The following is a 553,328-nucleotide window of genomic DNA, read 5'->3' as shown; positions in this document are numbered from 1 at the left end:
AGCAGTCCAGCTTGATGCTCTTTTTGAAGTGCTTTTCCCTGTGACTTGTATAGTGGTGTTTTAAGTGCTGGTCTAGCATTTTGAGCATCTTTCAGTTTTGGTTGTAGGGCTGTCCAGAAATCATGTAACATATTTGTGGTGATTTTCAAGACCCACCCATCCCTTGTAATGCTTTGTAAAACTGCAAAGACTATATCTTAACGCAGACTCACAAAGGAGCCTTATCAAGATTGCACAGGCAATCTGAATGGTGGTTTTTCTTAATTAGTGAGTGCTTTGTCCTGCAGTCTTAGAGATCTTTGCACATAGTTTTTTTTATGTGCCATTTTATATATACGCCTCTGTCTTGTAGTCTCTTTGAGCCTAATCCAGACCACACTGAAGACACTGGGAAACTTTCCATGGACCTCAATGGGTTTTGGATCAGACTCCTTTTAGAGTTTTCTTTTCCTGCCTTTAACCATTTTGCTTTTCTCTATGCCTTTTCTAGTGTTGTTATAACATTTTTGAAATAGAGGAAACAAAATTGAAGAGGATTCAAAGTGAGAGTGTGCCATCAATCATAGTATTGCTGAAGTTAGAAGCTAAGGTCCTGATTTTTAATGGTATTTAGGCATTGCTGTGCTCAGCTTTGCAATGCCTAATTGATTTCACAGCCTAAATCTCATTTTCAGAAGGTGTTTAGGATCCAAAATCCCATTTATAGTCTGTGGGATTTACATCCCTAAGTGCCTATATTCCTTTTGAAAATACGAATTACGGTCCTTAATCAGTTAGATGTTGCAACACAGAACACCACAATGCCTAAATACCTATAAAAATCTGGACCTAAAGAGTCTATTTGTGAGACTGATTTAATCTGATACCATGTTTATACATGAGGAGCCTTACATACTCTTTTCTGATGTAATCTGCCAACACAGTCATAGACTGATCTGAAATTTATGAGAATGCAATTTAGGGATCATTTTACACATCCACTGCTGAAGCTAGAAGAGACTATTGAATCATATTACTATTACCTACAGACTAGACTTCAATAGAAAATTTTACCAAATGTAGCCTTAGGAGACATCTACAATAACTCCTCACTTAAAGTTGTCCCGGTTAACATTGTTTCGTTGTTACCTTGCTGATCAATTAGGGAACATGCTTGTTTAAAGCTGTGCAATGCTCCACTCTTACGTTGTTTGGCTGCCTGCTTTCTCCACAGCTGGCAGCCTCCCTACGCTGCCCCCCACAGCATCTCCCGCCCGCTAGCAAACCCCGCGGATCAGCACCTTCCCCCTCCTTCTGCCCGGGGCAATCAGCTGGCTTGTGGTGCTTTGAAGGCGGGGAGGAGGAGCGAGGATTTGGTGCGCAGGCTCCCCCTGCCTCCCCTGCCTCCCAAATGCGGCAAGCCAGCTGATTGCCCCAGGCAGGAGGGAGGGAGCAGGGGCGAGGACTCGGCATGCCTCCCCCCTCCCTCCCCTGCCTCCTGCCCACAGCAATCAGCTGGCTTGCCGCATTTAGAAGGGAGGGAGGAGGAGCCTGCGTGCCAAGTCCTCGCTCCTCACCCCCACCTTCAAAATGCCGCAAGCCAGTTGATTGCTGCAGGCAGGAGGCGGGGAGGGAGGAGGCGCGCCGACTCCTTTTGTCTGGCAAAAAAAAATTTCCCTGGAACCTAACCCCCCCCATTTACATTAATTCTTATGGGGAAATTGGATTCACTGAACATGGTTTCACTTAAAGTCACATTTTTCAGGAACGTAACTACAAGGTTAAGTGAGGAGTTACTGTATTTTCGAAGCAGAAAAAGACAAGGTCCCGGCCCCAATGAACTTAAAAATAATAAACCAAACAGAAAGCAGAAAGACAACAGTGGAAGGAGGAAGATGTTGGAGGGTTCACCTCCCCACCCCCCGCCAGGGCACCCTCTTGTGGCCAACCATTGCAAAATAGGCAAGTCCTGCCTCAATTTCCCCTTCATCTCTCCTCCTCCTAGGGATGATTGAGTTGCACAAGTTTTTCACCATGGATCAGCTTGATGGTCACCTTACTCACCCAGGCAAGGAGTGTTCTCCTTCTTGGAGTCCAAAACAAGGCCTGCTTCCAGGCATAATTTATTAGAAATATTTCAACCTTCAACAAGTTCTCAAAGTAAGACAATTCTTCAAACCCCCAAAGTAAAGCAAGTTAAAATGCAGCAGCCATTCAGTCCCGCACTCCAGGGTCACCATCTCCAGGATGCCCACCCAACTGTCAACAATCCCTCTTGTCCAATTCCTGTGTCACTGTTTTAGGGACTCCACAACTCCGGCAATTCTCCATTCTTCTTGCCGCTCTTCTCCCACAGCCCTCAACTCACATCTTCTGGCCCCTGCAGTGTTCCAGTCCTGATTCCCCTTTGCCTGTGAATCCTACCCCTCCTCATTCAAACTTCTCTCCAAAATCAACCCTCTTGTTCCTGGGCTCAGCCTGCCTCTCTGAGCTAGTTCTTCCCTTTTACTTAGGGGCCTTTTACTCAGCAGGGTTTTCCCACTCTGGTCAGTTCTTCCTGATAGGTTTCATCTGCAGCACTCTCCCAACAGCTCTCAGCAATTCTCTCTCAGTCTCATGACCCGCTTTCCTGGCAACTCTCACTGGTCCCTCTCACTGGCTGTTCCTTTCTGTTCCCCTTTCTCAACTGGTTCCTGGGTCTTTGGTAGGATTCTCAGACTAGGTGTTCCCCTGACTATCTCACCTGGGGCCCTGATTCAGTGGGTGTGCTCAGCCCACACCTGCTGGATTGTATCTCTACCGGATCAGGCCCCAGCCAAGAGTGAGCAGGCCAGTAATTTTTGTGGCCGGGTGTGTGCCCCAGAATACCCAATAGCCCCATAGTTAGGGCACCTAAGTTCCATTGGGACTGGTGGCTTGAACCCTATCCCTTCCCTCTGCATTTCACTCCTGTCTAGCTTTGGCAACTCCCTGCTCAGCTTCCTGGCTTCTGAGAATCTGTTTGTTAGATGCCCAGCACTCCTCATGCGTTGTATGGGCTGCCCAGATGCCTAACTCAGAGCTGAGAATTCTACCAGGCAGCAGAGTTAGCATCACAACACCAAAGTCCCCTTGTGCGAATCTAACCCTTTGTTGACAGTCATAGGAGCAGCATGAAATGGCGCATGAAGTTAAGAATGGAAGAAGGAGACAAAGGATTCAGTTCAACTCCCTTTATTTCACTAGGAGTTGAATTGACCCTTGGGGGAACAATGAACAGGAGGAGAAGCAGGAGCTTAAGAAGTGAGAGGGTGAGAAGGGGAACATGAAAGGACTGCTGGATCAGTTAGAAGCAGTTATTACGAATTAAATTTGTTGCACGCAGTTAGCAGTAAGTTTTAAAATGCTGCTACAGAATGGCACACAGATACAATGGTCCAGCTTCAGTGTGGTGGGGATGTTTCTGAATGCTAGTGTGGTGCAATTCTAAAAACACAAGAGAAAGTTTTATTCCCTTTTAAACTGCATAATCCCACATCTGCACATGCTAGATTTTGTTATTTTGGTGACACTTGTTGTTCCAAAAAAGAAACGCTGTCAAGTATTTGACAGGCAGTATAATATTTACTTCTTTCCCCCATCCTTAAAAATTCTAACTTTTGTTTTGAAATAGCTATCATCATCATCATCTTTGTTTTATATTCCAGTGGCACCCAGAACCACAGATAGAAAGACATGATTCATATATAGAAGAGTTCACAGAATAAGGTCACATTCCGGCAAAGACACATGCATATGCTCTGCTCTTAAGTTATTATGGCAGCTAATAATGTTCTGTCTCTTAACTGAAAAAAACAGGTCATTGCCAAAGATGAATGGAAAAGATAAATGGAATATACATAAGTGAAGGAGAAACTCTCCTACTATTTAAGGACAAATGCAAATCTGTTATCCAATCTGGACCCCATTCTTTAATCCAGTAGGAAAGGTTCAGCCAATGAAGTTTATAAATACCACAAGCACAGTATTTCACCAGCAGAGTTTATAAACTCTGCTAGTGTGTTGGACTTACAGTTAAAATATGCTCATGTCTCTGCTCAATATACAACTTCATATGAACTGATGAACCATCGTTATTAATTCTGTAGCAATCTCCACATGGACCGGATCTTAATAACTTTGCCAGGAGTCCTATGTGATTTATAAACTCTATAAGATGTCAAAAAGGTGAACCAGTAAAAGCATAAATTCTAAATGAATATATTTTCTTTTGTGTGACAGCCAAAGCACATTTAATAAGACAACAGAGCCTTCATAGACCAACACCTACTGAATAAACAGACATGTTGAAAGAAATTTTTGTGCCACCAGGTTATTGGTTAAATGGGTTTCCTTGGTATTATTACACATATTGATATGATTGCAATAGTCACCATATCACGCACTACAGGGATTTTAAATGGGATGTATTAATTCTAAAAATATTTCTCCTATGCTAAAGCTTCCACTTCATTCAAAATATGAAACTATGCACTAGTAATAACTACATTGCCATTAAATCAGTGATATTAAATAAGACTGAATCAATCCCTATTTCCCTAGCAGAAAAAATGACTTGAGAGCACCTAACCCTATCTCATAATATAGGACTGTTTTTATATTTTCTGTTCTTCATACTTTCCTTTAGAAATGTCTGGATCTTAAAGTGTATGGTCTACATAAAAGTGGGTGTCACTAGGAGACAGCTTTATCCTCTGTATTTGTTCCCAGCCAGTCAGAGGTACCAAGCTGCTGTATAATTGCTGTTTATAAATCAATGTTTATTTCAAAGGAATAAAGTGGAAAACATGAGACACGGGACACTTGCTCAGGGAAGATTTGGTCAGCCATATACTGTATCTTGTATCTAGTAGTACTGGTTGAAAACAATGGGTAAAGTTTCATATCCAACTTCTACTTTTTCTTTTCTTTTCTTTTCTTTTCTTTTCTTTTCTCAATTTAAATTATATTTTAGTAGCCAGATAAAATAAAGCACGGGGATATATGTATTCCATACTAAGTAAATACAGTTTAATTATAAAAATGTGTAAACAGCTCACTTTTACAACTAGGGTCAGCTCTTCAGTCCTTATTTGATGTCAGTGGGAATTTTGTCTGAGTAAAGAGCACATGAAGGGCCCATGTTTGGTCCATCCACCTGCAAACAGTCAGGGCACACCCTGACCGTTGTGAGGAGCAACACATTGCTCCGTCCAAGGACGAGGACCAGATATGAACCCTGGGAAGTTGATTAAAGGACAGTAATCGTGGGAAGCTTCCTTGGCTTGGCCTTAAGGCCTGAGAATTAGGATTGTAGTAGATAGAGGCTGAAAAACAAGAATATTAATCAATGTCATGCATTCCTTTGCGGTGAAAGTAGGTAATGTGCAGGGGGGAGAAATAGAATAAAGGAGAAGGTGGAAAGCTGACAGGCAGCAGCCCATTTCAGCTGACCAGCTTGCTTGCTTGAATAAATCTGTGTTCTGTCTCATCATTGAACCGCCACAACTGGCGCCCAAACGTGGGGCCCTCAGCACTCACCTCGCCCGGCAAGGGTTTCAGACGCGTCACTCATCCGCTTCGTGGATCCCGGTGAGTATTTTTCGTTGTGGTAAGTATGGGAAGCTCCCTCTCTGCTTTGCAAGTGCAACATCGCACTGAGCTACAGTATTTGCTGCGTAAGGCTCAGCATGTCTGCCCCACTCGAGAACTCACTCTCCTGTTACAGGAGGTGAGTGCCCAGTGCCCGTGGTACCCTGAAGCCGGAACCCTTAAGCTAGCGGACTGGGAGCGATTGGGCCAGACATTGCATGAAGAACCTCGGGCGCCCGTGCAGGCTTTACATGCCTGGCACCTCTGCCGCGATGCGATACAGCGTGTCGCCTCGGACAGGCCCTCCCTCGCGAGGCTGGTGATCTCGCCACGCCCGTCGGCTCCTGCAGTCACCCCCCCTCCTACCGATGCAACACAGTGTGTCGCCTCGGAAGAACCTTCTCTCGCGCCAATAGAGGTACTGCCAATTCCGCCACCGCTGTCGGCTCCTGCAGCCATCCCTCTCCCTGTTTTGCCCCCGGTGCCTTTATTACCACCGCCTCCCTTACCTTCCCCGCCGGAGCCGGTGTGTGATTACCCTCCCCCCCTAGGACCCCATGCTTCGGGGCCCCCCGGGAGGTCGTCTGCATCTGCTCAGAGGCTTTCGCTGGTGCAACAAATGGTTCACGCAGCGAAGATTCGCTCAGATCTTACAGCAGAGGAGCTGGCTGAGCTGGTCTCAGTTTGTCCGGTGACCTGGCAGAATGACGACCAGGGCAACCCGGTGGGAACCTGGGTTTCATTGCCTTGCTCGGTGGTTAGAGAGGTAAAGAAGGCGATTCGCGAGTTCGGTCTGACTAGCACGTTTGTGCGTGGTCTCATTGAAGGGCTAGGTAGTGGGTACGCCTTGATCCCTGAGGATTGGAAGGCGCTGATGCGCATGATGCTGTCACCCAGTCAGTATGTTATTTGGGTCAGTGAGTATCGGCAGGAGGCGGACCGTCAGGCCCAGATTCATAGAGCAGCAGGTGTTAATGTTATTTATGAGCAATTGGCAGGGGAGGGACAGTTTGTTACCATTGAGGTGCAGACTCAACTCCCTCAGGCCCTCTTCCCCCTCATTTCCACCTGCGCCCAGCATGCTTTCCGGAAGGTGCCGGATTCAGGCAAGCCTACAAAAAGCTTTGTCAGTATCCGTCAGGGTGCATCAGAGTCCTATCTGGATTTTACCAACAGATTGCAGGAGGCTATCCTCCGACAGGTGGATAACGCTGCGGCAGCTCAGGAGATTCTGTTAAAATTGGCGGTTGAGAATGCGAACGAGGATTGCCGCCGTGCCCTCCAGACGGCGCAAGCCTCTGGCATTTTAGAGCTCTCAGACATGCTACGGGCGTGCCAGAACATCGGCACACAAGCCCATAAGGCTGGAGTTCTGGCTGCCGCCCTGAGAAAAACCGGGAGGGAGGGGAAGCGTTGTTACCGCTGTGGTAAGGAGGGTCACTTTCAGCGGGAGTGCCGCTCATCAAAGGCACCCGCTCGGCCCTCGAAGAAGTGCCCAAGTGTCAGAAGGGCTATCACTGGGCTAATCAGTGTCGTAGCGGGTCGGGAAACCGCGCGACGGGTTCCCCCCGAACCCAGGGCCAAACGGGGGTGTTTCCCACTCAGACAACCGTTCCTCTGCCTTAAAATCCATTGACTCTATGAAGGCGGCGACTGCTGGAAGTGCAGGGCTTGATTTGATCATGCAGGAGGACACTGATTTTCGGCTGCCAGGGGAGGTCTGCGCCATACCTACCCAGGTGACGGGACCTCTCCCTGCCGGCTTTGTGGGTCTCGTTCTCCCTCGCTCTCATGCTGGGAAACAGGGCTTTTTTGTCATCCCCGGAGTCATCGATGCCGATTACACCGGCATTATTAAGGTTCAGGTGTGGACTCATCTTCCACAGTCGCTCCCGCGTGGACGATCAATTGCACAATTGATTTTAGTCCCCTATCAGGTGCCAGCTGCCGAGGATCGAACTCGGGGCGGAGGCGGCTTTGGATCAACGTTGTCTCACTCGCCGTCTCACAGCACGTCCTCTCCACTTGTTGCTCTGACAATGTCAGTCCGCCCCTCGAAACCTCAGTTAACACTTCTCTTAAATGATGTTCCCTTCACAGGGCTGGTGGACACTGGAGCTGACGTTACGGTGATTCGTGATCCGGAGTGGCCGGTTAGTTGGCCTACGGTTCCTTCTAAAGAGTTGTGGGGGATCGGGGGTAGTAAACCCGGGCGACAGAGTTTGTCTTGGGTCACAGTCTCTAAACCGGGAGGCCGTGCCCTTGCTACTATCCGCCCTTTTGTGCTCCCTGTCCACCTCAATATTTGGGGCCGTGATTTACTTACAAAGCTGGACACCACCCTCGATATTAATATCTGATGGCTCAAAACCCTCCCTCACCCACATTGCCCTCCGCATTACCCTTGGTATGGCAATCCTTAGAGCCCGTCTGGATTGACCAGTGGCCCCTCCCTCTAGAAAAACTGAAAGCGCTTCATTCGCTTGTGCAGCAGCATTTGCAGGCACAGCGCTTGGAGAGCTCTACTAGTCCCTGGAACACCCCGGTGTTCGTTATTAAGAAAAAATCTGGTGCTTGGCGGCTGTTACATGATTTAAGGGAAATAAACAAACGCATCCAACCTATGGGCCCCTTGCAGTTTGGCTTACCAAATCCAAATTTAATTCCTCAAACCGATCAGCTCTGTGTGTTAGATTTAAAAGATTGTTTTTTCACCATCCCCCTTTGCCCGCAAGATCGCGAAAAATTCGCGTTTACGGTGCCACAATATAATAATCAGCAACCCTCTCAAAGATATCAGTGGAAGGTCTTACCCCAGGGAATGCAAAATAGTCCAACCTTGTGTCAGCTTTTTGTGGATCGGGCCCTCACCCCTTTCCGTGCCCGGTACCCTACGCTAAAGGTCTACCATTATATGGATGACATTTTGCTTAGTGGTCCCCAGGTCACGGAACAACAGATTGAATCTTTGTCTCAAATTCTCGGCCAAAATGGCCTGTTGGTGGCACCAGAAAAAATCCAACGCTCTTATCCCTACCACTACCTCGGCCATAAGGTTTTACAAACCTATGCTGCTCCGGTTCGTCCGGCACTAACTCTACCTCAACCCCTAACCCTTATTAAATTACAACAGATTTTGGGTCATTTAAATTGGATTCGGCCCTATTTTCGTCTCCCCACCTCAATGCTGCAGCCGTTGTTCGAGCTCCTACGTGGAGCCCGAGCACCGGGTGCAGTTATTGCCATCACTGAAGAGCACATTGCCTGCATTCGACAAATTAATGCAGCATTGAGTCAGCAGTTTGTGGACAGACCCCCTGAGGTCCGTCCCCTACGGTTGATTCTTCTTGCCACCCCTCATACGCCCACTGCGGCTCTGTTTGTACCCCGTACGAATACAGCCGTCTCTATCATAGAGTGGCTGTACCTCTCCTCCACTCCTCCTCGGAATATTTATCCATATTTAGATGCCCTGTCTGATCTTGTTCGTAAAGCCCGCCACCGTGCAGTGCAACTCACTGGCACTGATTTAGTTGATATTGTGTTCCCCTTGTCCCGTAGTGAATTTGATTCCTTATGCCACACCTCTTTGGCTTGGCAGGTTGCTCTTTGTGATTATGTGGGAGAAATTTCTTATAATCCCCCAAAAGATCCTCGGTTGGTAATTACCCAAAAGGTGCCTCTAATTGTTCATCGTCTTAGCCACTCTCAACCCATTGTTTCTGCTGTTACTCTTTTTACTGATGGCTCTCCACATCGAGGTGTTGTCACCTATCAATCCGGTGACCCCCCTCGCTGGCATTCTCGTTTTACACTGCCTCAGCGTTCCGCGCAGCGCTCGGAACTGGCTGCTGTTATTTTGGCCTTTCAACTTTTTGCTGATTGTCCCTTTAATTTAATTGTGGATACCCATTATGTTTATCAAGTGATTGATCATTTACCCCTTGCCCTCATTACCCCTCAGGTCGATGCGGACCTCCTTCGCCTATTTTTGTCTTTGCAATATCTTATCTCCACTCGTAATTTTCCTTATTTTGTTGCTCATATTCGCAGTCATACCCCTTTGCCTGGGTCACTCACTGAGGGCAATGCGCGCGCCGATCGCGCGCTACGTGGTCAGGTAAATTCTCTTTTTTCTGACCCCATTGAAAGCCATGCCTTTTTTCATCAGTCTGCCTCAGTTTTGGCCCGGCAGTTTCACATTCCTACTGATCATGCACGTTCCATTGTTCGTTCCTGCCCCCACTGTGCCGCTGCCGCCCCTACCTTTTCTTATGCCGTTAACCCCAGAGGTACCGCAGCGAATCAGCTGTGGCAAATGGATGTCACTCACGTGCCACAATTCCGCCCCTATTCCTTTTTACATGTTTCTGTTGATACTTATTCGGGATTCCTCTGGGCAACCCCGCAGCGTGGGGAAGCCACTGCCAAAGTGATTCACCATTTGCTAGCCTGTTTTTCTGTTATGGGTCGCCCAAGCCAGATTAAAACAGATAACGCCCCAGCCTACTGCTCCACAGCCCTCTCCACCTTTTGTGCCCGATGGGACGTCCGTCTTAAACACGGGATCCCTTATAATTCCACGGGCCAAGCCATTGTTGAACGTGCCAATCGCACGCTCAAAACCTTGCTTGATAAACAATTAAAACAAGGGGAGCTGCGTCTCCGAACCTTAGGAGACATTCAACAACAAATGCATATCCTTTTGTTTACTTTAAATAATTTAACGCTGAACGCAGATCAGCAGACCCCCGCGGATCGGCATTTTCACAAATCTGAGGTACTGGAAAGACCGCGTGTCTTTTACCGTCAGCTGCCTGATCCGCAGTGGCTGGGCCCAGTACCTCTAATCACTTGGGGTCGGGGATATGCTGCGGTGTCTCTCCCTGCAGGACCGTTGTGGGTTCCAGCCCGGTGTGTGCGACCGGCACTGAAACAGCATGGCATGGCGCCAGGGGCTGCCGAACCCCATACCGGAGTTTCAGCTGACCTTGGAGGAGAATGCGGTGCCTCCCGGGTCAACAACGGCGGGACGGAAACGGAAGAGGCGTAGCGCCCCAAGCCATCCCGTGACATGGGGAGCAGTAAAAGCATTGGTCGCGGCGGCTCAACGAAGACTGGCAGCAAACCAACAGCCAGAGACTCCTGAGACTTTGTTTGTGGCGATTCTCGCCCAAATCACTGCTAACTCTGTACTGATTGTATGCCTTTTGTGCCTGCTATTTCCTGTAGGGGTTGGCTCGGAAGCGCATCCCCCGTTACGGGCCCGAATGACATATAACATATGGGAAAGATTGGCTTCAATAGCAAATGTTACCCACTTTTGCTTGTCTAATTCTGTAGAAGCCGGAGAATTGTTAGGTACATGCCTTATTCCAGTATGTCATCACCCTGAGGAGATAGGGAATGAGACGATGCTCGCTGCTTACGCGAATCTCTCTTCCCAGTACTCTGGCATGGCTAATTGGGGCCCGGCCTACTATACCTTGCCTCACACGGCTATATCCCTCCACACACCGTACCCGGCCGGGGCCACCAATGTCACCTGTGCGCGTGTGGTTAACTGCACTAGTAACAAGGTGCCCTTGGGCTGTCGGCAAATTCCTCAACCCTTTTTAAATTGTTCCCATGCTGTAAATGTTTCATACAATTATGGCCATATCATTCTACCATTAGGGTGGTTTTTCACCTGTGGCTCGCGCACCTTTAGTTATATTCCTGCAAATTTAAGCGATGGCACCCTTTGCTGCCTTAGTAGAATGACGCTTATACTGCCTTTTGCCAGCCAAAAACGCAGTAAAAGAAATGTACCCCTTTCTGAAGATTGTATTGCAGATGTCAATCTTCTCAGCCGCTCTGAGTACACCGCCTTAGCGGCCTCTATTGTTGGGGTCCCCGGGCTTGCCACTTATACAGCCAGAACCCTAAATGCCCTGGCGTGCTTTGCAGCGAAGGCGATTAATACAACATCCAAGGCAATTGCCCTACTTAATGCAGAGCAACACGAATTAAGGGATGCAATTTTAGATAACAGAGCAGCCATTGATTTTCTGCTCTTGAAACATCACCTAGGCTGTTCCACGTTTCGGCATATGTGTTGCTTTAATTTAACTGATAATAGTCGTTCCATAGAGACTAGACTGGCCGAACTGGCCAATCTTACGGCACACATACGTCAAGATGTGGGGTTCGAGGGCTTTTGGAATTGGCTTACAGGTTGGCTGCCATCTCTAGGCTGGCTGCGACAATTTTTTGGTTATGCTGTGTTTATAATCATTGGGCTTATTTTTTGCTGCTGCTGTGTACAATGTATTCCCTCTTTGCTAAGGCTTTGTAGAGATTCGCCCTGGCAAGCTCCCCGAGTTATGTCCTTGCCTATTTGGGAGTAAATTGCTCGCAAAAGCAAATTGACGGCTCCCATGAGAGGGCCGAGTATAATTAAACAAAAAGGGGGAGATGAAGGGCCCATGTTTGGTCCATCCACCTGCAAACAGTCAGGGCACACCCTGACCGTTGTGAGGAGCAACACATTGCTCCGTCCAAGGACGAGGACCAGATATGAACCCTGGGAAGTTGATTAAAGGACAGTAATCGTGGGAAGCTTCCTTGGCTTGGCCTTAAGGCCTGAGAATTAGGATTGTAGTAGATAGAGGCTGAAAAACAAGAATATTAATCAATGTCATGCATTCCTTTGCGGTGAAAGTAGGTAATGTGCAGGGGGGAGAAATAGAATAAAGGAGAAGGTGGAAAGCTGACAGGCAGCAGCCCATTTCAGCTGACCAGCTTGCTTGCTTGAATAAATCTGTGTTCTGTCTCATCATTGAACCGCCACAAGCACAGGATGAGACTGACCCAGAATTATGAAAATGGCAGAGTTGAGCATGGGACTTCCATAAAAACATCCTTCAGTAATTAGTTACGTTGATGACCATATATATCCTGAATAAACATCTGACTATGATCTTGCTTCCTTTACTGCAGTAAGTAGTCCCATTGACTTGAAGTCCACAGAAGGTAATCATGAAGAATTAGTAGGGGAAGCAAAAGTGGATGGTTTCCTGGGAAGCAGTGACCATGAGGTGGTCGAGTTCAGTATCCTGACACAGGGAAGAAAGGAAAGCAGCAGAATACAGACCCTGGACTTCAGAAAAGCAGACTTTGACAACCTCAGGGAACTGATGGGCAAGACCCCTGGGAGAATAACATGCAGGGGAAAGGAGTCCAGGAGAGCTGGCTGTATTTTAAAGAATCCTTATCGAGGTTACAGGGACAAACTATCCTGATGTGTAGAAAGAATAGTAAATATGGCGGGCGACCAGCTTGGCTTATCAGTGAATTCCTTGCTGATCTTAAACACAAAAAAGAAGCTTACAAGAAGTGGAAGATTGGACAAATGACCAGGGAAGAGTATAAAAATATTGCTTGGGCATGCAGGAGTGAAATCAGGAAGGCCAAATCACACCTGGAGGTGCAACTAGCAAGAGATGTTAAGAGTAACAAGAAGGGATTCTTCAGGTATGTTAGCAACAAGAAGAAAGTCAAGGACAGTGTGGGCCCCTTCTTGAATGAGGGAGGCAACCTAGTGACAGAGAATGTGGAAAAAGCTAATGTACTCAGTGCTTTTTTTGCCTCTGTCTTCACGAACAAGGTCAGCTCCCAGACTTCTGAACTGGGCAGCACAGCATGGGGAGGAGGCAACCAGCCCTCTGTGAAGAAAGAAGTGGTTTGGGACTATTTAGAAAAGGTGGACGAGCACAAGTCCATGGGGCCGGATGCGCTGCATCCGAGAGTGCTAAAGGAGCTGGCAGATGTGATTGCAGAGCCATTGGCTATTATCTTTGAAAACTCATGGCGACTGGGGGAGGTCCCGGATGACTGGAAAAAGGCTAATGTAGTGCCTATCTTTAAAAAAGGGAAGAAGGAGGATCCTGGGAACTACAGGCCAGTCAGCCTCACCTCAGTCCCTGGAAAAATCATGGAGCAGGTCCTCAAGGAATCAATTCTGAAGCACTTAGAGGAGAGGAAAGTGATCAGGAACAGTCAGCATGGATTCACCAAGGGCAAGTCATGCCTGACTAATCTAATTGCCTTCTATGATGAGATAACTCGCTCTGTGGATGAGGGGAAAGCAGTGGACATGTTGTTCCTTGACTTTAGCAAAGCTTTTGACACAGTCTCCAACAGCATTCTTGCCAGTAAGTTAAAGAAGTATGGGCTGGATGAATGGACTATAAGGTGGATAGAAAGCTGGCTAGATTGTCAGGCTCAACGGGTTGTGATCAATGGCTCCATGTCTAGTTGGCAGCCGGTATCAAGTGGAGTGCCCCAAGGGTTGGTCCTCGGGCCGGTTTTGTTCAATATCTTCATTAATGATCTGGAGGATGGTGTGGATTGCACCCTCAGCAAGTTTGCAGATGACACTAAACTGGGAGGAGAGGTAGATACGCTGGAGGGTAGGGATAGGATACAGAGAGCCCTAGACAAATTAGAAGATTGGGCCAAAAGAAATCTGATGAGGTTCAACAAGGGCTAGTGCAGAGTCCTGCACTTAGGATGGAAGAATCTCATGCACCGCTACAGACTAGGGACTGAATGGTTAGGCAGCAGTTCTTCAGAAAAGGACCTAGGGGTTACAGTGGACGAGAAGCTGGATATGAGTCAACAGTGTGCCTTTGTTGCCATGAAGGCCAGTGGCATTTTGGGATGTATAAGTAGGGGCATTGCCAGCAGATCGAGGGACGTGATCGTTCCCCTCTATTCGACATTGGTGAGGCCTCATCTGGAGTACTGTGTCCAGTTTTGGGCCCCACACTACAAGAAGGATGTGGAAAAATTGGAAAACGTCCAGTGGAGGGCAACAAAAATGATTAGGGGACTGGAACACATGACTTATGAGGAGAGGCTGAGGGAACTGGGATTGTTTAGTCTGCAGAAGAGGAGAATGAGGGGGGATTTGATAGCTGCTTTCAACTACCTGAAAGGGGGTTCCAAAGAGGGTGGATCTAGACTGTTCTCAGTGGTAGCAGATGACAGAACGAGGAGTAATGGTCTCAAGTTGCAGTGGGGGAGGTTTAGGTTGGATATTAGGAAAAACTTTTTCACTAGGAGGGTGGTGAAACACTGGAATGCGTTACCTAGGGAGGTGGTGGAATCTCCTTCCTTAGAAGTTTTTAAGGTCAGGCTTGACAAAGCCCTGGCTGGGATGATTTAGTTGGGGATTGGTCCTGCTTTGAGCAGGGGGTTGGACTAGATGACCTTCTGAAGTCCCTTCCAACCCTGATATTCTATGATTCTATGCAATTAGGGACAAATTTATGATTTTATGATTGCTTAATTATGCTATTTAAATACCAGATTTGCAGCAGGAATATCTTCCAGTGGTTAAGTGTTGTTGGCTATTTTACATACACCTTATTCCAAAATTTAGTTACCAGAAACTAAGTTGTAGACAATTTCTTTCCTGGAATATGGGTTCTACACCTCCCTGCCCCCTGCCCCCCGGCTGGCATTGCACAAACTTATCTAGAGCAAACAAACTCAGGAGCTTGTGCAAGAGGCCTCAGGTATCCAACTGGGGGCGTGCTGCATGCAACTCTTCAAACAGAAGAGAGCATAATGATTAATCTAAGCAGTTCAGGAAGGTTTAAAATGAAGCAAAAAGCAAGTGGAAGGTATCCTTTCTGTCAGACTCCTCCTCAGCCTGCCACCGAAGATGATACTGCTGAGGATCTTGTGCACATGGCTTTGCCTCAGCGTTGTCTGGGTATGTTTTCACTTTATTTGACTCTTTTGATATTTTGGCTTTCTCTTTTGCAAAAAGGGCATTTTATTGAATGAATATTCAGGTAACAAACTAAAACAAATGCTCTTTGGTTATGACATAGCTTGAAAAAGACACAGACACACACGCACACAAACCTACCCCAACCACTTCATTACTGGCCCTTCCCTCTTGCGTCTCTTCTGCATTTTACTGCCGATCTGGTTCCTCAAGAAGCACTGGAGATGAATTTTGCTGAAAGTATCCGGCAAAGCGAAGAAGATAAATGACCAATAATTAGTAGATTCAGAGGTGAGGCGGTAAGTCCTTAACCTATTCCACTGTATGTAGGTACAGAAGTCTCCAAGCTGTGCGGGATTTTAAATGTTATTAGCCAAATTCTATTCTCAGTTGCATCCCTGGATCCCAGTTGCCTTCAGTGGGATTCTCTGGGTGTACATGAGACAGAATTTGGTCCCATCTTTGCTGTAGTACATAGGCACAGAATAAGAACATTGCCATTGATTTCAGAGGCAGCATTATCAGGCTGAAGGGGAGCTAAGGAGTAATATCTTTTTCAATAAGAAGAGTGGTAGCCTTAACTCCCAGCTATGCTAATTTAACCCTGTTGTTGGCTATTTTAAGATTCCGCCTATAATACTCTGGTAAATTCTTATATACACATTTCCTTATTATTCTTTTTGAAAGAAATGAAGAAGTCAGAGTGTGCGGGGGTGATCTGATCGAACAGAAAGGGTCAATTTGAAGCTATTACAATCTATCATGTATTTGTGTGTAAAGTCAATTTTTAAAAGCCCATGGAACATATTTAGGAACTTAATTTTTTTTTCTCATTAGATTAAAGATATGCATGGGCCAGATCCTCAGCTGGTGTAAATCAGCTGGAGTCTGTTGATTCCAACAACTTTACCCCAATTAACACTAGCTGAGGAGCTGGCTCTGGAAGCTAAGATCTTCCTCATCTCTGAGTTAATTTTTATTCTACTTTGATAATTTTTAATGTGGTCAAAGGAGCCCAGTGACACCTGATACCTCCCAAAGACATCTGTACCGTCCGTTAGAGAAATAGAAATATTGCTGTGAGCACTTTCCTGAACAAAAATTAGTATGTATATTCAAAAATCCTTATGACATTTTGATTTAGAATTAGTTGGTGAACAAGGACTTTTTCCTCTTTCAGGATTAAACAAAATCTTGGTATGTTTATTTCCACCCTCAAACACTGTGTTATTATTATTTTCCTGTGCTTTTAAAGCTATGCCTTCCATTAAAGAGTTATAAACTTGTAGTTAACATACGATTTTGACCCCTTGTAATTAAAAACCACCAGAAATAATAAAGAGAGCTCACCACATAGCTTTTCTATGCCCAGTTGTAGTCTGAAGTGTAGACTGAAAATAGAAGTTTATTTTAGAAACACTCAGGGGCTTAACTAAAAGACTATCAATTCAGTTTAAAGCAGCTGTTTTTATGTAAACATATCATATTAAATGCATGCTTAATTATTCTGTTATTAAAAATATCTTAAGCATCATCCAATACCATAGTTATCCGCTTTAACTAGATTAGAAGGAGAATCTTATTTGGACAAAAGAAAACAATTTCATGCAGGAAACTTATGGAATAGATTACTTGCACTGACTGATTATATTTTTCTACATGCCTACTTCTGCCACAGGCTAACTGTTTCATAGAATGTTCAGTGACTTCAGTTTTATTACTTCATTGTACTGCCGTCTCTGAAACTAATCTCATGTTTGCTTTTTCCCCTGGTCTGTATGGCAGGCAACAAATGAAGAAAGCACATTTTTGAAGGAGGGAGGAGGTGTGCGTGGCCCTAGGGTGATGGAGCATGGAAGCCAATCTGAGTGCAAACAGGAAAAGAGCTGGCCTTTCTGTGCAGATGATGACTGGGTAAGAAAAGAGGAGGGAAGCAGAAAGCTCAGCTAATCACTGCTACTCAAATGGACCTTAGGTGCACTACACTTCCTTGGTGCCATGAACTTTTTCTAAAGATATCTTAGATCCGACATGGTATATCTGTAATGCATCATTGTCACAGCTATTTTACCTGATTTTCAGGGAAAACTGATTTATGGGTCAGCAAAGTACTTGTAAGGGCGTCAGAGTTGTGTTCATAGTTACAGTCCCACCACCACGCCACTAGAATCCACTATATCACCAATAGTTCATTCATTATTGGATCTTCAGAGCACCAGGATCCAGGCTTAGTGAGTGCTTCACAGCTACCCTTTGCCATGTGCCAAGGGAATAGTGGCACAGAGCCTCCCACTTCCAAGAATTTTGCGTGGAGAGAGGGAAAAGGAGAAAAAGAGATAGAGCAGGGAGGGTGAGAAGATTACAGAGAAAGTAAAAATGAGCCAGTGAAAGAGAGGGAGAAAGGAAAGGAAAAAAGAAAATGAAGTAAGTTTAGAGAAAGACAGAATCAGAAAAGTGCCTTAAAGAGAAAGAACAGATAAGAGTGGGAAATTTTCAAGAGTATTGATACCCAAAGACTAAATGGGTGGTGGTGGGGAGGAATATTTACTGGCAGGAAAGAAACATGGAAAGGAAGAACAAAAACAAGTTACTTTATAGAAAATCTGATGGCAAAATGTTCAGTAAAATATACACACTGTTTGATTGACTGGATGTGTGGTTGTATAAGCACTCAGTCATAAGGGGTCAGGTCCTATACCATCTGATGTCAATGGGAGTTTTGCCATTAACACCAATAAGAGCATGAGCATCATGTATAGTCATTGTTGCTTTGAAAATAGTAATTTGCACTCCTCTGAGTCCTCTCAATCTTAATCCTCCTCTGGACACTTGCCATTTGTACTTTGACGTGTTTCCAAATCTCCTTGGATTTGTAGGAACATTTTGCTTTTCTTAGGCAAACTTCTCTTATAGAGGGGCAAATTCTGCCACTTTTCCCCAGCTTGAATAATGAATTTAACCTCACAGCATCTCTGGGGTTTTTTTTTTTGTCATTATCCCCATTTTACAGATGGGGAACTGAGACTGAAGGCCTGATTACCCACTCCATCACAGCAATTTTACACTGGTTGAACGCCAGTGATTTTGATGGAATTATACAATTGTAAACCCGATGTAACAGGATGAAGAATCAGCCCCACACTAATTTTTCCAAGGTCACGGAGGAAATCTGTAGCAAAGCTAGGGCCTGAAAGTAGGCCTTTTGAGTCCCCGTCCAGAGTCTTAACCACAAGACCCTTCCTCAGCTACTGAAAATAATTGAACTAATAGTGCAATGAGTAGACTATGTAAGATAAATGAGGGAATGAGGCAGAATCTGGCCCTGAGCTCATTAGTGGGTTTCCAGGCTTGTACAAAACTTGGTAGTCATAATATTAAAGAAATGTGTATCATTAAGATATTTATCTTTCATTTTTGCTCATTTTAGGGTAGCAAATGTCCTTCAGGCTGCAGGATGCAAGGGTTGATTGATGAAACTGATAAAGATTTTCATCACAGAATACAAAGAATTAGGAACCTGTTGTTAGATAATGAAAACAAGTACAAACAATCTAATGTGTTAACTGTGGAAACAATTAACTTCCTGAAAGGAAATCTGATCAGTGCCCAGGGTAAGTATCAACATGCGCTGTTTTATAATATACACCAGTGTTATGTTAACTTCTGCTAAAAGCAGCCAGTTGAAAGCAGGTTTACTTTGTCCTTCTTATAAGATCACCATGACTTAAAGATATTGGGCCTGACTCTTCCCTGGATTGCACCAGTTTTATGTTAGTGTAACTTCATAGAAATGGAATAATACATCTTAAGGACCTATACTTTATGCCTTTCCTGCAGTTAATGAGATTTTTGGGTGTGCAAGAAATGCAGGATCAGGCCCTAAATCTATATCTGAAATAAATATTTCAAAAGCAGGCCTGAGGGGAGAGATAGCAGCTGTTGGCTATGGCAGGTGCAGAATTAGAACTACAGTAGTATTCCACACTAATGATCTTCAAACACAGAAATTTACATGGGGCTGAATCCTGTAATCCCTTTGAAAGAGAAACTCTCATTGATTTTTTAATGTTCCTTTACCATAGTTTTGAGACTATTGCTGCATCCCTGTAGAAGAGAATGCTTAATTATTTTTGAAAACATGGATGTTTCCTTTTCAGAATTATACTTTTGCAAGAAAAATATTTGTCCAAAAACAAGACTATATTTGCATCTTATATCTAATTTCACATATCTAAAATCTTGATGATTATAGTCTGTTTGTTTCAACCACATAAATTCCATACGTTTATTGCAATATTTTCTTTTTAAAAAACGGTAATTCTGTCCTTAAAAAGGAATCAAAATGTGCTTGTTTTCTTTCCAGCACAGCTGGACTAATTTTTCCAAAACACACTAGGTTCCTTTCCTGCACTATTTTGCGCAACCAATTAATATTTAATTAAAATAAATATACTACAATACTGCTTATTATCAAAAAGGCAGATCAAACATAATAATGACACTCTTAGCTAAAATAAAATCTTGTGCTAATTTCTACCTATCCAATATTATGATACATATATATATATATATATTTAAAATCCTAAATGGATCTTTTTCCATGTTAATTTGGATCCTTGTAAATGTATTGCTGATTTTTTTTTTTTTGTATCTGCTATTCTTGTGGGAGAAAGAAATCTCCCATGCAGCTGACAAGGACATTTTTCTGTTCCAGAGAGTGACAGTAAATATGGGCAAGTTTCAGAAGATCTGAGAAGGAGACTTGTGACATTAAAGCAGAAAGTTCTTGTCCAAGTAAACAGGATTAAATCACTGCAAAATAGTATCCGAGATCAGGTTGTAGAGATGAAGCGCTTGGAGGTAGGTGACTGTCACATAACTTCTGTTATTTCCAAAGCACAACTACAAAAAACAGGAACTATCAGTCCTTACATCCAGAGAAATTCTGCAGCTGAAAAGAAAATGGACCAATAATCTCACAAGTTCTGTCTTCAAACCAAGCTTTGCCTATATGAGACAGATGTCCCCTCAGACTCTGACAGGCTTGGTTTCTGCTCAGTGAGGCTCAGATCCTCCCATGTGAGATTCAGATGCCCCTGTGGCCTCAGCAGGCTTGTTGGCTCCCTCTGAGTTATTGTCTGTGTAGTTGTTCCTCTTGTGTTACTGGGAGAGCTTCTGCCTACTGCCCTCTCTCAGGCAGGAAACAAGAATAGTTAGTGCTGTGTTTCCCTACAACTGGCACTGATTTGCCTCAGTGAGTGATACTTCTCCTTCTCAAGGAGCTGCACGCAGTGGCTGATGAAAGACTTGTGAGCAGCTAGGGTAGGAGGGAGCACCTATAAAGGTATCTAATTACTCTTCTGGGCTCTCACAGCTGGAGTATAGCCCATCTATGTTTGTATTAAGAGCTTTGGCCTTTTGATTAGCTAGTTGCACTGATGACAACACAAGGTGGCTGTAAGGGAGCAGTAGGATAGGCTAAGGAGCAAAACCAAAATGATGGCCTGCCAAAAAATGTCCTGGATCACGAAGCAGTGCGAGCAACATCATTTTGAACCCTGATCCAGAGGCTAATTCTTCTTTTCCTCAGTCCCTCCTTTGAACTAGTTATTCTCACTCACCATTATACATACCAGTAGAGTTAGGGCCTTACCAAATTCACGGTCCATTTTGGTCAATTTCACAGTCGTAGGATTTTTAAAATTGGAAATTTCATGATTTCAGCTGTTTAAATCTGAAATGTCACGGTGTTGTAATTGTAGGGGTCCTGACCCAAAAAGGATTTGTGGGGAAGTCGCAAGGTTATTGTAGAGGGGGTTGCGGTCCTGCTACCCTTACTTCTGGGCTGCTGCTGGCAGCGGCTCTGCCTTTAGAGCTGGGCAGCTGGAAAGCGGCAGCTGCTGGCCGGGAGCCCAGCTCTGAAGGCAGAGCCGCTGCCAGCAGCAGTGCAGAAGGAAGGATGGCGTGGTCTGGTATTGCCACCCTTACTTCTGCGCTGCTGCCTGCAGAGCTGGGCCCTCAGTTACCAACTGCTACTCTCCAGCCGCCCAGCTCTGCAGGCAGCAGCGCAGAAGTAAGGGGGTGGCATGGTTTGGTATTGCCACCCTTACTTCTGCGCTGCTACTGGCACAGCCCAGCCAACAGCCGCTGCTCTCCAGCCACCCAGCTCTGAAGGCAGCGCAGAAGTAAGGGTGGCAATATCGCAACCCCCTCTGCAAAACTCTTTTGGGTCAGAACCCCCAGTCTGAGAAATGCTGGTCTCCCCATGAAAACTGTATATTATTGGTTAAAAGCACACAAAAGACCAGATTTCATGGTGGAAGACCAGATTTCATGGTCTGTGACATGTTTTTCCTGGCTGTGAATTTGGTAGGGCTCTAAGTATAGGCATGTGATTTTTTGACAGGTACTGTAGGTTGCCCTTCTCTACTAAGGGCCCAGTTCTGCCACTCTGCCTTGCTCTGAGTAGAACCTTACTCCAGGAGACTTCTACAGAAATCAGTGGGACCATACTATTCAGTGTGAATAAGAATGGCAAAAATTGAGCCCTTGCAGGGATGATTCTAGGGCTCCAGTACATGCTGTAACCTTCAGTGGAGCTTTGGTGCTTCAGATTTAGACTGCAATTTGGAGTAGCCCAAGTTCAATTGTAGGCTGGAGCACAGACAGTTGAATGAGAGGCAGTGGGCTCTAGTGTAACCACCAGAGTTCTCGCTCTGGTAAAAAGAGAGAGTTGTTTAGAAGAGTCAGGGATCACCATCTAAACAAATGTATTTCTCTCTATCTCTTGTAAAGGTGGACATTGATATTAAGATACGTGCCTGCAAAGGATCCTGTGCTAAAAGTTTCAATTACCAGGTGGACACAGAGAGCTATGAAAACATCCAGAAGCAGCTCACTCAGGCCAGTTCAATCAATCTGCAGTCTGAACTTGAAACTAGTTCCTTGAAGGTGCTGAAAATGAGGCCACTGAAGGACTTTGCTGTTCCTGGGCATTATAAAACTCTGCGCCTGCCAGAAACCCAAGAGCTCAACATTCTTGAGAATATTAAACAGGTTGTGATGACTCTAGAACAGCCAGAAGGAGAGGCAAAAGGCTCCTCAGTAGAGATCTCACATGTTTCAGTAGGATCAGGTGTAGGTGGAGGACCACAAGATGGCAAAATAGTGACTTCTGCTCATGAAAGGGAATCTGTTGTTTTGGGAGAAAGACCTAGTTCCTCTGTAATCCACCTTACATGTACCAGAACTATTACCAAAAAAATTATCACTGGTCCTGGTGGCCCTAGAGAAGAGATTGTTGAAACAATGACTTCACCTGATGGTTCTGACTGCTCCCATTTTCAAGATTTAGGGAGGGAAGACGTAGCAGGGCATGGGGGCACCTTGAATGTCAGAGTGACCTCTCAGGGTCAGAGTGGGGACTTGCCTGACTTTGATAGCTTACTCCACAGCTTTGAAAAAAAATTTTCCACAGGGCTTTCGTCCACTGGTAGCAAATTACATACCACCTACACAAGCTCTAGTGGCACTGACCATGGAACTGGACATTTTAGCAGTGGTGGAACTGCTACTCACACTACAAGTTTTGGAGGGTCGGACAGTTTCACAGATCTACGGGAGGGGGAAGAGGATGTCTTTGATCATCACTTTGACCCATCTAGATTCCCTTCCAGCAACGTTCAGAGTGGCAGTTCGACTCATTCCAAGACAATAGTGTCCAGCAGCAGTAGCAGCTCCACTAGTTTCAACAAGGGTGGCTCCACTTTTGAAACCAAATCGCTAAAGAGCCGAGCAGTGTCTGAGGAGTTAGGTGGGTTGCAACACGATGAGAGTGGAGAGGATATCCCAGACTTTCGGGCACGCAGCTTGAGAACAGGAGGAGAGAAGCTTGGGACAAGCTACACTGGGACAGGTATCCATCCACATGACTGAAAATAGATCCTGCAGTACCAGAGCCAGATTCAGTCCACAATCAAACTGACACACTGGTTACACTGCAATCCATTTAATTTGATTATACAATACAAGCAATGTGTCTGTTTGTTGCCATTTAGGATAGGTAGAGACAAAATTTTATATCAATAATTCGATGCTAAATGAATTGCACAGAGAATGTTATCTGCCATTTAAATTGCATGTAAACTCTATTTTTTAATGTTGCATGGCACATTTCCCAATGTAGACCAAAATATGGTTAGCAAGTTCCCCTCAACATTATTATTGTTTGGATTTCCATAAGCCTAGGTAAAGTTTTACTGATAACTTCTGTCAACCAGATCAACTTTTTTTTTTAGACTGTGATGATATCCGCCAGAAACACACTTCTGGTGCCAAAAATGGCATTTTCAGAATCAAGCCAGCAGGATCCGATAAAGTTTTTTCAGTTTATTGTGACCAAGAGACCACTTTGGGAGGATGGCTTTTGATCCAACAGAGATTGGATGGATCAGTGAATTTTAACCGGACCTGGCAAGACTACAAGAAAGGTTTCGGCAGCATGGATGACAAAGGGAAAGGAGAGTTCTGGCTGGGCAATGAAAATATCCACTTACTGACCCAGAAGGACACTGTCCTTCGAGTCGAATTAGAGGACTGGGCTGGCAATGAAGCTTATGCGGAATATAATATACATGTAGGTTCTGAGTCAGAAGGCTATGTCCTCAGTGTCTCTGCTTATGAGGGGACAGCTGGGGATGCACTGATCATAGGCTCAGTGGAGGAAGGTAGTGAATACACAGCACATGATAACATGAAATTCAGCACCTTTGACAGGGACAGCGACCAATGGGAGGAGAACTGTGCTGAAGTGTATGGAGGGGGATGGTGGTACAACAACTGTCAAGCTGCTAATCTCAATGGCATTTACTACCGAGGAGGCCAGTATGACCCAAGGAACAATGTTCCTTATGAGATTGAAAATGGAGTGGTCTGGATACCATTTAAAGCCTCGGACTATTCTCTCAAAGTTGTTAGAATGAAAATCAGGCCCATAGAAACCCAGTAGCAAACCACAGTAAGACAGGTTATTTTATTTTTGTTTAATATACCGCAAAATACATGGTGTGTCTTTACCCAATCAAACTGAAGGCAACTGAGATACATTTGTGCTTTAAAAAAAATAAACATTGTTTAATTGTAAAAGTATTTCTTCTGTCTTCTTATTCACAACCAATACAGCTTGCAAAAAAAAGTCAAGTTTTATAAACCTTTATAAAGGATAATAATAATCCTATAAAGGATAATAATATGATATTATAGTAAGAATAGCTATTACAGGATTTCACGAAACATATATTTCTGATGGGGAAAGTGTTTCTCCGCTGAATTGTGTTAAGTATTTTCACAAATTAAGCAAATACAAACACTTAAGATGATAAAGTCAAATAATGATTATAGCTTGCTGGTCTCTTCTACTCAATTACCGATCATAGAGTCATAGAATCATAGAATATCAGGGTTGGAAGGGACCTCAGGAGGTCATCTAGTCCAACCCCCTGCTCAAAGCAGGACCAATCCTCAACTAAATCATCCCAGCCAGGGCTTTGTCAAGCCTGACCTTAAAAACTTCTAAGGAAGGAGATTCCACCACCTCCCTAGGTAATGCATTCCAGTGTTTCACCACCCTCCTAGTGAAAAGGTTTTTCCTAATATCCAACCTAAATCTCCCCCACTGCAACTTGAGACCATTACTCCTCGTTCTGTCATCTGCTACCACTGAGAACAGTCTAGATCCATCCTCTTTGGAACCCCCTTTCAGGTAGTTGAAAGCAGCTATCAAATCCCCCCTCATTCTTCTCTTCCACAGACTAAACAATCCCAGTTCCCTCAGCCTCGCTTCATAAGTCATGTTTTCCAGTCCCCTAATCATTTTTGTTGCCCTCCACTGGACATTTTCCAATTTTCCACATCCTTCTTGTGGTGTGGGGCCCAAAACTGGACACCGTACTCCGGATGAGGCCTCACCAATGTCGAATAGAGGGGAACGGTCACATCCCTCGATCTGCTGGCAATGCCCCTACTTATACATCCCAAAATGCCATTGGCCTTCTTGGTAACAACGGCACACTGTTGACTCATATCTAGCTTCTCGTCCACTGTATCCCCTAGGTCCTTTTCTGAAGAACTGCTGCCGAGCCATTCGGTCCCTAGTCTGTAGCGGTACATGGGATTCTTCCATCCTAAGTGCAGGACTCTGCACTTGTCCTTGTTGAACCTCATCAGATTTCTTTTGGCCCAATCCTCTAATTTGTCTAGGGCCCTCTGTATCCTATCCCTACCCTCCAGCGTATCTACCTCTCCTCCCAGTTTAGTGTCATCTGCAAACTTGCTGAGGGTGCAATCCACACCATCCTCCAGATCATTAATGAAGATATTGAACAAAACCGGCCCCAGGACCGACTCTTGGGGCACTCCACTTGATACTGGCTGCCAACTAGACATGAAGCCATTGATCACTACCAGTTGATCCCGACAATCTAGCCAGCTTTCTATCCACCTTATCATCCATTCATCCAGCCCATACTTCTTTAACTTACTGGCAAGAATACTGTGGGAGACCGTGTCAAAAGCTTTGCTAAAGTCAATGAACAACATGTCCACTGCTTTCCCCTCATCCACAGAGCCAGTTATCTCGTCATAATTACCGATATTGTAGCAGAAATTAATTCATAAAAAATGCACTACTATGCAGTGATTTTTTTCAGGACACAGTTGGAGTTCAACTTGCTGATAATTTGGATGGGGCACGCTAATAGATAGATAGACAGATATATCTAATATATATATATAGATATAAATATAATTAATACATATATATAATCACAATTTCTGGGGTCAAAAGATCACATTTTAAATCAAGAATTACATTCAATCCACAGAAAAACTCAAATAAAATAAAAAGATGTAATTTGAACAGTGCTTTGCAATAAGCCAGCTGGTTCCCATGATAGTCACATTCCATTCCACATTCTTTTTAAGACGTATTATTTGCTGAACTTAATCATTTACCTCAACTACACTGAAGAATTTTTTAAAAGTCACACAAAACTCTTACTGCAATATTCTAAAATGTTCCTTGAAAAGGGACACTTAGGAATGGGAGCTCTCCTTTAATAAGTTAGCAAATGAGTGGGTACCCATGCCCAAAAATTATACATCACTTACAATACAAAGTTTTTATTTTTGTAATAGGCTTCCTTTCAGAATAAATTGTTAGACCAACACTGGGCCTTTTCAATGGTAAACCCATAAAATCTAGAGTATCTTCTCATTTCCAACACATAAACATCCTTTACTCACAAGCAGGACATCACATAAGTCACATGAGCAATTTATAAAACCTTTACAATCCTTTACAAACACCCACTAAATTAAAATGCAATTATTGCTCTTGAAAGTCACTGTACAAATAGCATTGTTGGATCCAGTGTTTGCCTGTCAGAAACCCCCAACATAAGAGAAATTCAGTTAGAGAGGAAGGTTGCTTTTGTGGTGAAGTCCCTGGACTGGGACTCCAGGAATGTGGGTTCAATCCCGATTTGCTTCAGATTTCCTGTCTGACCTGTGGCAAATCTAAATGACTTGGCTCAGGTCAAACATGAAATCTGAAGAGTTCTGTCGCTCAGTTTCCCATCTGCAAAGCGTGGATAGTACTGTATTATTTCCTCTCTGTGTGTGTTTTGGCCAGTGGATTTGTGTAGATAACAATTGAACAGTCTCATTCTGCGCCCCTTGATACCAGTCAGCTCTGTGTTTTTGGGGAACCATGGTACAGTATCTAGCCTGTCTGACTCATGAAAGATACCCATCACCACCACCAGTCTCTTCTTGAACCACAACTGATCAGAGAAAGGGCTTGCAGAGAGCAATGAAGGGCAGATGGGAGACACACCTAGACCCCTCCTGACAAGGGTGACAAGATTAAGACATCTCCATTACCATACAGAATGGAAAACAGAGACAACTCCCCTAGCCTCATCTACATGAAAGATGGGACAGGGAGACATCTCAATTTACGTACAGAATGAAGAACAGAGAACCGCACTGAACTCTGGGATCAGAAAAGCAGGACGCACTGCATCATGGGAATCTCTGCTCCAGATATTAATGAACCTATTCCTGAACACACCCAGCTCAGCAATTAACAGACCAATTCTAGTACTAAATACTTGATTGATATCCAAAATACTGAAACAGCCTAGTTGCATTGTGAGCTCCCTGGAAGAAAACACCACCCTGAGCCAAGAGTGATCAGCTCCTGTTGTCTAGCCTGAAGAAAACCTTTAAGTTATCAGTTTACGCACAAACAAATCTAGTGTTCTCCCTTGAACCATTGTATTTTCTCTACAAAAACCCCTACCTATGCTCAAGTATGTGTTCTGATGCTTAGATCCAAACTATGCATCAGTCCCACCGGCACTCCATCTCCTGACTGATTGTGCTGGGGGCTCTGCCTGTCTCCAGCACTCAGGACCCTGAGCTACCACCATCATCTTGGAACCCTGACCAGTTCAAGCCTCATGGAGTGGGTGAGATCCCCCTCTTTCTCTTTCTCTGTTTTCCTTTCTACCTTAGGTATTAACCTTTAATAATGTATGTTATGTTGGTTTAGCCCTCCTTGTGTAGTTATCACTATTATTCAATAAATAACTTTTATGATTAAGCTGGTTGCTTCTCTCTCTCTCTCTGAACTTTACTCTTTTGTGTTTTTAGCTTCCCCCATTTACTCTGCAGCAACGCTTCTTTTACCTAAGCTAAAGATCCCTATAGTGCCCAAAAATACTGTGGGGTTTGCTCATCAAGTGGGTTACTGCCAGTACAATTGTAACATGAAAGTGGGATAGGGACGTGTTAAAACCTGTGGCACATGGGGGCGGGGCAGCTGAAAGTGCTGCTCAGCCCAGCCTATTGAGACCAGGGGCACATAAGAGTGACAGCTTGAAGGTGCTGCTTAACCCAGCCCATTGAGTCCACGGACATATGAGGGGATCAGCTTGAGACTGCTGATTGACCCAGTCCACTCAGACTTGCGCTGTTAGTGTGTGTGTGTGTGTGTGTGTGTGTGTCTGTGTGTACGTGTTCATCTAGTTCTAGGGCTAGAGGAATCCAGTCCTGGGGAACCTAGGTCCTGCAGGATAGCTCCATTGGGAGGGGACTTGCAGAAGGAAGGAGTAGAGCTCCATATGAACACACAAGTGACATAAGCAGTACATTAATACAATTACAGAACTCCCCCCCCCCCGAAGAGTAACCCTAATAAATGAGCATACCCCAAAGTAACGGGCACATCTGGTGGCTAGCTCACCATAAATACTACAGTTTTAAAATAAGATACATTGCTGTAACTCACCAAAGCAAGGTTCCCCAAACAACCTTATTCAGGGTGTGGAAAGCATTTGATTGAAAGCCTCTACAGTCTGTTAGGGTCTGATTCTGCCACTTTTACTCATATTCAGGAGTACATTGCTGTGAGAGGAATCCTATTGACTTTAATAGGACTAGTAACAGAATACTCAGTGTGAATGGTCCATAATAGCATACTAGGTTTAACGATACATTTTTTTCTTCATATGTTTCTTTCCTGTAGTGTGTAGCTAGGGTTCATATACAAATGTGCTATTTTTTATACAACGACATACCGATAAGAATTTTATTTAATCAAAAGCTTATCTGAATGGAAGAACAATTACATCCTGTGAGTAACAAGGATGCATTGTGCTTATCCTGGAGATGTGTACCTTTAAATTTAAAGCTAACCGACAAAATATTTACTGTGCATAAGTTTTCTTTGTGCGACTGATAACTGAGAGTGTGACTGGACTCTCCCTGCTTCTAATCACATGGCTTAGCATGTATTGTAACAATATCTTTAGGTACTGACAAAGGGGTAAGCATGGACACATGTAGTCCTCACTCAGTTCTTGTCAGACTAACCTTCTTTGCTTAACATCAGTGGAGGTTTTGCTGAAGGACTGAGGTCCCCTCCATGATCAGGTGGGAACAGGAACCTGTGGCCATAGAAAGGGAGTTTCTGCCTCCCTACGGAAGCTGTAACGGAGCAGTCTGCCCCTCTATGGGCCAGGGGCCTGAGGCCCGGCAGCTCTGTCCAATTATCAGACCCAGCTGGGAAGGGGTCAGGTGATACTTATAGAGGGCTGAGAGAGGGCTGCAGGAGGGAGGTTTGCTTCTGGGACTGGTCCTGAAGGGAAGAGAGGGGTGCAGAGTGAAATGTCACTAGATCCCTATAGCCTGTGTTGGTCAAGGAAATAACTTTGTTTTGTGCTACTTTGTGCATTTTTCTGAATAAGAATACATTCTTCTGCAGTAGTAGAAAATATTTAATGAACATTAATATATCTTCTGCCACCTATTTGAACACATTTGCTTATTCACTGGTAACATATAAATAAGTATAATTTATAAGACACTTTTGGTTTAAGATTTTAGTTACTTTAAACATTTTCAGTGAAGCTAAATAATTCTCCCTCTCCTCATATCTGATTTTGAATTGTTTTATAAGCAAAAGGAATTGATATTTTCAGTTACTTCCATCTTGGGATCAAGTACAAATGGTACAAAAGACACTTGCAAGTTTTTTTTAATGGGTCAGACATAGGGTTATATTCAGCATGACTTCTCCAATTCAAGTCACAATATAGTCAGACATATAAACTTTTGTATTTTTGATTCTCTTATGTAAAGGCAAAATCAAATGTCATGCACTAAAAGAAGTTAACTTCGATATGGACATGAAAACATATGATGTTCATTTTAATGATGATTATTGTGGAAAGAATGGTCTAATCTTCATACTCATCTTCTTCAATGAATACCATGACCCTTTCCAGTTCATCCATACAACTCCATCATCTGTGCCGTGTTTTGCCATATCCCATGTGTACTGCCCTCCCCAATAGTATCTGCCATTGGGATTGGCTGAATGGCATCGATTGTACCACCAACCACCACCATCTTCTTTAGAACACTGTTTTCTTGGATCTGCATGAACCCTACAAGGTGTGGGGGGGGGGGGTTGAGAGGAGGGAAACAAATAGTTAATAGTGGCACTGTAGCTAATCAATACAATACATTTTTACAGAATACAAAATTTTACAAAATACAAAATTACTAAAGATAGTTAAGACCCAGGCAGACTGTGAAGAGCTATAAAGGGATCTCTCAAAACTGGGTGACTTGGCAACAAAATGGCAGATGAAATTTAATGTTGACAAGTGCAAAGTAATGCACATTGAAAAGCATAATCCCAACTATACATATAAAATGATGGGGGTCTAAATTAGCTGTTACCACTCAAGAAAGAAATCTTGGAGTCATTGTGGATAGTTCTCTGAAACATCCATTCAATGTGCAGCAGCAGTCAAAAAAGCAAACAGAATGCTGGGAATAATTAAGAACGGGATAGATAATAAGACAGAAAATATCATGTTGCCTCTATATAAACCCATGGTACTCCTACATCTTGAATAATGCGTGCAGATGTGGTTGCCCCATCTCAAAAAAGATATATTGGAATTGGAAAAGTTTCAGAAAAGGACAACAAAAATGATTAGGGGCATGGAATGGCTTCTATATGAGGAGAGATTAATAAGACTGGGATTTTCAGCTTGGAAAAGAGTCAGCAATGGGAGATATGACTGAGGTCTATAAAATCATGACTGGTGTGGAGAAAGTAGATAAGGAAGTGTTGTTTACTACTTCTCATAACACAACAACTAGGGGTCACTAAATGAAATTAATAGGCAGCTGGTTTAAAACAAATAGAAGGAAGTACTTCTTCACACAATGCACAGTCAACCTGTGGAACTCCTTGCCAGAGGATGTTGTGAAGGCCAAGACCATAACAGGGTTCAAAAAAGAACTAGATAAATTCATGGAGGATAGGCCCATCAGTGGCTATTAGCCAGGATGAGCAGGGATGGTGTCCCTAGCCTCTGTTTGCCAGAAGCTGGGAATGAGCAACAGGGGATGGATCACTTGATGATTACCCGTTCTGTTCATTCCCTCTGGGGCACCTGGCATTGGCCACTGTCAGAAGACAAGATACTGGGCTAGATGGACCTTTGGTCTGACCCAGCAGGGCCATTCTTATATCTTATATTCTTATTTCTGTTTACATGAGTGTGTGTATGAATCTGTGTTTTCTGATCCTCAAGATGTAGTAAAAGTTATCTCTGAACTTTCCACAGATGATTGATCATCTGGAGTGTGTTCTAGACACTTCATCTAGGTATGTGTTATGCATAATAGCATATGGTCTGAGCCCCAACAGCCAAAGAATTGATAATGAAAAGACTAGGCTCAGAAGAAACATCCATCTACCATGAATCTTGAACAAGAGACCACCCCATTAGGCAATCTCCTGTTTTAAGAAATTATCCCAAAGAATTTGGAAACAAATTGTATACAATTATACTGCATCTTCTTTGAAAGATCACTTTAGTTTATCAGCTAATACCTATCAGTTCTGTAAATGGTCACAGGATAGACTTAATTACATTCCTAACTAAAACTTATATGGGGCCTGGTTTCAGTAAGAGGCTGGACAGAAACAAGGTGTCAGAGTGGGTTCATGCACTAGACTTTCATTTCTGGATACCTGGGTTCAAATGCAACTTTGGAAGGAATTATTCTGGCAACCTTATTCTAGTCTCTACTGTATGTTTGTTCACCCCATAAGGCTACCAGAGAATTAGAAAAATTCAGAGAAGTCAAAGATTTATATAACAGGGATGCTGGAGGTGCATTGGTAGAAACACACAGGAAAATTTGCACTATATTTGATTCCTCATTCTGATAAGCATAAAAAATGGCACACATTTTAAAAATAACAAAGTGAAAAAGTGCTTAAGATAGATCACTCCAATGCACAATTTTTCTGCATGTCTACGGCTGAAAAAGATAGTGGTAGAAAAGAGAACTACCACATCAAATATTGTACAGCTGCCACTGGTACTCACTGCATAAGGCCATGCACAATAATAAGGATTCACCGATCGAATTTAATTAAAAACTAAGAAAACTGGCACACAAAGATCCTGTAGTATGTTATATTATGCGTATGTTGTTTCTAATGCAAATATCATTGTAATTTAATGGTACCGAACAAGATGTACCATATGGATTTGCCAACACAAGTAATTCCTCTATTAGTAAATATTATAATAGAGTAAATGACTATGTAAAAGGGTTAGAAGGCATTTTAGTGATATAGTGCCAAAGAGATTCTAAATTATGCACTTTATCACTAACAGTTGAAATGCTTTATTTTCTTGATTAGGTAGAATTTATCCTTTAGAACAGGATATTTTGCTAATTTCAGCAGTGGATCTCCTTCCTTTTTGGCTCACGCTGACTGAGGCCCAATGATCCTGCTCCCACTGACTTCAGTGTCAAAATTTTCCTTGGCTTCAGTGACAGTAAGATTGGGGCCATAACCTCATGAGTTACTGTGAATGATAATACACCGTCCAAAGGTGCCAGCCTGTGGACACTGATGTGATTCTTAGAACAACTTCAACCCACTACTCCAGTGTGCCTGCAGGTGCTTTGTATTTGATTCTGGTACAGCTCTAGTCTAAATTATCATTTCATTTGGTCAGATTCTGCTCTTGGATACTTCAGTGGTGCAGTGCATGCATTTGGCTGGTGACCAGCAGATAGTAAATTTATCCTAAGAGATTGTGAAATTTTGCAGAATTAGCACATATTAGCCTATTCTAAAAGACTGTGGAACAATCCATATCCAGATGCATACAAAGCAGTAAGATCTCCAATTTGATAGCTTTATCTTGATATTTAAAAAAATTGCTAATGCAAGTACATACCATCCATCATTGTCTCTGTCAAAAGTGCTGAAGAACATGCCATTGTGAACTGTCATTGTTCTGTTCTCGCCATACAGTTGTGAAGCTCCATCCATAAGAGCATTGCCAGCCGTGCCTCTATAGTTACTAACTGATATCTGATACTTGTTTGCCTCATTTTGTATGGTGAATCCTCCATAAAGAGCTGAAACCTTTTCACCATTCCAGTCCTCCATTTCAATTAAAACTTCAGTTGGTCCCATTTTGGTAAGCTGGCTGATTTTGTCATTTCCAAGCCAATATTCACCTGACAACCAATAAAAGGAAACTCAGTGAAACCACTTTCAGAATATGTTTTAAGGCAACTTTACTATTTTCCCATAAATCTGCTACAGTTAATGAACATCCTTTGAATCAAGTGTGGACAGTTTTAAGGAACCTGAGAAAAAAGTGTTAATAAAAGAAGCGCTTTAAGGTTTGTATTCAGAATTTTACCTGGAGTATCACAGTATTTTTTCCCTCCACTTTTTGCAATATTTCCAAATCCTTTTTTATATGCATCCCATGTTCTCCCAAAGCCAACGCTGCCATCTTGGCGGTTCTGAATCACAGTCCAACCTGCAGGGGCAACAATATGTGAATTAAAATGCAATTAACAAGAGAACAAATAGTGTTAGCATGTAATCCGGCTTCTGTTTGTGTCAGGGGGTGTGTAAGAGGAGCTGGAGGACCTGGGACTAGCCAACCCCGATTACTGAAAAAGGCACAACTCAAGAGATATCAGGTGATTACCCTGAAAAGAGCAGCTGAAAGCTGCAGTGACGGGGGTGGATGGATGGGTGCTCACTCAGGGAGAGCAGAGGCTGCTAGGAGTGCAGCAGGTTCCAGCAGAGTCCTGGGATTTGGGACTAAGACTCCAGCTAGGAAGGGCTGGGAATAGGCAGTTAAGGCAAGAGAGATCCTGGGCAAGCAGGGGGACAAAAAGAAAGGGGCTGCAAAGCTCTCCAGGAAGGGAGACCTGGGAGAGACCCGAGCAAGCAGGAAACAGAAAGGTCGCCCTAGGCAGAAAGGCCTGGGAGTAGGAAGAGAACTGTTTGTCTGTTGGACTTTGATATGGGACTGTATGTTTTATTTTTAGTGTATATTCTGTGAGTAAACCCAGACGCAAAGAATGGGTATTCTGATCACAGAAAAAGCGTATGGAGTCTGTGTAAGGAGTCCTAAATAGGGGAAAACAGAGGCAGGGCACTGCAGAGTGACCTCTGACCACAAGGGAGCTCTCAGGAGACAGTCAACCCTACTAGAGGGAGCTGTGCCATTGACTTAAACTGGAGCAGGACTGGACCCTTAGGATATGTCTATACAGCAAAGAAAAACCTATAGCTGGCACGTGACAGCAGACTCAGGATTGCAAAGCTCGGGCTCATGGGACTGTTTTATTGCTGTGTAGACTTCTGGGCTCGGGCTGGAGCTCGGGCTCTAGGACCCTGCAAGGTGGGAGGATCCCAGCATGTAAGGGCCTAGTTCTACCACCCCTACTCACATTGAGTAGTACCATATACTGTGAGTAAGGCTGGAAGAGACAGACCAAAGGGACATGTTTGGTCCCTTATTACAGATGTGATCACAGCACTAATGAAGCAAGAGTGCAATCTTTGGAGTGTGCACTCTCTGAAATAATCTATAAACAGTTAAACTACTGTGCTGCCCTGAATGCCTATCTCCATGTCAGAAGCAAAGAATGCTTGTAACGTTTTCATACTTCGCTAGATATTTACTTAGTTGTGAGTTACGGGTGACAAGAAGCTGTGCTGCCCCAGGAGGAGCACTGGGAGGCAGAGAAAGTCTTAGAGGCACAGTTCTTCCCATTTTCCCCTCTTGCTTGGGGCATAGAGGGAAGAAGTAGAATCACAGAATCATAGGAATGTGGAACCAGAATGGATCTCAGTAGATCATCTAGTCCAGTCCCCTGCACTGAGGTAGGACTAAGTATTCTCTAGACCAGTAATACTCAGACCTCAGTGGTTCAGGAGCCAAATTAGTGATCATCATTACCTAAAAGAACCACTGTATGTGAATTCATTGTTTCATTCACTATAGTACTGTATGTTCATATTTAAACACTATGACAGGGGAAATATTCAGTTTATATCTATGTTATTCTCACAGCAAAATGGCTGACCACATATTATTATTTTATCAACCACAATTGGTTAATAACATAGTAAAAGCATCCTGATTGGTTAATAACTTAGATTGGTTAATAATTAAATCACACAGTGTTTTCATATCATGTGCTGCAAAAAGCCGTAGGAGACACATTAAAGAGCCACTTGCGGCTTATGAGCCTCACTCTGAGTATCACTGGTCTCGACCATCCCCGACAGGTATTTGTCTAACCTATTCTTAACCTCCAGTGCCAGAGATTGCACAATCTCTTTAGGTAATTTGTTCCAGTGCTCAACTACCCTTACAGTTAGGAACAAATTACCCAGTGAGGTTGTGGAATCTCCATCACTGGAGGTTTTAATACATTGCAGGCCTTGAAAGCATGCAAGTTACTCCCCTCCATGCACCCAGCCAACTCCTCTGGCCAGTGAATGGGGCAGGGTGGGGAAGGAGCCAAAGCTCCCCTATCTGCTCATTCCCTTCCATTTGCTCCAAACTGGGAGCATCTGAGGCTCAGTCCTTGCATTCTGCACAGGGCCTGGACCCAAGCTCCAGGAAGCCCTAACACAGCCAACCTGGAGAATGTGGAGGTGGGGGCAGTCACACTCCCTTCTTGCTCCCGAGCACAGCTGTGATATGGCACTTCAATCTAGCCCCAGTAAGATATACAATGAGTCAAAATTTCATCTACCAAGCTCAGTCAGTGACTATCCAACAATTCTTTCTCAACTTTATTAGAGAAAGATCCTACTATGTATGGTACACCTTCCACTCCAGCACTCAGATCCCTCAGCACGTAGTTCTCAAAACTTTCCGTAGATGACATTCTGCAATGGTTCACAAGCCATAGCATGAAAACAATTGCTTTAGATTAACTAATAATTAGTGCCAAAAGTTATAATCTCAGATGAGCACAAATGCAAAGAAATACAGGACCAATGCAAATTCAGTTTTGTGAATATTTACAGTTATCCCTGTCACAGCACCACAGTTTACCTCACACTTACCTCCGTTTGCTGTGGTCATATCACAGTAAACCTTGTATGGTCTGAAGAAAGCATCAGGCTGAATGAGGTACATTTCAGATGAATCACCTCCTTTTCTGATAATGTCTTCACATTCTGCAATCATAAATCAACAGTTTATGTTTCTGAGGGAACTACGAAATTCTAGTAGAACAATCCTCTGCATAAAGACAATAATTAACAGAATAGCTTTCTATATGCTAATTATACAGGAATATCTTACAAACATCTAATTCTGCTCGATTTCACTTTGATTTAAATTATAAATTAAAATGAAGGGAATCACGAAAGAAAGAATAATATACCTGTATTGTCCCACTATCCCTTATGAGATTTTCAAAAACTCCTTAGTGACTTAGGAGCATAGGTCCCACTGACGCACAATGCCTTTTTGAAAGTTAGTGGGACTTCTGCTCCTAAATCACTTAGGTGCCTTTGAAAATCCCACGCACAATAGATAAATAAGACAGGTAATATATATATGATTTTCCATACTGGATCAGGTCAGTGGTCCATCAACTCTGGGCAGAAGTAGTGACTGGTGTCATATGCTTCAGAGGAATGTGAACTTGTGCCCATAATGCATCTGTCCAGTTGTACAATGATATAAGGGAGAGATTTCTATACCCCTAAATGAGTTACCTTTGCCTGACACCACTGGGATAGTACAGGAAATAATGCATGAAGAGCGGCAATTGTCCATTTGGGATGCTATAGCATTTTCCAGTTTTTGTATCTTTTTGTGTAAGGTATCCACAATGGAACGGAGGACTCGGAGGCTAGATGGGATGTTGTTGTCCATATTATCTCTGACGTACATATAGTGCTGCTCTATCTCTGTGTTGTACTCAGAAACTACATTTTCATTGTCTAGAAAAGAGAATGTATAACAATTGTCACAATTTTCAACATGTTTTCCAACTAGCATATTCTAATCCAAATTATAAACCATGATCCAGTCAGTATTATTTGAGATTTTACTTCTGTTGTAGAAATGAAAAGAGTGCTCTGTGTGTCCTTTCCCTCTCTTCCCTGATTTCACAGTGTGCAAAGAGCTTTAGCTCCTGTAACAAGGACATACTTTGTATTATGGCTCAATATAAATGGACAAATTTCTTGCTGTGATTATATCCTGCGAAGGACCTGTAGTAAACACCCTCGCAGAAGTTTATTATGGCTGTCCAGGAGCTGGGGACATCTAGGGCATGTCTACGCTGGAATAAAAGACCTGCAGCACGACTGTGGCTGGCCTTGATCAGCTGACTTGGGTTCACAGGGCTAAGGCTGCGGGACTAAAAATAGCTGGGTAGACGTTCAGGCTCAGGCTGGAGCCCAGCAATTTTACAGTGCCGCAGCCCGAGCTCTGCGATCCCGAGTCAGCTGACCTGGGCCAACTGCAGATGTTTCATTGCTGGGTAGACACAGGCCTAGGGGACCAATGCAAGTTTTACCTTTGACTTCAACAAAAGCAGGATCAGGTCCTTGGCCCCTCAGGTAGGATTTTTTAGATATAGTTTTATGGACTTGTGACACCCTAGCTACTTAGACTGATGCTTCTATCCGTAACCTTTTTTAATAAGCCCTATATATTTAGTACTTGTAGCAATGCAAATTTGTCTGTAATACTGATTTACTGCAATGATGCATAACAATAATGTACCTTTTATTTGTTTCTGTCTTCTTGCCAATTTATCTTCTAGTGTATTCATATACTCATAGAATGTTGAAGAGGTTTCGGACTGTTTCTCTACTCTGTTCTTTAGGTCCCGAATGTCGGATTTCACACTTTTTTCCTGTTTTACCATTGCAGTTTGCAGCTCACACCCGGTTGGACACAACACTCCCTAAAAAAGCGGAAAGGGGAAAGAGTCAATTACAAGTGCTGTAGATTAGGGCCAAGATTTATAAAACTGGTTGCCTAAAGTTAGGTTCCCAATCTCATATTTAGGCACCTAAACAAGTAACCAGATTTTCAAACGTGCTGAGCATCTAGCAACTCTAAGCCATTTATTTAGTTGTCTCAATATGGTCTCAAAATACTTCAGACATTCAATTTATTGGAAAAAAACTGCCATCTTAAATGGAGAAAACAGGCTCAAGCTCCAGTTGGGGATCCCTTCTGATAACTCATTAAAGTTCTGGGAGGAGGGAACCCCCTAATATCTGTGATCCATCACATGCTTTTGGCTAATTTTTCTGGACTATCAACTGTTCATAGTTTAACCATCTGCAGCTACAAAATTATGACTCATCAAGCACTACAACCCTATCAGGTACCCAAAAATATTGAGAGCTATTCCCCCCATAATCACAGAATTAAGTATTAACTTTATTCTGGTACATAAGCTATGAGTATCTTTCATGTGAAACAGCCATACACAAAAAGATTTAAAAAATTATCTCCGCAGGAAGCTGGCACTAGCATCAGTCACTATCTCTCTTAAGGATGAAAATGTTATTATAGCATCAGTCACTATTCCTCTTAAGGATGAAAATGTACCAAAATGGATGAAGAAAATACAAAAGCACCAAATTTCGAAGCAGTATGAGACCGAAAGTACCCAACCCACTAAAGGCCTCCAAAATAATCCTGTGTTTCTGATTAACTGAACTTTAACAAACTTGTTTGAGTCATCTCTAGTTAGAAGTAATAAGTTCTCAGATACTAAGATGCCTAGCAGTATGGTCACAACGTATGCTTTTTACTGGAGACCAAAACTGAGGTAATGTGATGCACTACTGGTTCAGTATAGGGAAGTTAGCATACTACTAGACATACTACTTGTTTTTGCATAAATTACCCACCTGCAGAAGCTTGGGATAAAGACTGACAGGCGAATGTAATGAATGTTTGAAGAATTTAAAATGTGGGGGATTCCTTTTAATACTGGACAGCTGGACAGAGCCATGCAGCACAGGATAGATGCAAAAATGTTTGATAGTGAAGATACCCTGGATATTGTATTAATATGTTAAATCAGAGCTGTGCTATATCTTTCTTTCAATTAGGAATGCCTAAAGATAAAGATACATATTTCTGTCTTCGTTCCTTTCATTTCTAGGGTAATGAATCAGTGGGGGAGGGGGGAGTGAACCGTTGGCTTCGCCTACTCCACTGCACCTCTCCAGTGAGTGGCTCCCCAAGTGGAGGGCAGCATCTCAGTTGCTGTCCCTATGCCTCCTCAACCACAGGTCTTGCACTTCTAGCCAGCCCTTTTGCAGGCCATGAAGAGTGAGAAGAGAGGCTCCTTATTTCTTCCCTCCCAATGCACAGCCATGTAACTGATGGGGGGTGGGGGGGGGCCACAATCTAGCTCATAATTATTTACATTCATCATTCAGGGCTCAGTTCCGCCTCCCTGCTCATCATAAGTAGGATCTGACTCAACAAGTAATCCTATGAAATCAACAAGACTACTTGCTCAATCAGGTACTACTCAACATAAGCAAGAGAGAGCAGAGTTGGGCTGTCAGTGAACTACAATGGTCACTTCTTGGTGTTTGATTGATTAAGAAAACTGTCTGTTCTTCACAGCTGTTAAAGAAAGAGAAAAATATTAAAGGGCACAACAGTTTAAAAAGATGAGTTCTGAAAAAAGAGTGATGACTGTAAAGTTTCTGGAGGGGTATCATCAAAACACTAGAAAGGGAAGTGCATCGAATTCACTGTAACCACCTGAATGCTACTGAACATTCCAAGCACAAGATTCGGGCTGAGCTGCAGAATGTACCTTTGTGAGGTTTAGTACATTTCTGAAAGCAGGGATACTATTACTATTAAGTGCATCTGTCTCCACTGCAATTACACCTACTAGCTCATCTGATGCATGCCTGCAGCCTCCAGCATCAGGATAAACGGCTTTTTCTTTCTTCTGGGCCCGAGTGGGTGGTTTTGTTGGACGAGCCTGATATCCACCTCTACTAATGGGAGGAGGAGCTGGTCTGAGAGTTGGAGCTGACTCCCGTCTTCTATCTACTGGTCTGTGACCTCGAGCATCCACTCTTTCGCCATTAACCTACACAAAGCCAGAAGGAGAAAAAACCCTTTATAATTAGGAGCATTATTTTAAAAGAAGGTACATCAACTGTATAAAATATAAAAATAACATAAATCAATTTATTGGCATATTTTAGGTGTCATTTTGCCCTCTATCTCTCACATTTTAATCACAAGAAATACACTAATTCCATCCAGGAAAAAGACCTGAGTATCATTGTGAGTAGCTGAATGAAAACATCTGTTCAATGTACTTTGGCATTAAAAAACCGAACAAATTGTTAGGAAAGTTAAAAGAGGAAATTGAAACTAATACTGAAAATATTGTAACCCCCTTGTAGTACTAGCCCCCCATCTCAAAACAGAAATAGCAAAAATAGAAAAGGTTCAGAAAAAATAAATAGCAAGAAACTTAAATCTGATAAAAAGAAATAGATTGTTTTGCACAACTCATAGCCACTGGACATAGAGCTTCAAGTTATTAGTAGGATTCAAAAAAGAATTAGGCATTTATATGGATGACAATCTACTGAATAAGAGAAATAGGCTAGACCAAAAAATTCAGGATTTTGGATCTGATCCTTCACACCCTCACTGTGAGTAGCCCAGTGAGGTCAATGAGACTACTCTCACAAGTAAGAACCGTGTGTGCAATGGCTGCAAGATCAAACTATTAGAAACATCAGAAATAAGCAATGTGTACGTTAGAAAATGGCTGCAAAGTTATTTGGTAAAATAGTATATCAGAAACATATTCAATTTATAGACCCAATTATGCCACATATGAAATAATTTATCATTTTTGAACCTGGTATTCATTTGTTTAGGGATTTGTACAAGATTTTTTAAAAAATCCAAATTTAAATCAAATATTGACTTTTCTTAAATTTCTTTCCTTAAGCAAAATTAATATATCAGCTATAAACATTTTTATGCCTTAATTTTAGACTGGCCTTGGTGGGTTTTTTTGTTTGTTTGTTGTTGTTTTTTAATTCTGTTGCAGAATGTTACCTCTCTCTTTCAAACTCCAGTGCAATATGAACTGGAAATCAGTTCCTTCCTTTTGTTGCTCATTTAGAGCCCGATTCAAAACCCACTGAACCAATGGAAATACTCATATTGACTTCAAGGCATTATTTAACACACATTTTGCTACTCTTTTACTTACGCAGAGTTTGTTTCTCATGCTCTTAAATAAATGTTAAAATTGCTAAATAAACATCCTTACTTGAATATGTCTGAACATGTAATTAAATCCAATCTTACCTTGAAACGGTGGTCACTTTCCTACAAAGAGAGCGAGAGGGAAGAGAAGGAAAATACATCAGAAAACAGGGGGAAAAAACCCTACAGTTTGCTGTTACTCATATGAGAAAAAAATTATTACAATTTTCCTTGAACACCTTAAGTTGAGGATGAATATGTTCTTGAGATAATTTAACATTTTATTTTTGTAATTTAACTAAATTAAAAAGCGCATAAAGTCATACATACAACTAAGTAAGATTAAGCGTTACTATTGTTATTATTAATTATTGTCATCACTACTACAACCTCATCATCATAATCTGTAGGCACCGTGGATTTACTTATGGAAACACAGAGCAGACACAGCAATAACAGTTTCATGATGCTGGCTTGCTTAAACAGCTTGGTAACCTTCCCCTGCTGAAAGTACTGACAGTGAAAGGCACTTTGTGTTCATATATATACCAGAGAGTCTGAAGTCTCCTGGCTTCCTAATGATAGGTCTAACCAGAAAGAAGAGTTATCGTTCCTCTGTTAATATTTAATCTCTTTGTTCACTATGTGCCTGAACAAATTCCCCAGTTGAGCAACATCTACATGGAGACCTTATCTACATGTTACACATACCCCACATGTCTGATGGCATAGTTTAAATATATAAATCCTGAAAATCACCTCTTCTTCAAATTACGTGAATTTAATATTTTCCTAAAAATCATTAACCTTTCGAAACACCTGAAAAGGTGCACATCCAGCCAACTGAGGTGAGGAAAATAACGTCAAATGTCACAAAAGAGCAAGTTCCTTATTTTCTCTCTTGGAAGCCTGAGACTTTTTGAAATATTTCATTAAATATGTATCAAAATCACATAATACACAATGCTAAGCTATGTTGTACAGTCATGGGGTATTTGAAAAGTGTATACTTCAACATACATTTCTATGAGTATCAAACCTCAGGAAGGCTATTGAGGCAAGTACATGATGCTTACAGGATAACTATCATTCTCACTGCAGCACTTAAAGGTCCTGATCAGGGGTTAGAGTCCCAGTGGACTAGGAACCACACACATATATAATAAAGGTAGCTCTGCCTCAAACAGCTTACAAAATATAGCCCTTATCCAGCAAAGCACTATAGCATTTCAATTTCAATGGGACTACTCATGAACTTAAACATTCAGCACATTCTTAAGTGCGTTGTTGGTTTGGAGCCTATAGATATATAATTAATATAATTTAATTGATATAAGTTGATTCTTATCTAATATCTTAAAAATTTTTAAAAAAGTCTGATTTCCAGAAATGCTCAGCACCCACAACTGGAGCCAGATTTTCAGAAGAGCTCAGCTTCCTTTTACTCACCTAAGTAATGTGGCCAGATTTTGAAAACTGCTCAGTACCCAACTGTTGTCAGCAGGATTCACTGAATGTGGAGCCCTTTTGAAAAGCCATTAAGATGCCTAAAAGGAAGCTCATAATCTATAGCTCTCTCGTAATCTAGCCCAGAGTTTACAATCTACACATATTTTAAAAACACAAAACAAAATTGGAAAACAAACCAAAAGTGCTCAATAAAAATAGAGAGAACAAACCTGCAAAACCTTATTTAAGAAAGTAGTCATTGGCATCATAGGGGCTACTCACTTGAGTTGACTAGCGCTCACAAAATTGTTGGCAGAATCAGACCCAGCATATACAACATAACTCCTGGGATAAACAGGAAGAGTCGAGTGCCAACTAGATGCTGACTCATAAGTGTCCTGGTTAATATTGGTGTTATTGGAAGAGATGGGGGAGGGTTTAATATTAAGCAAAATATTTGAAAATCCATCACAGATATTAGCACTACCCCAATGGGATCTGTTATATCAGAAATACAAACTTTTGCGTCATTTACCCTCGCTAAAACAGAATCCTTAGTAGATCTTTTTTGCTCCAAGATGTTGTTTGTGTATCTCAAGAAATGTTCTGAAAATATTCATTTTAACCATAAAACCTGACTTCATTTCTGCTGTTTGCACCCTGTCTGTTCTCCTGTCATTAGCATTCCAGTAAACAATTTGACAAGCAGGAATTTTCACAGCAGCAGCACATTTTAAGCAAATATAAGAGAACAATCATAGAAGGATAATTATGAATGTACAATTGTGAATATCCACACTGGATTTTAAGAGCTGTACTTGCACAATCAGTAAACAGTCAAAATTAGCCAACAAAACAAGAATTTTGAATATTCCTAGTGACTTGCTCACAATCAATCTACAGATCAGAAATAATTTGTAGAAATTATAATGAATATGGTGAAGAAATTTGAATAGCAGTTAAGCTTGTTGAGGAAATTCACAAACAGAAAAGAGTCTACATTCATTTAATTAATAATTCACTGTGAAATAATTGCTCAGGTCTATTCAACAGGCAGATTAATAATTCAGACACAAAACAACATTCACTACTTCACATTACTTCAGTCATACTTAGATTTAAAAAAATAACATAAAATAAAAATAATTTATAATAATTAAATTTCACATATTTAAGTTACTCTTTCCCCCTCTTAACTGCAAAAGCAAATTACGTAATCAAAAGAAACATCTTATATTTGTTAATGATAATTAATAAAATAATTAAATGGGCATAAAGACATTTTACAATAACGTATTGTATAGTTAAAGTGTCTTATTAAATGGCAACAATCACAACGTGTCAAAAGAGGCATTAAATGCCATTAACATAAGAGAATGTGTTTAACTTATTGGGTACGTAATTTATTATATTTTTAGAGAAAACTATGGGAATCCTTATCTTGAAGCTGAATTGTATAATCACAGTGGGGATCCACATTTTGAGGTAATAAAGATTCAGCTGATGATAAGGGTTAGATTTTCAAAGGCACAAATGGAAGACAAGTGCCTACTTCTCCTTGCATTTGACAATCTCACCCAAAGAATACCATTCAAAAGAAGTTCCTTATCTACTAGATTCTGAATATGGACTTGTAACAAATACAGTGGGTATTTATCTTTTTGTGCCTAGATATGTGTGCATAATTCCTGCAAAGGCTAATGGAAGTTTCATACGCATACTGAAGCAGAAAAAATCCTCACTTCAGTGTGTATACTATATAATATAAAAACCCGTGGTATATCCTGTTACCTTCTACTTGACTGAAGGTCAGAACTCCTCAAATGTGTAGTTATATACCCTGCTAGTGGATGCCCTATAACAAGGTTCTCCATTTCCTACAGCTAGTTCTTCTTGAGTTCAAATAGTAGGGCCCTTTTTTAGGAGCAGAAGATCATGGGTTTTATCTCCCTTTATTGTGTGTGTGGAGTTGAACTGACAATTGTGATTTCTGTATATAAATACAGCCATAGATTCATTACTCCATTGATTTACTGTTTACTCTCATTTTTTTCCTAAAAAGACACATATATGGAATTTGTGAGCATGCATTTTATTAAACTAGATCCTCATAAATACTGTCCCACATTTGTCAAATGGGTATTAGAAAACACTTCCCAGTTATTCAAGACTCTCATATAGCCAAGGTTTTATCATACCACTGGCTATTTCCCTCTGTCATTTTCTTGTAAATTATGAATGAAATGAAGTATATTTTCCTGTAGTAATAAGGTAACTGTCCAGAAAATGGAGATTTATAAAACAAACAGAACCAAAACTAAGGAACATTATAAAAAGGACATTTTCATTCTATGGTGACAGATATTTTTATTCACTCCAAAATAGTTTTGGGGATGAAAATAAGTTCCCCTGTAAAGACACATTTTCATTAGGTGGGAGTTTTAGTGAAAAACAAAGGGGGGAACAGATAAAGCTGCATAACTTAGACTCTTTTTCTGTATATGTACCATTATCAAAATTCCTGTAGACACAGGAAATATGGGAGCACAGTTTAACCTGATTGTAGACTTAATTATTAAACATCTTGGATTAAAGGCAGGCCTGGCCAAAGCAGGTGCTGCTCCATTGAATTTGGTCCCTTGTGCATTGACACCCATATCACTGTTACATTTGTACTGATTTTACTTGATTGGATATTACTAAAAGGCATCACCTAGAATCTATCCTAGGTATTTATATGGCACCCATTACCATAGTATTTGAGCACTTTACAATCTTTAATGCATTTATTCTCACAACACCTCTCTGTGAAAAGGAAGTACTATTATCTCCATTTTACAGATGGGGAACTGTGGCATTAGAGAGGCTAAGGCTCAGATTCTCAAAGGTATTTAGGCTCATATCTCCAATTTAAATTAATGGGAGTTAGGGGCATAAATACTTTTGAGGATCTGGGCCTAAGCAACTTGCTCAAAGTCACATACAAACCTGCAGTGAAGCAGGGAATAGAAACTGGGTTTCGTGAGTGCCAGCCTAAGGTCCTAACCACTAGGCAATCCTTCCTCATAATTAAAGTTGCTAATAAATTTACAAGTTTTTAATTGTCTTCCACTTTGGTTCTTCTTTTGAAACTAATAATAGTCTTAAATACTTGGTACTTGTAATGTACTTTTTATAAAGATTAAATAAATTTTCATTCATTCCCATAGATCAAGAAACATGCAGTTGTGAGGACAGGATCCAGTCCCTACTGACCCTCTCCTGGATGGGGCATTGGTGTGAGAGCCACAGAAAATTTCCCCATGTGGCTTCATTGCTCTTCCTGGTTGAAATTCAGTCTTTGACTTATCCCACCCTAGTATGTTCGATTGGCCTGTCTGGCTTCTCTTGTACTGTTGTCAAAATATAGCATATCATGATGTATTTGTTGTGTTTTAGAAACTTCTCCTGAATTACAGGTGTGATGGTACTGTTGTAAGTTTGCCATGCCAAGTATTTGTGATGACAAAATAGTAAACTCCATGGTGTTTCAGGATCTCTACTTCAACTATGTCATATATGACACAAAAAGGATATCTACCGTTAGAGTTTAAAAAATGAATGGATACTTCCTTCAGTAGCTGCAGTAGTTGTTCTGTTGGCTTGCCTGATCAATGGTACAATGCCCTTTAAACCAGCCCATGAAGTCAGACAAGTCAAGGGCATTGAATTAGTGACTCGCATATCAAAGATAAATCTGTTCTTGACATAAGACTAGATGTGGGAGGCAACAGGACTTTCTTAGGCCACAGATAAGCCATAGTGTTTACAGAATTAATTTTGAAAAAAAGAACACTGTTGATTAGCAACTGATTTAGAAATGTCTTTTTTAAACAAATAGTGTTGTAAGAATATATTGACTATGAAAACAATAGTGTAGGCAGATACTAATCTCTGAGCCCCTCAAATTGTTGTTCTTACTGCTAGCAAATATTTGTTTCAAAGGTTTCTTGTAAATGATAAACTAAATATAATGTTGTCACCTTACCTTGGGATCAAGCACGTTCTTAATAAAGATAAATGTGTGAGACACTCTTAACTGTTTACATCAGTCCTGTAAACAGCACTGCAAAATATGTGCAAATGATAACTTGTTCTAAATAATGATTAATAAATATTTCTCCTGTGGTTAGAATTTCCAAAATTCCAGCTGTAATTGGTTTGCAGAAAATAAAACAGATTCCTGCATATTATTGTCAAGACACTGGCCTGTAATAATTACCACCGAACTGATTTTTTTTTAAAGACCTGGGACCTAATTCATCCTTAATGTAAATTTGCTGGAACAAATGAAATGACCAGAGATGTGAACTTGGCCTTTGGTCTTTTAAAGCTACAGGGACAAACTTTGGCCTTTTGAAAATGTGCACCTTTGTCACAATGTTTGCATAGTACTTCTTCGTGGGTCAAAAGAACATAAGAATGGCCCTACTGGGTCAGACCAAAGGTCCATCTAGCCCAGTATCCTGTCTTCCAACACTGGCTAGTGCCAGGTGCCCCAGAGAGAATGAACAGAACAGGTAATCATCAAGTGACCCATCCCATGTCGCCCATTCCCAGCTTCTGGCAAACGGAGGCTAGGGACACCATTCCTGCCCATCCTGGCTAATAGCCATTGATGGACCTATCCTCCATGAATTTATCCAGTTCTTTTTTGAAACCTGTTATGGTCTTAGCCTTCACAACATCCTCTGACAAGGAGTTCCACAGGTTCACTGTGCATTGTGTGAAGAAATACTTCCTTTTATTTGTTTTAAACCTGCTGCCTACTAATTTCATTTGGTGATCCCTAGTTCTTGTATTATGAGAAGTAGTAAACAACACTTATTTATCTACTTTCTCCACATCAGTCATGATTTTATAGACCTCAATCATATCTCCCCTTAGCCGTCTCTTTTCCAAGCTGAAAAGTCCCAGTCTTATTAATCTCTCCTCATACGGAAGCCATTCCATACCCCTGATAATTTCTGTTGCCCGTTACTGAACCTTTTCCAATTCCAATATATCTTTTTTTGAGATGGGGCGACCACATCTGCACACAGTATTCAAGATGTAGGAGTACCATGGGTTTATATAGAGGCAACATGATATTTTCTGTCCTATTATGTATCCCTTTCTTAATTATTCCCAGCATTCTGTTTGCTTTTTTGACTGCTGCTGCACATTGAGTGGATGTTTCAGAAAACTATCCACAATGACTCCAAGATTTCTTTCTTGTGTGATAACAGCTAATTTAGACCCCTATCATTTTATATGTATAGTTGGGATTATGTTTTCCAATGTGCTTTGCATTTATCAACATTAAATTTCATCTGCCATTTTGTTGCCAAGTCACCCAGTTTTGAGAGATAGCTTTGTAGCTCTTCACAGTCTGCCTGGGTCTTAACTAAATTTAGTAATTTTGTATTATCTGCAAATTTTGCCACCTCACTGTTTATTCCTTTTTCCAGATCATTTATGAATATGTTGAATAGGACTGGTAGCAGAACAGACCCTTGGGGAACACCACTATTTACCTTTCTCCATTCTGAAAACTGACCATTTATACCTACCCTTTGTTTCCTAACTTTTAGCCCATTACCAATCCAATCCATGAGAGCACCTTCCCTCTTATCCCATAGCAGCTTACTTTGCGTAAGAGCCTTTGGTGAGGGACATTGTCAAAGGCTTTCTGAAAATCTAAGTACACTATATCCATTGGATCCCGTTGGTCCACATGCTTGTAGATTGGTGAGGCATGATTTTCCTTTACTAAAACCATGCTGACTCTTACTCAACAAATTATGGTCATCTATATGTCTGACAATATTGTTCTTTATTATAGTTTCAACCAGTTTGCCCGGTACTGAAGTCAGGCTTACAGGCCTGTAATTGCCGGGATCACCTATGGAACCCTTTTTAAAAATTGGAGTCACATTAGCTATCCTCCAGTCATCTGGTACAGAAGCTGATTTAAATGATAGGTTATAGACTACAGTTAGTAGTCCTGCAATTTCACATTTGAGTTCCTTCAGAACTCTTGGGTGAATACCGTCTGGTCTTGGTGACTTATTGCTGTTTAATTTATCAATTTGTTCCAAAACCTCCTCTAATGATACCTCAATCTGGGACAGTTCCTCAGATCTGTCACCTAAAAAGAATGGCTCAGGTTGGGAATCTCCCTCACATCCTCAGCCATGAAGACCGATGCAAAGAATTCATTTAGTTTCTCCACAATGGCCTCATTGTCCTTGAATGCTCCTTTAGTACCTTGATCGTCCAGTGGCCCCACTGGGTGTTCAGCAGGCTTCCTGCTTCCGATGTACTTAAGAAAAAGTTTGCTATTACTTTTTGAGTCTTTGGCTAGCTGTTCGTCAAATTCTTTTTTGGTCTTCCTAATTGCATTTTTACATTTCATTTGCCAGTGTTTACGCTTCTTTCTATTTTCTTCACTAGGATTTAACTTCCACTTTTTAAAGGATGTCTTTTTGCGTCTCACTGCTTCTTTTACTTTGTTGTTTAACCATGGTGGCTCTTTTTTCGTTCTCTTACTATGTTTTTTAATTTAGGGTATACATTTAAGTTGAGCCTCTATTATGGTGTCTTTAAAAAGTTTCCATGCAGCTTGCAGAGATTTCACTTTTGGCACTGTACCCTTTAATTTCTGTTTAACTAACCTCCTCATTTTTGTGTAGTTCCCCCTTCTGAAATTAAATGCTATAGTGTTGGGCCATTGTGGTGTTTTTCCTGCCACAGGGATATTAAATTTAATTATATTATGGTCACTATTACCAAACAGTCCAGCTATATTCACCTCTTGGACCAGATCCTGTGCTCCACTTAGGACTAAATCAAGAATTGCTTCTCCTCTGGTGGGTTCCAGGACCAGCTGCTCCAAGAAGCAGTCATTTAAGGTGTCAAGAGACTTTATTTCTGCAACCCATTCTGAGGTGACATGTACCCAGTCAATAGGGGGTTAATTGAAATCCCCCATTATTATTATTGAGTTTTTTATTTTAATAGCCTCTCTAATCTCCCTGAGCATTTCACAGTCACTATCACCATCCTGGTCAGGTGGTCGGTAATATATCCCTACTGCTATATTCTTATTATTAGAACATGGAATTTCTATCCATAGAGATTCTATGGTACAATTTGATTCATTTACAATTTTTAATTCATTTGATTCTACGCTTTCTTTCACATACAGTGCCATTACCCCACTGGCATGACCTGTTCTGTCCTTCCGATATATTTTGTATCCTGGTATTGATTATCCTCTTTCCATCAAGTTTCTGTGATACCTATTATATCAATATCCTCATTTAATATGAGGCACTCTAGTTCACCCATTTTATTATTTACACTTCTAGCATTGGTATATAAGCACTTTAAAAACTTGTCTCCTTTCAGCTGTCTGCTGTTACACAATGTAATTGAATGGGACTCTATTTTATTTGACTGTTTCTGATCAGACCCAGCCTGTATTTTATCATTTTCCATTCTCTCATCCTCACTAAAACATAGAGAGTCTCTGTTAATAGATCCTCCCCTAAGGGATGTCCGAAACATGTGCTCCTCTGCATCTGCCGGCTTTCCCCCAGCCCTTAGTTTAAAAACTGCTCTACAATCTTTTTAATGTTAAGTGCCATTAACATTAACAATCTGGTACCATTTTGGTTTAGATGGAGCCCATCCTTCCTGTATAGGCTCCCCCTTTCCCCAAAGTTTCCCAAGTTCCTAATAAATCTAAACCCCTCCTCCCTACCCCATCGTCTCATCCACGCATTGAGACTCTGCTGTTCTGCCTGTCTAACTGGCCCTGCGCGTGGAACTGGGAGCACCTCAGAGAATGCTACCATGGAGGTCCTGGACTTCAATCTCTTACCTAGCAGCCTAAATTTGGCCTCCAGGACCTCTCTCCTATGTCATTGGTACCTACATGTACCATGACCACCAGCTCCTCCCCAGCACTACACATAAGTCTATCTAGATGTCTCAAGAGAACTGCAACCTTCGCACCAGGCAGGCAAGTCACCATGCGGTTCTCCCAGTCATCGCAAACACAACTATCTATGTTTCTAATGATTGAATCGCCCATTACTAATACCTGTCTCTTTCTAATAGCTGGAGTTCCCTCTCCCGGCGGGTATCCTCAGTGCGAGAGGATAACACAACATCATCTGGAAAGAGGGTCCCAACTATGGGATGGTTTCCCTCTGCTCAAGTTAGATGCTCTCCTTTCCTGGGACTTTCATCCTTCTCAACAGCACAGAGGCTGTCAGACTGGGGGTGGGACCGTTCTACTGTCTCCCGGAAAGTCTCATCTATATACCTCTCTGTCTCCCTTAGCTCCTCCAGTTGAGCCACTCTGGTCTCCAAAGCCCGTACATGGTCACCAGATACATATTTTCCCTGGAGTGCCACCATGCAGAGGAACTGTCTTATAGCAGGAATTTCAATTCCTGAGGATTTTGGCAAAACAGCTGAGATTGTAAATTCCTCAGGGTAGGGGGCTTGTCTTTTTATTTATTTGTATGACTATGGTGCTATATGGATAAATAATAACAGTAATACATGACCATTAACAAGATAATCTTTTCCCCCCACGTATGACCATAGCTGACTTTTTTGTGTGGTTTATATGGATTCTTTGGAGAAAAACAAATACTCTATAGTTTCAAATAAAGGCTTCCTTTAAAAAAAATATTTAGTGTTACTAGATGTAATGAATATAGTATCACATAACAATGCAGTTTTCCTTTCAAAATTGCTTATTGTGATCCTGAGATTAAAAACACTTCTCCCTGTCCACATTACTCTGGCTTGTTTCATACATAAAGTTTAATATATTACAACTCCTATTAATTAGAAAAACTCTACTAAAATATTTCTCTGCATTCTACAATAAGATTAGAAAGTTGGATGAAGTTTTATAAAATCAAATCTAATCTCAGAAACCAATACTCCAGAGACATTTCTCATTTTGGAATTGTCAACATGCTTTTCAGCATTCTGATCCTTATTACAGCTGCTCAGTGAAATACATGTATCTTGTAGAAAGCTAACTATTGCACTCTTCTGTTCAGTATCTGTAACTGCAGTTGCTTTGTTCCGATGAAGTGAGCTGTAGCTCAGGAAAGCTTATGCTCAAATAAATTTGTTAGTCTCTAAGGTGCCACAAGTACTCCTTTTCTTTTTATGTTCCGATGGTTAATAGCTCCATGCAACAATTGTTTATACAAAGCATCTGTGCCACCACATGGCTAGGTATATTCATCAAGTAATCCCGGAAGACTGAGGAGTGGAAATGACACAATGTAGCCTGGCTAAAACACGTTGCGCCATCCGTGAAGTTAAAGCTGCCTAAGTGTGTAACTTCTAAACAGCCTTTTTCAGTTGTTTATTACACTTTTTTGTTTTAAACCATCTGGCTGAAATGTTCAGGCTAGTCTCTAAGTGCGTGCGCTTTAAAGTTTCACACCCTGGGGTAGAAGAAAGTGTGTGCGGTCTTACTCCATGGCAAGTGGAGCGGGAGTCCTAGGAGTCAGACTTTGATCCTATATTATATTAAAGCTGCTTCTCAACCTGTTTTGGAGTGATCTGTAAAAACTGTCAATACGTTTGCAGAGCATCGCTCCCCTCAAGATCTTCTAACACAGGCTCGGGGTGAGCATTTCAACCGGCTAGAGCTTCGCGGGAGCAGGCGTTGCTCCGTCCCAACGAGTCCCGTCCAGCCCGGCGGGCAGGGGAAGTTCGCTGGCCCGCGGGGGCGGGTTCCAGGAGCTCTGGGGTGCGGGGCGGCAGAGGGCGCTCCTGGAAGCGCTACCGCCCTATCTACAGGCCTCGCCGCCAGCGGCTCGCTCCGCAGTCCGCAGCGGGCTCGCCCCCCAGCCCGCAGCGGGCTCGCCCCCCAGCACGTGCGGCGAGCGCAGTGCCGCCGCAAGGGGCGCAGATAGCGCTGACAGGCCAGGCTCACCTGAACTCAGGGGCCCTACACCACGCCCCCTCGCTGCGTGTGTAGTTTGCTGTGGGCTAGAGACACTTCATCCATTCGCAGCGCCCAATGCCCCTTGCCGTGTCCAGCGCTCTAGGCGTAGCAGCGTCAGAAACGGATCCTGACACCTTCCACCCCCGCTCTGGGTACCACGCGGGGAATGGAAGGACTCGAACCCGCAGCTCCCCAAGCAGCGCGATCCGCCCCCGTCCTTTCTGCGGCCGCGCGCCCCGCCCCCTCAGCGCTGCCGGGTCTCGATCGATGGCGCATGCGTCTTTGTCAGCACGTCAGTTCCGGGGCAGTCGGGCAGGCGCCGGAAGTGTCTACATAGCGGAACGGGCAGGCGGTGCGCGGCCAGTCTCTTGCTGGGGGCAGCGGGCACCATGGTGGAGGTGAGAGAGCGGCCTCGGCCCGCCCCTGTGGGTGGGGCTGTCGGGCCCTCGAAACCCCAGCGCCCCGGGTGAGGGGCTTGCCGCTGCCGACGCGAGGAGCGCCCGGCCCGGAGAAGCGGGCGGGGGATTCCGGCCTCCCACGGCCCCTGAAGCTGCGATTAGCCCCCTCCCCCCGTTTCCGGTATGCCCCGTGGTGGGGTTCGTTCCGCCCGGCGGGGGGATGAGCTGAGCCGCAGGCCGAGGCGTGGGGGCGAGGCTGGGACCCCGCATCCCCCGTGGGACCGAACCCGCCCGCCGCCAGCCTCGCGCAGCAGTGGCGGTGAACCGGGCTCTGGGGCAGCTGCCGGTCGCCCTTGTGGTGCGTACAGTAACGAGCGAGGGGACCAGTGTGTTGGGTCCCCGTCGGGGGGTTGTCCCTCGCCCCAGGGCAGCGTCTGCACGAAGCGAAGGGGCCTCGGAGGCCGCTGGTCGCTGGCAAGTTACAGCAGAAAACGTTCCCGTTTTGAACCCTTCGGGAAAGGTGTCGCCGCCCTGCTCCTTGGCAGCAATGCGAGCTGTGTGCCTTGTAAGCTTTAAAACCGACAACGAGTTTGCCGGTCTCTCTGGTCCTTGGTCTCTGTTGACATTATCAATGGGTTTGACAAGTGGTTAAGATTATGCTGTGGCGTTTATATAGAGGTCTTGCAGGTGAAACTGGACAGAAAGCCACTCACTTCACATAGGTCACATCATCAGATAATAAGTATTAGCTGCCGTAGATCTCAAAGTACTTTACAAAAGCAAGTATCATCATCAAACATAGGAATTGCAGTACCGGATCAGACCAGCAGATTATCTGGTTAATCCAGGTTGTAGAGTTATATTTAGGCTTGGCAGAATTAGATTTTTGTTTTATCATTTTGATAGATAATATCCATTTTCATTTGTATTTCATTCCTATTTTTATCCATTTACATTTTCACAGTTCCAAGAAATTGTGGGTGGAGAGTCGGACAATAATTATTTAATGACAGTAAATGTTGATTCAAAAAGTTAAAGCTTGATAATAGTTAAAACACACATTGTCAACATTACATGTCAAAATATAGGAAGTAATATCCTTAAATCACACTCTAATAAATTCACAAGCAGCATTTTTATTTTGCCTATCTATAACTTTTTTTTTGTCAGTATATTGTGCTTTTAAACTAAACGGTCCTAGACTTTGCAATCTCTACATGCTCTTAATCTGTTCTGTCCATCCATCTCTGGGCTCCTACTTCTATATGTTTTGAGGTTAGGTGACAAGAACTGAGCCCTTTATTCAAGGCGAAGAGTACTGTCAGTCCCCATTTTACAAGTGGGGCACATGAGAAAGATTGTAATTTGTCCCAAGCTAAACATCGGATCAGCGAGTGAACTAGGAATAGAACTATAGTTTCCTGACTCTCGGTCCATGTTCCTCTCATTGGACTATAGTTACTCCAGCATCTATTGTAATTCTTGTTTCTGTTTTTAGTTTGGTTTCAATTCCCATTAGTAAAAGAAACTAATATATGCTTTAGTTGCCAGTTATTTACATAGCATTTATAAAAGACACATTTCTTAAGTGTTGATGAAAGAGAGATATAATGTAGATGGTACTAAGCACGTCACTCAGACATTCCTAATGTTTTTGAAACTTGATCTCTGTCTGCGAATCATGGCCCTCTTCCTGGGTCTTCAGGGAGGAGAAAATGCTAATACAGTTGTGGTAGAAAAACTAACATTTGATATTAGAATTACCATTAAAGTTTTGTTAATCTGCTTATGAGTTCTTGTTCACAGCTCAGTAATGTTCTAGACCTTTTCTTTTAAAAACAAAACACTTTGATTAATTAAATGAGAACAAGTGCTACTGATTTTGAGCCCAGAATAATACCTCTGTACAGTTTTCTGATCAGAGGCATACACAAAGGTGACATAATGTACATGGCACTTTATAAATCTTTTTTTTTCTTTTGCTTGTTTATTTAGGCAATAAAATAAAATTTATAGGGAGTTCTGCTCTCTGACTCACTTGCTTTATTGGCTGCTTATAAAAATGGAGCTGGCAAGCATGAGTGAACAGCTTTTTTGTTTGTCTTCATTAAATTCACCTATGTGCCTATAGTTGGAAACGCAGAATGTTGATCAGAGTTTTGGCTAGCTATTTTTGATCATCACAATATCCCATGAAAGGGAGAAGTAGTTAATTATTGATTTAAATTTGGAGATGAAACTCTCTCTCGCCAAATTATATTTTTTAGCACTCAAGCACAACTGTGTACTTTAGCAAACTAAACAGAGTCCATTTCTTACATACAGAAGGCAAGAATCACTACTTCAGTTTTCATTGCCATTTTCAGGTTTTTAATTAAATTCTTGCCACATGTATAATTAAATGTATCTTCTCTGCAGGAAGTGCAGAAACACTCTGTGCACACATTAGTGTTCAGATCCTTGAAGAGAACCCATGATATGTTTGTGGCTGATAATGCAAAGCCTATACCATTAGATGATGTAAGGTAAGAACAGCCATCATAAAATAATTGGTATGTCTAAAAACGTTAATGTGAGGCAGGCACTCCTTTGCAACTGTTTCTAGCGCTGGCTGAAACTCAGGATTTCCAGTTCACTTCAAATTTCGTTTCATTTAAAAATTTTTGAATTTGGTCCAATTCAGATTTAATTATAAACTGAAAATTCCCCTAAAAAATTAGTTTTGGAAACACCTACACATGGTGTTTCTAAAACAAAATATGAATCTGGGGAGAGGCAGCTGCTGTCTGAAATTGACATTTAGTAGTGCTGAAAAACTGACAAAAATGTCATTTTCAGTCAGCAGCTGCTGGGTCTGTAGTTCTGGGGCTGCTCACCCTGAAGAGTGCCCTTGGGCCAGTGACCTCAGGGCTTCCAGACTCCTAGCCAGCTAGCCTGAGAGTCTGGAAGCCCTGGGATTCCTGGTCCCAGGGCAGTCTTCATGGTGGGGCTCCCCAGATCCACGAAGTGTGGAAGCCAGTACCAGGACCTCCAGGCTCCCAGCTCCATAGCAAGGTGAGGCTCCCAGAGCTTACAGGCTCCCTGCTGTGAAGCCAGGAGCCTATGTTCTGAGAGCCATCCTGGCTAGGTCTGGAGCTTACAGGGCTGTCTGGTTCTCAGCTCTGTGACAAGGACTTAAACAGCCTTGCCATGGTGGGGCTGCCATGGAGTTGTGGACCCTGGAAGCCTGGGATCGCCAGCTCTGGGGCAGCCTGCATGGCGTAACTGCCATGGAGCTTCAGACTGTGGAAGCTCAGGGACCCCAGCAACTGCCAGATGAGCTGGTGGGGAACCAGGCAGATTTCTGTAAGAACCCTTTTCTGCAAAAGGTAGTTGAGTCTGGTTCACTTCTGTAAGACATTTCAGGCTTGGCAAAATAGTTTCATTGAAAAATTTCTGACTAGCTCTAATTGTCATCCGAGTCTGATAGTGTTCATTCAGACTCTTGGGCAAAACTGCTATCTGGTGATAAAGGAAAATATTAGCATAGCTAATATTTAAAAATATTTTAAAAATAAACATTTTAAAATGAATAATACATTAGAAGATCAAGATTTAATATATTTTGTTGTTTTCTTAAACAGCCACAAATTAAAGATGTCAATCAAGCTTCGCACAGATTATGCTTCTGTGCTGCACATGCCTATTCTGAAGGAAAATTTTAGAGAGAAGGATTCTCCGAATACAGGGGATCTCTATGGACATAAACAGTATCCTGCAAATCAAGGTTAGTGTGTCATTACTAGTTAACCAAAATTAAATTTCAAGATTGCTATGATATAGCCTGAGGAAAATATTTGTAAGGAAAACCTCTATTTTTCATTGTCTTGTATTCTGCTGGCGTATGTCCATACAACATAAACTGTTTGGAACAGGGAAGATGTTTATCTGTTTGTGGTACAATGTTATGCAAATAATAAGGTTCAAAAACATAATGGGTATTTCGTGTAGGTGGCAAAGAGAAAACAAGACTTTGTGTTCTTCTAGTTTGCCACCAATGGTGGTGGTAAAGAATGTGTGATAAGAGTGATATAGAACTTTTTCAACTGCCTTTAGATATGTAGGTATCGAAAATATCCTATATTTAAGTATGAATTACTCATTGAAGGAGGAATCCCTTTTCCCTTTCTGTTAAAAACTCTTCAGTGGTACATGACATGTTCCTTGAGATTTTTTAATTTCTGGTTTATCCCTTCTACTGTGGTATGTTGCTCTTTTCTCAAGAGTACCTCACATCTTCATACTGTAGTTGAGATTTTCTTTTCAAAAGATCTTGCTTGAAAACCTTCTGAGAGAGTGACAGGTAGTGAGAGAGGCTGGCATGGTGAGGACTCTCTTAAGAAGAGAAGGAAAAAAAACGTATTTGCCTTCCTTTTTTTCCTTCTCCAATCTCATATAAATTTCATTGTCTTAGCTTAATAACCTGATTAGCTCTTCTCTAAAATTCTCATACGTTCCAGGTGGAACATTCATTTGTTGGGTAACAGAATCTTTTTTTCTTGCTGGCTGAGCTTCTCTAATGCATCCTTATCTGTATGAAATATACTTTTTAATTTTTTTGTGAGGGACTAGTGTTCCTAAAGCGAAGTCATTGTTGGTAGTAAGCGGTAACATCAGCATTTCAAAGAATGGTGTTTTTCTGATCAATACCAGATATCTTACTTACACAGTGGAGAATAAAAGAAACAAAGGGAAATAGGGAGCACTCAGGTACTGCAGTGTTATAACTTAGATGCAACTGCCATTTTTGCTGGCTGCTGACATGCTACGATTTTTGTAATTGATCATTTATTTTAGTGTTTACAACAAAAAGCAATAATTAAGAAAATATTCTGTTATTTAGGACAAGAACTTGAATATTTGATAACAGGTACACATCCATATCCACCTGGTCCTGGTGAGTGAAATTTTATATAAAAATATCTACTTTTCACACACAAATGATATAAAAACTATTTAAAAATTCAGGAAATTCAGAGTTTGTGCTGATGATCTAGACTGGATAGGTTTAGCTTCAACTGTGAATTTTATTGATAAATTTTAATAAGGATGTTCTCATTTGGGTGTTAATGAAACTCTTCTGACTGGCTATATTAGAAGAAAGTTGTGGAAAAATAGATAGGAAATAGCTCTAAAATATTTTCTACTTTGGGTATCTACAGGATGCCTCAACTACATTGACTTTAGTGGGAGTTTTGTGTGAATCAGGTCTGTGGTATCATACCCCATATATTTTTACAGTTTAAATGGAATGTTTCAGAAAATGGGCCATCTTTACTGTTCATAGAATTGGAAAAGTATAGTTTCATTATCAAAGTATATGCTGTAGGAGACATTGAAACTGTCATTTTGGTATAGGAAAAATTAATTTAATCTGAATGCTAGTGTCCAATACTTAAAACATTGGTTAAGAGAGGTGGAACAAATTCTCTAACCTTGTGCAAAAGCACAGTAAAAGCATTTTGAACAGGTATGCCTTAAGGGAAGGGGACAGAATCTCACTCCCAACCCCTAATATTGCAATTTATGGAGGGCTGATGGTTTTATAGTTCCTACGCTACCCCTTCAGTATCAGCCAGTGAGTTTAGAAAGTCATGGGTTTTCTTGCTGTCTCTTCTGTAACTTACCCCAAAACAGACTCCACCCATGCTGGGTTCTCTGTTCCACAGTGTCTAGGGGAAGGGGTTTGCACACTGTCTCTATGTAGGCATTTCTTGTCTCTTGTAATAGAGCTGTACCACTGCCAGTCAAGCCCTGAATGTGCCCCTGTACAGTGTTGAGTCACCATGCAAAGGATTTGGACCAAAATGAACAATAACCTTATTTTATTTAGCTTTGCAATATTCTTATCTGTCAGCTATGTCAATGAATGACAAAGATTTCTTTGTTACCAAAATATTCAGTTATATGTAACAGTTGAGATACAAAAATGCTAATGACGGGTTTCAGAGTAGCAGCTGTGTTAGTCTGTATTCGCAAAAAGAAAAGGAGTACTTGTGGCACCTTAGAGACTAACCAATTTATTTGAGCGTAAGCTTTTATGAAGTGAGCTGTAGTTCACGAAAACTTATGCTCAGATAAATTGGTTAGTCTGTAAGGTGCCACACGTACTCCTTAAAAATGCTAATGGATCTCTGACCAGATTTATTTGTGCTTTTTGTAACTTTCTTTTGTAAGGTGTGGCTCTGACAGCAGACACTAAGATCCAGAGAATGCCCAGTGAATCAGCTGCTCAGTCCTTAGCTGTGGCACTTCCTCCTTCTCAGTCCAGGTACTGCTAAATTATTTTCTTAAACATTTTTTTAATAACCTATAACCAAGGTAAAAAACGTAACCTGGATTTAATGATGAAAGAATCTTTCTTCAGACAAAAACACCCTCAAATGATCTACTTTTCTTTTTAAATCAATAAATAAAAATACTAACATTAGCTTGGAAATTACAAATTAAGATTGCATTTTGCAGTTAAATACTAATCACTGGAGAATATTCTCATGCAAAAATTAATGTCACCCAAGCAATCTTAATTTTGCTCCAGTAGTGCCACACATAGCAATCAGATTATAGTATGCTTAGCCTTCCACTAAACAGGTTTTTTAAGATGAAGAACTTATTTTTTTTTGTGGTGGTTAGGTTAATTTGTTTGGATGGAAGAGTAAAGTTATCACAGAATCCCGAAGTAGAACTGTTAGGAAGAATGTGGGTGACTATAACTGCATTTGCATATATTTTGTTTTTTCTTAAGCAGAACCTTTACTTGGAATGGCCAAGCTTTTCAATGCTTGTGGGTTTTTTGAGAAAAGTATTGTGTTCTCAAGATGATGATGATGATTATGGTGGTTGGGAAGACACTAAAGTAGAACGCAGTCTTTCGGTCTTAACTCTGAGCTAATTTTTTTTTTGCTTGCAGTAACTGATTACATATCTTTTTCTGCAACCTATAAGTTTTAATCCAGCACCATAAGCAGTGTTGTTCTTTTAATATACAAAAAATTCTACTGTACTGTTTTGCAATCATCACAGTTCCTACTCACATGGTTCTATGTCTGATTTGTAATTTCTCTCTCTTTTGGCCCCAGTTCCGATGCAGATTCACAGTCATTTATATATTCTCTGTTCTGTACATCTCTAATCATAATATTTGTTGAGTGTGAATAATAATCTTCTTTCCAGTTTTGTTTTTCACACAGTAACTCATAATAACAATATAGGATACCTACCTCAAGTAAAATAGTTTTATTTTTCATTGCTGGTATCTATTAACTTTTCATGGAACTTAATTGTTCATAAGAACAGCTTCTTTCTTGATATGCTATACAGAAATCCTTGATAACTTTCGATCTACCTTCCGGCAATCAAAACATGTGATAGTCAGACGTGGGCTTCACATTTAGTATATCTTTAAAGGGATACTTTCCACTTAAAATCACACCTTCCTGAAGTTTTTTTAATTTTTTTTTACCTATTCTTGGTAAAAGTTAAATGCTGAAGGCTGGAATGTTGTTGCCATGGTAACACTATCCAGGGGTTGCTTGGCTGTTACAAGTGCTTAGTGCAGTGGTCCCCAACCTGGGATGCGCACCCCCAGGGGAGTGCAGAGGAACATTCCGGGGGAGAGCACAGTGGGGCTGGCTCCAGCCCCAGTAGGGGACAGGGAGGGAGCACCATGCTTCCAATCCCACTCTGCCCCCTGCTCTGTCTGCAGTCCAGCTCTGCCCTCCTTCCTTCTTCAGTCCCAGACCAGCTCCACCTCTGTCCCCGACTCCCCTATCCCCAGCTCTGCCTTCAGCCCAAGCTCAGCTGCTGAGGAAGCCTGGCTGTCCAGTAATGGAGGGGGAGCGTGGACCGATTCCGTTAATGGTAAAGGGGGGCCACGACTGGAAAAGTTTGTGCGCCACTGGCTAAATGCTTCCATTTGTGGAGTTCTGATGTTATTAGCACCAGCAGAGAACCTGCTAATTCAGCAAACCTTGATGTTACTCATAATACAGACAACAAGCTCAGTTCAGTAATGAAGGTGCTTGGTCAGTTTATTGTTGATGAAGCACTGTCCTAGCACCCCACAGAAGCTACAGGTACACTAACAAATGTATGTCTGTGAAATGGACCGGCTCAGACAGCAGTTGGAGTCTCCACTGTCCCCTAAGCTGGACAAAGGTGCCCCTCCTATGGCTTCTCCTTTTGTTCATTGATACAAACAAGTTATGTATTACACTCCCAACATGGTTAGTTACCACCCTTATCCTTGTACATGCTAGTTTGAGTAAAACATCCTTTTCCATTAGCCTGTCAACCCATCCTTATCTTACGAGCAATCGGTGTGTTCCTGTACCATCTCTTAAGAATGTGTTTATGTAGTTATTTGAAAACTCTGGGTGTTCTTGTACCATTCTCTCCAGTCAGGAATGCGCTTACTTGGTTAGCCAATATCTAGTGTGTTGTTTTGCCAAGGCCAGACCTATTCTAGTTCACAGCATTTGGTTCACACTGTTAGTTATGCCTAGAGCTCCAGCAAGGCTTACAAAAGTAATACCTGAGATTAATACAACAGGAGGGGTGTGTGGAATTTCCCTGTTAATTCAGTCTGTTTACTTTCTTATGTTTCACAGCACTATGTATATCACCAGGTTCTGCTGTTAGTTTGTAGTTTTTTCCCCACACAGTACCAGAGAAAGAAACACGTTTAAAAAAAAGGTGGGGGGGATAGTTTTTGGTTCTACACTGGCCTTATGAGTCTGCCTGACAATTTTTTTGCTTTTCCATCACATTTCCCTTTAAAAAAAACTTTTTTTAAAAAAATGTAGTAGATTCCAAGTGATCATTTACCTTAATTTCATTACTGACCCTGAATAAGAAAAGCCGGTGGCTGCACTAAGTACTGTAGCACCAGATATCTAGAGCTGGGGAAATTATTTGGATCTCTTGTTCTCTGGAATGGAATGAAATCTCTGAAGCTGGAACTTAGGAGGAAATGGCTAATGTTTATTACAGTAGTGCCTCCTGGTGTCAGATTACTCTGTCAGCATTGGTATTGGGGGGGAAACAGTGCTGGCCTTGTGCACAATAATGTTTGGGGCCTCTTTATACAACTTCCACTCCTGCCCCTGTGCTTTAAAAACCCCTTATGCTGTGGTCGTTCCTCTTTCATCACCAGTTTGTAAGAATCCACACTGTAATTCTCTCAGCTGGCTTCAGACCAGATGTTAGATTTATGGAGAGCCCAAGCTGAGCAGAGATCTGCAAAGAAAAGAAAATTCTTCAATAAAAATATTTTGAATGCTTTACAAATTTTAATTTAACTTTTGAGTAAGGCATAATAGAATAGAATTCTAGGACTGGAAGGGACCTCGAGAGGTTATCTAGTCCAGTCCCCTGCACTCAAGGCAGGACTAAGTATTATCTAGACCATCCCTGACAGGTGTTAATCCAACCTGCTCTTAAAAATCCCCTACACATCCTCCCTAGGCAATTTATTCCAGTGCTTAATGACTCTGACAGTTAAAAAGCTTTTCCTAATGTCCAACCTAAACCGCCCTTGCTGCAATTTAAGCCCATTGCTTCTTGTTCTATCCACAGCAGTTAACAACATTTTTCTCCCTCCTCCTTGTAACAACCTTTTATGTACTTGAAAACTTTTATCATGTCCCCTCTCAGTCTTCTCTTCTCCAGATTTAACAAACCCAATTTTTTAAGTTTTCCCTCACTATTTTAAAGTGCTTTCTATTCATTGTTCAGAACTTCTTTCTCTATCCAGGTTAGAGGCAAATCGTACTGCTGCTGGTGTGGGTGATATTTACAGACATGCCGGGATTCCGGAGCGTGCACAGCCTCCTGGTTTGTCCATGGTGAGATTCTTATAATACATAACTCTTCTAATATTGATGATGTAATCTTTTACTAAATTGGGTTCAGATTCTGTAATTAGCTCCATGTAGCAGTCCTATGCAGTCATCTTGATGGAAAGAGGCTGACCAAAATGTGAGGCCTTGAGAGGAAGGAGCATCCTCAAGGCTTTGGAAGGGGTGCAAGACACTCCAGAGTTGAGTGGAGAGTGTTTGTCATAGAACATAATCGTAACCTTCTGTTCAATTTATAGGCTCTGATGGAAGCAGGTGGGAACAAAAATTCTGCCTTGATTGCAAAGAAAGCTCCAACAATGCCCAAACCTCAATGGCATCCACCATGGAAACTGTACAGAGTAAGTTGGAAATGTGCAACAAAATAAAAAGGAGTATTACATTTTCTATAGATATACTCAAGCCCATATTTTAAAATTTTACTTATCTTACCCCAAAAATGAATTAGACAGTCAATTTAAAAATCAAGCCTCTGTCTGAAATGTGAGTGTACCTCCAGCCTATTAGAGGTATCACCTGAAAAGAGAAATTAGAATAAACTATTTTAGAGTTTTTTCCCATTTTGTTTACTTCATACGTTTGGCAGCATATTGTTTATAAACATTCATTTTCCCCTCTTGTTTGTGTGGGTCTTTCACTTTAACAGTGAGTGAAAAGAAAAGAGAGAGAGAGAAACTTAGAGTGACTCCTGGACAGATGTAATACCTGTGTGACCGGATTCCCAGGGGAGCCAGCCGAGGTCACTCAATTAGGGTGAACTGCAAAGAATGGGGCAGACAACCCCATAGCTGGTGGCTATTTTAATACTTAGATTTACCAAGTCAGCACTAAACAGCTTCTGTTATACCTTACTGGTCACTCAGAAGTCCAAACCACAGTTCCCTTAAAGTAACACAGCCTCAGGCCTCCACCTGGTTACCTAAGTCAAATATGATTAAGATTAATGAAAATCTTATTCACCATATAAAAGAAAAGGTTCTACCAATCCCAAAGGATTGGACACATTACTTCCCAGATTAATGAATATTCCAGATCTTACCCAAATACATACTTATAGCCAGTTCTTCTTAACTAAACTAAAATTTATTAGAAAAGAGAGAGAGTATAGGTTAAAAGATCAATGTACATACAGACATGAGTTCAATTCTTGAGGTTCAGATACATAGCAGAGATGGTGAGCTTTGTAGTTGCAAAGAGTTCTTTTAGAATTTAGTCCATGGGTTATAGTCCAATGTCCAGTATCATATTCAAGGTGTTTCCAGCTGAACTGGGACCTCAATATTGCGACTCAAACTTCCCCTGATGAAGTTTAAGCAGATCTTAGTTAAAAGGGATTGGGACCCAAGGATCTTTTATACAATTTCAAGTCTTCTTTGACACGTTTGGGAACAATAGGTAATTAGGGCAACTTTGAAGTAGTTCATCTCATTAGACTGACTTCACACTTGGTAAGGCAACTCCCATCTTTTCATGTATTTATACCTGCTCCTGTATTTTCCACTCCATGCATCTGATGAAGTGGGTTCTAGCCCACAAAAGCTTTTGCCCAGATAAATTTCTTAGTCTCTAAGGTGCCACGAGGTCTCCTTCTTGTTTTTGCTGATACAGACTAACACGGCTACCACTCTGAAACCTGTCACGGATACTTAAATATACAAATTAACATAAGGCAATTGCCTGTTCCTCCACCACTCACAGGTGATTTGCTATACATTTCAAAGAGAGATGAATACAGTGATATCCCTTGTTTACAATTCATTTAGATGCTAGGATGTTCTTTTGATATCTGAATTATCAGAATACAGCGTAGACAGGGACTGTTGATTACATTGTTGACCTTTACCCATATATATGTAAATACACAAAAACACAAACATTATCTCCCCATATATTTTTAAGGCTTGAATTTGAGTAAGTTATCCTGTAGGATGTTTAACGCTTTCTGGTCATGTCACAACCTGAAACTACTTTTAACTAATTTTTTAAAATTGACTATATTTCCAGTAGGCAACCCTGCAATTGCTGCTCTAACGGTCTTAACAGATCATAATGAAATAAAAGCATTAATATAATTTTAAAATACAAACACTGTTGGAGAATTTTTCAATAAATCTGACCAGTTTTACCTAACATGAATACTGTCTAAACACTGTTGAATTATCACTTCATTTAGAACTGCTTGACCTGTATGTGCTTGAGCTCAGTCTAAATGTTGCATTAATGTTAATTGTTGCCTTAATTTTATTCTCAGATGATACCAATTAGTATTTCTCACTTATCACCAAGGTATCTGAATACCTTGTGAAATGAGTATATGGAAAAATAAGCATGAAGGGGAAAAATTCTAAAGGTATATGGTAGAAAAAACAAACTGAAAACAATGAAACACTCCCTTTAGATAAACACATTACTTAAAGGAAAAGTTTACATAATATGAAACTCAAGTAGCTTCCGTGCTCAGAGAAATGGTCTGGTTACTGAAGGAAGATCAGACTTAATTGTGAGAGACTGGAAAATCTCACTAATGCTAAGTTACCAGAGGAGTATCTTATCTTGTTAGCACAGTTCAGCTAGTATATAGTGCCTTTTTATGTACACTTGACGTTTTGTAAACATTTACTGAAGATTTATTATCCATGAACCTATGGTTAATGTAAAGAGAAGTCTTTTTGAAAAACAGTTGAGCACAAAGGAATGTGTAAGAGTATGATGTAAGATTATAGCTCTGCAGCAATTCAATTATAAAAATTAAGAGGCACATTTTATTTTTGGTGCAACAGAGTCAAAAAAGGAAACAAGTGAATAGTGGCTGGGACAGTTTAATAAGGAAACCAGGACTTTAGAGAAAATTGTATATAACTGAAGATGACATGGTGGAAGGCTCAGTACCGTAGTCTGCCTGCATCTCCTGATCAGTCATGGCCCAGCACTAGCTGTTAAAATCCCAAAAGGGAGCAAGGCTGGTTCACCAGGTGCATTGAACCCATGTGTACAGGGGAGCCTTGATTGGGTTCAGTTTGTTTTAGCACTCTGGCCCTGATTCTCCACTACACTGGAGCTGCACTCTGATATAGTGGAGAGTGATAGCCACAGAAAATAGAATGTGGCTTCCAGATCCAGCGCTGCCCAGAAAATAGAGCAAAAGGATGATGAGGTTTAGTGAAGCTCTGCTTTACCATACTTCCTCTCATGCCCATTCACAGAATGCCTCTGACGTGCCCACAGTCTCCCCTTATGCTGGGTGGGGGATGTGGGGAGTGGTTAGTTTAGGAGGCAGCAGTGCTACCTCCACCAGCGCTCCACTGATGGAAAGTTTTTCCTATGCAAGAGGAATTGGCCACTGGTGGTCTCCAGCTGTTTTAAGGCCACGTTGAATGACCAGGCCTTAGGACTTGATCACTGGTCTCTGGTCCACTATCTATTATATAATATGTGCTCTATAGCTATATATGTATTTCTTGCAGATGTTACTATCACATAGTTCAATGAAGAATGTTTTCTTTAGAAGACGTGGCCTAAAGCTATGGTTATGGAAATACAAATAAAGATAGCCTTTCAGTTATTTTTTTCCTTCATGTTCACGTAGCCTATAATTTTACTGGATTTTTTTAAAAACTGATTTTTAATGCTTCTGTAAGGTCCTTGATGGATTACCCTGGAAACTGAAGTTCCTGCTATTTACCCTTGCCCAGATGCTACCTGTTCTATAATGTCATTTTCTCTCACCCCACAACTGAAAGAGCCAACTTTAGGGAGGGCATATGACAGTCTATTCGCTATGCCCTCCTGCTAGCTGTCCTAGGGATTAGCTCCACCAGTGGGTGCGCCCTCTTCCGGTGGTACGTCTCCTGCGATCGTCTCCACTTTCAGACCGACGTCACACCACGAACCGCAGCATCATCTTCGTGAGTCGGCCCTCCAGCCTTGGGTAGTATTGGTGATGGGTATCACTGTCCGTAGTCCACCACTGCCCCAGTGGCTAATGGGGTGGACCCAGGCCCTCTCACTACTGCAGGTCCCAACCCAGGGACACTGTAGATAGCAGTCTCATGTGGCACTTCTTTACCTTCTTTCTGTCCTGCTACAGTTCCCTGCGTCACTTCCCCACAGCCTTGATACCTTCTTCGTACTCACCCTGTGGCCTTCAGCTGTCCAGTCGCAGCAGCCAGCCAGGAGCTCCTTGCTCCCCTGGTTCCTGCCAGCAGTACTCCCCCTCTCTCAGCCTGCTAGAGACACAGTCCTCACTCCTGACTCTGTCCCTGCAGCTCCTTTTATGTAAGCCCACTGGGCCCTGATTGACTGCTCCTTGCAGGCTCTCTCCCATTGGCTGTTTCCCTTGCAGCCTCCCTAGGCTGCTTGGAGGACTCACCTCCACTTCTCCTCTCTAGGGCAGGGTATGATTAATCCCTTCCACACCTGCATGGGGTAGACACCCCATCACACACCCTCCCTCTCAAGCCTGAAGCTCTCAGGGTGAGGTATGTATACACCCAGCCCTGTAGCTACCTAACTTGTGACTGCAGATCATCCCTCGCTTTTTCTATTTCCCTCAACTGGAGGCGCACATTTTCCTGGTCCTCCATAACATACTTGAGCCATTCACTTTGGAACACTAAGTCTCCTTCTGCTGTTTGCAAGGCCTGCTCAGCAGCTGCCAGTTTCTCCTGAAGCTCCTTTATTTACCCTGCAGGGTCCTTCAGTGCCCCCCTTCATTCAGGGTCGGTGTCCCCGCAATAGCCTGCTGTGCCACTGTGTACTCCAGCTGTCTCTAACTTCTAGGGACACAGTCACCTCTTCTTCGGCTCCCACCTACCCACTGACTGACTCTGTCCCTACAGATCCTTTTATGTGAGCCCGTTGAACCCCGATTAGCTACTCCTTGCAGCCTCTCTCCCATTGGCTGTTTCCCTTGTAGCCTCTCTAGGCCCCTTAGAGGACTCACTTCCACTGTAGGGCAGGGCACAGTTAATCCCTTCTCCACCTGTGTGGGGTGGACACACCCCATCACAAATGGGATGGTAGTTCATTCTCAGCATCAACTCATTAATTGATGCATCAACCCAACAAGGTTGCTGGTTAATTCCAGGGGTGATAGATTGTATTTTTTTTATGTGGACACACCTGTCTGGGGAGAACTGGACTGAAATTGCCAGATTTACTTCCCTGCTATGATGGTCAGTCAGCTGATGACATCTTTCTGTAAATGTTGTTGAATGAGTACTGGTAGTTCATGTAAACTGTATGGGAATATAGAAGAGAGGCAGCCAAGACATGGTCCTTGCCTGAGGAATCTAAATGGTGATCTACAATCATTTCTGACCTGATATGGATTTGAATCAGTGACTTATAGGTGAAGGTTTCTCTCCCACTACAAATCCCCTGAGCTATCCAGTTTCTGATATTTTGACAATTAAGTGTCCATTCTTCTTCTGAAAATGTTGCTTCTATTTCAGTCAATATTTAACTTTATTTTCCAAATCTAATTTTAGATCTCTGATTTTATTGTGAAGCCTTATAATTCTTGGGCTAATATTGATGGAAATTCAGAAGTAGAGTTAATAACAACTATGTCAACAAATGTACCTTCATTTTGATTCAGAAGGCTTTTATTATTATTTCTAAAGGTTATCAGTGGTCACCTGGGCTGGGTGAGATGTATTGCAGTTGAACCAGGAAATCAGTGGTTTGTTACTGGCTCTGCTGACAGAACTATAAAGGTAAGGAATGGAAGGAAGGATTGGCGAATTATGGTCCCAGTTTAACTTTACTTTCTCACTCGCTTCTTAAATGTTTTCAGCTGTTGGAAATGGTTTCTTGATTGTCATGCACAGAACAGTCAGCTCTAAAACACATTTTCTTTCACTATCCGGCCACTCATCTTCTTCTGGAGGATTACTTTCTGTGTGAGATCTGATTCATCGAACATTCCAAAGTCAGGATTAGCATTAATATTGAAACCTCTAGGCGATTGATACTCAGAGCTCAGTGATTCAGGAGCCAAATTCGCGATCAACATTAACCAAAAGAGCCACTGTATGTGAATTCATCGTTTCATTTACGAGATAGATATAGAGATAGGAAAAAAGTGTGTATAAATTATTTATAATTATTCTCCGCAAAATACTGACCAAATATTTTATCAACTACAATTGGTTAATAACAACAGTAAAAGTATCCTTATTGGTTGGTTAAGTATTTATGTCACGTTCCCTATCAGTACCCGACCAGTTCAGGAAGCTAACGATCCAACCAGTGGACCAAATTCGATGATGAATCTTGGTCATGTGCCAGCTGAGGCATGTTGCACATATACTAAGAAGAATAATTAAATCACAGTGTTTTAATAACTTGTGCTGCAAAGAGCCGTAGGAGACGCATTAAAGAGCCGCTTGTGGCTCATGAGCCTTAGTCTGAGTATCACTGTTCTAGACCCGATGATGCTAATGAGATAAGTCTATATGCTAATTTAGTTCTTAAACCTTAATTATGCATGATAGATTTGCCTAGGGTATAACTACATAATGCTTTGATATCTGGTTAACTTACAAATATTTATATCTATCAATACAGATCTGGGACCTTGCTAGTGGCAAATTAAAATTGTCTTTGACGGGGCACATTAGTACTGTACGAGGGGTGATAGTAAGTGGAAGAAGTCCATACCTCTTCTCTTGTGGAGAAGATAAACAGGTGAAGTGCTGGGATCTCGAATATAATAAGGTAAGTTTAGACTTCTTTGGTCAAGGCACAATGAATGAAAGATTGTCCTTTTAAATATCCAGTTAACTAAAGTCTATTTATCCATCTAGGTTATTAGGCATTACCATGGTCATCTAAGTGCAGTTTATGGTTTGGATTTGCACCCGACAATAGACGTGCTGGTAACATGTAGCAGAGATTCAACTGCACGAGTACGTAAAACAGTGAGATTTAACTTTGTTACATGTCCACTTTTATAATTTAAAAAACCTGTAAGCATACAAAAATTAATACATAAGTAGGAAAGTTGAATTATCTACATGAACTCCTTTACCAAAAATGCCATACCTTTTGCACCTTCACTTATTGCATTAAGTCCCTGCCCTGGTCAGACAGAAACCTGAGTGAAAACCACAAGTTGAAGGTCAACACACTTGGGCTCTGACAGTCCAATGAATGAGCAAAAATTCCAGTATTGAGAGCTCTCCACCAAGAGCACTCTGCCTCCAGTTTCCAGGCATTTAAATCTAGGAACTTTTAACTCTTGAGCTCCTCTGCTAGTTTCAAGTCCTACAATGGCTCATGGAAAGAGGGATTGTTTTGGTAATCAGGATCCAAATCATGTTGGTCTTTATAGTTTAAAATTGAAGCCTTGAGTTGTGCTCAACAGTGTATAGAGAGCTAGTGGATTCTTATATATTACTTACAGCTGAGCCCACTAATATATATTATTTAGACAGTTAAGAACCTTTAGTCTTTAAAGTTTTTTGGCCTGAGAGAGTAGTACAGCTTTATGGTGACTGGCTTTAAATAAAGTTGTCCTGATTCCTTAGAATACATTGAATGGCAGCTTTTCCATGTTTTTTCAACAGCTTGCACAGTTCTGTGATGAATTTATAAGTCAAAAGTATGGTAGTTTCATTTTTCAGGATTGTGGCATGTAAGCCATGCAATAAATGATAGGACCTAAAAAATGATGAACATATGTTTTCTTGACTAATTGAATTTACTGTGCTCTCATAGATTTGGGATGTGAGGACAAAAGCCAGTGTGCATACATTAGCGGGACACACAAATGCAGTGGCAACAGTGAAGTGCCAAGCTGCGGAACCACAGATTATCACAGGTATGGTATATGTTGTTTCCCAAATTGAATTACTCAAAACCAGCTAACTGTGCATATAACTCCTCTATATAAACACACATTCATATCACTGTTACCTTCATTGATTAATCCCAATTTAATCACATTTGTTTTTCCAATTTGCTGTGTCTTGTATTAAATTAGTTGGTAAGCTGTTGGAGGCAAACAAGGACCATATATTGTGATGTTTGTGCCGGGCTCTGGTCTCTTTGGAGCTAATGTAATACAAAAAAACCCTGCAACATTAATGCAAAAATATGGTTTTGTGTTTAAGTACAAGTCAGGTGATGCAGAAGTAAATGTTCTGATAGTAACACTGCACATATATAGTATTTCCAATTACTAGTTCGCCTGTTAGTAATGTGCCTAATTATAGGTAGTATGTATTATTCAATGAAAACTTTACTTTCTGCATTTCTGGACTCTTCTTGTGCTTAAATATTCTTACTTTTTTTTTTCATTTAATATGTAAAATGATGTTTGAGTGGTTCTTTTCGTGTCCATGAAATCACGCAAGGGGAAGAGTCAATGTAAGTTTAAATAATACAGTGTATTAATACAGTGTAAATAAGAGGAAATATAAAAAACCTAAAGGGAAGAATTTCAGATTGTACAGTTAAGTGTAAAAATGAGGCGTCAACCCCAGTATATCAAAAGCCATATATGGTCAAAATCCAACTTAGTTGCATGATGACAACTTGCATTCCTTTCTAGTTTCAAACTCGATCAGATAATCTTCATTCCTTCTCTTAAACATTTATAATGTTGCTGTAGACTGTTAAAAGCCAATATGTTTTACTTCAGAGGTGGTTGTACATCAGTACTTACTAAAGATCACTGTATCTAGTTAGTATGTTTGTCAAGCACTTTTAGGATGAAACGTCTTGTTTTAATTTATTAGCAACTCCTGTATATCAGAATTGGTTGTCCAAACAAAAGTTGGTAGTGTTTATAGTATACCATTTTTGTCTTTTTTTTTTTTTAAATCACAGGAAGCCATGATACCACAATACGACTGTGGGACTTAGTGGCAGGAAAAACTCGTGTCACTTTGACAAATCACAAGAAATCTGTAAGAGCAGTTGTATTGCATCCAAGACAGTAAGTTTTCCTCGTTCCTTTAGCCCTTCACAGTTTGTAATATGTGACAGGAGAAGCAAGCTAACATTAGATATGTTGTAGAACATTAGTTTTATATGTACTACCCAGTCTAGCAAATAAAGAGTTCAAAAATATATACTCAACAGGAAACCATTGCATTTAAGGTATCTGAGAAGCAGTTATTAACACCGATTCAGCTCCACTGGGGTTAGCATTGTTGTGGAGATCTGTTGTAGATTCTTAAGCACCAGCGTTAGTTGACACTGTACTTCCACCAGTGGCACTAGGACTCCCAATGTTGATGGAGCTGAATCTTTATTAAAAGAAAATGGGAAGGTTTTGCAAATTTTCTTTTGTACACAAGCCCTGAGTTGAGAGTAGTTAATACCAGGGTGATGGGCTGTCAGGTTTAGTATCCTGTCTCTGCATTTGCCAGTATCAGATGCTTCTAAGGCAGGTGTAAAAAAAACCCTGTAGTAGGTAGTTATGGAATAATCTGTCTATTAGATAATAATAGATAATCTGCCCATTCCTTATCTCCCTCAGTTAGAAGTGTTTTATGCATTGAAGCATAATTCCAATAAAGATTCCTAGGATACCTACCCTATTAATGATTTAGAAAAGGATGACTATGATATGGCTGCATCTGATTCCTTTTAATTTCAGTCTCCTCCTTACAAAACTTCAGAATCTGTGTGAAGTGAATTGGTTCCAGTCCAGCTCCGGTACTGAACATTTTACAGAGCCACCTCTCTTATCATTATTAGGAATCTGAGCAGAGAAGCTGAAGATGTGTTGAACACAGAGACTGAACTACCCTCTCACACCTAGAGAGCTTATATTTGTTTGTTAGAAAACTTTCAGCCCAAGGCCTTGTCAGCTGTGCACCTTTCACAAACTCTAAATTTACTTAATCTGTCCTATCTTTTATCTGGATTAATTGACCGGTAACCCCAGTTCGGTATGACTATTTCTTTTAAAAAGTCAGTGAACTGCTTTGAGGATGCCTGATTAAAAATATTCTAAGATGCTTTTAAACTTTGCTGCCCAGATCAAATATGTGAAGACTCAGTTGAGAATGAGGGAACTAAGTTATTTAAGGGTGATTCAGCTATTCATACAAATTAGCTTTTGGAAGTTAATTGTTTCTCCATAGAGGTGCCTTACACACTGTTGCATAGATTTAGAAGAATGACCATCTTGGCAGTTTTTCTTGTCTTCAATATTCTCAACAAGGAAATCTGCAAAAGTGCACTTGTCCAGTAATGTGAGAGATCTTTTTGAAAATGCTATGTCTCTTTTCTGATGGTACTTCTATGCATGAGTATTGCCAGAATAAAAATGCAAGACAGTTTAAATTTGGGATACTGTAAAAGCTAATGTTCATGTGTTCTTATTGAGAATTAATATTTCTCTGAAACTTTTATCTTCATTACACCATTAATGCATACCTGAAAACAAAACAAACAAAAATACCTTTCATGTGGTTGTGTGGTTATGTAATCCAATTAATAAAATGAAAAACAAATGTAGTGAAACATAGCAGAGTTACATAACGAACATTTGCATTATAAGAAAGTAAAGTATATAAATAATGTATGTAAATATAAAAGTTTGTTTTTATAAACTGGCCATTTTGGAAAAATGGTAATTTAGTGATAAAGTAGTTTTGGAAGTAACGATCAGCATCTGCCATATACAACTGTAGCTTTAGGAGTGATGTGCTACTCTGAAATGAATTATTAATAAAATGATATGATTTAACTATCTTTTAACTCTCCTTTACTGTGCTAATCTTGTTCCAGTTATACATTTGCATCTGGTTCTCCAGATAACATTAAACAGTGGAAATTCCCAGATGGAAACTTCATTCAAAATCTTTCTGGTCATAATGCTATTATCAACACGTTGGCTGTGAATTCCGATGGAGTGTTGGTATCAGGAGGTAAATTTAAACATCCTGATTTTTTTCTATGTGTACGCATTTAAGCCTAAATCCTTAGCCAAAGATGCATCTTAAGTAGGTGGGCTAAGTAACCCCTGGAGAGCAAGAAGAAGAGTCCCTGTCCTCTCTCTTACTCACCATTTGCTGCTATGGAGTGGCTGCAGAGTCACCCTGTGGATCCCACTGCACTCTTGAGCCTGACGCATCCATGGCCTTCGTAACATGTCTATAGATGTGGGTTGGATTGGGCAAATCCATATAGCAGTAGATCTCCCTGGCCTACTTCTGCCTCACTCCTACCCACTCACTGCATGGTAGTGCGCATGAAGTGGAGCTCCGCAAACACAAGGTGCATGTATCCCTGCGAAGCCCACCAGATCCTAACCCCTCACTTCATATGCAGCAGAAGAGCGTTTGTTCTGTTTCCTGAAAGCTCTTTGCATATCTTTGATATCACGGTGATACTGAAAGTTGGATAGGCAGTATTTGCCCCTTAATGAATACACTAGAATCTACTTGGCTCAGCCTAGTGTATCAAAGTCTCTGTCTTACTCTATATGTGTGTATGTATGTATATATTTTAAACTGAAGAAAGTAACCACATTGCTGTGTGGTTTCACAGCATTTCACTATTTGTTTCTCCATACGTTGAACCCATCTACCTTTTTTGAAACTACCTCCCATCAAATTTTACAAATGGTGTATATTTAATTGAATGCTGAGTAATTCCTAACTAAATCTGTTACTAATTAATTTATTAGAACATTGATTAGCCCAAGTTGATGGTGACTTTTTTTTCAATAGCAAGGTTAATCAAGTGCTGCAGTATAAATAATTTTGATGTAAAGATGTACTGTCAAAGCTATATGTTTGTGTATTGTGACAAAGTTCCTCCTCTGCCTTGGTTGGTCCTGCGTTTATTGGCGGATTTGCTCGCCTCAGAGGTTCACAGCAGCCCTCAGTTTGGCCACTTTCATGGCTCAGATCTGCCATTCACTCAGTTAGCCTCATCACCGGCCAGCATGAGGAAAAGGAAGATGAACAATCCCCGCAGTCTCTGCTGATCCACCTAGTGGATCGGGGAACAGGCCAGAGACCTTCCCCTCTGGTGGAACCCACAGTCCAGGTCAATTCCTCCAGTATCAAGTAGGGAGTTGGAGGGATGGGGGGAACCCGGGCCCGCCCTCTACTCCGGGTTTCAGCCCAGGGCCCTGTGGATTGCAGCTGTCTACAGTGGCTCCTGTAACAGCTGCTTGACAGCCACAACTCTCTGGGCTACTTCCCCATGGCCTCCTCCCAACACCTTCTTTATTCTCACCACAGGACCTTCCTCCTGTTGTCTGATGATGCTTGTACTTCTCAGTCTTCCACTAGTGCACCTCTTGTTCCCAGCTCCTTGCACGCACACCACAAACTGAAATGAGCTCCTTTTTAAACCCAGGTGCCCTGATTAGCCTGCCTGTCTTAATTTATTCTAGCAGCTTCTTGATTGGCTGCAGGTATTCTAATCAGCCTGTCTGCCTTAATTGTTTCCAGAAAGTTCCTGATTGTTCTAGAACCTTCCCTGTTACCTTAACCTGGAGCTAATATATCCGCCTTCTATCACTCTCCTGTAGCCATTTGGCCTGACCCTGTCACAGTATATATATGTACTCAGTCATGTCTAAGTAATGAGTAAAATAAGTAAAGTAATCAGGGTAGCTCCTAGAGGTCCCAACTGAAATCAGGGCCCCATTCTGCTAGGGTACAGCACAAACATAGTGAGAGGGTAGTGTATGACTTTAGACAGCTAGCAGTCTATAGATGAGGCAGATGAAGGGTGGGCGAAGGGAAATATTATCTTCTGTTTGCAGACAGAGAACTGATTGTCATTTTGCCCAGATCACATAGGGAGCCAGAGGCAAAGTAGGAATTAAATTCAGATCTGCAGAGTCCCAGTCCAGTGCCTTAACTACAAGACGAACTTTTTTTACTTTCTTCTTTTTACTCCTGGTAGCATTGAAGAACCAGTACAGCTATGGGAGAGTGAACTGAGATTCTATTCTAGTTTATGCACTACTCACAGAATTATTATCTAAGTTACAATTGCAGGGGCAAATTCTGCCTTTGGTTTCACTTGGGCAAATCTGTTGTACACGTGTAACCAAGGGTAGAATTTGGTTCACAGAATCATACCTGAGCCAGAAAATGCAGCTTTTCCTTCCTTTAAGGATGAGTTTGCAGAAAGACTGTTGGTGATAAACATTTTTTTATTTGTAAACGGAGCATGTTTGCTCTGGAAGTCATTGAGAGAAATCACTTTTCAGAGGAGAATCATACTTTATTTAAACACCTAAATGTTAGTTATTGTCACATTTAGTGTAGTGTTAAGCATAGGGGGTCAGTTTATTCTGATTTTAAATACAGGTAAGTGGGCTTTTTTTTTTAAAATATAAATTAAATCTGTATTTGTCATCATAAATAATAGTTCATAGCCTTAAGGATTTATGCAAATTGTGTCGGTAAAAGCTTTTAAAAATGGGTTCTTTTTTATTTAATTCTAGATGATTTTGAAGGATAAATTCTTCAAGGGCCTTGTAGGAGCATTTGTACTGGTTTTAGTATGAAACTGGGCTGCTCTTATTCTGTAGGCAGCTCCTTTGAAATAGCTGAAGCTTATGGAGAAACTAGTTTCTTTCCACAGATCAAAACTGCTGTTCTAGTCAGAACTATATTTTAAAGACTTCTTTAAAAAACTGGGACCCTACAAAAACTGGTGTTCTTGAAAATCAGCACACAGTCTGCCACAACTTCAAAGAAACTAACGCTGAAATAAGATACATTAATGTTTAAAGTCTTACCTTAGAAAAGACACTTCCTGAAATGTCTGGATTCCATATCTGGCTGGTATTAGTGCACAAATTAAACTCTGGTTTGACTAGGTGGCACATGTATCATAACTGAAACGTTGCTTTGATAATGGGTCTTTCCAAACATGGATCTCAGATCCATGGAACTACCCTTAAACTGATGCTACTGGCAGTGATATTGGCTCTAGTTTAATCTGAAGGCGCTTCTATAAACTTTACATAAGAACATAAGAATGGCTTTACTGGGTCAGACCAAAGGTCCATCTAGCCCAGTATCTTGTCTTTCGACAGTGGCCAGTGCCAGGTGTCCCAGAGGGAACGAGCAGAACAGGTAATCATCAAGTGATCCATCCCCTGTCGCTCATTCCCAGCTTCTGGCAAACAGAGGCTAAGGACACCATTCCTGCTAATCCTGGCTAATAGCCAGTGATGGACCTATCCTCCATGAATTTATCTAGTTCTTTTTTGAACCCTGTTATGGTCTTGGCCTTCACAACATCCTTTGGCAAGGAGTTCCACAGGTTGACTGCATTGTGTGAAGAAATACTTCCTTTTATTTGTTTTAAACCTGCGGCCTATTAATTTCATTTGGTGACCCCTAGTTTTTGTGTTATGAGACGTAGTAAACAGCACTTCCTTATCTACTTTCTCTACACCAGTCATGATTTTATAGACCTCAATCATATCTCCCCTTAGCTGTCTTTTTCCAAGCTGAAAAGTCCCAGTCTTATTAATCTCTCCTCATACTGAAGCCATTCCATGCCCCTAATAATTTTTGTTGCCCTTTTCTGAACCTTTTCCAATTCCAATATATCTTTTTTGAGATGGGGCCACCAAATCTGTACACAATATTCAAGTTGTGGGCGTACCATGGATTTATATAGAGGCAATGTGATATTTTCTGTCCTATTATCCATCCCTTTCTTAATTATTCCCCGCATTCTGTTTGCTTTTTTGACTGCCGCTGCACATTGAGTGGATGATTTCAGAGAACTATCCACAGTGACTCCAAGATCTTTCTTGAGTGGTAACAGCTAATTTAGACCTAATTTAAACTTATGCAAGGTCATAAATCCTGTAATGTTTCTAATTAATTCATAATTGAGTATAGAAATACCATCCCATTTGTAATGCCATATGCTACCAAGTGGGGAATTGGAGTTCAAGATTCCGGCATCATTTATCTGTTCCCAGAAAGACTAAGGAAAACTTAGATGAACTCCAGAGGGAGCTGCAGCCCTCCCTCTTCATTGGGAAGGGAACAAGGAAACCAAAAGGAAATGGGGAATCTACTGAGGTGCAATAAACTATTCTAATTGAGTGTTTTGGCGAACCAGTTCAAACCTGTGGATTTCCTCATACATTAGTCAGAAGTTCAGAGTGCTACTCTTATAGAAAGGGTGACAGAAATGGATTTAATGACATACCAGTTTTTCTCTCTTTCAGCTGATAATGGCACTATGCATCTTTGGGACTGGAGAACTGGGTATAATTTCCAGAGAGTACATGCAGCTGTACAGCCTGGTTCTTTGGACAGTGAATCAGGAATATTTGCTTGTGCATTTGACCAGTCAGAAAGCAGATTGCTCACTGCTGAAGCTGATAAAACCATAAAAGTGTACAGAGAAGATGATACTGCGGTATGCTGAAGTGTCTTAATTGCATTTTCCTGAAGTCCACAGTTTCAAGACAAAATTAACAGTCAGGTTTTCTGCAGAGCTATTTTATTCGGGTTAAGGTTGCAACATTTCTATCCAAGAGGAAAATAGTAGCGTGTCTAATAATATGTGGACTGTGGCTAGCTTCTGCACTAGTTAACTACTGTTATACTACTGTTAACTGTAGTATAGCAAGCCTGTCTAAAGGAGGTCCATCTATTCAAATACAGAACTCCCCTTGTGATGCAGTGTGGGGCTATCTTATTCCAAAGAGTGTACATTGCAAATTGAGGCCAGTGTAGTGGTGTGCCTGGTAGTAATCTTCAAGACAAAGATGCAGTTTAAAAGGAGTATATTACTCTTCTTTATGTGATACCCTATAGAATAGTTTATAAGGCAAGCAGACTGGAATCTAGTGTAGACAACTTATTTTCAAAGTACTACACTTTGTTAAAAGTGTACATCAAGGAATGGGATCAGTTACTGTATAGTCACTCTGTATAATAAGTGTGTGTAATACATGGAATCTAATCATAGTTTTTGGACTTTCTGGTCCGCTAGGCACTACTATAGTACAAATAATAGATATGAATAGGGTTAGATAATGTTACTTTGCACTTACATGGTGCCCTCCATCTGAGGATTTAAGAGTGCATCACAAATAATGAATTTGCAGCTCAATATCTCTTGGAGGTAGCTGTTTTCCCCACTTGGGAGGAAATGAGGCACAGGGGTTAAAGAACTTGCCCACGGTCACATAGCATATCAGTGGCAGAACTGAGTAGAGCCCAACTCTGCTGACTCCCTGTGCCCTGATCACCAGAACATTCTTCTTAACCTGTCATTGACCTCTCATGATCTTGTTTCTCCCACCCAAAATATTCACAAAAACGAGATTCGTCCAGGACTTCCAGTGGTGGGAAAGGGAGGAGGAACAGAGTTAACGAGTATATGAAGCCACTGAGCATTCTTTAGTAAAATTCTAGCTAAAGCAAATACAGAAACAGTTCAATATTATAAATATATGAATATAGTGTATCTATGAAATTTATAGTATGTAATGTGTAACCAATCTTTAAACCATAAACTAATTATAGCTTAGTTTACAGTTAAAAATAATATTACTACAATTTCAGTCTTTATTTTTGTTACTTTTTTTTTCCAGACTGAAGAAACTCATCCTGTCAGCTGGAAACCAGAAATTATCAAGAGAAAGCGATTTTAATGAGGCAACATCTGCATAGTTATGCTATCATTTTTTTTTTTGTCCTTCCTGAGAGCATTATGCTCTGTAGAGAACTACAGAGCAGGAACTCAGCTAAAGTCATTGCTGTTTCACCTTGTTTTACAATAAATTTTGTTTCTATTAGGGTTTTGTCTTTTTTTTTTTTTTAAATCCTGGAAACCAGCTGCAGCTGTTAACTGTTTGACTTTGTCGAGCATGTATAGTTCATGAATAGGATAGTCGTACAGGTGGTTATTTTATTATATATTCATTGTGTGCAAGAGTTCTGAAGATAGTTCGTTGAGCCAGTTTTTCTGGAATACCCTTATTTGGCTCCAAGAACTAATGACAAGCTTATACATAGAGGTCATTCTGCAGGATTTTTCTTAGAGAATGAGATTTTTAGAGCAGTATTGTTTTCCCCTTATTACTGTTAAATTACTCTGTCACTGAGTAATAAAACCATCAAGGAGGCAGGGCTGTATGACAATTATGTGCTTTGCTTCATGAATGTGAGCCACTGAGCATTGCCAGAGATTCTACTATTTGGTGAAACTGAGTTTAAAGTCAATTTTTTTTCCATTAGAAAAACTTCTACCTTGTACCTAAAATGGGTAGTAAGGTATGAAAGTAAAATCTGTTTGGACCCTTACAGTGAATATTTTATAGTTATATTTTAAAGTGTCATTGTCAAGATGTTCAGGACCAAATGACTTGTCTTGTTTAATTATATTTTGTCTTTATCAATTATCAGAATCATACATGATTCCTCTTACAAAACTTTGTTAAACCGTTATTTTGGTGCTAAAACTCTTCTGAATTAGATTTGGAGGCTGTGAATCATATCTTAATTAATCTTAATACAAATATCTCAATACTGCAGTGGTAAGTAATATTTGAAAAATAACTTAATATTCATGAAAGGTGATGACTTAATAACCCTAGAAAGGCAAATCTTTAATCTGTTTACAGAACATTCAAGTGATGGGCAGCGGAAGTGCAAGTAAATTTATATCATTTTGTCAGTGAGCTCAGTCCTGTTCTGAAGTAATTTCACAAAGGGGAGAAAGTATTTGCAATTGACCCTGACCTTGGCCTCAATCCTTGGTTTTCCAGGTGATACTGTTAACAAAGACAGTTGTGATGGTGGTTTTCATATTGTGAATATGTACTTGTCCATTAAGAACTTTGCTATGGCCACTAGTTGTATATTAGCAACTTCTAGTTGCTGCAAACTTAGCTTTGATATTCAGAGCTGTGAACTAGTGGTGGGAGAACTGCCAGTTCCCGGAGCCCTCTGTTTCAGAGAATTTTTAAATTTGGGTCATTTGTAACGCAAGTAAGTATGTTAACGTTGTAAGAGTAGTTGAACATTATTTAATGCTTTCTAAAAGATTTTAGAAGGAACACAGTCTTGTATACATCCTTTGCTGAATACTATATCTAAAAATAATGGACTGGATAGTGTCCTTTTAAAACACTCCATGCAGCTTAAAACAGTTGCACTTTGGTTTAAGACTATTACCTAAAGTGTTATGTCCACAATGTAGGAAGTTTTATACATATAATTGCAGTGATTTTGTTCAGTTGCTATACATCAAGTTTTATTGTGTTTCATGTCAAGGTACTTCAAGGTATGAAAGAAAAAAATTGGGAAAGATAAGTAGCATTTTCACATTTCTTCTTCAAAAGAAGACATGTTTAAAAGCAAAAAATTCTGAAACACTGTCAATATTAAATTTTGGGTTAAAGCTGCTTTGAAAATAAATGAACATCCCACTTTTAAAGGGATGCTTCTAACTCTAATCTTTTGAAATTTGTCTTTCTTTTTTAAATGGAATTTTTGACAACATCCTGAATCTTAAAAAAAAAAAAAAAAAAAAAAAAGTCCCGCCCTCTTTTTCCCTCATTCCCCTTTCTGCACACACCTTGACTGCAGCCTCTTGCCTGTGCTGTGTCAGTTTTGTTGCTGGTACTGGTAAACATTCCTTGCAGAGCTTGGGGAAGAGCGTGCGTGTGAACTCCCCTAAGAGCAGTCCCTGAGCAGTCGTTTCATGCTAGTATGTAAGGTGGGTAAATGCATTATACCATCAACAAATCATACATTTGATTATACAGATAGTTTGGGTCCTTGTAAAATATATTAATGTCAGTGTACTAATATGTAAAAAGATTACATACCGGTAACTTTTACATACATTATTTTCATTATTTAAATATACTTCAAGTGGAATCCTGACTTAAAAAGTTAAGTAATCAGTAAAGATTCAGATGCATGTTGCTGCTGGTCAAAATTACTGACAGGGTAGTAGGTGCCATACGATTTAAGTCGATGATATTATTTCATGAGTACTTAAGTTGTGGTGCTCTCAAGAACAGCTGTCAGCCATTGTAACCTCAGTTATATGGAAAATGTGTTGTATTCTTGTGTATTGTATTTCTGTAAATTTATTATGACCTCAAACTCTTTTGCAAGTTTGGCATCATGTGTTGCAAAATGTTCAGATTGGGAACAAAGCCCTCTTTAGGGAAAAGGAGTAGGGAGAAATAATTTTTCCCAAGAAAATCTTAGATTACTGTTGAAACACCTTAGTCTCCTTTATCAGGATACATACATTTGAAGTAAAAAGGTGAAAAAATTAGAGACTTGTGCTCATGATTCTTGCCTGTCCTTCTGGGTTAGCTCCTTCTTCCTTCCCTTAACAGCTTTTGTCATTGCACTGCTATACTACTTTGTGAAGATGGATGAATAGTGCACTGCAGAACCTGTGCTTCTCATGTGCAGTTTGGCAGGACACCGGTAGCATGGTGAGGCAGCACCAAAGATTTAGGGTCATACTCTCTTTTCAGAAGTGCATGTACATAATTCCTGTTAACGCACATGAATTGGTTTGCAAATTGAAAGGTGTGTAATCACTTCTGTTTGGCCTTATAGTTTTCCTTTCTGGAAACTGTATAACGCAGCTCTCCTTGCTTTCTTAACATTTGACCTGAGTGTTAAATTTCTTACCAGCAGTTTCATTTTTTCTATTAATTTTTTCAGTAATGTAAATATCATTAAACCTGATTTAGTTCTAATTAATTATCTATAATACACCAAGAATGCAGATTAATTCATTTTTAAATGTTCCGCTATTGAAAGGTTAGTTTAATAAGTAGCTATAGACAATTGTGGTGATCTTCCCTATAGATGTACAGTGACTTTTCTTGTACATCTAAATAAATCATAAGATAATGGGGCAATACAAGAGGATAAGGCTCATAGCTTAACTTCCATGTTGCTGGAAAGTATCATGCTACAATTTGTTATAGTAATTTTGGACTGGACTCTATCTGATACATGGATAATTATTGCCTCTGTGTGTGTGTATATATATAGTAAAATCATACCCATTTCTACCCACAAAAGTTTGTTTTGCTTTTTACTGTACGTAATTACAGAAAAGTGAGAGAAACTGTTTCTGATTGTAACATAACTTCAAAAATCTGTAATTGGTAAGGGTGATGTGATTTTATAATGTTATGCTGTACAGTAAAGCATACAGTGTAAATTAAAGAGCACTAGAAAGTTGTCATTAGATGGCAGTATGAAGGCTGGGGCAGAAGATTATGTATTTTGCCTGTTTACAGCATACATAAATGAGTCTTTAATAATCTCTTTTGGTTCAGTTCCTCTAGAAATAAAATTGCTATGCCTAACTTTTAAGTGACAGGAATTTAATCACTAATAAAATTTTAAATACAGAATAATGATTCCAGTCATTTTCTCATATTCAGCTTGTTCTTCTGGTATGATAACACAACAAAACAAATGTAGTCAGTGAGTGAAGGTAAGGCAAGATAAAACAATGGGTAGCATCGCTTAGTATGTGCTGGTTTCCTTTAGTACAACATGAATATTTTTTGATGATCAGGTGTAACAGAGGGATGAGGAGGCTAGGTTCCTCTGCCAGGTGATTCAACCCTGCATGAAGGTGCAGTAGAACTAATGCAGAGTTAACAACAGGTGGATTCCATTAGCCTCAACAGGGACATACAAAGGATTGAAGCCTCTCTGAAGGAGATAAACATAGGGCCTGGGATATAGAAGTTTCCATCCAGAACCTAGGAACAGCCAAGCTTGTGGAGAAAGCTTAGGTGACAGTTTGTTTTTGGTTGGGGTTTGAGTTACCAATAAAATGAAGGGGATATGGTGGTGGTGGTGGTGGTATTGTTCTGTAGACAGGATGAAATCCTGACTACACTCAAGTCAACGGGAGTTTTGTCATTGACTTGAGTGAGGCCAAGATTTCACCCAGAGCATAGGCTAGGAATGCCACCTACTTCTGGGAAGAATGGGCTTGGAACAATTTTGTCTTGATATTCTTGCCACTTACAATTTTTTAGAGATCTTTTTAATAAACAAAGATGTCTGAGAGTTTATTTGTACACAAAAATTCCAGTGATTGCGTTATTGCCTTCAACTGAAACCCAGAAACCCTAACTTTTAATTTGTGTGTACGAGTGAAGGAACTACTAAATTTTTAACCTTTCTGAAATTCAAAGCCTACAAAAAATTCAGGTATTCTCCAAATATTAACATTTTCTTTCACATTGTTGCAATATCTTGTATGCTGTTCAAACATGTTTGTTTCAGGACAAGCAATTTTTATTAAGCTTTTGTTTTCACTTTGATACAAACTAGAGTCAAAGTTTTTTGGACCAGAGGTTACAAAACAAACAGGCCTCATAGATACATTCTTCTCCAGGATAAAATACTATCATATAACATGAAATCTCTGTATATTTTAAACAAATGTACGGATCTAACTACTGGTCTTTTACTTCTTTGCTTTATTAACTAACAGAGAGTTTTGCCATGTTACTGAAGCATCCAATTAGCACTCAGTATGCAATTCACTTGAAAACCATTTTATTTGTACAGATTAATTTGTGAAAAGTTACTGTTTTGAATTGATGAACAAAAGTGGATTCAGCATTGTTTTCTTTTAGAGAAACAAAAATAGTTCAAGTTCAAAGATTGCTTTTTGCCTTTTATTATGGTATAGTAGATTCTTTACACGTTAACTGAGCTTTATAATTGTATTTTAGGGGAGTATCTTGGAGGAAGCAACAAAAGTAACTGGATGGTCTATCATTTAAATGCTGTTTTGAACACTAAAAACAAGATATCCCTGCAAAGAATGACAACTGAAAGCATGCTGTTTTTTAATAGCAATTGTCATTTAAATGGAATTTGTAGTTTGTGGATCAACTTTTTTTCTTTGAATATAAACAAACTTCTCACTGAAGTGAATTGGACTGTGATGATGAGAGAAGAGATATTGAGAAAGTTTATAGCTACAGAATTTGACACGAGGGGAACTAAATGGATCACTATTACTGATGCAGAACTTCTCACTTCCAGGTCACTGCGTTAATTTGAAGCTACCTTTTGGATAGCGATCAAGAATAATTGTCTTGTGCAGAGATGGGCAAACTAAGGCCCGTGGGACCGTCCTGCCCGGCCCCTGAGCTCATGGCCCGGGAGGCTCGCCCCCACCCCTCCCCTGCTGTTCCTCTTCTCCCGCAGCCTCAGCTCACTGCTCCGCCGGCGCAATGGTCTGACCCGGTGCTCTGTGCTGCGAGGCACGGCTGCCTGTCCTGGTGTAGCTGTGCCGCCAGCCACCGGTGCTCCAGGCAGCGCGGTAAGGAGGGGGGGGGAGGGTTGGATAGAGGGTAGAGGAGTTGGGGGTGTGGATAGGGGTCGGGGCAGTCAGAGGGCGGGAAACGGGGGTTGAATGGGGGCATGGGTCCTGGGGGGCAGTCAGGAAGGAGGGGGGGTTGGATGGGGCAGCGGGGGGCAGTCAGGGGACAGGGAGACGGGGTGGTTGGATGTGGCCGGGGTACTGGGGGGGCAGTCAGGAAGGAGAGGGGAGTTGGATGGGGCAGTTAGGGGCAAAGGGTCTGGGGGTGGTTAGGGGACAGAGAGCAGGGGGTGGATGGGGCAGGGGTCCCGGGGACCCATCAGGGAACAGGGGGGTTGGATGGGGCAGGAGTCCTAGTGGGGCTGTCAGGCCAGGGGGTGAGAAGCAGGGGGGGCCAGATAGGGGGCAGGGGCCGGGCCATGTCTGGCTGTTTGGGGAGGCCCAGCCTCCCCTAACCAGCCCTCCATACAATTTCAGAAACCCGATGCGGTCCTCAGGCCAAAAAGTTTGCTTGCCCCTGATCTGGTGGCTTTCTGGTGGCCTAGTGGATTTAATCCAGTGCCTAGTATGCAACAGTTTATGTAATGAGCACTGTGAGAATTGGCTGGCACTTTATTAGCAGTCTCAATAGAGAGGTCAGAGAGTGGGTATGGAATGTGGGCTACCATCTCACGTCTAGAAGTGGTCTCCCCAGGATAGTGTTGAGGCACAGTGGTTTGGACCATCTGGAGAAGTTTTCATTGCCACTCCCTGTGCTATACCTGTTCTGGGATTAAGCTCAGAGCTTGTGATTCCTTTCACGAACACATTTTTCAGTTATGTTCATGATGATAGAACAATACATTTCCCTATGCTTTCTTTAAACAAACAAACAAACAAAAAACCCCACACCTCTGAGACTGGTCACTGACAACATAATTTCCATTCAATGAGTTTAAGGCATGTGAAAATGAAAAACATTAGAACAAGCCTTCATGAAATAATTTTTATGTTGGAAAAGCATGCAAGCCTTTTCCTGCAAAAATACCATATTGACATAATCAAGAAGACGTTTCCTCTCATAACGGGCAAGTATCCTAGCAACCACTGAATAGCTAAGTCTTCAATTCTCAAAGGTGCTATCTAATAGGGGCAAGAAAAATATACTTAGACCTCAGCTTCAGCCTCCCTTTGGTTTCCAAACATAGGACCCAATTCTTCAAGCTCTCTGTGCAAGAAATTCCATTTGAAGTCAGTGACTTAAATGGGAGTTTCATAGAGCAGCTGCAGGGTCAACTGTTTGGTATTACTCTTTCTCCCAATACTTCCCTATGCAGAAGCTATTTAATACCTGCTTTTTTTATCTGTCGGTAATGCTTAAATATAAGTCAACCTGGAATTCAGTAGCATTTGAATTTCTCTAACTGTATTCATTATTACACGTATATTGCATTTTATTTTGCAATGGATTCTGGACACATTTATTGTCTCCTTTAGCTTCCTTGGATGCTATGAATGTTGCTGACAAGCTTTCACCTTTACCTCTTCTATATGGCTTTGATTTGGCAAGGACAAATCATTTCTTGCCACAGTGGGTTTTTTAAATGTAATGCCCTGCAAAGCTGAATTATTTCTCTCAGGTGTGTGGATAAGTCACGCATGGCTTAACTAGGTCTGTCTGCAGTCCTGGCAATTTAGGCAATAGTTCATCTGCTATTAGATAGTGATGGCAAAAATCATGTGAACAAAGAGACAGTGGGTTAAAATGGAGAAGGTCTTAAATTTGTGCAAAGTAGGAGAAACTCTCCTATAAACCTGTTTTAAAAAGGAGGATCACTTAATGTGTTTGCATCCATGAAAATCAAAAAATCCAAATATGAAATACTTTGGTTTTGTTTGTGGTTTCTTCTGTGAGCATTTTATTGCATAGTCTCTTCTCCTTGTCATCTTTGGGGAGGGATAAAACTCCTGAGAAGGGATGTGTTCCACAACCCATTAGTTTCCTTCACTTTTTCTTTTGCAGTGACCAGTTTTGTTGGAAGAAAGGTTTGGAGCCTTTGGGTTTGTTCTTCATTGCAAGGTTGTTAAAAGTCCATTCATATTGTGGCTGAACCAACTGATTGGTGGTGGTGATTTTAGAAGGGTTTGAGCTTGGCTGACAGTGTTAAATTTAGTGCCATTATAAACAGAAGTTTAAATATATAAAGCAGCTGATATTGGGCTGGAGAAGAACTCGATTTCATAGGCATGAGAGATAGGAAAGAGTGCAGTTCTCAATGAAAAGAGAAGGTAGGTGGAAGAGAGGGATAGAAGGTAAAGTGATATTTAGTTTTGAGGAGCGTGAGTTTGAGATGGTGCTTTGACGTTATGTGGAATTGTCTGGGATTGAGAGATGCCAGACTGAACTGAGAGAGAGAGAGGTCAGTGATAGAGTAGAGAGGGCTCACCAGCATAGAAATAGTAGTTGAAGGCATGGGAGAAGATGAGTCTGCCTCACTGCAGAACTGCACATCAGGTTTGGTATTAGCCATTTTATTGTTCAGAAGGAAAGCTGTTACCATGGGCTTTTGGGGTGTGTGTTTGGGGGGGCGTGTTTCCAGCATTGGAAATAATCAGCCATTGTGCTAAGATCTGGAGTTAGGGTGCAGCTGTTGGTATGGAGGCTTGTATTCTGAACAGCTAGGGCAATGGCAGCTACATACATAAATTTCCTTGACTCTGTCACTGGTATATCCTCAGTATATATATTAAAAATATTGGTACCAGGACAGAGCCCTGAGGGATGCCCAAGTTAAGAGTTCTTGGTTTACTGATCTGGCCATTAAGGTGTCCTTAAAGCGTCAGTCCCAAGTCATTGCTGCCAAGAGGCAAATCATTTGCCGGCAGTGAACGACGCAGGAGATCTTGAGGAGGAGGCCTTGTCTCCAGACAGTGTTGTATGCCAAGGACAGATCAACAAGGGTGATTCCTGTCTTCAACTTACATTGGAATCCTGCCTCAATGTGGCCAGTAAGTGAAGCTACTTGGCCACAGCAGTTACTCTTAGGATGAAATCCTGCCTGCTCCGCTGGGAGGATACCTTTGATAATATCAGACAGATGGTGGAGCAGCACCTGTTCCATGAGCTTGCTGGTGGTTGAGAGGAGAGAGATGGGGTGGTAGCTGCTTGCCAGGTTTCCCAGGCTTCAGTAGGGCAACACTGCCTTGGTATATTCTGCAGCTGAATAGTGTGTGTCAGTGTGGTCTCACAGCTGTCACACTACTCAATAATGCTATGCATGTAGTGTTGGGGACACTCAAATCGACTCCAGTTGACTGGCTCCTGGTCCTATCACACATCCAACCTCCACAAGTTAGAAGAGCTGCTCAGACATCTCACTTTCTTAACCACGTCAATGTAAAGTGAGGATCCCGCTGCACCATGACCTGTAGAACCCACCAAAGACTAGATTAAAATCCCACAACCTTCTGTGGAACCCTATCAAGACCCTTACACCCAACTTCAATGCTGAGGCCCAATGGACAGTCACATGGAGCATTTTGACCACTCAAATCAAAACTCTCAAATCAAAGATCAGGGTGTCTCAACAGGATCAATGACAAACTGCCTGTTTTATGTCGGCAAGATGGGTGCAGATTGCCTCATTTTTCCATTTAAAGAGGGTTTGTCCACATTTCCCATGAGATGTCCTGATGTGATTCAAACACCTGTATGCGACTGTGGTCACCGGACAGAAATGATGGAGCACATCATATCTGAGTGTCCCCTTGGTTCTTTTGCCGGTGGTTTGAAGGACATTCACCAGCTCACTGCTGCAGCAATGTGCTGGCTATTGAACTTAGATATAAATTTGTAGTTGTTGCTACCTACCCAAGTCATACAAAGGAAGAAGAAGACTGAAAACCTTGGCAAATGAGTTATTACTTTGTCACTCTAAATCAGCATCTCTATTCTCTTAGGAATTTTGACAATTATTAATAAATTGAAGCTACTATATGTAACAAATAATTTTAAACAGAAATGTTCTTTCTGATGATCAAAATTCATACAGTATAGTGCAAATTTTATTCCTGTTCCTAACGGAAAACCTTCCTTTAGGAATTTGATCCCTTTTGATAGATACAAAAGCCGGTTGTTTTCCAGGAACTACTTTACATGCTACAATAAAGTGAAGTCCAGTGCACTTACCTTTATAAGCTAAAGCAGCATACAGTCTGTCAACACGAATAAGGTGGTTCAGTAAAGTTAGACTGTTTTCAGTCATTGATTCAGTGAAGTTGGCTGAGTATAGAATTGACTCTTGGTTTTTGGTTGTTCTGTAGCTGATGGATGATACAGTGGCAGAGTTGAGGTAACTTAGGTGACAAACTTTTCCATACTTTGTAATGTTTGCTTTTTTTTTTAAGCATTGCCCCTTTCTCCTCCTGCTTAAAATTTCCATAATGTTTGGTGTTTTAGGCAACTACAACCTTCAAAGGAGGAGGAATTGAGTAACTGGAAGATATTGACAAGCTTTGACTTGATGAAACATTTTAGCTGCGGAATCCTCTGTTTAGGAATTCCTCAGAGACAAGGTGAGTTAGGTAGTATCTCAAGCAGAGGAGTCTCTGGTGGACCCTGCAAGCTGCTCAACAGCTCTGGGGGAGCTTAGGACAAGACTCTTAGAAGTCACAGCAGGCTTCTATCAGTCCTAAATATGCTTTCGCACCCAACACTCCCCACTGTGAAGCCATAGAATCCTTTCTATGTTTTCATCAAAACCTGTTTTTCATATACATCTCTTCTCTTTCCCAAGCTCCTAACCTTCCAAATCAATGGAATTAACACCATTACTAGTATGGCTTGTACATTTACAAAGCCTGTTAATATCATGCATATTCATGGATGTTCCTCAATATAGTATGCTAACTCCCACCCTGGGGCATTTCGCAGTGTATCTATATCATTTTGAATATTTCAATTCTCCTGTTTTAAATCAGGGTGTCTACTCATTAAGGCCTGCACATTTAAATGCAATAGTGGTAGGAGTTGATTTAGCAGTACCAGTATCTCAGACAGCATCTGTCAGAGGGGAATCAGTTGATACATTGTGGATCTCATTCTGGAGAACTGGAAAAATTACCTTGTCTCCTATTCGGGTATCCTTTCTTGGAACTAAGTAGAGGTGTCTCCGACACCTTCCTGGGACAATAGGTTGACTCCTGGGCAGTAGTCTGATGATTTTCTGAAGTAACTGTAACATTTCCAGCATATATTAACTGCATGCTATGGTTAGGGTAGCCATTACCTTCCCATTTAAACACACCACCCCCACAACCTCCCCCATTCCCTGTCCCTGCTCCTGAGAGTTGCCTGTGGTTGCAGGATCCTCCATCTTGGCTGCTGTCCAGTCTGTACCTGAACACTGTAAACATTCCCACATGGTTACCGGGACCCGTGAGGCTAAGGTGGCAGTCCTCCCCTTGTGCACTTCCCCCACTTTGTTCCTCTGCTGTATCCCGAATGTCACAGACCCCAATGAAGTGCATATTATGCCTCCCACGGTGATCAAGGTCTGAAAGAGAAAACAAATATTCTTGGTTCCCTCTTTTTACATTAGTTGACTCACTTCTGTCCTTCCCTTTGTATGGTTTCGGCTGCATAGCATGCTGTCATCAATTCACCACCCCTTTTTCATCCCTTACCTGATGGACTAGTCTTGTCCTTTAAATAACAGGGATCCTCTCAAATGGCTTTTGGAAAGGGCTTTTTATCTTAGACGTACTGCACGAGTGCCAGATCTCCTACTTCATACTCCTTGTCAGAAGCTTGGCCATAAAAATATTTTTTCATTTTTCATTTTTCACTGGACTTCCTCTAAATTAAACAGCTCACATTTCTAAACTGCAGTTTTACTTTTGTATTTCAGCTCTGAATATATTTTTCAAAGGTGAGAACTTTTTTTTTATTTTTTTTGGCCTGTTAAATGCTATATTTTAGCAATGTTCAGTTTTACTGCCACTTTTATTTCTTTACTCTTTTCTGCGTCTCATCCAACTTAGATATCTGCACCTCTGCTGCTACACTTAAACGTGTTCTTCTGGCAGACAGTCTTAGCTGCTGTGTTGTTCATTTTTTCTTATTGAACTTACCAGGTATTCTCCTCGCTCCTTTTCTTTAAAACGTAGACTTTTTAACACTTTAACACTTGCACTATCCCCAACTGTCTAGTCCCTTCCGAGCTCTGTAGTGTTCTTAGAAGCTGTGCAAACCTCCTTTCAACTTCACCTATACTTTTCCTTAAACCACTCAGCTTCAGTTTTTAATTGTGAAATAGGACATTTCCCAAGGCCTCACTAGCTACTACATTCTTGGGGTGTAAACTTTTTACCTTTTTGCTTGGAGTGACAGTTTTCGGCCAATACATCTGGCAGCTTTCAGCTTATCTCGATCTTTTATTCTCATTTTTCAGCTTAGCACATTTTGTAGCTGTGACTGCAAAGCTGTACTACATATACAGCCCTTTGAGGACAGTTGCTTTTTGTTGTCTTAGGTTGTCAATAACCACATGAATAGAGTCCATTACTTCTCTAGGGTAAGAATAGTGTTACTGGGGAGGGGAATCCTGTCCCACACCTGGATACACACTTCCATACACTCACATTCAAAACTTCAAACAAAAACTTCAGGAAGCAGCATGCACAGGTCCAGAACCTCAGCATCTATCACATGCTCCTTCTAATTTAAAGAATAAATCCCCTTAACTGTAAACACTGTGTGAGCCATTGATTTGGACATTGATACGGCCAGTGAAGGAAACACACTGTACCTGTAGCTCAGTGATCTTGTCTTTAAGTTCTTGTCTCACCTTCTTGTATTTCTTTAACTTGAGTTTCATATTTTCTGCATTCCAGTTTCAATGCTTCATTTTGTTTCACAAAAGCTCTGTCACTTTCAAATCCTGAAAAAAAAAAACTGTGGCTTTTTATCCTTTTCTTAGCAACCTTTTGGTTGCCAAAAAAGTTACTTTCCAGGAGATTAGCCGCTGCTTCAAGTGGATTCTGGGTTGTGAGGATATCCACCTCTTTACGAGGACCCCCCACCATGTCAGGGCCAGATATTTATCTACGTATTTTAACAGTGACTCCATTGTCTCTTAAAAATGCCTTAAACCATCAATTCTCTTAGGTTGTAGTCCCTAAGATATTGGCTGTTAGCACAATCTGCAAAATGGCTGACTCACCAGAATGTTGGTTTGAGATTCACTAATCAGCAGATGGGTCTGGCAAATCTTTATGAAGGCAAAACATTCAGCAAGTGGTGATCAGTTACAATCAGGAAGCTCACCTGCACGATATCATCATAGTCACTTCCAGCGCCAGCTAATACAGCTTCAACCTCCCTTTTTTAAAAAATAAACTTATTTATAATCTTTTCTTATACATATGTGTTAGTTTCTCATTTTCATGTTAACTCTCCTCCACTGTCAGTAAAGGTTTAGTGTTAGTTCAAACTGGTCTTTTCTAGCTTTTTAGTTACTCTTTTTATTTTTCTGCCGTTTCTTACACATGCATGGGTCTGCTTACGCTATTAAATGCAATCAGAACAGACTCTTTGACATTCGTGGCAGGCTTCTGTCATGCCTAAATATGCCTTTGCTCCCAGCTGGTGTTACTGTAGCATGCCTGGGGATGAGGAGTGTGTCACTATGAAGACTCCCCTCCTAAGGTTTCATTTTCATGTCAAAGTCTCTTCATTGATGTTTTCTCAATATCTGGCACTTTGAAGATGTGCATTTGTTTTCCATTAGTGCCTGTATTCATTTGAAGAGTTTGTTACTTCAAATTAAAATTTTAAATGAACCCTCAAAACCTCCAGAATGGCCTGTCAAATTATTGAAAGATAAATTGCTTAATAAAAAGTTCAAACTCCTCTTTGGTGTTTCCTTTCTTCTCTCCCACCTACCTTCCTTTCCCTCGTCATTTTCCCTCCACTTCCTTTCCTGTAGATTAGCCAAGGTGGTCTTCTCCCCCCCCAGTAAGAGTGATGGATTTTCATGTACTTTGTGCTTTATTCAGAACTTGAGGAGGAAGCTGAGATTCTTCCAGTGTAAACAGACATATGATAGGTGGAGGAAAGTCCTGTTGATTTGTAGAGAGGGGGTGGAAACTGAGGTGTGAGGTTAAGGGGAATGGTAGAAAGGAAGGGCAAATTAGTTTTAAAGGATTTTATCATTTTCAGAAACAGTCCTCAGCTGTCTGACAGATCCCCTTTTTAAAATTTATTTTTTTATGTATTTTTCATGTATGCTTGGGGGCTTTGCTGTTTCAGCAGGAGGAAGTGAAAAATCAGAGTACAGGAGTAAATGAGTGCTGAGAAATAACTATAGCATGATTATAGCTTTGTTTTTAATGTCCTCTCCAGTGGTGTGGGTACACATGCACACTCAATAAAAACACAGACTTGGCCCTTCCAAATCCCCAGCAAAAGGCTTTACGTAATCCATCCAGCTATTCATCCCTCACTCTTCCCAAAGGCCTGGCCCATAGAGAAGTCTTGCAGCTGTGAAGGGGAATGGGGATCAATTTTAGGAATTTGCCAAGGTGCCAGTTAGATTTTAAAGCTGAAATCTAACAGACTAGATTAGCCAATTTACTATGTGCCATAGCCAATATTGGAATGGAATTTAGGTAGGATAATTAAATTGTTTACTAGTGTTAACTTACTAGGGTTAGTTTATGAGTTTTAATGCTAGAATCTTTTCAGGTCAGCTTTGACCCTGGACAGGATTTCTCAAATCAGAATACGTGGTGCTCATAACTAATCACCAATGTATTAATTCACCCAAAAGCACAGATGTATGTACTCAGCATTTATAGATCAAGTTTGGCTACAGCAAATCTTCAGCCATATAGTGAATACACAAATGTGGTCTTGCAAGCACTTGCTCTAGACTAGGGTTGAGGCTCAACAGTTATATAACAGTACAAACTACCAGCATTTCTTATTATATTGATTTACGATCATCAGTCATTAGTAAGGAAGTTATATTACCTCTGTACTTGGCACTGGCGCACCTGCTGCTGGAATACTGTGTCCAGTTCTGGTGTCCTCAGTTCAGGAAGGATGGAAAAATCGGAGAGGATTTAGAGAAATTATTAAAGGACTGGAAAACATGCCTTAGTGATAGACTGAAAACGCTCAACCTGTTCAGCTTAATAAAGATGAGTAAAGAGTGACGATTACAGTTTATAAGTACGGTACACCCTGGCTATAATGAACCCCTGGGAAGCCAAGTAATTTGTTCAGTATAGCCAGGGGTTTTTTATAGGGGGGAGTGGAGAACAGCTCCTCCAGCCCTGGGGCCGGGACCAAGACAGAGTGCTCCTCTGGCCCCGGGGCGGCGACAAGGACAGGAAGCTCCTCTGGACATGGGGGTGGGGTAGGGAGACACAGCTCTTCGGAGGCCGCCGCTGGGGCACACTTTGCCCTGCCACAGCCCTGGGGGCCGGAGGACCCATTAGCCCCCTGCTGTGGCCCTAGGGCTGGAGGCACTGTCAGGTCCCCCTCCTTGCAGCCCTGGGGCTGGAGTAGCTCTCAGCCTCCCACCACAGCGGGCTGGGCTGGAGGTGGGATCCAGGGACCATGTTCACTATAGCCCAAGGTTCACTATTGCAAAGGGCATTATTGCGAGGGTCTTCTGTACCTACATGAGGAACAGAAAATTAATAATGGGATTGTCGAACTGGCAGACAAAGGTATAACACAATTCAGTGGCTGGAAGTTGAAGCTAGACTAGTTCAGACTGGAAATAAGGCACAATTTAAAACAGTGAGCGTAATTAACCGCTGGAACAACTTACTAAGGTTTGTGGTGGATTCTCTATCACTGGCTTTTAAATCAAGATTGGATGTTTTTCTAAAAGAGATGCTCTAGCACAAGCAGGAATTAATTCAGGGAAGTTCTATGGCATGTGTTAGGCAGTCGGTCAGACTAGATGATCACAGCGTTCTGGTCTTTGTAATCTATGAATCTATGTGGGGGGAATTGCAAACGTTAGTTAATTTAGCCTCACAACACCCCTGTGCGGCAGGGGAAAATCATATCTATTTTATAGTTGAAGAACTGATCAACAGAGATTGAGTGACTTGCACAAGTTCACACAGGAAGTCCGTGGTAGAAATTAGCTATAGCTCTCCTGAGTTCCAGACTAGCACCTTAATTACAAGACCATTCTTCCTCTCCCAGGCTGTACTAACTTTTCTGCTAATTCCCTGTGGAGATTTGGATGCCTGTTATCTGAAATAATTTCATGTCCTCAGGTGTTGTACATCGAGAATTCTCTGTTACCTGAAGCCTCAAATATCCAAACTTATGCTCTGCCCTACTCCATCTCCCTGACACTTGAATATTAATATTATACTGTAAGAAACAAATTCTGCTATATTTTCCTTTTGCTTAACCTTTCTACTTTACTGTTTATTCTTTCTTCCACATTTGACTGTATTTGCAATTGGGCACAACACATTATATGAGTGGGAAAACACAGGACAAGTCCCAAACTGTGGTGTTACACACTATTAACAGCAGTGCTAGCAGCCAAAATGATCACTTGATTTGCCAAATTATACAATACAGATAATGAGTCTTTTGCATTAGTTTTGGAAGAAACTGTTCCAAGGAACATTTTCTAATGGGGCTGAAAGGGAAGAAAATGTTTTGGTGTAAAGGAATGCTCTGAAGTACCTGATGACCATTTAGTAGCATCAGTGCTATGGCATGATAGGTGCTGTGTTGCCTAAAGTCTAAGGAAACTAAACATTTTGGAACATGATGGGTGAAATCCTGGCCCTATTGAAGTCAACTGGAGTTTTGCCATTAACTTTGTTGGGGCCAGATTCCATCCTGTGTATGTGTGTGTATATATATATATATGTGTGTGTATATAATATATATATAATACACACACACACACACATAGGATGAAATCTGGCCCCAACAAAGTTAATGGCAAAACTCCAGTTGACTTCAATAGGGCCAGGATTTCACCCATATATATATATATACACACATAGGATGAAATCTGGCCCCAACAAAGTTAATGGTAAAACTATTGATGATTTAACTACCCTACCCTCCCTCTGATGGTAAACGTATACATCCACAGAGCTTCTTGTCACCCTTCTAGTTTAATGTGTATATGGGGTCACTGGGAGGAAACATGGGTTACTGAACCTTCAGTATATAATAGTACTCCATTTTATATCTCCAGGTCATCTGATCTGGCAAACACAGGAGATTACCTTATCCAGAGATTGATTGAGAATGGGGCATGGATGGGAGCAAAATGACTGAGACTGGATCCACATAAGGCTGAAGCGACACTGATTGCCTGGGGAAAGTAACCAGAAGACAAACTGAGAATAATGCTTTGCCCTTTGAAAATGTGTCTGCCTTAGGTTGTTCCAAATTCACAATCCAGGGAGCTGGTTGGATTTCCAGACAGATTCTGGTTGGAGTCCTATATCAGGTGCATCAGTGGCCAGCATGTTATAGCAGCATTCCATGAGCTGCCCTGGCTGCCTTTTGGCTTGATATTTTTAAGATGTAGGTTTTGGCCTGTAAAGACCTACTTAGGTGTGAGACCTGTACCCCTGTGCCAGACTACAATCAGTGCTGTACTTAGGCTGAAGCCTCCTTGGTATAAGGGGTGGGGGCTACTGGGAAGGCATTTTCAGTGAAAGTCCTTGGGTGTTGGAACTTACTTCTGCCCTTGATCTGAAATAATCAGAATGGATTGACCTTTAGGGCATGCTATGAAGCCCATCTATTTCCCCTGGCTTTTGGGAAAGGGGGAGAACTACTAAGGCAATAAGTGCTTTGGAGTCTCTGTATGTGTGAGAGTAGAGAAGGTGAGGTTATTGTCTCTAGTAGTTTCTGTTGCTAGGCTATTGTTGGTTGGGGTGGGTAATTGTGAAATTATCTATTACGATAACTATATTTTAAAATGGCTATGGGCTCATACAGTTATGGTGAGGTGCTGTTTTATTTGGGTATATGAAAATAACTATTTTAAAAATGAATAAAGAGATTATTTTATTCATTGCACCAGATTAGGTTGCATGCTGTTGTTTTAGTAACCTCATGATGCGTAATTCTGAGTGGTGTGGAGAGCACACCAGTGTGCCTTAGTGTCTAGCTGATACCTCCGCTGTAACTTTTGTCAGGCAATTAATCTAGAAAATAATAGCATGAAACTGATGCACTAAATAAGCATTTCAAATAAGTGCTTTAGTGCTCAGGAGTTGAAACCTGTAGGGATAGTACAGATTTTTCTGATCTCCATCAAAGATAATCTTGGCCACAAAGCACCATTAGTTGTGTTTACATATATGTATTTTTCCCTGGATAGCCCACACATAAATTCTCTTATATACTGCATTCTCAAAATAAATTCTCAGTGTCTTTGCCAATGTTGTGAATTAAGTCCAGTCGAAGACAGAAGGGAGGAATGAGGCCTAATATAGCAGTCTGAGAACAGATCTGATAATCATAAGTTTTATTCTATTTCTTCTGTTGACACAGATACTGATCCAAAGCCCCCTGAAGTCAGAGGGAGTCCTTTCATAGACTTCAACAGGCTTTGGATCAGGCCTTTACTGTATGACCTTGGGTAAGTCACTTACCTTCTTTGTGCTTTGGTTTCTCCATCTAGAAAATGGGTTTACTCTACTTACTTATTAGACAGGGTTATTGTGAGGCTTAATGCATTGTAAGTGCTTTGGGATCTTCAAATGAAAAATATTTCAGGTATATGGTTTATTTCTTTGTGTGTCCCATGCATTACCAGCAATCTGTTTCATGCTCTGAAATCCTTTCTGTGTCAATGAGTGAAAGTAGACACAGTGAGAAAAGTGAAAGAGACAATGGACCTGAATTATGCACCTTATAGAGAATCTGTTAATTGAAGGATTTCATTCTCTGTTATAATAAACATTGTGACAGTAGTTTCAGTAATCCTTCTCAAAAATGTGTACATTAATTTGAAACCACTGTCATTTTTTCACTTCTTTACAGTATAAATTCCATCCTGATTCCTGATGAAGAGTGAGATAATATCACACGACTGAGCTGCAGAGAAAATAGCAAACTGTTCCAAGTATAAGAGCCAAAGTGAGTGTTGAGAAAGGGATCACTATGTTATGAGCTCATACTGGCAACGTTATTTGGTATGGGTGTAAACTGAGCGTTGAGCCTGAGAGGGAAAACAGATTGAATCTCAGAAGAGCACTTTAATGTGTTTTGTTTTCTTTAGTATCAGAATCCAATTTACAAGCTGACCTCAAACTGAAAATTATAAACTTGTCACCAGTGGATCCAGCTCTCTGACATCCCCCTCTTCTATCCTCCCCCTTGAGGCAGCAATAAGCATGAAGAGGTGTTAAAGGTCAGAAGTGTGGAAAAAATCATTGGGTTTTATTGTGGGCATTATATCATCTTGTAGCCATTAAATGGTCAAGTGGTCATCTTCATATGGAAGTCTAAAACAACACATATGGATGAATTTTGTACTTGCCCTTTTTCTTTTAAAGATGCTATTGTGGCAAGGTAGATTACCTAAAAGTTGTAGAGTTTACAAATAGAACCATCAGAAATCAGGTGTGATGACGACGATGCAGGAAGTGAAATGATCAGGTAAAACTAATAAAAGGGAAAAGACTATTTTTCCACTCCCTTCTATGCTGCCACAAGGTGGCAGTGTTTCAGAACACTACTTATGGTTTCAAGTATCGGGGGTAGCTGTGTTAGTCTGTATCCACAAGAACAAAAAGGAGTCCAGTGGCACCTTAAAGACTAACAGATTTATTTGGGCGTAAGATTTTGTGGGCTAGAACCTACTTCATCGGATGCATGGAGTGAAAATTACAGATGCAGGCATTAGTATACTGACACATGAAGAGAAGGGAGTTACCTCACAAGTGGAGAACCAGTGCTGACAGGGCCAATTTAATCAGGGGGGATGTAGTCCACTCCCAATAATAGATGAGGAGGTGTCAATTCCAGGAGAGGCAAAGCTGCTTTTGTAATGAGCCAGCCACTCCCCGTCCCTATTGAGGCCCAAATTAATGGTGTTAAATTTGCAAATGAATTTTAGTTTTGTGGTTTCTCTTTGAAGTCTGTTTCTGAAGTTTTTTTGTTCAAGTATGGCTACTTTTAAATCTGTTATAGAATGGCCAGGAAGATTGAAGTGTTCTCCTACTGGCTTTTGTACATTACCATTCCTGATGTCCGATTTGTGACCATTTATTCTTTTATGTAGCGACTATCCGATTTGGCCAATGTACAGGGCAGAAGGGCATTGCTGGCACATGATGGCATATATAACATTAGTAGATGTGCAGGTGAATGAGCCTCTGATGGTGTGGCTGATGTGGATGGGTCCTCTGATCGTGTTGCTAGAGTAGATACGGGGACAGAGTAAGCAATGAGGTTTGCTACAGGGTTTGGTTCCTGGGTCAGTGTTTTTGTGGTGTGATGTGTGGTTGTTGGTGAGTATTTGCTTCAGTTTTGGGGGCTGTCTGTAAGCCAGGACTGGCCTGCCTCTCAAGGTCTGTGAGAGTGAGGGATCATTTTCTAGGATAGGTTGTAGATGGTTGGTAATGTGCTGGAGAGGTTTTAGCTGGGGGCTGTACGTGATGGCCAGTGGTGTTCTAGTTATTTTCCTTGTTGGGCCTGTCCTGTAGTAGATGATTTCTGGGTACCCGTCTCGCTCTGTTAATCTGTTTCCTCACTTCCCCAGGTGGGTATTGTAGTTTTAAGAATGCTTGATAAAGATCTTGTAGATGTTTCTTTGTCTGAGGGATTGGAGCAAATTCGGTTGTATCTTAGGGCTTGGCTGTAGACAATGGATTGTGTGATGTGTCCTGGATGGAAGCTGGAGGCATATAGGTAAGTACTGAGGTCAGTGGTTTATGGTATAGGGTGGTGTTTATGTGACCATCACTTATTTGCACTGTAGTGTCCAGGAAGTAGATCTCTTGTGTGGACTGGTCCAAGCTGAGGTTGATGGTGCGGTGGAAGTTGTTGAAATCCAGGTGGAATTCTTCAAGGTCCTCCTTCCCGTGGGTCCATATGATGAAGATGTCATCAATGTAGCGCAAGTAGAGGAGGCGTGCTAGGGGACGAGCTGAGGACGCGTTGTTCTAAGTCAGCCATAAAAATGTTGGCATGCTGTAGGGCCATGCGAGTACCCATAGCAGTGCCACTGACTTGAAGGTATAAGTTGTCCCCAAATCTGAAATAGTTGTGGGTGAGGATAAAGTCACAAAGCTCAGTCACCAGGCGTGCTGTGGCCTCATCAGGGATACTGTTTCTGACAGCTTGTTGTCCATCCTCATGTGGAATATTGGTGTAAAGAGCTTCTACATCCATGGTGGCCAGGATGGTGTTTTCAGGAAGATCACCAATGCATTGGAGTTTCCACAGGAAGTCAGTGGTGTCTTGAAGATAGCTAGGAGTGCTGGTAGTGTAGGGTCTGAGGAGAGAGTCCAAATAGCCAGATAATCCTGCTGTAAGAGTGCCGATGCCTGAGATGATGGGGCATCCAGGGTTTCCAGGTTTATGGATCTTGGGTAGCAGATAGAATATCCCTGGTCGGGTCTCTGGGGGTGTGTCCGTGTGGATTTGTTCCCATGCTATTGCAGGGAGTTTCTTGAGCAGCTGGTGTAGTTTCTTTTGGTACTTCTCAGTGAGATCGGAGGATAGTGGCCTGTAAAATGTGGTGTTGGAGAGTTGCTTGGCAACCTCCTGTTCATAATCCGACCTGTTCATTATGACTACAGCACCTCCTTTTTCAGCCCCTTTTTTTTTATAAGAATTGTTTCTGAGGCTGTGGATGGCATTGTGTTCTGTACGGCTGAGGTTATGGGGCAAGTGTTACTGTTTATTCACAATTTCAGCCTGGGCACGTCTGCGGAAGCACTCTATGGAGAAGTCCAGTCTGTCATTTCGACCGTCAGGAGGAATCCACGCAGAATTCTTCTTTTTGTAGTGTTGGTAGGAGGGTTCCTGTGGGTCAGTGCATTGTTCAGTGGTGTGTTGAAAATATTCCTTGAGTCGGAGATGACGAAAGTAGGCTTCCAGATCACCGCAGAATTGCATCATGTTCGCGGGGGTGGTGGGGCGGAAGGAGAGTCCCTGAGATAGGACAGACTCTTCCACCAGGCTAAATGTGTGGTTGGATAGATTAACAATATTGTTAGGTGAGTTGAGGGTACCACTGCTGTAGCCCCTTGTGGCATGTAGGAGTTTAGATGGTTTACTGTCCTTTTTTCTCTGTAGAGAAGTGAAGTGTGCGTTGTAAATGGCTTGTCTTGTTTTTGTAAAGTCCAGCCATGTGGAAGTTTGTGTGGAAGATTGGTTTTGTATAAGAGTCTCCAGTTTTGAGAGCTCATTCTTGATCTTCTCCTGTCCTCTGTAAAGGATGCTGATCAGGTGGTTCCTCAGTTTCTTTGAGAGTATGTTATGGTTTTTAACTACTCACTAGTTTTCCATTTTTATTCATACAGGAAGGTCAGCAATAAAACTGTGATGGAAGTGCAAAGTGTGTTAAATGTGCTGCCAGTTCCATTTTATATCTTATTGTATATTGCTCTTTCAAAAAAAACCCCCAAATCTTTAGTACCATCTTACAATGGCGTGAACTCTAACTCTTGGGCTGTCTATCATAACCCATAATAATGGAGGAGAAAAGAGGTAAAAATAATTCACAACATTTCTATTGAAACCAAATCAGGCAAAAAAATAAATTCAGAGCTTTGGTAAAACCTAACCAAAAACAAGCCAAAAAGGATTTCTGGGATATTTACATGCCAATGGCAGAAGCCACAAAGATTGCAGTGGTTAAGACGCTTGACAACAAGAAAAATGTTATCAAATACAATAAAGGCTACAGAAATCAGTGTTTTGAAAGGGTATAAAATGGTACCAGGAAAACCATGTTACAATATGGATTATCCTTGCCTATGTAGAGAGGAAAAACATGTCTCAACCCTAATTCAGTAAAGCATGTAAGTATATGCTTAAAATCCACTGAATTCAAGTTGAAGTTAAACATGTGCTTAAATGCTTTAATATGGGGATGGACTGCAGAATCAAGGTCTATGCTGGTGAACTAGTGATATTTTGTAACAATTCTGTGCCATTGTGAACACAAGGCAGGGTAGCCACAGGCATTTATAACAGTATGCTATTAGGTCTGCTCTGAGCAGGGTCTAATCCATCGTTTTTAGACTACTGTAAAAGACCACAGCTGTTTTGCAGTGCCAACTTCTGGCCCTCAGATGGTTCTGCAGCACCCAGCCTCAGTCTCCATTCACCCAAAAGCTCCCCAATATGTCCTTAGAGGTCTGTGTCCCATAACAACACCCCTTCCTGGGGGCTAGTTTATTAACATACAGTATGCTCAAACACAGTCACCTTCACCCCCCACTCTCCCCTCCTTTCTGAGTTCTGTCTATTTTGAAGCTTCAGATAACATTTCTTTATTTGGACTACCTAGGGAAGTGGTGGAATCTCCTTCCTTAGATATTTTTAAGGTTAGGCTTGACAAAGCCCTGGCTGGGATGATTTAGTTGGGGATTGGTCCTGCTTTGAGCAGGGGGTTGGACTAGATGACCTCCTGAGGTCCCTTCCAACCCTGATATTCTATGATTCTTTTCAGAGTCTTCCACTGGGCACCATCCCTCCTTTGTGATGTCTATTTCCCTTTCACACTCCCTCTTCTCTGAGGTCTGGTTTCAATTTCCCGAGATAAACACAGCATTTATTTTCAGTGACTCCTTCCTCTTTCCCTTTGGAGTCACCTGGGTTACCAAGCCCCTCTTTGAGCCTGTACCCCGAGGTTGGGAAAACTCCAGAAGGTTTCCTCCCAACTGCTTCCCTCAAGAATCCTACCAGAAATTCAGTCCCAGCTCAAACAGGTCTGCAAAAGTACTCCTCTGCTGCTATCTTTCACAGGGAGCTCTCAACTCCCTGCTTTATGAAACCCAGCACCTTACCTTTCAGTCAGTTGGGCAGCAGGCTATCAGTTACAATTGCCTTCCCTTTCACTTTGTGACAACTTCCTATTAAGAATATTGCATCTCTGTTCTTGGTAAAGCACAGCATGCATGTTACTGTTTATTTTTTTGCAATAGAATAACTCTTGGTCGGGGAAAAGGTAGTGTCTTTTTCCCCCCTCCAAACACAAAATGTCTATTTCCTGATGTATTGGGGTCAAATCCAGAGCCACTGAAGTCAAGGAAGTCTTAAAAGTCTTTTACATTGACCTTCATGAGCTTCGGAACAGGCTCTCATGGACCACACAGACCCAAAGAAAGAAATGTATGCTCTTACAGGCTGATTTTAAGGACGTGCTAACTTTGCTTTGGGAAAAATTAGAAAAATTGCCTATTTTTTAATAAAAAGTACCATAAGGGTTTGGATATTTAAATTCAAAAGAAAAGTAGTGAATTGGGTCCTGATGCATAGATTTAAAGCCAGGAGAAGGGACTTTCCATAGGACTTCCCTGAATTAATTCCTGGTTTAATTCCAATAGCTGTGCTTCAATTAGAGCAGGTCTTTTAGAAAAAACATCTAGTCTTGATTTTAAAAATTTCCACTGATGGGGAATCCACCACAACCCTTGGCAATTTGTTCCAATGGGTAATTACATTCTTGGTTTAAAAAACTGCCTTGTTTCCAGTCAGAATTTGTCTAGCTTCAACTTCCAGTCATTGGAAGCCATTGGCTCTTGTTATACAATTGTCTGATAGATTATCAAATGTATGTTCTCCACACAGGTCCTTACAGGCTTATTAGGTCACCCCTTTACCTTTTCTTTCATAAGCTAAATATTAGATTGAGCTCCTTGAGTCTTTCACCATAAAGTATGTTTTCCTCTCATCAATTTCATAGCTCTTCTCTGAATCCTCTCCAATTTTTCAACATCCTTCTTGAATTGTGGATATCAGAACCAGACATAGCAGCGGTTGTACCAATGGCACATACAATGGTAATATAACCCACCTACCTACTTGATAGTCCCTTGTTTATCTATTCAATTGTTTATCTATTCAATCGATTGCATTAGGCCTTTTGGTCAGAGCATCACACTGGGAGCTCATGTTCAGCTGATTATTTACCATGACCACTGTCACGCTGTGTGGGTTGGCTCACAATTGTGAGTGCCTATCTCAGGGCAGATTGTCAGAAAACAGGGCAAACACTCCTAACTGATGGTATGTTCTATAATTAGATTTCACCAAGCCAGTAACAAATGTGAACTCCTGGATCACCATACCAGTTTTACCATGGAGTCGCAGGGAGTCCCCACAGCTTCTGCATCCTATCTTGCCATGCAGACAGACCGGACTTTGTGATAATGATCACTTAAACCAAAAATCACACCACATCAAGTTTCTCCCAGGGAAAAGTAGTAGGGAGAGGAAGTAAGGAGCCTGGGGGGTGAAAAGCTGTAGTAAGAAGCTGAGAGGGGCAGTTAGGAGCCAGAGGGTTGAGGGGGTTAGTGAGGAGCCCCACAGCAGAGCGTAAGGCTGGGGCTGGTCAGTGGAATGAGGGCAAGGCCTTGTGGGGAAAAAGCCTTGCAGGGATAGGGGATCATGGTCCAGGCGCTGGTGTGCCCTCCCACCCCCCAACAACTTGTAGGGAGTTTCTGGCACTCTGTAACCTCTCCAAAGTGAAGACTTACATGTTGCCTATGCCTAGGAGCCCCAATTATGGACCAGAATTCCATTGTGCAAGGTACTGTACAAACACAGAACAAATAGACAGTTCCTTCCCCATACCATCTAAGTATAAGACAAGAAACAACAGATGGATATAGACAGCCGAGTACAAGGAAACAATGAGACAGCATTGGGCAGCATGATGAGCAACGGTCTCAGCAAAAAAGCAGCCTAACCGTTGTCACATTTTTTGTAGGCCTCAGAACAAAGGGCCAGTTTTAAGGAGGGTTTTGAAGGAGTATAATGAGTTAGTTTCGCAGATGTTTACAAGAAGCTCCTTGAAAGCGTGTGGGGCAGCATAGCGCAAAGAATGAAAGTGCTTACTTGAAAATTTAACAAGTGGGAGAGGAAGGCTGACATCAGGAGCTGAATGGAGATGGGAGTCAACTTTTTGATGCTGTATAAGCAATGATAGGGGATAGGTCGTGCTGGGCCTTGAAAGTGAAGACAAGTAGCTTATGTTTGATACTACTGGAAGAGAAGAGGGAGCCAGTGAATGGACACAAAAAGAGGGGTGACATGGTCAAAGCCCTGAGATTCCTGGCTCTAGCCTAGGCTCCCACGGTTGCTGCCATAGATTAGGAAACCCGCCAGCCCCTGGAGCCCAAGCTGGAGCCAGGAGTCTAGCAGCCTCAAGAGCCCTGGCTCTAGAGGATAGCAGGCTCCCAGCAACAGAGAAGCTAAGTGAAATTGACCTTCTTGTCAGTTTTGTGGCTGCTATTCACTGAACAGCAACCATAAAATTGAAAAAATGTCAGTTTTACATTTTCTGTCAGGAACATCGTATATCAGTGTTTCTGAAACACAATATTTGGGGATCTCTGGTTCACCAAGACGTTTTGGGTAAATTTGCTTTCGTTCTGAATCAGAATGAAAGCAAATTTGAAAATACTGAAACCTCTGGCAAATCAAAATCCCCAAGTTTTGTCCAAGTCTACTCAAAAAATCTAGGTTCAGTACCTTGCTCTGCAACAGACTTTCTGTGTGACCACTGACAAGTCATGTAATTTCTGTACTTCCATTCCCTTTCTGTAAAATGGTGATAAATAAGCCTTCCCTGCCTCACAAGGGTGTTGTGAGGATAAATTCAATAAAGTGTGTGAGTTGCTCGGATACTTCAGTGACTGACAGGCACTATAAAAAAAACCCTACACAAAACAAATAGTAGTTGGAAGAAACTGAAAGAGGATCTGTTAGAGATTGAAGTATATCTGAAAAGATGAAATATGCAAATGCCATAACGGTATTTACCCATATGGACTAAATTAAAACCAGATAGGTTTAGATCAGCTCATGCTTTCAGGGTTCACATATGGCTCAAATTCAGACAAATTTAATCCATTAATTAATTAGGATTTTCACAATACAAAACTGTGACTATCCAAAAGCTCTTAGGTACCCATTGCACCGGTTATATATAAAGCAAACTAAATAGCAGCTTACCCCGACTGCCAACATAAATAGCCCCCCTACAAACATATAACACGTACATCCTTTCTCCTCACGATTTATGGGGGATTGAACCCCATCAAACCTCACCCTCCATAGCCACCCACACAAATACATGCACCTTGTAGTGTGCCCTGAAAGTCAATAGATCAGGGATGTTCCAGGTTGGGAGAGCCAGGGAGCCAGTTTGTTTTTGCTTATTTTTTGTCTTCCAAAGGGTATTTGAGTAGAATGGGTAGACCTTTTGGAATCATAATAGTGATGGTGTCAGTTAACGCATGGCAGCCCAAGCTTACACGGCTTGTGAAATTTTCATCTGGAAAAAAGCAGTGCACAGGCTCAGCAACTCAAAGTGACTTGGTTGCTTTTGATTCTTTTTGCAAAAATAGCCAAAGGCCTTAATTCACATATGGATTACTGCATATTTTAGTTGTAAGAGCAAAGTTTCTTTTGATTTATAGCTACTTTAAATAATTACTTCGCTAAAAATAGCAAGGGAAGGAGCTGGCATAGTGGCTCAGCACATTAATGATATGTTTTCATGTGTCAACCCTCTGCTCTCAGTGCCACAAGCTTGAGTTCCCAGTAGGGACTTAAACTGATGAAGTGAGAGCTGGAAACTTGCTGCTATCAAGTGTACTGTGTGGGCTGCTCTTTGGTGATGAGGGCAGCTGCCCCAAAAAGCTGAATTTTCATAGATTTTTTTAAGCCAGATGGGAACATTTTGATCATCTAGTCTGGCTTCATATGTAACACAAGCCTTAGAATTACACCCAGTAATTCCTGCATCAGGTCCCATAATTGGTGGTTAAAGCTGAACATATCTGTTAGAAAGACATGTAATCTTGATTTAATGACTCCAGGTGACAGAGAATTTATCACAGCCCTTGGTAATCTGTTCCTGTGGTTCATTATTCTCACTGTTTGCACCTTTTTCCAGTCTGAACTCAGCTGACTTCATTTTGATGTCCTGGCACCAATGGCACTGCACACAACATTGATCAAAAATCAGTACTGGCTATTTTAAATGGTGGCTGTAGGAGGAGCCTGGGGTTGGTCCAAGCACATTGCTTCCAGAAATTATTTCCCCAGCAAAGCATCTCCTCACCTTTAGGTTTATGGTGTGGATTTATTTGGGTGAGAGGGACAAATGATCAGAAAAATTCATGCATTATGCATGTGATACCTTCTGGTTATACTCAAGTATTCAAACAGAGCTGGCTGGAAATTTTCGGGTGAAATTTAGTTATGTCAGAAAACGCTGATTTGCTGGAGTGAAAAGTTTAGCTGAATCCAACAGATTTCCAGTAGAAACCTGCTAGTGTTCCAAGGTTGACAGCTCCGCAGCAGAGAGCCTGGGGGTCCCTAGCTTATTTCTAGGGGATGATAGACTTCCAGCTAATAGACTGCTAGCCCCTGAAACCCTCACTGGAGCTGGGTCTCTGGGGGCTGCTTGGCTCCCAGCCCCAATCAGAGCTCTCAGGGCTTCCAGGCCTGCTCAGGAATAGGTCAGCCCCAGCAGCCAGCTGGCCTGGGACTCTGTAAGCACTAGGGTCCCCAGGCCAGAGCAGTCCACTTGGCAAGGCTGCTCTGGAGTTGAGCACCTTAGGGCTTCTGGTATCCCAGCGCTCTTGCAGGGAACCTTGAATCCAAGAGTTCTGGCTTAAGTTGGGAGCCTAGCAGTCCCCAGAGCCTGAGGCTCTGGCATGATCCCGACCGGACAGCAACTGAAGGTCAGTTTCACATATTTTGTTTCAAGACCACCATATTTTGGTGTTTCCATAATGAAATTTTCAGGGATCTCCAGTTTGATGAAATTTCAGTAATTTTGCTTTCCTTCTGAACTGGAATGAAAGCAAATTGGGAAGGACCAAAATTTCTCCCAAACCAAAACTCCTGAGTTTTAGCCAGCTCTATATTCAAATAAGGAAGGACCAATTTGTTATCACGTTTACTCTCACTAAAATTTTGCTTTTTGTAGGTTCACGACAACTATACCTGAAACTGAATTTTTTAAAGCGTACCAATGTACTTCAGGATCTACCCTCCTATAGATGTGTACTGACCTCTCTGGTCCTGAAGTCACTTAACTGAGTTGAGAGAAAGCATAAGGATGAAGAAAGCTTATCACCTTTTGGGCCAAATTCGGTCATTGGTAATATATAGAATTCCTTTGGAAGTCCAATGGTAGAATTTCGCCCTAGTTTATTTCTTGTCCTGTACCTTCTTCCCCCTTCCCTCTCTCATGCATGTATACAAATAAAATACAACAGAGCTCTGCATGGGCACTGTTTGGATGAGTGAATCGGATTGGACCCATTCTGACATATCTAGTAAGGGATGAATCAAAACAACTTGAACAATCCCTTATTTAGTCATAGTAACAGCCTTTCTAGTCACAAATGAACAGTTTTAATGGAGACAAGGATGAGTGAGGTTGTGCTACTAGGACTAATTCAGGAGAACTAGGTTCTTAATAGACTTTCTGATTTCCAAATCCAACTTCATCAGAGCCCCTGTACTTTGATTCCATCAACGGTAGGTAGGTGGCACAAGAGAACTTTGTGTAAAGCAGAAATCATGCAGCCTAAACTTCTTTTGTGGTTATTGTCTGATGACAAAATAAACACAATATATAAAAACAGTGAACTCTTTTCAGAAAAATCTTAAAGGGATTGTTTTAAACCATCATTAATTTAATCAATATAATAGGCCAGGAGAGAGATTAGGAAAATCTTCAATTGTCTGTCAGAGCTTTTCCTTTTCATTGTAAATGATAAAAGGAATTTAAGAATTAAATGTCCGTGGTTTGAACATGGCACAGTCGCTCACTTTCATACTGTACATATTAGAGTGTTATAGTAGTGAAAGCTAGAGTTAAAGTTGAAAAGGGCATACCATTATCTAGTTTCAATTATTATGTACTACTCAACATGAGTAAAAATCTTACTCCGTGAATGATCCCACTCAGTACTGACTTAAATGGGACCATTTGTAGGGTAAGGAAATATCCAGTGTACGTACGGTTATCAGAATTTGGCCCTAAATATATCTGAACACCACTGAATCCCTTTAACATTTATTTTCATATTTCATTTTACCTTAGTTTTCCAGAAGCATATTTTACAAAAAGAAATGAGATAATGTGTTTATGCATCAGGAATAAACGTCCTGATCTTCTTGGGAGAGTAAGTAACATATTATGCAAAATTATGAACCTAGATTCAAATACTTGAGCTGTGTATTCTGTCTACCGATGGCTGGGATAGAGAGCATGCGTGACCCTCTATGCTCCTCCCTTTAGTTATTCAAGAAGAGTTCTGAGGAGACACTAGGAGAAACGTAGTTAAGTGGGTGAGGTGAAAATGGTAGTTCCGATAATAGTGGGAAAAGGTGCGAGGCAAAAAGAGCATGGAACAAGTTTAACAGAAAAGACACGAAGGAGGGAAAGATAGCCTTCTAGCCACAACTGATTCTAGATGCATGTGAGCAGAACGGTCTCCTAAAGGGTGACATCCTGCTGCACCACTTAGTTTTTTATATTGCTCTCCCCTGATTGGCCAGTCTTTCCCGTGCCCCAAGGCTGATGGAGGCAGAGGAAGGAAACAAAAATGGTTTCCCCTGGGCGGGCAAAATGGCCAGTGCCACTCCTGCTTGTAGCAGAGCAAAAGGGCCAACAAAGGAGGAGCAAAGGAGAGAAGGGAGGGGAAAATAAGACTAATGGAAAAAATAATATGTAAGTATTCTTTGGGCAACTCTACTTTGACTGAGAGTTGGATTCCAATAGCCTTACTCTATATGAGTAAGGTTATCAGTATCTGACCCTGAATGATCATCACATCCAGACTTATAAAACAGTGAATTTTCCAAATCAGACACATGCCTACAAAGAAAATCTCTCTTCTGAGAACAAAGTGACGTCTACTCACATTTTACCTGCAGCCACATAGCACTCAAAGGTGTAAAATCCTGCCTTTGAAAATAAAATCAAAGAAATTACTTCCAATCTGATTCTTACAATGAAATCCCCATGGATTAGGGAGGACCAAACATCAGCTTCAGAAATAAATTGAGTTGTGCAAAGCAATTTGCAAACAACAGAGATGAATGATGGCTACCAGCAGAACCATTACAGTTAGGTTTTATTGTATCCCTAACTCAGTTCGGAAAGTAAGCTACTAATAACATAGTAACTGTGACAACTTTTATTGGTTGCCACAACATCTTTGTGGGTCCTATAAGAGACCTATAAGTAACCAGACAGCTGAGGATCTACATATCTGAGGCATCCTCCATTCATCACACCTACCAGGCTGAATTTCCATAGTGACTATGGCCACAAGGGAAAAGCAGGTTAGGCAGGGAATAACACTTTGTTGTGTATGTATTAAAGATCCCCCCACACCTCAGTGATGAAAATACTAAAGTCAAAACTTTCAAAACCTATTAAGAATGCCTTGCATCTATTGCAACAGTGGCTCCAAACTACTCGTGTCATACTAATCTAGGAAGTGAGGCTGATATAATACTCCTTTGCTGCCACTATGGCACTTCTTCACTGCAAAAAACATGTGTTCTTATCTATATTAACTAATTTAGCTAAATCAGATTAAAATAGCAGTGACAGCAACTCTGCTTCTAACTTAAGTTAGCAGCTCGAGTTTAAGCCTTTATAGGAGTCTCGGGTTGAACTTGAGTTGCTAACTCAATTGAAATGCCATGTTGCTATGTCTTCATTGCTATTTTAATGCAGGAGCTAAGAACACACTCTTTTTTTACAGTGAAAACATACCTGTGTCTTTAATCTGTGCTACTCCTATTCTTCATGTAGTTCTTGTCACTCTACAGTGAGTAATCAAAAGAGGTGGTTAAATATATCATGTAAGTTTGCTCAAGATTTTACTTGTGGTATGGGGGAGAAAAAGATGTGGAAAAAAGACATGGATATGGAAAAAAGCAGAGAAGGAGTAAGAAAAACTGAGAGGGGATGGAAAGCATCAGAGAAGAAGAGGTGGAGGAAGGCAAGGATGAGGGAATGGAGACTGCCAAAGGCGGGGGAGAAGAACTCCAGGGGGTAACACACACACAGCATGTAGATGGAACATTTCTACTGTAATTAGGATGCAATAATTATGGAAACAATGCGGCAACAGAAAAATTTACTAGTTTACTGGATACAAATAGTGAGGAAACACCCAGCTCCCTGCAAACTCCATGGACACTCATGCATGCATCAATACTGACAGATCCACAGAAGTTGGGGAGAAATTAGATAGAGCTTAATGGATCCAGATATAATCCAGCCAAACATAGTCATTCAATGTGTTTCCTCACCAAATTGCTGGGCATTCAGGAATTTCCACACTGATTATATCTGAATACAGACTATTCCCATTTAGGCAGTGACTTGTGCTTGAAAACAGCAGGTTTTGTTTAGTTCCTCAATAACTGCCTTGCTTGAACATGATTCATATGTTTCCTTAGTAACTGCATGGACTGAATAGGACATGGCTTTTTTCCCCTGAATGTGCTGTGATTCAATAGGATCCAGGCATTTTCGTACTGAACATCTGTGACTTGGGAAGGATCCATGTGTTTTCTCAATGAATATTAGTGGAACTGGCAAGGCTCTGAATGTTTCCTTCTTGCTTCCATGCCTGGAATTATCACTCTCTCGCTATATATAATCAATGCGTTTTGCTTCATCCAGCAAGATGAATAGATCTAGCTTTTATTCTGCCCCACCTTCTCTCTACAAACGACAGCAAACCATGTTACAAAAATATGGAATAAAGGTAGGAGTAAGTTCTCAAATATTCTATTCTTCCCCCATTAGTTAATTTCCCCCTCCTATATCTATCTAATTTAGATGGTACACAGAGAGAGAAAGAGAGAGAAAGAAATGTCAGAAATGAAATACCTACCACATCTGGATATGTGGAACTGTAACAACACTGGGGAAAAAATACTTCTCCCCTGAAGCTGCTATTTTAAATGATGTTACAGAAGCACTAGCCATTCCAAAGAGTATTGCCATCCCAGGAGTGGTGCTTAGGAAAGGGGTAAAATATTTGTAGTTCTTACTTGCCTCTTTTTCAAGCATGGTAGCAAAGAAGGGCCTAGCAAACACAAAAACTGTATTCTCCTAAGGGCCTAGCAAACACAAAAACTGTATTCTTTCATACCATCTGACCTATCTATAATATGTGCTCCTGCCACCTTCTTTTACTCACCCTGTTCTTGTTTATCCATGCCAAATTTACCTTTTCTGAATGCCAGAAATGGTAAGATTCAGTACAAAGAAGGACTAGTAAGAAGAGCAAGACACCTGGAAATGTTGAAATATTGTCCTTAGCTTTCACAGAATGATAGATGCCACAGTTCTTAGCATAGATAGGGTGCTGTATGTTCTCAGTGTCACCATAGAAACATTAACAAATTAATCCTCATGACATGCCCAGTTAGGTAGACACATGAACAATGGGGAAACAAACAAAAGGTGAAATTCTGGCCCCACTGAAATCAAGGGAAGTTTTGCCAGTGACTTGAATAGAGCCAAGATTCCACCCAGAGAGAGTTTAGAGCACTTGCTTAAATTTATTAGATATAGGATTAGAATTCAGGAGTTCCTGGCTACTAAACCTATGCTTAGTCTAGACCTCACGGCTATAAAATCCCAAGTCCCACAGTGTTTCAGAATAAACCACCTCTCCAACATCTGAAAAAAGATGCAGAACTTTCTGGGGACTAATGTGATTCATTTTAACCAGGAAAATGAGAAACTATTTTAGCAATAATCAATTTTGACAATTATTTTGTGACATTAAAACCAGAATAGCTACTGTCAAGAGCAGCAGGGTTTTAGAAGTTGTGGCAAAAGATAATGTGACAGAAAAAAAAAAAGGCTACGCTGGATATTAAGTTTCACTTAACTTGGAAGTTATTTCTGGTAAATGCTTCCCTGCCGTGCTTTTCACTATTTACTGAGCTAATAATGGTGGGATAAAGAGCTAGCATTCACTTTATGGAAAATTTGGACCAGAATAATAAAGAGAACAAAAACTCGCTGAATGTAATAAAACTGTTTATTCTTGCAGATTTTTGCATAATTTAAATTCTCTCTTCTGATGAAGCATATTTCTGCATCTAAAAGTAGTAGTGTGCTTTATTCACTGCTTTCATTTAAAAGCTGTTCCTCCAGTACCCACCAAAAATCAATCTTTATAAAAGCCATCTCCAGGTTCAAGTTTGTTTTAGATCATTGAAGCATGACAAAATGTTATACAATTTAGCAATACACAATAGCAGGGCTGATCACTGCAGGATTCACAAAAATGTAGTGATTTATTTGTATGAGTAGAAAGCCAAGGAAATATATCATCCTTCTAACGTGCCTATCCCCTGGGCTCTTAAGGTGTCACCATAACCGCCTACCTCGGGAATATATTTTCTCCTCATGTGGTTTGCACTGTTTTTTTGGTAAATATATTATTACACCACATTTACCTCAGACCTTTGTGTGGCTTCCCCTTCTAGGAATTTAATAAATAAATTAGTGCAATATTGTTTACACGAATCACTGAAAAGGAGGCTGAGATCCTAACTACAGAGACTATAGCTGCAATTTTATCCAGCTAATGGCTTTGTACAATTATTTAATAAAATTTGTGAAGTGCTTTGGGTTCCACTTGGCTGAAAGGCTCTATAAAAATGCTAGATCATTATCAATCTGCACAGTCTGGAGTGTTACAATCTACGAGCAAACTTCATTGCATTGAAATTATTAAGGCAGGAGACAGGAACTTCTCCCAGATTGTCAATTTTCTGTATTTTAAGAACCTCCAGTCTATCTTTCCCCCTAAATCATCATTTTCAAATGCAGGCACTGTTGTGACTTCGATGACAATGAGAGCCCAAAGTCAACCCCTTCCACCTGTGTCCTGGCCTGGCGGCTCTGCAAGAAGCTTGTTTTCCATCATCTTATTTAATAGTTGCACAAACAGAATTAATGTGGTTTCACATCCCTGTGTGTACTTGCTCATTTTATCCCCACAAGCTAAGCAGTTCTTGTTTTGGCACAGATTGTCCCTCTATCCAATTGCATTGTCAGTGATTATTCTTGTGTCTGATCTATAAGGTTATTCAAGATAAGCTGCATAAAACCGTATTTCTCTCTACGATTCCAAATCACTACTTTGCATGGATCACTTGATCGAGGGCCTGCATGTCTTTTCTAACGCTAGATTCAGGTTAGCAGGATCACGCTGGTGCGCTGTCCTTCCCAGAATCTCGCCTCCCAGCCAGACAGGAAAGAAGGGGGCAACTCCCTGCTGCAGTGCTTGCTCCAGCTATCCATAGGAGCGGAGTCTGCCCTTGTCTGAGAGCCGAGTCACATGGGAGGGGGTGTGTTTGCAGCTCTACTACTCCTGAGACGTTGTGGGTAGCAGGCGTCTCAACTGCAGCAGCAGCAAGGAAGCTGTCTCCTCCCGCCTCCCTCACACACACTTGTTATTCCCCGCACCAACTTTGGCAGGTGTGTGTGTGTGTGTATGGCTTAGAGGATTTCCTATTGCTCTGGCAACAGGAATAATGCACCTGACTCCGGCGGGGGGAAAGCGGAGCGAGGCGCGGATGCGAAAGAAATAAAGGAGGCGAGCGAGAAGAGGAGGCATCCGGCAGCAGCAGCGCTCGTGGAGGAGCGCACAGGCTGTGGCAGTGCGTGCGCGGCGAGGGGCCCCTGGCTGAGCCGTAGGACTGCAAACAAACCCCTCCCAATGCTGAATTGGAAGCGATCCCCGTGTCATTGCACTGGGCTGTGAGGAGGTGGCTGAGGAGCACCCGGCGCTCGGATCCTCCCGCTGCGGGGAGACCCGGACCAGGGGCTCTCGCGTCTGAAACGCGGGGAAGCAGCGGAGATGGGGCAGCGGCCGCGGCCCCCGAGGGCGAGCGGCAGGTGCCAGAGGCGGCAGGAGCGGCCGCTCCCCCGGGGGAGCAGGAGACGCGGGGGCCTAGGGGCGCCTGGGGCCGGGCTGCTGGCGCTGCTCGTGCCCCTGTGGCTGTGCGCGGCGGGGGGCTGCTCGGCCCAGCTGTACAACCTGAGCCTGGCGGTGGATGAGGGGCTCCCGGCGGACACGCTGGTCGGGGACATCCGGGCCGGGCTGCCCCCGGGCGACGGGCAGCCGGGCGGCTTCTTCCTGTCGGAGGGGAGCGGCGAGTCGGCGCTGCTGGCGGATTTCCACGTGCAGCCGGACACCGGCATCATCCGCACGGCGCGGCGGCTGGACCGGGAGCGGCGGGCGCGCTACAGCTTCGTGGCGGCCACGCTGCGCGGGGAGATGGTGCAGGTGGAGATCGCGGTCACCGACGTGAACGACCATCCGCCCCGCTTCCCGCGGGACTCGCTGCGGCTCAACGTCTCCGAGCTGAGCCCGCCCGGCACCGCCTTCCGCCTCCCGGGCGCCCGGGACCCCGACGCCGGCAGCTTCGGCACCCAGGGCTACACGCTGCTGGCCGAAGGGCAGGAGGCGGCGGCGGCGGCGCCGCTCTTCCAGCTGCGCTACGGCTCCCCCCCGGAGCCGCTGGACCTGGTGCTGCTGCGGCGGCTGGACCGGGAGCGGGCGGACTCGCACCGGCTGGTGATCGAGGCCTGGGACGGGGGCAGCCCGCGGCTGAGCGGCCGCCTGCGGGTGGAGATCCGGGTGCTGGACGAGAACGACAACGCGCCCGCCTTCAGCCAGCGCGAGTACCGGGCCCGCGTGCGGGAGGACGCGGCGCCGGGCACCGCCGTCTGCCGCCTGCGCGCCACCGACCCGGACCTGGGCGCCAACGGCCAGGTGCGCTACCTCATCAACCGCCGCCAGAGCGACCCCGCCGCCTACTTCGCCGTGGAGGAGCGGACCGGGCTGCTGCGCGTCAACCGCCCGCTGGACCGCGAGGCCCGCGCGCTGCACCGCGTCATCGTGCAGGCGCGCGACGGCGGCGCCGAGCCCGAGGTGGGCAGCGCGCTGGTCTCCATCGCCGTGCTGGACGTGAACGACAACAGCCCGGCCATCCACGTGCTCTACCTGACCGAGGGCGGCGGCGCCCGGCTCTCCGAGGCCGCGCGGCCGGGGGACTACGTGGCCCGCGTCTCCGTCTCCGACCCCGACGAGGCCGGGGACGAGATCGGCCTCACCCTGCAGGGCGGGGACGGCACCTTCGCCCTGCGGCCCGGCGGCGCCGCCGGCCTCTATTTCCTCTGCGTGGAGGGGCCCCTGGACCGCGAGAGGCGGGACCTGTACGAGCTGCGCCTGGCGGCCACCGACGCCGGCTCCCCGCCGCTCTCCGCCCGCGAGACGCTGCTGCTCCGCATCGCCGACATCAACGACCAGCCGCCCGCCTTCGCGCAGCCCCGCTACCGCGCCGCCGTCTCCGAGGCCGCCTCCCCCGGCACCACCGTGCTGCGGCTCAGCGCCTCGGACGCCGACGAGCCCGGCTCCCCCAACGCCCAGGTGCGCTACGCCCTGGAGGCGGCGCCGGGCGCCGCGGGCCCCGAGCTCTTCCACATCGACCCGCTGAGCGGCGTGATCAGCACCCGGCGCGGCCTGGACCGCGAGCGGGAGGCGGCGCTGGAGCTGCGGGTGGTGGCGCGGGACCTGGGGGAGCCGCCGCTCTCCGCCTCCTGCCTGGTGAGCGTCCTGGTGGAGGACGCCAACGACAACGAGCCCGTCTTCGAGCAGCAGGTCTACAACGCCAGCCTGGCCGAGCACGCGGGGCCCGGGCACTGCCTGCTGCAGGTAACCGGGCTGGGGGGCGGGGGCAGTGGCCCGCCAGGGCAGCCCTGCTGGGGCCGGAGCAGCTGGGGAGTCTTGGGGCAGCTTAAGCATCTTCTCCGAGACACCTGGGTTCGTTGGTACTGGCTGTGCTCAGGGGCCTGTAGCAGCCCTCTCCCTATGTAGGGACAGGGAGCATCCCTGTGGGGGGAGGCATGGGGGCAGCAAGCCGCCTTGGCAAGGTCTGCATTGGGCTCACACTATGGCCGATGTAGAAAACCTCACCTGTTGTGTCCCCTAGGCACGGTTGCCAGAGAGTATCTGCGTGCATCTGATGAAGTGGGCTTTAGCGCACGGAAGCTTATGCTTAAATAAATTTGTTCGTCTCTAAGGTGCCACAAGTACTCCTTGAACTCCTATACTGTCAGCTTAACTGTTGTCACGCCCAAATCGCAACATCCCCCTCCACGGGCTTCTGGTTTCAAAACATTGCACACACACTGATTGTAAGGCATAACAATTTTCTTCCCGCTTTTCTCATTAATTAGTTGTAAGAAGGAAGCCAAAGAAATAATTTCCTTTTTGCAAACACTGTCACATTTTAAAAACCGGCAGGTTATGTTGGTGACTTGGGGTAAACCAAGGAAATTCACACACAAAATCTTTCCTTCCTGGGCCTCTCTGGAAAACTCCTATAGATTAGTATGCAGAAAACATAGAAAAGGGGCATCTTCAGCATGGTACACCCCTTTTGCCAAGTACCACTGAAGATATGCTGTAGAGTTGGGAAGGTATGCCTCGCCATGTGTTTCTGGAGTGTCCGTTATCCTCAACCATGCATGGATTCCATAGCAGAATTAACCCTGACAGTCAATATTAACTTTACTATGTGTTTGCTTTTTCTTTCATGAAAAGGGATTTCCGGAGGAATGGACTAGCTGCAGAGATCCAAGGCAGCACAATTCTATTGAAGTTGGTCTTCTGTGGAGCCAAAGAAAGGCACAAGGATCTCTTGAGCCTGTACAGGAGGCTCTGGGTTTTGCCATATGGGCAGAACCCTGTAACCATTCCATGTGAGTGAGGCAAACTTTGGTCCTCAGAAGAACAATAGTTTTTTGTGCTCCTTGTGGTTTCTCTGGGGGAAAAGCCTTTCTGGTCCCAGACTGTTTTTCTAAACATTCCACAGACCCGGGGGATACATATTGTTCTTTCTCTTCCATAGTATCCTCCAGGCTTTGCATTACCATTTGCTATATATGGTATCATAGAACAGAATTACTTTTTGACAGAGTCATGGCTTCAAGATGTTTGCGTAGTTGTGGTTCTGTTGGTACAAGATGAACAAACTGAAAATGGGGGAATGAGCTATTTTTGCACCAATCTTAAGTGTTTATTTTGTACAGTATGCAGGCACTTCATACTGGTTGCTTTAGAAATTAAAATTGTAATCGTATTATTAGTTGCCCTCCTCAGGATTGACTGCTTGGGTGGTCTTGGTGAGCTAGTTTTATGGAGGATGGTGTAACATAGAGTTGGCTAGCTTTTCAACACGGATGCAATAAAATACGTTCCAACATTAAGGCCTGAACCTGCAAACACTGATACAGGTGAATAACTCCTCTCATGGTTTCAGTAGGGCTGCTCACATGAGTAAAATAACTCATATCTGTAAGTATCTATAGGATCTAGCCCATTGGATGCAACTAAAAAACAGACAAACAACAAACAATCAAATCCTCAAAAAATACAGAATAAACTGCTGATAGTGATCTTGACCCTAACTGGAGCCATAGCAGGTAAAGAAAACAGGAAGGAAAGCTCACAGTAATTATACTTTCCTTAGCTTCATGTGTTGCAATCAGGGGTTTATTCACACCATATTTCTGCTAGTGGAATCCTTTTGCTCCAAAGCCTTGTGGGGTTTTTCCTAGTGTTTGGTCTCTTTACCATGGAGATGTGCTTCCAATTAAATCCTAGTTGTAGCATATGGATCACATGAGTGATAGATTTTCCCATGTGTGCTTTCTGTCAGCAAAGTGATGAAGTATTTTGTATCTGATCTTTATAGCTTTAATTGTGTTCATTTTAATATGAACTACAACCTTTGCAAAAAATTAAAGGAATGTATTATTTGTCTTCAGTAGTGGCCCCAATGTGGTAAGCACTGCAATTAATGCATTTTGTTTTATAGATAGTGAATGCTCTGAATAGCAAGGGCAATTGGTTGGCATTCAACACAAAACTGACTTGAAACTAGACTTATCCTCTGGTGTTCTTCATTTCAGCTCCTCCATAGTTATGCTGTCTGGCTTCTGCTCTGGTGTGGTGCCACCAAATACATCATTTTACAACATCACCTGCACCATTTTGAGCCTCCATTCAATGATAAGCGCTTGCCCCAGTAGAGCTTAGCTAAACGGTGTATTTATTGTATTGGGTTTTGTGAAGTGTTCTTAAAAAGATTTAATTTGTATCTCTTGGCCTGTAAAAACTCTTTGACACTAGGGCTAGATAATAAACACAGAGTCCCTATGAGCTGGTTCTAATGGTAGTTATTACTGAATGACGGATTCTGAAGCTTTGCTGCAGGAAAGGAGCCAGACAGTATACATGAGGGAACTGAAATGAAGGAAAAAGGAATAGTTAGCTTTGCAATATGATCATAAAAGTTTACCTGCCAATGAACAAGGTCAGTTCACTGACCCTTTACCATGATGATTAATGCTATTTTTTTTTTTAAAAAAAGGTGTTTTACTTTCCCGTCAAACAACTACTCCTCTACAAGTGTGGTTGAGTAGAATTTTGCCAGGCTGTTATTTTCAAAATATCCATGTCACCATTGGTATTTGGGAGTTTTGGCTTATAAAAATTAGTGTTTAAAATGCAGTTTGTGTTTTAAACAGTTAGCTCATATTAGCATTCAAGTGTGCTGCAATCAGCTCTTTATTGAAGATGGTAACTTTTAAAACCAAAAACTTCTTCCACTCAAACTCCCTCCTGGTTACAGGTCACATGAGATGTTTTCTGCTGGCTTCATGCTTTGAGAAGCAAATAGAAAAGCTGGCAAAACCATTTGAGGAGTTTATCTGCTGCTAGTCAGATACTTCAGCCTCATTAGGGTTGCCAAGTGATAGCAATAGTGAGGAGGATTGCAGCCAGCAGTCCATGGTGCTGAAGGAAAGTTGTTTTTTAAATTGATGTGGCCTCAATCTACAGTAGGAACTGATTATTCCTGACATGTAAGAGTGATTTAGTCATGTATATATTACCATCCTCAAGGAGGTGTGGAGACTAAAAGAAATGTAATATACATACTTATTTTTTTTAAAAAGGTTTAAATGTACTAGTGGAGAATGAGGGTTTTCCAGCGGGTCATTCAAACATCAAATGTACCGTATATGTTGACTGTCACTGCACTGTTGTAACTATGAGTAGAGCTTGAAAAAATTGCCATGTACCTATCATAGGCATAGGACTAAACCTATTAGCCAGAGGTACACACAAAAGATAAGGTGGGGCCCAACAGCAAGGTTCCGGGGGAATGCTGCAGTGAAGTCCAGACATTTCCAGCTGCTAGGAATGAGGAGGGTGCTGGGATTTCTACATGGGTGTTGACCCTGGATTCTAGTTGAGGGCTAAATTTTTCTGATCACTTTGCATATGTCTAATCCAGTGTTTCCCAAACTTGGGACGTCGCTTGTTCAGGGAAAGCCCCTGGCGGGCCGGGCCCGTTTGTTTACCTGCCGCGTCCGATTGCGGGCTCCCACTGGCTGTGGTTTGCTGTGCCTGGCCAATGGGGGCTGCGGGAAGTGGCGTGGGCCGAGCGACGTACTGGCTGCCGTTTCCCGCAGCCCCCATTGGCTGGGCACAGCGAACTGAGGACAGTGGGAGCTGCGATCGGCTGAACCTGCGGACGCAGCAGGTAAACAAACTGGCCCGGCCCGCCAGGGGCTTTCCCTGAACAAGCAGCGTCCCAAGTTTGCGAAACACTGGTCTAATCAATTGTGAAGCTTCAAGCTAATGGCTTGGACAACTGACTGTGTGAAAAAGCTTTTTTTTTATCTCTTTCCCACCCCTCCAGAGCCTCCTGGCTGTCTTAAGGAAGATAGGGCTGTTTTGTGGTAACTGCTCTCCCAGAGATTTCCAGCTGCAATTAATAGTGGGGAGGGGAAAAGTCTCTATTTTTCCACCCCTCTCCTAGCCATTTTCTTGGGGCCTATAAGCCCAATATCTGACTTGTTATTGCTCATAACTTTACCAAGAACCTGCATGAAACTGACATCATTATTGACTGTGTCATTGCTGCTTCCATGGTTCTGAATAGAACCTTGATAAGTGAAGAATTTTGTTAATTTCACTTTGCTGCTGCTTGGCAAACTTATTAGCAGCAGAAATGGACTGAAGCTATCTGCATAATAAGGAATGCAGCTCTGCATTGTTTTACCTTTGGTTCACAACTGTAGGACCTAAAAACCATTTTTAAATAAAAATTTAAATTCTGCAGAAGTGAATTGTTTAATCCCCTTTGCTCATCAGGGAAATCTTCCCGCTCTGCGGTGATTAGATTTTTCAACCCAGATGGGTAAAGTATAGAAACCTCTTACTTTCTCCCCACTAAACTGATGACTGTAACAAAGAGCTATGTTCTAGATCTTGCCGGTAGTTGCTCTACTCTACTACCCTGCTATAAATCTAGTCAGTCAGTAAATGCTGGTCATTTCATAGAATCATAGAATCATAGAATATCAGGGTTGGAAGGGACCTCAGGAGGTCATCTAGTCCAACCCCCTGCTCAAAGCAGGACCAATCCCCAATCAAATCATCCCAGCCAAGGCTTTGTCAAGCCTGACCTTAAAAACTTCCAAGGAAGGAGATTCTACCACCTCCCTAGGTAACGCATTCCAGTGTTTCACCACCCTCTTAGTGAAAAAGTTTTTCCTAATATCCAACCTAAACTTCCCCCACTGCAACTTGAGACCATTACTCCTTGTCCTGTCCTCTTCTACCACTGAGAATAGTCTAGAACCATCCTCTCTGGAACCACCTCTCAGGTAGTTGAAAGCAGCTATCAAATCCCCCCTCATTCTTCTCTTCCGCAGACTAAACAATCCCAGTTCCCTCAGCCTCTCCTCATAAGTCATGTGTTCCAGACCCCTAATCATTTTTGTTGCCCTTCGCTGGACTCTCCAATTTATCCACATCCTTCTTGTAGCGTGGGGCCCAAAACTGGACACAGTACTCCAGATGAGGCCTCACCAATGTCGAATAGAGGGGAACGATCACGTCCCTCGATCTGCTCGCTATGCCCCTACTTATACATCCCAAAATGCCATTGGCCTTCTTGGCAACAAGGGCACACTGCTGACTCATATCCAGCTTCTCGTCCACTGTAACCCCTAGGTCCTTTTCCGCAGAACTGCTGCCTAGCCATTCGGTCCTTAGTCTGTAGCTGTGCATTGGGTTCTTCCGTCCTAAGTGCAGGACCCTGCACTTATCCTTATTGAACCGCATCAGGTTTCTTTTGGCCCAATCCTCCAATTTGTCTAGGTCCCTCTGTATCCTATCCCTGCCCTCCAGCGTATCTACCACTCCTCCCAGTTTAGTATCATCTGCAAATTTGCTGAGAGTGCAATCCACACCATCCTCCAGATCATTTATGAAGATATTGAACAAAACCGGCCCCAGGACCGACCCCTGGGGCACTCCACTTGACACCGGCTGCCAACTAGACATGGAGCCATTGATCACTACCCGTTGAGCCCGACAATCTAGCCAACTTTCTACCCACCTTATAGTGCATTCATCCAGCCCATACTTCCTTAACTTGCTGACAAGAATACTGTGGGAGACCGTGTCAAAAGCTTTGCTAAAGTCAAGAAACAATACATCCACTGCTTTCCCTTCATCCACAGAATCAGTAATCTCATCATAAAAGGCGATTAGATTAGTCAGGCATGACCTTCCCTTGGTGAATCCATGCTGACTGTTCCTGATCACTTTCCTCTCCTCTAAGTGCTTCAGGATTGATTCTTTGAGGACCTGCTCCATGATTTTTCCAGGGACTGAGGTGAGGCTGACTGGCCTGTAGTTCCCAGGATCCTCCTCCTTCCCTTTTTTAAAGATTGGCACTACATTAGCCTTTTTCCAGTCATCCGGGACTTCCCCCGTTCGCCACGAGTTTTCAAAGATAACGGCCAATGGCTTTGCAATCACATCCGCCAATTCCTTTAGCACTCTCGGATGCAACTCGTCCGGCCCCATAGACTTATGCACGTCCAGCTTTTCTAAATAGTCCCTAACCACCTCTTTCTCCACTGAGGGCTGGCCATCTACTCCCCATGTTGCGATGCCCAGCGCAGCAGTCTGGGAGCTGTCCTTGTTAGTGAAGACAGAGGCAAAAAAAACATTGAGCACATTAGCTTTTTCCACATCCTCTGTCACTAGGTTGCCTCCCTCATTCAGTAAGGGGCCCACACTTTCCTTGGCTTTCTTCTTGTTGCCAACATACCTGAAGAAACCCTTCTTGTTACTCTTGACATCTCTTGCTAGCTGCAGCTCCAGGTGCAATTTGGCCCTCCTGATTTCATTCCTACATGCCCGAGCAATATTTTTATACTCTTCCCTGGTCATATGTCCAACCTTCCACTTCTTGTAAGCTTCTTTTTTATGTTTAAGATCCGCTAGGATTTCACCGTTAAGCCAAGCTGGTCGCCTGCCATATTTACTATTCTTTCGACTCATCGGGATGGTTTGTCCCTGTAACCTCAACAGGGATTCCTTGAAATACATCCAGCTCTCCTGGACTCCTTTCCCCTTCATGTTAGTCCCCCAGGGGATCCTACCCATCCGCTCCCTGAGGGAGTCGAAGTCTGCTTTCCTGAAGTCCAGGGTCCGTATCCTGCAGCTTACCTTTCTTCCCTGCATCAGGATCCTGAAGTCAACCAACTCATGGTCACTGCCTCCCAGATTCCCGTCCACTTTTGCTTCCCCCACTAATTCTTCCCTGTTTGTGAGCAGCAGGTCAAGAAAAGCTCCCCCCCTAGTTGGCTCGTCTAGCACTTGCACCAGGAAATTGTCCCCTACGCTTTCCAAAAACTTCCTGGATTGTCTATGCCCCGCTGTATTGCTCTCCCAGCGGATATCAGGAAAATTAAAGTCACCCATGAGAACCAGGGCATGCGATCTAGTAGCTTCTGCGAGTGGCCGGAAGAAAGCCTCATTTGTTTTCATCTGTATTCCAAATGACAAGATGTGGTCAAGAATTTTTGCCTGACAAGAAATTTTATTCCTGTTTTGATTGCTGTTTGGGTTTCCTTCATTTCAATTTTTTTCCTCTTTGAAATGAAGTCTCAGAGACTAGTTGTGTGGATGGTACTGGATCACTCTGCACCTAAATCTGCATTTGATTAATTTCACTTGCTTTACAAATATCCATAGCTTCAATGAACCTGCCCCTCTCATGTAGAAACAACGTAGGCTTTCAGTGCTCCAGTGCCTACCACCATGGGAAAATGCCATTAACTGTGCTTTAAGTGCACTCTCAGCAGCAATGAGAAAAATTTAAAACTTTGTTTATACTGATTCATTTTATTCAGGCAGATTTTCTTGCAAATCCAACTAATTTAGTAGAAACACTTGCTCCATCTCTTGGTTAGTTATGGCTTCTGACACAATGTGGTGGTGTTCAGCAAGCACTCAGATAGGTTAGAGAGATGCAAGTCAGCTATTAACTGTATAAACACAAAGATCAATCTGATCTGTCCTTAGAATATCCCTGCTGCTCAGTGAGAGACAAAGTATTTTCTGGAACATAAACTGAATTTATATGCAGCAGCTGATATAAGTTATTAATTCAAAGAAGCTGACAACATAATGACTGCATCACTGAGAAAAAAACTAGGTTGGAATAATTTAGAATCACCACCTGAAATCTAAACAAACAGGAAAAATCCTTAAAAGAGTGTGTGTGTGGGGGGGGGAACCAAACAGAAATGAATGGGTTATTGGATGTTGTGAAGTAGAGGGGAAGAGTATGCATTGAAATGCACAGAGTAAATTTGTTAGTTATAAATTTTGTGGGTTTTTTAAATTGTCATGCATATTACACGCAAGCCACTATAGGTTATAAGTACACTTATCTTAAACTCACTGTTTACTGGTGAGATGACGAAGCAGAAACAAAATATAGTAACAGACAACAAGATGAGCTCAGTAGGAGAGAAACTCTGTAAATGAAACTAGATAACACAAGCAAAAAGTGTTATATTAAAAACAAACAAGCAAGCAAAATACCAACCATCCCAAAACAGTGCTCCACTCAGCCTTGCCATCAATCGAGCCCTTAGCGCCTGGGTGAAAAGACCTGCATTCTCCCCCAAAACACTCTTCTGCTTGTGTGTCTCCAGCAGAGATTTTTATAGACCTTCCCTTTTCACAGGAGTCCAGGGGGAGGAACTGAGAAGTTGGAATAAACTCTTTTTATGTACTGGAGACTAGGTAATGCCCCTGTACCTTCTCCTACTCGGCCTGACAAATATGTGGCCCACAACACAAGTGGTACTACTCCTCACCCAGCATGTGAAAATGAATTAGCATATAAGTGTGCTGCTGCCAACCTCATGGCATACAGTGAAGGAATAGAGCCAGATACTAGGAAATGATCCTGGCATTGGTATCTTCCAAGCTGCAAGGGCGTTATCTGCGGAACTGGTCAGTAATAGGTTGACTAAATGCTTTTATCAAATGGCAATTGTTGACCTGAAACCAGGATGGATAAAAATCAATGATTTTAAAAAAATAAATTGGTTTTTAATGTAAATCGGATTTTTTTGATAAAATGCTTTTTTAAGATGCATTATAGCTCAAAGATATCTCATCATGGAATAGGGATTATAAATTCTAATTCTATAGTATGAGACCATATATTCATGTAATGTTTAAGAAAAGTTTTGTAAATGAGTTCCAAAAGTTCATGGATTAGGAACCCAATCTTATGGGGTTCCAGGGGCTTCTGTATAGATTATTTAGGTTAATCTTTCTATCTACCCAATGGGACTCAGGGCTCAGTCTAGAAGATACCATCAGAGATTCTTAGTTTTGCAGTTCTCAAACTGTGGATTTGTGTCTCCAGAGATAACATGCTTGTGTAGCAGCAAAAATGTTTTAAAATAAATAAATAATATAGGCAGGTGAGAAATAACAGACCTCAACCCTATTGTCCCTCTGAAAATTTGTGTACACAGAGTCAATCCCTTACCTCTCTCTAAAAGTGCAAGCTTTCAAAGAGGTCAGTGAATAGAAGATTGTTGGGGGCGGAATAGATCTGGACAAGGAGAAGAAGTCTGGAGATAAATGTGAGAAGGGAGGGACAGGCAGTAGAACTAAAAGTGAAACTGTTTTGAGCAACATATTCCAGAAGTCTTGAGGTCTTTCTGAGTGTAGCCTTCATTGATTTGAGATCTACCATACCATTCTCTCACTAGAAGGGAAAACCTATAATGGCAGCAGGCCGTAAAAGAGACCCAGTTTGGGAATAAGAACCATTCAAGAAATATGTTTTCTTGTGATGCTTTAGAGAAAGTCACACCAGTGAACAAATGGAAGGCACTTAAGTGGATTCAGAGACTGTTAAAGTGATAATCTCACTTTTAGCAGCAGTAGCTTCTTCTGCCAATGTTGAAATAATATTTTCTTACTTTGGACTAACTCATTCCAAATTGAGAAATCGTTTGGGACCTGAAAAAGCAGGAAAGCTTGTTTTTCTTTTCCAGATTATGAACAAACAGGACAATGAAGGTGACGACTCCTCAGTTAGCTGCAGAAGCCAATATTTTAAGTATCTCTTGTTGACCTAATTGACGTTGATTTAATTTTTGTTATTATAAAAAAAATTTCATATAATTATTTTAGTTAAAAACAATTTTAACAAAAACAAACCTGATTTTAAAAAACTTAAATGTTTAATAAATTCAAAAATTCATATGCTTGTTTTGTTAAAATGTTATATGTTTGCTGTTGAAGGAAAAAAATCCAGAATACATAATGTTGTTGTTTTAGTTAAATAAAACAATTCAAATGTCTGTCTGGTGATGTTCTCCTCCTAATACAGCAGGGCAAGCAAATCCTCCAAATATTAATGATTAACCTGTTGAATTGGAGATAGTTCACCTCCCAATGACTTCATAATTATCTGCTTCAGTTACCTTTGGTAAATGAAATAACCAACAATCATTTATTTTCTGATATAGCTGTAAAACTAACCTGAAAAGTTTTCAAAATAAATCTCTTTAAAAATGTATAGTGTGTACCTTCTAAAAATGAAACCTACATCTATCTCTGAGTTGTAAAGAATATGTATTAAGGTTATAACAACCAACAAGAATGCACTTTTATGTAGAAATCCATGATTAAATTGAGTCTTCCTGACTAGTGATTTAAATCATGATTTAAGTCAATTTGATTTAAATCAAATCCACCCTGCCTGAAACTGGGCTGAGTTCGACAAATTCCCCAACTTGTAAAAGATGCTGAGGGGAAAAGTGTTTCAAAGTCAAAGTTTTCCAGTTCAAAATGACTTTTTGTTTCAACATTTAAATTAATTAGACTGAAAAAGATTTTTAAAAAGCTGAAATCCAAACAAAACATTTCAAAATTATTAAACCCAAATGGTCTGATTGACTGAAAACAAACAGCTCAGTGTGTATATTTTTGAAATTTTGAATTTTCATCTTGATTCAAGATAGCTCTGAGTTTGAAAAATTTTCCTATTTGTGGGCCAGAAAAACTGTTTCCTGTCCAGCTCGAAGGGTAAGGGTGATAAGGGTAAAGTGGGTCAGAGGTGGTAATAGCACAGCATCTATAGCTCTACTGCCTATTGCACCGGCCTCTTTTTCTATCATAATATATAATGGCGGAGGGAGCATGGGAGGGTGCACTTCCTGCACAGCATGAATCTCCACTCTGGCAGTTCCTGTGTGTCAGTGCACAGGGGGAGGCTGGGGATGGGATGAAGCCAGAGGATCTGCCTCTATATAGTTCCTCACAGTTCACCTCCCCATGGGCCAAAGAGGCTCTCAGAGAAGAGCCTGCAGATCTCTGAGTGGTGGTGAGGATTCCTCCCTGTCTGTGCCCATGTTTCACTCCAGCGCCAGCTTGGTTACTTAGGCTGTGGGTTGCCCTGTAATGATTTGTGCTGAATAGCTTTAGACTGAATGATACATGCTACAGAATCATACCATAAGCATTCAATGTTAACATAAATGGGTAATTTGTAAAGTATTCTACTACAGTTCTGTGGGCCTCAGTATTGTGGGTGGTGACAAACTAGCTCTCTTCTGAGCTGTTCTGCTGATCGCAATGTAGTGCATTGAGGAATGAGTGGAAGTCTTACCTTTAAATTTCCTTGCTAATGTAGGTTTAAATCAGTCTCTTAACTTTATTTTGAAGCTTTTTTGAATGCTTCTGAATGCTTTTCAAATCCACTGTACTGCTGCTTATGGAGTTTTAGTGTGGTATGTGTCAGAAAACAGTATTAACTGACATGCCACTATAGTCAAGGGTCTGTCATTGTTTCTAGTCTTCGCTGACTGCGTGTGTGGGGAATATAAAATTTGTCTCTTTCGTACACAACAGGCTGAAACTTGACCTGTAAATTTTCATTTAATTTAATTCTGTTTAAGTACTTTTCTGCATACGTGACACTAGGATTCATTTTCTGGTGCATTAAGAACATAATATATTTTGTATCCTAAAATATACCTGGTAACTTCCTTTGATGCAAAACCTTTTCCTGATGGGATTTTGCAAAGCGAAATGTTTCAACCCGTAGCAAGACTACTAAATCAAATCCTGACATAAATTTGTCATGGTAAGCTCTTCAAGGCAGAGACAGTGTTATATTTTATGTTCTATGAATGTTTACAGTGCTATATAAGTGTTTTAGTTGTAATATTAAAATGTATTATTTAAAAATGTGTTTTAGGATTAATAATTAATATTAGTAAGTGCTCTGAATATGTAAAGGTCCGTGTAAACGTTGTTTTTATTATTTATTGATGCAGTAACAGCAGTGGCTTTGAATGGTGTAGTAGTCAAAGAGTCAGGTTTGAAATACCTAGTTTTCTGGGAGTTGATAGGTTGAATTGACTTATCATCCTTCTGAAGTTGGTCACTATGCATTTTATTGTTTGCCACAATGTCTGGAATAGCTCATGACTCAAAGTATTTATGTCAGGGTAGACACCCCAAAGTAACAATGTGTTCTATAATTAGATTTCACCAAGCCAGTGACAAATGTGAACTCTTGGATCACTATACCAGTCTTACCATAGAGTCATAGACAGTCCCCTTAGACACTCCAGTTTATCTTGCCACATAGACAACCTGGTTGCTTACACCAAAAACCAAATCACATTTAGGTTGCTTCCAGTTGCAAGAGGCCAGTCACTTACCCCAGGTCAGTTGGTACTGTAGGTCTTACACCAAAGACAATACTGGTAGCCAATTTTGTGGTAAACTAACTAACTGTTTATTACCTGAGAAAAGGAAGTGAGAATTATTGAGAGGTTAAAGCTGGTAAAATATATGCATAGTGAGTCACAGTTTGTAATTGCAAATAGTGGCAGTGATGTAATAAACTGCCAGTGTTCCAAAAGTCTTTTTAGGGTACCCAGATTGTCTCTGGGGATCTCTGCTTTGCATCTGGTACATTTCCCTGTAAGAGTCCAAACAGTCCAGAGATCTAGGGTCTTTCCTTGAATCCATACTTATCACATCTTCTCATAGAAAACAAGCTGACATGGTCGCTACCCACAATGGCTTTTCCTTTGATGATGGAGAGTGAGGAATACATTTTGAGTCTTTAATCTCAGGTCATCAGACACAATGACCACTTACTTTGAAATTAGCACTTTTCTGTTAAAAGTTCTTCATTTGCATTCCACAAGGCTTCTTTGTCATTTGATGGGTTATTTAGTTACAAGGGTATACACAATATAAGTGTTTGCTACAATGTTATAATGGGATACAGATGGGTGAGAACAATGTAAGTAACATCTGACTCATTTTCATTAAGTTTAAACACCAAATACACTCCTATATTGAACAATCAGTTTGATCTATAATAAAATACAAGCGAATTGGCCTGGGGCTCTGGCATGAGCTTGCACCTGGTCTGCTAACATCATATTGTATGAAGATCTTTTTAGTGAGATTTTAAAAAGTAAAGTCTTGTCTGCTCTAAATGGACATTAAAATCCCATGAGACCTTTTTGTTTTTTAAAGGTAGTGTTTCCCCATTACCTTTGCCCAAATGTCCCCTTCCATCAGTGTGGTGCAGTATAAGGTAAACTGATTGTTTGCCTGGATGCTGGGTGGTGTATAACAGTAGAATACTGTTTTTATTATGCAGTGTATAGGTTTCAGTATATGTCATAGATGTATGTTTAGTGTATGATTTAGAATAAGAGAGAAGGTATATGGTGGAAAGGTGTATTATATAATGTTTTGTATTGTATTCTAAACTATGCCCTGTACAAGAGCACAAGCACTCTTGCTGATTTTACAAGATATATTGAGATGTTCTCGATATCTGAGTGGAAGAGATGAATTCTTTGTATACACTGTACAGTCTGTCTTCTTGGTAAGTAGTATGTGTTTCGTTATCTAGTGTATCATCTTCACACATTCAAATTAAATATTTAATAAGATTTTGGCAATTAAAATACTAAAAATTCAATATATATTAAGTGTGTATTTCAGAAGTGTGTTTCATATATGCAGTGATATTTTCAAATATCTAACACAGCATATGCATTTTTTAGTGTGGGAGATTCTGCTTGCTAAATCTTTCTTTCCTTACTCATGCAAAATGTCCATTGACTTAAATGGGAGTTTTGTGTGAGTAAGGTGAGACGGTATTGGTGCTGTATGTGTGCTTTCATAATATAGTAGTGTATAGTGTAGGTGATTACGGCCCAGATCCTGGACTGTAGCTGAGTGCACAGTGCAACAAAAGAATGCTATGTACCACCTTTGCACTTTCCATAATGCTAGGGTGGCTCTGTGCCAGCCTGTTTCCTTGGTGTAAGTTAGAAGCTGGAGGCTGCTCTAATTTGTACCAGATACCATTGACCTCAATGGAACAATTGGCAGCCAGAGCTTGCTGGGGTATGGATAACCCAGTCATACCCCCTTTTCCCTGGGCTGTGCTTCCTATGTTGGTGTTGCTCGTAAGGTGGGTGTGGCCTAGGAAGCACAACCTCAACCCTGCACAGGTTGAACCTCTCTAGTCTGGCACCCTCAGGACCTGACTGGTGCCGAACCAGAGAATTTGATGAACCACGGGAGGTCAATGCTGAGTGCCAGCGGGTCTCCATAGGCATGGGAAGTAGGGATGCAGGGGGTGCTGCAGCAACCCTGGGCTTTGCACCCAGCGTGGCCCCCTGCCTGGGGCCCCGCTGCCACCAGACCTGTGGGAAGTAGGGATGCAGGGGCTGCTGCAGCAACCCCCGCCCAGGGTCCCAGCCGTCGGCTCCAGGTCTTCCCCCTCTCTCCCGGAGTTTGAACGCCACGAATCCGCTGTTCGTGGCTCTCCAGAAGTGCTGGGAGGGAGGAGGAGGAGTTGGTAAGTGCAGGGCCGCCTGTGTGCAGGGGAAGAGGAGCCAAGGGGGGGAACTTGATGCCGGTGGATGCTCCGCACCCACTAATTTTTCCCCGTTGGGTGCTCTAGCCCCGGAACACCCACAGAGTCGGTGCCTATGCCAGACCACAGAAGTTGCTGGACCATGGAGTGCCTGATTTGAGAAGTTCAGCCTGTACCACCAAAGGATTCTCATACATTGGGGGTAATTCTCCCCATCATGCTGTTCAGGGATAGACTGTGCTGGTGACTGCAACAAAGCCCAGGATCTCTACTAACTTGTTGAAGTTCAACATAAAATAGTTAATTAACGTACCTACTTTAGTATATTGTGTTGTACAGTATAGTGCACTGTGTGGCTGTTTGACATACAGGCCCAGATTTTTAAATGTATAGGTGTTGCTGCTTTTAGTGTTCCAAGGCCTAACTAATTTGGAACCTAAGTTTCATTTTCAAAAGGGATTTAGGCACTCATGAGCCAAAATCCCATTGATAGCAGTGCCTAAATACTTTAACTTGGCCATAGTGCCTGAATTTGTTCCCACTGAAGGATCAGATTGTAGTTTATAGTGTAGCTGTATATTGCAAAAAACATGCAGCATAAAAAGAACTGCATATATTCTTATATGAAAGATATAACCAATTATATCTAACAATAGCTTGAAGAGAACACACATTGTGACAGATTACTGTCGATCATACACAGTAGTTCTGTGCTATAGATCATTTTCTTCTAAGGATTGAATAAAGAAAATATACATATTGTTTTTAGAACAAAATGTTAGTCTCTCTGAAAGTCCAGAAGCTAAAGATCATGTGCTTTATCTGTCATATTATCTAAACCCCTAAGCATTTTGCTGTTAGAACAGTTTGCACTTTTAAGGTCCATAAGAGAATTATTGTAGCTCACTGTTTAGAGCTTCTAAGTTAATTTTATTTCTTCAAAATCCAGGCATATGGAATAACAAAATCTCTGAAATGCGATTGTACTTTTTTGGCTGTGGAATGCACATCTCAGCAAGAAAGGATTTCATATAAAGCTGCAATAGCGTATTACAGAAAATATCCATTTTTAATGTACTGAATAGGGAAAGGCCTCTGGATTTTCAGAAAATATGTTTGAAATACAATATAAGTATGTTTAAAACCAAGGAGCATCTGCAGGACTTCGGATTTGTTCATGTTTTATGTATTAAACATAAATAGAAGAGAAAGTAATAGAGATGCTCATTCTTACATAAAATGTACATATTTCCAACAGCCACTAATGGAAAGGGAAGATTTTTTTTAGAACTTGTATTTTAATATTCTGGATTTGTTTCCCTTACATGTTTTGCTTTTTCAAAAAAGGTTATTTAGTGCTTCTGAAAAGTGTCAGATTGCTGGGTTTAGTGGCTGAAATCCTCCCTTTAGCCACTGCACAGAACAGTACAGGCTTCAGCAGTACGTATTTCTTTCGTCTTTGTCCCTCAGCACTGAGCTGGGGAGATGAGAGGTTAGTTCTTTAATGTATTCAGACCTGTCCAGTTAATGCAAAGTGTTATTGCTAAGAATTGAACTGCAAACTTATTTCACATAAGTCTCAAACAGCGATCAAAAGTTGACAGGTTGCTGTCAACCTGGGCCAGCGTTGAGACAAACCTCTCCCCCGCCCCCAGAAAAATAAAAGGCTTTTACATCCTACTACCAGTCTCTAGAACTATCCAGTCCCACTTCTCGCTTTCTAAATTTTCAAAAAGTTGTCTAGAGTTAAGTAGACTTTGCTGGCTGGTGGTCTGCTTAATGTGGTTGTAATTTTTATACTCTAAAACTTGATTGGAAATGGGGGAGGGGAAACCATAAACCAGACAACTCCACTTGCTTGAAAACTAGACAGTACAGAAGTTATTGGTCAATATATAATTATAACTAAATATTATTTATTTGGTCATCCAGTTTGCACTGTTGGTATTTATTTGAACACTGTATTTAGTTTAATTGTTAGTTTATAGCAATTTGTATAATTCATATTCTGGATTTCTAAATTCATGCTGGGTATTCTTCAGCTCTCCCGAAATCAAAGTCAGTAGAGTCCCTATAAAGGATAATAGCTCTATGGCAATAACATCACTTTCCTGACTGCACATACCTTCTTGTAATCCATAAAATATGTGGCTTTAGCGGACAGTGATATTTTATGGCTGTTCTATGCGCAGAGCTTAATGGACAGACATGCAATGTCTCTCAAAATCCATGCAGGATCTTACTACCTGTTGTGCTGTAACTGGTTCTGTATTACAAGAAAAAATATTTTATGGTAGTACCTTTTCCTCAATACCTCTTTTAATTTTGGAGTGAATTTACTTTCTGTATATTTTTTTAATTAGAGTAATATTTAAGTGACTTCTTTTGAAGGTTTTTTTAAGGACAGAAAAGGAATTCAATTAATAATGAAGACTTTAATTGGCTTGAAACACAACATAATTTGTCCGATGAGGTGAGCTGTAGCTCACGAAAGCTTATGCTCAAATAAATTTGTTAGTCTCTAAGGTGCCACAAGTACTCCTTTTCTTTTTGTGAATACAGACTAACACGGCTTCTACTCTGAAACCTAACATAATTTGTGTTCCTTATTGTAATCATTTCAGAACCAGTCTCAAACATTTGACATGCATGAAAGCACTTTTGGTGACTATATAAAGCTCTGATTCAATGTTAAAAATGCAGGAATACAACGAGGAGTCCGGTGGCACCTTAAAGACTAACCAGTTTATTTGGTCATAAGCTTTCGTAGGTAAAAAACCCACTTCTTCAGATGCATGGAGTGAAAATTACAGATGCAGACATAAATATACCGACACATGAAGAGAAGGGAGTTACCTTACAAGTGGAGAACCAGTGTTGAGAAGGCCAATTCAGTCAGGGTGGATGTGATCCACTCCCAAAAATTGAGGAGGAGGTGTCAATACTAAGAGAGGGAAAATTGCTTTTGTAGTTAGCCAGCCACTCCGAGTCCCTATTCAAGCTCAAATTGATGCACAGGGGAAAATAAGGGCTGGAAAATTTTAAATAAAAAATCACAAACTAGCTTACTATGTACTGACTGAGATGTCCCAGAATGAGTCTTTATTTTCTAAGCTGCTGTAGGAACAATTCATTCTTGAACAACAAATCATGCTGGAAAGATATCAATGGTTTACAGTGTCTATGTTTGTCGTTTACAATTTATGAGCTTGATTTAGAACCTATTCACAAGTTTCGCAGAGCTCAGTTCAGTATGCTTGTGGAAAGCCAGGAGAAATCTGCTGTGCAGTGCGTCAACTGCACAGCATATTTGGGATAACTCCTACTCTGCATTCATTATGAAAGAGAGGTACTAGAAGCAGCTGCAAAGTCAGTAGGAGGAGGGGTCTGGACTGTTTGCGAGAATAGCCAGCTTCTGCTGTAGGTATCAGCAATAAACAGGCACAGATAGCAGCTCACAAAACATGCTTTATGCAAAACATAGTGGAGTGCAGTAGCTGTGAGTGGGATAGAGTATTCCATGTTGGTAGCTAAAAAAAAGTATTTCATGTATGTACAGTGGCATATGGCACTTGAACATAAATAAGTGCTGCGACTTGCCAGTGGCCAGGAGATGTGATCTGATCTCGTTTAATCTGTGTGCTGTTAGATACATTGCTCCCATACTGCTCTCTGAGTTTGGGAGCAATAGAGATGGCAGCTACTGGAGAGAGAGAAGGGGCTAACCACATAATATTGTAGAGCAGAGGGTACAGGAACTTTAAGGTACCACTCTGACTCTTTAACATCTGTTATGGTGACTGGTGCAGTTCTCCTGAAATGACATTGATGGTTTTTCCAATGCTTACTGAGGGACATAACAGTTTTCTGTGCAGTCCCTGTTATGCTGGGTTGGTGCTTGGAGTGATTCTCCCAGACCTGAGCTTCTGCTGTGCCTTTGTCACCATGGTATGAAATGCACAGTAGGGGACTTCATACCTGGACACTCAACAACATTTTCCGCCCTTGTGGAAAAGTCCTGTAGAACTTAATAGAAAATGCTTATCTTCCTATGAGGTTTTTTTAAACCATTATGTAGAAGGTAATAGAAAATTATATCCTTGCTATCCAGTTCAATAGCCTATAGAGAAGATAATTTTCTAGAAAATGTTCTTGGTTTTCAGAGTAACTTCTATAAAACCCTATTGATTTCTTCCTTTTTAATTTCTGTAGGACTCTTCCATAAAGGTACCTCTGCAGCCAGAAGTTCTTCTGTTGTAGTGGGCCCTAGGTGGTTACACACTTCTGTGGAGAATGTGGAATTACAAAGATTCTACTGCTTATTGGAAAACATGCCCAGAAGCATTTAGCATTTCCCAATGAGATGTGCAGGCACTTTGTATGTTTCTGTTTTGAATTGTGCTGATAAAAATACATGGTATGTACAGGAAAAGAAAAACCCAAACTAAATTTTATCCTGCCTAACACACACACAGCCAAATTCAGCTCTTGTCTGCATTTAATATGATCACAGGCACATATTAACTGCATAAAATCAGCATTTATTAGACCCTTTTTCTGGCCAGCCATGTGTGGGTGTAGAATCTCTGTTCTGCGGCCATTGGCAATTACTTGACCAGGATTATGGGGAGGTGAATGCTTCGGGTGTAGGAATTATGTGCTAAAATATATGAAATTCACCTCTGCGAAACCTGCGAAACCTCTGCCTGATAACACTTAAATCTCACTTAAGTCAGATTTTAAGAAGTGCAAAGGCCTTATACTTCTGTAGAGGGGTGAATTCCACCCTACAACCCAAAGCCTTGCCCTGCTCTGTGACTTCAGCTGCTGAGAATCGTATAGAATTAATGGTGCAGGATTTTATGGGAAGATACAAAAGTTGCAACTTTTTCTTCCCCTCCAACTGTGCCATATGCTGGGGTAAGCCAGGACTGAATCAAGCCCATGAGTTTTAAAATGCCTTTTTGTTTAGAAATAGTTTTTTGATAATTCTCTAGTTAAAAATACGGCAACAGACATGCATCTTTAGAGTCTCTCTTTTCCATTCTTCCTGTCAGCTTCCCCACACAAAAACATTTTTATGCCTATACCAGAATTCACTAGCTCTTAAGATTTCTGTTGTGTATGAACCAAGCCAATAGGTAAAGATCAGGACAGTCTTAGATCTATGTACTTGGAATTAATGTCTGCACTTTGAAGTTTGTGTTATTTTAAGTATGAAACTTTTAATAGTATGTTAATAATAAAAGTGCTTGTTCCATAGAACAAGGAAACCTACCAAATTCAGCCCTGAAATATGTCTCCTGCATTGACCTTGTGAGACTCTTACATGGTGTTTTTCTCTCCCTCCTGTGCAGAGAATTAGATTGTCATGCTTGTGTCTGCTTCACTTCCACTGACTGTACCTACATCTGGTACTTGGAAAGGGGTGACAGGAAGGGCAGTTTTTAAACTGACTAAACACACTTGAAACAAACAACTTGTATATGCTTTATTTTTTTTTTACTAATGTAAACAAACACATATGGTTTAGGGTAACGTCCAAAGTACTGGATGTACATTACCACTCAGAGAAACTGTTTGGAGCTGTTATACTTTAGTTTTTGTGTCTTTTTTGCTTTTAAACTCTAATAAAACTCTGAAGAGTAACTCTACAATTTTCATATCACATGGCACATGACTGAAATTCAGTTTTTCTTAGTGCATACTATAGTTTGAGTAAGGATTTTAGAGCAATAGTAACATAAATCTTGGTAGTGGGAGATATAGGACTGAGCTTCATACATGTTTGAAAATTTACCCCATAGAGTCTTGCAGAATTTTTTTTCATTGACAGATTTTTCTAAATTGGACATCCATGTGCCTAAGCTTGAGTTTGGTCCTAAATTAATTTAATATCTAATGTTCTTGTGAGGTTGATATGCTATCTTGACAGGAAGATGGGCTTCATATAAGGGCTTCTGAAACTTCTAACTTCAGTCCCCTAAAGAATTTTCAGCCAAAATTAAGTTGCTAACAAGTGGAGGAAAATAAGCTCTCTGGGACATGGACTGTCTTCTTTGTACAGTATCTTGTATAGTGGGGTCCTGATCTGTGATTGGGTTTCCTAGGTGCTATAATAAAAATAGAAAATATTTTTATCTGAAGAACACTTATTGTTGGACATGGGACTAAGATTTAAAATTAAAGGACTGCTTGGATGGGACCAAGAAAAGTGGTGGCCCTTATATGCCAAGTTGTCACTTGCTCAGTTTTACCAGGCTACCCAGTTTTGACAGGATGGCTCCAGTCTTGACTATTTCGTGGACTGAATCAGTTTTTGTTCTTGACCATCAAGAAGCTGAATAGAATTTGATTTTATATTCTTGTTTCTTCTTCGAGTGCTGTCTCTGTGGATTCTCCACTCTAGGTGACGGTGTGTCCTGGCGCCGTTGATCAGAGATCTTCGGTAGCAATGCCTGGTTGGGATGCATGCGCTCACTGCTGTCTCGCAGTGTCGTTAGGGTCTGCCTAAGTGCGCGCGTCCCACACCCCCGCTGCTCCTTCTCAACTGTCGTCGGCCGAAGACGGGACTCGGGGCAGTGCTGATCCTCTTCCCTGGTTTCTGAAGGAAATGATTACAAAGAACATAGAAATAGTTAGTTAGTAACATTCCAGTTGTTTCCCTTCCTTTAGAATAGTTACTTAGTTTAAAAAAACAAAAAACCTTTTCTCTTCAAGTCTGTCTCCCACTGAGACACTCTCCCCTGGCATTCCTAGCGCAATAATGCCAGGGGCTTCAGAGTGCAAGAAATGTGCTTCCTGTCAGGACTTTATGCCAGGGTCCGATGGACACTCACGTTGTGTGAAGTGCCTCAACGAGACACATGTCCCTGCCAAGTGTCTCCACTGCACGAGCCTCAAAACCAGGGCTCGTCATGACAGGGACCTGCGGCTGAAAATGCTTCTCATGCAGAAATCCCTGCAGCCGCCTCTGGAGAGGGCAATGGCAAACCCTCTCTCTCATGCTTCCCGGCCAGGTCCGAACCACTTGGGAGCGTGGCTTCACCCTCTCACGCGAAGAGGCAAAAAGCTCTGCAGCTGCCTACGGAGAAGGGCAGTAAACCCTCTTCCTCATGCTCCCCTGCCAAGGCAGAACTGACCGGGAGCCCGGCTTCACCTTCTCACGTGAAGAGGCAGGTAGCCCTAATGTCTCCTCTCAGAGACACTCAAGAGGGTAAAGGATCTCCCGCAGGGTCTCTACCCTTGGTGCTGTCAGCGCGGAGAGCAGGCAACTCTGACCACCCTGGCACTTTGCAAGCAACTCACACGGGGCTCAAAAGCAGGGACCCGACTTCCCGCAGTGGGAAGCTGTCGTCGGCACCGGTCCCCCCGACACCGACAATGGACCCAGTTCCGACAACGCGCTCCATCCTGGTGCCGATAAGAGGCTGCCTGCCTGCCGGAGCAGATTTAGACCTCCTGCAGGGCTCTCACAAATGGCTCTAGGCTTCTGCAAAAGTGAAACTAAAATCACTCCAGGCTGCCGCTCACACTTCACACTCTGCAGCACACCAGCCTAGGGCGCAGCAACAATTCCTGCATCAGCAGGATATCTCTTTGGCCCCTGAGCATGACTCCGCTCCTAGACACGGAGCACTCACCGTTTGAACAGCAGCTCTCACCACCTGACCTGGATACTTTCACTGATAGTGAGAACGGCACACAGCAGCAGGCAGAGTTCTCCCTGCCTGAGTCTTCACCTCTACCAGAGCCATACATACCCCAAGACATGGCGCATCATAAGAATCAGCCTCCGTTTCCCTAATTTGTTCCCCAGTGGCTGGGACCCAACTTTTCCTACCCGGTGCCCTGGCCTCAGTGGTACCCGTGGTCGGCTCCTGCCACCGCTCCTCCTTGTGCCCCTTCTACCGGACAGCAAGCTCGTCCTACGCCTATATCCCCTGCTCTATCAACATCTAGAGCTCCTGAACCCTCTCCTGAAGAAGTGGGCTACGAACCCTTCTCGGTTTTACCGGCTCCTGCCTCGCCATCAGCCACAGAAGATGCCCTCATGCCTCCACCTCCACAAAATGTGGACGACTTTAAGCAATTCCAGGAACTTTTCAAGAGAATGGCACTCAGCCAGGATATCCCTTTGGAGGAAGTCCAGGAGACACAACATAGACTTCTCAAAATCCTCCAACCCTCTGCACCCTCAAAGATAGCACTACCCATAAACGAAGCTCTTCTAGAACCAGCTGATACTCTCTGGCAGACCTCTGACTCTATTCCACCAACATGCAAGAAAACTGAACATAAATAGTATATGCCCACGAGGGAACTCGATTTCTTATTTCCCCACCCACAACCTAATTCTGTTGTGGATGCAGCGATGCAGAGAACAAAGCAGCCACACTGCTGGCCCACTCCACAGGACAAGGACCCCAAACGCCTTGACCTCCTGGACTGCAAGGTTTATACCTTTTCTACTCTACAATTTAGAATTGCAAATTATTCCACCCTTCTTGCAAGCTATGACCATGACAACTACAATAAGCTCTTTGATTTGCCTCCCATAAACTGGAGGACAGGAGAGCGGACTTCAAGTTAGTCCTCGTCGAAGGTCAGTTGGTGTCTAGGATGGCACTATAAGCGTCCACGGACATGGCTGATCCAGCAGCCCACACCACTGCCACTGCTTCCTGGCTCTCAGCATCTGGTATCCCCAAAGATTTGCAGTCCAAAGTGGAGGATCTCCCCTTTGACAAAGATAAACTCTTTTCCAAAAAAACAAACAACCCCCCCCCCCAAAACCCCAAGGATGAAGTCCTTCACACTATGAAAGACTCTAGAGCCACTTTGCACACATTGGGCATATACCCATTCATCCCCAGGAGACCATGGTATCAACCTTATCAGAGGCCCAGCGCACAACAATATCACCGACCCCAGTCCAGACCATATGACACTGGGAGAAACTGCAGCAGACCTCCTATGCTCAGGCAAAACCAGGCGCAACCAACTACTTCCTGCCATCGGGTAACAAACAACAATTTTGAAGTGCTGGTCAGGGGTCTGTGCGACCACCCCTTGACTCCTCCACCTATTTGTCCATTTGGCTGCCACCTCCAGGCTTTCCACCATGTCTGGCAACAGATCACGCAGGACCGCTGGGTCCTGGAAATAGCTCAGTCAAGTTACTCCATCCCTTTCCTATCTTCCCTGCCCACCCTTTTCCCCTTCCCCGTCTCTCTTCAGGGACCCCTCTCATGAGCATCTTCTCTGCTTGTAGGTGGCTTATCTTCTCCACCTAGGTGCAGTCGAACATGTACCGAAGCAACATCGGGGAAAAGGATTCTACTTCCACTACTTTCTAACCCAAAAGAAAGGCAGGGAGTCGAGACCTATATTGGACCTACGCTGACTGAACAAGTTTGTACGTGTACAAAAATTCAAGATGGTCACATTGGGCACAATAATACACGTGCTGGAACAAGGGGACTGGTACACAGCCCTCGCCCTACAAGACGCCTATTTCCATATATCCATTCATCCACCACACAGATGCTTCCTGTGATTCCTCACTATTACGCATCTCATAGGCACGATCTCTGTTCGCCCCAGAATACAGGCAAGGACCTACCTTTAGCTTCTTGGTCATATGGCAGCCATCACCTTTGTGGCCAAATACGCCACACTGCACATGAGATGCCTTCAGGGTTTGCTTAACTTCAACTCCAAACCCAGCAGACACAGTTTCTGCATAACACTGACTCTGCCACCTAACGTATTGGCCTCCCTGCATTGGTGGACAAAACCAGAGAACCTATGCATGGGTGTTCCCTTCCATCCACACTCCCCGGTACTCATGCTGACCACGGACACTTCCCAGATAGATTGCAGAGCACACTTAGGCGACCACAAGGCACAGTGCTGCTGGTCCCTATCAGAGACGCGTCTGCACATCAATCTCCTAGAACTCAGAGCTGTCAGGCACGGAGGAGTACAATCTCACTCCCTATGCATAGTAGCCATTAAACTATGGAATTGGTGCATACAACATCACGTAAAAGTCACCACTTCCTACCTGCCCGCGTGTCACAACACTACCTCCGACACACTCAGCAGACACTTCTCCGAGGAACACGAATGAGAATTATATCTCACAATACTCGGACATCTCTCCTCCCACTGGGGCACTCTGTCGATAGACCTGTTTGCCACTCCTCAAAACCGCAAATGCCATCTATTTTGCTCCAGAGCGGGACCGCAAACGTATCTTTAGGGGATGTGTTCCTCATTCCTTGGAACAACTCCCTCATGTACGCTTTTCCACCGATTCTTCTGATACACAGATCGGCTTCTTCATCCGCAGCTCTGGAAACTCCATCTGATGGTGCAGTTCCTTCATGGTTTCAATCCCACGAATTAACCTGCTCAGAACAGATCCAACACATCCTCCTGCACAGTAGAAGGGACTCCACTTCTAAGACTTACCTGCAAAAGTGGACACGCTTCTCCATCTGGTGCTTCCACAGATGCCTAATACACCAGACTGCAACTCTCCCTGACATCTTAGACTATCTTTTCTAACCAAAACAGGACAAGCTTTCGCTCAGTTCTATCAGGGTACACCTCGCGGCCCTTACCACCTTCCATGATACTCTGGATGGCTATTCACTTTTCGCCCACCCCATCATGAAACGCTTCCTCACGGGCCTGCAAAATCTCTACCCTGAGAATCATTCACCAGTAGCCTCCTGGAGTCTCAACCTAATTCTCCGTGCTCTTATGAAACCCTCTTTCGAGCCCCTGGCCACCTCATCCCTGCTCCACATGTCCATGAAAGTCGCTTTCTTGGTTGCCATAGTGTCAACAAGAAGGGTTGGTGAAATAAGCACCCTGATGGCCTACCCTCCCTACACCATTTTCTCTAAAAACGGTTACTGTACGAACCTGCCCCAAATTCCTCCCCAAGGTTGTGTCTACCTTCCACCTTAACCAGTCAATACACTTACCTGTATTCCATCCCAAGCCTCACACGACTCCACAGGAAGCTGCGTTACATACCCTCGATGTCCGACGGGCTCTTGCAGTCTATCTTGACAGAACTAAACCATTTTGTGAATCCCCCAGGCTATTTGTTTCTACTACCAAGAGATCAAAGGGTGGTGCTATCTCTAAGCAAAGACTCTCCAAGTGGATCTCGGCCTGTATCAGAGCCTGCTATCAGACCCAGAATGTTCAACCACAGGAGGGTGTTAGGACTCATTTTACTAGAGCAATGTCAACATCCATTGCCTTCCTCCACAATGTGCCTGTTACAGACATATGCAAGGCGGTCACATGGACATCTGACCGCACATTTGCCAAACATTATGCTATCACATGGGATACCATGGCAGACACCATAGTCGGCCATAAGGTACTGTCTACCGTTGTCCCTCACACAACTCCAAAATCCCACCAACCATAGTGGGCACTGCTTCACATTCACCTAGAGTGGAGCAGCCCCAGGGACGGCACTCGAAGAAGAAGAGAAAGTTACTCACCTTGCAGTAACTGAGGTTCTTCGAGATGTGTCCCCCTGTGGGTGCTCCACTACCCACCCTCCTCCCCTCTACTTTGGAGTACTAATCAGACAACTCTACAGTAGCGAAGGAACTGAGGGAGGTGTGGGACGTGCGTGCTTAGGCAGACCCTAACAACACCGCGAGACAGCAGCTGAGCATGTGCGTCCCGACCAGGCACTGCTACTGAAGATCTCCGATCAACGGTGCCAGGATGCACCGTCACCTAGAGTGGAGCACCCATGGGGGACACATCTCGAAGAACCTCAGTTATTGCAAGGTGAGTAACTTTCTCTTTCCCATACTTGAAGTCTCCTAAAACACTTCAAGTTTGTACAGGATAGATTATTCCAGTTACACCAGTGTAACTAAGAATAACTTCATTGAGACCCTCACACTACTCTTCTTTTTACTTTGACAAGCAGAACAGCTATTATGTTCCCATAATAGTTTGCTGTAGCCATGGATTTAAAAAACGTTTGTATGGAAAGGGAGCATGGGACAGAGCACTGGGTTATCCTCTGTGCCTTTCAGAAACTGCCAAAGAGGCAACAGCTTCCACTTGTGATCACAGAGAAGTGGAAGAAACTTCAGTTCAACATTTGTGTTTACAAAAATATTTGTAATTTAAAAATATGTAAATTAAATGTGGGTGAAGCTATGCTGGATTCAGTCCATATAGAACTCAATCCTCTGAATAGATGAAACATGAGTAGTCATAGACCAAACTTTGTTTTATTCTCAACCATATCTCTAAGCTGGAGCTGGAGGGATCACTTGTCGGGGCAAGATATATGCATGCCCATTCAGTCCTTTGCTGCTGAGAAAGCTAACTAGAGTGCAGTGGCTGCTAACTGTAATGGTGACTTCTGTGATAGAGAATTGGCAGGATGTTGGCAGAAAGAAAAGGGGTTAGGTTGGTGATGAGCAGGTGTGACCACTTTCTATAGGTACAGGCTAATTTTAAAGTTTTTCAAATATCCTATTTAGGATAATAAGTAGGTGCTGCTACATGTTACTGAAGGAAAATTAGTAAATGCGAAAAGTAAATTAAATTTAAATATTTTCCTGTGTACAGAACTGACCTGATGTGTATATATACCTAAATATGTACACATTAGCTCGGAGTTGCCTCTAACTCACTGATTCTCGATCAATGGCCTGCAGATCGCCAGTGGTTCATTGTAAGCTTTCTCTCTTGTAAAGAGATCCAGAGAATGAAAGATGGAAAACCTTTAATCAGGGTTACAGCTGGGTTGGTACTTAACTGAATCCCTTGAATTCCTGACTTTTTCTTTGCTTATTTATGAGCTAAATTTAGCCCTTGCTTAAATATGTGAAGCTTGGCCTTATTCTCATTTTTCTTGAGTTACTATCTCTTATTAGCTGGGATCTAAAATGAAATTTCTCCTGGTTTTAATGTTGTTATGAGAAACTCTTCATCCAATTTTTTTATTATATTATTCAGTTCTTTTTAGGGGGGTGGAGGATGAGAAGTCATCTGGTGATGCTGGCTCTGGAGTTGTTTCGCTGAGCCATGATGAATGGAGATGAATGGTGTTAAGTTTTTCCTATACACAAAAACCAAACATGCATTTCTCAGTCTGGATAATTTATTTCAGATTAAGGAAGACAGCAATAAAGAACAAAGTCTCCATATGGGGAGGAAGGGGCACTGGGAGGGGGAGAGAGACAGAGAGAGAATATTGTGACTCTGTAACATCCTGCATTTGACCAGTAACCTGTCCCTATAGCATGAAGGAACTCGAGCTTTTAGAGGTGCACAGAAAGGAATGACAACATCTCATCTTAGGGCTTGTCTAAATGAGCCATTAGTCAGCAGCAAGCTTGGGTGTGAATATACAGTACTCCATTGTGCCACACACTATCTGTCAGTGTGCTCTAGGGAACTTTCAGACAGTTAGAGTGCAGCACGCTGGAATGCTGGAGATTTACACCCTGGCTTGCTGCTCACTAGCAGCTTGTTTAGACGTGCACTCAGTTATGTAGCTACCTATGCCAAAGTAGCTTCCTGTTGACATCTATGTCAGAATTGTTCCTGATGTGTAACCTGGTCTATTTCTTCCCAGTGTCTGTTTTCTCTGTGTGATATATTCAGGGCAATAACTCATGCTATTTCATATAATAAGATTGGTTAAAAACAATTAATAAGACAGGAAAAAAGAGGTAGGTTAATAAGTGTTGCCTACATTTGTTATACAAATAATGACTGAGTACAGTAGAAGTAAAATATTGCCCAAAGAAGGAAATATTTCTGAGACACTCGTATGATGCCTGAATTCTGAGGGACAATGTGCACAAATGGAGCGGGGTAGGGGGGGAGCAGTGTAAAAAAAATTGTCTCTGAATTCTCTGTGTGCCCTAGAAACAGTTACTATATGTTTTTATATGCTTTCAGATTTTTTTTTTAATGTTCTGGTATCTGTAAGGTCTTAGGTACATCAGTAAGTGAAATGTCTAGTTTGACTGGAAGATACAAGGGCTGCTTGCTGGCTTCTCTTCCTTGTAAAACTAATTGGATGTCTAGTTGGCTCCTCTTGCATAGAAGACACTGGGAATCTGTCCAACTCTTCTCCCTAGTGGGATGTTGTAGAAGAAACTTTTGATTCCTGTCCCCATCCAGAGACATGAGCGGGCTGGCCGATATGTTGACCAGCCTTTACAAGGGTGTCTATATAATGGACTTGATGAACTCAGATATAGGGCTTGTCTTCGCGACCGGGGAGATCGACGCCGCTGCAATCGATGCAGTGGGTGTCAATTTAGCGGGTCTAATGAAGACCCACTAAAGCAATGGCAGAGTGCTCTCCGATACTCCAGCTCGAGAAGAGTAAGGTAAGTTGACCGGAGAGCATCTCCCATCGACACAGCACAGTGAAGACACCGGGGTAAATTGACCTAAGGTATGTTGACTCCAGCTACGTTATTGACGTAGCTGGAGTAGCATAATTTAGGTCTAGTTACCCCATTAGTCAAGGCTCATAGACTATTGTCTTCTAATGTGTGCTGCGTGCCTAAGAAGAAGCACAGCCTTGAAAAAAATCTACCCAATCTAGGCAAGTAACTTTTTTTAAGGGATTAATAAAATATCCACTAGATTTTTCATTCTCATCAGTCATCACAGTTAAGGAGTGAGAGTAGATTGTGTGTCTGGATAGTAGATTTCCATGAAAACTTTTTAAGGCTGCAGTAGAACAATACATTTTTATCATGTGACCAATTTTTAAATGACTTACCTCAGCTTTGCAGAGCTGAAGAGTCACATTGCCATTGAATAGAGTCCGTTCACCTTCACTGAGATAACTGGGGGGCTATAAAATTGCCATGTAAATGCTCAGGCTAGAGCCCAGGGTCTGAGATTAGCTCATTCACACAGCAATTTTATAACCCACTGAAGGTGAATGGGACTTGTGCTCCAAGTCTCAAAGGCTGTTCTGAAAATACCACACTCAGATCTACTTTGTGTGTGTGAGAGAGAGAAAGAGAGGGGAGGGATTCATAACACTACAGGGAACAAAAAGGCCAATAAAAATATGATGCAACTGTGACCCTACTTTTCCAAAGTGTGGAAATGTTTTCTTATTAATTTCAAATGTAAAAATAGCATGCTGGTTCCATCATTAGCAGTATTCAAATAATTGTATCCCTAAAAATTGAATCTGAAAACCAAATCATACTAAAGTAACTACTTTGGTGACTGTTCATTAATCTTGGTTTTACATTGAAAGAATTCTTAAAACAGTTTAGAGGAAAATTTTCCTGCTAGCTTGAAAAAAACAAAATCTTTATGCAAAAATATATTTGGTCAGTGTTTTTGTTTGTTCTCTTTTGTTACCATTAAAGCAGAACTCCACTTCCTGCTATAGTAATATTTGTTGTTTGTTCAAGTTGTCTTTGATGTCTTTAGCATGGTAAAAAGAACAGGAGTACTTGTGGCACCTTAGAGACTAACAAATTTATTAGAGCATAAGCTTTCATGGGCTACTGCCCACTTCATCGGATGCATAGAATGGAACATATAGTAAGAAAATATATATATATATACACATACATACACACAGATAAGTTGGAAGTTGCCATACAAACTGTGAGAGGCTAATTAGTTAAGATGAGCTATTATCAGCAGGAGAAAAAAACTTTTGTAGTGATAATCAAGGTGGCTCATTTAGACAGTTGACAAGAAGGTGTGAGAATACTTAACTAAGGATATGTCTACACTACGAAATTAGGTTGAATTTATAGAAGTCGGTTTTGTAGAAAGCGTTTTTATACAGTTGATTGTGTGTGTCCCCACACAAATGCTCTAAGTGCATGTAGTCGGCGGAGTGTGTCCACAGTACTGAGGCAACCGTTGACTTCCGGAGCGTTGCACTATGGGTGGCTATCCCACAGTTCCCGCAGTCTCCGCCGCACATTTGAATTCTGGGTAGAAATCCCAGTGCCTGATGGGGCTAAAACATTGTCGCGGGTGGTTCTGGGTACATATCGTCAGGCCCCCGTTCCCTCCTTCCCTCCATGAAAGCAAGGGCAGACAATCATTTTGTGCCTTTTTTCTTGAGTTACCTGTGCAGACGCCATACCACGGCAAGCATGGAGCCCGCTCAGCTAACCGTCACCGTATGTCTCCTGGGTGCTGGCAGACGTGGTACTGCATTGCTACACAGCAGCAGTTTATTGCCTTTTGGCAGCAGACAGTGCAGTATGACTGGTAGCTGTCATCGACGTAGTCCTGGGTGCTCTTTTAACCGTGCGCCTGGGCAAACATGGGAGTGACTCAGCCAGGTCATTTCCCTTGTTTCATCTCATGGCGACTGAGTCCTACCTAAAGGCAGTGCACTGTCTTTTAACCTCCAGCTAGCAGAAGATGATGGCTAGCGTCATACTGCACCGTCTTCTGTCGAGCACCCAGGAGATGATGATGATGGCTAGTGGTCGTACTGCACAGTTTGCTGCCAGCAAGATGTATAAAGATAGACGAAGTGGCTCAAAACAAGAAATAGATCAGATTTGTTTTGTATTCGTTTTCTCCTCCCTCCCTCCCTCCCTCCCTCTGTGAAATCAACGGCCTGCTAAACCCAGTTTTGAGTTCTATCCTTGAGATTTTGAGTTCAATCCTTGAGGGGGCCATTCAGTTTCTCGCAAAGCCACCCCCTTTGTTGATTTTAATTCCCTGTAAGCCAACCCTGTAAGCCATGTTGTCAGTCGCCCCTCCCTACATCAGGGCAAAGGCAGACAATCGTTCCGCGCCTTTTTTCTGTGCAGACGCCGTACCACGGCAAGCATGGAGCCCGCTCAGATCAATTTGGCAATTAGGAGCACATTAAACACCATGCGCATTATCCAGCAGTATATGCAGCACCAGAAGCTGGCAAAGCGATACCGGGCAAGTAGGCGACAGCGCGTTGACGTGAGTGATGAGGACATGGACACAGACTTCTCTCAAAGCATGGGCCCTGGCAATGTGGGCATCATGGTGCTAATGGGGCAGGTTAATGCGGTGGAACGCCGATTCTGGGCTTGAGAAACAAGCACAGACTGGTGGGACCGCATAGTGTTGCAGGTCTGGGAGGATTCCCAGTGGTTGCGAAACTTTCGCATGCGTAAGGGCACTTTCATGGAACTTTGTGACTTGCTTTTCCCTGCCCAGAGGCGCAAGAATACCAAGATGAGAGCAGCCCTCACAGTTGAGAAGCGAGTGGCAATAGCCCTGTGGAAGCTTGCAATGCCAGACAGCTGTCGGTCAGTCGGGAATCAACTTGGAGTGGGCAATCTATTTTTGAAGTCAAAGATCTGCTGATATCAAGGGTAGTGACCCTGGGAAATGTGCAGGTCATAGTGGATGGCTTTGCTGCAATGGGATTCCCTAACTGTGGTGGGGCCATAGACGGAACCCATATCCCTATCTTGGCGCCGGAGCACCAAGCCGGCGAGTACATAAACCGCCAGGGGTACTTTTCAATAGTGCTGCAAGCACTGGTGGATTACAAGGGATGTTTCACCAACATCAACGTGAGATGGCCGGGAAAGGTACATGACGCTCACATCTTCAGGAACTCTGGTCTGTTTCAAAAGCTGCAGGAAGGGACTTTTTTCCCAGACCAGAAAATAACGATTGGGGATGCTGAAATGCCTATATGTATCCTTGGGGACCCAGCCTACCCCTTAATGCCCTGGCTCATGAAGCCGTACACAGGCAGCCTGGACAGTAGTCATGAGCTGTTCAACTACAGGCTGAGCAAGTGCAGAATGGTGGTAGACTGTGCATTTGGACGTTTAAAAGCGCGCTGGCCCAGTTTACTGACTCAGTTAGACCTCAGCGAAACCAATATTCCCACTGTTATTACTGCTTGCTGTGCGCTCCACAATATCTGTGAGAGTAAGTGGCAGACAATTATGGCGGGGTAGGAGGTTGAGGCAAATCGCCTGGCTGCTGGTTTCACACAGCCAGACACCAGGGCGGTTAGAAGAGCACAGGAGGGCGCGGTGTGCATCAGAGAAGCTTTGAAAACTAGTTTCATGACTGGCCAGGCTACGGTGTGAAAGTTATGTTTGTTTCTCCTTGATGAAACCCCCCGCCCCTTGGTTGACTCTACTTCCCTGTAAGCTAACTACCCTCCCCTCCTCCCTTCGATCACCACTTGCAGAGGCAATAAAGTCATTGTTGCTTCATATTCATGCATTCTTTATTAATCCATCACACAAATAGGGGGATAACTAGCAAGGTAGCCCAGGAGGGGTGGTGGAGGAGAGAAGCACCAGGAGGGGTGGTGGAGGAGGGAAGGACAAGGCCACATAGCACTTTAAAAGTTTAAAACTTTAAACTTATTGAATGCCAGCCTTCTGTTGCTTGGGCAATCCTCTGGGGTGGAGTGGCCGGAGGCCCCCCCACCGTGTTCTTGGGCGTCTGGGTGAGGAGGCTATGGAACTTGGGGAGGAGGGCGGTTGGTTACACAGGGGGCTGTAGCGGCGGTCTGTGCTCCAGCTGCCTTTCCTGCAGCTCAACCATACGCTGGAGCATATTAGTTTGATCCTCCAGCAGCCTCAGCATTGAATCCTGCCTCCTCTCATCACACTGCTGCCACCTTTCAGCTTCAGCACTCTCTTCAGCCCGCCACCTCTCCTCCCGGTCATTTTGTGCTTTCCTGCACTCTGACATTGTCTGCCTCCATGCATTCATCTGTACTCTGTCAGTGTGGGAGGACAGCATGAGCTCAGAGAACATTTCATCACAAGTGCGTTTTTTTTTCGCCTTCTAATCTTCACTAGCCTCTGGGAAGGAGAAGATCCTGTGATCCCTGAAACACATGCAGCTGGTGGAGGGAAAAAAAAAGACAGAGGTATTTAAAAAGACACATTTGCTAGAACAATGGCTACACTCTTTCATGGTAAACCTTGCTGTTAACATTACATACGCAGCACATGTACTTTCATTCCAAGGTCACATTTTGCCTCCCCCCCACCACGTGGCTAGCCCCTCACCCCTCCCCGTGGCTAACAGTGGGGAACATTTCTTTTCAGCCATAGGCAAACAGCCCAGCAGGAACGGGCACCTCTGAATGTCCTCTTAAGAAAAGCACCCTATTTCAACCAGGTGACCATGAATGATATTACTCTCCTGAGGATAACACAGAGAGATAAAGAACGTATGTTATTTGAATGCCAGCAAACATACACTGCAATGCTTTGTTCTACAATGATTCCCGAGTACGTGCTACTGGCCTGGAGTGGTAAAGTGTCCTACCATGGTGGACGGAATAAGGCTGCCCTCCCCAGAAACCTTTTGCAAAGGCTCTGGGAGTACATCCAGGAGAGCCGTAAATGCCAGGGCAAATTAGTCATTAAACATGCTTGCTTTTAAACCATGTATAGTATTTTAAAAGGTACACTCACCAGAGGTCCCTTCTCTGCCTGGCAGGTCTGGGAGGCAGCCTTGGGTGGGTTCGGGGGGTACTGGCTCCAGGTCCAGGGTGAGAAACAGTTCCTGGCTGTTGGGAAAACTGGTTTCTCTGCTTGCTTGCTGTGAGCTATCTACAACTTCATCATGATCATCTTCCTCGTCCCCAAAACCTGCTTCTGTGTTGCCTCCATCTTCATTGAAGGAGTCAAACAACACGGCTGGGATAGTGGTGGCTGAACCCCCTAAAATGGCATGCAGCTCATCATAGAAGCGGCATGTTTGGAGCTCTGACCCGGAGCGGCCGTTTGCCTCTCTGGTTTTCTGGTAGGCTTGCCTCAGCTCCTTAAGTTTCATGCGGCATTGCTTCGGGTCCCTGTTATGTCCTCTGTCCTTCATGCCCTGGGAGATTTTGACAAACATTTTGGCATTTCGAAAACTGGAACGGAGTTCCGATAGCACGGATTCCTCTCCCCATACAGCGATCAGATCCCGTACCTCCCGTTCGGTCCATACTGGAGCTCTTTTGCAATTCTGGGACTCCATCATGGTCACCTCTGCTGATGAGCTCTGCATGGTCATCTCTGCTGATGAGCTCTGGCCAGCGTGGCAAGCTGCAGGTGACCATGCAAACAGGAAATTGAAATTCAAAAGTTTGCGGGCCTTTTCCTGTCTACCTGGCCAGTGCATCTGAGTTGAGAGTGCTGTCCAGAGCGGTCACAATAGAGCACTCTGGGATAGCTCCCGGAGGCCAATACCGTCTAATTGCATCCACAGTACCCCAAATTTGACCCGGCAAGGCCGATTTAAGCGCTAATCCCCTTGTCGGGGGTGGAGTAAGGAAATCGATTTTAAGAGCCCTTTAAGTTGAAAAAAAGGGCTTCATCGGGTGAACGGGTGCAGGGTTAAATCGATTTAACGCTGCTAAATTCGACCTCAACTCCTAGTGTAGACCAGGGCTTAGGGAAATAGATTCAATATGTGTAATGACCCAGCCACTCCCAGTCTCTATTCAAACCCATCATTAACTAGATACCAAGTTAATGGTATCTAGTTTGCATATTAATTCAAGCTCAGCAGTTTCTCATTGGAGTCTGTTTTTGAAGCTTTTCTGTTGCAAAATTGCCACCCTTAAATCTTTTACTGAGTGGCCAGACAGGTTGAACTAATTAGCCTCTTACAGTTTGTATGGAAACTTCCAACTTCTCTGCGTGTCTACATATATCTTCTTACTATATGTTCCATTCTGTGCAGCCGATGAAGTGGGCTGTAGCCCACAAAAGCTTATGCTCTAATAAATTTTTTAGTCTCTAAGGTGCCACAAGTACTCCTGTTCTTTTTGCGGATACAGACTAACATGGCTGCTACTCTGAAACCTGTCAATTTAGCATGGTAGTGTCATAATGATTTATGCTGCTGCTAGCTTGCTTTGTGTATTCTTTTCATTTAAAAAAAGAAAAGAAAATATTTTGCATTTGCTTTTGTAATTAAAAAGTAAAGCTTTGACTCTGAGTGGTATTATTTTTTTAAAACTCCATTTGAGGGAAAAATCAAGACATTTCAAATTCAGCAATTGAAAAGACTAAGCACTTTTTAATTTGAAAAAAATGTGTCTTTGAAGTTTTTGTCATTTCCTTTTTGTAGTCTAATAATTTTTTTCTGACCCAGAGGCTTTGCTGACTAGTTAGGACGTGACAGGTATTGCATATCTGGGATTGTGCAAGTAACACAACAACCTCAGAAATTCTTTCATTGGAATGCTTTACTGGAATCCTAACACCAAAAAAGAGAAAAGTCTTTGCATGTACTGAGAGATTATTTATGTAGGTCTGATCTTATTGACAGCCAGTCAAAATATGCCATTTGTTGTTTTGAGATCTTGAATAGATGCAATATTATATTTTTAACTCCTCATAATGCACGCCATGTTTTATGCCTATGGCCATACGTTAATAATCAGTATGTTTCTCAAAAGTGGAAGGAAGTTAGAAATAACTGCTGTGGTTGACAGGTGCAAATTGTATCATACAGTATCCCATGAGGATCTCTGTGGCATAATTTGACACAATCTCTCATCATCCACCAGATTTTTGGGAAGCAAGGAAGCAGGGTGAATTTGATTTAAATCACTAGTTAGGAAGACTCGATTTAATCATGAATTTCTACATAAAAGTGCATTCTTGTTGGTTGTTATAACCTTAAAACATATTCTCCACAACTCAGAGCTAGATGTAGGTTTCATTTTTAGAAGGTGTACACTATATATTTTTAGTGATTTATTTTGAAGACTTTTTAAATTAGTTTTACAGCTATATCAGAAAATGGATGATTGGTTATTTCATTTACCAAAGGTGATTGAAGCAGATATTTTTGAAGTCATTGGGAGGTGAACTATCTCCAATTCAAAAGGTTAATTAAAATTGTTTTTTAAAAAAACAAAAATTAAATTGACTATGTCAGCCAGGTCAACATGAGAAACTTAAAATACTGGCTTCTGCAGCTAACTGAATCATCTTCACCTTCATTTTCCTGTTTGTTCATAATCTGGAAAAGAAAAACAAGCTTTCCTGCTTTTTCAGGTCCCAAACGATTTCTCAATTTGGAATGAATTAATCCAAAGAGAGAAAATATTCTTTCTGCACCGGCAGAAGAAGCCACTGCTCTTAAAAGTGAGATTATCACTTCAACAGTCTCTGAATCCAAGTGTTTAAGTGACTTCCACCAGTTCAGTGATGTGACTTTCTTTGAACCTTCATCAGCAAACATATATGTCTTGAATGCTTCACCCTTAGCTCTGAAGCTTATTATAGTTGGCGTTATAGAGGGATGATTGCTGGATGTCCATGTCATAGCCAACTCCTCTTCTTCAGCAGTTTGATCCTGGTACTGAGTACTGAGAATATTTGCAAGAAAATGAGCTAGAGATAGTGCTTGTCCCATTTGTTTTTTTAATGCTTGTAATTTAACTCTCATTGCATATTTCTCTTTTTAAGATCTCACTCAGTTCCTTCCAGATTTCAACAGCGTCAGCAATAAAACAGCTATTTCCCTGCATTTTGTTCCAGGCTACAGAAATAGGCTTCAGGGTACTCAGCATGTGTTCAACATTTCTCTTAAGCCCAATGTTGAGAACTTTGGCAGTGGGAGTGCCATCTATTTTTTCACAATTTTGTTCACAAACTGTCGTCAGATTAGGCCAGTTCTTGATGTAGTGCTCAAAAAAGTCCACTACTGAGTTCCATCGCACGTCTTGTGGGAGAGTTAGCTTGGTTCCTCCCACTTTTTTCAGAGCAGCTGCTGCAAAGTGGTGGTTATGGAAGTATTTTTCAATTTCAACAACTTTAGCCTTTATTTCTGGAACACTGAAGTCTTTGGCTAGAAGGTGCATCAGATGAGCACTGCAACCATATGTTAGCTTGGGACTCTTCACTCTCTCTTCTAAATTTCTTCTCATCTCGGATACATTTGCAGCATTGTCTGTGACCAAGCTGTGTACTAGACATTTGAATTTTTTTTCATTTTGTTACAGCTTTTACTGCCACTTCTTGTAAGTATTCTACTGAGTGTGCATTTCCTGATGTATCAATTGTTTCTGTAAGGAAGACATTCCCGTCTTCTGTTATCACACGAGCTGATACTACAGGATCATTGTGAACATTGCTCCACCCATTAAGACTCAGGTTAACAATTTTACCCTCTAGACATTTTGCACACTGGTCAATTTCTCTTTCAGACACTTTATCCAGCAGTTTGTCTGCGACATTTGCTCTGTTGGGTGGACTGTATCCTGGTCTTAATAACTGAACCATATTCATGAAGTGTGGGTTCTCAATCATACAGAAAGGAGAGTTTGTTGCATAAACAAACCGGGCACTTTTTAAATCAATTATCTCTTTTTGTAATCTGCTGGTTCTTATCAGAAACTTATCTATGGTTGTTTTTGGATGATGGAGATTATTTTTTTCTTTTTGATACAGGTGATATATAGTGACTGTGTGACGTACATGATGTGACTGAAATACTATATTGGCAGATAACTCTGAAACTATAGAAAATTATGATGATCTTGAAGGTGGATGGTCTTCAGAATCTTGTATGTTGAGGATGGATTCTCTTAAACAAAACAAGTCAATGCAGTTATTTAATTATTATTACCATACTGCTCATATAGTATTACTCATGCATTCACTGTCACTCAGTACTACTTTAAAGGTGGCATTGTAAAAGGAAGATCTGCCTATTTCAGCTATTTATTTTTTATCACAACTGCATCTAAAATGATAGTACCATAGAGTAACAACTATATTTTTTGCTCAAACATGAGAATTCAAGAATAGTCCAGAAGGAAGACAGGCAGTCCTTAACAAAGAAGTATAAATAAAAAAGTTTACCAACCTGAAGGTCCTGCATGTTCAGACATGTTCCTTTCATCATCTTCAACGCATCTTCCTCCTGAGAAGGAACACTTCTCATGATGTTGTTTCATTTGGGCAACCAGGCCTTGCATTTCTTTGTTGCGCTGTTTCCATTTTTGAATGCATGCATGTCTTACACACAGGTAGAGAAACTTCATTAAAATATTCCCAAACTGGGTCTCTTTTAGGGCTTGCTGTCATTATAGGTTTCCCCTTCTAGTGAGAGAATTGTATGGTAGATCTCAAATCACTGAAGGATCTTCCACCCCTCTCAGAAAGACCTACACTCAGAAAGACCTCAAGACTTCTGGAATATGCTGCTCAAACAGTTTCACTTTTGTTTCTACTGCCTGTCCCTCCCTTCTCACATTTATCTCCAGACTTCTTCTCCTTGTCCAGATTTATTCCACCCCCAACAATCTTCTATTTATTGAACTTTTTGAAACTTTGCACTTTTAGAGAGAGGTAAGGGATTGACTCTGCTTACACAGATTTGCAAAGGAACAATAGGGTTGAGGTCTGTTATTTCTCACCTCTCTATGTTTATTTATTTATTTTAAAACATTTTTGCTGCTACACAAGCATGTTATCTCTGGAGACACAAATCCACAGTTTGAGAACTGCAAAACTAAGCATCTCTGTTGGTATCTTCTAGACTGAGCACTGAATCCCATTGGCTAGATAGAAAGATTAACCTATATAATCTATACAGAAGTCCCTGGAACCCCATAAGATTGGGTCCCTAATCCAAGAACTATTGGAACTAATTTAAAAAACTGTTCTTAAACGTTACATGAATATATTGTCTCATAGTATGGAATTAGAATTTATAATCCCTATTCCATGATGAGATATCTTTGAGCTAGAATGTATCTTAATTAAAACTATCTTTGGATGGGTTTTTTCCTCAAAAAGAATTTTATGAAAAAAATCCGATTTTTATTTCATTGATTTTGATCCAGCCTGCAAGGAAGGGTGGCTGTCTGCCTCGAAAAAGAGGCATTTTGATCAAACTTTAAACAGTTAAGGGTATGTCTGCACTTCACTGTAAGCCCAGGTTAGTAGAACTTGAGTTAGCAGGCCCTGTGTTTGTTATTTTAGGGCTTGAGTGCCTACACCCATTTGTAACCCCAGGTTAGGAATTGTTGAACCCTGGGTCCCAGCATGGAGCTCCTCATTATGGGGGCCTGAGTTTGATCACCCATATGCCAAATTTCCTAGCACTCTCCCAAAATGTGGCTGCCTTAGTCCTTTCTTTATGATGCAGTGTGGGAAAATTTGACCGTGCACCCTATTTGACTGTACAGAGGAGAAAGAAAGTCAGACCGTGGGATTGTGGGGTGCTTTTGAGGGACTCAGAGCATGAGTCCAGTGGGGCTGTGTCTACACTGTGGAGCAATAGGGCTTGAACCCTGGTTCCCAGCTTGACTCAGGTTGTGTCTACACTGCTGTGTATGCCAAAGGTTTGAACTCAGGCTCAAGCCTAACCTCCCTGCCTTCACTCTGCACACAAATGTCACTAACCCATAGCATGGACCCAAAGTCCCAGGATCCCGTGGGGGGGTGGGGGGGTGGAAGATCCAAGTCTGAGTCAAGCTAGGACCTAGGGTTCAAGCCCTATTGCTTTTCAGTGTAGATGGAACCCCACTGGACTTGTGCTCTAGGAGCACATCAAAAGCAAACCACTGTCACATGGGCTAACTTTCTTTGTTCTCTGGGCAGTCAAGTTTGGTGGACAGTCAGGTTTTCCCACATTGCACCACGAATAAAGGGCTAGAGCAGTTACATTTTGGGAGGGTGCTAAGAAGTCCTGAAGTGCAGAAAGAATAGCAAATATGGCAGGCGACCACTTTGGCTTACCAGTGAAATCTTCCTGTAAGCTTCCTTTTTGAATTTAAGCTCACAAAGTGGAAATTTGAACAGATGACTAGGGAGCAGTATAAAAATATTGCTAGAGCATGCAGGGGTATAATCAGGAAGGCCAAGGCACAATTGGAGTTGCAGCTAGCAAGGGATGTGAAGGGTAACAAGAAAGGTTTTTGCAGGTATGTTAGTAACAAGAAGAAGGTCAGGGAAAGTGTGGGACCCTTACTGAATGGGGGGGCAACATAGTTTTTGCAGGTATATTAGTAACAAGAAGAAGGTCAGGGAAAGTGTGGGACCCTTACTGAATGGGGGGGCAACATAGTGACAGATGATGTGGAAAAAGCTGAAGTACTCAATGCTTTTTTTGCCTCAGTCTTCACAGACAAGGTCAGCTCCCAGACTGCTGTACTGGGCAACACAGTATGGGGAGGAGGTGAGCTGCCCTCCATGGTGAAAGAACAGGTTAAGGACTATTTAGAAAAGCTGGACATGTACAAGTCCATGGGTCCAGACCTAATGCATCCAAGGGTGCTGAGGGAGTTGGCTGATGTGATTGCAGAGCCACTGGCCATTATCTTTGAAAATTTGTGGCGATCGGGGGAGGTCCCGGACAATTGGAAAAAGGCAAATATATTACCCATATTTGAAAAAGGGAATAAGGGGAACCCAAGGGTATTACAGACCGGTCAGCTTCACTTCAGTCCCTGGCAAAATCATGGAGCAGGTCCTCAAAGAATCTATTTTGAAGCACTTGGAGGAGACGAAGGTGATCAGGAACAGTCAACATGGATTCACCAAGGGCAAGTCATACCTGACCAACCTGATTGCCTTCTATGATGAGATAACTGGCTCTGTGGATATGGGGAAAGCGGTGGATGTGATATATCTTGACTTTAGCAAAGATTTTGATACGGTCTCCCACAGTATTCTTGCCAGCAAGTTAAAAAAGTATGGATTGGATGAATGGGCTATAAGGTGGGTAGAAAGCTGGCTAGATTGTCGGGCTCAATGGGTAGTGATCAATGGCTTGATGTCTAGTTTGCAGCCACTATCAAGCAGAGTGCCCCAGGGATTGGTCTTGTTCAACATCTTTATCAATTATTTGGATGATGGGATTAATTGCACCCTCAGCAAATTTGCAGATGACACTAAACTGGGAGGAGAGGTAGATATACTGGAGGGTAGGGATAGGGTCCAGAATGACCTAGACAAATTGGAGGATTGGGCCAAAAGAAAAAACAAGGACAAGTGCAGAGTCTTGCATTTAGGAAGGAAGAATCCCATGTACTGCTACAGGCTGGGGACCGACTGGCTAAGCAGCAGTTCTGCAGAAAAGGAGCTGGGGATTATAGCAGATGAGAAGTTGGACATGAGTCAGCAGTGTGCCCTCGTTTCCAAGAAGACCCATGGCATATTGGGCTGTATTCTTAGGAGCATTGCCAGCAGATCAAGGGAAGTGATTATTCCCCTCTATTCGGCACTGGTAAGGCCACAGCTGGAGTATTGTGTCCAGTTTTGGTCCCCCCACTACAGAAGGGATATGGACAAATTGGAGAGAGTCCAGCGGAGGACTATGAAAATTATTAGGGGGCTGGGGTATATGACTTACGAAGAGAGGCTGAGGGAACTGGGGTTATTAAGTCTGCGGAAGAGAAGAGTGAGGGGGGATTTGATAGCAGCCTTCAACTACCTGAGGTAGGGGGTTCCAAAGAGGATGGAGCTCGGCTGTTCTCAGTGGTGGCAGATGACAGAACAAAGAGCAATGATCTCAAGTTGCAGTGGGGGAGGTACAGGTTGGATATTAGGAAACGCTATTTCTCTAGGAGGGTGGTGAAGCACTGGAATGGGTTACCTAGGGAGACGGTGGAATCTCTGTCCTTAGAGGTTTTTAAGGCCCGGCTTGACAAAGCCCTGGCTGGGATGATTTAGTTGGTGTCGGTCCTGCTTTGAGCAGGGGATTGGACTAGAAGACCTCCTAAGGTCTCTTGCAACCCTAATATTCTATGATTCTAAGTCTGGGATATGGGTGGTTTGACAAGGGCTTGCAAAATGTAGTGTAGACATTGGTGTGCTAGGTTGGGGCCCAGTTCCTAACCTGGGATTACAAATGAGTGTACATGCTCAAACCCTAGTTTAACAAACTCAGGGTCTGCTCACTCGAGTTCTACTGACCCTGGGCTTATATTGCAGTGTAGACATACCCTCAGGCTCAGACCCTCCACCCCCATAGGGTCCTGGGACCCTGAGTCCAAGCCGTGGGTTAGTGTAATTTTTGTGCTCATGGAAGTGGGGTTATGCTTGAGGCTAATTGCAGCCTTAATGATACCATGAAGTGCCTTCAAGAGCGGTGTGTGGCAGTATGGCCACAAACTGAGGATCACTGGTATAGCGGCCTTGCACTCTATAATTTATTGAAGTTCATGCAGCTGTTAAAAACGTTTAAAAATGTTGCTGGAGGAGGGGAAAGAAAAATTAGAAAAATTGGTGCTGGGAAAAAAACAAAAGGAAACAAAAAGCCTACCAGTGACTTTTAGTACAAAGATTCCACCATTATTAAAATCTTATCTTTTTAGCTTAGAGACCTACCACCAGTCTTTCTTTTGATTCACAGGCATGCATGTGAAGCCATCTCTATGTTTTATATAACATCCTGGTTAACGGGTATGAACGTTACCCTTTTGCTGTACTAGATGGAATCAGAAATTCTTAACTGTGTGTCATGAACCCAAATATTACTCTTTCCCTAAGAGACTTCTTTTGTGTCTCATATGGAAGGCGTCCTAGAGAATTTAATAAGAGAATGGTAACATACATATGTTTTAATAATCTTAAATCAACCTCTAGAACTCCACATGGGGATATAATTCTCTGTTAAATTCCATACCTTAGTTTAAAAATGCTATAGAAAAACACTCTCTTTAAATCCTCCAGGATTTTAGAATAATTTCTTTAGACTCCTATTGGTTTCATCCTTATTAGATTCTATATGACTTTTATGTAAGAGAGAGGTGATAGGGAACTGTGATTTTGGAGAAGTATCTGAATTCTACCTGTGAAAATCGAATGCTACTGTGCACAGTATAATGATTATGAACTCTTAGGTATCTATGTATCTATTACAGTTCAGTCTACCTATTTTTGTCTGCTGGATAGGGAGTGACATTTACAGGAATTCTCTACTCCTGTGCAGAAGTCTTGTAAATCAGAAATAATTGAAACATACAAGAATAGAGAAGGCAGGCAGAGGTAGACAACTGCAAAGGAGACACCAGCCTCAGCCTCAGGCAAGAGTATCATCTAGTTCTCTGATGACGTCTCTGGCCAGGCCTGAAAATACAGACAAAAACTAGAAGAGGCATCATGTCAAAGTCAATAAGTACAATCAACCTTATCTGGTATGAATGCCAAATTGGAAAAATGAGAACAAGAATGGATAATATAGAGTGGAAAATAGATGCCTCAAAAAAGTAGCTTGAGAGGGTAGCAAACACAGCTTGTTCCAGGTTGGTTTCTCTTTTCGCTTAACCCCATTGTCATCAGTGTTAGTGAAGGAAATGTGTTATGATAATATTTGGAACGCCTTAATAACAAATCAAAGTAGGAATTATGTCCATATGTGGGACTGCAAAAGCCAGTGGAAGGTGATGGCTGCTATCCTTCTTCGAAAAGTAGATCCTTCAAATTTAGTAATTTGACATGAATTCACAACCACTATATGTTGTGAATCCCTATAAAATACTGCAAGGAAAAAATAAAGGAAAAACCTCAGTGTTCAAGCTGAATGATTGTTTCAGAATAGGGGGTTTAAAATAGAATCCTACAAGCTGCCAAAAAACAGCAGGCGATAAGCTTTCAGAAAAAAAGATTCAGTTTTTTTCCTTATGTGAGTAATGTAACACAGGCAAAATGGAGGAAACCACTAGCTGGAAAACATATGTTATAGAGTAAAGGATTTGATTATGTAATGAGTTGAGGCCACATGCACTTAGCATCAGAAACATAGGCCTCTAAAATTTGAGCTAAAGGAAAATTCTCTCTCCGCTCTGAGATAGTAGCGGACTGCTTAGTTGCCACTTATTAGGAAGAATCATGATCACGTTAACTAGGGCTACATATTTGCTGAATTAAGCAAGCTTATCCAGAGAGTATGGGGTCCACAAGACTCCGGGTGCCATTTTGTAACAAACAGCGGCACAGACGCTGTGGTTGGTAAAAGGGACTGAATGTAGGAACTTCAGTGCCAAAAACATGCTTCTACTACTTGAGCTCAGGGTGAACTTCTTAAGCTGTGAGGAGTAATAAGCTGTTTTAGCTGGTGGGGAGAGGGGATAGCCATAAGAGTAAGATATGATCTCTCAGCACTAGGCTAGTTTATTACACTTTTGTCTGCTGTTGTGTGGCAGGACAAATTTAAGAACACATCATGTCCTGATGCCAGATCCTAAGCTATAAGTGAGCATAGCTGCACTGAAGTCAAAATACACTTAGAACACTCTTCTGCCCTTAGATATATATGTGCTTTTCATCGAAACATAGAGTATAGAAATGTGAGTTAAGTCAGATATGAGAACTGCTTCTGCCCTCAACGATAACAAAAATAGGATTTAACCAAAAATGGGAAGTGTGGTTTTATGCACTAATTATTTGGATACTGTTGGAATTTTAGGAACAAATTTTCATGAGTATAATTTATTCCCCCTGTTTGCTCGAATAATGCACGTGGGCCTTCTGAAATGGGTAATCATTTTGGAGCTGTGAGCCTATTGTGGATGGGATTTTACTAGTCTTTTAGCTAACTCAGATTTAAATATTGTACAACAATCTAGTCCTCAGGGAAATCATGTAAACATGTATCATTTATTGGAGGAGTTCATGTCTTCAAACAAATTAATATTTCTGTTATCTACATATAGGACATTGGTAATATGGATAATCTTTGTTTAATAAGCAATCCAAAAACAATTTCATAAACTACAAATATAAATTGAATATAGGAATTTCCTAAGTTTTGAGTGCTTGACTTTGCAAGGTTAATTTTTTTAATGTAGGCTTATTAATGTAATTTCCTAATTTTTAAGAAAACAAACTGACAAAACAGAAGTTCAGTCAGGTGGAATCATATTGACTCTAAATTGGGTCATCAGCAGGGTTCAGAACTTTAGCTCCACAGTGCAAACTCCTACTTCTTGAATTAATGAAGTAACTGGTAGCAGCAGTGAGCTCTTATCACACAGCGCAGGCTCTTGCCCCTCACCCCTGCTCCTGTCCACCACCCACAGTCTGGTGCCTAGTCCTCCCCACCACCCATTCCTCTCTCTTCTACACACCGGCAAAGGAGGGTGGGCATTGAGAGCAGGGAATTCTGAAGACAATCTGCCACCTTAGGCAAAACTTCAGTGTTTGCCCCCCCCCCCGCCCCCATTTCCTGAGAAATTAACAGCAAGGACATGCTCTCCATCTGCCCCCTGCAGCTCTGCCAATGCTGACTTGACCCTTTCTCCCCTGGGGTCAGGGACCCCAGCCTGCAACCCCATCCTGTCCTGTATCCCTCTGCCCCCTCCCCCAATATGTCTCCCCACCTTTCTGGATTAGCTCCTTGCTGTTCAGCTTTTTTGGAGCACAGGGCTGCTGCATTGCTAGCCAAGAGTGGCAGCAGCTGGGGCAGAAAGCAGGGGCTGCTTTGACAGCAGGGCCTGCCAGGGCTGACCATGGAGCGGAAGCTGAAAATTGGGGGCTGATATGAAGCCAGGTGGATTACTCTGTTTGAGGCTGAAGCCCCGACAGTGCTTGTAGTGCCTCCAGGTGCAGCCCCAAGCCGCTTAGTGCCTGGGCTTTGACCATGACCTTACCCAGGCTGGGGGGTGAGGAGCAGCAGGGGAAGGGTGGGAACGCTTCTGTAGCAGACCGGCAGCGGGCCGCTTCCTGCTCCTTGGAGCCCCAACTGGTGACTGCCCCTCCCTTGAGCAGCCCTGCCAGCCTAATACCCCACCACTTCCATCATCTATGGAAGGAATTGGGAGAGGTCCCAAAATCTGCTGCACTAGGCAGGTGCCTAGCTTGCCTATGCCTTGGGCAGCGTCTGCCAGAGAAATGGTCTCTAGGCTCTCCTTTCTTGTCTGGTGTCACAGTGCCTTGACTGCCAAGAGCAACAATTTCAAGGAAAGTCCTGATAAGTCCTTGCAGACCTGGCTTCCAACAAGCTCCAACGTCCGCAGTACAGACAGAATTTTTGGAGAATATTACGGCCAAATTTTATTAAATCTTTACTGAGCATATGCAAGTTGAGATTTTTGGAGGGTTTATAAATTAATGAGATTTGGGTGGATTTTCACAGGAATGGCAAAAGACACATTCCTGGCACCCTGGTGGCCTCCATGCCAAATTTCAAGCTTTTTCCCCAAAGCATGGAGGCACGAGAGCTTATCAAAAAAACATTTGTTTGTAAGATTTTTTTTTAACCTGGACAAACATCATTTGCTTCTAAACTTGTTCTCAGAAATGACTGAGCCATTTTAGAAACCATCAAAAATAAAATAAAGTGCAACCTGAGGCAAACACACAGACTCATAGAATTTAAGGTCAGAAGGGACCATCGTGTTCATCTAGTCTGACTTTCTGTATGTGGCAGTCCCAGAACCTCATCCACTCCTCAAATAGACCCCTAACCTCTGGCTAAGTTACTGAAGTCCTCAAATCATGCTTTAAAGACTTCAAGTTACAGAGGATTCACCATTTATGCTAATTTAAACCTGCAAGAGACCCAAGCTGCAGAGGAAGGCGAAATCCCCCCAGGGTCTTTGCCAATCTGACCCAGGAAAAATTCCTTCTTGACTCCAGATATGGTGATCAGTTAGACCCTGAGCATGTGGGCCAGACCTGCTAGGCAGATACCTGGGAAAGAATTCTTTGTAGTAACTCAGAGACCTCCCCATCTAGTGTGCTACCAGTCAGCTATACCAACTCCACCTAAAATACATGAATACACATACAGACACACATTTTTATATTTAACATTCAGAACAACATGTCTGAGAAAACAGCAGAGTAACATTTGTTCATGCACAACGTGAGGTACAGCAGTTTATGGTATTGGGGTTACTTCTTCGAGAGATTGCTCATGGGTATTCCACAACCGGTGTGCGTGCTCACAGTGTGCACCGGTGCCGGAAGTTTTTCCCCTAGCAGTACCCCTAGGGGGGAGCGCTCCCCTGCAACCCCTGGAATGGCACCTGCCTGGCGCAGTATAAGGAGGGCTGCACTCCCCCCACCCTTAGTTCCTTCTTGCCACCAGTGAAGGTGCGTCGGAACTGCTTAGCTCCAGCTTTGCTGCAGCTCGTCCCCAGAACTCTTCGTTTGTTCTGTAGTACCTGTAGTTAACTAATTCAGTTAGTTTAGTTAGTCATTGAGCCCAGGCCAGGGCATGCACCGCACCCCAGGCTTTAAATCGTGCAGCTCTTGTAGGCGTTCTGTGTCAAGGAGCGACCCGCAGGCGGATTGTCTGCTCTGCCTGGGAGAAACCCATATCAGCAAAAGGTGCAATATCTTCAAGTCTTTCAAGCCCCAGACTAAAAAAGAAAGCGACATTAGGCTCTGGGCCATCTTGATGGAGTTGGCGCTGGCCCCGACCCCAGCACACCGCTCCGAACCGGTACCCAGCATCCAGTCAGTACCGCTCCCAGTCCACGGAGCACGCCAAGAGGACCGGAAAGACTCCCTCTCTGCAGCTGCACCGAGGGAGGTCGGGGACAGAGGCTAGGCCTATGTCGGGTAGTCCTCGATCCCCGAGCCCTCGGCCTCTGACTCACGTTGAGCGGAGTAGCCCGGCCTCTTCGGAGCAGGCCTCTTTGCATGTCCGGATGCCATCTACGCCCGAAGCCCTCCAGGCACCCAGGGACGTCATGTCCATGCCGGTGCCCGGAGCTCCGCCGATGTTGGCCCCATGCTCCAGAGGCAAGCCACCGCTGGGATCACTGCAGTCGACACAGGCCCGGTATTGGTCTCGGTCGAGGGAACGTTCCCGACACTGCTCACCGCCCAGTGACCATTCAGGGCTCAGTCCATGTGAATCGCCCTCGACGCCGGCCAGACTGGATGATGGGTGCCCTCCAACCGGGACTTCTGGCACTGCTCGTCTTTGCGAAGCGAATATCGGGACCGTGGCAGACGCCGCCCACAGGAGATACTGCAGTCGGTTGCGGCAAGATCGTCGACGCTGTTCCTGCTTGGACTCCCGTTCCAAGTCTCCACCAAGGCACCGTAGCCCTGGGCGTCGATCGCTGGCATCTCGCCGACGCGGGTCTGCCCGTCGAAGTCGTTTGCGGAGCAGCTACTACCGTCAGTGCCGCTCCTCTGCATCAAGATCGCGGTCCTTTGGCCGACATAGATCCCAGCACCGCTGATACTCCCGGTCCAGAGGCAGCAGCGGATCGTACACCAGCCCGGCCTCCCCTCACAGCCACCCGTCTACAAGCCAAGCTAGCCAGCCCGAACAGCCGGCTCCATCGGTGCCTCAGCAAGCGCAATGGCACCAAGCGTCGTGGCCGGCCCAGTGGTACCAATGGGCACCGTGGACTCCGGCGCAGTCCCCGGTGGGGGCTTGCTCGGTGGCCGAGGCCTCGGAAGCACCGGCGGCGTCCATCTTTAGACTGCCAGAAAAAAGGTCGGTGGGAGCTGTGTCCTCAGTACCGTGCCCGGAGTCCGACCAGGTGGTGGATCCTCTGGTGCCGGTCGACACCCAAAGCACTGCACCGGCCTCTCCCCGTCTAGAGGAGCTGATTGCAGCCCTGCCCCCCTTGATCCCGCAGGAGGGCTACCGGGCCCACCAAGACCTCCTAAAAAGGGTGGCAGCGAGCCTCCACCTCCAGGCTGAGGAGATGGAAGAGCCCTCAGACTCCCTCTTCAGTGTGCTCTCCCCTTCAGCACCAGGCAGGGTGGCCTTGCCGCTCCATAAAGGGGTGGCAAGAATTTTGAATGCCCTGTGGCAAACTCCAGCCTCGTTGGCTCCCATCTCTAAAAAGGCAGCGCGCAAATACTTTGTACCCACAAAGGGACACGAGTCTCTATACCCACCCAGCGCCCAACTCCTTGTTGGTTGAGTCAGTCAACCACAGGGAGTAGCAGGGCAACCAGCCCCGACCCCCAAGAACAAAGACTCTCGGAGGCTGGATACTTTTGGGAGAAAAGTTTATTCGTTGTCAAGCTTTCAGTTACGAGTAGCAAACCATCAGGCTCTCCTGGATCGCTATGAGTTTAACCTCTGGGAATCCCTCCCTAAGTTTGAGGACTTCCTCCAGGAGCGTGATAAGAAGAAGTTTAAGGCGCTCATGGAGGAAGGGGCGGCGGCCGTAAGGGCATCCCTGTAGGCCGCTTCGGATGAAGCGGACATGGCCGCACGGTCCATGGCCTCAGCGGTGTCCATGAGACGGGTGTCATGGTTTCTGCTCTCTGGGCTCTCCAGCGAAGCACAGTCGTCAGTGCAGAATCTCCCTTTTGATGGGAAGGCTCTGTTTGCTGAGGAAACAGACACAAGGCTGCATGGCATGAATGACTCCTGCATGACTCTCCAGACCTTGGGCCTCTATGTCCTTCATCTGGCAAAACCCAAGTTCAAGCCGCAGCAGGCTCCCGCCCAGGCCACCCTCCTGAAGTATGAGGCTGCCCACAAAAAGCAGCGGGACTATAGAAAGTGCCCCCAATGGCAATCCCGGCCTGCCCCCCAGCCTGGCTCTTCTAAGGTCAAGCAGGCTGGCAAAAGGCGTTTTTGATGGGACGCTCAGGGGTACTCTGCCAGTTCTCAGCAGGGACCTGTTCCCTTTCTCCAATTGATTGTGTGCTTTCCTCCCGGAATGATCATGGCTCACCTTGGGCCGATGGGTCCTCAATACCATCTCCTGAGATTACACCCTTTAGTTTACCTCCTCCCCGCCCAACTGCCCTCCGCCTCTGTCCCTCCTGGGGGACCCCTGTCACGAGGCTCTGCTCAAGCAGGAGGTGGGGTAGCTCTTGGACCTAGGAGCTATAGAGGCGGTGCCCAAGGAGTTCCTGGGCAAGGGGTATTACTCCCAGTATTTCCTTATCCCGAAGGCCAAAGGGGGGCTCAGGCCCATCATGGACCTGCGAGGCCTGAACCACTACATGGTGAAACTCAAGTTCCGCATGGTTTCCCTGGCCCCTATCATCCCCTCCCTGGATCCTGGGGACTGGTACGGTGCCCTCGATCTACAGGATGCATACTTCTACATCCGCATATTCGAGGGGCACAGACGCTTCCTCCGTTTCATGGTGGGACAGAGTCACTACCAATTCACGGTCCTCCCATTTGGTCCGTCCACTGCCCCCGGGGTCTTCACAAAGTGTATGGCGGTGGTAGCGGCCTATCTCAGATGCCAGGGGGTCCAAATATTCCCATATCGGGACGACTGGCTAGTCAAAGGCATCTCCTGGTCGCAGATGTGGCGCTCCTCCTGTCTACATGTACCTGGAGGGCAAGGTAGTCAGGGTCCTCACGGACAAAACAGCCTCGATGTTCTATATCAACAGGCAAGGCGGGGCCCGATCCACTGCCACGAAGCCCTCAGTCTGTGGAACTTCTGTATAGCCCACGACATCTACCTAGAAGCCTTCCACCTGCTGGGCGCCCGGAATGTGTGGGCGGATTGCTTGAGCAGGGATTTTTCCTCTCAGCACAAGTGGTCTCTTCACCTGGAAGTGTCTCACTAGCTCTTCCGAAGGTGGGGTACTCCCCAGGTGGACCTATTTGTGACCCGGTAGAACTGACGAAGCCCCTGGTTCTGCTCCGGGGGGGTCTGAGGAGGGGAGCTATCTCTGATGCCTTTATCCTGTCCTGGTCAGGCCAGCTCCTCTATGCCATTCCCCCGTTCCCTCTGATCAGCAGGGCCTTGGAGAAAATGAAGACTGACAAAGCCAGGGTCCTCCTCGTTGCCCCGGTGTGGCCCAGACAGCACTGGTACGGGACCCTCTCAGGGCTGGCGGTAGCTCTGCCATGGCAGTTGCCGCTCCAGCCGGATCTGCTCTCTCAGGACCAGGGCCGCCTCCTCCATCCCAACCTAGCAACGCTTCACCTCACAGCGTGGCTGCTCAGTGGCTAGGTGGCGAGGAAAGGACATGCTCAGAACAGGTTCAGCCCGTCCTCCTCAAAAGTAGACGTCCTTCCACTCGCCGCTCCTATGTGGCAAAGTGGTCTCGGTTTTCGAGGTGGGCGGCAGGCCAGGGTGTTTCCCTGACGGCTGCCCCGATCCAGCTTATCCTTGATTACCTCCTCCACCTGAGGGCCCCGGGACTGGCGCCTTCATCAGTCAGGGTACACTTGGCGGCCATATCGGCCTTTCATCCCCCAGTTCAAGGGCACACGGTGTTTCCCCATGCTATGACCGGCTGGTTCCTTAAGGGTTTGGACCGTCTCTACCTATATTCCAAGCCCCTGGTTCCGCAGTGGGACCTAAACCTGGTGCTGGCTGGTCTCATGGGGTCCCCGTTTGAACCACTGGCCACGTGTTCCTGGTCTCACCTCTCGTGGAAAGCGGCCTTTCTGGTAACTATCACATTGGCCAGGCGGGTCTCAGAGCTCTGGGCCCTAACCTCTGAACTGCCATATATGGTTTTTCATAAGGGCAAGGTCCAGCTCCGCCCACACCCCGTGTTCTTCCCGAAGGTGGTCTCCACCTACCACATGAGTCAGGACATTTTTCTGCCAGTCCTCTGCCCCAAGCCTCACACAACGAGTGAGGAATGCTGTCTCCACATGCTCAACGTGACGCGAACTCTGGCTTTCTACCTTGAGCGGACCAAGCCATTCAGAAAGTCTTTGCAACTGTTCATCGCCTCGGCTGAGCATGCGAAGGGTCAGCCGATTTCCACTCAGCGGCTTTCTAAATGGATCACTTCGTGCATCTATTCCTGTTATAAGCTGGCGGGGGTTCCCCTGCCGCCCATTGTGAGGGCACACTCGACTCAGGCGCAGGCCTCGTTGGCTGCCTTCGTGGCCCACTTCCCCTCCAGGACATTTGTAGAGCCGCCACGTGGTATTCGGTTCATACCTTCACCTCGCACTATGCGATCATCTTCCAGGCCAGGGATGATGCCAGGTTTGACAGGGCAGTCCTCCGTCCTGAGAACTTGTGAACTCCTACCCACCTCCAACAGATATAGCTTGGGATCACCTGTTGTGGAATACACATGAGCAATCACTCGAAGAAGAAGTAATTGGTGTTCTTCGAGATGTGTTGCTCATGTCTGTTCCACATCCTGCCCTCCTTCCCCTCTGTCGGAGTTGTCTGGCAAGAGGGAACTGAGGGTGGGGGGAGTGCAGCCCTCCTTATACCGTGCCAGACAGGCGCTGCTCCAGGGGTCGCTCGGGGGTGCTCCCCCTCAGGGGTACTGGTAGGGGAAAAACTTCCGGCACCGGTGAACATGGTGAGCACGCATGCCTATTGTGGAATAGACGTGAGCAACACACCTGTTACGGAAAAGATAACTGTCTTTTCTCACTGGTATGCTGGATGGTGTTGGTGGCCTTTGTATACAGAAGGTCAGACTAGATGATCTGTTGATTCCTGCTGGCTTCAAACTGCCTGACTGTAAAACTCTGTCAATGTCATGCTCCAGCTATTCAGCCCTGGCTTTTCACCTGAGTGAGAAGCATACACGATAGACTGCGAGCTTCTACTACAGATGTAATCAAAAATATTGACAGAGAAATTGCATTGGTTGTCTCTGGTGTTTTCCTTGTAATATTTCAGCATATTGTGTCTGAGCCAAAGATTGTTGAAGTCAATGGAAAGACCTCCATTGGTTTCAGTAGGTTTTGAATAAGGCCCAGGATGAGAAATAACACTTATAGAAAAATCGTATAGAATGTACTTGAAAACTGTAATCTTGCTTTACCATCCCATGGAATTGTAATACAGAAGAATGTTCCTGCTATAGAATTCTATAACAAAAATATTGAGGACATCATTCTCTGTTAAAACTGCTAGGTTTTTTGAGTAATTTCTGTAGAACTCTTTTAAATTTAAAGCCTACTGGTTTCATCCCAATTAAATTCTCTTGGACTTTTTTCATAAAGGATGGCATATATGTTTGGTGGTTATTTGGATAGATTGGTCTGACCCTACTATTTCAGACAATACGCTTTTTAAAAAATCCCTATATAATTTTAGTCAGTGTAACTATATACTAATTTAGCAGATCAAGAAAAAAGAAGTGATACACCGCTACCACCAAGATGGTGCAGCACTTAGACAAGTTGAGTTCATGGATGAAGAATGGCTTATTGAGGCTGAACCTGAGCAAGACAGAAGTTATGCTGGTGGGCCGAGGGAAGCGCTTTGAAGAGTTTGCAGCCATGATACGGTCTCAAGGCATACACCTGCACTTGGTCAATTCTGTCTGTAATTTAGGAGTATTCTGGATTCCTTGCTGACACTATAGGAGCATTCATAAGTACAGTAATATTTTCTACCATCTTTGTTTGGCTAAGAGACTCCATCCCATCCTGGTGGATGATAACCTATCCTCAGTTACTCATGCCTTTGTCACTTCTCAGATGGACTATCGGCAGTGTGACACATCTGCATGTGAAGTCTCCAGCCCTTAGGAAATTCCAACTAGTACAGAATGCTATAGCACATCTTCTCAGCAATATGGGCTACCACAAACACATCAAACCTGTCCTTTTGTCTCTACACTGGCTTCTCATAGAATATCTAGTCAGGTTCAAGATCTCAGTCCTTATCTTCAGGGTGCTCAGTGGCTTGGGCACAGGGTATCTATAAGAGCGCTTAAAACTCTGGGATGAAGACATTGATCTACTACTCCACTCCTCTGGTGAAATGAAACTTTCTGCAATAATGGTAAAACATATCTGTATGGGAGACAGAACTTCTTGAGGTCTGGTCCTAGACTGTGGAATGAATTTCCACAGGAACCATCTCAAACTTCAGAACCTTCCACTGTAATTGCAAGGTGCATTTATTTGTTAAACCTTGCCTTTTCTAACAATACATAGCAACATTTAAAAAACCCCAAGTGACAACAACAATGAAAAACCAGCTCCCTATCAAAACAAAACATTCCATAGCAAACTCTTCTTCTTCTGGGGCGAGATTGAGAGAATAAACAACATGTTATGTGACAGATGTTAGTCACCTTGCTTACTGTGCTACTGGAAGGCATTCAAATGCTGTGGTGATGAGCGTGGTATAAAAACATATATAGAACAGAAGAGGAAGCCCACTCTGGACTGGGTAGCCAGAATTAGGCACATATTGTATAGAGAGTGACACACATAAGTAAAGATTTGTACATGGGCACAAGTGCAGATTAAATTCTGACCACGTTTTCCGGAAGTACACCCAGCTCTGATTTCCCTTCCCACACCCAGGTCTGAACACATGGATCTGACAGACCAGAAAGCTAAGTGCAAATGGCTAATGTGCAAACTCTGCTGCCCTGCCAAAGAGACTCTTTCTCTTTCAAACTTTGGGTCACACTTTGTTCTCTGTTTCATAGGTGAGACCACATTGAAGTAAGTGGGATTGCATGGGCACAATTTATAGTAGAGTACGATCTTATTCAATCTTTGCCCAATCCTGAAAGGTCAGAATTGAACTGTAAAGACCTAAAAATGAAAAGATTTTCATTAAAAACAACCAACGTATGTTGGGAAAATAACTATAATATTACCTATAATCCAAGAAAATATCCCTTCTACTTCACATCCAAACATTATATGAGAAGAGGAAGGTGTTCTCCTTGATCTAATTTTAAATTTAATTTTAATTTTTCTGGGTGGGAAAAGGCAGTACTGTCAAATTCCATCCCCGTGTTACCAGTTTGTTATGCTACAATTAGCACAGGCCTGGTTAAAACACAGATTTTGTTTTATTACCAAAAACTATTTGGAAACATCTTTTGGGCCCTGATTCTGATCTTATTTACATGAGTTTTACACTGGTATTGCTCCAGTGATTTCAGTGGAGTCATTTCTGATAAACATCAGTGGGAGATCAGGATTAGGTCCTTTGTCCTATAGAAAATTGTGTGCCTGGTTAGTTATGTCGAAGTACAGTAGGTCTTAAGGATAGAAAGAGGTTAGTGTAGGCCCATGGTTCTCAACCTGTTTATCATTGCAGGCCACATATGTAGCTCTCTGTGTTATGTGGGCTGCATCCACACAGTATATGTACTACCTGTATGGTCCTGAGGATGTCACATGGGCCACAGCTGTGTGCTGATTGGGCCGCAAATGGCCCACAGGTTGAAACTACTGGTCTTGGCTAATCAGATACCAACTTTCTGTGTGTGTGCAGGGCTTGTAGGGCATAAGGAGCCTTTCTTCTTCTGTACTGTAACCCTAACCAGGCTATTTTCCTTCGTAGTGTACAGGAGTTTCCTGGTTAAAGTTCCATGGTGCACATCACATCCCAAAGGAGGCATAATGTGTGGATCAGAAAATGTGTGTAGTTTTGAAGCTAACTAATGTGTGGGATACCATTGGCATCACAGGCAAGAAGGCAATAATCCATATGCAAACTCCTCCCCTGAAAGGAAAGATGCCTCTTGTGTTGGAGATACAGCCAGAAATGTGCCTCTTTCTCCTCTCCCCCATGCTAGCTAAGACCAGGCATTAACCTCAGTGCATATATGTGAAAGACACTTTATGGAATACTGGGACATACCCCAATAAGCTTATGATACCAAAGCCAAAATGTAAAATTTGCAGTTCAGGAGGAGGACCACAAAAGAGAAGAAAAAAATTTGGTTGTGCTTCAGAAAGAATGGAGTATTGTAATATTTGGCATTTCTTTTGTTTTTTCCATGCCCGTTACTTCTGCTGGCTTCATTCCCTCCTTAGCATCTTTAGTACTGGAAGCAGCCTGACTTGCTTCTCTTGCATTGAATTAGTTCAACGTTAAATGCATGACAGTGACTATCAGCTGCTGACCTGAGGAAGAGACAAGCACTGAAGTTGTGGAAATGGAGTAAATATGTGAAAATCTTCAGGAACACTTTCCCCTCCCTGTACATTATGGTAAATCTTTCCAGGCACTCGCTTTGGAATGATAACTAGTCACTTAAGGATCTAATTGCCTTGTCCAGATGTTAACAATCTTAAAGGGTACAGTCTAAGTCCTGCTTACTGTATTAGGATGTAACACTTAGTAAGTTAACACTATAACACTCTTCATTTCTGCACAAGAGAATAAGACTGTATTCATTCCTGTTCCCTAGAAGTTTCACCTGTTCTGAATTAGTATACCTCATTCCTTCATTTTCCACTAGGGGTATTATATCACTCATCTCCATTTCATATATTGTTCCTTTCTTTCTCTATTTTAGTATGTATAATATAATAGAAAAGTGGAGAGTTATGAAACAGTGATGTCCAGAAGCTTAAAACTATATATTGAAATTAAATGTTAGATGACATGAATGACAACTGGAGGCATATTGAATGCCTAATTAATCACAAAGCTATGTGCCCTATTATGTCTTTATGGGAGGAGTACTGGGTATGTATGTACATTCTTCTTTGAGTGATTGCTCATGTATTCCACAATAGGTGTGTGTGCTCCCCATGTGCACTGGTGTTGGAAGTTTTTTCCCTAGCAGTACTTGTAGGGGAGTGCCCCAAGTGACCCCTGGAGTGGCGCCTCCATGGCGTGGTATAAGGGAAGCTGCGCGCTCCCCCCATTTTCAGTTCCTTCTTACCGCCAGTGAAGGTGCTTCAGAACGGCTGTGCTCCAGCTTTGCTGCAGCTTGTCCCCAGAACTCTTGTTAGTTCAGTGTATGGTACCTGTAGTTAGTAGTTAGTGTGCACAGGCCGGGGCATGCCCCGCGCCTCAGGTTTTAAGTCATGCGACACTTGTAGGCGACCTATGCCAGTGAGTGATCTGCACGCGGATTGTTTATGCTGTTTGGGTGAAACCCATTTCAGTGATCACTGCAAGATCTGCAAGTCGTTCAAGCCTTGGACCGAGAGAGAGAGACATTAGGCTCCGGGCCATCCTTATGGAGTCAGCATTGACCCCGACTCCAGTGCGCTGCTCCGAGTCGACACCAGGTACCGCAGTGTTGGTGCACGGTGGCCCCCTGGCGCCATCTACCAGTCGGCACTGCTCCCCATCCGCGGGGCATGCCAAGAAGGCTAAAAAGAGGTCTTCTCCACTGCGGCACCGGAGCAAGACTTGGGGAGAGGCTAGACCCATGTTGGGCAGTCCTCGGTCCCCATCGGCCTCTAGGCCTCTGACTCAGGTCGAACAGAGTAGCCTGGCCCATTCGGATCAGGCTTCCCCGGATGTCCGGATGCCTTCCATGCCAGAGGCCCTGCAATCGGCCCGGGACATTATGTCCATGCTGGTACCAGGAGCACCGCCAATGTTGGCCCCGCGGTCCAGAGGCAAGCAACCGCTGGGATCTCCAGAGTTGCCCCTGACTGAGTACCTATCACAGTTGAGGGAATGTTCCCGATGCTGTTCGCCGCTCAGCTACCATCCCATGCGTAGTCCACGTAGGTCCTCGTCAAGCCCCACCAGGTTGTCTGGCTGGGTTCTGTCTGACAGAGACTCCAGGCACCGCTCCGCCTCGAGGAGCGGACACCGACGGGACCGAGGCAGACGCCACTGAGGGTCCTCATCTCAGAGGGGCTATTGTAGCCAATCATGACACGAACGCCAACGCCATTCTCATTCGTCATCTTGCTCCAGGACCCTGCCACAGCACCGCTCCCGCAGCCCCGGGCATCGATCACCGGTGCATCGCCGGCACGGATCTGCCTGCTGAAGCCGATTGCGGAGCACCTGCTACCAGCGGTACCATTCCTCCACGTCGGGGTCGCGGTCTCGTGGTCGGCACAGCTCCCAGTGCCGCCACTCCTCCCGGTCCAGGGACAGCGGCAGGTCCTACGTCAGCCCGTCCTCCCTTTGTAGTTGTCCATCAATAGAACAGGCTGCTCCGCTGATGCCACAGCAGGTGCAGTGGTGCCGGGACAGTGGTACCAGTGGGCACCGTGGCCCCCAACGCAGCCCCCGGTGGGGGCTTGCTTAGTGGTGGGAGCCTCGGAACAGCCATCGGCCTCCCTCTCCCAGCCTCCGAGGAAGGAGTCGGTGGGATGTGCATCTTCGGCACCGTGCCTGGAGAGCAACCAGGTGGTGGATCCTCCGGTGCCAGTAGACACACAAAGTACTGCGCCTGCCTCCTCACCCTCCCCTGATGAGGCGATTATGGCCCCCCTTCCCTCTGTCCCACAGGACTCTAAAGCCCACCAGGAGCTATTGAAAAGGGTGGCATCAAACCTCAACCTTCAGGCAGAGGAGGTGGAGGAGCCCTTGGACTCTCTTTTTAATGTCTTGTCCGGCTCGGTACTGGGCAGGATGGCCTTCACTCCACGAAAAGGTGGTGAAAATTTCAAATGCATTGTGGCAAACCCCAGCCTCGTTGACCCCCATCTCTGAGAGAGCAGAACACAAGTATTTTGTGCCCGCCAAAGGAGATGAATACCTATACACCCACCCTGCTCCTAACTCCCTGGTGATTGAGTCGGTCAACCATAGGGAATGGCAGGGCCAACCACCCCCTACTCTGAAAAATAAAGATTAAAGGAGGCTGGATTCATTTGGGAGAAAAATTTATTTGTCCTCGAGCTTCCAGTTACAGGTGGCAAACCATCAGGCTCTCCTGGGCCGGTATGAGTTCAATCTATGGGGCTCTCTGCCCAAGTTCGAGGACTCCCTCCAGGAGCGTGACAGGAAGGAGTTCAAAGCTCTGGTGGAGGAGGGTACAGCAGGTGCGAGGGCAATTCTGCAGGCAGTGTCGGATGCGGTGGACACGGCTGTGCGGTCCTTGGCCTCCGCGGTGTCCATGAGAAGAGTGTCCTGGCTCCTGCTGTCTGGGCTGTCCAGTGAGGTGCAGAACTCCTTGCAGGACCTCCCGTTTGACAGTAAGGCTCAGTTTGCAGAACAGATGGACATAAAACTGCATGTCCTGAAAGACTCCCGCACTATGTTCTGGCTCTGTCTAGACCTAAGTTTAAGCTGCAGCAGGCTCCCACCCACGCCATCCACTCTAAATATGAGTCCCCTTATAAAAAGTCATGGGACTATAAGAAACGCCCACAGAGACAGTCTCGGTCTGCCCCCCCAGCCTGGGTCCTCCAAGGGCAAACAAGCAGGGAAATGACAGTTTTGATGGGATGCCCGGGGGCGACCTACCAGTTCTCATCAGGGATCCACCCACAATAAAGCTTCCCTTCTCTAACTGGATGTGTGCTTTTCTCCCAGAGTGGTTGCGGCTGACTTCGGACCGATGGGTCCTCAGCACCATATCTCGGGGCTACACCCTCTAGTTTACCTTTACCCCGCCCAACCACCCTATGCCCGCGTCCCTCCTGGGGGACGCCTTTCACGAGGCTCTGCTCGAGCAGGAGGTGGGCAACTCCTTGGCCTAGGAGCAGTGGAAGTGGTGCCAGCAGAGTTCAAGCGCGATTTCCCGCTCTTTTCTTATCCCGAAGGCTAAAGGGTGGCTCAGGCCCATCCTGGACCTGCAAGGCCTGAACCAGTACATGGTGAAGCTCAAGTTCCACATGGTCTCCGTCATTCCCTCACTGGATCCCAGGGACTGGTACGCCGCCCTCCATCTGCAGGACGCATACTTCCACATCCATATATTCGAAGGGCACGGACACTTCCTCCGTTTCACGGTTGGAACACTACCCATTTACGGTCCTCCCATTTGGCCTGTCCAGTGCCCCCCCAGGGTATTTACAAAGTGTATGTCTGTGGTGGCAGCCTACCTCAGGCGCCGTGGGGTCAGATCTTCCCCTATCTGGACGGCTGGCTGGTCAAAGGCAGCTCCCAGTTGCAGGTGCGGGACCACGTGGCGCTCCTTCTGTCCACGTGCGCCACTCTGGGCCTGTTGGTAAACGACACCAAGTCCACATTAGTCCTGGTACAATGCATAGAGTTTATTGGGGCAGTCCTGGACGCCACATCGGCCAGAGCCTCCCTCCCACTGGACAGGTTCGAGACCCTGAAAGGGTTCATCGACACAGTCACAAGGTTTCAAGTGACAACATCCAGAGCGTGTGTCTAGCTGTTGGGTCACATGTTGGCGTGCACATATGTGATTCGTCAGGATGAGGCTTCTCCAGCTCTGGTTGGCCTTGGTGTTCTCCCAGGCCAGAGACAGGATAGACAAGGTCCTCCCTGTGCCCGAACTGGTGATCACCTCCCTACGATGGTGGTCCTTCCCAGGGAACATGTTCTTCAGGGTCCCGTTCAGAAGCAGGCCCCCGTCGAAAATAATAATGTGTTAATTAAATTTGTGACTGAACTCCTTGAGGAAGAACTGTATGTCTTTGGCTCTGGTTTACCCGCATTCTGCCATATATTTCATGTCATAGCATTCTCGGATGATGACCCAGCACATGTTCATTTCACAGCAGATTTGACAAAATTCAGAGAAGATACCAGTGTGAGATTTCTAAAAATAACTACAGCACTCGACCCCAGGTTTAAGAATCAGAAGTGCCTTCCAAAATCTGAGAGTGATGAGGTGTGGAGCATGCTTTCAGAAGTCTTAAAAGAGCAACACAGATGTGGAAACTAGAGAACCCGAACCACCAAAAAAGAAAATCAACCTTCTGCTGGTGGCATGTGACTCAGATGATGAAAATGAACATGTTTTGGATTGTTATCGAGCAGAACCCGTCATCAGCATGGACTCATGTCCTATGAAATGGAGGTTGAAGATGAAGGGACATATGAACAGGGCTCTGTCCTTAGGATTTACGGGGTCCTATGCAGTATTATTAAACTGGTGCCCCTATGCCCGACGGCAGCCTGGACACGCATGTGTATTTTAAAAAGGGGTGGGTCTTTTGAAGGATTTATTTAAAAAACTTTGTCTGAAGATCCAAGCATTTAAGACTAGAGATGCTCAGATTGTGCATCTAAAAATCTATGCAAGGATTTTTTTAGAGGTGTGATTTTATAATCTTCAGCAACACACTGATGAAATATTTTAAAGCGAATTTTAAACTGAAGTCCTGTAGACTAACATGTTCTGAGTAAATATGACAGTAATGTACAACTGGTTTTGTCAGTAAATTCAGAAACTGACCATATATACCTGAGGGTTGGCACATGCCTGTTAAATGGCTTCATTACCACTTGACTGGCTCTTAAACAGTTTCAATGTTGTGCTAATAGGTCTGGCAGGCTGGAAGGCCTTTTCACTTTTAAGTACTAGATCCCCTCCAGAGGAAGACTCACCAGGCTGCAGCAGCTAGCTGTGGGAGCCTGCAGGAAGGGTCAGAACAGGGATAGGAAGAGGCGGGAGGGTGGACACGAAGCGCTTGTCTACACTGGCACTTTTCAGTGCTGCAACTTTCTCGCTCAGGGGTGTGAAAAAACACACCCCTGCGTGCTGCTAGTTTCAGTGCTGTAAAGTGCCAGTGTAAACAGTGCACCAGCGCTGGGAGCTGTGCTCCCAGTGCTGTTAGCTATTCCCCTTGTGGAGGTGTTTTTTTTTATAGTACTGGGAGAGCTGGTGCTGCGACTACACAGCCACGTTAAAGTGAAGTGCTGCTAGTGAAGACATGCCCTAAGATCCAGGGTGCCCCAAATTTTCGGGTGCCCTACACAGCTGTGTATGCTGCGTATGCCTAAGGACGGCGCTACATATGAATCTTTAGCGCACCTGGCACGTAAATATTTTGCAACGCTGGCTACAACAGTGTCACGCGAACACCTCTTCTCACTTTTAGGTGACATTGGTTACAATTTACAGGAGATAATGCTGCCCGCTTCTTGTTTACAAAGTTGGTTGTCTGAGAGATTGGCTGAAGTAGGACTGAGTGGACTTGTAGACTCTGAAGTTTTAGACGGTTTTATTTTTCAATGCAGTTATTTTTTGTACATAATTCTACGTTTGTAAGTTCAGCTTTCATGATGAAGAGATTGCACTACAGTACTTGTGTGAGGTGAATTGAAAAATATTATTTCTTCTGTTTTTTACAGCACAAATATTTGTAATAAAAAATAAATATAAACTGAGCACTAAGTATTCTGTGTTGTAATTGAAATCAATATATTTGAAAATGTAGAAAACACCCAAAAATATTTAAATAAATGGTATTCCATTATTAACAACATGATTAATTGTGATTAATTTTTTTAATCACATGATTAATTGTGATTAATTTTTTTAATTGCAATTATTTTTTTAATCGCTTGACAGCCCTACTTGGGAGTATTAAAAATAATACTTTGCCACAACACATCTATTAGGGAGCTATCAGTTAATGTTTGTGAGGCACTTTGAAAATGGAAAGTACCACATACTTATTTAAATAATATCATTTTATTATTACTTAACTAAACTGATGCTCTCACATTCAAACACATTTATATACATGCATACTCCCACTAATACTCTTATGTAGGCATACTCATATGCACGCTAGCATCATTAAGCAAGGTGCCTAAAGCCATAAATGGGGCAGGTGTGGGAGGTCACTGTTAGTGCTGAGATTACAATTCAGGAGTTCCTAGCTTCCAATTTTGTGCTCACATTACAGGAGTTCATTTCCCCTTCTTTCACACTCTCTGTAATATTTCATTTTACAAAGGTGCACACTGTTTCCATTTGTTCAATATGAGATTGGTTGACTTCCAATTTACAAATCAAGGAATTGAAATTCCTTGAATTTGTCTTGATGATTTCTTCCTGAACTGCATGATGTAGAAAAAGGCGTTCTGTCTCTTTCAGAAATGACTCATGCAATAGCATATAGAAAAGTAGGACTTGTGGCACCTTAGAGACTAATAAATTTATTTGAGTATAAGCTTTCGTGAGCTACAGCTCACTTCATCGGATGCATGCAGTGGAAAATACAGCGGGGAGATTTATATACACAGATAACATGAAACAGTGGGTTTACCATACACACTGTAACGAGAGTTATCAGGTAAGGTGAGCTATTGCCAGCAGTAGAGTGGGGTGGGTGGGAAACCTTTTGTAGTGATAATCAAGGTGGGCCATTTCCAGCAGTTGACAAGATCGTGTGAGGAACTGTGTGTGTGTGTGTGTGGGGGGAATAAACATGGGGAAGTTTTACTTTGTGTAATGACCCATCCACTCCCAGTCTTTATTAAAACCTAAGTTAATTGTATCCAGTTTGCAAATTAATTCCAATTCAGCAGTCTCTCGTTGGAGTCTGTTTTTGAAGTTTTTTTGTTGAGGAATTGCCACTTTTAGGTCTGTAATTGAGTGACCAAAGAGATTGAAGGGTTCTCCAGCTGGTTTTTGAATGTTATAATTCTTAACATCTGATTTGTGTCCATTTATTCTTTTACGTAGAGACTGTCCAGTTTGGCCAATGTACATGGCAGAGGGGCATTGCTGGCATATGATGGCATATATCACATTGGTAGATGTGCAGGTGAACGAGCCTCTGATATTGTGGCTGATGTGATTAGGCCCTATGATGGTGTCCCCTGAATAGATATGTGGACACAGTTGGCAACGGGCTGCGTTGCAAGGATAGGTTCCTGGGTTAGTGGTTCTGTTGTGTGGTGTGTGGTTGCTGGTGAGTATTTGCTTCAGTTTGGGGGGTTGTCTGTAAGCAAGGACTGGCCTGTCTCCCAAGATCTGTAAGAGTGTTGGGTCATCCTTCAGGATAGGTTGTAGGTCCTTGATGATGCGTTGGAGAGGTTTCAGTTGGGGGCTGAAGGTGATGGCTAGTGGCGTTCTGTTGTTTTCTTTGTTGGGCCTGTCCCCAGAAGTTACCTACTGCAGTACTCTTCTGGCTTTGTCAATTTGTTTCTTCACTTCAGCAGGTGGGTACTGTAGTTGTAAGAATGCTTAATAGAGATCTTTTAGGTGTTTGTCTCTGCCTGAGGGGTTGGAGTAAATGCGGTTGTATAGTAGAGCTTCGCTGTAGACAATGGATCGAGTGGTGTGGTCTGGATGAAAGCTGGAGTCATGTAGGTAAGCATAGCAGTCAGTAGGTTTCTGGTATAGGGTGGTGTTTATGTGACCATCGCTTATTAGCACCGTAGTGTCCAGGAAGTGGATCTCTTGTGTGGACTGGTCCAGGCTGAGGTTGATGGTGGGATGGAAATTGTTGAAATCATGGTGGAATTCCTCAAGGGCTTCTTTTCCATGGGTCCAGATGATGAAGATGTCATCAATGTAGCGCAAGTAGAGTAGGGGCATTAGGGAACGAGAGCTGAGGAAGCGTTGTTCTAAGTCAGCCATAAAAATGTTGGCACACTGTGGGGCCATGCGGGTACCCATAGCAGTATACACGGCTGCTACTCGGAAACCTGACAATAGCATATACTGTCACTCTTTTTCTGTTTCACATGAAACTCTTCATACTGTAAGCTATAGGTACAATACTCCAATAGATATATGAACTGTGAAGACTGGAACAAGCAGTGGTTTAATAGAATAACATTTCCAAAGGTATTGAAAAGTTTCATATGTATGGAGTTTCTTTTATTGTCCCTGTTAAAATTTTGGATTTTAATATTCATTAGCTCAATATTTCTAGGTTAGAATATTTAATAGTATAAACTAAAAACCAAACTGGTGACTTACTTTCTTTGCTTCTAAAGAATTTGCTCAAATGAAAAGTGCTTTTAATAATGCAGCTGGCTTTGCTAGGTGCTTGAAAAAGCTTTTATGTTTTTTTGTCAGCAGCTTTTGCAGTTTCATGCTTACCAGTCAGGAACACTTAAAATATGTCATCATGATAAATGCAGAATATTAATCCTGATGTGATGTTTTTTCGGTTTGTTGCAGGGTTTTTCCTTTTCTAATTAAGTCACCCAAAGCCTTTTGGGTTTTTTGTAACACTGCCCCAAAAGCATTCAAGCACAATCTTTCTCTTGTTTTAAGTCTCAGACAAGAGAGTGGTGCAGGTTAAATTTACTGTTTTAACCTGTTCCTTGAAGAAACATCGGCACATGTTGGCAAGCTTTATTCCATTTAACTTTCATACTTTTTCTGTAGTTCCTGTCCTGTCGTTGCTGATTGCTAAAATACTCATGAAAATATTTTAAAATACTCATATGAAAAGTGTTATTCTTTCTCATCAGCTATCCACCTTGTACACCAAAAATGTCCATTGACTTTATTGGAAGTTTTGGATGGGTGAGATATGCGGGAATTGGCCCTTTGTGATAATTTCCTACCCATGGGATCTTATCACTGTGACCCTTTTTCTTTTCCTTCTGTCTCTCTCATTGTTTGTTAAACCCACTTGTCATGTCTTGACTTCAGATTAGGACCTAAAAGATTGCCTGAAGATCTGGGATGAACTCCACTCCTCAGCCACAATAGAACTTTCTGACATAAGGACAAAGCTCATCTGGGCAAGAGACAGCAATTTTGGGGTGGGGTGGAGATGCACTATCACAGTAACTAAGGACCATCATTAACCTTACTACCTGCTGTTCCAAGCACAACTTGCACTGCTTCAGTCTTGCCTTCTCTAACATAAACACATAGCAGTGTGCCCATACATATAGATATATAAAAATTCTACTAAAACAAAATGCTATGCTGTGCACACAATTCTTCCTCTGTGGAGAGGATAAGAAAGAGAATGAACCACCTGTGACAGATGTTAGTCACTTTGCTTAATGCACTAGTGGAAGGAACTCAGATACTGTGGTAATAAGGGCAGTATAAGAACCTATATAGAGAGGCTTGGAAGGATCAGATTTGTATTGGTAAATATTGGTAAATGTCTATTTCACCAAACACACATAATCCAATGAAAAAATATTTCCCTCAATATTGATCAGAATTTACTGATGGACAAAGAAAGAAAAATGATTCTCAAGAACTTATTAGGACATCGATTTAAGGATATTTACTGTGTATATTTTGACATGTGATGTTGATGATTTGTGTTTTAGGGGTTAAAAAGCTTTATCTTTTTGAATCTCTGTCTACTGTCATTAAATAACTGTAGTCTGACCCTACCTCTTAATTTCCCACAACTGTAAATATTGAAAAAATGCTACTAAAGACTCAGAATTTTGAACAACTGTGAAAATTAAAATGGATAAAAATAGAAAAAAATGCTTAAGAATAAACATTGATATTATCCAGCAAAATTATAAAAAATAAAAATTAGAATCCTGCCAAGCTTAGATGTAGGTTAGACGAGAGCCATATTCTAGTACCCTTACTCTAACTGGCGAGAACAGGTCTACACTACAGAATTATTTTGATATAACTAGCAGTGTAGGTCCCAGGATATTAGAAGGACAAGTGGGTGAGGTAATATGTTTTAGTAGACCAAGTTCTGTTGCTGAAAGAAATAAACTTTTGAACTACACAGTGCTCTTCTTCAGGTCTTCGTTCACGAACTAACAAGAATAGTCTGATTGTAGCATTCCACCAATGTCTCCTGAAAAGTAGTACTGAATACAGTGCGTGTCTGAAAAATTACAGGTGACGAGTGCATTTAAAAATAAGAATAAAATGCAGAGCATTCTGCTTACTATGGGAAATTTGAGAAGTATTTTTACTTCTGTTCTGCGTTGTAGATATTTGTGCCTTTACTTCTGTTGAAACAGTTGGTTATCTTAATTGGATAGAATCACTCAGTGTGGCACTGGCTCAAATAAGAACCTGGGAGTTGCACTCTACCAGTTGCTGGTCAGCCCTGTGTAGTTTACATTGCAGCAGTTAGATGGGCAGAAAGGCCAATTTAGGCGTTCATAACATTGAAAAGCAAACTGATTGAGACAGAAATGTATACAAAATGATCAAATCAGAAGTTTTTATAGTAACTGTCTTACTGGAACAGTCCATCGGATCCAGTCAGGGGTTGCAGGTTTGTAGAAATTTTGGTGGTGCCCAGAACACCCAGAAACCGCCCCCCCCCAACTCCCCACACACACCTGCCTAAGGCTCTGGGAGGGAGTTGGGAGGGGGTCTGGGGTTCAGGCGATTGGGGAGCATGAGGGAGTGGGGATGCAGGCTTTGAGAGGGAGTATGGGTGCAGAGGGTGTGAGGGGTCGGGCTCTGGGAGGGAGTTTGGTGGGGGACAGGGTCTGGGGTACAGGCTCTGGGATGGAGTTTGGGTACAGGCTCTGGGCTAGGGCAGGGGATTGGAGTGCAGGCTCTGGGCTGGGGCAGGGGATTGGGGTGCAGGAGAGGTGCAAGGTGCAGGCTCTGGAAGGGAATTTGGGTGCAGAAGGAGTGAGAGGTCGGGCTCTGGGAGGGAGTTTGGGTGGGGGAGTGGGTCTGGAGTGCAGGCTCTGGGAACAAGTTTGGGTGCTGGGTGCAGGCTCTGGGCAGGGGGCGGGGGTGCAGGAGGGGGTGGGTGTGCAGGCTCTGGGAGGGAATTTGGGGACAAAAGTAAGTGCAGGGGAGGGGTGGGAGTACAAGAGGGAGTTAGGAGGGTGCGGGGTGCAGGAGAGAGTGAAGGGTGCAGACTCTCGAAGTGGATTCCAGGGCGGGTTCGATGCTCACCTGAGGCACCCCCTCCGGTAGCAGCTCCTAGGCAGGGCAGGCCGGGGGGTCTCCTCACGCTGCTGTCTCTAGACACTACCCCGCAGCTTCCCATTGGCCGCAGGGGCGTTGGAGGTGGGGGCGGGGGCAGCGTGCAGCGGCACAACCCCCTCACACGGGCTGCAAGGACCTGCCCGCAGCCACATGGAACGAGCACGCAGGAAGCTGCTCAGCCCCGCTGCGCTGCTGGGTGGCAGCGGGAGCCCCCGGGCTGTTTTAAATCGCCCGGGGGTGGCAGGTGGGGCCGGGGGAAACTTTGCTGGAGCCAGGCCCTGGGAAAGTAATATTTCTGCTGCCCGGGCACCACGGGCCCATAGAACTCACTGCCCATGGGTCCAGTATTCTGTCTCTGACAGTGGCCAGTGTCAGATGCTTTTGAGGAAGGTACCCCCTAATGCACTTAGGTGAGCAATAGTATATGTTGGGGAAAAGTTTCTTCTAAATTCCAGCAAATGATCGGTTAATATGCTGAAGTATAAAGATTGTGACCCCTTTTAATTGTGTTCTAGTTAGTTTAATGCATCCTAGTGTAAACGCCATTTCTTAAGGGTTTCGACTTTTAATTTTTTTGTTGAGGAGTCTTCATAGCTATAGCTGTGATTTTTATGAAGATACTTAACTTATTTTTGAACAAATTATTTTAAACAAATCTTTTGAACTGTTTGCAGTATGTCGTCAGATATGTATGCACACAAAGGTAATCTCCCTCACTGTCTGAAACCAAATCCCAATAATGTGAGAAACAAAGTGTGGAACCTGGAAGCTGTTTCTTATCAGGACTTGAAAAACATTTTGAGGAGATTTATTTTATCTCACAGTAGCTGTCAAATTTTCCAGGTATCTATATTGCTGGAAACATTCAGACCCAGCTGTGCAGGCTGACTGGGTATCTCACAAAGCAATTACTCAGCAGTCATCCAAACATAAATTTTCAAGTCACACGGTTTATACCTTTAGAACAAGCAAGGGCAGCATTTTATTACAACATTAAATTTGCTGTCTTCCGGACCTCAGCAGCTGTAGTGTGTTCAACTACCTTCATTTCATGAGCTTCAAAACAAACAGGTCAGGTTCTGTAGTGAAAAAAGAAACCAACCACCCACTTTCATTGTAAAACAGGATACTGAGTCTGCACTGTGAAATCAGGGCTTGAAGGAGAATGAGAAATAAAACAGCTGCTTTTCAGTTTCTCCTAAGAAGTTTCACATGCCTCTTTGGGGCTTTCGTTCATTGGCCTTAGATATCAAGATACTTGATCTCATGACAAAAAGATCTTGATCTCTTTACTAGTCTGGATATCTTTTTCTGCACTTTACCTGCATGATGACTCATTACATGGCTATTGGTGCTCAATTCAACATTTACAGAAATTGAAACTGCAGTTATTGTAAAAGAGCTGTTTTCACAAGCAATTTTGATATGAAATCTACATAACAAAAGTGAATGTGGATTTTTTTAAAAAACCGCAGAATTCAAAACAAGAAGCAATAGAGAGTATTTTTTGTTCCTCTGACATTAGAAAAATGGCATATGCCATTACAGTAATGATGGAATTCTGCATGCATTATCTTTTCGGACAAAAGCAGTCAGTGTTGGCAATTTCTTGGGCTAGTGTTACTGATCTGTTTTTTTCTCTGGATTAACAAGTGTTTATGTAATATGACAGGCAGAGCTTTGGTGCCACTTTCTTGTTCAGACCATTGTGTTGTATGCCTGGTACTACCAGATGACATACACAAAGAAGCTATTAAAGAGTAAAATGAGACACTACTGTGCAACATTAGTAATTAGAGAAGAGCATATTAACTCTAATTTACAGAACTAGTCAATGTGCCAGTTTTTTATGTGGTTATTTAGGAAGAGAATCTCTGTTTTCCTTAAGCAGATGGAAAATAAGAATACATTTCTATGATAAATGTTTGTGAGGTTTGGTTTGAATTTTTTGTTTGGCTAGTAGAAATCACTACTTTGAAAATACATTTATTGCTTTCCTGTGTATTAAAGTAATAATCTGAAAACACAAGATAACATAAGATACTTCAAAATAGTGTAGACCAAATTCTGCCTGCAGTTACACTTGTGTTGTTCTATTAAGTCTATGGGATTGTGTGAGTGACATGAGTGATGGTCCTGTGTAGTTTAAGTATGGGAATTTTTCCACATAATTCATCAGCTTCTGTCCTTGCCCTCAGGAATACCCCACTTCCCCCCCCCCCCCCACCCTTTGGTGCTAAATTGCAGTGATTTTTTGTCTCTGTCTCTCTCTGGACCACAAATCATGGCTCCCTCCAGAGCATGTCATTGCTGCTGAAACTGCCTGCTAGAGGGAGTTGACTGTATTAGTGCTTGTAGAGCATATAGCAAGGGACCAAGTTCAGTCCTGATCTCAAATGCTTCCACAAATCTGTCATCTTGGAGTTTTCTTATTTTTTTAGGATTGATATTATGCGCCAAAATCTCAACTGACAATTGTAAAAAGAAAGTCCTGTAATCGCCTTTAGGAGCTTAACATTTTTAAAGAGAAGGGTCTTGCGCGTACTCTCTCTCTCTCAGATGAGGTTCTTACACAGTGCTGCTTATCATGGTTTCTGATTGTCTAAGTGCGCACACGGATATGTTTCTCTCTCTCCCCTCTGTTGTCAGGAGGGACTGGAGATTTGTGAGTGTATTTTGTTGGATTTTCATTTGTTTTTTTGCTGCTGTTATGAGAAGAGAAGCTTAGGGAAGTAAATTTCTGCATTTTGTTTTGATAACACTGAGGTTTGTGATCATCTATGCTGAGAAGTGTTTCAGGCACCTTAGAGCAGTGGTCTCCAAAGTTTTTTGGATCACGCACCCCCACGGTGCCACTGAAGAAAGGAGGGGGAAGACCTGCCGCAGGCGTGCCACCGGAGGGGAAGACCTGCTGCAGGTGTGCAGAGCTGCCGCCAAAGAAAATAAACAAACGGCAGAGTGCCTGCCGTGCACCTCCTGGGATCCTCTGGCGCACCCCCTGGTGTGCGCACACCCCACTTTGGAGACCACTGCCTTAGAGGACAGGATTAGCATTCAGAACAACTTTGATAAATTAGAGAATTGGTCTGAAATCAAGTTGAAATTCAGTAAAGAGAAGTGCAAAATACTAAATCTGGGAAGGAAAAAGCAAATGCACAACCACAAAATGGGGAATAACTGGCTAAGTGGCAGTGTTGCTGAATAGGATCTGAGGGCTATAGTGGATCACAAATTAAATGTGAGTCAACAGTGTAATACAATTGTGAAAAGGCTAATATTCTGGGGTGTATTAACAGAATGTTGAATGTAAGACATGGGAGTTAATTGTCCTGCTCTACTCTTCACTGGTGAGGCCTCAGCTGGAGTACGGTGTCCAGTTCTGAGTACCGCACTTTGGAGAGTGTCTAAAGGAGAGCAACAAAAATGATAAAAGGTTTAGAAAACCTGACGTATGAAGAAAGGTTAGAAAAACTGGGCATGTTTAGTCTTGAGAAAAGATGATTGAGGTGGAGCTGACAATAGTCTTCAAATTTGTTAAGGGCTGAAGAGGACAGCGATCAGTTGTTCTCCATTTCCACTGAATGTAGGACAAGTAGTAATGGGCTTAATCTGTAGAAAGGGAGATTTCGGTTAGATATTGGGGAAGACCTTTCTAACTGTAAGGGTAGTTAAGTTCTGGAATTGACTTCCAAGGGAGTTGTGGAATCCCCATTATTGGAGGTTTTTAAGAACAGATTAGACAAATGCCTCTAAGGGATGGTCTAGGTTTACTTGGTCCTGTCTCAGCATGGGGAGCTGGACTTGATACTTATCAAAGCCCCTTCCAGCCCTGCATTTCTGCGATTCTGTGATTCTATCCTGACCTCTTTGGGGGATAAACTCCAGGTTTCTGGGCCAGGCATTGAAAAAGCACTTTTTCTTGTACACACAACTTGTGGTTGACAGTTCCAGTGTTCCAGGGAAGCAGTTCCTTAAGTAATTGGGCCATTCCAAAAGGGGGCTTTCAAGACAAGGACTGAAATCTAGAATTTGATCTGTTCAGTGGAGAGCCAGAGAACAGATTGGACATTGGGGTGGTGCACTTGGAGTGAATTGCCTGGCACAGCTATTGGGCTGCTATGTTCTGAACCAACTGAAGTTTATTAAAGGTTGGTAGTTTCATACCTAGGTACAATCAGTTACAACAATCGAGGCTGAAAGATCCACATATCTTTGGATCAACGTGACTAAATCTGTCTGCAAGAGAAGGGATACTGTGTCCTTGCTGGCTGTAGATGGGAAAGGGTATTTTTATGTGGCTATGGCTGTTTGAGTATTCAGAAGTAGTGAGGAATCCAGGTGAACCTCAAAGCTGGTGGCTGTCTTACAATTTAAGGGTAGATATTCTTAATGGAGGGTGATGTTAGAAAGGTGTCAATTTCTTTGAAAAACTCCACTCTTCCCACCAACGTAATTTCAGTATTGACAGGGTTCAGCCAGTTGACCTAAATTAAGTTGCTGATCTTAACCAAAACGTTGGATAACTGGGAAACTGCTGTTTGTATCTGTTGCAGAGCTGGATGTCATCTAAATATCACTGACATTTCAATCCATGCTGTTTCACAACGTTTCCCAATGGCTTTGTATAGGTCTTGATCAATGTGAGTGGAGAGAATGGATCCCAGTGATACTCCACTGATGATGGATGTGGAAGTAGAGGAGAAGATGTTTATCATGATTCTCTGGGTATAGTCTGAAAAGAACATTTGATGCCATCTCAATAAAATCCCACTAACTCCTTCCATGTTTTTAAAGAAGCACAATAGGACAACAAGATTCCTGATTGGGAGGAATCCAGGATAATGACTGTTCCTGTGTGGACTTGGAGGCAACTCTTGGCAAGATTCTCAATTAGCTTTCTTGGGAAATAGGTTAAATAATGGACAGCAGATGGAGGGATTGATTGTATTAAGTGAAAGTTTAAATATGGCATACTTGGGGAGTGTGGGGAAAGAATCCCCCTCAAATGATTTGAATAGGAAACACAACACAGTTTAAAAATTATTAAAAATTAGGTCTTTCTCTTTTCATCCATATATGTATTCTGTGATGTTTATTGAGTTGTGAAACTCATCTCCACTGAATATTATTACCATCTGCTCCTTCATATCCCTTCTGAGGTGAACTGGAGGTCTTGGGCCAGTTACCGGTGTGTGTGTATATATGTGTACATCACAGAATCCACTGTTTAAAAAGCCATCTTTGTTGGTATTCAAGAGAACAAAGGATCAAAGGGCATTAATACTGAATTATTCTCTCATCCCTAAAAGTGTTCTCTTTATGTTCAGTTTTGAGGAACATTAGCAGGAACTTGTGCAAAGGACAAAGACAGGGCTTTAATTTTTTCAGTGCTGTCCAATTGGCATCTTTTATGGGAACCAAATTTACTTTAAGAAAATATCTGCTTGAGAAGTTTCCCATAAAAATTAATAAAGCCTCATTAAATTTGTTTACATTAAAAGATTTAGATATGGTTGTTCACATGATGTAGCCTGGTCATACAAAAAATGACTGCCAGGTGATCTTTAAAGTGTGACAAGAACTGCGTAATTGAGAACAGCTTAACTCCATAGACATAAAATAATTAATAGCTATTTTTACTCAAGAATTAAGTCCTGAGAAAGAGGGAAAGTATATATACTTATATATGGCCCATCCAAAGTAAATAAGGACCAAGACCTCAACGGTAGCTGGGACTTATGGGTTTCTGATGCTAACTGTAAAAAAGGGCTTATATCAAGTATACACTAGCTTAAAATTAATTCAACATTTGTAACTTTACATCTATATTTTAACTTTATTTATGTATTTAAGCATGTTAATGTGAGACAGCTGCTAGAGGTTTGTATGGAGACAAAGTCCACATGATGAACCTTCTTTCATGTGATTTAGTAGCAGGATTTAGTGCTATTCATGATTTTTAAAATGCTGTAATGAAATGCTGTTTCGACACAGAACATTGGTTTGACGTTAAACTAATAGTTAGTTAGATTTCATTCAAAAGACTCAGGGTTCTTTTCTCAGTTCCACTAGCTCAAGATTCAAAACTGTAATTGAAAACCATCTAACATCCAGCAGAGTTGGGTTACCTTTCCAAATTAATCACTCTCCCAAAAAGCTATACACCATTTCAGAAGGAGGCAGTTTCTAAGTATGACCAATGTGGTATATGGATAAAATCAAATAATCTCTTGGTATAGGATCAATAATATTAGACCTTGTAAGTTCAAAAAAGTGTTGTGTACATTTTTTTCTATAAAACTATAGTTTTCTTTAGTGTCAATGGGAACGGCACATATGAACAAGGACAGTTTTTGGCCCTTAAACTGCGTAAGTTATCTCTTAGACATTGTTACCCACCTTTGATGTCTTGTAGACCATGCTAATTGAAGTGAATGGGTAGCATGCTTGTAACTGAGGGCAGAATTTGGCTCTTTGACTTCTGAGTTGACCTTTCAGCTGAGTCCATCTTGACTTATGCATTGAATGTAGTCGGTAAAATCACTCACACAATGTATTATTCTTTATGGGCCTAGTCCTACATTGATTTCAATGGGAGTTTTGCATGTCTAAAATACATGGTATTGAACCTCTGTATACCTCTCAACTGTACTTCATTTCAAGAAATATCACTCATTTTAGTCCACAAGTTACCTGTGTTCCACCCAAAATTGGTATCCCCTTCACTTTTATTGTTGGAAATTATTTACCTTAGAAATAAAGAACCAGTGAACTGAGGTTATAGAGAGAGTTATTTACTCTAAAGAAATAAATCCCACAGCTTTTTAAAATTCCTCACATTCATCATTTTTTTTTCATGCAACATTGAGCTTTGACAGGTTGAGATGTGGGTGAGGCTTTTCACCTGTGACACTATCACACTGTCACTTTATATCTGTCTTTTTATTAAAAGTTGTCTCTGGCTAGATCCTGGACTGAATAATTTATTAGGCTACTCTTTCTGTGACCTTGGACAAATAACTTAATCTTTTTGAGCCTCAATTCGCTTTTCTGCAAAATGGTCTACCTCACGTATGTGTTGTGAAGATAAAGCTTATAAAGCCTATTGGAATTCCTCTATTCTTTTCTGTTTAGGTTCTGCAGTCATGTTCATCACTATTGTATCTGACATAGTCCATTTGTCTGTCCTAAATTTACGTGCCTAATTAAGGAGACCAGAGACTTATTTGGTAAGAAAATAAAAATATTGCTTCTGTGAATCTCTTGTGAATAAAACCCTCAGATATCAAAGCACATTTAATTATTTTTAATGAATGAGAATGATGTGCCCCCAAATTGGAAGCAACATATAATATATTGTATAAGTAATTATATCCTTTGGGGAATGAGTTATACTTTGATATCATTAAGGCTTGACTGCATTTGGCCACAGTCTATTCCTCTAGTGCTGGAAGCTTTATTACTCTGTGCAGTATTTTATTGCTTTTATTAAGGTGTGATTTGTAAAATTAGCACAAAAGTTATGTTTAATAAGATGCTTCAAAAATGTGAAATATCTCTCTGCAAGTAGTCCAGTTTTTGTTATTTACAGGAAGTGTCAGTGGTTTAGGAACAGTTAATCAATGTTTCTGTGGAGTTTGTTGGGGAAGGGTTTGTCTGTGAGTCAGGAAGCAAAAGTTAAAAAAAAAACCACCACAGGGGGAACCAAAATTGTTGAAACCTGTTTTCATACCAACCACTTTGATGTTTTGGTTTTTTAGTCTCTTCTGGTTGACTATACAGGGCTAATGTCTATTCAGAGAGGGATGTGTATTTAAGAGGAGCAGGGAAGAAAATCTAAGTCTAATGCAACTGCCTCTGAAATACCTTACTAACATCTTAGACAGACCTTGTAGAAATAGTCCTTAGCCCTGAGACTACTGTACAAGAAGAAATAAGGGTAATTTGGGTGTAGCATTTCTAGTTTTTATTAAACACCTAAAATAAAATTGACCAAATTTTCTTTGTGAAGATGCTGCTGTTTTTATTATTTTTACGAATATTTTTTCTTAATTTAAGTAGCTATAATGTGCTTGATGTAGTGCTGTATTTTAGGCTGGACACACTTACATAATCTAGAAAAGGGCCTCAAAATTTAATGTTATGCTGGAGGCTGAGGAAGCTTGTTTTTGAAGCTGTTGGATGTACTGGCCACTTTCAATTCAAGCTAAAGGAGAGAACAATTAAGTGTCCCTTTGTCAGTGATAGCCAAAATGATGGAAAACACCAGCCTAGGGACTGATAACAAATATCACCAGCCAAAGACTAAACTAAATGCCAAGGCAGAAGGGATTGATTTGATTGCAGGGTGTGTGTGTGTGTGTGAGTGTGAGAGAAATAGCCAGAAAGCGGAAGAGAGAGGCAGAAAGCCAAGGAAACATCCAGAAAAGCACTAGGAGTATGGCCCTGAAAGAGAACCTAAAGAGAAAGCTTTTGGGACAGAGTGCTGGCTGGAAAAAGGCGTTGAACTGTTATCAAAGAGACTGCCTCCTGTTCGATTTCTGTTGTGTTCAGGGAAGAAAGTTTTTGTATATATTTTGTGAAATAAACAGGATTGCATCAAATAACTGCCTGACTCCATTAGTTTCTTTTCCTAACAGAAACAACCCCTACAGGATCCCATATACTGACTGACTGCTTGCATCAAAAGATGTAGCAGTATTTAATTACATTGGACCTTCAGTTTGACCCAACTCCTCCCCCCAGGGCACAGCACTAGTAAATGGACTGTGCACTGGGGAGATATGTGGGTTTTGAGGGGATGAGACTCTGCCACACAGGCTATGGAGTGGCCGTGGAACTATTCTCTTTCTCTTATTGAAGCATCATGGGTGTAGTAGTGCCAGCATGAAGGTACCTGCATAAGCAAGGGAATTGGCCTGTGACATTATGTAGTTGACTTTTCAGTGGCTCCACCCCTGACTCCAAAACCCATGACCATGCTGGAGCACAGAGAGCTCCTGTGGCACTGTGTTCCAGTGGACATGATGGGTGTGGACTCTGTGATGTATTGAGGACTGTGTTAGAATTGTAAGCTATCACTTTAAGAGTGTGTGTGTGTGTGTGTGCGTGCAGGGAGTGGGGGAGGGAGCTCGGGTTCTGCTTGCAGGCTAGACAGCTCTGTAGGGAAGCCTGCATGGGAAATCCAGTCACTTGGTCAGTCAGCAGAGAGCCAGTCTAGAAGAAGGTGGGGTGAATTATGCCTCTCTCTGCTTTAGGGAACAGCCTGCTTTGTCTCTTTCTGTTTTCAGGTTCTTGTGTGTTGTTGTTCCAGATTCTTAGAAAATAGTGTTATGTTGCAACCTTCCAGCAAGAGTACTTTGTTTTTATCAATCTTGTGTGTGTATGCCGTAAACATAACAGACTAGCTATGTAGGCTTCCAGAATTTTCTCCTTACCCCCTTTTATTCAACAGATCTACTTCCAGTATTTAGTAGTAATTTATTTTTACAGCTTTGAGATAAGAGGTTTGTTAGCATTATAGATAGGGCCCTACCAAATTCCCAGCCATGAAAAACGCATCACAGACCATGAAATCTGCTCTCCCTCCATGAAATCTGGTCTTTTGTGTGTTTTACCCTGTACTATACAGATTTCACGGCGGAGAACAGGTTTTCTCAAACTGGGACTCCTGACCCAAAAGGGAGTTGAAGGGGGGTTGCAAGATTATTTTAGGGGGATTGTGGTATTGCCACCCTTACTTCTGCACTGCCTTCAGAGCTGGGTGGATGGAGAGCGGCGGCGGTTGCCCGGGTGCTCAACTCTGAAGGCAGTGTTCCGCCAGCAGCGACACAGAAGTAAGGGTGGCAATGCCATACCATGCCATCCTTACTTCTGCACTGCTGTCTTCAGAGCTGAGTGGCTGGTGAGTGGTGGCTGCTGACTGAGGTCCCAGCTCTGCAGGCAGCAGCACAGAATTAAGGGTGCCAATACCATACCATGCCATCCTTCCTTCTGCTCTGCTGCTTGCAGCGGCTCTGCCTTCAGAGTTGGGATCCCGGCCAGCAGCTGCCGCTTTCCAGCTGCCCAGCTCTGAAGGCAGCGCCGCTGCCAGCAGGAGCAGCACAGAAGTAAGGGTAGCAGTACCGCAACCCCCCCCCTCACCCCCCTCCCCCCCGCATACAATAACCTTGCGACTCCCTCTCCCCACCCCAACTCCTTTTGGGTCAGGACCCCTACAATTATAACACCATGAAATTTCAGATTTAAATAGCTGAAAGCATGAAAAATGTATGATTTTAAAAATCCTATGACACTGAAATTGACCAAAATGGAGGTGAATTTGATAGGGCCCTAATTATAGACTTCAGTCACAGATACCAGATGAATGCACACTACTGACTTCACATTTTATCATTGCCATTATTGTTAGGCCCTGATGATATTTTCTATATTATGTGCAGGATAAACCTTGAGAAAGGCATTGAATCTGCATTGCTTTTCCCTGAGATATAGAAAGTGATTGCATTGTTAAAGCTCATTATCACTGTGCGCTAAGTTCCCTGGCTGTTTCTAGCATACTATAAAACTGTGGAGTTCTTCGCTAAGGGGAAAAGCTACTAAAGGAAGTTAAATGTGCTACCACAGCATATGCCTCATGTTTCTTATTATGGTGCAAAGTACATTTTATGTTCATTTATTATAGTAAATGAAGGATCTTAAAAAGCCATTTATTTCTTGTAAATTTTGCTGGGGAGTTTTTCAGCATACTGGGGATTGAACTTCTACTAGGTTTAAAAGAGGCATCGAATGTGTAAAAAGAGAGGGAAAATAATGAGTTTTAATATCATAGTTATGCCTCATCACCAAAGCAAATTAAGATACTGTTAAAGATCAGATGGAACTTCAGATAGAATGGTAGAAAGGCATGTCTGAAAAGAATGCTGTGAAATAGAGTTTTCTCTTCATGCTGGCTTAGAGAATGGATTTTTCTTTTGTCTGGAAAATTTCCAGGCTTTGAACAGGTGGTGGCAGTGGGGTTAGGTTCAAATTGTATTTGAGCACAGATGTATTCAGCTCAAATCATTCTCTCAGGCTTGCATTTGATATTAGTGAACACTGGGTACCTTGAGAATTGACTATGATATAGATTTTGCAAATGTGTGTGCTTGGTGTCATGATAAGATTATTAAAAGACTGAATCCCACACGCTGCAGGATAGTGGAAATTCACACCAGTGTTGTGATGACTTCCATCTTCTAAGCCTAGGTTGTCATGTTGTTTTTCTTCTTTTTCTCTCTGTGGTGCCATTTTATTCCACTTTGATAATGGATTGTTATTTCTTTCTTGTCCTCTCCCTCAGCTTTGGGCGATTCAGACTCTTTCTCACTGTATTACTCTTCTGTCCGGTTTCATGTTTCCTTCAGCCAATTGAAATGTTTTCTTTCCTTTCTATCCCCTTTTTGGTTTTAGCCTGCTCTTTTGTCCCTCCTTCATTCTCCTGTATATTGTATAGTCCTAAATGTATTGTTATGGCCATACAGTTAAAAAAAAAATGCTAACTTGAACATCTTTGTGGGTCTGTCTGTATTCCCCTTGTGTCAAGCTGTGGAACTGCCTTCAAAAACCGTGTCTGTTGCGGAATGCATGAGCATTCCCAAACAATGGTGATGCCAACCTCTTACTCTATATAAGGGAGCCCACCCCCAATCCACTTCAGTTCTTTCACCACCAATGCAGAGAGAAAATGGGACTTGTCGTGTCTCTTTTGACTAGATCCTTCTCTAGCATTTTTCTTATAAATAATTCTTTTAATATAGTTTAGAATAGCGTATGTAGTTAGTATCCTGTTTTTTCCCCCTTTTTTCCTGGGCTTGGGAGCCTCCAGGTTCCTTCACTCGGACTATGCTGGGCCTTAAGAACAGAAACATTTCAAGAGGAATGCACCTCTTACCAGGGCATTATTCAGAAATCTGATGCACACGTTCGGTTTCAGGTCAATCATACTCCATCACCCAGTGTGAGGTCTGCTCCACCTTTACTCCTGAAGCCAGATGGCAAGATAGTTGAGACTCCAGGCTCGTCTGGCTTTAGAATGCCTAGGGTCCAGTGCTCTGTCTAGCGGGTCTGTTGCTGCTGTTGAGGCCAGCTTCAGTGCTGAGGTCAATCTCTGCACTGCCTTCCAATGGATCAGGATCACCCTAACACCATTTACTTTGCCCAAAATATTTTAGTTTTGCTGAATTTCTTCCTTATTCCTAATTTCCCTTTTCTGTTTCTGTTATGAAATTACACAATTTATATTTTGTAGTGCTCTCAGCAGAACTTGTACCTCAAATCAGATCTGCTCCCTGTGTTGATGTTCTTAGAGCCTGTGTTTAAAAACAAGTATCTTTGTGGTCAGGTCCAGGAGGAAGGGATAAGGCTTCCTAGCATGCTGGAGATGAAAGAAGACATTTCTAGGAACTGGATGCTATCGTATCATCCAGGCTCAAGGAAGAGTCAAACAGGACCCCAAGGCTTCACGCTACTTTAATGAACTGTGCCTGTCAGCCTTTAATGGAAGGTGAAGACAACATATTGGCGAGTTCTTCAAAGTGTTTCCTCTTTCCAGTCAGCATATCTTTGGTCTTACCTGGGTTCACCTTGAGCTAACTGCTCTTCATTCAAGAGCAGAACACTTTGACATAAAAACAACTTAGAAATTTCAAAATTTCACAGACAAATAAATAGCTTTTCATTTTTTGACCAGCTCAATTCAGCACCTTGCAAGATCAAAAATAGTGCCTTTCATACCATGATGCTAGGGCTCTTACCAAACACTCATTAATTCTTGCAACACTCATGTGAATTAGGGAAGTATTCCCATTGTATAGATGAGGTAACAAGGCACAGATGAGTGTAGTGACTTGTCCAATGTTACATACTGAATCACTTGGGAGAACTAGCTAGAATGCATAATCCTGTGGAAAAGAAAGACCTCATGTAGCAGAAAAGGAAGCAGGGTTGATCAGAATAGATGAGGAAGCATGTCAGATGATCTGATGCTGGTATAGCTAGAGAGAAGAGCAGAGCATAAGTGACACCCACGTCTTTCTCCTTTCCTCCTTGTGAGCCCTGCTGTCTTTGAAGGTAGGTGATCCTAGCAGCCCTCATCTAAAAGTCCTTTAGAATTAAACGGGATGAAATCAATAGAAATTATTGTAAAAACCCATAGAATTTGATATAGAATGTGATCCTTACACTAGGGTTTTGAATCATTCTGTAGAATAACAGGATATAATTGTCTATTAAATTATACAGGGTTGATGAAAAAACCTAAAGGATCCATAATTTTCTATTACATTCTATAGGACTTTTCCAGAAGAGAAACCAGTTGTGAAAATTTAGGAAAAAAAAGTTGTTTTATTCTTTTTCTCTTTTAAGTCAAATGTGCAAATAGTCAGACCACAATACTTCTATTATTGTATGTAACTGTGATTGAAATAATTGGTGACACAAGAATATCATAACTACTGTACCCAGTCAAATATTCTTACCATTTTTCATAAGAAATGAGTTGGGCTGTTAATGGGCTCATGCGATTAACTCAAAAAAATTACCTGCGATTAAAAAAATTAACCGCGATTAATTGCACTATTAAACAATAGAGTACCAGTTGAAATTTATTACATATTTTGGATGTTTTTCTATATTTTCAAATATATTGATTTCTATTACAAAAAGAATACAAAGTGTACAATGCTCACTTTATATTATTTTTATTACAAATATTTTCACTGTAAAAATAATAAACAAAAGAAATAGTATTTTTCAGTTCACCTCATACATGTACTGTACTGCAATCTCTGTCGTGAAAGTGTAACTTACAAATGTATATTTTTTTTTGTTACATAACTGCACTCAAACAGAAAACAATGTAAAACTTTAGAGCCTACAAGTCCACTCAGTCCTACTGCTTGTTCAGCCAATCGCTAAGACAAACAAGTTTGTTTACATTTACGGGAGATACTGCTGCCTGCTTCTTATTTACAGTGTCACCTGAAAGTGAGAACAGGCATTTGCATGGCATTTTGGTAGCTGGCGTTGCAAGGTATTTACGTGCTAGATATGCTAAACATTTGTATGCCCCTTCATGCTTCAGACCATTTTGGAGGACATGCTTCCATGCTGATGATGTTCGTTAAAAAAATAGCGTGTTAATTAAATTTGTGACTGAACTCCTTGGGGGAGAATTGTATGTCCCCTGCTCTGCTTTACCCACTTCCTGCCATATATTTCATGTTATAGCAGTCTCATATGATGACCCAGCACTTGCTGTTTGATTTAAGAACACTGTCACTGCAGATTTGACAAAATGCAAAAAAGGTACCAATGTGAGATTTCTAAAAATAGCTATAGCACTCGACCCAAGGTTTAAGATTCTGAAGTGCCATCCAATATCTAAGAGGGATGAGGTGTGGAGCATGCTTTCAGAAGTCTTAATAGATACGGAAACTACAGAGCCCAAACCACCAAAAAAAAACAAAAAATCAATCCTGTGCTGGTGGCATCTGACTCAGATGATGAAAACGAACATGCATCGGTCTGCTCTGCTTTGGATTATTATCAAGCAGATCCCATCATCAGCATGGATGCATGTCTTCTGTAATGGTGGTTGAAGCATGAAGGGACGTATGAATCTTTAGCGCATCTGGCATGTAAATATCTTAGGGCGCTGGTTACAACAGTGCCATGCGAACTCCTGGTCTCACTTTCAGGTGACATTGTAAACAAGAAGCGGGCAGCATTATCTCCTGCAAATGTAACCAAACTTGTTTGTCTGAGCGATTGGCTGAAGTAGGACTGAGTGGACTTGTAGGCTCTAAAGTTGTACATTGTTATATGTTTGAATGCAGTTTTTTTTGTACATAATTCTACATTTTTAAGTTCAACTTTCATGATCAAGAGATTGCACTATAGTACTTGTACTAGGTGAATTGAAAAATACTTTTATCATTTTTACAGTGCAAATATTGGTTATAAAAATAAATATGAAGTGAGGCCTGTACACTCTGTATTCTGTGTTGCAATTGAAATCAATATATTTGAAAATATAGAAAACATCCAAAAATATTTAAATAAATGGTATTCTGTTATTGTTTAACAGTGCAATTAATCTCAATTAATTTTTTTAATCTCTTGACAGCCCTAGTTACGGGAATAAAGAACACAGGTTACTGTGTGCAAGCCTCAGAAACATTGGGAAACAAATCCAGAAAGTTACTTAAGGGGAACACAAGTACAAACATTATTGTTTCCAAACATTCTCTCTGAAGTGATTTTTGAGGGATGGCTACAGTAACCTTGGAAAAAGTATTTGTTGCTCTTTGACACAACAACTTTTGGATGTTTTTGTCAGTAAATCTCTTTATCTTGCTGGTAAATCTCATTGAGTGTTACTGTACAGCGCCACAGATAATTCCTATAATTCACTGTTTGGCAAAGGTGCCTTAGTATTTGGTGATCCTATTTATCTGAGCAGCTGCCAAGCTACAGTGATCAGTAATCTGCTTTCTGTGATGCATGCTGCTATTTATATTTAGGCTTGGCAGAATTTGGTTTTTATTTTCTTATAATTTTGATGGATAATATAGATGCTTATTTTCAAGATTTTAATTTTTTTAATCTCTTTATATTTTCTCAGTTGTGAGAAATTGGGTGTCAGACAGTGGAGGACAACCAGATAATAGTTATTTAATGACAGTAGACATTGAGATTCAAAAAGAAAGCTTTATTACCATTAATACAAAGTGTCAGCATCATATATGAAAATATACAAAGTACATAGCCTTAAATCAAACTCTTAAATTTTCAAACATAATTTTTCTTACTTTGCTTTTCTGTAAATTTTGATTATTGTCAATGGAAATATTTTTTCATTGACTTGTGTGTGTATGTTGAAATCAATGTATATTGACATTTACTGATTTAAAAAAACTAATCCATCCCAAAATATTTATGTTGGTGTGCTTGTTATAATAAAAATAGGTCCACCAAAAATGAAGTATTAAGGTCTATGGACATATTATCTGTGAGCTTTGGCTGCCACAGACATGATTATCATGTTCAGTATTTCCCCATACACTTAAAATCTCTTTTCATTTACTTAAAATATACTTGTTTTATATCACCGCACCTGTGCTCTTGTAGATACAGCATGTGTCACGTGATGGTGTAGAATATTTATGCAGACAAGGCTATTGGAGTATTAGGATACAGAAGTGGAAGGAGCTCAAGTGACAGAATTCTGAGTCTTAAGTAGCATGGTGATGGAATGGAGATTATATTACTTTTCCCAGTCACAAAATCTGAGTCTTCAAAGCACAAGAGTGGGCTTCTGCAGTGTGCAGAGTTCCCTAATTGCGATGAAATAGAATGGTACAAAATGATCAGATAAATCACATTCTTTGTGTGCTAGAGCAGGCACGGGCTGTGTGTTCCCATCAGAAAATGTCAACTCCCACATAATTTATTCTGCCATTAAATTCAGTTAAAGAGTTTTCTCTTAACATCTTTTAATATAAATCAGATTTTAATTAAAATCTGTTTCCCCTCTTTTTCCTACCTAGCTTTTCATCTTTCCTCTGTCTTTCTGCAGTTTTTAGTGCCCTTCCTTTTTCATTGCATTTTCTATTTCTTGTTGTCTTTTCTAATCTCACTCCTCCTCTCACCCAGCTCATTGACTCCACCTAGACTTTCTCTTCAACAATAATCTTAGAATAATTGAAATTAGAGATGGAAAGATCTGCTGGGTGACTTATGATATGGAACACTGCAGAGTTGTTCCATATCATCTAATTTCTAGAGTTTAGTGATGCTTAGGTGGAAATGTCAAGCAGTGGGGCTCCTTTGGAGACTAGTGAACGATTGAACAGATGTAAGAACGTGTTTGTTTGTATTTGGTTTAATTTTTTCATCTTGGGTTCATCTCACTGCTCTTAATTGTGGCTGCTCTTACCACCTTAAATAATATCTATCTCTTACTTACATTCTTCCATTATTTGTGGACTCATCTCATGTTTATACTCTTTCACCCTAACCCCATATCCACCTGACTTTATATATTATAAAGCCAAATTATACATATTTAATCCTTTTGACAAAATATTTTAATCTAGTGGGGAATTTATGAAGAAGCCATACACTTCTAGTGCATAGGTAGAGTGGGCGTCCAAAAATATAAGCAATACCCTAAATTTAGAAATCCTGGTTCTTCTTCTAGTGATTGTTAATGTGGATTCCAATTAGGTGGGCACATGCCATGTGCACGGTCTTCGGAAACTTTTTCCCTTAGCAGCTCCCGTCGGGTCGGCCTGGAGTGGCGCCCTCATGGCGATCAATATATGACCCTGCTGACCTGACCCCCCCTTCAGTTCCTTCTTACTGTCCATGGTGATGTTGGAACTGCGTTAGCTTGCTTGCCTGAAAGTCTTCCCTTAGCCATTCTTAGTTTTCTTTTTTGAAATATTTCTTTATTTTCTTGTGTTAGTTATTGTTAGTAGTATAGTCAGTGAGTGGCTCATACCCCTCACTCGGCCTTGGGCTTGCCCAAGGATTTAAATCTTGTGGTCTATGCAAGAAGCCTATGCCAAACTGTGACCCTCACCACTTGTGCTTGAGGTGTCTTGGGGAGATGCACCAGTCCGAGCGTTGCAAGATCTGCAAGGCTTTGAAGCCTAGAACTAGGAAGGAATGCGACTTCCATCTGAAACAACTACTAATGGAAGCCGCAATCCGTCCCGCGGCACCTGACCGTCTAGTCCCGGGCTTGAGCTTGGTGCGCAGCGCCCCGGCGTCAGTCCGAGAACCGGTACTGAGGAAGCACTCTGGTGCTAGAGACCCTCTGTACCGAAGATCCCTGGCACCACAGCACGGTGTGGCGCCCCGGCAGCAGTCAACGTCCCTGGTGCCCCTTAAGCGCCATAAGAAGGCCGACAGAAGGCGCTCTCCTCAGAGAGTGAGACCATCAGGGGAGACCTTGCTGCCCCAGAGGAAGGACTTAACTTCCAAACAACAAGAACCCACGCCATCGACTCCAGTGACCCAGTCGGAACTGTTGAGTCCGGCACGCAGTAACTATCCGGTGGGGCTCGACTTAGTGGAGGAGTTGGAAGCCCCCTCCACCCCAGATACTTTCGAGACAGCAAGGGACCTCATAGAAAGTACTCTGCTTCAGCCCCCTGCTGTTAGAGACAAGCCCCCGGCACTGCCTAGACAGGTGCCATCTAGAGGCAAACTAGCACTGATGAGGCCCTGTTCCTTCCCAGACCAGCACCATTCGTGGCACCGTTCCCAGTCTACTTCACCCGTGACACCACCCTCTATTGCCCGGCACTGTGATACAGCACTGGAATATAGGAGCCACTCCCCGGCACTGGTCCTGTGGCACCGGTCTATGTTGTGGGAAATCTGACACCATTCGTCTACGTGGTCATCGCGGCACTGAACTCCCGACTTCCTCCTCTTGGTACCGACTGCCAGCACAGGGACTCTGAGGACGGCTCCTACTACTCACGGCGTGGTGGGCACAGGTTGGACAAGCACAGGAGACACGCTCCTTTGTCCTGGCAACCTCAATGGCCACCCACTGCACAATGGCCCTTCTGGACCCCTTGGGCTTACCATTGGGCCCAAGGTACCCCCTTCCATGGTTTTTAGGTCTGTTACATTGGGGCATCACCGGGCACAGTCACCAGTGGACAGAACCACCCCTCGTACCACAGAGGCAGCTCTATCCAGACCGCCCCCGCATACTACAGAGGGCATATCGGAATCAGCCCCAGATCCACCCTCATCCAAGGTCCCATCGGACCACACTGAGCCACACTGAGCCAACACAGCCCAGAACCAATCTGAGCACATGGTGGGCCATGTTGACTCTGTGCCTCCACTGGCCTCTTCTTCATCTTCGCCTGATGAGGTGGTGGCAGGGGCCTCAACTTCAGGTCCTCCGCCCATCGACCATAGGGCCCACCAGGTCCTACTCCGCTGCATCGCCTGTAATATGTGCCTACAGGAGGTGGAGGTCATTGAGCCAGAGGACCTGGTGGTGGACATCATTACACTGAAGGACCCTTCCACAGTGGCGTTGCCAGTAATTAAGACTATTGGCAACAATTATAGTGCTTTGTGGCAGACTCCAGCCTCCATTCTACGACCGCCAGAGGTGTGGAAAGAAAAAACTTTGTTCCCTCTAAGGGCTATGAATTTTTGTTCTCTCACCCACACCTATGCTCCCTGGTGGTCTCTGCGGTGAATGAGAAGGAGCGTCCAGGACAACAAGAACTGGCTCCTAAGGCCAAAGAGGCCAAATGGATGGACCTCTTTGGCAGGAAAATTTATGCTGCAGGGGGTTTTCAGCTGAGGATAGCTAACCAGCAAGCTATCCTCACTCAGCAGGTATTATTTTAACTCATGGGACTCCATGTTAAAATATGAGTTACTTCCCGCTGACTCAAAGGCTGAGTTCTCGGCTGTGGTCGAGGAGAGGAAGGCAATTGCCAGGACATCCCTGCAGGCCTCACTTGACTTGGCCGACTCTGCGGCACATCTTAGAATAATTAATGTGGGTGGTCATGAGGAGAACAGCGTGGCTCCGAGCGTCCCGGCTTCCCCTGGAGGTTCAGCAGACCGTGCAGGACCTTCTCTTTGAGGGTGCAGGGCTGTTTTCTGACCAGACTGATTCAAGGCTTCACAGCCTTAAGGACTCCAAAGCAGCCATGAAATCTCTGGGGATGCGCACACCTGCTACCCAGAGAAAGCCCTTTAAGCCTCAGCCAGTGCAACAGCGGAGGCAATACCTATTTCTCCCTAGGCAGGATACTTACTGTCGAAGGGGCAGGAATTCCAGGCATAGGCCTTCGAACCCTCCCTCAGGCCAAAGGCAGGGCCCGACCAAGCCATCATCGGGACCCAAGCAAGGGTTTTGAAGGGGTGCCCGAGGATGGCATACCGGCCACTGCTATGGATCCTCCTCCCCCACCCCCATTTTTTTGAACCATTTATTCCACTTTTACCATGCATGGTCCCATATAACATCGGACTGCTGGCTTCTTCGCACGTTAGAAGTGGGATATTCTCTCCAATTCTGCTCTTCCCCTCCCTTCCACCCCACTTCCCTGTCCCTCTTCAGGGACCCCTCTCACAAGCAACTCTTTATCCAGGACGTGCAGGCGCTCCTCGCCATAGGGGCAGTGGAGGAGGTTCCTCAGGAGCTACGGGTCAACGGATTCTATTCCCATTATTTCCTAATCCCCGAAGCAAAGGGGGGTCTCAGACCCATCTTAGACCTGCGAGGACTCAACCAGTTCATGGTAAAGTTGAAGTTCCGCATGGTCTCCCTGAGCACAATTATCCCTTCTCTGGATCTGGGGGACTGGTACACTGCCCTCGACATGAAAGACGCATACTTCCACATAGCCATCTGGCGCCCCACAGACGCTTTCTGAGGTTTGTTGTCAACTGCTTACATTAGCAGTTCATGGTGCTCCCATTCAGGTTATCAACAGCCCCCCTGGGCTGTCGTCGGTCAGTTGCAGCCTTTCTCCAAAAGAGACAGGTGTAAGTGTACCCCTACGTAGATAATTGGCTCCTGTGAGGGTGTTCCAGGGAGCAGGTGGAATCCCATGTCCGGTTAGTCAGAGAGACCTTCCAGAGGCTGGGTCTCCTCCTCAATGTAAAGAAATCAACTCTGTCAACCACCCAACGAATAGAATTCATTGGGGCGGTGCTTGACTCGGTTCAGGCAAAAGCCATCCTGCCACAACCCAGATTCCAAATACAGTCACATGTCATTCAGACGTTCAGACAATACCCCACCACCACCGCAAGGACATGCCTCAGCCTCTTGGGACGCATGGTGGCATGCACCTATGTGGTGCGGCATGCCAGGATGAGACTCAGATCATTCCAGGCGTGGCTCGCTACGGCTTATCACCCGGGTTGGGACAGTCTAGACTCGGTAGTAACAGTACTGCCACGAGTCCTAGACGCTCTAGGATGGTGGTTGGACCCTAGCATAGTCTGCAAAGGAGTCCCATTCACCACCCCTCAACTGTCCATGACCTTAGTAATGGATGCGTCAGACCTCGGTTGGGGGGGCACACCTAGGACACTTACAGACTCAAGGCATGTGGTTGCAGTCCGAGATCCTGCTCCACATCAGACTGATAAAACTAACCTGCCAGATCTTCCATACAGTATTGCAAAGTCACTGTGTGGCAGTGATGACTGAAAACACCACTGCCATGTTCTACATCAACAAGCAGGGTAGAACCCACTCCTCCCCTTTCTGTCAAGAGGCTCTCCACCTCTGGGAGTTTTGTGTAGCCCACTCTATTCACCTGGAGACGTCCTATCTCCCGGGAGCACACAACGAGCTTGCAGACCACCTCAGCAGGTCATTCCTCAGTCACGAGTGGTCTATCTGGACAGACGTCATCCATTCCATCTTCTAAAGGTGGGGGTTTTCCCAGGTAGACCTATTCGCCACAAGGAGCAACAGGAAGTGTCCAGCATTTTGCTCCTTCCAAGCACACAGCCCGGAATCAATCTTGGATGTGTTCAGGGTGCAATAGGGGAACCACCTACTGTATGCCTTCCCTCCCATACCAGTCGTCCACAAGGTTCTCCTCAAGATCCGCAGGGACAAGACAGAGGTAATTCTGCTTGCTCTGGTGTTGCCACGCCAACACTGGTACACCACACTTCTGGAGCTGTCATCAGCACCCCCACTGCGCTGTCGCTGCTTCCTGATTTGATTACGCAGGACCACGGCCACCTTCTTCACCCAGACCTCCAGTCCCTGCACCTCATGGCCTGGAAGCTTCATTGTTAAATGCAAGGGAGCTCCAGTGCATGGAATCGGTGAGGGAGGTGCTGCGTGGTAGCAGGAAACCTTCCACCAGAGCCACCTACCTGGCCAAATGGAAACAGTTTTCGTGTTGGTGTAATCTCAGTCGAGTGTCTCCACTCCAGATATCTATACCATTCAACCTGGACTACCTCCTACACCTGAAGCGGCAGGGCCGGATCGTCTATCAAGGTGCACATTGCAGCCATCTTAGCTTTCCACCCGGGAGAGTTGGGGCGTTCAGTCTTCGCCAGTCCTATGGTGGGCCGTTTCTTTAAGGGCCTGGAATTCTTATACCCTCAGTCTGGTCGTAGCTAGGCTTATTGGAGCCCCATTCGAACCACTTGCTACATGTTAGCTTCTGTATCTCTTGTGGAAGCCTTCTGGTTGCAATCACATCGGCCAGGAGGGTATCGGAGCTAAAAGCATTCACCTCCGACTTCCCCCCCACCCCCCCAGTCTTCCACAAGGACAAGGTACAACTCAGGCCGCACCAGCTTTTCTCCCCAAGGTGGTATCTCAATTCCACCTCAGCCAGGACATTTTTCTACCCGTTTTCTATCCCAAGCTGCATGCCAACGCACAGGAGCAGAAGTTCCACTCATTAGATGTGCGGAGGGCATTAGCGTTCTACACTGAGCACACAAAGCCTTTCAGGAAGTCTACAAACCAGCTGGACTTCCGGTCTCCTCATAGCGCATCTCTTCCTGGATTACGGACTGTATCTGTGCCTGCTATGACCTCGCCAAGGTCGAGCCCCAGCTATAACGGTCCACTCGACAAGGGGTCAGGCCTCTTCCACCGCTTTTCTGGACCAGGTGCCCATCCAAGAGATCTGCAGAGTGGCTACCTGGTCCTCAGTGCATATGTTTGCCACCCACTATAACATCACACAGCACGCTAGAGACGATTCAACTCTCGGTAGAGCAGTGCTCCAGTCAATGATTCCTTAACTCCGACCTCACCCCCAAGGGGGAGCTTGGGAGTCATCTAATGGGAATTGATGTGAACAATCACTCGAAAAAGAAAAGACAGTTACTCATCTTTTTGTAATTGTTGTTCTTCGAGATGTGTTTTCACATCCATTGCAATACCCACCCTCCTTCCCCTCTGTTGGAGTAGCCAGCAAGAAGGAACCGAAAGGGGGTCGGATTGGCAGGGTCATATATTGAGCACCATGAGGGCTCCATTCCAGGGGAGTCCCTGGCTGACCCAAGGGGAGCTGCTAAGGAAAAAAGTTTCTGATGACCGTGCATGCTGCACATGCACACCTAATTGGAGTGGACATGAACAACACATCTTGTAGAACAACAGCTACAAGAAGGTAAGTAACCGTCTTTTATTAATAGTTTCCACAGCTTTTTCACACCATTTCTATAAGGTCAAATAAAGTCATAAACAAAGAAAAGAAGAAAAATTCCAATTATAAAACTTGCTCTATAGGTTTAAAATTAATCAGCACTTACAATCAGTCAAGTTGTACAGGAAACCAATTATGTGTCAGCATCCACCATTTTGAGGAGAAAATACCAAAGCAAAAATTAGAGATACTCCTGAAAAAATAATGTTTTAGCTTCTTGTTGCTCTAATACTGTATAATAAGTTCTAACTGATGCATTACAAAGCCTTTATGCAGACTTGCTGGTAATATATAGCAAGGATGCACTGCTTGAAAGAACATTGTGTTGTCAAATACACTGAGTGAGGTCTTTGTCAGAAGAAGAAAGGAAATGTCCTCAAAGGAATGAGGTTACTATCTGTAGTGAGTCGTATTTCAGTTGTTATTAGTATCTTCTGGGTTGTAGGCTATGACTACAAAGCATGTTTAATTGGTGTGGTGGTAAAAATTCTGGAAGCTGGTGGAACCCTGTCCGTGCTTGGTAAAATTCCTTAGTGTAGATGTGACCTTGATCGCTGCCATGGACAATGTATTGTATAGTATCAAGTAATCCCAGAAAAAATATATAATTTCCCATCAAAACTTGCTATGAATTTGGGATAGAAAATGCATTGTTCTTTGAGTGATTGTCTGCATGAATTCCTTTCTGGGTGCACACGTGCACCGTTTATGCAAGATCAGATTATTTTGGCTAGCAGTGTGTATTGGGACTACACCTGTGCCCTAGATGTCCTTGTGTCCCCTGTACCACGCTCTCAAGGACAGCGTTCCTCAGTTCCTTCTTACTGCTAATGATAGAAAATGGAACCCCCAAGTGTGTGTTAGTTATTAATATAGTTAATTAGTTAGTTGTTAGTCTTCTTGCTAGTTGTTAAAAAATCCCAACAGGAGCAAAATCCACACCTCATGTGAAGCTTAAATGCCACTTAACTGATAGGCACTTCAGGTGCCTCTCTTATTTAGCAAAAAGAAAAGGAGTACTTGTGGCACCTTAGAGACTAACCAATTTATTTGAGCATGAGCTTTCGTGAGCTACAGCTCACTTCATCGGATGCATACTGTGGAAACTGCAGAAGACATTATATACACAGAGACCATGAAACAATACCTCCTCCCACCCCACTCTCCTGCTGGTAATAGCTTATCTAAAGTGATCATCAAGTTGGGCCATTTCCAGCACAAATCCAGGTTTTCTCACCCTCCGCCCCCCCCCTCCACAAACTCACTCTCCTGCTGGTAATAGCCCATCCGAAGTGACCACTCTCTTCACAATGTGTATGATAATCAAGGTGGGCCATTTCCTGCACAAATCCAGGTTCTCTCACCCCCCTCCAAAAACCACACACACAAACTCACTCTCCTGTTGGTAATAGCCTATCCAAAGTGACTACTCTCCTTACAACGTGCATGAAAATCAAGGTGGGCCATTTCCAGCACAAATACAGGTTTTCTCACCCCCCCCCCCCTTTCCCAAAAAACACACACACAAACTCACTCTCCTGCTGGTAATAGCCTATCCAAAGTGACCACTCTCCTTACAACGTGCATGAAAATCAAGGTGGGCCATTTCCAGCACAAATACAGGTATTCTCACCCCCCCCCCCTTTTCCAAAAAAAAAAACAAACCACACACACCCAAACTCACTCTCCTGCTGGTAATAGCTTATCCAAAGTGACCACTCTCCCTACAATGTGCACATTGATTATCATGCACATTGTAGGGAGAGTGGTCACTTTGGATAAGCTATTACCAGCAGGAGAGTGAGTTTGTGTGTGTGTTTTTTGTACGCTCCTTATAATCCCCTGCAGACACCGAAAGAAAGGATGTAGGTAGACCTCAGTCGTCCAGTCAGTCCCTCTCTGTGAATGCCCCAGTAAGCCGAGATTCCATCCTGAGATCCTGTGCTATGTCAACCAAGAAGCCTCCCTATTTGTCTGCATCCATTCTAGCATCTGACTGCAGAGAGAGATAGGAAGGAGTGACCTACACCTCAGCTCATGACTGGATCATTTAAATAAACCTATTTAAAATTAAATTTGATGATGTCAATTTATGCTGTCAACTTGTCATGTTGACAACATAAGTTGTCAGTTCCTATGATTTTCTTTTTACGCACCTTTGAAAGAAATGGGTCAGTTTGAAAAAATTGACACCCTATGCATGTATCAGAGTAGGGAAAACTCTGGAAAACCAGGACCTGGTACCGTACGTTGGAACAAGACCTTGCCAAAAATATATCAAAATGTATTTACAACAGATCTGAAAGTCAACGATGCAAAGTGGAAAGTGTGTGCATTACAGCCCAGCTATCCCTTCTGGTGTGCTGTCTGCTCCCCTTTGTCTCATGTGGCTGAATTGTAATTGTTTTGTTGTGACAATAGCGTTCTGTCTCTAATCACCTCTGTGATTCCCATCTGTGAAGTTTAACAGGAGCCATGTCCCTATAAGAAATTGTTTGCTTTATAATTTTAATGCAAGACTGTTGCTATGCGTCTGCTGCACAATCAGCCAGCTGAGGAGGAGTTACCAGTCTGTAGTAGGAGTCATTGGGATGGATGGGACCTAGGTTAGGTATGGAATGTCACGTTAAGGGAAAAACTCAGGTTATGTTTCGGTCATATAGTGAAAAGCACCAAAGAAAACAGCTGAGATTAATGAGCAGTGTGGAGAGGTACCAAAAATGTGTATGAGAGGTGAAAGTAATTGAGAGCAGAATTTCGTTATTCAGCACTTTCCCATTCTGACCCTATACCCTATTTTCTGGAGAAATTAAAGAATGTGTAACCTTATATAACAATGAAAATTAAAGGGCTGTGATTTTAACACACAAAAGTAACAGAACTACTGACATTCTTTTGGCTATTACATAAGAATATCTAGTCTGCTAATAGCCATAACAAATAACATGCCACAAATGGTCTCATCCATCATTTCAAGAGAAATATAATGAGAAAATAGGGACTGGCTCATCTAAGAACAGTAGCATGTGTGATATAGTGTTTTAATATTAGAGATACGGGGTCTGAATTTTCAGTGTGCCCTCAGCTTTTGCATACCCAGCCGGAACGTGCACTTTGTGCATTGTCACTTGCACATGCAGGTGAGGGAATCTGCATACTGAACAGCAACTTGGGCTAAGTTATGCAGGCATAAATCGTGTTAAAAGTCAGGGCACAGTGATCTACCTCAAAGCAGGTTGTGACAATAGCGTTCTGTCTCTAATTTTTTCCACCATATAGGGTATTTTGCTTTCCTGTCGGAACCTAGAGGACCCTCCAAACTAAACTTCCCTCAGGTCTGTCTGCACAGTTGGCATCCTTGGAGCCAAGGAAGAGATATTCACAACAAAACCCTGAGCCATGTGAAATTCACCTGAAACTCTCACCATGTTTGGCTGAAGAGGCCCTAGTTTGTGAACCTTTAGAACTAATCTCAGCCTATTGTTGAATGAGCATAAGCCTAATTTCAAGCAAACTCACATTCATTTTTGAGTGAATGTAAACCTAGTTCTCAGGAAACATTTATTCCTTTGTGTTAAACTCATGTCTTCATTCCAGTCAGTCAGAAGTGACACTAATTCCAAAGCATTGTGCAGCTTCTTGTTGGACTCTTCAGAGTGCCTATGCTTTTTCCTTTCTTTGTGGAGAGAAGGATTTGAGAGCTGCTCCTACCCTTCAAAGTATTCTGCTACTCTGCTCGTTGAGTATGGTATGACAGACTGACACCATGAATGGTCCCTTGAAATATGTTATCTACTTATGCTAACCAATCTGTTCAAACCTTGTAACTTTGAGTTACTTTCCCAGACCTGAAGAAGAGCTCTGTGTAAGCTTGAAAGCTTGTCTCTCTCACCAACAGCAGCTGGTCAAATAAAAGATATTACCTCACTCACCTTGTCTCTCTAATGTCCTGCCATATCCTGGATAAACCTTATGGAATTAAGATAACCTTTACTGAATTAAGTAACCCTAATTCAGTAAGGTTTAAATACCTTTGGTATCCATTGTATTAAAAATACAAATGTGTACGTATTATTGTGGAATTACATGTAACTCCTCTAGGAGGAGGATTACAAACATATCATTCTTCTGTTTCTAGCCCCTTGAAGTTCCCATCTCTCACTCTCCATTTCCAAGTGGATTCTCCAGGCACCAACCATGAAGGGATTTTTGAATATACTAAAAAGTTAGGTTGACCCAACTACAGTGCTCAAGGGTGTGAAAAATCCACATCCCTAGGAGATGTATTTAAGCTGACCTAAGCTTGGTGTAGACAGTTTTAGGTCAATGGAAGAATTCTTCTGTCGACCTAGCTGTCACTTCTTGGGGAGGTGGGTTAACTACAGCGATGGTCTACGCTGAAGCAGTACAGAGGCACAGCTGCCATAGCCTGAGTTAGAGCAAATATAGTTAAAATTCGTGTGTGCAGTGGGATGGTAGAAAAGTGGGAAGCAAAATGAATATATATTTGAAAAAGGGGCTTAGAATAAAAGGGTGGGTGAAATCTCTCTTTTTTTATTTGAATTGAGCCTGATTTATGCATCAATCATTAGGGGATATATAGACCAACTGCCAATTGTTTTGTCTGCATTTAGCAAAATGTGAGAGGGTTTTTTGTTTTTGTTTTTTTTAAAGCCATTTGGTTACATTAAATGAGCTGTGAGATTGCCTGCTTGAATGGAAAATTTAAAGCATAGCCAAAGGGCTTAACCAGACAGTTTTTATTTTACAGTGCTCCTTACTTCTAAATATAATGATGACTGTAAACTTTACAGACTGCACAACACACATGCTTTTGTTAGGACGGTAACTTGATTCTTTTTCTCACTTGTGATTATTAACCTTATTGAAATGATTGAAAGACGCATGGGCCATGTTTATAAGAATTGAGCCAAATCAGTCAGTGACAAATTAGAAAATATTTTTGCTAATGTGATCTCAAAAATAAGGACGTTAAACATACTTCATACGAGAAAGGCACTAGGGGCTAGATTTGTAAAGTTTTTGGCACCTATGCCAAATATGCAGATATGTGCCTAAGCACTTTTAGGTGCCTAAATAGCCTTAAAAATCTGGCCCTAAATCCCTTTATATTTCTTCACAACAGTCTGCCTTATGCAATACAGTAAGAATACCAGATATTGTATGTGTTGAGAGACAAATTTTGCTATTCAATTAAAATGTTTTTTCAGTTTGTTTTTTGGGATAAATCATGCTTGTCTTATTATTATGACAGTCCTGGCTGCAATAGATGTGTGAGAAAAGTGAACAGGATTTTGCCCTGAATAAATAAATACCAGTGACAGTGGTTTGTTACTCTAAAGTTTCTTAGAGCAGACTATGGGATTTCTGAGTTATGCCAGGGGCCATGCCCAGAATTTCAGAGGTGCTAAAGTCATGTTTAAAGTCATCTGGGGGGAGAAAGCAGAAGGAGACTCCGCTGGTTGGAAGGCATGAGATGCGATGTCCTGAGGTTGGGGGTTCCACGACCACCACTCCCAAGAGGAGAAGGCGGGTGGTGGTGGTCGGGGACTCTCTCCTCCGGGGGACTGAGTCATCTATCTGCCGCCCTGACCGGGAAAACCGAGAACTCTGCTGCTTGCCGGGGGCTAAGATTCGCGATGTGACGGAGAGACTGCCGAGACTCATCAAGCCCTCGGATCGCTACCCCTTCCTGCTTCTCCACGTGGGCACCAATGATACTGCCAAGAATGACCTTGAGCGGATCACTGCGGACTACGTGGCTCTGGGAAGAAGGATAAAGGAGTTGGCGGCGCAAGTGGTGTTCTCGTCCATCCTCCCCGTGGAAGGAAAAGGCCTGGGTAGGGACCGTCGAATCGTGGAAGTCAACGAATGGCTACGCAGGTGGTGTCGGAGAGAAGGCTTTGGATTCTTTGACCATGGGATGGTGTTCCATGAAGGAGGAGTGCTGGGCAGAGACGGGCTCCATCTTACGAAGAGAGGGAAGAGCATCTTTGCCAGCAGGCTGGCTAACCTAGTGAGGAGGGCTTTAAACTAGGTTCACCGGGGGAAGGAGACCAAAGCCCTGAGGTAAGTGGGCAAGCGGGATACCGGGAGGAAGCACAGGCAGGAATGTCTGTGAGGGGAGGGCTCCTGCCTCATACTGGGAATGAGGGGCGATCAACAGGTTATCTCAAGTGCTTATATACAAATGCACAAAGCCTTGGAAACAAGCAGGGAGAACTGGAGGTCCTGGTGATGTCAAGGAACTATGACGTGATTGGAATAACAGAGACTTGGTGGGATAACTCACATGACTGGAGTACAGTCATGGATGGTTATAAACTGTTCAGGAAGGACAGGCAGGGCAGAAAAGGTGGGGGAGTCGCACTGTATGTAAGGGAGCAGTATGACTGCTCAGAGCTCCGGTACGAAACTGTGGAAAAACCTGAGTGTCTCTGGATTAAGTTTAGAAGTGTGTGCAACAAGAGTGATGTAGTGGTGGGAGTCTGCTATAGACCACCGGACCAGGGGGATGAGGTGGATGAGGCTTTCTTCCGGCAACTCACGGAAGCTACTAGATCGCATGCCCTGATTCTCATGGGTGACTTTAATTTTCCTGTTATCTGCTGGGAGAGCAATACAGCGGTGCATAGACAATCCAGGAAGTTTTTGGAAAGCGTAGGGGACAATTTCCTGGTGCAAGTGCTAGGGGAGCCAACTAGGGGGGGCGCTTTTCTTGACCTGCTGCTCACAAACCAGGTAGAATTAGTGGGGGAAGCAAAAGTGGATGGGAATCTGGGAGGCAGTGACCATGAGTTGGTTGAGTTCAGGATCCTGACGCAGGGAAGAAAGGTAAGCAGCAGGATACGGACCCTGGACTTCAGGAAAGCAGACTTTGACTCCCTCAGGGAACAGATGGCCAGGATCCCCTGGGGGACTAACATGAAGGGGAAGGGAGTCCAGGAGAGCTGGCTGTATTTCAAGGAATCCCTGTTGAGGTTACAGGGACAAACCATCCCGATGAGTCGAAAGAATAGTAAATATGGCAGGCGACCAGCTTGGCTTAATGGTGAAATCCTAGCGGATCTTAAACATAAAAAAGAAGCTTACAAGAAGTGGAAGGTTGGACATATGACCAGGGAAGAGTATAAAAATATTGCTCGGGCATGTAGGAAAGATATCAGGAGGGCCAAATCGCACCTGGAGCTGCAGCTATCAAGAGATGTCAAGAGTAACAAGAAGGGTTTCTTCAGGTATGTTGGCAACAAGAAGAAAGCCAAGGAAAGTGTGGGCCCCTTACTGAATGAGGGAGGCAACCTAGTGACAGAGGATGTGGAAAAAGCTAATGTACTCAATGCTTTTTTTGCCTCTGTCTTCACTAACAAGGTCAGCTCCCAGATTGCTGTGCTGGGCATCACAAAATGGGGAAGAGATGGCCAGCCCTCTGTAGAGATAGAGGTGGTTAGGGACTATTTAGAAAAGCTGGACGTGCACAAGTCCATGGGGCTGGACAAATTGCATCCGAGAGTGCTGAAGGAATTGGCGGCTGTGGTTGCAGAGCCCTTGGCCATTATCTTTGAAAACTCGTGGCGAACGGGGGAAGTCCCGGATGACTGGAAAAAGGCTAATGTAGTGCCAATCTTTAAAAAAGGGAAGAAGGAGGATCCTGGGAACTACAGGCCAGTCAGCCTCACCTCAGTCCCTGGAAAAATCATGGAGCAGGTCCTCAAAGAATCAATCCTGAAGCACTTAGAGGAGAGGAAAGTGATCAGGAACAGTCAGCATGGATTCACCAAGGGAAGGTCATGCCTGACTAATCTAATCGCCTTTTATGATGAGATTACTGATTCTGTGGATGAAGGGAAAGCAGTGGATGTATTGTTTCTTGACTTTAGCAAAGCTTTTGACACGGTCTCCCACAGTATTCTTGTCAGCAAGTTAAGGAAGTATGGGCTGGATGAATGCACTATAAGGTGGGTAGAAAGTTGGCTAGATTGTCGGGCTCAACGGGTAGTGATCAATGGCTCCATGTCTAGTTGGCAGCCGGTGTCAAGTGGAGTGCCCCAGGGGTCGGTCCTGGGGCCGGTTTTGTTCAATATCTTCATAAATGATCTGGAGGATGGTGTGGATTGCACTCTCAGCAAATTTGCGGATGATACTAAACTGGGAGGAGTGGTAGATACACTGGAGGGGAGGGATAGGATACAGAAGGACCTAGACAAATTGGAGGATTGGGCCAAAAGAAATCTGATGAGGTTCAATAAGGATAAGTGCAGGGTCCTGCACTTAGGATGGAAGAATCCAATGCACCGCTACAGACTAGGGACCGAATGGCTAGGCAGCAGTTCTGCGGAAAAGGACCTAGGGGTGACAGTGGACAAGAAGCTGGATATGAGTCAGCAGTGTGCCCTTGTTGCCAAGAAGGCCAGTGGTATTTTGGGATGTATAAGTAGGGGCATAGCGAGCAGATCGAGGGACGTGATCGTTCCCCTCTATTCGACACTGGTGAGGCCTCATCTGGAGTACTGTGTCCAGTTTTGGGCCCCACACTACAAGAAGGATGTGGATAAATTGGAAAGAGTCCAGCGAAGGGCAACAAAAATGATTAGGGGTCTAGAGCACATGACTTATGAGGAAAGGCTGAGGGAGCTGGGATTGTTTAGTCTGCAGAAGAGAAGAATGAGGGGGGATTTGATAGCTGCTTTCAACTACCTGAAAGGGGGTTCCAAAGAGGATGGCTCTAGACTGTTCTCAATGGTAGCAGATGACAGAACGAGGAGTAATGGTCTCAAGTTGCAATGGGGGAGGTTTAGATTGGATATTAGGAAAAACTTTTTCACTAAGAGGGTGGTGAAACACTGGAATGCGTTACCTAGGGAGGTGGTAGAATCTCCTTCCTTAGAGGTTTTTAAGGTCAGGCTTGACAAAGCCCTGGCTGGGATGATTTAACTGGGACTTGGTCCTGCTTTGAGGAGGGGGTTGGACTAGATGACCTTCTGGGGTCCCTTCCAACCCTGATATTCTATGATTCTATGATTCTATGTTAAGAAATCTTCCCCCACCCCTAGCCTCCTGCACTGTGATGCACAGTTCAGAATCAGAGCTATAGGCTTTTCTAACTCTGATAAAAACTTGGAGTTGATATTATCATTTATTCATTATTTGTATTGCATTAGTGCCTATGGAACCCAGTCTTGGTTAGAACTTCACTGTGCAAGATGCTGTACAAATACCTAACAAAAAGAAGATGCCTGCTCCAAAGATCTTACAATCTAAATATAAACTGAGACAATAGGTGGATACAGTTTTAACAAATTGTAATCTTAGAAAAACAAGCAATATTGTGAGAAATATATTGCTTATAAAATTAATTCTTTCCAAAACAACTTGCAAACAGTAAGTGTATTTAAACTAATAACCCTTAATAAAGGAGTTAGTTGTGTGAGTAGGAATAAATTAAGACCTGTCACAATAAATATTTTATAAAATGTTTCCTTATTTGCATGACTGATACATTAGTGTATTAAGCCCATAAGTATATTAAAGTGTACTTTTCATCATTCTTACTTTTTTACTTTGTGCACTCAGGAAGTATATGGTGAAACATAAACACTGTTTCCGAGTCAAATTTACTTTCGTTGTTTTGTGCGCTAGCACTTGTTGGCAGCATTTTGATCATGAACCCTGCAGGAGAAAGATTTTAAAATCAACAACAACAAACCCCCATATTTATTGAAATTATACATATGAAAACATTTCTATAGACAGTATGATAATATAATTTATAAAACCAAAATTACACCTAAGTATTTGGACTTAATTACTTGATAGATGCAGTAAACACAGGGCTTGTCTACACAGTGCCACAGTGCAGCCTACGGGGGTGTGAATTGCACCAAAGAGTTGTGCTCTAACTTTCCCATCTGGACACTGCTGTCAGAAGCTAAAAGAAGGTACCTAATTCTTGTTAACATAACCCTCTTTCAAACAAGACTATGTTAACACGAAATAGGCAGTTTTTAGTTTGCACCACCAGCAACCATGGGGATAACTAGAAGCACAACTTTTGGTGTGCTTTGCTGTTCACACACACTGGGAGTCTGCATTGCAGTACAGTGTAGACATAGCCATAATTGTAAATTAAAAATATGCAATCTTTGTGTTCTGATTACTAAATCAAGACTTAATCCTGCAAACATTGACTCAGGCATAACTCCGAAATGTTCCACTTTTCAAGGATCATCACTCATTTCAGTACCACTGTTATCTACATTCCACAGAAATTTGTTTTCTCCTTGGCTTTGTTGTTCAAAATTATTTACACCAGAAATTTTTTTAAAAAATCATGAAACGGAGGTTATATTTACACTAAAAAAAGGAGTCCCTTAGCATTTTAAGACTTCTGCATGCATAATTTTTTGTCTTTGTGACACATTGCCCAATTGTGGGATGCAATGATAGGTTGAGAGGTATGACTACTGAGTGTAGTACTTACTGCCATAGGTAGTTTCATTGACTTTAAACTTCATATTTTGTCAGCTTTCATGGGAATAGTCACCAAATAAGTGTTGTGCCTACTAGATGATGATTACCAGATTGAATCCTAAACTGAGATAATTAATGGCTATTGGTCAAAATTCAAGGTGTTCCTCTTTTCCATATACGGGGGTAAAAAGAAATTAAAATTAATAAATAAAATGGATGTTGTCACTGTCAGTGCACACTGTGTCCAGAGACAGTAATGGGGAACATTACATTGTAATTAAAGTTATCAATGTTAAGCCTCTTTGTTTAGGTGATTAATCAAGTATGATTGTAATAAGGCCTTTTGTTTTCAACATCATCTGAAATGTTTAAAGAAATGGTTCATCAGGTGTCTTATGTATTTAGTTATATTCTCTTTCCTTGTAGTGTGACCCACAGGGTGCATGGAAAGCTTCCATCAACTTCAACGTTTTAAAATCAGATGGGTTTTCCATAAATTTCAGTATCATCTCCTATAAGAGAACCTAAATTTTTAAATAATCCTTCCATTAATTTTTATAACATTCTGTGCCTCCACAGAAAACAGAAAATTAAAAGTGATACATTTTTGTATGATGTACTGTAAGAACCAGATAATACTGGGATTTTTGGCCTTTAGTCTGATATGAGAGGCTGTTGAAAACAATGGTAGTAAGCAAACTTGCTGTTTAAAATATTGACATATCTTGTCTGTGATTACTTGTTAGGGAAATGAAGATATTTGTAAGGGAAACAGGCTTTTGTATGAAGAAAAGGAGTATTTGTGGCACCTTAGAGACAAATTTATTTGAGCATAAGCTTTCGTGAGCTACAGCTCACTTCATCGGATGCACGGAATGGAACATATTGTAAGAAGATATTATATACATACAGAGAAGGTGGAAATTGCCATACAAACTGTAAGAGGCTAATTAATTAAGATGAGCTATTATCAGCAGGAGAAAAAAAACTTTTGTAGTGATATTCAAGATGGCCCATTTAGACAGTTGACAAGAAGGTCTGAGGATACTTAACATGGGGAAATAGATTCAATATGTGTAATGACCCAGCCATTCCCAATTTCTATTCAAACCCAAGTTAATGGTATCCAGTTTGCATATTAATGCAAGCTCAGCAGTTTCTCGTTGGAGTCTGTTTTTGAAGCTTTTCTGTTGCAAAATTGCCGCCCTTAAATCTTTTACTGAGTGGCCACGGAGGTTGAAGTGTTCTCCTACTGGTTTTTGAATGTTATGATTCCTGATGTCAGATTTGTGTCCATTTATTCTTTTGTGTAGAGACTGTCTGGTTTGGCCAATGTACATGGCAGAGGGGCATTGCTGGCACCTGATGGCATGTATTACATTGGTAGATGTGCAGGTGAACGAGCCCCTGATGGCGTGGGTAATGTGATTAGGTCCTATGATGGTGTCACTTGAATAAATGTGTGGACAGAGTTGGCCTCGGGCTTTGTTGCAAGGATAGGTTCCTGGGTTAGTGTTTTTGTTGTGTGGTGTGTGGTTGCTGGTGAGTATTTGCTTCAGGTTGGGGGGCTGTCTGTAAGCGAGGACTGGTCTGTCTCGCAAGACCTGTGAGAATGAGGGATCATTTTCCAGGATAGGTTGTAAATCTTTGATGATGCGCTGGAGAGGTTTTAGTTGGGGGCTGAAGGTGACAGCTAGTGGCGTTGCTGTTATTTTCTTTGTTAGGCCAGTCCTGTAGTAGGTGACTTCTGGGTACTCTTCTGGCTCTGTCAATCTGTTTTTTCACTTCAGCAGGTGGGTATTGTAGTTTTAAGAATGCTTGATAGAGCTCTTGTAGGTGTTTGTCTCTGACTGAGGGATCGGAGCAAATGTTGTTGTATCTTAGAGCGTGGCTGTAGATAGTGGATCGTGTGGTGTTTCCTGGCTTTTGTATGTTATGGCATCTCTCACTGACAGCCTGAAACCTGGACATTTTTAGATCACCAGCTTCCTGCTATAGAAGAGGTAGAGATGAGCTGCTTTTGCTTAGGTCCATTTGTCCTTATGTGAAAGTCTGTTAAGGCTAAATTCATGAATATTTGTGAAAGATTTAGATACTATAGTGATGAGCACCATAGGCTAATAGTTGCCAGAGGGTTTGGTGAACATTCTGGTGAATTTTAGCACTTACATAGCACTTAACAACTATTGCCTAATTGTCATGACACCTCTGCCAGGTATATAAATATTATTATGGAGAAACAAAGTCAGAAGCATTAAGTGACTTGGCTAAAGCCAGAGAGATTGTGTTTTGTCAGGATTAAGGCTCAGAAATTATTTGTTCTTTGGTGCCAGAGCATGCAGTGTTAATGATAACTCGTATTAAAGAATGGGTATAGTTGGTGCTTCCTGAACCTCTGACTTGATATGACTGGCACCAGGGCGGCTTTCTTAGGTGATGCCAAAGCTGAGGATGGGGTACAAGTTTTCACCCATTCCATAAATACAGCTTTGGTGCCAAGGTGGATTGTTGAGAACCTGAGTCATTGGCCTGAACATCTGAAGCCAGGGCTTGTGCCTTAAAGGCCTCATTGGTCAAGTATCCCTAAAGCCTTAGCTGTCAGTCTCAGTGTGTTTTGGGCATGAACTGTCAACAGACAGAGCATTGCAAGGGAGTGTGAGCCTCTACTACACAACCAAGCAGTGAACATTTCTGGTTAGAAAGCTGGAAAAGTAATGTGTTTCTTGAATCCACTCTTGAGCTTGGTGTCAATTATCAGTGAACATGCTGCCTCAGGGAGGCCTGAGGCAAAGTCAATAATTTTAAAATCTTCTTTTCTTGTGTAGAAAGATAAACTAGAGAATTAAGGAAGGAAAATGGGCTAAGAGTGATGTTAAGCAGACCCAACAGAGAGAGGTCCCTAGTGCTTTTAACGGTGAAAGAGGAGAAACTTAGGTGGTTGGGGGCCAGGATGGCTAAAAATTTATTTATTTTTTTATTTAAAAAAATATTTTTATTTAAATACAAGCTTTTAAAAAAATAAACCTATTTAAAATTAAATTTGAAATTGACAATTTATGTTAAGGCCTAAATGTATTATAATCTATTCAAATTAGGGCTGTCAAGCGATTAAAAAAATCACGATTAATCACACCATTAAAAAATTAATCTTGATTAATTATGTGATTAATCGCACTGTTAATAATAGAATACTATTTATTTAAATATTTTTGGATGTTTTCTACATTTTCAAATATACTGATTTCAGTTATAACACAGAATACAAAGTGTATGGTGCTCACTTAATATTTATTTTTTATTACAAATATTTTCACTGTAAAAATGATAAACAAAAGAAACAGTATTTTTCAGTTCACCTCATACAAGTACTGTAGTGCAAACTCTTTATTATGAAAGTGCGATTTACAAATGTAGATTTTTTTTGTTTTGTTACATAACTGCACTCAAAAACAAAACAATGCAAAACTTTGGATGTTTAGTAAAACACATCCAAAAATATTTAATAAATTTCAATTGGTATTTTATTGTTTAACAATGCAATTAAAACCACAGTTAATCGCGATTAATTTTTTTGAGTTAATCACGAGTTAACTGCGATTAATCGACAACCCTAATGAAAATAATTTAAATTAAATGCAAAAATAATAGTATTAAATAGCACATGTTTGCTGCCAAGTTTTCAAGAAAGTCAAATCACTGAACTGGTCTGTTGAGGCTCTAACCCAGCTTTTGACAGCAGTAGCCTTTTCTGCAGGGGCAGAGAGAATATTTTCTTCAATTCAGTTTAATCAACTAGTTCAATTCAATGACTTGTTCATTCAAAGTTAAGAAACAAGTTGGGAGTTGAAAAAGCAGGAAAGCTTGTTTTCCTCTTCTACTCTCTGAATAAAAACTAGATGTGAGAGGATGAGACCTACTAGTTCTAAAATCTTGAAGGACAGTGACCAGAAACAATCAGTTCAATTTGCTAACTACAGATAATGCTTTCATTGTTATATTTGAAACTAACGTATGTATTAAACGTGTCTTGATAATTTTTTTTCTTTTGTATGCAGCGTATTTAAGGTAGTTTTAATTGCTGTTTTGTACATTTTTAATTGAATTTGAATTTCCATCCAAATAGAATGAATCTATCCAAGTTAAAAAAAAAATCTAGTAGATAAGAAATGTATCATTCACCATTTTCTAATGTAAAAAAGGAAAAATTAAAAATCTGAGTAAAGTAAACTCCTGTTTATCAGAACCTCTGCATTATCTGAATCCCTTCCTAGTCCTCCGGCATTAGATGCATGCTCTCTGCAGCATGGTTCTCATGCTGAGGGAAAGGAAAGGATTCAGATAGCATAGAGGTTTCGATAATAGAGCAGACACACTCCCCTGTCCCCCCACAACCAGGACTGTGCGGAGGAGGAGGAGCCCCCAGCTGTGGGGGAGGCCACCCTGCTGCTGAATGGCTCCTGTGGCAGTTCAGGGGAGCCCAGGGCATTCCCGCTGTCATGAGAGTGAGTGAGTGGGGCGTGACAGCAGAGCTGTGCTGCTCCAGGACTGGTGACACCCAATCCCTGCAGGCACACGGTGCGGGGTGGGGGAGGCTGCGGTCCTGCCAGGGCAGAGCACAACACCTGGCCAGGACTTTGCTCTGCCCTGCCAGGACCGCAGTCTTCCCTGCACGTTGTGCAGTATCACCGGCTCTGCAGCAGCAGAGGGAGCCCTCTCCAACCCTGCTGTCAAGGGAGTGAGGAGTGGGGTGGCAGAGCAGAGACCCCCAGCTAGGACTGTGAGGAGGAGTATGACAATGAGCTCCCAGCTACAGGGGAACTGCCCCACTGCTGAATTACCTTTCGATTATCTGAACGCCTGATCATCTGAATAAAACCAGCGTCCCCCTTGCTTTTTGGGCAGTTGGGAGTATACTGTAAGTATAAGTTAAGCTATATAATTGCTTAAATAAATGTGTATAGATATCTTCCTGGTTAGCAAAAAAAAAAAAAAAAAGCAGCTCCAAATTTAGTGCAAAGGCTATATTTATTTGCAAATAAACATGTTTTAGCGCTTATCAGCCAATAAGAATTAACCTTTCTTTAGGAAAATAACCTGAAAAGCACAAATGCAAAACCCAGTTAAAATGGATGATTTAAATCAAGGTTTCCTGCTTGTTGATTTAACTCATGATTAAAATCGGTGATTTTAATTGCTTTGATTTTAATCAATCCACAGTATTGGGAACTGCATTCCTTTGTATATTCTCAGATATGGAATGCTTCTGTCATTATGGGGTGCTCATGCTGCCCCAATGATGATGACTGTTAGAGTTTGTCTGTTTGTGGTCAGGGTATGACAGACTCACAAGTGTGAATGCACAGAGGTGACTCTTGAGAACAGGTACCTTTCTCAGTCCCACTCCACCAGTAGTATACATGCGTCTCATGCTGTTCAGCTGCCCTGTTCTTCCTTTGTGGCCAGAGGACTCATGGGTGCTCAGTAGACAGGGGCGGCTCTACCAATTTTGCCGCCCCAAGCAGTCGCCACTGAATTGCCGCCGCCGCAACAGCAGCGGAGCTGCCACTGAATTGCCGCCGCCCCCGGAAGAGCGGCAGAGCTGCTGCCGAATTGCCGCCGTGGGACAAGGACTGCTGCCCCATTCTGATTGCCGCCCCAACCACCTGCTTGGAAAGCTGGTGCCTGGAGCCAGCCCTGTCAGTAGAGGAGCACTCTAACTCAGGCAGCAGCTCAGAGGATCTTGTAGTGACCCTAACTTGTCTGGTGCCATCCCAGAGCCACAGGCTGGTTTGCTGTGCTCCAAAATTAAAGGATCTTTGGCATTGGGTTTCACAATCCTAAAAACTGGCCCTTAGGTGTTTGTTGGGAAGGACAATGTATTATGCCACTTCCTATCATGCTGACTGATGTTCTGATTGTTTCCTTGTACTCCCCTGTCTTTCTGTATCCATCTGCTGTCTCTTGTTTTATACATAAATTACAAGCTGTTTGGGGCAGTGGCCATCTTTTTGTTCTGTGTTTGTACAACACTTAACACAGTGAGATCATGGCACGTGACAGGAGCTCCAAGGAAATATAAACAACAACAATTATCTTTTACAGTTATCTGTAACAGTTAACAGTTATCTTTAGGAAAGATCAGAATGATAAACTTTCACTACTAACAATTGGTTAGCCTCTTTAAGATATCACTCTGAAAAACAACTAGAAACATACATTAAAACACCCCCAGAAAGCTGTGATATCTTTGAGATATTTAGGTCCTCAGAATGGAGAGTGCAGGACAATGGCAGCAAGCTTTGAGGGCCATGAAAGTCAATTCTGAATTCAGTGGTGTTATACTGTGGCTGAATTTGACCCAAAATATTGTTTGGGGGAAATTCTTATACCATGAAAAAATTGACTCAACTCTTTTTCTTGATTCCTGTTTGCTTAAGATAAGCAGTGACTATTCAGTAAGTCATTTGGCTAAACAGCCTGCTGGACTATTTCTACAAAGTGTCCATTTTTAATTCTGTGCTCTAAAAGTCATAAAATCACTTGTAGGACCATGGAGTGAAAATCCTTACTGCTAAAAGGCTTGTGTAAGGGCTGTGCACCACTTAAGTCCCACTTAAGCCCTGTTTCCAGAGCTTAAGTAGGACTTAAGTAGTGTATGCTGGTCCTCTACAAACGAGTGAATTTCACTCTATCTTAATAGGTTCACACGTGTTTATGGAGAACGTCTCCTCTGCTGGGTTTCTGCATACACACTATTAGCTCATGAATAAATATTCATGTATAACTCCTTTTCCGCAAATTCAAGTATTTATTCTGCTTTTCAAAATAGATATTGTGGCTACGAAAATAAGAGTTTGGACTAGTGTCATTTTGAAAAATAACCATTCTAAAAGGGACATTTCTCTCAAATTACATTTGTTATAGTTGAAAACGTTGCACATCGGAGGGTTGATTTAATTCCCTGTAACTTTGGCTATTCCTCAATTCATAGCCTGGCACTCTGTCAGAGCAAACTAAACTACTCATTGTTAGAGGATAACTTCTTCAAAACTGATGCTGTTCACATCTTAAAAATACAGATGCAGATCCACAGCTGGTGTGAATTCTCATAGATCTGGTAAGCTGAATGAAGCTATATTAATTGGTACCAACTGAGGACCTGCCACCTGGACTCTCTCATATCAGCTGTTCTCTCAAATACAGTCTTTTCTTTCTTAGCATAATATTTAGAAAAAGCAGTTTCACGGCTCCTGGGGGTATTGTCTAGTCTCCAGACTTCACAGTCCTTATTGACCTTCCAGTTCTTCAAAGCCTTCCCCAGGTGGCCCTTTCTCCCTGAAGCTATGTGACCAATCCAGTAAGCCCCGTCCCAGTTCCTTCTCTGATCCTGCATCCTAGTTATATCTCTTTGGCTGATATAAGGCAGGAAACCTTATAAGCTGTTACCTGTAGCGCACATGACCAGGAGCAAGCATGTGACCTGACATGTCAGCTCCCTGTTTTAAAGGGCCCAAGGACTATAACAGGCACACTGGGATGTGTGCATGTGCCCCAAGGCCCACCGCCCTGTTACAGCTAGGCTTTCATTATAGTGTGTTCTCCCTTGCCTGCCCACCCTGTAAGACTCCACCCTAGGTCCTTTATAGCTCTCTTTGACTTCCTCCTTTCAATATTCAAACTGTGAGATCATATTGGTAATTGATCTTTCCAGAGTTTACATTCCTTTAATTCATTGGGCCTTTTCTGCTTATATATTTATTTATTTTATTTGTACTGTCAACAGTGTGTAAAGCATTTTATAGACAGGTAAGAAAATTATTTTCTTCTGAAGAGCTTGTAAACACAGAAGGGGAGAGAAGACTATAAAAGCAGCATGACTGAATGGAGAAGTTTAGCAGGCATCTTTTCAGTTCTGTAATTTCTGTTGCACTGTAAATTTTTTTATAGGAAATGCTTGTAGTCATCTAGTTCCTGATTCTCAAGTTTATACTTCTTAATCTCATGCATTCTTTTAATTCAGCATATCCAAAATGTATCCAGTTAAGTAATAAGAAGAACGCTTTCAACCTAATTATCATCTCCTTTCTCCTGGAATCCAATATCACATTCAGCCTACCTCTCAGAGCAGAGATGGGTGATACAACAACAAACTCATTTGCCTCCCACATCTGAGGACTATAAGTCTTTTCAGCATTATCCCTTCTGCAATACTGTGAACATTCAACACCCTTGATCAATCCACTGTGAAAATTCTTTCTGCTGCCTTCATTTCCTCTTGTTTTGACTGCTGTCATTCACTTTCTTGCTGTTTCCCTGCATCCCAACTCTTAAATTACTATAATCTACAATTTTGGCAGCACCGCACCACTCTTGTAAGCTGTAGTGTTTTGGATCACTACTATAATGTGTTTATATTTCCAAAATGTGTAATGCCTTGTCTCTCCTCATCTGTATCTCAAAATGTGAATGTTAGCCTGTCCTCATTAGCTTCCTGCCTCTAGCAGTAGTACAAAATCTCTCTCCCATACTTCAAGAATTTCCATAGCATGGTTCCATTCAACCTCATCTGTGTTTGCCAGGTAGTTTGTATTCTTCTTTATTGCCAATTTTTAAATTTTTCTTCCCCTTTCTCTTCAGAGTAAGGGTGCCTCGTGCTAAGGAGCAGCAGTCCCTTTGGCAAATTATAGAATGGTGTTGGACACAGAAAAGGGACTTGTATAAATCTATGCTGGCTGTAACGTAGGACCTGAGTCAGAAAGGGAAAGAGCAAGGGGAAACTGAGTGGATACTGAGGAACTTGAGGGGTAAAAGTCATATCGTCTTACCCATGCAACTGCTGTTATTGAAATCAGAGGCACTCAAATGACCAAGGTCGAACATGATTAGGCCCTCAGATTTGTATTGCTGTGTTTTAAAGCATTTTTATTTAAATACCGCATTCATTATTCCTTTGCATGTACCATAAAAATCTAAGGACTGCATAATGTGCAGGAAGGAAAACAAGTTGCTGACTGTAATGGGCTAACCTTCTAACAATATCCTCTAATTTTGCACCCGTAATTAATCTTCCACAGTCAATTGTGGGCATACATTATAGCATTTAGAACTTTAACTATCTGCAGACACAGCCAGATAGAGCTACGTCTTAATGTAGTCACCAGCAGTAGATTGCAGGCACAAAAAGAATATTTTTTGTTTGGTTTTAAACATAGCCAAAACTAGTTAGTGTGGTGGTGATAACAGAGAAATACTATAATAGCATCCAACTCTGATTTAAAAATTAATAGAAATATCAAATTAAATGGTAGGTAAAATATCAAATGTTCCAGACTAGGGATGTAAAATATTAAACAGTTAACCAATAAGTATTGGTCTTACTGTTAATGTATTGTAGTTAACATTTAAAACAGATTGGCAGCAGCTCCGGACCCTGACCCCCGCACTGTGTGGGGCTGGGCAGTAGCTCCGGACCCCAACCCCAGACCCTGACCCCCGTCATGTTAACAATTAAATGATTAACCGATATAATTTTAATAGTTTAAACGGGTACTTTTTAAAATGATATTTACATCCCTGTTCCAGACTTGTGTAATGCACAGCTGTAAATCATTTTTAGTGCCAAATCCTTGTTCTATTGAGGTCAGTGGGAGTTTTGCCTTTAACTTAAATGGAATGGGGCTTTGGTCCTTGGTCAGGAATTGAACTGTGTCCTGTACTACAGCTGTGGAATGCAAACTGCAAGGAAATGAAAGGAGCATGAATTGTTCTATAACCACATGATCACTGGCAAATCTTTATGAATGAATTTTCTAAAATCAGTATCAGACACTCCAGTATGTTGGTGTTCATTACTGTCACCAGCTGACTTGCAGAAATGGTGGCTAATTATTCTGATGCATCATTATGGTGCATCAGAATATTTAGTGCAAATCTAAATGGTAAGAGGTCCCTCCTCTAAAATAGAGCAAATATTGAACATCCCAGTGATCTTTCAAAGGGTTAAGAGATCAACCTGAAAAAATCCAGAGAGTAAAAAAGTGGAAACTTTATGAATTAACATATACTCCTTTTTAAGTCTTCTGACATTTTCGGATTTTGATGGAAGTGACTGGCCTAATCTGTTTTTGATCATTTTTATTTGCACTCTACTTCCTCCAGTTCTTTCCTTTTCAGCCTCACATATGTCTAAGCTCCTTTGGGTACTAATGATTTTAAAGGATAAAGATTACAATGTGTGAGACTACAGATAGCAGAGGAGTAAGGACTGCTAATTATGAGCCACGTGATAATGGGTAGTCGTGTAAATAAACAATTCACCTAAAAGCAGATCTCTTTCCTTTGCTTTTTCTATACATGTAAACACACATGTATATGCATGTGCATGAACACACAGGCACTCATACTAGCAGAGAAAAGAGAGGTCTCAGTAACCTTAAAAAATCAGGTTTTCCTCCCATTTCACCTAAATTCAATCCCAATTCACCATTCTCAAACCAAATTATTCTTTGGAAGGAGAAGATAGGCTTGTGCTTAAAACACTGACTTGAGACTTGGGAGATCTGTGTTCAATTCCAAGCTTATTTCTAGATATTCTGTGTAACCTTGGACAAGTTTATAATGGAACCCCAACTTTAGCTGGCACCTCTAGGTATTACTGTAGCACAAATAACAATCCTACAGCAAAAGGATCGGATATCATAAATGCAGGGTTTAGCTTAAGTTAAAGAACTAAACAGAAAGAAAAACAGAGCTGAAGGAGAAATCTTTCTTTAAAACACCTCTAATAATCGCAAAATCCAACACACAAAATGGTTCCATTACCATACATTTCTTTTGTTATAAATCCTTTTTCTCCAGTGTGAAAAGTTTTTATTTAATTTTACATAGGTTATAAAATAACCCAACGAGATGCTAAGAAATGTATAACTAGCTAGCGAGATTAAGGCAATAAAAATGAAGATGTAATGAACCTGACTTTTCTATTTATAAAAAAAAATATTTAATACATCCACCAGTTGTCTCAAGAATCAGAGTTTGCCACTTTTTAGTGTTCAACCAAGCATCGACACAGCAATAGGTTCATAGTTTTTGACATAGTGCTAATGTAGAAACATTTATGGTTGAGACTAAATTGTATGGGCTAAATTTATCAGCATTGTATGGTTAACGCTCATTACAAAGTAGTGTCTTTCTTTTTATGTTAAAAAAAGAACTTGAATATCGGACATATTCAGATATGTTTGAAAACTTAAAAACATTTGAAAAGTACATGAATTTCATATTTTTCTTGCCACATTGCTAATTACTGAATACATTATGTTAAAAAACCAGTGTTTTCTACCTCATAGCGTGTAATGTTCAGTAAAATATTCTAAAATCGAGTTGGTTGTAGTGAAGGTATGTTACATCAACTGCACAAGCACACAAATCAGGCTGCTTCTTTTCAGACTTCTGGAAACATCTTGTTCAAATTGGGCATGCTCAGAGGCTTAACCTCATCAGAGTTACTCCCATACTGGAAACATGCTACCTGTTCTGTGCAGCCCATCAGACTTTTTTGCTTGACATGTAGTAGAGTTCTAATACTAGATTTTTTGACATTGCAGTAATTTCCAAAGCCATAGACAGTTCAACAGTAGAGAATAAACGGTTAAACCATAACCTCACTGTTCTGACACCACTGCAGGATTGCACAGAAAGCAACACATAGCTGACAGAATGCTTATTACTGACACAGATATCAATAGCAGCAGAGGAAATGCAAAAATATTAGCCAAGTACATTCTGATACTTTTTCCCCCTGAAATTTCCTCATGTGTGAAACATTTTTAAGTTTCTCTTTATTAACCTTTATAAAGTTTTGTAGTATAACATGTTCGTAGTTTACTGTAGGCTTTAACTCCTCATTAAGAGTATAATCCTAATTAGAGAGACTGGGATAGATAATTTAGTGACATATGCAACAAAATGTACTAAAATGGGAAACAAATCACAATAGTACAGCATTTCCCCAAGGTCTAATTACATAAAGTACTGTCACGGTGTGTATCACCCACCGCCAGACTGGCACCTCCTCCTGGTTGTTCTGGGGATTAGCTCAAGGCCAACACCTCCATCTGCACCTTGTCACTCCTTCTTTAAAGTCCGCCTGCAACCCCTCCTGCAGCATCAGGAACCGTAGTGTCCTCTTCGTGGCTCAGCCCTCCAGTCACGTCACTGTCCATGTTTCCCTCCTTCCAGGGGAGTTTAGCTCCTAGTCCAGCCACTTCCCAACTGGCGACTGCCATGAATTGCCTGCCAGTTCCCCAGGGGCGAGTGTGGGGGACCCGGTCCGCCCACTACTCCAGGTCCCAGCCCAGGGACCCTGTAGATTGCAACCTCCTGCTGTATCCCTCTGCATCTACTATTGCTGCCTTTCCTTAGGCCACTTCCCCGCAATCCTCAGTCTCAGCAGCCCGTCTAGAGCTCCATCTCTTCTCCCCAGGTTTCTGTCTGCACTGCCCTGTCCAAGGCGCTACAAGGTTGCACCCTACTCCAGACACAGACTTCCCTCCTCAGGCTCCAGGAAGCTACTGACCCTGCTCTGCCCTGAGGCTCTTTTTATATGTAAAAGAAGATTTACAGCTTTTCACAGTCCCTCTCCAATTGGCTGCTTTTCACACAGTCTCCCTAGGGCTCTATTAACCCCTTACTGCCCAGTGTGCGGCAGATACCTTATCACAAGTACACATTCAGATTAATGAAATTCTGAATTCCATTTGTGATAGTGTAATCTGATGACTCCAAGATAAAGTTTATGCTTGGGCTGCTGTAGTGATAATGGGGGATGGGAGGGAAAAAAGAACATTGCGAGCAATAAGGTGGCAGAGCTCTGTATTTCTGCTTGGGGCATTGTCCATCATAACGCCCTGATCAGCTTGAAACAGTTTAGGTGATACGTTGTATTTTGTCAGCAGTGTGTTAAGTGGTAAGTAATAACAATGATATTAATGTACTGGCTGGTTGATATTGTTAATACAAATATTGAAATCTATTGAAGAGAAATTAAAGATGTACATTCTGTTGAAGAAAACAAATGGTAAAGGTGGGCCTCTGCCTTGAGTCAGTAATATATCTAGCTGCCTAAGTCTTTCACTTGAACAGAAATTTACATAATCTTTCTAATTTAAGAGAGCTGCAAATATTTTAATATATTTGAGATGTTGGCATGTGCCTGGCATCCAGCTCCTCTCCTGAAAATAAATACAGAGTTGAATTCCAAGATAAAGGAGATAAAACCTTTTTTGTGAGGTGTATAGCTCCGTGCCAAATCCTGCTTGCCTTATTCACATAGGATTAAATTAACTCCTCTCCAGAGGCTAGCACAAAGCCTATGCATCACTTAGGTTTGGGATGGCCATCTGGACACGAGTAAATTTCACCCATGGATTTTAAGACATTGAATGATGCAGGCAGAATTTGCACCTCTATGCAAAACTATCTCCAAAACCTCACAAGCTTCATCTCAGGGAAAACTATTTACTTCTTGGTTCCAGAAGGGTATAGCTCTGAAGGAAGCATTTCTGTGAGATATTAATCTACAGAATTTGGTTTCAGATTTACAGCAGAGTGGTTTTAAGTGATGAAGGCAAAGTGTTGCTGTCCTGGTAAGATCTACTTACTGTAGTGTGAAATGAAATTCTAGTTATCTTCTGCTCAGCATTCCTAACCATCTGCAAGACAGCACCAGTGAGGGAATTTAGCCTGTGGCAAGAATTTTTCCAGTGACTTTGCCAGTGGATGTCTTTTTATCATGCAGGTGCAGATAGACAAGTTTAGTTCAGTTAGTAGGACTCTTGCCTTTAAACTAGGAGATCATGGATTAAAACCTACTCCTTAAAAAGAAAAGGAGTACTTGTGGCACCTTAGAGACTAACAAATTTTACTCCTTTTCTTTTTGCAGATACAGACTAACATGGCTGCTACTCTGAAACCTACTCCTTGTACTCCTGTATTGTTAGCTAGGCCATCCTTCAAATGAGATGTTAAACAGAAGGCACAGTAGATAATGTTCTGGCCAGCATTCCCTTTCTCAGTAATACAGTTCTACAGCTGAACTCTTGTTGGCTTTAAGGCCCTGTCTTTATGGGTATTTTAATCATGTTAGTTCAATTGAGTTAGCTTAACACAATTGAAGAACTTGTTCAAGACACAGGCTAACACTTTTAAAGTCATATTGGTTAGCCTTGGTTTAGCCTCTGAGGTTAAAACACGGCAAGCTAATGTGGCTTCACAGATGGTAGCTGATGTCTTGAATAGGCTTTTCAATTGTAGTAAGCCACTTGATTGAGTTGACACATCCTTTTTGAAGAACACATCCTTTTTGCTTGTCAAAATAAGGTGTAATAGATCTTTTATTTACCTATGTAATGCCTGCACTACCACGATCTAACTCATTGTTTTGAAAAGTGCATTGGGATACCTTAAGTATTAGAGTTAATATATTAAATAAATACACTTTTAAAAACAATAATAAAGACTTTGGCATCAAATATCCATAATAATTGAAATATTATTATGTAATAATAGTTTATCTAGTTTCATTTTGTTTTTATTGCTTCCCTGCAGGCCAAGGCAACAGATGCAGATGCAGGCCAGTTTGGTCATATCGACTATTTACTTTATGATGGATTCCATAACTATGAAAAATCTAAAGCATTCCGGATAGATCCACATACAGGACACATCTGTGTGTGTCAAGACATTGACAGGGAAAGGGATCCAGCCACTTACGATCTCTTAGTGAAAGCTACAGATGGGGTAAGTTTCATCCTGGAATATTACTCGACTTGTGAGTGTGTTTTGTATTTTGAGCACAAATATAAAGTTTTAACAAGGGAGGGAAGTTTTTAATATGTTTATATGGCAGTTGAGAGGACCAGCCTGCAGTCTCTGTAGACTACGCTGGATGCTTGCAGGCTTTGTTGGCTGGGGTATATGGAACATATGCCTCAAGAATATCTATTGAAGGCTGTGCTCTGTGGCCAACTCAAGAACTGCCCATGATGCAGAGGAAGGCCAAAGTTCCAATACAGCAACAAGGCCAAGCAGGGTCTCAAGAAATTCAGCATTCCCACTGACAACTTGAAGACACAACCCACAACTGCTCAGTCTGGAGAAGCTGGGTCAAGGCTGGTGCAGTCATCGCTGAGAGCTATCAGATAGTCCAGACTGAGGCCCACAGGTGAGCCAGGAAGCAGTGCGTGTTCCAACCACCATCTGGCGAGTGGACCTGTAGCAACTGTGGAAAGGTCTGCCATTCTCACACTAGGCTCTTCTCCCACACTGCTGTCAAGCACTATTTACGGACTGACTCTTCATGTTTCCTTTCATCTGTCAAGATGCTGGTTGGCCATGAATTTGGAAGTTGCAGAAATTTTAATTGGAAATAATGCATTACCCCTAAGGAAATAAAAACATTCTTGAACTAAATCAGAGAATAATAGAAAGTTATTAAAGTCTATGTGTAAATCATATTTTATCTTGCTTCAGATAGGTAAAAATAGTGCTGCTGAATAGATATGAAAATACATATATGTGTATGCAGTATCAAGATTAGATATATTAATAATGGATACTTGATCTGGATGAGAGCATTGGCAGTCTCAAGAGTTTCACACATTTCCCTTTCATTTGGCTCAGAAGATTTAGGTTTTGCCAAAACTCTATGATTTTTCAAATAAAAATATAGTAAAAGAGGCTCGGATGGAAATGTTATATGTGTATTCTGATCAGATTAATGCCCCAGTGATAAAGTTTAAATCAGAATCATGAGAAAACTGTAGGCACGCCAAAACTATAGACTCTTTCATTTTTGGATCAGTCTGTGATTTATCTTCTTTCAGGGAAATCTGATTTTTCAGAGGTTCTTGACTTGACTTTTAATTGTGGGAGCTCAGTGCTTTTAAAAATCAGATCCTAACTTCCTCAAGTTGGCACCTAATATCCGTGTCCACTTTTCAAATGTGCTTTAGTATATATCAGAGCTGGTACTGAGTCACCTTCCATGTCCACTGCTGAGTTACTGTATCATGCACCTCCTCTTGGCCCCTTAGAGTATGTTTTCATTGCAAAAAAAAAAAAAAAGGGCGGGAGGTATGTGCTTAACTCATGATTGCTAAACTGTATTAATTAACGTCAGTGAAAATAGCAATGAAGATATGGCAACTGAGGTAACCCAGATTAGCAGCTTGATTTAGGGTATGTCTATACTGCAGCGTGGAGGTGTGATTCCCAGCTCAGGTAGACAGACTTATGCTAGCTCAGCTCAAGCTAGCATGCTAAACATAGAAGTGTGGACACTGCAGCACTGATAGGGGCTCGGGTCAGGTTAGGTGCCTGAGTCCAAGCCTGCCCAGCTGACTAGGTCTGAGCTTCGATGGCTAGTCCAAGCTGCTGCCTGTGCCACAACATCCACATTGCTTGAGCTGAGCTAATGAGTCTGGCTGCCTGCTCAGTGAATCACACCTCCCAGCTGCAGAGTAGACATACCCTTAAAGTGTTCAGGGGAGCCTGGGATTGAACTGCAGCTGCTAACGTGAATTAACAGCCAAGCTGCTGTGTCCTCACTGCAATTTTAACCTGAGTTAACAACCTGAGTTAAGAACAAACTCCCCTTTCCTCCTTCCCCCACACCCCCCCCTCCCCCCCGAGTGAAAACGTAGCCTTAGTGCTTATTTTCAATGCTTGGGCAGGCGCATGAGTGATAGGTGTTAGCTGTGGAGTTAGCTGTGGAAGAGGGATTTGGCGAAAGAAGAGAGAAATAAATGGAAAAAGTTGGGAGAAGAGCGAAGGGTCATTGGTAGTGACAAAGGGAGGGAAGGAAGGAAGGAAGGAAGAAACTGAGAAGGTTAAATAGACAATGAAGAGGAGGAGGAGAGTGAATTTTCCAGGTGGTACACTGCTTATTTTACAAATGAAATGGTGCAGTAGAACTATCAGTTTCTTTCACCCTGTTTGTTTCTTCTCTATGACTTGATTTCTGAGCCTGGCTGCCTTTTTTTATATTTGCCTTTTTAGAAGCAGCAATGGGAGAAGAAGAACTGCTCAGAAGTGACCACAGGGAGACGACTGTAAAAAGTAGCACCTTAGAGGCTAACCAATTTATTTGAGCATAAGCTTTTGTGAGCTACAGCTCACTTCATCGGATGCATTCAGTGGAAAATACAGCGAGGAGATTTATATACACACAGAACATGAAAAAATGGGTGTTATCATACACACTGTAAGGAGAGCGATCACTTAAGATGAGCTATTACCAGCAGGAGAGCGGGGGGGAGAAAACCTTTTGTAGTGATAATCAAGGTGGGTCATTTCCAGCAGTTAACAGCAATCCATCGGTGATCTTCCTGAAAACACCATCCTGGCCACTATGGATGTAGAAGCCCTCTACACCAACGTTCCACACAAAGATGGACTACAAGCCGTCAGGAACAGTATCCCCGATAATGTCACAGCAAACCTGGTGGCTGAACTTTGTGACTTTGTCCTTACCCATAACTGTTTTACATTTGGGGACAATGTATACCTTCAAATCAGCGGAACTGCTATGGGTACCCGCATGGCCCCACAGTATGCCAACATTTTTGTGGCTGACTTAGAACAACGCTTCCTCAGCTCTCGTCCCCTAATGCCCCTACTCTACTTGCGCTATATTGATGATATCTTCATCATCTGGACCCATGGAAAAGAAGCCCTTGAGGAATTCCACCATGATTTCAACAATTTCCATCCCACCATCAACCTCAGCCTGGACCAGTCCACACAAGAGATCCACTTCCTGGTCACTACAGTGCTAATAAGTGATGGTCACATAAACACCACCCTACTGACCGCTGTGCTTACCTACATGCCTCCAGCTTTCATCCAGACCACACCACACGATCCATCGTCTACAGCCAAGCTGTACGATACAACCGCATTTGCTCCAACCCATCAGACAAACACCTACAAGATCTCTATCAAGCATTCTTACAACTACAATACCCACCTGCTAAAGTGAAGAAACAAATTGACGGAGCCAGAAGAGTACCCAGAAGTCACCTACTACAGGACAGGCCCAACAAAGAAAATAACAGAACGCCACTAGCCATCACCTTCAGCCCCCAACTAAAACCTCTCCAACACATCATCAAGGATCTACAACCCATCCTGAAGGACGACCCATCACTCTCACAAATCTTGGGAGACAGGCCAGTCCTTGCCTACAGACAGCCCCCCAACCTGAAGCAAATACTCACCAGCAACCACACATCACACAACAGAACCACTAACCCAGGAACCTATCTTTGCAACAAAGGCCGTTGCTAACTGTGTCCACATATCTATTCAGGGGACACCATCACAGGGCCTAATAACATCAGCCACACTATCAGAGGCTCATTCACCTGCACATCCACCAATGTGATATATGCCATCATGTGCCGGCAATGCCCCTCTGCCACGTACATTGGTCAAACTGGACAGTCTCTACGTAAAAGAATAAATGGACACAAATCAGATGTCAAGAATTATAACATTCATAAACCAGTCGGAGAACACTTCAATCTCTCTCGTCACTCGATTACAGACCTAAAGGTCGCAATATTACAACAAAAAGACTTCAGAAACAGACTCCAACAAGAGACTGCTGAATTGGAATTAATTTGCAAACTGGATACGACTAACTTAGGCTTGAATAGAGACTGGGAGTGGATGTGTCATTACACAAAGTAAAACTATTTCCCCATGTTTATTTCCCCCCCCCCCACCTCCCACCGTTCCTCAGACATTCCTGTTAACTGCTGGAAATGACCCACCTTAATTATCACTACAAAAGGTTTTCTCCCCGCCCCCCACTCTGCTGCTGTAATAGCTCATCTTAAGTGATCACTCTCCTTACAGTAAGAAAAGGAGTACATGTGGCACCTTAGAGATATACAGTATGCATCCGATGAAGTGAGCTGTAGCTGACAAAAGCTTATGCTTAAATAAATTGGTTAGTCTCTAAGGTGCCACAAGTACTCCTGTTCTTTTTGCAAATACAGACTAACACGGCTGTTACTCTGAAACCTCTCCTTACAGTGTATATGATAACACCCATTTTTTCATGTTCTGTGTGTATATAAATCTCCTCACTGTATTTTCCATTGAATGCATCCGATGAAGTGAGCTGTAGCTCACGAAAGCTTATGATCAAATAAATTTGTTAGTTTCTAAGGTGCCACAAGTACTCCTTTTCTTTTTGCAAATACAGACTAACATGGCTGATACTCTGAAGAGTGTAAAAAGTGCCTCTGTTAAATTGATACTGTGACCGGGGTGCTAGTGGGGAGCCAGCTGTGGTCACTCAGTTAGGGTGAACTGCAAAGAATGGGGTACACAATCCCCATAAAGCTGGTGGATATTCCAATACCTAGATTTACCAAGCCTGCATAAAACAGCTTCTTTATTACTCATTAGTTACTTAGAAGTCCAAACAACACAGTTCTCTTAAAGTGATCCAGCCTCAGTCCTCCATCCAGGTACCCACATTAAATATGATGAAAATTTCTGTAAATCTTATTTCGTCATATAAAAGAAAAGGTTCTACCAATCCCAAAGGATTGGACACATTACCTCCCAGGTTAATGAATATTTCATGTCTTACCCAAATACACGCTACAGCCAAATCTTATTAACTAAACTAAAATGTATTAAAAACAAAAGAGAGAGAGTATGGTTAAAAGATCAGTATACATTCAGGCATGAGTTCAATTCATTTAGGTGCAGATTCATAGCAGAGATGGTGAGCTTTGTAGTTGCAGAGTTCCTTTAGAATTCAGTTCATAGGTTATAGGCCAATGTCCGAATATCATATTCAGGGTATACCAACAAAACTAGGACCTCAGTCTTGCTACTCAAACTTCCCCTGAAGAAGCTTAAGCAGATCTGAGATGACAGAATCAGGATCCAAGGATCTTTTATACAATTTCATGTCTTTTGACAAGTTGGAATTCCTCAGGAAACAAAAGGTAATTAGGATGACTTTGAAGGCGGTCCATCACTGGTACTTAGCTATACAAATTAACATAAGGCCATTTCCTTGTTCTTCCACCATTCACAGTACATTCCAAAGAGAGATGAATACAGAGATATCCCGTATTTACAATTCATTTACATGATAGGATGTTCTTTTGACCTCTAAATTATTAGAATACAACATAGACGGGGGGGGGGGGGGGGACGACGACTGTTGATTACATTTCAGAGTAGCAGCCATGTTAGTCTGTATTCGCAAAAAGAAAAGGAGTACTTGTGGTACCTTAGAGACTAACATTGTCGACCCTACTCATACATATGTAAATACACAAAAACACAAACATTATCTCCCAACATGTCTTTTGAGGGTTATTTATTTTGCAGGATGTTTAACCCTTTCTAGCCATGCATCACAGATAGTCATGAGTAAAGCTGGGTGAAATTTTTCAGTTAAATTTTTTTCTCCAAAAAATGCAGATTTGGGTTGATTGATTTCATGAATTTGTGCCTGTTTCAGCAAATTGTTTCAGTTGATACAAACATTCAGAAAACTAATCACTTTAATTTTTCAGGCTAGATTCACAATGGGATTTAGGTGCCCTTTACAAAGCTGAGGATGATATGGTGGTGACCTTCTTATAGCCCAGTGGTTAGGGCTCTCATCTGGGAGACCTAAATTCTTGTCTGTACTGAAACAGGGATTTGAACCCAGGTCTTCCCCTCCTCCCAGGTGAATTCCCTAAGCACCACACTATTGGCTATTTTGGGATGAGTCACTCTCAACATCTCCGATTGAAGCTGTTCCACTTTTTCATAGAGAGAGAGTGTGAGAATGGCCCTGTAGCGCAGTAGTTGGGGCACTCACCTGAGAGGAGGGACACCACAGTCCAAGTTCCTGTGCATAATTATTTATAGAAAGTGAAAGAGCCCCCACTCCTCAATCCTGGTGCCATATAGCCTGGTGGTTAGAGCACACCTGAGAGGGGAAGACTTTGGTTCAACTCCTGCTCCAGAATGGGGATTGAAGCTGGGTCTCTCACATCCAGAAGTGTCCCAAACATTAGGTAAAAGGGAATCTAGCTCTTCATTTCCTTTTATTAAACAAAAGGTGGAAAATACCTGAAATTGAAATGAAATGTTTCATTTTGGGTCAAATGAAGCATTTAGTTTGACCCAAAACAAAATTTTGCGGATTATTTTGATTTGCTGAATATTTTGAAAACTTTTTCGGTTCGACCTGAACTGATTTAAAAAATAAATAAATTCAGAACTGCTAATGAACTGAAAAAGAAGTTATTAAGCCAGCTCTACTTATGAAACCTAATCCTTCTGTCATGAAAGCTAGTGACAGAACTCTCATTGATATCAGTGGGGGCAAGATTGGGTGCAGTATTACTGTAAGTTGAAAAACAGCAAAGAAATCCAACAAATGTTACACACAATCCCCCCTTCTAGTTTGCTAAATCATTGAACTTACATATTTAAACGTTTCAGTACAAAAGTTAAGTCATACGTGTGACACGTACCTCATTTTGAGAGATGCCTCTCATTTTAGTCCCTACGTTATCTACATGTTTGGTGTTCCCTCCCCCCCACCCGCCACTTTTATTATCGAAAATTACTTACATCAGAACTGTTGTAAGTAAGGTTATAGAAAGGAACGAATCCCATAGCACCTGCATGAATAGTTTTTGTGTTGTTCATTTTGGGGTCTTTGTCACACATGATCCTCCGTAACGGACCTTTGCAGATTGAGAGCTATGTGTGCAGTAACATCAATTCTCTCATACATCACATACTGTATATCCTTAGGTATATATTTAGAGTCAGACTGTACCAGTAAACCATAACTCTAAATACAGCTGTGGTATGTAGCCACAACTTCCGAGGAAAGCTCCAGGAGGTATTGTGCTTTAATGAGGAACTATGTCTCCTGGAGTTTTTGTGGATAGCAGATGCCGTGCTACCACTTAAGCATGCAGCACATTTTCCCCTCTCTAGCCAGCCCATTTGTGGCTGGTGGTGGCGCTGCCTCCTCCCTTTTCCTTTTGTGGTTGCTTTTGCCTCCGGGTGCTAGTTAAAAAAGCAGCATGTATCCTCCAGAGACCACAGACTTGTGATTGTGGCTGGTCCCTGAGTGGGAGGGAAGCAGAAAGAGGGAGAAAAGCACATCAGCCCTCCTCTCACATGAACCTGCACAATGCTCAGCCACAGTTTGGGTCTAAATAGTGAAACAAGTGATTAGAAGTAATACATTTGTGTAACATGGACAAGTTAATGATATTAGGAGAGCCTTAATTTAGTGGATTTCCTGTTTTTTTCTGTGCTTAAAATGCAATGTTAAAGTTATAATTCTCTTTCCACCTGCAAACCTCCATTTTTTTAGGTGTGTTTGAGTTACTAGTGAACTAAAAACATCTTGAACTGCTGCAAGAGTATAATGATTTTCATTCTCAAATAACACAAAAACAGGTGAAGGCATTTCCCTCAGGAAACCTTCCAAAATGTTTCAGCTGTAGGTTGAGACCAGGCATGGAAAATGTCAATCTCAATGGTGAGTTTTTCAGAAAGAGAATATGAAAAACAGGAATTTTAATGAAAGGTCTAACATAGTCTTAAAGGTAACCAAGAAAGGGGAATAAAATTGTATGCCCTTTTTTTGCTTTTTAAAGATATGCGAATAAAGCCTGATACGTTTTAATGTTCTTGTTTGGTTTTCCTTTGTTTATCATTTACAATAAGAATGCAATGCAATAAGAAATTCTGTGGTTTTTTTCCCCTGGATTGGATGGAGGTTTGTTTATACCCACGGTGGTACACCTAGCAATACGTATGGTTGTACAATGAGGCATTAAAATAAACTCAGCTGCATGTATGAAACAATATCGAGTTTTTAAAAAGTGTGTATACGTTTTTAGTGTTGTACAGTTACACTCTGATCAAGCCTTATTGCTAATCAAAATACATAGTCCCATCCTTTTGTGTGCTCGCTTGCGTTATTTACATAATGTCCAACAGTTTGGTGTTCTACTTCATCCAAACAAACAGTGGTCCATGCAGTTGCTAGAGGATACCTACCATAGTATTAGAAAATTTAATTGTAGGGATGCTGAGATAGAATCCTTCTCTATCTGCACTACTAATGTACTTATCACTGTAGTGCATAGGCAGCAGTTATAAAACTGAAAATCTTATGACTTCTGTGTAAAGGAGATACAGATTATTCTTTTAAAGTACATTAAAAAGTTTATAAAATTAAGAAACACATTCTTTCCACATCTTTATTTGTTTAGTTCCAATTTAATTGGTTTTGTCTTCCCATTCTGTTTGAACACTTGTTCCTCTGAAAGATTGAAAAGACTAGCCCTTTTGCCTGTATTTTAAAAACAGTTTCAAAATCAAATCTATTCTGCAGAAATTGCATCTGCAGGGAGTCAAGGACAAAGCATTTTAACCACGATGCTTTTAAAGAAATCACTTCTAATTACACATGGAAGCACATCTGCTGAATATGAAGGTGCAGTTACATAACTGATTATGATGAAAATTGAGTTGTATGCTCAGAGATGATTACCCCTCTAGTCCACTCAGAATGGTCTGTTTTCTTATTTATGCAGATGAAATTGTAAATTCTTTGCTATTAAGCACAATCTTTTGAAAATTAGAAATAAATGCAATTGACAGTTTTTACAAATGTAAATCTTAAGGAAGAAAGAGAATGAGCATCATATATGGTGCATGCTCTGACCTTATTGTCAAGGAACACTTGATACATAACATTATAAAGAACAATGTTGATACTATCCATTTATTCAGGAATTTTAGAAATATGTGTTGTTTGCTTCATTGCATAAAATGGCTTGCAAGATATATTGTTACCTGGTAGCACCTTTGACATACTGTGGGATAAATATGTACCCTTGACAATTCTTAAATCAGATCATTTTTAATAATCCCGCCACTGTTTGCTCAGGCCAAATTGCCATTCCTGAAATGAGGATTCCAATGGGAGCTTTATCTCAGAAAGGAGTAGAGGATTAAACCTCAAAATTATCAAATTCATAAGATATTGGTAAACATTATAAAACATATGTCATTTACCTGATAAACTAAAATGGATCTAAACTGGGTGATTATATATGATACTTAGACGTGTTATTAAAAAGGAGTCATTTAGCTAATAAAATGCTATTACATAATGGAAATGTCTATGAAAGCCCTTCAAATAATATTGGCTATGTGTTGAGTGGTCAATTTTTAATCAACACCAAAAGCAGTTGGATCAGTTCAACATTTAAAACTTTCCCAATGCTTCTTGGTATTTAGATGTATTCTGATGAACGTGTGATGATACTGCTGAAACTCGAAATGGCTTTCCTACTATGTGTTGTGTATAGAGAGAGACTTAAGCTTGTTGTCTCTTTCTTGTGTTTTAGCAGATACATGTAACTGCTACCAATATTCTTCTCTTTTTTTTTAGTTAAAGCAGTTACTGTAATACGCAAAGTGCCCAGTTCAGCACTCCTTTCTCGGGCAAAATTCCCATTGAAGTTAAAGCTTTTGAAATTAGTGGCTAATTCTATTCCTTCCTTGCCCTACTACAGCATTACAACTTAAAAACTGCATAAACATATTTCAAAGAAAATAAAATCTGTGTTCAAGTCTTGAGAACCTATATATAACCTTTCAGTCTGGAACAACATTTTAGTGGAATCTTATATCCCAGCACGTTGGAGGCTATAATTGAAATCCTGTCAGATTCTTATGCAGTCTTACAATATAAACAACAAAAATGCAGCTGTTCTACATAACATCATAGGTATTTGTTAAGCAGTAGAATCTCTTCTGTCAAGAAAGTAGCATTATTTATATTTGAAAAATGGTTCGAGAGGTTTATAGTTAGCTCCATGTTTTTACACAGACTGGATGTTGCTAGGGAAAAGAAAGTCTCCAGTTATGGTAATTTCAGCTCTGTAGCAGTATATCATGTTCATTGTTTGTTCCACAAGTAACAACATTTCAGAATCACAACAATGTGACTTGTACCCAACTTTATTGCCATTCCATCAATCAGCACAATTGTAGTTAAAAGGTTATTTAAGCATCTGAGAGACGTGAAGTTATATGAGCAATATTTCTAGAATACAAAGGCAAAATGAACAACAGTGTTCTACTGTTGCTTGAAATATGTTTTAACAAATGTAATTTTCTTTCAACAATGGGCATGCTTAAATCAGTCTTCATTTCCTGGATAATCAACTGTCATGCTTGTCTCTGAACAGATAAAGGAGCATATTCATGTGGTTAGAAATAGCAGCCGTTTGTTCCCAGTCACTAGGGGTCTTTCTCAAAAATTACCACTGCCAGGGTAACCTTAAAGAAATTCTACTGCATCAAAACAAGAAGGGTTGCATGTCATCCATTATACTGGGTGATGACAATAGTAGAGCCTCTCTTCACTTGTGTCTAATGGATATGCTTCAGGGTCAGGAAAAGGAGGCACTGGCTCTTCAACAACAGTGGTTAGCACAAGGACAGAGAGGAATGAGGTAGACCAGCCGTTACATGCCCCTATCTCATGACCCACCCTTCTAAAAATATTTCAGAATTGACCTCCCCCTAAAAAAGATTTTACAGTCTAACTCCTTAAAATGAACTACTTAGGTTGGAGAGTGAAATGTCTGCATTTTTCCTTAGCAATCAAGAACACAGATTGGGTCAAGTGATTTAAAATTAATCCCCATAATACTTTGCTGTTTTTAAACTCCTCCCACCTTTGCCCCCTTTCCCATATTTTTCCTTCCTTCTCCTCCCCCCGCCCCAAAAAAAGAAAACCCGACAGCACCAAATGGGTGGGGGATAAGGATTCCATTTTTAACCTAATCTCCACCTGTGGACTAAACTCTTTTAACTTTGCTTGTGGGTTCAGGATTCAGTTTATTGTAAGAATACTGCAAATAAGTAATTTTTCATTACTTTACTTAATTTTCCTCATACATTTAAACTAAGGTTCCTCACAACAGTGTCATGACATTGTCAGTGCCAGGCTATAGAGACAACATGACTGTGAAAAAATATGGAAAAATGAAAGCCTCAGTGAGAAAATTTACAGATGTTGATGGATTTATTTATTGTATCTCAACAATTCAGTACAAGTCTATAGAGTCAACAGACCAAAGATCGAATGCAGTTTTTTTGAGCTTGCTACTGCACTGTAGTGCAAATCCCAAATGCAGAACTCTGCCTGAGTAACTGGACTGCACTCTGGACAGTTTTGTGAAGGCCAAAAAATTTTTCTCAATAAATGAGGCACACAGTGGTGCATGCAGAAATATACGTCTAAGTTGCACCCATGGTTCCTGTGGCATCATGCATAAATTCAGAATTGCTAAACGTAGCTTGCCCTTTGTTCATGCCAGTATCCAATTTTTGTGTGTGCAGTCTCTATAATTACTTACTCAACTTACATGTACACATTTTTTGTGCATAACTCTTTGAAAATCAAACTCTGTATCCATAGATTGTCTTCTTCCATCCGTGTTGTAATGTACTGTCAAGGACATGTGCAGAAATCTGTATATCCCATCATTCCACTGCCACACAATTGACTTCGTGCTACAGAACTGTGCTACAGAATCTCAGCTTTGTTAAAATGATGTTTTAGTCTTTATGGCTGTAGGGAGAACCTTGAAAATGTGAACCAAAGCTAAACTGATACAGCAGTGCTTTCCTACATCTATAGGAAGTCTAAAACAAAAGTGCTGAGAGGTGAATGACTGTGCATCTCAGTCACGGCTCTATGGCCTCCATGATTCTGCAGCTACAGAATTCATTTTTTTCCAAAATGGCACAAAATTCAATTTTTTTGCTATGGAATTTACCATATTGCCATTTTTCTGTAGTTCTGCCTTGCTCAGACTGGCCTGCAGCTGCTGCTTTCTCTTCAGCCTTCCCCACAAGGTCGAGTTAATAACCAGTGTATGCTCCCTGTATTGTTCCATGGAGCCAGTGCAAGAGTTTGGATTCTAGCCAGGGTGTGTGAGAGGCAGAAGTGTAAGCCAAGTGGAGAATAGCATAGCAGCCCAGTCTTGAGGAGCTGGGGAGATGAGTTAGTGACGACAGCTGCAAAGCCCACCATCCCCCTCCCCACCCACTCCACCGCCAGATGCACAGGGACAAAAGGAGGGCCAAGCTCCAGGATGTGGAGTCAGGCTTCCGGGAAAGCCTAGCAAAAAAACTATGCTCAAAAGTAATTGTCTATTATTTGAAAATATTCACTGATGTAAAATTATGAGCCATAGTTGTGTGTATTTGTGTGGGAAATGGGAATGGATAGTATTTCATGTCGGTAGACTAAATTAATGTTGCCATGGAAGTTAGGGAATGGAATATAGAGGTTGCTCCTGCAGAATTTGATCCCATTGTGCCTCTGAGTACCCAAGGGGGTGTGTGTGTGTGTGTGTGTGTGTGTGCATGTGTTGGTGTGTGCTGGATGGATTGTCAGCACTGCCTGAAAGTGTGTTTCCCTTTAGAATCTAGTCTGTAGAGGAAATGGGCCCTAACGCTAATACAACTAGTGGAGATTCTCTTTTCGTTCAAGTGCTAGAGGCATTTGTTCTTGAAGAAAAAGGGCCTGACCTTTATCTGTGAAGCCACAGAAAGTGTAATAGGTGATGACTGTGAAATCCTATGTGCCAAGACGTACAAGGGATTTACATGGATAATTCTTGTTAGAGTTAACAAGAGTTTTATACTTAAACCTCATGTTCCTTCATGGGAGAACAGATCCCTTTGTGTACTGCAGTAGCTAGCACAGTGGAGCTGCATTAAAGATACTGTTAACTCCCTAAACTCAATTTTCTGGCTTTTATAGGTGCCCTTTAAATAGTTACTTTTAACAAATGTTTTTGTTCAGTTTAATTGTAGATTGTTTTATATTCTAGCAATGCATTGAGGCATGTATTTGTTTAACTGTAACTGACTTTGATTTTTACTTTGTTCTGGTTTATTCAACAGGGTGGGCTAAGTGCCCAAGCTTTTGTTCGTATTGAGATAGAGGACATTAACGATAATCAACCTATTTTCGACCCAGCCAGCTATGTGACAAGCATCAGTAGTCATACTCACCCAGGAACAGAGATCATCAATGTCGTTGCCACAGACAGGGATTCGGGGATATATGGAGTTGTGACATATGAGCTTGTTCCAGGAGAGTTTTCTTCCCTTTTCACAGTGGATACTTCTTCAGGTACAGTATGTGTGTGTGACACAGAAATTATAAGACACACCATGTCACCCTTTTTCTTTGAAACTCGGTTTCTTTGTTTAGAATCAAGTCATAAAATCAAAACTTACATCCTGTGGCATATGTGCAAGATATTTTCTTTGTTTTTTGTTTTTGTTTTTTGTGAGCAAATGTTAAATGACCTTTGCATCTACTGGAATAAATAGAGCTCTAGAATGTATGTCACAGAAAGTGGAGTGAGAAGTAGCTGATGTCATTTCTCTAGGATTTTAAATTGGAAACTAGAGCATTTTGGCCATGCATTAGTTGTGCACTAATTACTTTATACAGTATGTTAATGCTTAGAACACTAAAGACTTGTCCTGAGTGCTTTTTATTGAGGGACAGTTAGTCTCTCTCCCTCCTCACCAACAAGGAACCTCTTCTTCTAGACTTTTGCTCCCTCCAGGACTTCTATCAAATAAGACCCTTCCTTATAACCTTCCAGAGTGTGCCACAACAAATTTCTCAGCATGCTGGCAGTCTCATGCTACCCACCAGTCTCTCTCACTTGACTCCACTGTCAGCTTCATGAGTATCCTTTCGTGCTCCTTACTTCCTGACCTGACCTTCTCCCCGATTCTGACTTCTGGCTTGAGGGAGAGGTCTGGATCCCACACCTGCGCCCTGAGTCACACTAGGAGTGTAAGCCAAGGCAAGAAGGCATTCTTGATAGGGTCAAAGCAAGTCAGGATGAACTACTTCTAAGAGTCTTTAATGCACCTTGCCTTCACAGAAGTCGCTCTTTTACCACTGCCAAAACAGCAGACCCTGATGGTTTTTTTGTAATCCTGGGAAACTCGGTGCCTATTGAATTAAATACCGGGGCATAACCAATGCCCAAAGTATACCAGATGTTCAATATTTGGCTTTTAATATTTGGAAACTAAACCAGAACTACAGTTCAACTTGAAATCTAGTATACATATACTACCAGGAATATAGCCTGATAGTATTATTTCCTGATAGTCTGCCATTTAAGATTAATTAACTTTGACATAGGGGATTATTTCATATGTTTTAATAATTTTGCTGTGTGTGTGTGTGTATTAGCTGTTTGGCATGGAAATCATCATAAGGAAATACTCTGTTCTCTCAAAATGATGCCTATTTGCATCCTGTGACCTAACACCTAAAATATTCTGATGAACAGAAGAAACTAATCTTCTTAGGAAGTTGGCCCGCTTATCTTGGCTATTTCATAATTTACTTTTACCGTGGACCTTAACTGCCTGTCAAATCAGTCCCTCTAGGGCATAACTGATGCCAAAAAATATATAGGTCAATCAATAATCAGGGAACTGGATCTCCACAATCATTTAACCGATTGTTTCAAAACTGCATCAGTGGCTTGTCAGAGAGAACCCCGGTAGGTTACTCAAGAAGAATCGGCTTTACAGTATGCCTTTCTTTAAAGGGTTCTTCTCCCTTGAATTGTGGCCCTTTAGCCTAATTTTTCCAGTTTGGGTGATTTGTATAAGGTAAATGTCATCTTTAATCATGAGGAACACTTGAGACATCAGTATCTTGTGGAACTATCATGGTATTTTATCAAACAGAGATCAAATTAATAATGAAATAACCTGAGGTCATTATTGCTGGCACTTATAAATGAAAAACCATTTGGGTTGAAGACACTATTCCCAACCTTATAGCACTTGGAATCTGATTGCATATAATCAGATCTCATGGGTAATTCATGAGATCCGGCTGTGTTTTATTTTAACCTATTAATATTAATGCTAATGTGTCCTTTTTGGTAAAGGATACTCTTTTTCCTTTTTTTCATGTCTAGCTGCAGCAGTGTGTATAATTAATTAATGGTGAGCTGAAATTGTTTCTAAACTGTTGGCGATATCTAAGTGACAATAGCCCTTGTAACTGTTAGACTACTCCCCAGAAGTTCTGCAATCTCCCTGGGTTAAGTAGCTATGGAAGTTGATCAGTATTAAGAATTGGAAGCAAATTTTATGGCTTGCTTTGTGACAGCACAGAGACTGAGTTCGTCCTCTTCCTCATTTTCTGAGAGGCAGGAAGATGACCAGTTGCCATTTAGGGTTTTCCCTTTCTGTAAGAATCTCTTCTCTGCTTCTGATATTGGGGGGATTCACTGAGAACACCGCGTATCCCTGCTGCTGTGCTCTCAAGAGGTTGTAAGGAGACTTACTCCAGCTGTTATGTGGATTGCATTGGCCCAGTTTCATGGAGAGAAGATGATGTATAGAGACTATCAGAAATAGAAATTGTATAGTGAGAACAGGTGGGCTACAAACTTCTATAATCTCTCCTCTCTCATGAGCTATTTGAAAACATACTCCAGGGAGGTCATTTTTTAAGCCTTCGCTGTGGACTTTCCCTTGAAACCACCATCTGTGGATTGTACGTTGTACAATATTGTGGATTTGTGCCATGGCAAGTCCCATCTCTTTTGCTTTTTTCCACTTGCAAAGAAGGGATTAGGGAGATGACAGTGTGGTATGGGTATGGTCATGGAGGTTGGGGTTAGAAGCTGCATGTGGATTTATTTTACTATTCAATTTCTTAATTTCTAAGCAATAACTGTAATTGTTGGAAATGTGTTCAGGGATCAGGCAAGATAGTTAGTTAATTGAGTCTTTTTGACTTATTTTGTTAGTCCTTAAGTAGTTTGGCTTCCTTTGATATGTACATGGGACAGACAATGGTATTTTCAGTTTTAGGAAAAGACATTACAAAAACCGCATTTTTTACTAGCTGAGAATGATAGTAATATAACAAAACTCATGTACCAGATGAAGCTATTCTCCAGGCCAAATGAGATTTTTATTTTACGGTGTCCAGAATGTATGTTTTTGTGTGTTGTTGTAGCTCAGCTCAGGGGCAATCGCAAATTGCTGTATTCAGGATTTATAGCACTCACCAAAAAAATAAAATTTTCTTTCCATTTTCTGAATAAAAAAAGAAATGGATAAGGGAATTAACAAAAAAAAAAAACCAACAACAAAAACCTGCTTGTTGAATATCACTTCCTGCCAACTATGGCTTTGCCAAGGAAATTATATGACTGTATTACCAAAACTGTAAGTTTTGCACAGCAAGCGAACTGTGTTCACAGTAAGAAATCTTCATGATCTGTTGGTCGTAGCAGTTGGTCAGCAACAGGACATTTAAAAATAAACAACCACTTTTGACATCTAGATATTGAGGTTGGGCCTGATCCAAAACCTATTGAAGTCAATGGGGAAACTGCCATTTATTTCAGTGGGCTCTGGTTCAGGTTCATTGTGTGACTCTTTTAGATCAGTTCAATGGAAAAAAGAGCTTTTCATTGAACGGACAGACACAGATACATATTCCAGTACAAGGATTAGTGGAATTTTAAAAGACAGGATTAGTGGCATTTATGTGCTTTCTTATTTTTTAGATTCTCCATCATTTAGAATATTCTTTTGGAAACTTGTAAATTACATTTATTGTACTTCTCTGTATGTAGATATTAGGATTAGCCATTTTTCATTTGGCTGAAGGTGGATTGTTCCAAAAGTAAATAATTTGAAGATTGTATGTAGCTAGAAAACCATTTTGATGTGTGATTGGTTCCTAGTTCTATGCTCTATGCCTGTTTTATTACCATTTATTTCTATTGGTGGTGCAAAATCCACCTTGGTTCACTTTTATGTTTTACTTTCCTGGGTACCTGCATGATCCATGTTATATATGCCAGTGGTTCTCAAACTTTTTTTTTTTGCGGACCACTTAATGATCTTCCCAAATGTTATTTGTACCGTTAGCTAACCTATTGTGAAGCGCTTTGGATAAAAGCGCTATATAAAAAAAACAATAATAAACAACTTTTTTGTTTTACAAATAAAAGCACACAACTCATATTTTAATATCAGTAGTCTTCCCTTTCTAATGCGATGGATGTGCCCTTTCTCCCCCACTGCAGCAGCCCCCAAGCTGGGGCTGGGAAGGAGGGGGGGTCTCGCCCCGGCAGTCGCAGCCCCGGAGCTGGAGAAGGTCACCTCTTTCTCTGGCCACTGCAGCCCTTCATGATCTAAATCCCCACACCCTCTTCTCACCTCACCTTACATATGCGTCTTCTGCAGGGACAAGGCACCTAAGTAGTGGAGCCACACCTAATTAGGTGGGTGGCTAATTAGGTGGGTGGCCCTTCATTCTCTTGTACGCACCTTAGAGGGAACTATCTGCAGACAACCTGACTGGAGCTCGGACCACAGTTTGAGAACCTCTGATCTATGCTATCTGCTCTGTGAACAGCGTTGGTTAATTGCCTGGAGCAGAGCATACTGAAGAGCTATGCAGGCTAGTATGTTGTTTAAGCTATATTTATCTGTTTTCCCCATTAATGGTTAACAATACTTTACCTGAAGTTGTCATGCTGTCTGGAGTGACTCACTGCTGTGAGTGCCAATCTCAGGTCAGCCTGTCAGAAAACAGGACAGAGGCCCAAACTGGTGGTATGTTCTCTAATTAGATTTAATCAAGGCAGTAACAAATGTGCATTCCTGGATCACTATACCAGCTTTATCATGAAGTCCAGACAGTCCCCTTAGGCTCTCCATCTTGCCATGCAGACAAACTGGACTTAGTGATAATGGTCACACAAACCAAAAATCACACCACATCAGATTGCTCCCAGTCCCAAGAGACTAGTCACTTACCCCAGATCAATTGGTATTCCTGATCTTACACCAAACGCAATGATGGCACCAAATTCTATAGTAAACTCTAACTATAGGTTTATTAACTAAGAAAAAGAAATGAGAGGTATTGAGAGGTTAAAGCAGGTAAAATACATTAACAGGTGAATCAAAGTTTGTAAATCCAAAATGATAGCAGAGATGTAGTAATCTGCCAGTTTCCCAAAAGTCTTTTCAGTCCTACCCAGAATAACTCTGAGGATCTTCTGTTCAGTTATTCCACCATGTAAGAATCCGAACAGTCCAGAGATAAAGGATCATTCCTTGAAATCCATTTTGTATCTTCTTCTTACAGATAACAATGTAAGAAATGTTTTCACTCACTCCGTGACCACCTGCGTTGAAATTAGCATTTCCTGTTACAGTCCTTAAATCCTTCATTAGCATTTCACAAGATTTCTTTGAGTAATTTAGTTACAGGGTTATACATAAACGCAAATGTTTGTAATCACAAACTATGGGGTATTTTTCTAGTTTCCATGAGTTGAACACCTGAACTCATTCTCATTCTAACACATACTTTAATCTAGGATTATCTAATTATGGGGGCATACATAATGTAAACATAATTTCTGGGGTATATGCAATGTAAATATAATGTAATAGTAAACAACAAGATATAAATAGGTGAAAACAATACAATTAACATCTCCTTTGATCTCTACTAACACAAGTGACTTGGCCTGAATATCTACAAATACATTTAACTCCTTTGATATTCACACACAAGTGAATTGGCCTATGGCGTTGCCCTGAGCCGGGCTGTCAGCATCACGGAGGTATAGAATATTTATAGGCATGGTTGAACAAGAAATTAGAAGTTGTGGGCCTTAAGATGCAACTGGCATCATGACAATCAACCTAGGCAGCAGTAACTCAAAAAAACTGACATTGACTCCTCAATTTATCATCTTTTTATCACAACAGCAGCATTATTTCTGGGATAGCTGATGGAACACACACATTGTTTCTTCTTTGGTTGATTTTTATTTTTCACCCAAGGGCATAGAGTTCATCCTTTAGTCTTGTAAATATCCTACCTGAGAGCTGTAGAAAGCCCTAGGATTATCACCTCAGTTTTTTCAAGATAGCCCTGATTTCAGGAGACTATCTCAAGTCTGCGAAATATGTTTTGAAAATTACTTTGGCCCAGTGTGACATCATCATGTTGAATTGCAGAACTTGGTCTGACCCAGACTCTTCACATAAGTGCTCTCTCCTTGTTCTTGAGCGCACACCTTCATTGTCTACTATGAAATGTCTGATCTGAATCATAGAGAGACAAGGTGGATGAAGTAATATATTTTATTGGACCAATTTCTGTTGGTGAGGGAGACAAGCTTGTCTCCCTCACCAACAGAACTGGGTCCAATAAAAGATATTACCTCACTCCTCTTTTCTCTCTAATATCCTGGCACCGACATGGCTACAACTACACTACATACATGACCTGGATCATGAAAGTTGAGTTAAAGCACGCAGTCAGCAATTTATTTATTCTTTTTTAGAGTGCTATATTCTCAACCTGAGCTAATTTTCATTTTCTGGACCATTAAGTTTTATCAGAACTGCTTTCACTGGTCGTTGGGAGTCTTTGTTGATTTCAGTGGGCTTTAGCCCTTTAATTAGAAGGACTTATTTCTTCTATCTAATCCATTCAGAGAAGATATATGTTAAAAACAGCAATCAAGTAGCATTACTAGTGCTGGTTGGGAATTTTTCAGCAAAATGACTTTTCAGTGTGAAATGCACTTTCTGCAAAATTGGCATTTTTCCTGTGAAATTTTTGAAGTAGCTTATTTTGGGTCAGTGTGACATATACTGCATCTGCCTAAGTCCATAGGTGTTGTATTTCAGGTACTTCACTCCCTCATTCTCTTCTATGATTTGCGCTCCTTGGTTTTGACCACCTCTCTCATGGGGCACTGTGGTATCCTGTTTAACTGAGCCACATGATGAATCATGTGAGTAACATTGCGCTGGTGCATCATGGGAGATGTAGTCCAGCCAAGGAGCCAGTTCATAAGAAAGAATAAAGGCATGAAACATTTGAACTACAACTTCCATGAATTACTGCCGCTCCTTAGACAATACAGTTTAATGTCAAACTGACTCAGAATGAAACATTTAGATTTGGTTCCACACACCAGAATAAAATGTTTCAATTGGAGAGTGTCAAAAAGTTTTGTTTCAATCAATAATGTTGAAGTGAAATATTTTGACATTTTTAATTGAAAATTTTTGATAAAAAAATTTTTGGTAAAAAAATTTTTTATCTCGACTTTTCATCCAAATTCAGAATGAAAACAAATGTTGGAATATCAAATGTTGCTGTGGGACATACATTCTAATTTTCACGTAACCTTAATTATTACATAGTGTTTAATACGTACCAGATTGTAGACTACATCAAAGAAAAACTGGGGCGTGTACTTCTTTTAAAAAGAATAAAGCTTTTTATGACTGCTAATGATGTTTTCATACTATAATTTATTATAGGAAAGATTAGTCCGCTTAATTTTTAAACTACTCCTGGCATTTTTGTATGGTATGCAATAAAATAAAATTGCTACACACATGAAGGGGTTTGCTTGAGTAAAGACAGATTTAAAATTAGGAATGATTTATTTTGGAACGTTCTAAGGCCACATTTTTTAGTACAACCCCTTCAATGCCTCTTTCCCCTATTTTGCATAAGTAATTGGTAGCATATGTAGAACACTGAAAATCATGGGACTGTGTGTGACAATGGGTTAGCACGATAAGCTTTCACCTCCGAAGACCTAAGTCTGTGTTAGGTCACAGCGGAAGAATGACTTCTCCTAGTCATTAGTGGATATTTATCTCCATCACAACACTGCCACAGAATTTAATACAACTGAATTTGATTGGTAGTCTCAGCTATGGAGAAGACTAAGACTGGGAACAGTAAGGACCCAGGATTAGGCCACAGGAACAGATTGGGTTGGCAAAACAGCATGAAAAAAATATACACCGTGCCAGCCCTCGTTGTACATGATTCAAGATCACTAAAATGCAATAGAATCAACCAAATATGGGGAGAAAAATTACTAAAGCCATGTGCTAAAGACCCTGTATTCTGATGGTAGGGTGATGTGTGCATTTGTAATGCAGTGTGTTGCAACACACTGCAAACTGTTTTACAAAATAGTTCACTGGATGTCACATCTATGAATTACAAGATTTTACCAGATGGCAGAAAGGGCACACCCCCACCCCATTCCACTGCTGTTTGGTCTACAAGAAGCTGCTTACATGGCTTGACAGCAGCAAAAAGAGGAAAAAGTAGATCAAAAACTGCTTGTACAAAAACCATAAAAAATATGTGCACTTAACAAGCAGTAAAATACCATCACTCAACATGCTTCTCCCATAGATAATATGCAGGCAACTAGAACATAATCCAACTACTGCATAAACAACCAGCAAGTTTTGCTTTCTTCTCTCTTTCAGTCTGCTAATATGGGACTAATCCTCCTAATCAATGGGTGCGGAGATAGATCCAAATTTCACATTAACTATTATGCTCCAGAGCCAATTTTATAGACCCAGAGAGCCCTGAAGAGTGTTTTCCAGTTTTTACCATTATGTGAATGGCTGACTGGCACCTTTCAGAAGCGAGGGCTCCCCAGGTGTGTCTGTCAGCTCTGGGAAAGGAGGGAGCACTAACCCATTGTGACTGAAAGCAGCAGGTCACATCAAAGAATAAGTAGTAGCCTTTGGAAAATTCTTCCACTATACTGTTACAGATTAGCGTAGTAGGCAGCAGAGCAGATCCGTCTGAGGCTCAGGATGACATGTGGAATGCTGTGTAGTGCCCTCAATGAAGGGGAAGAGTAAAGAAGCCCATTCTCAGTGGGCTTCTCTGCCAGTGTCTGTCTCTGTGCCTAAAAAAGATCCATCTCTTTGTAGAGTACTTTGAACAAAATATCGTCTCTGGTTACCATGGCAGTGAAGTTTTTGTCAGGTTGAGTGCTGAGAGCTGTTTTAACATCCGCGAGCCTGCCAGCTCACAAAACTCTTTTACTGAAAAGATTGTTGATTAAACAGAGATGCTCTTGGAGAAATTCAATAAGTTAAATAATCAGAAAGCGCTGTTTGAATTCTAATGTCTTGCTGACCAGGTGAAATGCTTTGGCAGTCCAGGAGCCATATAGGTTATCTCAAAAGGCTCTGTTGTTGTCTTTGAAAACACATATGACGGTTTCCTTGCCATGGAACTACGTACGAGCGCAGTGTGTCTCTCAGGGAGATTTGCAATTCATCGTTAGCCTGGATTCCAGCACACTCCATTGTCATGTGCTTTGAGTTTTTGGTTGCCTGTTCAAGCCTTGTTTAGAAGTGTTGTTGTCTAATTTTTTCCATACACAGAGAACAGCCTGAATTACTTCTATGTTAGATTAAGGGGATCAAAAGTATATCTCCATGAGACTGCATATTCTGTCTCTTCTGCAACATTCTGCATTGCTTTGCCTCACAAAATGGCAGCTGTTCTTGCTGGCAGAGTCAGTCTTCTTTAGAAACGTAAAGGTGCAGTATGGAGAAATCAGTTACATATTATTTATTAATTTATTTATTTGTATTGCTGTAGCACCTAGGAGCCCAAATCACAATCAGTGCCTCATTGTGCTAGTTACTGAGCATACACATAATGCAAAGACAGTCCCTGCCTCAAAGAACTTACAGTCTAATTATACAGCAAGAGACATACGATGGACACTGACAGACAGGAAGGATTAGATAAGCCTGAGACGATACTGGTCAGCATGATAAGCAGCCGTTTCAGCATTCCAGCTGCTTAAGTCTTGTCAAGTTGTTTTTTGTAGGCACCATAACAAAGGACAGTTTTATGGAGCTATATCGTCCATAGGAAGGAAAGTACACTTAAGCAGTCCATATATCCTCAGTATTACCAAGCCAAAAATTCAGAAATCATGAGTTAGATGCCCCCAAATCATAAGATTAAAAAAATTATATATATTGTGGTTTTTGGTCTATCTTTAGATTTTTGAATGCCGCCCACCCCGTGTGTGTGTGTGTGTGTGTGTGTGTGTGTGTATGAGAGAGAGAGAGAGAAGTATAGCAGTACCAGATTTCCCAGGTTTATAGAGTAAGATGATTTTGACCCCCAATGCAGGAGTTCTCACTGGAAGACCCAACTGAGATCAGATTACACAATTTTGTCTAAAATCCGATTAATTTGGCCCGGTGACTTTAATGAGACAAATTAGCAACTTTTCCTGGTGGCTTTGCAGTCTTCAAAATAAACAACTGCCACTGTAAAGTAAACATGCAAATTCGATCAGAGTTGAACCAGCAATTGAAAATCTCTGCTAAATGATTAAGATGTTATGAAGTATGAACATGTTGTGTGAGGGAATGTCAATACTTCCTGAAACAGTTACATTTAAATGCTAGTGTTTAGTTTTCGTCACTTTTAAGTACTTGTACAAGTTTGTGGAAGAGAAAATTTTGGTGGAATTCAGAGGTGAATAGGTGTCAGGAAGTGAGACATGGAGGGTCAGGCCTAATGGATGGAGAAGTGGTAGTTATGTCTATTGGTCGGTACAGTGGCAGCCAAGCCTGGAACTGGTGTCAGTGGTCAGAGTCAGGAGTCAAAAGCAGGTTAAGAACAAAGCAATGGTGGGGTTGAGAGACAGCCAGGAGCAAGGGCAAGGCTGGAGCAGGATTGGGAGCAAGGTTGCAGTTGGAGCAGGGGTGGAGCAGGCTAAGACCTGTGGAGTCTGTCACCCCTCAGGCAGGGAAGAGTGGCAAGCTATGAAGTGACATTGGGCAGAGTGAGCTGCTGTTTCTTCGGTGAGGCTTATACACCTTCTCTGAGAGACAGCAGACCAGATCCTGGCTTGTGGATTGGCTGGAGCCTAGCACAGAAATGACTTACCTCACATGTGGCTTAATCAGGTTCTAGTTCAGGGATGTCTTATAACACACACATGCCTCACAATAGGCTCAAAACCTAAATTCAGAAAGCTAACTGAAGCGTGAACAGATATACAGCCGGATGTTTTGAAGTTCCAGTCCTCTGGCACCAGATTGTGACTGGCCATTGTCCAGATGAACTGGGGATAGGAAAGATACAAGGAGGCATCCTTCCCTGGCCCCACATAGCCTAATAAAAGCTCAGCCAAATCCCAGTGCTCAAAGAAGTGCAGGAAATGCTTGCCCCAGAGGCATATGGCTCCCTAAATGGGTCAGAAAGTAGGCAGAGACCAAACTGCCTCTCCATCTAGTGCATCCCCATAAGTATAGCAGCAGGGTTGTTCTAGGAGGCAGGAGGTACAGCTCCATATCACTCGTAATACAAATTTGTGCCTGAATGGTACAGTATTGCCCCCACTCTTGCCTTGAAAGGCTTACACACTGGAGTACTTTGTACCACCATAATGTTAATGTATTGTGTATTGATTAATAATATCTGGCTCACTAATATTTGTAACTCTGGAAGCTAAAATAATAATGTCATGTTTGAAGGAATAATCTGCCTGCTGGCTAGGCTATGTGTATTGTAGATGGGTATTACCTCCTTTTTTAGGTGTCCAAGTACTGGCCCCTTTTGGATGCAGAATGCCAGACTAGTCAGATCTGAATGACATATTCTCTATCCCTGGTTTCATATTTTGTAATTTTGAATGATTATCATAGCAAAATACATTTTGATACAGATTTCCATAAATTAAGCACCTATTGTGGCAAAACCTACAACTTCATACATCTAGATATTTTCCATATGTGTATTTGCTCTTTTGATAGAAAGTAAATGTAATTTTAGCACAAGAATCCAGGCAGAAGGGGCTATAGGAAGCTTTCTCCATATAGGGGTGTAGATGTAAGAAGGAAACTATTCACTTGAGATTGGTATGTAAGGGATTATCTGGTACAACAGCAGCAGCAGACCACACAGATCTTTCAAACTTGTGATGAAATAGTCCTACCAGTGGGCAAAGGGCCTCAGTGCCAAGCTTTATAAACCTAATTCTTTCAAGCTAGAGCTGTGTCTGTTATAGCAAATAGAATGTAAACAAAATTGTAAATTCCCCCAAGAAAGCTTTTATTTACTAAACTAGTTCTTTATAAACTGTATTTTGGAATGTGTTGTTATGGTTGCTATCAAGAAAATAGCTTCAATAAAACAGATGTGTTTTGAATACAGAAGAAATGATAAACCTGGAACCTAAATTTGATTTTCAAAGATTATAGAAGAAAAAAAATAGGCAATGAGTCAGATGAACTCGAAGTGAGATAACGGGCCATCCTCCTCTTCCACCTCTGCAACTATGCTCTTGATGTTAGACACAGGATCCCATCTTCTACATGCTGTCTTCTCTCAAGGAATCTCCTCCTGTTTGCTTGTTCTGCACATTTTTACTATCTAATTTCGCTATCATAGTAACTGGTCTGTCACACGTAAGAGCCAAAGCTGTACTTAAGCCTCACTGCTGATAGGTTAAAACATACTCTGAATAGGTCATTGGAAATGAGCATTGACCTACATCGTATCAAGTAATGGGTTCAGCTGCCAGATTTGAAGGTGAATTTGGGTAATGAACTGTACATACCATTTTTGCCATCTGCCTACTGTCTGAGTTGGGTGTCTGTTCTTGTCAGTAGATCAGTCCAAGAATTCTCTGCAGAAATACTGCCTGGGTTAAAGCCACCATGGCAGTCAATTTCATGTGAAAGATTGCTACTAAATAGTCATTGGTCTTACTCTTCTCATGGTTATTTTCTTGTTCTAAACTTACTTTTTAGTTTTGTGAGCAAAGAGGGGAAAAAAGCAAGCTAATTGAATAATTAAGTATACTTATAAGCACAATAAAATATGTGGGTTCAGTTAGAGTAGCTCAGTTTCTGTTTTTGCTTTTTCAGTGGATGACTAGTGACAAACAAATACTTAGCTACCAATAGCTGACAGCATAAATGGTAATAGTTGTTGGGCAGAGACCAAGATTTTGTAGGAGCATTGATACTATAGTTTTTCTTCTTTTTTTGCTTGTTTATTTTTTTAAAAGGACATTCATTTTTCAAGAGAAAGAAGTTGCTAATTCCAAAAATATGGCAGTTTGCAGCTGTAGACAATGGCCAATTGTCTCAGGCTACATAGCCATGCGGGTGAGAGAGGCCCTCTTGGTGTCCTGTGCAGCTGTACCAGCCTTGCCCAGATTGTGGCTCTGGTGGGGATGGGAAAGGTGGAGAGTAGGGGTTGCACACCTAACATCCCCCACCCCATGAGCAAGTGGGCAAAGCTATGGCTTGGATTCCTTATTCCCTCCCAGTGCATCAGCCAGCAGAGGGAGTCAATTCTTTATGTTGAAAAGGGCTGTAGCAAAATACTTTCTCCTGGAGCAAGGGTGCTCCCTGGACCACACTGCCCTTACTCTTGGCTGACTTTAATACATCATTCTAGTCTGAGATTTTTAATATGAGCCCATGGAGAATTAGGATGACTGTCCAAAGCAGTCAGCAGGAGAAATATATAGAAATTCATTAACAAATCAGTGTATTTCTGGCAGACAGAATGTACTCTTGGCTGGTGGCCTGCTTTGGAAATCTACCTCCATAGTATTCTGATGGCAGATTTGGTGTCCAAAAGGAATGGAACACAAAATCATGGTGAGGAATAAGACCCAAAGAATACCTTAAAGAGCATAATTATGTAGGCCTCTATTCTCCCATCTTTTCTCCTGTTGAGTAGTGCTTTACTCTACAGTAATTCCACTGAAACCAGTGAGATTACCTGTGGAGTAAGGTGCTGCTCAACAGGAGTAAGAACAGAAGTATCAGGCCCATAATGAATGGTATGTAATTGTCACAAGATTGGCCTGTCCCCAAGGGCTAGATTCTACTATCCCTTATGTGGGTTCACATTGGGGGGGAGGAAGTAAGAAGCGTCACCCTAACTTATGTGGCCTTCGTAAAGACCTGATAGAGTTGTAATGCCAGCACTGAGGGAAGCACAGGGACTTCTTGCTAATTAGTTCCCTTCGGTAGAGAGAAGAAGGATGTAGAGGGACAGAGAGTAGGTAGGGCCATGATTTTGCCCTCCCTCACTACCAACCTTCACAGTCATGCTGCATCTCTTAAATAGATAAACCACTCTGGACTCTCCCCAGGCACAGGGAACTATGAGGAAAAATACCATCAGCACTCTTTACTGTCCCCGAAACAGAGCTGTGCCTACAAGGCACAAGCTAGCCCAAACGAGGCGCTGTAACGTTCCCCATTAATGTGTGCTCATTTGCTGAAAAGTCATTCTATACAAATGGTATCATGAAGATCCATATTTATTTTGTTCCTCTCTCAATTCTTCGACATTTATATGTAGAAATATGACTCCTCTAGCTGCCAGCCCTCCAGATTCCATCTAGGATATGACAGTCAAGTGGTTTTCTTTCTGGACTGTGTGTATTGTCACTAACAATAGTTCTTCTTCGAGTGCTTGTTCACGTCCATTCCACGTTAGGTGTGCGCACGCCACGTGCACGAGCGTCGGAAACTTTTTCCCTTAGCGGCTCCCGTCGGGCCGGCGGCCCCCCCAAGTGTCGCCACTGCGCCGTGCATATATACCCCTGCCGGCCCTACCCCCTCCAGTTCCTTCTTACCGTCCATGGCGGCGTTGGAACAACCTCTCTCTCTCGTAGAAGAGCAGTCCCTTAGCCTTTAGAGTAGCTGTTATCAGTTAGTTTACATACAGATTGTGGACACTTAAGTCATTAGGTGCCTGGAGGCTGGGCTGCGGGGCATGCCGCAGGCCCACGGCTTCAAGGCTTGCGCCATGTGCTGCAAACCTATACCAGTTAGTGACCCCCACGACTCGTGTCTACGTTGCCTGGGGGACGGACATCAAACTGAAAGGTGTAGGATTTGCAAGGCGTTTAAGCCAAGGACAAGGAAAGAAAGAGACTTTCGCCTAAAGCAACTGTTGATGGAGGCCGCATTGCAACCACCGGGCCCAGAGCGCCCGACGCCGGCTCAGGCTTCCTCAGTGCATAGTGCCCCGGAGCCGTTGAGAGACCCGGCACTGGCTAAGCACTGTAAACTGTTGGCCCCGGAGCGCTAGGCTAGGCCCCGGCACCGATCATCCTCCCCGGTGCAGCCCCAGGCACAGCCTAAAGGAAGGCGTGGTTGTTCCCCACACAGGAGGCTGGCGCCTCCCAAGGCCCCAAGCGCCAACAAGAGTGGGAAGGCCGTGGTACTGGCGCTGACACAGGCGGTCCCGGTAGCACAAGCCCCACCGAGCCCAGACCTAAGTGAGCTCAGTGCGGATCAGCCCTCTACGCCTGGCACCTTTGAGGCTGCAAAGGACCTCATCGAGCTGTCGGCGGCAAGCCCCCTCCCATATGGGGAGAACCCTCCGGCGCCCATGCCTCGGGTGCCGTCGAGGGGTATACCAGCAATGGTGTGCCGCTCGAAGACACCGTCCTGGCACCGCTCCCGGAGTTGGTCCCAGTCGAGCTCCGACTCTGCAGACTCGCACTTGCCAGTGGCCTAGAAGGAGGTTGTGGCACCGGCAGCGGGTCAATGGGAAGAAGCACCAGAAAGGGCACGCCGCTCTCCGGCACCGCCCAGAGACCGGCACCGGGAGGAGTTGAGACGGCCCTCGCCAGAGGTCTCCCGCAGACGGTCCCGGTCCAGGGAAAGCTGGTACTGGTCCCGGTCCTGGGGATACCGGTACCACTCCTGGTCTCGCTCAGCCAGGAGCCGCTCGTTCTCCCACCGGTGCAGATCGTTGGCACCGCCATGGCCTTCACGATTGGCGTCGTCGCAGTCTGGCGCCGGCTCCAGCCGCTATAGCTACCCGCACTGGGGCCCGGAAAGCAGGGACCCTCAAGGGAGCTGGCAACCTCAATGGGGCCAGGCCATTGGCCTTTCTGGACCCCCTGGGCCTATCAGGAGTGCCAAGGGGCCCCGTCCAGGGCAAGTTACTCAGTGCAGCGGTCCTGGTCCCCGCACCGATGCCAGACAGTGCTGGAGAGTCCGGCTCCGAGCCCGGTGCCGTCCCATGGACTCCCATCCCGGCCTGAGCCAGAGGCCCCTACCATGGGAGATGGGGAGCAGGAGGACCAACCAGAGGGGGTGGAGCAGCAGCTAACCTCCTTGTCTTCCCCCGATGAGGCGGTGGTGGGTACAGAGGTGACCGGCCCTCCGCCGATAGACCATAGAGCCCACCAGGAACTACTGTGCAGAGTCGCCCAAAATTTGGGGTTGCAGGCCGAGGAGATGGTTGAGCAGGAGGACCCCATGGTGGACATTTTGAGCCCCGAAGGTCCATCCAGAATAGTGCTCCAGCTCATTAAGACCATCCAGTCTAACTATAAGACTATATGGCAGACTCCAGCCTCCAGCACTCCAACGGCTAAAGGAGTAGAGCGTAAATACTTTGCCGCATCTAAGGGCTATGAGTTTCTGTTCTGCCACCCGAATCCATGCTCCCTAGTGGTTTCGACTGTGAACGAAAGGGAGCGCCATGGTCAGCAGGCCCCAGCCTCTAAGGCCCAGGAGGCGAAACGCCTGGACCTTTTTGGTAGAAAGGTGTACTCATCTGGGGGCCTTCAGTTGAGGATTGCTAACCAACAGGCCATCTTTAAGAGGCACAATTTCAACTCCTGGGCAGTGGTGGGGAAGTTTAAGGACAGCCTCCCACAAGGTTCACAACAGGAGTTCACAGCCCTGGTGGACAAGGGCAAGGCAATAGCCAAGACCTCTCTCCAGGCCTCCCTGGATTCGGCAGATGTGGCGGCCAGAACAGTCGCATCAGGGGTGCTCATGAGGCACTCGGCGTGGCTCCAGGAGTCAGGCCTGCTCCCCAAGGTCCAGAATACACTCCAGGACTTCCCCTTCGAAGGGTCCAGGCTCTTCTGGGACCAGACAGACGCGAGGTTGCATAGCCTCAAGGACTCGCGAGCTACGCTCAAGTCACTGGGTATGCACACCCCGGCGACCCAGAGGAAGCCCTTTAAGCCTCAGCCTCCCCCTCAACGCCAGTACCAGCCTCACCATAGGTATGAGCCATACTGTAGGCGAGGCAGGGATAACCGGCCAGAACCAAGGCCAGCAGAAACCTCAGCCGGGCACTAAGCCAGGTTTTTAAAGGTACACTTGAAGACAGCATACCAGACCAGTCACCGGATCCGTCCCTTTGTTTCCTGAACTGCCTGTCCTGTTTCTCCCGTGCATGGTCCACCGTTGGGTATAGACCGTTGGGTATTACCCACGGTGCGGAACGGGTACTCGCTGCAGTTCGCCTCCCTCCCCGCCTTCCCCGTCTCTCTTCAGGGACCCCTCTCACGAGCATCTCCTAGAGGAGTAAGTCCGCTCGCTGGTGGAGGCGGGGGCAGTAGAGGCGGTGCCTCACGGCCTAAGGGGAGAAGGGTTCTACTCCCAGGACTTCCTCATCCCCAAGGCCAAAGGGGTCCTTTGCCCAGTCCTAGACCTGCACAGGCTCAACAAGTTCCTGGTCAAGGCCCAGTTCCGCCTGGTCTCTGGGCACCATCATCCCTTCCCTGGATCCAGGGGACTGGTACGCTGCCCTCGACATGAAGGACGCGTACTTTCATATCGCCATCTTCCCAGCACATCAACAGTTCCTACTCTTCACCGTGGGCCAAGAACATTACCAGTTTGCGGTTTTCCCTTTCGGACTAGCCATGGCCCCAAGGGTGTTCATGAAGTGCATGGCGGTGGCGGCGGCCTTCTTACGGAAGCAGAGAACCCGGGTGTACCCATACCTCGACGACTGGCTCCTGGCGGGCCGATCCGAGGCAGAGGTTTGGGGCCATGTGGAGGTAGCCCTGAGATTGTTCCGCGAACTGGGGCTCCTGGTCAAAGTCCCCAAGTCCACGCTCGGACCCACGCAGAAAGTGGAATTCATAGGAGCAGTCCTGGACACGATGCAGGCCAGGGCAAGCCTTCCGGTACCCCGATTCTGGGCTATCCAACAAGCAGTGGCCTCCCTGTGCCAGTTTCCAACAACAACAGTCTGCGGCTGCTGGGCCACATGGCAACATGCACACACGTGGTCAGGCGTGCCAGACTGAGACTCAGGACTCTGCAGGCGTGGCTCGCTCGGGTGTACTGCCCAGGCAGGGACCCCCTGGACTTGGTAGTGACAGCCCCAAGGGAAGTGCTGGACTCCCTGCTGTGGTGGCAGTCCCAGCCTGTGGTTTGCAAAGGCATCCCCTTTGCCACCCCACTTCCGGACCTGATGCTGGTGACGGATGCATCAGACCACGGATGGGGGGACTGACGTTGGGGACCTCATGACGCAGGTGTTGTGGTCTGAAGCAGAGCAGTCACTCCATATCAACGTGAAGGAGCTCAGGACGGTTCGTCTCGCCTGCCAGACCTTTCACTCCACTCTGAGTGGGCACAGCGTGACAGTTCTGACAGACAATACTACTGCCATGTTTTATATAAACAAGCAATGTGGAGCTCGTTCCTCGCCACTCTGTCGCGAGGCTCTCCTCCTCTGGGACCTTTGCATAGCCCATGAAATTCACCTCAAGGCGTCCTATCTCCTGGGGGTGCAGAACGAGCTGGCGGACTCCCTCAGCAGGTCGTACCGCATGCACGAGTGGACGCTCAGGGTGGACGTTGTGCTTTCGCTCTTCCACAGATGAGGGTTTCCCTGGGTAGATCTGTTTGCCACCAGGGCCAACGCCCAGTGCCCGTGGTTCTGCTCGTTCCAGGGCCGCAGCCCGGGCTCACTCGCGGACGTGTTTGCGATCCCGTGGAGCGGGGGCTTGATGTATGCCTTCCCCCTGCTCCCCTTGGTGCACAAGGTCCTGCTCAAGGTGCACAGGGACAGGGCGGCAGTGATCCTCATTGCCCCAGCCTGGGCCCGCCAACACTGGTACACATCGCTCCTAGAGCTGTCGGTGGAGGTCCCAGTAGTCCTGCCCCTACACCGGGACCTCATTACACAGGACGACGGGCGGCTTCTCCACCCCGACCTGCAGTCACTGCACCTGATGGCATGGAGGCTCTGTGGCTAAATGTCAGTGCTCCCTTCCTGTGCAGCAGATTCTGCTTGGCAGTAGAAAGCCCTCTACCAGGGAGGCCTATATGGCCAAGTGGAAAAGGTTCTCGTGTTGGTGTGAACCCCGACAGGTGCGGCCGGGCCAGGCCCCGGTGCAGGCCATTCTGGAGTACCTCCTGCACCTCAAGCAGCAAGGTCTAGCCCCGTCCTCACTCAGAGTGCACCTGGCGGCCATCTATGCCTTCCATCCGGGGTTCTCGGTGGGCTCGGTGTTTTCCCACCCAATGGTGGGACAGTTCCTTAAGGGGTTGGAGAGGGAGTTCTTGTGTTCCCACACCCCAGTCCCTCCATGGAACCTTAACCTGGTCCTTTCTAAACTCATGGGACCCCCTTTCGAGCCCCTCGTACCTGTTCTCTCTTCCACCTTTCCTGGAAGGTGGCGTTTCTGGTTGCCATTACCTCGGCCAGAAGGGTGTCCGAACTGAGGGCCCTCACCTCTGAGCCACCATACACAGTATTTCATAAAGACAAGGTGCAGCTCCGGCCGCACCCCAAGTTCCTCCCTAAGGTGGTCTCCCAATTCCATCTGGGCCAGGACATTTGTCTGCCGGTGTTCTTCCCGAAACCCCATACGGACCCGAGTCACTGCAGCTTGCACACCCTGGATGTGCGTTGAGCGCTGGCATTCTATTTGGAGCACACCAAGCCCTTTCGCAAATCTGCGCAGCTTTTTGTGGCTGTAGCCGAGAGTATAAATGGCCACCCAGTGTCGGCGCAGCACATTTAGTCTCGGATTACAAGCTGCATCTGGACATGAGATGAGTTCGCAGGTGTTTCGGCCTCGGCGGTCACGGCCCACTCAACCAGAGCACAGGCGACTTCCACGGCGTTCCTGTTACAGGTCCTGATCCAGGAGATCTGCAGAGCAGCCACCTGGTCCTCGGTGCACACCTTCACGACCCACTGTGTGGTCAACCAGCAGGCCAGAGAGGACACAGCAGTTGGCAGAGCGGTCCTCCAAGCAGTTGTTCCGTGACTCCTACCCTCCTCCAGAGGTAAGCTTGTAATTCACCTAATGTGGAATGGACGTGAACGAACACTCAAAGAAAAAATGGTTACTTACTTTCTCGTAACTGTTGTTCTTTGAAATGTGTTGTTCACATCCATTCCACCACCCACCTTCCTATCCCTCTGTCGGAGTCGCCGGCAAGAAGGAACTGGAGGGGGTCAGGCCGACACGGGTATATATGCACGGCGCAGTGGCACGACTTGGGGGGCCCGCCGGCCTGACGGGAGCTGCCAAGGAAAAAAGTTTCTGATGCTCGTGCACGCAGCGCACGCACACCTAATGTGGAATGGACGTGAACAACACATCTCGAAGAACAACAGTTATGAGAAATGTTTCAGAGTAGCAGCCGTATTTAGTCTGTATTCACAAAAAAAAAAAGGAGGACTTGTGGCACCTTAGAGACTAACCAATTTATTTGAGCATAAGCTTTCGTGAGCTACAGCTCACTTCAGTAACTATTTTTTCCTACAGTCTGGATTTCTGTCTTCAATTACAGTTGTGCAAACCCTTTAAAGAGAATAGGTTTGTATAGGCATAAATTGGGTCAGAATTTAGCCCTGCAACTGGAACTTGTGATATTTTGATCACTTGTGAGCCAGAATAGAATCCAGCTCACTGACCTGTACCTGTGTTAACTCTGCGGAGCTAACAGGAGTAAAAGGTAGTAAAATTTATTAGAAGCAGAAGATATGACTTTCCATACACATTGGGAGCCAATCTGTAAGTAAGAAGGTGCCATTTCTACATAATAATGTCTCAAAGTAGAACCACACTTTTATCTGTGTGGTCCCTGCTGGGAACTTCTGTTGCAGTAAAACATTTCCTCCAGAATAGTTGTCTAACCACTACTCCGTTCGCTTTCCATCATAAGCCTTTCTTCTTGGAACTGTTTTTCATAGTGGAAGGATATATTCTGTAAAATAGCAACAAAATGTGTTCCCTTTTTTTTACAACTGAAGCCATGAGTTCCAAACAACAAATGTCTGTAGTAGTAGTAATAAGCTGCTGTATTTTCTTAATGACAGAAAAGGAGAGAGTGGAAAAATACAGAACAGCGTTCCACCCTGTGACAAAGCAGAAAAGGGTGAAAAAGCTGCTCTTGGGGCAGAGCCTGAGACACAAGATATTTGTGTCATGTAACTGACGGGTTCATATGAATGGATCGTTAAAGGACTGGCTAAAACCCACCCATATTGATGGAGATTCCCAAAAAACGACAAGAAACCCAAGGACTGAACAGCTGACATCTAACAACGGGAAACTCTGTCAGGCAGAATATGTGACTTCAGCATGTGCCTGCAGGAGGAGGACAATGGACAGAGAGATGCCAGGAGGCTAGGGTAAGAGCTGGCCTTTGGAGAAAGACAGGAGCTCATCTGAGACTGAAGGACAGAGGGACAGAGAAAGAAGCCAAGATGCTTCCGTCAAGGGTATCCTGGGTTGGCCAGTATGAACTATGTCTTAATCTTTGCTTTTCTGTGCTTCCAGTTGAGTAATAAATCCTACTCTGTTTCAAAAAGGCTACCTGATATCATTACAACTACTTGCAGAGATGCATCAAACTCTGAAGATGGCAAAAAGTTACTGAACTGGAGCTCCATCTCCACTGGACTCACGGGCCAGATCTCACAGTGTGTAAAACGAGTGCTGGACCCCAGAGGCTCAATCCTGGAAAAGTGGCCAATTGGCCAACCCTAAAGGAAGAGTGAAACCCCTTAGGGGCCTGGCACACTGAAGGGATTTAAACAAGGGACTGTTTAAAAGCTGGGGCTTAGCACAGCTCCTGTGACGTATGACACACCCATAATTAAGTAAGTGTGAGTTCATTACTATAGCTGTCTAACCTCAGAGCTAGTATTCAATTTTATAAGGGCAGAGAGAAAGAGAAAAACTTATATAACCAAACCTAGGGCTAGAGTAAGAGCTGCCCTTACGTTCATTAACAGATTCATCAGATGATCTAGTCTGACTGCCTGTATGACACAAGCCATAGAACTTCATCATGATTAAAGCATATCTTTCAAAAAGGCATCCAGTCTTGAGTTGAAGACTTTAGGAGATGAAGAATTCACCACCTGCCTTGAAGCATCCTTGTATGTGCTACCCAGACCGGTGGTCCAGGTGAATAGAAGTAAGTGAACACTGTATACCCGTTTACTTCTCCTTCCCCAGGAGCAGATGAGGGAGAGGAGGAGACTAGGGAATGGGCAGAACCTGGACGTCATCTCCTCTGTCTTCTGGCCAGTACAGTTGAGTTGGCATGAGGTGTGCTATAATTTGCTGCTGGTATAGATCAGCAGAGGAGACATTCTGATTCTGAGGTATTTCTCTCACAAAATCCTTTCATTGTTCCTGGAGTAGAGCAACTTACATACCACTCTTTGCTCAGGGCTGTCCTAAAGTCACAATTTATTCCTTAAAGAGCAGAAATTTCAAAATTTAACACTTTCTCCAGAACCTTTTCACTCTTCACTTACATCTAACTGTATCTAAAAAAATGAAAGTGACTTTTTAACTATTCATTGGCTTGTTCCACACAAAAATACCCAGTAGTGAGTTGGTCAAAATTGTAAAATATATACACTTGATCATTCCATGTGAGCTGACAGTGACAATGTTAGAAAAATTTAAAATCCATGTTTATACATTTACCCTCTCGAAACAAAAAGATAAAGACCTTTTCTTTCAAGCTACAGTTGCTCAAATTACTTCAGGAAATGCCAAACGTTTTATGTCCCTGAAATAACATTTTGCTGAGCTGTCTCACTAATTGTAAAATACAGTCATGGTCGGAAGGCAAAAAAGAAGTCAACAGAGAAGGCGGCTGCTTCTTAGAAATGGCATCTGGTAATGGGTTAGAAACTGAGCAACAATAGATTCTGAATCCATCGGTATCTTTGCTGAATTGTGCTGTGGTTTGTCACACTGGAATAAGTGTCTTCTGTTACTAGTAGAAAACATTCTTTCTTAATTTTGAGCACTCTTTAGAATATATTTTAATTATGTCAAGAGACAGTTTGTTATTATAATGTACTAACAGTATAATTGGAAAGTTCACTCAATGTAAATTTGAATATTTATAGCAATTTTAGGTATTTTCCATCCTTTTCAAGCACATATGTTATATTTAATCCTCCTAAAGTGGTGTGACTTTAATATAATTTCCACTCTATTTGATGAAGAGCACCACCAGATTGAGACAGCGTCAATCTTGACCTCCTGATATCATTCCTAATAGATCTGTCTTGTGAGTCAGAAAATGATTAAGACAGTGCTTAGCTTCAAAAAATATGTTTTACTGAATTGCCAGAGGTGGTCTTGCCTCCACTGGTTTCCACAAAGGGCCTTGGGGCATCTTCCTCGTAGAAGTCTGTTCATATATAGAACTCTCTCCATATTTACTCTGCTATATTGGTTGAGTCAATTGAGAAACTTTATACAATTACTACTACTCTGGCATTTTAACAGACTTTCCTTAATAAGCTCAGGCCTGGGCTACACTACGAGTTTGTCGGCTTTAGCAGTGTTAAATCCGAATTAATCCTGCACCCGTCCACACAACGAAGCCATTTTTTCGACATAAAGGGCTCTTAAAACCGATTTCTGTACTCCTCTCCAACGAGGGGATTAGCGCTGAAATTGACATCACCATTTCGAATTAGGGTTAGTGTGGCTGCAATTCGAAGGTATTGGTCTCCGGGAGCTATCCCACAGTGCACCATTGTGACCGCTCTGGACAGCACTCTGAACTCGGATGCACTGGCCAGGTGTACAGGAAAAGCCCCGGGAACTTTTGAATCTCATTTCCTGTTTGGCTAGGCGAGCTCATCAGCACAGGTGACCATGCAGAGCTCATCAGCACAGGTGACCATGCAGAGCTCATCAGCACAGGTGACCATGCAGTCCCAGAATTGAAAAACAGCTCCAGCATGGACTGAATGGGAGGTACTGGATCTGATCGCTGTATGGGGAGAGGAATCCATGCTATCAGAACTATATTTCAAAAGGCAAAATGCCAAAACATTTCAAAAAATGTCAGAGGCCATGAGAGACAGAGGCTACATCAGGGACGCAATACAGTGCCGGGAAAAACTTAAGGAGCTCAGACAAGCGTACCAGAAAATCAAAGAATCAAACGGACACTCCGGGACAGAGCCCCAGACATGCCGCTTCTACGCTGAGCTGCATGCAATTCTAGGGGGGGACCGCCACCACTACCCCACCCCTGTCCGTGGACTCCGAGGATGGGATACTCTCCACCATGACTGAGGATTTTGCAGATGGGGAAGATGACGAGGAGGAGGACAAGCTTGGGGAGAGCACACAGCACACCGTTCTCCCCGGCAGCCAGGATCTTTTTATCACCCTGACTGAAATACCCTCCCAACCCAACGAAGCCAGAGAAGGGACCTCTGGTGAGTGTACCTTTTTAAATATAATACGTGTTATAAAAGCAAGCATTTTTTAATGATTAAGTAGCCCTGAGGACTTGGGATGCATTCGTGGCCAGTACTGCTACTGGAAAAGTCTGTTAACGTGTCTGGAGATGGAGCGGAAATCCTTCAGGGACATCTCCCTGAAGCTGTCCTGGAGGTACTCTAAAAGCCTTTGCAGAAGGTTTCTGGGGAGAGCAGCCTTATTCCGTCCTCCATGGTAGGACACTTTACCATGCCATGCTAGTAGCAAGTAATCTGGTATCATTGCATGACAAAGCCTGGCAGTGCATGGTCCCGGTGTTTGCTGGCATTCAAGCAACATCCATTCTTTATCTCTCTGTGTTATTCTCAGGAGAGTGATATCGTTCATGGTAACCTGGTTGAAATAGGGGAATTTGATTAAGGGGACATTCAGAGGTGGCCATTCCTACTGGGCTGTTTACCTGTGGCTGAAAATAAATCCTCCCCGTAATTAGCCATGCAGTGGGAGGGGCAGCCATTAGCTCTGAGCTGTTTGCGTTTGGCTGGCAGGGATCTTCCCTGATACCAGCCAGGTGGTGGGGGGAGGGGAAAAGCGATCATCCCAGAGAATTGGATGGGGGGAGGGGGTTAGTTTGGTTTCTGCTGCTGCACATTAACAGGAAAACTGCAGCAGTAAATGGCCAACTCAACGGGCTTTGCTTGGTATGGGAAAGGAGGGGGCTGCTGTTATGAAGGTTGCAGAAGCCGAAAGACTATGGCTTACGATGGCTGCCTGCAAGCCGAATTCTGTTGCCCGGCCCTGAGTGTGTGATCTCTAACATCAAAGCCGCAGGCACTCAATATAAGATGCAAAATGCAACCTTGTACCAAAATCACATGTGCTATGCAATGTGAATAGTGTTGTTCACTGTGAAAGAGTATAGCCATTGTTCTGTAAAATGTATCTTTTTAAATACTTCATTCCCTTTTTTTCCACCAGCAACTGCAAATGTTTCAAGCCTCCCTCCTCTGTCCCAGAGGCTATCTCAGATAAGGCGGCGAAAAAAACGCACGCGCGATGAAATGTTCTCTGAGCTCATGCAGTCGTCCGGCACTGACAGAGCTGTGTAGAGGGACACAATAGCAGAGTACAGGACGGTAGCCGATGAACGTGCGGAGAGGTGGCGGCAGGAAGATCAGAGGAGGCATGAGGAAATGCTGGGGATACTGCGGGATCAAATGGACATGCTCCGGCGTCTGGTGGAAGTTCATGAATGGCAGCAAGATCACAGACTGCCGCTGCAGCCCCTGCTTAACCGTGCTCCCTCTTCCCCAAGTGCCATAGCCTCCTCACCCAGACGCCCAAGAACGCGGTGTGGGAGGCTCCGGGCACCCAACCACTCCACCCCAGTGGACAGGCCAAGCAACACAAGGCTGGCATTCAACAAGTTTTAAAGTGGCCTTTTCCTTCCCTCTTACCCTCCTCCCACACCCCACCCGGGCTACCTTGTGAGTTATCTCCCTATTTTTATAACCAATTAATAAAGAATACATGTTTTTTAAATGACAGTGACTTTATTTCCTTTGCAAGCAAGCTGTTATCAAAGGCGGGAGGGCGGGTGGCTTACAGGGAATTAGAGTCAACCAAGGGGGCAGGTTTTCATCAAGGAGAAACAAACAGAAGTGTCACACTATACCCTGGCCAGTCATGAAACTGGTTTTCAAAGCTTCTCTGATGCGCATCGCTTCCTGCTGTGCTCTTCTGACTGCCCTGGTGTCTGGCTGCGCGTAATCAGCGGCCAGGCAATTTGCATCAGCCTCCCACCCCGCCGTAAACATCTCCCCCTTACTCTCTCAGAGACTGTGGAGCACAAAACAAGCAGCAATAACAATGGGAATATTGGTTTCGCTGAGGTCTGAGCGAGTCATAAACTGCGCCAGCGATCCTTTAAATGTCCAAATGCACACTCTACCACCATTCTGCACTTGCTTAGCCTATAGTTGAACAGCTCCTGACTACTGTCCAAGGTGCCTGTGTACGGCTTCATGAGCCAGGGCATTAAGGGGTAGTCTGGGTCCCCAGGGGTAACTATAGGCATTTCAACATCCCCAACAGTTACTTTCTGGTCTGGGAAGTAAATCCCTTCCTGTAGCCATTTGAATAGACCAGAGTTCTTGAAGACGCGAGCGTCATGAACCTTTCCCGGCCATCCCACGTTGATGTTGGTGAAACGTCCCTTGTGATCCACCAGTGCTTGCAGCACCATTGAAAAGTACCCCTTGCGGTTTATGTACTGGCTGCCCTGGTGGTGCGGTCCCAAGATAGGGATATGCATTCTGTCTGTAGCCCCACCACAGTTAGGGAATCCCATTGCAGCAAAGCTATCCACTATGACCTGCACATTTCTCAGAGTCAATACCTTTGATAGCAGCAGCTCAGTGATTGCGTTGGCTACTTGCATCACAGCAACCCCCACAGTAGATTTGCCCACTCCAAATTATTACCGACTGACTGGTAGCTGTCTGGCATTACAAGCTTCCACAGGGCTATTGCCACTCGCTTGTGAACTGTGAGGGCTGCTCTCATCTTGGTATTCTTGCACTTCAGGGCAGGGGAAAGCAAGTCACAAAGTTCAGATGCGTAAGGGCACTTCCATGGAACTTTGTGACGAAACTTAAAAGGGAAATGACCTGGCTGAGTCACTCCCATGTTTGCCCACGTGCCCGGACCTCATCGAGGTTGGTTAAAAGAGCACCCTGGACTATGTCGACGACGGCTACCAGTCATACTGCAGTGTCTGCTGCCAAAAGGCAGTAAACTGTTGCTGTGTAGCAATGAAGTACCACGTCTGCCAGCACCCAGGAGACATTCGGTGATGGTTAGCTGAGCGGACTCCATGCTTGCCGTGGTATGGCGTCTGCACAGGTAACTCAAGAAAAAAGGCACAAAACGATTGTCTGCCCTTGCTTTCACAGAGGGAGGGAGGAAAGGGGGGCCTTATGATATGTACCCAGAACCACCCGTGACAATGTTCTAGCCCCATCAGGCACTGGGATTTCTACCCAGAATTCAAATGGGTGGTGGAGACTGCGGGAACTGTGGGATAGCTACCCACAGTGCAACGCTCCGGAAGTCGACCCTTGGCTCAGTACTGTGGACACACTCCGCCGACTACATGCACTTAGAGCATTTGTGTGGGGACACACACAATCGACTGTATAAAAACGCTTTTTACAAAACCGACTTCTATAAATTCAACCTAATTTTGTAGTGTAGACAAGGCCTCATATTTAATCTCAATGAACAATGTCCTAAAAAATCTTAAATTTGACTATCAATTTTCTTGTTCAAAATTGTACTTATTTAAGGACAGACAGGCAGAAATGGGTTTCCTTCTACCCATTGATCAGTCATTCTCAAAACATGAGAGGAAAAAGGAGGACACATAGTCTCATGAATAAACAGCACACTTTTGCTTCCTCCTTAGAATCTCAAAGTGACAGAGTGATGGGGAAGAGAGTAAAATCAAAGTGCAGCTTCATATAGAAACTGGAGCGAGTGCTACCAAATCAGTGTCCATGTAGCAGAAGTGAGACTGCCTTCTCCACAGCTGTAAATATAATGGTCATGTTTGTGGAAAAGGAAGAAAGAGATTAAAAACACAAAGAAGAAGGAGGAGGACAAAAGAGACAAGAGGAAGGCGAAGAGAAAGAGAGTTAGATGGGAGGAAAATAATTTTTAACCAAGTCGTTTATCAAATAACGTATTATACATCGACTAAAGATAGGAATTTGTTTTTGGTTCTGTTGATGTGTGTTCATTGTAGGCAGACATCTTTTAAACAGCATAATCTGGATATTGATATGTGCTAGGTTTATAGGTTTCCCCCTTGCCTGTGATCATCCCTTGCTCCTAATGTAGACTTTTAAATTAACTGTGACAGAAGAAAAATAAGGAAGATATTGAAGTAAAGTAGAATGCCCCCAAAAAGGGGATAAGGGAAGAAACTCTAAAATGTCCCAAAATAAATAACTAAAATTGGCCAACTATCATTTAAATAGCCAGCGTCAAAGCAGGATACCATGTGCATTTGATATCTCCCATCCTTCATTCAGTTACGTGTGAAAACAAATTCTCAGATGACTTTGGAGGAACTCTGTTGCTTGACTAAAAAGGGGCTGAATCTCATTTACACTGTATTGCTCCAGCAGAATAAAGGGGTCTTAAAGGGCCTTAGATGTAAATGAGAATCAGAGTTGAACTGAAAAAGACTTGTGACTTTTTCTGAGTTTCATCAGTTATATTGAATACCACTAAAACCAATAATTAAGGCAGAATATGTACAGAATATGATATATAACACACGATATGTACATTTAAAACATTTTAAATATTAAAACCAGCTATCCATATCAACAGCACTAAAGCATTCTAAAACATAATTACTGTGCCATTATTCCATGTCTCAGATGGTCAAAGCCGCTTGATATTTGGTCTTGTGCCTCACAATGTACCTGCATGCAATTTATGATGCAGCAAACATGTCCTGATGTACTTTCTTGCTCTATTATACTATACTGTAGAGTGCACTTCCCTGGATCTTTTGGTATTTCCATTCACTTCATGTACACTATAGACCTCTGTGCACTTTAAGGGTTAATCAGTTTATTTTTGTTGTTGCTTCTTAATTCAGAAATCCTGACTGTTCTTGAAAAGGACAAGTGGCCAATATTAAATCTTATGGAAGAATTACAAGTATTGATTTTAGAGAATCACTCTAGTCCTATATGAACATCTTAGAGAGAGTTATATTTAAATATAACCATTATTACTGAGATTCTGAACTCTTGGCTCATCAAAGCCCCCTTTAAAACCAAGAGGAGTTTTGACTGTGTAAGGAGGGAGCATGGAGCCCAAAAGAAGAGTCTATGCCCATGCTACTGCCTTTTACATTGGAAGTGGTGCTAAAGTTCAAGGTTGTTTCTGTAGTTATATGTAGACTATATGAGAATTAACAAAAACATCATACATGTAATTATTCAAGCAGTCAGAATAAAATACATTTAGAGATATTGATCCCATTCATCTGAGTTAAATGCTGAAAATGCATTTGTTTTGAGGAGTGGTGCTCCCAAAGATAGCTGCTATGGACAAGGCATTGCATTGCCCTTTCAAAGAGGCAGAAATTATAGCAGTTATTTCTTTTGCTTTAAGCAAAAGAGTAAATTGGTAACATTTTGCCAGTTCAACAGATCTCATAAATTGCTAGTTAAGGATGCCCTTCCCTTAAGCTATGATCAGCCAGTAAGTGATTGCTGTCATGATGTCCACCACAGGTCCCACAGACTTGTGTTTTGTGGCTTTAACTTGTATTTGTTCGGGAAGTTTTGTGAATAGACTATCGTTGCCATTCTGAAGTGGAATGAACTTTCCTGATAGTGAAGTGGAATTAATCTCTTACCATTAATAAAGTTATTTTTCCCTAATTGACTTCCAGAGTTGTTAGTGTTGTTATTGGTCAAACTTGGTCTCCTTGGTACTGCTGTAAGTTCAGAGTTACTCCACTGAAATCACTGAAGTTGTTCTGGATTTATGCCAGTGTAACTGAAAGCAGAATTTGGCATGGTTACTTCAAATGCATCTACATTGCTATTTATGAAATCGCAATAAGGGAATATGTAACAGTTTGCTTCCTGCCATGTTTAAGTTCCACCCTTCTCCCACTTTTGGGGTGCACTCTGAGACTGTTTTATGTTTTGCTAAAACTTGGTGTAGGATTCCATGAACTCAGTGTCTTCATTATTAATTTTTTCTGTATTTTCAGGAATTATTTACTTGATATCAACTCTCAGTCATTTGGATCATACCATGATGTTCTTGACTGTTTCTGCACGGGATGGAGGTGGCCTTACCTCTGTTGTTAATGCATCTGTCACAGTAAACATCCTCCAGACCACTTTGGCACCAGCTATATTTGAGAGGTCACGGTATACCTTTTCTGTTCCTGAAGATGTCCCTGAAGGCAGCCCTGTTGGAACTGTAAAAGCCAGAGAGCCTTTAAGTAAGTTGTCCTCTTAGATTGCATTCAGACAGATTACAACACGTTCTAATTGTAACTGGTACAGAAACATATGAAAAAGATCTCTCTCTTTTAGCTCATCATTTTTTAAAATGTGTCAGATATGCTTGTAGGCTGGTGGACTCAATCATCCGCCTGTGGAAAAAATCAGCCGCACCGAGATCAGTTCATAGTCCTTGCCTCAGTGATCTCTGTATTGTCCAACACACAAAAAAGGAAATGTCGAGTGAGAAAGCAAAATAATAGTCCTGTTTCTAACATAGTCTGTGGGACCCTTTGGCATCTTAGTAGTCAGAGCCTCCACCCAGCATAGATGAATTTGCGGAGCCTCTCACCCCCTCGTAGTTGTCCACTGCAGTTACAAGAGTGTTTTCCCAACTCTCTCCTGGAGGTTCCCTCTGAGAATTGAGACCCTCATTTATATTCCTGCCTTGTAATCATCAGACCCAGTCACCTGATGCTGGCCAACTGGGTCAGATGATTCCCTGCACCTGCCTGCCAGGCTTCTCTCCACAACAGGAATAACGGGGCTGTAAAAAGAACAGTTCACCATTACAATACTGTATATAAGAACTATGCTTAAGTTTACAACTGGATCCCCTTTGTATGCCTTTAGAACGTAGATTCCCAAACTGTGGTCCATGGAGCACTTCTTGGTGGTCTGTGGTGAGCTGGTAGGTCACATGAGGTACTGCTTCCACCCTAATTGGTCCACACTGAAAAAGTTAACAAATCCCTGTATTAGAGCAATAGTAAGGTGCAACTCTTTGAGGGAATCTAGACAACTTGTTGCCTCAAAAAACGTTTTCCCAAATTAAATGGCGAAATCCTGGTGATCTTATAATGTTTTTCTAAATCTATTTTATTCTTTATTTTCTTAGAGGAAAAGGCTCAAATCCTGCTACATTCTTTATAGCTGCAGAAGACCCTAACTGGGCAGCTCTGGTGTGGCTCTTCTGCAGATCATTGTGGAGGCAGGATTTGGGAATCTCGCAAAAGGAATCCAAATACCATGTTGGTGATGGAGTTCTACATATAAGGAAGCAGGGGCAAGGGCTTTGGATAGATTTGTGAGTACATCAGTCCACCGCCTTTCTCCCCCATGGAAGGACAGTGTATTGGCTGCAGATGTCCTGCCAGGGCTAAAGTAGTGCCCAGGGAGTGGCTCTGCTAATGTTCTATGGTCCTGTGGAAAAGGATGGGAAAGAATATTAAGCTGTAGTGGAATATTTAATGATCTTGGACGTAGTAAAAGTACATTTAGAGAAAAACTCAATGAAATGCAATTCTTTTAATGTATTGCCATGTATCTCAGTTCTTGCTGTAGTGAATCTCAGCTTATAGTGAAATTGTTCTGTTAAAAATGGCATAATTATCGGAGGTTTTCACTAGATTTTATATAACGAGAAGAAAATGAGAGAGCAATGACATTTTCTCTATAAAGGTTTATCATACCAGGGAGGTGAAAATCAAACATCTCATAAATGGACAAAATAGATGCAGTCAAATGCAGCCTGTATAGTATTCATTTTATTGAAGGGCTCCAGGGACATGAGCAAGGAAACATAAAGAGCTCAGGAAAGAAAAACATCTGTAAAGGGGATTTCATTTTTTCAGCTGATTCTAACAACATTGCAGCATATTCTTCACAGATGTTCTTTAGTGTATTGTATTAAGCACTCATATTATCAGTTGCTTATTTTTTTTACATCGGTTGTTTTTGTTCCCACTTGTAGATACTTTAGAAGTGATCTCTTACAAAATTTCCTCTGGTGATCCTTATGGAAGATTCTCTATTGACCCTCAGTTTGGAATCATTCTCACCAAAAAGCAGCTGGACCATGAAACTCAGTCTCTCATTGTGCTTACTGTCCAGTCGCAGTTGGGCAGCTCCCCTGTCTACAGTAGCACCCAGGTCAATATATCTGTGATTGATGTCAATGACAATCCTCCAGTATTTCTTACAGAATCTGATAAGATAACTATATCTCATAGTACAGTACCTGGCACAGCTCTGTACATTGCTCATGCAGAAGATAAAGACAGTGGGCTAAATGGGGTAATCAAATATACTATTGCAAACAGGCAGTCAAATGCATTTACCATTGATCCAAGCCTTGGGGTGGTATATCTCACCAGGACTCTGTTCACAGATAAGCAGCATGAATATGCTCTGCACATAACTGCTGAAGATTACGGAACTCCTCCACTGAGTTCTCTGATAATGCTGACAGTGATTGTTGAAGAGCAAAAGATGGGCACCACCTTGACTTTTGAAAACTTGGTGTATCAAGTGGAAGTCAGTGAGACTTCTTCACTGGATGCCAAAATTCTACAAGTACAAGCCCACACACAAGTTCCACAGCACACTGCCTCACAGATGGTGTACTCCCTGGAGCCTAGCACAGATTCTGCTGCATTTGGAATTGACCCTGTCACTGGCTGGATTTACCTCCGGAAGTATCTGAACTATGAATTTACACAGATGTACAATTTTAGAGCCTTTGTCAGCAGCCCAGAGGACAGCTCAGGGCAAAATGCGAGTGCATCAGTAATGGTTAATGTCCTGGATGAAAATGACAATTCCCCGATGTTCATGCGTGATCTTTATTTTTTTGAAATTGAGGAAAGTCCAGTTCCCCGAGGTGTGGTTGGTACCATCACAGCAGTTGACAGAGACTCAGGAAGAAATGGACAGCTTTCCTATTTCCTCTTGTCAGATGGAAAGTTTTTCAAGATTAATTCCAACACAGGTAGCATGTTATGAGTTGTAATCTCCCCGTTATTTCTTTTAAAAAAAGTATTCCTCTAAAGGAATTAATGTAATGTGTGAAGTCCAGGAACTGTCATGTCTCTCTTGGGTGGGCGTACGCATAATTAATATGCATAATTCAGAGCCTCAAAAAGTTGGGATGGAATAATCAATGAAGAATAGGATAACCTAGAGGGTTTGTTTTTTCACTCTCAACTCAGTCATAGCTTTTCTTTGCTTACTCATTCAAAAGTTTGTGTTTGACCTTAGAAAATTTGGGAGTATTAAATAATAGCTTCAATAAATCATATGAAAAATTCCTAATTGTCTAGTGGTCAAGTAAGGTTGAAAAGAAATGATCAGCGAGAAACAAGAATGAAAGGAATAGTGACATTTTAAAGGGAGCACATTTGTGAAAATCTTGAATAGTATATGTTAAAACTGTGAATTGAAGATATCAGTAGAGTTGCAAAAAGAAAATTGTCTCAGAAAAGTTATGCACTGTAAAATGAATCCCAAAATGTTCTCAGTGATAACCATTATCTCCAGTATGTTTTCATAGTGTAGAATAAAATACTGAAAGTCATGCAGAAGGGAAGCCTTTAAGAAACACAGGTACTGACTAGCAAGAGATTGCTTTTGCAAGACACATCTGCAATGTGAGATTCCACCACGTAAAATGGTGTATACCCAGGGGTCAAAGGGCCCTTCTAGATACTTTGGAAATGTGACATTTCAAAATAAAACTACTGTTTCAAAGTAAAGTCTTGTATAATAAGCTTATGAAAGTTTAAAGGTAAACAGAGAGAGGGAGACAAGTAACAGAGAAGGTCTTAAAATGTATAATATAAGTCCATCTGTCTGAAAAATAGGGACACTCAAAATCCTCAGATAAATGTGAGTGCACTTGAGCAGCTGTCCGGAAGCTTGTATTAAATTTGACCACTGGGATCTCCAGCCTCAGAGTACGGTGAAGATTAGGTTTGCTGATCATGAGAGAGACTCTGTGTTGAGTTTCCTAACCCTGAAGCACAGTGAAGATAAGGTCAGCAGTTAAAGTCTGCACTTCAGGTTCTCCAATCTGGGATACAATGAAGAGAGGGTCAGATTTCTCCTTTAAAATAGCCAGCCTGCACAGTTGGCTAATGTTGTTTCATTGTGCGAGTTTCTGGGATCCAGAGTGCAGTGAAGAGTGTAGTATGACCCTGGGGTATATATGTAAACTTTGATTAACTAGGTGTTTTTGTGGAATGAAGTTTAGTAAACTGGGATAATACTTTCTATACTGTAGTAGGTATATCAAATGACGCAAGCGGTTGGTTTAAACTCTGCATATTTCTATGAATTTTATACAGTCTATTAAGATTTCACTAATACAATGAATACACTAATTCAGTGCCTTTTCCCCCTTTTTTAAAATTTTGTTTGTTTGTTTTTTGGTCCAACAGGTGAAATTATAAACTGGGTTGCATTAGACCACGAGCAGCAAACTCACCATCGATTGATCGTACTAGTAACTGACCACGGTGCTCCCCGGCGTAATGCCACAACAACTGCATATATCTTAGTTGCTGACCTCAATGATAATCAGCCTTACTTCCCTCAGATTCCATCTGGAAAAGAAGTAACCTTCAAGGTTTGTAGTAACTGTTTCAGTGATTTTCTAATCTGGTCAATCATAGGAGTGCAGGATTTGTTTTGAGCACCATCTTGTGGCAAAAAGATTTGAATTGTATTGTGAATTGTAAATGAGACTTCCTTCCAAAGCTCAGTTCACACACCACAGTGTTGTGAAATCCATGTGCTCTGAATGCTACATGGACAGTATTAAATCAAGTGTATTCTCTCAGTAAGACATGTCTTTTATTCCATGTGAAAGTTACATTGCGTGTATCCCCTAGCATGACCTAAATGAACAGCATATTCAGATTCAATTAACAGCCTGACATTTTAGGGTCAGTATCAAATAAACAACTTTTTAAAGAAAATTACTTCTAATGTATTAGTTGCTTTTTATTATGGTATTAAATATCATAGGGCAAAAATTGGGTAAAGCATTCAAGATTTGGCTTCATGTATCATATGGGCAGTGTGAACGTATGAACAGTTGGACTTGACCTGTTTCAGGACCATTAGGAGCTGAAGATTGTACTGGTATTTTCTTTAAATTTTGCATCTCATGTTTTACTTATGCTCTCAGAAACAGGAGATATTAATGATTTCTGTAGAGAAAAGACATGCGGACAAATGAACTTTATTGGAGATTTGCTAGAAATGTATTAATTTAGCAGTATCTCTGAAATGTAGCTTATTTTCACTGACTGTAGCCATTTCTAGAACGGAAAGTGCTCCTACTATATAAATACTGAAGTTAACTGTTTTGTGGTGTATGAATTCAATTATGACGCATTAATGTCCTTTATAATATGTAAAGTGCTCCTGTAAACACATTGTTTGATGGCAGGTTTTGGAAGGACAGCCAGAAGGTACACTTGTCACCACTGTGTTTGCAAAGGACCTTGATTTTGGAAACAATGGTGTAGTGTTATATTCAATATTGTCAGGTAAGAATTTATAATTATTGTGCCCAATAGAAAGTGTATTAAAATAACGATGGGTCTAAGGGAGCCGCTACACATACAGAGTCTGGTTCCTGTTTACACTGAGGCTCAATTAGATAACTCTGGCAGTGAAAAGGGGCCTTGAAGTGAGACTATGTTTACAACCACTTTTGAGCTCCTTTTACACTGCCGTAGCAGAGCCCTCCGTATAAGTAGTAATCAGGGTACCATATGACAAATAGGTCATACCAAAATGATTGCGGAGGCATGATCAGCTAGCTTCCTTCCCATCACCCTCTGCCTCTTCACAGGGGTTTACTTGCTCCTATGACAGGTCACAGAATCTTCAGTTAAAAACTGCGGCTTTCCCAAGAGTAGGACCATAATCATCCAACAGCACATACAGTACAGAGTTTGTCATTATGAGCAACTGTTTAACGTCTCAATGGAAAAATGATCTCCTCTTTCCCATGACCAACTGAAAATCTTCCTGCTATAGGAACAGTTCATGACAGTCTGAGACAGGCATCATAAGAACATAAGAGCGGCCATACTGGATCAGTCCAAAGGTCCATCTAGCCCAGTAGCCTGTCTTCCTACAACGGTCAATGCCAGGTGCCCCAAAGGAAATTAATAGAACAGGTATCATCAAATGATCCATCCCTTGTCACCCATTCTCTGCTCCTGGCAGTCAGAGGCTAGGGACACCATCCCTGCCCATCCTGATGAATAGCCATTAATGGACCTATCCTCTATGAACTTATCTAGTTCTTTTTTGAACCCTGTTATAGACTTGGTCTTTACAACATCCTCTGGCAAAGAGTTCCACAGACCAACTGTGCATTGTGTGAAAAAATAGTTCCTTTTGTTTGTTTTAAACCTGTTGCCTATTAATTTCATTTGGTGACCCCTAGTTCTTGTGTTATGAGAAGGAGTAAATAATACTTCCTTATTTACTTTCTCCATACCAGTCATGATTTTGTAGACCTCAATCATATCCCCCCTTAATGGTCTCTTTTCCAAACTGAAAAGTCCCAGTCTTATTAATCCCTCCTCATACGGAAGCCATTCCATACTCTCTAATAATTTTTGTTGCCCTTTTCTGAACCTTTTCCAATTCCAGTATATCTTTTTTGAGATGGGGTGACCACGTCTGCATGCAGTATTCAAGATGTGGGTGTACCATGGATTTATTATCAAAAGATAATCTGAGCAAACAATGAGGCTTGTGTTTTTTAGCTCAGTTTTTACCCTTTGTTTGGCAATATGTTTGTCTGATATTGTTTGGCAACATAAAAATCCCCCAGAACTCCTACACATAGGAGATGGAATAGGCCTTAGGACCTTATTCTGATTCCAGTGAAATCAATGACAAAGATCTCCTAGACTTCAACAGGAGAAAGATTGACCCATTAGTGCTAATCAGAGATAGAGATGTGTTCTTGTCTGACTGTGTCATACATAAAATAAGAAGAGACCATCTAAACAATGAGAAAAACATGGCAGTTCCCTTGGCTATACCACATTATTTGTTCAAGACTGCAAAACCTGTTAAGAATAAAACTTTATTTCTGAAAAACTGTCAGTAAGGCGTTCACATCAGAATGCCGTAACGTTATTTTTTATACCCTGCTTTGTTTCACAGGATTTATGGAGTCAATGTCTTTCATGCTTAATATTTTAAATCTGTAATAATTGACACATAAGACAAACCATTTGATTGAATACAGGCTATACAAGAAAACGGCTCTGATGTTTCCATCTGAGTTCTACAGTTTCTCATCTGTCATCTTTGCTTAGCTAGAGCTCAGACCCATGTCTCAGTCAGTTTAGACTTGTCAATCTTATTTGTCACTTCAGAGTAAAGAACCAAAACTAAAGTATCATAAAACTAAATTACATCTCACTCTTAAGGAGAAAGGGAGGAAGTAATACCTTCATGGCAAGGCAGAGGTTACTTGTTATTATGAGCTATATTCCCTGGTATTTTCGTGCACTATACTTGCCATTGTAGGAGGAAAACACCCTAACCTCCATAAGGGCCCAGATGTTAAATCTGCTCTCTCCCACCAACAGACACTTTTTAAAATTAAATTTTTACAGCTGGATTGAAAATATTTCAGTTGTAATGTATTTGTGTAATAAGAATCAACTGTTTTTATTAATCTGAAGGTTGGTTTTTATTGCATGTTTCTCTGAAATACTAAATTTTTTTTCTATTATGCAAAAATTACAAGGTGCTAAGAACCCAGGTATACTCCTAAAAATATAGATCCAGATCGCCACCTCCTGGGGAGAGGACCAAAAGGGACTGAAAACTCCTCTGTGTTGAACTATAGAGTTGTCAAGAAATTGTCCCCTCTAGTGCGATTTGAGAGTTAGAGGGCTGCAGAGCAGGTGGCAGTCAGGGCCTCCCAACCCTGTGGACCAAGTCTGACAAAGTAAAGGCCAGTCTGTAGAGACGGCTGTCTCTCTGCATAGTCCCACCTTCCCTTCAGTATCACAAAGGTTTCCCCCATTGGCTACACAGAGAAGCCTTGGAGAGAATTCAGTAGGAATGCAAATTATTAAAATGGTTACTACCCCAAAATTTAACTGTTTTTGGTATGTTACTGCTACAAATGTCAAAAGGTTAAATATGTTATACTCTGATTAAAAACCTTATTTGGTCAAATAAAGTAAACTCAAAAAAATCCAGACCCCCCTTCAACTGTGAAATTAGATATTTTGTCAGTGATCAAATCTAGAGGCATCTGACCTTCTCCGATAATACATTTGTATTTCCTGGCTAATGGAATTTCATGTCTAGATCTTTTATTTCACAGTGGAATGTGGCTTAATATTTAAAAAATAAGAAATCAAGAATTTAGTTTTGAGATATTGTTCAGAAGATAATCCAGTACTAAAACATAATAAAGAAATATAGTCTATATTAATTACTATAAGACTACTGTAAAAAACAGGAATCAGTTTGGGATCTGCATGCAGATCCCAATGTTCTTTTCAACAATTAAGGGACTGTCCCAGGATCAAGAGTTATGAATATCAATGTCCACAGTGCAGCTTTCAAGTTCTACAGGGATGTTAGTCACTGAGCAATGTTTAGTGTTCTTAAGATCCTTAAGGAAATTCCCAGCTAAAAACAGATTAACTTGTGTAAAGAAGTTAATCATAAATGTGCACCTTTATTTAAGGGAGGAGAACCTTTAAGGGATCATTGTAGTTTACTCAAAAGACACAAATGTTAGCTTTTGAAAGTAAATGTTTCACTTTAAAACAAAAAATAAATCAAAACAAAACACCCTCAAATGCTAAAATCTACAGATGTGCAGGATCATCCAATCACAGTTCTGCTCCTATGTCATCACTCATAGAATAACTGGTAATCGGCACAGTCATAGCCTTGAAAACCTCCATCTTTATGGCATCAGTAACTGAAAATTGATCTATCTGGACTTAGTTTACTCTTGTTAATTATACAGTAGCATTTCCAAAAAGTGCACCTGTCTTTACATTTCCATTGCTTGATAAAATATGCCTGTCATCTTTAAGACCACGCAGTAGCACTGGAAAAATACAGCCTTTTACAACTCTTTGCCTAAAGCAGTTCCATTCACAACAATTCCATAAAAACATCCAAGATATGAAATTTAGGAGTGTTGTCATATTGTGAGATTTAGGATAGATATGCGGTTACCACAACTGTAGGAGTTTACATGCCAGGGACATGCAGGGTGACAAAGGTCACAGCTGTCTGCCATAGACAAGTCAAAAGCTTGCTCTCTAGGGGAAGGAGGAGCCCAGACCTTAGTAGAGATGGAATTCACAAACTTCATGTTCCCTGTGCTATCCATACTATTGGAGGGCCTTGCCAGTGACTCCCTCTCACCCAGTGAAGACAAGACCCTTGCCTTCCCTCACCAGAATGAATTGAAGTTGGCAAAAGTTCTTGAATTACTTACCCTCTCCAATGATCAGGTTTCAAAATAAGTGGAAACCTAAATGGGGCTTTATATAGAATACAGTTCCTCTAGAAATCACATAGGAAAATAATTAAGATAATAGCATTTGCATATTGAGGTCACTTATATTTGAGAAAGATCTAGTGTCCTCCTGTGATTAGTCGCTAATGATAGGTTTTCAGAAACAGATTGTGACAGCTTTGGGATTCAGGGCTTGAAAACCAGTTGAGACATCTAAATGAATTACGCAGCACCCTGAATGCCTATGTTCTAATGGCTGGAGGAACAGTTCTGTTACAGTTCATGGTCGGATACCTCAATACCTTACAGTTCTACCTCCTCTTTATCCAGATTTGCAGTATGTGCTGCTTTGTGTGGGAAAGAGCTAAGGAGCTTCGTGAGCATTGGAGAATAGCAGATAAATGAGAGAGCGAGCAGAACAGCGAGTGATTGGGCAGCAGAGGGGAGGGAAGCACAGTGGAATAGAATACCAGGGCACCAGCAGGGAACTAACCAGGAGGGAAGCACTGGGCGAGTAGGGATCCAACCACTCTAGGTGGCTAGGGTTTTCTTCTTTCCCCACTTCTTCCTCTTTCCTCAGTTTCTTTATTTTCCCCCCTCTGTTTCCCTTGTTCTCCCCTCCCCTTTATTAACAGAGCACATTGAGATGCATTGACTCAGCTGCAGTTGCCAGATGCATACTGCCTGTGGAGCACCAACTCAGGCAAATGCAGGGAGTGTGCACTCAAGAGCATTAACTAACAGTCGGAATAGCAATTCTAGAACAACTCCCAGTGTGGACACTGTATTCCAGAATAAAAATCACTTGATTCTGAATTAATATTAGTGTACTCACAATTCACCACAATTGTTTATTCCTCAATAGCTATTCTGATCAATTTCCCTGTGTAGAAGGGCCAAGTATCTAAATGTTATATGATTGTATTCCTTTTAACTGAAGGGAGGGGGTGTTGGTTACGAGGGGTGTGGCTGCTCAGCTATTTTTGGTTCTTGGCGAGTAGGCTTATTTCTCAGGCTAGCGGGTGTTGGGTACGTTTTTTCAAGTCCCGATTACATTGATGCATCAGGGTAATAGAGAGCACAGGGAATTTTTTCCTTTCTCTCACGCACCCACTTCAAAGGTATCCAGAACACTGGTGTTTTTGTTCCTCAAGCATTCATGAGAGAGGTAGGCTAGTGTGACCTGAGGCACTGTGCCCCCAAAAGGGGGCGTGGCTGGGAAAGCAGGCCCTCTTCTTCCCCTTCAACTTTAGAGCTAATGCTGGGGGCATTATATGCTGCAGGAGTATATTATTTGCTGAGCACATTCTCCCTGCACAAGGCAGGCATTTTACAAGACGGAGTACTCCATAGACAGCATTTGATTGGCAACTGCAGCTGAGACAGTGCACCTCCACAGCCACTTTTAATGCAGTTGTGGCTATAAAAGCCCCACTGTTAAATTGGATTAATATTACTTCTGTTTAAATTGGGTGTTCTGAATTTTATATATCTCTATGAAATGTTGCACATAGAATTAGTGCAGTGTTGCATATTAACATTGGATAAATGACCATGACAGTTACTTCATGTATGTTGTAAATTTAATTGTTTGCATTATGTGTGTTGTGCATATATATTTACATTGTATATATTTGTTTTTGTACAGAGGTAACCCTTAAAATCTCTGGTTTAGATAACATCTCCTTGGTGTTTTCTTATTTTGCCTCATATTTATGGAATCCTGAAACAATACCAAAACTATGTTAAGTAAATCAAAAGTGTGAAGTTTTAAAGTATGGTCTAGATGTGTATGTTTGTCTTTTATTATCCTGATTTTATAATTCAATCAATCAATAAAGAATATTTTTTTTAAATTCAGCTAATTGGAAACCACCTTCATAAAATTGAAAAGGTTTGACTTAGAATTGTGTGCAGTGAATACTTGTAGGAGCTCACTCATGCTGTAACTACTTTACTTGGGGGTGTTCTTTGTTTTTTTAATGTAAGCTTCGTTTTGTTAGAACATGAAGGATATTGTATTCATGCACATCTATTTATTATTAGTTTCAATTCTCTTTAATTTTCATTGTCAATTACTTTAAAATACATAATTTCTAGCACATGTTATAAACATGTGCTTATAGTTTGTTTTTTTAGTCCTATTTTTTCTGTCTCCTTCAACTTTCTCTTCCACTGGAATTTTCTGACACAAAATGTTACTTGGAATAATGGAGGGTAGCTGTGTATGCTGTGACACATGCTATTAAGGCCTTAAACGCAAGCCTTACCAAGGTAATATATGAAAACAGTTGTAAAGCAGCATTAATTTTCTGAAAATCCAGGGGAAAAGTGCAGAATACAATATTGTTCCATTAAATATATTTGCTTGTTCACTTTGTGTCCCTTTGGCTGGTAATTTCCCAGGTATACTGCACAATAAAAAGCAAGAATCAAACCAAAAGGGGGTTAATTGAGGCATTAGAAATGTATATTCACTCTAAAATAACCTTGAAGAACAATGGAAAAATCTCCTACAGATTGACAATCAAAGCCATGTTTTCACATTAGTCTCTTAAATTGCATATTCAAAGTATCCAGAACCAAATATTTTGCGGACACAGTTGGGGTAAGGTAATTGAATGCATAAATGGCCATTTGTGTGTGCATCTATCTAATTTGCATATGTAGATTTGGGGAACAAACAGCTCGGGTTCTCTATGGAAATTTAGCTTTTTATGGATATTTTGTGTACTACATCTGTCTTTGATTTGTTTTTACCACAGTAGCTTATTAGAATATGCTCACTGCAGCTGTATGACATGGGTCCTTGGCCAGAAGAAAAGGGGCTGTTACCCCTTTAAAGGCTCCCTGTGCAACTGGTAGCAGAGGGGGAAGGGGTATACTGGGCTGGAGCAGGTAGGAGCAAGAGGTGGCTGGCCCAGGTCAGGGGAGGCACTGCCCTTCCAGTTGACTGAATGAGGGGGGCTTATTTATACTCCATGCAGCCCCCCTGAAACCCTCTTTCACCTGGGTTAGGTTGGCAGCATCCACCCTCCCACCCATGAAATCTGAAAAAGGCCTGGGTTCCTTCATGATGTGCTGTGGGCACTATGCTAGTCACCCCTTTTTCCTTGCGGGCTGGGAAGGAATTTTTCCTCACTGCCAGGTTGGCTGAGGAGGGATGTGGGGTGGGGTTTGCCTTCCCCACAGTGGGTTTGGGACCCGGTGAAGTGGGACGGGGGTCTAGGCTATAATGTTGCAACTTAGTGCCTAAAACTTGTGCCAGATTTCCAGTGCAGATACTCATTATGGAAGGGATATGGTTATTGGATTAAATGGATTGGAAAAGGATTTAAAGGAAAGTATCCTTTAATGGAGCTGAGGAAGTGGGTTGGGGCTTCTGTTTCAGATACAGCAGGGAGCTGAACCCCCTCCTTTTATAGCCCCCTTAACCCTCATGTGAGGGGAAGATAGCAGTGTCCAAGCAATGGGATGGCTGGGCCCAGGTTGGGGGTTATGTGGACATTTTTAAGGAAATGATGATGACCTGCACTGTGCAATGTATTTTTAGGTATTCCCAGATATTGTAAGTGAATAAAGTTGCAGCCTAATTAAACCACATCCTTTGTCTGCTGGCTGGGTGACAGCAGCTATTATGCTATGCAATTATATTTGACACACAAGTTCACCTTATTAAAAATACTCCATACACAATATTTTAAGGGGGAATTTTTTATAACAAATGAATTAGAATTTTAAAATTTTTTTTGCACATTCTAGTAAAATTGGGGAGGAAATCTGCTATTTCGTTCTAGGAATTTCATTATTTCAAGTGGGACAGAGAAGGCATAAATAGCATGGTGTAGCAATACTCTTGTTAGTTAGCATTTTCTTGCTAGTCTAGAATAAATACTAATATGAAGTGGTTACTAGTGATAATTTAAATGAGAATGTACTGATTATTGGTAGTGTGGCCACTCTTTGTATAAACTATAAAAGGGTAGTTTCTTATTATCCTATTTTGTTCTAGGGCAAATATGCATAGGATTTTAACTCCCTTAGAGTACATGCAAAGTGTATTGTTCCTATTCAAAGCAAATACAAGGTTATTTACACTGCCCTAGGCGAAGATCAGACTTTGAGAGTCACAATTCTGTTCCTGCTTCCTCCTTGTTTCATGTGGGAAGTAAGTCAGCCCTATATCTGTCTCAGTTTACTTCCCCCTCCAGGACAGTTCAGCTGCTAAGGCTCCACCCACTCTCTACTTATGCCTATCCACTCCCTGTCCACTTTCCCTCTTGTGTTAGTAGCAGCCCTATGGGAGCTGATATCCCCTTTGTGCACAATCCAGTAATGTAGGTAGCCTGGTCATGGAAATAAGCGGGAAATACCTTGTAAGCCCCATGAATTGGCATTGTGTGATTGAGCTCACAGCAGATCATCCTAATTATGATCTTGATCCTCAGAGGTGTGGAGCCCCCACAACTCCCATAGAAGTAAATGGGACTTGCAGATTCTCTTACCTCAGGGACATGCTCTGTATTGTTAATTACAAAGCACAGTAATATGTGATCATGGAAGGTGTGTCTTTGGGGAAGTAATATTGTATCTTCAACATTTATATTAACAGTAATTAATTTCTTTTTTTGCTGTAGAAGATAGTTTCGGTCACTTTCAGATTGATGCCAACAGTGGTGAGTTAAGAACAACTGAAGCTCTTTCATATAATTGGAGACCTAACTACAGAATACTGGTCACTGCAAGTGACCAAGGAATGCCTCCTCTTCAAGGACATGCAGTTGTTAACATTCAGGTACCTGTTTGTTTAGCACGGATTGGAAAACTGGTACTGTATTTTCAGTTTATTTTTTTTAAACCTTTTAGAAACCCAAAGGATGAAGATGTTGAAAGTAAAATGTATATATTTTGATATAAAGAGCATATCTTCTCATCAGAATTCTCTGTAGTCTAGCTATTGTTCTACTGAACCGGGAAATTAGAGGGTGAACGCATTTTGCCTAATTTTGAAACCATTGCATTATTACGAGTTCAGAAGTTTGACATGCAATTTACAATGTTCATGACCTTTTAGGAAGAGATTGTGAACATAAGAGAAGAGAGGGAAAATTTTATCCAATAAAAAAGTTACAAATGGAGCAGAGAGTAGGCAAAGTGAAAAGCCAATACAGAGAGACTGAAAACAGAGTAATTCTGAAGACAAAATACTTAAAATACATGCAATTTCCCCACTATTACCATGCCTCTTCTCTGCCTGCCCGCACCCTTCATGCTGGCCTATATGGAGTTGTCAGAGAGACCAGCTCTGCCATGCGTGGGGAGTATTAAATTTACTTTCGTGCCCTCTCTGTAGCCACCTACTCTCTGTCCATCAGAACCACGGTAGATCTGCTTTGTTGGGGGTCTTCTATAATCCCTTAATTATATGTTGAATGTCACCCAGAATATTGTTCGTATATCACCAGTAGGAAGGTTAATTTTTGGAATATGCTAAACGTTTCTCAATCATGAGACTGATGCAACTCAACTATTGAAGAGTTTCTCCCATTCTGAGATCATTTCAATGATCTGTGGTGAAGGAAATTCTTGGACAATTTAACTAATCCTCAACAAAATCAATTGCTATTCATATTTGGCAAACTAAATTGTGGATGGTGATTTCTGGGCAACACCACATCCCTGCCACAGGAGGGAAGGCAGCTCAAGAGTAAAGCTGGGTGAGAAACAGTTTTGCCATCCCATTAGAGTTTGAGACTTTGAAAAATGTTCCCATCTCAGCTCTATTGTGGAGCTCTGCTGCGGGAAGAGAGCAGTGGGGATGGAGCCTCTTTGTGGCGCTCATAAGATTCAGGGAGGGGAGATTACCTCTTGTTCCCTACTCTGCTCCAACCTTGAGTGCCAAGGTGCTTGGAAGGATAAATCTAGGTAGCGACTTGTTGGAGGATTTTCTAAGGTTGATTTTTAACTTTTGTTAAATTGCAGGGGAGGAAGGGGGATTAAAGCTTTTCCCTGTGTTACAAGTATACAATTGTGGGGTCTGTTCTGTTCTTGATGTCTGTTAATGGGAATTATGCATGAACAAGCTACAAATGACTAGAGCTTCTTAATTAGTAAAGAAAAACGATATTGCAAAATATCCCAATAGTAGCAATGGAAAAAATATTGCTGTCTTTGTGCTTTTGTTTCAGGTAATCCCATTTTCTAAAGGGAGATCTGTCTTTTCTCAAGATATCAGGCACTTTGTCATACCTGAGAATTTTAAGCCTGCACAAATATTGAGCTCGGTGAAGTTGCCTGGTCATTATCTGCAAACCAACAGAAAACTGCATTTTAGTGTATCTGAAGAAGAGGGTGATGATCATTTTGAAATAGATAGTTCAACAGGGGATCTGTTTCTTTCCAAGGAACTTGACTATGAAACAACTTCTCACTTCCTTCTGAGAGTTGTCATGAAGGATTATAATAAGAATCCTCCACAGAACTACACTATTTTCCTCAGTATTGATGTAGAAGATCAAAATGACCACTCCCCTTATTTCCAGGATAACTTCATAGTGATTGGCATAGAGGAGAATGTACCTGTTGGCACTCTGGTGTACACATTCAATGCAAAAGACGGAGATGGCAGTTTTCTGAACAGCAGAGTACAGTATTCCATAGAAACGAGTGACTCTGGTGAAAATCCATTTCTCATCCACCCTTCATATGGCACCTTGATCACAGCAATTCCATTAGACAGAGAGGTCACTCACTCTGTTGTCCTGACAGTGTCTGCATCAGATCAGGCAATAAACTTGACAGAGCGCAGACTTGGTTCCCTGACAGCAAAAATTGTCATTTTAGACATTAATGACAACAGTCCCAGTTTTGTTTCTTCCTCTCTTTCCTATGTCATGGAGAATGCAGAGGTAGGCTCTCTGGTGCATCATGTAATTGCAGAGGATCCAGATGAAGGAAGGAATGGACAAGTTACATATCACATTCTTTCAGGCAATGAAAACGAAGCATTTCTGTTAGATAAAACCACAGGTACTGTATATTCTATATAGATTCTTATGCTATGCTCATCACCATACTATCTGCCCACCTTCCAGGAGTGTATTAACCAGTGTTACTAACATCTGTCATAGTTTTGTTTTTTCAACCTCAAGCTAAGGGAAGAAGTGTGTGCATTGGAGTGGTTTTTTTTAGATGTGTTGAACACACACACACAAACAGCTTTATATTAGAGAATGCAAGGTAAAAGAAGGACACCTTGTACTTACAGAGGAAGATGATGATATAATGATCCTTAATTCCTGTTGGAGTTCATTCCCCACTCTCACACTTTTTTCCCCCAGGAATGCTCTGTCTCCCGCACAAGATCTGTAACACTAATACCACATCCATTTCAAACATTAATCCAATTTTTCCCTTTTTATAAGGGGTGTGCAGTTGTACATCTTTTTCAGGATATAGTTGTTACCACTTATTTTTGGTTTATACTCTCATTGCCAATCTTCTCTGTGATTGCAGGCCCATGTATGTTAACTGTTTGTGGGACTCCCATAGCTTTGGGACAAATTTCTGGAACAAGAAAAAAGTTTCTCTCACACTGCTCTTTTACTACCATGGACACATAAATATTTTTTAAAATGATGAAAAAGAACCCTCTCAGGTGTAAAATAAACATCACATTAGTAAGGGCTTGTCTACACAAACTTTAGTTTGTGGCAAGCTGAGGTATGACTCTGCCTAGCCTGCCATGGTCTAATTGTGTGACTTTGCCGACATGCATCAACAGTTCACTAAAATGCTTTGATTTAGTTCTTTTGGAAACAAATAGATGAAAGCAAATTAAAGAACTGTTAATGCACATCAGCAGGGTGCACGTGGACAGTGAGAGTGTAGCAGGCTAGTGTGAGGAAGATTTCCCCACCATCTGACTGCAAACTAATTATTTGTGAGGACAAACCCTTAGTTCCAATCAGTTACGCCAGTGCAACTCCATTGGAAGCCTGATAGAGTACTTCTACACGGGGATAAAAGACCCGCAGTATCGCTGGACTGGCCTGGGTCAGCTGACTCGGGCTTGTGGGGTTTGGGCTGCGGGGCTAAAAATCACTGTGTAGATATTTGGGTTTGGGCTGGAGCCTGAGCTCTGGGACCCTGCAAGGTGGAGGGTCCCAGAACTTGAGTTTCAGCCCAAGCCTGAATGTCTACACTGTGATTTTTTCAGCCATGGAGCCTGAGCCCCATAAGCCCAAATGAGCTGACCCAGGCTAGCTAAAGTCTTTAGCACAGAATTAAGAAAGCAGTGGGGTTACATGTATGTCACTGTAATGTACATGTAATTTGTCTAGTAGAATCTTTGTCATGTGGTGATGATACAAGGAAAAAACAGCCTGACTCACATATGGAGCCCAAGGCTGAGTTTGCAGGGCTGTCAAGAGGGTGCTGTGATATCACAGTGTTTTAGAGTAGATAGAAAAAACATCTTATTTGTAAAGTGAACACATTTGATGTGAAAATCAATGCCACATTTACAAAGTTTTACATTTTCAGAGCGAATTGCACATTAAGAGATTATATAAATATTTGCACTACTTGAGCTTCTCTGGGACTGCAGAGGTTAAACGAATAGTGACTGACTATTGTGATAGCGTAACTTACTGTACTAAGAGGGGAGTGTTGTAAGGAAACAATGCCCTTTTGAACTTTCTTTTCCTTATAACAGGGTTGCTAACCACAGTCTTTCCTTTGGACCACGAAAGTCAAGAATACTACCGTTTGACTATCATGGCTCTTGATGATGGCACACCAGCACTCTCTGCAACCCAGATGCTGACTGTAAACATTCTTGATGTAAATGATGAGAGGCCAGTATTTCAAAAGCAATTGTATGAAGCTGCAGTCTCTGAAAACCAAGATCCTGGAGAGTTTGTCATTAAGGTGGAAGCTGTAGACAGAGATTCAGGTAATTTCAGTCATTTTAGCCATTACTTTCATGCTGGAAATAATGTTAATATTAATTACCACATCTTGGCTCCATATTTCTAAACCTATGAATGAAGATGGACTCCCCAGAAAGGTTTCACTCTTCTCCATGGAAAATTCAAGCAAGCCAGGGAAAGTGAGAAAAATAGAAGTAGTCGTTCTTGTTTTGCTTAGAGTTTTTGCTGAAATCAGAATCCAGTTTTGAATATTCAGGACCAAATACCACAACTGTATACAATAGGTTGTTTCTCATTTCCAAATTCCAAAGTATAAATAATCAGCAAAGAAAAAGTGTAGAAGACTATCATTGCTGAGTAAAGGGATGTTGCGAGATAAAAATCTAAAAAAAGAAATTACTCAATAATAACACATTAAATAATTAAAACAGAAAGACTATTTAAAATATAATTTATCTTGTCATCCTTTATGCTGTTTAGTCTTGCATTTCACTTAGGCATTCTGATCCACATGTGTGGAGCCCCAGTGAAGTCTAGTGGTTCTGTCCAGAGGTCCATCTGTACAGATCACATTGGAGGATTGTGTTCTTAGATTTGATGCTGAAACTTGTCTGGTCAAGTTCAATTTTTGGCTTTCATGCCCTAACGTAATGCTGCAGTGTTTGGGTTGCAGACACTAAAGGGGAATGTTTAAATTTATAAAAAAATTATATTTAAAAGACTTCATATTATATCTACTAATACTAGGCTAAGGAGAATATTTATTTAAACAAAAGGTAGAAAAACTAAATGTTGCCTCAAGCTATGTAGCACTCTCCCTTTAAAACATACTTCCCAAATGTCAAATTTCCCCAGCAAGGGGCCTTTTGCTCTAGCACCATATATAAAAAAGTTTACATTAGGTGAGCTGTGGGTGTATTTTCAGAGTGAAATCCTGGTTCCATTGAAGTCAATGGCAAAACTCCCTATTAACTTCAGTAGGCCAGAATTTCATCGTCTGTGCTTAAAGAAAGAATATTATTACAAAGGACTTGATTCTCCTGCCTTTGAAGTGAATGACAAAACTTCAGTTGATATCAGTGAGAGCAGAGCAGAATCAGGCCTAAATTTTGGGAAACCATCACTTAAAAGTCGTAGATCTAGAATTGTATGGGAACCTGATGTGGACGGCAGTCAGTGATTTTTTCCCCCAAAACTTGAAATACTAAAATAAATGTAAACTAAGTTAAAGTCAATATTTGCAACTTCTGTTCCTTCAAAGCAGAATATTTCTAGTGTTTAAAAGTTATTTTAATAGGTAAAGATACTTTTATTGAAATAGAACCAGCAAATGTGCATGAATTTCTTCTGGCCAGAAAGGGGCACTGTCATCCAAGATTTTTGTTGTAATAGCACAGAAAAGGAATCTTGACCTAGAAGCCAGCTGCAGATTTGTAACACGATGAAAAATTGAGGACATGAAGACTTTGTGTATTTTTTAAAGTTAATAACACTAATGTTTTTTTCAGAGACATACAAAATGGATGAGGAAGAGGGGTTCCTCTTATACTCAATTCCTCTGTACCACATGCTTTCTTCCTCCACATATGTTTTGCAGTATAATATAGTGCTGTGCTACGTAAAAAAACATTGTTAAAGAGCTGATTGACAAAACCGTCCTCTGCACTCAGCAAGATTTATAGTTCTATACTGTGCTCACAATCATTGTGAAAGGCAGGTCTGAGGGGGACAGACCAGTGGAGATACCATGTAGGAGGGACTCTTCATCCCCGTGTGTGCCACATATGTGCACTGTTGTGCAAAAGCTGTACCTAAGAGACCACTGAAGGCAGGTAACCCTATGGGTCCATGCATGGTGTGAATCTACATGGCCCAAAGCCAGCATAATAGCTGAACAGTATCTGTGCCCACCCCCTTATCACATGCCCCAAAGTATTATTTTTATTTATGTTTTGTTAATCACCAACAGCGTGTTCAGCACTCTACTCAATATAGAAGTGAAGGCAATACCTGATGTGAAAAGTTTACGGTCTAAAAGAGGGAGGCAGAGAAGCATGGGAAATTTGCTTGAATTCCACCCCCACCTAATCCCTGTAATTATTTTTTACTCCTTTCTTGTGGGAAGTGCAGAAATGAAAATTGTGGGAGCATTTAGAATGAGGAGGTGGTAGCGGAGGCTTGGGAAAATGAGATAGGAAGGACACTCCAAGCATAAGGGGTGGCATAGAACAGTAGCCAGCAGCAGGCTGTCTGCATAGAAGCACTGGGCTGGAGCAGTATGTTGTGGCTGAAGGTTCCTTCCTCCAGTTCTGTTATTTTTGAACACATTTTCCAGTAATCACAGTCCTTCTGTTGGGGCTTTTTCTCACATTATCAAAATTTGGCCCAATGTTATGTGTATATTGCAGTCCGATTCAAACCCACAACCAAAAGGTGGGGAAACATACAAAGTAGTTAAATAAGCATACAACATGTTGAAATAAATGTTGTTTTCTTTTTTATATATTTGAGAATAATGCCACAATTATTTTTTGCATATGGGCTGTCACCTTGCTTTTTAAAATACATCGGTGGACACAGCTACATTTCACATCCACAAAGTTACTTGTTTGCCCTAGAGATAGGGCTGACTTTCCTCCTTTCACTGATTCTTTTTTTGTCTGGTGTGTTCCTTGACTGGCCACATGGAGGAGTCCTGTTTACTGCCAAATGCACCTTCCAGTCTTCTCTTCCTCACTAGTTCTCCCACTTTGTAGATTCTCTCCCTATTGAAGAGGGAAAGTATGCAGCTGTAAATTAGTTTGTGTTTGACTCAGGCTTCCAGTCTGACCACCACTTTGAAGTATCGGTTATGAAAGACTGCATTAGTGGCTGAGGCCACTTTCACTCATTTTGACATCCACTGGACATCCTGCTCCACCAACTCCCACGAGTGTACCACAGGAAGAGTCCTTTAACCATTAGGCAAGCAGCCACTGCATTTCTACTGGCACCCCAGACTGCCCCCTTTTCTCTCAGAAGGAAGACCTCTTGCACTGTATGAGGGCCTGTGCTCCTGTGGAATCTCCACCTGCCTCACAGGAACTGTAACTTCATTGTCTCCTTCTTCTGAGCCATTGCACCCAGGGAGCTGTCTTGTCCTAAATTTTGAGCAGTTTCTCCTGAGCATGCTTCCTGTGAGTTCCTCAAGCTGCATCCCAAAAATTGTCTGGAGACACATGCTTCCTGCAGGTCCAGTAGGAGCGTGCACTGCAAACAACACACAAATCTAAGCTCTCAGACATGAGAGCAAAGATAACTGCAGAGTGTTTCAACTAGGTAAGATACTTGAGTTGAGGAACCCCCTTTATAGCAAAAATTTTGGGCTTTGAACCAGCTCTGTGTGTATCTAATAAGTTCTGCCTTTAAGCTCCTGCTCACCATTGTCTGCAATTCCAAATATGAGTATCATGAAAACAAAATCAGAGTATTAATAGTGATCTTAATACCATAAACCTGGGTGAGATTTTTTTTTCAGCTTTTGATGTGCAGAAAGAGTTGATTCAAGTATAGGAACTCAGTACTAAAGCTGGAAAGCAGTGCCTTGTCCTGGGAGGAGTCCAGTTCAGAAGTCCCTGTTTCCAGAGAGTATGTAGTAATCTTCTTGCCGTGTTCTCATACTGCTTCCCACCACATCTATGCATACGTGATTGCCTGATCATTGCACTCTGCTGGATCACTGGAAGAGCATGCACACTCGAGCAGCTGGCATTGCAAGAGAAAGTTCATATTTGAGGCTCTCTGTTGTAGTCACAGGTATTGGGGTTAGTGATGTAGCCCCACCTGATCATTGCATCCCTAGACTGGCCAACTACAGTGTGGCGTTGATTAAGACAAAACCTTATAGTCCAGAGTTGATCTTCACCGAGTAATAGGTGTTCGACTGGTGGGGGCCAGAGCACACAGGCTACAGGGGCATTATCTACTCTTGTTTGCCATTATTGAATCCTTGCCTGTTCAGGTGATAATGTTAAGGGGTTAATGGTGGCAAGAAAATTTTGTCATGTCTTTAGGCAACTAAGCATCGGTGTTAAATCATATAGAAGATGTCTTGGATCTGTGCATTGCTTTGTGCACTCTGCTAGCAACTTTCCCGCGTATATTGGGGGAGCAATACCTGCGAGGATATAGAGGCTGTTGACATGGGTAGGCTTAAGACATACTGTAATGTAGTGGCAGGTGGTGTTAAATACAGGGACTAGCTTCTTTGTATTTGGGTTTTGTACCCACGGTGCACAGGCATATTCAGCAGAGGAGTAGCAAAGAGCCAGTGCTGTTGATCGCAGTGTGGATGGATCTGCATCCCTCTTTGATGCAGCTTGCTGAAAACATTGTTTTGGATGGTAACCTTGGCTTTGTTTTTCTCAATATGGGTTCTAAAGGAGAGTGTGTGGTCAAGAGTAACAGCGAGGAATATGGGATTTATGGAATGAGTAAGTGTGTAGTCCTGCTTCATTCATTTCATATTAGTTGTAAGATGCATTTTTCAGCTTAGGAACTCTGCAGGAGAGCAGCTACAGAGACTTCCCAACTCCTGTAGAGCTTCTGAGATCTGCCACAGAGAGGATACTGTGGAGCCAAGAGTTAGAGTAAGTGGGAGCATGGGGGAGCCTGGCTGTCCATCCTCCTGACTTTTCTCTGGCTCGTGAAGTACAAACTCTTCAGATAGGAGATTCTGAATGGTGGAAAAGTGTTTCCTCGTTGTGGGTTTGTTGGACTCCAAGCCTTTTTTACCAGTAGTTGGAGCAAAGTTCCACTCAAACTTCCAGAAAAATAATTCCACTTGGGCAGAAAAAAATTCTTTTAAAAAAGGGAATGTTTCAGAAAGTTATAATCAACTGGAAAAGGGGGGTTGGAATGAAAACACTTAAGCTTCCTTAGCAAGAGCTGTCAATAATGTACCTCCAGAGGTGGGTTAAGTCTAAATATGTCACTTGTTCTGCCAGGTGTGTGATATTGTAATGCACTGAACGTATGATCACCACTTCCCTCTCCTGGATAGAGTGTCAGACATGCTTAAGTGTTTATCATCCTCTAATGGACTTGCGGTCCAGTGGCTGGAGGCTTGAAGGGAGGATATTATAAGCATTCCCACACTGGCAATTGATCAAGAATGTCCTGTAGCTCAAAGGATAGAAGCTTGTGGTTTTTATTTTAAAGGTTGGAAATTTTATTTCTAATAGTGCATTTATGTGGTTAGCTGACTGTTATGGTAGCTATGTGTCTGTGTAGCATTGGCTACAAATAATGACCGTTGTGAAGAATCTGTCCATGAAGGTCTTATTCAAGGCCTTTAGTTGCAAAAAGACACAGGGTTTTATCACAAGTTCATGTCATCTCTATCCCTAATTCAGTAGTTATCTTCTTTCTCTGTTTACGGTGTTTGTACTTTCAGATGTAGATAATGATTGCTACATACAGTTGACTTGTATCAGCTAATGTAGCCATTTTCCAAACAGCTAGAGCTGCCGTGATGCTTTTATATTTAGGTAAGATATACTTTGCATGGGGAAGGGCTGCAGTAGATTGTTGACCTTCAATTTTGCATGAGGTTACTCCAGGGTTGTATTTTCCATTACATGTTTTTCTCTGATCTAGAAAGATGTAAGAGCATATTTAATGTATCCTCTTTCTCCTACACAACTTTACTTGTATTTTGAATAAACCTGTCATCCCTTTGAACTAATAAGAAGCAAGTCCATTTACAGTAGTTAGTCCCTTAATCAAATGACAATAACTTCATTAAGGTGTGTGAATCTGTTTCACCAATACCAGTTAAAAGAAAAACAAGGCCTTGGCTAGCAGGCCTTTTTTTCTCCTCACACTGAGTTTACATGGATACAACTCCAACTCTAATGGAGTTTATCCGATTTCCGCTGGTGTATGTGAGAACAGAATCAAGTCCAGGGTGTCTGAGCCTAAATAGCTTCAGAATTTGCTAAGAACTCCTACCCTTTCCAGGTGCATTAACTGTACCTAAACTACTAATAGCCTGTTGTTAGTTTAAAAAAAAACACAGAAAAATGATCAAATGGAACTTGTGAAAAAGCTGGAAATATACTTGCACAATAGTACAAGATGAATACAAGTTGCCCTTGGTGTATAATATAGGATTAATCTCATTGAAGTTAATAGTGTGAATGATCTTACTCTATAACCAACAATGGAAATGTTATACTTTCCTTGGAAGAGCATTGAAACCACAACAAAAATGGGAGAAATTGTTTTGAATCCATAATGGATAAGAATGTGGAAGCAGATTTATCCATCTACACAGGAGGCAGACAGCTTTGAAAAGAAAAATTAAAACAAGTCTACCTTTGCTAATCTCCTTATTCTCCAGAGCAGGAATGGGCAAACTACAGCCCATGGGCTGGATCCGGCCCACGAGCTGTTTTAAGCCGGCTTGCAAGCCGCACCACGCAGCTCAGCCCCACTCTGGCTGGAGCGCTGGGTCGGGGGCCACACCACGTGTTTTCCAGAAGCCACGGCATGGCCCCACTTTGGCTCCTACGTGCTCCAATGGGAGCTGCCGGGGCAGTGCCTGCAGATGGGGCAGTGTGCAGAGTGGCCTGGCCGTGCCTCTGCATAGGAGCCGGAGAAGGGACATGCCACTGCTTCCAGGAGCTGCTTGAGGTAAGCATCACTCGGAGCCTGCACCCCCTGAGCCTCCCCCCATCCCCCTGCCCCAGCCCTGATTCCCCCCTGCTCTCCAAACCCCTCAATTTCAGCCCGGAGCACCTTCCTGCAGCCCAAACCTCTCATCCCTAGCCCCATCCCAGAGCCCGCACCCCCAGCTGGAACCTGCACCGCTTCCCGCACCCCTGCCCCAGCCCAGATCCCCCTCTCGCCCTCTGAACCCCTTGGAACCAGCTCAGAGCACCCTTCTACACCCCAAACTCCTCATCCCCAGCCCCACCCCAGAGCCCGCACCCCCTCCTGCACCCCAACCCCAATTTTGTGAGCATTCGTGGCCCATCATACAATTTCTATTCCCCGATGTGGCCCTCGAGCCAAAAAGTTTGCCCACCGCTGCCCCAGAGACACCCAGACATGATAGTGATCCCATACTATACACCAAGTGATATGTCTGCATGTATAATCAGGAATTACACAAGACAAAGTTATAATGAGCTCGTTAAATAGCAAGGTGTTCGAAGGACTAATTAGGAATATAGTATGGAGTTCATACTTGTAGAAACTTATATTGGAGGGAAAAGTCTTAAACGGTCATTTCTGGGAATCCTAGAAGGCTTTTTGAAACCAAATATTTCATCTTGGAGATTTCTCCCTGGCAAGATCAACTGAAGTAAAGATACTGATGCCAGTCTCTTGAAGTCATCATGGGTTCCTGAACAGGTTCCTCTAGGCACACTGCTTCTGAGATGCACATGAGAAGTGAGTCACTAATAATTTTAAAAACAAACACTTTACTGAGCTGCTAAAATGTGCATATGCCAAGACTCAATTACTGTATGATCTTGTTGCTCTTGTCCTTCTCTGTCCTTAACTCCAATCCTTCTCAATTACATTACCTACGCTGATCATGTCACACCTAAAACTAGATTATAGGTTCATCAGGGCAGGGACCATGTTTTGCAGTTGATTCTGTGAAGTGCCCAGCTTATTTTGTATAAGTTTCCTGCAAAAACAATGCTATTCCATTAATTTCATCCATAACACTTTCCGCAGACTAAAGATCACAGAAAAAAAGTATCATAAAGCAGCATATTTTACTGGATTTTCCTTTCTGTTTTTAAGGAATAAATTCCCTGCTTCAGTATGAAATTTTACCAGGAAATGGGTTTGAGATTTTCCAGATAAACTCAGATACTGGACAGGTGATGACAACTGCCTCACTTGACAGGGAGGCCCAAGAGATTCTCAGTATAAAAGGTAACAGTGTGAGATGTTTGATGTACTGTAAAATGGGATGTGGAGAGTGTGGGTTCACTTATCAGTGTTAACTTTTCTCAATTTCATGTGACTTTTTCTGATAGGTGTAGCAAGATGTTCAGGAACAGAGAGCAGCTGTATTAGCACAAGTACTCTGATTTTCTGTAGAGCAGAACTCTATACATGGACTCTAATATTTTGATACTACTGATGAAGATTCATCATTACACTAACATCACTAATATAAGCTTGCTTTCTGTGTGTTAATCTCAGTCCTCGTTCGAGACAGTGGAACCCCTTCTTTATCCAGCACAGCAACAGTTATCTGCAAAGTACTGGATGAAAATGACAATACTCCTACATTTCTCCTTCCTGTCCCTGAGATTCAGATTCTGGAGAATCAAGAGCCTGCAATAGTGCACACTACACTGGCTGTAGATAGAGATGCTGGCAATAATGGAACTTTACGATATCAAATAATTGGTAAGTATGGTCTTTATTCCATATATTACTAATACCAAAAAAAGTTGTCAGAAAATAGTTAAACAGGAGTTTCAGGTTTTAAAATAGTTCTGATTTCAGCCAGTCCAGATAGATCTCAGCTAGAGCAATGGGGAGTCCTAAGACTCCCTTTAAACTGAAAAAACCTTCCACCTCCTCCACTGGCACACACTTCCAACCCAACCTCTCAGCCTGGCGATCAGATTTGGGAGTGTACAGAAGAGAGGAACAAAAATAATCTGGAGGAGTGAAAATATGAAGAAAGAATAAAAGACCTAAATATAGCTTGCTGATGAAGAGAGGGCATGGTAAGTATCTGTAAGTGCATGAAGGATACAATCACCAAGAAGAAGGAGACATTTTTCCAGGGTATTACATATGGGATGAAATGTGTAATGTTGCAAAAGCTCTTTCTGGTGAGGATAGTGACAGAAGGGAAGAGATGAAAGCTCAAATGTTTGGGACATTTAAAACTAGACTGGATAAAGCAATACAAGAATATACAGCAAGAAAAAATCCTGCATTGGCAGGGAATGAACTAGATCAACAGTTTTGAAAACTGAGCTCACCTTCAGGAAAATGAAACCAATTGCACCCCATGTCATCCCCTCCATGGATCATTAAAGGCCTGCCAATCTTAATGTTATACCCCTTATGCATGTCCCACATTTGGGAAATGCTAGATTCTTCTTCGAGTAGATGCAGCTGTGTATTCCACTTAGGTGTGTGCATGTCCAGTGCCTTGTGGTCTTCTCCAGTCACTTGACTAGCAGTGACTAGAGAAGGGCAGTGCTCTTGCCTTGTGGTCTTAGTCCCTCCCCTGTCTATCTGAGGTGGCGCCTCTCCAACCCCCATCAATTTCTTCTTACAGTCCATGGCTGGAGTTAGAGCTCTTTTTGGTCTTAACCTCACAACCTTTCACTATTTTAGTGTCTTGTTCTAGTTGTATATAGTTAGTACCCCTAGTGTTAGATTTAGTGTTAGTTGTATTTAGTTAAATACCCCTGTGATGCCATCACCGTGGTTTAAACATTGTCCGTCGTGTGGGGGAATGATCCCAATAACGATACCCCACACAAGGTGTTTGCTGTGCTTGGGTGAGGCCCAAGTCAAGGAGTGGTGTTTGATCTGTAGATTGTTCATGAAATAGACTCAGGTGGATAGGGACCTTCGCCTGAAGCAGCACCTGTCCAAACAAGCCATGTGGCCTGCTTTGTCACCAAGGCTCTCATCGGATCTGAGGTAACTCTCGGGTTCTGAGATTGTTGGCATTTCGTGCTCTGGAGCCAGCACTTCTCTGAATGAAGGAGCAGATCCTTATGGAGAGCGCAGAGGAAAAGGTTGCATAAGACTAATCAAGTCCATTCCAGTTCTCCTGGGGACTCTTCTGCTCCCCCCAGGAAGAGCGTGGACCAGCAAGGGTAAGTGCCAGGATGTGGAATGTCTCTAACCACTCCCCAGAGTAGCATGTAGGGAGGTCAGAGACACCGTACCAGGAACTACACTTCTGACCCTGGGGCATCTGTTGAGTCCAATATCAACAAGGCATCCACTGTTTGCATGCTGGCAGTATACCAGGCAGATATGGACCACCTCTGCCTTACCATCCCAACCTCTCCTTTCATCCAGGACTTTGCCATAGCTACATCCTTTACATCCCTGTTGGCTGGATGGGTCACTGAACCCTTGGGCTAATTGGCACCGCACACCAATGTTCCCCTTCCACAGTCTGTGGAACCAGGGCCAGTACTGGGCTCAAGCAAGGGACCTCCTTGGCATTGGAAAACTTCTTGGCATGGTTGCATTTGGCATGACAGATGTTACCATGGTGGCTTTCACAGCCCTCCATTTCAGCACCATCAGCTGCTTCAGTACTGCCGCTGACTTCAGTGTCAATAACACTTCCAGTAGCAGCATACTTGGTGCCAGCAGTATGGCTTCCATCATCTGTACTGGTCCCTGCCTTGTTTAGGACGATGGATGAGTCAAACCAGTTAATCACTTCCTCAGATATGGCTCCACCTTTATCCCCAGAAACTTGAGGCTCCTCGGCGTTGAGGTCGTGATCTTCCTCCTCCTGCTTTCTATAACCTGACCCATATCGGGGACCCTTTATGGAGCACTATGAGCACGAGGATTGGCACCTGTCTCACAGTTGGGACAGGGGCCCTTGGCCCAGTGCCTGCTGTCCATCAATACCTTATCCTTATGCCTAGTGTCCTCCGTGGGATGCTCCTTGGCTGGGGAGGTCACACTTCTCAGCTCACTCTAAGGAGAGATCGCCAGGCAGATTGGTGGTGGCAACTGTGGACCCACAGCAGGATCAGGCACTAGTGAGCCTTCCCCGTGCAGAGCTCATGGAGCTACTCCTTCCAGCTCCACCAATCCAGGAATGGGAGCCAGCATTGGCACATTTTTCAGAGTAGCAGCCATGTTATTCTGTAGCCGCAAAAAGAAAAGGAGAACTTGTGGCACCTTAGAGACTAACAAATTTATTTGAGCATAAGCGTTCGTGAGCTACAGCTCACTTCATCGGATGCATCCGATGAAGTGAGCTGTAGCTCACGAACGCTTATGCTCAAATAAATTTGTTAGTCTCTAAGGTGCCACAAGTTCTCCTTTTTTTTTAGCATTGGCACAGTTAACCAACTCTTCTTCATCCCCAGATGATTCAGCAGTGTCTGGCTCTTCCACTCCAATACCTGAAGATTTCAAGGACTCTCCAGACCTTTTACAGCATGTAGCTGCTTCCCTGGGCATTCAGGCAGAGTTATGGCGATCCTGCAGTCTTCTGCTCCTGGGAGATAGCCCTTCCTATCAACGATAGGATCCTAAAGCCTTCTTTGAAGAACACCTGCTTCCATACCGCCCACTGCAAAGCACATGGAGAAATGCTATTTTGTCCCAGTGTAGGGATTTGAGGGTTTTTACTCCCACCTGGCTCCATATTTCCTAGACATAACTGTAGTGCATGATAGAGTCTGGCAGGGCAGGTTTAAGTCCTCTCCTAAGGACAAGGACTTGAAAAGGATGGACAGGAAGATTTACATTTCCTCCTCCCTGTAAATGCAGATGACAAACCAGCAGGCATCATTGTCCAGGTACAGCTTTATAAATTGGACAGCTATGTCTAAGTTTGTGGACCAGCTGCCTGAAATTTGTAGAGAGAAAGTTTGGGTGTTTATCATCGAAAGCCGGTGAGTGGCCAAGACATTATTGCTGGACTTAGCAGATGCTTTGGCGAGACTTGTGGCCTCTCTGGTGACCATAAGAAGGGCATCCTGGCTGTAGACCCAACATGCAGAGGATTTGCCCTTCGGTGGCAGGGTGTTATTTTCTCACGACATGGATGGAACCCTCTCCTCCTTCAAGGATTCTAGGGCCACCCTATGGTCCTTGGGGTTGTACATACCACTAGTTCAGAGACTGCTTTGGTGGCCAAAAGCAGAAACAATACCACCTGCAACACACCTTTTGGGCAGCCTTTCCCTCCCCTGAGACAGCGGGATTACCCCAGAAAGGGGCATAGATCCCAGAGGAGAAGACAATCAGGTCCAGGGTTCGGCCAGTCAAAACGCTATCCCCTGACACCCACCCCAAGTGCCCATTTTGACTCCTTGATCCAGAACAACAGTCTGGTCATCACTTCCTTTACCCCCATCTCCTTTTAGGGAAAGGCTAGCTCACTTTCACGATGTTTGGGGATCGATTACAACTGTTCTAAGCACCGTCAGTTTGGTCTTTGCCAATTAGATTCTCTCCACTCCTCCTCCTCACCATCCCTTCCTGTCCCTTTTTGAGGTCCCCCTCATGAGATACTGCTCATCAAGCTGATCCATTCTTTATTGGCCTTGGGAGTACTGGAGGAATTTCCTCCAGAACACTGGGGTCAAGGCATCTATTCCTGGTACCCAAATCCAAGAGAGATTTAAGGCCTAATCTTGAACTCCTCAACCTTAACAAATATATCAGATACAAGAGGTTCCATATGGTCACCCTATCAGCTGTCCTCCCCACGTTCACTCAGAATGACTGGTTTGCTGCTCTTGACCTTCAGGACTCTTACTTATATGTGGCAATTCTACTGAGCCACAGAAGACTTCTCCGGTTCGTCATGGCAAGTTGCCATTTTCAGTACACAGTTCCTTTTAGTCTGTCTTCTGATCTCCCTCCCCCCCCTCCCACAAGTTGTTACCAAATGTATGGTCGTGGTGACGGCATACCTCAGGAAGAAGGGAATCCATGTCTTCCCATATCTGGATGACAAGCTACTAAGGGGCAGGTCCAGAGAACAAGTTCTTGCTCATGTATGGATAACACCATGCTTACTCGACCATCTGGGTATCATCCAAAACACCAAAAAGTCAACACTGGTCACAACTCAGAAAATTGAGTTTATTGGGCCCTAATAGACTGCATGAGTCCAAGAGCATTTTGTCAAGCAACTGTTTCCAGACAATTCTCTGCTTTTGTCTCAATCTGCAGTCTCAATCTTCCACAACAATTCACATGTGCCTGAGGTTCTTAGGTCACATGTCTGCATACGCACAGGTGGTTCAGTTTTCAAGGTTGCACCTTTGTCCTCTTCAGATGTGGCTCAGAACTGTTTACTATCGAACCCCTCACCCCCTGGACAGGTTGATCCGCCTCCCTCCTTTGATCCTGGACTCCTTGCAGAGGTGGACAGTTCATGGGAATGTATGTCAAGGCATTCCCTTCGCCTGGCCCTTCCCAACCAGCACTATTGTCACCGACACCTCCTTCATAAGTTGGGGAGCACATCTGGGTAGAGTACTGCACCGATATAACATTTGTATCCAAGTCTGATCTGCAAAAATTGTCCATGGATGCAGATATCTGTGGATCTAAAATGTATATCCGCAGATTGGTAGTGCTCTACATCTGGGGTCACTGAAAGTTCAGGCTCTGTGGTCAGAGCAGGAAGCTTCCGGCTCTGTGGTCAGAGCAGGAAGCTTCCCTGCATATCAATGTCCTGGAGCTTTGGGCCATCTACAATGCCTATCTTGTTTTCCTAGGCTGCATCAAGGGTTCAGTAGTTCACATGCTTACAGACAGTATCACCACAATGTATTATGTGAACAGTCAAGGGGGAGCACACACAAGGGTGCTCTGCCAAGAGGCGATCAGGCTGTGGCAGTTGTGCACTGAAGACTGTATCATTCCAATAGCCGATCACTTGCCCGAGGTCCAGACTCATCTTGCAGACCATCTCAGCAGGAATTTTTCTCTTAATCACAAGTGGTGTCTGAAGCCAAGTGTCCTGCGAGTCATCTTTTTAACGTGGGGCATCCTGACGATTGACTTGTTCTCTATAAGGGAAAACATGAAATGTCACCTGTCCTGCTCTTGAGAGGTTCTCAGTCCAAGCTCTCTGATCAATTCCTTTCACCTCAACTGGCAGTCAGCTCTCCTGTACACTTTTTTCCTCCGATCCCAATAATTCATCCTTAAGCTGAAAGTGGATTGGGCCAACACCATCCTCGTTGCCCCGGCATGGCCAAGGCAGTGCTGGTTTTCTGACCTTCTTGCACTGTCAATTCAGTCTCCCATATCCTTTCTGTCCATCCCAACCTGCTCACACAGAATCTTGGTCGCACTTCCTATCCCATGCTCAGCTCTTTGCATCTTATAGCTTGACTGCTTCCTAGTTGAATGAGGAGGAAGAGCAATGTTTGGACTCCGTCAACAGGTCCTGATCAATAGTAGATAACCCTCTACCAGGATGTTCTTTTCTGGAAAATGGAAGTGTCTTTCAATGTGGTCATTGGCCCATGGAGTACAGCCCATGCTGTAAAAGATGAACTGCAAGTTCAGTCATCAGGCATTGTGCTTAGCTCTTTGAGGGTGCATCTAGTGGAGATCTCAGCCGTTTATCCATCGTTTGTGGAAGATGGGTGTTTTCGAGTGCCATGGTGGTGAGATTCTTGAAGTGAATTCTTTGTCTCCATCCACCGGTGGAACCATAACATGGTCTTAGTGGACCTCCATTCAAGCCTCTGGGATCTTGTCCCTCTCCTCAAAAATGTGCATTCCTCGGCCGATAACATCTGCAAGGAGAGTGAGTTTCAGGCTTTTATGGCAGAGCCTCGTTACACACAGTTCTCCAAAGACACAGTTCTCCAAAGACAAAGCGGTGATGTGGCCACACCCAAAATTTGAGTCTAAAGTGGTCTCTCAGTTTCATTTAAACCAGGTGATATATTTGCCTGAGGTTTTTCCTAAGCCGAATTCATCTCCGGAGGAGCAGTGTCTTCACACATTGGACATCAGACAATGTCCGGCCTTTTATTTGGACAGGACTATATCTCATCGGTTTGTGTCGTATACAGACCGTATGAAGGGGCAGGCAGTCTCCTCACAGACGCTTTCTAAATGGATAACTTCTTGCATCAAAACTATATATGACACAGCTTCAGCTACGCCCCCTCTCTGGGTGTGAGTTTATTCTATGAGAGTGCAAGCTACTTCAATAGCATTCTTCAGTGATGTCTCAACATTGTATAATTGCAGGGCTGCCACGGGGTTGTCAATATGTACAATATGAACCATTATGCCATTATCATGGCATCCAAAGCAGATGCAGACTTTGGGAAGGCATTCCTGCAGTTCTTGTTTAAGTAGACTCAGAACCCCACTTCCTGTGGATTCTGTTTGTGAGTCACCTAAGTGGTATACATGACTGCATATACTCAAAGAAGAAAAAAGGGCATGTTAATTGTGGTTCTTTGAGATGTGACGCTAATGTGTATTCCACGATCCATCCCCTCTGCATCGGAGACTAGTCTCTTGGCGTTAGGTGTGAAGGAATTGAGTGAGGTCAGGGCGGCACCTCCTCATATAGCCGTGGGAGAGGCTATGGCCACAAGGCATGAACGCCACCCCTTTATGGGTACTGCTAGGCAAACTTCTCTGGCTCCAATGCTCTGGGTGCTCACAAACCTCAGTGTGATGTCTGCATCACATCTCAAAGAACCACAGTGACTGTAAGTAACAGTTAATCTAAAACTAAACGAATATCTTTTCAACCTTTTTATGATTCTCTCTTCAGCCTCCCCATATCAAATAAGGGCCCCCAACCCAATCCTCTTTTCACTTTAAAAATAGGTGTGGATAGATACCAAGTCCACCTTCCAGGTGATGAAAGTTTCTTTCATCCACCAATAATAAAATCCTCCAATCGGTCTTCCAAGTTGCCAAACCATCCCCAAGTGCACCATGCCAAGAAACTCCAACACAGCCCCTGCCCAACTATTTAAAACCTTCCTGCACTACCCTCACCCCAAAAATGGCAAGACACTGTTTACTTTGATTTGGGGCCCTCCGCAGTATTACAAAAATAAATTGATGGCAGCACTGATAACTGCTGATTATCCCTGCTTTATGTAGAAAGGGCTATAGAGTCATCTGATTTTTAGGCTTTTAATTTGAAAATTATCTTGATCTATTGAAATATACTTATTCCGGTCACTTTTAACAAAAAAACATTATAATTCTTTCTAAAATCCATTGCTCCAGATATTTAATAGTAGCTTTAAAAATGAAAAAAGTGGAAAAGACCTCATTATTGTTCACTTCTAAGAGACAGGTTTGTAGATGAAAGCAAGGGGCAAATAACCATATTTGTTGTCAGCAATGCTTTATGGGTTTCTGGAATTTGTAGCCAAGGTTGGGAAGAGTTCACTTTGTGCAGCAGTATAGTTGCACTAGATTTTATAAGGTGTGTTGATTTGGGGAAAAAAGACATGCATCTGGCAAAATAGCTGTTCTGTAAAAGGATATGACATTCTGGATTTACTGTCACTGCCACCCACTGATTTAAATGAAGTGCAGGTTTTAATTTTTATAAAAGGAGGAAAATATGCCAAAGGCACATGAGTGCACCAGCTGTACTAGCAATAGAATCATGTTATTACAATTAACATAATGGTACTAGCAAAGGGTTTTTTCAAATTGGAATTGTTTGTGATAGTTTTATTTTTATCATATTTTAAAGGTGGAAATATTGGAGAATACTTCACTCTAAATGATACTTCAGGAGAACTCTTGGCCACTCGTAGTTTAGACAGGGAGGATGCCAGCAACTTTACCCTCATTATTGCATGTCATGACCTGGGCAGCCCACCAAGAAGCTCCACAACACAGCTACAGATTACAGTCCTGGATGAAAATGACAACAGCCCTGTATTTGCAAAGAAGAACTATCAGACCTCTGTGACAGAAGACCTTAAGGAAGGATCAGTAGTTCTTGAGCTCTTTGCTTCAGATGAAGATGGTGGCCTGAATGGTGAGGTCATGTATTCACTCATTGATGACACCCTTGGAGCATTTACTGTTAACAGTACAACTGGCGCTATAGTTACTACAAAAGCACTAGACCGGGAGACTAAATCTCAGTATGCATTTAGAGCAGTGGCAAGTGACTGTAGCATCCAAGGCCCAAGAAGTACTACAGTTAACATTATGGTGCACATTGATGATGCCAATGACAATAGTCCCGTTTTTCTACAGAACCCTTTCAAAGTTTATGTGCCTCCTGAAACTTCTGTGAATCAGACAATAGCCACTGTGAGAGCTGCAGACATGGATCTGGGGCCAAATGGTGCAGTGGTTTTTAATTTTGGAGTACCTGGAACTATGTTCCGTATTGACATCAATACAGGAGAGATTTATCTTCAAGAACCATTGCCTTCTGATGGTTTCAGTTCCCACCTGCTGGTATTGGCTTCAGATCAAGGTGTCCCAGCTAGGACAGCCACAGCTCTATTGGCCATTTCTACAAGGGAACAAGAGGAGGTGATGTCATTCAGCCATAGTTTTTATGCAGTAACTGTGCCTGAAAACAGTGAAGCAGGTGGGTATCAGACTCTAACTCATGGCTGTCAGTGACCAAAGTCCTAACCTGTTGGGCACTATTGAGGATGAAGTGTGTAGGGAGCTTTTTCAATAACATGCAGCATCATGGTAAAACTGGAATTGGACTATATGCAAACAGTACGTTAAGGAAAAAAACCTTCTCCCTGCCCAGTGCACCCTGGACCAAAGGGGAGCATGATGTGCTGTCTCAGAGGCGTAGTTGGGTTTCTGGCCCCTGCACACATACAACAGAGTGCCACTCATGTTAGGCAGGATTCTCCTTTTTCAAAGAGAAGAAAGGGATGCTGCACTGCATGTTCCTCCCTCACCATGGACAACCCTTGAGCATCTCTGCACTGCATCTGCAAAGTGGCTGTAATGATGCATGCACAATTTTTATCCTCTGCGGTTTTCCTTGCCAACATGCATCTCCTTGGAATAAAGGCAAAATGTATCTGTCTCTGTGTGTGCTTGTGCAGATGTGTGCGTGTGTGTGTGTGTGTGTGCGTGCGTGTACCCAAACGAGCCTGATTACATAATATGTCACTAATAGTTCACTTAAATAAATGCAGTGAAAGCTCAGATAAGATGAGAACTTCTTCCACATATGTCTGTTGCGATGTATGATTTTTGGCTTTAGCGAAATCCCTAGTGTATTGTAACTGCATTCAGAGATTTTCCAACACTTTCCTCACAGTTTCAACTTGCTAAAAGAATGTGTAGAAGTAGGCGGGGAATGCACAGAGGCTGAAATACATTCTTACTTAACAAGACATTGTGAAATTGGTAGATTTCTACAAGGGACAAGCAGTAGATAAAAGCCCACATTGTTAAATGACCCCTATAGATAAAAGCCAGATTCACTGCAGTCTCTGCCACCATTGGTTCTTTCAGGCTGTAGTGGAATAAAGTCACTGGGGGAAAAGTTTGGGTTAGTGCAGCAAACTCACAGTTTTGACCTGCTGGGAGCTGCTGTAAACTGATCAGAGTAGCCCATAAGACGTTCCACTGGACGTGTTCCTGCAGAGCACAGGACAAGAATTAATACTATCCCTGTCCCCAAGGGGGGGGGGGGAGGGACCCTGTCCCCTGTGTCATCATAGCAGCCGGAAGAAACGATTCTCATTTCCTGGAGTCTAGGATTTTTTGGTTTTGTTTGTTTGTTTGTTTGTTTGTTTTTATCTGGCCCCACCTCTTCTTCCATGCTTTAACCGAACAGTTGTGAATTCAGCTGTGACATTTTAACTGATGGTCCCTAGAATTATACATTATGGGGTAGTGAGGGCAAGACGTTCTCAGTGGTCCTGGACTCTTGATTTTGCTGCTGCTTTGGCCCAGTAATAATAAATAAATAAGTTAATAATAGCTCTTACATAGCACTTTTCTTCAGTGGCTATCAAGGCCTGATGACCTTCAGGGTGTGTTGCAGGAGCCCAGTTAGTCAGGTTTTTCCATACAGTTGTGGAAGAGTGCCTTGTGGGGATCTCAGTTTTTTGTATTATTGTTGGTACTGCATTGTTTGTTTAACCTGTATACATTTAAAGAAAGAAAATCAAAATATCCTTTCAGTAATGGATAAGCTTTTGTGATTCTGCATGTGCCTAATTACAGATATAGTAATGGGACAGGTTAGGCAACCTCAAATTATGGAAATCCCCCAAGGAATTGTGGTAAGAGAATACCATAGTCAGATGGCCTCCCACTAAATGTATTGCAAACATAAATAGCAGTAAATTTAAATTATTTTGATTAAAGGAAGTTTAAAGAAGCTTCAGGGTAAATCAGAAGATTTCAGCCTGAAAGCTTACTGTGTATAGTAAGAAAACTATAGGGTATAGAAGAGCAAAGTTCTTTTATGTATTCTTTTATGAGATGTTCCTATCAAGTAATAGTTCTGTTTCTCTTCTAATTATTTTATGTGATTTCAATAAATACAAAAACATACTAATTTAATTTTCTTTGTCAGAAAAAGTTATGACTATAATTAAACCCTCTAAAGGATTTGGTTTGCTAGCTACAGTTCTGATTCTGGAACCCTTACTCCATATGAATAATACTTACTCTCCCACCCAGTTCCATGGAAGTATTTACATTATAAAATTCAATATTAATGTAATCAGGATTAACAAATAACATTTTATCTCATATGTTTTAGTTCCATTTTCAACCACGCAGTGGCAAAACTTCACTGTAGTTAGACAAGAATCAAAGCAATATCAACAATGAAGCCAAAGCCTGATATCCTTTCTCAGTTTTTTACTCAGTAGTTATCCAGACAAACTCTTACTTAGGTAAGAACCTCAGGATTTCTTCAACTAAAATGTTTGGACCCAAGTTTGGTGACCTTCATATTATTCCCGTAGTTTAGTTTTGCATCATATTAAATATTTTATACACTGTATCGCAACAGGCACTTTTAGAAGTCAACTAATAATCAAGTCAATGCACTCCGTAAAGTGCAAAAAACCTTTTCATTGTTCACCATGTCTGCCTCCAGTTGAATTATAGTTTGTATAGAGCCCTCTGGGTGTCAGATTCCCCAATAAAACAGTCACAGCTGCTAGGTCTGCAGGATTCTTTTATTTATTTTTAAATACATATAAGGTACCTGGGCTGGACATTTATTTACCCCTCTTTTATTCTCTGTGCTCCATGAGCCTTTTCTTTATTATCCACCCAAGAAATCTATCCTCAAACACAAAGGCAAGAGTCAGACAAATTTAGAGGAAAAAGTGTCATCCCTGGTTCCAATGTCCAGATTACAAAAGAGAGGAGAAAGGAAAGAAAACAATATGGGTATATGTTCTTGTTTCATGGATAAACACAGGTCTCCCAGTGACTTGGACTGTAGCAGTAGATCAGTTCTGAGTTGTGCATGTGTGTCTCAAGCCAGAATATGACCCAGAGTTTTTATGTCTGTTTTGACTCCTGTTCTTTAGAAAAAGCACACATACTATACAAACTGTGCATTTCAGGTACTTGGTTGTTTAATGCAGGTTGAGGTAATTTAACATAATGTTAAGATGCTTCTGATTTAACAGACAAAGCAGGGAAATTCTAAGTTAAGGCAATGGCCGCTGCCTTGCCTTGCCCTGTTATGCTTGGCTGGTTTGGAAGTTTCAGACGCAGTTGGATATTGTGTCCCTTATTTGAGGCAGTACCTATGCACAATGGACAGAGTCAAGTAAGTTTAGAAATGTAGCTCTTTGAGACAGAGACTGCTTTTTGCTGTACATCTAGTTTTACCTCATTCGGGACTTCAAGATTTGGCCTCATCAGTTTAAGATACCAAAAGACACTATCCAAAGTGAAAATGAACTGTACGGAAACTGCAACATTTTGTTGTTTAAATGCAAGCCATATTACTACCACAGTGTGGCCAAAAAGCACCATAAACCACAGAAATGCCACTTCTTTGCCCTCTACCAAAAAAGGTATCGACAGTTTTAACAGCATTAAAAAAAGGCGTCTGGGCTGGAAATTGGTTGACCCAGAGCAGGGATTTGATTGACCCAGTTGTTATACACGGAAAAACAATGTATCAAATGGTAATACTGATGCAGCCATTTTTTGGGGGCATTTTTTTCTCTTGCTCCTTTCAAAAATCAGGCAGAGGATGTTGTGAACACAGGACGTAGGGACGTGTCCTTCAGACACTGGATGTTGTGAACAATGGTAAATGCTGGCTGCTGGATTGAATAAAAATTGTACAGTTGTGAACATGGGACCAGCTGTCCCTGTGATCCAGAAAGGGGCCTATGTTTAATTTCTAGAAACAATGCATTTCTCATTCTCACCTTTAGCCTTACACACATACAAATCATATATGTGTTTTCTTTTGTGATTGGTCCTACAAGTGTCCTAAGTAATGTAAAAAGTTCAGAAGCCACAATGGACATATTTCCCCCACAAGTATTTCTGGTTTATGTTGCCATGCTTAAGAGGAAATGACTAACCAGTTAACATAACATTTCCTGTGTTTAAAAAAAAAACAGTAACAAGTACTAAGCGTGTGATTTTTGTAGTTAAAGGTAAATTATACTACTGTGATGGCACAGTCCCACCCAAAATCTAGGACATTTTATATTAACAGCGTGCCTCCTGTAATGTAGTAAAATAATGTAAGCTCATAATGCCATTTGGAAGAGGTCAAGTTACACAGTAATCTGATTCCATGACAGTTGGTTAAAATCAATTGTCGTGTGCTAAATGGCTTCATAACTGGTTTGAGAAGAACAACCATTTGGAAATCTTGATAATGTTTTTTGAACTTTGTCTCAGTTTATGTTGAGCGTGATGCTTCTGAGCAGGATAATACATTCAGTTTCATATTTATTTTCTGCTCCTGTTGCAAACAGCATTTTTATTTCATGCCTTTTCTGTGCTGTGTCAGATCAGTACTGTTTTCGTTGAATTTAAGATTCTTCATGAACAATAAAATGCCCTTATTTTCTTTGATGCTAACACCATATTGCATATCTCTATACACCCTGTTACGGCAGTAAAAGCTATTGTGAGTTGTATTCAGATTGTGTCTACTTAAGATTGATTGATGTATTCATTTAGAATTAAAGTGTCCACCATTACAAAACTCTGGGCTACTGTACATAAGTAAACAAAAATTAAATAATCCCTTCCCAGTTGCTCAGAGATATCAGTCATGCTTAATACCCTCATAAAAGCCCGTCTTCACCCGCTCCTGCCCCAAAGAGTTTGTGAAAGGATGAGGGTAAAATGACCAAAGATGGAGAAACTTGTGTAGGAAGGACCTACACCAAGCCTTGAATACAGCCAGAGATAGATTCCTGTAGACAGCCTCAGGGAGGGTGTTCCATAAATAGTGTCTCTGAAATAAGAAGGTCTAGCCATCAAGCCAGTGAAGGTATGCAGAGAGCAAGGATCAAGGATTGTTGACCTTTAGGGCATGCTGCAAAATCCATCATTTTGCCAAAGCAACAGCAGATGTTGGGGCTCAACAAGAGTGTTTGTTGATGGGGCAATGGAGGTTGGTGGGGAAGTTCCTGTCTATTAAGTTGTGATTTGGGTGGAGTTTTGTTGAGTGGTTATTGCTGGTTTTGTTTTTGTTGTGTGCTATTTTAAATAATGTTAAAAGCACCCAGAGTGGCAGATGGGCATCTTTGCATGCATTGTTATTAATCACAGTAAATCTATAAGTAATAAAGATAAGATCTTGCAAAGTTGACTCTATTAAAAACTATTGATGCTTCTGTAGGAACCTCACTTTTGACTGTAGAAGCTTATGATGATAATTTACTGGGAAAAGGCATAAAATACAGGCTATTCAGTGACAATGAAGATATTTTCTCGATACACCCCATCACAGGTAAATTAATTTATTTAAATTTGTTTTAAAGGCATGTTTAAGGCTTTTGATATTTGAATAAACATTAAATTATGTACAAAGTGTTTCCATGTTGGGATTGCTTTTATACCAAAACATTTTCAGTAATGATGTTAGTTTAAATCAAAAACTAGTAGAAGTGGGTGATAGGCAGTTAAGTGTAACAAACATCTGTTGCCATAAGAACCATTTTTATATGTCATAGATATACACATGCCTTTTGTCTACAGTTAATCTAGAATACAGGGCCTGATTCTCCTCTTATCCTAGGGTAAATCATTAGTAATGTCATTGACATCAGTGGAGTTACACACTTGTAAAATTCTTGTCAGAGGAAAATCATGCCCAAGAGTATTCCTCTTTAAAACTCTTCTGTTCTTCAAGTATGTGCAGCTGTGTATTTCACTTAGGGGTGTGTGTACCCACCGCACCAGAGCCAGAGAATTTTGCTAGCAGTACCTGTAGAGGGGTGGTGCTCGCACCTCATGGCTAGAGCCCCTCCCCTGCCTGTATGAGGTGGTGCCACCCCAGCCCCCCTCAGTTCCTTGTTACCTTCCATGGCTGGAGTTGGGGCTCTTAATCTCGCAATTTTTCACTATTTCTTAATGACTTTTTCTAGTTGTATATGTTTAGTAGTACCCTAAGGGTTAGTTAGATTTAGTGTTAGTTGCATTTAATTAAATATTCCCCTGTGATGCTCTCACCATTGTCCGTCATGTGGGGGAGCAATCCCAGTAACGATCCCCAGTTGCAGTGTTTGCTTTGCAGTGTAAGGCCTATCTCAAAGAGCGGTGTGCAGTTTGTAGATTGTTCACAAAACAGACTCAGGTGGCTAGGACCTTCTCCTGAAGCAGCACATGCTCAACCAAGCCATGTGGCCTGCTTCAGCACCGAGGCTCTCATCAGATTGGCGATCACTCTCAGGTTCTGAGAGTGTTACTGTTTCATGCTCTGGAGCTGCCAGTTTGAAGAGGTGGAGGAGCTGTTCCTCATCAAGTGCACTGGGGAAAAGGTCGCATAAGACCAAGCAAGACCACTCCAGGTCTTGTGCGGACTCCTCTGCCTCCTTCAGGAGATGCTAGTGCTGATGCATGGGCTGGCGCAGGTGCCTCTAACTGTTCCATGGTAGGGCACAGGTTGGTTAGAGACCCTATACTGTCATCTCCAGTTCTGGCCCCAGGACATCCTTTGAGTCCAGTACCAATGAGGGTGATGTCGGCATCGGCTGTTTGCATGCCGGCAGCATACCAGGCAGCTAAGGATCACCTCTGCCTGTCCAGCTCAATCTTTCCCTTGGTCCAGGACTTTGCCAGGATTACATCATTTATAGTCCTGTTGGCTGGTCAGGCTGCTGAACCTTTGTGTCCATCAGCACTGTACCCTGATGTTCCCTTTCCGTAATCTGTGGAAGCAGGTCCGGTGCCAGGCTTGGTGCAAGGGACCTTCTTAGCACCAGGAAGATCCTTGGCCCTGTTGCATTCAGCATTGCCAGTGTTACTGTGGTGGCTCTCACTGCCCTCCACTTCGGCACCGTCAGCTACCTATCGTGCTGCCTCTTCCAGCTCCACCTGTCCAGGAGCAGGAGCCAGCCTTGGTGCAGTTAACTGAATATTCTTAATCCCAGGACAATTTGGCACTACCTGGCTCCTCTTCTCCTTCAGTATCTAAGGCTCTTCTTTGAGTGAAGGGAAGAAGGAACTGAGGGGGCACGGGGTTGGCTTGGCCCTATATACTGGCGCTATGTGCGCGTAGCACCAGAGTGCACCAGAGCAAACAACTTATGGGTATTCTCCTGCAGGAACTCGGCCAGAATGCCCAGGGAAGCAGCCACAAGCTGCAAAAGATCCTGACAGGCCTTGAAATAAAACGATTACTAACATTTCCGTAACTGTTGTTCTTCAAGATGTGTTGTGCACATCCATTCCATTGTAGGTGTGTGTGCACCACAAGCACAGTCGCCAGAAATTTTTCCCTCCATGGTATGCCAGAGATTTAATAAAACCTTTGCTGTGTATTAAATGAATATCAGTTGACTGTTAAAAACTTACTTCCTTATGACTAATTATTTACAAGACACGTATCTACAGCTTAGTTAAACCTTAAGCTTGTTTTTAATCATGAGTTATTTTATTAACATACAACTGTCTTATATAATGTATATTAAATAAACATTTGGGAACTTTTTATAAGGCATTATTAAAATATGCTTTTATAATAAGAAATATAGAACCAGTGGCAGAACCCAGGTAAATTAGGGGATTGTAGCCACCAAAAAAATCCAATAGTTTTCCATCTAGATTGCCTTCTGAAATGGTTTTATTTTGGAGTAACCACCCTGGAATGAAATGTGTGTTCAGTGCCTTTGAAAATCAAGCCACTCACTTAGCCTAACTATTTAGAAGACTAACATTAATCACCCTTGTTTGAAAATCTTGGCAATAACGTTTTAGATCTACATTTGTGTTGTTGTTTCTTCCTTTAGTTATACATATATTTTCCTTTGTATTCTTTTATAGGATATGTTGAACAGTTATTGTTTGCTTTATTGCACAGTATGTGTCCTCACTTTTAACAGTTTATTTTTCCTAAATATGTATATAACCTGTCCTCCTTTAAATTCTTTTTGGAAAATAAAACAGGTGAACTCACAGTGAAAGAGCCAAAGTTTCTTGACCATGAAGTCAAGAGTAAAGTGCATCTCGTTGTTTTGGCTGAAAATGGCTTGAATTCAGCACACTGTGGAGTGACAGTTTGGGTGCAAGATGTGAACGATAATGCACCTAAATTTGAGCAAAGCTCTTACAAAACATCGGTGTGGGAAGGCCAAATCTACAATACATATGTCATGCAGGTAACGGGGAATACATATTTACAAACCTATTTCTGCAGTTAAAATTAAGAATAGCCAAACTTAGGCAACAGTCCAGCAGTGTGTTCACTGGGCTTCCCCCTGTTCAAGATGCATACGCCTTCTTTAATGTTGCTGCAGCCTTGCCTGGAAACCTAAAATTTATAATTATTTTGGCTGCATTAGAGCTCAAGGTTCAGTTCAGTTTTTATCAAATTAGGCCAATATCCTTTAGCTTCTGACTGATTGTAGAAATAGAAACTAAATTAAACTTTCTTGTTGTCTTCCTCTGCTTCTAACAAAAAGCAGTTCTTGCTCATGAATGGTAGTCAGAGAATGATTGTTCAAGGCTAGTTCATATTTCAGCATAGATAGATTCTTGCTCCCAGCAGTGTCTCTAGAGTTTGTCACTTTAAAATTAATCCATTCAGCTCCAGTCAGGAGTAAAATCCTTTTGTCAGATCTAAGCATCTGATTTTAAATCTGCTGCTGAAAGAGTAACTCATCTTATTGTATGTGTGAAAATGCTCCTTCCTCTGAACATTCTTCAAAAGTGTTTCCAGCTGTTCCAGTTTGTTTCCAGCTGTTCATGCGCTATATCTATGTTGGAGCAAAAGAGGGGCATTATTTGGAGTAGAAAGGAGAACAGTTTTCTCCATGCTTCCCCTCCCATTTCTCCCATTGCAAGGTACGTCAGAATGAAGGTCATGTTAGGACCTGAAGATGTTCCTCCTATGAGAATAAATAAATGGAATGCAACAACTGCCCTGAATGTGAAGCCACTAGGGAGTTGGATGAGCATACATTTGTTTAGAGAAACATATGTCTGCTAATGGAAAAAAAAATGACAAAGCAATCAAATGTGTCTGGAATAATCTGGATCCTGTAAAGTGTGTCTCATGCTTAACAGTAGGAAAAAGAACCAGTGAGGACTCTTCAAGGAGGCTGGGGAAATGTTCTCTATCTTGAGAATCGTGGACTGGTATCTTTTCCTGGTGCCGAACATTGGTTATTCAGCTAGTTTTATATTCTATTTCTGCTCCTTTTCCACTATTCTTTATTCCTTTAGATTTAAACAATAATTCATAATAGCCTACAGAAAGATGCCTTAAGCATTAATAATTATTATTTCATTTATTTGTAATAGCACTTAGGGTCTCCTGACCAGGGCTCAGGACCCTATTGTGCTAGTGACTGTACACACACATAACAGAGACTGACAATCTACTAATAGCCCTGGTCTACGCTACAGGGTTAGGTCGATTTAGCCGCGTTAGGTCGATTTTTATAACGAATGCGTCTACACAAGCAACCCCGTTCCGTCGATCTAAAGGGCTCTTAAAATCGACTTCTGTACTCCTCCCCGGCAAGGGGAGTAGCTCTAAAATCGACCTTGCTAGGTCGAATTTGGGGTAGTGTTGACGCAAATCGACGTTATTGGCTTCCGGGAGCTATCCCAGAGTGCTCCAATGTGACCGCTCTGGACAGCACTTTCAACTCCGATGCACTAGCCAGGTACACACAAAAAGCCCCAGGAACTTTTGGATTTCATTTCCTGTTTGCTCAGCATGGCGAGCTCAGCAGCACAGGTGCTCCCAGAATCGCAAATGAGCTCCAGCATGGAGTGAACGGGAGACACTGGATCTGATTGCTGTATGGGGAGAAGAATCTGTGCAGGCAGAACTCTGATCAAAAAGAAGAAATGCTAATATATATGCCAAAATCGCACAGGGTGTTGATGGACAGAGATTACAACAGGGAAACACAGCAGTGCCACGTGAAAGTGAAGGAGCTCAGGCAAGCCTACCAAAAGACAAAGGAGGCAAATGGTCGCTCTGGGTCAGAGCCCTATACATGCCGCTTCTATGATCAGCTGCATGGCATTCTAGGGGGAGACCCTACCACTACCCCACCACTGTCCATGGACACCTTCAAGGGGGGAGTCTCACGCAACAGGGAGGAGGATTTTGTGGATGAGGAGGAGGAGAATGTGCAGCAGGCAAGCGGTGAATCCATTCTCCCTGGCAGCCAGGACCTTTTCATCACCCTGGAGCCAATACCTTCCCAAGGCAGGATCCCTGACCCTGAAGGCAGAGAAGGCACCTCTGGTGAGTGCATATTTGTAACTACACTACAGGGTTTAAAAGCAATAGTGTTTAATGTTTGATTTTCCCTGAAGACTCGGGATGCATTCGCGGCCAGTACAGCTACTGGAAAAGTCTGTTAACATGTCTGGGGATGCAGCAAGAATCCTCTAGGGACATCTCCATGAAGCTCTCCTGGAGGTACTCTGAGAGACTTTGCAGAAGGTTTCTGGGGAAGGCTGCCTTATTTGGTCCTCCACGGTAGGACACTTTAACCACACCAAGCCAGTAGCAAGTAGTCTGGAATCATTGCAGCACAAAGCTTGGCAGCGAATGGTCCTGGGTTTTGGTCGCATTCAAGCAACATTCAGTCTTTATCTTTCTGTGTTAGCCTCAGGAGAGTGATATAATTCATGGTCACCTGGTTGAAATAGGGGAAATTTTGTAAGGGAACAGTAAAAGGACCCCGTTCATGCTGGGCTGTTTGCGCTTGGCTAAAAGGGATCATCCCATAGCCACGCAGTGGGGGGAGGGGTGAAGGGATCATCCCAAATAGCCATGCGGAGGGGTGGGGGGGAGCTGTGTGCTGCACATCCACCCGAAAACCGCAGCCCCTCCTTTTAGATGGCAAACCCAACCAGCATTGCTTGCTATAGGAAAGGAGGACACAGCAGTTTGAAACCATTTCCACATGTTATGAAGGCATTAGAAGCCAGTACCCTTTGGCTTACCATGGCTGCCTGGAAACTGAATTCTGTTGCCCAGCTGTGTGTGATGTGTCACCATACCAGCAGGCACTCAATATAAAAGGCAAAATGCGACCTTGTACCCAAAGCACATGTGCTGTCTGCTGTGAATTGCGTGATTCACTATGAAAGAGTCTCCCTTTTTTTCTCAGAAACATATCATCTTAAATTTTACGCTCCCTTTTTATCCATCTGCAGATGCAAATGTTTCTATGCTCCCCCTATCATCTCCGTCCCTGAGGTTATCGCAGATTAGAGGGCAAAAAAAACCGCACTCTCGATGACATGTTTTCCAAGCTCATGCAGTCCTCCTGCACTGATTGGGCACAGCTGAATGCATGGTGGCATTCAGTGGCAGAGTCCAAGAAAGCATTAAGTGAGCACGATGAAAAGAGGGAGGATGCAATGCTGAGGCTAATGGGGGAGCAAACGGACATGCTCAGGCATCTGGTGGAGCTGCAGGAAAGCCAACAAGAGCACAGACCGCCACTGCAACCACTGTACAACCGCCTGCCCTGCTCCCCAAGTTGCATATTCTCCTCACCCAGACGCCCAAGAACACGGGAGTGGGGAGGCTCCGGGCACCCAGCCACTCCACCCCAGAGGATGGCCCAAGCAACAGAAGGCTGTCATTCAAACAGTTTTGATTTGTAGTGTGGCTACAATAATGCATGGTTTCACAACAATAGTGACTTTATTTCCTTTGCCAACTGTGATTGAAGGGGGGAGGGTGGTTGGCTTACAGGGAATTAAAATCAACAAAAGGGGCGGGTCTGGATCAAGGAGAAACACACACAACTGTCACACCGTAGACTGGCCTGGTTTTCACTGGTTTTCAAAGACACTCTGATGTGCAGCGCACCTTCCTGTACTCTTCTAATCGCTCTGGTGTCTGGCTGTTCAAAATTGGCAGCCAGGTGATTTGCCTCAACCTCCCACCCCGTCATAAATATCTCCCCCTTACTCTCACAGATATTATGGCGCACACAGCAAGCAGTAATAACAATGGGAATATTCTTTGCACTGAGATCTAATCTAGTCAGCAAACAGCGCCAGCAAGCTTTTAGATGTCCAAAGGCACATTCAAGCACCATTCTGCACTTGCTCAGCCCATAGTTGAATTGCTCCTTACTACTGTCCAGGCTGCCTGTGTATGGCTTCATGAGCCATGGGAGCAAGGGGTAGGCTGGGTCTCCAAGGATAACTGTTGGCATTTCAACATCCCCAATGGTAATTTTCTGGTCTGGGAAGTAAGTCCCTTCTTGCAGCTGCTCAAACAGCTCAGAGTTCCTAAAGATGCGAACGTCATACACCTTTCCCGGCCATCCCTTGTTGATGTAGGTGAAACGTTCCTTGTGCTCCACCGGTGCTTGCAGCACCATTGAGAAGTATTCCTTGCGGTTTACGTGCTGGTTGGCAAGGTGGTCCGGTGCCAAGATAGGCATATGCGTTCCATCTGTTGCCCCACCACAGTTAGGGAACCCCATTGCAGCAAAGCCATCCACTATGACCTGCACATTTCCCAGAGTAACTACTCGTGATAGCAGAACATCAGTGATTGCATTAGCTACTTGAATCACAGCAGTCCCCACAGTAGATTTGCCCACTGCAAATTGATTCCCGACTGACCGGGAGCAGTCAGGCATTGCAATCTTCCACAAGACTATTGCCACTCACTTCTCAACTGCCAGGGCAGCTCTCATCTTGGTATTCCTGCGCTTCAGGGTGGGGAAAAGCAACTCACAGAGTTCCAGGAAAGTGGCCTTATGCACGCAAAAGTTTCGCAGCCACTGGGAATCATCCCATACCTGCAAGACTATGTGGTCCCACCAGTCTGTGCTTGTTTGCCGAGCCCAGAATCGGTGTTCCACTGTATCAACCAACCCCACTGTCACCATGATGTCCCAATTGCCACAGCCCGCGCTTTCAGGAATGTCTCTGTCCATGTCCTCCTCATAATCGTCCTCGTGCTGCCGTCTCTTAGCCAGGTTCTGCACATACTGCAGTATAATGCACAAGGTGTTTACAATGCACGCAACAGCAGTGGTGAGCTGAGCAGGCTCCATGCTTGCCTTGCTATGGCATCTGCACGGGTAACCCCGGAAAAAAGGCCTCAAAATGATCGTCTGCAGTTGCTTTCACAGAGGGAGGGAAGGGAGACTGACGACATGTACCCAAAACCACCAGTGACAATGTTTTTGCCCCATCAGGCATTGGGAGCTTAACCCAGAATTCCAGTGGGCAGCGGAGACTGCGGGAACTGTGGGATAGCTTCCCACAGTGCACCGCTCCATGATTAGATGCTAGCCACGGTAGTGAGGACGCATTCCGCCGACTTAATGCGCTTAGTGGGGACATACACAATCGACTGTATAAAATGGATTTCTAAAAATAGACTTCTATAAAATCGACCTAATTTCACAGTGTAGACATACCCATAGTAACCACGCAGCAGCATAGAAATAAATACTCAAGAACACATCAACTCAGCCACCTCTTGCTTTATTGTTTGAAATTTCAGTTCTGCAGCAGAATGTATTAATAGAAGAAAATTGAGTTGTTTTTATTTTGTAAAAATATTTCCATTCATCGTGGGCTTGGTAACTTCCCCTGGGCTAATCCACAAAATTTGGGGCCTAAGCTATTTGATTGTCCCTTTTAATCTGTGTGGCCAAAACGCAGCTAACTGGCAGAAATAGATATATGTGATGTAACACTTTGCTTTTTGAAATTGGAGTTTGTTATCTGAGATTAAGCATGGATCTTCTTTCCAAAACAGATTTTTGCAGCTGACCTTGACAGTGGGCTAAATGGAGAAATTGAGTATTCAATTTTATCTGGTAATGAAAACAAAACATTCCTGATTGATTCAACACGGGGGATTTTAGCAACTAATGCAATCCTGAATCACGAAGACATTTCATCATACAGGTTGTGTACAGTGTCTGCATAAAATATATATTGTTGCTAATTGTGTTTACCTCAAATTGATATTGCTCATGCTGTCTGTCTTAGGGTTTTATACTGCTGCCCATCTCTGTGTACTGGAACACCCACAATGTAAACTCAATAGCAATAGTGAATGTCATCACGGAGTACTTCTCTGTTTTTGGAGTAAAAACATAACCTTGTTAAATCAGCTACAGCACACACTGACACAAAAGCACAATAGATCTTTCAAGATACCCTGTTTACGTTGACATACGGCCATGTGTGCAGGGGCAGGAATTGAATGTCAAGATAGGTAATTCAGAATTACTCTTTTCTGTTCTTCAGCACTGTGGTCTTTTTTTTTGGTAAAAGAAGCCATTTTTAACACAAAAGAGGAAGAGATTTTTAAGAGCCATTGTTGGCAGTTTCTTTTACAGTATGGCAGATACGTTTTCAATAGTGAGTGATATGATATTGTAGAATTTCAATGGGATGTGATGAAACAGCATTTCCAGCAGTTCCCACAGCTGCCTTCTTCTCTAGAATCCCAGCTGTCATTCTGAGAAAAATAGAGTAAGTTTCTAGCTGATATGGTTGGAAAGAATCCAACTGCTCATCAAAGTGTGTAAGAAAGAAAAGGTATCATATAAAGAAGGTCTACACAGTCTGCTCTGAAAGACTGTTCATTTTGGTGTCATGAATGGATGGATGCAGGAAAGAATACCACCACTTACTTTTTCTCCCCAGTCAAGAAGCCGCCAAGCCCAAGGAGCCCACCTAGGCCTTTGTGCTACACTGAGGGGAAGCCAAGCCCAAGGAGCCATGCAGAGGTCATGGGTATATATGGACCCTAGTCAGGGTGAGCCAAGCTCAGAGATCATTCATGGCATGATCCTGCTTTGAACAACTATGCCAACTACTGAGAATAGTGTCTTATTTCGGTACCTCAAGTAGGAGAAGTTTGGAAGATTACCATGAACATTCTTTTTCCAGTTCAACCCCTGCATGAAAGTACATTAAAGTCCATTGTGAAGTCTTTTCAGACAAATTCCCACTTCATTTAATAGGAAGTTTGCTTTCACATGGACAATAGGAGTGATCCCTTACAGCAGTAAGAACATTTCCTTGATTTCTACTTAATTAGCAAGAATTGTACAGCCAGTTTCGCTGTATAAACCCAGTTACATCAGTATCAACATAAAGAGAACACTGCTAATCCCAGAAATAGCAATGTGTTGACTGCTATAGTTAAGGTTGAATTTGTTCTTAATTCTGCTTTGACTATTGTTACCCGGATTCTATCCATGTGGAAGGTACTTGAATTTTCATCTATAAGCTTTTTTGTACTTAGTTTTGTTGTGTTTCTCCTGCAACTCCCAGATTCATAATCAAGTGAACTTGACTCTTACATTACACATCATGCCATAATTAGAATTACAAAGTAAAGAAAGCATGCAAGTAAAGATATGTCAATTGTTTATCATAGCAAACCAGTTTTATATACTACAGTTCTCTAAGAAATTAAATTACTGTATATTGTACCATTGAAATTGTGACTTTTTTCATATAGCTGTAGCACCAGCTAATGCATATACAAGTTCTCTTTTCCTACTGGGCCTCAGATTTTTAATTATCCAGTCAGAATTTAGAAAACGACATCAACTGTATTACCAGAATGTGACTTTTTAAAAATATCAGTATAATTATGGCAATAGTCTCCTATAGGAATGATTTTGTGTGAACATAATGCCCAGAATATTTCATTTAATTTATTTTTCATTTTCTCCTGAGCCAAGAGCATCCGTCATTATTTTTAATGTATCTACAATAGTAGAAAGATTTAGTTTGCTGAAATAATACTTTAAAAGGGTATTTGAAATGAATCTTCTAAAGGAAATTCTCAGTTAATGAAGCATTCATGTTGTTAATGTAATGATACCTACTTGTGTCCTTAAATGTGAATTTGCTTTTATTTAGTATTTAAATCAGAACCATAACATTCTTTAAATGTAAATTCTGTTTGATGTTTGTTTATATATCATTTCATTCTTAATAATCTGTGGTTTCTTATTTTTAGTAAAAGAAATCAGAAGAGCAACAGAAACTGTTCTAAAAAATGTTTTTCTGACTGTTTTTTTTTAAATGTTTTTCAAAATGGCCCAATTACATTTTTTCCTCTCAAAATTTGAAAAAAGTTGCTTGTTTCAGCTAAATCAGACATTTTCATCCCCCAGAATTTCTAAGTCCTTTGAAATAGAGGGTTTTAATAAAAGTGTTGACAGAACCTTAATTTTAATGTCTGGACTGAGATGATTTTATGAGATTTTTTTTCCACTGAAAATTATTATTTTTAGTAAAACATTTCCATGTGTACCTTGAAAATATTCATTCTCGACCAGATAGGCCTTCTGTATGGAATTACATAGATGGTTACCAACTGAATACAAGTCTGTAATTCAAGTTTTGTGTTCTGCTGGTGTCATAAACAGCAAGAAAATTCAGAGTACAGCATGTGTGGTTCATGATGGCAGTAGAATCCACAGCTTGAATTACAGCTTTGGTGTTCAGTATTGTCAGGTGAACATTAAGAAAGTCACTATTTATTTGTCACTTTCATCAGAAAGTGCTTGTAAGATGAAGGAAGAGTTTAACTCTTCAAACTCAACAAGGGAGACAGAGAAAGTGCTGCTTGCCATTTAAATGTTTATACTATATAAAACAAAAAGTAGTACTTGTGGCACCTTAGAGACTAACCAATTTATTTGAGCATGAGCTTTCGTGAGCTACAGCTCACTTCATCGGATGCATACTGTGGAAACTGCAGAAGACATTCTATACACACAGAGACCATGAAACAATACCTCCTCCCACCCCACTCTCCTGCTGGTAATAGCTTATCTAAAGTGATCATCAAGTTGGGCCATTTCCAGCACAAATCCAGGTTTTCTCACCCTCCGCCTCCTGAGAGTGAGTTTGTGTGGGGGGGAGCGGAGGGTGAGAAAACCTGGATTTGTGCTGGAAATGGCCCAACTTGATGATCACTTTAGATAAGCTATTACCAGCAGGAGAGTGGGGTGGGAGGAGGTATTGTTTCATGGTCTCTGTGTGTTTAGAATGTCTTCTGCAGTTTCCACAGTATGCATCCAATGAAGTGAGCTGTAGCTCACGAAAGCTCATGCTCAGATAAATTGGTTAGTCTCTAAGGTGCCACAAGTACTCCTTTTCTTTTTGCGAATACAGACTAACACGGCTGTTACTCTGAAACCTACTATATAAAACATTTGACATTGCTAAGCCCTGCAGTGTATATACCTTTGTTTACTCTGACCTTCTGACCACATCTTTTTTTTTTAAAGGAGTTATAGAACAATCCATGGAGCTGAATTAGATTCAACCCTAAATTCCCTTTCTGGGGATTTTTTTTTATCCATCTTTGTTTATAATAAGCAATTTGGTCTTGATTGTATATAAGTTAATTCTGAGAAACAATGTCAAGAGCAAATTTCTTTTTATGATTTTTTGTTTGATTGGATCACTGTTTTTTTTGTTACATTGTCTAGGAAAATGAAAGTAATGTTAGAAGAATCCACAGCAGTTCCTTGTCCAGGTGTTTAATGAAGACCTAAAAGTAGATGCTTGTTTTATATGCTGATGGGAAAACCTTGGCCTCACTGAAGTCCATAGGAATTCTTTCATTGACTTAAATGGGGCCAGAATTTCACCCTGAGTTTTTAGTGTGACTTTCTAGTCAATCCTACAGCAGTTGTTACATTGTTTCATTGGGTTCAGTATGTCTTTGTCACCTAGGTCCCCTTGGACTTTGTTCTTTCAGCCTTCAAAAAATAAAATTGTAGTCACTCATTTGTATATTGGAAATTAAAATGTGATTTTGGCAATGGCAAGAAGAAAGGTAAGACATATTAGCTAATCTCATCATTTTTCATTTTTGTTTTGTACGTTTGAAATCACTGTTGAATAATTCTATTATTTCTGGCTGCGTGTGACAACTGTGACTTCCTTTCAATACTAGGTTAGTTGTGCAAGTTGCTGATAGAGGAACCCCCAGCCTTTCTGCTACAAGCATAGTAACGATACAGGTAGTCGACGTTAATGACAATACCCCAACAATCCAACCACTAGGCAAAGTGGGAGTCTCTGAAAGTAAGTGTGACGGTGCAGAAAAGTGTTACTGAGTCAAGGGAATGTCAGATCAAGATATTACCTTTCATTTTGTTTTGTAACAAAATGTTATAGTGGAAGAAATCTCAAAAAATCATGGCAATATTAACAGAAATATTGAAGTAAATATGATCTGCTTTTGCTTTGAAAGGCATGATTCTTAATCTTTGGACATTATATTTAGGAACAGTTCGGAGCCAAAATACAGGAAATGTTTAAAAAAAAAAAAATACAGCTGTGGTATATTCTCTGTGGACTCCAGGCTCAAATTCCACAGATGTCTTAAATTTATCTTTTTTTTTTTAATAGAAAAAAATGCTGTTAAAGCCAACGTTGTGAAAAAAATCTTTGGAATTTTATTATTTTGAAGGAAACATTTTCTTTCCATAATACGAGACCTTTCTTTAGAAGCATGCATGGCCTAGTAGATGAGCATGGAGATTGGAGTTCTTGAGTTCTAATGCCAGCTCAGCATCTGACTTCTTATGTGACCTTGGACCACTTAGGCCAAACTTTTCTAACTTGTATGTGTCATGTTGGGCACTTCTGTCACTATCTAAGCACCTAAATAAGTAGCTTGATTTTCAGAAATGCTGCGCATCCACAGCTCCTGTTGACAGAGTGTATCAAAGTTGTATTTTTTCATGTGGCTGTAAGTCAGGCCACTTCTATTTAGATATCTGAGTTTAGCACCAAATTTGAGAATGTTGGCCTTAAACTATCTAGTCCTCATTTCCCAAACTCATGGAAGGGCCCATTGAGCCCTCAGGATCTTGTGTCCTGTACCAACTTTTGCTGAAGATCTCATGTCCACTGACCATTACCTCATCCAGGAGAGCCTAGGAGTTGCATGCCCTGGTTCCACAAAGACAAAAGGATACTTATGCTTTACCCAAATATTCTGACAAAAGTTGCATCTGGGCTTATCTACACTTGAACTGCTACCGTGGTGCAGCTGAGCCACTATAGCACTTCAGTGTAGACACTCATGATAGCAAAAGGAGGGGTTCTCTTGTCAGTGTAGTTAATGCACCTCCTCAAGAGGTGGTAACTACGTCGACAAAACAATTCTTCCATCCATCTACCACTGTCTACTCCCAGGGTTAGGTCAGCTTAACTATGTCGCTCAGGATGTGGATTTTTCACACCCCTGAGTGACATAGCTGGGTCAACTTAAATTTTGAATGTAGACCTGGCCTCAGGCTTTCCTCTCAATAAGTCACGATCCCCTATTTGAGCAATTCGTAGGAAACTCTATGTAGAAAATTATATACTTTCCTGTTGCCCTTGAAGGAGTAGTCTTTGTGGGATACAATAGGGCTGAAAGTCTAAAATAAAATACAAGTTAAAGGTCACATTTCTGAGGAATGAAGCAGGGTTACTGTACCTCCTGATATTTGCTTTATATAGCATGCCCATATCTTGCTCTTATTCTAAGATATACCAAGATTCTAAGCCAAAATATGCCAAAAATACTGTAAAAATACTATGCATGTAAAATCTAAAATTTATAAAATATATTTCAACTAACTAAAATTTACAAAATGTACTTCAACTAACTATATATACTTCAACTAACTAGATTTATTTTGAACATCACTGTTTCAGATGCCCCACCTGGTTTTGTAGTGACTCAGGTTTCTGCAAATGATGTGGATTTAAGCCCAGCTCTTCTCTACAGCTTTACGGAAGATGGTAACCCGGGAATGAAATTTGCTATTAATCAACACACTGGAGTGATCACACTGGTGAAACCATTAGATTTTGAAGAAACTGCTCAGTATGAGTTGTGGATTAGTGTGTCAGATTCTGTGCATCAAACAGAAGCAGAGCTCACCATCCAAGTTTTGGACGTCAATGACAACCCACCAGTATTTACTCAGTATTCATATCAGGTAAGAAGGTTGCAAATAGAGACACCATATGTGTAAATGCTCTTGAAAGATGTATATGACCACTTAGGAGAGGGAGGACCTCTGTCTATCCACCAAACCACTACAGCATCGGCAGGGGCAGCACTTCAGGTACACCTCAATCTGACCTAGAGGGGCTAGTTACATTTCCAAGCTTATTCATTCTCTAGACTCATTGTTGAGACTGCCCAGAAGAGTGCCAGTTAGTGCTATTTTTTTTTTATGGTGTAAATATCTATCCATAATAAATTTGATTGAGACCACCACACTCTGTTCATATAGGCCACCAAGCAGCCAGCAATTGGTAATAACTGTTGGTTAATATTGTCTTCTACTGGATTTGAATAGGGTCAAGAGTGAGAAATCTTTCTATGTCCCTTTTATCTTCTATGTTTGCAGAATGGTTTAGGGAAGCACTAAACACTATGCAAGATTTTTAACTGAAGGAAATAAGTATTGTTCAATCAACTACACTATTATAAACCAACTGAGTTTCTGGCCCAAAGATTGTGATTTTGATGTGTTTCTTGGACAGTAAGATTACACAGCTCCCCTGCACTCAAAGTATAAAAGCATATCTCATTACCTGTTCATTGCACTGAAATTTTTACCCCTTGTATTCTCAGGTTTTCATTTTTATTCTGTATATGGATTTAAATGCATATAATCCATGTATTAAAGTGATTTTAACTAGATGTGTAACATCTGAAGTTATGAGGGAGATAGCTGCTGTATCATATAAACATTAGAAGTTTGATTGAAAAGGTGAAAGGAAATTTTGATAATAAAAATAGTGCATGTGGGCTTCAAATAATGGAAATACATGAAAGAGGAAAATGCTTCCTTGTTTTCCAAGATTCTGTGAAGAAAGTAAGCAGTTCACAAAAACTAAATTATAACAGTGATCTGTTGATTATTAAGTGCTGTGGCACTTGGATTTTTAGAGCATATAACAGTCTTTTAAGGGACCAGGACAATATATGGTCAACTGAATAATTCAAAATAGGCCTCAGAACTCTATTCCATGTACTAAAAACAAGATATCCATGGAAGGGAAACTAAATTGAGCTGCAATATTGTGAGGAGCCTTGCTTCCATTAGTGTTTTGTTGCAGTGAGAGACATTTTAAACTCTCTAACTCACTGAACTACTTCAGAAGAAATAATGGTCAGAATGAAATCTCAAATAGATAATTTTATTAAAAAAATATAGTTCACTCTGAACCTTGGACTGGTTGCCAGCATTGTTTTAGTATCTCAGCCCTGTTAGCTTTTTTAAGCTTAAGGAAATCGGCAGGTGAAACCTTTCGCGAAGCTCGCAACTGTATTTGTTTTCTTTAATCAAATCAACAAAAATGTAACTTGCTGTGTCCAAGACCTTTTATGTTACTCTTATCAAACATTTCATTTTTGGTTACACTTCAGGTGACCGTGCCTGAGCTCGCTCCTGTAGGTACTTCTGTCCTGACCGTCTCTGCTATAGACAGAGATTCAGAGCATAATGGAATTATTTCCTACAAAATTTTGTCGTCTTATGAGGGATTTTCAATTGATCACAAAAATGGTGAGTTTGTTACACAATTTATTATGAAGTAAGGGCATATAGACTGAAAATTCATATTCCATTGCCAAATGTTATTATTGGTGATCAGAGTTCTGCATGCCTTTGGTGCCTGCAGTCCTCTGTTTATCCATAAGTAAAGGGCACCTGAAGGAGTCACAGTGCACACTCCTTTAGTGTACCTCTGCCATAGCGGAGGGGAAATAAGGTGATTAACTGACTGCTTATGAGAGCTGAGAAACTGATGGCATCTGGGAGTATAGCACTCGATTTATCCACATAGCTACTGTGAACCTCAGCCAGAACTTATGTGAAGCAAAGGTGATGGAAGTAGTGCTGCTGAAAGCTAAAGAACTGATAGCACGAAAGACTGAAGTCCTTTGTCTATCCTCAGGCTAGGTACAAAGCTACTAGTCTCAGCATCCTGTAGACTATTCCTCTACCATGATTTAAAATGAAAGCTACCGTAACTCTTGCATTAAGTTTAAGCTGATTTGGTGTTCATGCTTAATCAATATCTTCTAAGTGCCAGTTGTACTACTTATATTTACAATGAGGCTTGTGTGCAGTGTTTGTGCTCAAGTCTAATGTTTCTGAAGACTGGAACAGCTAGTACTATACATGACTTGTGTTATGTAGTAATTGTAAATGGAATTTATAACTAAAGTTTTTAACACAAGAAAGGCCTCTCTGAAGAATATCATTCTCTTCAGAAACTAGCATCTAAATCTGCTAATGTCTCTTGTGTGTATTTGTTTATACAGAAAAATTGTTGCCACTATATATTTTAAATGGATTTTGGAGATAGCCATTAGAGCTGACTGTATACTGTAAAAACAGCATGGGCCACTTATTCAATTTGAGTGCATTCAAATCACTTATATTACTTGCTGCCCTTCAAGTGGCTCTGCATATTCCCACTCGGTACTGCAGTGCATTGCCATAGAACCTTCTTCTAGAAGTGTCAGCTAGAGTGCTCTCATGTGCCCCCGCCCCTCTCCTCAGTGTCACCAATGATCTGAGGGCAAAGCTATATAAGGCTAGAGCACTCAGTTCCTTCCTACTGTGTGCCTGGAGGGATGTGAAGTTCTCCTGTTTCCTCAGGGTCAGAGGCCTCTTTCTTTTAAAGATAGTTAATGTTAGCTTGTTTTAGTAGTTAGTCAGAATTTTCTTCCCCATTCCAGAGTGTGGCTGAATCGAAGATGCAGTAAAAGCTGGGTATTAAGAGTTTAGCTTCCTGTCCGGCTGTCTTTCCTAGCATCTGACGACCGTAAGTTGTTCCTCAAGTGCCTGGGAGAAGGCCACTTGCCTTTTGGATGTTCAAGCTACCAAACCTTTCTCCAAGAAGATCCAACTCCTCCAGGTCCATTGACACTACCGGCAAGGATAGGAAGACTTCTTTGCGCTCCTCCTGCTCAAGAAAGCCTTCAAGGCTAGACCCTCTGGATCCATCCAAACCTAAGATTCAAGGTCTAAGATGCCAGTCACAGTCCGTGTGGGCCCCAGCAGTTCCAAATGGCTGAAGGGTTCCAAGAAACTTCGACCCCTGTCGGTGCCAGACTTAGTTCCTGCAATTCCTTCAGTCAAGCCCCTGAGGTTACCCATCTCCAAACCAAGGGTCACATGGTTGAGATTAGACTGCCCCAGTTCTGGAAGAGAGGTTAGAGACAGTACAGCCACCCTCACTGGTATTGTACCTTGTGCTTCGCAGCTATCCAATCCCCATAGAACCCCTGTGGCTGCAAGGCCAGGGCAGTTCTGACTTGCACTTCCAGATCCAGAAAAACAATACGATTGATGTGTTAAAACATGGGCTGTCAGCACCTTTGGTTCCAGCTGTTGGGGCACTGAAGAAAAAGAGATATAGGAGCAAGACAGCCACTGTTAGCCATGCCAGTTCCCAGGCATCAGAACTATCAGATCCATCCAGTTCTGCAAAGGGTGCTTTGATTTCGATGCAGAGACCTGTTTCACCTCCAGCTTCAGTAGTCAGGGAGATGAACTCAGATGTATCATCCGATCCCATGTTGTCCAATTCTTCAAATCAGCTGTCAGTTCCTGCTCTGGTTCCTCTGTTGGTTCTGACTACATTCTTTGTTTTGGGAAGCTCTGTCACCATGGCAGCCCAAGTCCACCTTTCAACTCCAGTTCATGTGTTTCATCCAAGTGTGAAGTGCAAGATTTCTAAACGGAGGTATGTTTTCCCAGTTCCAAGTTCTTCTTCTTCATCTCCTGTTAGGAAGAAGAGGCCAGAGGCGGTGGCTGTTTTTCCTCTTGAACACTGTAGCCTTTCTCCTCATAGGACCTCTAAAGGGTCTCTACAGAGAGCTGGATCTACATTCCTCACTTCAGATCCATTATCCCCGATGTACTCTATCTCGGAGAAGGCTAGAGAAAGAATGCAGAGACCAGTGGTTTGCTTTCTACCACCCTTTAATCTGTCTCCTTTAGGTATGTTGCCAAACCCCAGTTACTGGGGAGACTGGCTGTCCTGGAGCCCTTTGCCTTATTGTGGGCCACCTCAGGATTTTTTCAGTTATCCTCTACATACATGGAAAGTTAATGTTTCATCTACTAAGCAACTGGCAGTCCAGAGGTCCTCGGATCCAACTCCTCCAGATCCATCGACACTACAGACAGTGATGCCTGAAATACTGTCAGAGGAGGAAGAAAGAGAGGTAGAGTCCCCCTTTTTGACCAGGAGAATTTAGAAACAGACTATGAACCTGACTTATCAATAGGTGAACACTGGGAGGTGGCTTCAGCCTCCTCGTCTTCTGACACCAGTGCACAATTCCACAATTTGGTGAATCATATGGTATTCACTCTGACTCTAACTGCTGTGCCAGTGGAAGAGACTTCACACCCAGCGTTTGATGTCCATGGTGTTACTTCTAGGAGTAGAATATCCCTACTCATTTTGGTTGATTTGCCACAGCTGGCTAAATTCATGTGGTCTGCTCTTGCTTCTTGTCAACCTGTCTCCAAAAAAGCTGAGAAGTTGTATCAAATATCCTCTGAGAGATTTTCTTACTTTCATACCTGTCTGATAGATGTAACTCATTGGTGGTGGCTGCTGTCAGTAACAGGGCAAGATCTTGACAACCCCAGCCACCCAAGCTGATAAGGAGGGGGAAAAAATTGACTCCTGGTGAGAACGGTGTTCTCTTCATTGTTCCTTTGTATTAGGCTGGCGAATTATCAGGAGCTCATGGTCCGCTACCAATTCATAGAATCATAGAATCATAGAATATCAGGGTTGGAAGGGACCCCAGAAGGTCATCTAGTCCAACCCCCTGCTCGAAGCAGGACCAATTCCCAGTTAAATCATCCCAGCCAGGGCTTTGTCAAGCCTGACCTTAAAAACCTCTAAGGAAGGAGATTCTACCACCTCCCTAGGTAACGCATTCCAGTGTTTCACCACCCTCTTAGTGAAAAAGTTTTTCCTAATATCCAATCTAAACCTCCCCCATTGCAACTTGAGACCATTACTCCTCGTTCTGTCATCTGCTACCATTGAGAACAGTCTAGAGCCATCCTCCTTGGAACCCCCTTTCAGGTAGTTGAAAGCAGCTATCAAATCCCCCCTCATTCTTCTCTTCTGCAGACTAAACAATCCCAGCTCCCTCAGCCTCTCCTCATAAGTCATGTGCTCTAGACCCCTAATCATTTTTGTTGCCCTTCGCTGGACTCTCTCCAATTTATCCACATCCTTCTTGTAGTGTGGGGCCCAAAACTGGACACAGTACTCCAGATGAGGCCTCACCAGTGTCGAATAGAGGGGAACAATCACGTCCCTCGATCTGCTCGCTATGCCCCTACTTATACATCCCAAAATGCCATTGGCCTTCTTGGCAACAAGGGCACACTGCTGACTCATATCCAGCTTCTCGTCCACTGTCACCCCTAGGTCCTTTTCCGCAGAACTGCTACCTAGCCATTCGGTCCCTAGTCTGTAGCGGTGCATTGGATTCTTCCATTTCAGGGAGAAGATTACATTGTTTTTACATTACTTACCTGATGACAGAAGAAGGGTTGGCAAATGCCATTTTAATGGAGGGTCAAAATGTAGCCAAGCACTTCCCCAGGGCTCCTGTGACACTCTGGCCACTGCTGGCAAAGCATTGGTGTCTGTTGTGACCATCAGGAAGCTTTGCTTCATTCTTCCTCTCTAGCGCTAGACACTAGACTTAAGCTGTAGGATCTCCCTTTTGAAAGGGAGGGTCTTTTGAGCGAAAAGACAAATTACTGGAAAAACTAAAGGACATGAGATTGACAGCCCTCTTTCTGGGTTTGATTCCCTCTGCTAGGAGGAGGCCCTCTACTCCTTTCTGGTACCAGAGGGAGTCCTATCCCCATTCTTCATTGTCGTACATCTCATCGAGTAAAAGATGCCCACAGTATCAGCATCCTGCAGTTTTCCAGAGTCAGCATAGAAAGAGGCCTTTCTAATCCATATTTAAATCTAAACAACCTCCTTCCATGTCAGAATCTTTGTTGCGAAGCAGCAAGATTCAGTTTTGATGGGACTATCAAGAGTCGGGAGCTAGTTATTCAAGTCCAGTCTACCCCTTTTTTTGGAGACGGCTAGCCCACTTTATCAATTTATGGAGGTAGATTACATCAGACCTGTGGGTCCTAAAGATTGTAGAAAGGGACTATGCCATATAATTCAAACAACTGCCCTCCCTCCACACAGATTCCCTTACCCTTTCCTCTTCAGGGACCCCATTCACAAGGCTATTCTGCTTGCAGAAGTAGAAAAATGGCTTCTGATAGGATTGTGTCCAAATACGTGAGGGATCAGGGCTTTTATTCCTATTACTTTCTGGTGCAGAAGAACAACGATGGGTTTTGTCCAATACTAGATGTAAGGTACTTGAACAAATATGTTCGGAAGTCTCGTTTCTGTATGCTGACTTTGGCCTCCCTAATCCACTTTGCTATTTGTCCTGGATTGGTTTATGACCCTTGATCCAAATGACACACATTTTCATATATTGATTCATCACACTCATCGCAAGTACCTTCTTTTCTTGGCAGCAGGACACTTCAGCAGTATCAGGCACTTCCATTTAGCTTCTCCATGGTGCCCAGAGTTTTTATAATGTGCCTCTCTGTGGTAGCGGCTCATCTGAGGAATCAGGGTAGTTTTGTTTACCTCTGTTTGGGTGATTGGCTACTGAAGGCTGCTCTGTGTGAGGTCTTATTAAGTCATATTGTCTTTACAACCAACCTTTTCTCAGACCTGGGGCTCTAAATCTCCCAGAGTCAGTTCTTTGCCCTCCCTTTACAGGTTGTGTACTGGACTCTGTTGTGGGAGAGCCTTTCTACCACAGGACACATTTCTCAAATTAAACCAGTATCTATTGAAAATTCAGCAGTGTCCCACTCAAAGAGTAAAATTCTTCCGAGGTCTGATGGGCCTTATGGATCCACTACTTGCAATTAAGCAGTCTGTAACCTAGCCTCTTGGCTAGGGCATATAGCACACACAGTCGAGGGGCTTGCAGTCTTTGGGTGAGGCAAGCCACAAACGGGTCACAGGCCTTCCAGCCTACAGGGAGTATGCCACCACTCGAGTGCTGGGGCTGGTGAAAGGAAAGTAGGGGGATCCAGGCCTACCCTACTCCACTGGATCCCAGTCCAGGGCCCTAACAGTGGCAGGGGATCCCGCCACTAAGGTAGCAGGGTTCCTGACAAAACATGCTGACTCGTGTGGCAACAGCACAACCTGACTAATGTCTGGTTCCCCTGGGTTACTTCCTACCACAGGCCACTGGTGTGGCGCCGTAGTCGGCAGGTCCTCAGTCTCCTTGGGGTAGGTGACAGATGGCATTCCCAGCAGCTCCTCTCCACTCTTAGTCTCCTCCTCCAGGGCAGAGCACAGCTCAGGGTCTGGTCCGGAGTCCTGCAGTGGGCTAGAGACATCTGCGTCCTTCACTGACTCCAACCCAACTGCGCTAAAGGGCTCACTTCTTATACTTCCTGTCCCGACCCTCTGCTTCTGGTGTGGTGGGTGGGGCTGGCTTGGCTCCTCCCACCAAGGAGAATATAGTGGTTCCTGCATCTCGGGCTCAAAGGGGGGCCCCTCTGCCTCACTACACACTGTAATAGAGGCCAAAATTAAATATATATCCCAAATAAAAGAAATAATAAGGACCAAAGAAACTGCCACCATGGCTAAACAACAGAGTTAAAAGAGGTGATTGGAGGAAAAAAGGCATCCTTTAAAAACTGGAAGTCAAATCCTACCGAGGAAAATAGAAAGAATCATGAACTCTGACAAGTCAAGTTTACAAGTGCAATTAGGCAGACCAAAAAATATTTGAAGAGCAACTAACAAAAGACATAAAAACAAACAAACATTTTTAAAAATACATCAGAAGCAGGAAGCCCGTCAAACAATTAGTGGGACCACTGGATGATCAGGGTGCTAAAGGAACACTCAGGGAAGACAAGGCTGTTGCAGAGGATGTGAGGAAGATCCCCACACCTGTGCCATTCTTTTTAGGTGACAAATCTGAGGAACTGTCCCAGATTGAAGTGATGATAAGGTGGTTTTGGAACAAATTGATATATTAAACAATTAAGTCACCAGGTCCAGATGGTATTCACCCAAGAGTTCTGAACGAACTCAAATGTGAAATTGCAGAACAATTAACTATGGTATGTAACCTATCACTTAAACTAGATGTACCAGATAACTGGCAAATAGCTAATGTGATGCCAATTTTGATAAAAAGGTCCAGAGATGATCCTGGAAATTACAGGCCAATAAACCTAACTTCAGAACCAGGCATATTGATTGAAACTATAGTAAAGAACAGAATTATAAGAAACATAGACAAACATGATTTGTTGGGGAAGAGTCAATATGGCTTTTGTAAAGGGAAGTCATGGCTCACCAATCTATTAGAATTCTTTGACATAATTTCAACACAGTCCTTGAGTTTATATCAGTAGGCCTTTTGTTTGGATTAATTCAGTCTGTCTGTCTCCCTTTTGTGCCTTTAAAATCAGCATTTATTGTTAAAAGTGCATTGTAACATTTTTTTAAACTTTCACTTACCTTTCACAATTGAGCTCACAATTAGGGTACATTTGTATGCCCGGTTATCACAGCAGTGCTTGACTTTGCAACCTTAACAATATTCTTTTATCCTTATATGTAATCTATATCTTTATCTGTATAAGAGCTCCACATACCCACACACACACTACCTTTATATCAGATTGCTTTTCAGACCTGGCTATCTATAGTTAAGCTCCTAAATCCATATAGGTACCTAACTTGTTGTGTTCTTCGTTTGATTTTGGTTTTTGGTTTTTCAGGGTCAGTATTTACTGCCAAACCAGTGCCACACCTGGGCAAGAGTTCAGTTATTCACCTTCTTATAGAAGCCAAAGACAATGGAGACCCTGCTTTGACTGCTGTTACTTCAGTGGAGATACAGATACAGGATGTAAATAACTATGCACCTCAGTTCACAATGGCACTATACAATGTGAGTGTGAGTGAAGATGCCTCAGTCGGAGGGACTATCCTCACATTTTCAGCCATTGACTATGATTGGATACATGAAAATACATACATTGAATACTCTATTATAAGCAGCAACACTAATAACCTATTCCATGTGGAAACAAGTGTCATTGAATCAACACCACCTTACAAGATTGTTGGCAACCTTGTTTTGAGTAGTCCGCTGGATAGGGAAACTGCTTCCTCTCACCATGTGATCATTCTTGCATCTGACCGTGGAACACCTCCCCTGAATTCCAGTGCTACTGTTTTGATAACTGTACTAGATGTTAATGATAATCCACCAGTATTTAGCAATCTGGAATATCGCATTCATGTCAGAGAAAATATCCCAATAGGTAGTCATATCACTGTGGTTTCAGCAAATGACTGTGATGCAGGAGCCAATGCAGAGGTCACTTACACTATAATCTCTGGAAATGACAAGGGGCACTTTCGATTAGATGGGAAAACTGGCTCTGTGGATTTGATCAGAACTCTGGATTATGAGGAAACAATTAAATTCACTTTGACTATTCAAGCCTCTGATGGAGGGGTCAATGTAAGAAATGTGGCTTTTTCTGTTGTTTTTGTCAGTGTCCTAGATGACAATGATTATGCTCCACTGTTTTTGTTTCCCAGCCTGAACTGTGTTGTCCATGAAAATCTGCCTGCCTTTTCTTTTGTGTGCACAGTTTATGCACTGGATTTTGATACAGGTCCCTATGGACACCTTACTTACTCAATCCAGTCATCATGTTTGTCTGATCATGGATCTCCTCAAGATCATGACATGTTTTTCATAGACTCTTTGACAGGAGATATACAAACAAAACAAATGCTTGATTATGAAAGTCAGAATAAGTACTGTTTTATAGCCCAGGCAAAAGACAAAGGTGATTCAATAGCCACATTAACAGTTCAGGTAGATGTTGAAGGGACAGATGAATTTGATCCTGTTTTTACCGAAGATCAATATTTTTTTGGTCTCCCTGAGAAGAATGAAGCAGGTCAGCTGGTTGGCAAAGTGGCAGCATCCGATAATGATGCTGGATTGGATGGAGTTATTCACTACTCCCTGTTAAAACCTTCTCCATTCTTTTCGGTAAATCAGAGCAATGGAAATATCTACTTGACTAGAACTCTTCACAGAAAGAAGAGCAGTACCAAAAGGAAAGATGACAACCTTGAATTGTTAGTAAGAGCTCACAGCCCCAAGCTGGACTCTAAATCCACTACATGCACTGTTCTGGTAAATATTTCCAACTCTCCTGAGAATTATTCCATAGCATCTGTAAACATCCTGTCTATTAGCCTTACTATCTCTTTTGTAGTGTTCCTGCTGCTTGCCATCAGCCTTATTGCACTTATTCTGAGATACAAACGAAAAGACATGATAAACTCCTCTATGAAAAGAGAAACATCATCTTCATCAGCTGATTTGAGCTTGACCCATGAAGATAATATTCCTAAGGACTGCCAGAAACTCCAGAGCACTGAAAGTAGTACACTTCCCATGGGCTCCATAACAGAGTGGTTGAGTTTGGTAGGCATCAGAGAAAAGGAAGATATTGGTAACCCCAGCAGGCACTCAGATTCTAGTGGTCATGGCTCAGCAGAAGGGGAAACTGCAGAAGATGAGGAAATCAAAAGGATCAATGAGCATCCATGCAGAAAGGGGTTGGGTTCAGCTTTAAGTGAGCGAGGCTCATGCGTGCCAGACTCAGGAATTCCAAGAGACTCTGACCAGTTATCCTGTCAATCTGGAGAAACTGATGTGTTCACTGCCACTCAAAATTCAGAGAGCTTCCACACCTTCAAAGATGAAGGAGGAGGAGAAGGCTGTGACCCAAACTATGCCCATAACAAAATTCTGTCCCAAACTCTTCAAAAAATTGGGATAAAAGAGAGAGACATAATGACAGACATCACAAGAGAATACATCTTCATCTCTGATGGCCAGGATTCCCGGTATGGATCACTTGCAAACCTTATAGCCTCTGATGAGGATCTTAGAGGAAGTTACAACTGGGATTACCTGCTTACTTGGGAACCCAGATTTCAGCCTCTTGCCTCTGTGTTTAATGATATTGCAAAACTGAAAGATGAAAGCTTACAAATTCATAGCTTTCCTAAGGAGAAGAAATCTTTTATTTTCCCTCCTCCCTTGATAACATCAGTAGCTCAACCTGGCATAAGGACAGTGCCACCACATCTGCCAACTATAATACCTGGGCAGGCATTTAAAAAATACCCTTGTTCTCCCCTTATCCATAATCTTAGATACCCTTCACTGGCCATGACTCCCAGTTTTTCTCCTTCTCTGTCTCTACTTACCATGCAGACTCCTACAGCTTCTCCAGTGAGGTCAGATGCAGGACTGACAGGAACATGCCAAACTGGCCAAATTCATGCAACAGAGGAAGAAGTTCAGGTGTAGGTGATAACCACTGGTAAAATGTTAAAGGAAAATTTGGGTTAAAACATATTTGTTCATTGTTTAATGAGTAAAACAGCATGTCAGAGCTATATCATCAGTATTCATTTTATTTTTTTATGGTTTACAAAAGATAAGATACTTTAGTCATAAACTTTCTCACTATCATGTTCTTTGCAAAATACGCTCTAAACCTGTGAGGGTCGCCCTTTAATTACCTTTTTCTATCTACTAAAAGCCCTGGTATCTAATGTAAATCACATACCCAGGTCTCTGATAGCTGACTTACCCAAATGACAGGCTATATTGTTTATCATTAAGGATTTCAATGACTCTTCATTGTGATTAATGGTTTATCGCTGAGGATTTCAATTTAAAATGCTGACTGTTGGTGAGGGTTACCTTTAATACCTCTCTGCCTCCCTTAAGCTATTTTTGTGGCAGCTGGAAAGTTGGCTACCTGCGGATTTCTCTTGTGTAGGGGAATCCACTTGGAATGTGGCTGAGGTAGCATCTCCAGTCTCAGGATCAGGGCAGTATAAAGGTTGTATAAAGCCATCTGTGACTCCCCCACTCATCACTGGGACTATGCTGAGTACATCTCAGCTGGTGCAGAAAATCTAGCCCTGTATGTAATATATATCATACATATAACAGCTTATGTGTATATGTACACACATACAACCTATGCTGTTTCTGTGTGTGTATGTATCGTATCAATAAAACACACATACATATGCTTCTACCATAATTTTAACTCAGAATTGGCACTTGGGGAACAGGACAGGGTGAACTACGGGAAATATGCCTTACAAAGGGTAAGGGTGGCTACCCTTTTGGAATCAGTGGGTATATTATATGTGTAATGGTTTCTGAGCAGCTTTGCCCATGATCACATGTTTGGATCCTTTCTGGATATAAACTGACATTGCTCCTAAGTTATCTGTACACAACATACTGTTCCTAAGAGTATGCAGGCAACAACTGTTTCCAAGAAAAGAAATAGAAAGAAAAGAATCAGAAATGGAGTCAGCCAGAAGCCTGTGCCAGGAAGGGGAAAGCAAAGGAAAGTAGTCATTCTCAATTAATATATGAACAGGGAATTATAAGCTTATGGGCATAGGGCCATGACTGAGAATGCTTTTGGGGTCGTTATATTGGCCACCTCAGGGTTACATAAGCTTCCTTGGACCTTTTTCCAAAGAAGGCAGAGTGTATTTTTTCCATTTTGTCTTGTTACAGGATGCATGTCTGGTTTTTGAAATTTCAAAGTTAATTTATGAACTTTCACACTAAATAGTTTTGGGTTATTCTGGATACTGTAGTTATTTTTTAGCACCCAAATGGGCAGTATTAATTTATGAACTGTGTATTGGTGGGAAATGTATGTACATAAAAATAACCAAAATGTAATGTCATGCTAATAACAAGTATAATTGTGTAGCTAAAAATATAATATTTTAAAAAAATAATTTTATGTACTTTTTTACTACTAACAGTTAAAAATTATCCACATAACATACCTCCCATTTGTTAATGTTCTAATGTCTGCTGACCTATTAGGTTCTGATTTGTACGACATGTTAATAGAATGAAATGTGCCCATTGTGGTGTGCAGTTATGTACCGCTACAGTTTCAGGAGGTGTTAATGGCACACAGTGCTCAATTATCTGTCTGTTCAACTCCAAATGAATGTTTTCAGTATCAGTACTCGTGATCAAGTGAGAGTTTGGTGCTCCGAAGAGGAGCAGTGAACATTTTTATTCACATTATGATAGTAGGAATCATCTTTATCCATAGATGATCAGTGGAAGAATAAATATTTTGCACAGCATTATTGTGTTTGATTTTTCATGAAGTGCTGGACACAATACTGCTGCATGAAGGTGACCATTTTTTCCCACTAATATCACTTGTGACAGCTGGAGTGTCCTTCTCTTTAGAAATGTCCAAAACATATAATGACCACCCAGAAAAGGTAATACGAGAGCTCTGTAATAGATACTAGCAATTCAGTAATTAACAATAGTCAGTGTGCACTAACTGATACACTAGTTAGCTATGTTAGCTGAGAGACCAAGTGGAATGCACATAGAAAATGAACTCATCTGTAAAATCCAGGACAGGTTTGAAGACCTAAAGTACATCTGTTTCCTGTAACCATTCCAGATCAGGCTATGTAGATTCTCTGTTAGGTATAGTGTAGAGGTAGTGCCCGCCAATACTATCAGCAGAAACAGGTAGACAAGTTACACGTGTGGAAGGTAGAAAATAAGTCCTGAATTGAGAAGAAGTCCCAATACAATTGAGGCAGATCAGATATATAAAAAGTAGAAGGGCTAGATTCACAAAAGGACTTAGGAACATAACTGTCCACTCTGGACACCTTAATCTCAGAAACAGGGATCCACTGGGATTCACAAAACCCCCACTCAGCGGTCTCAGAACCCTGCAGGTGCCCACATTTGCAGTTAAAATTCTCTACCTGCCTGTGTGTCTGCCTCTGAGTATGCACACTGCAGTCCTAACTCATGTACCCAGCTGCCTTAGCCCCAGAGCAATGCACAAACTGGGAGAAGAAAAGCGTTTTTCCATTAAGCTGCCTGCAGGGCCCGATCCAGTAAGCCTGCTTAGACTTCGCCTACTGCATCAGGCCCTATAAGCAATTTTCTACAGGATGCTCGGTGTGGTAGAAAGTAGAGTGAGGAGAAGGAGCAGTTCCCTTGGTAATCGTTAGCCCAGGGGGTAGGGTACTCGCATGGGATATTTGAGACCCCTTGTTCAAGTTCTCTCTCCTCCTGAGGGAGGGGGTCTCCCACCTCACAGAGTGCTCAAACCACTGAGTTAGGGGATATTCTTATGTGGGGCTCCCTCAGTCTCTCTCACTGAAGCTGTTTCACTGTGGAATAAATATATACATATATATTTTTAAGTAAGTGTAGGATGGGTTGCAGCTGAGAATCTCAGGCAGTTGGAGGTGCTTCCCAGCAGCACAGACTTCAGCACCTGTCTGGGAATCCCATTCTAAGGCACTTATCTCTCCCCTTGTAAAGCTAGCCGAGGCACCTACCTCAGGCTTTGTGAATCCCAGTGATTTTCTGGACACCTAAAAGTGAAGTGGGGTGACGCTGAGCATCACCACATCTAAGTTTTCTTGTGAATATAGCCCAAAATGTTCAGCTGATTTGGTTGTGAATCTCTACAGATTCCCTTGTGCGTCATGTCTCAGTGCTACACCCAAGGGATTATTTCTGCTCTTCTTCTTTGTGCTGGAAACCTCAGGAATTGTTCTTCTCATTGCTGCATATGTCGTTAAAAATGCTATGCATGGTTCCATTCAATCAAAATTATTTGGCAGCCTAGTAAATGATCAGGTGACATAGTCTTAACTTCATATCTGATAAATCTGGAATGGATACAGTACAACCCCCATCTACTACAGATGATACCCTAAACAGACAGGTTCTGTTATATGAATTTAGACTGACTATATATATGACAAATAAGTCTTGACATTAAATTAACCAATGGCTCATCCTGTATTCATCTCCAAGGACCCTACATGGATACCAATCATTGCTATTCGGGTGCTAATTTCAAAGTTGCCTTGAGCAGGTTTAATTTTCTCCTTTTAAAATGTTTCTCATGGAAGAGGTTCATAATGAATAAGGGGTTTGGGCCTGATCATACCACCTTGTTTTGGAAGTTCACACCCAGTTTTCCCACAGTCCACCTGAAAAGTGAGCAAACCATGTGCTCTTCCTTGTGGCTTTCCTTGCATCTTCAAGAACAGCTTTTTTTTTTTAATCCCTCTTTGAAAGAATTGGATATGACTTGCATCCTATTTGTCAAAAGCATGCTGTATTCCAGATGAGCTAACTAGCCCGTGATATTTTGTTTTGCATTAAAGTTCTCCAGTAAAATTTCTTCTTTATCTATCGATTTACTAATTCTGTATCAGAGAATAACACTAACCCTATGTATTGCTGTCTCATGTGTGGCTGACCTTAATAATGTGAATATGCAAGGCAAGTGTCTGCAATAAATCATGTGTCAGCTCTTTTAACCTACTCTTTTTTCTTAAGTAAACAATATAATTTGTATAATTTATCATGAGTTTAATATTAAACTTTCCTCAAACAGTCTGTTACTTTGCAGATCTGCATACCAGTTTTAGCACTTTGGAGGAGGCACAGAACTTGTTAGTGGAAAATCATATTAAGCTCAAACTGCATAAACTATCAAATAAAAGACAGTTGTCTCTTCTGGAATTTTGGGTGCCTGCCATTCTGTATTTGCTTGTTGGCAGCCTTGAAAACACTGGTGTAAATCAGTACCAAATGGATATCAAAATTCCATATATGAGTAGTAATCATTGAATTGGCATTCGAGCAAATTCCTATGCAAACCCCCCCCCCCTCATATCTTTAGGGAATCCACCATTTAGGAGTTATAAAAATATACTAAAAAGCACCATAAAACACGGGCTACCTATATGCTTATATATTTAGTCCATAATATATCTTCAGTTGAAAGCAGCCATTGGTTCTAAGATATTTTTTATCTAATTTCAGATAAAAATGTATCCTTGTTGCTAAAACTATACTCCACGTTTAGTGTGCCGCTAATTCCTAGCTGATGTTTGTAATTTACATTTTATTTCCACCTGTTATTTTTTTTCTTTGATATGTGTACTGTCCTGGAGTGTATCAACATTTGTAAGTCTTTACAAATATATATATATATTAATATATTAATAGTGTTAATATATATACACATACACACACGTGTGAATACTATGCTTTAAAGAGATTATAAGCCAAATACTGAAGTCTTTACTCAATCAAAAGTCTCATTAAATCATGAGACACAGGATCAGACTATTGACAGGTGTGCAAATATAGCTTTATATTATTGCCAACCACTATACTAGCAGGGAGAAAAACACTATCATGTAGGAAAAGATAGGTCCAAAGTTCCCTAGAAAGTTTTAAATACTCTAGCTTCACATATTCAAGATTGTTCATGAGACCACTCTGATTAGACAGCCAGCTCTCTTTAGAGTATCCCCAAATATAATGGTTACACTTCTTTGCAAAGACAACCCCTTCATGTGCAGGACTTGAATGATGTCTGTATAATGGGGGAGTTGGCATTGTTTTGGTAAATGAGAAAGAATATTGTGGCCATCCAAGATACTCTGGGGAGCAGATGGGAATTAATGGCACAATTGGTGAAAGCTGGAGGTCTGTGGTTTTATTTTGGCTTGTCTAACAAGTGAAGTGAATTTGGTGGTCACTTCCCTGGTCCTTAGTGACCTATATAACAAAACCTGAACGTTGGGGGAACGTGTGACCTGATTCTCCATTTATGAGCAGGAGAAGCCCAGGACTGGAATAACCAAAGTGCTGTAAAGTGAGGCTGTGATGCACTTGTGGAGTTTCCTAAGATAATTGCTGGTGCCAAATTTGGTTAGATATTCACTTTCTCCTGATATTTTCAAAGCTGGCTAGAGATTTGGATAAACAAAATGAATTGGAATCTGGCATCCAGATCCCTTAGGTGGCTTTGAAAATCCCACCCTAAATTCACACTAAATTTTAAAAATACATTGAAAAGTAGAGATGTCCAGGAAGGGTGCATTGTAGAGAGGAAAATCTTAGTCTCATGCTTTGTTCCTCTAATAAAACCTTTTAACTATTTTAGTCTCACACTTTACATTACTATTGGATACACTCTTCATAGCTATGAACATTTCAAATGCTTTCCCCTCCCCCTGCTTTAAAATGTAGGATATATACTGGAAATGCAGCTGTAAAATACACAGGCGGGAAGGGTGAAATGGTTCTTTCTTGTTACCTCCATTGAAAACACAGAGCTGATCATCTCAAGAGTGCTTTACTGCCGTGTCAGTGCTTGGGTGAATGTGAAAACTCTTGGTCCCTGAGGCAGCACTAAACCAGAAGCTTTCATGCCTGAAAATGAAGATTCCGTGATAAAGAGCTGCAGTGATTTACCAGATAGTTCAATGCTTCGATTAAAAAATGTCACTGTAATTATAGCAGCTCTGGTTCATTGCATATTAAGATGAAAATCAAGGGCGGCGACACCACCAAATGTTTTAAAATCAGGCTACCGCCTAAGTGTCAGTGTCTCCATAATCTCTAGAAACTGAACCTTACACTTAGTATCGCTTTGAAGCTCAGAATACTCAGTTAAAATTGCGTGTGGTTGTGAAGATGTTGGCATTTGAACAGATGTCAGCTATCTTAGGAAATGGAAGTTGAGTTGTAGATTGAGAGGTCTGGGCAGCTAATAGTGATAGTTATATAAAGAGCTACATTTGAGAACCAGTGGGACTGGATTCTGCCCTCACAGTGTAAATCTGAGGACTGCTCCAGATGTTAATGAAGTTATTTAGATTTACATTGCGGTAAGTGAGAGCAGAGCCTGGTCCCACCGCATTTTATTAAACTTTCAAGTCTTGAGACTAAAAGAGTGTCTAAAATAGCTTCACTGATACCATTTCCAAGAGAGTTTAATAACAAGGTCAACGCAGAATGGGGTTTACACTGTTTGCATTTTACTACTCAGAAACTCTTGTTTCATGTTCCACACGACGAGGAACTGACCAATGTTTTCTCCTAGCTCTTCCATATGAGAAGTTCTGGGGTTCATTTAATTTTGAAAAGTTTAAAAACTCTTAGGCTCTTATCCCACCCCTGGGACTTCCATTACTTAACAGGGCTTGGATTGGTATGGAACTGCACCTGGAAGAACTGAGCAAGATGTTTCTTGCTGGAACTGCAGTAAGTATCATTGGCAGCAGAGAACTGGTCCCCTGATGTGCCGGGGATATAAACCAGCAGGGGAGGAGCTAAGAAAGAGAGCAAGAGCCTGGAATTGAGAGTGGAACAAGATTAGAGTTTTCCCTTATAATTCATAATGATTGACACAAGCCTTGCCTTAGGTACTTATTTTGGACTACAGTTTAGGGAAGTCTCCTGGGCCTTAAAGGGGCAGCATACTTATTACTGTTTTATTCTAAATTTCAATAAACTAAAGTCTGTTGCTTCATCAGCCACAGAGCTTACCGGCCTGCCACAGAGAAAATCATGACTTTACAATCGTAATTTCTCAATCCATCTCCATCCATCTTTTCTGGACATCACATGCTGAGTGGGGCTAGTCTTCCAAATGGTCATAATGGGCACTGAAAAACAAACAAAAAACAACCACCACGAGGAAATGTGCTTAAAGAACAGTTTCAACCATACTTAAGATTCATCCAGCCCTTGTACTCCCCTCACTAGTGTTTATTTCACATTGTAATGTGGCCTGATAGATCATGACTGATTTGGCACCTCATGCCAAAGATTGACCACATAGCTCACTGGATGGAGAGTATAGAGGTTTAAGCAATCTGCTAAATATTCACTGGCAGCAGAATTCCAAAACACTAGGGCAGTGGGTCTCAAACTTTTTTACTGGCGACCCCTTTCACATTGCAAGCCTCTGAGTGAGACCACCCCTAATAAATTAAACACACTTTTTAATATATTTAACACCATTATAAATGCTGTAGGCAAGCAGAGTTTGGGGTGGAGGTTGGCAGCTCGTGACCCCCACCCCATGCAATGACTTTCCTATTGCCTGAGGGATCCCGACCCCCAGTTTGAGAACCCCTGCACTGGGGTTTCTATCAAAAGTACACTGCTGAATGCCATGTGCTGTACATTATCAACAATAGGTTTGGATTCTTGATTTTACTCCAGATTTTTTCCATATCTAGCTAAAGTGTTTGTGTGCACAGTTGTCACCCCTCATGTGTTTCTTGTAACTTAGTGTTAATAACTGAAAATTGGTGATTCTGATTCCTAATTGTTTAAGGTGTGAAATGGAAGAAGTGAATGTTTCACATTAAAAGGATACAGTACGTTCCATCAGAATAATTAGATATAAATAGAGGTTTAGCAATACAAAGCCTCCTCATTCCAATGGTGTTTACCAGTTTCTGGATGTGTTTTAATGATTTTTTTTTTACTCCAAATAAATTGAATTAAGCAGCTCTATTAATATCACACAAACAAAAAGCCCCAAGCAAATGTGGGTACTATTAAGTTATTGTAGACATAAAATGACAGGCCAAGAAGGACATTCATCTTAACTACACATCTTAGAGTAAATTAGTGAGAGGCATTTCCATCCACCTCCTTGAGATGTTTAGCATTTAAAGGATCTAGTTTTAGTCCTAAGGTTGGAAAATACTGCTAGAAACATAGAATTACTCAGCAATTCTTAGGCCTCTTTCTCATTTACACTAGGGATTCTTATTACTACAACCTCTTTAAGACCTCTTTACACTGTAAGAGTGCTATACGGTCACTGAGATCATGATGAAGTGTCAAAATTCTTAATTGGCAAATTGGACACTGTGTCAATTCCCTTATTCAAATATCCTTATAGCATGATCAGTGAATCCATAAACTTCTTGCTCATAACTAGGAAAGAACTGTTCCTAGGTATGAGTAATACCCTGATACCTTTTCAAAGGATATCCATTCTCTTTTTGGGGTATGAGCAAACATCTCTTTTGGAAGAGTCCTTTGGATTGATTCCCTCCCCCAGGGACTCTTAGCAAATTCTTTTCTTTCAGTAAGGTTTGTTAACATGTCCGTATAATCAATGTCCCAGGACAGCTTAGCAGCCTTCTTTGATTTACATTTTGTCTGTCTGCACAATCTTTTATAAGCAATAGTCATGTAATATTATATTTTAAAGGGAATTTTTTTAAAGGATGGTTCATCAGTGAATTCTCTCATGGTCTGTCATTTTAAATTTAATACCATAGGAATATATCACAGATTAATCGAAAATTTTGTTTAGCTTACAGATATGAAGCAAACACTGTATCATCTCCCCTATAAAACTCTTCACATGTAAACTTCCCATATAAAACTCTCTAAATGTACAGTGTTTTATAGCCCACAGGTTTAAGCTTCTGTTCAGTGTCCTAGAAAGATTGTCCATATTTTGGACCTGACTCCAATCCAAGAACCACTGAGCATCTGCCAGAATCAGGACCTTGTTTTGTTTCTTATTGTTTTATTCCTGCCTCCTCCATTCTGCCCATGGGGCCAGCCTTGTCCACTCGCTTGTTAGCTTCCCACACAAACCTCTTTAGTATCTTGTTCCATGTTGTAATCCATAAGGCTGCTATTTTCTCCTTCACATCTCGTCTCAAGATTCACCTCAGCTCTAACACCTACACGAAATCAGCCAATTTAGGATGGCCAGATGGAGGTACAGATGAGACTAGTTGGCACTTTATCTAAAATAGTGATTAAAAAATACTTTTGTAGAGATATGTCTGCCTTCCTACATTAACTATAGAAGCTATTAATGCTCCTTAATATAAATATAAAAATTGTATATATCTGTGTCCTGGGTCGACCTATTGAATTCCAGGAGGTGGGCGGGCAGAAGCCCACCCATCTCTGAAGGGCCCTCCCCCAGCCTAAGGGGAGAAGCAACTAAAATGGGGCCCAAATGATTCTGGGGGACAACTAATAAAACAGGGACAGGAGCGAGATCATAGGGCCATAAGCAGAGAACCGGAGGGGAACACCAAGCAGAGGACCCCAGACAGTGTCTACTGCTCCTCAAAGGTGTCTAGACAGCCAGAGGATGCGGCCAAGAGGAACAGTGCTTGGATGCATAATAGAAGGGAGGAGTGGAAATAGGCCCCACAGTTGCAGAGCACCTCCCCATTCAGCATCATCCTCCTGGTTTTATAGATGGCCACTTTGGCCAGTCCAAGGAGAAGATTAATGAAGAGGTTTCGCAACTTTATGGGGCCCCAGACAGGATGTGCATAGATCAGGAGGTGTGGGGAAAGTACAGCCAGAACCTTAGGAGAAGGTTCTGGAGGAGCTGGAAAAGGGGCTGCAACTGGTGCATGCTAGGTAGATGTGTACCAGGGTCTCCCTTACTGCAGAAGGGGCAGGTATCAGGGAGAGGGGTGAACGCTGCTAAGTACACGCCTCTGTTTATGGCTCCATGAAGGAGCCACCAGCTGATATCCGTGGCAGGCCGTGGAACCAAGGTAGAATACAGACTGGTCCACCAGGGCTCCTTACCCTCAACAGTTGGAAGGAGGTCCTGCCACTTGGTGCCAGGGCAGGACATGAGGGTGAGGAAATGATATGGAGCACAAGCGTGTACAGATGTGTATTTGGTGCGGTTCGGAAATGAACCAGCTGCAGGTCATACAGCCAGCTCAGGTTACAGGGTGGACCCAGGACACAGCTATATACAATTTTTATATTTATATTCATTTATTATGGAGGAGAGTTGATAGCTTCTATAGTTAATGTAGGAAGGCAGACATACCTCTGCAAAAGTATTTTTAATCATTATTTCAGATTAAGTGCCAAGTAGTCTCAGCTGTACTGCCAATATAATTTTAGAATGCAAAGAAATCAGTTAATAAACACTTTCTTATTTCTGTCATGAGACTGACCCTATAAGTGTTGCCTTCTGCATATTGGTGTTGAATGAAACCTAGCAAGACACTAAGGGGACAGCAGTGAAAATAACTGTCCAATGTGAAGGATTTTGAGGCCTGTATTGAGTAAAGCTATACTACTGGTATGAACTGGATTTGGGGGGAAACAAGAAATCCATGTAATTTTAAGCGAAAGAAGAAAATGTAAACAAAAATATGTTTAAACAGATCCATCAATAACGTAGCATTAGATAGCTTTACCTTGTAAAACTCACAGTGTAATCCCCTTTGGCCTGTAATTCTGTGCTGTTAATTTCAAGGACTCTGTGTAGAATAGTATGTATAGGTACATGGTCTTTACCTAAGAATTCCTTCCCTCCTTGCATCAAAAAGGTTAACTGAATAGTTTCTAAAATTTTCTGACTCCATTCAATCGACGGAAAACTTTTTGGAAATAGGGCATAATCCAGAGCTCACTGAATTCAATGGGAGTTTTTTCATTAATTCAATAGGCTTTGGACCCTGTCCTTACTGAGGCATGTATTATTTAATAAAAGCTTGAATAATCTCAATGGCATACCTTGTAGAATATCTCATGGTATGTTAACTTCTAAAATTGATGTTTCTTCTTCCTCATATTTCAACTGCTGGGCCATTAGCTTGCTAGGTTTATTATCCCATTCTTACAGCTGCACTTTATGCAAACTAGATTAGGCTTCTATATAATGAGAAGATTACATTTGTCTCTTAATTACAGTCACTTGATCTCTTCTTCTTGGTCTTTAGTCCTTGCTTGTTTTGTTTCCAATTTCTTCATTTCCTTTTTCTGTCTCTTCTAATTTGTCATTCATCTCCCTCTTTAGCTGATGTAACAGAGGTAACCTCTTACTAGAATCTTTAAATGAGTCCCATACCCGAGGAGACTGAACTATGATTGATTTATGTTTTCTAACTGTATTTACTGAAGAGGTCATAAATCCTGAATTAGTTACACATTTCTTGACATTGTTGTGCCAGTCTCTTAAGTAAGAATAAAGAGTATATAACCAAATATACTGTATATACTTGTCTAATATATCTATTATATTTTGGTGGGACCAGTAGTGGCTGCTTGAATTAAAATAAAGATTCATCTTAGATTGTAACTCAGAACCATCCAACTTTTCCAGTTGCCAATAACTTTCTCAAACACATTTTTTTAAAAATTAAGATTTTGGAATGACATGTTCCATGTTGTGTCCCTTCCCAGAGGCAAATTTATTTTGGATAGTTTCAGCATAACCCCTTCAGCCATTTCTGAATTCCACATTTACAAAAATGTATATACACTTGTCTCAAGGTATGTCCTGAGCAGAAATTTTGTTATGCATATCTCAAGAATGTGATTTTATTAATATTTGGCATGCTTGAGGATCTCAGTGTGATGTAAACAACAAACCAAATTTCAAGGAATTTGGTTAATTTGTTTGGAAGATGAGCACTGAAAGGGCTTGTTTGGTTTTCACAGTTCAAATTTATTCAGAAAGAACAATATGAAAGGTTGCAAACAGTAACCACAACTTAAGGCAACTAGTAGATATGGTGTAATGGAGGAAATATAGAAATCTATATTTGGAAGAAGCCTGATTAAACTTAAGACTTTGGCCCATATCACGCCATCAATCTTTAAGTATTGCTCCCAGTTACTCCTACCTCTCCATAATAATGAAATGGGCAATAAGAGAAAAAAATCACTAAAGGCTTCATTATGAGCCTGGCTGTCTGCCTGTGCAGGGAAGCAACAGGACCTAGGAGCTCCCTTATTCCCCTGACCTGATTACCACTATCAGCAGAGATAGCACAGAATGACAGCAGCTGTTGTCACACAGGTAGGTAGAAAGTAAACAGGCAGGAATGGGAATGAGAAGACCCAGCTCCTCCCACACACCTCAACACATTGGCTAGCACCAGTGCAGAGGTCTGGTACAGTTTACTTCTCCCCTTGAACAGTTCTGCCCCTTACTCAGACTGGATTATAGTAAGTTTTTATACACAACAATTTCGCCCTTTAGAAGCCAATATCTCATGGTCAGCCAAGGATGGAAATAAAAGGTCTTGTCCCACAGAAAACTGGGAGAGAGGTTCCTGGCTTTTTAATGGGAATGAAGCTCCTGTTTGTAACCTGAAAGGGTCATGAGATGTTAAACCTATCTGTTGTCTCAATATTTCCCATCTTGTGACTCAGTTCAGGGTAACATGGGGTGGGGGAGAAAATCCATGTCTGGGAAGAAGGGGAGAAGAAGGAAACATTTCTGTGACAGAGCTTTCCCTGTCTCCCCCCACACAGTTGTTGGAAACAATTCAGAAGTTTGGAATTTTAGAAATAATCCCAGTGGGGAAAGATTAGTGAGCAGAGTGCAGGTGAAAATCAAAGGGACATGGAAAAGCCATTTATTGTATGAGTAAATACATCAGCTCAGCAAAGAAAAATGCTAGAACTCTTCTCGGCACCTCCAAACTGACTGCATTGAAGACACCAGAGTTCTACATAGGAATCTAGCCTCGCCCTCAAATTAGTACCAGTGAGCAGGGTTTCTATAAATGAGCTGTCCGCCATTTTGGCTACTTCTTCAATCAAACACACACCGACACTGATGCAAAGAAGCAGCCAAAATGAAAAAGGTATTTTTTATGAAAAAGGACAGTAAAGGGAAGAGAGATAGCAAATGCTGGGATAAGAGCATGTACTTTCTTCCCAGCCTACTTGTTCTAAAGAAAAACAAACAAAAATGTCCTGAAATTCTGTGGGAAAGTAGCTATCTTAGCACTCCTTAGCAAAATGGCAACCAAGTCTCAAGAATTTAGCACACAAACTACTGCAATGTTGCAATGCAGGTAAATTATCATTCAAGTCCAAATTTCCTAGATGCTGAAAGTCTTCAAACGATGATATATGGTATAGTCTAGGCCTGAATTAATAGTCATAGGGCTTGTATTTAGATACTGGTATTATTTTCCATGTTGGGGCAGGATTCCCCTATCTTTTTATTCCCCTTAAACGGGTTGGGAAAAACAATACAAGATGTGGCTTCTAGTGATATCCTGTCTTTGGGAGCCCTTACCAGGGTTTTTTCCTGGGAGGGGGTAGCAAGCCCCCAATCTGAGATATATATATGTATTTTAACATTCTAGTAGTGTTCAGTCAGGATCAGAGCCTCGTTGTGCTGGGTGCTGTCCACACATCATACCAAACGTTCTCTGCCCCAAACAGCTTTCAGTCCAAGGCCCTGTTCCTGCAATGGGCTGTAGATCGGTAGACCCCTGTGCCCATGGAGCCCCCTGGACGCCCTGAGCTACAACCCTGTCCCTGATCTCCATCCAGGGTAGGCAGCACAGATAAGTCCTGCCTCTTATTCAAGGTTTGTGGGGAAACTACAATCTAGTCCTCTGTGAATAGTTCAGTTGATTTCAATTCTCCCTTAGCGTTTCAGTGGCAGTTCTCATGAAGGTGTACTTAAGATGTGAGAGAATCTGACCCATACAATTAAAGTCATGTAGTTTTATATTTCCCTTTACAAGAAATTCATGCTTTCTGGGTCTTCACATAACTTGCTCATCAACTTTAAAGGAGATGCTCTGGCGGATCCAGTTAAGGATCAAAGTAGGAGTTCTGCCAAGAGAGCAGAAATAGTTTGAAATGTAAACAAAGGCTAGATTTAAATCCCAAACGGTATCATATTTAAATGTTAGAGCTTAGCTAGATGAAGTTCAGAGAATTTTCAAGTATTCCCTGTTAGCTTTAACCAAAGGAAAAATAAAACACTAGTATTTTATTCCCTTTTCATTCTTTCATAATAGACGCATTGAATCCTTTTCTCATGTTTTGGTCTGCCAATTCCTTGGTTTTCAACATTTCAACACTATGGAGGAATTTTCTCTGCTCAGCCTGCCCTAAAATGTGGAGGGTCAGACTCTGCTCTCAGTTGCACCAGTGTAAATCTGAAGTGATTTCATCAGTGTGTGGACAAAGCAGAATCTGGCCCAAAGCAAAATACTGTATGATGTTAAAACCTTGTGAAACGAACAGGTTGACAAAAAGAGAGGAAGGCTGAAGATAGCATCAGAGAAAACAGTAGTTTTGCCAATTCCTATCTTGAAAATCTGGGTTTCAGATGGCTTGGCACAATTGATTGTTTTCCTCAGTGAAATCCTCAATCACATAAATGTTTTAGCAAAGTTCCTTCATTTCTAGCTTTGGGTCACAATTTGTTCTCTTGTCTGTTCCTGGGCAGGTGCAGTTACAGACCACACTTTACTGAGGTCAAATTGTAAAGTTACAATCCAGCACATTGTGGAATTGAACTCAACCCATCAAAATGATAAGAGCTCAGAAGATAAATTTCTTCTAGAGTATGCTGCTGCTTATAATCTTACCTAATAGCTGTAAAAGAATTCAACATATGATTGAAACCTTTTTATGGAACGGGAAAAGACCAAAAGCTAAACTAGTAGTTAGAAGCTCATAAAACAAAAGGTGGCTTAAGGCTTCTAAACACAGAACTATTTTATATTGCAAATGGGTTTCAAAACTGGCTCTTTTTCTTGAATCTTCTGAGTCTCAGTTCCTATTTGGATTCAGTTAGAAGCACTCCTGGAGAAATACCCCTATCCAATCCAGTTCTGTCTAGATGAACCAAAGCTAATTTACTTAACCCAAAGTTAAAGTATTGTAAGGATATTTGGGAAAATATTAGCTGATCATTGTTGTACCAGAAGTAACCCATTATTTTCAATCTGGAATAATGGTAAAATTAATATTGAAGGTAGTAGGTCCTTTTGTTGAGAGGAATGGGTAAAAGCAAAGTTGTTTCTCTTTTGGATATATACGGAGATGGTTTGCCAGTTATATCCTTGCAAAATGGATTTAGCTTGTGAACCAACCAAAAACTGAGATTTCGTATAACTTTCTGTCGTTTTCATTCCTGTTTGCCGAGAGCACCTGAGTCAGCTGCTGTAGCTCTTCTGTAGTTCTTTCAATATTAAAAATGCTCCTCTCCACATAATTTTCTTTGTATTGATTTCTCATGTAATCCCATCGTCTAGTGTAATGTTACTTGGACATTGTATCCTATTTGTAATATTCTCGTATTCTCTCTGAGACAGGAACTAAGTTACATACTTCAATTAGAGACAATAGACAAATATATTAGACTATACAAAAAAACTAAGAGTGAGTCTAAAATGAAATTACAGAAAATTAAAATCATACAAATAATTTGTTGGCCTGCTGGACAATGGTATGTGTTGGCAATGTAGGAAATCAAGGTGGCAGTCTGACGCAAGTTATTTAGCAATATCCTTATATTATAGTAATTTGACCAGATGCTATATAGGCTATAGAAATAGTAAAGCATCATAAATTATCGGACAGGTCAGAATTATATTTTCTGTATAATCCCTCTTCAGTCCATAGGTTTACAGCATCTATTAATATATGGACCTCAGTTGTTTTTGTGCAAGAAAATTGTTCCTCAAAAGATACTCTTGTGTCCCACTTTTAAAAGACTGGTGTGTTGACGTGACGGAAATAATTTCATATGGACCTCATCAGATTAATGACAAAACAGAAGAATTTCAGGTCATGTGGGAAGAATTTGTTTCTCATCTAAAGAAAAACAAAGACATGCAAATATAGGTGAAAACTCGAGGGGGTATGGTGGTGGAAAGCTGGTGGAAAGTTTTGCTTCTTTGTTGTCTCTCCGTATGGTATATTATCATTGGCAGGTGGTTATGTTGTTTCAAAATCAATCAGGCATTTAAAAAAATTCCAAGTCCAAACCATATGAACTATCTCTTAATAAAGCATTTTACTTTAAAAAAAAATTAATCGGAAATGTGAAAGTCCAGGTTCCAGCAACAGTGTTAAGTCTGCTTGATTGTACACGCTGTGTACTTTGTGGAAGATGCTTTCAAACTTTTCCACAGTGCAGACTGCATTTTAATAGAGAGAGTGTCTCATGAGCATCTTCCCTACCATTCACAAGACAACATCCCTGTGGCACCTACTGTAGTTGCTGATATGGAAAAGTAATGCAAAGCAATTAGTTTGTGTATATTTCAGCTATCTTGTAATGCTGTCTACCAACTAGAAACAAGGAACAGGGCCAGCACTATGTGGCCAGTGAGCTCTTTATGGACCGTCAGCTATTGTTCCATGGATCATCATTGGTCTATGGGCCACAGTTTGAAAACTGCTCTTTTATAATATGAATTTTATAAACATTTATATAAACAGTAATATACTAAGGTACACGTTTAAGAACAAAGCAGGAATCATAGAACCATAAGGTTAGAAGGGATCACAAGGCTCATCTAGTCCAACCACCTGCCAAGATGCAGGATTTGTTGTGTCTAAACTATCCAAGGCAGGTGGCAATACAGCCTCCTTTTGAAAACCTCCAGTGAAGGAGCTTCTACAACCTCCCTAGGCAGTCTGTTCCATTGTCCTACTGTTCTTACAGGTAGGAAGTTTTTCCTGAGATTTAATCTAAATCTACTATGCCGTAGTTTGAACCCATTGCCTCTTGGCCTCCACTCTGTGACAAGAGAGAACAACTTTTCCCTATCTTTTTTTATGGCAGCCTTTCAAGTATTTGAAGACAGCTATCGCATCCCCCTTTAATCTCCTCTTTTCCAAACTACACATACCCAGTTCCTTCAGCCTTTGCTCATATGACTTGCGTTCCATTCCTTTGATCATCTTTGTTGCTCACCTCTGGATCCTTTCCAGTTTCACTATGTCCTTTTTATATATTAGTGAACAAAACTGGTCACAGTACTCCAGCTGAGGCCTAACCAGCGCTGAGTAGAGCTGTACTATCACCTCCTGTGATTTGTATGCTATGCCTCTGTTGTTGCAACCTAAAAATGCATTTTGTTGTCTATAGCCCAATTCTCCAATTTATCAAGATCCCTTTGAATTTTAGCTCTATCCTTCAATGTGTTTGCAGTGCCCCCTAGTTTTGTGTCATCTGCAAATCTCCTCATTATGCTCTCTATTCCTACATCCAGGTCATTAATAAAGATGTTAAATAACACCGGACCCAGAACAGATCCCTGTGGAACCCCACTTGGGACCTCCTTCCAATCTGATATCATTCCATTCATAGCTACTCTTTGTTTGCAGTTGTTTAACCAATTATGACAGGTTTCAGAGTAACAGCCATGTTAGTCTGTATTCGCAAAAAGAAAAGGAGTACTTGTGGCACCTTAGAGACTAACCATTTTATTTGAGCATAAGCTTTCGTGAGCTACAGCTCACTTCATCGGATGCATACTTTGGATAATGCATAATGTACATTGTAAGGAGAGTGATCACTTTAGATAAGCTATTACCAGCAGGAGAGTGGGGTGGGGAGAGAGAAAACCTTTTGTAGTGGTAAACACCCATTTTTTCATGGTTTGTGTGTATAAAAAGATCTTCTGTACTTTCCACAGTATGCATCCGATGAAATGAGCTGTAGCTCACGAAAGCTTATGCTCAAATAAATTGGTTAGTCTCTAAGGTGCCACAAGTACTCCTTTTCTTTTAACCAATTATGTATCCACTTAATGGTAGTTCTGCCAATCCTGTATTTCTCCAGCTCACTTATCAGAATGTCACATGGGACTGTATCAAAAGCCTTGCTAAAGTCTAGGTCTGTTATGTCCACCGCATTCCCCCTATCCACCAAAACAGTTACCCTGTCAAAGAAGGAAATCAAGCTGGTTTGGCATGATTTGTTCTTAGTAAATCCATGCTGCCTGCTAGTGATCACCCTTCATCCTCCAGGTATTTGCAAATTTAATGTTTTATACATTGCTCTAGTAGCGTCCCAGGTATTGAAGTCAGGTTGACTGGTTTATAGTTCCCCAGCTCCTCCCTTTCCCCCTTTTTAAAAGATGGGCACTATGTTAGCCCTTCTCCAGTTTTCTAGGACCTCTCCTGTCATCCATGAGTTTGAAAGTGTTGTTGCGAGTGGCTCTGAGATTTCTTCATTATTTTTTTCAGCACCCTAGGGTGAATAACATCAGGTTCTGCTGACTTGAATTCATTCAAATTAGTCAGAAGATCTCTGACACGTTCTTTTCTTATCCTGATCTGCATCCCTTTCCCTTTATTGTCTATGATAACTTTGGTATTCATCTGGTCACGTTATTTTTTGTGAGAGGACTGAAGCAAAGGAGGCATTGAGCAGCTCTGCCTTCCTATCATCTTCTGTTACCAACTTACCTTCTCCAGTGAGCAGTGGGCTCCCAGCATTCCCAATCTTTCTTTCTTTTTTTTTTGTCTGACATATCTGTAGAACCCCTTCTTGTTGTCTCTAACATTTCTTGCCAGCTGTAACTCATTCCTTGCCCTACACGCTCATGCTATTCCCATGCATACTCCCTTGGTGACAAGCCCCTCCTTCCATTTCCTGTATGTAGCCTTTTTGTTTTTTAGACAGCTAAAAAGCTCCTCGTGCAGCCACATTGGCCTCCTGTGGCTCTTATCTTTCCTCTGCATTGGAATAGCTTGATGCTGAGCCTCTAGTATTACATCTTTTTGGACGTGCCAGCCCCCTTAAACTCCCTTTCTTCCTGATTTGTCTTTCTATGTGACCTTGCCTACTATTTCTCTGAGTTGGCTGAGAACTGCTTTTCTGAAGTCCAGTGTCTGTGTTTTGCTGTTCCCATGTCCTCCTTTCCTTAGGAACTGCATGCGAAGGCAGTAATCTTCATTGATTATGATGTCCAGGCCAAGTTTCAAACTTCATCTATTTTTACTGTAGCTGTGCTGGAAAGAGTTTGGTTAGAATCACTCTCTTATAACTTAAAAATGGTTGCAGGGATTTTGCTCCATCTTTCAAAAAACAAATTTACCTTTAGGCATGGAAACTTCACCCCAAAAGATGAATGTGTCAGAAAATTGGGGTCACATGAAAATCTATTTTTAATGGGATCCATTTTGCATATTTGACTATGACATATTTGACCTCTTGGGCGACCACTCTAAGTGTAACCCTTCTGCCTGTCAGAGTTGGCAGCAACAAGGGCTGGGTTCAGTATCTAGGGGTTCCATTCCAATAACATAATGCAAAACTGGCTCGAGCCCCCACCCAGTGACCTGGGACAAATATATACCACCCCCACTGGGCGCCTCTAAGAGGCAATACTTCACCTCTCGCAAGCACAGAGTCTGAGTGTAGCAAAAGCCTTTTAATAACAAAGAGAAACAATGTGGCATTATGTTGGGGAAACACCACCAACAGGATTCATAAAACAACCCATGAGCAAAAACCCACCCCAAGCAAATTGGGCCACGTCCTTTCCCTTTGGTTCTTGAGTCCTGCAACCCAAAAGTCACCCAAAGTCCCAAAAGTCCAACAACCCAAAAGTCTCTGTCCCTGGTCAGTGCAGGCCCAGAATATGAAAGTTTATCTACAGAGTTTTACCTCCCAACCTGGATGGAAATGGGGGGGGGGTTAAGGGGCACCTTACGTGGTCTGAAGCCAATTGCCCCACCTCTCTGTGGGGCTCTGCTCTGCTCCACCAGCCATCCCACAAATTGCTCTGCTCTGCCAGCCGCTCTGCTCAACCAGCCATCCCACGAGCTGCTCCACAATGTAGCTTCAGGTCCCCCCACTACTTTAACACAACACTCAGTGATTTCAGCTCTTAGTAATTTTAGCTCTTTAGTTATTTCAGCTTGTAGTTGGGGAGCCTTAGTGCTGGTGCACCATTGGCCCAAAGTGAATTCAGCTTAGCAGCCTGTAACTAGACTCCTAGTAGAATCAAAACTAGCTCTGATATTCCACAGTGGAGAGAGGAGAAAATGCAGTTAACATACAGAACCCTCACAAGGGGCCCATACCACCAGATATTAATACCTGTCCCCCCCAGCCTCTCTCAGTTCACTGGGTTTCGGAACCCATGACCCTTGCCTAGCGAGTGCTGCTTAGTTGATGGTGAGTCCCTCCATCATAACAAAAGGCCAAGTACAGTTCCACTGTCCTTGATTCACATAATCAGGATAATAACAGTTTATTCTTCCTGCCCCAATAACAGAGAAACTAGGGCTCCTACAGCAGCCCAAGTGACCATCTAGGAGGGATGGGTGTGCCTATGCAAATGAGATCAGCCCCTGAAGTTCTTTTCCACAGCCCACCACGACTCGCCACCAGATGTCAGGGTAGAGCTCATCCTGACTCTGCTTACACAAGAATCACTCCTCCAGTGATGTGCAGCCTCTTCCATGGTGAAACGTATGCAGAAACTCTATTCAGCATTTCAGATAGGGAGTGAAAATGAATCAAATACCAAATAAACTGATGGGAGATTTTAGGAAAGTAGACTGTAATGATACTGAATGGAACTTAGTCAAAACATCTGGTTAACAGCCCTGTTGTTGCAAGAGGGCCATGGGAACTTAAATGAAGCCATGATCCTGCTTTCATTGACTTGATTGCAAGCAGACTAAGTTGTGGGAGAAAGAGTGAGCACTAGGAGCTAGATCCACAAAAGGATTTAGGTGCCTAGCTGCCACTGTAGACACCTAAGTCCAAAATTTAGCTCTTCAAAACACCTACTCAGCTGCCACCTAACTGTCTGCCTGATTTGGGGCAGAGATTTGAACACAGCTCACTTGGGAGATAGGGGACCTGAGTTCAAGTCCCTGCTCCAAATCAGGCAGAGTGGGGATTAAAACCTGATTCGTCTACATCCTGGATGAGTGCTATAACCACTGGGCTATAGGGTATTCTGGTATACTCTCTCAATCACTCCTGTTGAAGCTGTAGCATGTGTACAAAATAGTTAAATATTCATTGGGCCAGAGAGACAGTGTGACTCAATAGCCTGGTAGCTGACACAGGTTCCAGTAGCTGCTTTAATGGCTGGTTAAGATACTTAAATATTGTAAAGAAAATTAAGTATATAATGGGGGGACAGATCTCTGATGCAGATCAATCTGTATCACAGGGTTAAGTGTGTGCAGTCAAACATATGTTTCAATACAGCCAAATGTAAGGCCATATATCTAAGAACAAAGCCTGTAGGGCATACTTAAAGGATTGGAGACTCTATCCTGGACAGCAGGGATTCTGAAAAAGACTTAGGGTTCATGCATCCGATGAACTAAGCTGTAGCTCACGAAAGCTTGTGCTCAAATAAATTGGTTAGTCTCTAAGGTGCCACAAGTACTCCTTTTCTTTTTGCGAATACAGACTAACACAGCTGCTACTCTGAAACCTGTCGTTAGGGTTCATGGTGGATCATCAGCTGAACGTAAGCTCCCAGTGCAATGCTGTGGCCGGAAGAGCTACTGCAATCATTGGATGTACAAACAGAGTACTACTGAGTAGGAGCGGGGAGGGTATTTTACCTCTGTACTTGGCACTGGTACAACTACTGCTGGAATGCTGTGTCCAGGTCTGGTATCTGCAATTTAAGAAGGATGTTGATAAATTGAAGAGGGTTCGGAGAATAGCCATGAGAAGGAATGAAAAACATGTCTTATAGTGGTAGATTCAAGCAGCTCAATCTAAAGGTAACTTAATCAGTCTTTAAGTACTTACATGGGGAACAAATATTTGATAATAGATTCTTCAATCTAGCGGGCAAAGATATAACATGATCCTTTGCCTGGAAATTGGAGCTAGACAAATTTGGACGAGAAATAAGGAATACATTTTTAAAGAATGAGAGTAATTAACCGTTGGAATAATTTGCCACAGGTTGTGATGGATTCTCAATCACTAGAATCTTTAAATCAAGATTGGATGTTTCTCTAAAAGAGATGCTTTAGATCAAACAATAATTATTTTGGGAAAGTCCTCTGGCCTGTGTTATGCAGAAGGTCAGACTAGATGATCACAACAGGTCCCTTCTGGCCTTACATTCTTTGAACTATTGTCATTAGGTTTCAGAGTTAAACTCACTGAGATGAATGGGGCAATTCACATCATTCTTAGAGCAACTGTTTGTATCTCTGCAGACTCAGGAAGAGACATTGCAACATTACACATTTTTAAAGCCTTCATTCTGTGTAAGAATGAAGAATAGAAACATAATATCAAAGGGGCTAGATCTATATTTTAAGAAACTCCCAGTATCAGGTACTTTGTGAAGTGCTGTTTGGTATCAGTTAGAGGCTCACTGAGTGATAGCTGGAAAAAAATGAATAGAAATGAGTATGTTTCAATATGGTGATCTCATGAAGACCATTTTAGCTACTGATGTACAAAGAGAGTCCATTAATGGATAATATTTCACGTATTTGTTATACTATATATGAGAGTTTATCTTATCATGCATATATGTGTATTCCTTTAGTATGAATTAGTGTATGTTTGTCTCACTTGATCTCTCTTTCATTCCTCCCAACATACAACTTCTCTTCAGTCCAAACCTTACCATTTGTCTTTTCGCTGTCTGTGTAAGTATTCACAAATCATGGAAAGAACAGCAAGGTTGTTACTTAAGATCTAGTTTTCTTTATTTGCTGTAAGGTTGCCAATTTGCCACCTGGTCCTTTTAAAAAAAAATTTTAACTGGCTTAGACACTTTTTTTTAATGAAATCTTGTTCAAACTAAACAAGCGTCTTTTTAGTTTATTTCTCCCTGGATATTTGTAAAGCTTCCAAAAATACTCCCAACTTGCCCAAGTTATGGCCAAAGTTAATGTAGCCAGATTTTCCATTGACTACACCAGCACATGGGTGTGTGCACCAATGAAATAGTATAAGTATCTAGCGCCCATCAGTTGAAACACTGATGCTTCATAGCAAGTGGGTTCAAAACTAGTAGTGATCCAACAAATAGGAATTACATTGCATGATTATGTTACATGATTTAATTAAATATAACTAATGGCTTGTATTTTTGCCATATGTTTATTAATATCAAATGGCACAAAAATCATGTAAGAATTGCTTTCACAGAGCTACATAACTTGCTTAAATAGGGGATTGGTTCCACAAACACACACACTGAGTAGCTTTGCTCATGTAAGGGGTCCTGTTGATCACAGTAGGGCTACCCCCATGAGCAAAGCTTTTGACATGTGTTTGCAACATCAAGCCCTGATCATGTTTCTTTCACTATTTTAATCATATGGTCACCTTTTCCTGCAGCTTTTTCCTGCTGTGTATCTCTGTGGCTGTAATGTGCAAGCTCTATATGTCCTTTTGCGCTAGCCCAAGTCAAGCAGCTTGGAGATCCCGTTCTTATGCTTCAAAATATTCCCCTCTCTGAATTCCAAACAGCATAGTGATCGTTTTTCTTGACAGGGATTTTTATCCCCTTTCCCCAGAGCTCAGACTGATGGAATGAAGGTTTGTGCACATCTCCACTTCATGGGTATGTTGGGAAAAATCAGCAAAGTGTTTTGTCTTCTGGTGTTCCACAATGGCTTGTCTTCTTTTGTTGGGCAGGGAATGACACTTCTTGTGGTGAAGTAGTATTTCACACTTGGTAACAATTCTCTCTTGACAGTGCGGGTTTACAGTTTTAGAGCAAACACTTTTATAGTTAAAAGGCAATATTTCAATGTTTGCTTTGTAACACAGGATACAAATATAATAAGTGAGATTAATTCATGCAGTAACTTACAAGTATTTCATAAAGTCTAAGCACTAAACACATTCTTATAACTCTAATATCTATTTTAAGAACAATACTAACACACAGGCAACCCAGACTGTTTTCCAGCTATTGTCCGTGTTCAGTGGGGCCTGAGGGCCCTGGCATGAGCGGGCTTTGGTCTGCCAACGTCACAATGTGCCTATTGTCTTCCTAGTTTTTTTCTTCTGACTGGTGAAGTATCTAAATTTAAATAAATCAGGAGGAAGCATCCTGGTTTCAAGGCAAGTCAGAAAGTTCTCTCTTACTTCTCAGACCAGAGTTCTACCCTGAATAATACTCACTGGTCCTGGATGGAATCAATACCTGGAAATAACAGCAAAAAAGCAAATTTTCATCTAGGGAACTGGAATAATACACGTGCCAGCAGAGATGGATGCCATAAAGTGAACATCCTGTGGGCTAATAAATAATATGTTACCACTCTTACAGGCTCTTTTTTTTTTTGTACCGATGCTTAAGTAAAACAAATATTTTCTAATCTTTGTATTTCTGGCTTTATTTACTTTTCACCATCTGTTCTTCTCTTCTCCCTTTTTCCAGTCTGTTTTCATTTTTCTCTTTGAACACACTCCTCCCATCTTTTCTCCTCTTCCTAGGCTTTGCCTTTACTCCACTTACTTTGTTTAATGCTAGCTGTGTCGCCCCTCTCAGTTTACTTCTTATGGAACATTTTTTGACCTCCTTTTCTTCTCTTGCTCTCATTCTACTAATGTAATTTCTATTTTGGATCAGCTAGTACTTCACCCTATGTCTTTTTTTAGTGTTTATTATTTGAATTGCAGCAGTGGCTGAATGCACCAGCCAAGACTGGAGTCCTATTGTGCTAGGCACTGTACAGGTGTAAAGAAAGCTCCCCTGCCCTGATCAACTTACAGTCCAAGTTCCACTTTCAGTCTACAAGATGAAAAAGGCTGGCAGGGAAAACAAAAGCAAAGTTACTTGTCCGAAGTCACACAGCAGCTCAGTCGCAGAGCCCGGAATAGCACCCAGGTCTCCCACTCCAGTGCCCTATTCATTGGACCACATATACATGAAACTCACTCTTTTAATTTTCCTTCCTTCCTTGGCTCCTGCTTCTCTTAATTATGTGGTAAAAATAATATAACATGATATTTCTTTTCCTGCCTTTTAAAATACCATGAGAACTTTCATTATACATTTTTTTTCACTTGTGTAGGTTCCAAAGAAGATGAGGTGCCAATAAACTGTAACTTCTTGATGTTTGATGGCACGGTTCAGTTTAGTCTGTCCTTCAGATCTAGGGCCTGGATGTGGAGAAGCACATCTTCAGAGAGAGCTCATCATCTAAACTAAATTGATACAGACGGCTCTTAGAAGTATTTATTTTAAAATAAAACTTGAGTAGCAAGTATGGTAGACAAGAGATTGTATTCTTACATCAATCACTTTCCAGAGCTGTAGCTTGAACAACATACACTTAACACAAAAAATGAATCTGATCTCTCTCATATTTTCCATAGTCATTGTTAATTAACAAGAAGAAAGGTGCAGTTTGTGCCATCCATCAGCCAATAAATAGCAAAATCAATTGTCTCTTCTTAAGATAGCTACTTTCTGTTAGTGAGACACTTCAGGAAAGTCACAAGTATGAAGAAAAATAAGCCTTGAGTGTTACTGAAAATAAACTGAGTTTTGAGACAATGAAAACCTTTTATTCACTAAATTAAAACAGAATGTAAGTGGCCTGTTTCTAATTCACGTTGTCCATGAAATTGAAGCAATGTATTCATCTTGATTTTTTCCGTGCTCATTGTCCCTATTAAAAAAAAAAGTTGTACATTAATTGCTCGATATTTGCGCTCATTATTTACTGTTAAGTTTGTATATGACGGCAAATTACACAAGCACATTGAAACGCCATCATATAACACGCTTCTGGCAAGGTCTGTTTTTCTCACTGAGCACTAAGATAGCCTCCAGTATATTTTCCTGGATATTGAGGCAGCGTTGTGTTTCAAACCTCCTTTTGGTCACAAATATTTCCTAGTAATGGAGATGAGTTTAAACAGTATTTTTTCAAAAATAGGTGTAAAAAAACCATGCTGCAATCAAGAAAAAAAAGAAAAAAACCCTAAAATCTACTTTGTGTAATTGCTTTTCAAATTAGGTTAATAAAAGAGAATCTTATCCAGGATGGACTGTGCAGCTATCCAATAGACCTTGATAGAATCTTCATAGTTAAATTATTCCCAGGATATAGAAATATTTATGGCCAAGATTTTAAAATAGTCATTTCACATGGCTCAATTTTTGGGTGTCTAATTTGTTACCTCTTAAAGGGGATGGATTTTCAGAGGATTGATGCTCAGCACTTCCTTAAAATCAGGCCCTGTTAAATCCTATCAAGTTGGACACCCCAAAATTGAGACACTCAATCACTTCTTAAAATCTTGACCGTTTTTCTTTACAGTGTGTGGTACAGTTTTTATATAGTCAGCAAAGTTAGAGAGGAATAAAATCTGTTAGTCACTGAGTCCATCCCCATGCTGATGGATTGTTTCCTATTGTCTAGGCATCAGTACAGAAAAACACTAAATCATCTTTTTATCCCTGTTGAAATCTGTGACTTCTTGGGTGCTTTATGTTAAGCACTTAAGTGTTTTGCTGTGTGGAAGCCAGAGTTCTTTGTTCAATGTAGTAGAAAACATTTTGTAAGGTGAAGCTTCTACCGCTTCCCTTAAGATTACTCCATGCATGCTCTAATAGATCTCATTGGCAGGGAGTTTTCCCTTTGTGTTTCTCTTCTCAATTTCAAACAGGTACAATGAGTTGTACCTATCTAAAGAAATCTTCTCTGGCTATACTATTCAGATATTGGTAGACTGCTACCAAGACCCTCCCTCTCTGGGCCTGATCCTGCAAGGTATTAGGTACCCTTAATTCCCACTGACATCAATGGGAGTTGAGAATGCTCAGCATGTCGCCAGGTCACGTCTAGAGTCACCAATTAAGGAAGCTGTTTTAAATATTTCCTCATAAATCAATTCCTCCAGTTTCATAATCCCTTCTGTTACTCTTCACTTTGAGGAATGATATTACTATTGTGTTATGTGCTAGTATGTGTGAACAAAGTGTCATTGGCTAGGGTTACTGCAGGCTACAGTAAGTTTTATTACTTTACAAAACTGCATTTTTTACCATGCCGCCAGCCTATGTGCTGAGATTTAGTATCATTGATTACTCATTTGTCTGCACAATAAATCATACAAACGACACAACGTGAGGAATCCTATGTGCACTGATTGCATCAACAGAAATAAATCTCAGAGCTGAGAAAGTAAGCAGTAAGAGCCAGATCTTGCAAGGTGCGGAATACCTCTGGGAACTGATGGACCCTAGGAGATAGGAACCAAGCATACACAATACCTTACAGGACTGGCTTCTCAATGTGGACAGACAAAGTATAGCTATAGAATGATTGTGTGAAGTGTGGCTGTCTGCTGAAGGTGAAAAGGCCAGTAACTGAATTGTGGGCATTGCTATTTTTAATCTTTTCATGGGGCTAAAAAATAAAATTGCATTGGAATTTCTGTCCTGGAATCTGACTTGTCACTGCACAAAGAGGAATAGCATCATGGAGCAAGGAAAGTTATGAACTGAAGATGCATCTGTTCCTTTTCTTGCATTTCTTAGTGTTCCAAGAATAACGGACTCTAATTAGAAGAATCCATGCTAAACTTATAGTACTGGATGAATACTTCTACCTTCTGTTTGTTCTTAGTTTTCCTAAGAATAAGCATGTCAAACTTTTAATGCTTGTGACAGAAATTTAAAGCAAAAACGTTTATAACGGCCACAGTCTGAGGTCTATGGTAAGAGAATCTTTCAGGGCACCAAAAAATTATTTATTGTTTTATTTGATTTTTCAACTTGAAGATCCACGACCTACATTTAAAAAAAATAGGGCCAAATTATCCCCATGTTGTTTATTCCCATATAGGGGACTGGCAACTCCATGAGTTCTCACTTGTTCAGGAGTGAATGGTCACCATATGGTGTAACCAGTGTCTCTGCAAAATGTTTCAGAGAATAATGTGTCAGGTGTTTGTGGAGTTTTCGGTTCATCTGTTATTTTGATATTTATAAATGGGTATAACAAGAATGTGTTAAGCATTTTGGAAAAGATTGCAAAAGTAGGGATTTAGAATTTAAAAGTTAAAATTTCTTACATAGAGACATAGCAGAGATACAGAGTGAATATATCATCAGAACAAGAGCATGGCTGTGTAGCAGCGCTGATTCACCTGCGCAGCGCCTCCTGCTGGTCATCCGGGAATTAGCACGATTCCAGCCTCAGAGCACCTCCTGCTGGCCAGTAGCTTCCTACTGGTATCTAGCTTTCTGTAAATCTCTACCACTTGTAGCAGTTCAGGCCTCATGTCCCGCCCAGACCCCGGTGCCCCTTATCTTGGGGTGCTGCCCCACAGCAGTGCCCCCACACTTTGGGTCTCCTCTCCGCCAGGAACCCCAACACCCTAGACCCATCTTGCCTCAGTGGGTACTGCCATTCATCATCTAGCCTCTTCTCTCAGGGACAAACTGCAGTCTGTAATGGCCACTCATCACTGGCAAGGGGGTTGGACCTGCTGCCTTTCTAGCCTCTGCTGCCTCCTTGCAGCTCTAGTACCTCCCTTGGCCTTTAGCAAGGCCTCAGCCTGGGGACTCACCAGGCCAGAACTCCCCAGCTCTGCCTGCCTGCCTGCCTGCCTGCCTGCCTGCCTGCCTTCCCTGCCCTGCCCTGCCCTGCCCTGCCCTGCCTCAGGTACCCTGCTTGCTCTCCCAGGCTGCCTGGTCCTCTCTGTTCCCCAGCTGGAGCAGTAGTCTCTCTTCTCACTCTCTCAGCCTGCCCTTTTATCAGGGCCAGCTGTGCCCTAATTGGGTGCAACCATACCTGTGGCTGACTACCCAAGCAGTTTCCTGTGGCTGCTTTTAACCCCTTTCTGACTGGAGCAGGGTGACAGCCCCACTACAGCTGTACCCCCAAATGCTTCAGAGTTGAGTCCTCTTGGCCATGCTAGTTCCAAATGTGCCTGGGTTGCAAAGAAAGAATTGAAATGAGTTTGGATTGAGAGACAATAAAAAAAAAAGTTTGACGAAGAACAAGCAAAAACGAATCATTCCAATGTGTAGATGCATTTTAATTCAGAGGTTTTTTTACTAGGGGGACCTGTAATGGATGCTTCTCCAGGAGAGATGGTACAGGAGAACTCTATCAGCATTAGATTTCAGAGTGTTATCAAAATCTGTCTGGAATTATTTTGAGAGGGAGAAAAAATCACCTTGATTACTGAACAAGATTCCAATAAAGATACTGGGCCAAAGGCTCCGCTGACAAAACTCCATTACAATCAATTTCCACCTCTTATAGCAGCAGCTAGGTGTTAGCAATGAGATTGTAGCTGCATATTAAGAGTTTGGAACTAAAATGATTAGGGGTTTGGAATGTGTCCCATATGAGGAGAGTTTAAAGAGGCTAGGACTTTTTAGCTTCGAAAAGAGGAGACTAAGGGGGGGATCTGATAGAGGTATATAAAATCATGAGTGGTGTGGAGAAAGTGAACAAGGAAAAGTTATTTACTTGTTCCCATAATATAAGAACTAGGGGCCACCAAATGAAATTAATGGGCAGCAGGTTTAAAACAAATAAAAGGAAGTTCTTCTTCACTCAGCGCATGGTCAACCTGTGGAACTCCTTGCCTGAGGAGGTTGTGAAGGCTAAGACTATAACAGGGTTTAAAAGAGAACTGGATAAATTCATGGAGGTTAAGTCCATTAATGGCTATTAGCCAGGATGGATAAGGAATGGTGTCCCTAGCCTCTGTTTGTCAGAGGGTGGAGATGGATGGCAGGAGAGAGATCACTTGATCATTACCTGTTAGGTTCACTCCCTCTGGGGCACCTGGCATTGGCCACTGTTGGTAGACAGGACACTAGGCTGGATGGACCTTTGGTCTGACCCCACTATGGCCATTCTTATAACTCATAAGCCACTGAGTTATATTGGTCCATGCAAGTACAAGAACATGCTGACCTTAACACGCTTAACCTCACCTCCTAAACAACTTTCTCTGTTACATTTTTTCCCGTGGGAAAAGAGCAAAACACATTGGCATGCGCCTTCCCTCCCCTACTAGGTGGGTTGCAGGTGGGTGTGGTTTGAGAGGAGGAGGAGGAGAGAAATGGCACTGAAACAAGGAAGTGTGCTGATGTGGGCTGGTGCAGCAGGTTGCCAAGTCGAGGGGAGGCTGGCACTGCTGTGTCAGGGCTCTGATAGCAGTTGCACTTTAGACTGTGTGGTCTTCCCTCAGTCCTTGGGATACTCTGATTATACTGTATTTTTCAGGTAGTGACTTATTTTAAATCAAGGAAAATTACATAGAAAAAAAGGACAAATATAAAGAGTCTGATCCCTATTTACACTATGCCCTCTTTACATCACTAGGGTGGTATAAAGGGGTGTTAATGTAAATGACAATCAGACCCAAAATCTCAATGAAAAGAGACACAGGGGACTCACTCTAAAACATTCTGCATCTGATATGACACACAAAATGGCAGCTACCATACAGCTGCCTCCTCTGCCTACCATGACAGGCTCCTTAAGTGTAAAGATACAGTGCACAGAAAACAAAACAATCAAGTTCCCCTCGAGCTATGTACCTACCTACACCATATTGGTCACAGAGTATCTGACTAATTGTTCCATCACAGGTGGGGGTTAGTCCCCATCACACACAGATCTTGCACTAGCCCCCAGCCACAACCCTTCTCAGGTTTGCAAAAGGGATGTTCCCATCAGAGTGGGATACATAATTAGCACATAATTCAAAGTTCCTCTTCAACTCCTCTTCCGCCAACCATTCTGTCTGTCCATTCCATGAGGGCACAAGCTTCCTCAGTGGCATTCCTGGCCCAGGTACCGATCCAGGACATTTGTGGAGTAGCAACCCGGTCATTGGTGCATATATTTTCTTCCCACTATCCCATCAGCCAGCAAGTATGCTGTTTTTTGTCGAGCTATGTTGCAATCCACACGTCCATGAATTCTGAGGCCACCTCCTACGGAAGGGGTTCTCAGCTTTTTTCTTTCTGAGCCCTCCTACCCCATGCTATAAAAACTCCAAGGCCCACCAGTTCCACAACAACTGTTTTTCTGCATAGGGAGTAGCAAGGGAGCCCCTGAAGCCAAGCTGCTCAGACTTTGGCTTCAATCCTGGGTGGTGGGGCTCAGGGCAGCGTGGCTTTGGCTTTCTGCCCTGGGCTCCAATGAGTCTAATGCTGGCCTTGTTGCAAGGACCCCTAAAACCTACTCGCGGTTGAGACCTCTGGCTGAGAACTGCTGTCCTATGGTACTGCTTGGGAGTCACCTAAGATGGAATGGACATATGCAAGAACTCGAAGAAGAGAAAACGGTTACTAGCCTTTCCATATCTGTTGTTCTTCAAGATGTGTTACACATGCTCATTCCACGACCCACCCTCCTACCATTCTGTTGGTGCTGGCTTGACGGGGTACAGGGTTGGCCAGATCCCCTATGCTGCTCCATAAGCGCGCACACAGCACCAGAGGGCGTTAGAGCCAACCTGATGGGTACCACTGAGGGAAAAAATGTTCAGCAACTGTGCATGGGGCATGCGCACACCTAACATGGAATGGACACGTGCAACGCATCTCAAAGAACAGTTACCAAAACAATAACCATTGGGGATTTTTCCCTTAAAAAGAAAGTAAACTATTTCATCGGAAGACTTATCTTAGATAGGATAATGAAAGGCTCTACACCTCCTCTCAAAGGAAACATGAGCCTTCTAATTAAAATATGAAGGTCTAATATGTAAACCAATATGACACACTATTATTACTCAGCTCATAAATAAAAAGTTCTGGCATGTAAACTGAATAGCAACAAATCATCAACCCTTTAACTTCCTTAAAAGGAGCATTCATTGTTCTCTGGCTGATAGTTGATATTCTGATATTAGGGAATACAGGTGATGATCTGTCATTTCTGTAGTTCTTAGTTAATGTTCCTTTGAAATACTAGCAAAGGATTCTGCTTAATATCTACAGGAAGGGAGCTTTGCTTACAAAGGGGATAAAAACTCTTCAAACCAAGGCTATAAAGTCAGAAATTCAGCAAACACTTACATTTTTCTTTAGTGAGGTCCAATTTTGTGTCAGTCAGCTTATACACTGAATATTTCAAGTAAGCTATAGAGGCTGAGTGAACAATCAGATCTATATACAAATCAGGTTTGCGAGAACTATCTCTGTTTAAACAAGCCTTGTGATATAGGAAAATGGGGCCCCTTGCATGCTTGATATGAACTCTTTAGTGCCAGATGGCAGATATTTGAGCATGGAAACTCACCTTTGAATAGGAAAAGAACACTTGAGCACAGGAACCCAACTTTGACTAATAAAATAAATTAATCTAAGTTGAAATCTCATGAAAGGATAATTCATGGCCATGTTCATTAATAGATAAAAATGCACCAATTACACTGTCAAAGGTAAACTGTATAAGAAAATACCATTGAGGAGAAGTAAACTGCCCAGGCAGTATGTGAGGAACACAGCCTCATAAAAGACCAAGACGCAGCTCCAAGGCAGCCAGCACAATTGCTGGAGGAGTTTGCCAAGGAGCTAGATGCTGATGGAAAAAATTAGCCTCAGTACATTGGCATCTGGAGCCTGTGACTGCCATCCAAAAAAGAAGGACTGGTGTAGCAGAATTGGGTAACTGCACTCCAGCAGCCTACCACAAGTCTGTTGTGGCTTTGTCATTTAAAAAAAAATAAGTGTTTTTAATTTTAAAAAAATCAAGCTTTGAATGTATAAGAAAATATGAGGTTGTAGGGGAGGCAGGAGAGAATGCAGGCTTATCCTGATAAAAGGAATAATTACCTTTTAACATATAGAAATATGCCTTTTTGTGTTTGAGTATTTGTTTCTGTGTTAACTCTGTGCCCATTTCACAAAGAATTATACACTCCATTTGCTTGAGATTCCAATGTATATTACTTGGGAAAAAAAGCAATTTCTGAGTACAGCCCATGTTTTTACAATTATTATTTTTTTTTTTGGTCAGATGTAAGTGATCACCCCCTCTTGCATTCCCCAAGGTGGGGGCCATAGCTCAAACAATGGGGGTGGAGCTGCCAATAAAGATAAATTACCAGCTCTAATGCTGAAAATGTGCTTATTCATAAAGGAAATTTACAAGAACGAGGAGATGTTATCTCAGACATTTCAGCAAACTTTCATGGGTTGATCTTCCTCTGGTACACAGTGTTAAACTAGTGACACTATACTTATGGATGTGAAGGCAAAGTCTTCCTAAGATCCCATTTTCCTTAGTTTGTAGTCCCCCCACCAAAAAATTATCCAAATGTTCTCGTACGTGTTCTGAGTTCATAAGTGAATATTTTTTAAATCTTTGAACAAACCCCATTTAAGCATTTTTGTGTTATTCAGGAAAGGAAAAAAAATCCCATACATTTTTTGCAGATGATTGGCTAAAAGATTATTTGGATTTAAAACATCAGACTAAGCAAGTATATAGTTCTCAGTGAGGAATATATGAATTGCTAAATTAAATCTTTGTATGCAATAAAGAAGTTATCAATGAATGACAATCGCATAATGCATGCACATAATATATAATTTTTTTATTGATCTTTATGAGGATCTTCACATATACTGTGGGTACCATTAAAACTCAGTTTTTACCTCCCAAAGTAGGCGCAAAGTCAACAGGTGTTGACATTGAAGTCAATGGGACTAATCACATGCTTAAAGTTAATCAAGTGCTTAAGTGCTTTGTTGGGTGGATCACGTATTGCAATACGCAGGAATGAAAGGGATTAGTTAAGGATGCAGTGCAAATATAATTTAACTCAGACTTTCTGGACTTATTTCTGGCCCTCAGTGTTATTTTTCTTTTTTGGTGTTAAACAAGCCTGCACTTTCTATAAACACGATAACAAATCACAGACCAGCTATATGCTGTGATGGAATATCTATAGACCGTAAACAAGTAATTATACCTGCTATAATGCATTCCACACCATAAACAGGTATGGAGGAAAAGAAACCAAATTTTCTATATGGAAGTCTCCACTAACAATGAATAATAATCAACTTTATCTGACCCATGGTATTAGAATTTGCATATAGGAGGGTTTTCTATAGGAAATGCTACAAGAACTACAGTGAATTCTGATTTATTTTATTAGAAACTACTGCATGTGCTAAAATGGTAGATAAAATGTATTTATTAAAGCTAGCTTTTTTCTTAACGGTTTTTAGTCATTTCTAAAAAAAATGCTTATATCACTTAAATAAAGAGTGGTGAAGATAGGATGAGTATATTAAAACAAGTCTTGAGAGGAATAAGCTCAAACTGATGGTTGTTATTAATGACAATGACAAAGGCCCTGTTTCAGGAAAACACTGAAGTAGTTTCCTGAACAGGAATGGACTTAAGCACACAAGTACATGCTTAAAGTTATGCACATGCTTAAGTGCTTTACTAAGTCAAAGCCATAATGACAGAATATTATATCCACTATGATTTATGTACCAGAGAAATCTTTTTTCTGTTTACAAAGAAATTGTACTAATCTGTCCTAAGACATTAACATCTCCACAGATAAGGTTGTGAATCATGCTTTTTGTAATAAACATGATTTTCTTCTCTTTGTCCTCACACCTTCAGCAACCTTAAGAGTCATTTCAGCTTCAAATTTTGGATGTCAGATCTTTGGCTAGGAGACCGTGTTTCTTGCCCAAATTTGAGGTGATCTGGACAGATAATTTAAAATACTTATCTCAGATAAAATAGGAGTTAAATAATCATGTTTTGAGATTTCTTGCAGTTTTTTTCTGGTCATATCTTATAACAAGATTGACCTGTATTTTTACTCAGGATAGAGGTGAGGTTTATTCAAAAGAACCTGGTGCATCACACCAGTTCTAGGATGGGGTAAGAGATATTTGAGAAGTTATTTACTAGAAAATTAGAAGGGTCCACCAGGTGTCACTTTTAAAGGCACCATGGGATTGCTAGTGTCCTAAGCTTTCATTAAAATAATTTAAATCTCTAGCTCTTTTACATGTGGATACATCTTTCACAATGGAAACTGATTGCTGGAAAAGATTTGTCTGTCATTTTCTTACAGATAATTAGGAAAATTTACAGTTGTCCTCTCCCAGCTTCCAACCTTTGATTCCTGTATCTAGTCCCAAGTGTGCTTCTCTGTGGACCTTTTCAGGTCCAGAACAGTTTCACAGGAAACATGGGCCTAACACAGACTTTATTCCTGGCCACATACCAAGGGCTGCATCCGGTCCTGTGGATTTCAGAGGACTGATATGAAGGCAAAACTGGAATGGGGGGAAAATAATCAAGGAATGGAGCACACGAGGCTGAAGGGAGGTGGGGAACTGACTCATGGAGTCCACTTGAGGAACAAGGAACCATTCAGAATTTCTATTTCCCCAGGGCTCCCTATTCCCTTCCTCTTCCTGTCTCTTGGTGTCCTGCAGAGATCCTGGTTCTCCAAATCCTCTAGGTTTCTAATGGCTATTGCTTGATAAATACACTGTTCTTGTAAGTATTTTTAACCCTCAAATTACTGATCTGTACTCTCAACCTAAACACAATTTACCTTTAACAAAGAATGAACAGCTAGTCTAAAGATGGTGAAAAATTTTCCGCCTTACAGTGAAGAAAAGACGCTCTATATCATCAATATATGACAAGAAACCTGACTGAGTGTATTTAAAATTACATGTGGAAACCTCCCCTGGTAGCAAAACAAGTCATAGAAATCAGATATCAATGAGAGTCCAGGCATTCATCTTTAAAACTACTGGCGGAATGGCAAGTCATACAGCACAACCCTCTTTCTAAGTTCACTTTCGTCTGCTGGCAAAGACTCAGTAAATGGAAATTGTCATAACCAAATAAAAGCAATCTAATTATTTAATAGTGCAGCCACTTTACTAAATGGCAGAAGACTCAATATAGGCTACTTTAGCTAAGTGAGTCATGTCTCCAGCTGGGCATTGAAGAATGCACTTCTCCAGCACCAGAAAATGATTCCTGTCAATAGTAAGATGGTACTTAAGTAGTAAAGTCAGAGGTGGGTTAGGTTACTAATACAATTAATCATTCCAGGCAATTTGTCAGATTTGTTTTCCGAAAACCCACAACACTTAAATCCAAAAGCAATGAATCAGTTTTTACTTCTGTTTCTATCAGATGCTTCTATTTTTCATCATTCAAGGCTGGATTAAGGCCTAGACCATTGAGACCTGTGCCTAGAACCCCAGTTTCTAGTCAAACCATTGTTAGAATTTTAGCTTTCATTTAAAAAGTGAGTTTTTAGCCCTTATGATAGTAAAGCAAAGTTTTAAAATGTGACTGTAGTGTACTCAATGCAGAGATGTACATCTGCATACACGGACAGCCTGGAGCAATAGCGCTGAAAAAGAGAAAACTTTCCTGTGCATCTCAGTGGGGTGTTATTTTCAAGACCCACTTCTCTGGGTCTTCTCCACCAAGACCACCCAAGTAGAATTCTCCATGTGGTAAAACACTACCATAGCTGGCCCAGGTCACCCACCCTCACAGGTACACCTGGGCTGCTGGGGTAAGTACTGGGGGAGACCCCTGGCTGCAGCCTCTCCCTTTCTTGGTGGGGGATAAGGGAAAGACAACTGGGGAGGGAGAAAGGGGTCTTATGCTGCACCCCTACCTCTCTGAGGGGAGGATGTTCCCCTGACACTATCACTCGAATTGGGGGGCAGGGTTAATGCATGAGGGTGGGGACACAGGGGATCCCCAAGTCAATAATATGATCCAATCTCCATTTATTGATGTTAATGTGTGTTTCCCCTAATCATTTTAAAGTAATTAGCATTGGCCCAGATTGAGCTGGCTGCTCTGTGGACCAGTCACTCTGCCCCTTGAATAGCAGCCAGGCTTGACTGGAGTCCTGTGCTCCATACAGTATAGGGACTGCTCCTTCAATGCACATCTTTGGGAGAAAGACACTGGGCTCAGTGTCATGGCCTCGCTCCCGGCTCCAGCTGTCCCATGGAGAGTGCCCGGTGCAGAGGGAGTAGTAACCATTGCTCCCTGGAGATGTGTAGCACAGGGCACGCTACCCATCATGCCAGGCAGCTCTGGGCGGAATTCTACCTCTGTGACAGACTTCTTTGTGGAGCTCCCTCTGACCTAGTTTACCTCCTCAACTCCCCCTTACCAGTAGGACAGTGTTATCTCATGGTACAGCCCAGTTACATCCATATTGTGGCTAATAGAACTAGGTATCTGCACTTCAAAAAATTTCAGTGTGGGCATATCATAGTAAATGCCTTTTTAGCTACCTGCACAGTGTCTGACCTTGTTACAATCCTCTTGGCGTGTTTGGAGGAACTCCATATAACAGACTGAGGATAGATTTTACCCATTTTTACCCCCTCCCTTAAGCCTGCATGGTTTTACTGACTGTACAAATTTGTTACTAACCCCTCAAGCCTAAACATCTCATCTTGAGTGATTCTCTGCTTTAAATTTTAAAGGATATTTAAAATAGTCTGAAAATGTAGGGGCACCCCATTCACCATCTTTCTCATGTTGAGTGGTACAGTCCAATAGAAGTTAATGGGACACCTAGAGGGGGTAATTTCTGCTCAACATAAGGGACATAGAATCAGGCCCTTAACAAAGAAAGGCATTAATATAAAGAGATGGATGAAACTGATAGACTAAGGTCTTTTGTTACTATTTTCAACACAGTTTATTTGTAACTCATTTATCATGTTTGGCACATAGCACTGAAGTCCGCAGCTTCACTAATTTTCTGAATGTTTTTGGTTTTTGTTGATTGAAGAGCGCCCAAAGCCAGAGCTGGGCTCTGACAAATGACGAATACCTTTCTGAACTACTATTTTGCACTATGTCAGAAATAACATTGCATAACTCATTTGCATAACTTATTTTTCCTTTATTGACTCCAAATAAGGAAGCATGTTATCTGATGTTTTATGAAATAATGCACACATGCTATTAATAATGGCAGGAGTTTTTTTTTTTATTTTGGGGGAGATCTTTTTATCAACTTTTACCCCCAAAGTGTTTGAAGTTGAGTAACTAAAAGCAACTCCAATGGTTTATTGGGTATATTTTTTTTTCCTTTGGTGATGTTGGTAAAACCCTACAAAATACCCATTTTGGATAGCATTTAATCTTGGATGTCTGCAAAAGGACATTTAAAAGATTCAGTGGTGGTAGATTATGAACCCTTTTTTCTAAATATGCCATTACAATTTCCCATTATATTGTTGCAGTGGACTGAACATCCCAGCATACCAAATCCTAAATCCATAAAAGCAGAAAATTAAACGTGGCTCCAGTGGTTTTGGAGTTTGACCAACAAGTTATCTTTATTAATGCATTCAGGGAAAAAGTCTCATTTTATTACATTATTTTCTTAATGATAAAGGCAGTAATGGAATCTCAACAGAACACACTAAAGGAATCTCAGGTTGCTGGCAATCAGGTCAAATTTGTGTGTGTGTGTGTGTTTGGTAGAGGGTTAAGACTTGGCACTATCTAACTTACTGACTTCTGTCTTAAAAAAGCAGAGGGGTTTTGGGGTTTTTTTTTTTTTTTTTGCTTCTTCTCTGTACTTACTAGTTGACATTTTCTTGGCTTTAAAAGAAATTTTGACACATAAATCCCACATGTCAAATGATATTGTAAAACAAGCATCCAAGTGTCAGCACATAGCCCAATAGTCTTGGGAGTATAGAATAGAATAAGGAACACCTTTATGGAGTCTTTCATCTACCTCCAGCCATCTGCAAGTAATTGGAAACCAGTTTCAAATGAAGCTAGGTTGTTTGGCCTGCTAACATACACAAAGCCAGAGCATAAGGTTGAATTAATCAGAGCTTTTATTGATTTGCTAATGAGTAAATAAAGGTTTTATTTATTTATGTTTACCCAATGGACCATACGTACAGAAACATTCAGAATTCTTTTTCAGAATGTTACAAATTCCATGTCAAATAACCTGCTGGTATTTTAAAATTTTGTGACAATCCCTTAATTTGGTTGGGCTTTGTGGAAGTCACAGAGCCTCACTGACTAACAAATTATCTTTATTAATGCATTCAGGAAAAAAAAATTCATTTTTATTACATTATTTTCATAATCATAAAAACAGTGATGACATCTCAACCGAACACACCAAAGGAATCTCACTTTGCTGACAGTCAAATTTAGTTTCAATGCAATTTTTTGAATATTGGATTAGATCCGAGTTTCAGATAAGATGTTTGGATACTCAAGGTTCAGAAAACCAAGGTTCATCTGTATTCTTGAAGGCAGTAACGAACCTGTAGGGCCTCATTTCATGACAGCCCTCAGTCATAAAGGGCTGGTCCAGACATGATAATGAACTAATTTCTGCTTAAGTGAACATATTGTTTCATTTTTGCCATGTGGTAATTGATTTGTGAATCAGTCATGCAGAACTCAGTAAGCTTCTCATCTGATGTCAATCTCATCAATTTGCAAGAACAGCATGAGTTGGGAAATACCAATTCTTGTTTATGAATTTAGCTCGGAAGGTCACTTCAGTTCTTAAGATTTGGAAAAACAGCAGTTGCTTTAGCTTTGTAAGTAATACAACTCATTATTCTAGACCACCAATGAACCCAGATGTTTAAGAAATACGGGGCCTAAGTCTTCTCTCAGTTATGTCAGTGTAAATGAGGAGTAATACCGGTGAAATACAGGGGCTTGATTCTCCAGTTTGCACCTTGTATAGTCATTAACATCTTTGAGAAGTGGGTAAAAAATAGGAGTAAAACTATCTGTTTAGAATGGGAGTGCTTTAAACCCTCTGACCACAAATGTAATTTGCTACACATGGTGCAAAACCATGGAGAATAAGGCCAGTGCAAAACTAATGTATTGAGAGGATAACCAGGCCCACCACCTCAGATGTGCTTTTGCTCCTTACTAAAATATCCTGGGAGTTTGTCGATGTTTATTACAAAAATTTTAAAAGGGTGAAGACAGTACAAAATGTTAATTTCACAGATTTCTGGGTTAGAGTCAGGGTTAATACAGGGGAATGGGAGGACAGAAAAAAGCAACAAACATAGAAAGGGAAGAGTATTGAAAGTTAAAGCAGTTTGATGCTGCTATTTATTTCATGAACTGTACATTAACGGAACATACATGATGCCCACACATGCGTGTGTGTGTGTGTGTGTGTGTGTGTGTGTGTGTATTTTCCACTATGTTGCCTTTACACTTAGACCAGGGGTTCTCAGACTTTTGTATTGGTGACCTCTTTCACACAGTGACCCCCTTGTATTAAAAACACTTTTTAATATATTTAACACCATTATAAATGCTGGAGGCAAAGCAGGATTTGGGGTAGAGGGTGACAGCTCGTGACCCCCCCCGTGTAATAACCTCATGACCCCCTGAGGGGTCCCGACCCCCAGTTTGAGAACCCCTGACTTAGACTAATTTATTAACATAAACACATCTGCCTAATGTAATGTATTAGATTTTCTTAATATAATCAGTATTTGAATGTACTTGAATGGCCCAAATTCAGGGGAAAATTGGTACAAACCAAATAATCTTTTGTAAAACCCAGAAATTTTTTGGTAAAAAATCAGTAAAAACCCCAAATAAAAAGCCTTAGGTGTTAACTATATACAGTCTGGGGGAAAACAATTCAGAAATGCTGTTACTGGAACTTGATAGGTCAGGGCACTGGTAATGAAATAAGGATCCTTTTGCTCAGGTCAGTGGTAGCTAGAAATCGTGACCATCTGTATGGTTTGGTGGCCTGTGTGAAACAAGTGGCTGATGTAGGCTCTCATTCCATTTCTTAATGGACAGAAATTCACACTGTCAACAAAATGGCACCTTATTTGCCATCTAACCAGATTGGCACAGAGGCTGAACTGTCTGGAAGTAGTCACTTTTTGGTCACCTTCACCCACATGAAAAAAAGATCCTCCTGAGGTATAATAGTAGTGTGAGGAAGAGGAGCTTGAACTGCTACTGCCTGTTATGTTCCTCTTATGTCGACAGAGGGATGCTTTCCCTCTCCAGGATAGTGAGACTGACCCCTTTTCCTCTAAATATAAGAAAAAATCCCCTCAAGCCCAAGAAACTGAATGTCTGGAGCATGTCATGTTACCTACCCCCACCTCTTGTGTTACACTAGTGACACGACACTCAGGTTCACAAAAGATTTTAATGTGCAACCTTTAAATATGCTGGGTTTGAACCTCAGGACACCTGACTGCTGCTTGGTGCAGTCCTCAGTGGGGTAGGAACGAAGATGGCTGTATGCTACCTTTATGTGTCCTGATTCTGGGGATTGCCAGGAACTACTTTGGTTAGGCAAGGACTCATTCCAGCAAAAGGTGACCAAAAAAGTGCAAGGATATTCTAGTTATACCCCCTGCCCTGAAGGAACTGGCAGAGGATTGCATAGTGCCAGCAGAACTGGGTCTGTGCTATTTGGGGATTCTCATATGTTGGAGAATCCTTGGGTAGCCAGCTAACATGGTTTTGCAGAACTCTGTACCAGTGGTATGATGTGAAACAGTCATAGTGAGGCCCCAAGGTTTGGCCCACTTTGTTTGGCACTATTATTTCATGAGAGCTGGGCAGATATGTGAAGAGTTAGTGGATAGAGCAAAGCTTTGGACTGTTTTAATTTTGGCTGCATTGCAGTGCACGAATATAAACCGACTTATACAAATGGATGAAAAAGCTGAGACTTGCTGGAAACCACATGCTGTATTTGACTGCAGCTGGGTAAATGAATCACATGCAGAAAATGAGTAACCTAGACAAATATATTCCATTAGCTAAGTTGGTAAACATGTAATAAATAGTCTTTGTACGTATCCAGCCTTTGTCTAGGTATACAATTTTATTGAATCACTATCAATGGAGATCATCAACACAAATGTCTAGTATCTATAGTGTACAGGAACTGGGTGGTATCCCTTTAAATCAGTTGTGAGCTCTCCAGAGGCACTCACTGTATTCTATAGTTTAGAAGCTGCAAGAATCCAAACAGAGCGGCAGTGTATATATGTAGCTAGGCATTGCATGCTGTGTCTATTCAGTAAACAAGGTTATTTGGACCTCACCATGCTCACACGGTTTCTTCATATTACTCTAGTTATTTTTAAAAGCAAAAGACAAAACAGTAGCGAATTTATAAACCATTAAAAACTGATATTTATTTTGGGAAGTATGAAATAATGAGGCTAGACTGAAATCAATGGAACTTCTTCTGAGAATAAGGTCTAGTCACATGAGTAAGGATCTTCAGGATCCCAAATCTACTGGGTCTGTTTTTCTCTTTATTTCATTTGATACCAAATAGTCCATTGACTTCATGGTGTTACTCCAATGAACACCGTATCAGTGAGTGGAGAAGTAGAATTTTATTAAAATTAGAATTAAAATGTATTTATTAAAATGTAGAATTAGTTGACCCAAAGAAGAACTCTGTGTAAGCTAGAAACCTTGTCTCTCTCTCACCAACAGAAGCTGATCCAATAAAAGATGTTACCTCACACACATTTTGTCTCTCAGCTAGAATTAAACCTAGCTATTGAAATCAGTGAGAGTTTTGTCATTGTCTTCTGTGGGTCTGGCTCTTAGTTTTTTAAACTCATTAGTACAAAGATCTTGGACTGTATTCTTGGTATGTATCGCCTGCTTTGTGCTCCTCTGGCAGTACAAAGAGGATGGCAGACCAGTTTAGCCAGCTACCTGGGATTTCCCAAAGAGAGGGGAACCCTGGGGTTAATCTCTGAATTCATGTTGCCAGTGTGATACTGTGGCTAAGAAAGCAATTGCAATCCTTGTATGTATAAACAGGGAATATCGCATAGAAGTAGGGAGGTGTTATTACAACTATATATGTTATAATGAAATCATTTCTGGAATATTGTCCAGTTCTTGTGTCCAAACTGCTTTCCAGAAGGATGTTGACAAATTGCTAGGAAAGAGCTACAAGAATGATTTGAGGGTTGGAAAATCTACCTTACAGTGTAAGACTAAAGAAGGTCAATCTATTTATTTGATCCAAGAGGTTAAGGAGGTGACTTGATCATGGTCTGTAAGTACCTAGATGGGGAGGAGATTTGTGATTTTAGCCTGCTTTGTAATCTAGCACAGGATTTCTCAACCTATGGGTCAGGACCCAAAATTGGGTTGTCAGAATGTTTCAAAGGGTCACGTGGCAACTCCTGTGGCTCCTATCCCATGGGGATGGCTGGGCTTGCCTCTCTGCTCCATGCACTGCAACCACTGGGGTCCCAGCACCACTCAGGTTTGACCCAGTCATCATGATGACAGGAGTCCAGGTAGGCCAGATTTGAGCAAGTGGCACTGCAACCCCATGAGCCAGGTACCACTCCACTCACACAAATTTGGTCTAGTTAGGGGGGTAGAGCCAAACCTGAGCCTCACTGGAACCCCACACATTGCAATGCCCGGAGCAGAAAGCCAAGCCCAGCCAGCCCCACAGCACAGGAGCTGCCTGAGCCACCACTGTGGGGTGAGTGCTGGGCAGAACCCAACCCCTCTATGGGGGCAGGATCTGACTGAAACTACCCCAGGGCAGCGCCATAACCAGGGTGGGGCAAGTGGGGCAGCAGCCCAGAGTGCAAAGCTATGGGGGTGACTTGCGCTGGTGATACCAGGTGGCTCAGGCCAGCCCTGCATGCCAGGGGTCAGGGAGGGAGTGCCAGTTCAACCCCTTGACTCACCTCAGTGGGTCACCCAGCCTGTCTAGTTTGGGGGGGGGAGCAACCAAAAAACTGGGGGGCATGTGATCACCTCTAATAGGGGGCACAAATACCTGGTGTCTTCCCGAAGCAACACATGGGGGGAGCATGCAGGGTCACATAGCCAGATTTCTGCCAGGGTTCACACCAGAATGTGGCCAGTAACAGTCTTTTGGCACTGTGTGTGCAGGAGGGAAGGGACAGGAGCTGCTTCCAGCCACAGGGGAGGAGGATGGAGGGAAGGGATGACCTGGCCTGTGTCTTTGCAGAGCCCATCTCTTCTTCTTCTCACCCCCCCACCCCCATCCCCATCCCTATATGTCTGGAAGCAGCATCTCCCTTCCTGCCCACACAGTGTCAAAAGTCAGCTATGCTCCATGCTGCTGCTGGCCACTGACATAACCCAGCTGCCTCCGGCTACAGCACAGACAGGAAGGAGTTAAGCCCTAAGGCTGCATTGTGCACCAGGGCCCAGGGCACCTGACTGCAGGGGCTTCAGCAAATCTGGCCAGAGAGGTGGCTCAGCAGAGGAGGGTGCCTAGGGGATGGAGCAGCCCTGCACTCCCTGGAAGCAGGACTCGGGGAGGGCGGGGGGAGAGGGTTGAAGAGGATGCTAAGCCCCCACCCTGGGGGCTGCTGTGGAGCCTGCAGGTTCAGGGCATGAACAGGCAGGAAATGGCTTTCCCTCTCCTCTCCCCCTCTTCCCCCCTCCCCGCCACTCCAGAGCTTAGCTGAGGGGCAGAGAGGCTTCCCTGTGTCAGAGCTGTGCGGGGCTTTGGTATATGCAGGGCTCAGCTCCTCCTGGCCAGAACCCTGGGCTGGAGGGTCTTGGGCTTTCCTAGGGCACCGGCCCAGCCAGAGGCAGAGGGGAAGGAAGGAGCCTGCCAGCCAGACTGTTGGTGAGCTGTGTGCTCCAACCAGGGAGTGGGACATAGTGCTGGGAGTGGGTCACGCCCTGCATAGGGGGATATGGAGGAGCAGCGGGGCTGCGGATGGTGAAGGGGCAAAGCAGGTAGAGGACAGTGAGAGGGAGAGCATGTAAAGGGTCGATGGGTGGGCAGCAGAGGTGACATGTAACTGGCTGCCACCTGGCACCTGCCCACACTCTCCAGCCACCGCAGCTCGCACAGTGCAGCCAGCATATGCCGGAAACAGGATGGGGGACTGGGCCCTGCTGGCCGAGAGTCCATACGCAGCGGGGGCTGCGCTGATGGACCAGCAGGGGGCGTGACCTTGCCCTGCACACTGCATCTTCTCCTCGCCACCAGCCTTACACACCCACCCCCATCGTTGACCACTGGCCCCCATGCCCACCCCTGGTGGGCGGGTGGCTGATGAGCAGGGATCCGGCCAGCAGCAGAACTCACCAGTACTGATGGGGAGGAGATAGGAAATACGGGACAATTTGCCTGTTTTTAAGAAAAAGTCGGGACACCTACAAGAGGGCTTAAATACAGGACTGTCCCTTTAAAAATGGGACATCTGGTCATCCTAATCATAATGCTCACTTCTGGACTTAGTGACTATGTATTCTTCAAAGTACCAGGTACACCTAAGTAGCAACAATTATAATAGTAAAGTTTGCTATTTGGAGATTTGACTCCAAAACCTTTTTCTTTTCTGTTTTGATTTTAAATACTTTGATACAGTTAAATGCCCAAATTTCTTAACAAAAATGTTACATTAACATTTTCTTGACTGGGTTTTCTCAGTACTTATCCCACTATCTCATTTCAGAAACATCAAAACTTAGTTAAATTAAAGAATACTTAATGATGATTTTGCCTTGTCCCTCCTCAGTGCACTTGAGATCTTGCCTTGCCAATATCTAGCACAATACAGTGCTTGCCATTTCTTACAGGTTAACTGGGCAGTTTAAAATATAACAAAATGGATGTTTCTATGAAAGTTCATGTAAATATCTAACCATACAATGTGGGCTTTTTAGCACCTCGTGCCTGTTAATGCAAAATAATGGCCGATATTCTTTCTTGGTCTAACATTACTAAAATCCATGCAGTTATATCAAAGAGGAATTTGACCCAACATGTTTATTTTCATGAAATATAAAATTATGATTGACAAGTATGGTACATCTGAATCCTGGTTCTCTGGTGGACTTTTCCATTGAGAGTCATCTAGAAACAGAGATCATGTGACAGAAATAATTTTTAAACATACATTGTGGGGCTTGAAATTTAAGACATCCTGGGTCAAAGTCTTTCATGGTGTAAGTCGCTCCAGTGAGGCCAATGGACTTATAACAACAATAAATCTGGCCCACACATATAAAACTCTTGTGCAGCAACTGGGAAGTTGTGTAATTGTGTTTGGCCCTAAAAAAATGTTGCTTTTTGATAACTCTAAGAGGTAAATTTCATTACTCCACACAAAGAGTATATGGGCTACTCACATTGCATGCAATTCTTCCAGTTCATAAAGAGTATACTAGGAACAATATTGATTTTATACTTAGGTACAGTCAACAAAACATACTAAAGCACTTAAAACAGTTTATTGATGCTGGCGGTTAAAAACAACATGGCAAAGCCAATTATACAAACTGCATATTATGGAGTTCTCAGCGTTTCTTTTTCCCCTGTTTTTGGAGCAGTATTCTACAGAAAAAAACATGTCAAACAAATGGAAAGCAGCTAGCAGTAAGGTATGTTTCTGCACACAACTCTAATTGTGTCAGGCCAACATCAAGTGTTAGATTGTCAAGTTTAGCCAGTTTCACTCATTTTGCAATTAGATCTTCAAACCAGGAGAGAAAATTTGCATTTGTTACCTCCCAAGGTCTTGGCTTGTTTTCCATTATATTGCTGAAGCAGTGCAGACAAAAAAAAAAAAAAAAAAAAGCTTAAAAACCATCAATGAGTTTCAAGGCATTAACTTCTGTGGCAAATTTTATTCCCTTCCTATTTCTCACATCATAGCTCAAATACTCTGCTGCAAGCTATACATATTCATAATATATAGAGTGACATTTACAAAACTTGTTTCATTCCACAGAAATGCGTAACAACAAACCAGATGTGCTTTCAACAAATTATCAATCATCATTGATCCTCTTTGTCAAGAAAAGTAGAACAAAATATGAGAAGAATGAAAGAGACACTAGATTATCTGGAGGTATAACAAGAAAGCTTTCAAACCATATCACATGGGCAGAGTATGTGTTACACACATACAGATGCCCCAAATATATTGTACAGTAATTTTCTACCATACATTTTTCTTATGGTGGTGATATCCAGATAAGTTACACTTATTTTGCATCCACGACGCCTAAGCTGCATTCCGCCTACTAAATTATCTCCACCAGGACTCCTGTTTCTATGGCACACTTTGGAGCAATTTTCAAATAGCTTCCATTATTTTTAAAACCACTAGTTACAAACAATGTTTCCTTCTTTTCCCCAAATGTATAATTTGCTACCAACTTTACTTTTTTTTTTTGTACAGGATGGATAATATTTAGTCATGGATCAGTGACAAGGAGGGGAATTCATACACGAGGTGTGCTTAGAGCAATAAATATGGTAAATGGGAATATATGTTAACATCCTCATTTGGTAATTAAATGCACCAGACCATAATCAGACTATGCTCCTCACAATGGGGATACTTTATATTAATGTGATGACAAAAAATTAAGATTTAACTCTGCAGGCAGCCAATAAACTTTGCAGCAACCTAATTTTTCTTGGAATGATGCCTCAGACAAGGTCCATGTGACACAGAAACAAAAAGGTTTCAAATTTTCAAAAATCCCCTAATCCTGATTATCTGCTACCTCCGTTGAGGCTGCTATCTCTCCCTAAGAAATTCAAAGATCAGCAACTTCTTCAAGCCTCCTCCTGATTCTAACCGACATCACGCACATCCAATCAGGGAACACAAGGTATACTATGTGTTACAAGAGTACTTGAGAGAAGAGTTGTCTGTATATATACAGATGGTTAAGAGATAGAGTGCCAATGGATGGCACTTAAGGTGACCAGCAGCAAGTGTGAAAAATTGGGACGGGGTGGGCGGTAATAGATGCCTATATAAGAAAAAGCCCCAAAAATCGGGACTGTCCCTGTAAAATTGAGACATCTGGTCACCCTAATGGCACTGAAGAAGATACATAATTGTTTTTAGGTGATCTAGGAGCAATAAAAGTTATTGTGCACTGCAACTGGCTTCCATCTTGCAGCTCTTTACATAGCGCTCTTGACTTCTGTGAGCAGTAACTGAATAGCAAATATTAAAAAAAAAAATTTTTTAGCATACTTCTAGTGATCAATCCGTAAAGTAAAAACCAACTCACAAAGACTGTGGCAAATAAATTGGAATAAAAAATAAACTGAGGAAGTCACAATCTGTTTGTGGTCATACTCTGAGTAGCAAATAAGGCTGAATTCATCAAATAAAATGATTCATTGTGAATTATTCCCCCAATTTAAACTAGACCTTGGTAACTCCCAGCTCTCGACTGTGTGCTCTCTCCTCCATCACTATGCTGTAACAATTGATAGAAACTGAGATTAGTCATACATTACCCGCAACCAAAGCAACTGCATAACAATAAACTATGCCCTGTAAATTAACCATCACATTAATTTGCATGCTTTATGTCCAGCATAACTTCACTGTCCATGTAGCATGAGTACAGTATTTCTTTTTCCAAATCCAATGGTCCCCAGTGGTTTCATTTAAGGTCAGGGAATTCAAATTTAGAGACTGTAAGTACAGGAAACAAAAGGATATTGCGTGCTTAACCCCACTTCTGACTGAAAAATGGATCAACCCTGATTTTTACCCCAATAAAGGATATAAGTAATCTTTTATGTCTTTTTCAACAAGACACTAAAACCTAAAAGGAACATCCTTGTCAGTCTACGCTGTAAATCAAGTTAATCGACAAAGTTTTGTAACAGACATAATACAGATGCTCACCAGATATTTTTTTACTTCTATTGTTTCTTTCTATCTTCAGTTGTATATTGTTATGCACTATGTCTTTTGCTGTGTCTAGACTGGGTTAAGGTTATTCCATCAGTTCTAATATTTTTTTCTTAGTAAAATCACATAAAACAAAAGACAACCCTACTAAAGCATCATCCAAACCTGGATTTGAACTGAACCTCATTTGGGGATCAATGAAGTTCAATTAACTTTTAGCCCCATTATTTTTAGAGACGGGATCAGACTGCAAAATTTGATTCTTGACCCTGCTTTTGAACATCCAAAAGTTAGGGGCTTTCAGATTTGGGGCTTTAATGTGGTCTGTAAAGAGCAAAAATTGGATCTGGATTTTGAACACCCAAAGATCTGGGGTGGTTCAGACTTCAGTTTAGTTCTTTATTAACATAGATAGGTTTTATTTGTAAAATCACGTCTTTGTTTGAGTCCAGATCCAAGAACCATGGCAGAAGTACTGGCAATTTATGGAAAGCCCAACTCTACAGACTTAATTGTTTCCAGTATTGTCAGGTTTTGGAACTTTAGGGTGCTCACCTAAACTGAATGAATTGAAGTTTGCCTATTTGTCAAAAATATAGATATACTGGGATGACATGTCCCTATATAGTACAACAGAATCATAGAATATCAGGGTTGGAAGGGACCACAGGAGATCATCTAGTCCAATGCCCTGCTTAAAGCAGACCCAATCTCCAATTTTTGGCCCTGATCCCTAAATGGCCCCCTCAAGGATTGAACTCACAACCCTGGGTTTAATGGGCTAATGCTCAAACCACTGAGCTATCACTCCCCCCAATGGAGACTGTATATTACAGCGGCCATGTATTGTGTGACTCCATGAGTGAGATTTTATGCAACTGATTCAAAGGGCTATTTTGCATATATGGAATCAATTTGCAGTAAGTTCCATTTAAGAACAACACCCCTCATCCCAAGCTGTGGTGGAGGTAGAGTAGAGAGTTGCATTAAAACTGGCAGTTGTGGCAGGGGTATGTGCTTTAAAATGTCTGGAATCCTGAGTTGGGTGGTGTTTCACTGTCTGGGGGAATCTCAGCCCACTCCTGAGTCCCTCATCTTCTGTCCCCACAGCCACCTTTTCTGTTTGCTGCTGCTGCTGTCACCACCTGCTTTTTCTGGCTGCTCCTGAGATGCTCAGATCCAGCAAGCGGAGTAGCAAGAAGGGAGGCAGAGAGGCCAGTTGGCTGCTTGCTCAACAGGTACAGCAGCCATTTCTGGCCAACAGCTGCAATCACAGGTTATTTCCACAGTCCAGCTGGATGCATGAGATTTCCGATGGGCTCTCCAGGAATGTGTGTCAGGCTGCAAAATATGTGAATCCTGTGCAAGATGTGACATTTGGTAGTCCTGGATTAGGGCCAAGACCGCCCAAAAGAATTTAGATTGATGAAACCTTTAGAATTTTTTGAAAACATTTTAAGTGGTCACAAAACAAAAATAGTTTAAAAATTAATAAGCAGCCCAGGAAACTTAGTGCAAGTACCATAGAAAGTTCTAAAACTCAACAAATTAGTGGGCAGCTTCTTTACAGTAAAAGTAAAATCTATTTTAAAAATTTGTTTTCTTGACTGACTGAGTTCTCAATAGGTTGGATCCATTAGTGATGTGCTTTGGCCCATGCTTTCTCTTTAGAATCCCCTTTACTACTTCCTCTCTCTGGGAAAAAGCCAGTCCTCTGCCTGTGGCTGTTTGAGGAGGGAAGGCGTTGAATGGAGTAAAACCAGCTGCATGGAAAGTCGTGCCCTTATTGGTGAAGCCGAGCAAGATTGTTCAGGGTGGCAGAAGGGGAAAGTGGGGGATGTGCTTATTGTTCTTATTGATTCTCCAGAAAAGCACTATGAGCGTTCCCTCTGGTGTTTGCTTCTGATTTCAGCATGTGAGCAGGACTTGGCCACATGCTTAAACTGCCAGATCCGGTTCCTTTGGGGCCATGATGTGTTGATGAGCGTAGTAACTGTATGATACCAGGTTGTCCCTGTACTATTACTTGGTTCGTGGACTATTATTTGAATGGCTAGCCAGAGATGGGATCAAAATAAAACCAGAGATGAAAACAGTCCATCCTACCTATCTATCTACCTACCTACTACCACATGTTTTGTAAAGTGACCAACCCCAGCATCATCTAGACATCACTCAAGCTCCTTCTTTCCCAAAAGAATGTCATAGGGACAGTTCTATACTGCTGTTGCTCTGTGCTGCTAAATTGCTCTCATTTCCCCTCCGAAGTACCTACTCTTCATTTATGAGCAACATACTTTTTTTATACATGACCAAGTCTGTATACTCAGATTGTAAAGCTTGTTCTGGGATCCATCTGTCTGAGAGGAATCAATATCATTTAAGATCATTTTCATTAATACATGCAACTTGAATCCAAACCAGTTCCATCAGGAAAGTTTGAACCTATACAGCTAAATTTTCAGCATCAATCCGTTTTGTAAAACCACATTGTTAATTATTATGTATTATTTGTATTATAACAGCACCCTGCTGGATTAGGGGCCCTATCAAGGATTAGGGCTTCATTGTGCTAGACCTGGTCTGAACAAATAATAAACACAGTCTTTGCCCCTCAGAGCTCAGAGTTTTTAACATATCAGGGGATTTTTTTTCTGCATGAAATAATTCAGGCCTATTTTTAATGTTTGCAAAAAATTGGCTTGTTGTATGAAAATAAGCTAATTAGATACCTAGTTTTATGCATAAAAACTTGGGTATTGTGAAAAGCTCTGCATGCACAATTTTAGAGGCCACTTTTGAAAATGTGTCCCATAATATTTGACCAGATTTAAAAGTCACACCATGCAACTCTGCTATAAGTAATACATTTCTTATAGTAAAGAAATTCATGTAGAAATAATAGAAGTGTTGGGTGCTAAGACAAAGTAAAACCAGCTGTGTAATATATATATTTCTTAAAATGTATACATGCATAAATACATGTAAGAGTGGAGTGTGTGTGTGTGTGTATGTATATTGGAAAAAAAACTAATTCAAACATAATCCATTACAGAAGCCACACACTTTAAATTAATTACATAAAAACAGAGGCAGCAAGTTCCTACTGCAATGGTGATGTTTTAGCAAAGTGTATCTTCCTCAGATCAAACATAGAGCTGGGAACAACGGGTCTTATTCTACTTTCATTAGTAATGTAAATCCAAGATAGCTCTAACTTCAGTATAGTCTCGGGTACAACGGAGAGAAGACTGAGAAAACTGAAAGTATACGTTCTAGATGTAGCTGCCATTTTTTGTCTTCACATTTTTGCACAGCTATGTAGCCTGAGAAGGTCCTACACTTACATATCTATCCCTTCTTGATGACAACGCTGCCACCTCTGCAATTTTACCTTTTTATGCTGGAAGATGGCAAAATTAAACATCCCTCTCTGTGCTCAACATGAACATATCCCCTGTGGAATAAAGCGTGCTCAGAGAAAACACCTCCTTGGCCTCTATAAGGGCCATTGGCTATTCTAGTGCTCAGAGGGGACTAATATCCCTTTAAGTTATTAAATTCTATATTCTCCTTCCCACTTGCTGTAGCATGGTAGGAAAAATTGTGGTCTTGAATAACTAAATCATAATGGAAATTTAATTTAATGGTACTTTATAAAATCTTTTGGAAGGTCTAGTTAAAAAAATCTTCCACAAACAAAGTGTTAGTTTCAGACATTAAGTTCGCTATGCACTAAGATTAGTTAAACAGTTTAAAATAATTAACAATATATTGACTTTTTAGGGTAAAATGTATTCAAGGTGGATTTAAAGGAAAAACATACAATTTAATAGCCATTGTGACAATGTGAAATGAAAGATGCTTATGCCAGGACAAAAATCACACTACATGTTCTTGGACTAAAATACATAAATCTTTCTGTAATATCTGCAGCTATCCTCTTCCTCCCCCCTTCCGCTTCCCCCTCCTTTGTTTTTAAAGACATCCAGAGATCACCACAATTCTCACCTCAATTCATGGTGCAAGTCTGACATTTTGGCAGTACTTCCTGTTGAATAATAAAAACGAGTTTAATTTCAAAGCCTTGGTATTACATTTCATGGCTCAACCTATCTGGTTTCCTCAGTTGGTGTCAAGAATTGCTTCACATTAAAGCCATAATATTCACATCAAAATAACAGTATTCATTTCTTCCACTTGATGAAAACCTATGCTGTCTCTTTAAAAAATTTATCATGAAAATGAACATTCATAAAATATGAGTCAAGTTTACTTATACCTTAATCAAATTCTAGAGGGTCTCAGAGGGACGGTGCTTTCACTGCAGCTGTACAATGTGAAGTTTGTTCCAGTGCTGATTGAAAATATTTTTGTGCTTCCTTCATTTTAGCCAATCAAAACCCCAAGGTATTCGCTGCTGGCTGAACATTTCCATTATGCAAAGTGACAGTGATAGGTCACAGAGATGGTGCCGAGAACTAACTAGCAGATTCGAAACAACCAGAGTCCCAGAACTTATCGCCAGCCCTGCGTTGAAATCCTTAAGAGTAAAATGCATCTGTCTTTCTCATTGTCCATTTTTATCCCGCAGAGGCTTAGCCAGTACCATGTTTGCATGCAAATGCATTTTAGATTTTTGTCTGTAAAAACAATAATATGATTGGGTGTTGGAGCTTTTAACTCTTTATTGTATAAACAGTGCGGTTGCTGGACTGAATTCCTTTTTTTGTACTCCTCTTTTTCTGTCACCTTTGCCATTATGGCTGCTCCTGAAGTCTATGCAGAAACTTCACCTGCTTCACAACAGCGCATCTCACCGAGTAAGTGGCATTTTTCACCAGAAGCACATTATAGTCACGTGCTGTTTGAACTCCTCTGGTTTCCTTTTGTTTCCAGGATAAACTTTAAAGAGTGGTAGTTCTGAGCCCTACAGAGTTTGGGTCCTGCCTACCCTGAAAACCATCTCTTTCTCTCTCTCTCTCCTTCCGTGATGCCATGGCAGTACAGTCAGCTGACAGGCCCCAGTTTGAATGGGCAGGGGCTTGTGGCTGGGCAGTGGATGGTCCTCTACTCTGGAACCTTGGTCAGACAGAGCCCAGATTTGATGACCTTCAGGGTGTGCTATAAGGTCTGTTTATTTTACTATGTTTTCCCTCAGAAGATGTGTTGAAAAGGGGCATGCTTATGTTCAACTGGCTGAATTATAGTTTAATTATGCTGGGCATTAGGGCTGTCGTGAAGTGCATAATAATCCAGTACAATATTTTGTATGTGCTTTTATGAATAATGTACAGGTCCTCAAATTTTAGATAAATTAATAAGGAAAACAAATAAAAACAAAAACAAAAAGCCTGCTCCTGCTTCCATTGTCATTAGTGGCCAAACTCCCCTTGGGTTCAAAAGAAGAATGGAGCAATCCCAAATCTCTAAAGCATTAGAATGATACTCCACTAGAACTAATACGAACATACCCAATTCTTCATATGTAGGGGAGGCAACCAGATGATTGGTGTATCTTCAATTTATTGAATTCTATACAGCCCCAATTCAGCCAGGTTCTCGAGCACATGCCTAGCTTTAAGCATATGAATGGGACTATTCCTGTATCTAAAAGTTAGGCATGTGCTTAAGAACCTTATTGAACTGTGGCCAGTGTGCACACACAATCACTTTTAGGTGCTACTAGTCTGGTATTCTGCAGTCTTGAAGTCCAGACTCCAACAATCCATCACTCTCAAAATGGTATCTCTGGTGGCTTTTCATAGAATCATAGAAATTAACAGTGGAAAGGACCTATTACGTAATCTAGCGCATCCCCCCTGCCAATATAGGATTGTTCCTCATTCACGGTATATTTTCCAGTGCTTTGTCCAGTCCAGTTTTAAATTACTCAAATGATTAGGCTACCCTTGGGAGGATATTCCACAGACTAATAGGTCTCACCACTAGGACATTTTTCCTAATATTCTGCCTACAAATTCTTTTATTGTTTTGCTGTCTCAGGAAAACTTTTTGGTTATATGTCACTGTCAAATTAAATGAAAAGTCAGCGTTTTCAGCATCCAGGACTCCCCACCTCCCTAGTACTTCTTTTGATTTTCACATAGCTCTTTGGAAGATTTGTTATGCTGCTTTACCATTTCTAGCTAGAATAGACTTTCTTCTTATGAACTCCAAAACCCATTAGGTTGTTATTACTGGCAGTAAGTCAGTTCCATCCATTGCTGAAGACGTGAAGTGATCCAATTCCAGACACCACCTGAACAAAGTCACTTAATAAAGTAATGGAAATTGGGATTAGAATCCTCCACATTTTTTCTCAAAAGTTGCCGGATATTTGTAAGATGAGAAATGATATGAAAAGTGGACTGCACAGCAATGTCAAGTTGTTAAAATTAAATTTGCATGGGTTGATAAGATCATTTTTCTTGGCTACATTTGCAGCCATGGCCTCTAAACTTTCTCCCAGAAAAACGGTGCAAGTAAGTTGTGCAAGAAAACAGGCATTTGCCCATGCGCATGTGTGCACACATGATCATTGAGAAGTTTGGGACCTGCCCTCAAATTTGCACATTCACAAGCTGTTTAGATGCCAGCAGAAAATGTGGCCCTCCATCTCTTTATTAAATGATGCACCACATGCCTAGAGCGAACATTGAATCAAAAGCAATAACACAGGGGCATTGTTTTCATGTATTGCCTACATTTTAAAAGTAAGAGTGGGAATTTTCTTTTTAATAGCTTACATTTTTAATTGTTAAGTATTGTGAATCTCATCCATTCAAAATCCAGTTTCATTTCAAAATGGGACACTAATCTCTGGATTCTGGGGATGATCACTTGTGCTACTTGCATTCGTCCATAGCCTATGAATAAGACAGTCTTAGAAGAAGCTGAAAGCATTTGAAACATGTAAATTCTTCCCAGAAAAGTAATTATATCCAGATTCAGAATAAAAGATGCTACTAAAAATTTATTTGCATACACCAAATCTTGAGCAACTGTGTTAAAGATAAACAATTCTAAGCATGGAGCATCCCATCTTTTGAAGTTTTAAAATGTTTGCAGCTAAAATACTTTACCTGTCCTTTTACAAGCAACAACTCTTAAGAGCAAAAAGAAAAAGAGAGAAAGAAAAAGAAAGAAAAGCATACCTGCAAAATAAATCTGGATTTCCCTTTTAATTCTTCTCTCAGAAGCCTTTTGGCAGCATCGAAAGGCAGCCGTGAATATGTTTTACGAGATTTATAGCCAAGGGCTTAAAGGGGTAGTTTAGTTTTTTAGCATTTTAATGGCCATTTATGAAGAAAGTAAAATGTTCTGGTACATTCTATATTCACAAGACTATAAAAGCACACAACATTTTTATTTTATATAGCTACAGTACAAAGTTTCGCAGTGATCCACCAATTATGCACAGCAGATAAAGCAAACTTTGGATCAAATCCTGCAACCCTTACTCAGGCAAAACTCCCATTGACTCATAGGGAGTTCTTTCTGATAGAGGACTGTAGGATTTACCCCACTGAGTCAGAATTTGAAAGCAGTTAGTACTTTTCACTCTACATGTGAACAGAAAACTGGTCTGATTGTAGAGGTCCTTTGCAGTTGTTTCTCAGTGACATCACTTGACATGACTTTGCTATTAATTTATTGATCTATTTGTTGTCATTTCTGTGGTCTACTTTCTCAAGAAGAGCAGGAGGAAGCCATTGGAAAGAGACTAAAGGTCCCACCAGGTTGTGCACCCATCGCAGCACCACTACCACTTGGGAGTAGAGGCCAAAGCCTTTAAAAAGAGCTCCACCTTTTCAACCAGAGTCTTTTTTGTATTTTGCAAGGGGAAGGCAAGGGAGTAGGTAAATGGTGGGTTTTGTTGAGTGATGTCTTTTGGGCAGGAACTATGTAGGGTACAGGGGGAGTTAAATGATTTGTTGACAGGGGAATAGGGAGATGAAGGTGGAATTGTACTGGTGGGATATTGGGAGGGTGGGAGAGAGAGCATATTGTTTAGTTGTCTGGAGAGCAAGTCTTTGGGAACTTTTCTTTGGTTCTTCCCACACTGCTTCTCAACCATCTTGATCTCAATGGCAGTAGGGACTGGGTGTTTTGAACCCCCCCCATCTTTGCAAGTGTGAAGTTAAGAAATGTATAATAGGTTGTGGTATAATTCAAAGGAGCTTGAAACACATTCTAACTTGTTGCAGGGATATGGTGGTTCTTTATTTTTGTGTTATTAGGAATGTCCTGTTAGGCACAGTTAATAGATTTAAGGAAGAAGGAAAAGAGATTTATGTAGTCTCCCTCCTCCTCCTCATTGGGATTGAGAGGTCTAGGGGTTAGGGTAGGTGTGATATGGTGAAAAGATCATTTTTATTTGGGGTCTTATTGGGACTTTTTGGAAGTTTGGCGAATTGGGCTTCTCGCTGTTGGGAATATTTCCATTACTGAGAAGAGATTTAAGATGTCCTTTGTGACCTACTCCATAAATTCTTCCTTGGGTAGACAGCTGATGCAGCCATGATACTTTGATAGGCACTCTAAGGCATCTAAGCAGGTTAAGCATTGTTGCCACATTTTGGAGATATGTCAGGGTTTGCTTGTCATCACTGATCCCTGTTGTGACAACAGAGAAAAATAAGGGAAGATAAGACTTGCATCAGATGTAGGCCAATGACATTTGCCATTGGTCAAGCTCATCTTGACTTAGGCCTCATCTCTGGACCATACGACATCAGCAGGCAGGAACCTGGCTCTTTTTCATGCTTTTTAATGCAAGACTGGAAGATAATAAAAATGCTTTATGATATCATTATGGATTGAGGCCCCTGACTTTCGTATAAAACCGAATCCTGGCTGGATGTTGCAGCAAGACCTTTGTTAAACCAACTCTCTCCAAACTGGTACTCCGTTCAACATGAGCCTTGGGAGATTTTTGGACATTTCAGAAACTTTAAGAGATGTGTTATTATTTATTTATTTTTACTGTTTAACTTTTGTAATATGGTAGTGCCTCAAGGCCACAGCCAGGTTGGGCCCCATTGTGCTGGAACAGTAAAAATACATAATAAGAGACAGACTCCACTGCAAAGAATTCACAATCTAAAAATGGATTTGTCTGAGTTTATCTGACAGGATACATTTGGGAAGAATTTTGATGATGTCCCTCCCTTGCACCTTATACTCCCTAGCTGAATTGGCTGAGTTTTATCCAGCCTGGTATTGGATTACTCAGGCCTATTTTCATGGATAACATCAATATTCATGTAGGTAAAAGCCTTTCTGGATAGGTTTGGTTGCTCATGACCACCAGGAAAACATTTCTGTATCCCAAGTGACTAGGTACATTTTGGATCTTGTTTCTGGATTGAGATGGGAGAGGATAAGGATGATACCTCTGCCATAGCCTGCTGAGCTCCGTTTCTGGTTTTGAAGTAAGAGCTCACCTTAGCTACAATCAGTACTGGACCTATTTAATTAGCTCATAAAGGAATGGACCGAGTTTATCTTCAGATATCTTCTGGGGAGACTGCTATATAGCTAGTGAACTATTCTGTTGATGGCTTGATAGTATAACATGATCATCGGTTGTCTACAACTATCAATACAATGGTCCATGAATGTCCTCTTCCCACATGTCATTCGCAGAGGTCACATTGGTATACAGGTAGTCCATGACTGATTAAATGTTTATAGCAAGGGTTGGTTTGCAGGTGAAAATTGTCCTTTTCCAAAACCAACAGATTTTGAAATGTAGAATATTTTAAACCTTATGACATGAAGGCAAAGAAGGTTTTGGTCTCATTCATAATAGCATCCACAAAGCTTCATCCACTGGAATTGTTCTGGTGGTGGATAACTGGATGCTTCCAGGCTGTCATGCCCTTTGAAACTGAGGTTTGAACTTTGTTTTTTTTTAAACTAAGACTGCTATTGTTTGGCCAGAATTACCATGTTGATATGAAGAGATCCATGTCTGAAGAGGATAAACATCACATCAGGTCTGGTTGACTTTTGACCAGTTTAGGTAGCTGAAGTTCTAGTTGGGTGGATGGAACTTTCAGCTACTATCTGTGAGGAGGACCCGTGCCTCTCATGGCAGCGATAGTGAAATGAAATGGAAAGGTGTTTGGTCTGTGGTTGTTGGAGATAGTTAGGAAAGCATAGGTTGATGCTGACATTCTTCAAATGTGCTGTCTTTGGCTCAACAAACCATCTCTTGATAGCAGTCATTAATTCCTCCATTTGATGATGAGGTCTCTGATGAGACAGAGTGTCTTTTTTGAGATGTGGTGCCATCAGTGTGATGATGACATGCAGTTCTACATTTCATTTTTCATTTGACCAAGCTGGTATGGCATCTTTGCTTTCCAAATGTCCTTTCTGAGATTGCTACTTGGATAAGAGTGAGCTGGATGAAGCTCAGTCTGGGTAACCGGGGAAAGCTGGTTCGGAGAATCCGCTAAAGAATATGGTGTGGTGATGGTGCCTCGGCTGTCATTCTTCATACACTTGACTTACCCTTCCTCAAGGAGCTCCATGATCTAGGGGTACGTTTTATTGCTTCTGGAGACTCATAGAGTTTGAGGGGCAAGACTGTCTATTTCACCTGTGCTTAGCATGATCATCAAGACTGTTTTTCTCAGATGTGGACCTTGGCACAGTAATCCAGACCGCTGGCACCTCCAGAATATGATATTGTAGTGCACTCTATATGGTGCTAACCTGTAGGGCCACTGCAGCAACAGCTTGACTGGTTGACTGATGGAAACATGTTGCAATGGTGCTGCAGCTTCCTATTTGCATCTGGGTGCAATTCAAGCCAGGTCTGTATCAGCTATGTGGTTTGAATCTTAATTAGATTAGGCCTTTTCCTCATTGAAATTTTAGCCATTGTTATAGCTGCACTAGTTCAAACCCTTCGTGTAGGTGCATTATTCCAATGTAAAAAGTGACTTGCACTGGAAATGCAAATCAGGTCACTTTTTACACGTGTGCAACACATCGACAGCAAGGGTATGTATTGGTACAGCACTGCTACAGCTACACCAATGGCTAAAACCCCTTCCCATATACACCATCAGGTGCGCTGTTGCTAGATGTTCTAAGATTTGAACATTCAAGGGCTCCAGGCAGGTTGTTTCCAGCAGTGGGCCTGGAATCTGGAATTTACTTCCTCTGTTGATCCAACAAAACCCAAATTTAGTTAATCTAAGACACGGTGCTCAGTTCATCCATTTATTCAAGCTTTAGCCTGAAGTTAGTTTAGGTATACTTATACTCTGGTTGTTTGAATTATATATGTCCCTAAAGATATAATGGACTGATTCTGATCTCCACTGGCATAAATCATGAGTAGAGTTAAACTGGTATCAAACCAATGTAAATGAAAGTAGAATCAGGCCCACAGTCATAGTTAGATTTTAAAAAATATATTGAAATGTTACAAAATGAAATGTGGTTTCTAATTATTTAGGGCCTGATCCTGCAGACCCCGTGCAGGTAAAGCTTTGATTAACTTCAGGATTGGGGCCTATCGCTTCATAGGGCTGATATTATATCTGACTTTTTTTTAGGTCTGTGGCATGGAACAAGGTGGTGAAGCTGTGGAAATAATAAATCCATTGAAGTGGTTTATTTTTGAGCATTCAGAGCTAATCACTGCAAACCTACCAAATAGTGAGTTCATTTAATTGATTAGAACAAGTTGTGCTCTTGAACTTGATTATCTACTGTCAACAGACATTTGAGCCCTTGCATTAAAAGGGAAGGTTGCTGATGCCTGCATTAAAATGGGTTTCCTTTCATATTTCAAAGCTGTCAAGGCCATTTGATGAGGGAAGAATGGTTTTAGGATTTAATACTTTTGCAATTAAAGAACCATTTGGAACAGTGTTTGAGAGAAACATAGGGAGGGACATACCTGGGGAGTGGGCTACAGGTGTCTGCTGGATTCTCAGCGTGGCGTGCATTATCTGTGAGTTATTAGCTTTATTTTCCTTTTACAATCTAACATTCCTATTCAGAAATGTGCATACTTCTAAATAAATTAGACTAGGACATAATGTCTTATATCTGTCTTAACTCATGTTTCTCAAGAAGGATATTCCCTGCTCCTTGGTAGTTGTGACAATAGTATTTGAAGCCAGCATTAACAGTTTTCAGAGAGACAACAAATAATGAATACTCTTATACACATCTGAGTGTTATAGATTAATTGTTCATGGCCTGTGAAGCTCAGAAACCATGCCTTTGATATAGTCCAGTGGGATTTTCAAAAAGCACTCAGTGCTAGCCTAACTCTGCTTCTTCTGAAGTCACCGTTGATTTTCAGTTGTTTAAAAATGTGGTGGATACTACCAATAGCAATAGCTAACAAAATGTATATTTAATCCTTCTTGATTAGTTCATTTGTGTTTATCAAATTAAATTTAGAAATGTTTAACATAGTGGGATGAAATCCTGACCCTGCAGAAATCAATGACAAAACTGACTTCAATAAGGGTGGGATTTCATCCACAGAGTATAATATTTTGTTAACATGCTGTGTGATTACTAAACACAATTGTGTCTAAGGGAGAACTGCGCAGTATGTTACAATGAACTATGCATACTGTTAATTTCCCCTTTATGGGCAGGTTTCAGAGTAACAGCCGTGTTAGTCTGTATTCGTAAAAAGAAAAGGAGTACTTGTGGCACCTTAGAGACTAACCAGTTTATTTGAGCATGAGCTTTCGTGAGCTACAGCTCACTTCATCGGATGCATAGCATATCGTGGAAACTGCAGAAGACATTATATACACACAGAGACCATGAAACAAAACTTCCTCCCACCTCACTCCCCCGCTGGCAACAGCTTATCTAAAGTGATCCTCAAGTAGAGCCATTTCCAGCACAAATCTAGGTTTTCTCACCCTTTCCCCCCCCCCCCCCCAACACACACACATACAAACTCACTCTCCTGCTGGCAACAGCCCATCCCCCTTTGAAACCCCTCTTTATAATGCGCATGATAATCAAGGTGGGTCACCTCCAGCACTAACCAGGTTTTCTCACCCCCCCCCACCCCACCCCCTTTTTTCAAAAAACCACACACACAAACTCATTCTCCTGCTGGCAACAGCTCATCTTACAATGTGCACAGCAATAATCCAAGTTTAACCAGAACGTCTTGGGGGGGGGTTTTGCAGGAAAAAAACAAGGGGAGACAGGCTACCTTGCATAATGACTTAGCCACTCCCAGTCTCTATTCAAGCCCAAATTAATAGTATCCAATTTGCAAATGAATTCCAATTCAGCAGTTTCTCGCTGGAGTCTGGATTTGAAGTTTTTTTGCTTTAAGATAGCGACCCTCATGTCTGTAATTGCGTGACCAGAGAGATTGAAGTGTTCTCCGACTGGTTTATGAATGTTATAATTCTTGACATCTGATTTGTGTCCATTTATTCTTTTATGTAGAGACTGTCCGGTTTGACCAATGTACATGGCAGAGGGGCATTGCTGGCACATGATGGCATATATCACATTGGTGGATGTGCAGGTGAACGAGCCTCTGATAGTGTGGCTGATGTTGTTAGGCCCTGTGATGGTGTCCCCTGAATAGATATGTTGGCACAGTTGGCAATGGGCTTTGCTGCAAGGATAGGTTCCTGGGCTAGTGGTTCTGTTGTGTGGTATGTGGTTGTTGGTGAGTATTCGCTTCAGGTTGGGGGGCTGTCTGTAGGCAAGGACTGGCCTTTCTCCCAAGATTTGTGAGAGTGTTGGGTCATCCAGATCACCTTGGTCTCCCTTTGAATTACCACCTGCTGAACAGTGGTGTGTAGACCAATGAATATGTTTTAAAACAACCAGTTTATATCAGAGAATGACCCATAAGTGATCAAAATGGATACAGACAGTAGTAATACAACATGATACTAAAAGAGTCTGGGGACTGTTGGGGATGGCCATGATAAATCTGGCAGGTTACGAATCTCCAAAGTGCTGCTGAGGCTGTTCAAGTGCTATTGAATTTGTGACTCACTTTCAATTAACACTAATGTCTCAGGGACTTCTCAGACTTCTGTGGGACTGAAATTATGTTGTTCAGACTAAACATATTAAATTACTTACAGCAAATTAGGCACTACTCCGTAGTGACTTGAGGCCTACTAAAGGGCTGCTATGGTAGCTAGATTTGCCTTTACCTACTGCTTTTTGGATTTTCTTGCAGGTTCAACTCTGAGCAGGGATACATTCTTCCTTGATTAATCTAGTAATAACTACCTGATCAAAGGGACTGATATAATACTATTACATGGACCAATATATGTGCCTCAGGGGGACCCAGAATTACTTTCTTGAGTCTTAGTGTACTGCTAAGGGCATACTGCTGTAACAGCATTGGACTTTCAGGGAGGTTTTGCCATGTGAAATCTGCTAGCAGCTTCATTAACACAATTGGAAATAAGATTTACTAGTAGCACTATTCAAGTTGTTTTCATAAGACGTAGAGTAAGTGCTATTCCTCTGGAGCCCTCTTGCATTCTGAGAGTTCCCCGGTGCTGGAGGGGAATTGCAAGGGATAGAATGGAGAAGACTGATGTAATATTCACCGTTATTACTATTAGTCATAGTCTGGTAATGACCAAATCTGCTGGACACTACCTCTCCATAGATGAACACGCAAACCCTAATTTGAAGTGCTCACAAGGACAAGCAAGACAAGGCTGAGGGAGAGTTTTGAACTCCACTACAATGTTCATTTTTCAAAAGACTTTTTCTTCATCTGTTGTTCAAAAGCTGGTCATCCTAATGACTCAGCCTAAACAGATGTAAAATACGGAAAATTAGCAATTGTGGAACTTGATGGCTTCTGGGATTGCTAATGCATTTACAGAGCCTTTCACCTCGAGGTTACGAGTTCTAAAATGGCTGGATCAGTTGTAACCTTAATTAACCATTTAATTATCTGTGTGAAATGAAAGTTGATCTCAGTCCTGTTCCCATGGCCACTTGAGCACATCACAGAAACCACTGACAACTGGCAGGTACTGCACAGAGGCCAAGGAATACATTGTTATGTGGAGGCTGAGTTACCATCTCAATTTTGGGAGGGTGTAAAGCCTAGAGGAAACAAGCATAAATTTTGCGCTTCCACTGCGGTTGTCTGTGCTACCAACCTGTCCTGTGTACTGATAGAAGGCTTCAGTGTCTAAGGCTGTCAGTCTGACTCTGGCACTTTTCATAGGCACTATGTTTACTTCAAAAAAATAATTAGAGGGTTTTATTTAAAGGGCTCCTCAAAAACATGGGGTATTAAATAAGCAGGCCTCAATGGAGAACTGAAAAAAGTCTGCACTGGAAGAAGTTCTATGTATGGTTTATATATCTTGGCATCTACTTTCATGCCAACACAGCACTGCTGAGCAGTGACTCATTCTTGTCTGGTTTATTTAAAAGTAGGGGGCTAAGAGGAATAAGAAAATTAACACAGCATAATAATTTACTTTTTATTTTAGAAAGAAGAGTCCCTGTGTTTTCTGTTGACTAGTATTAAGCACAAGGCCAAATGAAGAGATTTAATTACAAAATGTCAAGGATGAAGTATTGCTAGCTTAGTGTAGCCTAGTGAAAATTGTAAGAATATTGCTGCAAAATGAGCCTTACATTTTATTTTATAAGATGATGACACAGGTATTAGCGTTATTCCCCAGTGACTTCTGCTAAAGAAAACAAAAAGTGCTATATTAATGTAACTGTCCTTAGAGATTTCCTGAAACAAGACCTAAAGAGGTAGTTTAATGGAACATTTTATTCCTAAACTCCAAGATTTTTTATTTCAGTTATTAACCTGAAAAATAGAAGTCAGATGTTTCCATTTATAAATATTTTATTGTAAATGCATTATGAGAAACTTTTTAACCCATTCTCAAACAAAGTAGTACCACATTTACCTTCTCCTGGCTTTGTGAAACCTCAGATGTTTATAATTCCTTTTCTTAATATAGAAGTATAGCTGTGGTCAGTGATATAAATTTAGGGCATCATTGAATTGAGACTTATGGATTAAAATATTTCTCCTGAACCGTTGTATAATGTGTTAATTATAAGTGGAAATGGGACTGTGGTCATAAAAGGCCTCTGAAGTTTTGAAAAACTACATTGGGGGCTGTTGGGATAAGTAGGACCCAGCAGGTAATGCTCTTAGCAGTTAATGCTTCATATTGTGGTTGATGAAGGAAAACAAGCTCTGGTAAGCAGACAGATGCTTCCTGCCACTGCCAGTGGCTTGGTTCACTGACAGCACTCAAAGCAGAACTGCCTCAGATGCATCTTGTGTTTCTTCTGGGTACCTCATTCTTTCTTATCAGTGCCCTTCTCATCTCCATATTCTTTCTAGGACATTGATTTCCAAGAATTCGAAGTTGCTCATTAGGCACTTTTTTTGTTGATGGTGCTGATTAGCCTCTACAACCCATTGGAGCCCCATACATTCCTTTACATATATGACCTATAGAAATTGTAAAGGCTCTTTTGGAAATTGATTAGACCCTTAACTACTCCAATAGGCCATTTATATTTAGGCTTTGTCAGTATGATATCTTATATTTAAATACGCTAATATGTTTGTGTCATCATTGCTTCTCAAAACACCCTCCTCCACCCCCTGTTTTTTTTTCTTTTTAAAGAGCTTTGTTCAGATTCTTGGGTATGAAAACTGAAACAAGTCTCTCACTCTCAACAGATAACTTTTGAATCACCTGCCAAAAGTGCCAAAATAATGCAAGTATTTAAACAGATCTCAGGGACCGTGAGATTTCAGTTCTTCTGGTATTATTTTAAGAAATAGTTATATATATTTTTTTAGTCATTTAGGAGTCTGCTTTAAATATAATACAAGAATACTTCTTATTTCCCTAATATCGCATTCAAATTTTTGGGGGGTCTGTTTGCTTTTTTAATTTCTGGAGGTGTGCACTAATTCTACCTTCATTTTGTTTCCTATTAAACAATGACACTGTGCAATAAGAAATAAAACTAAAACCTTATACTAGAGATCTGCTTTCATGCAGAAGAATTGATCATCCAAAACTGATCACAAAAAGTGAACACCAACACAGCCAGTAACAATTTGAGGTCATGGTACAGTATGTGCAAATTAATTTTTGTTTTACTTTATTCTTTGGGTGTATTTCTTTGTGAAATATGTAGGAATTTTGTTTAAGGGGGAAAGACTACTTTTTGGTATATTTTCTTGTGCCCTCAATATGCAGTGTGTATACGTGTATATATATACTTAAATAAATGCTTATTTGGCCTTCACTTAGCACCTTCCTTTGCATATATCTCACTGTGAAGCTTTGTTATAGTTTTAGCATGGATCCTGAACTTCTTACTGTGTGTGTAACTAATGTAAATCTATTATAGATTTAAAGTGAAAAGCTAATTTTAATAGGTTTTCTTGTAACCTAAATGTATATAGTGTGCAATTAAAAAACAAACAAACAAATCATGTAACTGACAGAAGTGCACCAATCATCACCATTTGATTGTATGTCATTTCCCTTCATCTGTTTGTGTCTTTCAGACTGTAAGAACTCCAGGTTTTTAGACAACTCCTAGCACAATGTGGGCCTAATTCTCATTTAGTCTTAGGACAGTACTGTAGTATAAATGTTTACATTCTGTATGTATATGCACACCCATGTATTATATACTAGATAGTTTGTGACAGATTGTAGCCTTTAGATGCTACTCTACTATAAATGCTGATTAATATTAATAATTTGAACTGAAGAGTAGGTTCCCACACATACACCAAAAAAGAGCAGCTGATCCGTTCAAGATACACAGCCACGTACTGGCTCTTTTGTCTGAGACTCTCTGGAATGTGAGATGTTTCTGCTGTCCACTCTTCAAAGGGCTAAGTTCCTGCTAGCATCTGCAGGAACCTTTCATTTATTTACAGTGGACACAGGGGAAATGACCTGAGCTGGTGGGGAGGACCACTCTGTGGGAGAAATGGCTACAGTAGATGGACTTGGTGAACCTGCCAACATCCTTCTCAGCAGAGACAGGGCCAGCTCTAGGTTTTTTGCCACCCCAAGCTCCAAGAGCACAACTGTCCAAACAAAAAAAAGGGTGGCCGGAATGCTGCCCCTGGACATGTGCCACCCCAAGCACGTGTTTGGTTTGCTGGTGCCTCGAGCCGATCCTGGGCAGAGAGGTCCTCAAATACAGAGGCTTTAATACTGTGTTTAAACACTGTTAACAAAAGGGAGGGAACAGTCAAGTATGCTTATAGTTATGTCATGTCCCCTACTCCTTTCTAGAATTCATCTCTACACTTGTATTAAAGCAGGATCTGAGGTTCACCCCTTGCCAGAGAATTGTGCTCCAGAATCTCAACACTCATTCCTAAATAAATAAATGCTTGTCTGAGTCTTCAGACAGCTTGAAACAATAGCTCTAAGAGCTGTGAACTTCTCCATTTCAACTCAGCTGAGGCCTGGGTAGCTGTGCTGCTTGGAAAGCATAGCAAAAAACTCCAGCCTCAAACAAATGATCTCTAAGGAATTTTGTGGCAAGGAGTATTTCCAGCTATGAACTGTACTTGTGTGTCTCTCTAAGAGTATATATGATGGAGCTATACAAACCCCAGACTGGGCCCAGAAGAGTTAAAAGGCAATACTGGGCCAAGATAGCCTCACCCCTCCAGCACTGAGCATGCTTCAACTGGTGGCGTGAGTTAAAAGGAGCTCAGAACCCAGGCACAGGGGTGGTGGACAGGCAGCAGAAGAGATGAACATGTCCCTGGGAAGCCAGACAGAATGTTGAGCCTGAGAGGGGACCACAGAGCAGGTAAGCCCCATAGGCAGTGCCTTCTCCAACCACTGTCCCCCTTTGGGAGCCAGCAGGTTCGATAGGACCCTGCTTATTTGGATTCTTTGGTTAAGTGATGGACTGTAGGGGCCACACCCCAAACTGAAGAAGCACATAGGTAGGAAGTAGCTCAGGGCAGCAGACTTGGACTTGCTGCAGCGAGGACCCTGCCAGTGTTGCTTCCCACAGGCTCTGGGCTGGGATCTGGTAGAGAGGGAGGTCCTGGGGCCCCCTAACATAGCCTTCTTAAGTGCAAAGGCCCAGATATGGCTGGAGGCCAAAACACTCCTGGCCTAAGGTCCAGAACCAGGTGCCTCTACTACCCCCCAACAGAGGGACAAAGGGCTGGAGGTCAGGTGTGCTAACTGCCAGGCAACCGGGCCCTCAGAGCCTCTGCCTCCCCCCCGCCCCCCAAGTATAGTATGTTTACACGGCAGCTGGAAGGGTGCTTCTCAGCACAAGAGATAGACATGCACTAGCTCTGCTTGAACTTGCCTGCTAAAAATTGCAATGTGATAATAGTGGTGTGGGTGGTAGCTCGAGCTAGCTACTAAGTACAGTCCCATCCGACTCCCTGGGAATGTACTAATAGAATCATAGAATATCAGGGTTGGAAGGGTCCTAAGAAGATCATCTAGTCCAACCCCCTGCTCAAAGCAGGACCAATCCCCAACTAAATCATCCCAGCCAGGGCTTTGTCAAGCCTGACCTTAAAAACCTCTAAGGAAGGAGATTCCACCACCTCCCTAGGTAACCCATTCCAGTGCTTCACCACCCTCCTAGTGAAAAAGTTTTTCCTAATATCCAACCTAAACCTCCCCCACTGCAACTCGCAACCATTACTCCTTGTTCTGACTTCTGGTACCACTGAGAACAGTCTAGATCCATCCTCTTTGGAACCCCCTTTCAGGTAGTTGAAAGCAGCTATCAAATCCCCCCCTCATTCTTCTCTTCTGCAGACTAAACAATCCCAGTCCCCTCAGCCTCTCCTCATAAGTCATGTGCTCCAGACCCCTAATCATTTTTGTTGTCCTCCGTTGGACTCTTTCAATTTTTCCACATCCTTCTTGTAGTGTGGGGCCCAAAACTGGACACAGTACTCCAGATGAGGCCTCACCAATGTCGAATAGAGGGGAACGATCACGTCCCTGGATCTGCTGGCAATGCTCCTACTTATACAGCCCAAAATGCCATTATCCTTCTTGGCAACAGGGGAACACTGTTGATTCATATCCAGCTTCTCGTTCACTGTAACCCCTAGGTCCTTCTCTGCAGAACTGCTGCCTAGCCATTCGGTCCCTAGTCTGTAGCAGTGCATGGGATTCTTCTGTCCTAAGTGCAGGACTCTGCACTTGTCCTTGTTGAACCTCATCAGATTTCTTTTGGCCCAAATCCTTTAATTTGTCTAGGTCCCTCTGTATCCTATCCTTACCCTCCAGCATATCTGCCACTCCTCCCAGTTTAGTGTCGTCTACAAACTTGCTGAGGGTGCAATCCATGCCATCCTCCAGATCATTAATTATTCAGGGAGAGCAAGCCTGACAAGTTAAGTATGTACTTAAGAATTTTGATGAACTGGGGACTGTATGACAGGCACAACATGCATCAAAATGGCTCTACTATAATATATGCAAAGGGGCATCACCAGCTTTCTCTCGCAAAGGCCCAGAGGTCATGCTGCTGGTTTCTGCAACAGATGCAAACTATGTAAGTGATTTTCAAGGGTAGTTCCAAAGGTGGTTTGTTCCAGTCAGCAATCCAGCACAGAGGTCATGAAGGCATGAATCACCATGACAAGGTCAGCGTCTGGAAACAGAAAAAGATAGCAACTTTCAAATAGTCTGGAAATTGAAAAAAGATACTGTTGGCCACTGCTGAAATCTAGTCTTATATATACAAAATATGATGTTGAGTCTTTAGCATTTAAAATGAATTAAAATGAAAGTGAATTAAATTGATCTAATAAACATAGCCTTAAACTAGTAAAACAAAATGCCATGCTGGCTGACCTGGCGATGATCATGTAGTCTAAGTGGCATTCAGTTTTCTGGAACTTCAAGTTATTTCTTAGTCTGATGTTAACAGGAAAATATTTTACAGACCTCTCTCAGTAGGTTACATTGGATTTGATTCCAGTGTCTCCTTGGGCAATAATGCTAATGGAAAAAGAAATGCACATCTATGTTGTTTTAGCTGCTGCAGAATAACAGGGAACTCAAACCTACAGTACACACTATCACCTCATCAACTGGTAAGTTACTAACTAGGAATTTTATGAAATTACTTAATCAATGTTTGTGCAGATGTCTTCCAGGAAAAGCACTTTTGTGTCTGTTTAACCCCTTTGTATAACAGATGGCTGGATACCAGTCATTTCATTTCAGCCAACCAGACATTTACATTTTAACACATCTTACTTTGAGCAATTATTTGGCATTGTAATCTACCTTAAATAGTAAAGTAAAATTGTAAAATTGACCTAACACTTTTTCTTCTTTGAATAAAATTAACCTTCATGCAATGTTCTTTTTTTTTTTTTTTTTTACCTTCGGACAAAGGAACTCATAACAAGCATTTAGGACTCCTTAAAATTTGTATTTCATTTTAGTTTGTAAATTTAAAATAAAAACCATCTGCTATTGTGATTTATTTTTCTTGTGATGCTGTAATGAACACTAGATTGGTCCAGGTCAGCTGTTGCTTCTGATTGGGGTGGGAGGGGGACAATGAAATTAGGATAGTGGTCATATTTTTGACAGCCTACTACTTTAGAATCATAGAAGATCACGGTTGGAAGGGACCTCAGGAGGTCATCTAGTCCAAACCCCTGCTCAAAGCAGGACCAATCCCCAATTTTTGCCCCAGATCCCTAAATGGCCCCCTCAAGGATTGAACTCATAACTCTGGGTTTAGCAGGCCAATGCTCAAACCACACTTTCTTTTCTTAAAAGAAGAAGAGACTCCTAGTTAGAATTGTGTGAATAACTGATATTTTTGGTTTGGTGGCTGAACTGAAACACTGCGGGGGGGGGGGGGGAAGGAATTATTCTGGGACAATCCCCAATGAAAACTTTTTCAATTTTCTGGCAAAACAAAAAAAAAAATTGAGAAAATTTGATTGCTGGTCAGTGTTTAGTTTCACCAAAAATGAAACTTTTCATTTTTGTCCTTTTTTTTATTAAAAAAAAATTAAAGTAAACTTCAAACTGAAAAGTTGTTTCAAACAAAAAAATGAAATATTTTGTTTCAAAAATGTCAAGACACATACTTTGATTTTTTTCAGAATCTTTTTGTTTCTTTGTTTTCAGCAAATTTGAGGACTGAGATTTGTTTTATGAACTGGTGAAATGTTTAGGTTGACTCAAATCTGAATTTTTCACCAAAAAAAGTTATCGGGAAAAATGTCACCTAACTCTACTTCTGGTTCAGCACATTACATTTTGGGATGTGGGAGGGGGGAGTCTAAAACACCGGCTCAGCTACTGTGATGATCGCCATATCAGAACAAAGATACACAGGTGAGACAGAACTAAGCTGATTTCCCGTTCCTTACTTTAGCCTCTTCCCAGAATTTTATTCTAGCCTGAGTTCTTTACAGACTATCTTTACAGGCACCCCAAGCAAATCTCTTCATCCAAGATTGACTGCTGTGCTGTGCTGTGCCTGTGATTTTTAACACACTGTGACAAGGCTGTGCTGTAATAAACCCCTAATGACAATTCATGGAAAGGTAGAAGAATCTACCACATGACCAACAGCCACACTTGTTCACCACATAGAACTTAGTCATTTACAGGCCCAGTGCCAAGACAGAGGGGTAGTGGGGTGCCTGGGACCTAAGACGTATTTTCTTTCTTTGACATGAAACATTTCCAGAATGCTCTGTTTCTCTCACTTCTAACTCACATGAGCTTTACTTCTCATCGTCCCTTCCTTACTTTCCCACTTCTCAGGCCAAAATTCTGGTTACAGATTTGATTTCTTATACTCAAGAGTTTTAATTTTTATGTAGTGAAATGTAGAAGTCTGTTTTACACTCATGAAATATGTTTTTCTGTCTTGCCCTCTTTATTTATTTATTCATTTTTGTCTCTTGCTTTCAAATCAACTTTAAGTTCATGAGCAAGAGACAGAAAAAACAGGCCAACATATTTCAGAAAGGAATGACAATCAATGTATTGTGTAGAATTTCACCATATACCCCTGAACACTGCATGTCCATATGATATGGCCCATTCTTAACAGTATTTTCAATCTGAGAATGAAACAAGATTATTCTTCTGTTTTTAAAATCACTCATTAAAAAAGCTAAGGTCAAGATGGAATTAATGCAATTTGCCCCAGATTAAGATCTGTCCCTAACTGTAGTCCAGCATTGCATATGAAAAGATGTTAATTGTCTCCATTCTGTTCTTGAGAGCAGTGATAAATAAATAATATGTAGTGAGAGCATGTCATTTTAGGACACACCATTGATTCCATTGCACGTGTGTTGTGTCTACCTGCAGCCATCAGTTCAGGTGGAGCCAATGTATAGAGTTGATGTGGTTGTCCACCTTATGGAGATGTTCAGCCTGTTGTATGTTGGAATGACTGACAGTATGGAAGGCGTATGAGAAGAACTCCTATGCCATGGACAGTAACTGAAAAGACTGGATAAGTGTAAGGAAAGATAATATGAGCAGAGGGAGGGGAACTCAGTGAGGAAACAAGGGAGATGAAGAGGGAGACAGAGCATTAGAACTGTGTTCGAGTAAGGGCTGACGTATCCATGTCCAATCTAATATTTTCTGTCACTCTACAGCAAATGGTTCACTGGCACTGCTCTCATAATAATAAATTAATTTATTGGGCAAAATTTTGAAGTTTTTTCTAAGTCCTTACTCAGGCAAAACTATTATATATACAAATGTTATTAACAAACATATGTAGACATTAGAGTGAATGGTAATGTCTAATACAGTAATAAAAACATCCATGTCCTACATGTAATATTATACATTTCGTTTTGTGTAGCTGTGCATTTAACAAACAAAATATAATGATCAGTTTGAAAACCAGACCCGAAGAAGAGCTCTGTGTGGCTCAAAAGTTTGTCTCTTTCACCAACAGAAGTTGATCTAATAAAAGATATTACCTTCTCTCTCCAATTTGAAAACACTCATTACCTAGTCACTTTGCTGATGACCAGCGTATGTAGTATTGCTTGAAACGCTGCACGAATGGAATGAAAATCAAAGAATCTTATTGGTGATTGACATTGCTGTGGTGCAGATACTGTATTTCCAACAACTGCTGTTGTCTCATCATCTCCATAAGGTATCATAGGCCTCTGAAATTTATTTTAACACATTTTTAGTTCCTTATGGCTAAGGAATCTGGACACCCAATTTCCCTCCTTACAAATCTCTCAGGTAACATTTTCAATCAAATATTTAAAAATGGCTTTTCCTCCCAATATTTTACAAAATAACTTTTAATTGGAGCTGGATGAACAATAAGGATAATGTATTCCCAAAAATGTTTGCAAAATCCAACTCACAATTTGATTCATGCCTCTTTTTTTCCCCCCATTAATGTTCAGGCAACTGGTTCTTTACATATGGATATGTGTTGAGGTGCTGTTTGTGAAAATTCATGTACAAAGAGCAGTATTTGTCATTCTTTGCTGTTCATTATTCAATCCTTATCACTTGCTATTCTATTGTTTTAAACATTTCAGTCTTCCAGGCAGGGAACAGAAACAGCATCATGTGACTTAGGTGACCAATCACACACAGTGGATAGTTACGTATTTGTGGGTAATCCACAGGATGTAATTTATCTGGGCAAATGACTTGATGAACAAGGGCCAAAAAACAATTGGGAAAATTATGATAGTTCACAAATAGGACAAAAGGAAATTTGTCAAGTACATTGTTATGAACAGTACTCCTAGATTCATTTTTAATCAGTACAAATAATGTTACCCTCCTTATTACCACAACCAGATGTTCTAGAGTTTTTATTCCAGTTTTACAGTCAGGTCTTGATCCAAGGAACATTGAAAACAATAGCAGATTCACCATTAGATGAGTCCCTAACCTGAATCTGGGCTAGTTGCACACAAAATTGAGGTTTAATGCCCAATAGCAACACATCAGATGTGTACATATACTTTCTGGTGCCATTCTGAAAATGATTCTGTTGTGGCTTAAGCAGCCATCTAAAAGCCTTAGCTTTATGAAAATTAATTACTAGTCAAAAACATTTATTATATGACCTTACTAGTTAATGTATATTAAAGAAATACCATTAAAGCCCAGTGTAGCTGCTTTTTTTCCTCAGTTACTGCAATCTCATGAAATTTAAAAGAATGATTAAGCACTTGTCTTGAAAGATTGGGTTGTTGCCTACTCCACTCATCTCAGTGTTGTATTTTGTTGTTAGGGGCAGGAGCATTAAAGTGCTTTTGATGTATTACTGAAATTGTACAGAGAGGTGAATGGTACTTGACTGAGTTACTTACTCCTGGGGGAATTCTGCACCGCTGCATGGGTGTACACACAATTCATGTCCCCTGCAGATTTCTTTGCTTCACCGCAGAGAATTATGGGGAAGCAAAGGGAAGCCACGAGAGTGGTCAAATGCCCCTCCCCAGCAGTGGCCGCGTTGTTTCAGGTGCCCAGAGCAGCCAGCAGAGAGGTAAATCACTGTGCGGGGAGGCAGGACTGAGGACACCCCGGCTGGTAGCTCCTATCCTGTGGTGGGCTCAGCTCCTAGTCCTGGCTTGGCTGGGGGGAGTCGGGGAGGACAGAACTTCCTCTTCTCCTGCAAGAAGCATCTGAGGCCAGGTCAGATCCACCCCCAGAAACTTCCCCAGCCCACACACACCCCTGCTTTCTGCCCCCATTGCTCTTCCACCGTTGCTGGAGGGTTCAGTGTACGGGAAGCTGCTCCCTCGTCTGCCCAATCCCTGTGCAGCTGGACCCCTCAATACCTAGAACCCCTCCCCACAACGAGACCCCTCTGCAGAAACCTGCCCCTCTGCTCCCATACTTCGTCCACACTGATGAGACCTGGAAACCCCCCAACAAGCCCCTGTGCACCCGTATACACCTGGACTCCCACACAGCTGCCCACACCCAGATTTCCCCACACAGAACCCTCTCACTCCACACTTGGATCTCCCCACACTAGGATCCTGCTGGGCTGAATCTGCTTGCCCCAGACTTGGATCGGGGGCCAGGGCTGGATGTGCATGTAAGACTTCGACCCTCTTGCTTACTATCTTGCTGCACCTGGTGTGGAGGGGCAGGGCTGGCCCTTGCACTTTGTCAGGGTCCGGTGTAGTCTCACTGCTGAGCCAGTGTCCTGGGAGAGAAGAGCTTCAGGGTGATCTCCCACCTCCATGCAGCCCATGGCCTGTGCTCTACGTTGCCATGCTGGAGCTTCCACATTTATTCATTGACAAATTAAATATGCAGCATTTTAAAATATTGTGTGCTGAATTTTATTTTCTTGGCACACAATTCCCTCATGAGTAGTTACTCTATTACGCAGAAGATTTGATTTCGAAAGTGAATTCCAGGCTGCCAGTTCATAGGTAAACCCAAGAGAGCAAGGCATAACTGGAATTAGATAAATTCAATCATCTTCTGTGTTTGAATGATAATGCAATTTGTATCACTAGTCTAGTAGTCTCCTCCCCCACCCCAATTTGCCAATCACCAGGACATGCTTTGCACACCAAATGAAATTTGTGCAAAGAGGTTCACATAAAAATATCTAAGTTTGGTTACATTCACGAATAGCTGAGAGAGAAGTTTATTTGGGCAGTGAAGTTTTACAAGTATTTGTTAACTAAAGCTTTTGCTTCTTTTGGAAAATGTCTGCAGAATTTGCAAAAATAGATAAACTTTGGCAGTGTTTCACATCATAAAAGTTATTGCAAAATCCCAAAGTATTTCATTGGCACCTCAGTTCTGTTCAGCAAATGTTTTACTTATAGCTATATTTACTAAGTTTCTTCTCCATAATTGGATCAGGATTCCTATTTCCTTTCCCCCGCCCCTTAATGAGGAGTCAAGCTGCTAAAAACCAAGAGGAAGATCCCCAACTCATGTAAATTGTCATCGTTCCATTGATGTCAATGGCTCGCCTCCAAATCCTCATTGGTTCCCTCTTTCCTTTCCCCATTGGCCAACCAGCTCCTTTATCAAATTCTACAGCACTTTTTTCATAAGGTTGAAACTGATAAAATTCTATAACAATTGCTGTAAAACACTACATGACTTAATAATCATATCCTTCCTATAAGTTTTTTGAACCATCCTATAGTGTTCTATGTGTGATACCATTCTATATAATTACATTCTGTGGGATACGTCAAAAACTTATAGAAAGGTTATCATTCTTGAATAAATTCCATAGGATATTTCCGTAAGGCCCTCTTGTACCCTATGGAACCCATCTTTTTTGCAGGTGGATTCAAGTTGAATTCTCTATGATTTAACTAAGAGATGCTTGTGTTACGGATATGGCAAAAATGGAGTTAAAACACATCAGAGCTTTCCTTAGCATAGGGCAATTGGAAGCTGAGTCTGTTCTTTTACCTCTTTTCTTCACAAGGAAGTGCCACTGAAAAGATAGCATTTTTGCGTACATTGCTGCTTTTTTACCTTCTATGTTTTTATAATAAGATAGTGTTCAGAAAAACAGTTCAATGTAATGTATGTTTGAAAAAAAATCTACATTTCATGTAGTTTGCAAATAGCCACTGAAAAAGGCTTTTATAACACGACTCTACATCTTACATAATCCCCAAATTGGCTTTAAATATTTATGTATGGCCTATTTAAAAAAATATTTTCCTCATGTTCCAAAATCTTTCAAAACAAATGGAAGTTAATACCACTTAGAAAATGGCCCATTTCAGCAAAAATTCAACTATCTTCCTCTTTAGTTGTCATTTAGGGCATAATTGAGCCTTGTGGGCACATCCCATACTAAGTGGCAGTGTGGAACAGCCCTGCCCCAGAGCTAGCATAGGGAGACCTTCTGCCAGAGAATTTCCCAGAGCTCCTGGCACACAGTGACTCTACTACCCCAGCTGTACCCACTTAAAGGAGCAGCTTACTTTCCCTCTAGCTGATGTACAACAGAACAGAGCCATGCTCTTCCCCCTCCCTCCCCCCCACTGCCCTTTGTGGAATAAGCAGGGAGGGTCTGAAATTTCACCCAGTCCTTATATGGACCACTGAAAGAGAAGGGCAGACCCCTTACACCACTCCCCTACCCACTGTTTACCCATGACTGGACTAGACAGAATCTGATCCTGCAACAGCATGATTTGATGTGTCTGTATCAATTTATGGCAATTCGTTCATGTCCACTGTTTTTTATCCTCAGCACATTTGAAAAGGCAGCTGTGAGGTTATTAAACCCTCATGGAAATATTCATTTAGTACCCGCAATCTGGATATTTTATTTAACTGTTAATTCTTCATCCAATTTATGTAGCATATTATTAAACTTGTTTTAAAAAACAATTAGGGTCAAACTCTGGTATTAACATAGATACTTGCCCTTCCAAACAAAGCAAGAATACTATTACAGTAGCACAATACAAAACCTATTCAGAAGACCTTTATTTTGCCCAAGGCACCACCTATGCTGAAACCTGAATTAAAAATTCTATTCTACACTAGCTGGGGATTCCTCTGCTTCCAGGGAACTCCATTTAGGGAAGGTTTATGACCTTTTGTGCCACCAAAAGGGACATATTTTCTGGCTCAGCTTGAATAAGTGGAAGAATGAAGTGTACCACTACTGCCTTCAAGTGCCTCATTCCATCATCCTAAGGAGCATTCGGAGCATGATGGCTAGTGTGTATGTGTCTAACATAATGACTTGGTGAAGTGTATGTGAATGTCATCCTTTAAGACCCCTTTGCAAACTATAAGCCCGAATACTGTTAGCTAACAGAGAATGTCCTTTATCTCTATTCATAGGGGCTTGTGTTTTAGGAGCAGAAGATTCTGAATTCTATTCCTCTTATCTTTTTTTTTTTTAATGAAAAAGATTATTTTGAAATCTGCATGTACATTATGCAGCACAGAGCCAATAAGAGCAAGGGTTATCTTTATTACCTTGAGGAGTGAAGGCAGCCCTTTGAGTTGGGGGGGGGGGCTCAGAAGTGGCTCCAAAAGAACAAAAGCTTTCATCTTAGCATCAGAAAGTTTTCACACCTCTCTCAGGCTATGCACAGGTGGGACCCAAATCTCTTCCCCCACCCCACAACACCTAGCTAGTATTCATAGTGATTCATGTCTGTGTATACGTTGTTGATCTATGTGTGTCATTTTTCAGAGGCTTAGAGGAAATATGTGCCAAATTACACACAAACTATGAGCTATGATTCACTGCAGTACACTTTATAAGCGTTTAAAATGAGATAAATGAGAAAAACATGTTTCCTTTAATTACTGCGGTATATTGCAGAACATTTGTTAAATTGAGAAATGATCATGTACCTTGAATGTATGCTGGAAAAGGAGAGACCACCCCTTTCTTGGTGCCAGTAAGACATTTCTACTTCCCAAATGTTCAGCCTTGGGGCTTGTTTCTAGACTGAGAAATCTGTCCCAATTTAAAGAGTCTGCATAGAATGCTTCTGCATGCTACACTGGCAAATGGGATGGTTTTTATTCTCCTAGAAATGTTGCATTGCACACTCATCAGATGGGCAGTTACTGCATCTTCATTGATCTTTCAGCCTCTTAAGTTCAAAATGACATATTACCCCCAGTGAATTTTTACAAGTTCCCCGCCCCCTTTCAGGAAATCTGTACATATGTTTCCGATGACTGAGCAAAGCTGTCGGAGTTTCAGTCGCTGAAAACAGTATGCAATATCTTCAATGTTACCTAATAGTTCTATAATTTAAAAGTTATGGATAATATTTCTAATCTGAAAATATATCTCACAGCTGTGTACCCTGACCCAGACAAATGACCATATGAATGAATACATTTTTATGGCCAACCTGCTGTGCCTGATCCTGCTGCCACTGATGTCAGTGACAATTTGCCATTCGCGTCAACCAAAGCAAGATGAAGCCCATTATAGATGTATTATCTTTCAAAGATCTACGTTTCTCATTTGTAAAGCACTGAGGACGACATAAATCTACATTGGTAAACTTGAAGTAAGCATTATCTTCTTCAAACGTCAAAACCAGGCAGTAATCTACAATTGTGCTGCAGTGATCTGAAACAGTCTACTGGGAAGTTAGGGTGAATTCAGACTAATCCTGCCTCTTGAAATCAGAAAGGGATCTGTAGTATCAATACTTCAGTGACATCAGGGGATCATGGTCCCTTTATTTTTGTAGTGCATGTTTTGGTCAGCAGTGCCTGTTGCTATCCCATTATAATGCTTGAGCGTTAACACAAATAGAGGCAATTCTCACTTCCAAGAGCTATTCTTTCAGGCTGCGTGCAGATTCAGGCCGCCAACACTGCATCACTTTACTCTCCATGATCTGAAGATTTTATTTTCAATAATAAAGACTAGAGCCTTTTTAGCTGACAGTTTAAGCACAAGATGGCATCACACGGTGCCATCCTACTTTTTAAAAAAGCCATCTTGTGCCATGTGGGAGCCATTGTCACAATGAGGAGATACATTCTCTTAGGTCCCAGCCTTAAAAAAGAGGTTAAGAAAGCTCGCTCTTTCTATTTTGACATACAGTATTCTATCTCAGGCAGAGCTGACTGGAAACCACAATTCTTGTCCGGTGGGAAATTCTGATAAGCACAATACTTGTTTTCATTCCAAAAGGAACAAAAGTTTGAACTGTTAAATTTTTTCTCAGAATGAAAAGTTCTGAAAAAAAATTATTCAGAAATGTTGAAATAGCCTGTGATGCTGTTGGGAGTAGAACCCGGGTTTTTCTGACTCTTAGGCCCACGAGTTAACTGTGGGACGCTCCATCTTCTCCCATTTTATTGAAAGTCAAAACCCGTTTTTAATGAAAATATTAAGGTTTAAATATTTAAGAGAAATTTTATTACATTTCTTATTGTCAGATTGAACACTAAGTCCAAAATGAATTAGAGAATTCCATTGATGTGGATGTGATGTGGATTCCATTAGAGGATTCTTGATGTGTCTAGCTATGTCCTCTGATAAACTCCTGCAACTCTCATTGATTTTTTGGGGTGCCAGATTGTCACCTCTACTTCCAGAGCAGAAGGGATTTCAGCTCCGGTGGATCTGGCGCAACACAGTTGGGTGCCTTCATGGCATCGTATACTCTTTTTCTTGTTGAAATAAGGATCTGCTACTCAGCAGTGCTGCCACAGAGCTGGACTTTATTTCCTAGCTCCAGTCACATAATATGGGCCAGGGACTGGACTTGGTGATCTCTCAAGGTCTTACGATTCTATGACCAGGGTCAGTAGCAACCGACCCCAGTGGCTAGTGTTACATCCAACGTCACAGCAGCCAGAATATGGGACTCAAGGTGGGTAAGGAGGAATTGTCCACCAGCACAATTGGACTCCTGTGTGTAAGCGAATGTCACAAGAACCAACCCTAGGCCCCCAACTCACTAGAGCTCGTAAGTATGTGCTTACGTGCTCTGCTGAATTAGGGCCAATGCATGACTACATGTCTGCAACTCCATTAGAGAGGTTTTTCTATGCAAGGACAAGCTGTATGGTCACTGGCATCACAGCTCCCACTGTGTCAGCACAAAGAATGCAGCACAGTATAAACTGTGACACGCAAACTAGTTTCCCTTTTATTTTAGGGGTGTGATGCTGCATTTGACATTTTGCGGTTTCTCTCTCTTACTAGCGGTCTCTAATCCTTAAAGGGACAATATCCTCTTAGAGTGCAATTCATTCCTGAGCATGGAGCCAGCACAATTCGTTTGGTCTCCAGGGATATCAAGCTGGTACCTTTCATGACCACTATAAATGCACTTAAATTAGAGGGAAAATGTAAATAAAAAGCAAATAAAATCTAGATAGTGGGTTGTAGAATAGTGCTGCTTTTATCCTCCTGGACTGTAATTCAAACCAGTGAGGTTAAAAGTAGCACCTTATTGCCACCATTTGATGTAATGGCTACTGTATGTTACAGTATTTGTAAGTATTGCAATATTCCTTACAGTATGCAATGATACAAAGAGAAAAGTAAATATACTGCAGTTGGTTGGGGGGTAGAGGAGCTCCTACTCCATATTCTCTGATTCTGTGGCTGTAGGTTACTTAGGAAATGACTGCAGAATGGAGCTGGACTGAATGTATTATCAAGGTGTGTCTCAAGAGTTGTGAACAAGAGGCCATATCCCGTCTGTGTTTTTTAAAAAAAAATCATGAAAGGGAATAATTTATTTAATAAAATCCATAGCGCTTCTCGACCTATGATTGTGCAGTATCCTCTGCTGAAATCACAGGGTTGGGTGGTCTTGCAGATCTGGCACTGAGGCCCTAATCCTCAATGGTATTTAGGGAGTTAGGTGCCTCCCTTTGACTATTGCCTCAAACACAGGCCTAAGCCAAAGAATCATGGTAAATGACCATGGAATCCATGCTGCCTCCAGGCAGCTTCTAACCCTCCCCCCATCTCCACCTCCATTATGACAGCACATTTAGCTTCAGCTTGCAGAGGTGCTCTATCCTTTATGCAGCCTGTATACCAGGATTCACATTAAACAGATAGACTTGGCAATCCAGGCATTTGCAGTCAGGCTAGATTTTGGTGCAAGTTTACACTGGTGCATTTGCTGAGATACAGTTACTTTCCTTATGAGTTATTCCCTTTCTTTGACTTAGGCATGGGAGTGGCTCTGGCCAGAAATTGTCCCTCTGTGCAGTATGTCATATACACACACCTACATAAGTTGACTACAATGCTTGTCTTCATTTTGTTATGCAAGTAGAAATTATTCAGATGCTCACTGGAAGTCTTAGTGGTGCCACAGGCAATACTGGTAGAGAATAATTCTCTTACATTTCAATCATCTTGTGAAATGACCAAAGAAAACGTTGGCTGTAGGAGCTGTCTTTGGGTTATTTTTGAACAACCAGACTACAGCAAATAGATTTTTTTAAAAAAAAAAAAGTTCAAGCATTTAAATATTTGACACAGTGGCTGTGTATTTTATTTTTAAAAACAGCGTATTGCTTGGAAGGGAAAAGGAAATAATGGCTGAAGGATCTGGTAATGGGAGATGGAACCGTTTATCTGTAGGTCACTTCTTCATCTTCAGACCAGCTCAGTAGTAAGCAGGAATCATTATCATTACCAGCTGGTGGCCCACAGAATGTGAAATAAACTGATAATGGCAGTCTGGTCCCGAGGAACAGGCATAAGTATCGTAAAAATGCCATCAGAACTAGAACTCCCAACAAGAGTGTCAGTTAATCTCTGTGAAGTTAAGAACGGAGTAGTAGTGGAGACTTGACTACCCTCTTGTCCCTAGGGATGGTCCCTCCAGAACAAAGATGGGGTAATGTGGGGAAGTTTTGCATTGTCATTGTCAGTGCTATACTTGTTGTATGGTTTAAACATAAGACTTCATTCTCCTAGGCCAGTTAGCCCATCTTCTTTCATAAGGCCTAAATTCACTTTTAAAGCAAAAAAGGCAAAGAAAACAGCTTTTCATTCCAAGAAGATCAAGGCCAGTGCCTCTGTTTCTTAACTAATAATTACATACCACCGATACAAACTTCTATGATTGATTGCTTAGCCCCCCGCCCCCTGGTGGCACTTTCATCAGTAATGCTCTTCTTCTCTCTGCTAACACATTCCTTTAATGATAATTTATTCCCAGTGGCTTGAGGTGGGAACAAAATGTTTATTACTTTTGTTTGTTTGTACTTGGCTTTACAATTATATTTAATCTAGCTACATATGTTTTAAAAACACCATCAAATGTCATTTTAATTCAAAGCCAAGAAATACAGGATTGTGAGTGTGAAGGTTTATAAATTATTCCTTTTTCCTTAATACCACCTCCACAATGTCAATTTAATGTTCTGAAGATCTGCCTAAAGTGCAAAGGCTGCATGGGTCAATGGTATAAAATTCTCTTTATTGCAGCATACATATTACTGTGTGTGTGTGTGGTATACACACGCACACATATACACACACATGCATGCATATACATACTTATATAATGGATAGCACATAATGCATAACATAAAATATATACTACACAAAATATTTCTTTCCTAGCTGCTAAGAGAGCATGGGATTCAGGAATACAAATGGAAGTATATGGGTTAGTTTTCTTTTATTTTCTTCTATTACAATCCAAATATTTTATTTCTTTATATTAATATCTGGGAATTTATTACACCAGTAAGCTAGGAAAAAATTAATAAATAGGACCTTTGAAGGGTAAATGCCAGAAAATAATTACTGGTTTTGGCATGGAAAATATAATTTAATCAACATTGTTTCTTATTGAAAGCAAATGTTACAGTAAGAAGCCTGAATCTGAACTGTCTAGAAGAGGAGTCACAAAATCCATGGGGAGAGAGTATAAGTCAAGGACAACTAAATGTACAAAATCTAGTAAATTTTCTATATGAAAGATAGCTCTGTCTGCACAGTTTGAGGACCACTCTGGGGGTCTGAGGAGAGGGGAAAGGAAGAATAGGACTTTTTAGTCCATGACAAGATGCTGTTTGCAGAAAGATTCAGTAACTATCCTGTCTTTAGAAGTAGGATTATGATGAGAGCCTTTTTTAAAAATGCTTTGCCCATACCATTTGATATGTTCTAACTATTTTCTGAGCCAGCTTCACCAGGTAAACAGTTTGGCATCAGATATAGGCCTAAAAAAGCTGTAGAAGGACGTCCTGTTTGGAAACAATTTTGTGGATGTAGCTCATACTTTCAGTACATCTCTTCCCTTGTTTAATTTTTTTCTTTTTTTTTGCAATTAGTAATGTCACTTGCATAGATCTTTGCTCAGAATTTTGCCTCTAAGTCTGTATAAAGCCTTCAGAGTCCATTTGCAAGCATTGTCAGGCATAAGGATGGACAAGAGATTTTTGCTCAGTTCATCATCTCCAAAAGGAATCTTGTTGACTGTAGCAGGATTACACACACAGCCAAGAAGGACATGCTGTTAAATGCAGTTTGCTAATCCTTTTAGCCAGAGTGAAAGGCAAGACTTCTTTTTTCTAACACTTTTTCACTGCATAGGCACTAGATATTTCCCCACAAATTTCCCCATATACTGGAAACCAGAGGGCCAGATTTTCAATGGTATCTATGTGCCTAAAAGTGCAGCTAGGAACCTCGTGGGATTTTCAAAAGCACCCAAATAGGTCAGTTGCCCAACTCAAATTGAAATCAATGAGATTTAGTTGCCTGATCTGCATAGATGTTTTTGAAAATCCCACTAGGTTTCTAGCTGCATCTTTCACATAAACACCTTTGAAAATCTGGCCCTATGATCCTGAGTGAGAACATAAGAATGGTCATACTGGGTCAGACCAAAGGTCCATGAAGCCCAGTATCCTGTCCTCTGACAGTGGCCAATGGCAGGTGTCCCAAAGGGAATGAACAGACAGGTTATCATCAAGTGATCCATGCCCTGTCACCCAATCCCAGCTTCTGGCAAACAGAGGCTAGAGACACCATTCCTGCCCATCCTGGCAAATAGCCATTGATGGACCTAGCTTCCATGAATCTATCTAGTTCCCTTTTGAATCCCGTGATAGTATTGACCTTCACAACACCCTCTGGCAAGGAGTTCCAGAGGTTGACAGTCCGCTGTGTGAAAAAATACTTTCTTGTGTTTGTTTTAAACCTGCTACCTATTAATTTCATTTGGTGGCCCCTTATTCTTATATTATTATGAGAAGGAGTAAATAACACTTCCTTATTTACTTTCTCTATACTACTCATGATTTTATAGACCTCTATCATATCCCTCCTTAGTCACCTCTTTTCCAAGCTGAAAAGTCCCAGTTTTATTAATCTCTCCTCATATGGAAGCCGTTCTATACCCCTAATCATTTTTGTTGCCCTTTTCTGAAACTTTTCCAATTCCAATATATCTTTTTTGAGATTGGGTGACCACATCTGTACGCAGTATTCAAGGTGTGGGTGTACTATGGATTTATACAGAGGCAATATGATATTTTCTGTCTTATTATCTATCCCTTTCTTAATGATTCCCAACATTCTGTTCACTTTTTTGACTGCTGCTGCACATTGAGTGGATGTTTCAGAGAACTATCCACAATGACTCCAAGATCTCTTTCTTGAGTGGTAACAGCTACTTTAGACACCATCATTGTATATGTACAGTTAGGATTATGTTTTCCAATGTGCATTACTTTGCTTTATCAACGTTGAATTTCATCTGCCATTTTGTTCCCCAGTCACCCAGTTTTGAGAGATCCTTTTGTAGCTCTTTGCAGTCTGCCTGGGTCTTAACTATCTTGACTAGTTTTGTATCATCTGCAAATTTTGCCACCTCACTGTTTATCCCTTTTTCCAGATCATTTCTGAATACGTTAAATAGGACTGGGCCCAGTACAGATCCCTGGGGGACACCACTAGGGAGGCTGTATACATGCCAGTACATTAACTATACGCAACTGCCAGTGTTTTCTTGAGTGCTACGGAGAGATCTTGTGCTGCCTTCTTCACAAAGATGATGGGAAGAGGCTCTCTATACCATCTTCTTCTAGTTGTAGACCAATGTAGTGGGGAACAGCATTTATATTTTATGATATGCTTGCGATATAGGAAGACAAATCTCCAAAATGACTCTTTCTTCTGTAATTTTGTGTCCGATGTCCTGTATTTATTCTACACATCACTGTACAAGACACTTAAACACAGGCCTGAGGTGGATACAAATATTAAACAGAAACAGTGTGAAATGTTATACCCCCACAGCATTTGGTCACATGAAACATGCAATTTTCTTTAATCACCTGTAGTGGAATCTGTACCTTAAGTTAACTGTGCCCAACAATGTATGTCAATTTTGTTTTTATGAACAGGAGTTTTTGAAATGAAGCTTAATCTCAGAAACCCCTTTCCATAAACCTTCCTGCATTTAGCCACAAGCTGCAGCTAATTTTTACACAACATCTGCTATAATGAAAACTGTCTGGATGAATCAAAGTTAAAGATGGGATTTATAGCCCATGTTCTTCTTGTCTGACACAAGGAATCTTGTGTGTGTGTGTGTTAGCTTTATAACTTGTGGTTCAGACAGCCACACTGTTTCTCTTTCAAATATATATTTTTTTTCAGTGAGTGAGTAATGTTCATGATGAAGAAGCTCAGGAAGAGATAAACGATGCCAAAGTGGCTCTGATAGAGATACAGACTACTGTGTGCAATTAGCTGCTGAGCAATGAAGAAACCTGGTCACCCTTTTTTAATCATCTAATAATGAGTTGCTTGAAAAGGCTCCACAGCTTGGACCAGATTTCCCTCACTATGGGCAATTAGGAAAGAAAAATAAACCAAGGCAGGAATCCTCTGGCTGTAAAGGAGCTTTGTGCTAAACACACTCTTCAGTCCCTTTTTGTATGAAACCAGAGGGAGTTGCTAACAGCACTGACAGTTTGTGTGAGTGATTTATGAGGCTTTTCTTTTGTGAAAAGCTGGCATCTAGGCAAACTTTGGCCCCTCTGCCATTTGCTTACACTTCTGGTGAATATAAAACTTTAGACTATTCTATAAAAGGTTCATTATTCTTAGGGACTACTCTTTAAAAACCTCATTAGAAAACAAAACAACGTGATGTCTTTAGTGTAATAGGATATTGTAGTTCTCCAAAATAACAGAAAATCAAGAGATCTCAAGGTACATATAATCACACCTGGTGGAACATAATGACACTCATATTCCTGGAAACAAAGCAGAAATTCTCCACTGCCAACCACATATTGTCAAGTTAATCCTTTCTGTTATGTGAACTGCATATATGTTCTTAAAGGTATATCACTGAAGAGTAAAGTGTAACCACTGATTTGTATGTGACTTTGAAGATCTGTCCAGAAGTAAAGGCCAATCGCAATGGCCACTTCTGTGAGTATATCTCAGCTGTTCTGCAATTTTGCTAGCAGTAAAATCATGCAGACATGCACAAAATTGAAATTGATCTTAATTCTTTTAAAATACAGACAGTAACTTCTCTCCAAATGAAACAAAAACATATAGATTATAATTGTGTGTAATATCATTAGGTAAATCAGTGATTTTAGAAGTTGCCTGATTTGTACGCTGCAGTTACACTGAATTTTGATATTATGCCATCTTTACACTGGTATAACTCTACTGACTTCAGTAGAGCAGCAATCCCTGACTTAAATTTGGGTAAGTGAGATTAGAATCAGTCCTTAAATTATTTGGGGGAGGAGGGGAATCAAATTATTTCAACCAATGGCACAGAAGATCATGTCAATCCTAAGTATGTAATATTAAATCTGTCATTTGAGAAACATCAACTGTAGCACAATACAGAGAATGCATATTACATGAGAATTCGTAAGATCTTGTGATATCTGACAATACTTACTTTTTACTCAATATCCTGCAACATGTTGAGCTCTCATGATAAGTTTTAAAGACATTTACTTGGCAACAATATTACTTTGTGTGAATGACACTATGTAAAACTTTATATTTTTGTAAAATATTTTTAATGTTTATTGAAAACTTCGAAATAAAAGCATGGACATATATCTGCGTGTGACAGAAAGAATGCAATCCTGCTTAATTATCAGAGATAATGTACCAGTAAGCAGTACGTGATCTGCATTTAAAAAAAAAAATCTGTATTGTGCAAGAAAAACCGCAGGGGCAGAAGTTCCAAGAGCATCAAAAATGCTAATCCAGTATCTAGAGACTGGCCATCATCTGGATGAAAACCAGATAAAAGAGCTTTAAAAAGACCTTAAGCATAAGGGTTTATGCATAAGAAAAGATAACTCAGCAAAGGGTTTCCAGATTCTGTCATCATTGTACAATATGTTTAACCTAATTAAAAACACTCCCAAACTTTGCAACCTCCACAAGGGTATTCATCGAGTGACCCGAGACTTTTATTAGGTTAAATACTATTGCACAATCATGACAGAATCAGGCAGGATGACTTTCTTTGTGGCTGCAGTAGCTCTCAAAGAACATCTTGGGATAGATTCTCCACCATGCTCAATTTCTTTTCAAGTGCGGAGAAGAAAGAGGGCTGCTGAGAGCTGGTTATGGCATCCCAATCTTTCACCAGCTGGTCTTAGTTTAAGAACAATGGAAGAGCTTCTCTAATTTCTGTCATTGGCATAAGGTCTCAGTGATTTTTATGGCATGGATTATCAGGCATACCACAGCTCTGCTGCACCATGCCCACTCCCTGCTAAATGCCAGAGAATGGCACATAGTAGACCTAGCTGATTGGCAAAGCTAGCTCCTTTTGCTTTAATGACCTTAGTTCACTAGATGACCAGAATAACTGTTAAAAATCATATTGTAGCTTGTGTTGTAAAATTCAAGCAATTCTAGTCATGATCTCTTGCCAGACTACTGGATTTGAGGGCATTCATACCAAAGCAGGATGAATGTACCTCTGCTATTTTATAACACTTCCAGTATTCCTCACCTGGCATGAAGTGCATCTTAAGGAGCATTTCCGAATCCAGTATATTCTGTAAACTGACTAGTACTCTACGGTCCAGCACCTCAGGCCATACAGACATTTGGCTTGATTTACCTCCACTGATACATGGCGGATACAAATTGCTACCTGCCCAAGTGGGAGCTATGCTACCGCAGGGGTTCCACCATGGAAGGGTATCTTTAACTTGTGGGCGGGAAACATAGGTGGCAGAGGCAGCCCCATCCACTGCCTCCCACTATTGGGCTGCACTACCCAACTCTGGACCCCTGATGGAGCAGAGGTTCTGAACTGCAGTACTGCTGCACTCCTGTTTGGACAGTCTTTTGGCGGGGGTCCTTTGTCAGTGCCAGAACTGAACTTTGATTTTTTTCTTTTCATAAGAAACACTAAGAATAGCTCTACAGAAACTCCCACAAGCAAAGTTGAAATGGATCTCTCTCATAGAACGATATCAGATTGCCTTTAATTTATGCCTCTGCTGTTCTGGAATGCTCCTACTGATGACACACACAGTGCCTGCATCGCCGTAATTTATACTGACTACTTCAGTAAGGAATATATCTAAGGGCAATCCTTTAATGGGCTATGGCCAGTTCATTTGAAAGAAGATAACTAGGATATTGATGATGATTTGATATTATCTCAAGTCCTTATCGCAAATGATTTAACAAAGCCCTTAGAATAAGGAAAGAACATTTTGTTATGGCAGACGTGAAGACATAAAGGAATATCTATCCTTGTGGACCTACTTTAAGCAGACATATTTAAATATTTTCCTACACTACAAAGAAAGCTTAAGGGGAGAAGTGTGGAGAGAGGGAAAAATCAAATAACCAAGGTGCTACTCTTAGACAAAAACCTTTCCCCATGTACAAAGAGGCAAAGTAGTTTGATGGATGGAGCATGGGAATGGAAGCCAGGAAGTCATGAATTCTCACTGTGCAGTGTTGGGCATGTCATTTAACCTCTATTTAATTATTTAGCTTGTATAATGGGGATAATATTACCAACCTACCTCATGATGGTGTGGTATTAACTAATGTTTTTCCAGCATTTAAAAAATGTAAGAAGATATATAAGTGCTCTGTATTATTGCTCATGTGTACAGCTGGATGAATAATCTGTAATGAATAATTTGTTGGACACATTTCACATTTTACTGTTCCTGAATTGCTGCAGATAAAGGGTCATTTTTCTCTTTCATTTTTAATTTTAAATGATTTATTAAAAGATTTTTGGCTAAGAATTATTGTGCTAAAGCTTGTTGACAAGCAGTTGGTTGAGAGATTTTGATATTAGACATATCAGCTGTTTTGACTGGATGCCCAGGGCATGTGGTATGTTTCTGTTTCTCGATTAGATGAGTGTAACTCTTAGAACCAGGCATCAGGTGAAAATAAATACTTGCAAATCCAAAGCCTTGCTTAATAATTGCTCTTTCAGGGTGAAATGTAAACCATGTCCACAGGGCCAACAATAGCCAAAGCACCACTGAAGTCCCATATACTCACTCTTTTAAGGAGATCAGTAGAAGCCTTGACATGTCTCTCTGCTCAGGGTGTCTTTCATTTTTGATAGTCCTTGGACAGAACATTTGCAACAGGCACGCAGTAGGGTTGTAAACACAAATAAGGGGAATTGGTTTTAAAAATTCAAATGAATAGTCATGCAATAAGAAATGGGAGGCATTTCTCTAGCACTGTTACTCAGGTGCTTCTTTATACAGTGGCCTGGTTTTCAAAAGTGCTGAGCACTCAGCAGCTTCTGCTGAAGTCAGTGGGAGCTAGACAGTGCAGAGCAGTTTTGAAATTCAGGCTACTTATTTAGGTCCCTAAATATGGGCTTGGGAGCTGAACTTTAGGTAGCTATTGTGAAAATCTTGTCTTCAGGATGCTTTTAAGCTAACTCCAGCAGCAGTACATTTAGGCAAATCCAATGATTTCTTGTTGGTTTGAGAGGCACTTTTGGGTTCTTATACAGCAATACAAGTGCGGTTTAGGATTCTTTCTAGTGTTTTAATCAACATTGGACAACACAAGTTCATGCTAATGGAATGAATTCTATTCAAACATCCTGTATTTGTCATCTATGGCAACATGTGTTGCTTTAGACAAGTTGCACAGTATTACTTGACAGTACGATCTAGGAAAAAATGAAGAAAACGGAGACCTAGCTGCCACTCTTAAACAAAGACCACATTCAATATGAAAACCTCTCCACCAAACCACTTAAACTATGATATGTTTCCTACAGACAAGGACTTAAAATCCTATCATATGTTACTCATTTTCATATCATGCTAACTAGTGAAGACCACAGAAAGCTAAGGTTGCTTCCTAAGCTAAGAATCTTTCTGCAGCTTTCTGTTCACTTTTTTTTATCCAATTTACTTCTGCAACTGAAGTTAAGTATGCCAACAGTTAAGCAGTCATGATCATAGCTTTTTCTCTTACATTAAAAACAGATTTTAAAAAACAAAGTATTAATTGAATTAAAATCTAGCCACGTAACAAAATTGTACTTCAGGAGAGTTTTGAACTGGTGGGTGTGCATGACGGCAGTGGAGATTGAAGCTCCATAACCACTGAACACCAGAATGATCAGGACAGCAGCAGTGCAAGGTTCCCCACACTGACCTTCCAATATACCTGGTGAGCATAGCTTAGTCTCCGTGCTCATTCATTTCCTGGGCTCTCTGCTGAGACTGCCAACAAAGGCACCAGTGTGTATCAAGAAGTTTATTTTATTCCCTTCGGTTATGTCTCCAATGAAGAGTTAGCCCACATTCTAACCAGGGGGTTGCCCCTAAATCTCCTTCTATCCATGCAGAAAAGCCTCTCACCTGGGCTAAGGTTCTTTAAAACCAGGCTAACAGGTACAGCTGAGGACATAGGCATGGGTTTTGCTTCAGACCAGGCTGGCAGCCCACGTAATTTGTAGTGAGGATGCAGGCTAATCAAGGCCAGGTGCTATGAATCCTCCAGCACTATCCCACAACTAGGTAGTACTTTGTCTACCTTCTCCTTTCTTCTGCACTGAAAGTAACCTACATAGGTTCAGCATTTTAACCTCATGTTTGCCTACTCCATTTCTGCTGTGCTTCCACATGAGATGTCCGAGAAGTCCTTCCAGGTGGGCAGAAGCTGGCATCAGCCTTCTGATGAAGCTGTGGTGTGATATCAGCAGGACCAGTAATTTGGGGAAATGTACCCAAAATGATATTTTCATGCTTAGTGGACAGGAAAGAAACAGGGGCAGAGCAGTTAGTCGGCAGAGATATGAATCACTTTGTGGTTTGCAGTCTGAATTCCTTAATGACATTCTCATAAAGAAGTTCTTGCTGCCAAATGCGGTTTGCTTTCACTCTCAGAACTGTCTGCATTAATGAGTAACTCCGTTTGGAAGCTATTTACATATTGTTCTCATGTCACTGCCACAGATGGCAGCTCCATGCTAGACGAGAGAGAGCGCCCTACAAATAAATTCATAGAACATCCAGGTTAATTGCACCACTTAGAACCATGGCATATCCCACCACGCCAAAAACCTGTAGAATTCAGATTCTATTGTGCCAAACAATTGTATGATATTCCAGCACAAAAACCTATGTTCAAAGGGAGTTTTTATTCTTATTTATAGGTAAGTATACTGATTTGAAATACAAAGTCTACAAGAAGTGATTTCTAAAGTTTGTGAAATCAGGTGACCAGACAGCAAGTGAGAAATATCAGGGCAGGAGGGTGGGGGTAATGGGAGCCTATATAAGAAAAAGACCCAAAAATCGGGACTGTCCCTATAAAATCGGGACATCTGGTCACCCTATTGTGAAAGAAGCTTGACTCAGGATTTATTATATTTTCAGTGGTTGTGTTAGTGAGGAATGGACATCAATAATCTTAACTTTGTTAACGCAGTTTTTGAGTTGGAATATTTTGGTTGGTTGATTATAACAATATGGGATGTGGCAAAGTACCTTGTTTGCCTCAGCAGGCTCAGTTCTTTTTAGCCTTGGACACACAGGTTTGGGCAAGGCAGTCCTTCTAGGTGGCACAAAGTCAGGCTATACCTTTCCTCAGTCAGTCCCTTGTGCCTATTTTCCTTTCCCTTCTGGGGAGGGACTGCAGCCTCCCTTCCTGCAAAGGTTTGGTGTCTTGCTGCACCCGGCCTACTGGCAGCTTCCCTGCTTTCCTCACTCCTCCCCCTCCCGCCCCACCATTTCCTAACAGGGGAGGGTTTTAAAAGGTACCTCAAGCAGTTGGAGTCAGCTGAACCCAATTGGTTCTCTAGCAACCCCTTTTCAGCTGAACCTTATTAACCTGTGGTTACTTCTCCTCAGTGGATAGGGAGGGACCTTTTAACCTTCTGGGACTGATTAATACCGACTCCTTTGTAGCTGTTTGTCCTGGGTTTACCACATATTCCCCCCCCCCAACACACACACCCGCTCAACACTATGGGATTGAGCTACTTGGGTCAGCAAACAGTGCACTCTCAATAGGCCATCCGCATTGCCGGGCTGATTCCGGACCTATGTTGTACTCTGAAGTGGAAGGGTTGTAGTGACAGGAACCATCTTGTTACTCTCATGTTTTTGTCTTTGTTTTGGTGTATCCACTGCAAAGGGGCATGGTCTGTGACAAGGGTAAACGTCCGTCCCAGTAGATAGTAGCGGAGGCTTTCTATGGCTCATTTTACCGCCAGGCATTCCTTCTTTACTACAGCATATTTCCGTGCCCTAGGCAGGATCTTCCTACTGAGGAAGAGGACTGGGTGTTCGTCTTATCCAACCATTTATGAAAGAACTGCCCCCAACCCTACTTCAGAGGCATCGATTTGTAGGATAAACTCTTTCTCCCAGTCTGGGGCTACCAGTACGGGGTCTGTGCAGAGGGCCGTCCGCAGATCTGCAAAAGCGCCTTCAGCCACGGTAGACTATCTTACTATGTCTGGGGCCCGGGCTTTTGTTAGGTCCGTTAATGGGCATGCCCTGGTAGCAAAGTGGGGAATGAACCACCTATAGTACCCCACTAGTCCCAGGAATGCTCTGACCTTCTTTTTCCAGAGTGGTCGGGGCCACTTCTGTATTGCCTCTAACTTGTTGAGTTGGGGCTTCACCACGCCCCTCCCCACTATATACCCAAGGTATTTGGCTTCAGCTAGCCCGATCGAGCATTTGGAGGGATTTGCAATCAGCCCTGCCTTCCTCAGGGTGTCCAGGACTGTTTCCACCTTCCCCAAGTGTGTCTCCCAGTTGGGGCTATATATAATGATGTCGTCGAGATAGGCTGCCGTGTACTTGCCATGTGGTCGCAACAGTTTGTCCATGAGCCATTGGAAAGTAGCAGGAGCCCCATGCAACCCAAAGGGGAGGACAGTGTACTGATATAGATCCTCTGGTGTTGCAAAGGCTGCCTTCTCTTTGTCAGCCTTGGCCGGGGGGATCTGCCAGTAGCCCTTGGTCAGGTCAAGGGTGGACAAAAATTTTGCTTTTCCCAATCAGTCAATTAGCTCATCTATCCGGGGTATAGGGTATGCATCAAACTGGGACACCTCATTCAGCTTTCAGAAGTCGTTGCAGAACCTCATACTGCCATCAGGCTTAGGCACTAAAACCACTGGACTTGACCATTGGCTATGAGATTCTTCAATGACTCCTAACTTCAGCATCTTCCTGAATTCTGTCCCGATCTCTTCTCTTTTTGCCTCTGGGATCCGTTATGGATTGACATTCATCTTCACTCCAGGCTCTGTGAGAATGTGATGGTGAACCTCAGTAGTTCTGCCTGGCTTTTCCGAGAACACATCCTGGTTGCGTTTGATCAGGCTGATCACTTCAGGTCGTTGCTCCAGAGTCAACTCCGGGGATATTCCCACTTGGTCGGGATGGTTGCTTTCAGGGGATGGCGCCCCTAGCACAATCACATGAGCTTTTCTATCCTGCCATGGTTTCTGCAGGTTTATATGGTAGATCTGCTCCTGCTTCCGGCAACCAGGCTGTTGTACCTTATGGTCGACCTCTCCTATGGCTTCTATTATCTCGTATGGCCCCTGCCACCTCACCAGGAGCTTGCTGCCCCTTGTGCCTTCTCCATGTGTTCCCGCACAATGGGGGCGACTTGGGCTATCCTGCCTTTCATGTGCAACACATGCTTAATGATGTTTCTCCCTTGGTTTGGCTGTTCTTCCCAGCCCTCTTTGGCCATGTCCAGTATGCCCTGGGGGTGGCAACCATATAACAGCTCGAATGGGGAGAATCCAGTGGAAGCCTGAGGAACCTCCCATACGGCAAACAGTAAGTAAGGCAGCAGGGCATCCCAGTACTTCCTGTCGCATCTCACCACTTTCCATATCATGTTCTTTAATGTTCTATTAAAGCGTTCGACAAGGCCATCGGTTTGGGGATGATAGACTGACGTCCTTAGGGTCCGTATGTGGAGCATCGCACATAGGTCCTTCATTAACTTAGACACAAAGGGGTCCCTCGGTCCATCAGGATCTCTTTAGGTATCCCTACTCTAGAAAAAAATCTGGATTAATTCTTTGGCTATGGTCTTGGACATGGTGTTCCATAGGGGTACGGCCTCGGGGTATCGGGTGGCATAATCTAGCACTACAAGTATGCACTGATGGCCCCAGGCTGACTTCTCCAACGGCCCTACTAGGTCTGGCGGCAACCCACTCATGTACCTGTCCAACACTAGGATTTCCACAATTTTCTCTGGGCCGTGGGTCTCGGGGCAGAGCCACTTCCGGGCAATTAAGGTGGAATAAGTCAAATAGCTGGGACCTAGGTGCTTTGTTGTCCCGGTATTTACACTTGTGGAAGCGCTGGGCCCGTATGGCTGGCATCACGCCTGACCTCGCCAGGATCTCCACCTTCAGCTGGGGATAATCCATAGCTGTTTCTGTTGTCATGTCAAAATAGGCCTTCTGGGCCTCCCCACACAGAAACGGAGCCAGGATACCTGCCCACTGTGGCCAGGCCTCCCACAGGGCCGTCCTCTCGAACGCGAGGAGATATGCCTCTATGTCATCGTCCGTGGTCATCTTCTGTAAATAGTTGCTTGCCCCCAGCAGCCGGGCCGCCTGGGGGCCATACGTCAGCATGGTCAGGGCTTTTAACTGGTTCACCACTTCATTCAGGGTGGCTCAATCTTGGGCCACCTGGTTCATCAGTAATTGGTTTGTCTCCTGCTGGACTCGCACTGATTCTTGCTGGGCAGCCATCTGTACCCTGGTAGCCTCTTGCTGGGCCGCGGTGGCCTTTACCAATGCCTTCTCTACATCCTTCATATTTGGGGTGGGGGGGGGGAGGCTGATTTACCCTGCCTTAAGTTGCTTGTCACAGAGCCTCACTCACTTATCCCACTCCTGCCACCATGTGTGGCAAAGTACCTTGTTCACCTCAGCAGGCTCAGTTCTTTTTAGCCTTGGACACACAGGTTTGGGCAAGGCAGTCCTTCTAGGTGGCACAAAGTCAGGCTATACCTTTCCTCAGTCAGTCCCTTGTGCCTGTTTTCCTTTTCCTTCTGGGGAGGGACTGCAGCCTCCCTTCCTGCAAAGGTTCGGTGTCTTGCTGCACCCAGCCTACTGGCAGCTTCCCTGCTTTTCTCACCCCCCCCCTTTCCTAACAGGGGAGGGTTTTAAAAGGTCTCAAGCAGTTGGAGTCAGCTGAACCCAATTGGTTCTCTAGCAACCCCTTTTCAGCTGAACCTTATTAACCTGCGGTTACCTCTCCTCAGTGGATAGGGAGGGGCCTTTTAACCTTCTGGGACTGATTAATACCGCCCCACCCCCACCCCATAGCTGTTTGTCCTGGGTTTACCACAGAGACTTCTGGAGACCTCACTTCAAATCCTGCTTTAGGGCCCAGTTCTTCAAACATTAAGGTAAGTGAGTAGACCTATTGGAGTCTACTACTCACATGAGTAAAGTTATTCATATGCCTGACTTTTTGCAGGATCAGGGCTTAAATTTGTCACTGAAGGGGAGTTGGTGGCATCATCCTTATTTCCATATCACAAAACACTACATGGTTCAGCATGGCTCTGCTCCGGAGAGGACAACCGCTTTAGTAAGGGGTATTACAGGAAATGAAGGGCTTCTGCAAAGCTTTTTAAGGAAGCTTAAACAAACTGTTCCAAAATTATCCCTGGTTAAAGCCCAGTATTATTAGCCTCTTATTTTAATGAGCAAATGATAACAAATCACTCGTAAAACTTTGAAACCAGAACTTTGTTTTTTCAGCAATAATGTTTTCCTTGTTGGGATTTTAAACTACTCACCCTTTAACCTTGGTGTTTTTCTCCATGGAGCTGGATTCATGCCACGTAAAACAATGAGTCAACTATCATCCCTTATGTTGTAGAAGCTTCAGAAAAAATATGCATGCAAGAAACATGTGTCATCTTTTTGTCTGTGGATGAGACACATCTGATCAGGTCCTCTAGCAATACAATCATGGCTTATTCCTCATCAATGATTTTGTGCCTTAGCTACATAAAAAGCAGGGTGGGAGAAAAATACTTATCTGACGGAGTGTATTCTCTTGTCCATGGATATAAATATTTCTATTGCTGGGCTTATGCACATTTGATATGGTAGTCGTGAAGTTCTGCCTCAGAAATGGAACTCCCACAGATACAAACACAAATCACACACTAATCAGTTACACCTGCTTGTAATATTTTTATTCTGCTGGGGTAGCCTATAAAGAGGGGTGAGCCAGTTCAAATATAATAAAAATGGATTCCATTTTCACTCAACGCTCAAACCAAATCCAGACAGAACATTTTCTGGGGTTTGGAAAAGGTTTGAGAATATTGTAGCTGACTGATTTTCTCACATTGGATTCTGCTTTCTCTGTGGTCAATTTTTTAAGTCCTTATTTAGGTTTTGCAGACCGTCTTTGGACAAAATTCCCATTGAGAATTCAATGGGAGTTTTGCCTGAGATAAGGTGAATTAAAAATTGGATTTGGTTCCATCTCTGTTTTTCAAACTAAGATGTTTGGGGCAAGGGCTATTTTATCTTTCTGTCTTGCACTGTATTAAACACGTGGCCCGTGCCAAACAAGCCATCATTTCATCAGAATAGTAATTAAAACTTTTTTCCACTTTCTCAATTTTACATATCTCTAGCCAGGACTGTAGGAGGAAGTACCAAAATTACCATAAGACAGGCTTTTCTCATAGTATTTCCAGCCTATGTAGAAGAAGGAAATACAAGAACAGTCTTTCTTGTGAAATTTTTAGTAAGTTTTATAGGCCAGTCTTACAGATCCAAGAGGCTAAGATACAGTACTTTGTTTTGCTGTGGTTTTCTGATGCTAAACCAAACCAAATCTCTTCCCTTTCAGAGTCTGCAGGTCCTTTGTAGCCTAGCAGCTAGTTTAGATATTACAGAAGAATTCAGATACTGTGATAAGAACATAACACAAAAATTGCCATAATGGGTCAGACCAGTGGTCCATCTAGCCCAGTGTCCTGTCTTCTGACAGTGCAAGAGTTGGATGCTTCAGGAGGAATGAACAGAACAAGGCAATTACTGAGTGATCTATCCTCCCCATACCAGCTTTTGGCATGATGAAATTCTATTCTATTTTAAATTCTGTATACAGACTGTCATTGGGCTGTGATATAAAATATAGAGAAAGCCTACTTCAAGGCTTACTAATGGATTTTTTTCTGATGATATTGTGATTTTTAACTATACCCGTGTAAATCCAGAGCAATTGTGATGCTGCTAAGATCAGAATCTGATCACTGTTTTCAAAATACATCTGTCTATATTTCTAGTTTCATATCTAGTCGGGTAAAGTGGGTGAGAGCTTTAAAGATATAATTACAGCAGCACACAGAAGTGTGATTCCATCAGAGCACTTCCCTTTCCAAAAATAAGTACACTGCCAAAGCATTTTTCATAAGCTTTCTTCAAATGTTTTTATTAATTTTTGAAAAATTTACTAAAAGGCTGAGTATGAGAGGTGTGATAGACCCAAAACATAGCTCTTGTTTCATATACTGAATGTAGAAGAATAATTATTTTAACAATAAAATCGAGACCTAAGCAAAATCCTGTTATACAATACTCCCTTGTCAAAGAAGGAAAATATAGCATAACCACGTCCTAGCCATTTACTTTTTCCATTTTTAGTCTTCTGTGCTATAAACCTAGTGCACCCTTTGTAGAGAGAACAAAGTGCCAGAGAAAGGAGCATACAAGAGGAATTTGATGCATACCTTTCCAGCTGTGTGTTTTGTTTCATTTAGTTCTACATTAGCGTTCAGGCTAGTAGTCTGTCAAAGTTCACAAATCTTTTTCTTTTCAGTTGCGTTCTCCTTGTCTCATTTTATTTACCTCTGATGCTGACTAGGATCAACAGGGAACTGTATCACCACTTTTCAACACACTTGAACTAGATTCTTGATTGGTATAAACAGACATAGCCCCATTAATGATTTACCCCAGCTGAAGATCTGGCCCACTCACGTGTATCAGTAATTTTAGTTGACTCAACTTTTTTAGACTCCCTCTTATGTGATTTTCTCCATTAATTGGAAAGCACATTACTTTCCCCAGAAAATATAGGCTTCATTCTGGCATATTCTTCTCAGATTTATTAGATGTCAGTGTTATAATACTGTCTTCTTTAAAATGTTTTCCTGATCAGTTAAAGATATCTTCTTTTAGCTTTGGACATTGGGACAAAAATGTGGGGGGAGGTGGGAGACTTAGGCTAGATTAGCCTTTGTTCCTAGCACTGAATACAGGGCAGTGTGTAGTCTTAGTATGAAATTCAATATATTTATAAATGTTAAGTTCTGAAGTGACCAGTATGATCATCTAGCAAGTCTGACCTGCGTAACAGAGGCCCGAGAATTTAAATATGATGTGTACTAAATAGCTTGAAGAAAAGGAGGACTTGTGGCACCTTAGAGATGTGAGCTGTAGCTCACGAAAGCTTATGCTCAGATAAATCTGTTAGTCTCTAAGGTGCCACAAGTCCTCCTTTTCTTTTTGAGGATACAGACTAACATGGCTGCTGGTCTGAAACCTGTAAATAGCTTGAGTCATTCAAAGGAAATGCAAAATTACCAATATGTCTTACATTTGTGTTGTACAATCACTGCCCATCTCTTCATGGGAAAATAAAATTACTGGTGGTTACCCCCATCACAACAAGGACTTAAGTCTGAGCAATATCGTCAGTGCTAGGGCTGGGCAAACACTTTGGAATGAGCCATTTATTCAGCCAATGTAGCCTTTTCTCCTGTTGGCAAATTACCCACAAACAGACTGTGAAATGCTTCAATTTATGTTTTGTCAAAAAAGAGTCAGCTCTTAATTCCTTCTGTGCAAATATATTAGCCGCAATCCAGTGCTAAAGGTGTGTGGTTCACTTAAGTAATGGGTTACTGTTTTTTGGTTTGATGACCCTGCTTTTTTCCTTTTTCCTCGTCCTTTGGTGTTGTGCACATCACGCAATAGGGCATAAGAGCTCCATGTCTTCTGCACTAACTGGTGGTACCAGAACCACGAGGGGAGTAAGCTGCACATTCTCAAGGTGTGTAGCAGATGACAGGCTCCCCTTGCACACCAGAGGTCTCCTGGAGGAAATTCTGCCTGTAAACTGCAGAAAACAGGGTACTCAAATTATTTTGAACAATAAATACGTTCGGAAAAATTCCTATCCACTTGGGGATAATTCACAGAGGAAAAGAGGCAAAAATTAGCTGAATAAATAGTTCTTCACAAATTCTTTCCCCAGCTCTAGTTGTATTCTTCTCTATCACAGAGTTTATTGTGATGACCAAGATGTCACAGGCTCATAGGGATGTCTGTTTGGGAGGAGACCGTCTCTGACCAGCAAGGGAGATGGTCTCTCACAATGAAAGAATAGGTGAAAACCCTATTCCAAGTGTCAGCACATTTCTGCAGTGCATAGAGGCTAGACTGCTTTGAGTGCTCTGTCTTTCAAGACAGCCTGATAGGAGAAAGGTCCTTGGATCACACATAGATCCAGTCATATGCATACCAAGGAAAACACATATAATCAAATTAAGAGTTTATTTTTATATCGGTACCATTTATAGTGATATAAAGTTGACAGTTTCTAGGCTCAGGTTTATCCTCCCATATTTTTCCTGGATGTAACCCATTGTTTTCTCAGCCAGAAAACAGCACTAGGGAGACTCTTGGGTATTGAGCAGTGCCCCGGGCCATCTTCCTTGGTAATGAGTAGTGGTGGTTTCTGGTCTTCAAGTGTGTTTCTATCTAAATAAAATAATCAAGAGTGTCTTCTCTAACCAACACCAGTCAAATAAAAGTATGTGGCATGCAGAGCTGTGCTATCTGATACTTAAGTGTGTGCCAGTTTTAATGCATTTCAAATATGATAAAACATTTAATTGAACTATAAACTAAACATTACCTTTGGATGGTGTGCTTCCTGAATCCTGAGTCTCTTGCCATAAAGGGGCCAATTTTCAACATGTAGCTGTCTCAGTTTAGGCATGAGCAATTTTGTGCATGCAATCACTTGCGCACACAGGAAACAGTGACACCCCACAAGAACAGGTTTCAGAGTAGCAGCCGTGTTAGTCTGTATTCGCAAAAAGAAAAGGAGTACTTGTGGCACCTTAGAGACTAACCAATTTATCCTGATCCTTATCCACAAGAAATTATCCTGACCTTTAAGTTTACTAGCACAGTTTTCTGAATCTCTGTGCTTAAAGCTGCAGTGTGGTAAAGGTGTTTGGTACCTATCCTCAAGGAAACATTTGATTTTCAACTAAATCAGCATCCAATCTGCGGCCCCTAGGGCATCCTCCCACAATTATGTAGGAAAGTTATGTTTGTACCCAATTACAAACAGATACAGGGTTCCAAGGAGGAGCACTGATAGCTTTGTTTCTCTGGAGGGAAAAGCAAAGTAGCCTCTGAGCTGCTGTGCCTTTAAGAAGAGGGGATAGAAGAGCGGTGGTCTGGAGCCACAAAATAGAGTGGGAAAGGGCAATAATCAAACAGCACAGCAGTACTAGAGGGGGAGTTGGGGTGCCGAGGAAACAGAGCTCTAAGAGTAAAGGCAACAGCAGCAGGGGTCCCATAAAAGGCCAGGGCCTGTACCAGTTGACTTTAAGTGTGTGTGCGGAGAGGGGAGGGTGGGGAGAACTGCAATTGATTTTAGTAGGGATGTAGAGCCTCAATAACTGACTTTGTTTTCTAGGAGCCCATTGGTTGTCCACAAAGTATTTGGTACAGGGCTTAAAATATGATCCTAAAGCCCTCATAGAAAGGAGCACCTGTGATCAAGTGGAGAACACAGAGTCTCTGGGCAGGGGACTTCAACTCAACAGCACACACTTCCTGGAGTCTGGAATATCTTCAGGGTCAGCAGCCAGGAGTTAATTAATAACACTTCACACTAAGAGCTACAGGGATGGGAGATTCACCACTTAGGGTATGTCTACACTACGGAATTAGGTCGAATTTATAGAAGTCGGTTTTTTAGAAATCAGTTTTATATAGTCGAGTGTGTGTGTCCCCACAGAAAATGCTCTAAGTGCATTAAGTGCATTAACTCGGCGGAGTGCTTCCACAGTACCAAGGCAAGCGTCGACTTCCGGAGCGTTGCACTGTGGGTAGCTATCCCACAGTTCCCGCAGTCTCCGCTGCCCATTGGAATTCTGGGTTGAGATCCCAATGCCTGATGGGGCTAAAACTTTGCCACGGGTGGTTCTGGGTACATATCGTCAGGCCCCCGTTCCCTCCCTCCCTCCGTGAAAGCAAGGGCAGACAATCGTTTCGCTCCTTTTTTTCCTGAGTTACCTGTGCAGACGCCATACCACGGCAAGCATGGAGCCCGCTCAGGTAACCGTCACCATATGTCTCCTGGGTGCTGGCAGACGTGGTACTGCATTGCTACACAGTAGCAGCAACCCATTGCCTTCTGGCAGCAGATGGTGCAATATGACTGGTAGCTGTCATTGTCATGTCCGAGGTGCTCCTGGCCACGTTGGCCAGGAGCGCCTGGGCAGACATGGGCGCAGGGACTAAATTTAGAGTGACTTGACCAGGTCATTCTCTTTAGTCCTGCAGTCAGTACTATTGAACCGTCTTATGGTGAGCAGGCAGACGATATGGATTGCTAGCAGTCGTACTGTACCATCTTCTGCCGGGCAGGCAAGAGATGAGGTTGGATAGCAGTCGTATTGCACCATCTTCTGCCGAGCAGCCCTGAGATGTGGATGGCATGCAGTCCTTCTGCACCGTCTGCTGCCAGCAAAAGATGTAAAAGATAAATGGAGTGGATCAAAACAAGAAATAGACCAGATTTGTTTTGTACTCATTTGCTTCCCCCCGCCCCTGTCTAGGGGACTCATCCCTCTAGGTCACACTGCAGTCACTCACAGAGAAGGTGCAGCGAGGTAAATCTAGCCATGTATCAATCAGAGGCCAGACTAACCTCCTTGTTCCAATAAGAACAATAACTTAGGTGCACCATTTCTTATTGGAACCCTCCATGAAGTCCTGCCTGAAATACTCCTTGATGTAAAGCCACCCCCTTTGTTGATTTTAGCTCCCTGAAGCCAACCCTGTAAGTCGTGTCATCAGTCGCCCCTCCCTCCGTCAGAGCAACGGCAGACAATCGTTCCGCGCCTTTTTTCTGTGCGGACGCTATACCAAGGCAAGCATGGAGGCCGCTCAGCTCACTTTGGCAATTAGGAGCACATTAAACACCACACGCATTATCCAGCAGTATATGCAGCACCAGAACCTGGCAGAGCGATACCGGGCGAGGAGGCGACGTCAGCGCGGTCACGTGAGTGATGAGGACATGGACACAGATTTCTCTGAAAGCATGGGCCCTGCCAATGCATGCATCATGGTGCTAATGGGGCAGGTTCATGCTGTGGATAGCCGATTCTGGGCTCGGGAAACAAGCACAGACTGGTGGGACCACATAGTGTTGCAGGTCTGGGACGATTCCCAGTGGCTGCGAAACTTTTGCATGCGTAAGGGCACTTTCATGGAAATTTGTGACTTGTTTTCCCCTGCCCTGAAGCGCATGAATACCAAGATGAGAGCAGCCCTCACAGTTGAGAAGCGAGTGGCGATAGCCCTGTGGAAGCTTGCAACGCCAGACAGCTACCGGTCAGTCGGGAATCAATTTGGAGTGGGCAAATCTACTGTTAGGGCTGCTGGGATGCAAGTAGCCCACGCAATCAAAGATCTGCTGATATCAAGGGTAGTGACCCTGGGAAATGTGCAGGTCATAGTGGATGGCTTTGCTGCAATGGGATTCCCTAACTGTGGTGGGGCCATAGACGGAACCCATATCCCTATCTTGGCACCGGAGCACCAAGCTGCCGAGTACATAAACCGCAAGGGGTACTTTTCAATAGTGCTGCAAGCTCTGGTGGATCACAAGGGACATTTCACCAACATCAACGTGGGATGGCCGGGAAAGGTACATGACGCTCGCGTCTTCAGGAACTCTGGTCTGTTTCAAAAGCTGCAGGAAGGGACTTTGTTCCCAGACCAGAAAATAACTGTTGAGGACGTTGAAATGCCTATATGTATCCTTGGGGACCCAGCCTACCCCTTAATGCCCTGGCTCATGAAGCCGTACACAGGCAGCCTGGACAGTAGTCAGGAGCTGTTCAACTACAGGCTGAGCAAGTGCAGAATGGTGGTAGAATGTGCATTTGGACGTTTAAAGGCACGCTGGTGCAGTTTACTGACTCGCTTAGACCTCAGCGAAACCAATATTCCCACTGTTATTACTGCTTGCTGTGTACTCCACAATATCTGTGAGAGTAAGGGGGAGACGTTTATGGCGGGATGGGAGGTTGAGGCAAATCGCCTGGCTGCTGGTTACGTGCAGCCAGACACCAGGGCAGTTAGAAGAGCACAGGAGGGCGCGGTACACATCAGAGAAGCTTTGAAAACCAGTTTCATGACTGGCCAGGCTACGGTGTGAAAGTTCTCTTTGTTTCTCCTTGATGAAACCCCCCGCCCCTTGGTTCACTCTACTTCCCTGCAAGCTAACCATCCTCCCCTCCTCCCTTTAATCATTGCTTGCAGAGGCAATAAAGTCATTGTTGCTTCACATTCATGCATTCTTTATTCATTCATCACACAAATAGGGGGACGACTACCAAGGTAGCCCAGGAGGGGTGGTGGAGGAGGGAAGGAAAATGCCACACAGCACTTTAAAAGTTTACAACTTTAGAATTTATTGAATGCCAGCCTTCTTTTTTTTGGGCAATCCTCTGTGGTGGAGTGGCTGGTTGGCTGGTGGCCCCCCCACCGCGTTCTTGGGCGTCTGGGTGTGGAGACTATGGAACTTGGGGAGGAGGGCGGTTGGTTACACAGGGGCTGTAGTGGCAGTCTGTGCTCCAGCTGCCTTTGCTGCAGCTCAACCATACACTGGAGCATACTGGTTTGGTCCTCCAGCAGCCTCAGCATTGAATCCTGCCTCCTCTCATCACACTGCCGCCACATTTGAGCTTCAGCCCTGTCTTCAGCCCGCCACTTACTCCTCCCGGTCATTTTGTGCTTTCCTGCACTCTGACATTATTTGCCTCCACGCATTCGTCTGTGCTCTGTCAGTGTGGGAGGACTGCATGAGCTCAGAACATTTCATCACGAGTGCGTTTTTTTTTTTTCTTTCTAATCTTCACTAGCCTCTGGGAAGGAGAAGATCCTGTGATCATTGAAACACATGCAGCTGGTGGAGAAAAAAAAAGGGACAGCGGTATTTAAAAAGACACATTTTATAAAACAGTCTTCCAGGGTAAACCTTGCTGTTAACATTACATACATAGCACATGTGCTTTCGTTACAAGGTCGCATTTTGCATTCCCCCACCGCGTGGCTACCCCCTCAACCCTTCCCCCTCCCCGTGGCTAACAGCGGGGAACATTTCTGTTCAGCCGCAGGCAAACAGCTCAGCAGGAACGGGCTTCTCTGAATGTCCCCTGAAGAAAAGCACCCTATTTCAACCAGGAGACTATGAATGATATCTCACTCTCCTGAGGATAACACAGAAAGATAAAGAACGGATGTTGTTTGAACGCCAGCAAACATACATTGCAATGCTTTGTTGTACAATGATTCCCGAGTACGTGTTACTGGCCTGGAGTGGTAAAGTGTCCTACCATGAAGGACGCAATAAGGCTGCCCTCCCCAGAAACCTTTTGCAAAGGCTTTGGGAGTACATCCAGGAGAGCCGCGAATGCCAGGGGAAATTAATCCTTTCACATGTTTGCTTTTAAACCATGTACAGTATTTTAAAAATGGTACACTCACCGGAGGTCCCTTCTCCACCTGCCGGGTCCAGGAGGCAGCCTTGGGTGGGTTCGGGGGGTACTGGCTCCAGGTCCAGGGTGAGAAACAGTTCCTGGCTGTCGGGAAAACCGGTTTCTCCGCTTGCTTGCTGTGAGCTATCTACAATCTCATCATCATCTTCTTCGTCCCCAAAACCTGCTTCCACGTTGCCTCCATCTCCATTGAAGGAGTCAAACAACACGGCTGGGGTAGTGGTGGCTGAACCCCATAAAATGGCATGCAGCTCATCATAGAAGTGGCATGTTTGGGGCTCTGACCCAGAGCGGCTGTTCGCCCCTCTGGTTTTCTGGTAGGCTTGCCTCAGCTCCTTAAGTTTCACGTGGCACTGCTTCAGATCCCTGTTATGGCCTCTGTCCTTCATGCCCTGGGAGATTTTGACAAAGGTTTTGGCATTTCGAAAACTGGAACGGAGTTCTGATAGCACGGATTCCTCTCCCCATACAGCGATCAGATCCCGTACCTCCCGTTCGGTCCATGCTGGAGCTCTTTTGCTATTCTGGGACTCCATCATGGTCACCTCTGCTGATGAGCTCTGCATGGGCACCTGCAGCTTGCCACGCTGGCCAAACAGGAAATGAGATTCAAAAGTTTGCAGTTCTTTTCCTGTCTACCTGGCCAGTGCATCTGAGTTGAGAGTGCTGTCCAGAGCGGTCACAATGGAGCACTCTGGGATAGCTCCCAGAGGCCAATACCTTCGAATTGTGTCCACAGTACCCCAAATTCGACCCGGCAAGGCCGATTTAAGCGCTAATCCACTTGCCAGGGGTGGAGTACGGAAATCGATTTTAAGAGCCCTTTAAGTCGAAATAAAGGGCTTCATTGTGTGGACGGGTTCAGGTTTACATCGATTTTAACGCTGCTAAATTGACCTAAAGTCCTAGTGTAGACCAGGGCTTAGATGAATAAGTGGGTGTTGCCAAAACACTGCATACGTAAGTCACTAGTGGCCACACACAGGGAGAATCTTTATGTAAAGCCAGAAAGTTGAGCAAGGCCTATACAACAACTATCGACTAAGTGACTGCACAAAATGGTAGTGTAAACCATGTGCATAATAGGGAGCTATCTCTTTTAAGAGATCTACTTGGTGGTGGGTAGGAATGAGTTGTGTCTCGGTCCCTGTTGCTAGGCAGGTGCACAATTTAGCTCTCCACACTCAGAAGTTTCTGGAATTGGGTGTGGTAGTTTTGGGTATGCTCAATAGGTTCCTTGTTGCTGGACTCAGACTCCATGAGGGCATAGGCACTGACTCTGTGGGTGCTCTAGGGCTGGAGCCCCACTGAAAAAAATTAGCAGGTGCTTAACACCCACTGGCAGCCAGCTCTCTCCTTCTTCTCCCTTGCCCCCCAGTGCTTCACACCTTCCGGTGGCCCTGCAGATCAACTCCTCCCACTCCCTTCCAGCGCCTCCCGCCTGTTGCTATCAGCTGTTTCGTGGCATGCAGGAGATGCTGGGGAGGAGTAGGGACAGGGCATGTTCAGGGGAGGGGGCGGAACTGAGCAGGGAAGAGGCAGGGAGGGGGCAGGGACTTGGGAGAAGGGGTGGGGCTTGGGGCAGGAAGAGGCAGGATAGGGTAGGTTCGAGGCCTAGGACGGAGTAGGGGGTTGAGCACCGCCTAGGTCTGGAGGAACCCAGCACCAATGCATAAGGGAAAACAGTCAGGGCAGTTGCTTTACAAAAGCCATGTGCTTTGTGTGGGCTGGGAGAAGCTGAGCCCAGGAGCAGAAAGCAGGCTGCTTTCTCTGCCTTTGAAGCATTTTGCAGCAGGTTAGTAATATTTGTGGCAAATTGCTGGTATGATTAGGATGGGTCTCATGCTTCCTCTTCTTGGGGGGGAGAAGGGGTTCAGGGCACAGTTTCCTGCCTCTGAACTAGAGTATCTACTGTCCCACTAGTAACCCAGAGAAGGGTAGTGGAGAGGGAGGGACCCAGGCCCGCCCTCTACTCCGGGTCCCAGCCCAGGGCCCTAGGGATAGTAGTAAACCACTTGAACTAGTGCTCCCTTCCCCTGGGCTACTTCCCTCTCCTGCTCTTCAGCTTGTGGGGCTTCCTGCCCCCCACCCAAACCAGATGTCTCTTTACCTAGGGTCTTGGTCTTCTAGCCAGCCAGGGCACTTCTCCAAACTCTCCTCTACTTCAACTCCTTCCCCTGGCTGATTGAAGCAGGGGTTTTTTATCAGGTGACTAGCTTCAGGTGCTCTAATTGGCTTCAGGTGCTTTTAATTAATCTATAGAAACCTTTCTTCCCTCTACAGGGCATAAGGGACTTACATATCTCTCCTATCTCACGCTCCTGCTGCCTTCTGGCGATGCTGTATCACATATTGTTAACCCTCCAACCGGCAGTGTTAATTATAGAAAGGGGGGAAAGATTTTTATTTTAATTGTATACTTTGAATATTTAGTTTTTAGCCAAACTGTTTTAGTTAAATTGTCTCAACTAGTATGATTCAGTAACTTTTCTTTTATTTAAATGTGATAATGGGGAAAGAGTCATTTATTTTGCTAGTCTCCGTTTTGTATTTTTCTTGTAAGAGGTGTTTTTTTAATCTATATACTTAACTGAAAAATTAATTGTTTAGCTGATTAGCTAACCATGATTTCAGCAGAGGAGGAAGAATAGTCTGCATGAATTTTAGCTAAAATTTTTCAACAAGCACGAGGAGGGAAGATGTTGCTTTTGACTCAGTAAACTGTATAGATTTGGTGATCAAAGACTCTCTTTAAGACTCAGGTGAACTCTGTGTAAGCTTCTGGGAACACTTAAATTTCTCCCCACTCTGTTTTTGTGGGGACTGACCTGTTTAGATTTAATTTGTTTATGTATAACTGAGACAGCCATGTTATGTTGTAGAATTTAAGTTGTAGTTATTTTTTTTCTTTATCATAAGATTTTATAAAGTTGATACTTAAGAATTAAGTTAATTCCTTTTTGGGTTTTTGGATTGAACGTGGAGAAGTTGACCCTGTGCAGTCCTTGCTGAAAATACTTAAAGACTGAATTCTGGGTCTCCATGTGCTTTTCTATGGGAGTTGTTTTTTTTTTGTTTGTTTGTTTGTTTTAAGGCACTGGAGAAAGACAATGAAGTAAACTCTACCCAACCCAAAGGTTACAGTAGCTTGAACTCTTACCTCTGAAAACTCCCCAAATCCCTGATCTCCTGCAGGAGAAATAGCTTAATTAGGGCTATCGATTAATCACAGTTAACTCATGTGATTAACGCAAAATAATTAATCACGATTAAAAAAACTAATTGTGATTAATCACAGTTTTAATTGCACTGTTAAACAATAGAATACCAATTAAAATTTATTAAATATTTTGGATGTTTTTCTACATATTCATATATATTGATTTCAATTACAATACCGAATCAAAATATATATTATTTTTATTACAAATATTTGCACTGTAAAAATGATAAATAGTATTTTTCAAGTCACCTCATACAAGTACTGTAGCACAATCTTTGTTGTGAAAGTGCAATTTACAAATGTAGATTTTTTTTTTTTTGTTACATAACTGCACTCAAAAACTTAACAATGTAAAACTTCAGCGCCTATAAGTCCACTCAGTGCTACTTCTTTTTCAGCCAATCAGTAAGACAAACAAGTTTGTTTACACTTACAGGAGATAATGCTGCCCTCTTCTTATTTAGAATGTCACCAGCAAGTGAGATCAGGCATTTGCATGGCACGTTTGTAGCTGGCATTGCAAGGTATTTACATGCCAGATATGCTAAACATTCATATGCCCCTTCGTGCTTTGCTCTCCATTCCAGAAGACATGCTTCCACGTTGCTGATGCTTTTTTAAAAAAAAATACATTAATTAAATTTGTGACTGAATTCCCTGGGGGAGAATTGTATGTCTCCTGCTCTGTTTCACCCACATTCTGCCATGTATTTCATGTTATAGCAGTCTCGGATGATGACCCAGCACATGTTGTTCATTTTAAGAACACTTTCACTGCAGATATCACAAAACACAAAAGGTACCAATGTGAGATTTCTAAAGATAACTACAAAACTCGACCCAAGGTTTAAGAATCTGAAGTGCCTTCCAAAATCTGAGAGGGATGAGGTGTGGAGCATGCTTTCAGAAGTCTTAAACGAGCAACACTCCGATGCAGAAACTATAGAAACCGAACCACCAAAAAAGAAAATCAACCTTGTGCTGGTGGCATCTGACTCAGATCATTAAAATGAACATACATCTGACTGCACTGCTTTGGAGTGTTATCGAGCAGAACCCATCAGCAGCATGGACGCATGTCCCCTGGAACGGTGGTTGAAGCATGAAGGGACATATGAAATTTTAGCGCATCTGGCATGTAAATATCTTGCAATGCTGGCTACAACAGTGCCATGAGAACGCCTGTTCTCACTTTCAGGTGATGTTGTAAACAAGAAGCGGGCAGCATTATCTCCTGCAAATGTAACCAAACTTGTTTGTCTGAGCGACTGAACAAGAAGTAGGACTGAGTGGACTTGCAGGCTCTAAAGTTTTACATTGTTTTATTTTTGAATGCAGTTTTTTGTACATAATTCTACATTTGTAAGTTCTCTTTTAATGATAAAGAGATTGCATTACAGTACTTGTATTAGGTGAATCGAAAAGTACAATTTCTTTTGTTTTTTACACTGCAAATACTTGTAATCAAAAATAAATATAAAGTGAGCACTGTACACTTTGTATTGTGTTGTAATTGAAAACATATTTGATAATATAGAAAACATCCAAAAATATTTAAATGGTATTCTATTGTTTAATAGTGCGATTAATTCCTTTAATCGTTTGACAGCCCTAAGCTTCATAAATCTCTGAAATAAAACATTCAGAACCTACAACAGTAAATTGGAGATCCTTGCATGCCCTCCTATGGAATGGCTACTGTAGTTGAGGCCTCAGGGAAGTCCTGCAAGGGGTCCCTGGCCTCAGTTTTCCTCTTGATTCTTCACAGATACTCCAAAGGCTGTATTGAGTTTATCAGTAGCCCTTTTTGTGGAGTTAGTTTATTACCAAAATTCCACCACCATAAACGAGAGCTCCCCAGCACACTCCAAACAGTACCTTTGTCCCAGCCATCCAATACCAAGTATGACTCTGGTCTCTTACCACACCCCCGGACTCTGGTACAGTTCAGGTATCTCTCACCGTACCCCAGCTCAGCTCCCATGTATTGTTCCAACTCTTGCCCAGAGCTGCCAGTGGGCTCTTTCCTCAAGCTTCAGCCCTCTCTGGCCCCCATCAGGCATCTCCCTCTGCTACTTGTAGCCTTCAGCCCTCTCTGGCATTGGCTGTCAGGGCTGGGGGAGTTTGTAGGTGACTCTCCTGACTGCCTTGCTTGCCTCCACTTTCACCAGTCTGATCCGGCTCCACAGCTCAACCGGGGAACTCATGGCTCCCTCCTTCAGGGGCATCCCCTCCTGAAGCTATCAACCCAGCTGAGCTCTTTTTACTCTTAGACCTCTGGAGTCTTTCTTTTCTTAACTCTGGGTTCTAAAAATCTCCCTCTACGCATGTGCAGTCTCACTCCGTCACTGTCCCCATCTGTGTGCCTGTCTCTTAGGACTCTGAACTCCCCTCTCAGGCTTCTGACCTGACATTTATAACTCCCAGAGGCAGCCCTAACCCCCTCAATCACACCAAACTATGGCACACCTGGACTGGAACTGGAGAACTAAGCCCAATTTCATTTAAGGGGCCAGCTAGCCTATTACCCAAAGTCTTTGGGACAAATATGATCAAGAAATCAGGAAGACTATTATAGCTTTCCAACTCAATTCCTTGAAAGACCGCCACCCATGTTGGCAGTACTAGTTATCAGTGTTTCACTACATTGGAACCCACTTTGATATAGTGAAACTCAATCTATAGCAAAGGAGAATGAAAGTCTCACTTTGATTCAATGCAGTGAAGTGATGACATAGCAATTCTGATTATAGTGTAGCTCACTATGCTATGAACTCAATTGTACCTATAAGGAACTGCCCATGTTGGTCATGGTGTGGAGCAACACTGCCCCAGGGGAAATTCTGTAGGGAGCTCTCTTTCAGCTAGATAAGGGATCTCATGGATTGATCAGAACATAGGGTGAGCATGTCCTCTGCTACAGCCCATTAGAGGATGTTATGTCCCATGACAATCGTATCAGGCCATAACATTCGAGACTGAATTTGGCAACTCTTACAGGGTTTGTTGTATCCAAGGTGTCAAATCTGAAGAGCATCTCTTTCCTTTAAAAAGAAAAGGAGTACTTGTGGCACCTTAGAGACTAACCAGTTTATTTGAGCATGAGCTTTCGTGAGCTACAGCTCACGAAAGCTCATGCTCAAATAAACTGGTTAGTCTCTAAGGTGCCACAAGTACTCCTTTTCTTTTTACGAATACAGACTAACACGGCTGTTACTCTGAAACCTGTCTTTCCTTTAAAATATTCTATCCAAAAGTGTGGGCAGGTGTTTCAACCTGCCCCCAAAGAAACTTGCAGAGTGCCTATCTTTTGGTTCCATCTTTATTGATTTTTCATTCCTGATTTCATAGTGTTGAATCCCTACAACATCTTATTACCAAGTTCTCTGATTCGTGCAAAATCTTTGGGCTAGCAATAAGCTTGAAGAAGACTTATATGCACCAAGACTCTTCAGAACCAGTTCCAGATATCACCTTAGATGGTATTCATCTAGATGTTGTTGGCCAATTTTGCTATCTTGGCTCTGCTGTTACCAGCAATGACGCTGAGCTCAGAATTGGCAAAGGAGCCAGGAACTTTGGTCTTTTGCAAGACAGATCCTGGACCAATAACTAATTGTCACCTAAAGTGAAAATCCATACTTGAGACACATGTTTTATCCACTCTTCTATTTGTCTCAGAAACATGGACAACTTATGCCAAACATACCAAAAGACTAAACAGCTTTCCTAGCAGATGCTTGCTTAAAATTCTTTGAATAACATGGCAAGACAGAGTGAAATATGAAAGTGTTAAATCATGTTGGTATGTCATTCATGGGAAAGTTGATTAGAAAGAAAGGACTCAGGTGGCTTTGACATGTCAAGTGAATGCTGGATTATAGGATTCCGAAAAGTGTGCTGAACTCTGAAGCTCGCCCAGGGTCTAGAAAGAGAGGCAGACCACTGCACAGATTTTGAGATGCTTATAAAGATGACTTCGTATCCTTTGGAATCTCTGTGGATGATTGGGAAAGGAGTGCAGAATGCCGCTTTGGGTGACAGATTCAGCTTGTAGATGGAAAGAGGCACTGCGAGGTGGACTGGATCAAGCTTCGTGGTGACCAGTGTCAGAGGAGGAAAGAATCTGCTGCTCAGATTCAGAGCACTGCTAGTGCCTCGCTGTGCCCTACCTGTAGATGGGACTGTCACTCATGCAGATACTACATCTTTAGTATTTTGTGGCATAGACTCTGTTAACTATATCATTAAAAAAGTTGAGTCCCCAAGTACAAAACAGAGGAACTACTCTTGGGGGCAGGGGGAATGCATGTGCACACGCATTAGGGCTGTCAAATGATCACAATTAATCCAAAGATTTTTAAAAATAGTCGCAATTAATCCCAGTTTTAATCTCACTGTCAAACAATAATAGAGTGCCAATTTAAATTCAGCATGGAAGCATGCCCTTTGGAATGGTGATTGAAGCATATGAATGTACAGAATATCTTGCATATAAATACCTTGCAATATTGGCTACAACAGTGCAATGTGAATGCCTCTTCTCACTTTCACGTGACATTGTGAATAAGAAGCAGGAAGCATTATCTTCCATAAATGTAAACAAACTTGTTTGTCTTAAACAATTGGCTGAAGAAATAGTAGGAGTGAGTGGACTTGTAGGCTCTAAAGTTTTACATTGTTTTGGTTTTTAGTTCAATTATGTAAAAAAAATTCTACATTTGTAAATTACCCTTTCATGATAAAGAGATTGCACTACAGTACTTGTATGAGGTGAACTGAAAAATAACCATTGTTTATCTTTTGTAGAGTGCAATTATTTGTAATCAAATATAAAGTGAGCATTGTACACTTTGTATTCTGTTGTAATTGAAATCAATATATTTGAAAATATGGAAAAACACCCCTAAAATATTTATAATACATTAAAATTAGTATTCTATTATTGTTTAATGGTGCAATTAAAATTGTGAATAATGGTGACTTTATTCTAGTTCATTTGTTTTGTGTTAATTGCTTGAAGTAACTGGGATTAATTGACAGCCCAAATTTGCATATATTGTGCCACCCTAAATTCCTCCTATATCATGTACTTTTTTCTGGCAGTACTTGCTCCTCCCCGCAGATTCAGTCCTGGGCTTTTGTTAATCAGTTGACTCTGTTTGGTTAAGGCCTCTATCTGGGAACCTTATAAAAATGTCATGTTTGGTATAAAGGGTTGCTCACCTAAACTCTGATTCTGTGAGGCCCTAGTTTGTGTCACTTGGAAAAAACATCATCAAAAGTCTATGCAACCTGATTCAAGGCCTTATATTGTAAGCAAGAGATGTGTGAGGAACTGTTTTTCTTTCATCACGATCACATTAAAAGCGAGGAAACATACAACATTCAACTACCCTATCCATCCCAACTATACCCAAAGATTTGTTTGGGCTCATCTAATCAGGATCAACTGCTTTACTAAAGGTTTAGTACCTCTCTTTTAGATGAACACTGTAGTGCTGCGTTTTACTTTCCTTTTTGACTCACCCAGTCAAAGAATTGAAAATGTAATTCATTCTCTTCTGCATCTTTGCAGATAATTTGGTACATAGACTATTTACATTTTGTCATGAAAGCATCAGTGCTAACGTCTTTTGGGTAAAGTCAAAGAAAATTTGAGGCAGATATATCAAGCCACAGTCATTTGGCTGCCTAACGTTTTATAGTTCCCTCCTTTCCTATTAGTTATCAGTTCTCTATTTTTTTCATTCAAAATATACTGTTCAAGGATAGAATTTTCTTTTAGATCTGTTTGATGTAGATGTTGCAGTTCCTTTCCTTTCCTTGTCACAGGAATTAAAACATTCTGCAAGCCATTGCTTCAGGGTAAGGTTGATGATCTGTTTGGAAAAGTTTCTCTTTAGGATGATGTTAGAAAAAGAAAAATTAGGTGATACCCACTTTGCAATCTTAGACACAAAGAAAAGGAAATTCACAAACTAAACCAGTTTGGAATGCCAACATTTTTTATTATCTCCTCCACTACACAAATTATCAAAGCTAACAGGCTCCAGATAGACTCACAAGAGATGAATTAAGTTCCCTTCTGACATGCAGTGGAGTGTTTGTGAGAAATGAATATCCAGGTTCTCTGTATTACAAGACTAGGCACATATACATAAAGAAATCATATAGTTATTTACCAGTATATATTGACCCCATCCCTGCAAGTGGATCTGTGTGTGTGTGAACCCCCCTACCGCCAATATGCACACAGACCCATGCAACAGCTTCACCCATATTGAGCCGACTTCAGGGCAAGGTGCATTTTAGGAGTTAGGTAAACAGATGGCATGCTGACACACATTTAGGAATGTGCCTTATTTTTGTCTCTGTGCTGCTTCCTTAGGAGGTTTACAAAGGATCCAGAGGAAGGGGCAGTTCCAGGGAGCATAAGGGCAGGGAACCAGTTCAGAGACACAAGCCCTCTGTGTTCAGTGATATAAGATCCCAGCTTTCCTGAGATCCACTGGTTGTGTGGTCTTGATTATCTATCCCCAAAAGTGAGTACTGCCAGGGACATTCTACAAGAAGAGCATCCACGGGGTTTCCTTTCCTCTTTGTGGGTAATTCCAGTAGAGGGGACAATTTGCCCTAAGCTCTTTAAAATAAAATAAACAAGGGTAAGTGGGGTACATCTGTAAAAGGTGGGGAGGCTTGGTTGCACAATGCAAAAGGCTCAGAGAAAGTCCATGCACATCTTGACAATGATAAGATTGATAATGATAAGACTCCTGCATGCAGATTCTGCCTTGGATGTAGGAAGGTAGTGTTTCACTTCTTCCATGGTATGTGCTCAGATTTAATCTCTTTATGGGCCTTTGAGGTCAAAGGGGATTTTACTATTGATTTAAATGGGAGCTAGGTGCCACCTGGGAATTTCTAGTTGTTCATTGATGGTTATTACAACTATTTTTTTTCTTGTGACTGTTGTGGTCAGATGTTTGGCTGCGCATGTGTGTTCTTCCTGTGTGCTGTACTGACTCTGGCCAAATGGCCTGTACAGCAGGCTCCAATCGAATGGTCCAATAAATCCACAAACTTGGTTTGTAGCGAAGGAACTTGGTCAGGTTTAATATTAATGAAGCACGGTCCTAATGTTCTGGCTCAATAGTACACTAACACACGTATGCTCGTTGCAATGGACAAGCTTATTTAATGGCGGGACTTTTCATTATCCCTCGGTCCACCAAAGACACTCTCTCAGAGATATCTTTTTATATATTAATACAAACAAGTTACATACTGCTCCTCTGACGTAGTTAGCTGAAACCCTCCGACATAGCCAGTCACCACCCATCACCTTGTACATTTTTATCCATTACACTGTTATCCTGACCTCATTTTTAGGATGGGTCAGTGTGTTCCTGTTATCTTTGAGGAATGTGTTTGATATCGAGGTGTTTTGGTACCAGCTTTCTGGAATGTGTTTGAATGTGTATTGTTATGCCTAACACCACGTAGGAATGTGTGTTTTTGCAATATTAGCCCTGTTCTTGCCAGATTCTGTGAGCAGGGCCTGCCTCTTGCTTACAACTTAACTTTGCTTTATATCAGCAAAGTTTTGACTACTTTAGCCCAGGCCTCAGGCCTCTGATACATGGGCTTATGTTTCAGGCCCTCTTCCTACTACAACTGCACGATACACAATAACTTACCCAGCTCAATTATAATGGAGTTATATTATTGTTGTTATTATTATTACTAGGGGCCACAATTCAGCAAAACACTTAAGCATGGGCTTAACTCCATTGAGGTGCAGCATACTATTTAAGCACATGCTCCACGTACAGCATGTGCTTAAGGCCCACTACAATCCATGAGAATTAGAGTTTAAAGTTAATCAGCTGGTTAAGGGCTTGCTGCATACCAAGGACTTGCTGAATTAGGATCCTGGGAAGTATTTGGACTCTGTAGATTCTTGACAAAAACCATTTAACAATGCATAACGTTACAAAGAGCTGTAGAGAAAGAAGTATTGAATTGTATAGTGTTTTCAGTTATGATATAGTTATTTACCATGAAAACATAAATGGGAAAGTGTTGTACCAAATAATGCTAGGGAAATTTACATGTCATTTTTAAAGGGCTGTGTAACAGAACAGACTAGCATAAACTCTTCAGAGGAGAAACTATGCAGTCTTTTGTGTTTACATGTTGCCTAGCACCTTATGGATGCTAGCGTTATTTAAAAAGGTAACTTTGCTGACAGAGTAGATACTAAGTTTTTAGTATCAACTACATGTGTCAGACAAATATAAACCTACTCAAGTGTATACATGGGCCTTTGACTTAGTGATTTTTTTTTTAAAAGATGGGACCACTTTATTTCAGTCCCTGCCTCCTTTTTGGCTTGAATTCTTTTCTACCAAATACAGCACAAGCAAAACTGTTCTGTATGAATCAAGCAAGAGGATTTAATTACTACACCATTGACCTCTGCATTCTTTCTGTGCAAATAATATAAAACAAGCATAAGTGTCAGAGCGCAAGTTGTTGACAATTAAGATTTCTAAGAATGGCATCTGAATTTTTTTTGTACAAAAATCCCTAACCCCCTTACTTTGTCATCGCTAAAAATAGGTTGCTTCATGTTCAATTAACTGTTTTATGCAGTTTTATCCCATTAATAAAATATTATTAAAAGCAGACACCTGGCTACTTATGGTTTATGATTTTTACATTTCAATTACTGCTTCTTCAAACACGAGCCATATGTTGCCCTCCATGTAGCCTTTAGTTAAAGGGAACAAGAGCAGGCAGTGCACAAATGAAAGAAATATACACACTGTAGAACCTGTCACTTTGAGGCTGTGCCCTGAGTGTTGGCAGAATGAAGAATTCGCCCTCTTTGTAAATGAATGAGATTTATGAGAGAGAGGTGGTGGTTTCCTACAGATTATGGTTGCCAAGTGCATGCAAATTCAGATGGAAAGGTAAATTTCAGGGAGTTGCAGAGAAAATTGCAGCCCCGGTAATTCATGAAATCAGTGACTGCCAGGAAACAAGGTTTATTCCCAAAATCGGTATAACCTAACATTCAAAATCCACCATTGGTGGAGTCAACATAGTATCTAAAGAAAAATGCTCTCCTTTAACTGGGGTGATGGGTACAGTACAGTCCATCTAATTAAATTAACTCCCTTACCCTGCAAACTCTTGTTCACACACGTAATCCCTGTACAAGTGAGTAGCCTAATGAAGTGCTTATGTAAGGAGAATAAACCTAGTGAGACACCATGGTCTGGTCAATAAGGCACTGGACTGAGAAGCAGAAGACCCGCACTCTATTCTTTGCTCTATATTGCCTTACTCGGTGACTTTAGGTAAGCTCTTTTGCCTCTCTGTGCCTCAGTCCCTTCCCCCCCCCCCCCCCCGCCCCGCCAGAAAATGGCAATAACAGTAATTGCCAACCCCAGTATTCAAAAATCATGAGTCAGCCTTTTTAAAAAAAATTGGGAAGTGGGTTAAAAATCCATGAATGTAGAAAAAAAAAATGTAGATTTGGTGGGGTTTTTTAGTTTGCCTTCCGGTATTTGGGTTTTCAGGCTACCCTAGTTTCATGTATTTCAAGCTTTTCTTTATGAACTATAAAATCTAGAATCTGATTTAAAAAAAAAAGATGAGATTCCCATCTAATCAAATGCTTTCAAGAGCTGAGAGACCAGAGATCTCGAGTTGACCACACTGTACTAATGTAACCAAGGTCACACTGGGACCACCAGTCTGGTACCGGGCCTTCACTACTGGGAGGTTGGAGAAAAGTATTTAGTTGCTTGGCTCTTCCGGCTTTAGCCCTTGATGGGTTCTAAAAAACATTCATTTGTGTTGAGCAGCAGCAGATCATGCTGATGAGGGCTGCAAAAAGGAAGTAAAAATGTTCAAATGACTATAATGGCTACAAAACATGAGCCCAACCCTCCCCCAAAAGGCAGTCCAGGACAGTGGTATAAGAAGTCGGGGTGAGACCCCTCTGCCAGCAATAGGGTCTCTCTTTCTCTCCAGCTCTCAGGCAAACAGTCTCCGCTCCTGAGCTAATTACTGCACAGCCTTCCCTCCCCAGCAGTTACCAAACTGCTGCCTCCATCCTCCTATTGCTTCTGCTCCCAGGCTTGGTACCCTCTGACCTTGCACACTGCTTCCTTTCTCCATACTCGTGGCACTGTGGAGCTCTCTAGTGGGAGGATACTTTCCCTCCCCCTCAGACAAGCTGGAGGGAAGAAACCCAGTAATGAGGCTGGGAGTTCATTACAGCAATACTGAAATTCCTTTGTAAAGCCTTTGAGATCTCCAGCTGAAAAGCATTTATACAAGGGCAAAGTATTATTAAGGGGCTGTGGAACTGGCCTACTTTCTTCGATCAGGCAGTGTGTTGCAATGATATTTCGCTAACATCATTGTAATCCTTATATTTTTATAACAGTTTCACATAAGGGTTTCATCACTCACTATTCACCACACTTAAGCAGGCATTTTCCAGCAAATTAACCTGAGAGAATGAACAGGTAGAGACAAGGTGCAGGAACAATACTGTCTAAACACATCAAGCCACATTCATTCCTGGTGTAATTCTTTTAAAGTCAGAGTACCTCTACAGATGCATTCAACCCATCGTGCTTTACATTATACCATTTGGAATACACATTGACTGTAAAAGCTGTTTTACAAATAAACATGTTAGCATGTGGAAAGTTAGCCTTAATAGAGTGTATAAAGGGTCTTGGCACGAAAAAGGTGTCTGATAAAGTGCATTCCAAACCAAAGCTCCAAATTAAGTATTTAAGAATGTCTTCCAATAGGGAAAAAAGAAAAGAAAAACCAAACAGTTGGCAAAAGCACAGCTGAATCGTGAAACAGTACATTGGGCTGCCAAAGTCTCAAAGAATCCTCTTATGTACAATATACTAAACCCACCAAATAAAAGGCAGTCGTAAATTATGGTTGCAGATGTTGGTGGACTCCAGGGTTAATTCTAAGCCTGTTAAAACTTTGAAGACTATGTGCCTGATTATCAAAAAATTTGAAATAGAGCTGCAATTTTTCAGGGTTTCAAAACACCGTCAGTTGAGCACCTTTAGACCTCAGCCTGTAGACTCATTGCCCTTTGCCCATTATGCTTTCAATGAAGAGTGAGCCTCAAAAAACAAAGTACCAAAACCCAAAATCAGGCCAGACCAGCGTGCCAACAGAAGAACCCAGACTAGTCCAAAAGCAAGCACATGATCTGACAGAGCTATTGAGACCATAAAACTTCACAGAGTTGAGAACAATAGATCGCATTTTTGCATTAGGATTGTTTGGGCCTGGTTTCAATACCATCTTATTTCCCAGAAGTAGTACTGCCCCAAAAGGGCTGAGGCACTAGTAGGGGTGGTAGTGTGGGGAACGGCCACTGCTCTTGTTCTGTGTGTTTAAAGGATTCACATCACCAGAGCTGTCAACACAGCACCCATCCAGATGCTGTGTTTGGTGTCCCATGATATTTGAATTCTTGGCCTCATTTTGAGGTGTTAAGCAGCCACCTCTCTCACTGAAGTCCCAATTGCACTTTTAAAAAAGTCTCAAGAGAGAAACCCCAAGGATGATAATATTATAAATTAAGAGTTTTGATAATTTACTCTTTTACGTTCTGAAAAAATGATCTAGATGGGGGAGGGAAATCATGTGGGGGCCTGCTCACATACCCTTCATGGGCACAGTTATCTGTTTTACTAAGGGAAATTCTTTGCCCTGTTTGTTGCAGGAGATCAGACTACTTCATCTAATGATCCCTTCTGGCCTTAAAAATTTAGGCATCTATGGAAGTTAGTATAGCATTTAGTAGTAGATATAATAAACTAGATTCTCAGTAAATTGATGTAGCTCAATGGGGCTATACAGATTCATACCAGTTGAGAATCTACCCCACTGTAACTTGATGGCTGATTAGAGGTCCATACAATCCTGGAGCAAAAGGAAAGAGAATTTGGTAATAGAAATAGTGTTGTTTTTCTAAATAAATGTACCCACACTCTTGGAAAATGATCAAACACAAATCTATTTCCCTTGCTGGTCCTAATTCTTGGAATACTTTGCTGTTTAAATAAGTTAATCTTTTATATACGTCTAAAATCTGCTGTGATACATGGAGTGACTTGTTTAAAGCCAAGATAATAAAGGAAAGTGTGTCTATCAAGAGATTCTTAAATATTGAATGCAAGTTTCCTGATAAAATCCTGAAGCATGACAGTATGGTCCAGCATACTCTAAATTATGTTAAATCCAATAAATCAGATTACATTGTCTCTAGTGGCTTCTACCCAGTCTTTAAATATATTACCTACTCCTCATGAATCCATTCCACTCAATAACCAGCTCAATCTTCGGTCCCAAAGCCCATTTTAAGTTCAACAATATATTGCCTTTGCAGTATAAAGAGAAATTGTAGGAGAGAGAGAAGCTGTAGGAAGAAGTTAGGCCTGTTTACAAATGAATCTCCTGTGGTAATTAACTCAGACGTGTAGGATGGGTGCTTATTCTGAACAGTCAGCATCCCAAACACAACCAAAGTTGTAAATCCTTCCAGAATTCAATGTTCTAGGAGCAGAAATGTTCCCAGAAAAGTTAAAGGGTTGTAATATAGCCTGTTTCATCTAAACCCCTTAGATAGCTTATTTCTTTTCAATCGCTGGCAGACGAGTAAAGTCTTGAATTTAAAATTGCAAAGGAAAGATTATGCCCCTGAAGAGTCTGGCTTTGAGAAGTCAATAGCCGATAGAGCCTAAACACTGTTTACTGACCCCCAGCCCTGTAATCCTTGAATAGTCAGAACACTGATGGGCCTTCATTGGGGTTCTGGTGTAAGCATAGTGTAGGATTCTCTTGTTCACTCTTCTCTAGTTGGCTCAGGAGAGCTGGACAAAGGGAAAGCACCAGAGAAATAATCTGGGACCCTTTTAGATATTTTATAGTGTGGAGACTGCAAATAGCCCTTCCCCCTCACAAAGTGAAGGCTAATGTATAAAGTATCTGAGATATAGATTCACAAGCTGAAGGATCATGAGTTTGAGCCAAAGCTCCTGCTTTCCCCGAGAGAAAATAGCAAATGGCCCTGTGTCTAGCATTATAAAACATCTGGTAACGCTATCAGGAGGGAGACTGCTAAGGATACAATTTAACAGAGCTGCTGGGAATTTTTTTATTACATTTATTTTCACAAATCAGAATAATAAAAAGTTGGAGTTTACGCAGTTTAGTTAATGCTTTCGGAATTTTATTAATCAACGTCTCACCATTCATAAAAAAATGACACCTTTTAAAACCAGTGGAGAGGAACATTTCCAAATATTTCCAGTCAAAAGAAAACCTTAAAACTCACATTACATGTATTTTAAACAAATCCCTCAGGGAGATGGGTGTGAATTCTGAATTATCCTAATTACCTTTAAAGCCCGAGATCAAGGCCAAAAAATGCAAAGTCAGCCTAAGCTCTTGCAGCAGATTGTTGGAGGTGCTAGAACAGCAATAAAACAGAGACTGAGTGCAGCAGCCCTTTTTTGTGTCCTATGTCTACGTCAGTCTTAAGAGCCACTAACAAGAGGGCCAATGCAATAGCAAACAGAACTGGGGACATGATGAGGAACACGCCACAGCCCCTTCGGATGCTGTATTAAACTAGAACCCTTTTGGTGAAGAGAGAATGGAAACCAAGTTCTGTCAAATTGGACCAGGTGTAATGTCCAGCAAATGTATTTTCTTTGTTTGTGAAGAAGGCACTTAGGGCACTATTCATTTCAATGCAGTAGCCTCTTTGCAGCACTCAAGCCCCACATTAAGATCCAACTCCTTAACCCAGTGCCCAGCACAAGTAGCTGGGATGAACACTGGCATGTTAATGGAGATCTAGCGAGAAGTGAGAAGGCAGTGTGCTGAATGAGAAAGTGTTCTCTGCTTCTACCTGTCTCCCCCATTCTAATAGTAATAAATGAATACGAATATTTAAGATGCTGGGAAGTAGGTCAATAGTATTACCCTCCGTTACAGAAAGGAAACTGAGGCACGGGAGATCCTAGGTCATACACTGAGTCAATGGCATAGCTGGGAAAGGAATCCAGGAGTCCTGACTCTCAGTCCTGTGCATTAGTTACAAGACTAGCCGTCCCTATTTGTACCTACAGTGGTTTCTCTCTTTCTTTTCCTCATCTTCATCCCATTTATTTCTTACTCCTGTCCCTTTCCCTGCCTGCCACCTGTCCCTTTCTATGCATTTGCTATTTTTCCACTGGCTTCTTTCCCTCAGCGATCCAATCTCCTCCTTCCCCTTTCTCGAGTCCTTTCTCTCCCAGAATTTCTTTGTCAGCCCTCTGCTCCTGCATGCCTCACATCCTGACCACATCTTTGTCATATGTTGCATCTCAGGGCCAGGAAGCATTAGTGCTGGTCATCTATCCCACTTTCTGCACCACTATGCTGTACTGCGGGGCACAGTGTGAACAAGGAAGCTGTGAGAAAGGGAGGAGAATGGCTTGTCTCTTCACTCTGCAAGTAGCATCTAGTAGCTGAGAGGAGAAGTTGAAGAGGAAGCCCTATTTCTGCTCTGCAGCCCTGCTGATGCATGGTATTTCAGCTGTCAGGAATGAGAGAGTGAGGGCAGAGACTGTCTCTCCATATGAGTGACACTTTGCATATATGACAGTTATGGATATTGAACATGCAATTAATTAACATAAAAAAATCAGGCCCCACAGTGTCTAATTCATTCCCTGCTCCTTCTCTCTTCAGTACAGCAAAGTCATCTACTTACCAATTTCTTTGTTTCTGGGTTGGTCCTGGGGGCGTATTGTTGCTCCTGCCAGCTGCCAAGGCAGGCTTATGGACCTGGGGAACCACCATTTCTGACTGCTGACAGCTGGAGTTGGGTGGTTCTGGGGGGTGATGTTCACAGTGCTTACTGGAGATTAGCACCACTCCCTCTGTCTGCCATTTCAACCTGCAGGGGAAGGTAGGTAGTGAAAAAAATTTCATGAAATTACCAAAGTTAGCATATTATCCTTTCAAAAAAAGGGCCATGGGATCCTTAATAACCCCAGGTGGTCTGGATCTTGGTTTGAGAACGCATCCAAAAGTCAGTCAGGCAGTGTCCCTCCAGTACTGTGTTGAGTCATTTGGTTCAACGTGGCTCAAAAGGGGAAAGTGCCTTCTATTGAATCACCAGCACCACTTCCTATAGCACCAAGATCTGACCAAGTTCAAGTTCATCTTGTGAAATCTGTTGGGTTAACAGATGAGTTGATATAGCGGCTGCATTGTCGTCATCATCACCAGGTGCCTGGAACTCTTGACTCTTGAAATGAAACAACATTCTCATACTAATACACTATTTTAATACAGTATAGCTCTTTTTTTTTTTTTTTTTTTTGCAAGAAGCAAGTGAATCAAGGCAAACCTGTGACTCATCTATATTAAGGCCATAGCTATATCAGCTACATAGCAACCAGACACTGGGGAGTAGATGGTACATTGTACTGGCAGTGAGATCTTTCACAGTTATTTGAAATCCAACCATGTTGGTGGAGACTGAGTATCTGATATGTCTTTGGTAATATATGTGAAAGCAGTTGGTGGTTCTGGGCCAGCATTTATAAAGATTACAGTTGTTACGAATTAGCTCTCTTGCCAACAGTCTCAGCAGAGATCAAGACTGAACTGACGCAAAGGATGCAAGCCTGGATCCATTTAAATCAATAGGTGTTTGCCATTAACTTCAATGCAGCAAGGATTTCACCCCATCTTCACTACCATTGGACATTTTGAGGCCTTTCTGGACCATGCTTGAGACACGCATTGGTGAGGCAATATGAAGAAGTGTGACCTGCTGCTGCCTTGACTGTATTTGTCCCAGAAACAAAGATCTTCCTTTTTCCAGGATTGTCAATGAGGAGATTTTTCACAGGCACTAAATTTCCCTTAAAATAATGTTATTAGAAAGCTATTTGCTGTATGAGTAGTGAAAATACGGTCTGAATGCAGACTTTTAAGAAAAAAGTCTGAAGTCAATGTTACTCTGCAATGCATAAGGTCATTCAGTGGCCTTTAAAAGATGGTCTAGAGAAAAAAAGCAAAAGCTTAATGATCACCCACTCTTCAAAAGGAGCTGCAACTTCCACAGCCAATACTTAAGTTTGTGAGAGACATTACTCTCTGGTGCACCCTAAGTGGCCAAACCAGTCAAGGTCCTTGGGAGATAAGCAGACTATGCTGAACATATTTTTCCACCACACACGCTTCACGAAGGAACCATTAAGATGGAGGGAGTGTGTACACAACACCATTATAGCTAGTTTTAAAAAAGTATTTAGATGGGTAAAAGTTGTTGAATCATCAGCAAATCCTACTGAAATCAACTCTAGAGCTAGTCACAATGGAAAACAACATTTACAAATAAGTTTACAAATAGATTTGAAGAAAAAGGTGAGAGAAATTATTCACAGTGAATAGTTTGACCCTGACACCATTCATGAAAGATAGCTCCTCATCCCAGGTGCTTTCCCTGCTGTCTAACTGACGTTTCAGTCACATCAGGCTTTTCAAGAAGCTCCAGGATGCTGCTGCGACAACAACAACATTTACTGTGGAACTCACAGCCCTTTCCATCTTAGGATTTCAACATACTTATCAATGGAGTTAGCTTCACAACGGCTCAATGAGGGAAGTTGGTATATCCACATTTCACAATTTGGGTAACTATGGTTCAGAAATGCAATCTGTGCCAGAACTAGGACTAATAATAAATACCTAGCTCTTGTATAGCACTTTTCATCAGCAAATCTCAAAACACTTTACAAAGTAAATTGCTTTACATATATATGTCATCCCTTTGTCTTCAGCTCAGCCTGTTATATTATACCTTGCGTGCTTGAGTTTTGATTCAGTGATAAGGATAATAACCTGTCTGATTGTTTCATTTTGTGTTCTTAATTAGTATTCCTTTGTATTAAGTCTTTTCAGCATTTGTGTACCAGTCAGCATTTTACAGATGGTGAAACAGAAATGACTTGCCTAAAGTCACACAGCAAATCATTCAAGTTCCCTGATGCTCAAGCCTGTTCCTTAATCCACAAGATCATTCTTCTTTTTCAGATGTGGCTGGGTCTCTTCCAGATCCTAAGCTCTTACCAGTACACAGCCCCAGTCTCTTCTTGCTGACAGTTGTAGGCCTATGCTCCCCAACAAATCTCTGCTCCTGGTCCAGTCCCTTCAACATGCTGGGTCTCTGGCTGAACTGGCTGCTCAGCACTGGTCCCAGATCATTTATAGGTGCACTTATGTGACTAATGGCTGGTTTCCAAGAGGCCAGACTCCCCTGTGTCTGGTTTCTTACAAGTATCCGCCCATCTGCCAGCCCATTGGCTCTGGTGACAGAGCTAGGCCTCCCTGAACCTCTCATGTCAGAGAGCAAGCATGTCTTGAAAGACAATAGCATCAGTGCCAAAACAGTTCACTTACTATGTGTCATGCTGCAGCACTGCAAGTGGCAGTCCTTGCCACTGATGGTGTAGGCACAAGCCCAGAGCCAGAAGATGAAACCAACACAACGGGCACTTGAGGTGCACTGTGCTCTCGCTCTCTCTTTCTCTCTCACCACCACCTCTTCGACAGCCTGGTGAAGCACAGCCCACCAGTGTAGCCGGGTGCTAGCTGCCTCTTCTGAGCTTGCAATACAGATGTTAAAAGTTTTCAAATCCCTTTTGCAAACATCCATGAACCTGAGCTTAGGTCAGTCCAGAGGCCTTGAAGCACTACAGCTTTTCCATACATGCATCCATCATGTATCTGTTCAAATGACTGAGCCAGCCAAGGCTTTTTAAACACAGATTAGTGGAAAAGCAAAACTGCCAGGCCTAATCAAGTACTTCAATATCAAAAACTTTGGTTTCCAACTTCGCTGTATTTTAAATATGAAGAAATATGAAGATGTTTAACCTTCTCTCAGGCCTCCTGTCGGTGGCCTAGATCTCTCCACCATACAGCAGCATGCTCAGGACACATCTGGGATCCTGTCTTGGGATTCAGTGTTAGCTTCCTGTTATCCTACATGCACTTGGTCAGCTTGGTCAAAGTGGTGGCAGTCTTTCTGATGTGAGAATTAAGCTTGTCGTCTAGAGATAGGTCATTCAATATAGTTGATCCTAAATAGCAGAACTTCTGCACAACTGCTAGCATAATGACAGCTATTAAAACTTCTGGTGCAGACAACACACCTTGTCTGACACAGACAGACAAGTTCATCACAAGCTAACACAAAGATATTGCAAAGCTTCCGGAATTCCCCTTCACTTTGTGTGACAAGCACAGTATTTTCAGCAAAAAGAAGTTCTCTTAACAGGTGTTTAACCTTGCTATTTGCTCTTAGACATGCAATATTGAAGAGTTTACCCATCTGATTTTGCATCTGTCTAGATGAGAAATCATGACCAAATCAGCAGAGAAAAAAAATATACGAAAAAGAGAGTGTTGGTGCCAAAACACCTCATTATTTGACATTGCTGCAGATTTCAAAGCTATCAGATTAATCACCTACACTGTAGCCTTCATGCTGTCATGAAAGGTTGGAATGAAACTAAAACGAATCGGGGGAAGCCAAATTCTCCCTAGCAATTGAAAGAGGCCCTTTCTGCTGACCAGGTCGAAAACTTTTTGTAGGATTTATGAAGGTTATATAAAGAGGTTTTCTTTGTTCTTGAGACTTTTCTTGCAGTTGCCTTAGTGTGAAGAACATGTCAACAGCTGATCTACCGGCACAGAAGCCACACTGACTTTCTGGATATACACATTCATTTAGAACTTGCAGTCTTATTGAGAATGACCTATGCAAATACCTTACCAGCAACACTAAGGAGAGAGATTAATCTGTAGTTGTTTCAGTCACACTTATCTTCTTTACTTTATACAGCGTTATGATAATGGTATCCTTCATGTCTTACAGTACCCCTCCTTCCCTCCAGCAGACAAGCAAGACATTGTGCAGATATTTAAGCACAACCTGTTCTTGTTTCTTCTGCTAGAATTCCATCTTTTGCTGTGGCCTTTTCTGTTACTAGAGAGGTGACTGCCTTCTCAAGCTCATTTCTAGGTGGCTGTATATCAAGTTCTTTGATATTCAGAAGCCTGAGGATTACATTTAGCACCACTTCCAAAATAGTGATTTTACATGAATCAAGTTTGTGCAGGGCCAATCAGGAGGGATGGGAAAAGAGGGCCATTTGGCCTTGACCTCAAGCTCAAAGGGGGGCCTCAAATTTAGACACTTGTTAATTTTTTGGCATTTGATAAGTTTCACAACTTGTTTTTATGCACATCCCTATAGGACCAAAATGTGACACACTCTCTCAGCTTAGAGCTGCAAATGTAACCAACTAAGAGATGTGATTTGATAAAGACATATTTTTTTAACCGATATAGATTTTGTCATATTAAAGAGTTAAAAATGTTCATAAATATTAATAAAAATATATCGGTTCTGATGGCACAAGATTAGACCATGATGAACGTGTCCTCTCAGATCAGCTGATTATATAAACAAACCACTATTAGTGGCTGGTGCTGGATCAAGTGCGTGTTGAAAGATAGAGAATTGTTACATTTTACTGTCTTTATAGTTTTACGTCTAGTTGACTAAGGAATTATTTATGTGTGAGAATTCCTCATTATTATCTTCATATGGTAGCTAAAAGAGGTGACTGGTTGGTTGGTTGACCCTCGCTTGGTAGCTTGGCCATCATCATAGGCTTTCGTAGTCTATAGGCCCAGATTCAAGGTGAAAGTTTGTGACGACAATCTTGCACAGTGAGTTTCATGAGGACACACGTTTGAAATTTTGGACATTATCCCTCTGTCTGTGTTTACTATATATATATGTCATCCCTTTGTCTTCAGCTCAGCCTGTTATATTATACCTTGCGTGCTTGAGTTTTGATTCAGTGATAAGGATAATAACCTGTCTGATTGTTTCATTTTGTGTTCTTAATTAGTATTCCTTTGTATTAAGTCTTTTCAGCATTTGTGTACCATTCAGCATTTGTGTACATGTTTACAGTAGAAGATTTCAAGTGTGGATAGGCCACATGTTTACTTTAGAACATTTCAGGTGTAAATAGGCTACTTATTTACAGTAGAGCATTTCAAGTGTGGATAAGCTACTTATTTACAGCAGAACATTTCGAGTTGTAAAGGATATTTGTTAACACTAGAACATTTTAAACATTTAAAATTTCCCACAAAGGTGGGAAATTCTGAAGCAATATCTTCCTGTTTCACTGCAAGGAACTAGACGGTCTGCACGGATTGATGGTGTTCAACCAGTTGCACAGCATTTGAATTCAGTCAGAAAGGCTTTAAATGAGCTTGAATCTCACTGCACAGGCTCAAACTGAACTTCAGTCTATTCAGAAGCACATGTCCAAATTTGAATGCATTCTGATGTCATCTTTACGGATGAAGCTACTTACAATGATCCACCAAACTAATCTGTAAAAAGAAAAGGAGTACTTGTGGCACCTTAGAGACTAACCAGTTTATTTGAGCATGAGCTTTCGTGAGCTACAGCTCACTTCATCGGATGCATAGCATATCGTGGAAACTGCAGAAGACATTATATACACACAGAGACCATGAAACAAAACTTCCTCCCACCTCACTCCCCCGCTGGCAACAGCTTATCTAAAGTGATCCTCAAGTAGAGCCATTATATGTGTGTGGGGGGGGGGAAGGGTGAGAAAACCTGGATTTGTGCTGGAAATGGCTCTACTTGAGGATCACTTTAGATAAGCTGTTGCCAGCGGGGGAGTGAGGTGGGAGGAAGTTTTGTTTCATGGTCTCTGTGTGTATATAATGTCTTCTGCAGTTTCCACGATATGCTATGCATCCGATGAAGTGAGCTGTAGCTCACGAAAGCTCATGCTCAAATAAACTGGTTAGTCTCTAAGGTGCCACAAGTACTCCTTTTCTTTTTACGAATACAGACTAACACGGCTGTTACTCTGCAAACTAATCTGGTAATTGAAGCACGCAATGCTACACTTGATGTTGAGAGGGATGACATTAAAAGTCTTATCAATGACATTCAACAGATTCATGAACAATGGGCTGCGATCCTGACTGAGTCCAAATTAGTAGCACAGAATACTGGCATTTCATCTGTATTTCTTGTCATCATTGACTCTATTCAATCAGGTCTTACATGTCAATTTGAGTCACTGCGACTAATCTGTACCCTTTGCGGGTTTCTTTGGCAGTTCAACAGACTGAGTAATGGAGATCTACTTTCTGCAGCTGAACAATTTCAGCAACAGTACAACAAAGAAATCTCAAAAGATCTCAGTGACCAGGTCATCTTCCTCAAACAAATATATTCTACAAACTTTAAATTGGATTGCAAGCCAAAGGAATTGCTTCAAGAAATACTCGGACTCTCTGGGGTGTTTCCTAATATCACAATTGCATTGCATATTTTTGTCAGTTTGCCTGCATCAGTGGCTTCAGGTGAACACTCCTTCAATGTGTTGAAGCAGGTAAAGAACTATCACTGTTCAGCTATGGGACAAGAGCATTTGAATGGGCTCGACGTGCTTAATATCAACTGTGATATTGCACAAAAGCTAGATTTTTTCCTCAATAATTAGTGCATTTGCACAGAAAAAGGTTAGAAAAGCATTTGTTAAATAAAAAAATATTCAAATTAGGTCTTGCTCTTTTTTTGGTGCCTTATTTTGCTTTCATGTGTCATCATTTTTTATTTTTATTATGGCTAGGGGCCTCAAAACCTGGAAGTGGCCCGGGCCTCTCTGGACCTCTGGGAGGCCTTCGTGATAGTGTTCCTCCCAGTGTTACATCTGCTTGTACAGTCCTTTTTCCAAAAGGAAAGACTGCAGCTGTATAGACACTCATTGTGAGTGTGTTCCATGCTGCATCAGCATTCAGGGAAGGTGCAATCAATGACATAGTTTCCCTATCACCATAGTAAATTAGAAACACCTTCCTTGGTCTTTTGTGTTGTTGATGTTAATAGGTAGGCAAGAGGTTTGTTTGCTACTATGGAATTTCTGCAGTGAAAGCCTGATTTTGTAGCATACAAGCACATGGTCCATGTTGCAATCTGCACTGTGAAAACTACAAGTATGGAGAACATCCTGTAGGTGTTTTCTGCGGGTGCCAATTAAATCCACTTGGTGCCAGTGTCCAGAGCCAAGGTATCTCCATGAGACCTTCTGAAGTAGGTGTTGATAAAGCACAGTCCTCGGTGGGTGCAGCACTCCAGTAGTTGTTGCCCATTGTCATTCCTTTTTTCCTGCACTCCATGATGGCCAATACACAGTGGCCACACCTCATGATCTGAGCCAACTCTAGCACTGGAGTCTCCCTGCAAACAGAATCGCTCTGATGGTGGCTTACTGATGATGTTATAGAGTTGCTGATAGAACAAATTCTCCTCTTCAGAAATGCAGGAAAGTGTTGGAGCATCTATACTGATGATATTGGCAATGCCAACTGCAGTAGATATTCTTAGAGATATAAACACATGCTGATGTTGCAACAGGACATTTGACCCTTGATGCTAATGAGTTTTTAGCTGCAAAAGCCACCTTATGTTGACACTGGTATTGTTTCCTTTTTCCATGCCAGAAAAAAAGTGTAATTTGTCTCGTGTAGAGAACCTCTGTCAGCTAGTCTGATTTCAGAGAGAACGGCCATATCAGTGTCAGATTTCTCCAGCTCTCTGTAGATGATGGCAGACTTTTTAGAGTCATTGACCTCCCCTAGGCCATTTAAAAGTACTGGTGCACATTGTCCTCACATTCCAAACAACATGTTTGAAGAGAGAGACCATTGTACCTGCACCTTTGGCATACATTCCTGGGCAATGAAAATAAGAAGGCAGAGGCTTGCCTTAGGATCAAATCCCTCCCTGCCACCTCAGTGATACTGACTGGATCCAAAGGCTGGGACACCAAGACGTTTGGAAGACAGCACAGCTTCAGGCATTGCCTGAAGAAAGAGCTGAGTTGCAGTGCCAACCACCAGATGTTTTCAGACTAGGTTCAGCGTTTCCTCCCCTAGCCTTTGTTCATCCAAGAACTATCTGCAAGGCAGCAACACCAGATGTAGATTACTCTTTGATGGATATTGTTTTTTATTTCAATAGGTATTTGGCATACCTCATGTATGATACCGTATATGAGCTGTAAATTCACTACAGTAACAAGAACTGCATGAGAAGACCAGTTCACCCATGTAACACATTTTGACATTGCACATACAGACCAGCACACTATTATTTTTAATGAGAACTCTCTTGGGGCAATGGTAATGGCACATGGAGTCATTCACTTTTAGGTTACCTCTAGTCCTGCCCAGGTTAGTAGTGGAGTTTAAAAGCTGTTATCAGCCAGTGGCAGTTTGATGTCCTGAATGAAATGAGTCTGTGGTCTCCATCCAGTTTTTACTTTACTTGGGGAAAAACAGTCACAACTGGCACCTGTCACAGGCCCCTGAAATGAGGTAGGACCAGCTCCCCTGTGCCAGAACAGAAGGATGGAGCAGTAACTGGAACTATAAAGGATCAGTAAGAATGTGAGAGGGTGGAGTCCCAGTGAGGAGCAGTCTGAGGGAGTCAGGTCAGGAAAGGGGGCAGGTGAGAGCTGCCTGAGGGTCAGAAGACTGGAGATGATCTTCTGGGGAAAGCTGCAGAGAGCAGAAGGAAGGTGCTAGCATGCTGACCTTCAGGAGCCAAAGCCAGAAGGCTGAAGAGGCCTTTCCTGCCAGAGAAGGTGAGAAAGGACTGAAGGCTGAGAGCAGCAGACAGCTGACACCAGAAGTCCAGAGAGGGCTGGATGCTGCAGCACAGTGAGAGATACTGGGTCTGGTTGCTGATAGATCATTGGGACTTGTGGTCTTATGGTTTAGATGCATGTGACTCATAACAAATGAAACCCCAAGGGCTATATTTATACTTAAGAAGACAGTTTCAACTATATCTGGGGACTTTGAATTGGGAAACTGAGGCAGGGCACATGCTGTGCTGCAGGAGGGAACTCCTGGAAGGGTTCCCCTCAGACAGCACCCTTGTTGACAGTCTTAATAAAGGAGGAAGAGATTTAGGATGAAATGGGCCTGAAGTCTGAAATATCTTCTGAGCGCTTGACATGGAGAGACCACTCTAAGATGAGGCACATTCAAAAGATGCTGTTTTATTGAGACTCTTGCAGTGTTTGTTTTGTAAATGTTATGCGAATGAACAAACAGGGGACTTCACTCTCCTATAGTGCCATCACAGCACCTAATAAATCAGAACAGTTTGCTCCTTGACTGGCTAAAAGGCTAAGCACAGAATCTAATAAATTATCCTTAAACTGTTGGAATTTTTTCCCCTTTCTGACGCCATCAACTATGGCTGAGCAGCAGCAGGACTTCCTACCAGCGTGCTAGGGTATTCGTTCCATTCTGGAGACGGTCTTTGATTGCACTCTTATTTAGAGGCCTCACGTAGAAGCATAATTAGGGCAGCCCCCCTTCCTCCCCCCCCCCCCCCCCACACACACCAGCCCAGCTAGTCTTTATTGCATGCTGGCAGCAGGCCGGTGCATGGGCGGCGGCAGGGTGCTGACAGGCTGCACAGAAGAGCAAAGACTTCTCCTCTACATTCCACAAAAGCCAATCAGAGAGTCTAATGGAATTAATTTACACTGGTAATGTTGCTTACTGCATAATTAACTCTCACATTTCTGGGCGCTGACTGCTTCTCTATCCTTCGGGTGAAGCCACAGAGTCAAAGCATTTAAAGGCTGAACTATGTTGGCAGGGAAGAGTGGAAGCCCAGAGAGTAGTGTAGAGGGCAGTTGCAGATCCCTGAACACAGTAGGGTCATGTCTCCAATCCCCAAGAAGGGAAACCCCCTTTCCCATAGGGGATATGATCTCTGGAAGTCCATTTTTCTTATTGTTTGCTACTGAAATTAGCCAGCAATAGCTCATTTAACTCCATAGGACAGCTCCTCAACTAGATTAAATGCACTGGAGCTATGCCAATTTACATTAGGATCTGGCCCTAGGTTTTTAAAGTTACAGTTCCCCAAGTAATTTATGTAAAGTCTAAAGGCACCAGTATCTCCCTCTCAAAAGGATGAGGGTGTAAGAAAGCATGGCTCAAAAGATCCCAGTTCTCCTGCAACATACCCAGACATGTGAACTGAACAGATCCTTCAGTGACCCTGTACATTTTTCTTTACACAAAACCAAAGCACAAGACGAAAGAAAGTCTTGAAGGATTTCATTGTTGCTGAATGAGTAGGTTTAAGCCACAGATTAGCTTTCCCGGTCAAAATAGCTTAAATGTTTTTCCTGTTTACAGGCAGCAATTGTTTCCCAGACAGAGGGCAAATCTGTAGCTGGAAAGCTGCCAACACACCTGAAGTACAGTCGCACCATAGCCGAGAATACGACCTTGTGCTCCCATCTATTTGTAATAATGAGGGAATGCAGACATGAAATCTCCCCTTTCTCCCACTCAGTAGGGTTGTCAGAAAAGACGGAGATAATTTAGAGAGAGACGTGCATTTTTTTCTTTGTTTGGATTTAAATATCACCTTTTCTTTACATCCTCTGCAGCAAGGATTTATTCCATGGATTCCATACAGCCTTGTAAGCAGAAACCACCACCACTTGATCAGGACTTGGTGGACATGTGCATGTGTGCGCATGTGGATTTATCCTAAACTTGCACTTCATACTCCCATGAGCAGGCAAGGCTGCTGTTGATAACTGCAGGGCAGTTTTATGCCTGTAAAAGATGTCATTTAAAAGCAGTGTATATTTTGATAACTTTCTAGCAGCTCAATTTTTTTTTTAAATATAAGAAACCAAAGAAAATTCTTGGTGTCCAACAGCAAGTCATTGGATCTTAAAACTTGCTGGCATTTGCTTTTGAATGGAACAGGGAAATATCTTCTCCTTTAACGTTTCCATTGATCTATAAAGCAGAAACAGCTGCTGGATGTGTCACAGGCTGTCTCTTGACTACATTCAGCAGGAGGGGAGCCTGTGATTAATAAACTCGCTCTCCCCTCCACCATAGATGTCACTGCGATGAATGCAAAGAACTATGAGAAAGTTCACGGGATACATACTAACTCAGCCAGAAAATAAAAAACAAACATGGAAAAAAGTGTCTTTGAAAAGACTGTCAACAACTTTCAAATTAGTAATAGATTGCTGTTCTTGCAACAATAAAGCCATTGGACCAACTATTCACTATACCCTTGGACTTGGCCTTATTAAAAAATATCATCAGAATTATTTTAAGACTACATTCTGCAGTTATGTGCATACATGATAGCAGATTGGGACCTTGTTTTGTAATGGTCTGTCGAGAGCATGACGATAGGATTTTTAACTGCATTCAAGTCCATTTGTATTAGATTTTATATGCACAATATATAGCTGTATCAGGATTTTCACTTTTCTCCTTTTGAAGTATCTACTGCATGCAACGGTGGCCAGACGCTATACTAATTATTAGTCACTATAATCTTGAAGCTCCAGTGATAGGTCTATCACAGGTGTCAGAGGAAGGAGACTATTCATGATTGACATGAGCAGCAATTCACCACAGGCTGAGGTATTAAAGGACCCCCACCAATTAAATCTGGTGTCCCCTATGTTGTTAAGGACATGAATGTTTTGATCTGCATTCAACTTTCAATAAGAAATGGGAAGGGAAAAAAATCCAGCATCCCATCACTCCCTAAGTGCTCCTGTCAATAACAGTCAATCCAGATGATATTGCCCATTCCCTTCCAAGACTGGAAACAAATCCTTTAACAAGCCCAATAACAAATACTATTTCATGCATGTCAAAGACATCCAATTAAAGAATGTATGTTACCTTCCTTCTGAGAGGCTCAAAATGCCTTGGCAATGCTAACCAATTCAGGCTCTCCACATACCAATTTGGTAAGTAGCTCATCTTACTTCCCTCATTTCTAAAATGGGAAAACAGATGAGACAAAGAGGGTAAGACCTTGGCTACACTACTGGGGTAAGTTGACTTAAGTTACATTACTCAGGCTACGTGAATAACGTAGCTGGAGTCAATGTAGCGTAGGTCGACTTACTGCGGTGTCTACACTGCGCTACATTGACGGGCGATACTCTCCCATCAACTTACCTTACTCTTCTCGTTCCGGTTGCGTAACAGAGTCGTATCAATCACAGCAGCGTCAATCCCCTGTAAGTGTACCCATGGCCTAAGACATTTGTAGCAGACAGTAGCAGTATAAGACAGTTAAACTGCTGTCAATGATGCGACACCAGCTGAGAATCTCACCCTGCGTATATCTCTTTTCCAATGCCCTGACCCTTCCAATTTCTAAAGGGAATGGCTACTACAAATGTGAAGAAATATTGCAGTATTTATACTATATTATACAGCATATATTTTTCTAAACATTGCCATCTGTTTCCTGATATTTGGGAATTGGAAGGTTAACTAACGCAGAACTTTTTTTTTTTTTAATAGAAGGGAGGTCAAGATTCCCAAAACGTGTGTCTCTGGTTAAATTATATTGGTTACTGAATGTCAATCTATATCCTCACACTATCATTGTTATGCTACATATGCTAACCTTTCTAACTTTAATAGTGTTAACATTTATAAGAGTTACAATTAAACATTATGTTGTTGAGGTTTTTAGGCCCCAGGAGATCTAAACACACAATTACACAGTTCATAAAATGTAAGGAGATTGTACTACTACAAAAACAAACATACTCCACGTAATAACTTAAATTAAGTTGCAAATGACAGATTTTGTACATAAATATTTGTACTGAATTGTAAAAATTACTAGCACCACTTACGTGATTCTTTACTAAAATTGCTATCTCCCCTTTCACAAAAATGTAGGCTTGCAAATGAGTATTGTTAGCTAACTGCCAAAAAAAAGTAAGGGTGTAATAAGATAAATTGTAAAATAAATAGTAGTTAGTATACTGTTTCTCAATTCTTTCAAGTTAAAATGTTTGTAAATATTCAATTTTGTGTTGTACTTTGTTAAAAGCTTTATTTTTGTATTTATATAACCAGTAAAAGAGAATCAAGTAAAAGCATGAGCAGAAATTCCGAGTGACTATCCTAATTTAACAAGAGGATCTGCTTATTCATTTGCGGATTATTTAATTCCCAGTAGTTCAATTAACGTAAGACCAAGTTCTGTGGTGTTTAATTATCTTTAATAATTTTCTTGATCAAGGACAAAATTTGGCCTAAACTCATCGGAGTGGTCTGGCCGATTTTGTCTTTGTCCCTTAAAATCTTTTATTGTAGCAATGTCCCAACATATATGTTTAAAAAGGTACCCTATGCGGTATTATAATGCCGAAGATCTTGGTCTATCCCATTTTCAAAAGTATTTGCAGGGAGAAAGTTATGTGATAGAGAATTTGATTTGAGGTGTTTAAGTGACTTCTACAGATGGACATTCTGAAGTTACCTCTCCACACTTTCTCCCACACATACACACACTATCAGTTACCGCTGTCAGCTAGTCATATATTTCTTCTGCCGACGTGGAAGATGCAGTTCTGACTGTAATAATTTTTTTCACCCCAGCGTCCCATGCTGCAGCCAAGGGGAAGACTTAGTAACACGGCTCCAATAGAGCCATGCTGCCAGGGAGTGGAATAAGCCATTGGGGTTAGGAGGGAGGGAAGAGGACAGAGGCTTAGATGCAGATTTTCGACTGTGGAGCAGACTCACTCCTTCTGGTGGGAGAATGGGGGGAGGCTCCATGAGAAGTTCCTCATGGAGACTTCCTTGCAAAATGTCCCTTCCCACAGCTTTTCCCACTGGAGAGGGCAATCTGGGCTAGAGAGACAGATACCATCTCAAATGACTTTTCAGATGCATGCTCTGTTGATCTTACATTTAGTGCTAAATAGAAACAAGAGTAAGAATCTATATTCGGCAAGTGGTTGAGTAGAAGTACAAGCACTTCTACCAAAAGTTCTACCTAAGACTAATTTTGTTTCCAGTTCAGTTCACTAGCAATTTTAACTTGTGCAGAACAGGAATATAGTTAGGAATAAATGATGTTTCTGGAGAGGTATGGACCACAAAAAAGTATGCACTCATGCTACGTTACTTACAGTAAACTGCTCTTAGAGTTACTTGTGCCGTATGGAGTCTAAAGATGCCATGAGTCTCAGGCACAGAAAAAGATCACTAGAACTTTTTTCTTCCTCATCTCTCTCCTTGGGGAGCTTTTTAAAATAAAACAATCTCCTCCTCCTTTCTCACACTCAAGAGCTCTTTGCCTCACTAGTGTTGTTTGATAACATTCCTCATATTTATTACTCTTTTTCTGAGATATTCCCATTTCTGTGCAGAGGGAGTTTGCATTAATATGTATTGTATCCGTATGCATTAATATGAAAATATATCCCACACATGTGGAAAGATGGTGATGATTCAATTCTCTATTTGGTTGCAGTGTCCTAAATTTCTTTTTTCAGCCTCTTATCTCCAGGACCAAACACTATGTTAGTATGCCAGTATTAGCAAGCTAACCTTTCATGTATGCTTATATACGTGCACGCAGGCTAAATCCTGCTCACTTGACACGTGAGGAGACACGTGCATGCACAAGGACAAGTCCTAATTCCCTTATTCACGTGAGACCTCCCACTGGAATTCAAGCATACCCGAATGAACAACCACAACAAAAATCAGGATTGGGTGTTATTTTAGGATTTAAGCAAATTTCAGATCTGAGATTCAAAATAATTTTGTAATGCCCCGGCATAGTTTTATGAGCGTGGCAAAGATTTTCAAGAGTGACTAGTGATTTTTAGGTGCCCTTAACCTGATTCACCTTAGAAGGCCTGATTTTCAGAAGATAGCTGGTCTGCACGTTCTGAAAATCAGGCCCTTTTAAGGTTGCTAGGGCAACCAAAAGCAGAGACATACAAAATCGTTCGTCTCTTTTGAAAATCCTTCGTTTGTAATGTTTCTGAAAAAAGAAAGCTGCTTCAGTTGGACCTTCTATCGAGAGTATGCAGAATTATGGGTGTCCTTCCCATAATCCTGTGTTTAGTCAATTCTATGGCTGAATCACGTTTGGTGGTGTTTTTTTAACGTTCTCATCTGCTAAACAGGGATAACCAATGAAGAAATATCTAAATATATATCAGAAGGCAGTGGGAGACAATCTATTTGGATGAAGTCAAAGAAATGTTAAATTAATTCTCTGCATCATTCTTTCCCCGAGAAGATTATAGGGTTGGGGGTGAGGAGTTGCTATTACACAGGAAATCGAAGCCTGACTTTAAGGGTTTGAAGACTATGGATGAACTTATGGAGTAACTTGTGAATTTCAAAATCATAAAACACCAGACCCGGATGGCATTCTCCCTAGGGTATTGAAGCAAATAATAATATTAATCATACTTAACTCTAATACAAGCCTTTTCAGATGTACTTTACGAAAGTATTTAAATGATATCCCCAAGGGCACATAGCAAGTCAGTAGCAGAACAGAGAATAGACTACAGGTCTCTAAGGTCCCAATCTCCTGCCCCTTCCACTCATTCATGCTGCTTCTATGGTGATGAGAATATGTAGCTTAAAAATTGCAAAGGCGCAGTGAAATGATACTGACATGCTTACCTTCAGAAATGGAGTTAAGGAACACCTCCAAGTCTAGTGAAACTGACTGAGCATACACACAGAACATAGTATGCTTGGTTAAGTATCAGCAGATAGTGTTAAATTAACATACTATGCATTATGTACCCTTCAATTCCTACATACCCACTCTGCAGCTGAGTGGAATGCCTGGTGGATTCACTACTGGTAGAGCCACTGAACACAGAATCACTCTGCCATGAGTCAGTCTTCAAAGCTCCCCTGAATGCTAGATACGTATGTGTGGAGGGTGTGAACTCCCTTTATGAGATCCTAGTATTCTGACCCCCACACTTCCACCTTCTAGCGTAAAGCAGATGGGGAATACAAAAAGGCAGGATCTGCCCCCAAAAGACTAGTAACGAATATAAATTAATAGTCGGATACTCCAGAGACCAGTACTGTACCAGTGATGTTTATTATATTTGGTAGTGATGTGCACAAGTGGACAGCAACCTGCTAAAACGTGCATATGGTACAAAAATGCTGTTTAATTTAGCATAAACAAAATAGGTTTGTGAGAAATTCCAGATCTAAATAAAGCAGGCAATTAGGTAGCATAGAGGTAGATGTTTTTTTTACATTTTTGGATTAGTGCATAGCTGGAAAAATAGCCTCTCTCTCAGATATCTTATGGGATCTGTATTTGCAGGATCCTCTGAGGAAGACACAAAATAGTAATTTTGGATAATTCAACAAAGATGTCCGCCAGTTCACTGCAGCCGTTAAAGAAGAAAAGAAGAATTCCTCAACAGGAGAGTTAGGGTAGAAGTTCAGCAGAGCTTGGAGTAGGACAGCGGACAAGCAGATGGTAGCTTTCTGGGCTTGAAGAAGCAGAGCGTAGGGTGGCCAATTTTGGTGGGACCTATTCCTGGGGGTTACATCTCATGACATAATGATGAATTAAAGATTATCCTGGAGACTTCAGGGCAATCCTCAGGGGTTGGAACCCTAGCAGAGGGAGAAGCATCAGAAAGACTTACAGAGAGGCAAAGGCATGGCATTCAGGGGTAGGAAGGCACAAAGGAGAGATATTCTGTAGTTTAAGTTAGTTATGTGTTAGAAAAATGTTTTGGGCATCTTGGAGTGATTGGTCAATGTAAATATCTGTGGGTGGACCAAAAGCTGCAAAACGATAATGTTACAGGAAATATAGGTCATATGCCTCCAGTGGTCCAAAAGTAGTATCTTGATAAGCTCGGATGTAGCTGTGACAATGACGCTTGGGTACTGGGTGGAAGAAATAGAACACCGTAGAATTTGAGGAAATAGGACTATGCAGATGATTCCCTAAACTCAGTGATGGAGTAATAGCTTATAGCAACTAGACAGTGACAGCAATTTCAATTTAATGCTTCCTACAGTAAAAGAGGAGTTAGCTCAAATGGCTAGATGTGGTGTTACAGAAGAGATTTCAGAGCCCACTGAATGGTGTGTACCAGTGTTTATAGGACATAAAAAAAATGGAACAGTCAGCACACACATTGACCTGAATCAGCTGAACAGAGGAGATTGGAGAGAAATTCATCCTACCCACATTGGATGACATCTTTCCAAGATTAATGCCCAAGTATTTTCCCTTTTAGATTCCACAAGTGGTTTCTGGCAGATTGCTTTACACCCAAATGGCGCCAGGTTAATTATTTTCAGTATGCCTTTTGGATGGTAATATTTCTGCAGACTTCCTTTTGGCATTGCTACTGCACTAATGCCTTCCAAAGGAAATGATAGAACTACCGCAGCACCTGGAAAGGGGTAGTGGCTTGTGTGGACACTGTCCTGGTATATTCCCATTTAAAAAAAAAACATAGAAGGTTGTCTAGATTTATGAAAACAACCAAGTCTTCAGGTCTAAAGCTCAATAAATATAATGGCCGCTGTGTCAGAAATAGGTAGGCTTCTTGGGACATAGTATAAGCAAGCTCGGCATAAAATCAGATTCAATGAACGTAAAATCCATTAAGGAAATAATAAGTTCATGCAATCTCCTGAAGCCATTTTAAAAATGAAATGAATCCTAGCTTATGATTTACAACAATACATCCTTGGAATGAACTCCTAGAAAGTGGAATCATCTGGTATTTGAGCATAATACAAGAACAAGTATTCAGCAAAGTGAAACTCCTACAATCTATGATCTACTTACCTTCATCTGTGTCTATCAGCCAACTGTTGTAACTGTGGATTCTAAGGTTTCAGAGTAGCAGCCGTGTTAGTCTGTATTCGCAAAAAGAAAAGGAGTACTAGTGGCACCTTAGAGACTAACCAATTTATTTGAGCATAAGCTTTCATGAGCTACAGCTCACTTCATCGGATGCTAAGTAGCCATGAGTTAACAAAGTACAATAGCATGGACATGGTGGTCAGACAGTTGCATACTGCTCCATGACACTGAATCATTCAGAATTCATGCTATGAATTATTCTGCTCAGACTGAGGAGCCTCTCACTGTAATAGAGGCATGTGAAAAATTTACAAAATAGTTCTTCCATCGATTTGTTTAAACTTTGACTGACCACAAACCACTCAAACCCCCTGGTAAATAGCAAAGACTTGGATTATGTGCCAGTGAGTTGTCAAACACTACTTAGCGCCTAATGAGGTACAATCCACAGACATAATACAGTATTTGTGCCTGGCAAGTCCTGGTAGATGGTCTAGCTACCTTTTAATGGTGATAGATGTATGAACATTGCAGATGGTTGAGAAAACTGATTCTTTATGAAAGAGGTCTGTAAGCCTTAAAACCAATGTCTGATTCATAATTATTATTATACTGGCTACTACCAAAGAATTTGAACTGCAGTGAGAGTGTGGGAAAGTGACTAGCTTAGATATACTGGAAGTGCAAGAAATAATATATGGATTTTTGTTCCAGAAAGAAGTACTACTACCAAATGTAATGGAGATAACATTACAAAACCCAGCAAAAATATCCTTGTGGAACTTCAACTTTGTAGGCATTAGGGATTTTCATGAATGAGCAAACATGTCCATTTGGTGGCTTCATGTGGGGGGAAAGACTCCATGTCATTCCTGCTATGATTGTAGCTAGCTGACTGTGAAGTACTCACTCAGCCTATCTCACTTTCATCTCCAGAGCTGAGGTACACACCTCCCAAGTACAAGTTAGCCAAACTTGATCCACAGAACTGACCTTTTGACCCTACCCTTGTTAAAACAACATTCTAGTATGTTTAACAGCATTACAGAGTATTATGTACAATTCTTTCATTTGTTTAAGATCCTCTTGGTTAGATTTTACCCTTGCACTTATTATCCTTAATGTAATGACTTGTAAATTGGAATTTCCTTACTGAACTGTTTGAAGGCTCAAACTTTTCAGTACTGCATTGCATATCTTTATTTGCTATACTCCTCCCCCTTCTCTCTCCTGGAAATCTTGCTCTCAGCAACCTCATCTACAGTTTTGGATTCCTGGACAAACATCTCCTTTCTTCATGGTGCCTTGTAGGGTCATTAATGTTTACATGCCAACACTTCTCACTGAGATTTTGTTGATCTTCTTGGCACCCCTTTCCGTCACGTGCTCTTTTTATAAAGCCATCTATAACCCTGTAATCCTTTTGCTAGCATGTCCTATTCATATATCCTGCTCATATCTCATGCAGCAATCTGTTTCCTCCCCAGACTAGTGCCATCTCTGTTTTAAATCATGTGTATCCTCTCAGTACACCCAGTTATCTACTAATTCTATACTTTTTAGAAAGCCTAATTGCTAACAGTCAACAATATCTATCCATAAAGAGTAATAAAATTAATGACCAGAGAGTAACACATACACAACATATGACTGGAAGGCAATTAAAAAGCTCTTTTTCACTTAGTCACTCTTCATCTAAGAATATGGTCATTTGTCTACAGTTTTTACGATTATTTCCTATTCAAAGTCTACAGTGAAGCTGTTTGTAAATGCTGAACTTTGAGTGGTGACAACTGTCCAGTAGCACTTGGCTTGAGATGTTACAACTCACTCCACACAGCATAGGTTACATATTATCCTCAATCCACACCAAATTCTCCTTAAAGGCTGATGACATCTAAAAGTCAGTAGGCAAAACTGTTATGTAAAGATACGTTCAAAATCTGTTTACAGCATCTGGTAAGTGTAGAGCGCATGATTCAAAGCAGGAAAGAAAAGCCTTTTCTGAAGAACCACTACTTGGTTGGGTTTTGTCTTTCTTTGAAGAATGAAACAGTGCTGTCTCAGCTTGATGGTGAATGCTTGGCCAGATCCTGTTCACTTTGAAATTAATGTGATTTGCTTATTTATGATAACTTTGAGGGGAGCAATATTAAGTCAATTTTCTATAGTCTTCAGAGTCAGTCATGAAAACCATGGTGCACAAACTGGGAAAGATGATAAGCCTTGTGATTTAACTGCTCAAAAGAAAGCAAGAGAAACTTCACTGTGTGTATGCAAAGCCTGAGTAAGCACAACATGCATGTTCAAGGATGAGTTTCAAAGTGATTTAGCATAGTGATAAGCTGTCAGGAATACCTTACAGGAACCATTTACATGAATTTTCACTGTAACAATGTAAAAACTCCATGTTCCAACTCCATTCATCTTGGCAATCCTTGCATTACACTATATATGTATACACACATACACACACACTTGTTGCAGTAAAGCAACAACAAAAACAAATATTCAACACATGAGAAATGAGAATAGTGCATTATTTTCCCTCAGTAATATGCAATGCTCCCAGGGCGAGAAGGATTCCCAACAAGCATCCTAATGCGTCAAGGGGTGGTCCTAAAGGCTCAGGCGGTAGTAGGAAACAGTGTCAACCGGAGAGCCCTGTAGTGGAATGCCCACCATGCTGCGTCTCCTCGTGCTTAATTCTCTGCTGCTTTCCCAGTCTGCTGGCACGCTCCATGATTCCATTCTCCACTGCCCCTGCTTCCCTTCTGCACTGTCCCCTGCATAACAGCCCCTATGTCTCCAATGCCTTACAAATCCAGTGCTCTCCCAGCCCCATGTCACACCACCTGCAGACCATGGGAAGTGAGCACCTCAGGAGCTCTGGTGGGGATTGAGGGCTACTGCAGGCTATCAGAGAATTTCTAGTGGTAGCAGAACTGGAAACAATTCCTCCTGTTGGCTAGATGAATACAATAAAAACTTTTTATCCGTCTCCCATTTTCTATTCTCCAGCTAGGATCTAACCCAAAAACCATTAAATGTGGTGCATGCCTCTTGGTTTAATGTGTCTTAATTTACAAACAGCTGGTCTTATTTTGCATTTCTTTATATTACCGTAGTGCCAAAAACTTGTTAGATGTTGCACAGAGAAATATATCAGTCAATACAAAACTGATTATTTGCACTCCCATGCTCCCTCCAGTCCAAAATAGCCCCATTTTACTGACCCTCAGAACATGCTGTAAAACCCATCTATTTTGCAGAGCTTTCACAAAGGGGGAAGTGGGGAAGGACTGAGGCTTTTAGGTGCAATGAGATTATTAACAAATCAGCCAGCTGATGGTATCTGCCATAGCAGCAAGTAATTTTCCTTATTGAATTATGCGGCTGGGAGATATTTTGTGATAGTACATTTATTGTCAGTGTATCTAGAACTGCTTATGGAATTATCATAGCACCCAGGAGCCCCACTCATGGACCAGTACATACCCCATTGTGCTGGGCACTGTTCAAGATGTAGAAACATTCTATTTTATATTTCAAATCACAGTAAGCTCTTGGTATTAATTGTATTACAATAGTACACGGAGGTTAACTGGTATCAAGGCTTCTTTGTGCTAGGTACTGTACAAACCCATAGTACTCCTGCGGGAATTCTGCACCACTGCACGTGTGCAGAGTTCATGTCCCCTGCAGATTTCTTTGCTTCCTTGCAGAAAAATAACTTTGAAAAGGGGAAGCAAAGGGAAACCGCAAGAGCAGGCACGCGCCTCTCCCCAGCAATACAGGCACATCATTTCAGGCATCTGGAGCAGCTGATGGAGAGGTAAATCACTGGGGGGCGGGGGAAGGTGGGGCTGTGGATGCCCCAACCCGTGGCTTCTACCCTGCACCAGGCTCAGCTGCTAGTTCGGGCTGGGCTGGAGTGGGGTGCACTGGACTTGCTCTTTGCCTGAAAGGAGCAGCCTGGGCCACTCACTGTCATTGTTCCTCAGCCACAGTGGGAGGGATCACTATATGGGGAGCTGCTCTGCAGTGTGCCCAATCCCCATGCTTCTGGACCCCTGCATTCCCAGAGCCCCACCACCAAACTGCCTGCACCCCCACCTGCTGAGTTTCACCTTGTGCAGTCGAACCCCCACCACTGAACCCCATCCCCTTCACCCACCCCACACCCCAGTTAGCTCCTTCACACTCCAACCCCCACCTTTACGAGCCCCCTACACACAGACCCCCAACCAGTGCACCTGGACCTCCACCCCACCCCTCCCTCACCTGGACCATCCTGCAGAGTCCCGTTGCCCCTGCACCTAGAACCCTGCCCCCCCACAAGTCCCTGTGCATCCAGATGCCCCTCACACCCAGACCCCCCCCCCCTTGAGCCATCGGCACCCAGACTGTCCCATACAACCCTCTCACCCCAAACCTGGATTCCCCCACACACACCTGGATCCTGCCAGGCTGAGCCTGCCTGTCCATACCTGGTGCACCTGGCACGGACGGGTAGGGCCCTGGATTGTTTCGGGGGCAGGCCTGGTCATTGCACTGTGTCAAGGTTGGGTGCAACCTCACCACCAAGTCCATGTCACTGGGGAGGGTGGGGGGGGCGGAAGGGTAAGGGGGGCTTCAGGGTGATCTCCCACCTCTGTGCAGCCGGTGGCCTGTGCTCCCCACTGCCATGCTGGAGCCTCCACAGTTACTGACAAATACAATTTGCAGAATTTTAAAATATTGAGGGAAGAATCTTTAATTTGGTGGCACAGAATTCCCGCAGGAGTAAACATAGGAGGAGACAGTCTCTGCCCCTCAGAGTTTACAGTCTAAATAGACAAGTCTGTCAAAACAAGCATTATTATCCCCAGATTACAGATGGGGGAACTGAGGCAGAGAGATTAAGGGCTTGATGCTGCCTCACTGTAATCAGTTTTGTCATCCACTTCAATAAGAGCTGAAGCAGGGCCAAAGTGACTTGTTTAGCCACACAGGAAAAACTGTGGTAGAGATAGGAAATGAACGCAGTTCTCCTGAATCCCAGTCCCTTGCCAAAGCCACAAGATCATCCTTCCTTGCTAAAGCATTCTTGAGTTTAGACAGTGACAGCTGAAACTGTCACAATGGAAAACGATTCTGGAAATGAGGATAAAGAGAAGTTGCCCTAAATGTTTTGCTTTCCTTTTTTAATGTGTTTCCATAATTCCTTATAGTTTGAAACATCATTTTGAATGTGATCATCAACTTACATTCATATGGAAACAGGCCAATAATATTTCTTAACATTTCAGTATTGGGAAGTCAAAAGGTATGGCTGTGGGTTATACTGCAGGTCCACTGTATATTAACCCTTTTATATATTCTTCTTTGATTGGATGCATGCATGACCCTTGAATTCACTCCAAGCCTCTTGGATTATGTGCAAGAACTTGAACTGCCCATATCACAACTCTTAGTAGAAAGGGAGATGTTCAGTCCTCAGGGTTGTCATAGAATCATAGAATCATAGAATATCAGGGTTGGAAGGGACCTCAGGAGGTCATCTAGTCCAACCCCCTGCTCAAAGCAAGACCAATCCCCAATCAAATCATCCCAGCCAAGGCTTTGTCAAGCCTGACCTTAAAAACTTCCAAGGAAGGAGATTCTACCACCTCCCTAGGTAACGCATTCCAGTGTTTCACCACCCTCCTAGTGAAAAAGTTTTTCCTAATATCTAACCTAAACCTCCCCCACTGCAACTTGAGACCATTACTCCTTGTCCTGTCCTCTTCTACCACTGAGAATAGTCTAGAACCATCCTCTCTGGAACCACCTCTCAGGTAGTTGAAAGCAGCTATCAAATCCCTCCTCATTCTTCTCTTCCGCAGACTAAACAATCCCAGTTCCCTCAGCCTCTCCTCATAAGTCATGTGTTCCAGACCCCTAATCATTTTTGCTGCCCTTCGCTGGACTCTCTCCAATTTATCCACATCCTTCTTGTAGTGTGGGGCCCAAAACTGGACACAGTACTCCAGATGAGGCCTCACCAATGTCGAATAGAGGGGAACGATCACGTCCCTCGAGCTGCTCGCTATGCCCCTACTTATACATCCCAAAATGCCATTGGCCTTCTTGGCAACAAGGGCACACTGCTGACTCATATCCAGCTTCTCGTCCACTGTCACCCCTAGGTCCTTTTCCACAGAACTGCTGCCTAGCCATTCGGTCCCTAGTCTGTAGCTGTACATTGGGTTCTTCCGTCCTAAGTGCAGGACCCTGCACTTATCCTTATTGAACCTCATCAGGTTTCTTTTGGCCCAATCCTCCAATTTGTCTAGGTCCCTCTGTATCCTATCCCTGCCCTCCAGCGTATCTACCACTCCTCCCAGTTTAGTATCATCCACAAATTTGCTGAGAGTGCAATCCACACCATCCTCCAGATCATTTATGAAGATATTGAACAAAACCGGCCCCAGGACCGACCCCTGGGGCACTCCACTTGACACCGGCTGCCAACTAGACATTTCAGTAGATTTTATAAGCACGATGGGCCTAATCCAAAGTCAGCGAGAACCTTTCCATTGACTTCAATGGGCTCCTGACATCACGAAAATAAAATAAAATACAGCTGAACTAGCATTATCAGTGAGGCAAGGGATCAAACATGCAGAGGGTGACCAGCTGTCCCATTTTGGGGGACGTTTTCTTATATAGGTGCCTATTACACCACCACCAGCCTGCCCTGTTTTTTTCACAGGTACTATCTGGTCACCCTGAACAGGCAGGTATCTTGATGGATTATCTCATGCCCACGAGAGTGGATTTCTTTTACTTATTTCAATACCAGGAATAAAACTCTCTCACATTGCCACTTATTCAATGACTAGTTCATATTTTCTGCATGCAGTGTATGTTTGGAGATACAAGCCGTACAAGGATTACTAGCATTTGTTGCTCATTAGTTTTTTTTAAAATACACCTTTAAGGGCTAGGAACATGGTTTTTCCTCCTAAATCTTTGGAAAAGCCAATTTTTAAAGGATTCCTTATGTGTTGAAGCAGAGGAAGGAGATTGACTGCAGAACTCCATATGGAAGCATACAAATTACTAGGGCCACGGACAGCAGTCTAAGTTAAACTGACAAAAGTCACGCATCCAATTCTGGCACAAGACACTCAGTGTTGACACAGCCAGACAGAAATAACTTGATCAGTATGATAAATCTCTCTTCATTTTCCTGTTTCTTCACCTATTATCATGCTCTAAGTACCTTATCATATAGCCCACACTAGTCTCGGCTTGAGTGTGGCTCCCCCCAGGCAGCATTAACTTTCAAGCACGTGTTGATTTATGTGAAAGTAATTATTTAAATTAAAGCCTTGTTGCAGTTCCTAACATTCTTAAATGTTACCTTTCCCAACAACAGCATTAACAGATGCCACATAGATACTATCCCTCTCAGTGGAAGGTTTCAGAGTAGCAGCCGTGTTAGTCTGTATTCGCAAAAAGAAAAGGAGGACTTGTGGCACCTTAGAGACTAACCAATTTATTTGAGCATAAGCTTTCGTGAGCTACAGCTCACTTCATCGGATGCTCACGAAAGCTTATGCTCAAATAAATTGGTTAATCTCTAAGGTGCCACAAGTCCTCCTTTTCTTTTTTCTCAGTGGAAGGACACCTTAAAACACAATGGTTACATAAAGATCTAACTGGTTAGCTTTCTCCTGTAATAGTTCTGCTGCACTCTGCTCGCATATTAAATGTTGATCAACTAAACATGCTCACCAAATATCTGTCTTTAGTCAGTTTCTATTCAGCCCTTACTCACATTTGTTTTGTTTGAATGAGAACAGAGTAAGGACTTCAGGATTTGGTCTCCTGTGGCTTGTAACCTTATTATCCTATCTAGGTATATCAATGCCCTGAGTGCCTCAAAATCATTGGCGTATTTATCCTCACAACCACCATGTGAGGGCAGGGAAGTACTCTTTATTGCAGGAAACTGAGACAGAGAGACCTTAACAGGGAGACTTTCAAAGGCACAGATGGCAGACACAAATCTAACGCCCATAGACTTTGCTTAACTGCCATTTATGCCTTTAAAAATTTTCCCCAAGTGACTTGCCCAAGTTAACACAAGAAATCTGGAAGAGCGTGGAGTGCTGATTCCTTAACTACTAGGCCAGCCTTCTGTTTTTTTTTGTTTTTTTTTTTTTTTTCCTTTAAAAGGGTACACCTGATGACTGCTGCTCTTTCTTTTCTCACTGTAAGAGACAAAATTAATATAATGTAATTGACAAAAGAAAACATTACCCTTTCCAAGAGTGAGAGCTAGATAGATTTTGGGGGGGGAGGTAGGACTAGTAAAGTATTTTTCCCATATTCTTTGAGACTGTATTGAGCATTCAGTTGCTCTCATTACATGTGTTAGGAGTCTAAAAGACAGTCTTGTAACATATGTGCAGAGTCCAGAGATATGCAGAAAGGCTAGCCATGGGGGAGGTTTATATGCTCAAAGTGGAGTGGTGACCGAATAGATTAATAAAGGTTAGAAGTTTCAGAGTAGCAGCCGTGTTAGTCTGTATCCGCAAAAAGAAAAGGAGTACTTGTGGCACCTTAGAGACTAACAAATTTATTTGAGCATAAGCTTTCGTGAGCTAAGTAAGCTGTAGCTCACAAAAGCTTATGCTCAAATAAATTTGTTAGTCTCTAAGGTGCCACAAGTACTCCTTTTCTTTTTAAAGGTTAGAAGTGCTGCTCTATCTGCGAGCAGGGCTGTGTTAATACACTTGCATTTTTTAGGCTGCAGAGCTGAAAAGTCAGTGGATTTGGATACATCACCTTGACATAAGCAAAAGCAATGCTTGCTGAATTGTGAGCCCTGAAAAGAAAACATTTCTGTGGGTTTGCTTCTCTGTTTTGTGGTTGGTTCCCTGGAAGGCAGGCTAGTCAGCTTGAGCTTTTGCACTTGCATTGCAAAATAATGTAAGAGGCTTTATTACCCATTACGAGCTAGATTGTGGCAGTTAGCCCCAGCTCTGATGAGGCAGCGTGCAAAGCCTCATCAACCCAGGGGAGCTTGGAAAGGATTGCGACCCAGGGGGCACAACCATTCTCTGAACAACCCATGCCCAGGGGAGTGAATATACTGAACCCTCTGTACTAGCCCGTAGGATGGTGCAACCCAGTTTGACTAACAGCCCTATAGGCTACTGCCAAACTGGGTGTGGTGAGATGGGCACACTTACATCCGACCCCTTTGCAGCAATTTGTGCCTCCAGGTACATGCTGAGGGAGTAGTCGCTATGTGAATTCAGGCACTGCAATTGTCTGTTTGTTGCACAGAGCATCCAAGGGGCAGGTGGCTCCATGAGCCTTCCCTGCATGCCCTAAACACTAACACAAAGATCAGGGGCAATCTGGCCTTGGAAAAATAAAGAGCCTCAATCTCATTTACACTGAGATCCCTTACTGCAAATGAGATTCCAGCCCATAGCATTCAGTAGAATTTGTCTCATTCTTGGTAGAGTTAAACCCATCTGTAATATCTATTGATGCTCTGATCAAAAATAAGTATCTTATTTAGTTCTTAATGGTAGTTAATTATAGTTATTCACTTTTTAAAATCTTTATTCTCTGTAGAAATTCCTAAATGATAAAAGGAAGCTGCCTATCTCTACTCACATGGCATGTACCATAAGCTTTATGGCAAACCAAGAATGGGAACTGTAACATATAGCATGCCAATTATTGCATTCCAGAAATAATTCTCTGAGAATGTTGAAATGGAATGGCTGCATTATATAAACAAATAATCCCTTTTGGTCTTGGCCCTTAAAAATAGTTTTGCCTCAAATTTTTTTCCCCTTCAAATTCATCATAACATCTTCTGGCTCTGATGCTGCAATTATTGGATAAACAGTCAAATAGTTCCTTTGGAGCTGCTCTGAGTCATTATTTTGATTCCAACTTGACAGCCGTCCTTGTTGATTCCTTAACCTTAAAAGTATAATCAGCAATATGTTCCTGATAGGTATAAAAGGAAACCTCAGAAAAGAAAATATAAAATCAGAACTGGAAGGGATCTCAAGAGGTCATCTAGTCCAGGCCCCTGCACTCATGGCAGGACTACGTATTTTCTAGGCAGGTGGCATCCATGACAGGTGTTTATCTCACCTGCTCTTAAAAATCTCCAATGATGGAGATTCCACAACCTCCCTGGGAAATTTATTCCAGTGCTTAACCACCCTGTCAGTTAGGAAGTTTTTCCTAATGTCTAACCTAAACTGACCTTGCTTCAATTTAAGCCCATTGCTTCTTGTCCTGTCCTCAGAGGTTAAGAACAATTCTTCCGCCTTCTCCTTGTAACAACCTTTTATGTCCTCTCTGTCTTCTCTTCTCCAGACTAAACAAACCCACTTTTTTCAATCTTCCCTCATAGGTCATGTTTTCTAGACCTTTAATCATTTTTGTTGTTCATCTCTGGACTTCCTTCAGTTTGTTCAGATCTTTCCTGAAACGTGGTGCCCAGCACTGGACACAATACTCCAGTTGAGGTCTAAACAGCATGGAGCAGAGTGGAAGAATTACTTCTCATGTCTTGAATACATCCCAGAATGATGTTCACTTTTTTTTGTTTGTTTTGTTTGGCAACAGTGTTATACCATTGACTTATTTAGTTTGTGATCCACTATGACCCCCAGATCCCTTTCTGCAGTACTCCTGCCGAGGCAGTCATTTCCTATTTGGTATGTGTGCAAGTGATTGTTCCTTCTTTAGTGGAGTACTTTGCATTTGTGCTTATTGAATTTCATCCTATTTACTGCAGATCATTTCTCCAGTTTGTTCCCAGAACATTTTGAATTTTAATATATCCTCCAAAACACTTGCAACCCCTTCCAATTTAGTATCATCTGCAAACTTTATAAGTGTACTCTCTCTCATCTTATAGAATGATTTTAAAAAGGTATGATTGTTGAGGTACTGTTAAACTGTCTAGGCATAACACAACATGCTCCACACAGAGGTTTAACAAAGGCATACACACACAAATAATTTTAGACACATGGGCCTCCTACAATCCCCAACAGGTTGCTTTAGGCTGACAGACACTGCTAATGCTATCCACCAGCAGCCTCTTCAAGCATCTTGCAGGACTGGGGTCTCAAGCAGCTTGAAGTCTTGAGTAGGTTTCCATGACGCTGTTCTTAAAATGTCAATGGCCATCAGAGTCTTGTCTACAGTGATGCTGGTCATTGTTACCAATGGTGGAACTGTACCTGTGTTAGCAAGTGGGAATTTTTTCCAGAGAAGAGCATAAAGCAGAGACACTATGGATTGAAAAATTTACACTGAGTGACTTCTTTGGCTAATGCAAGAACTGTGCTGAGAAACTCAAGAAGATACCTCCAGAGCCACAGGGAGGGACCCCAAGATGCAAGAGGGGATTGTCCCTGAACAAAAAGCTCTACAGGACCTCAGGCTGACCTTGTAGTCCAAAAGTTCATACTCTGTGCCATCATAAGAGCCATTTTTCCATCTCACCACCATGGTCATTCATTCCCTCCACTTGCAGAGCTGAGAGTGCTACAAAAGCACTCTCAACAAACCAGCTTCCCAAGAGTAGAACTAAGGAAGAAAAAAAGAATTGTCATAAAATTATTCACAATTTTTTTCACTACTCCAGGATAAAAATGAATCAGTGAATAGCTGAGTTTCAGCTGCTTCCCACCCCGTTCTGACTGCCTATTTCTTCCTTCACTTAGATAGCAAAGAGATATAACCCTAGAAACTACAGTGGCAAAGTTGTTTTAGAGCTTCTCTGGTATTAAGGGGTGTGGGGGAAGGGAAGGGAAAGAAGTAGGTAAAAAATTGTTACTCTTGCTCTGTGTGTGTTTATTTTGGACCCATTGGACTAGACTGCAACTAAAAAACTTTATGGACCTAATAAAATTCCCAACATTCTCAGACATGGATCGTGATGTTTATATATATTAGGCAGAATACAAAGGTGTATTTATGAGGAGAATGAAAGTACTTTGACATGTTTGAGCTCAGGCAAGGCATAAAGCACATGTAAGAGGGTTTTTAAAAAAACCCAACACAGGTACAGTCAAGCTAATGAGAGCTCTTCCTATCTAGGGAAGATGAAGGTACGCCTCAACCTAAGTATTCCAGAAATTATTCATAATCATCACCTTACAGTCAGGTAATGCTTATAGGAACAGAGGTGGGCAGCAGTTTGTTTGATTCTGCTGTGGCTACATAAACATATTTAGTTTGAGGAGGAAATATGAAACATTAACAGGGAGAGGGAACCTCAATAAGCCTCCTTTATATCTCCCTCCCCCTATAAAATATGTATCATCCCCTGGTTCAATAAGCAAAAATCTCCTGTCTCCCAGAAGAAGAGGGATAATAGCTCTTAGTGATGGATGAACAGGGCCTTTCCCTCCTGCATTTTCTTATTTAGGAATGAATGTGTTGGAGTTCATTTCACCAGGAGCAAACACACACTTCTGTCAATATGCAGATAATCCTACCTCCCAGACCCATCCCCAAATAAGAAGAAGAAAATACTTGTTTGTGAATTCTTCTGTCATGCATTTTATTTTTAAACTGATGTCAGCACTAACTTTTTTGGATACTTCCTAGTACTGGAAGACCGCTCACTCTCCTGTTCTCCCCTTCCACCGCCCCCCAAATTCAGCATATGTTTCTAATTTAGATTATGTTCCCAGCTGATGTTGCAGGAATTGGAAGCCCTGCTTTCTCTTTCATTAAAAAGGCACTTTTGAACATCACAATACTTGCAAGATTATAAGAAATTAGTCAATGTTACTTCATAATCTCTTCCCTTTTCCGCCCCTGGTTAATAGGGGAGATTCAGAAAGTGAGGTTTGGGTTTTAATATACATCCTTAAAGAACATTTAAAAGATACTCCTTCAAAGGGGTACTATAGCAGGAGATGTTTAACAGATTTTTCCCTGAAAAGTTAAATTCTAATGTGCAGTCAACACTTTATTTTCTATGATGTTCACATGATGATTCAAAATTAACATGAGCACATTTGGTTCTAATATGAAGTTTTATGCTGAGCACATGCTGTTTTTGTAGAAGTTAACAGATCATTTTGGTTCTCATGACAATACATTCATATCTCACAAGGATCTGAAGGTCTCAAAGATTTCCTTTTGTTTCCTTGCAGTACAGATTATATTCCACTAGTGCAGCATGGTATATGCAACTCTTAGCTCTGATAGATGGCGTGGCCAGTTATTCATCTGTACTGAAGCATTATACTGCTAGTCACTACTGTTTATACAATCCAACACATTGTCTGCCAGCTGATAAAAAGTTATGACAGGATACTCTATAGCCCAAGTTTGGTATATTAGTCTTAATAGGCTTATTGCCTTCCTATTATGTGATTGCATCCAGATAAGACATCCATGGGGATTAATAGGCAACTGGCCTTGCAAAAATTCATAGGATCAGCTATCCTAGATTTTCTGATCTCCCTCTTAGTGCAAACAAAACATTGCTAGGCCTGGCGAAGGATTGACCTGCTATCTTTATTTTGACCAAGTAGGGAATATTAAGGGCACATGCTTAGCACCTTCTCTAGCTGTGCTACAAGGCAGCACAAAGCAGCAAGAATGCTCTTTTTAATAGGTAAACAGATTTCCTTGGAAACAGGAAAATCCTTGAGTGGCATAAAGCCAACATAATCAGCTCTATGCTGTCCACCTCCCTTGCCTCTCTTCTTCCAGGTCGGAGGCATGTTTGTAACAGGGAGGAGGTGTACCAAGGGTCGGGGGTGGGGAGGGTGGAGAGAGAAGTGCAGAGATCCCTAGCTGGTAGAGAGAGCGTCCGGCTGCAGTGGGGGTAACTTCGAGCAGTTCTAATTTATGCTAGGGGCCATTGTGGCCTATAGCTAGCCCAGGATAATGGGAATGGAAAAATGGCTGAGAGCCACTTTCCATCCCCCCACCCATTCTCTTTAACTGCCCTGAATATAAATTCTGAATAGCTGAGGATTAAATCCTAAATGCCCACATATGAAAGATGAAATCTCTTCAGGCAGACTGCAATATCACTGCTGATTACCATGCTATGGAAGCACCCAGCTACATCATATTTATTCACTATATTTACATGAAGCCCTAACCCTAGGGAGAGCAAATCTAGTAGCCCTGAACTTCAAAGAGGACAGTGCAAAACACCTAAGCTCCTGGGTTTTTTTGTTTGTTTTGTTTTCTGGGTAAAAAAAAGTGTGTCCAAAAAGGGGTTTATTAAAAACGGTGAAAATCCAACTGGAAAATCCATATGCAAGAAAGTAAACATCAGAGAGAGACATTCCCATTTCAGAACGGTTTTTTATGGTTAAAGCTAGTGCACCCCATAAAATTTGTTGGCATTTTACATGTTGCTCATAGCATCATTTCTTAGTGCCTGATCCCACAAAACACTTACTACGGGGTCTAACACTTACCATAAGTAGTCCCCTTGACTGCAATTGGACCTAATTCGCACCTATAAGTAATTAGTTTCATTGTGGGTACAAAATATAAAATGCTTTCTCCCCACTCTCTCCTGCTAGAAAACACAGCTAGATACTGATCCCATCATTATGTCAAAACCAAGAAGAAGACGAGGATCACATACAAACACACACATACCCACACTGGGATAACCAGAGCTGCCAAAAAACAACAAAAAACTAAGCTTAACAAAACAGACAAACCACAATTGCATATGGAGAGCTTGTTTCCACCACAGTTAGATTTTATCATCCCATTGTTGTTTTTGTTCCTGCATTAAAGACAAACATTTACACTAAGACATAGGTATGGCCAGAGCCAGAAACTATTGGTCCATTAAGACCTACACTTACAACCCCAAGAAATACAGATAAATCTGTATCTCATCATTTAGTCCTATCCCCATAAATCTGGCCTCTGGCTATCTCTCTGGATTTCCTCATTTTCCATAAATTTGTCTATTTCCCTCTTGAACTGATATGCATTGCTTTTTACTGCTGACTTTGGCAATTTGTTCCATATTGGAAAAATTCTTTGTATAACAGAAATTCAGCCTGAATTATAGCTAAAACTGGGTCCATCTTCATATCATCAGTCCATGGCCTATTTTTTTAAGCTTCCTTTTTCTTCCCTGTCAGTATAGACAGATATTGCATTGGCTGTACATGGCTATTAGTGAACAACTATTTGCATCTCCAGTGAAAACCTCTGTTTAAATTTGTTGTTGAAGGTTTTGATCAAAATGAGTTTTCAGGATTGCAATTAGAACTCGGTTCTTCTCTCTGCTAGAGCTGCTCTCACCACAGGGATCAGTGAAGGGAGGATAACGGTGACTTTATGCCCCCTTTGTGCCTTTTATCCTGGGCTGGCCAGGGCTGCTTGGGCCACCAGTGCCCGAAGGCCCCTAAAGTGGCAGGAAGGAAGTGAGAGCAGCAGCAATACCGTGGGTACATCCCAGAGGCTCTAGGAACACTCCTGGCACACTCATGCTCTGTTCATGCCATGAGGACCTCTATATCAGACACTCCCCAGGGAACAAATCCACATAATAGGGATGATTGAGCCCTAGCATTACTAATGGACAAGCTTCTAATTGAGGCACGAGACAATTTTCCTTACACATCACTTGGTAAAAAAATTAATCACTAGCCAAAAACTAAAGCTTCTGCTATATTACAGTTACAGCTGATTGGAAAAATTCTAATGAAACATGTTTGTCAGAATTTGCCAGTTTGTTGAAATCAAGACACTCCATGGAGACGGTTTGATTTCAACAAAGTTACGTTATAAAACCTATCTGGCTTCCTGCCACCTCACCAGTCCAGGAATTTGGCAACGGACCTTGAGGGGGAAAAGAGCAAGCCTGGAAGCTCTGGCTTGCAGCTCTTTGGTAGCCTGAGCTCCCAGGGACCCTAGATACCTAGGAAGCCCACCAGGAAGCCAGCCCTGAAGCCCATGCTCCATTCCCTTTTATGGAGAAATTCTGAATTGCAACAACCCACATTTCAAAATCTTCCATTAAATGGAATCTCCTCTCTCATCACACCTCTCATCACAGTATTAGTTCTGTGGCATCAGCCCCCCACCCCCCACAATCATGGACCAGGGCCCCACTATTCTAAGCACAGTACAAACTTTTAGACAAAATGCCCCCTGCACAAGAACAAACTGGCTCTCACTCAGACTGGCAGTTGAGCCTGCTTCCACCTTTCTGAAATCTTCGGGACTTGTTTCTGATCTCAGTTACATCACTGAGCATAAGAATGGCCATACTGAGTCAGACCAAAGGTCCATCCAGCCCAGTATCCTGTCTTCCATGGGAATGAACAGAAGAGGTAATCAAGTGATCCATCCCCTGTCACCCATTCCCAGCTTCTGGCAAACAGAGGCTAGGGACGCCATCCCTGCCCATCCTGGCTAATAGCCATTGATGGACCTATCCTCCATGAATTTATCTACTACTTTTTTTAACTTGGCCTTCACAACATTCTCTGGCAAAGAGTTCCACAAGGTTGACTGTGCGTTGTGTGAAGAAATACTTCCTTTTATTTGTTTTAAACCAGCTGCCTATTAATTTCATTTGGTGACCCCTAGTTTGTGTGTTATGAGAAGGAATAAATAACACTTCCTTATTCACTTTCTCCACACCAGTCATGATTTTATAGACCTCTATCATATCCTCCCTTAGTCGTCTCTTTTCCAAGCTGAAAAGTCCCAGTCTTATTAATCTCTCCTCATATGGAAGCTCTTCCATATCCCTAATCATTTTTGTTGCCATTTTCTGTACCTTTTCCAATTCCAATATATCTCTGAGATGGGGCGACCACAGCTGAGAGCCAGGAGTAGCCTCTTTTGGGGGGGAGGGGGCCCTGCACAAAATAAAATTACACTGGCATACAACCAGTGTAAGAGAGATCAGTCAGACCCTGAGGCATCTGATACTGGAGGGAAGGGATGGACTGAATTTTTGAGCATATGAGAATGAGTGATTAATAGGCTAGAACGAGGAACAATGCTGTGTACACTTCCCCATTTAGCTCTACCAATGCACCTCAGGCTCAGAAGTATGAGTTGAAGACCACAGGCAGTGTGATGACTTGGTACAAAAGAACATCATAAGTTAAAATATTGTGTGTGTTTCCACTTAGAACTTCAATTTGTAATAAATCACCAGCCCACATACTAAGAACTTCCCTGCTGTCAGGAAATTTAAAAGGACCAGAAATGTTCCTTTACTGCATAAGAGCTGCATAATAATTTGCAAATTAACTGGACATCAATATTTTCATCTCCAGTGTTCTTTAATGTGCATTTTCAAGCTGTGTGAATATTACAATACTTTAAGCCTTCATTCCCACGTCCCTTTTCCTCTTCATTCCTTGGAATAATTGGCATCTTGTAATAACTGTTCCTTCCATACATTATGCTGCTTTTGCAAATTCAGATGACAGCCCAGACCAGTTGTCGTTACACAGTCCATTCTGGGTAGACTGTGCAGCCAAAGAAGGGCATGTGGGGTGGCCAAACATAATGAATGGGATAGTAAGAAGGTAAAAGGTTATCCTGGGGATACCATGTCTCGTCTCAGACAGAACATTTGAATTAAGAATCAAAACATTCCATTTTTCCGAGCATAACTTTCAATTAAAATAGATCCTTTTGTAACACAGCCAGAGATCAAGCTGAAGAAGAGCTTTATATTCCAAAGTATCCAAGAATTTACTCTCAATTATCACATGCACATTTAAAAAAAAAATTTTTTTTTTAAAAAGTGTCCTATTACGGAGATTTTATACCATTTGCGTCTTTCGTTTTTCAGAACAAAGTTGTCTTTGTTCCAAGAAGCTTAATGCAGAGAGACATCAGGAACTTGATAAAAATGACTTTAGAAAGCTTTTGTTGATTATTTTACCATCTCTCTTTTAATATTCTGTCTCCTCAAACTTTTACTCATTGCTTTGTCAATTCTGAGGTCTCATGAGGTTGCATGCGGAGGTTGAAATGAAGAGCCATATTGTGAAATTTTCGGAAACGTTGGATAAAACAGGCCGCAAAAAGCTAAAAATATCAATAGAAAACCACAAAATAGTGCAGCAGAGATTCAGAATCAAATCTTTAATCAACAAAGCACAGAACCTCTGTCACCCTCTTCTGGAGAAAAAAAAGCACAATTTGTTAAAAGCATACAAGTAAAAAGCTCTAATAATACTATTTAAAGAAGAGGGTTTTGTAGGCCCAGGAGGTTTGGATTATTTGGATAAGCACCCAGACTGCTGAATAACTATGCATACATAAGTTGAGCCATTTGAAACTTACCCATTGTCCACCTGAGCTGCATCAACTAAGACTTGACAGAACAGTAAACAAGAGTAGCACTCTACAGAAATATTTGTTTCCACGTCATTGAGTCGTGTGTTTCACAATGGTCCACTGGATGGCTACTTGGGCACTGTGTCCAGTGTGTTCTCATGTATATTGGTGTCAAATATAAAGGGAAGGGTAAACACCTTTAAAATCCCTCCTGGCCAGAGGAAAAACCCTTTCACCTGTAAAAGATTAAGAAGCTAGGATAACCTCTCTGGCACCTGACCACAATGACCAATGAGGAGACAAAATACTTTCAAAGCTGGAGGGGGAGAAACAAAGGGTCTGGGTCTGTCTGTGTGATGCTTTTGCCGGGGACAGAACAGAAATGGAGTCTTAGAATTTAGTAAGTAATCTAGCTAGATATGTGTTAGATTATGATTTCTTTAGATGGCTGAGAAAATAAGCTGTGCTGAATGGAATGGATATTCCTGTTTTTGTGTCTTTTTGTAACTTAAGGTTTTGCCTAGAGGGATTCTCTATGTTTTGAACCTAATTACCCTGTAAGGTATTTACCATCCTGATTTTACAGAGACAATTCTTTTTTACTTTTTCTTCTATTAAAATTCTTCTTTTTAGAAACTGAATGCTTTTTTCATTGTTCTTAAGATCCAAGGGTTTGGGTCTGTGGTCACCTATGCAAATTGGTGAGGATTTTTATCAAACCTTCCCTAGGAAGGGGGGTGCAAGGTTTTGGTGAGGATTTTGGGGGGAAAGATGTTTCCAAACGGGCTCTTTCCTAATAAAATAAACCCAGTTAGATGTTTGGTGGTGGCAGCGAAAGTCCAAGGGCAAAAGGTAAAATAGTTTGTACTTTGGGGAAGTTTTAACCTAAGCTGGTAAAAGTAAGCTTAGGAGGTTTTCATGCAGGTCCCCACATCTGTATCCCTAGAGTTCAGAGTGGGGAAGGAACCTTGACAATTGGAAATTCCTGCTTGCCAAATTTGGCACTGCTGCTTGAAGTAGCCTACACTAGACTTAGGAGCTTGTACTTGGGGAATGCCAAAGATGCCTGAATTTTTCACCCGTAGGGAGATAGTGGGCAATATGGCCTGTTCCCCCATTGGGAATTCTGCAAATACTATACTTCTGTACCACTTTTGGTAATTCACCATTCACATTTTATGATTGGTTGGAGGACTTCTGAACCCACAGAGACCTTTCAAAAGTGTCATGAATAATTCCGACACAAATCCTTGTGTAAAAACATTCATGTGTGTATTTGTATGAAAAGGCATGTGAGAGAGAGACACTCTTCTTTTCCACGAACATACATGAGAAGAAACTTCAGCAAGATCAACCAGTCCTCCAGCTTGCCCATCGTCTCATCACAAGCCCCAGGTTAAACCATAGCATGGCGTCTTCTACAAACCAACACTGCTCCTGGAGTGGAAAAAGCAGCCGAGTCCTTTGCAATCATAAAGCTCCAAACCCAGATGGAAATGACCTTTACCCAGGAATCAAACTCAGATCTTCTGTGTGTTCAGCATTGTATTGGACGAGCAATAGTAAATGCATTGTGCAATATATAATATGATATGGTTATGATGGGGTCCTGAAGGGTAGCTTTTCCATTGCCTTCCCAGCCTCCACAATGGATCTGGTTAAACAGACTGAGGCCAGTTTTATTCTGTTCTGTTGATGGCATTGCTGTTCTGCCAACATCACTCCTAGTGTGGGGTAAAACCACTGAAATGCTTACAATGGTGTTTTTTAGTTACAGTTTTTATCTGCACTGTGCTTGTGACTGGTTAAATAAAAATACATTGTCCATATCTTTGGGGAAAATCATTTGCATGTTGCTCTGTAGTGCTCAATTTCTCACTAAAAGTATGCTACAGGAAAATCAGTGCATAGTCTCACTTTAAAACCTGGCATTGCTTGGTCTTATTTTTAAGGCATACCTTAATATTGCCCACGAGTAGTAAATGTTATATTAATATTTTCTAAATTTTTAAGTCCTGTCCCTTCCCTCCCTGGCATTCCCATACATAAGATATGTCTTCACTATATTGATTCAAAATTCTTGTTGCTGTGAAACAGCAGATCTAAGTTTCAGTTAGTTTAACACCAAACTGAAAATTCTTGAAGGACAGAGGAAAAACCAAACCAAACCAAAAACTTAACAGTAATGTGTGTGGAAACGATAGCAAGGATACTCCAATGGCTGGTCCCTAACCTGAGACTTGGAAAACATGGGCTCCATTCCCTATTCTGCCACAGACTTCCTGTGTGACCTTGGGCAAGTCATTTATGCCCAGATTTTTAAAGGATTTAGGCATTGCTCCACTCAGTGTTGTAAGGCCCAAGGCTCAGATCTTCAAAGATAGTTAGGCCTAAATACCATTCAGGATCTGGCTCTAGGTGACTCAGGTTCTCATCTGTAAGGTGGGAATAATCATACATCTCTACCTCACCAGGCTCCTGTGAGGAAGAATACACTCAAAATAGTGAGGTTCCCAGAAACTATGGCGATGGAGGCCACATTAGTATCCTAGATAGACAGAAACATATGAGGAATTTAAAAGGGCTCTGTTAGGATGATCTTTATCTTAAATCCTGCAGGCAGTTGAGAAGCATGCAAATACCTTTGCCTACAACAAGCCAAAATCCACAGTGTGAATTTTACCAATGTAAGGAATCATTAGGAGTTTTCCAAGTGTATAGGGACTGCAGGATTGGGCCCTAAATTAAACATCCTGAAATTCATGGTACTGAGGCTTATCCCTAATAATATTTTTCTTTAGAGGCTTAGAAAAGGGACAAACCGTGTGGTACATTTGTAACAGAGGAGTCATGAAAGTCAAAAATCCATACCAGAAAAAGCTATTTGTGAAAATCATACATAATGGAAACTATGGGAATAAAACTAAAACCATACCCTATGCTTTGGGCCATTGGTGCTAGTCCTGACATGCCAACCATGTAAACCACTGGGCAACATGTAAAACCTAACATGTTTTAATGTTTTACCGGCAACCTTGTTTCATCTGCTTTACTGACTGCTGCAGCAGAAAAACCATACTCACAGCCATTTATGCTTAGTAACAAAAAGTGTACTAAATAAAATTACCTCAACCAATTGCCAGAGAGACTTGAGTGATTAGACTAACAGAAAAAGCACTTTTTAGACACCCCAATTTCTTATGTACTTGGTGTACTGTATTTTGAAACACTAATTTGAGGGGTTTTTTGTTTTGCTTTTTAATTCTGCCATTTCTTCAGCCAGAAGAACTAACACTTGAAGCACAGATGAAAACTGTGCAGCACAAAGCAAGCTGCTTCTGTGAAAACACTAACTGTACACTGGCTTGTTTTAATATACCTTCGGATGTCTAGCATATGCCCACTATATTCAGACATTTATTGGCCTCTCTTCTCTATTAATGTACACAGTATGAGCATCATTCATGAAATGACACTCATTTATTACAACTTTTTATAGAGAAGCCCTATTTAAGTCCAGATATTCACAACTAAAATATTTAGCTTGTCTGTGTCTGATGCATTGTGTATCTTTTCTATTTCTGCAAGTATTCTACCTCTGCTCCTCCCCCTTTATATTATTCAAGATATAGTTGTAGTCAAAGTATCATCCCCAATGCAGCAACTCATAGAAGTGTAACAGAAGGCACAGTACAACCAAATATTGAGACCATGTGGTATTACAAATTTAATCACAAATCATGCATAATAAGCATTCTATTTTCTGTTTGCATTAGAATGTTCTTTGATAATTTAGCTACATCTGATTTGTACGGTTTCTGCAAGCAAAAAAGTTAATCCCACACTACAAGACCCTTGCACAAAAGATAAAAAAAAAAAAAAAAAAAAAAAGATGTGTGAGAGATCATTCAGCGTATGTCCTGGTTACTCCAAACAGGGCCACTGAGGATGCATCGCTGGAGTGTGATCCTCGATTGTTACATGAGGTTCTGATGTATTTTGCTAAGCTTGTATTGATATAAAAGATCCTTCTACTTTTATGAGGGGAAAAAATTAGCTTCATGTAGCTTTGACTGGCAATGCGTACGCTGGCCTGAGTAAAAAAAGCTTCTCTGCTGTGAAAGACTGCAAGTCTGCTGCTCACTAGACAGTCAAAGAAAGCATTAATGTTATTGTCTCCCCCACTCTCCCCTCCAAAAATAAATATATTATGAAAGCAATATTTTAGCTTGTCCATTCTGTTTCTCCTCTTATTAGGAAACTGCCATCACCTCACAGCAGAATTAATTCTCCTTAGAAATGAATAGATCAGGTGGCTTTGGTGCTCTCCTCTATTTGGCTGTCTCAGACCTTTTATTTCCTTAGAACCTCTTTCCTTTGGTTTCAGAGTAGCAGCCGTGTTAGTCTGTATCCACAAAAAGAAAAGGAGGACTTGTGGCACCTTAGAGACTAACCAATTTATCTGAGCATGAGCTTTCATGGGCTACAGCTCACTTCATCGGATGCATGCTGTAGAAAATACAGTGGGGAGATTTTCTATACACAGAGAACATGAAACAATGGGTGTTTCCATACACACTGTAACACGAGTGATGAGGTAAGGTGAGCTATTACCAGCAGGAGAGACAAACAAATGAAAAAAAAAACCCACCTTTTGTAGTGATAATCAAGGTGGGCCATTTCCAGCAGTTGACAAGAACGTGTGAGGAACAGTGGGGTGGGGGGGAGAATAAACATGGGGAAATAGTTTTACTTTGTGTAATGACACATCCATTCCCAGTCTTTATTCAAGCCTAAATTTAACTGTGTCTAGTTAGCAAATTAATTCCAATTCAGCAGTCTCTTGTTGGAGTCTGTTTTTGAAGTTTTTTTGTTGCGACTTTTAGGTCTGTAATCAAGTGACCAGAGAGATGAAGTGTTTTCCATCTGGTTTTTGAATGTTATAATTCGTGACATCTGATTTGTGTCCATTTATTCTTTTGCATAGAGACTGTCTGGTTTGACCAATGTACATGGCAGAGGGGCATTGCTGGCACACGATGGCATATATCACAGTGGTAGATGTGCAGGTGAATGAGCCTCTGATAGTGTGGCTGATGTGATTAGGTCCTATGATGGTGTCCCTTGAATAGCTATGTGGACAGAGTTGGCAATGGGTTTTGTTGCAAGGATAGGTTCCTGGGTTAGTGGTTTTGTTCTGTGGTTGCTGGTGAGTATTTGCTTCAGTTTGGGGGGCTGTCTGTAAGTGAGGACTAGCCTGTCTCCCAAGATCTAGGGGAGTGAGGGATCGTCCTTCAGGATAGGTTGTAGATCCCTGATGCTATGCTGGAGAGGTTTTAGTTGGGGGCTGAAGGTGATGGCTAGTGGCATTCTGTTATTTTCTTTGTTGGGCCTATCCTCTAGCAGGTAACTTCTGGGTATTCTTCTGGCTCTGTCCATCTGTTTCTTCACTTCAGCAGGTGGGTATTGTAGTTGTAAGAACGCTTGATAGAGAACTTGTAGGTGTGTGTCTCTGTCTGAGGGGTTGGAGCAAATGCGGTTGTATCTTAGAGCTTGGCTGTAAACAATGGATCATGTGGTGTGATCTGGATGAAAGCTGGAGGCATGTAGGTAAGTATAGCGGTCAGTAGGTTTCCGGTATAGGGTGGTGTTTATGTGACCATCACTTATTAGCACTGTAGTGTCCAGGAAGTGGATCTCTTGTGGGGACTGGTCCAGGCTGAGGTTGATGGTGGGATGGAAATTGTTGAAATCATGGTGGAATTCCTCAAGGGCTTCTTTTCCATGGGTCCAGATGATGAAGATGTCATCAATGTAGCGCAAGTAGAGTAGGGGCATTAAGGAATGAGAGCTGAGGAAGCGTTGTTCCGAGTCAGCCATAAAAATGTTGGCATACTGTGTGGCCATGCGGGTACATGGTGGTTAGTCATCTTTTGTGCTAGACAAATATAATTATTTGCTGTAAGCTTTCCTTAAAATTAACTGCTCTAGCCTTCCAATCAGTTGTGGTGCTCTTCTCAACTCCTTTCAACTTCTCAATAATGAAGTGTGGTACTCAGAACCGTACGTGATATTTCAGGGGTAGTTTTACTATCATATAGAAAGGTACTATCATCTCTTTCCTCCAGGATATATGCAGCTCAAAATCTCTCGTCTTTTTCTGTCACATCATAGGTCTAATTTGCTGTCCATTATAATATTTAGGTCTTTTATACTTCTCCTTCAGTATCTTCAGTTTTGATTATTTCCTCCTGCCCGCATAAGTACTGCAAAAAAATAGTTATTCTACAGTCTCATTTTTATCAGCCATGAATGGGCCAAGTTCAAGTTAGCGTGCAGAAAGTGACATATGTTTAACTTCTCTGAATCCTTTTGTATTGTGTGTCTATATTGGTGCTTACACTTTCCAGTTTAATTTTTGTAAATGCCATTAACATGCTATTACACCACTTTCTTCTGTCTTAATAATGAAAGCATTAGATACAACTAAACTGAGTGAACCTCAGCCATTCAGGCACCCCATTAGAAGCCAACCCTCAGCGCTATACCTTGGTTGGCCTAAATTCATCTCAGGTAGAATTGTTCAGTGAAGTTACACCAGGAATGAATTTGGCCCAACTCAGCAGGTTGATTTTACGTATTTGCCTGACAGGATTTTTTCTTTATAAACTCTCTGATGCTTGTTTATTGATATCCTGGCTTGTGATGCATCCAGACACTTTAGATTCACTCCAGTTTATAGGCACAAAAACAGCATAGCAGCTCCTATGCCACTCTTTCTCCCTGCTGATGGCATAGGTGGCATGAATGCTGGAAAAAGTATCATGGGCTGGCTTCATTTCACTCCAGTAAACCCTATTGACAACTTATATCAAAAGAGCAGTTCCACATATGGTTCGCTACTCCCCAAGAGTATTCTCCACATAAGAGCACACTGCATTACTGGCAACAGCTAACGAGCTATGCCACAATTTTAATAGAGACTGAATTGAAATTTAGTAGATGATAATTGCCAGGATTACTCTTCTTTCCTTTGCTAGCTATCGTGCCACATTGGTTGCTTTTTTCTAATCTTCAGGTACCTCCCCAGCTTGCTTTTCAAAACCCATTGTCAGAGGTTCAGTGTGAGTTCATTAGCTAATTCTCAGCATCATAGGTTACATCTCACCTCCAGCTGCTGATTCGCAGATGCTCCAATTTACCAATAATTTGTTTGCCTTTAACCAGTACCTGCTTTTGAAGGTGTAAAAGTTGCCCAAAACTCTTGTATTTATTTTTCTTGTTAAAGGCTTTTTTTTTTTTTTTTTTTTGGTATGCATTGATTTCATCCTCCCATTATACTTTGAGATTTCATTTTCCCCTGATAAAAAAGGAATAAGAAGGCATTTTCACAAGGTAACTGCTTTGAGTAGCTTTAACTCATTATGGGTGTTTTTACTCCTTATTTTTCCCCTTGAGCCTTAGCTTACTGAATGTTCTTGCCTCCCTCTTTTCCATTTCCAGAACAGCTCATTTGTTAACCATAGGTTTTTGAGCAGTCCCTTGTGAAGCCGCGTTGGCTTTTCCTTGCATATTTTCTCAGAGGAATTTTAATCTTTTGCACCTTAATTTATGGCTTCTTTTAGGATTTGCCAGCTTTGTTTCACACCCAGGGTTTTCAAGAATTTCTGCTTATTTTATCCTGCTCAATAGGGCCTTGATTTAGCAAAGCATTTAAGCACATGCTTAACTTTAAGAATGTGCATAATCCCATTGCTATTCAACAGAACACTTACACATGTGGTACTTGTGTCCCAATGGGATTTAAGCACATGCTTAAAATTTACACACATTTTCCAAAATGTGTTTCTTGAAAATTAACACCGCTGCATTTTAGTCACACAGTCAATTCTTCTCTATCAAAAAACATTTTGGATACTTCTCTGGTTGAATTCTTTTCTTCCTGGATCACAGATCTGTCTTTTACACAACCTACATTAATAGTACCCCTTGCTTTCTGGTCCTTTAGCTTACTGCATTCACACCATATTCAGGCCCCTGCCTCCCCTCCGCCAATAAATGTCTCTCTCAAGCAGCAACCACAGTTTCTCTCTTACCTGTTTCTAGCAAGAGAACAAGGACTTGTCTTGAAAAACAACAGTACCTTTACTTACAATAAGCAAAATACAAGAAGGGGTGCCAGGAATGTCCAGTCAAAAAGGGACTCTGGTGGCTCTGGTCAGCACCACTGACTGGACTATTAGAAGTCCGTGTTTGGTTTGGGGCTCGGAGGCTTCCAACCTGGCTCTGCGTGGCTCCCCGGAAGCAGTGACATGTCCCTCAGGCTCCTAGGTGGAGGGACAGCCAAGGGGGCTCTATGCACTGCCCCCGCCCCGAGCACCGACTTTGCAGCTCCCATTGACCAGGAACTGTGGCCAGTGGGAATGGTGGGGGAGGCACCTGTGGTCAGAGGCAGTGTGCAGAGTCTCCTGGCCATACCTCTGCCTAGAAGTCGACGGACATGTCGCAACTTCCAGGGGAGTCCCCAGAGATAAGTGCCACCCAGAGCCCACTCACCACGCCCTAACCCTCTTCCCCAGCTCTGAGCCCCCTCCCACATCCAAACTCCCTACTGGAAACGAGCGAGTGAGGGAGGGCGGGGAGAGCAAGCAACAGAGGGAGGGGGGAAATGGAGTGAGTGGGGGTGGAGCCTCTGGGCAGAGGACAGGGCAAGAGTGTTCGGTTTTGTGTGATTAGAAAAAGCCATGGTTCTCCCATAACCAGTCCACACCTTCCCTATTTGTGGGAATGAAATGCTACAATGCCCTCAAAAAGCTGTTTCCACAGGACCAGAGAGCTGGGGAAGGCCACATATGCTACAAAACTCATACTCCCTACTTCCCTGACCTCAGCAGCCCAGCCAACATCCCCACCCAGATGTACTCTTAGCTCCCTTCTCCTTATGGAAGCAAAAGAGGGCATTTGGCAGAAGGAACTTATGATGATGTAGTTCTGTCTTTGAAATTTCTTATTTTCAACCCAGGCTTCTCAAAACTAGTGCTAGTAACTGAATCTAAACTGAATGGAAATTTAAAGAAAAAATAGAAATCAGCTCATGAAAACATATGACAAGCAGTAAACCTTGATTTGATGTGAAACAGTGAACTTTGCATTACAAATTAAAGATAACCCAAATATTTTATACCTCAAGGCAATCAAGTAATTCTCAGTCTCTGCAGTCAATCAGCTGCAGCACCTACATCTTCAGTCATTATTGAAGAAATATTTTGTTTTAGTTGCTGACTAAATTGTTGACTTGGACAGGAATATAATTTCCAGGCAAAAGGCAAAAACAAAACACAGACGTGTTTGATTTCCAGTCTAGCATCCAGCCTTTGGCTTAAACAAAACTTCAATTTCAATTATTTTGATTTTTTGTAACCAGGCCTCATGCATCAGCATTATCTGTTAAATACTTTATCCTATCACCAGCACCCCTACTATCTCATTCTAAGCAATATACTGCCCTCCATAAGAGGAATTTTTTATGTTGTTAATGCCAATGCAATCAAGGGACATATATGGCCCCTTTGAATAGAAAAGTAGGCATATGACATTGGCTTAAGTTACTCCAAATCAGTTTTCAAACAAAATAAAAGCTTTTATTTATTGTGGGAAGTGATTCAGATTAATTAGTGGTATATGCAGACTATAGAATTGGATAGTTACCACTTAAGCGTTATGGTTACCCTAAACATCTGGATAAACTGATCCTACCGTAGAATTACTAACAAACCAACATGGCATTCCAAAACTAATAATAATGTAGGAAGATACTGTAGGTATCTGTTCCTTTTCTGCTAAATCATATGTTAAAGGGCAAATGCTCAAATCATCAGCCAAATCTGGATAATGTACAACTTAATAAATTAGATAAAGATGTTTGACATTTCTTCTCCATAATAAAGTAAAGTGGTCATAAAACACAAAGTATTGCATCCCATGTGTACCACAATTTTACAGACTTGAGACTAGCAAAGAAATGGATTCAGTTTCATTCTCATTCTTTTTATAACTTAACTAATAATAACCTCTAGGCCAGAGACAGCACATGCTCACAACTTCATGCATGGCGTGCCCAAGAATTTGGTTTGAACAAACCAAAGCAACCAAAACCAGATACCACACAGCTGCCCATGTCATTTGGACAAGGAAGTTGGGGAGAACCCTGACCTCTAGATCTACTGTACAAAAAATAGCTATTAAAAAAAAAGTTAAGACTTTTTGTAGTTGACAATACCCTTTTAAGCTTGTTCATTTTTCCTATTAAAATTTCACTTCACAGAGTGAGCTGATGACTGAGTTGTTGTGCTTTGTGTACTATATAAGTACACTACGCTATTTCCATTTCTTTGGATTTGAGGGGGGGGGCTGTTACAACTCCCCCTTTTTTTAGCAGCTAAAGTAGTTTATGGGAGGGGAGAAGGAGAAAGAATGGACAAGTAGAACTGGCCAGAATGTTTGCATCTAAAGAGAAATAGCAAATTTTAATAACTAAAAATTGGCACTTACTAAGTGCCTTTCATCCGAGGATCTCAAAGTGTTTTTCAGACATTAAACTTCAACATCCAGTGAGGCAGGTATTATCATCCCAATTTTACAGATTGGAAGAGTGAAGCAGAGAGCTTAACTAGATGACCAGCTGTATGACTCTGGGCAAATAACTGAGCTGAACCAAGAACAGACTTATAACTCCTGACTGCATAATGCTTTAGCCATTAGACTACCTCCTTTTGGAATGAAAATTCACCAGCATAGTTCCACTAGTGAGTGGGGGAAGGAACTTTGAAATTTTGCAAATGCTACTATAGTAAAATGCAATTTAAAAAGCTACAAATGCAGGAAGTGAAGACAAGATTCATAAAATTTCATAGCATTTTGTAACAAAATACAGAAGTTTGGATGTAGCTCTGAGAATACTCAAACAAAAACAAAGGACAATTTTTTTGTAATGGCCGCAACAGAGCCTATGAAATTGCATGCACAAAAATCCATTTGTACTGGATTCAGCACTTGATCATACAGGCATCTAACTACGCAGTTGGGGTGAGCATATGCTATGTGCACGAGTGTCTGGTTTTCTGTGAATGCAGTTTCAGAGGAGGCTTTTGACGTTTTTGGCCTACACTGATAAAAATATCAAAGTAGATTATACCCAGAACTCAAAAAAAATTCCATTTAGGGCTAAAGTCTTTATGCTGTCATCATCATCATAAACTGAAAAGGATCCAGAAAATTATTACACAACATTTGTGTGTTTTCCCGGCAGTGACTGTAAGGGAAAAGAAAATGTTGAAACTGAATTTATTCTCAGTTTCAACAATCTTTCAGAAGTAGTCACCCTGCGATGGATTTTTTTAAAGGGAATTAGAACATGAGACTAAAATTTTTCACTGTCAGTAGAGGATTCATTATTGGTGCTATAGATGAGTTACTGACTTAAAAGAATTCTGGAAATTGAAGTGATAAGGAATATTTGGAAATATCTATTTTAAACTCATTTTATACTCAGTCCTTGCTCTGGCCAAGTCACAGTTGATTAGAACCCAGCAAGAGTTTTGTCTTAATATAAACAAAGTAAAAACTTCAGAATTTGACCCATTGATGGAAAATTAGAAATAATGATCTTGCATCTTGGGATCTCTAAGCACTTCACAAGCATTAAGGAATTGTCCCCGTTTCACAGTTGAGGAAACAGATGAGAGATTAAAAACACAATATTTTTGAAGTTGGGTCCCCAATATTAGGCCCCCATATCTATATTTAGGCACTTCTGCACCAGAGTGCTGAGCCAGCATGAGATGTGGCTGCAATGTATGCCACTTAGGTACTTTTTAAATATGGAGTTAAGGGCTTAATTTTAGTCATCCAAATTTGGAAATGTTGCTGTAAGTGATTTGTCAGATCACAAATGTAGTCTATGGTAGAGCTAGCACTAGCACCTAAATTTCGATTCCTAATACTGTTTTAAAACACAATAGTCTTCTTTTCCTCTCTCCAAACCATCCCCAACCTGCTATCCTCTTGAATTCTATAATTTATGGAAATACATCTCAGACTAATATTTCTGGAAATGCCATTTCAGTGTAAGAAAAGCAGTGTATATATAACTCAGCACTCATGGCAGCCCAACAGTAACCATCAGTGTGTGACTCTGAAGGAAAACGAAGTTGATATGGGAACATTTAACAACAGTGAGTAAACTTTAAAAAAAAAAAAAGATTTATACTTTGTTTCCCCCACAATAAAAACATACTGTAAATTAATTTAGTTCTTTGGATTCTACAAAACTACTAAAATTAGTAAATCTGTATTTTAGGCAACAAGAATGGAATGTTAGTAAGATAACATCAAGCATGTAATGCTATAACTGATGGAAATTTTCTGACCATTAAGATTTTAACCAAAAAAGGTCAACAATTCAATTTTTGATTAAGTGTCCCCTGTCAAAAGCTTGGTCAACAATTTTCAAAAGATTTTCAGGCTTTTCAATCAGCAATACAACTGGAAAGAATTTAAGAGTCAAATTTCATAATATTGTTCTTTAAAATAAAAAATGTTTTTGAAAGACTCCCTTTAATATTTACCACTTTTTAAAACCATCTCTAGTACAAACCCTAAACATGATTTAATTGTAGTTCTAATATAAATTCTGTAGTAATATCTTATGCATGCTATTTCATTATCCATAGATACATGTAGCTTTCTTATTTTTCAAAATTATACTGTACACTAGCTCTAAACACTAGAAAGGCTTAGAAAGTCATTTCCTTCAGATAGCTTTTCTTCTATATGTACCAGTAAAAAGGATGAACTAGGGCTGTGCAAATTCTGCAGTGCATATTGCAAATATCAGCACTATAGTTCTTTTTACAGGAGTTTGGAAGTAAGCTAACCACTGCAGGCTCATTTGGAAGTTTGACTTCAATGACCACCAACCTTCTAGTGGAACCTTTACTACCCTCCTCCTACAGAGCTCCCCACCCCCAATAAGCCCTATGACCTTTATAATTGGCTTCAGTCGGACAATATTGGCCTGCCTTGACACTTCATCCTTTTTCTATGGTCCTATAAAATTTTACTCCTGGTCTTTGGTAATTGCCACTTACTATAACAAATTCCAGTCTTTTCTTTTATAACAGAAACTTTATAGATTTTAAATAAAACAATCATATGAGAAGTCGGAGGGACTCATGAGTGTCCATGAGGAGACAAATATTTATTATAAGGCTCATCTTTCAGGCTGTACATTGCTAAACATTTTTCTAATGTAATGAATGTAGGTTCTGATCATGAAAGCTCAGGATTAAAAGTGGGTTTGGTTATTCCAACTGATCATACAATGTACAACTAGCATGACTAAACCAATTTACTTACTTACCAGGCAGGCAGTTTCTTTACTTTGCACAACTCATCTGGGCATAAGTTTCTATAGCAAAACTACTTATGGTGGCATATTTAGAAAGAGAAATTTCTTGTTCATTGCCTCATTCCATTCCCCCTCCCTTTTGGGGCGGGGGCAGACAGAGATGGTATTGGATTTCCTGACATGAGCTGCTATAAGCCGAGAACAACAACTCAAAGTCAGCTCAGTGAAGGTAGAAAGATACAAGGGACGGGGGGGAACATACCCCCTAGCCATTCAAAGAAAAAAAAAACAGGACTGGACATGGAGAGGAATTACAACTGCACTAATGATATTTCACAAAGACTTCTGAGCAGCTATCAGATTTAAAAATATGTTGGGCCAGGTCGTGTGTTAATGTTGGTTTTTAAAGTCAATACACTGCCCAGTGGATTAGGTAGTACACTATAGACGATCACTGTGGTAGGTACATACTTCAATCCTAAGAACAGGTTTCAGAGTAGCAGCCGTGTTAGTCTGTATTCACAAAAAGAAAAGGAGTACTTGTGGCACATTAGAGACTAACATTTATTTGAGCTCAAATAAATTTGTTAGTCTCTAATGTGCCACAAGTACTCCTTTTCTTTTTGCAATCCTAAGACGACTCAAATAGGGATAGGTCCTCCAAATGCTATTTGCAGTAATGAGGAAATTTAATAGTTTATATATTATTTAAATGGCACTTTGATTCCAGATGCCAATGTTTCTAACACAAGGCCATGCAATCTGTGTCTGTAGTTGCCTGCTTGACCCTCTACATTAGATGTCCTGTATTTTTTCAAAACAGTCTCCAGCTTCTTTTTAAAAAGGGAACACCATGATTTTCCCCTGCTTTCACAAGCTCTTCCAATCCTTCCCTGCATGCTGACCTCTGTGAAAAGATTGAAATCTCATTTCCTGCCTCTGACAGAAATTCTCCAAGAGTAAGACTCTTAACCAACCTAGATAGTTATTACTGTCTTCCCCTCAGTCCTTCCCTGCCCTCCTGCATCCCAATCTCAACCCCCTACATCAGGTTCAAATCTGAGACAGGAAAGGAGAAACATTTTTAAATGTTCTTTCAGATAAAAGAAAACTACGGAAGATAACTGAAGTAATTTCCCTAGGGTAATATACATTTGTTTACACCTCAGCCCACCTCATGCTAGAAGCAGTGACACTCATGCTCTGACACTTTCCAGTCTAGTAAGGGTTGTAGCAAGCAGAAAGCAGAAATCCATATTTAGAGCAACAAGTCTACAGGGAGCACTGTGGGAATGTCATAGATAATAAAGCAAATAATAAAAGCTACTTAGCCTGAGAATAAGTGACCCCTCCACCCCACTTATGATAATCCTCTGGATACCCTCATCTCCAGTCCATATAGCTTTGTCACAAATATGCTAATAAATAGAGAGGAGCTAGAGTATCTCATACACCGTGGACCAGCTTCAAAAAGTGAGATTAGGTTTTCCTGGCATGGGTCTGTCTTAATGGTTAGGGCACTCACTTGGGAAGCCTGAGTTCAAGTCTCTGCTTGCCATCAGGCAGAGTGGGGCTTTGAACCTGGGTCAATTCACAATTCTGTGAATCCCATTTTTAGGCACTTAACTCTCCTTATGCATTGTACAGGGAGCCTGAGCACCTAACTCAGGGTTATAAATTCCACTAGATGGCAGAACACCTAAGAGTTAGACCAGTGGTGGGCAACTTGAGGCCTGCGGGCCACATGCGGCCCATCAGGGTAAGCTGATTGCAGGCCGAGAGACATTTTGCTGACATTGACCATCCAGAGGCATGGCCCCCCGCAGCTCCCAGTGGCCGCAGTTCGCTGTTCCCGGCCAATCGGAGCTGTGGGAAGCAGTGTCTATTGTGACTATCACCACTGTCCTTCTTTTTGCAGAAGTTTGGAAGTAAAGTTATATATATCAATAAATCTGCTGAAAACCAAAATATTTTGTTTGAAAACTGAAAAATTTCTATTCAGAAATGCTACTACAATGCCTCATGCTCCCATTTTTCTCTGGGGGCAGGGCTCCATGCTCAGACTACATCTCCCATCATACGCTGCAATCTCTTCTCTTGGAAAGGGGAAGCAGTGCAAAATGAGAATCCCTGGCTATGCTGCCTCATGGGAGATATAATCCAGAAGGGGGGAGCCCAGCCCAGCCCATAGAGGAAACTGGTTGCCTAATGTTCCCAAACTCCCATGAGGCACCATGGCAGCATATCCAGATCAAAATATTTCAGTTTTCAGGCATTCAGTTCTTTGATGAAAAACCTCAATTTTCTGCATAAAGACATTTAATGAAAAAATCTGTTAGTTGAAAACAGAAACAAAATTTTTGCCCAGCCCTACTTCTAATTTCCTGTTTGTAGACAAGCACCTCAGAAAGAGATAGTGTCTGGCCTCTGGTCCCTTGCTCATTGCCAGTGGAGCTCTACAACCCAACCAGTTGTGACTGGGAGAGGGCTACCTAACTTCTGTTTAGACTTCCAGCTTCTGCCCCGCCACACGCATGCACACACACACACAAAAAAAGAAAGAGACATGGAACATCTAGAAAGGTCAGGGCCTACTAATCAGAAAAAAAAAATTAATAAGAGTGAAGACAGGCACCTGCCACTCAAATACAAAAATGATGTTGTCAAATCCCAATGTTCCTAAACTATAGTCCACGGAACAGTTGGCAGGGATTGGTGTAGAACTGGCTGGTCACACAGTTCTGGCTCCTCCTTATTCTCAGCTGTTAAATGGCATTTAGAGAGCTAGAAATGCATAAAATATTTTACTAACTTTACGTTTCCATGTAGGCAGCAGCTGTAGTTGCCATAGGGATGTTATGCAATCACAGATGGGACAGGGGGGTGTATACAAAACACACTATTAAAATGTGATCCAGGTTATGAAAAAGTCTGAGAACCCTGGGTCTGACCTAATTGCAGAGTAATTTAAAGTGACAATAAGACTTCTATGATAAATTTGTTAAATATGGAATACATGTGGAAGCAATTTAATACATACAGAGAAAGAAGGAAATATATTAATTTCAAAAGTGATGCAATGTGACTTGGTTGTCCAGAAGCAACTGGATGAGGTTAATTTAGCCTGAAATTATATTACTGTACGTATAACTTTGGGAAAATGTTTAAACTTGCTCTAATACTTCTGGTTTTATATAGTACCCCAGATGGACAACATCCTCTTTCTAAATTTCAGACATGAGAAATCACACTACCAGATGCAGACAATGCTTTGGCAGTTAGTTGACTACTAATACTCGAAGACATATTGAAACAGTGTACCTAGTTCTCTAAATTAGAGCAACACCATGTACAATCCTTATAATTAAGGCTCACCTACACTACAATTATGATTTAATCAGAGGACAAATTCATAGTAGGGGTGCTTCTCAACTACACTGCAAACTGTAACCATGTTGTAATGTTGGCATGTTTTAAGCAGATCTCTCAACCTGCACACATTTCCCCTACATAATATTTAATTTGAAATTTTACATAAAACATTCATGATCTTGCATAACTGTTAATCATAGAATATCAGGGTTGGAAGAGACCTCAGGAGGTCATCTAGTCCAACCCCTTGCTCAAAGCAGGACCAATCCCCAATTTTTGCCCCGATCCCTCAATGGCCCCCTCAAGGATTGAACTCACAACCCTGGGTTTAGCAGGCCAATGCTCAAAACACTGAGCTATCCCTCCCCCCACTAAGCTAGCCCTCCCCCCTTTTGCATAAGATCCTAGCAACAAATAGAGTTTAATTAAAATGGCATATTCTGCATATAATTGTATATTCACCTATTTCCCCTACATAAGATTCATGTAATAATTTCAGTTTGACTGGAGATATACATTTATCATGCATAATAATATCAGTCATATGGTATTTGTACTGGTATATGAAGGTCATTCCACTAACTACTAGAAGGTCTCACTGGAGCCACATTTCCAAAATAAGCTAGCAGAAGATATTAGATCAGAAAAAGAAGGGCTTCCATGGTCCTCCAGCACTCACCAGTAACAGATATACAATAAATTTGTTAGTCTCTAAGGTGCCACAAGTACTTCTTTTCTTTTTAAAGATCTTTTTGTGAGCTTAGATGACCCAAGCTACATATATGATAGTGTACAAGTATGAACTTGTGTGTATTCTGAACAAAGTGTCCTATTTGTACCATGTTTCAGAGTAGCAGCCGTGTTAGTCTGTATCCCCAAAAAGAACAGGAGTACTTGTGGCACCTTAGAGACTAACAAATTTATGAGAGCATAAGCTTTCGTGGGCTACAGCCCACTTCATCGGATGCATAGAATGGAACATATAGTAAGAATATATATACACATACACACACATACACAGAAGGTGGAAGTTGCCATACAAACTGTAAGAGGCTAATTAATTAAGATGAGCTATTATCAGCAGGAGAAAAAAAAAAATGTAGTGATAATCAAGATGGCCCATTTAGACAGTTGACAAGAAGGTGTTAAGTATCCTCACATGGGGAAATAGATTCAATGTGTAATGACCCAGCCACTCCCAGTCTCTATCAAACCCAAGTTAATGGTATCTAGTTTACACATTTGTACCATGTGTATGCTTAGTAGTGAATGTGCCCCAATTCTGCAAACCACCTGTGAGAAATTCTCAAACTTCAGTAAGAGCACAGACTTTGCTGAGAGTAAATTAGAAAGAACAGACTCAAAGTACTGTTCTACTCTGAAGAGGGACTGTGCAATAAAGACACCTTTTTACTTAACAGGCTCTGCGGGCCAGATCCTGACATCACTGAAGAAAATGGGAGTTTTGCCACTGACTTAAATGGCATTCAGAGTTACATTTGTTCACTTCAGTGATTATAACTAAGTGACTTTATTAGGATTTGTCTAACGTAAATTATTCCAGAATAAGTTAGGGAAAGAATTTAAAGCAGAAAAACCTCCATGTGTGGATACCTTTAGTCCAAAATAAGAGTGCCTTTTTCTAAATCTACTTCCAAAGCTAGATAAGCTAGTTCATAAAAAGGCACTCTTATTCTGGACTAAAGGTATCCACACATGGAGTTCTTCTTTAATTGCTGTTCTGGAATAACTCCATGTCTAGATAAATCCTTAGTGGATAAAATAATTTATTGCTTTTTCCTCATGTTAGCTCTTCCGTGACAGAAAGTTGGATATTATTCCTTACTATGCATCAACAGCATTATTTACTATCAAACAGATTGTCGCTGGCCCCACTGTAGTACACACACAAGAGAGGTGCTGCGAAGCATTTCCCTCTTGTAGGTGCCATGCCAAAACCAGGACCAATTACATCTGCTGCCCTTAAGGTGGCCTCCATTCTTGTGGCCCTACTAAGGCAGGGGTGGGCAAACGTTTTGGCCTGAGGGTCACATCTGGGTATGGAAATTGTATGGCGGGCCACAAATGCTGATGAAATTGGGGATTGGGGTGTGGGAGGAGGTGAGGGCTCCAACTGGGGGTGAAGGCTCTGGGGTGGGGCCAGAAATGAGGAGTTCAGGGTGCAGGAGCAGGATCCAGGCTGGGGCTAGAGATGTGGGGGGTGAGGGCTCTGGCTGGGGCTGAGAGGTTGGGGGTTTGGAGGGTGCTCTGGGCTGGGACCAAGGGGGGTTTGGAGGGTGGGAAAGGGATCGGGGCAGGGGTTTGGGGCCCAGGAGGGGGACAGGGGTGCAGGCTCCGGGCAACACTTACCTCAAGCAGCTCCCGGAAGCAGCAGCAGCAGCATGTCCCTCTTCTGGCTCCTACGCAGAGGCATGACCAGGCGATTCTGCATATTGCCCCTGCAGCCAATGGGTTCCCGGCCAACGGGAGCTGCGGGGGCCGTGCTTGGGGTGGGGGCAACGTGCAGAGCCCCCTGGCTTCTCCTATGTGTAGGAGGCAGAGGGGGGACATGCCGCTGCTTCTGGGAGCCATGCAGAGCAGGGCCAATCCCTGGTCCCATTCCCTGGCTGGAGTGCTGGAGCAGGGCAAGCCCTGGCCCCTGCTCCCCAGTGGGAGCTTCAGGGCCAGATTAAAACATCTGAGGGACTGGATGCAGCCTCCGTGCCATAGTTTGCCTACCCCTGTTCCAAGGTCTGCAGTTATAGGACTCCTCTTCAGCAGGCCTTAGGACCATTTGAAAACACTTAAGGAAATTTTTACACTAAAAAACTTTGTTAGATGAAATCAAAGCTGCAGGCACATATCACTGTTGGAGACTTCTGCATTTCAAAACTTGAAACAGAATAAATAGTATTAAACTGTGCACATAGGGTGATGACATCTCTGAACAGAGGACCAGCACCTGGCCTATGTGCCATTAAGTCCTATTTAAGCCTTATTTTGAGGATTTAAGCAAGACTTGAATAGCACCTAGTAGTGGCTTTCTGTACAAGAATGAATTTCACCATTAGATAGCACTTTTCATCTGTGTATTTCAAAACATTTTACAAGAGCAGTTGAGCAAGCACTATGATCCATATTTTACAGAGGAGGGAATTGAGACTTACAGCAATTAAAGGTTTGGTTCAGGGAAGGCCATAAATCTTTCATTGACTGCCTCAGGTGTTGGACACACCATTTAGGACCTGATGAAAGGTCACACAGCAAATCAGTAGCAGAGGGAAGAGGAAGAGAACCCTAGTTTCCGATTCCTAAGGCTCGGTCCACAATTGCCACCTACAATTTGCTTACTTGTAAATTTTACAAGCTCTTGAACAGTCACATGAAAATGATTGGTACTAAATGGTGTAAGTATTTAGTTATATGTGCTGCATATGCTTTTGTTATGTATGGAACATATTGATTGGTATCATATTACAGGAAATTAGGGCAATGAGAAGGGCACGTAGAGGATGAGAGCTGGAAGAGAAAAGTCATTCAGGGGGATATGGGAAGTAAAACACTCAGGAATTGATTTGACTTGAGTTGGGTACCAGTTGCCTAGAATCTTGACCCAAATGCCATCTCCATTAATGAGTGGTAGGTAGCCTAAGTCTCCCAGTGGCAATGTTGTTAACTCAATACGTTCCTTCCTACATAGCTGCGCTGCTGCAGCAATTTTTGCCTCTGGCTTCCTCCCTCCCCCACACTATTCTTCAGCCTCCTCCAAGCATAGGAGTAGCCTGACCACTTTACAGAATCCTGCCCCTGCTGGGACCCCAGAGTCCTTTAATAAAATCCAACGAATATTAAAAACTGAATCTTCATCCCAACCAGGCTCAGCAGGGGCCTCTTCCTTGCAGGCACTCCTTGACCCTCAACAGTTTGCACACACACACACACACACCCCGGTTCTTGCACCTCAATGCACATCCCTGTCCAGGGGTTGACATATTCCTCCTCTTACCCAGGGGTGCAGATTCATCACAGCTCCTGCCTCTCATCAGGCTTCCAGCTCAGCCTGAGAGTAACTGGCCTGCTCTTCTTCCCTTTCATCTTCTCAGCTTTCCTTCAAATTGTTTCAGAGAGAAAACATTTCCCATCTCCTTCTCCAAGTAGGCTCACCCAGCTCTTTCTGATAATCTCCAGCTGAAGCTAATAACTAAACCACCTGATCTCCAGCCAATTAGGATCAACTAGGGGTAGCTGATCCATCACAGACTGAACCCTGAAGACCAGCAAGTCTGTGACATCCTCAGCTGGCATCTGAATCAGCAACAGACCCAAATCAGGTCAAACCCAGTCTTGTGTGTTTTCCTTCATCTGCCTAGAATACACTGGATGATTGTTCTCGTCCATCCCAGGCACTGTGGAGTCCCTGAAATAATAGTAAACCATAAACAAGCCAAGCATTTGGATTTGGTTCAGTAAAGTAAAAACTGCCAAGAGCAGACAGGTTGAGGATTTATATATCTCAAAAACACTTTGCCCAGTTAAATTTGCAGAGACTTCATCTTCACTTGAGAGTCTACACATTGGTAGTATGTGAATATCACCATGTAGTAGAGATCATGTTGAGGTCAAATTATTTCTTATTTCTTAATTTCTCATGCCCCCTCCCCAACACTACTCCTTTTCTGTCCCCGGCACAGAATGTAGTTCGCAATAGCCTGGCATGCAGCTCTAGAAGGCCAGGTGAGCACTGATTTGTATGTTTATTGCCAAGAAACACATATTGATCAGCTCTGACTAGATACGGGGTTCTGGGGCCTTGCCAAATGTACAATCTACTGGGGGCCATAAAATACCTAACGTGAGGAGGAAAGTTCAGTTTTCTAAATGTACAGGTGCTTTTGGGAATGATTTTTACCTGGATCCACATGAAAAAGACTAGAGAAGCCAGAGGCACAGGTTACATTGAAACCTCTCATTAGGTACACTACCTAAGAGCAGTGAAGAGATTTTCATACTACTAAAGGAATCCATGATTCCAACTCTAAAATATGTCTACTGGGAGAATACTTTTCTCTGACCTCCTCATGACTCACCTTTTCCTCAGACTAGTACCCAACACAAAAATTTGAAACCTCAAACCACATTCTGATATGTTCTTAGCTGTGGTACATGGGAGCATCTAACTTCAAAAGATTATAGCCGTTATTCTTTCTTTTCACTTTTTCTTCATGCATGCAATACTATCGTTGTGGTTTAACTACTATATAGGTTTCCAATTAGGTTTTCAAACTTAATTCAGTTTTTATGGTATCTGCAATAAAACTTTCCATAAATATATCCTTTCAGTATATAAATATATTCTTAAAATAACTTTTACTAAGTGCACTTTTAGGAACTATAGGCAGGACCAAAGTCCACTGAAATCTAAGGGAATCTTTGCACTGATTTGAATAGGCTTTGGATCAGACCTTATGTTCACTTTTTTTCCCCCCTAAAGTGTTATTGAAGATTTCCTATACAAGTACTGGGGAATACCAATAATACAGGTGATAAAATCTTTTTAAGTACAACCACTGTAAGTGGAAGACTCCACCTTTATTATGGGAAATAGGCATGCCTTAACTTATGTGCAGTGGTAAAAAGAAATTAAGTGTTTAGTCCTTATAGTCAGAAAGGAAACTTTCAAAGTAAGCTGATGCAGTGCTGACTAGAAAAGACTGGAAAGACAAGCGATGGGCCTAGTTCTCATTTATTCCAAGGCCCCTTTACACTGAATGGGCAGTGTAAGGGGCCTTAATGGGGATGCAAATTATATTTCCACCCATACCTAGGCCCCTTTACACTGCCAGAAGAGTGTAATGAGGCCCTATTGTAGCTGAGACTCAGGCCCAGCATCTTTAAATGAGGTATAAATGGTCTTCATTCCTGTCAATGGATGGGCAATTAAATTACTCATAAGCTTCAATGTGAAGTCTAAACTTTTACAGCATGAGGCTTTCAATAGGGTTCCTTCCCTAGGGCTGGGCATCAGCACTCTGCTCAGCAACATCCAGGTGTTTCCCCACCAAATTCCAGTCATAAGAGGCTCAGCTCTCCAGCTGAGTCCCAGATAGTTCACCCCTTCCAGAGTGTCAACGAAAAGAGAAAGGGAAATTAATACAAACGAATCACCCTATGACTGCAGTAAAGCTCTCTTCCTTCAGACAGAGCTTGTCAAGCTATGGCATCCAATGCTGTTCACAGCCAAAGTATAGAGGAATAGTCCCCTCAAAAGTGAGGTGGGCCCATCTTCCCTCCCTTTCTTCCTGGAGAGCTACCAGGGCAGCAGTTACCTGAGATGCTCCTGCCTTCTATCAACCCTCTCTTCAGGCATTGGGGTAGGGAAGGGAGCTCTGCTCTACCACCAAATGTGCTGGGTTTCCCCTTTTAAGCTTCTCCCTTATGGCCTGACATCTCTGACAGATATGGCATGGTGAGGGCAGCTGAGCCCACATGAAACCTATATTGCCCAGTTGTGAGGGTTTTGTATCCAATCACAGAGGCCCACATATTTGCTTATTTATTTGCATTTCTATTACTGTGATGTATCCACAAATGGGACTCAATATCCATCTGCAGATGTAAATGCTCTATTTGTGTAACACATACAGTGATTGCATGTGCAAAAGCAAATGCACAAAAAATAATCACTACCTATTGCAAATATGGTCTTGTGTGTCACTGTAAATTATTTCACTGCATAACATTTTTGTGGCTACCTAAAGGGAAGTGAGAGTAGCTAAAGCCTCGAAGGAATGGAGGTGAATAGTCTCTTTTTTTGTTGTTAATTCTCACAGGAATTTTCTTGGCATTCTCAGTGTTGCAGGAACCACAAATTCCTAATCAACCAATCTCAGAAAGTGCAAACCCTGATGAACCAAACATGCCAGGACAGGCCAGAGGCAACTACACAAAGAGGAACTAGCTGGTTATTCACATATCTAGTTAGTTACAATTATTATGGACAAAATTCCCCACAATGCAGAAGTCTTACATAAGGCCCTACGGTAAAGGCTCGGCTGAGACTTAAGTGGTACTTCCATCCTTATACACTAGAGCTTAGTTATCCCAATTGAATACGTACTTTGTATTGTGGACCGGGCTTGGTGAAAAATATAATTCTGTAGGATAAATACATGTGTATATTATAATGATTTACATTGTTTTATGTCTTACACTATATTTCTTTGCTGTTCCTCATTTCTTTTTTGTTTTATGTAGTTTGCCGCTGGTGACTGCTTTTCACTTAAAATAAAACAAAGGTAATTTTCTAAAGCACAACAAAAAATCTCAAATTAATACAAAACTAAATCTCTTTCCCCCTAACTTGTTTTTAAGTGGAAGAAAAAACACTACAAAGAAAGCAATGTAAAAGTTTCCTATGTCTCACTAAGAGCCCAGAGATAGATTATGGTGTACTAAACTTCTTAAATTAGCAAATAAGCACACAACCATGATATAAGAACATACATACAATTTTACTAATACAGAAACTATTCTTATAGATGGAATTTAAATGGATGAAACTAATAGGGTGCTATGGGTATTACTCTAATTACTTTTAGATTATAATAGAAAATTATGTGCTTCTCCATGGAACTTTTAAATCAAGCCTTGTAAGAGAACAGCATAGAGTCAGTCCACCCCAGAAGGAGCATAAAGGAAACTATTTCCCTGAAGCACAATCTCTGTCCTGGCACATGAGAGGTTTATGTTTTGCACCTGCCTCTGCTGCGTCCTTTCCTATCCACTTTTGTCTACATTGCTCCCAGCAGGAGAGCAGAAGCCAAATGTTTGTATGTTCTCCATGGTGAAAAAATTCACTAGTGTGCAGAGAGCCAGCACCAGGCTTCTGTACCACGTCTTACATTAAAACTGATGAAGTCTAACAGTGTGAGATACCAGTACAACTCCCTGCTATTAAAGCTTTGCTGAGAAGTGTAAGAAAGCTACCAGGTTTGCTTTGAGAATTATCAGATGTTTGGATTAGGAAAGTGAGAAATTAAGGCCTGATCCAATGTCCATTGAAGTCAATAGGTGACTACCCATTGACTTCAATGGGCTTTCGAATAGACCCACAATCAGTTCCTACCATAGTGTTAAATAAATCATAATTATGATCATATGCAAATTTCTTGACATGGGACCATACTCAGTTTTAGATATGCACATGCTGTTCCGATCAATGCCAATGGCTCTTGTGCACATAAATCCATCAAATGGCTCATATTCTCTAAGGTATTTAGGTGCCTAATTGACATTGATTTCAAATATGACTGGACTTGGGCACACAACTAATTACACTGGAAGTCCAATAGCATTTGGTATTGAAGATGTGTCCAGGCTTACCATGCATTCAATTCAGGTATTCAATAGTTTATTTGATACCAAGTACTACCTTTTGAAAATGTTAAAGTGCAGTCATGTACCCAATTGGACACATGATTGCTGATGCTACATGCAACCCAAGTATATTGTCTTGACAGTTAGCCCTAGAGTTATTTCTGAGGACACGTTCTTGTTCATCACCCAAAGGTTAAAAATATCACACAAAAATCCAATGAATTCCAAGTGGGTGAATTTTTTTTCATGCTACATATTTTTCAATATTTTTAAGTTTATAGGGGAAAACCTCTATGATTTAATAATGAAAGGTCATTTAACAAACGAACTCAAACTTAGATGTGTAAAGAACAAAAACAAACGTTTTACTCAGAAAAGTATGTTTTTCTTTTAAACACTTCATTTCTTCACGTATAATACTAACAAATTTAACTGATCTTTAAAGTTATTTTATTTTTTAAACAAAATGTTCTTTCCACTCCATCCCAGATGGCAAGATGTTGACTCAATAAAAGGAACTTGGGAAGTTATACAAACAAGAACCTAGTCTGACAATCCATTATAAGCTGGCTAATATCCCTCTGCTGCCAATAATCAAGGCTCTGCTAACATTTTAGTTTTTTCCTTTTTCTTTCTTCGTTTTTGCTGGGTATGTTTCATTCTGCTCAGTTAAATCAGCAGGTTTTCTTTCTTTTATTTTAAATAGGGCCATTTCTTCCCTGTCTTTTAAAGGAAAATGTTTCTTTTTCAAATAAAAAGCTTAGAGATTTTTTTTTTCTTGCAGGTGGATTTATAGACATGCTCATTATCAGGCTAGTTTCAATCACAATTTTCTCGCTCCTCCCCCAGTCCCAGTTTATAACTTCACCTCTCTTCTGAGTATGATATATAACTATGGGCAGATAAATAATTAACACACATACAGATGTTTAAGCTTGTCCCCAGGTGACATTTGATCTAAAGTCCTAAACCCAGGTTTCATCTGAACAGAGATGCCAGAGTTCTGGAGTCTTCCACATTCAGAGTCCTTGACCCTAGTGGAAAACATCCAAATAAAACAGTTCTGCTAATTCAGACTTCCTTATCGGCTTCTTTAGAGGGACCTGAAATTACACTATAAATATTAAAGGAGAAATTTTTTTGTAGAGGAGACCTCAGGCATCAATGTGTTGGCTCTGCCTCACCCGCCATCCTGAGGGGTCGCGTGGAATCCCAGAGGTCACTCTAAAAACCAAACCTCATGCAGGGCAGTGAAGAGGATTAACAGGTGAGCCATTGATGGTGTTTAATTTGTGCCAGAGCTTGCCAGGGCTGAGCCCCAGCACCTCTAGGCTTGGCAGTTCATAGCCCCAGAATCTCTGGGCTTGCTACGTCAGTTGTGTACGTAAAAAAATTGCTTGAGCGCTGGCACCTCTTTCATTACAAATTAAACACTGGCCATTGACTCGCTCAGTTATTTTAGTCTGCAAAGAAAACATCACTATATAATGCCATCTGTTTACTTACCGGTATGTCATCTGAAATAAATCTACTAAATTTAACTAATTACTGAGGTATTTCCATTACTGTCTGCTTCATCTCAGATCCAAAGGTAAATTACACATTAAATTTATTCTCATCCTATGTGTTTATAACTTCTACTGAGATCTGTAGACAGGAGTTACATGTACATAGAGGGTAGAATTCACTCATGTGCAGAAGGCCAGCATAGAGCCTGTGTAGCAATAATTCCCACTTCAGCCCTCAACCTAGGCCTTAAGTGGGACTTGCGTACTGCATAGGCTGTCTGGGGGCCCTCTGCTGAGAAGTGGGTATCAGCCAGAGAGAGGAGAATTGGTAACCAGTGAAACCAGGCTCCCTGAACACCTTCAAAACAGACTTTTTAAATGTATTCCTGCTGTACAGAATCTCTCTCCAGCATTGTTAGGGAGTCGTCTGAATATTCCCCAAATATTTTTACTCCCTTCAGTATATTAGTGACTGTAGTTAATCATAGCTTACAGTAATTTGTACATTAGCATCAGACAGTTCTCACCTGTTCCTCTTCCTAACTGACTGTGAGAATTCCATGGTACACGTTTGCTTATATATACTTCAAATAGTGGTTCTTTAGCACAACTGCCTGCACTTTTTGTGATCAATATGGTGGATGTATCATGAACCGCATGCAGGGGGTCCTATTTCTGACAGCCAACACATCACCACAGCCAATCCAATAGTTGATTCCGACTGGTGCACATCAGTGTAATGTGCTGCATACTGCCTAAGGAATGTAGAGCATAGGAAGTTTTCACTTCCCTGCAGAGTGTAGCCACTGCACCAAGGAGTAAAATCAAAGTTATGCACAACACACGGAACTTGGCCCTTTGACATTGCCCCCATGGAGCCAGTTTGCTTCATTAAAGTAGGACTGAATGAATAAACTTCCTCTATTCAGCAATCATGGCAATCAAAGAGTTTCAAAAGGTCTTGTAACATGAAGTTCTATAAAAGTGCTTACGTGACTTAGAAGCCTAAGTCTCATTAAGTTTTAATGAGACTTAGGCTTCTAAATCACTTAGGGGTTAAAATTTCACCCACAATGAAAACAATGACATTTAACAGTGTTTAACCAACTGTTCAGTTAATCAATAATTTTTTTAAAATACAACAACAAAAAATTTATAACAGCTTTGAAACTTCCCATTTTTCAGCACTGTCTAACAGGAAAGGCAATCTTTCACTCTTACTTTACATTCAACTGTCAAGATTAATATATTTTAAAATAATACAACCATTCAGATTAGGTATTTTTAATTCCATAAGAATTCAATACTGTGAACAACTGAAGAATTATCCTTGAAATTAGATGAAAAGATAGTACTGAAAATGCAAACCTTTCATCTGGGTTCCAGAATCCAGGACAATGGAGGACAAAATTAGAGCTAGGATAATAAAATGCCTGGCTCAAATAGAACTAGATAAGTGGGGTAGCATGTGACAGGAAGATACCAGTAAAATTAAAAGGGAATGTCTTTAAAATGATGACTCATCCAGTTTTAGTTTAGGGTGCTGAATGCTGGGCAACAAAAAAGAAGCAAAGGCAAAATGATCTGTTCCACAAAAATGTGACTGTTGAAATGCATGAGTGGTGTAAGCAAGAAAGACTGTGTGAGGAATGCAGACGCAGATGGTTTGGTCATGTAAAGTATTGTTCTGACAACTAAGTGGGTAAGAGTGCAACAGATCAAGATTGAAGGGAAAAGACTGATTGACCCAAGAAGTAGCGGTGGGATGTCCTAAAGGAAGTGGTGTGATAGAGGGCATGGCATTGACTACAGCACTTTGGAAGGAAAGGATCTGTAGAGCAGACCCTATTTATGGGATTAACATAAGGAAATAGAGATTAGGTATTTTTACCAGGCCAGACCATCCACTCTGTGCTATGGGGAAGGAGGGAGGACAGCTTATCAGGGGCTTCCCTCCTGGTCACTGTCCCTCTGGGGCAAAGAATGTCCAGAGGGGGTAAGGAGAAGGTGAGCATCTGGCCCCACCTCCCTCTGCACCACCTTGCAGAGCTGGCCACCTACAGCAGGATGAGCAGGCTGCGCTGTCCTATAAGGTGGTGCAGCCCAAGCTGCCCTTTGTGCAGTAAGTCTATCAGGGCATGTTTTTGCCACCTTGTACTCCCCAGGGACAGGGAAGCTCCAAAAAAAAACCGCAGCTTGGACCAGTGATATCACAATTTGACGCTGAGTCATTTTTCTGCATCCCTCACATCTCATATGCCACAGAGGCCCACTGAGGGTTCACAGCCACACCTTTCAGGCCTGACAGTCACACATTTCAGACCTGACAAACTCACTAAATCGGACACATTGCTGTCACAGTATTTAGCAAATAAAAGCTTATATCCTATTGGTCATCATAAGGATTGTGAGATGTATATATCTGTGTCAGGCAAGAAGTTGAGTGTATGCACTAAAAATATGTTTAAACTATGCAACCAGACAGGGTTGATAGACAAGTATTTCCCAGACAAAGGAATGTTGATTCTGCCTAGAGCTCTAAAGTAAAGTAAGCAGGACAAGTCAAACACAATGGGAGTTCATTTGCATCTGAAGTCAACAGGACAATCCAATTAACAAGAGGATGGTAAAACAATGTGGCACCAGCACTGCAGGGAACAAACAGCGGGAATGCATTTCAGAGACCTATCGGACTACAAGAAGGGGTGTCAAAAAGATATTTTTTATTATCCAGAAATGAAGGAGCAAAAAGGACAGCACTTTTTGTATCCAGGGAATCTGGATCCTGGCTCTGGAAGCTGGTGACACTGAGAGGTTGCTGCAGGTGAGATGCTTATACTTTTGTTTTATTTGTAGCCATATCTGTTTCCACTATCCTTACTCAATATCACTTAAATCTCTACCTCTGTTAACAAACTTCTGTTTTATTATAAGTAGATCTCAGTGCTGTAATATTTAGTCGAGTGTAAATTCTTAGTTGAATCAAATCACCAGTGTGTATGCTGCCTCATTGAAGATAGCAAAGTCTGTCATTTCTGTGAGTGTCCGGTGACAGTGGCTGAATACTCCAGGGGAACTCAAGTGCTCTTCTGGGGGGTACTAAGAATTATCTTCAAGGCAAAGCCTGTGCCAGCAAATCTCTCTTACTCTGGCAGGAGTGTGACACAATGACCTATAGTTTGGGGGGCCCAAGAAAGTGTCACACCCTGCAACCCTATACTAAAAATCCAATAGTGTGTCAATCAAAGTGCATTACAGAACTTTTAGTGGGTGCTGGCAGGGTCCACACAGCCAGGTGTTGCATGGCAGGCTAGAGTGACATAGATTTATACCCCAGCTTGCTATACTAAATTGCCATGTAAACAAGTCCCCAATCAGACAGAGCAGGGACTTGAAACTGCGTCACCCACACATCCCAAACAAGTGCCCTAACCACCAGGCTCTAGAGTGTTTCTCTCATCAATTCTGATACGCCTCCTAGTGAAATGAAACAAAAATGTCCGTCAGTCCTAATTACAACCTTTTGAAAAACTATTTTTCCATATGCTATAATGTGCAGTGTAGCATGCTGCATGGAAAAAATATTTGTCCACCAAAGTCTGAATGTTTGTCTTTGCTTTCATGGTTTAAGAGTGACATTTCATTCATAACCCTCTATATAAGTCAGACATGTTGCCCAGGTTCTACAGCCATTGGAAGATCTTACATAAAGATCATACATAATAAAATAGTACCAAGGCACAAGGGTGAGTAAAATATGGAGAGTTAGCCTTAAGTCTCGGTTTCTATTCTTTCATGCCTTAATGTTATTTGAACTATATATACTTGAGATCTAATATGTAACAACATTTCTTCACCTGACCAAGACCTTCGTATTTATGCTTATAAATTATGCCTTATTATCTAATTAGTTTAGTTATTTTAGCTGAATTTATGTGCAGGTGATGTGGCCAATTTGTTACATAGTCATTAAACTATGCATGATTTTTATTGTTAGAGTTTTCCCAAGTACGCACTAATTCCATCCTTTTGAGACGTACTTTACCAAGTGAATACTATGTTATTAAGCATTTGATTAGTATATTAAATGCTAGAGATGTGTGACTAGTGAATTACCTATTTGTGTGACCTATTTTAATATTTTTGCAGCATATGAGGTATTTCATTTTCAGTCTGGACATGGTTAAAGAAGTTAAACGAGTTCCTAAAGGTGCTCAGAGATCTGCCAAAAGTTTTTAGGCTGTTTAATTCTGACCAGGCTTTAAAATGTTGTGGCTAGCTACACTCAACAGTGCAAAGGCACAATACAGCATCTCAATGCACTAACCCAGCTTCCACTTGGATGCACCACAACGATGTTCCAGCACTTTCACTGCATGGAGGATGCCATTTTGTTCTCCAGATGAAGTCCTTCATATAGCATGACCTCTCATGCACTGTGTGAAATTACAGTAGAATTGGTGTCCTCCCCACAGTGTGACTTTGCACACACCATGCGTGAGAGGTCTGGTAGTACCAGAAATGAAAGGGGTCCAGGACATTTAGTCAGATGCCAAAGGGGTCCTTGGAGAAAAAGAGTTTGGGAGCCACTGTTCTAGTGTATCTGGCCTAAATTTTCTGCACATAGTCTGAATAATGTCTGAACTGTCTGAGGCATTTCAAATAAATCTGCTAATTAGTTTGCGAGTTCTAATTAATTAAAATGGGCCTTACATTTGTTTTGCATTCTGAGTCTCATGATTGTTTAGGCCCCTCTAGCATCAAAAGTAGAAACTGTAGAAAGACAAAAAGTGGACATAGTGAGAGTTCGGACCTCTGGGAAACAACGAGGAATCCAGTGGCACCTTAAAGACTAACAGATTTATTTGGGCATAAGCTTCAGATGAAGTGGGTTTTTTACCCACAAAAGCTTATGCCCAAATAAATCTGTTAGTCTTTAAGGTGTCGCCGGACTCCTCGTTGTTTTTGTGGATACAGACTAACACGGCTACCCCACTAATACTTGGACCTCTAGGATTATACAATTATTAATGGGAAAACATCTTAGCAATATTTGTAATAACTGAATCTTTATGTTCTGTAGTTAGCCAGCAAAGAGCATTATTTGTGCTGTCTACTTCCGTTCTTAGATACAATATGTGCAAACTTTTTTGAACAATTTGGAGAGGAATGCACATTGCTTTTTCATATGCCCCAGTAACGTTCCTTGCATCTGAACCTAAGGGCTTACACGGTGCATGGGGAATGGGTTTTGCTAGTCTATTTGTTGTTTATGCAGGAAAAGGATCTTCAGTAAAAGAATGTAGACTTGTTGAAGACCAGGATCTTTGACACAGTAGCAGTTGTTCTGACGCAGGATGGGATCTCCATGAAACTGTTCCACTTGCTCGGGAGTGGAAGTACTAAACTCACTGAACAATTTCATAAAGAATAGGAGCTTCAGCAAAGTGCCCCATTACTTTGTCAAAAATAGTCATTAAACTATTTGGTGTAGCTGGGTCAAATAAGAACAAATTAAAAATGGGCCACCAAGTTCCCTCCTGGCCCAGGCTACCTGCATCCCTCCCCTCCCCCAAAGGCCACACAGGCAAACCAGAACCTGGATCAGTCACATGATAAACGACAGTGACAAACAAACACAAAGGCAATACTGAACTTGACAAAGCCCAAAAATGAAAATGAATCTTCTAATGCGAAACCAAGGAAATGAAAAGGACAGCCAAGAGGGCATACCTTCCACTCCTCCATCCAGACACACACACCCCCTCTCCACAAGCATGGCCACACCATGCACCAAAGAGAACACACCTTTACCCTAATTTTGCCCCAGTAGGGATGCCATCCTTCTAGCACCGCTTTCCCCAAATTCCAATGCCCCCACCACCACAAACAGACCAGACTTCTCTCACCTCTTCTAGCCCTTGCACACACAGTTCTGTGAAGCTACATGTGCTCACGTTAAGGAAGGTGGTGCTGAAAGACTGGCATCGCTTCTGCCACATTCTCTCTGGTATATGGTGGTTTTGTGCTAGGTCTGTTATATTTAGGCCAACCTTAATGGACACTCAATGCAGTATATTTCTGAATTAATACCTAGAGTTATAGCCAGCGGCATTCTAGCATAGATAGCAAAGGTAGACTTCAACAACTAAAAATGACATATGCTGTGGTATACACAATTACAAACGACACAAAACCCTAATATAAATAAGGCCCTACTTGAATTGTGGAATGATTGACAGAAAATTGCAGCTGAGCTGTGGACAAGCATGGGAAATTGCAGAAAAGTAATAACAGACCGTATTATGTGCGGTAATAAAGTCGATTATTACTTTGCCGTGATTTTCTACTGTTAGCCGCCTGGGACTGACAGCAGGACCATATGGAGCTGAGAGAGGGGGCTCATGCTGGCAGCCGCCTGGGGCTGAGAGCGGGGGCCCGAGGTTGACGGCAGCCACCCGGAGCTGACAGCAGCGGCTCCCACTCCCACTCCAAACCCTGTGCAGCAGCAGTGTCAGCCCCGCAGCCGAAGCCTAATATTGCAGACTCTGCACTTTCTTCAATAGTGCAAGTTCAGTAGGGCCTTAATTATAAATGTCCCACATACATGGACATATTACTTGTGCGCATTACATATTCCTTTATGTGATAGCAGTTCAGCAATTGACCTTCAGTGAGATCAAGAGCAAGTCCTTATTATACATCTACATGCACTAAACCAAATAGGAGGCAGCACAGTCCAATGGCTAGGGTACTAGCCTAGGAGTCGAAAGACTTGAGACTTGGCTCTGCTACTGATCTGCTCTGCAACCTTGAACAAATCCCTTCACCGCTCTGTGCTTTAGTTTCCCCTTCAAGGATGGGGTCAACAATACCATTTTCCTTTATAAACTGCTGTAAGTTCTATGGATCAATGTAAGAGCTAAGTATTAACATTATTCATATTCAAATGCAAAATATTAATTATAATCATAACTCTAAATGGGATTTATATTGCAGATACATCTACATTAATAGTTATGCTTCTGTGAAATGGTTATCAAGTTTTAAGTGGGGAAGCAGTACAGCTTTATACTGTTTAACAAGAACCCCCAAAACAACCTGCTGCATAAGAAATGGAAGGAGGATTTGATGGTGAACCAAGTGAACATTAGTCCTTTACTTTTACTTCATGCAATTTATATCCTGCAACACTTGTCAATCTTTTCAGGGTGCTACCTTTCTCTAAGTGAAATCTAAACTGGAAGTGTTCTGATCAGGTGCAAATCTTTAGTAGGGTCTGTTTGTCTAAGAGAGTGAGTTATGACATCCTGCAATATATTCTGATTATTTATTTAACTCTACATTAATGTTTTATGAATAAACAAAGATATTTCCATAGTATTTCAATGTCAAGTGACATGAATTATAATTGTACACTTTTCCCATCAGGCACAGTAATTCACAGATAAGTGTTTCTTAAGGCCAAGAGTAACGTAAGAAATCGCTCCTTTAGGAAGAGAGAAAAAACAGTGGGTAACCCATCCTTTCCTCTCCTTATAGAGGTTAATCCCTCCTTCTAGGTTAGGCCGCACAACCAGAACACTTCTTGGATGAAGTAAATTACAGGGTGAAGTACAGAATACTTCTGGGAATTATTTAAGAGTGAAATAAAAAAGTGTATGTCTCTGATTTTCTATTGTTTTAGAATCTATTGTCTAAGTCAAATGTCTTAGAACCTGACACAAAACCCGCTGAAATCAATGGGAATCTTTCAATTTTCTTCAGTAGGTGTTGGATTCGATCCTTTGTGAGCTATCATATTGGTAACATGCACAGCACAAAATTCTGGATTCAGTGGATTAAATCCATATACCTAGCCATTTATGATAATGGACTAGAGATTGTACCAGACACTTTAAAAAGTTTTCTATGCTTTGTTTTACTGTGATTTAGTTATTCCTTCGTTTTTTGGAGAATGTGCAGAGGAAAGTGAAAAGCTGGTTCTCGTGGTGAAGAGAACAATTCAAAATGAGCAGAGAATGAAGGGAGATGAGTTATTAAATGTAATGTATCTTCATAGCAGTGTATTTTCTGTCAATTGCATTGAATCTTCTGGTTCAACATGTGCTCCTGTCATAACATTCTGATTCTTCAACAACCTAAAGACAGAATACCATCACTGCAGTAATTTTGGTTTATATTCCATAATTGTTTTCTGAATCTATGCTTCTGAAGATTCTGTGTATGACTCCATGTATGTTATTGAGTTATTACCTACCAATGACATTAATCACTGTGACAGACAAGCAGCAGCCCTGTTCACATGCTCTGAACTGGAACGTCAAATAGTCCCATTGCTAATGAGAATGATGACAGACAGAAATTAAATTTAAAAGCCTCTATTTATTCCCCTCTTTTTAAAATTCTTCTTCTTTGCCCTGTCTTTTCCTCATCACCAAATGTGGTAGTTAAACATTAGGCAACTCCTCATGGAATTCTATTAAACAGTTTCTTGTTGACAGACATATTATAATGATGATAAATGATGAACAAGAAAGTAGCCATTAAACTGTTATTACCCAACTGTAAGCCTTTAAAGTACGTGCAAGTTTTATCTAGGTTTAACTTATTTTCATAGGCCAGAAAAAAGCAGTGATACAGAACACAAAATGTAAATTATCAATGATGTAATACTGACCTGTGTGATGCCCTGGAAGTGCTAAGGGTGAATTAACTTTCTTCACAAAAAGAGCTTTGTTCTGACTTCACATCTGAAAGCCTGCTTACTTTCTCCATGTTTTTTCTGAATAAATTAACTCCCATATTACTTGATACCACAACACAATGTCCCTGTCTAAAAAGATGAACTCATATTTTCTTTAATTTGGCCAGGTAGCCAACCGCTTGATTTCATTAAAGGCCTAGTCCTACACTCCTGAAGTCAATGGTGGTTTTGACTCAATGGGAGGTAAGATCAAACCCTAAACACCCACTTTTAAATTACAGTTTTAAGCACCACCTAGAATACTTAAACTGAATCCTATTTGGCTTGCTGTAAGAAGTGTTAATAAAAAAGGAATTTCATACATGCATAACCCACACTTGCAGTCCATATACATATATAGCTTTCATTTGTGGGAGAGGGGGAGTTCTGTGCACTTAGAAAGACCAGAAATGAAAACGTTCTTCTAAAATTCAAATTATACTGATAGGTGATTAGAGAATTTATTTTAAGAAATAGCAAATGGTGAACCTCTTAACAGAGGCAACCCTTTCCCTGTCCGATTCAGTAGATTTATATGGTTTATAAGTAGAGCTGGTCTATTTTTAAAAGTTTGTGAAAAATATGAAATTTCAGGGTCTTTTCTGATTTGCAGGTTTTGAAATGAAACTATAGTTTTCTCCCTGCCCACACCCCATTACATGCTTTTTAATTAATATTTTTAATCAAAAACATCAGAATGTTTTGTTTACTAAAAATGTGGCGTTTTATACTCATTTTGATAAGTTTTGATCACGTTTTCAATACAAATACAAAATATCATGAAAATTTTCACACAGTGCTGAAAGTCAAATTTTTCACAAACTTTTATTTAAAAAGGTCATTTTTCCCAATCAAAATTTTCTCTTAAAAAGTTCAAAGACATCACTGGTAATTTTTCAGGTTAATTCTTGTTTGAGGCAAGAGTTACTCTGGGTGATCTATGGAGAATTCATGGAGCTTCATCCACACAGAAATGGTTTGTTACAGTATAATATGGGACTTAATGGAAAATTTCATAGCAGTGAAAGCGATTATAAAATAGAATATTCTTCTACCTGGACTCCTTGCTTAAAGTTTCATAGGAGGAATTCATAGCAGTGAAGACATCTGCACTGCCCTTTTTCCATTTTGAGACATTCCCTAAGGAAGCCACTAGGCTAGAGATATAGGGACTATCACCATGGATACTGTGTCATATTGTAACATGCAGGTTTCCCTCTCATCTGGTCATCTTATAACTCACATCCTGGCTCATTCCACAATAATCATTTCAACGGCATTTCAAAGACACTTCAGCGGCAGATATTTTATTTTAAATTTGTTATTTCTGCAAATGTTAACACTCAGATAAAACAAATTTAAAGACAGATAACAGAAGAAGAATTTCTCTACCTCAAATTAAGTCTGTATTCAACTACAGTAAATAGTGAGGGGAAAAAGTATGTCTTAGGGTAGCAAAAATATTTAAGTAATTATAGGTTTCAGAGTGGTAGCCGTGTTAGTCTGTATCAGCAAAAAGAACGAGGAGTACTTGTGGCACCTTACAGACTAACAAATTTATTTGAACATAAGCTTTCGTGGGCTAAAGCCCACTTCATCAGATGCATGCTGTGGAAAATACAGTAGGAATATATATATATATATATTATACACACACACGCAGAGAACATGAAAATATGGGGGTTGCCATACTAACTCTAACGAGACTAATTGATTAAGGTGGACTATTATCAGCAGAAGAAAAAAAATTTTGGAGTGATAATCAGGATGGCCCATTTCAAACAGTTGACAAGAAGGTGTGAGTAACAGTAGGGGGGAAATTAGCATGGGGAAATAGTTTTTAGTTTGTGTAATGACTCATCCACTCTCAGTCTTTATTCAAGCCTCATTTAATGGTGTCCAGTTTGCAAATTAATTCCAGTTCTGCAGTCTCTCGTTGAAGTCTGTTTTTTTGTTGAATAATTGCGACTTTTAGGTCTGTAACTGAGTGTCCAGGGAGGTTGCAGTGTTCTCCGACTGGTTTTTGAATGTTATAATTCTTGATGTCTGATTTGTGTCCATTTATTCTTTTGCGTAGACACTGTCCGGTTTGGCCAATGTACGTGGCAAAGGGGCATTGCTGGCACATGATGGCATATATCACAATGGTAGATGTGCAGGTGAACGAGCCTCTGATAGTGTGGGTGATGTGATTAGGTCCTATGATGGTGTCCCTTGAATAGATATGTGGACAGAATTGGCAATGGGCTTTGTTGCAAGGATAGGTTCCTGGGTTAGTGTTTTTGTTGTGTGTTTGCTGGTGAGTATTTGCTTCAGGTTGGGGGGCTTCACTTCAGCAGGTGGGTATTGTAGTTGTAAGAACACTTGATAGAGATCACTACAAAAGTTTTTTTCTACTGCTGATAATAGCCCACCTTAATCGATTAGTCTCATTAGAATTGGTATGGCAACCCCCATTTTTTCATGTTCTCTCTCTCTCTCTCTCTATATATATATCTTCCTACTGTATTTTCCACTGCATACATCTGATGAAGTGGGCTTTAGCCCATGAAAGCTTATGCTCAAATACATTTGTTATCTTTAAGGTGCCACAAGTACTCCTCATTCTTTTTAAGTAATAATAGTAATTTTCACTCACATATCACTTTCCAAATGGAGGAGATAAAAGTGCTTTCCAGATATGGATTAGACCTATGCTATTTACCCCAAGCTAGATAAGTGGGAGTCCCCTCTGCCAGGACACTAATAAGAAGACAGAGCAGTTTAAAAAGAACCACAAGGAGAAAAAATGAACAGCTGTTGATGTCCACCATACCCAGAAAACCTGCACTTGAACGGAAGATGAAAAATAGAGAAAAACTAAGCTTAATTTTAATTTAAAAAATAAAGTCATCCAACTGTGTTGTGCAGTTATGGTGGACTGAAGTCTTTATGGTACCATATGTTCAGAATGTTAAAGAGTATGTGATGTTTTGACTGAATATTAACTATACAGAAACTCCCTGAAACAATGGGCAAAATAAGGAAATGTACATAGGAGTTTGGCTAATCAGTGTATTTACATTTAACTCTCCCTGCCAAGAGCCTAATTCAACACTTTAGGTCATTGAACATATTCCCATTGATTTTAATGGGCATTGGATCAGGCCCTAAATTTGGAAATAGAGAGGGGTTCGGATCTGAAGCCCATCTGCACTGTATACTTGTATGTGTGTGAATGCACATGTGTGCACATACATAGACTTTTGTAGTTAATTACCTCTTGTGTTGTATAATACTCTTCAGTTATTTAACAAAGAAGCTATGTAGTCATTTGTTTACAGGGAAAAGGAAGTGCATGACTCAGGAACATACCAGCTCAAAAATATTTGGAAAAGTGAAAAAAAAACATTGTATATAGGAACTGAGTAGCAAAGTGAAGTCTTAACTGGATAATCTATTCCAAAAAATCACAATGTTATTTACCTAGAACAGAGCATTGTTGAGTCATTCAATCTTCTGCTCTGTTCGTCTGAAGAGCAATGCAGTGACTGCTAGGTAGTAGTTGTTCAGAAGTTGTTCTTGAGCCCCGAGCAGTCCTGTTGAAACCAGAAACAAGCCCTTCATTTCACTCAAAATTCAGAAGTTTAATTATGGACAGCACAATGATGAGAATGAAAAGCAGAGGCACCCGCCAAACTGTTCACTGCATGAGATTTATAAACATGTCCTGCATTCAATTAACATTCTTGCCTTGAGCTTATGCGACAGGTTTGTTTGAATGTGAAGACAGACTGAAGTAATTCACAAGCATTAAAGTGTGTGTGTGTGACCTATTCATTTTATTTTCTTGTTGAACTGAGGGAGTAATTAATTACATTATTGTACAACTTTTAACACATATTGGTGGTTTCTTTTTTTAAAAAAATGTTTTATATAAAAAAAAAACCTCTCAAGTTTGAGATTACAGGGCCCTAAAGAAATATTTTTCCTGCTTCTAAGAAATCCTGTTCTCATTAAGTTGTTCATTTTTATGTCCAGCTACTAAGCTGGAAAGATTTTTTTCTTTAAGCAGAAGATTTGCCAAAAGTAATAGTTGTAATTTTTCTGAAAATGTTCAAAATCAAATCCATTGTAAGTCAGTTCAATTGATTCATTATTGTAGCACAGACTGTCCTCCATTCAGGTGATCAATGCTTATTTGATCATTTGCTAATGCTGAAGTGTTAAACTAAATACAAACAAAATGCCCATTGGTTTAAAAATATCCATGGGGCAAATCACCTATGATGATGCTAATGAGTTGCATTACACTAGCACCCAAAATGTGCTGCTGACTGTATAGATGTGTCCCCCTTAGCTTCCATTCTCATATGTCTACACTACGAAATTAGGTCAAATTTATAGAAGTCGGTTTTGTAGAAAGCGATTTTATACAGTCGATTGTGTGTGTCCCCACACAAATGCTCTAAGTGCATGTAGTCAGCGGAGTGTGTCCACAGTACCGAGGCAACCGTCGACTTCCGGAGCGTTGCACTGTGGGTAGCTATCCCATAGTTTCCGCAGTCTCCGCCGCCCATTTGAATTCTGGGTAGAAATCCCAGTGCCTGATGGGGCTAAAACATTGTCGCGGGTGGTTCTGGGTACATATCGTCAGGCCCCCATTCCCTCCCTCTCTCCCTCACTCCATAAAAGCAAGGGCAGACAATCGTTTTGCGCCTTTTTTCTTGAGTTACCTGTGCAGACGCCATAGCACGGCAAGCATGGAGCCCGCTCAGCTAACTGTCACCGTATGTCTCCTGGGTGCTGGCAGACGTGGTACTGCACTGCTACACAACAGCAGTTTATTGCCTTTTGGCAGCAGACAGGGCAGTATGACTGGTAGCCGTCGTCGACGTAGTCCTGGGTGCTCTTTTATCCGGGCGCCTGGGCAAACATGGGAGTGACTCAGCCAGGTCATTTCCCTTTTAAGTTTCGTCTCATGGCGATTCAGTCCTACCGGCAGTGCACTGTCTTTTAATCTGCAGCTAGCAGAAGATGATGGCCAGGAGTCATGCTGCACTGTCTTCTGCCGAGCACCCAGGAGATGACGATGGCTAGCGGTTGTGCTGCACAGTCTGCTGCCAGCAAGATGTATAAAGATAGATGAAGTGGCTCAAAACAAGAAATAGACCAGATTTGTTTTGTATTCATTTTCTCCTCCTTCCCTCTGTGAAATCAACGGCCTGCTAAACCCAGGTTTGAGTTCTATCCTTGAGGTTTTGAGTTCTATCCTTGAGGGGGACATTCGGTTTCTCGCAAAGCCACCCCCTTTGTTGATTTTAATTCCCTGTAAGCCAACCCTGTAAGCCATGTCGTCAGTCACCCCTCCCTCCATCAGGGCAAAGGCAGACAATCGTTCCGTGCCTTTTTTCTGTGCAGACGCAACACCACAGCAAGCATGGAGCCCACTCAGATCACTTTGGCAATTAGGAGCACATTAAACACCACGCGCATTATCCAGCAGTATATGCAGCACCAGAACCTGGCAAAGTGAAACCGGGCGAGTAGGCGACGTCAGCGTGGTGACGAAAGTGATGAGGACATGGACACAGACTTCTCTCAAAGCATGGGCCCTGGCAATGTGGGCATCATGGTGCTAATGGGGCAGGCTCATGCGATGGAACGCCGATTCTGGGCCTGGGAAACAAGCACAGACTGGTGGGACCGCATAGTGTTGCAGGTCTGGGACGATTCCCAGTGGCACGAAACTTTTGCATGCGTAAGGGCACTTTCATGGAACTTTTTGACTTGCTTTCCCCTGCCCTGAGGCACAAGAATACCAAGATGAGAGCAGCCCTCACAGTTGAGAAGCGAGTGGCAATAGCCCTGTGGAAGCTTGCAATGCCAGACAGCTACCGGTCAGTCGGGAATCAATTTGGAGTGGGCAAATCTACTGTGGGGGCTGCTGTGATGCAAGTAGCCCACGCAATCAAAGATCTGCTGATATCAAGGGTAGTGACCCTGGGAAATGTGCACGTCATAGTGGATGGCTTTGCTGCAATGGGATTCCCTAACTGTGGTGGGGCCATAGACGGAACCCATATCCCTATCTTGCCACCAGAGCACCAAGCCAGTGAGTACATAAACCGCAAGGGGTACTTTTCAATAGTGCTGCAAGCACTGGTGGATCACAAGGGACGTTTCTCTAACATCAACGTGGGATGGCCGGGAAAGGTACATGACGCTCGCATCTTCAGGAACTCTGATCTGTTTCAAAAGCTGCAGGAAGGAACTTTATTCCCAGCCCAGAAAATAACCATTGCGGATGTTGAAATGCCTATAGTTATACTTGGGGATCCAGCCTACCCCTTAATGCCATGGCTCATGAAGCCATACACAGGCACCCTGGACAGAAGTCAGGAGCTGTTCAAGTGCAGAATGGTGGTAGAAAGTGCATTTGGACATTTAAAGGCGCACTGGTGCAGTTTACTGACTCGGTTAGACCTCAGCGAAACCCATATTCCCACTGTTATTACTGCTTGCTGTGCAGCTCCACAATCTCTGTGAGAGTAAGGGGGAGACGTTTATGGCAGGGTGGGAGGTTGAGGCAAATCGCCTGGTGGTTGGTTATGCACAGCCAGACACCAGGGTGGTTAGAAGAGCACAGGAGGGCGCAGTGCGCATCAGAGAAGCTTTGAAAACCAGTTTCATGACTGGCCAGGCTACAGTGTGAAAGTTCTGTTTGTTTCTCCTTGATGAAACCCCCCGCCCCTTGATTCACTCTAGTTCCCTGTAAGCTAACCACCCTCCCCTCCTCCCTTCGATCACCACTTACAGAGGCAATAAAGTCATTGTTGTTTCACATTCATGCATTCTTTATTAATTCATGACACAAATAGGGGGATAACTGCCAAGGTAGCCCGGGAGGGGTGGTGGAGGAGAGAAGCACCAGGAGGGGTGGTGGAGGAGGGAAGGACAAGGCCACACAGCACTTTAAAAGTTTAAAACTTTAAAACTTATTGAATGCCAGCCTTCTGTTGCTTGGGCAATCCTCTGGGGTGCAGTGGCTGGGTGGCCGGAGGCCCCCCCACCGCATTCTTGGGCATCTGGGTGAGGAGGCTATGGAACCTGGGGAGGAGGGCAGTTGGTTACACAGGGGCTGTAGCAGCAGTCTGTGCTCCAGCTGCCTTTCCTGCAGCTCAACCATATGCTGGAGCATATTAGTTTGATCCTCCAGCAGCCTCAGCATTGAATCCTGCCTCCTCTCATCATGCTGCCACCACCTTTCAGCTTCAGCCCTCTCTTCAGCCCGCCACTTACTCTCTTCAGCCCGCCGCCTCTCCTCCTGGTCATTTTATGCTTTCCTGCACTCTGACATTGTCTGCCTCCATGCGTTCGTCTGTGCTCTGTCAGTGTGGGAGGACAGCATGAGCTCAGAGAACATTTCATAGCGAGTGCGTTTTTTTCACCTTCTAATCTTTGCTAGCCTCTGGGAAGGAGAAGATCCTGTGATCCTTGAAACACATGCAGCTGGTGGAGAAAAAAAATTACACTAATTACTAATTACTAGTGATTACACTAATGGATTAGTTTTAAAAACAGTATTTTGTATTATAGTAACAAGTGTTGTTATAGATCTAATGCAAATGACAAATAGTAATGATTAAACTTCGCAAGAACCCCAGGTCACCTCTTTACAGATGGATAAAACAAGTCAAAGAGAAATTAACTGCCTCACCCATAGAAAATTAGTAGCAGAGCCAGGAATACAACCTAGAGATTCTGATTCCTAGCACCTAATAGAACTATTTGACAACATGATTTTTTTTTTAAACATTTTACATCATTTGATTATTTTCAAGATGCAGGCAGCATAGATCACTTTTGCTTCAGGCAGGGATTTAAAGATAAATAGCTCATAAACCAAAACAGTCCAAAATTAGTAGGTAGGCACTTTTGTCCCAAATCTGAATCTTCATCATTAAAATGACCTAGTGGAATAACTTAAAGGTTTGAATTAATCAGATTGGCTGGTTCCACTCTTAAAGAGTGACTTGTATAGAAATTCACATAGATACACACACACTATACAAGGCACTCAGAGTGTGGAACCAGGTAATCTGATTGATTAATTAATAAACAGAGTGAGAATTCTGTGTGGTGTTTTTGTTTATGCCTACATAATAATGTCAGTTAGCAAGAACATTTGAAAAAGTGGTTTAAATGTTAGAAAAAGAAAAAATATTTCTGAAACAGACACAGGTCATTTAAAAAATAGTTTTAGGATGATGAAAAAAATGTATAACAGAGTACACATTTCTTTAGACAATGGTTATCTTATCTTTTTATTATCTGTGCATGAAATATAAATGCATTTTTTGGGATCTGTTTAAAAATCTGTTTCTCATAAACATCTTGGCATTTAGCATTTACTAGCTACAACATTCACAGAGAAAATGCCATACTATCAAAAAGGATCATTATTACTTTAATTTTATTATATGTGGTGATTAAAGTTTAGATGATTAGAAGTTAACTTAAGAGGAACTAAAGGGAAAGTGGGCAGATAGTAAGGATAGTAAATTAGTGTACATCTGTACTCAAAGCAGGAGCTCATGGGAGCGGAGTTCCAGAAGATTTTGTGAATATCTTAGAGCTTGGCTGTAGAGCAGTGGTTCTCAAAGCCGGTCCGCCACTTGTTCAGGAAAAGCCCCTGGTGCACCGGACCAGTTTGTTTACCTGCCACATTCGCAAGTTCGGCCGATTGCAGCTCCCACTGGCCGCGGTTCGCCACTCCAGGCCAATGGGGGCTGCGGGAAGCAGTGCGGTCCAAGGGAAGTCTTCATTGTTGCACCATGTAGATGAGATTGTATATATGTGATACCTCAGCTACTTGAAATGCCAGAAGAGAATCCATGCAGCACAGGGGAAGTGAGAAAATAAACAGCCCTGACCATGATATTATGGGAGGGCAGTAGCTACATATTCAAAATTAGACAAAAAACTTTTCCCCACAAAATTGCCTGGTATGCATAGCACAATGCCAGTGCACTGAATGGCAAAAGTTTCCCATGTAGACCTGTCCTCTAGATGCATCTTCCTATGGTGTTAAAGAGGGTTTTCATATGCACAGACATTGATGTCCATGATTAATTGTGCATAATGGGATCAGTCCTAATCCCACTGAAGTCAATTGCAGAACTGCCATAGACTTACATGGGAGCTTCCCAAATGTTACTAGAGTTAGTTTATTTAAGTGTCTTGTATTAACATTGAAATGTACAAGCTCAGGAAGTTATCTTCCTAGTCACCACCCAAAACTCTTTTAAGGTGATATTTTATTGTTGCCATCTTTCAGGTGGGACTTCAAGTTGTTTTGTGTGACAGACTTTAAGCAGTGCAGAAGCCAGTGACATTTTTTGGGAGGGGATAAAGCACTAAGAATATCAATCATGCCACTGAAAACAGAATACCTGACTATATTCAAGCATGCCTGTTGTCTACCAGGGTCATTTGACTTTGCTGAATGCTTGACAAGCCTACAGAGAAAAAGAGATAGAGCAAGAGCTTCAAAGAAATGAACATGAATGTTAAACTATCTTAACTTTTGGCAGCTCCCTCATCTCTGTTTTCTTGCTTCCTGTTTAACAGGCCCTTTACAGAGATTTACTGCTGATGTGTGCAAGAAAATTACTTATATGCCTCATATCAGTGTAATAATATTTGCTCAGTAATACTTTTTCATAAGGAATTTCTGGTTGCAATTATCCCTTGCAACTAATAAAATCAAAAGCTTAAGTAGAATTATACTATTGGTAGTGTCATTTTAAATTTAATTTAAGATGTCTGTTGTTGTCTGTTTCAGTTCTAAGAGCCATATACTGTACTTTGATAGCAATGGGAGTTCTGTGAACAGATCTAGGGCAATAAGTAGTCCCCAAAATGAGATTGGCCCCAAAATCATGATTTTTTTTTTAAAAAAGGGGGTTGGGTCTGTCTTTTGATTTTTGAACTCCTTTCTACCCAGTGTGTGTGACAATTAGTATTGCCAAGTTGCTAATGGTAATTTTTCCTAGTAAGGATTTCAAAGATTTGTCCTTATATCATGCTTGCATGATATACCAAGAGCTAATTACACCTACAGGAGAAGTGGAAAAGGTCTGTGGTATGGATCTGAAGGTCATGGGTTCAATTTTAATGATAACGCTGAGGGTGAAATGGCTATATATGTATAAGAGTTAGCATAAGGGCCTGGTATGATTGCATATGGCAAAACATTGTATTTAGCAGTAATTTGGGATTTGGGCTAATATTCTGTTGCAGTTTTATTCTTTGGTTAATGGAGTGTTAGCTGAGAGCAAGTGTAGGAGGCTTTGACTGCGTATCCAGCAGGGAAAACCTGGCCTGTGTAAATATCAGACAGTTTAGAACCTGATTTAATAAATATTTCTTTCCAGAAAGCAGCCTCATTGTCAAAGATGTATCGTGAGCACTTATGGGTGACTGAATGCCTCTGGTCATTGATATAGAGCCTTCCACCTGTAGGTCACCAGTCTGAATTCTGCACAGATCTTCAACGATTAAAACTGTTCCCATATAAAGGAAGTTTGGTAGCCCTGAGATGAGAGAAGTGCAGAGAGTCCCAACTCAGTCCCCACTCACTCATGCTTTGTGCTAGATTATGAGCTCTTTGGGGCATGGACTGTTTCTTGGTATGTATTTGTACAGTGCCTAGCACAATGAGGCCTGATCTCAGCAGAGGACACTGCTGAGACACCCTGCAGCAAGGGCCAAAAATTGCCTTATTCATCATAGGTTTGAGAGACCTGGTGACACTTTGTCACACACATTAAGGATCAATAGGGGAAGTCAGATGAGACCAAAAAACATGATTTTTTAAAATCTCATTATTTTGGGGATCTGCCTCATGTTTTTTCAGCTTTTGGGGTTGGCAATATTGCACATGCAATTGACGTTGGCAGCAGTAGGAGTGGCTCACATTTGAGAACAGAATTTGACTCTCAGTTTCAAGAGATGAATACTGGGTAATAAAAATCTCACAGTGAAGTTTTCGGCTGAAGGCAGATTTTCATTTGCAAATTTTGGCCTAAATCCATTTGATCATTAGAAACATATATGTAAACATTACAGCAGAGGGGACAGTGGAAGGGAGAGAGAATATTTGATTTTGTATACTTACAATTCAAATGTTGCTCATTTTTAAAATATTTGTATTTTTAAAAATATATTTTATAGTCATGTCTTGCGAGAACCACACAGTCCAAGTGAAAGCTACCAGCAAACAAAACCAAAGCTTAAAGATTCAGGATCTGGTTTTCAACCGTGGTGCACTTCCAATAGCTTCAGAGAAGACAAATCAAGGATGAATTTAGCTCCAGGTATTAAACTGATTTTCATAAGAAATCATTAGATGGTTAAGGCCTAATCCTTCAAGGTGCCACAACAGTGGGAATTGAGGATCCTCAGCATCAGTCAGGCAGTACTCAACATCTTCCATGATTGGTCTTTAGGCCCAGATCGTCAAAAGGCATTTAGACACTTAACTCCTTGACAACAGAACAACCATCTACTAAGCATCCCATCAGACACCCTGCTACAGTTTCCCTCTTCTTCAGCTCAAGACCCTCTAAATCAACCTGCCAGAACACTAATCTCTGGTTCAGCCACACCCTTCCTAAGGGCTAGATTTATTAAAACAACAAAATCAGTCCCAAAATAAAGCTCTCAAATCTTCATAAGTCCTTACTCTCTCTCTTTCCCACTGGGGGTCTCCCAGACTCTCTCTGCCTGGGATCCTTTTTCCCTGAAAATTCAGGGTCTCCTCTTGATGGACTCTACTCACTGCCAGCAGTCTCCCTAGTTTTTCCCAATTCCCACCTGATATCTCAGGGTTTCCTGCTGGAACTTTACCCCCGGAAGCCATTTCTCAGTATGCCTCTGCTGGCTCTCACTCCATCCTCATTCTGATGGCTTTCCCCTCTCTGTTGCTTCCTGCTGCTCTTTACAGGGGGATTAGTTCCTCCATACCCATCTGATTCTACTATCCCCTGCCCTATCCCAGGTATGGCAGACAGGGCTAAGTGGACAAGGCTGGCCAGCTGCAGGCCGCCAGCACTTAAAAGGACAGGTCACTCCATTGCACTCCCATTGAAATCAATGGGAGTTATGTGCCTAAATATCTTTGAGGATCTGGGCCTTAGTTCATAAAGTGTACTGATCATGTATTCCTGTCTCAGTTTCCATTAGACAGGGATCAACATTAATATAAAGTAATCCACCTATACTAAAACATAAAACAATTAGTTCCAAAATATCTATTTAAAACTGACACGTTTGTTTCATTAATATACTAGAGGGCTAGAATATTCTTCTCCAATGTTAGAAAAATATCCAGCCCAAATATAATTCAGACCTAAACCCAAATCAGAATAACCTCAAGATGAGGAGGAACTTGAATCCAGATCTTCCTGACTACCACTGAACCTTGTGGAAATTTCTGTTCAGATCCTGACACCAGTTTGCAAATGGCTCTTGTCTTTAAAATTGGGTGGAGAAGCCCTCCAGATCCGAACACCTCAAACCGAGCGAAAATTCAAATCCAGACTGAAGCTGTGCAGCTGCTGCTACTCTTTAAATATAGGGAACCCTCGTCCAGGTAAGTCATTCTCTTTTTGGAAAGCACAACTTACTATAAACAGA

At 41.9% G+C, this 553,328-nt stretch overlaps 4 protein-coding genes and 2 long non-coding RNA genes across 10 annotated transcripts; 3 read left to right on the top strand and 3 right to left on the bottom strand.

Moving 5' to 3' along the window:
• Positions 1 to 15,260: 15,260 nt before the first annotated feature.
• On the top strand, positions 15,261 to 24,517 carry FGA (fibrinogen alpha chain). The gene is made up of 6 exons (XM_007071264.4): positions 15,261 to 15,352; positions 17,156 to 17,284; positions 18,798 to 18,981; positions 20,085 to 20,230; positions 22,166 to 23,285; positions 23,668 to 24,517. The coding sequence occupies exons 1-6, from the start codon at positions 15,302 to 15,304 to the stop codon at positions 24,375 to 24,377; spliced, it is 2,340 nt and encodes a 779-aa protein (XP_007071326.1). The 5' UTR covers positions 15,261 to 15,301; the 3' UTR covers positions 24,378 to 24,517.
• A 5,176-nt stretch (positions 24,518 to 29,693) lies between these two features.
• FGB (fibrinogen beta chain) lies at positions 29,694 to 42,060 on the bottom strand. The gene is made up of 9 exons (XM_037897446.2): positions 41,941 to 42,060; positions 41,653 to 41,673; positions 40,202 to 40,405; positions 38,050 to 38,233; positions 37,032 to 37,259; positions 36,372 to 36,485; positions 33,691 to 33,813; positions 33,217 to 33,502; positions 29,694 to 30,381 (listed from the first exon to the last, which is right to left on the bottom strand). The coding sequence occupies exons 1-9, from the start codon at positions 42,013 to 42,015 to the stop codon at positions 30,153 to 30,155; spliced, it is 1,464 nt and encodes a 487-aa protein (XP_037753374.1). The 5' UTR covers positions 42,016 to 42,060; the 3' UTR covers positions 29,694 to 30,152.
• Positions 42,061 to 53,075: 11,015 nt separating this feature from the next.
• PLRG1 (pleiotropic regulator 1) lies at positions 53,076 to 80,067 on the top strand. Of its 3 annotated transcripts, none has more exons than XM_037897443.2 (15): positions 53,076 to 53,406; positions 55,825 to 55,931; positions 57,030 to 57,172; positions 58,289 to 58,342; positions 59,623 to 59,716; positions 63,200 to 63,290; positions 63,542 to 63,643; positions 68,927 to 69,019; positions 69,873 to 70,022; positions 70,112 to 70,213; positions 71,025 to 71,127; positions 72,138 to 72,246; positions 74,052 to 74,191; positions 78,487 to 78,680; positions 79,864 to 80,067. In XM_037897443.2, exons 1-15 carry the CDS (start codon positions 53,398 to 53,400, stop codon positions 79,921 to 79,923), a joined length of 1,551 nt encoding a protein of 516 aa, XP_037753371.1. In that variant the 5' UTR covers positions 53,076 to 53,397; the 3' UTR covers positions 79,924 to 80,067. The 3 variants fall into 3 exon arrangements, with proteins under 3 accessions (XP_037753371.1, XP_007071323.2, XP_043401801.1); XM_007071261.4 differs by having other exon boundaries at positions 53,309 to 53,971; XM_043545866.1 differs by lacking the exon at positions 53,076 to 53,406 and adding an exon at positions 53,633 to 53,764.
• A 33,812-nt stretch (positions 80,068 to 113,879) lies between these two features.
• DCHS2 (dachsous cadherin-related 2) lies at positions 113,880 to 349,564 on the top strand. 3 transcript variants are annotated; one of them, XM_027833465.3, is made up of 20 exons: positions 113,880 to 117,581; positions 233,822 to 234,013; positions 247,268 to 247,499; positions 277,547 to 277,783; positions 279,538 to 280,554; positions 282,002 to 282,189; positions 283,018 to 283,117; positions 291,735 to 291,892; positions 293,286 to 294,126; positions 295,814 to 296,053; positions 303,831 to 303,965; positions 304,239 to 304,448; positions 312,481 to 313,338; positions 318,574 to 318,684; positions 321,342 to 321,553; positions 327,160 to 327,311; positions 331,342 to 331,472; positions 333,099 to 333,385; positions 334,828 to 334,966; positions 342,299 to 349,563. In XM_027833465.3, the coding sequence occupies exons 1-20, from the start codon at positions 115,722 to 115,724 to the stop codon at positions 344,926 to 344,928; spliced, it is 9,930 nt and encodes a 3,309-aa protein (XP_027689266.2). In that variant the 5' UTR covers positions 113,880 to 115,721; the 3' UTR covers positions 344,929 to 349,563. The 3 variants fall into 3 exon arrangements, with proteins under 3 accessions (XP_027689266.2, XP_043401799.1, XP_043401800.1); XM_043545864.1 differs by lacking the exons at positions 304,239 to 304,448; positions 312,481 to 313,338 and having other exon boundaries at positions 342,299 to 349,564; XM_043545865.1 differs by lacking the exons at positions 304,239 to 304,448; positions 312,481 to 313,338; positions 318,574 to 318,684; ... (4 more) ...; positions 334,828 to 334,966; positions 342,299 to 349,563 and adding an exon at positions 304,070 to 304,198.
• Positions 349,565 to 368,984: 19,420 nt separating this feature from the next.
• On the bottom strand, positions 368,985 to 398,269 carry LOC122465671. Its single transcript, XR_006290667.1, has 2 exons — positions 398,197 to 398,269; positions 368,985 to 369,380 (listed from the first exon to the last, which is right to left on the bottom strand). It is a non-coding gene; the product is annotated as an uncharacterized LOC122465671 (long non-coding RNA).
• Positions 398,270 to 497,931: 99,662 nt separating this feature from the next.
• Positions 497,932 to 526,166, bottom strand: LOC122465670. The gene is made up of 2 exons (XR_006290666.1): positions 526,024 to 526,166; positions 497,932 to 498,511 (listed from the first exon to the last, which is right to left on the bottom strand). It is a non-coding gene; the product is annotated as an uncharacterized LOC122465670 (long non-coding RNA).
• Positions 526,167 to 553,328: the final 27,162 nt, after the last annotated feature.

The sequence above is a fragment of the Chelonia mydas genome, chromosome 4 (assembly GCF_015237465.2).
Source record: "Chelonia mydas isolate rCheMyd1 chromosome 4, rCheMyd1.pri.v2, whole genome shotgun sequence".
NCBI classification, from domain to species: domain Eukaryota; kingdom Metazoa; phylum Chordata; order Testudines; family Cheloniidae; genus Chelonia; species Chelonia mydas.
Note: the sequence above shows the minus strand (reverse complement) of the source record. Positions and strands in the feature narration are given on the sequence as shown.

Coding starts and splice junctions, on each gene's coding strand:
- DCHS2 (XM_027833465.3), top strand. CDS start 115,722: ATGGGGCAGCGGCCGCGGCCCCCGAGGGCGAGCGGCAGGTGCCAGAGG. Junction 247,500..277,546: donor CACAGTGGATACTTCTTCAG/GTACAGTATGTG, acceptor CTGTATTTTCAG/GAATTATTTACTTGATATCA. Junction 296,054..303,830: donor AGCTGTAGACAGAGATTCAG/GTAATTTCAGTC, acceptor TCTGTTTTTAAG/GAATAAATTCCCTGCTTCAG.
- FGA (XM_007071264.4), top strand. CDS start 15,302: ATGATACTGCTGAGGATCTTGTGCACATGGCTTTGCCTCAGCGTTGTC. Junction 15,353..17,155: donor TTTGCCTCAGCGTTGTCTGG/GTATGTTTTCAC, acceptor TCTGTATGGCAG/GCAACAAATGAAGAAAGCAC. Junction 18,982..20,084: donor AAATCTGATCAGTGCCCAGG/GTAAGTATCAAC, acceptor TTTCTGTTCCAG/AGAGTGACAGTAAATATGGG.
- PLRG1 (XM_007071261.4), top strand. Junction 59,717..63,199: donor CTTCCTCCTTCTCAGTCCAG/GTACTGCTAAAT, acceptor TTCTCTATCCAG/GTTAGAGGCAAATCGTACTG. Junction 70,023..70,111: donor GGGATCTCGAATATAATAAG/GTAAGTTTAGAC, acceptor TTATCCATCTAG/GTTATTAGGCATTACCATGG.
- FGB (XM_037897446.2), bottom strand. CDS start 42,015: ATGAAACTGTTATTGCTGTGTCTGCTCTGTGTTTCCATAAGTAAATCC. Junction 36,486..37,031: donor CCCAGTGGTGTCAGGCAAAG/GTAACTCATTTA, acceptor TTATGATTGCAG/AATGTGAAGACATTATCAGA. Junction 33,814..36,371: donor TATGACCACAGCAAACGGAG/GTAAGTGTGAGG, acceptor TTGCCCCTGCAG/GTTGGACTGTGATTCAGAAC.